The sequence below is a fragment of the Rattus norvegicus genome, chromosome 3 (assembly GCF_021556685.1).
Source record: "Rattus norvegicus strain SHRSP/BbbUtx chromosome 3, alternate assembly SHRSP_T2T, whole genome shotgun sequence".
Taxonomy (NCBI): Eukaryota; Metazoa; Chordata; class Mammalia; order Rodentia; family Muridae; genus Rattus; species Rattus norvegicus.
The window spans coordinates 51,970,336-52,492,840 of record NC_141536.1 but is presented as its reverse complement, the minus strand read 5'-3'; the positions used below and the strand labels follow the sequence as shown (position 1 = coordinate 52,492,840).

Genomic DNA, 522,505 nt, shown 5'->3' with positions numbered 1-522,505 from the left:
CTTCCATGGGCAGCTAGAGTAGGCAGTGTCCATAGGGATTTCAGTTATTGGAGTTATTGGATACTAGCATCAAGGCACTGCTCTTGACACTGAGGAAAGACCGTCAAGGGTAACTCTAAGCAGTTATCGAATATCAGAGGTGATAGCCTAGTGTGACTTAAAGTAGCCAGGACTTAGAGTAAGAAAAGTTTACTTAATTTATTTTAATTAAGTGTATATACAAGGTATTCTTGCTTCTACCTGTCATTAAACAAAATTTTGTACCATTTAAAATAGCCATGCATCTAAAAGTTCACTTCGCTATGAACTGAAAAGATAGAGGACCCTCGCTGATCCTGGCCCACAAATCCCTGCTCCCAAACCCCGTAAGAGAGACAGCTTATCGCCCAGATGTGTGGGCAATCCTGAGACTGCAGGGCAGGAAAGACAGTCACTTCTGCCCACATTTGCCCACATCCCTGGCCCAAGTGGAAACTGTACAGGGCCTCTGGGAACAGGATGATAGGGGCAGTCAAGCTACAGGAGCCCTGCACTCCAGACTGCACCCAGATCTAAAGGGACCCAGTCAAACAGCTCCCTGCACCCAAATCCCATGGGAGGGAGATCTAGACCTTCAGAGGGGCAGACATGCCTTGGAAACCAGAGGAGACTACACTCTGCCCATATTTCTGACTATAGAGGAAAACACCTAGTGCCATCAGGGCACCCTGCACACGGACCCAGAAGTAGGAGCAGGCCCTTCTGGTTGCTGCCCTCACAGAGAGTGACTTCAGGCCCGAGACCAGAGGTAAGACCAACATTTCTGCTCCAAGTAGCCTGCCTAGTGGACTCAGGACACAGGCCCACAGGAACAGCTGAAAGCCAGTGAAGAGGAACGACAACATGCCAGAAAACAGAACACTCTGTTCCCATAACTGGCTGAAAGAAAACAGGAAAACAGGTCTACAGCACTCCTGACACACAGGCCTACAGGATGGTCAAGCCACTGTCAGAAATAGCAGAACAAGGTAACAACAGAGACAACCTGATGGTGAGAGGCAAGCGCAGGAACCTAAGCAACAGAAACCAAGACTACATGGCATCATCGGAGCCCAATTCTCCCACTGAATATCCAAACACACCAGAAAAGCAAGATCTAGATTTAAAATCACATTTGATCATGATGATGGAGGACTTTAAGAAAGACATAAAGAACTCCCTTAGATAACTGCAGGAAAACACAAGTAAACAAGTAGAAGTCCATAAAGAGGAAACACAAAAATCCCTGAAAGAATTACAGGAAAACACAATCAAACAGGTGAAAAAATTGAAAATGGAAATAGAAGCAATAAAGAAAGCACCAAGGGAGACAACCCTGGATATAGAAAACAAAAGGAAAATACAAGGAGCCGTAGATACAAGAGAATACAACCAACAGAATACAAGAGATAGAAGAGAGAAGATTCCATAGAAATCATTGAGATAACTGTCAAAGATAATGTAAAACGGAAAAAGGTACTGGCCCAAAACATACAGGAAATCCAGGACATAATGAGAAGATCAAACCTAAGGATAATAGGTATAGAATAAAATGAAGACTCCAAACTCAAAGGACCAGTAAATATCTTCAAAAAATCATAGAAGAAAACTTCCCTAACTTAAAAAAAGAGATGCCCATAAACATACAAGAAGCCTACAGAACTGCAAATAGATTGGACCAGAAAAGAAACTCCTTCTGTCACGTAATAGTCAAAACACCAAATGCATAAAACAAAGAGAGAATATGAAAAGCAATAAGGGAAAAAGGTCAAGTAACATATAAAGGCAAACCTATCAGAATTACACCAGACTTCTCACCATAAACTATGAAAGTCAGAAGATCCTGGACAGATGTCACACAGACCCTAAGAGAACAACACAAATGCCAGCCCAGGTTACTGTATCCAGCAAAACTCTCAATTAACATAGATGGGAAAACGAAGATATTCCTTGACAAAACCAAATTTATACAATATCTTTCTACAAATCCAGCCCACAAAGGATAATAAATGGTAAAGCCCAACACAAGAGGGCAAGCTACACCCTAGAAAAAGGAAGAAATTAATCGTTTTTGCAACAAAACAAAGAGAAGACAAGCACACAAACATAATCTCACCTCCAAATATGAAGATAACAGGAAGCAACAATCACTATTCCTTAATATCACTCAACATCAATAGACTCAATTCCCCAATTTAAAAAAAAACAAATTAACAAGTTGGATACGCAATGAGGACCAGAATTTTGCTTCCTACAGGAAACACACCTCAGAGACAAAGACAGACACTACCTCAGAGTAAAAGGCTGGGAAACAACTTTCCAAGCAAATGGTCTGAGGAAGCAAACTGGAGTAGCCATTCTAATATTGAATAAAATTATTTTCAACCAAAAGTCATCAAAAAAGATAAGGAAGGACACTTCATATTCATCAAAAGAAAAATCCACCAAGATGAACTCTCAATCCTAAATATCTATGCTCCAAATGCAAGGACACCTGCATACATAAAAGAAACCTTACTAAAGCTCAAAGCACACATTGCACCTCACACAATAATAGGAGATTTCAACACCCCACTCTCATCAATGGACAGATCATGGAAACAGAAATTAAACAGAGACATGGACAGACTAACAGAAGTTATGAACCAAATGGACTTAACAGATATTTATAGAACATTCTATCCTAAAACAAAAGGATATACCTTCTTCTCACCACCTCATGCTACTTTGTCCGAAACTGACCATATAATGAGGCAGAAAACAGGTCTCAACAGGTACAGAAAGATAGAAATAATCCCATGCGTGCTATCGGACCACCACGGCCTAAAGCTGGTCTTCAATAACAATAAGGGAAGAACGCCCACATATACATGGAAGGTGAACAACGCTCTACTCAATGATAACCTGGTCAAGGAAGAAATAAAGAAATTAAAGACTTCTTAGAATTTAGTGAAAATGAAGGTACAACATACCCAAACTTATGGGACACAATGAAAGCTGTGCTAAGAGGAAAACTCATAGCGCTGAGTGCCTGCAGAAAGAAACAGGAGAGAGCATATGTCAGCAGCTTGACAACACACCTAAAAACTCTAAAACAAAAAGAAGCAAATACACGCAGGAGGAGTAGAAGGCAGGAAATAATCAAACTCAGAGCTGAAATCAACCAAGTAGAAACAAAAAGGACCATAGAAAGAATCAACAAAACCAAAAGTTGGTTCTTTGAGAAAATCAACAAGATAGATAAACCCTTAGCCAGACTAACGAGAGGACACAGAGAGTGCGTCCAAATTAACAAAATCAGAAATGAAAAGGGAGCCATAACTACAGATTCAGAGGAAATTCAAAAAATCATCAGATCTTACTATAAAAACCTATATTCAACAAAACTTGAAAATCTTCAGGAAATGGACAATTTCCTAGACAGATACCAGGTATCGAAGTTAAATCAGGAACAGATAAACCAGTTAAACAACCCCATAACTCCTAAGAAAATAGAAGCAGTCATTAAAGGTCTCCCAACCAAAAAGAGCCCAGGTCCAGACGGGTTCAGTGCAGAATTCTATCAGACCTTCATAGAAGACCTCATACCAATACTATCCAAACTATTCCACAAAATTGAAACAGATGGAGCACTACCGAATTCCTTCTATCAAGCCACAATTACTCTTTTTTTTTTTTTGGTTCTTTTTTTCGGAGCTGGGGACCGAACCCAGGGCCCTGTGCTTCCTAGGTAAGCGCTCTACCAGTGAGCTAAATCCCCAGCCCCCACAATTACTCTTATACCTAAACCACACGAAGACCCAACAAAGAAGGAGAACTTCAGACCAATTTCCCTTATGAATATCGACACAAAAATACTCAATAAAATTCTTGCAAACCGAATCCAAGAACAAATCAAAACAATCATCCATCATGATCAAGGCTTCATCCCAGGTATGCAGGGATGGTATAGTATATGGAAAACCATCAACGTAATCCATTATTATAAACAAACTGAAAGAACAAAACCACATGATCATTTCATTAGATGCTGAGAAAGCATTTGACATAATTCAACACCCCTTCATGATAAAAGTCCTGGAAAGAATAGGAATTCAAGGCCCATACCTAAACATAGTAAAAGCCATATACAGCAAACCAGTCTCTAACATTAAACTAAATGGAGAGAAACTTGAAACAATCCCACTAAAATCAGGGACTAGACAAGTCTACCCACTCTCTCTCTACTTATTCAATATAGTTCTCAAAGTCCTAGCCAGAGCAATCAGACAACAAAAGGAGATCAAAGGGATACAGATTGGAAAGGAAGAAGTCAAAACATCACTATTTGCATATGATATGATAGTATAGTTAAGTGATCCCAAAAGTTCCACCAGAGAACTGATAAACACCTTCAGCAAAGTGGCCGGGTATAAAATTAACTCAAATAAATCAGTAACCTTCCTCTACACAAAAGAGAAAGAAGCTGAGAAAGAAATTAGGGAAATGACACCCTTCATAATAGTCCCAAATAATATAAAGTACCTCAGTGTGACTTTAAACAAGCAAGTGAAAGATCTGTATGATAAGAACTTCAAGCCTCTGAAGAAAGAAATTGAAGAAGCTCTAAGAAGATAGAAAGATCTCCAATGCTCATGGATTGACAGGATTGAAATAGTAAAAATGGCCATTTTACCAAAAGCAATGTACAGATTCAATGCAATCCCCATCAAAATTCCAATCCAATTATTGTTAGACAGAAAAATTTGCAAATTCATCTGGAATAGCAAAAAACCCAGGATAGCTAAAACCCTCCTCAACAATAAAAGGACTTCCGTGAGAATCACTAGCCCTGAACTCAAGCAGTATTACAGAGCAATAGTGATAAAAACTGTATGGTATTGGTACAGAGACAGGCAGATAGACCAGTGGAATAGAATTGAAGACCCAGAAATGAACCCACACGCCTATGGTCACTTGATTTTTGACAAAGGAGCCAAAACCATCCAATGGAAAAAAGAAAGCATTTTCAGCAAATGGTGCTGGTTCAACTGGAGGTCAACATGTAGAAGAATGCAGATCGATCCATTCTTATCACCCTGTACAAAGCTTAAGTCCAAATGGATCAAGGACCTCCACATCAAACCAGATACACTCAAACTAATAGAAGAAAAAGTGGGGAAGCATCTCGAACACATGGGCACTGGAGAAATTTTCCTGTAGAAAACACCAATGGCTTATTCTCTAAGACCAAGAATCAACAAATGGGATCTCATAAAACTACAAAACTTCGGTAAGGCAAAGAACACTGTCATTACGACAAAACGGCTACCAACAGATTGGGAAAAGATCTTTACCAATCCTACATATGATAGAGGGCTTATATCCAAAATATATAAAGAACTCACGAAGTTAGACTGCAGAGAGACAAATAACCCTATTAAAAATGGGGTTCAGAACTAAACAAAGAATTCACAGATGAGGAATATCAAATGGCTGAGAAGCACCTAAAGAAATGTTCAACATCTTTAGTCATAAGGGAAAGGCAAATCAAAACAACCCTGAGATTCCACCTCACACCAGTCAAAACCTCCGGCGGCAGCAGATGCTGGTGAGGATGTGGAGAAAGAGGAACACTCCTCCATTGTTGGTGGGATTGCAGACTGGTATAACCATTCTAGAAATCAGTCTGGAGGTTCCTCAGAAAATTGGACATTGCACTACCTGAGGACTCAGCTATACCTCTCTTGGGCATATACCCAAAAGATGCTCTAACATACAACAGAGACACATGCTTCACTATGTTCATAGCAGCCTTATTTATAATATCCAGAAGCTGGAAAGAACCCAGATGCCCTTCAACAGAAGAATGGATACAGAAAATGTGGTACATCTACACAATGGAGTACTTCTCAGATATCAAAAACAATGACTTTATGAAATTCATAGGTAAATGGATGGAACTGGAAAAATATCATCCTGAATGAGGTAACCCAATCACAGAAAAAACACACATGTTATGCACTCCTCGATAAGTGGATATTAGCCCAAATGCTCAAATTACCCTAGATACACAGAACACATGAAATTCAAGGATGACCAAAATGCAGATGCTTCACTCCTTCTTTAAAAGGGGAACAAGAATACCCTTGGGAGGGAACAGGGAGGCAAAGTTTAGAACATAGGTAGAAGGAACACCCATCAGAACCTGCCCCACATGTGGCCCATACATATACAGCCACCAAACTAGATAAGATGGATGAAGCAAAGAAGTGCAGGCTGACAGGAACCGGATGTAGATCTCTCCTGAGAGACACAGCCAGAATACAGCAAATACAGAGGTGAATGCCAGCAGCAAACCACTGAACTGAGAATAGGACCCCCGTTGAAGGAATCAGAGAAAGGACTGGAAGAGCTTGAAGGGGCTCGAGACCCCATATGAACAACAATGCCAAGCAACCAGAGCTTCCAGGGACTAAGCCACTACCTAAAGACTATACATGGACTGACCCTGGGCTCCGACCTCATAGGTAGCAATGAATAGCCTAGTAAGAGCACCAGTGGAAGGGGAAGCCCTTGGTCCTGCCAAGACTGAACCCCCAGTGAATGGAATATTGGGGGGAGGGCAGTAATGGGGGGAGGATGGGGAGGGGAACATCCATGTAGAAGGGAAAGGGGAGGGGTTAGGGGAATGTTGGCCTGGAAACCGAGAAAGGGAATAACATTTAAAATGTAAATAAGAAATACTCAAGTTAATAAAAATGGAAAAAAAGATAGAGATTTTTGTCAGTAAGCCAAGGCACCTCACATCCTTCTCATGTATTATCTTGTTGGAAATATATGTGTCACTGGAACAAAGCCACACGACAGAAACGACCAGGACAGGGTTGTATGGAATCACTGAGGATCTGTTATTCATTTCCATATGGTGGGCAGCTTGTGTTGAGAACTGGGAGGGAATGGCCAACTGGAGTGTGTCTGTCTTTGGATGCTAATGGTCAGACACCCACCATTAACTAGTGTGAGGACTGAAGGGAACATGAGAATGGAGGTCGTTCCTACCCTGGAGCATCATAATAACTTCTGGGCCTTTTGTAGAGATAATGTTGTGTTAAAATAAATACTACGGAGTCTGGTAAAGGATGGGGGTGAGAACAAGAAGAAAATTGTAGGGAAGAGGAGCTGTTATGTCAGAGTTGGCTCTGGCTTTGTATTTGTGCAAGTGAGGGCTGTTTTTAAACACTGTCTGAATCATCCCTCCACCCTCCACAGCAGCCCCTTCCTGAGGCACTCAGCCTGTCATTTCTAGCAAAGAGAAAAAGAAAGGATGTAATTTGCTCAGAATCCTTGCAAACCATTTGCACATCTCGTCTCTGCAGGCTGCTGTGCAACGAGCAATGCAGAAAGACAGAGAGATGGAGGCATTTGGGAGACAGCGGCAGGAAAAGTGTCTGGTACAATTGCCCCATACCACATAGCTAGTGAGATGAAATGCATACCTAGCATTGCAATGAGAACTAACTAATATTGACAACACTGAAGACATGAGCATTGGGGTTTTGTTTTTAGAAAAATAAAGTACAAAATAAAAGTCTTATCCCTTATCTGCCCTCCAAACTGATATAACCCTAAGTCTATATTCCTAAGTAGTTTTCTGCCTATACAGAAGTACATACAGTGGTTCTCCTCACCCATGGAGGTTGAGGTCAACTGCAGTCTGAAAATAATAAGAGGAAAACAATTCTTCAATCTTAAACCTTGTCACTGTAAGTGGTCTGGTGAGATCATGTCCTGTCCTGCTATGTCCTACTTGGACATGAAGTCCCTTTGTCTGCACATCTCCACTGCAGATGCTACCCATTCACTAGTAATACAGTAAGCATCTACACTATCAGTTGCCTATCTTAATACCCTACTGCTTATGTTCAACTACTCCTGTGTTGACTCAAAAATGTCACCAGAGGGGTTGGGGATTTAGCTCAGTGGTAGAGCGCTTGCCTAGCAATCGCGAGGCCCTGGGTTTGGTCCTCAGCTCAAAAAAAAAAAAAATGTCACCAAAGATACGATAATGATGTTGGAAACCCAGTATGCCACAAAGTGTTTCCTTTAAGCAGAAAATGACAGGACTACACTTAATGAGGAAAGGGGAAAATGTTGACTGAAATACAATAGGAAAATCTGAGGATGAAAAGGCCATAGCAATAGAACTTTATTATAGCATATTGTTGTAATTTTCTATTTTGTTATTGTGAGTTGAATGACTCAGTAGTTCATCTCTTGCTGTCTAATTTATAAGGCTTCTTATGGGTGTGTACACATAGGAAAAATATTGTCACAAATTAGGCTTAATAAGCTCTGTGGTTATCAGTTTGCAGTCACAGTTTCATAACACTCGTGTTCAAGTAATCCTGAGCTGACTCAATAAGGGTCCCAAAGTACAGTAGTCATATTGGCCACAAGAACCCATCAAAGTTTAAATGGAAATCATTGTTAGTTATTGTGAGACCGAGTGACTCGGAGATTGAACTTTCTCATGTGTATTTTCCTGAAGGGAAAATATGATATAAATAAGGCTTTGGAGTGAATGCCCCTGTTCCAGTGACGCAATAGAGGGGTAACTCCAAATGCAGCCCCAAAGATAAGACGATCACTGCATATTGTCTAGATCTTTCCCATCTAAGGGTCACATTGAATTTAGTGAATTCATTGTATTAAGCATTTCTTGGCTGGTGGGAATGCTCTTGCTTTATTTCATTTTGAAATAGAATGTTTCCCAATTCAGGTGCCGTGTGCACAGACTAAGTGCATACCACGCAGAGGATTCTGGGTTAGGAATGTGATTTTTTTCTCTCTCAACTTCCATTCCAACTCCTGTTTCTCAGAGCTTTGTGTTATGGTTGCTGCTTTTGTGTTTGGTTTTGTTCTTCAAGTACTTAATGCATTTAGCGTGCACTGAGAACACGGGCCAACGCTTCCTAGTTTACCTATTATAGAAAGTAGGCTATCTTACATCCATCTCTTTTTAAATAATTTTATAGGACAATTTTGAGTTACCCAAGCTAATTAAATTCACAGTCTTTACCACCGTCTGTGCTTTGTCAGAGATAAAGGTAAAAGCATATATTATTAGTGATAGAAGCTAATTATGTAAATATTACCTATTGCAGTGCTGTGTGGTATATAGAAGCGGGATATAAGAAAGGAGATACTGTCATCTGGGAACTTGCACGCTGGTAGCCGCAAAGATGAGCACTGGAGGATTGCCAAGCAGCCTTTTATTGCTTCACAGCTTCTTCTAGGTTATACGGTAGCCACTAGCAATAATGCCAAAGCTTGCGGAGCCAAGTGAAAGGGCTCTACGTTTTTCAAAGCCTAAAGGTAAAATATTGGAGATGAAAATAAAAAAATACATTATGTCCCATTGGGGAGTCACAGAAATCGTCAGAGAAATGCTGAACCTTGGACCTTAGGTTGTAGCAAAAGGCAGCCAAAAGCTGGGGCAGATGAAATCATTCAGCATGGTGTAGAGGAAGACACCCTTGACCCATTCACATCTGTCTGTTGAACACTTTCACAGAATAAAAACTTCGAATTGATTTCCAAACATATTAATCCTCTGAGCTTTGCCTCTTTTTGTGAAGGACTAACGTTTGTGTGGCCTTTATGAACACAGATATTGTGTCTCGTTGAGTGCAGTCTTTCCTTGTCCTGTAGTAATTTCCATTCGACGCCGCCATTTATTTCCAGAGGACAAAAGTGAAATTGCTTTGTGGTGGTCATGGATCCTAGTACCAATTACGAGGAAAGGAGGCGCCTGAATTCTCTTCCTCTGTGAGGAGACTGAGTAACTGCCAAACCATACCCACTTCAAACCCAGAATCTTGAAACTAGAATCCCTCCCTCACCATCTTCACTTTTGCCAGTTTGGGTCACCCCTTCCCCGAGCCTTCTGCAGGAGCTCAGTTCCCTGATAGTAAATTCCTAGCTCATCCTTTTCTGTTCCTCCTCCCTGCTTTATCTGACACCAATTTAGCTTCTTGTCTAGATGTATTTTGTCCTTCTTGGGGAATGCTACCCTGTGTACGGCTCTAAAGGTAGTGAGACCTGGGGAAATGGAGCCAATGAATGAGGCAGAATAAAGTCTAATGCAATAGCCAACCTTATTCAGAGCATTAGGCAATTCATATTCTGGGGATCAATAGAAGTCACATAGGTAGCAGACTAAGCAGAAGCACGAGAATCTGGTTAAAGGATACACACATGGAACATGCATCCAGATTCAAGGATAAATCCAGATTTATACCTGCTTGATGAAAAGTCTGCCTTCTTCCTATTCTGCCTACTGCTTCTCCAGACCAAAGCTGAAGTGAACAGCCTGACTGTGATCCAATATTATACAACTGTGACTCATAAACAAAGATCAAGCATCGATCTTGAGAACAGGTACATAACTAAGTAGGTCTGTTTCCCACATTTCTCATGTAAATGGGTAAGCTTCCATTGCCTCTGTACAAATGAATGAATGGGCAAGTAGTTTAATCTCTATTAAATTTTAGAGTAACTAGAAAAAAAAGGAAGTCACACAGGTGAAGTGCACAATCACAAGAGCAAGCCACAAGCAGCAAAAACATGCTTTTCCATAGAGTCATAAACTAGAAACAATAGCCATTTGCAATGGATAATCTAAAGTAAACTCACTCCTATCCACTGCATCTGCGACAGACACAAAAGATAATCCAAGAACAAGTCTGCGTTTTCTCACGTGCCCTTGGAGATCTCTTCATACAACTGCATCCTTGGCATGTCTGGGACTACACTTTTATGCTCATTGAATATAATGCACAAAATGACCTGTGGAAAACATCAAGCTCTCTAGCAAGGAATGGAAAATGAGAAATGAAAAAGACTGTGCTCAAGGTCCTGTGAAGGCTCAATGCCCCAGCTTAGGGGAATGCTAAGGCCCTGAGGCAGGAGTGGCTCTGTGGGTGGGGGAGTACCCTCATAGAAGCAGAGGAGAGGGGGATGGGATAGGGGGTTTACGGAGGGGAAACCAGGGAGGGGGATAACATTGGAAATGTAAATAAATAAACTAACCAATAAAAAAATTTAAAAAAATAAATTAAATTAACTCAAAAAATAAAGCTATGTACTTTGCCTTGAGGGCGCTGATCACACTTCTAAATTTATATTGATTTATTATTTAATTAGAAACATTTACTTTTAATAGAATATATGCTCCATGCTGTTTTCTCTACAGCACCCAATATGTTTGTGGGCTAAATAACGGAATTTAAATAAATTGATAACAGGGGAAATGTGAAACACTATGCAGGACAATTGCTGTGCACTGTGTTATTGTGATCAGCATTTCCTTCTCTAAAGCAAATTTCATAATACTACCAAGTCTCCAGATTGGAAGGAGAACAGAAGGCAAAGCCTATGAAATACATTTGTAAATTGCAAAATGTTAGACGAGTATGAGTATTCTGTGATCATCAGTACATTTTCCTTCTCTTTCCTATAGACCCCACTAATCCCTTGCTCAACGCACTTATACACAGAGAAACAATTGTGCCACAGTAACCAGATACATCATCAGTGTTTCAAGCAATCAAATCTCACTGAATCTAGTAGTCTACAAGAAGCATAAGATCAAATTAGCTCTTTAAACAGTTGCCACAGGATCTGGTAAAGTAACAGACACAGTATTAGAACTGTAAATATGGCAGAATTAAGAATTAATTCCAAGGAACCCTTTTGTAAATCATTGACAATTATGATACAAGTATACTTTTAAGATGAATAAGTATTTGATATCTATCTTTCAAATATAGTTTTTCTTAATAACTTTGACTCCCAAAGCTTCATTTAATAGTACTTAATGACTGTTGGTTCTGGCCCCATGGCAAAACAAATTATCCATGGTTGCAGAAGCATTGTCCTTTGCTTACAAATGAGAGATGTGACAGCATGAAGGACCAGATATAATCTCCAAAGTGACCTCCTTCATCCAGCTGGGCACCCCTAAAATTTATACCAATTCCCTAAATAGTATGACTAATTTGGCTTCAAGTGTTCAACATGTGAACCTTTGGGAACTTTTCTGATTCAATCCATAGGAGAGTCCTTCCCCCTAAATTACTATTTGGGGTGGCAAGAGTCCAATCCATTTTATCCTTTCATTCCTGGAAATCTTTACAGTAGATTAATGTGATGTACTGTTCAGGCTGGGGACGATCAACTCTGTAGTCTCCATGGTTAAATCATTTGGGTCCTAATTCAGATCCTTGTTCACATTTGTTATCTTGTTTCCACGTCTCTAGCTCTCATTATCCTCATCCATATCCTATTCTCTTTCTTGCTGAGCTGCTTCCTGCCTTGTATTAATTAATACCCACTGCAGAAGGCTCCCAGCCAGTCAATAATTGTGCAAAGTTCAAGCCATAAATTCAGGCATTCTGCTTCAGCCACATGAAACCCATCATCTCTGTTTACACTGCTCTGTTTCTACCTCTAATAGTTACTACAACACACACACACACACACACACACACACACACACACACACACACACACACAGTTGCAGGAAGGGAAACTCCCAGATGGCTGTCTTCACATTGGAAGCAGAGCCCTGCATACAGGCTGCTCCTTGGATATGAGAAATGTTTTAAACAGCTATGTACAGATTAGGGAATGCTTCTAGTTGCCTGGAAAATCCTCCCATTGTGCAAAACAGTATCTACTTCCCAAAGAATTTTCTCCAAAAGAGTCATTTTCTTTAGAATTCAGTGTGGTGTTTTCAATAGGTTTGTCCCCCAAAGACTCGTGTGTTTGGATGCTTGGTCCACATGGAATGACACTGTTAGCAGGTGTATCCTTGTGAGAATAGATGTTGTACTGGCTGGTTTTGTGTGTCAACTTGACACAAGTGAGAAACGAGCCTCAATTGAGGAAATGCCTCCATGAGACCCAGTTATAAGGCATTTTCTTAATTAGTGATCAGGGGGGAGGACCCAGCCCATTGTGGGTGGTGCCGTTCCTGGGTTAGTAGTCTTGGGTTCTATAAGAGAGCAAGAGAGCAAGCTGATCAAGCCAGGGGAAGCAAGCCAGTAAGTAACATCCCTCCATGGCCTCTGCATCAGCTCCTGCTTCCTGACCTGCTTGAGTTCCAGTCCTGACTTCCTTTGGTGATGAACAGCAATGTGGAAGTGTAAGCTGAATAAACCCTTTCCTCCTGAATTTGCTTTTTGGTCGTGATGTTCAGGCAGGAATAGAAACCCTGGCTAAGAGAGGTGTGACCTTGTTGGAGGAAGTGTGTTACTGTGTAGGCGGGCTTTGAGGGGTTCCTACTGCTCAAGCTCCTCCCAATATGGAAGAGTTAGTCTTCTCCTGGCTTCCTTCAGATCAAGAGGTGGAACTCTCTCAGTTCCTCAAGCACATGTCTGCCTGGATGCTGCCTGACATGATGATAATGGACTAAACCTCAAATACTGTAAGCCAGCCCCAATTAAACGTTGTCCTTTATAAGAGTTGCCTTGGTCATGGTGTCTCTTCACAACAATGGAAACCCTAACCAATACATTGAGACAGAGATGTTTTCTCCCCAAATTTGTGTCTTTAATCTCCTAGACCTAATATTAAAGAGAAGATTCCTGGACACATGTGACAGTGTTATCATCTTTTTGTTAAAGATTTATTTCATGTATGTGAGTACACTGTTGCTGTCTTCAGAAGAGGGCATCAGATCTCATTACAGATGGTTGTGAGCCACCATGTAGTTGCTGGAAATTGAACTCAGGACCTCTGGAAAAGCAGTCAGTGCTCTTAACCACTGAGTCCATCTAGACCTAGTGTTATTCTCTTAATAGGATCTGGAGTCACTGGGAGGCAAGACTTGGCTCACAACTAGGAGATGAACTAGCCTCTGAACCCACCTACAAGGAATTATATTGATTTCATTAATTAAGGTGAGAGCACCCACACTAAAAGTAAGTGTCACTATACTCTCTGGGCTTGGGTCTTGGAGTTTGTGGAAAGAAGAAAGCTAGCTGAGCATAAGCATTCATTGCTCCGTGGTTCTTGACTGTGATGTCATGTAAGCAGCTACCTGAAGCTTGGTCGCTGTCACTTCTTCACCCCAGTGGACTCTCATCCTGAATGGAAACAAACCCTTCCTTCCTTATCGTGATTTTGTCAGAGATTTTAGCACAGCAATTGGAAAAGTAACTAAGACAGCCCATCTAAACCAAATGAATGTCTACCTGGGAGAATGCTTTATACATTTACAGGTTTTGTCAGAAAATAGACACAATATAAAACTTACCTTGTTCAGTCACAATTATCCAAACTCAGTAACTTTAGGTGCATTTGCGTCTTTCAGCCATCCCTATCCAGAATGTCTTCATCATAGCAAACTGAGCTCCTGTACAGATTAAACACCAAGTCCTCTTCCTCCAACCCCATGGCAACTTCTGTCCTCCTGTCTCTATTTCTAGGCAATTTATATAACAGAATCATACAATATATACTCTGTTGTGCCTGGATTATTTTATTTAGTCTAATGACTTTGGGATTCATCCGAGATGTAGCTGATTTAAAAATAGTTACAGAGCCGAGGCTAACCTCAAACTCAACATTCTCTTACCTCGTTTTCTCCAAGTCCAGAATTATCATCATCATGCCCAGCGAGATCCCCTTACTTTTTAAAGCTGACTAATCGCCCATTGTATGTACAAACCACATTTTGTTTATCCACATAACTGCATGAGATACCGAAAACATATATTATTCCCATATTTGGCTCTTATAATGCTGCTTAGAATGTGAATCTAGAGATTCTCTCAGAGCTTCTTTTATTTTTTTATTTTTATTTTTTTTTTTTGAGATATACACCTAGACAGTGTTTAAGGACTTGGGAATGGTTTGGCTGGCTGGCTGGCTGGCTGGCTGGTTGGTTGGTTAGTTAGTTAATTGCTCTGTCCTCCTGATTCTTCTATCTCAGCATTTGACAAAATTACAAGTGTTTGTCACTCCAGCAGGCATTTGCGTTTTAAACAACTTTTTTTGAGTATGTTAGCCTACATTTACACAGCCATAACTTTATACATTTTGCAAGGTATTTTACAAAATCTATCACATATATAGTGTTTAATTTTAAGTTTAGTTTAGAAGAGAATGGAGTCGGGGTTGTATCTTTAACTAGGCTCTCTTATATCCATATTAAGGACCTTACAAGCTGTGAGAATCTTCACCGTGCCCTCTCCTTTCCCAACTTACTTTCTCCACAATAGTTAGAGTACCCTTCCTAAAACATCCCTTTCTTCCTTGCAATTCTATTCCACCTTCTTTGATAACTGTTCAATGTTGTTCGTGACCTAAATGATGAAGCACAAACTCTTCATCCTGACTTTTGGAGCCGTTGACAATCAGACTCCATTCACTATCCGATATTCTAGAAATAGTACCTTTTGCCCAGAGATTGTTTATTTTGTCAATAAAAGAAATTCCCGAGAACTTCTTAGAGGAATAAATTCTCCTATTTCAAGCCCATTCTATTAGAATCTTTGGCAGTAGCAGCGGGTGGTAGGGAAGGGGGGGCTAGAGACCTGTTGTAAAAAGCTCAGTGGACGATTCTTAGCTTGCAAATTACCACACCTGAAGCCAAATCATTAGTGGTAGTCCTCTTAGACCACATTACATGTTACCAGCTGAATTTGTCCTCATATAATCTAACTTTCCCACACTTAACCATCTTTGTCCAGCTGATCCAAATCTTGGTAACCCCCAAGCCTCATGCGAGTCACTACCTTCTTCTAGTACCCTCTTCCCAGCCTGTTCTTAACAAGTCTTCATCCAGCATGGGGTCGCAGGTGGGTTCTTTGTTGTGATCATCCTGTAAGGCTCATATCCTCTGTGTTGACATATCAAGCGACAGTCATTTTTATTTATTTGGGTAAATCTGATTTACTGCTACTGTGTTCAAAGGGCAGTCGAGGGACTTAGCAAAATATATCCCGGTCCTCTCAGATCTGCTAGAACTCCATGCTGTTAGTTCATTCCTCAGTTATCAGTGAGAATTATTGCATGCAGAAACCCAAGCATGATGTACCAGTTCTGGACCAAAGGATAGACAGTAACGTTTAGAGAGGTGACAATTATGAGGTAACCAGGCAAACTCTTATTTCAGGACATGTCTGAGATGGTCTTAGTCATAGATGAAGACTGAAGTAGCAGAGCTGGATTTCATCGACACCCACTGGGGACCCAGGATCAAAAATGAAGAGAAAGATCTAGGTGCTAACTTATGCTACACAATCTAAAGGACGCACTGCATTCTTGCAATTACTCAAAAAGTAATAGTGAGTTTTGTGTCAGAAAGCCATGAGGGAGTGCCAGGTTCAATTAAGTCTCCTACAAAGCCTATGAGAAGGAACTGTAGGAAGGCTAGATTTAATTTTCCTCCCAGATGCGGAAACGGCTCCTTATTTGAGAGGGAATGCTGTGTTGTATTATAATGAGAGAATCCTTCTTTGTGTTCAATGCCTAATTCACTAGAAAACAGGGAAGGAAATGTTTTCCTACCTATAACTTGATGAGGAGATTCATTAGAAATGCTATCACAGATTTAATAAAATGATGAACGATTTCTGTCATTTTTCCTTCCAGTAGTTAGTTAATGTTGACAAAAGCAATTATTTTTAATACATTTTGATGTAATTGGCAGCCAAGTCTACTCCATAGACAGTAATAAATGTACTAGTCTTAATGAATTTCTGAAGGGAGGGAATATGAAGGAATTAATGAATTAGAGGATTTTAAAGAATTTTTTCTTTAGGCTATAAAAATTCCCCCATCAGTCACTGCCTACAGTATATGTATCTTAAACATTAAAAGTAATATTACTATGTCCCTGAAGAGGACATATGTCTTTTTGAGTTGTGTACTTGGAATAAATATACATAATGTTATCAAAGATTCACAAGCTGTGTATGAAGATGGGAAAAGTATGTTGTTTTTAAAAGTGTATAATGTTTAGCAATATAGCTAAGTGAAAAATCAATATTAAAAGTTAAGCCACTTTTTTTATCACGAAAAGCAGCTAATTCATTAGATGAAATGCAAAGCTACTCAGTGTGGTCGAGAGGGGGAGAAGGGAATGTCTTGCCTAAGAAAATGTTTGAAATCCTTTGCTCAAGAAGTTAATGATGAGATCAACCTTCCAGTATTGCAGATTCCAGCAAAACAGCCAACATAGAATCTTCAAGAAACCCCAAAGACTTAATTTCTAATTCCTAGAATAAAGTTTCAAATATATTCTCAAATATGAATATGAATATTACTTCTTAGTTTCTATTTTTTTAAAAGTACAACTGTTTCATGTTATATTTACATAGGTTTTGGACTCTCCATTCTACCCTATCCCACATCCCCTTGATGTTTTTTTTCTGCTACTGATAGAGAACATTCTGCTTGAGGAGCTGTCTGGTCAAAGCCTGTTAATTGAACTAGGCAAAAATAAGACAATTACCACAATTTTTGAGCAGAATATGAAACAAGATTTATTAAATACTAGTTAGGATGATGGACAACTGGCAAGGTCCATATCCAGAATTCCCAGAAAACAATCACAGATTACATTAGTTGGGTGATTATAAAGGCAAAACCCATAAGACTGTGTGCTTCTCACTTTATCCAATCAGGGACAAGAATACATCCTGGTGTACTTTCCTGCTTACATAATCTCTTGTCTGCATGTGATGAAGCATGCACCGTGCAGTTCGGGGTTACCAACCTTGTTTGAAAAAGTGAAAACACATGGCTTTCTATCTTACATGTACAACCACCGCCATCATTCCAGGAAGATTTCTGTCCTTGGCCAAGTGTAGTTTACAGGTTTATCTATCCTAGGCCAGTGGAACTCACAAGTTAGAGCTATTTTTGTTTTGTAGCTCTCTTAAGCACATTAGTTTAAACTTAAAACATAGCTTCAACCATCGCAAGACAAGTTTGGAATAGTTCATATAGGTATGAATGTTATTTAGACCTATCGTGACAGGACAGGGTCAACACTTGGTTACTAATCTCTTTAGAAAGAAAAACTCTGATGGCTATGTAGGGAGAGCAAACTGTCATCCCACCCTTGAAAGATCAATACTTGTAGTCTTTAAGACAAGATGACAGGGGGAGGGGGGATGGAATAGGGGGCTTATAGACGAGAAGCCGGGAAAGGGAATAACATTTGAAATGTAAATAAAAATACCTTCCTTCCCCCAAAAAATAGACAAGATGACAGTAAACAGACCATAAGAAGGAAAAAAAAAGCCTAAAAATGTGTTCACATAAGTACATCATGGTCACAGATTATGATACTCAGGGAAGGGCCTTGTACTCCAACCTTAAAGTCCTTCATAATAGAAAGAAAAGAGACTGTGGAGCTGACAGCAATGTAAAAATAGTAAGTAGCTCTAGGTGGGTAAGGGGGCTGAACAAGAAAAAAAAAAACCAGACATTGGACTAGGTCAGAGTTCACCTGACGCTGAGTCTGTTGTCAATCTAGCTTTTCTTCTTGTGACTTACCCTTCAGAAGTATCTAGACTTCAGATGAATGAGGGAATTTCAAAGAGAACCCTGTCCCAGGCTTTATGAGGACACAGGATGAGACAAGGTTTGAAGTCCTTACTAGAGTTTTTACAACAAAAACCTGAGCTCCACCAGTCCCAACAGACAAGGGTCAGCCACCCATCCTCAATATACAAGCTAAAGGGAGAGAAGATTGTGAAATGCACAGAGAGCTTTATTTAGTGTGGCCATGTTAGGAAGAGGCATAGGGAAAGAGATGTGGTGAACCAACGTCCATCTTCAGAGTATTGACATAGGCTTTAGGTTTAAGGAGAGAAAGAATTGGGGCATCAGACAAGACAGGTACATAATTGATTAGATCTGGTCATGATTGTATCAATTCTTATCATGCAAAGTAGTCAAAGAAATCAAATTCCTCTTATCATTAAGAGAACAATCTGACTCCTATCACGTGCTGATTCCTCCAGGGTGATGTCTTGCCTTTGTGGTGGAATGTCTTGAAGTAAGGCTATTCCAGTAACCCAAGATAACTCTGTGTTCTCAGAAAAAATAAAAAAGACAGTGAAGCACAAGATGAATCCGTGAGGGTCAGGCTTTCCCTTCTGCTTTTAAGAACATTCTGGAGGTTGAGCCAAAACAGCTTCTATGTATCTCATTCCAAGGAAGTGGGAAAGGGGGCAGGAAGAATGGCCTCGATTCTCCTTTAGTTCAAAGAGTTCATCATGCCAAAACATCCTCCAGTTCACTATCATTTTCTTAGCCCCAAAACAAAAAAGAAAGGTCAAGGTTGCCGGAGTGTGCTTTGAAGATAACAGAATTTACAGATTAATTTACAAGGGTAAAAGCCCAAGTCGTCTTTGCTAAAACTACAAGGAAAGGGTAAATAAAACATCCTAACAATGATATCCTCCCACCTGTACCCACTGAGTGCTGGGATTGCAAGGGAGGATGCCTGTACTTCCTGCCTGAACAAAAAAAAAATGTACTCATCCCTCTCTTCTACGTCATCCTCTTGCCTTAACAATGACACTAATTTTAATCCACATGGTTTTTTTCTATATACTGTTCCCATCCCCCCACACCATTCTTCTCTAATACTCTCATCAAATCAGCCCTCCTAAATTGATGCCCTGTCCTGTTTCCTTGATTGGAAGCCTCCCTCTGTTGCCTGACTACCTCAGATTAGCATGCAGAGTTCTGCATACCAAACCTTAGCCAACTTTCCCAGTTCTCTCCCCTCTCCCCCCCCTCAAAATGTCCATTACCTTCAACCTAAAGAAATAGATTGTTGCTTCCCACACCCACATGCTATACTATCTACAGCAGGGGTTAGTATACAGGATCTGTAAGATTGTATCTGCAGACAGCTTTGTGTAGCCCCTTAGCTAGAAATATTTCCTATGTTCTTAAAGGCGTAGGCATGGAAAGAGAACAGGCAGAATACAATAAACATAAACTACAGAGACTAAAGGCCACCCACTGATCTTAAAATAATAGAATACCTGGCTCTTGATACCTTGGCCAAACTCTGACTACTGCAACTATCAAAAGTCCTGCTTAGGGCTGGAGAGATGGCTCAGCGGCTAAGAGCACTGACCGCTCTTCCAGAGGTCCTGAGTTCAATTCCCAGCAACCACATGGTGGCTCACAACCATCTGTAATAAGATCTGATGTCCTCTTCTTTGCTTAGTAGTGTGTTAATATATATAAATAAATATTTTTTAAAAGTCCTGCTTAATAGCATAGGCCAATATTGAATACAGCTCAATCGTTGCCCCTTTGTATCCAACTGTATGTTTCCTGTCATCAACAAACCTTGGGGACATTTGAGGCTCTCTCAAGCTTTTACTTTTTACCATGTAACTAACTATGTGTATGGATTTTTACTGAGATGAGAGCTCTCTGGGGATAAAGACTGTTTCAGACATATATTATATATAATACTTAAATCCCTTCTAAAAATAAATAGTAAAATAAGATGTAGATCAAGTTTACTCATGATCAGATTCAGTTAGAGTCAAATATAAACCATTTTCTGGCTTTGTGAAAATGGAAGAGTATTTCTCTTTGCCAGTGACTTGGTTTATGCTGCTCTAGGGAGCACCCATGAAGCACCAGACCCAGCATACAGTGTAAGAATAAGTTTGAAATTGAATAAATTCAATGGTGGTGTTCAGCATTCTCTTTGGCCTGACAGACAAAATCAATACAGATTTTGTCGTTCATTAATTGCTATTTGTTACTTCATCGTGTTTCATGTTAGCAGAATGTGCAAGAAGAAAGATGTGACACCTCTTTGTCACCTATCACAGGGATGATAGCAGACACTTAAGTAACAAGCGAAAAACATAGTAAATATATTCATGGTTTTATATGACTCAGGGGTTTCAGAAATAAGGACTGAAAGGCCCCAGGATAGGTGCTATTTTATATGTAGATTCAATAAAAACTAGACAGCCTTGTAGAAGTATGGTTGGACCAGACACAATCTACTGACATTAGGCTGCAGAAGGAAACTTCACGAGCTTGTCTACTCAGATTCTTCTTGACCTCCCTGTACAGATGCTTTTAGAACAAGACCTTTCTGAAAATATTGTCTCCTAGGAAGAAAAGGGAACATGATTCTTCTGGTGGAAGTATTCAGGTCTCTGTGACCTGTCTTGGAAAACAAGAATTTTGTTTCTCCCTGTTTTATAGTAGAGAGAAAGAAAAATAAAAGAATAAGATGGTGAGATGGGCAAGCAGGAAGGCAGAGACACTACTTCTCAGACTTCTCCAATATTCAGTTCTTAGTTCTGAGCATGTCAAGGTGCCATAACTTAAGGGACTAAGTTCACAGCCTTGATGTTGTATAATAGCAAGAGTCTGCTACTCTCCATGTGCATGATTAATTTAGATAATTCCTTGAATATTCTTATGAAAATTTATGTTAGAATTTAGGAATTCAAATTCTGAATCTGTGACATTCAAAAGCGTACCAAGCTGCATATTCTAGGGAGTACTTTATGTTACATGGTAAAATACAATAAAACACTTTGTAGAAATTGTGACAAACTTTGGTAATATAGAAAGGGCAACGTGTTGAATGGCGATAAACAAATCTGAATGAGTCAGATATTCCAAACCATGATCAGTTTGGTTATGCATTTGATTTAGCACATGTCAATCATTCCTGTCCAACCAATAAAGTGTAAAGTGTATCCTTCAGATAGGAAACAAATCTAATAATTTGAAAGACATAGGCTTTCAAATGGACATAGAAGAGTTGAGAAGAGTTGATGTATGGTGGCTTTCTGGGAAAGAAATATATCCATCTATGTAAAAATCTCATTAGTCTTGACAAATTCAGCAAAGAAAAACACACAAATACATGTAGTGAATCAAAATATCAGGGCTGAAAAATATATATTAGGAAAAACTCTTCTCCCAGAGCCAAAGACATCTGTTATAGATGAAGAAGGAAACACATAGCTAAATCCAAGAATATAGTACCCATGTTCCAAGCTCCCGTAATAGCTCATTAGACTTTGATTGCTCAGCATATTTTCTAGCCCAACATTTAAATGCTACCACAATCCTCCCCAACACAACATGGTCAAGTCTGTCCCAGCAATACCCCACCATCCTGACACCAAATTTCTGTCTAGGTCACAGTTTCTATTGCTGCGATAAAACACCACAGGCAAAAACAGGAAAGAGTTTGCTTGGCTTACAATTAAACTTCACAGCCCATCATCAAAGGAAGTCTGGGTAGGAACATGGAAGCCAAAACTGAAGCAGAGACCCAGAGGAAGCACTGCTTATTGTCTTGCTCCTTGTGGCTTCTTCAGTCTGCTATCTTTCTTTCTTTCTTTTTTCCCCATCTTTATTAACTTGAGTATTTCTTATTTACATTTCAATTGTTATTCCCTTCCCGGTTTCCAGGCCAACATCCCTCTAACCCCTCCACCCCTTCTTTATGGGTGTTCCCCTTCCCATCCTCCCCCCATTACCGCCCTGCCCCCAACAATCACGTTCACTGGGGGTTCAGTCTTGGCAGGACCAGGGCTTCCCCTTCCACTGGTGCTCTTACTAGGATATTCATTGCTACCTATGAGGTCAGAGTCCAGGGTCAGTCCATGTATAGTCTTTAGGTAGTGGCTTAGTCCCTGGAAGCTCTGGTTGCTTGGCATTGTTGTACATATGGGGTCTCAAGCCCCTTCAAGCTCTTCCAGTTCTTTCTCTGATTCCTTCATCGGGGGTCCCGTTCTCAGTTCAGTGGTTTGCTGCTGGCATTCGCCTCTGTATTTGCTGTATTCTGGCTGTGTCTCTCAGGAGCGATCTACATCCGCTCCTGTCAGCCTGCACTTCTTTGCTTCATCCATCTTATCTAGTTTGGTGGCTGTATATGTATAGGCCACATGTGGGGCAGGCTCTGAATGGGTGTTCCTTCAGCCTCTGTTCTAAAGTTTGCCTCCCTATTCCTGCCAAGGGTATTCTTGTTCCCCTTTTAAAGGAATGAAGCATTCACATTTTGGTCATCCTTCTTGAGTTTCATGTGTTCTGTGCATCTAGGGTAATTTGAGCATTTGGGCTAATATTTCAGTCTGCTTTCTTATATGAGCCAGGACCATCTGCCCTGGGGTGGTACTGTACACAGTGGACTGGGCTCTCTTATATCACTTATTCACCTAGAAAATACCCTAGCGACTTGCCCACAGGCGATATGACGGAAACATCTTTTCAAATGAGGTTCGTCTCCTCCCACATTACTCTTGGGTCAAGTGGACAAAACAAAACAAAACAAACAAGATCAATAAAAAACAATTAACCAAGACAGTAAGAAACACAGTCAGTGGAACATCTGTCATTGACTGGAGTTATCCCTCACAGTGTCTAAGACTTGTTAAAGGAGAAGATCCCACTGTGCTGAGTACGATACAAATAAACCCTGTGTGTGGTAGCAGCTGTGTTTTTTTGTGTTCTTGTCCCTTGCTATATTGAGTGGGTGGTTTTTTTCAACCAATTTCAGTTTGGGTTCAGAGATAAACCAATGCTTCATCCTTGTTAACCTTAGTCACACATGCTAATTTTTTTCAGTAGTTAATTATTTTTAATGTTTGGACCCACAGACAAAGATTCCTAAGAGGGTAGCATGAACTTCCTGGCACTGCTACTCACATGCCGTCTTATGAATGGCTCTTGTATTAGGCTTTAAAATCAGGGTGATTTTGCGTGATATTCCTGAATTCCCGACAAAGCTGTCACTATGGCCACAATACCTCTCTCAGGTGAGGACAGTACAAAGTTAAGGAGAAAATATCGTATTTTATAAATCAGCTACAATTTTTCCATGTGAGTAGAAAATACTCTGGTATGCAAATCTGTAAATATTCTTGAGTTACAATTTTTTTCAGCAGTTTATTCCAGAGCCAATTTTTCAAGAACTTTTACCGAAATTTAAATGTCAATCATATGCTGAAAGACCTATTGATAAGTTGCCTAAACTTCATAAATATAGATTATTTTCAAAGTGAAACGTTTTCTTTTTTTTTTTTCGTTTCCATCTTCTCATAGACATATATAATCTGTTAACAAAAGAAGTTTCTAACAAACAGAAGAATGAAATACTCAGTGGATTCTTTTATGTTTTTGGAAAATCTCAGCAAATTTACCTTGAACACTTCACTTCCTGGTTTTAATCTGTATGGGAGAAATGGTTTCATGTGCCAAATTTCCAGGTATCAGTTCAAACACTTTTATTTTTTTGCTCTAGGTCTCCAGTGCTGCTTTTTTGAGATATATCTTCAGAGGGTTGGTGTGTGTCATTGTGGACTCACTTTTTAGCCACCCACAACATCTGAACCTTGGAATTACATGTGAGAGTGCATGGGCGGTTCTCAAAGATTACAAAGAAAATATCCTGAAAATATCTTCCAAGCCTCGAGCTTAAGTGCAATGAAAAAAAAAAGCTGGTAATTTAGTAACAAGGATACTCAATGAAAATAAGATGCTGTTAGTTTTTGTTTTTGTTTTTGTTTTTTAACTTTTTCTGTCCAAATAAATATTTTGTTTTATTTGTCCATAGACTGATAAATTGTCAAACACTAGAGAAAAACATATTTAGTGAATTGGGAGTCAGTGAGAGTCAAAGCCATTACATATATATAAAAGTCAACCATCCAGTATGAAAATGCTTCCAAAAATAATTGTGGGCAAAGCTGTGGCAGTAAATCAAAACGTGTCCTACTAAAGCCATTGCACTTCACATGTATTTAAGCTTTAGGCTGGAATATAAACTCAAGTCTGTCACCATCAGTCAGTCCTATTTCTGTTAGAATCAGCCTTTCAAAGATGTCTAAGGAAATAACAGGAGTTCAGGTTTAATTTTAGTTTTCAATTTTTCTACACAGTAAGGTCTTATTTTTTTCTTAAGGCAAAAACATCCCACCCACATTTCATAAATGACTTGATTCACAGGCAGGTTCTGTAGGACAAGATGTGTTGACAGAAAGCTGGGCTAAGAAAGGCTGGTGTGGTAGGGACTCACCCTGCACTCTTGTTCTGCATGTGTTAATTTTGGAGAGGAATTATTTATGCTACCGTTGCAGATGCTTAGCCTAGAAAAAGCATGCTGTGGATGAGGGAAGGCTGAAGGCGGCTAAGGCTCACCTGGCAAAAAAAACGTCTGGATCTGGAGTTTCTAACAAGCTTTTGTTTTGCATAAAAACACATATTGTCAAGGTTTTGTTTTTAAATACAAAATGGAGTGTTTGTTTTGTTTTGCTCTTTCTTTTTTTTAAAAAAGAAGGATATATTAAATTTACATTTAAGCACAGAGTTGCAGGGGAAGATTCACTCATTCTCCAAATGAGTTTTGATAAAGTTCCACACATATAATCATTAAGAGGAATACCCATCTCACTATGGCAAATACATATCTGTCCAGGGTAGGAAGTGTGAGCTGCTTTCGCTAAACGAACTTTTTTTTTTCCAATCAAGAAAATCTACATTTCGGTCAAAATGCTCTGCTAAAAGCATTCCATTTTGTGGGCGCAGTGGCACAGGTGGCTGTTGGCTGCTAATTAAAGTAGCACAGACTTCGGATGTTTCCATAAGCACAGAAGGTGCTGCTGCGACGTAGATTTGCTAAAGAATACAACAGTGTCAGTCCCAGCCAAAATTGCTACCTATATTTACTCTCTAAGGGAACGTGTACCTATCCGTAGAGAAGAGCAGACTTGTGAAAACAGGACGAGAGGGGCATCTAATGATTCCATTCCTGATACCGCGTTGCTCTTGTTTTCAAAAGCACTGAGGTATTTGTCACTTCAGCAAAATAGGTTAGCAGCAGTTTCCTTGGCTTATCCCAGAGGCCGCTGATCAGAGGAGCAAACGAGGTCCATCCCATCAACAGGCAATAGACGGCTACGAAGGGAAACCCCTGTCTCAAAAACAAAACAAAACAAAACAAGCCAGCAATAGATTGCTCCTCTGAAGCCACTGTTTTCTGATAGAAGGTTGTCGATGAGCATTCCACACTCTTAAGAATTGGGAAAGGGGACTGGACACACCCAATCCCATCGCCTAGATGTCTGAGAAGAGGACAGCAGCTCATGTCTCAGGTGGGTGGTCCTCTCATCGGCTCCAGCAAGCATCTTTGGCAGCTCTCTGATATCTAGGGGATCCAGGGAGGCTGCACAGGTAACCGAGGCTACCCACAAATGTGGACTCCAGTGGATGCTGCTCTGACAGACCACTGAAGGTGACTTTCCCTTGGCTTAGAATCATTAAATGCAAGAGTCTGTGGTCACAAGCAACAGTGGTCAGGAGGCGATGGAACTTGAGTTGTGGAATTGTTTCCCACAGAGAAGTGATAGTGGGTAGCTCTTTTGCTAGCATGAAAAGCTCCGTAATCTTTGTTTGAGCAAAGGGATTGAACTCCAGCCGTGAATGTGTTCCTTCCAATCCAGTATCAATCGGTTTAGGTCAAATTTTATGTAACTTGGGAAAAATAAAATAGTTTCGATGTTACTTGCTGTAACAAGAGAGTGTAGCTAAGCACAGCTCATGAATATCTTATGAAGGCAGAGGCAGCTGTACTCTCATAGCTTGCCCTGAGCTTTTGTATAAATAGCCTGCATTTAGAAACGGTTCAATTGACAAGAAGCTTGACTGGGGAATTAGCACATGGAAACTACCAACTCGCCAAAAAAACTTCAGTGGGATTAAAAGACTGAAGTTACTTTTAGACGATTCTTGAATTGAATTATTTAAAGTCCAGGAAGTCATCCCTTTAAAAATGTTTATTACATTGGTTTATGTATCCTGTGTTTGAGTGTAGACCACAGAGCCTGTGTGGCAGTCAGAGGACAGTTTGTAGGAGTCAGTTCTCTCCTTCCACCACGTGGGTTCTAGGGATTGAATTCAGACTGTAAGGCTTGGAAGTAAGTATCTTTACCCTCTAAACTTTAGTACCAGTTATAACTTATATTAGCAATTACCAGTCCATAGTGTCTCAGCATAAAAAAAATAACATTTGTAAGTAGCAACCTTTTGTTTCTCAATGAAGTTATTTAGTTCATCTAGGTGTGCTTACCTGCATGACAAGCAATTGGTTTCTGTCCATTCTTCCATATATTAACAAATTTAGAGTAGATGTTATAATTCATAGCAAACGGTTGTTTCAGAATTGCAATGAATGTATCTTCATTTTGTAGAACAGTATCTTGATTTAAAAATGGCCCCATTATTATCACGTGTGTCAGGCTTCTTACTGTCATGACAAGATGCCAGATACACACAACTTATGGCAGAAAGTATTTGTTTTAGCTAATAGCTTCAGAGGATTCAGTCCACACTCATTGCTGTATCATTTCTTTCGGGTGACACAGAGCAGTGGTAGCATCAAGGCATCGGGAGCGTGTGTTGTTGCAAGCCTATTCACTTCCTGGGAGACAGAAAGTGGGGGCGAGACAAGATATGGCTCACTAGTGACCTGTTTACATCTCTTATAGTTTCTATCACTTCCCAGAATAGCACCATCACTTGAGACTGTTGGAGTACCTCTGTGGAAGTATGTTTCCACATATTCAATTGTTAATTCTGTGCCCTCAGATGGCTGAATGTTGGCAGGGTTTTGGTACTGTCATTTCTACACAATACCAGGTTTTCTATTTTGTAAATATTCATTCTTCCTCGCCTGCCTAAGGCAATCTAGAGTTGTACCTAATTGGATGTAATAAAGATCTGATGGGCAATAGCTGGGCAGAAAGTGGAGGGGGAATCTTATGGGCAGAGAAAGGGACTCTAGGAGAAGAAATCAGAGGTGGGAGATTCAGCCAGCAGACATGGAGGTGAACAGACAGACCAGAGTGGAACAGAGGTAGATGTGGTCATAGTAACAGGATTAGTCGTGTGAGAGAAGTCAGGAGATTGCCCAGCAAAAGGCCTAAATTTTAAATTATGAATAAGCTTCTGTGCCATTGTTCATATGGCCGACAGGACCAAGATAGTCCTAGAGGACTATAGGAGACACTTCAGTACACAGATAGACCCCGAACCTAAATATCATGAAGTTACTTTTTCCAAAATAACATTTTCCAAGTTAGTGCTCATGATCTGAACTTTCTGTTTCCATTTCTCTTCATCTTTTTTTTTCTTTTTTTCAGAGCTGGGGACCGAACCCAGAGCCTTGCACTTGCTAGGCAAGCGCTCTACCACTGAGCTAAATCCCCAACCCTCCATTTCTCTTCATCTTTTCTTACATTTGTGTGATTTGAACAAGAATGTCCCCATAGGCTCATATATTTGAATGTTAATCACCAGTTGGCAGAACTGTTTGGCAAAGATTAAAAGACACAAACTTGTTGGAGGAGTCACCCATCACTGGGTGTGGGCTATGAACTTTTAAAAGTCCACACCACCACCCCACCTCAATCCCTGTTGAGCTACCTGCTGCCTGTGGATCAGGACATAAAGCTCTCAGCTACCAATCTAGTGCCTTGCCTGCATACTTTCCACCATGATGATCGGAGACTCACCCTCTGGAACTGTAAGCAAGCCCCCAGTTAAATGCCTTCTTCCCGTAAGATCCGACTTGTTCATGGTGTCTCCTCACATCAATACAGCACTAAGACAAAGCGAGATTTTTAAAGGAGTTTTTCCACTCCAGTTTTCTATCTTTTGTAGTTTTTTTAGATGTTTCTGGGCAGCCATGCTAGTGACCTACTTACATCTCCTATAGTTTCTATCAGAATAGCACCACCATTTGAGCACAGTTTCAACGTTGTGGTCAATCCAGGATATTATTTTTTTTTCATTTGATCGATCAGCTCATTTTAGGATGGGTCCTGACCTTCCTCATTCTATTGCCGATTAGTGAAGGCTTGTTTATGGTCTGGGATCTGAAGACTTACTCTTGGATTCCTTTACGACGAGAACGTTCAGATCTTTTATATATTCTCTATGAGCCTCAAGATTATCATTACGTGGAAGGGCCTGGCGAGAACACCAGGAGCAAGAAAGCCCTCTCCCAAAAGCCCCCCAAAGCCTATATCCTCCTCACTCTGTCTTTCTCTAAGAAACCAGTGCCCAAAATTAACATCAATTCTATCCAGGTATAGAGTTATCGGCCAAGAAACCAATCTAATTGGTCAGAAACTCCAAAGAACCCTCCAAGAGGGATTTAAATTCCTTTTTATATCTGAAGATAACTTACATCAGCGCTCATAAGGGAAGCATTGACAAATCCAATTCCCCGCCAAGGAACCTTTATGAAGGTGATAAACAGAGGATGAAACAAGTCTTACAGAAGGGGTGTAAAGTCCTAGAAAGGACATTCTCCAGTATACCTTTATGCTGTCCCATGTCTTTTCTCCGCCTGGGGAAAGGGGTTTCTTGAGAAGGGCTTGAGAGTGAAGTGAGGGAAGATAGAGCACTAGAGACGGAGGGAGTGGACGGGAGAGGACGCTAAGAGAACCTTAAGGTCAAACAGGTGAGTAGAGGGAGGGAATGGAGTTGGGGAGGAGGAGGGCCCCTGGGAAGGTCTGTTAGTAAGACACCTGATTAGAATTGTAAGGGTAGGTAGTCCAAATGGTCCCGTAGGCTTCATCTTTATGGCTTTCAATTAAACCTGTTTGCGAGAAAAGACTGGATTCCTCACAGAATCCCCTCCAGTGTTCACTTTAGAACTGTCTTAGTGGACATAAATTCCTTAAGTCTGCTTTTTATCACAGACATAGTACTAAAGTAACTCCTAACGCCTTACCACTACATTAGTAAGTCAGAGCATCTCAGTCCTCATCGAAGGGGATTCTCCTTGCTGAAGATGGCGGTTAACCCAGAGGCTCCCAAAGCTGGTCAATCGTGCAGAGAATAAGGACTGTGGCATTTTCAGCTGTGAGTCGGACATATATATCATATACCCCTCCGCCCAAGGCTCAGCGGTCTTCACAGAAGCAGAGGCAGCAGAGTGTAAGAGCAAGAGGTGTCAATAACATCAAGGTAACCGTATTTTCCCCACCCAACAGGGCACACACATGAAATAACGACAGCATGAACAAGCATATGTGCAACAAACAAACCAACCAACCAATGCAGAGCAGGAAAGAGACTCCCACTGCTAGTTGAGGAGCTACTGTCATTTCCCAGAACAGATGTGTAGGATGATGTCACCCTGCAGGTGAAGACAGGTACGGGATAGAACTAGACCTGTCATTGGATGAGAAGGAAGGATGGGCGGGAGAAAAGTTTTAGAGGAGGAGAAGACTGGAGGAGAGAGAAGCAGCCGAGAGAGAACATGGCAGCGGATGTTAAGATTCCTCTCTGCACATCTACATTTGTTATGACTATTCTTTAGGGATGGATGTGTACAGGGCTTTGTATGTCTAGATGAGCAAACTATATCTTTTTTAGGTGGGCGATTATAACTTATCAATTGGATCAGAGGTTATTGTGTTGTGTGTTCTTTCATGTGCTGCTTTAATTGCGTTCAAGAGAGTGTGTGATGGCGAGACACACTGGGCCACCACGGAATTGGGATGTGTATGACTGGCATGGCGGCAGCCTGCCTTGGGAACTAGATGGGTAGAGAGATTGTTGCTGGGCTCAGAGAGTAGCCATCGGCAGTGTGATAATAGGATAGAGCTTAGCGAGTGAAATGGTTTGTTGACAGAGATGAAAATATCCGACAGATGCCATGTGGCCCCACAGTACTGGCACTAGTGCAGGATAAAAGAAACCTTTTTTAATTTTATTGCAATATAGATGCTAGGAGAAGAGAGTCAGATTTCTCTAATAACGTGATCCCTGGTAGGTTGACCATAGTTCTGGGTAGGCACTGGTCCTGTTTTCTAGGTGGGAAAAACAAACTGGACATTATAGGGAAGGAAAGGCAAAGAAATCACAACAGTGGGTGGGAAGAGATGGAGAGGTAAGAACATGATTATCAGAAGAGTTGGGGGATGAATCTGTCCAATTATATTGTATAAGATTTTCAAAGAATTAGCAAAATATTTAAAAATTTAAGATTCTATAAAAAATGAAAGTTCAGTTCCTCTAAAAGACCAATTTGTGTGTGTGTGTGTGTGTGTGTGTGTGTGTGTGTGTGTGTGTGTGCGCATGTGAAGATATTTTATAGCAGGATACCTATATATATATATGTATGTATATATATATATACACATATATATGTTATTTGTTACAGGGCTCTACAACATATAAAGAAATATAACAAAACAGAAAAGATGACTAGGTCAATTTAGAGTACAGTTTGAGTTTGCAACTTTCCTTTTTTAAAGTAATTGATACAGATGGACAAAACTCAACTATGGAAATATGAACATAAACAATTCTGAGTCAATCAATGTTGATAGAATGTTCTACCTAGCAAAAAAAATGCACATTTGTTGAAATGTACATGAATATTTTATTAAACCATATGCTGATGCTTAAAATACATTGAATAAATTTTAAAGAATCAGGGCTGGGAAGATGGCTCAGCCATAAAGTACTTGCCCTGCAAGGCTGGACTTCTGAGTCTAGATCCCTAGGAATCAAATAAAACCAGTCATAGTACACGTGCACGTGCAATCCCTTTGTGCCTGCAGGGAATGGAAGGCTACCACTGAGGAAGAATCTCTAAAAGTTAGCTGTGTTATAGTACAGCAAGTCCCGGCACCAAACAAGATTGAAAGGAGAGGAAGGGTGCCCAAGGATGTCCTCTGACCCCCAGGAGCACAGTGACACAGCCTTGTCTGCTTATGACCATTTCGTTACTTAGGGAGGGTTGCCTTCATGAGCATGGGTGGGGAGCTATTTACTTGAGCAAGAGCAACTTCACCAGTATCTGCATTAATGTGGATATGACTCTCTACCACCTGCCACAACTAACTGCCCATGACTCCTCCAGAAGGGTGAAGCCTCCTGAGTGCCTCTCACCTCTCCAACTGAATGTTGACGGCCTCTGCCTTGCATTGTTTTGTGCAGGTATCCACAACTGCTGTGAGTCTGGGCCTTCAAAAACCATGCCATGTTCAGAAGAAGAACAGCTTTATACAGCACCCCTTCCTACCCTATAGCTAGCAGTCTTTCTGTACCCCTTTTCCTCCAGTCCCTGAGACTTGAATGGGGATATTTATTCAGATCTCGTGTTTAGAGAGGAGCACTTGATAACCACATCCTCTCACATTAAGAGACTCTGCATTGACTATTACCCAGGATTTAGGATTCACTAGATAAGTGCATCTCAACCTCCCTAACCCTCTAAGTTCCTCTTGTTGTGGTGAAACCCAACCATAAAATTACAGCTCGCTCATACCCATAATTTTGTTACTGTCATGAATTTTAATGCAAACAACTGACTTGCAGATATCTGGAACATGGCCCCCTAAAGGAATTGCAGTCCACAGGTTGAGAACCACTGCTCTAAAGGGAAAGCAATAGCTTTGCTTATTTAAATCATAAATAAGAGAGATCTTTTTATCTTAGATACAATATTCTAGCCTAAGAAGCTGCAAGGAGGAAAGAGAGTTAAACTTACAATAGAGGAAATAAATGACAAGAAATGCTGAACAGGGAAAATAATGCTACCCCAGAACTCACAGGAAGGACCCAAGTGCAACATTAATTTCAGAACTGGGAAGACAGGAACAGACTGGAAATTACTGGCCAGCAGGCAGAGCTGAATGAGTAAGCTTTAGGCCTGGTGAGAGACTCTGTCTCAAAAGCTAAGATAGAGAGGAACCAAGGAAGACACCATGCACATGTCCCTATGTACGAGTACACACACAGTGCACACACACATGCAACGCTTAAAAAAAATCGAATGTTTAAAGTGTCAAGAAATGCAATAGAATGAGAAGGGAATAAAGCAAACCAAAAGAGTATAATTGAGGAGAAAATGTATCTTTGTGTGAAAACTTGGAGGAAGAAAGGGACATTAGGGAAACTTACGTAAGTTCTGTAAAGCTCATTTGTATTATTTTATCAATATTACTTTCTTTTGGGGGGTATAAAAATTTATTATATGTAAAAGACTATTACCACCCATGAATGCAGACAAGTGAGGACACAATGGGACAGACTGGAAGATGGCGAACTCTCTGGAAAGTGAACAGGTTTAAGTGACTGGGAGACCCGTGCCAAACACCACGGGACCTCAGAGCAACAAGTGAGTGCTGTGTGAGCCCACCAAGCCTCTCCTATTGGAGCAAGGGCCTCAAGGATGGCTTCCCAGCGTGGCTCAGGATGATCTGGAGTCGGGGCAACACCACTGTAAGCAAGGCATTTATTTAATTGAAAGATTTCCACAAGCTATACATGACTTTCGAGCCACCGCAACTCAAATATAAAGCATTAAGTTACAGGCTGTGGGAAAAGAAGGCGGCATGAATCAGTAACTCCTTCCAGTCCTGGTGGTTCCGTGGGTAAGGATGAGAGGTTAGACCAAGCCCCTCCTCTCAATGTACAAAGAATTACTCTGATTGATATTAAATCGTATTGAAAACAAAATAGACTAAAAGGCAATCGCTACTCTATGTTGGGGGCGGGTGGAGAAAGAATGAGTCCTTGAAGCAGGAGGAGGCAGTGGGGAGACTCTGGCTAAGGAGGCTCCGCAGTGATCTGCTGCTCACTCCCATCTTGACTTTCAGTAGCTGCAGAAAGGTCTGATTCTTCTTCTCCTTCTTCCCCTTTGTATTTGCCTGGAAAATTCGCCAACTGTCCACTCGGTCCTGACTTCCCTCAAAGTTTTTCCACCACTCTCTCGGTTGGCCTTTTCATAGGCTTCAATCTCCTCTTCTCTCTGTCGCTCCCTCTCAAGCATTTCTTTGGCTTTTCTCCTTTTCCTTTTAATCTGAAGCTCAGCAAACAGCTTCATGGTCTGTTTGTAGACTGCCTGTTTACACGGCATTTTTTTTTCTGCCTGAATTACATCCGGGACCCTCTTCTTTTGTTGCTGATCCAGAAGTAACTTGTAAGCTTTGTCCACAGCTTCAAAAGCCTTCTGTGCCCTATCAGCATCATCCTGGTTTTTGTCAGGATGCACCAAGATGGACAACTGGCGAAACCTCTTTTTTATTTCTTCATCTGTCCCTTCAGGATCTATTTGAAGAACCTCAAATGGGTTCAGATTAAAGTAAGAGGAACCAGGACAAGTCGATCTTTCAATCTGATTTTTGGACGTTAAACTGAATCTCTCTTCTCTATTTGCTTCACCTCACTGTAGAAGGTCATAAATGCCTCCTCGGTGCTACTACCAATGCCAAAGCACCACTCTCTCCCGAAGCGGCCATTTTTCCGACTAGCCGCCACGTACGATATTACTTTCTTAATTCAAGTAACTGTAATATAGTAATGTAAGAGAATGCTCTTGTTTTGAGCAGAGATTTCATTCCAATATATCAGAGATTTAAAAGAAACTAACAAACCATTACATCAACAGAAGAAAAGGTAAAATCTTATTTATGTCAACATATCCTAACAAATGAGTTGATAAACTTCACACATCCATTTATGATAAATGGAAAAGACAAAAAATCATTTTCTTTCCAAACCAAGAATAAAAGAAATCTCAATATGATAAAAAAGAGAGGTCAATAAATATTCTACAGCTAAAATTATAATTAATGGCAAAATACCCAACATTTTCCCTAGGTAGGGACCTTCTTTTCCTCAGGCTATTCTTCATTTCTATCCTTGCACATCTTTTAGACAGAAAGAATTATGGATCTGAGCTTTGACTGTGGGATAGCAACCCCATCCCTCACTTGATGCCTTGTCTTTCTGCTGGAGGTGGATTCAATAAGTTCCCTCTTCCACTGTAGGGCATTTCATCTACTCCCCCCTTTGAGTACTGAGAGTCTCTCACTTCCCAGGTCTCTGTAATATTCTAGAGGGTCCTCCCAATCTCCTTCCTCTGGAGGTCACCTGTTCCCATTCTTTCTGCTGGCCCTCCTTCCTCCCACCCAATACCAGATCATATTCCTCTCCCCCCACTCCCATTCCCTTTCCCTCTCCTGTCCCTCCCTCCCTCCCCTTGTGGTTGCTTTCTTCTCCCTCCCAAGTGGGACTGAGGTGTCCTCAGTTGGGCCCTTTTGAGTCCTCACTTGTTGACTTTTTTGAGTTCTGTGGACTGTATCTTCGGTATTATGTACTCTTCTTTTTTTTCTCTTTTTTGGCTAATATCCATTTATTAATGAGAACATACCATGTGTGTGTCCTTTTGGGTCTGGGTTACTTCACTAAGGATGATATTTTTAGTTCCATCCATTTGCCTGCAAAACTCAGGATGTCCTCGTTCTCCTGGGGCTTTTCTATTGCCCCTTTTAGCTTCCCAAATAAATGGTTCAGAGACCTGATATATTTATTAAAAGCTCCAGTCACCAAGCTGGGCAGGTTTCATGCTATTCTAACCTAACTATGCTGCCCGGGATTACATCCCAGTTTACTTTCCAGCCACGTGTCCATCACCTGTCATCTTGTCACTCTCTGGTCTCTGGTCTCCTTCTTAGCTGTGTTCTCACAGTGACTCTCAGCCCACTCGAGACCCCCGCTTTCTCCTTCAGGGCATGGAAATCCCACGTTTTCTCTCTCGCTCAGCTAATAGGCTGATCAGCTCCTTATTGCCCAATCAGAAGATGATGGAGAACAATGTTTGACAAAGTAATGAGTCAAGAAGTGCTTCATACTGAGGACAATAACAAAACACGACTGTACACAGATTTTTCAGGTACCGAAATCAGAATTCAAATATACAGTGTGCAAAATGTTCCCCAACACCCCTCCTCTCCTTTTTACCATATCCTAACCCAGAATAGAGTCCACACCAGCTCCTGAAAACCCAGTAGACGCACACCCCACCCCCAGAAGCCAGGCCAGCATCCTGAACCCCAAGGTACCCATAGCCAAATCAGAAGCCTTATATACTGTCAGAACTCCAGGCCCCAACTTGAGCAGTCCCACACTGCTAGCCAAGGGGCCCAACTCAGGTAGAGACTCTTACCTCAATCACAGACCACTCTAGCCAGAAGACAATAGAAGAAACAGAAACCAAGGAAGAAAACACCTAACCAACAAACACAGAAATCAGCACCTAGAACTATAATCACTCTAAATCCAGATGCTTAAACTTCAGAACATAATCAAGAACAGCCAGGACAATATGTCACCACGAGAGCCAGTCACCCCACTATATTAAGTCATGAGTAGACCAATACAACTAAAGCACAAGAAAACAGCCTTAAAGTCAACTTTCTGAAGATGGTAGAGGACCTTAAAGAGGAAATGAGCAAATCCCTTAAAGAAATCAAAGAAAAGACAATAAAAATGGAGATAAATCCCTTAAATAATTTCAAATGAAGCCAGGAAAAACAAACAAATAGTTGAAGGAAACAAATAAAACTCTTCAAAACCTGAAATGGAAATAGAACCAATAAAGAAAACACAAACTGAGGGAATTCTGGAAATGGAAAATCTAGGTAAGCAAACAGGAACTACAGGGGAAAGCTTCACCAATAAAATTCAAGAGAGGATAGAAAGAATTTCAGGCATTGAGGACATGATCAAATAAATAAAGGCATCAGTCAGAGAAAATGTTAAATCTAAGACATTCATGACACACACACACCCAGGAAATCTGGGACACTGTGAAAAGACCAAACCTAAGAATAATTGGAAGAGAAGAGGGAGAATATTCACAGCTCAAAAGTTCAGAAAATACGTTTAACAAAAAATAGAAGAAAATTTTCCTAACCTAAAGAAGAACATAACTATAAAGGTACAAGAATCTTATGGAACACCAAATTGTTTAGACCAGAAAAGAAAGTCTCCTTGCCACATACTAATCAAAACACTAAATACACAGAACAAAGAATGAATACTAAAAGCTGTACAAGAAAAAGGCCAAGCAACATATAAAAGCAGACCAATTACAATTACACCAAACTTCTCAACGGAGGCAAAGCCTGGACAGATGTGCTACAGACTCAGAGACCACAGATGCCAGCTCAACTATACCCAGTAAAACTTTAAATCACCATAGATGGAGAAAACAAAATATTTTGAGTTATAGTCAAATTTAACAATATCAATCCACAAATTCAGTCCTACAGAAGGTATTGGAAGGAAAGCTCCACCCAAAAGAAATTAATGGTGACCACAAAAACTCAGGCAATAGATTTCTCACACCAGCATAACTCACAGAAGGAACACACACACACACACACACACACACACACACACACACCAATACAAGTACAATAAAATAACATAAATTAACAGTCATTGGTCATTGATATCTCTCAATATAAATGGACTCAATTTCCTAATAAAAAGATACAAAATGGAGGCAAAAATAAGATCCACCCTTCTGCTGCATACAAGAAACATGCCTCAACATCAAAGACAGGCATTAACTCAGAGTAAAAGGTTGGAAAAAATAGTCCTAGCAAATGTCCTCAAGAAACAAACTAGTGTAGCTATTCTAACATTTAACAAAATAGAAATCAAACCAGAATTAATCAAAAGAGATGTGGGAGGATCCTTTAAACTCATTAAAGAAAAAAAATCCACTAAATGACATCTCAATTCTCAACATCTATGCTTCAAACGTAAGGGCACCCACATCTGTAAAGGAACTATTACTAAAGCTTAAATCACACATTGATGAGGGGAGACTTCAATATTCCAATCTCACCAATGAACAGGTTACTGAGACAAAAACTAAACAGAGACATAATGGAGCTATCAGATATCATGAAGCACATAGAACTAACAGATATGTACAGAACGTTTCACCCAAATACAAAAGAATATACCTTTTTCTCCGCATCTCACAAAACATTCTCAAAAGCTGACTACATTCTCATTCACAAAGCAAGTCTCAACGGATACAAGAAAATTGAAGAAAAAAAAAAAAAGCAAAACAAAAACATAGAAACCAATCCTATCAGACCATCATGGATTAAAGCTGGATTTCAACAACAAAAGAAACAACAGAAAGCTGCTAAACTCATGGAAGCCAAACAACTGTATACAGCATGACTACTGGATCAAGGCAAGGATAAAGAAGGAAATCAAAGACTCCTAGAATTCAATGACAATGAATGGACAAAATACCCAAAGGTATGGGACACGATGAAAGCTGCACTAAGAGGAACGTTCACAGCACTAAGTGCTTTCATAAAGAAGTTGGAGAGATCTCATACTAGCAACTTAACAACACACCTAAAAACTCTAGAACAAAAAGAAGCACACACAGTGAAGAGGAGAAGACAGCAGAAAATAATCAAACTCAGAGCTGAAATCGGTAAGAGGAATCAAAGAGAACAATACAAAGAATCAATGAAACAAAGAGCTGGTTCTTTGAGAAAATCAACAAGATAGACAAACTCATATTCAAACTAACAAAAAGGCATAGAGACAGTACCCAAATTAACAAAATCAGAAATGAAAAGGAAGACATAACAATGAGGAAATTTGAAGAATCACTAGGTATTACTTCAAAAGCCTGTACTCCACAAAATTTGAAAATTAAATGGATGATTTTTCTCAATAGATAACACTTACCAAAGTTAAGTCAAGATTAGGTAAACAATTCAAAAGGACTTATAACCCCCAAGGAAATAGAAGCACTCGTTAAAAGTCTCTCAACAACAACAACAACAACAAAGTCCAGGGCCAGATAGTTTTAGCACAGATTTCTACCAGACTTTCACAATAGCTAACACCGATACTCCTCAAATTATTCCACAAAATAGAAATAGACAGAACATTACCAGTTTTTCTAGTGAGGCCATAATCACCCTGATAGCAAAACTACATAAAGATTTGACAAAGGAAGAGGATTACAGACAAGTTTCCCTCATGAACATTGATGCAAAAAATAATAAAATACTTGTCAACAGATTTCAAGAACACATCAAAAAGATCATGTACCATGATCAAGTAGACTTCATCACAGAAATGCAAGGATAGTTCAGCACATGAGAATCTGTCAATGTAATCCACAATATAAACAAACAGAAAAAAGCTACATGATCATCTTATTATACACTGAAAAAGCCTTTGACAAAATCCAACGTTTCTTTCTTTTTTTTTTTCTTTTTTTCAGAGCTGGGGACCGAACCCAGGGCCTTGCGGTTGCTAGGCAAGCACTCTACCACTGAGCCAAATCCCCAACCCAAATCCAACGTTTCTTAATGATAAAAATTTCAGAGAGATTAGGGATACAAGGCACATGCCTAATATAATAAAGGCAATTTATAGCAAGCAGATAGCCAAAATCAAATTAAATGGTAAGAAACTCAAAGCAATTTCTCTAAAATCAGGGACAAGACATAGCTGTCTACTCTCTTCATATCTATTTTAATAGTATTTGAATTTCTAACTAGAACAATAGGATAACTAAGGGAGATCAAAGGGAATACGAATTGGGAAGGAAGAAGTCAAATGTTGTTGTTTGTTGTTGATATGATAGTATACATAAATGACCTCAAAATCCTAGCAGAGAACTTCTTTAACTGATAAACATCTTCAGCAAAGGTTAACTCAAAAACATCAGTAGCCTTCTTATATGCAAATGACAAAGAGACAGAGAAAGTAATCAACACCCTTCATAATAGTCACAAATAACACAAAGTATCTTGGAGTCAATTTAACCAAGCAATTGCAAGACCTATATGATTAAAAATTTCATGTTTTTGAAAAAGGAAATTGAAGAAGACAACAGAACATGGAAAGATTTCCCATGCACACAGATCAGTAAGATCAACATAATAAAAACGCATCTTACCAAAAGCAATCTACAGATTCAACTCTATTTCCATCAAAATTTTAACACAGTTCTTTACAGACCTTGAAAGAATACTCGACTTCCAATGCAAAAACAAAAAAGCCAAGATACCTAAAACAATCCTATATAATAAAAGAACATCTAAGGTGTCGCCATTGTCGATTTCAAGCTGCACTACAGAGCAATAGTAATAAAAACTGCATGTTACTAGCATAAAAACAGTCAGGTTGATCAATGGAGTCAAATTGAAGACTCATAAATCCAAACACGCACAGACACCTGATTTTTGATAAAGAAGCCAGAAATAACACAATGGAAAAAAGGCGGCATCTTTGACAAATAGTCCTGGTCAAACGGGACATCTGCATGTAGAAGAATCTTTGCAGATCCATATTTATCTTCTTACACGTGTAAACAAGTGGATCAAAGACCTCAACATAAAACCAGAAACACTGAATCTGATAGAAAAGAAAGTGGGAAATAGCCTTGAGCACATTGGGACAACTTCCTGAACAGAATATCAGTAGTGCAGACACTAAAATCAACAATTAACAAATGGGTCAGAAATTATTGCTGATGCTGAGAAGTGCATGCTGACAGGAGGCTGATATAGCTGTCTCCTGAGGGGCTGTGCCAGAGCATGACAAATACAGAGGTGAATATTTGCAGCCAACCATTGAACTGAGAACGGGTCTCCAATGGAGGAGTTAGAGAAAGGACTGAAGGAGCTGAAGGGGTTTGCAACCCCATAAGAACAACAATATCAATTAACCAGAGCTCCCAGGGACTAAACCACCATCCAAAGAGTACTCATGGACAGACCCATGACTCCTGCTGCATATGTAGCAGAGGATGGCCTTGTTGGGCATCAATGGGTCCTGCCAAGGCTTGATGCCCCAGTGTAGGGATGTCAGGGTGGGGAGGCAGGAAGGGGTAGGCAGGTCTGTGGGGGATACCCTCATAGAAACAGGGGAAGGGAGGATGGAACAGGGGGGTTATGGATGGGAAACAAAGAAAGGGAATAACATTTGAAATGTAAATAAAATAATATCCAATAAAAAATTATAAATAAAAAAAAGACAAAAAACAAATGGGACCTCATGAAACTGAAAACCTTCTGTAAGGCAAAAACACTGTCATTCAGACAAAGTGACAGCCTACAGAATGGGAAAAGCTTTTCACCAAGTACACATCTGACAGAGGAACATCCGAAATATATAAAGAACTCAAGACACTAAACTTCAACCAACTAAATATAATCCAGTTTTAAAAATGGAGCACAAATCCAAATATGATTCTCAACAGAGAAATCTCCAGTGGCTGAGAGACACTTAAAGACATGTTCAACATCCATGACCATCAGGGAAGGGCAAATCAAAACAACTTTAAGGTTCCAATCTTACACTTATCAGAACGGCTAAAATAAAAAAAACTCATGAGACCGCTCATGCCGGCAAGGATGTAGAGCAAGGAAAGCACTCCTCCAGTGCTGTTGGAAGTGCAAACTCGTATAGCCACTTTAGAAATCAATATGGCGGTTTCTCAGAAAATTGGAAATTGATCTACCTCATGACCCAGCCATACCACTCCTGAGCCTATAATCAAAGGCCACTCCATCCTACCATAAGGACACTTGCTCACCTACGCTCACCACAGCTTTATTCAGACTAAACAGAAACTGAAAACGACCTTGATGTCCTTCAACCAAAGAATTAATTTTACAAAAAGAAGTGGTACGTTTATACAACGGGGTATTACTCAGCTGTTAACATAAAAACGACATGATGAAACTTGCTGGGAAATGGATGCAGGTAGAAAAAGATAAATGATCCCGAGTGAGATAACTCAGACCCCAGACGAAAACTCGGTATGCACTCGGCTTAAGCGCCTACTAGCTGTAAAGTAAGGAATAACCGTGCTACAATCCACAAACCAGAGAGGCAAATTAACAAGGAGAGGTTCATTGGGGAAGGGGAAATAGAATACATTTTATGGGTGGACTCGGAGTGGGTGCGGATGAGAAAAGGAGGGGTCAGGTCGTGGTGATCTAGGGACAGAATACTGAGATGACTGGAATTACGGGGCATTGTGGGAGATAGAAACCTAGTGCAATGGAAACTCCCTGGCCTCTACCAGGGTGACACTAGCAAACATTCCTAGTAATGGGGAACAGGAGCCTGAACTGGCCATCCTCCAGAACCAGACAAGGCCTCAAATGGGGATTGGGACTCCAATCCAGCCACAAAACCTCCGACCTACAGTTTGTCATGCCTACAGGATGAGCTGGGACTGAAGCCTAGCATAATTGACACCAGAGTGATTTCATCCAGCAACTGATGAGAGCAAATGCAGACTCCCACACCAAACTTAAGGTGGAGCTGAAGAGGATGGGAGGAAGGACTGGAGGAGTCAGAAGGATCAAAGACACCACAAGAACACAGTCCACAGAATCAACTGAGTGGGACTCAAGTGGGCTCACAGAGATCAGAGAACCTGTAGGGATCTGACCTAGGGCCTCTGCTTTTATCTTGTGGTTGTGTAGATTGGTGACCTTGTGGGACTCCTAACAGTGGGAACCGGGGATGTCTCTGACTCTTGCTTGCCTTTGGGACCTTTTCCCTCCTACTGGGTTGCTTAGTCCAGCCTTAATATCAGAATGTTTGCCTGGCCTTATTGTAGCTTGTTGCCTTGTTTAGACGATGCCCCTCCCTGGAAGGCCTGCTCCCCTGGAAGGCCTGCTCTTTTCTGAGAGGAGGTGAAGGGAAGATGGATTTGGGGAAAAAACGAAAGGGCGTGCATAGAGGAGACTGGGGGAGGGGAAGGAGAAGAAACTGTGTTTGGGATGTAATACATGAGAGGAGAATAAATTAGGAGGTAGAAAATACTATTTATAGTGGAACAAAATGTTGAAATAGTTAAAATACTGGTTTTGTTTTTGGTGTATGTATGTCTTTGGTGTGTGTGTGTATGTGTGTGTGTGTGCTTGTGTTTGTGAGTCTCTCTCTCGCTCTCTCTCTCTCTCTCTCTCTCTCTCTCTCTCTCTGTGTGTGTGTTTTAGTGTTTGTTATAGAATGTGGAATCTCTCCATGTTAGATTATGCATTTAGTAAGAATATACTTAATCTGTATACTAAAAACTATAAAAATATTGCCAAGAAAAATTAATGAAGATAAATTAAATGGAGAGAAACTACCCTGGTTTGTGGCTTGGCAGACAAATAACTCAACAGGGCATACATATAATAGTCTAGAGGGCCTGCTGGTCCTCCATTACCGGAATTGTAATGAATTCCAATCTTGTAAGGGTAACGGGATGCAGTCTCACAGTGTGAGATTGAAAGTGACAGAGATGACCATATAAAGACAGCATAATTGTTATGGGGGCTAACAGGCAAAATTTTAACATCCTTTATTTTCTTTTCTATAAAATGAATATTTAAAACTAAGCACAAAATAAACATACTTCAGAAAGAGTGGGGGAGGGGAGAGAGAATAGATAATTTCAAATGTTTTCAACTATTTTATCTTAATAAGAACAAGCAATATGAAATGGAAAGAAAAAGGGAAACTAAGAAAAATGGGTGGTTAGAAAATTATACAGAAGAGAGCAATTCCTCAAATGACATATCAGTGAGAATATTGGCAAGCCATCATTTTCAACTGTCAAGAAATGTAACTAAATCGTGTTCGTGGGAAAGAGGAAGGTGGTACCAGGCAGCCCCATCCATCAATCAAGAGGAAGGAGGGGCCAGGCATCCCAATCTGTCAATCAATGCTTGCTTGTTATTTGTAGAGAAATGTGGGGAGGAGTGCTATTGAGCAGAAAGGCATATTTTGAACAAAAGTAAAATCCCAAAGGTTCTAATTTAGTTTCCATGGCTGTGATAAACACAACTAAAGGCAAGTAAGAGAAGGGTTATTTGGCTTACAGGTTTATAGTGTATCATGGAGAGAAGCCAAGGCAGGAACTTGGGTGAGAGTCTGGAGGAAAAACTAAAGCAGGGGCCATAGTGGAATGTTGCACATTGGCTTGCTTTCTATGACTTGCTCCCTATGACTTTGCTCAGCTACTTTTTTTTTTTATAGATCCCAGGCCAACATGCCCAGGTGTAGTACCATTTGTGATGGGCTGGTCCCTCCTACATCTATTAGCAGTAAAGAAAATGACCCACAGACCCACAGACCCAGACCTACAGACCCACAGGCCCACAGACCCACAGATGACCCACAGACTCAGACCCACACACCCACAGACCCATGGACCCACAGATGACCCACAGACTCAGACCCACAGACCCACAGACCCATAGACCCACAGATGACCCACAGACTCAGACCCACACACCCACAGACCCATGGACCCACAGATGACCCACAGACTCAGACCCACAGACCCACAGACCCATAGACCCACAGATGACCCACAGACTCAGACCCACAGACCCACAGGCCCACAGACCCACAGATGACCCACAGACTCAGACCCCCAGACCCCCAGACCCATAGACCCACAGATGACCCACAGACTCAGACCCACAGACCCATAGACTCACAGTCCCACAGACCCACAGACCCATAGACCCACAGATGACCCACAGACTCAGACCCACAGACCCACAGACCCATAGGCTCACAGTCCCACAGACCCACAGACCCACAGACCCATAGACCCACAGATGACCCACAGACTCAGACCCACAGACCCACAGGCCCACAGACCCACAGATGACCCACAGACTCAGACCCACAGACCCACAGACCCATGGACCCACAGATGACCCACAGACTCAGACCCACAGACCCACAGACCCACAGATGTGGTCAGATGCCAATGAGGTGGAGACAATTCATCAGTTCACACTCCTCTTCCCAGGTGACTTTAGTTTGTATCAAAAATAAAACATACAAAAACAAGCAAAAAAAAATTCTTAGCCTGCACAGCTCAACTTTGAGAATGCCAAAGTGTTTTACTTAGGCTATTTAACAAGCTAGAATTTTAGTTTTAAAGAAAAGCCTGTATTTGGTCATGAAATCCATTTTTACATGAGTGGTTTTCTAACCAGAGTATGTATTTAATACATAGACTTTATATTACATAAACAGAGATCCTTATTTCAGACAAGAAATAGTAGGGGGCATAATTACAATGTATTATATTAAATATGAATGTATGTCATAAAACTGTAAACTTCATGTAAGTAAATTTAAAGCCAATGGATTTCATAAAGTAGCATGGCATACTGGAGGAAAGGAAAAAATACTTAAGACATTAGAAGTTCTGGGGGCAAAGCTCCTTTCTTACAGAGGGTTTGGCAGTTTTTCCAGACATCACTATGAATTTACAACCACTCCTTCTTGAGGAGTGATGGGTCTGTGTTTCTTCCACTTGAGTCTAAGTGAGCTGTGACTGTGTCAGACAATAAAAGATGCTAGAACTGGGGTGCTGGGACTGCAGAGCTCAGGAAGCATTCACCCTGGTCTGGGTTCCACCAGACCTCAGCATAACATGTGCTCCCTAAACCACCACACAGAGAAAGTCACCCAGAGTTTCTCCAACTGGGTCCAGCCCTCTTACCATCTCTTGCCAATGTGCTAGCTAATAAGTGGACTGTTTTGGTCTCAGACCAGTCAGCTGTGCACATCACTAAGTGGCCCTCCACTGGCGTCACACAAAACAAGAACTTACAAGGCCAAGCACCACCGAAACTTAAGGCTCTCCAATTTTTGAGATGAAATATGAAAATGGGCTGTAAATTGCCCTATTTTCTTTTGACTCACAAACTTTGGGAACAGTGAACGCAGGGTGAGACATTTGATAAACAACAAATAACAAGAATACAATGGAGAATTCCTACACTTGATCTTAGCCAAAAGACCGAGAAGCGATGGAGAATTCCTAATAATGATTAAGGAAAAATAATCCAGAAAAATATTACAGCAATAAATTGACTTTCCTTTTTCTTTGGTTTTTATTTGTTTCAGGACATTTAGGACCTTTTCTAAGAGATACCTTGAATCTGTAAGGAGAGTAGATTAAAAAGAAAATGAGAAGAAATTTTAATAAATACATATATGAAGCTTTTTAACATCCTAAATTCTAGCCACCAAGAAGCTTCATAACGGGCTGTAAATTGCCCTTCGTGGTCTCCTTTTACATAAAGAAACAACACAACAAGCAATAGATAAACAAGCTAATTTTATCATATTGGAAAAAGTCATCATGACACCAAGTTTAAGAAGCCTTGTTTTAGGTCACAGGCACCCAGAAGTAGTTTATGGTCAGCTGAGAAACAGCTAAAATCGAAGAACATAGTCTTCTCCCTCCACATGCAAAGCACTCCAGACATCAGTCAGAAATGCTTCCATCACTATGGTCCCTAAGACGCTGAGAATCGAAGTCATAGAAAACAAAATCGTCTCAAAAGTATTTTATCATAGAACCTTTCTTCTATGTTAGGGAAGGAACCCAGGGTCTTCATGCTAGGCAGCACACTGTCACGCAGCTGTACCATCAGGCCGGCATCATTCCTTCTGATCTTTGAACTACAGTTACCCCTTTCCTTGGAGTCCGATCATTTGTTTGTTATTTAGTTCCAATGACGTCGAATCTGCTGGAAATTAATTTTGATGTGTTGAACTTGGCTTCTCCATGTGAAACACAACACTTACATCAACAGACATGTGAAACCCACTGATGTATTTCCATTCAAGGAGACCAAGTTAACTAAACACATAAACGTGTGGAGAGCAGAAAGCCAAAAGATAATACTTGGATGTTATTTTTTCCTGTCAATCAGGAGACGGAAAGTGGCAGGTTGCACAGAACTTACTTCTTTTTCGGCTAATCATAACATCATGGATCCACAAATTAAACAATAACATTAAAAAAGGAAAAAACTGCTCTCTGTGAAGAAGGGATGTTATTAATAATTGTAACAATTAATTGACTAGGGCCAAAATCTCACATTATAAATCTTCAATTTAAAAGTTTCCGGTCTGCTAATATTATAATCCCCATCTCCAAAACTATAGTAAGTAATCGTGATTAATCTTATTTAATAAACCTAACCATATTTATCACAGTATACATTTAATTGACTGTACTCATACATATGTATAACAATTTTTAATAGTGATGAAACATTTCACAGGATGTATCATTACACATGTAGTTTCAATAGTTAAAAACAAGATATAAAAACTCGACAGGTGTAGGGATGACAGATAGGTAATATATAGGTAGGTAAATATATGAGAGACAGACAATAGACAGAGCGATTTAAGGGATTATGAAGAAAGAGCTGTCATTTCTGACGTCCTTATTCTACATGTGACACAGAAACTCTTAGAAAGTACTGTTCTGTGCAAAGTCACTGCTATCTTCCATGGAAGGTATGTCTCGAAGGACCTCAACAACTGTGTTTAACCTAACACAAAACCAGTCCTTGGAAGCAACTTCTGTAACCAAGATATACCTCATTTATGTTCTAGCATAGCTGCCCTGTGTCAGCCCCCGTGGATATACTCATAGAGAGAGCATATCATTGCCTTGCTATTTATTTCCCAACTATATGTCCCTGTTCATGGAAGAATCTTTTTCTGGTTGTTGTATATGTTGACAGATCAAAATGGCAGACAGTCTCTCTGATAGCTTAGGTTGTCACTGTCTACTTCACTATGACTTGGAAGTGAAACAGCGTTCAGCGGTATGTGTGCATTGGGAGTGTGCCAATGGTCAGGTCCCACATAAACATTCCTCTTGATCGTCCGTCACTATTCATACATTATACGAAATATTTGATCCTTTATTATTGTGCGATTGATCTCAATTGTCAACCTAATAGGATTTAGAATCACTGTGGAAGAAATCTCCTGATTCGTCCTGGAGTGCTTTTCTAGATTAGGTCAATAGATGTGGGAAAGCCCACCAAGTGTGGTAACACCAGTCCCTGCTTTAGGATCATGAACTCAGTCAAAAGGAAGAAGGCAACTGAGGACCAGCATCTGTTTCTTTCTGCTAAAGAACTGTGGGTGCGAGCTGACTGACTGCTTTAAGGGTCAGCCTCCATGACTTCCTTCCCACCGTGGACTCTCCCCTATGCCTGGGAGCCAGAGCAAACCCTTCTTGCTTCGAGCTGCCTTTGCCAGGTATTTTCTTGCAACAACAAGGCAAGTGACTAACACGATTGCACAATGGACTTCTTGTGCGATGACTCTGCCCAACTGTAGACTAATGCAGGTACTCTGAACACATTGAAGGGAGCAAGGCGGGCAAGCTCCTATCTATGCTGTTAAGTGTCTTCAACATGCTTTCAACTTGACGTAGTCTCACCTTCCAACAGATCATGAGAATCATTAGAATTCCTGGATCAGGAAGCAACTATATTAAGTAAACATAGAAAAGCCTTGTATAGATACAGTTTCTCAGGAGTTCTACAAAAATTTACATAGAACAAATCGGGATTAAACAAACAGCACAGAATAAATGTGAAAGAACTTTTTCTCATCAACGGATCTCCAAAGCCAATCTAACATTCAGCCTCTAGTAGGCAGGTTTCCCTAGAAATCCTTCTTGAACAAATGGGTTTTTTTGTTTGGTTTGGGGTGGTTTTTTTTGTGTTTTTGTTTGTTTGTTTGTTTTCTTTCAGCTTCACTCAAAACTCAAACAGCATCATTAGGAAATCCTTGACAAGCTTGATGCGCCAAGAGCTTGCATAACTCCTGAGACATTTCCCTACTCCTGGCTGGAGTCTATTCGGACCCAGCTTGAGGCTTTATTTATGTTGTAGCCTCATCTTTGCAATGGCCTCTAACCATTCATGTTCTTCTCTGGTCATTATAATGAAAAAGATAAAGAAAAGTGGGACAAAATATGTGATTCATAGCGAATTAGCTTCTGACTACCCAAGAATATGCAGGAACACAATCTTGCTTTATACAAACGAAAAAATACTTTCACATTCTATAAGCCAATGCAAATTTTGTGTAACCTTTTCTATAGGGAAACAAAATTTTCTGTTAATAAGCCTTCATTGAGGCTTGTAATAGCTATTCATGGTTGCCGACTTGACTACATCTGGGACTAACTAAAACCCAAAAATCCTTTGAGGGACTTTTGCTTAGTTTGAAGTGAGAAGATCAATTTCTGATCCATATCCTCCAGGTAGGAAGACACACCTTTAATCCCAATCTTCTGACCTGGTAAAACCATCCTCTAATCTGGGCCATGCTTTCTGCTGGAAGACTTTTGCTTTCTGCCTGCTTGCCCTCACTTTGCTAGCACATTATTTCCCTGACTGACATTAGAGCCTACTTCTTCAGGATTCCTGTGTAAGGACCAGCTACAATATCCAGCCTCGTGGACTGAACAACTACTAGATTCTCAGGCTTTCTGTTCATAGCTAGCAATTGTTGGATTAGCTAGACCACATCCTGTAAGTCATTGTAATAAATCTAATATATATATATATATATATATATTTGCTCTATATGTTCTGTTGCTTTAGAGAACACTAATACAAGTCCTATTACATATGTTTAATGAATTCTGACATTAAAGAAAATCAAGCAGATATATTATAAAGGAACTCTTTCAACCGAGATGCTATCAGAATTAATGATCCAAGAAAAATATGTATAGGATTTCCAGTTGACAAATGTTCTGACGTAAAGCTTCCTTCAAGGGTTAACAATCTTGCATCATTAACTACCAGAGCCCTTTTGTTTGATAGATGAAGGATGATCACATTCTTAGACACTAGAGACCAGAAGCACATAAGCCACCTCACCACTGATCTTAAAATTATCGATGAAATTTTCAAGGAAATTGTCCACAAGAATTAAAAGCATTTAACAGAAATAGTAATCTAAAGATATGAATTTTAGAAAATGTGACTGGCTTAAACACACTGGTGTTTGTAAATCGTTTTATAACTGACAATCAAAATGTTCTTACTCTTTTCTTAATGTGTAGGAGATTAAATAAATACAGGGCCTCACATAAGCCAGGACAATGGTTTACCACTCACTCTGTTCCCTACCTCAGAACATACCCATTCTTGAGGAAGGAGACCCCCTAAGAAAGCTATGAAATAAGACAGTTTGCCTTTGGGGACCTGCTAGTGATGAACCCCTTTATTTCCTTTGCTTTTAAGCTCAATGAAGAATTTACTGTTCATGGAACCTAAGAGAGGTTTGAAGTAACACAAACATTTTACATTTATTAGCTGGACCTCAGGAACAGGAAGATAAGAGAATGATGTCCTCATGATATTCTGTCTCCTAGAATTAAAAAGAAAACAAACAGAAGAAAAGCACGTTGTCTCCATTTCTGTTTCCCTAACCACTGCTTTGTTCACTTAACAGCACCGACTGAGTCTCCACACGGGAGGATGCTCTGTTCACTCCCAAGTGTCCCATGAGGATCGTCCACTATGCAAATGTCATTCTCAGGCCTTTTGAGTTTCACCGTCAGGATTTTGGAGCCTAGTCCAGTTGCCTGGGTCTGGAGGGACACTATTTTAAACAAGAGGAGCTGGGACCAGGTACATGCCACTAAGCAAACTTGACCATGATCACAGCATCACACTCAGTTTCAAAAATGAGTGTAGAAAAATTAAAGATAGTCACATGACTAGAGGCTTGACATTTTTGATAGGGTTCCACCTCAGTCTCATCGGCAACTATTTTTATTTTCTTCAGCATCCCCGCCTACCTTTTTTTTTCTTATTTTAAGGGTTATTATACAAAGATTCACGTTAAATGTATTGATTGCTTGTTTGTTTCATTTTACACAGATCGATCAGTCAGGAAAGGCTGCCCCATGGCTGAAAAACAAGGGTTACAATTTCCATTCAGAATCACTGATAACAAAGAGGGAAATGAGAAGGTTGTACAGTGTCAGCTACAAACGTTTTTTAGCTTTTTCATGAACTCTTTTAAATTATTCCAATCAAGAGTAATACTTCAGGGGCAGGCTGGAATTTCAAGCCATTCTCAAGCTCCCATGATCTCAGCTTCGTCAAGTGACCGAGTTTACTCCGATGATTGTTTTGACTTTGGCCTTCCCAAGATCAGACTCTAAATTTGGAAACAAACAAACAAACAAGCTACAGTCTTAAACGATGTCACTTTTAACCAAAACTATCTTTGGGAATTCCCAGAGGGATCTTGGAAAAAATGTTTTAAATCATTCTTTCATCCTTAAAAAAAATATATAAAAGTTGTGTTACGTTCTATATTTCTTAGCTCAAAGTTACCCCTAGAAAGACAAGATAATTCATACTGCTGAACTGGGTTTAATGTAAGTCCTTTAGAGATGGTACACTTTCCAGTGTGGGAAAGTGAGCTCCAGGGAAGCTCAGTGTCTTTGTTGGCCATGATTTATTTTTATCCTAAGAACATCTTGTGACTTTTTTTTTAATGAAGTATTAACATCTACCCCAGTAGAGCAAGCTGATCACCATTCTAATGGTATGGTCAGGAAATAAAGTCATGACAGCCAACCAAGTAGCCAAGTCAGTTCTTACCTGGTCATTTTCTTTTTCTGGGCCATGATACCAAAGTTCTTCTATAAGCTGTAAGCCAGAAATCCCCTGTCCAGCAAGGTATAGTCTGGGAGCCTCATGAGAAAGACAGCACCACTCAGTGATGAACCCTGGGAACTGGCTGACCTTAGACCACTTTCAGTCTGAAACAAAGGACAAAAGCAAGATTTCCAGGATTCTAGTCCAGAAGCAGATGACTCTGTGAAGACACACTGGTAGCTCAAAATACAAGGACAGCTGGGTGTGGGGTAAGCATCTATAATACCAGCACTCAGAAAGCTGAAGACAGACAGCTGTAAACTTGATGTCAGCTTGTGTCACAGAGAAAGGCCTTTTCTCAAAATAAAAATGAATGAATGAATGAATGAATGAATGAATGACAGAAAGGAAGGAAGGAAGGAAAGAAGGAAGAAATAAGAAAGGAAGGAAGGAAGGGAAAGAACAAATCCACAAGTGAACTAATTGCATAGTGCTAAGTGAACTGTGAGGGCTATTTAATAGTACATTTTATTAAAATACTAACAGCACTTTATTTTCTAGTCTCCCTATGTTATATATTTCTTTTAATAAAGCTAATGTTCAGTTTAGTTAAATAATGAAGCATATTCAAATGAAGCAAATGCCTTTACTGAGCACCCTTGCTTTTGTGACAACATAATTATTTGCAGGATCTCAATAAACATGCCTTGCTTTTACTGGAAGAAGTTGTACAGTCTTTTTTGCGGCTAAGGCTGTACATGGTGTTTAACACTGGAGTTCTTTTCTTCAGTCAGGAAAGGCTAGTCTAGCCTTTGGTTATGGAATAAGGGTTACTTATACTTTCAATGTGGACTGAATGTCAAGGAAAGGGAAGAGTGGCACACTGTGCAGTATAAGCTATACGGACATTTCCTAGTTTATCACAAAGACTTCTTAAAAGTCATTCCAATCTAAGATTAGGATAAAGTATAAAAAGCAAAATATAGAAAATAAAGTGCAAGTGACTAACAATCAAGAAAACCTAAAGTTAATGTTTACAAAGCTTAATAGCTAATTAATAAAATGTTATGCATAAAATAACTGTGTAAGAGTGAATCTAAGACAAATTAACATTAACACTTGAAATGTAAAGGTCTGGAAAATCCCATGGCCCTCTCCTGAAAAGGAAGTAGAAATAGGAAAATAAAACAATTAGATATATATAAATTTGCTGGGTGGTGGTGGTACATGCCTTTAATCCTAGCACTCAGGAGGCAGAGGCAGGAGGGTCTCTGAGTTCAAGGCCAGCCTAATTTTACAGAGCAAGTTCCAGGGCAGCCAGAGTTACATAGAGAAACCCTGGCTCAAAAGAGGAAGAGTGGGGGGGAAGAGGAGAAGGAGGAGGAGAGGGATGAGAAGGAAGAAAAGGAGGAGGGAGGGGGAGGAGGAGGAGGAGGAAGAGAAGAAGAAGAAGAAGAAGAAGAAGAAGAAGAAGAAGAAGAAGAAGAAGAAGAAGAAGAAGAAGAAGAAGAAGAAGAAGAAGAAGAAAAGAAATATAACATAAATCATATGTATGTCTGCTGACATAGACATAGAGAAATTCTGACATAGAGAAATCTGTTCACCTTAGCTCTCCAAAAACACAAATCTTAATTCCTAGTGCACTGTAACAAATCAACTTGGTGTATTAAAAATATCCAAAATTTATCTTTCCCAGTTCTTAGCAGCCTGGTCTGGAAATGGCTGAATTACTGTGCTGGCAGCTCTCTGCTCTCCAGCGCAGCAAAGAAGCAGAATCCTCAGTGCTTACATTGTTTTCTTCTGTGTGTGTGTGTGTGTGTGTGTGTGTGTGTGTGTGTGAGAGAGAGAGAGAGAGAGAGAGAGAGAGAGAGAGAGAGAGAGAGGGAGGGAGGGAGAAGGGGGAGGAAGGGAGGGAGGGAGGGAGAGGATTGAGTGTGTGTTTGGTGTGTATTTGTAGTGTGTGTGCAGTAGGGAGGATTATTCCTCTTTCATAAGGACTGGATTAAAACCTGAGATTCTCTTTTTAAAAAGAAATTTTTCTATCACCCTAATTATTAATAACAAAATTTTCAAACACCTGTGTTGGAGAGAAGAAAGTAGTCTTTTTTTTTCTACTCAGGAACCCAGGATGACTTGCAAAAATTACCAAGAAATCATGAAAAATATTCAAAACAAATACAAATGCCTGAGTTCCACTGCAAAAGGAAATCAACTCTCATAAGGTGTTAAAAACATACCTCCAAATGTAGGCTAATAATAAAAGGTCTAATTAAACTGATCAAAAGATGTCAAAATGAAATTAAACATAAAAAAGTAACACTATTATAATCAAAATAGAACTTAAATATCAATAAATGGAGCATATAATCCATTTATATTGACCAAAGGTTAAATCATCAATGAAAATATAATATTCAAAAGTTTATGCATACTAAATACTATACCTTTAAAAATGATTGATAGACAGACAGACAAATAAATGTCACATACAAAATGAAACAAACACACCATTAGCAGAAAATGCACCTTTGAAGAATTATCTAGATGAGGTTTAGCCTCTGGGCAGCTTGGAGAGGGCTGGCTGCTTTAGATTGATTGAGGTTGGAAGACTTATCCTGTGAGCAGCACCATCCCACGGGGCAGGGTAGGGTTGTGGACTAAGTAAACATGAAGAGCAGGCGCTGAGAACAACTCTCTCTCTCTCTCTCTCTCTCTCTCTCTCTCTCTCTCTCTCTCTCTCTCTCTCCCCTTCCTAACAACACGTACAATGTGACATACAAACTGTCACAGTCATGTCACCCTGGTCTCTCCAGGTATACCTGACTCTACCCTGGAACTAAGAGCTAAAGTAAACTTTTCCTTCTTTAAGTTGTATTTGTCCAGTATTATCAATAACATAAGGAACTAATATAGATAGCTGTAAAGGGTGTTGATCCAGAAGAAGAAGAGGGAGGTAGAAGACAGGAAGAAAACATTAAAAAAAAAAGACTCTTTACAGCTAACAAGAAAATCTTGGGAAAACCCTCTGATAGGCATTGAGTAGTAGAATACTATTAAGACATTATAGATAGGCAAATAAATGTATCTGCCTAGAGGACTTATATGCATATAATTATGTAATTATGTATGCTCAAGAATATTATTGTGTGGTAACTGAAACAGAGTGTACTAAATTAGTAACTTTGTAAGAACATTGTTTGCCCAATTAGATGTACGAAGATTGTATTGGCATGTATTGTATTAGAGTATTGGCCAGAGAGAGAGAGAGGAAGCAACCAAATGTTTGCCATCCTGCACCTTTGATAATAAGAGTTCAGAATTAGAACAAAAGATTATTTGCTAAGAGCTAACTATTTAAATGCCACTTCTAATGCATCAAGGAGCAAGGGAAGGTTAGGTTCAGTTGCAAATGATAGAAAATCAAAATCAACAACCACTTATAAGAATTGATAGTTTTCTTCTGGTGCTTGACTAGACAGTAAAGCACTACACTGTCACAGAGAGCTGGTCTCTCTATATTCTGTCTGCATGTGGTCTCAACTTTATGGTTCACTTCCAAGATACAAGAAGGGAATGATAAAGAAGATACAAAAGTGTTAGAGAGCTGTCTCCTAAGCAACCTCTTGAGACGCCCCATAGGATGGTGCCTTCGTAATGCTCTTCAGTCAGCATGAAATGTAGCTACAAGAGCAGTTCAGAAATCAAGTTTGTTCTTGACCGCAATTGACTGAGTTAAGTATGTCGTCATTATAAGGGAAGGAGAGATGTTTTTCAAGTGATTTCCGAAGTAAGTGCACTTACCCCGAATACCAAGAATCTTACTGTAGCTGATCACATGTGTGTACTAGCACCCACACATATATTAAAAGGCACACGTGCGCGTGCATGTGTGTGTGTGTGTGTGTGTGTGTGTGTGTGTACTTATTTACTTGTTTGCTCATTTATTTTCTGCTTTTTCTTTTTTTTTTTTTTTTTTTTTTTTTTTTTTTTTTGTTTTTTTTTTTTTTTTTTCGGAGCTGGGGACCGAACCCAGGGCCTTGCGCTTCCTAGGTAAGCGCTCTACCACTGAGCTAAATCCCCAGCCCCTATTTTCTGCTTTTTCAAGGCAGGGTTTCTCTGTAGCCCTGGCTGTTGTAAAACTCAGTCTGTAGACCAGGCTGGCCTCAAACTCTCAGAGACACACCTGCCTCCGCCTCCCCAGTGCTGGGGCTAAAGGCATGTGGCATTACCACCCAGCTGAGTGGAATTATTGAACATTACCTCTTCAGAGTTGGCCAGTAGTATTAATTTTTCCAAATAAAAATAAATATAAAAAATCTTGAAAGTGATAAATTCATAATGTATGTATAAATGATACAGTTGGGGTTTTAGAGAAAGAAATGTATTTGAAAGTATGAAGTGAAAAGTTCAAATTATCAGTATGTCAGTTATTTTCTTATAATTTATTTAATATATATGAATACACTGTCGCTGTCTTCAGACACACCCAGAGGAGGTTATCAGACCCCAATACAGATGGTTGTGAGAGCCTCCATGTGGTTGCTGGGAATTGAACCCAGGACCTCTGGAAGAGCGGTCAGTGCTCTTAACCACTGAGCCATCTCTCCAGGCCTAGTATGTCAGCTATTTACAAGCTGTTCTACATACTGAGCAACACAGAACTAAGATCTCAAAGCAGGACTGAGAGTTAGTTCTGTGGTTAAGAGCCCTGCCTGCTCTTTCAGAGGGCCTGGGTTCAAATCCCAGCACCCGCATGACATCTCACAACTGTCTACAACTCCAGTTCTCGGATATTGAAGCCCTCTTCTGACCTCTGTGGGCACCACGTTCATATGTGATGTGCATACATATAGGTGAAACACATCTGCATATAAAATTATAAACTAAATAAATCTAAACAAATCCAAAGAGAGAGGGAAAACTCTGTTTAAGTCGAAGGCATGGTTCAGTGGTGCAGTCCTAATCTAAATAAGCCCTGGATTCCATTGGTTGCACTGCAGTTAATAAATCAATTATGGAAAGTAACTACAATGATAATAAAAATTATTCCATGTTTACCTATGAGGAAAACATCTATGAAAGCGATAAACAAAACAGAGTGCTTTCCTCTCTTTTCCCATCCTCTGGGAAATCGACAGCTGTAGGAATCAAACCTGAGAGGCTAGAACAATAGCGCATGACAGGAGATTTAGAATCAGACAATTACCCCTGCATTAACTTCTGATTAAAGCAGTATTTCAGACTAATGGGTGATAAACATACAGTAATGAGATGCATGTGCATGAAATTCTTGCCTGACTTTAGCAGAGATGCATCTGAACTGGAATCTAAAATGTTTGGGTATCTATTTTTAGCACCTGACATTGGTATTGTTTTAGAGTAATAAAACGTTCAACTTACCAACTTCGTGAAATGTGATAACAGGTTTCACTGGGTGGGAAAGCAATGCTCCTACTTCCTGTCCATCAAAATCGCATGTAATAAATTGGCTAGAGCATTCATTCATTTAGCAAGTAGAATTGCAAAATTAAAAGAAGATTCTGTCTTAGACTCTTTACACAGGCAGATACTTAATGTCACGCTAAGCTGGTAGGATGGTACAAGAAATGAATGCTGTTAATATAACTTGCGGTGAATAAATTATTTCAGACCCCCCGGGGGACTATTTGGCGATATTCATTAAAATTTATGAGTCATTCCTCTTCCACTCAGGGACACCAGTCAGTGTTTTGCAGAGAAACTAATCAAATAAGATGTACGTATTCAGGTTTTATTCTAAGGAGCCAGAGTGCCTGATTGTGGAACTGAGGGTCGGGAGGAAGGAGAGTAAATCAGTAGAAACTAGGGCAGGAGTTGATACTGCAGTCTCCAGGAAGAATTTCTTCCTTACAGGCAAACATCAGTTTCCACTCAAGTCTTGACTGACTACATGAAGTCATTGTATTATCAAGGGTAATTGTTACTTAAAATCTGAGTGTAAATAGGAATCATATACAAGAAATACCCTTACCCACCTCACCTAAGTGAGGCTTGAGTGAAACAGCTCTGTGATCCACCCAGAAAAAGAAGAGGAGAGGTTGTAAGAGTCAGAGGTAGTGTGGGCTTCCAAGGAAACAGCAAACAAACCTGATGGACAGATGAACTCACGGAGGTCGCATGTACGATGCGTTGATCTAAAGCTCAGGCTAGAACAGACCCCAGCATGGAGAAAGGGAAATGACCTAAATCCCCATCCCTACCAAGAAGCTGTGTACCATTGATAGCTGCTACAAGAGGGAAAACGGTTTTCCATAAGGGAGTTGACTCTGGATAGATCAACGCCCTAAGTCAGGCTGTGTAGTCAACAATAGTTGGGCAACACAAAAGAAACGTCATGGGATTTGATTGTTGTCAATGGTAGTAGTTGTTTTTGTTGTGGTGGTTTGCTTAGTTGATTTTGGTGTGTGTGCTTTTATTTTCTTGTTTCTTTTTTTTTTAAGAGAAAATAAATATAAAGTGGGTTGGTAGGGTGGGTAGGGAAGGCTCTATGAGGAGTTGAAGGGGGGTGAACAATATAACCATAATATAATGCATGAAAAGGTTTTAAATCTAAAATAAAATAATTGATATCTATTTTTAAAAATAAAACTATTGTATAAGTAAAATGGACTACTAAACCAACAGTTTTTTTTTTTTAAAAAAAACACAAGTTGTGAATTTCGTGGGAAAGTTAGGAATAATCTAAAGCAAACCTTTATGTTAAAAGAGAATGCATACAATAATATAAGGATAGATCTACATGTTTAAGAAGTGGACTGAGAGACTATATACCAAAATTACACCCGGGGCTCTTTTGTATAAAGCTTCATATATTATATTTCATTTCCCCTTTTATAAGCCAGTAGTTTTCAAATGCTCTATAATAAAAATGTGTGAACTTTTAAAATAAAAAATAAAGCATGTATATCATTAAGAAATGAATCCAAATTGTTGATTCAATTGGGAAAGTTTATAAGAAAGCTTCCTGAACTTACCAGTAAGCAGTATAACCAGCTTCTACAATACAGTCTACTATAATAATAATCTTTTGTTTAACTCCTAATTCTATGGGTCCACACTAGGAGCTGGGATAAGGTCAGTGGTTCTTCTACTCTCAGTTGGGCTAATTGTTACCTCTATGACAGGCTGACCAGAAGTGGCTGGTTGTTGCCTGGCATGTCAGAATATGATGCTTCAGACCTTAATCAGCCTGGTCTAGACTTTTGTATGAAGTCACTCAACAAGCTTACAAGAGAGCTAGTAAAGTCTACAAAGGGTCCTGGCTTAAAACTTGCAAATACTGTAAAGTAGCATTTGATTGGTCAAAATAAGTCACGTGATCAACCCCGAGTCCAAGAACACAAGTAAAGACTTTTAAAGGGAGAAGTTGAAAAATCATTATCAGTATGGTAGTATGTACCTAAAATCCTCGTACTGGGGAAGCTGAGGCAGGAGAATCTTATTGAGTTCCAGACCATCCTAGGCTACATAGCAAAATCCTGGCTCAAAAAAACAAGAAAACAACAACAAAAACAAAAATCACATCCCGAAAGCACTTAGATGAAGACCATTTTTTACAAACCTATTATATACAGCACTAGTCCCTATTTTTTGTAAACAGAAGATATACTAAATGTTAAGAAAAAACATTTTGTGTGAAGATTTTTATGTAGTTAAAAAGTCACTAAGCAGTTAATTATAATTAATACAATGCTCTACTTCTATAGTAATTACATAACAGTAAGATTTACCCACAACCTACACATCTGCAAATAATTTATAGAAATTTCTTTTATAGAAGCCATGATTATTAAACTTCTTGATTTTTGCTGATGTGGTGGGTGGAGGGAAAATGTGATTTTAGTTTTTTTCTTTTGTTTTTTCACTTAGAGAGATGCTGGACATCTTTTCCAGCATTTTGGAGCTAGGGAACAGTCATTCTAAAGGAAAATTTGGCCAGAAACAAAGCTATTATAAAGACTGTGTCAAGCCTTCGGAGGAATGAACAGAAACACAGGAGACTTGACATTTACTCTGACCTTTGGAGAGAAACTCAACAAAGCAATGTGGTTCTGAGGATGAAAGAAACTTGAGGAAACTTGATATTTCCAGAATGATCTGAATCTTGACTAGAAAACTCCTAGGTCCCAAAGGTCTGAGAAAATGTGCCGTCTACATCAAAAGGAAGACAGTAATGATCCTCTTCTTCAACATAAGTGGTATTGTCCATGCTGCATTCATCTACAAGGTCAAACAGTCAGGCAGGCCTATTATGCAAGAATTCTAAAACACTTGTGGGATTGTGGGTAGCACAAACGATTGGTGTCTGCTGGAGGACTTGCTGGAGAACCGACTGTCAGTTTGGAGTAGGGGAAAAGGTCCCCCCACACATACATTTAATCACAAAAGTACTTTCTGTGGATTGTTGAGCAAACAAACACAGATTAAATCATTCCAGGGTTTTTTTCCCCCCAGTCATTTGCCAATTCAAATCATGGACTCCACAGAAATAATAAATGTATCATTAAACTAGTTGTTCCAAGCTTACCTGTCTAAGCTAATGTTGCTAAGAAACAGCTTTTAGAGTGTCAGTTAATAACCTTCAAGCCACTACAAAAATATTTACAAAGCCATTAAGATTCCAAAATGGTTTCTTTTCTGGGGATAAGGATATGCATGACATGCATTCTGTGATTTGCCTTGGGGGTGTTACTAGCACACATGTGAAATGTCCTAGTTACATGTGTAGTATTACTGGTTACATGTGGTTACTGAATTGATCTGCCCAACTAACAATCTGTTCCCTGATATCCTTTCATTGATTTAGCAAAATAAAGATGCTGGACAACAGAAGGAATTAATTCAGTGTTAGTGCTTCAGTGTAGGGGCTGGAGCAATGGCTCAGCGGTTCAGAGCACTGACTAGTCTTCCAGAGGTCCTGAGTTCAATACCCAGTGACCTCATGGTAGATCACAAACATCTGTAATGGGATCCGATGTCCTCTTCCAGTGTGTCTGAAGAGAGCAGCAGTTTACTCACATACAATAAATAAATCTTTATATATTTCCTAAACTTCCACCTATAGTGCTTTGAGGGCCAATAATACAGTTAATGTAGGATAATGTGTGGTACAGGGGGAAAGCAAAAGGATCATCATCCAAATGCAAATAATTCCAAAAGCCTCTCTGTCACATTCTGGCAGGATTGGTAGAAGGATTGCCCTGTAGCCTATGGTCCGCCCAGCAATCAGCCACCACTTTCACCAGATCAGATGTGCCTACTTGCCTGTCACAATCAGTCTCATTGTTGCTTTACATTCCCTCATGGAAGGAAGATGGGGCGGGGGTCTTTTGAACCTTCACTCACGTTTCTGGGCAGTCTTCTCAGTCATTTGCATGGAAGTTTGTCCTAAGTGTGTGTGGCCTCCGGTTTCAGAAAGTTGTAGGGTATATAGAGTATGGAGTTAATTCTAGAGTATATAGAGTATAGAGTTAGTTCTAGAGTATATAGAGTATAGAGTTAGTTCTAGAGTATATAGAATATGGAGTTAATTCTAGATATGTAGAGTATAGAGTTAGTTCTAGAGTATATAGAGTATAGAGTTAGTTCTAGAGTATATAGAATAGGAGTTAATTCTAGATATATAGAGTATAGAGTTAGTTCTAGAGTATATAGAGTATAGAGTTAATTCTAGAGTATATAGAGTATGCAGTTAATTCTAGAGTATATAGAGTATAGAGTTAGTTCTAGAGTATATAGAGTATGGAGTTAGTTCTAGAGTATATAGAGTATGGAGTTAGTTCTAGAGTATATAGAGTATAGAGTTAGTTCTAGAGTATATAGAGTATAGAGTTAGTTCTAGAGTATATAGAGTATGGAGTTAGTTCTAGAGTATATAGAGTATGGAGTTAATTCTAGAGTATATAGAGTATGGAGTTAGTTCTAGAGTATATAGAGTATAGAGTTAGTTCTAGAGTATATAGAGTATAGAGTTAGTTCTAGAGTATATAGAGTATGGAGTTAGTTCTAGAGTATATAGAGTATGGAGTTAGTTCTAGAGTATATAGATATGGAGTTAGTTCTAGAGTATATAGAGTATGGAGTTAGTTTTAGAGTATATAGATATGGAGTTAGTTCTAGAGTATATAGAGTATGGAGTTAGTTCTAGAGTATATAGATATAGAGTTAGTTCTAGAGTATGTAGATATAGAGTTAGTTCTAGAGTATATAGATTTTGGAGTTAGTTCTAGAGTATATAGAGTATGGAGTTAGTTCTAGAGTATATAGATATAGAGTTAGTTGGCTGCATAGTTCCATCCATACTGCTTGGGAAGTTGTTATCCATGCTGGGTGGTGATTCTGCAGTGTGGATGCTTTGGGATCATCCAGGTTTCTGCCAATCCCTCCTAACCCATGCTCTGTAAGTAAAGTCCAATAAACTCATTGCTGCCCAAGGGTGAAAAGGTGAACTTGGTGAAGTCACTACTTCGGTTTGTCCTTGGTTTGTTTGTGTGTCTCTAGGGAAGGAATTATCTCAACAAATGACCTTTGTAAATGAAGATAAATATAGGCCTTCAACAGCTGACAGACCGGCTTTGGCTCCTACTTGTAGAAAGTTAATTAAATGGCTGGAACTAGGATCCACCAGATCTTATTTCCAGTCAGATCTTGATTCTGACTTCTTTTAAACCCTGTGAAGTGATTACTTGCACACGAGTGTGGTTCCAAAAGCTTTCTTCCGATGAGTTCAGAGGGCAAGCTTGGATGTACTGGAAGACACTCAGATCAGGGGATAGTTTTGTGCCTTTGTCTCCCACTTCTCGATAACATCCATCATGATGTAGCTGCTCATGATCTTTCCAAGTTTAACAATTCAGGAAGTGGCAGGGGTCCTCTGGGCACCAGGACATCAAGTGGAACCTGCAGACTCATCGAAGCTGTAACCACACACAGAAGACATGCTTAGCTGAAGACTAAGCAGGTGCCATCAGCCATGGTGCAGATCAGCTCCCTGGGACAGACACCTAGTCACAGTCCTGGTTCACATTAAACTGCTAAGGCGCAAATCCGGAACAGTTTAAGCAAAACTAAATCTTCTATTCAGGAAGCATCCACACGCTGCTATACAACCCAGGGACCTCCAAAGGTCTGGATCACTGGTACCAATAAAACAAGCACCAACATTTTTGTTCTCCAGCCTCAGTTTTTATTTCTCCAAATTAAATCTTTGAATGCTATAGTCATGTAATATTTTGCTTTTTCATCCCTTTCTACTTCTTTCTAACTCCTCCCTTCCCTGTCTGTCTTAGTTGGGGTTTTATTGCTATGCAGAGACACCATGACCATGGCAACTTTTATAGGAAAAAAGTTTCATAGAAAAAACGGGGCTGGCTTACAGGATAGAAGTTCAGTCCACTCTCATTATGATGGGAAGCATGGCGAAATACAGGCAGGCATGGTGTTGGAGAAGGAGATGAGGGCTCTACATCCATCCTTTTCTGCAGGCAGCAAGGAGAGACTGTGACACTAGATGTGGCTTGAGCATGTATGAGACCTCAAAGCCTTCCCCCACAGTGACACACTTCCGCTAACAAGGCAGTACCTCCTAACGGTACCACACCCTATGGGTCTGTGGAGGCCAATTACATTCAAACTACCACACCATCCCAGCATACCAACCAGAAGTTTTGCTCAAGAAAAAGAACAAATATGTTCTTCCTTTTGCTTCCTATTCAACTGCTACAGAAACCCTTGCTACTGAAAGCAGTTGAATTTCATGGATTGTTACAGATACACTTCAAAATAATCTTACGAGTTGGAAAGGGAACCACCAACAAATAGTGTCTTTTAAGAAAAGAGGCATTTCAGGCTGTGCATGGTTGTACATGTTTGTAACCTTATTATTCAGAGGCCTGAGATTAAGGCTATCCTGGGCTACATAATGAGATCCCATATTACCCCTGTTGAAAGAGAAGTTTTACATTTAAATCTTGCATCAGTTGATAGTAGAAGACGTCAAACATGGAATAATGGCTTAGGAGAACCAATGCCGCCTTAATACTTCCCACAGCCTTGTTAGCAACATACCATTCAATGCCACAACCTCTTTGATTTTGCCTCTACCTAATCCTTACTCCACTCATTGAACTCCAGTCCTCTACTGTTTTAAAGAAGCCTTACTTTCCAGCCCTCCTTGGGTTTCATTGCTTCCTATTCTGAAAGCCACCCAGGAGCTACCTCCCTGCTCTCCAACCCCTCCCCATCTTTTTCAGAGAGTGTTTTCTCCTTGGAGCTGATGCTACATTTACAGAACCAGGGTAGTAAGTGTATCTTCCTTCTCTCCTTGAATGCCTCTCTTTCCTTCAACATCTTCTCTCATTACTGTTACACAGTAATAGAGTCTCAGATGATTTTATCAATGAATCTAGTCTTCACCTAGAAAGTGATACAATTAGAGTTTGAAAACATGCCTCTGATTCAAAAGTCTGTGCTCTGCGCCCTGCTGCACAGATGACATCCTGCCTCCACCCCCTCCATCCTCCCCAGCTAATTAATCGGCTAATGTAATGAAAATTCATGAACAAACCTCTTCATTGGGCATGGTCGTCATCACCTGATAGCATTTAGCAGGCTCCATTCCCTTTCCATTCTGAGTCACTAGCAAGCATTACAAAGTCCTCACCTCACTGGAAAGTCACCAGACCCCAGAAAGCCGAGATAATGCTGTCATTGACTATACCCAAGGCCATCCATGTTCCCAGTCTTCGGGTCCTGGGCCAGTGCCACAACCCCATTGTCCAAGGGTGATGAGCTCAAACATTGTGCTCCCTTTTCCAGGGAAGCTTACCAGAATAAATGTCCCCAACATGTGCTGTCTCAGACCATGTGTGATGCTTCTCTAGAAACCCACCACTACCCAGCCATCTACAGGCTAATACCAAATTTTGTGCAAAGCACTAAGCTCTGGTTTTTCTGGTTCTCCCTCTCCACTAGACTCTTGGTAGGAGAAGACTGTGGCTTGCTCCCTTTGGAGTCTGTAATCTTATCCAGGCTGACTTGCAATATTTACTTTTGTTTAACAATTTGTTAATCAGAACTCTAAAAATTCATGAAGATAACTGTTGTATACACATGTATAACATTTGCCCCTTTCTAAGGTCCTTGGAACAAACCAAGGCTGGGAAACCAATGAGTTGTTGAGCTTCCTTACAGAGAGTGGACAAGGGATTAGTTACTTAGAACAGCAGTTAGTTACTTGCCCCTCATCTCAACAGGCCTGGAAAGGCTTTACTCAGCAGGGATCAGGGTTTTCACTTTGAGGGTTTTGTTGTTGTCATTATTGTTTTTTTAATTTTGTATTGTTTATTTTAATATTTATGTGTTTGTGTGTGGTATATATGTATGTATATATATATGTATGTATGTATGTATGTATGTATGTGTGTGTGTATGTATGTATGTATGTATGTATGTATGTATGTATGTATGTATGTAAAAGGTTTCTCTTTGTAGTCTTGGCTGTCCTGGAATTCATTCTGTAGGCCAGGCTGCCCTCAAGCCCAGCCTCCACCCACCTCTGTCTCCTGAGCACTGGGTTGGGTGTGTGTCATGCATCTGTCTAGAATGAGGGTTTCCAAGTAGCCACATAAGCACTTCTTCTCCAGTTTCCTCCAGCCTATATACGCTAGTCCTTACCAAAGGCCACAATGAAGGTGGAGCTGCATAGATCAGGGAGTGGCCTGACTCTCAGAAGAGGGTCTTTGTCCTAACAGCTCTGCTTCTTTAGAGAACCCTGACTAATGGAATAGTCATTTACAAGAAATCAAATCTCCCAACATGGACAATGAGTAAGAATAAATCTAATGATAATTTCTTCCCATAAATTGTACTCCAATTGCCTTCCAGTAAGAAAATCCCAATATCCCTTGTTGGTGACTCCTTTCTATTAACCACTAATGGTATATGTGACTTAAACTGTTTTTATTACATTGATGCTACTGATGTTTGGAAAATCAAATAAAAATGCAAGAAGATTTAAGCTATTTAAAGCAAAATAGACCAGATCATCCACTTTTGTAACTCTTTCGGATTATTGGTGAAATTCAATAATATATTTAGGATAAACCACAAGTTTAGAACAATTACTTTTTTTAGACATAAAAAGGTGAGAATATAATGCATTTGTGTTTTAAACTCAAATGGCATAAGTAATACATAAGAATCCTGCAGCTAACCTAAGCTGGTATTTAGTGGGGACCTCGCTGTGAATTCAGCTTCTGGCTCATTCATTGGTCTATTTCTTCCCGTTTTGTTCCATTCCTGAGGAACAAGGGGTTCCCTGGTTGTCATTAGTTTCTCAGAAGAGCTTTGTAGATGTGACAGGAGCAGGTCTTGGGCTTGCTATTCATCAGCAACCAGTGTTAGAACTGTGAGAGTCCAGTAGGATGCATGGCTGCTGTCTTTATCATCTACCTTCTTTCAAGGACTAAGGAGGCAGGTAAAGGGGGCTGTAACACCTTTAATCTGTGCCTTGTGCTCCTGGTTTACAAACATCTTTCTGTGCAAACAGTTCAGGCAAAAGCCACACAGGCGCCTATGTGGTGTGATAAGCAGCTTGGAAAATTAACTGAGCACTAGTATGACACATTCGCACAGAGAGCACGGCCTTCTTTCAAACAGAACACAGTGTACGCTGCGCACAACTCCAATCTTCTCTGCATTTGTTCCCTCTGGTGCTTTTCATGTCCCATCTGAGTTTTCTGGAATACCCCTTGGATATTTTAGTTTCTCTTTATGCTAAATTTTTGGGAGATAGTTGCAGGCACACGCAGGCCATGATGCACACGTGCAAATTGGAGGCAACCTTGTGGGAATCGGTTCTCTCTCTCTACCATATGTGTCCTAGAGGCCATTAGACTTCTCCACTGAGTCCTTTTCACTGCTCGCCTTGGCTATTTTATACAAAATGTTTACGGATCACAAACAGGTTGATGGAGCTGTGAGCTGAAGTTCGCTTGGTAAAGAGTACTTGAATCTTGGGTTTTGTAAAGGCAATGCTCAAGAAAATCTTTTCCTACACAGAAAAACAGAATCAAACATGAAAAAAGGATTGAGCATAAACATGAAATGGGAACTGAGGCTTCATTCATGGCCCTTTCCCCCCATGAGCCTTGATGTCAGCTTTTCTGTTTAACTCAAATATAAGCCTGGCTTCCATGCAGTTGTAAATATATTCCATACCCTCTCACATCAGCACTGGACAGGTCAGAGTGCCTCTCTGAGCCTAATGTTTGCTTAGGGGGAGAGACCTTAAAATGCTTGTTTTTCATTCCATTCACAACATTAAGAAGACTCCTCAACATTAGAAGGAGTAAAAACAAAAACATAAAAAAAATCATAAAAAGCAAAGAACCGACTTAGGCAGTAACTTATGGACACCATTAACCCATGCTTTTGCGATCTAGTTGATTTATGTGCAAGAAATTAAATAACAGATTATGTTTATGTATAGACACTTGCAAAACTTGTTGTCAAGAAAGAATCCCAGGAGTTCCTTGTTCTATTGGGTCTGTAGGGGAAATGTACTTATACAATGTGTGCTATATAAATAATTGTCATTCATTTTTGTTTTTATATGTTAGTGTTTTTCCTGCATGCATGTTTGTGAACCAGTTGTGTGCCTGATACCTCAGGCAGCTGGACGAGAATGCCAGTTCTCTTAGAACTGAAGTTACAGGCAGTTAGTTGAGAGTTGCCATGTGGGTGCTGGAGAATTAAACCCAGGTCCTCAGGAAGAACAGCCAGCACTCTTACTGGCTGAGCCATCTCTCTAAACCCTGCTGCTGTTTGCTTAAAGCAAACTAGAAAATCATGTTTTACTACCAATATAGTCACACTGTCTTCATTTTGAGAATGAATGCTATTAAATCTTGAGTGATAGAGACAGGGTATTACTTATGTGAATATGATTGGCATTTCCAAACACACATTTTAAAGTAAATCGTATATGATGTGTCCAGATTGAAATCCAGAAGATTAACATCCTTCAGCAATTTTAAAAAGTTACTCAGGAAAATACAGGCTCACACCTGAGCTGAAATGTTTGATGGTTAAATCTTCGGTCCCTCATGTTTTAGTTATAGGAAACCTTTCCCTTCGAGACAGGCACAAATCCATCCAACCCTGGTTAGCCACTCATTGTTTCAGCATCCACCACCATACCACTCACAATGAGAACTGTGAAGGGACACGTGAACACTGCAAGGCCTCAGTTCAGTAACATGTTGTCATTTATGTGAGTCCCACTACAGACACACCTTTCCATGGGTTCCGGGGATCAAACTTGGATGGCCAGGCTCGTCTAGCAAAACACTTTACCAGCTAGATCACCCCCTCTTCCCAGTGTAAAGGAAAACTGGATCTTGATACTCTCTAGCCTATCTGGAAGTCTCTTCCCATGTGGCTGAAGGTCCCCTCTAATATACATATGTACCACTCTGTCCTCTCCCCACCTCCCCTCCAGACACTCTGTGGCATGTCTCCTGCAGAACATCCCTCACCCAGAGCCTTTGGGCTTATTTTCTCCTGCAAAGTTCGCACTGCTTGTTCTCTGACATATCTGCCATCTCAGTGTCTTTGAAAGGCTCTGCCAGACTCTCCGACCTAAACCTAGGCTTGCCTGACCCAGCAACTCTCTGTCCTTCAAGGCAAATGTTCCAGTAGACACTCTGTACACCATGACATTTCTGTTTCCCGTCTTCCTCTCCCTCCAGAATGCAATGTCAGGGAGACTGTATCCCTTGAGCTGGAAAGCGTTTGATGATGGTAATGGTGGTGGTGGTGGTGATGGTGATGATGAGGATGATGACGACAATGATGCCTTTTTTTATGGATCAGGGTTCCACCATAGGAACGTGTATTATGAAAGGAAACAACAGCAGTGTTCTCTGTTGCATTCGCTAACCACTAGCTGCCCTTGAATTAACTGTGTCACTGACACTGCAGACCTGACTTTCCTCATCTCTTTGTTTGGCTTTGGTTTGGAGTCTACAGAGCTCATTTAGATGTGGGAAACAGTGGCACTGCTTCTTGGTGCGCACCCCAACAAACCATGTCTCCCAGCGACCCAAGAAAATGGGAAACAAAGATGAGCTCCCACTGGGAGTTCTCACCTTCATCCCTAAACTCTAGTACTTTCCGGTCTCTAACCATGGGGTTGTTCTGCCTTGTACCACTGGACCCTTTCCTCTGCACCTGAGTTTGCTCTCATGGCATTCCTTTGTTTCTCTCTTGCCTTTGCTTTTCTGTGTACATTGTTTCTGTTTGGTAGGTCTATGTAAAGCATATAGTAGCAGAAATGATCTTAGTCATACCTTGAACCCATTAAAAATTGAGGATTTTTCTGAATTTTTCTTCTGTCTTGGATTTTATGGGTTGAGTCTTGGGACATGGAAGGATGCCACTTGTAATCATTGATTAAATTTATTTTTTTTCACTACTTGAATGAAATGTTCCCAGCTATTAAACAAGCTACTTTTTTTTATTGAAAACAGAGTCTCTCCTCACACACTATATCCTGATTATAGTTTCCCCTGGCTGCTCTCCCCACCTCTTCTCCCCTTTGGATCCACTCCTTTTCTGTTTCTCATTACAAATATAATAGATAGCAAGCAGACACAAAGAATGAGCTATAACAAGATGGAAAAAGAGCTTTCATGTCAATGTTGGACACAGCAACCTAACAGGAGGAAAGACAGCCAAAAGCAGACACAAGTGTCAGAGATCCACTTGTTCTCACAGTCAGGAGTTCCATTAAAATACTAAGCTAATGGCTACAATGTATACACAGGGACATGCTGCTTGCTGCTTCAGTCTCTGAAGCTCATCTATTCCTTGCTTAGATGATTCAGAAGGCCTTGTGTTTCCTGATGTCCTCCATCCCCTCTGACTCCTACACCCTTTCTGCTTCCTTCTCCATGGGATTCCATGAGCTCCAAGGGGAAGGAATTGATTCTGATGGCTAAGGATGTTGAATATTCTTTAAGTATCTCTCAGCCATTTGAGATTCCTCTATGGATAATTCTCTGTTTAGGACTATACCCCATTTTAATTGGATTAATTGAGGTTTTTTTAATTGGATATATTTTCATTTACATTTCAAATGTTATTCCCATTCCCGGTTTCCTGGATATAAGTCCCCTATCCTATTCCCCTCCCCTTCTTCTATAAGGGTGTTCCCCTCCCCAACCACCCACCCCTTCCCACCTCCCTGCCTTGACATTCCCTTACACTGAGGGTCCAGCCTTGGCAGGACTAAGGGCTTCTCCTCTCATTGGTGCCCAACAAGGCCATCCTCTGCTATATATGCAGCTGGAGCCATGGGTCTGTCCATGTGTATTCTTTGGGTAGTGGTTTAGTCCCTGGGAGCTCTGGTTTGTTGGTATTGTTGTTCTTATGGAATTGCAAACACCTTCAGCTCCTTCAGTCCTTTCTCTAATTCCTCCAACAGGGACCCCATTCTCGGTTCAATGGTTTGCTGCTAGCATTTGCCTTCGTATTTGACATGCTGTGGCTATGCCTTTCAGGAGACAGCTATACCAGGCTCCTGTCAAGCATGCACTTATTAGCTTCATCAATCTTATCTAGCTTTGGTGGCTGTGTGTGTGTGTGTGTGTGTGTGTGTGTGTGTGTGTGTGTGTGTGTATGGGCTGTATACCCATGTGAGGCAGGCTCTGAATGCTGTTCCTTCAGTCTCTGCTCCAAACTTTGCCTCCATATATTTTCCTTTGAATAATTTTGTTCCCCTTTTTAAGAAGGAGTAAGCATCCACACTCTGGTTGTCCTTCTTCTTGAGCTTCATGTGGTCTGTTGATTGTATCTTGGGTAATTTGAGCTTTTGGGCTTAAGTTTTTAAATATACTTTGCTTATTAAAGGTCTATCAGATGTGGATTTGGTTTAAAAAAATCTTTCCCCATTCTGTAGTCTGCTGCTTTCTCTGAATGACAGAGTCCTTTACTTTACAGAAGTTTTTTTTCAATTCCATGAGGTCTCATTTATTAATTGTTGATCTTAGAGCGTGACTATTAGTGTTCTTTTCAGAAAGTCATCTCCTTTGTGAATGCATTCCAGGCTGTTCCCCACTTTCTCCTCTACCATGTTCACTGTACTTGGATTTATTTTGGGGTCTTTGATCCACTTGTATGGAGTTTTGTGCAGGATTATAAATATCAATCCATTTACATTCTTCTACATGCAAACATTCAGTTTGAACAGGACCATTTACTAAAGATGCTTTTTCCCCATGATGTATTTCTGGCTTCTTTACTAAAAACAGGGGTTGTCTTAGTTAGGGTTTCATTGCTGTGAACAGACACCATGACCAAGGCAAGTCTTATAAAGGACAACTTTTAATTGGGCTGGCTTACATATTCAGAGGTTCAATCCATTATCATGAAGTGGGGAACATGGCTGCATCCGGGCAGGCATGGTGTAGGAAGAGCTAAGAGTTCTACATCTTTGTCTGAAGGCTGCTAGTGGAAGACTGATTTCCAGGCAGCTATGACTAGGGTATTAAAGTCCATGCCCACACTGACACACTTACTCCAACAAAGCCACACCCCCTAATAAGGCCACTCCCTGGCCCATGACAACTACAAAGCATCACAGGTGTCCATTGATATTTGGATTTCTGGGTCTTCAATTTGACTCCATTGATCAACCTTTCTGTTTTTATATAGCTATACCATGGGGTGGTGGTGGTGGTGGTGACTGTTTTACTATAGTTCTATAGTACAGCTTGAAATCAGGAATGGTGGGACATCCAAGAGTACTTTTATGGTTCAAATTGTTCGTGCTTGCTGCTGTTAGGGGCTGGGATACAGCAATGAGTGGAGGAAGGGAGGTTTGGAGAGGATGGTAGTGGGGTCCACAGGGGATATGGGCAGGGGCGAGGGGAAAGAAGGATGCAGCTGGTGTTCCGTTGCAGCTCCAGGGAGGACACTCTTCTGTTCATTAGAAGTGGTGTATCATCCTTATACACGCATGGAAATTGAGCTAATGGTAGGGATATTCCTGGCATTTGGCATGCATGAGTAAATGTTCTCTGTTGTGATTAAAAAGTATGCCTCTGTGGGAATCATTTGAAAATGCTAACATTCTAGACAGTATCCCCTTTCGTAGGGACCAGACCTAACACGTACAACAGTTAATTTTCTGAGTGTGATCTGAGTTTTTGGCAGAGTTTTATGTCATGGATGACTAGACAAGACTCTTTCCTCAACGTATTCTGCAAGGACCTTGTGCCACCTCCAGAATCCAGAAGATGAAGTTAACTCTTATGACAGCATTCCACACAGCTGCCTGACCTCTCCTTGGGCCATCAGAGCAGTGTCCAGGGATGAGGGAAGTGACCAGTGAAGACAATAGGCTTCATGATCTGGGTCATGAAAGGAAGACCTCATCCCTGAAGTTTCCAAACTGCTGTCAGGAATCCAGTCTGTGCTCAGCTTGGCCTTCTCTTTGTTTTCCACCTTGCTTGCCAACAGCTTTATTTGCTGGATAAGCACTTCTTCAGCATCATGCCAACCATGGCCTGGAGCAATGATTAGTGAGTGATGTGTGGGCCAGGCCAAAACAAAAATAAAGGCGCTCATCAATAATTATGTTTCGTCACTAAAAAAAATTAATGTGGACCTGTTTTAAGAAGTAGCTTTCACACTACCCAAAGACTATACATGGACTGACCCTGGGCTCCAACCGCATAGGTAGCAATGAATATCCTAGTAAGAGCACCAGTGGAAGGGGAAGCCCTTGGTCCTGCCAAGACTGAACCCCCAGTGAACGTGATTGTTGGGGGGAGGGCGGCAATCGGGGGAGGATGGGGAGGGGAACACCCATAGAGAAGGGGAGGGGGAGGGGTTAGGGGGATGTTGGCTGGGAAACCGGGAAAGGGAATAACAATCAAAATGTAAATAAGAAATACTCAAGTTAATAATAAAAAAAAAAGAGTGGGCATTGCATTTAAAAAAAAAAGAAGAAGTGGCTTTCAGAAGTGCCTTCAGTGTGTGACCCTGTGCTAAGTGAGCACACATGACACCAGAGCCACCCAGTGATTAAGAAGCAGCGACTCTTACTTTTATAGGAAGGCAAACCATTAAACATAAATTTAACTGATTATTTTCTCTGGAGCACTTCTAATGAGCCCAAGACCTGTACATTTCATATCAGAGCATCCAGAGTGTTCTTTAGTGATAGATAAAATAGATCTCACTGGTTTGACTATTTTCCAAAGTTGTAGCTTTGGCTACGCTAATCGTTCCATTTGAGTTTCTTCTACTCCTACTCAGCCTTGACTTGACCTTACTCCTCCTGGTCTCACCTTCTAAGAACTCCGCTTGCTACTCTTGCACAGTTAGGAGTTCCGAAGACTAATGTGGGAGGCAGAGCACCATTTCCTCTAATACACAAGGCAAACAGTCCACATTCCATTTCTTGAAAAATGACTCTCTCCAAGGCTCACTCTTCAACTCGCCGTCTCAACCCACTGCAATGAGGTTGCCATTCCAAATAGCTCCAAGTCCTTTCTCTGATGTCCCAAATACCTGTTAACGCCAAGACGCCATTGTTGCCTTCTCCCCTTGTTCCTCTCCAGTGTTTTCTGGGGTCTTTCCTGATCTCTCAGTAAACTTTCTCTTTCCTACTCCCCTCTACAGCTCACCGATGACTGTCACTGTTGGCCCAACTTTCCACACTTCCCCTCATCTCAGATGGTAACAGAGTCTTTTCTACTCTTGCTTTCAGGGCATCCTGGATCTCTCCAAGTTGACTTTGCAGAATTGCTCCATGCATAGTTCTAACCAGCCCAAGCCCAGCGCTTCTGCTCCCTCCCTTCATTCCTATTTCCTCTGACATCCACCTGGTCCCACAGAGAAGGAAGAAAGGCACAAAAATAAAAACCATTGGCATTCTTCTCAAATATCCTCTCCATGTAGTTATAGCCATAGACAATGAGAGCCATCAACTGTTACGTGGTAACAATGTTGCAGTTGGTAACATTTGGAAAGTTACATGGGGAGAAAAAAATAATTGCATAGAAGAAAACAAATGTATGAAATAGATGAGAAGAATAAGGAAGACAGCTCCTGGCAGCTTGTATTGAGCATTTGCTGTGTACCAGGTTCCCTACATGTATTACTCACCTTTACATATATTTAAGCTTAAATATACACACGTTTTGCACACATTCAATTTGCATTCAGTTATATAAGTGCTTTCTATATATTTACTCATTGAGTTCTCGTGATTACAAGTTTCTTAGGCTGGGCACATTACGTTTCTCCACCACTACCACCTACCAGCCTCCCCACGTTAAGTCTGAAGCATGACTTCAGATCAGATGTCTGGCTCCGGCTTCATTCCTCGAGCATGCCTTTGCACTTGCAAATACTTCAATCTGAAGGAGTTGATGACTGATAGATGGGTAGGTGGGAGGGAGGAAGCAAGAGGCCAGGGCCAACAGGAAGTGATTCTTAGCAGACAGTGATGCACTTACTGCAGAAATAGGTGCTGGAAAATCACGGTGGGAAGATGTGACCTTAGTCCTTTGTGTCTAGAAGCAAAGAGCAGTGCTCTCAGTGTTCACAGTGTAGGGGATACCTTTCTCAGCACCCTATGTTCAGACCTGCTCTTCCACAGAGGTTCTAGTTAACTAGTTTGAACACTAGGTCTTAAAAAATAAGAACAGACAAACAAAAACAGGTTCTAATGTGTATCCAGCGTTCAGATTCCCTGACTAATATCCATTGTACCCATGCCTCTTATCCCCAAACGACACCCGTGGTTATTCAACTTCCATTTCTCCAAACATGCATGTGTGTTCTCTCAGTAGCTGGTAATCCTTGCCCCAGATTCCATCTCAGAGGCTACACGGTACATGTGAGCCCACTGCCCTTTATTTGGTGGCTCACCCTAAAGGATTCACCCCACCGCTCGACTCAAGTCCTTCAGGCAGAAAGGGGCAGGTCCTTGCCTTTCACACAGATTGTCTAAAGTGAAACAAAGAGGTGTAAATTCTCTTGCCATGAACTGGACATTTTCTAACAATGTATTTGGTCATTTGACAGGATAATTAAACCCTGAAAAGAGCTCCAGTCCTTTGAATTAGCCTAGTTGGAGCTAAGGCAATATAGAGCTCATGGAAGTGTGTAACTAAAAGATTAAAATACAGCAGAGCACTCCATTCACTTTTGCAGAGCCACTAAGCCAAGAGTAACAGAAACAGCCTCCATCAGTGGAACCCCGTTGTTCGGCACAGAGCAGTCCTGTATTTCAGGCCTGCACCCAGCTGCCACTGCTAATCCTCTATCTGCAGGGGGAAACACACCAAGAAACCTCACAGTTCTCCTTCCTTGAGGGACGCTCAGAAAGTCCCCACTCATGGTTGCATTTAGCTTAGTTTCCCAGTAAGTCCTTGATTGTGTGCCTTAATTTTAGACACCCTGCAGTGAAATTACTTTCAGCAGGGTAACAGTATTAAAATATTCGGGTGCATGTGGCTTGACAGAAGCTGGACAGATGCAGGAAATGACTGCAGAGATGGAACAGTGGTCCAGAGCCTTTGCTGCTCTGTCATGAGGGCTGGATTCAGATCCCCATGTCAGGCTGCTGACAAGTACTCAGTAACTCCATCACCAAGATATCACACACACACTCACACACACACACACACACACACACACACACACACACTCTCTCTCACACATACACTCACACACATACACTCACACACACTGACACACACACTCACACATACTCACGCACACACACTCATACACACACACTCACATACACACACACATACACACACTAACACACTCATACACACTCACGCACACACACTCATACACACACTCACACACACTCATACACTCACACACACACTCATACACACTCACACACACACACACTCATACACTCACACACACATACACACACACTCATACACACTCACACACACACTCACGCACACACACTCATACACACACACTCACACACATACACATATACACACACTCACACACACACAGACACACACACGCACCTCATAAACAGCACACATATAAATAAGTATTTTAAAGTAAAGTAAAATGTTTATAGAGGTAAGTTTAAATGACAAAACTACAAAGAATACGGTAGTTTTAAACTAACCCACTAAATTTTAAGTAATCCTCTGAAGGGTTACTTAGTGGTAGTCTCAGGAGAAACCAGGTTATAGATTAGAAAAATGTCATAGATCTAATGCCCCACCCCCACCACCGCCCCCCGATGAGAACAAATTAATCTCTCTTTTAAACATTTTCTATACTAAAATATGAGTTAATAAGGTTTAAGACGTGGCTTCAGTTAGTACATTTCAATACACGGGAGCCCCAGTGCACAGCAGCACAGCAATGACTTGCCGGACCCAAACGCTGTGATTCAAATTGGTGATTAAATTTACATATTGATAGGCTTTAAAGTTTAAACTATAACCATAAAATAAACTTCATTTGAACAGTCCTCAAACCCATGTGAAGTGGCCATAAAGAGAACCACAGCTACAATTAACAAGCACCTGAGGGATGGTTGGGAACAATCACGGGATGCCTGGAAGAGCTGTAGCTCTCACCCCATATACAAGTCTTCCTCCTAGCTAGGGCCTTTGCTGGAGAGGGCACAGGAGCATGGGCAGGGTGGTTGGCAGGTGAGGAAGATGACTGAACAAGTGATAGACAGGGCATGTGGAGAACGAAGCAGAGCGTTGTGGCCAGAGTATCATGAGTATTTAAGTTAGAACACTGTAGGATTTGGCAAAAGGCCATGTGGTAGTTTAAATAAAAATACACCCCCCCCCCCGCGCGCGCGCGCCCCTATGGGGGAGTAGCACTTTAAGGAAGTGCGGCCTTGTTGAAGTAGGTGTGGTCTTGCTGGAGTGGGTGTGGCCTTGTTGGGGGAAGCGCGTCGCTGCCCTTGAGGGTAGGTTTTGAGGTTTCAGATGCTCTAGCCAGGCCTATTGTGTCACTGATGCAACCTGCTGCCTGCAGATCCAGTTGGAGAACTCTTAGCTCCATGTTTGCCTGCAAGCCGCCATGCTTCCTGACACGGTGGCTGTTCACCGGTGTCCCTAACTGCAAGCTCCAGTTACAGCTAAAACGCACCCTACCCAGCTCTTAGGGGAGTCAAGTCTGATGAAGAGAAATACCACAAAGTATGCATATGTTCCTTGGCTTTGATGTGCTCAAGACTTAAAACTCATCAACCGGAAAGAAACTAAAAAAAAAAAAAAAGCATTCAAAGACAGGAAATAAAACGAGTAAGGAACAAAATGAAAATAACCAGAGAATCCTAAGCAGAGAGCGATGTAGCTGCCACACAGCAGGCTGCTCTCTGCCTGAGCCTGTAATGGGAACCAGGGAGAAATCCCGACTTCATGCTCTCTGGCTGCCCACATGGCAAGACTATAACTTAAACTCACCGCTTACTTGAACATCTTCAGCCTCTTGCTCATTTGATTTTTAAGTTTCTTTTAGCTCTGAAAGACTGTCCGTTTCTCCAGCTTCTTCCAGACTGCCGGCTCATCTTTAAAACCCTACCTCTTCCACAATCACAACTACAAAAACTGCCTCTGCCATGCTGAGCTGAAATATCTGTCAAATGCTGACACCCACAGCCCCATATGAGTGAGACCCTGTAGATCTGTGAGGCTGTGTGTTTTTATCTTCAATTCAACGACTTTGTATCCGTAACACCATTAATTTCCTATGACTTCACTGATGGAGTGTGCGGTATCTGCTAGCCCACAATCTGACCAATGTGCCCTCAGTCCTCACTTTAAGTCTCAACAGAAAACCAGAACCGGGCAGGCAGTACTGTACTGTGGGCATTTAACCATGTCACATTCTCAAGATCTTGTTTGGAGGTCCACAGCCACTCAGACATCCTTGTCTGAGGAATGGTCCTCTATTTTGGGAAGCCTGTTCTTGTCCAGGGAGCACGGAACTGTGGGAGAAAGGAAGATGGATGAGCTAAGACGCATACAATTGCCTGGCCAGCCACATCAGCTGCATCAATCCTGGAGACCAGCGAGAGTCAAATTGATTTCAAAGCCTCATGTGACTTTCTCAGGCAAAGTAATTGATGGAGTTAATCGCCACATGTGAGCCGTGCTTCTGAAGTCCCTAACGCCAAAAGGGAGGGCCAGGTCTATCTAAGAGAGGTTTAGCTTCACTCCACTGGATTCTAGAAGGCTTTAGAGGCCCAGGATAACTCCTGCTGCTCCCCTCTGAAGGAACTGCATAGACCCTTCTGCAGAAAGCCTGGGGAACTTACTGCACATGAGTTTGGAAGACAGGCCCTGGTGTACTTCGTCTATATGGTGTGTCGGCCTGTATGACTTTACTCGTGTGTGTGTGTGTGTGTGTGTGTGTGTGTGTGTGTGTGTGTTGTATGTATTCTCATAGCTCCATGACAGCCATGACAGAAGGTAAAATCATATATATTTTTTCGATTTATAGTGAACATTTGAACCCGTGCCTTCATGGTATGCGTCATGAAGCTGAGACCTCAAAGATTAACAGGATAGCAGGATAAAAGCATTAGTTCACATCACTGGCTAAGCCCTCCCCACAGCACTCTTGCCCTCTCCCCTGCATTACTGCTCATTCACCCTCCTCCCCTCTCCCCTGCATCACTGCTCACTCTCCTGTCCTCTCCCCTGCACCACTACTCACCCACCCTCCTCCCCTCTCCCCTGCATCACTGCTCACTCTCCTGTCCTCTCCCCTGCACCACTACTCACCCACCCTCCTCTTCTCTCCCCTGCATCACTGCTCATTCACCCTCCTCCCTTCTCCCCTGCATCACTGCTCACTCTCCTGTCCTCTCCCCTGCATCACTACTCACCCACCCTCCTCTTTCACTGTATCATTTATTGGATCATAGATAGTTTGTTGACTGAAAGCTGATAGATGCAACGTGGCACTCATATTTATTGCTAATGTTGTCACCGAGACAACTTTATTTCTAGCAGTCGTAAGTGAGTCACCAGTTTTCTAATCGTGTTCCTTTCAAGTATGTGATCACCTGGGAAAACCATGATGTGCATGAATCAATATGTAGTCTCATGTCTAGCCAGTTTGGCTTCTTTTTTTTTTTTTTTTGGTTCTTTTTTTCGGAGCTGGGGACCGAACCCAGGGCCTTGCACTTCCTAGGCAAGCGCTCTACCACTGAGCTAAATCCCCAACCCCCAGTTTGGCTTCTTAACACTTGTGCACAAGCAGGCGCACTGTCCAAACTTTGTCCTGTTGTAGAGATGTTCCTTCCTTCCCACCCCTAAGGAATATCTCATTATAGAGGGCATAGCGTCATAGCTGCCTGCTTTGGGGTGGTGCCTGTGTAATGTATAGATCGAGCCCTAATAGGTTAGTCCTCTGCCTCCTGAGCATAGCGGACTCTTGCTAGGCTGTAGTTGCAGGTTGGCAAGGAGAAGGCGTATGGCCGGTGCCTTTTCATGCACCCTTCAAGACCTGCTACTCTCTCAGCGTGCGTGTACCACTACATTTTGGTGACGGAGTACTCTGTCAATGTCCAGCTTTTGGCTCGTTGCATCAGCTAGCACCTAGCTTACAGCACACGATTCTGGTTATGTGGTAACTTGGTGGTCCGTGGTCAACTATTTTTCTTTTCTTCATTTCTTTACTCATTTTCCCAGGGTTAGTGCTGCCCCACCCAGCTATACTCTAGGTTCCTAGGCAGAGGCAGCTCTACCGGCTTCCACCGGGCTTCGCCACCAGAATGATTGACACGCCACAGCTCTTGGGAGTCTGCCAGCTGCTGACGCGTCGGAAGCTGGGAGGTGACCATAGGATGGGATCTCCACTCACTGTTAGTTACACCTCAGCTAATACTCCATTGATCACCCACTGCCATAATCCCTACTCTGCCTGCAAGGCCACTCTGGCCATTTCAGGTATCCTGAGATCAATGCCAGTTCAGAACTAATACCTAATCAGCACACGTCTGATTATTTCATTTTCTCTGAAGCACCTGGCAGAGAGTTATAGTTTCCTTTGGGAAAAGATGGAAAAATAAATAATCCTACATTTCAATAGCACATATCTGAGGCCTTCCTCAAGGGAAGTCAGTGTCCCCTTACATTTAGTGGGTTCTGGACCTACAAACAGGCTAAAGGCTTAAAATTGGTCAAAGTACAACAGTTCCTCATTCTTATCTTTTGGGTTAAATTTTATCCATTAATTTTTACTTTTTTCTGCTGCAAATAGTTCCCATTGGTAGGAATTTTTTAGGTTTCATATTAGTTTCACTTTTAAGAAAACCATAATTTACCTGCCAAGTCAAGCATCTGAAACAGTCAGGATGTTCTGATTGTCATTGCTTTGTCTTTTGTTTGTTTCTCCTGCTATCCATTATCTGTTAATGGCATCCGCCTTACCATTGGTAATTAAGTGCCAATGCCTAGACTCCTTCACCTCAGGATGCCATGGTTTTTCAGTTTTCTAAATCAGTGACAGCAATTTCGTAGTAAGATAGAGTCCACAAAAGAGAGCAATCCTGGAACATTTTATAGTTACCTTCTCATTGCTTTGATAAAATACTCCGACAAGGGTTAGAGAGATGGCTTAGCAAGTTAAAAGCACTGGCTGCTCTTCCAGAGGTCCTGAGTTCATTTTCCAGCAACTACATGGTGACTCACAACTATTTGTAATGTGAGCCAATGCCCTCTTCTGGTGTGTCTGAAGACAGCAACAGTGTACTCATATATATGAAATAAATAAATCTAAAAAAACAAAACAAAAAAAAACAAAAAACAAAAAAATAAACTCCGACAAAAGCAACTTCCAGAGACATCGTCCATCCTAGTGGAGCAGATGTGGCAGCAGGTACGAGATGCATGGTAGCACAGGGAGGAAACTGACTGACAACTTCACATCTGTAATCAGGATACAGTGAGAGACAGTGAGACCTAGCTATAAGGTCTCAAGACTTAACCTCAGTGACTCAGTTCCTCCAGGGGGGCTCTACCTCCTAAAGGTTCCACAACCTTCCCAAACAACACAACCACATTGGGGACCAAATATTCAAACTTGGTCTTAGAATTCAAACCTGTAAGAGTATTTCACATTCAAATCACAAAAGAACTGGGTTTCCCCCTGCAAGTCCACTTCTCAAGGCATTGGGGGAAGTTATATATCTAGAATCACCAAAGAGCATGAATAAGTATGGTTTTGTTGTTGGTTTTGGTGGTAGTGAAGGAGTGTGTGTGTGTGTGTGTGTGTGTGTGTGTGTGTGTGTGTGTGTGCTCAAGGTTAAAATCATGGCTTTGTCTATGCTAAACACTTACTCTATGACTAAGCTGCATCCTCAGACTACTGATCATTTTTATAAGCCATGTTTCTGCCAGCCAACTAAATATACCATTAGCATCTTTCTCAGACCCGTGTGCAGCAATAGTAAAGGGGATTTCTGTTCCAGTGAGCCAAGCTCTGACCCTGTCATTCTGTAGAGTCCTATTTATGCCCTTCAACCATTATGTCCTCCATGTGCCTTGCATCCAATCAGCCTGAGTCCTTGGAAGTCACAAGAAGCTGCAGCCCACCACCAGAAGGTTTTTCTTCTTCACATGTTTGCCCCAGCAGAACACCAACCAACCTACTTTCCAAAGAACCCTTAAGTAACCACTTAAGAAATCTCTCCTTAGTGATCTCAGTAATAAAGTGTCTGGTTGATTTTATGTCCTCACTCCTCGTTCCCACATTCTTACATCTGTTCCACATTTTCTCCCAGGTCATACTATGTTCCTCACCTTCAGGGTGCTCGCTGGGACTTGAGTAAAGACAGGCAATGGGAAGAACCACCACGGTTGACTGGTTGGCGGTCGCCTAAAGAAAGGCTGCTATTGTCAGAGGTACACAGTCTGAAACTACTAGGGTGGGATGTTAGCTACGTCTCACTGTGACAATATTTGGTGAGAGGATTATAATTAATATATATTATATATTATATCCTTGATGAGAGGATTTTCACTTTGTCTGATGCAAATATCATGCAAGTTCATTGATTTTAATAAATGTACTCCTCTAGTAGAGGATGCTGAAAATGAGACAGGCGGAAACAGAGGGACAAAAGGATAAAGGGATGGATGAAACAAAGCCATATGTTCCTCTAGGTTTTGATGTGTGTGTGTGTGTGTGTGTGTGTGTGTGTGTGTGGGAGAGAGAGAGAGAGAGAGAGAGAGAGAGAGAGAGAGAGAGAGAGGAAAGAGTTTTATTATGGCATTTTAAAATTGAAAATAGATTTTTAATTTTTTTTTTTGGTTCTTTTTTTTTTTTTTCGGAGCTGGGGACCGAACCCAGGGCCTTGCGCTTCCTAGGTAAGCGCTCTACCACTGAGCTAAATCCCCAGCCCCAGATTTTTAATTTTTTAAAAAATTTTATTTATTTAATGCATGAGTGTTCTGCTGTGTATACATCCACATGCCAGAAAAAGGTATACGATTCCTCCGATAGATGGTTGTGAGCCACCATGTGGTTGCTAGGAATTGAACTCAGGATCTCTGGAAGAGCAGTCAGTTCTTGCCCATGCTGAAAATAGATTTTTTTTATATACAATGTATTCAGACAACTATTTGCCCTCCCTTGACTCTTCCCAGATCCCCAGATCCTCCCTACCTTCCCACCTATGTAAAATCTATCTCCATGGTAATAAACAGGCACCTAAAAGTAGTAGTAGTAATATGTTAATATCATATATTACTATATTTAGTAATAAATATAAAATGGATAAGAAAAATTGTAGTAGATCGAAACAAACATAAAAAAGGTTATACGACAAAGCACAAGAAACACATACACACAGACACACACACCCAAATCCTATAAAAACATAATACCAAGTCAGGCAGTAATGCACATGCCTTTAATTCTAGTACCTGGGAGGCAGAGGCAGGTGGATTTCTGTGAGTTCATGGCCAGTCTGGTCTACAAAGTTCCAGGGCAGCCAGAGAAAGAAATCCTTTCTTGAAAAAACCAACGGTCTCTGCCCTTTCTCTCTCCCCGACTCTCTTCTCTCCCTGACCTCTTTCTTCCTCCCTTCCCTTCCTACCCCGCTCCTCTCATGTGTTCCTGAAGGACCTCTCCTCTTCTCTTTCTCTCCCTCTCCTTCTCTCTGTCCTTCTCTGTCCCCTCTGTCTGCCTCTACTCCCTCTCAGCTCCCCTTCTCATGCCCTAAATAAACTCTATTTTATACTAGACCCATCCTGTGGCTGGTACCTCAGGGGGAAGGGATGCCTTAGCATGGGGCCACTGAGGCACCCCTCCCACTTCACAATACCACACTCTGTAAAACGTATCCTTGGCTTTCTAGACAATCACAACATACATTTGAAGATTCTTGTGACTACTGTAGTGGACCTTAATGAGCAGAATATCCTGCAGCACAGTTTCTGTTTGCAATTCTTTTAGCATACACCTACCATTGAGCAGAAGTTTGTACTTCCGAGGTTAGCTTTTAGCTATACTGCCAGCCATCTCCACTGCCATCACACCATTTACACCCCACCTTTACATCCCACCCTACCTGCAACACATGAGGGTTCTGACCTCCACATCTTCCCCCTCACTGCATTTCTTGTTTCTTAATTGCCTTCTTAATATTCCTTGGTTTACAAAGTTCCTGTTCCTTCATTGTCTGGGGACTTGTGTTTCTTTTCTTATCCACTCCTCCTTTTTAAAGACAGGGCTTCTCTCTGTAGCCTGAACTGGCTTTTTCAGGATGGGTAGAAGAATACTCTACAAAGGAGACTGCCAATGTAGTGGCAAAGACGTTTCTGGAAGACATCATACCCAGGCATGATTTGACTGCCCTGCTTGGGTCTGACAGTGGGCCAGCATTCATCTCTCAGGAGAAGAAGTCTGGATTAAGAGACATGACTACAAGGCTCTGGAACCATGCTGGAAAGGGCCTCACACTCTGATCCTGACCACGCCTACGGCTGACATGGTGGACTGGGTTAGGGCGTGAATACATCACTCCCACTTAGTCCTGTTAGAAGAGAGATGAGCCAGCAGTTGAGGTCCCAGTGGAGGAGAAGACTTCCAGACAAATTGCCACAAGAACAGTGGAAGGTCACCCACACCCTGTCGATCAGCTGATACTGGGACTCCAGTGCTCTTGATCCTTAAGGGAGTTACTGTGAAGATTAAATGAGTTTAATATACATAAGTTCTTTAAAATGGTATTTTGTGTTAGCAATCGTTTATTATTATTACTATTATTGTTTTGTTGTTTTTGTTATTGTTGTTATTTTACCAAAGAAGTGTTGTGTGAGTCCTATAATTAAAAAAAAAGAAAACCAACCATCCAAACAAACAAACAAATAACTCACAAAATTAGAAAAATAAATATATAAGCAAAAAAAAAAAAAAAGAGGAAAGAGAGAAAAGAAGCCCAGATAAAGTATCTCTTATCTCTTAGTTCAAATATCCTATTTCTTAGTTCAAAAAGACTTCTTTTGCCTCATTTGTTATTTTGCTGTAGGTATCAACCCTTCTGTTTGTCTTAGGAAAGTCATCCTGAGCAGTCTTTGAAAGTTGCTGCCCTGATGGGCTATCCTTAGTTTGCTAGTGTGGCTTTTCTGTGTCAAAGTAGGGTTCTTTGGGCTGTCATGTTTTACACTCTGGTATACCACAAACATATAAAATACCTAATTGCAAGCTGAACAGTGACGATGTACACTTTTTTTTTTCCGGAGCTGGGGACCGAACCCAGGGCCTTGTGCTTGCTAGGCAAGCACTCTACCACTGAGCTAAACCCCCAACCCCGACGATGTACACTTTTAATCCCAGCACTTGAAAGGCAGAGGCAGGTGGATTTCTGCGAGTTCAAGGCCAGCCTGGTCTACAGAGTGAAGTCCATGACAGCCTGGGCTAACCCAGAGAAACCCTGTCTCAAAGAAAGCAGAAAACAAAAGAACAACAAAACAAAACAAACAACATCTAATTTCTACGTAGAGAATCAGTTGTGAGGGTTCTATTTGTCTTCTGCAGTGCTACTGCAGAGGCCAGAGGCTCATACAGTGGTAGTAAGTGCTCTGTCACTGGGCTATATACATCCTCCATGTTCCCTTACTGCTTTGTTTTTTGAGATGGGATTTCTATATTGTTTAGACTGGCTTCCAATTCATGGGTCCAAACATCTCCTTTTCCTGAAGAATTAGGACTATGAACAAACAAGTAACTTTGTGGACAGTTGACATAGAGGAAATATTTCTTTTTTAGCAAGCTGAACACGTGATTTCGATGCCTATACAGGCTGCAGACCACTTAGATCCCATGGGTCATGATTTGGTAGCATCCAAACTATTATTCACTCTGGTCTGACTTTGCATGAGTCCCGTGGCTGTGTCAGTATGCTACTCAAAGGCTGGGAATGGCCTTCAGTAAAATGATGTAGATGCCAGTGTTTCACTTGGCCTGCAAACTGTTACTGTTTTTTAATTGTAAGATATTTCAAATATACATGGACAATAACGCAATAAGAACTCACAAGCCTGCTACAGAGTCTAACAATGCTTTCGTGTTGCCATGCTTATTACAGACTTTTATTAAAGTCATAAAGCATCACAGACGTAACAGAAAGCCCTTGGGTGCCTCTCTTCTCTCTTCCCCAATCCTTTCTTCTCTGGAGCTAACAACTGGATTTAGAGTTTGCCAATCTAATCTGTATTCCACTAAATATGTGTTTATTCAAAGACTGTATTTAATAATATTTTTAAACCATATATGGATATACAGTATCAGATTTTGTACAGCACTTTATGAAGTTGAGCAATTTGAAAACTGGAAAGATTCACGTAGAATCATTTGTTGGCTTCTCTTGGAACGATGTGAGGACCTGGCATTATTAGACTGGCTTTCTGGCATGACACTCCATGGTGCTGAGCCAGCATCTTTGGCATGATTTGGGTCCCACTGCTCTCACTGTGTAGACATATGCGCATGCACCTGGATGGCTCCCGCTCCCTTGATGTAGGCCTGGCCCCTGGCTCTCAACCCCCTTCCATCAGAATTCTTTCCATTCTCCAATGTCATTTCTGCTGTCCTCTCCTACAAGCTTAATGTCAAATGCTCATAGCTCTTGACGTGTGTCCAGCTGCCTTACCTGCTGTCAACCCTGCCCCAGTTTCAATTTTTAAAAAGATGTTTTGCAGTCCAGAAAGAAACACAGCCCAGGCTCTCTCGTGTACCCTGGAGAAGTGACCCTGGCCCTTGCTTTTATTTTCTTGCTATTCCTGCAATTTTCTCTTGGACATACTGACTTTTTCATTAGAAGGATACAATTTATTGTTTAAAAACAACAAAACAAAAACCTCCAGACAAAAAACTCCTAGCTGGAGAGATGGCTCAGAATTTAAGAGTATCCATGCCTGGACTGGAGAGATAGCTCGGTGGTTAAAAGCACTGACTGCTCTTCCAGAGGTCCTGAGTTCAATTCTCAGCAACCTCATGATGGTTCACAACCATCTGTAATGAGATCTGATGCCCTCTTCTGGTGTGTCTGAAGACAGCGACAGTGTACTCACATATAATAAATAAATAAATCTTAAAAAAAGAGTGTACATGCCTTCCAGAGGACCTGAATTCGGTTCTCAGGTCCATGTCAAGCAGCTCACGATGGCCTATCACTCCAGATTCAGAGAATTTGACCTGCCTTCTTTTGGTCTCCCCCCAACCCCCACCCATGCACATATGCAAGACTTTTTTTTTTTTTTGAAGAAGCTTTTGTCAGTCAATAGTAAAAGCAATTATCTATTTGGATCGGCAGCCTGTCTACTCATATTATTCTCCGATACAGGGTTTGGCTATGCCGTTGAGACCTGCCTTGATCTTAGAGGCACCTCAAGTGCCAGGAAGATAGGTGAAGGTTTTTATTTCTTTTCCAAAAAATTATCTCTAGAAGTCACTTTCTGTTGTGTTTTATATTATACACATACCTGGCATTTATTTAGTCCTGGACACATTTTTCCAAATGGATATGTGACTTATGGTTTTGATTATTTTTTTTAAATTTAAGAGTTATTTGGATATTTTAATAGCCTTATAGCGGTAACTATGTTTCCAGAAATCCTGACAATGAGTAAAGGGAACTGTATTGACTTGTTTAATTCTTTTGTTTTGGTTTTGACACAGGGCCTCACTATGTAGCTCTGGCTGGCCTGGAACTCACTGAGCAGGCCAGGCTGTCCTCAAATTCACAGAATTCTGGGATTAAAAATTTGTACAACCCTATCCAACACTCATTTAATCCTTAAGGGTGAGACGGCCTTGTCTTCTAGTGACCCATGGCAATCACTCATATTTCCACAGTTCTTAAAAGTACTGAATGAGCAGTAGAGAATATAACTCAGTGGAAGAGTGCTTGCCTAGAGTACGACGCTCTGGGCTCAGTCCCGAGCACTGCACCAAAGACAAGCATTTCTTGTCAGAAGGGCATTGTTCAACTAAATTGTGTTTTACCTTATCTCCCTTCTTATAAGGGAGTTCAATCCTTAGCCTAGAGGTAACCCAGGCTGCCTGTCTCTTGATTGTCAGGTCCAAAAGAAATACAGTGTCTATTAGCATACCAAAGCACATGCTGGCCTGCGGGCTCTCTCAGCTTTGCAAGTGTATTGGAATCCATGCTCGCATACTGGCTATTCTCACCCTCCCCCTACCTTAAACTTCTTCAGCTCAAGGGTTTCCCTTTCCCCAGCTTCTTAGTAGAGTATAACCGGGTCATTCCAGCTATGCATTGTCTTGGTCTCCTCTCTTAGTCCCTCTCTGTTCCCACTCTTGGTTCCTCTCTGGTCCCTCTGTTGGTCTCCTCTCTTGGTCCCTCCCTTGGTCCCCTCTCTTGGTCCCTCTCTGTTCCCACTCTTGGTTCCTCTCTGGTCCCTCTGTTGGTCTCTTCTCTTGGTCTCTCCCTTGGTTCCCTCTCTTGGTCCCCTCTCTTGGTCTCTTCTTTGGACCCCTCTCTTGGCCTCTTCTCTTGGTCCCTCCCTTGGTCCCCCTCTTCTCTTTGCTTTCCCTCTTTCTTCTTCCTCTCCCGCATTCCCCATTTCTCTCCTGTCATGCCCCTGTTTACTCTGCTGGCCACATTTCGCTTACTACTTTCTCTCCTTGCTCTGGATTCTTCCAGGTAGGTGCCTCTGGTTGTATTCTCCCTCATATAGACAATGAAAACCTGTTTTTCAACCATACCTTGGAGTGGTCAGGTCCTCACTTTATACAATGACCAGCTGAGATCCTTGCAGAAAAGCATGAGATGTAAAGGCAGACAAATGTTCAATCAAGGTTGACAAGTGTGTGTGTGTGTGTGTGTGTGTGTGTGTGTGTGTGTGTGTGTGTGTGTTTAAGTATTTTTGAATGGAGATGAAGTAAAGGCCTTGGGACATCTTCAGCATTTGGAAGATTCTAAAGATGAGAAAGTGAACAACATAGCTTCAGAAAGCATTATTTCATACCTAATGCATGAGCTGCTTCTTCCTGGAGACAGCACTGAGCAATCGAATCTCTCCCAATTACATTCTGAGGTTATTCTGCTAGGACGATGAGGCATTAGGTAAACGACATCACAAAAGTAATATTTATGTCTCGTCCTTGTGCCTTAGTCAACTACAAATGCCCTTGCCAATGGGTAGAGCTGACGGGGCTTTTAGGGAGCTTGCTATTCTAGAACCTAAATTATGCTCGGAAACTTCTGGGATTAATGAGGAGGCATTAATTGCCACCTGAGCAATTTCGTGTATAAGATAAAAACCAATAGAAAGTTGATATCGAGAGCTCTTTGGAAGATAAGCAAGAGCATATGCCTTGAAGCTATAGCCACATTAATTTTCATAAATTACGTGAGATAAATTGAAAGGGCAACGTCTTTGTAATAAATCAGGTTAAAGTAGGCTTACACCTCTTTGCAGTTATTATTAGGAAGCAAGTATTCTGACACCTTACCATTATCCTGTGTTATACCTGGAAGTCAAATATTGCCTGCTCTGGACTTCCTGTCAGAGTCAGCAGCAGGCAGCCCATGGGAAGCACATCACATTTCTGTCTCTACTTTAAGGGCAAGGCAGCTTGGCCTTCACAGTTAAAAGGCTTCAGTAACTTGTTTGCATTTATCTATCTATCTATCTATCTATCTATCTATCTATCTATCTATTATTTATTTATTTATTCTGTGACCGGTCTCACTGTATAGCCCAGGCTTGCCTCTTGATTCAGCCCCACAAGTCCTGGGATTACAGGTGTGCACTTGTATAGTTCACATATAGTCACACACTCATGAAAAGGGACGGGTGAACATTGATACCTGGGGATTCACTAAGATACTATGTTTGTTTTTTAATAATGTAGTTTTTTTTATTTTTCTATTTAAAATGATACCAAATGTCTAGAAATACAACTCAGAGACAGAGCACAAGATCAACGTACTGATTCAAACTTTACCACGATAAATAAATAAATAAATAAATTAATAAATAAATACTGGAAACGAGTCTGAAAAGTCTGGGCTTTGGTACAGTGGTGGTTCTGAAGGTGGTTGTCTCCACTTGCACACCCTCCTGAAGCCAGCCCAGTTAACGGGCAGCTGGTTCAATGTCAGTCCTGTAGTGATTTCCTCTGAGAGGAAAAGAGGAAGGAGGAAGCCAGAGGAGGCTGAGGAAACGGACAGGGTCCTGGAGTCCTAGAAAGTCACAAGACTCATAAGGCTAAATTATATGTTAGCCATGGGCAAAGAGGTTGTCTCTCGTGATGAGAGAGCTCTTGATTATGTATTCCTAAAGTGTTATGTAAATTGCATTGTCTTGATTATCGGACATATTACTAAAATGTTATGTAAAATGTGTTGTGTAATGTGTTGTTTTTCGAATGTACCAGGGACAGTTTGACTTTTAAAGTTCTCCCTATATAGCCCAGGATGGCCTCATATGTCATCTGCCCTCCTTGTTGCTTGCTTGCTTCAGTAGTGGCTTAGCTCACGCCAACACTTCCCTAACTTGATTATGGCCATGGCTTTGCAGTCAGCTTTTCCGCCGCCGGGATTCTCATCTGAACCTTCATGGACATGGACTCATTCTGACGCTTACAAGGAGATTTTGGAAGCAGGGGCTTTGTGTAGCCACCGCAGGCCTCCAGTTCTTGTCCTCTTGCCTAGGCGGCTGGAGTGGCTGTGCTCACCCATGGCTGGGCAATACCTGGCCTTCAAAAGTGGTCCAGAGCCGAAGAGTGGTGCAGCACTGGCCTCGCACATGCAGGGCCTTAGGCTTGATCCTCATTACCGCAAATAAAATAATATTAAATAAAAGAAATGGAAAGAGTCCCTGTCACTTACCTAATATTTACTGAACGTCCTGTATGCCAGATGTCATTTTTGGCCTAGGTACCCACTAACATGAAAGTAACAAAAAGTTTTGTCCCTTGGGAACTTACCTCTGTCATAATCATCAATCAAAGTATCTATTTAAACCCTACAGACGTTACTAGAATCTTGGGAGATATGATTGTAACGGTGGTAATATTTTTTCCTAAGTATCTACTATATGTCAGTCATTATACAAATCATACCCCAAAAAGGTCACATAGAAGCTTTAACTAGGCTGACTCTACAAAGAGGGACCCGAGACTCAGGTAGTCACTTATCTTCTTCTTGGGCCTGAGATTATCCATCCTCTCTTATCAATAGATGAATTTATAGATACCATTTGCAAACAGATAAACACTGTGGTATGTGTGTTCTTAGTTTGCATAAGCAGTGGGACAATGTCTGGAGATAGTTTTGATAATCATAGCAAGGATGTTACAGGTGAGTAGTGAGTCAAGACCAGAACTCCTTGACCTGCTTACACTTCAGAAACAAAATGCCGTAGACTAGATAGCGTATGATGGTAGAAATGTATTCCTTGCTAGAAAGTCCAAATATGGGAGTTAGGAAATTATGTGTCCTGTGAAAACTTGATTTCTCTTCTATAGCTATTTCCTTCTCGTTTCCTCAGTCGGGGCTGGGAGTATAAGCGGCTGTTATGGAGCAGGAATCCCCTGGATTTGGTTCCCAACACTACGCACACTGACATGCCCATGCACACAGTTTGTGGAGAGAGGTAGGGAGGGCATGCACAGGTAGAAGCACATGGGCTTTGGGTATTTCTTTCCTTTTAGAAACAAGTTCTCCCTTCTATAATCCAGGCTGGCTTCCCACGAGGTGACCTGTTCAGCCTTAGCCACCCAAGTGCCAGGATTACAGGTGTGTACCACCCTGCTTGCCTTCTCTCAGGTCTCTTTTAGAGAGACCTTCATTTTATGAGCAAGGATCTCTTTAGACACAGAGGCATCGCTCTTCTCTCCAAAAGCTGTTCCCACCCTCCTCACTGGAACCTTTAAGGGAAATGGGAAAAAAAATCTATCGAATAAATATGAACCATATTTTATCAGATGACTTTGTAATTTTACTTTCAGCCCTCAAACTGGGATTATGAATACCAAGGGAGTTTAGGGGACATCTGAGACAGACATGGGGTGGCGGAGACCAATCACAGGCTTGAATCAGGCACAGATCATTTAATTTCCCACGAAGAACAACTGTTCCTCACCACAAACTAGGTGTCTGCCTCCTCCAGTAGCATTCCTGATGGTTGCTAGAGTGACAGCATGCAAGAGTGCATGGTGAACCCACCCTTCCACAGGTAACTGCGTAAGGAAGAATATCTGAAAACCATGCCTTCCACAGGTAACTCGGCTTATGGAGGAACATCTGGTGCCAAGGGCCTGTCTCATCTGTCTTATGTACAAAGAAGAGGGCATTTGCTTTTGTAAGTGATAGGAAAGCCTGGGACGGAATCTGCGACTTAATGTTTCCATCCATAACCAAGAGAGCCTAGTGGTTGCACTTAACACTTGGAGATGTATATGTTTAAGAGGCATTCATGTTTTCCTGGAAATTCGCTATGTTCACATTGCATTTCTGGTCAAGGAGGCCATTAAACTACAGACAAGACTTAGTTCCATACACACAGGATCCTTTCATTCAGAGACTTGAAAACACCAAGAGGAGATAGGAAGGGTCCATGCTTCCTCTTTATATCTGCCTCACTCTATACCCTGGGAACTTCAGCCATGTTTCATGCTGAGGGGTGAAGGTGATTTCGTTTTTGTTTTGTTTTGTTTTGTTTTGTTTTTTCTTTTTTTCGGAGCTGGGGACCGAACCCAGGGCCTTGCGGTTGCTAGGCAAGCGCTCTGCCACTGAGCTAAATCCCCAAAGTGATTTCGTTTTTTAAAAGGTTCCTTTCCTGGCCAGAATTTTGGAGCCCCCAGTCTTATGTTGAAACCCAGTCTTTGGTTCAAAGATACTAACAGCCTTGAGCTCATGAGGATTCTTACAAGTGGCTTCCCTGGTAGTCATTTAGAAAGTGGTCGGCTGGGGACAGCTATCTGGCCTCTGAGTAAGGAACAGTTGTTCTTTGTGGGAAACCAAGTGGTCTGGGTTTGCCTCGAATCTGTGAATCATGTTTTCCTACCATGTCTTAAAGGCTTTTCCTGACCTTTACAATCCCATTTCATGATCGAAAGTCAAGATATAACTTCTTATGACAACGCGGAGGAATGCTTGTTTAATCTTTTCTATTTACCTTTAGAAGCAGCCCTTAAAAGTTCTTTGGTTAGAATGGGAGCAGCTTCATGGAGAGGGAACCAGTGACTTGGGATACAGAGGCCCCCTGTTCATCAGAGGCCTAGAGTTTGTTTATGAAGGAGTAGTCTATTTCTTGACAGAAATTAAAATAAATATACAGGCCTTTTTAAAAATAGTTTAGCTGCACAAAAGGAAGTACACATTCTTAGTTCAGCATAAATTATAGCTCATCGAGCAAGTCATGCTAGTTGCTAATTTGTCCAATCTATCCCATAGTGTCCTAAGGGGTTAAGTAAACAGTTACCATCACTGTTTTTGCTGAACAACTGGTTTTTCTCCTACGTTTCTATTCTGAATTATCTTTTAAAGAGTTTAAGGAGGTTTTTATCTCTTCAAGAGCTTCATGGCTTCCCCGTGTGCTTTGTTCTTTCTCAAGCTTGGCTGTATGGTGAGAACCAACCAGCCTAGTGTCAGCCACAAGAACCAATATGCCTATTGAGTCACAGTACCATTCCAGCCTGAGGCAAGAGTCTTTTAATAGTGGTCACCTCTGTGAGGGATGAGAGTCGAACATTCAAAAGTGACACCTGCAATTAGAAAGATCTCTGGTTTTGCCACAGCTATTTTAAAGATGAGGTAATTCGGGGAGTGTTGAAAAAGCAGCATTTATTTAAAACTTTCCATTGCAGTTAATTTATGCCCCAGCATGTTCATTGTGTTCTATCAAAGAAACTTGCTGTCTGACCTTAGGATCTTAAAGGGTTAATGTGGCCGTTTATGTATTCATTTGTGCTTGGTATCGAACCAAGGACTTTAAGTGTATTAGGCTGGCACTTTACCACTGAGCATGTTTTTAAGCTCATAAAAGGTGCTGTGGGGGTAGGGAGTTGGTAGAATCAAGAACCTTTTTGCATGCATACCCTCCTTTCTCCTCTCCACTACTTGTAACTTCACTGCCCCTGACAGACATCACCTTCCTGGGATCCAAGTGACTTTGAACAAGAGAGAAAGTCAGGGATTTATGGAGTCCAGTTTCATTTCAGAGCAGCACAGCGATTACATTAGGCAAGGTGCGAAAGGGCTCCTACCAGGTAAAGCACCGGAAAGTTACAAGTTGGGTTATTTTTTAACCGGCGTCCTACAAAACCGACGCCGTGTAGGTGTCTCACTCGCTAACTTGTAAAAGAACTCCAGGTTCTTTAGCTCGGGGAGAGTTAGCAGGCAGAGAATCTGGCAGCCGTTCAACGACCCCGCCCTCGGAGTCCCAGGGGGGCTTCTTCTGGAGAGTGCGATTGTCTAGGGCGGAGGCGCGGCTGGGTAGGAAGGGAGCCTGGCGATCCCCGAAAGCACCCCTGAAGCCGCCAGGCTCCGAGCGCGTGGAAACTTCCCTGGCGGCAAGCAGGGCGGGAGGGGGCGGCGGTTCCCCCCAGCGCTGAGAGCACCGCGCGCGCGAGGATCGGGGCGCGCGGCGGGCGCGGCGGCCGCCGCCTCCTCCCGTCCCCGCCTCCGCGGCGCAGCCTCCTCCCTCCGCCCGGCTCGGCCTCGGGCTCCCTCCCCTCGTGGCAGGCTCCGGCGGCGGCGGCGGCGGCGGCTGCGGCGGACGGGGAGGGCGTGCGCCGGTCGAGAGGTGTGGGCGACGAGGCTAGGGAAGTTTCAAGTGGAAGGTCGTCCGCCGGCCGGCGCGTCCCCTCACTCTCCTCCCGCAGCATCATGGCGGAGCCGAGCGGCTCGCCCGTGCACGTCCAGCTTCCCCAGCAGGCGGCCCCGGTGACAGCCGCGGCGGCGGCTCCGGCGGCCGCGACATCAGCACCGGCCCCGGCCCCGGCCCCGGCGGCGCCCGCAGCCCCGGCCCCGGCTCCAGCTGCGGCTCCAGCCCCGGCCCCGGCAGCTCAGGCGGTCGGCTGGCCCATCTGCAGGGACGCGTACGAGCTCCAGGAGGTTATCGGTCAGTGCGGAGGGTGCTGCGGGGCCGGTCCAGGCCGGGCGCCGAGACTGGGCGGGAGTGGGTGCGGGATGCGGTTCTCCTGTGTGCCTGCACGCCCAGAGGCAGAGCGGCCGGCTTCGGGGCCTACCGGCTTCAACAGTTATTTTATTGTCTTTTTTAATTTTTAATTTGTCCCTTCCTTCCCTGAGCGCGGCTGCTGCAGGAGGTGGCGCGGCGGATGTGACTCGCACTGCAGACGAGCTGCAGGCTGCAAACTTTTATCTCCCGGATCGCCCGGGCGGCGGAGCTGGAACCCAGTAACGCCGCATCCTCCTCCCCCCCTCAAGCCCTGGGGCCGCTGCTCGTGGCCGGTGACCACGCGGATGGGCTGCCTGGGCGGGGTGGGGATGCGGGGGCGCCGCCCTGGGCTTCCGCGCCCCGGCGCCGCGCCGGGTGAAACGCGTCCTGGGAGACCCTGCGGGCATAGCCGCGCCTCTGCCTCCTGCGGTGACCTCTCGGTGGGTAGCCCAGCCACGTAGTAGTGGCAAAGGCCCAGGCGCCTGCCCAGACCAGGGAGGATGCTGGCCTTCTTCTGACAGCCGCCGCATGTTCTCCCTGCAACCCGGTTCTGCGCGCAGTGCGCCCGGGTACCTGCCTCCCTTTTTGCGGGCGCGCCGCCTGCTGCCAGCCCAGGGGCCGGTGAGCGGGCGCGCTGGCCTCCTGCCCTGCGCCAGGAGGATCTGCTGTGAAACTCGAGGCTGTCCATTATCCGCGCTCAACCTTTTGGTGTCTCCTAGGCAGCTCACTAATAACATCTTATCTTACATTTTTAAATGCCTGGCAAAGTCTAAAGGCAAGAAGCCCGCGTTACTTTTCTTTGAGTCAAGCAAGTGAAGGGCCAGGATATTTGTGGTGTCCTATACCGTAGAACCTTACCTAAAGGTTCATTCAGTTAAAAGTTTTGTCCCTGGGAGTTGCAGCCAGGCAAAGTGGGTCCCATCACGTAACCTTATGAACTCTGGACTGGGGATATCGCTGGGGATATAGTCTTGATATTTAAAAATGGAAAAAAAGATCCAAGTTATCTTTTTGTTTCATTTAAAAAGATATCTCTTATTTCCTCCCTTGGACAATTATAATTAATATAATTACAGAAGGCGCTCCAAGGAACGTGTGAATGAGACTGCATAAATATACATACATATACGTATGTACATATACATATATGTGTTTGATAGGCAGAAGTCTGTCTTGTAATTGTGTACTTTAGTATGCAAAGGCTGCATATAGTCTTTATTTGTAGATAAAATTCTCCTAGTATCTTTCATAACTTAGCTAAAGTCTCTTCGGGGATGAATCTTCAGGATTTAATAATAAGCCCAGAACTTTTCAAGGCCCAGAGACCTCAGTGAAAACTGTTTTAGCCTGCATATAAGGCTTCTTCATTCTGAAGTTCTTTGCTGCTTCCTGAGACCTATTTTCACTGTGATGGCTGATTGCTGTCTTTGTAGGCTCTTAACTTTGAAGGCCCACCATTCAGGCGTGCGCACACACACGCACACACACACACACACACACACACACACACACGTATACTGATATCAAAGACTGAACCAGGGACATTCCTAGGGACCTTTGCCTAGCCAGTCTTGATCAGCCTCCAAGGCCAAAGTGAGTATCTTCCGAGAAGTTGGCACTTCTCCCTGGACTGGTGGCTCCTTCTGACCCCTTCTTTATGTACTCTGTAGTCCCTAACTTCATGGTTATTGATTGCTCATCAAGGTCTTGGGGCCTTCTAGGTTCTGTGCATGTGTTGACAATATAGGGATGATTCAATCATGCCCTTACCCTTAAGGACTTGAATTAGGAGACAAGGAGGAAGGATCCTTCCTATAGGATGTGCAGAGTAGTGAATGCTCCGAGGAGGGGGGGAAAACCATGCTCTGCAGGGGGGAGACTGACTGATCCTGCACTGGGTTTTGAAGACTTGACTAGTAAGAGCTTGTAAGGTGCTTAACTCTGCCCCTTGCTGCGTTCCCTAAGCAGCTCTGAACTGAGTTGGTCTTTTCCACCACACAGTTTTCCTTCGGATCCAGAGCAGTTTACATACAACTCATTTGTGTTCTTATGTTGTTAATCACTGGGGTTAAATGTAAGCCTTGACTCTGGGAACAATATTTTGGGCTGGCCTCTTTTGTGAGTTAAGGAATAAAATCTTTTTAGTTTAAGTAGAATTAATTACAAGGTCTTATTTGCTTGTGGCAACAATGTTAATTGTGGTTGGTTGATTTTTAGTGAAGAAGAAAGAAAAGGGGGGTATTTACCCGGAGGACCCGAGGACAGAAAGACCTGCTTATGTGGTGCTGCTTTTACACATCGTTCATCTTCTCTGTGATTTCTATTTATCTCATGTCTTCCCACCCCAAGAGATGGGCATTTGGAAACCCTTATTATTGACCATAATTGGAATAAGGTTTTACGAGGGCCTAAAGTTTCCATTTAGCCTTTCCTGCTAGTCGAGTGATTCAGAGCGAATTCGCAGTTAAGCACTGGGCCTTAAGCATTAAACACTCAAGAAATTAGCAGCACAAATTCTCAGCCAGTTTGAAAGTCAGTGCCAGTCAACAGCCAGTGCCTCTCTCCCTGCCATACAGCAGGTGTCCTGTGGTGTGACTCCAGCAGTGCGAACCACAGCCAGCAGGAGGCTCAGCTGTGCAGGGAGCTGGGGAGGCAGGGCGCTTCAACTTCCAGCGTGGCAGGAGCACAAGCACCTTTTCTTCTGTTTCTTTCTGGGTACAGGGCAGGGCCTTAGGATTAGGACAGGCTAAGTTTTCTAAAATCCAAACAGACCAGGTGCAGTTATTTGAGTTCTTCTGTTTTAGAAAAAAAAACAAACACAGGATTTTCCAAGTCTAAAAATAAAGTTTGCCTTTGTGGCTCGAGCTGCTGTTCTGTTGTAAAAGCAACAGAGAAACTATAATGCTATTAGGAGTAATCTGGTTCAGAAGTTTAGGCGTGACCTAGAAATAATGTCAAGTGTGTCGGACGGGCCTTTATAATCAAACATGGGCAACGCGCGGTATTATTGAGCTCCTGGGCTCAGGGCATTTCAGATGTTTCTGGGTTCTGTACAGACGACTGTTCTTTGGAGAATTTCAGATCTCTTCATGATGTCTAGCTTTACTTGTCTGACCTCACCCGTGGAGTCCTTCTGCAGAAGCATGAAGGGCACCAAGGCTATGCCAGTTGAAAACTGAGTTTGTTGGCAGTACTAATAGGATCTCCTTGACTCTTTAAACAAAGAATAAAAGATGAGTTATGTAAACATTGACTCGGGGCATCTGTACTAGAATGGACAACCTCAGTGAACTTCTCTCCTTGAACGAGGCCTATCTTGGCAGTATCGGTTTCCGAATTTGAATCAGGTAATTCCAGAAGTGCCCTTTATCTCTCCTAATTTTCCAGCTAGAAACAATAAATAGACCCATTGCTTCTGAGTGTTTGTTTCTCTTCATTTTTATTTCTCAGGAAAAGCCTTTCTTTATGTAATTTTTATGTTTGGTTTCTCTTCATTACCTGGCTTTTTTTTTCTTTTTTTCCCCATGGTGGCCATTTGGAGTGATCTGAAAGGAATATTTCTCTACTGTCTTAGGCATCAGAGACTAAATAGACTGATTTGATCTGCTCCTCTTGTTTCTTCTGAGGCTCTGCATATTTGTCAGGGTCCACAAGCCTTTTCCAAGACCCAGGTAACAGGGCTAGTGGTCTCTTAAAGGAGCATCAACCTCTCCCAAATTGAGATCTGCAGACAGTCTGGGGCACCCTCAGAGCTTCTGGGAAGTTCCAGGGTCTGCGCATTAGCACTTGGGTAGTTTGAGGACAGCGGGTGGCTATGCTGGCAGTCCCTGCGGAGCCGAAGCTCTGGATCTCCTGGCCTTTATGCCAGCAACCTTGATGTTTTCCTTTGACTTTGATTAGTTTCTTTCTCCCATTTCCCTCCTTCCTTCCCTCTCCTGTCTTTTCCTCCTTCCCTCCCTCTCTCCCTCTTCCCTTTCTCCCTCTTCCCTTTCTTCCTGTAACAGAGTCCCGAGATAACTTGACGATAGAGCTTTGGTTTTTAGTTGCCTCACTTAAAAATATAACGAGGAAAAGAAACACACAACGGCTCACTTTGTGAACACTGTGGTAAGTTCTTCATTGACATTTTGCCACTTTAGCCTGTGGAGTGTGTATGTAGCCTGCTAGAGTGGCACTCTGTCTATGAGCTTCAAGTCCAGCCTTTAGCCATTTTTTTTAAGTGTGCAGTTCAGCGGCATTGTCTGTATTCCCAACAAATGTGTTCTTTTAACTCTGCCAAAGAAATTGATGAGTGGGAAAAACCTCAAGGTTAAAAGAAACTTCTGGAAGACAGACTGTGATCTTTGCTTTTTTTGTTATATTTGATTCATGACCAGTAATGTGCATACTCCCCTTCCTCCCTCCTGCCTTGACTCCTACTGCTTGTCTTACAGTACATTGTGGATGGTGTTTAAAAATAAATGTCAGCCATGATGGCTCTCGAGTCAGGAACCCTGGTCTGTTTGTTTCATGCCCTGCTATGGTTGTCTCTGGTATTTGTGACCAACTACTTGTGAGTTGTGAGTAATTTGTTAGAATTTGTTCTAACAAATTACTTAGATGTGTCTGCACTCAGTTTCCACAGTGCTAGCCTGAGCAAAATAGGTTTGTGAGTATATAAAACACTCAGAACAGTGCTTGGCACCGGGCACACTCAATTAGTCTTAGCCATAACTTCTGTAAACCCTCGCTTGCTAACCTGTTTCCAGTTATCAGGACAGAACACAGTCCCGGCTTTTCAAGCCTTTGAAGTGGCCTCAAGAGGTAGTCTGCTTGGTTTCTGCCAAGCGGGGAGTGCAAAGGGGTGAGGTTACCCTCAGACCTCCTCTTGGAAATCATCTGGCAGGTGGCATGCAAGGGAATGTCAGAAGCCCAGGTAGGCCGGTTCCGCCTAAGCCTAGGCAATCCCACACCCTGGAGACTTCAGGGAGGAAGCTGGAGAGACCTGTAGGGCTCCTGGCGATTTGGATGGCTCAGGAGTTTAGGTGCCAGATGGCTCTTTGACAAGAGGTGAGAACATCCTGTGGGAAGGTTGCCTGGAGGAGCAGCCCTTAATGGAAGAGCTGGGAGAGCAACCTGCTCCCATTGCACTTTCCTTCCACCTCTGAGTCTGCCTTGGTGGCTGCTGTGCTGGCAGGAATCGCTGCTGACTAGAAGTACTCACTGGGTCTCTCCCAGTGACTGGGAGAACCCTTCATGCTAAGATTAAAGTCACCTCTTTCCTTCCTTCCTCCCTTCCTTCCCTCGCTTAGAGGATTTTGAAATCTTTCTTATCTTTTTCTTTTGTGGCGCTGGAGGTTGTACCCTGGGCCAGCCTCATACCCGGCGGGTTCTCTACAACTGATCCACAGCCCTAGTCCTTTTAACCTTCGTTTGCAGTGGTGTGAATGTTTTAAAACCCCTAGAATCTTCAGTGGCCTAGGCTGCCCTTGAGCTCGCCCAGGTAGCTGAGGCTGACTTTGAACTCCGCAGTCTTCTGCTCCTGCTTTCCAAGAGCTGGGATTACAGGCTGGCCCAGGGCCAGCGTTGAGCTTTTCTTGTCTTTCCTGTACCTTCCTCCTCTCCCTGCTTCCTTATCTCTGTCCCTGTGTTCACAGCAAAGCCGACTGGACTGGAGGAATCTCCCACTTACTCTTTGCCTCCTGTAACCTGGCTCCTGGCCTTTCTCAAAAAATCAAGTCGTGCTCTCTCAAATTGCCTTTGTCCATCTGTGGACAGAAAGAAGCCTTGGGCACTTCCTCTGCAGGCAAGTCTAGCCCTATTTTTTATTTTGCAATCAGGACTGTCCATTTGTGCCTCACGTATGTGTTAATTTCTGTTTCTGTCTGCTGCTGCTGCTACTCCACTGTCTGCATCTCCATGGCCGACCCAGAAGTGCAGAGGCCCTCCCTGACTGTGAGCTTGTGTTTAGATGACCTTTCTCCTTCTCTTGCGGTGCTGGGACTCACGCCCAGAGCCTCTCACTTCTCAGGCAAGAGTCCACCTCCAGCCACACCTCCCAGTTCCCGTGGAACTTAATATTTCTTTATTCCTACTCTTGTTCCTTCTCCATTTGAAAAACCCCCAAGAGCAAAAGCATACTGACTATGGTACTTTTCCAAGCCCCCCGCCACAGGTCCTGTTTTGTCTTTCACTTTCTTGCCCGTGGAAGGATGATTTTCTGCGTGTTCATCCTGGCCTTGGATGGCCAGAGATTCTACTTCCCATGCCTCACACGTCATATTCAGTATTTAGTCATTGTTTTCTAGATGCAAGCCTGAATTCTGGAGACATATATCATCAGAATGATATCTGGAGACATCGATCAGAATATATATATATTATATATATATATATACACACACACACATACACATATATATATGTATATATATAATTTAAAAGATATAAATATATGTTGTATTTTTTAAATAATATAATATATACTATATTACTATAATATATATAAATATGTCATGTGTGTGTGTGTGTTTGTGTGTGTGTGTGTATCAGAATGTTCATGGTACTGTTCCCAGGCGTACACACCCTTTACCTGCCCTTGGTCATCCTCAAGGCTCCCTCTAAGACCAGTATTTAAATCCCCTTGCTTCCCCTTTCTCTCCCCACCACCCCATTTCCATCTATAGGATGGCAGTGGCAGCCGGGGGGACTTTGCGCAGCTGTGGAAATGCTTCCTTCGTCCCTTGCCTCGGCTGGGAAGTCTACTTCTGTGTGGACCACTGCGTCTATGCACCACAAGTTCTGTGTTTCTCCCTTTTAGTTTTATTCTCTTGCATGTTGAAAGTGTACCTGTGGAGTGAACACACTCCAAAGGTGTGCGTGTGTAAGCTACGCGTATGTTGGTGCACGTCCTTACATTAAATAAGCGCGTGCAGTTAGCACTGTGTTGTCCTCATGTATGTTAACTCTGCTTTGGGTGTTTTTTAAAATCAAATGAAAAATAGGTTTCTTTTCACAGAAATAGTGTCTGCACTTAGCCCTCCTGCCCCCCTACACACACACACACACACACACACACACACACACACACACACACACACACACTGGTCCTACCTTGTCTTTCACGTCCTTGCCTGTGGAAGGATAGTTTTCCGAGTGTTCATCCTGGCCTTGGATGGCAGAGATTCTCCTTCCTATGGCTCACACGTCACATTCAATATTTGGTCATTGTTTTCTGGATGCAAGCCTGAATTCTGGAGACAAATGTCATTGCCTGCCATCTAAGTTTGCCTTCTTTGACCCTGAGGGTTTGACCCCACCTTTGATGATCCTTGCTCAGTTGGTTGACCTTGGGCCAGTCAGCTCTCACCTTTAGTGCTTCCACCTGCCTGCGTTGGGGTGCAGGGCATAGGTTTCCCCCCTTTCCACCCCCTGGTTTTATGGAACCTGAAAGTGGCCCACATGGGCTAGAGGCGGGAGACCTGCCTGCTGCGGTTCTCTGCTTTGTGCCAGATGGCAGGAGGAGTAAGGATGTCCTGCTCCGCTCCTCTCGGGAGCCCAGTACTTACTTCTTTCTTTGAATACAGCAGTGGTTTCTTGGTGTTCATGTGTTTAAATATAACCCTCACCTTGAAGTTCTTTGTCATCGCTTACTGCCAACTAGAAGTCAGAAATAGTGGAGATCAGAGTCGGATGAAACACAAGAGCAGAATTGCAGGACAGTGGGATTCCAGGGTTCGTTATGCAGGCAGGAGTTACACTCTTACAAATTGCAGTGGACAGAGAGTGATGGGATGGGAGTGGGAAGGGAGTGGTGCATGCCAAGACGGCAGAGCTCAGCTTGGTTTTTAAGTCAGAGCTGATCTAATGGATGCTGTCACTATTCTGTGTGCATCTTTTGGAAAAGGTTTCTTTTTCTCATTTAAGTAGAATTCCTCAAGTCACCATATGAGACTTTATGTTTTCTCTCAGGACAGTTCTGTGTAAGTTATTCCAGATACTTCCAAGAGGCTTGAAGAGGAGCAAGCATTCCAAGGTCTCTGTCTTTCTTTTCTTTTTTCAAATCTTCTATTCACTGGTGGAATTTATGATACTAGAGAAGAAGTCAGTGTATTAATTAAAAAGGCATTTCAGACTTGGCTTAACTGGAAAGCAGAAAGAAGAGAAATAGGCCTCTCAGACAATCGCTTGGCAAGGCTTTCTTTCTAGAATTGATTGAAGCACACACATTGGAATCCAGTGTGAGTAAATGCTGAAGTATTTCAAGTTTCTTCTCATTTGCCAAACAGTTATTTGAGAATAAATTCTGGTATTGCTGGAAGAAATGTCTTGGGGATTGAAGGAAGTAGGTGATTGATCCTCTAAACTCATTGTGTGTTTATGGGTGTGTGTGTGTGTGTGTACATACACATATGTATATTTATTGTATATTTTATATATGATATATATTATATATAATGTCATTAAGGTGGAGACCTCAAGAAACGTTTTATCTCTATGCTCTCCGAGGTAATTTACATTTAATACAACCTTCTGAAGCCTAGAATTAGGAGTACTCATGTGCGTAGTCACCCTCTCAGGTATACATAGAATGTGGTGACATGTTTGAGGTTTTCCACTTGAGTTTCTGTTGGAACCCCTTGTCAGAATAACCGGTCGGAAGCAGAGGCAGATGACTCTGTGTAAGTAGATTGCTGGATCTTCCTTGAGAGTCCTTTGGAAGCCACTGCCCTGCAGAGGCTTGAGACTTCTCATAATCACTCTGCTGATGGTGAAGGTCTTGCTTGTTTTGAACGGAAAGCATCTGTTTGCAATGAGGTTTGTAAAGAGGGGGCGCTCCACTTGCTCCTTTGCCTGCCCCGTTTAGCTCGGCCATTGGAAAGGACTGTGTTCTCTGGGTGGTCCTTGTTGACCCTCATTGTTTAGCTTTTACTTAGAGCCAGCCCTTCTTCCCTACTTCCCTCACCTACCACTCCCCCTTCTTGTCCTTCCTCTTTCTTGTTTTCCTTACTTTCTTCCTGTTGTCTTCCTTCCCCTCACCACTGTCTTTGCTTAAATATAGGTGACTGAGAAAGGTGGGAACTTCTAGGGAAGGAGGGGCAGGTCATTCATTGCTGACTTTTCTGAGTCCCCAAGTGAGAGACAGCATGGATGTGAAGGGAGAATAAGGAAAACCACTTGGAGAGGCTGAAGAAAAAAATCCACCCCAGCATCCTTGCTGTATAAGGAAGACGCCCAGAGTCAGAGTCCATGGCCTTGTGGTGCCTCCCACCCTTAGGTACCCGGGCTCACAAGTCTTGGGTAGGGATGGATTTCAGCCAGTATCGTTTACCTAGTGTGCTGTAGTAGATTACATTGTGAGTTATTGGCGGCCAGTGAGGTGGCCTCGTGCCTGTGTGTATCACCAAAGAGCAAGGGCAGCAAGTGTCTGAAACAGTTCCACTTGCAGCGTGCAGCTTGATCCAAGCGGGCATGCCGTAGCTATCAGAGTCGCAACAACCACGGACGTGTCACTGTCTCCATGTGACCATTTCCATTCAACCTACATCGAGCTAAGCAGAGAGGATACAGGCTGTTCCGTGTGTGTTACCCTTGCAGCGCTCGACCCAAATTGCACAGAAACTGTTGAAGGGAAGAGAAGTTAGGCTCATGGCTTCAGAAGCCCCAGACTGCAGTGAGGTCAAGACTGTGCTCAGGGAGCAAACATGAGTGGTGCAGGCTCCTTCTGCTTCCGTGGACCAGGAAGAGGAGAAAACGGCCTTGGATCCGGGCAGGCATCAGTAGCCCTAAGTAAGTAGGTGTAAGGCCTGCTCTGGTGACCTACTTCTGCTCACCAGGTCTCACTGCCTTCGGTGGCATAGACGTTCAAATCATAGTAACAGAAGCTGAGGACCCAACTCCCCTTTGGGGAGGGGACATTTCAGATTCAATCCACGGCCCAGCCCTTTAGTTACACTCCACATTTCAAGTCCTCAGTAGCCAGTCATGGCTGGTGACTCGTTTACTGGTCAGTACACATTCAGACTATGTACTGTCTGACGTTTCCACGGGGCCGTGTTGGAAGGTGAACTAATTAGTTGCTTTCCTGGTTGTTATATCTGACCCAGATACCTGACAGGAAGCCAAAGGAAGGTTTAACTGTGGTCCACAGTTTGAGGATGCCCACATCCTGGTCTGGGAAGGCATGGTGGTGGGAGGCTGCTTGCTCCCATCTGCGCTGGTCAAGGAGCAGAGAGGTGAATCCTGGCACTCAGGTTTTCTTGTCCCTCTTTCTTCCAGGCTGGGGTGGAGCCACCCATATTGACTATTGACTGTGTGTCTTCCCTCCTCAGTTAAGCTGTTTTGGAAACATCCTCGCAGATACAACCGGATGTTCGACGCTCAGGCATGTCTCCGTCTAGTCTAGGTGACAATGACCATGAACCATCTCAGAGGAGATTCCCGTCTCAGTCACTGTCCAGAGACTGCCTCTATGTCATTATGATGTCTACCAGTGTAAGGGCAACCTCTCAGAACAGGTTGAGGGGCCACCCTGACTTACCAGTACCAAAGGGAGGCATGCATTATGTGCCTACTGTGTGCCAACACGTTTGGCTTCCTGCTACACCTTTTTGTTTGGAAGTAGTACTGTTAATGTTTCTAGAAGAGCCATTTGCTCGTGTGATGTGACACCCTTGCTGACTTAGGGAGGTAATTTTAAGGTATAACTTCTTTGTTTGTTTGATTGTGTTGAGACAGGGCTGCTCTGTGTAGCCCTGGCTGTCTTGGAACTAGCTTTATAGACCCAGGCTGACCTTGAACTCACAGGGTTCTACCAGCCTCCTGAGTGCTGGGATCAAAGACATACCCCACCATGCCTAGTTAAGGTATAACTTTCTTTCTTGTCCACTTAACTCATTTTGGAAATGTTACCATGATTCTGTAAGCACTTGAGATTCCTACCAAAAGAAATTGTTTTTGGAAGCGTTAGTTTACTTAAGGCCAAGCATATGTTTGAGGGTCAGGGTTGGATATGGTGGCCTGAATAACTTCAGTTGATTTTCTTTCAGGTTACTTACTTGTTTGTTTGTTTGTAGGTACTGAAAGAAAAAAAATAGAATTCCTGAAGTCAACTCCCTGTAAGAAAAAATAGAATTCCTGAAGTTAAAGTTAACCCCCTTAGGAAAAATGACATCTTCATTTATGCAAATTAGAATCACAGTTTCATTCCTTTTAGAATTTAGGGGGGTCTGGAAATGCAATATATACACATATATGGATAATGGTTTAGTAAAGTTTTAAAACACAAAGCAAATGAGATGCCTGCTGTCACCCCCTCAAGACAAAACCACACTCACTGACTCCTGTTTGGGGATGGCAGCCTTGTTAGGAGAAAAGATTTGTGTCTGTGTAGGGAGAGGAGGGTGCAATTTGAGGCCTTTCAGGAATAGTCTGTGCATCCTCACTTTAGTGTCCCTCCAAGTGGCCAGGGCTGGAACAGTGAATGTTTTCCTCTGTAATCCATCCTTCCTCCCTCCCTCCCTCCCTCCCTCCCTCCCTCCCTCCCTCCCTCCCTCCCTCCCTTCCTTCTCCTAGCAATGCCCTCTCAAGTTTGTGGATAGCCAAACTTACTGCCTGACCTTAAATCAGAACCCTTGTGGAAACATTCCCTATGTAGTGTGGAGGCTGCAATAGGGCAATCGTTCTGTGAAGCTTCAAACTGTGGTCATTAGCATAAGCCTAAGAAGAGAGGTATTTGGAGCAGAAGTCATGATGGGGCTACAGGTTGTTTAAAAACAACACTCAAAGGCTTGAAGAGAGGAGAGGTGCTTTAATAAAAGCATCTTCCTGCTTGCTGTCATCAAAGAAGCAGGATTTTATCCGAAAGCTTCACATTTTGTTCCTCTAGGCAGGGTCTCATGTAGCCAGGGCACCTTTCCACTCTCTGTGTAATGCATGACGTTCCTGAACGCCCGACCCTCCTGCCTTTGCTCCCTCAGTGCCTTCTGACATCCTGTTCTCTCAATCCTGCCAGAAGCAACAATACAGGCAGCTTTGCAACCATGGAGCAGTTTAAAGTATCTAAAAGAGAAGTGGGCTTTAAAGTTCCAGCACCAGGAGGGTGAAAATCTGCTGCATATCCTCTGTGCTTCTCTCATGAGCAATCAAGTTAACAATAAGGTCAGGGTGGGAGAGGGGGCTCATGGGTAAGAGCACAGGCTGCGTCAGCAGAAGAGCTAGGTTCAGTTCCCAGCACCCACATGGCAGCTCACAACCACCTGTAACTCCAGTTCCAGGGCTGCCAGTACCCTCTTCTGTTTCCACTGGCACCAGGCACACATGTGTTTGTATAGACACAGGCGAAAGCAAAAGCCCATATGAAAACTAACAACAAATAAATCTTGGATACGTTTTCACTGTTTATATTTATCTTAATCGAAATATTAAATGCCCCTTCTTTTTTGTTTGTTTATTCATTGTTGGTTTTGTTTTGTTTTGTTTAGGAGAAACCAAAATATGAAAGCTGAGTTTTATTCATTATTAAAACCAGTCATACCACAATCTCTGTGTGTGTATAAGAAGTGTTTTGTTCAAGGGCACGGACTCTAGCTAGTTCTTGTATGCTGTAAGCAGTGGTACTTTGATTTGAGTAGTACTTTATTATGAATTATTTTACTGTTTGTTTGTTTATAGTGCTAGGAATGGAAGCTGGGGTTTCACAAATGCTAACAGAGCAGACACAAACTCCAGCACTAAACTCTCCAGCCTCAACTTCTTTTCTTTTCTTTTTTTTTCTTTTCTTTTTTTTTTTTTTTTTGGTTCTTTTTTTCGGAGCTGGGGACCGAACCCAGGGCCTTGCGCTTCCTAGGCAAGGGCTCTACCACTGAGCTAAATCCCCAACCCCTCAACTTCTTTTCTTATGGTAGAAGTCACTCTATAAACTAATGATGACTTGACTACTCCATGGTGTGGTTAAGGGGATGAGATGAGAGGGTGGGAGAGGGAGGGAGTGGGAGAGGGAGAGAGAGAATGAGAATGAATGGATATACCCAGAAGCACCTGGAAGAGTTTAGAGCAGAGAGAGAGAGAGAGAGAGAGAGAGAGAGAGAGAGAGAGAGAGAGGACTAAACCTGGTCAGCAACTGGACATAGCCTGGGATATCCAGGAGAGAGGAGAGAATAGCAGGAGATGGAGAATAGAGAGAGCATAGAGAGAAGCAGAGGCATGGCAGAGAGACGGGGGAGGGCCAGAGAGAAAGAGAGTGACAGAGAGAGAGGGCAGAAGGGGAGAGAGGCAGACAGAGACACGGGCAGAGACAGACAGAGACAGAGAGTGGGGAGAAGAGGAGGGAGACAGAGAGACAGAGACTGAGACAAAGAGAGGTAGAGACAGAAAGACAGAGAGGCAGAGAGACAGGGACAGAATATAAATGAGTAGGGGGAGTTTAGGGTAGGAGAGGAGGCGAGAGGGGTTAGGACTCTAGCCTGAATTTTGAAATGTGTAACAGGCATGTGCAGTATTGAGTGTACCTGCACAGGTATGCCGTAAGTCCCTCCCTCCATAGGTAAGGGAAACAACTCCTTTTGGTGGAAGGGAGCCAGCTTCCCAAGTCCCTAAGGAGTGCTGGCTCTTATCTGTCAGCCAGGAAGCCTCCTATGGTCCAGGTTGAGCTCACCGGGCTGCCTTTTGGAGTCTGGGGAATTGGTGTTTCACTTGGGCCTGACAGCCATCAGTTAACTGGACCATATGCTCCATGGGTCTGTAGCATCGGTGACTACAGGTTTCAGAGACTGCTTGCTGTTGAACTAACCGTCAGGGTGACTTTTGTTATAAAAGTGGCTTTAAGAATGTGTAACTTGCTTTTAAAAAAAAAGATGAAGACACTGATTCCTCTGTGTGTGTGTGTGTGTGTGTGTGTGTGTGTGTCTGTGTCTGTGTGTATGCACTGGCCTATTTGCCTTTTGGTGTTTCATTCTGAAAATTCAACAGCACATTAAAAATATAGGTGTTGACATGCATACACAGTGATTCCTCTCACCACCTAGAAGTCAGTGAGCTGCGTCTATCTCAACCCTAAAAATAACATGTCCTCTACACATTGCTTAATATCAAGGCCTATTGTTGCTTAGATAATCAAGGAAGTGTCTTTACTTTGAAGTCAACCCAGCAGTATTTTATTGCTTGACTTGTAAACAGAACTGCCAGTCCATTAGGTTCAAAAGCCCAGAAACATAGGCTACAGGGCACTTTGGCAGTGACATCTGCTACAGGGTTAATTTGGCTGATCCTGACTGCTAGGCACCTGTCCCCTCCCTCACCTCTCCAAGCATTTACCTTTATCCCTCTGAAGCTGAGGCCTGTCAGAATGGGAGATGTCCAGAGGACAGGAGAGGAGAGGAGAGGGGAGAGGAGGGGAGGGGAGGGGAGGGGAGGGGAGGGGAGGGGAGGGGAGGGGAGGGGAGGGGAGGAGAGGATGACCTTTCTTCTGTCAAGGTCATACAAGCAGCTGCTCCCACTCTTCCTGACTAGAACCTTTAGCCAGGCTCTTGAGATTAGAAAACAAGAATTGCTTATTAATAGAGTCTGTCCATTAGGCTTACTTTGCTGTGTACCAGTCTCTGACACAGAACACAGGAGTGTGCGGCTTTACCCTTTATGAACTAATAAAACTTTCCTGATGAAAGACCTTTGTTTTCAAATAGCACATGCCTTTAGATGTAGGAAGAGAGCCAAGTGCCATCCTTATAAAGCTGGGGACTTTCATGCTAGGTGACCTGTACTATGAAGGGCAAACAGATGCCCACATGGGGACGGGACTATGGGAGAGTGTTTCCTGCATTGGTCCAGTTGCCCCTTTCCCACAGAAGGAGAAAGCCATGAGAAAACAATGTTTCTGAGGCTATAAATATGCCTCCGGGGCTATAAATAACTCCAATTTTTAAAACTCTCCCAAACGCTGTACTAGTAGTCATCATGGATGGCCATTAGGCAAACCTTGGGTAGCACAGACAAGCAAAAGTGGGGAGCAGTCACCATGACCTTATCATTCTGGACCAGATGGCACTGTTTCAAGTTTGGTGTTGGCAACATAGGTACAAATCAGAAACTGAAACTGGGAAAAAAAAGTGTGAATTAATATTTTTAGGACTTGCTATTTTTTTCCATTGAAGACTATTACATATAATTTGCTTAGAGCAAACAAACGAATTTTAGAGTAATGCTTGATTGGCCAAAGTGATTTGTTCTTTGAGAACTCAGTGCGTACTCACAGTCAGGTACACTTTGTTACTACTGAAGTGAGTGTGGAGATGCATTTTTTTCTATGCAGAAGGGTTTCAGAGTCACAGAATGTTTATGTTATAATTTAGTATTTCTCCAAATTACTTGTTGCCTACTTGGACTTTTGTTCTCAGTCTACCGTTGGAGTACTCTTTACTGATACTTGGTGCTTTACTTAATGGAAGCTAAATGGTTTGCAGGGTGGCTTAGAGAAAAGTTGAGAGCAGGTACCTTTCCAGATCGCAGATACAGTTGCATGGTAGAGCCCTTGCCCAGCTCCCATAAGACCTACTGGGTTTGAATAGCACCGGCCCCAGCCCACACACTCAGTCCCTGCCTCCCCAAAATAGATAAACAGCATCCTTGTCTGAACTGGGCAATATGTTTTGAATTCCATTCTGACCTTTCATCTAAATCCCGAAGTGGCAGTGTAGATTTTTTTCTAGACAGGTTAAATATGTGATACTATTTTAAAGAATTAGCTAACTGGTTTTGTGGTCATGCGGGGGTGGGGGTTGGGGGATGGGGCAGAGGGGGGATGAATCCCTAGGAATTTGATGATGTAATTGTTTAGTATATTTTTTTTCTTTTAAATGTCCAGGGTTTCATAGTATTGGAATGAAAATAGCATAAAAATAATTATCGCCACTGCTAAACTTGATATTATCTAAAATAAGATTTAAGTTGTAGTGGTAGAGGACCTCAGGAGTTAATCAGGGGCAGTATCCTTTTGTTTCCATTGCTCAGAGAAAGCCTCTGTAGTTGTGGGTACTGTTTCTTCCCTTTCACTTGGTAACTGTACAGACATACACACATCCTTCCAAAGCGTGCCGACTGTGTGTAGTGCAGTGACTCTGCCTGTCGTTAGACAACTCACGCAGTTTACTTCTACAGAGCCATATCTACATATATGTGACGGGTACAGTTACTTCTCTGTGTTTTCTGATTATAACTGTAATAAACCATGTGGACTGCAGATATGGACAGTGACCATTCCAGGTCATTCTTCATTGACCTGTGTCTTCCTCAGCCAATTCCTTTTCAAGACTGAGTTTCAAGCTAGCAGACGGGCCTCAGTCTCTTTAACCAGTAACTTGATTGCTCAGCCCACTCAGCAGTCGGTCCCAGGCTTTCAGCATTCCGTGGGATGTGGGATGCGTATCTAGAATCAGGCTTTACACTTCGGATAGCGCTGTGAGGTTTTCTGCAGCCTTTTGTAATTGCCTGCTTCTTTCCCCTCCCTGACTCTTAAGTCTAGAAGGGAGCGTGAGTAAAAGGCCTCCCGTTTTATTTCCTACCTCACGCTTGACTGCTGAGCCACCGTCTCTTCAGCCCCAGCCCCAAATCTTAATTAATTCCCTGCCTAAACGCCCTGTATCCAGATTGGTGGTCAATGCTTCAACATCGAGTTTGGGTCCATATTTATCAGTCCATAGCATAAAGTATGGGGGATACAGCTAGTGCAGGGACTCAGCACATCCCTGTCTACGGAAAGGAATGGTGGGTGGTGGTGAACTAGAAAAGAGGAGGTCGTATCATTTTGTTAACTGACAAGGACAGGTCATGAAAGTCATTCTTCTAGGAAGAAGTTTATAGAAAGCTTTTCCGAGTTTCTGAGGAATCTGATTATAGAATGCAAAAGAACTGATTACCCTCTTTAGGATAGGGGCTCATTAAAATGACCCAAGTAATAGCAATTCCTTAATAAGGACAGGTGGGAGAGCAGGGAGCTAAGGCTGATGCTCCCCATCCCAGGCCTCTCAGGAGTTCAGGAGAAGCAGAGCATTATGGGAGGCGGTGCAGAGGTGTTGCCCTGGACTGGGAGGCGGACATGACCCCAGCTGCAGGAGTTCTGACAGCCTCTCTTTTCTGGGTCCTCTATCTTGCTAATTTTACAGCGACCGGTGCTTGCCTCTGCCCCTGCTCACCTGCTTCTGTCCCCACCTCCATCGCTGTCCACTCTGCATCTCTCTCTGGTAACCGTTTCTGCTGAGTCCAAGCTTTGTCTCATTTGAGGCCCCTTAGGGTGGCTCAGTTTCTCTATTTTGGCCACACTAATAGTTTCTGGATTTACTTATCCTTCCCCAGTCCTAGTCCCCGGGAAACAAGATTCTTGACCGCTTTTACTAAATCACTTTTGTGAGGCATCTGCCTGTCATCCCTCTTCCCCTTGGCCAATGGCAGCTTCAGGAACTCCCGATTAGGCGGGGACCACGGGGATGGCAGGTACCTCATGCTAGTAATTTATGTAAAGTCCCTCCTAGGTGACTAGCAGGGCATCTATTTGAAATGGCTCTGAAGAGTGTACCAGAGAGGGGGATGAGGAAGAGGATCAATGTTACCTGTAGTTAGTAAGATTTCATCCTGAAGTAAGGCCTTCTTTGGATTAAAAAAAAAAGGTGTGTGTTTATGGTGTGCTTAAAAAGCAGGCTTTTGTTTTGGTTTGCTCTTGTTTTTGTTCTTGTTTGTTTTTTGTGTCACTAGACACTTTCCTTGGAATTAAGCTCCCCCTAACCATAAGGAGTATAAATCTGGGAAATGTGTGCCCTACCTCAGCTGTACACTATCTGAAATTCGGAATTGCTGATACTCAAATCCTGAGGAATCTTTCTTTCTTGCCCTTTCTTTTTATTTTAGGGAGGACGAACTCGCTCATCCTGTTTATGTAAGGGCAGCAAGGTTCTGAAAAAAAAAAGTATCCCGAACCTGATACTCCTGGAAGAATCATTTTCTGAGTCAATAGTTTATCTCAGCAGTATCTTCCCAGGATGTGGGGAAGAGAATCTGATACTCCCAAATCTTGTGCTGTATTTGGCGATCTGGTTCTCTGTGTCAGGGCTGAAAGCTTGTTCATTGCCCTCTGGAAGAGTTCAGCCTCTCTTCAGGAGGGTCACTGTTAAGTATCCTCTTTGCTTCTTTTCTCCCCTCCTCCCCTTTCCTCCTCCTCACGCTGTGCCTCCTTCTCCCCTCCTCTTCCTCCTGCTCCCCTCCTCCCCTCCTCCTCCTCACTGCTGTGCCTCCTCCTCCCCTCCTCCTCCTCTTCCTCCTCCTCCTCCCCCTCCTCCTCCTCTTTTCCTTCTCTTCCTCCTCCTCCTCCCCCTCCTCCTCTTCCTCTTTTTCCTCCCCTCTTCCTCCTCCTCCTCTTTCTCCTCCCCTCCTCTTCTCCTCCTCTCTCCTCCACTCCTTATCCTCCCCTCCTTATCCTCCCCTCCTCCTCCTCACTGCTGTGCCTCCTCCTCCCGTCCTCCTCCTCTTCCTCTTCTTCCTCCTCCCCCTCTTCCTCCTCTCCCTCCTCCTCCTCCCCCCTCCTCCTCTTCCTCTTTCTCCTCCCCTCTTCCTCCTCCTCCTCCCCCTCCTCCTCCTCTTCCTCTTTCTCCTCCCCTCCTCCTCCTCTTCCTCTTTCTCCTCCCCTCTTCCTCCTCCCCCTCCTCCTCTTCCTCTTTCTCCTCCCCTCCTCCTCCTCTTCCTCTTTCTCCTCCCCTCTTCCTCCTCCTCCTCCTCTTTCTCCTCCCCTCCTCTTCTCCTCCTCTCTCCTCCACTCCTTATCCTCCCCTCCTCCTCCTCCTCACTGCTCTGCCTCCTCCTCCTCCAAGGCCATGGTCTACACTAGCAATTTGACTGTTGCAGTTACAACCTAGTTCTTGACCTTAGTGCATCTCCCTTAGAACCTCAAAGGGCAGCTCCCTTGGCACTTCTTCAAGTGAAAACTAACTTCATAAAGCGCTGTTTTAGTTTGGTTTAGGATCACTTGAAATGTAATCTGATTTGAGAGACAGCATTTAAGCTCCTGTTTACGGAAAGATTGCTTTAATTATCATGCGGTGGGAATTTTTGTTGGGTAAAATAAAGGCAAGGACAACCTATTTGTAAAGGGCCTTTAAATGGCCTGATGGAGTTTTAGAATTTTTCCCCTGGTTGTTTAAAAGCCTTTTAAAATCTGCTTTAAAAATGCAATTTTAGTTCATAAGCAGAATTAAGCATTATTACTTTAATTAAAGACTTTGCAATGCTGCTTATTATTTAGGGGAAAAAATCTTTGAAATACCTTTTGGTAAGAACATAGAAATTCCAAGCCCTTCCTTAGCTCACAGGGATGCTAATCCCCTCTTGATTGCTTTGCAGGGAGCTGACAGTCACCAGGAGCCTGGTTTGTAGTGTGTTTGTAAATGAGCTTTCTTTTAGTTATTATTTTGTAAAAAAATAAAGAACTTCCCTACTGTTTTATTATTCATTTGACGTTCTTACACTCTGACCTTCGTTTACTAGTCTCTCCTGGCCAGTGTCCCTGGTTATCAGGTAGTATACAGGCAGATTTCTCTTTATCACATTCAGTAGAGTTGACATGTTCTCAGAAAGTTACTCATTTCAAAAAAAGATCCCATTTTTGGTTTCGGATTAATTTCCATTACACTCTATCTTCTCTCCTTGAAGGGGCCCAAAACACGTAGAAATGTGATTATGTACAATATATTAACACCCATTTTCTTTCTCTTCATTAGTGTGGAGGTAAAAAGCAAATAATTTGTACATGTATTTAAAATTACTCATTACAAAGGTAAAATGGTGGCCAAGAGATTCGACTCTCGTAGGATGTCTTATTTTGTCATATAATCAAGAAAGTGTCGAGAAGACATTTCTCTATTCCAGGACTTTTGAGAACAATTCAGGCTGGCAAGTTCACCACCACCATCGCCGTCCCACCCCACCCCATAACCACCATCACCACCACAACCACCACCATCACCACCACCACCACCACCACCATCACCACCACCATCATCATCATTTTGAGTCAGGGTCTTGCAGTGCAGCCCATACTAGTCTCAGACTTGAACTCCTTGTCCCTTTCTCTCATGCTCTCGAGAATGATCTTTCCGTCAGGGATGACACAGCCATGCAGGGAGCACCCATGAGCCACCGACAAGACTGAGTAACGACCACAGCTATGTCTGAGACTCACTCACATAGGTGCTTGTGAGGGCTGATAGGATTGCCCTGATTTTGTAACTCGTGAGCCTGACTTAGGTGGTCTGTTGAAGACTACACAGCCAAGCCCAGCTGTGTATCTGGATTGCACAACTCTGACCCTTTCCAGGCTTCCTGTTGCCTCCCTGCTCCCCTTCACTCCCCTTTGCACTCCCAGCATTCTCCAACACTCAGAGCAAAGAGTGAGTTTATGGAAGAAAGGTATTCACGCAGTTACTTAGTGTAAGACAAGATCTTACTGTGTAGCTCTGGTTGGCCCGGAACTCACTATTTAGACTAAGTTGGCCTCAGACTCACAGAGATCCTCTTGCCTCTGCCTCCCACGAGCTAGTGCACCACTTTGTCACTACATGATACCCTGTGGCATGTGGACTTGAAACCGCGAGGACTTCCAGGGCTTCAGGCGTGGCTGCGTCTTTGTTGACCCCATGGTGCATTGTAAAGTTCAAGACCATCATATGGTTTTCGAGGTCAGAAGAATTAATGATCACGAATATATAGTGTATAATCGTGTATAGTAGTTAAAGTAATGATAATCGTGAGTAAAACAGAGAAGTAAGTGTGTTTCAGCTCTAGGATTTAAAAGCATCTGAGCTCTAATATTCAACCCTTCCAACTCAGACAGTTTACTGTTAGCCAGCCTTGTTTTGTCCTCGGCCTGTGGGGGCCACTACTGTCATATTTCCCCCTCGCTGTACTCTCACCTCAATCAGTTAATTGGAAATTCACTGACGGGAGAGTTCATTCTCAATAAACAGCACCTGCTGTGCAACTCTTCAACTAGATGAGGAATCTCTCCGAGCTTTATATTTTCACGATAACTTTTTACGTGTTTACCTAGTGTTTTAATATGCTTCTCTTATAACAGTTCAATAAGCTGTTTAACTTTGTCATGAATTGAAAGCAGTGGGGATGGACTTGCTTACGTTTCCGACTGATTTTTATATGACCTCAACTTAACTAAGCTGCTTTTCAGTAACAAGACACCTGTGGATGTCATAAGAGGATACGGAACCTTAAAAGTCCTCTCATCTCTTCTCAGTCATTCTGCCACCATAAAGCAGAAATCGCCCCACCCTGTCCTTTGTCTAAGTCAGTGGTGGGGACATTGGGAAGTAAAACAGAACAAACCAAACAGCACACACCCACTGTAAACCTGAATGGTAGTATTAATATGAAAGTGTTGACAACGTTGAAGGACATGGGATTCCAGCAGTGGGTATAAAGTTCACCCTAGAAGGGATTCTCCAGGAAGGAGAGGAAACCTCAAGGGATATGTAGTTCCTTCCCCACACTGAAGCAAGAAAGTCAACACAAACCTAAAAGAGAGAGAACTCGGGTTGGGGATTTAGCTCAGTGGTAGAGCCCTTGCCTAGGAAGCGCAAGGCCCTGGGTTCGGTCCCCAGCTCCGAAAAAAAGAACCAAAAAAAAAAAAAAAGAGAGAGAGAGAGAACTCAAAGATGTCTCTAATAAATATGCTCGTCACCCCCCCCCCCCCCCCCCCGGCAGACAGTCTAGGATACTGGCGTGGTTGAGAAGCCTCTGCATTACATTTTAAAAAAAGTGTGAACATGTTTCCCGGGCCATGGAACGAGCCTGAGAAAGGGCTTGGCATTCTTCATAAAAACCTGAGCAAGTGTGGACCAGCGGATAGGCAGAGACGTGGGTTATCCATTATCTGTTTATTACCCTTGCTACCTCCTGGTGATGTGAAGACAAGTCCTCTTTGGGTTCTGTCCTTGAAAAGCTTGGGAAGACTGAAGGAGAAAACAGACCGGGAAGTTCCAAGCTGGTGAGGTAATTCTCTAGTGGAGGTGTGTCACATTTAGAACCAGATTCCCATCTTTAAAGTCCTTCTGTTTTCCATGGACCTCATGTCCCATGACTACCGACCTGCCCTAAAAAGAGATTTCTAATTCACTTTGCAAAATTCTAGCCCCTGTGCAAAGTTTGGACTACGACAAGATTGAAGTGTGGGATAGGGCTTTCCTTGAGCTTGGTAGTTCTGATCATACAGATGTCAAGGCTTACAGAGTGTGGGCATCTGTCTCTTGATTTGTGTGCATGGTAACACCATGCTTTTATCTCATAAACAGAAGCCGAACTCTGAGACCATCGTTGTTTAAACTTTCAACAAGGAAGAGAAAAGATGAAAAGAAACCGTGTTTTTAAAGTGTTGTTCTTAGTAACTAAATTTGCCACTGTTCTAAGAAACCCAATAAGTGGCCACAGAATGAGTTTAATGGACTTGTGGATTTGAACCAAGGTATTCTGGTTGTAGTGGAAGTTTTTATTTCCCATTTTCCTCCTCAGTAGTGACTTTCCTGCTTGGGCAGAAATCAATAGCAGCTCATTACTATTTAATGAAGTAAATAATTTCAATGTAAAAGAAACAGACCCAGGAAACAATGGGTCTACATTCTTTCTGACCCTGTTTTCTAGATCAGCATTTGAAGTCAATGGTTCTTAGCTTTTATCAGGAAAAGAATGTGTAAGGTAGCCTGTTTTCCGTTTTACATTCTTTGGAGTGCTAGAGAATGAAACCTGGTGCTTCAGTGGGTGCTAGGAAAGCATGTTAACACAGACCTTCATCTGTGCATGGTGGCATGAAGAGAAGAAAAATCCTTTACTGCAGCTTGGGTTCAGCGTGTGTGTGTGTGCGCGTGCGTGTGCATGTGTGTGTGCATGTGTGTCACCAGCTGGGAGGCAGCATGTATACTTCTTATCTCCTCTGTGTCACACCTGCAGTTCTGTTATCTCGCTCACTTAAAACAAAAGCTTTTCTTTTTTGAAACAGAGCAGAGAACTGGTGGGAACCAGATCTTCCCTTAGAAGTACTGACCTTTGTATTTTTTGTTTGTTTGTCTGTCTTTATTTGTTTGTTTGTTTGTTTATTTATTTGAGCAGCTTCGTTTTGGTCCAGCTGAGGCAGCTTGGCCTTTCCTTTGCGTTGTCATTGGCTACACACATCATCTGCTTGAGGGAAAAGTGCTGTGCGCTCGCAGATGGAACGTAGGATATTGAACTTGGGAGACAAATGTTTGCCCCTGAGCTGCGCCTGCAGCCCCAGCCTCATGCTATTTATTACACATACCGGCCAGTGAGGGAGCTGAAGCTCAGGGTCTAACAAAATAGACTACGCTATACCCAGTACACACACGTTTGCTTACATATACATATATGGGCTAGATTCCACGTGTGAGAGAGAACATGTTTTTTTTTTTTTGTTTGTTTGGTTTTTTTTGTTTTTTTTTGTCTGAAATTGTGTGATCTCACTCATTTTCCTTAAACAAACAAACAAAAAGAAACCTACATTTAACTTCAAATCTTCCTTTTGTAAATGAAATTGTTAGGTAGTTTTTCTGAGGTGTACTGTTTAGATTTAGGGACAAGGGGAATGCTAATATGGTGGAAGTGAAGATTCCAAACACTCTGGCTCTAAGTAAGCGTTTACTTAGTGTAACACTTGTATAGCCTGTGCGAGGCCCTGGGCATTGGAAGAAAAAAGTTGAAAGAAAAAAACGATCAATTTTTGCTCTTACCATTTTTTTTTCTTTTCTTTTTTTCGGAGCTGGGGACCGAACCCAGGACCTTGCGCTTGCTAGGCAAGTGATCTACCACTGAGCTAAATCCCCAACCATGCTCTTACCATTTTTGCTTGCAGTGCCTTTAGGAAAGCACACATTTTATCTGTGGGGACTTTTGGCTTTAGGGGTTGTGTTAAGTCCCTTGACTCAGCAAGAATGGGGACATTGACCCCAAAGTGAAGGGAGGGCTTCATCCTCTCCCTGTGCCTCCTTAACTTGTCCTGTTTTCCATATTGCCTCAGTGTGTGCTCTGTGAATTCTCTCATGTTTAGATTGGTTATATTGTTTTCTCATGTTAATGTTTATTATTTGGGTGAAATGTCTTTTAAATGTTCCTGCTAACCAGTGGCTTTGGTTTGTAAACTTGGGCCTGCAGACAATAGAGAGGCTGCTAGGCTGGGCAGCATCTCGGAGATGATTTTTTTTTTACACAGAATCGGTTGATTTGCTGTGTTGCACTCGGAGAGAAGGTCGGGAGTAGATGAAGGGAGCATTCTACAGCTAAGGTCGCCTGTATCATTGGTGTGGGTGTGAGCAGAAGGACAGGCACCTACTACACCTCTGTGACTTGGTAGGAGGGAAGTAAAAGAAGCTTCAGGAAAAACCTTTCCTTCCTCCAGAGATGGAGACTTTCGAGTGTGTCCCTAAAGCCCTTAATGTATCTGTTCTGTCCAAGACATTGACTGATAGATTGAAAGTCACGTGTAAAATTGCTTCTTGACCAAGATGGCGTTATATGCTGATTAACCTATCACAGCTCAAAAATCTCATAAAATCATGATGTACTCGGTGCACCCAGCCTAGTGCACACCATGGCTTAGCTACCCTGTGTAGTGTGGGGTTGGTTTCCGTCTTCATGGTCACACGGCCTGCTGGGAGCCAGGCTCACCACCGCTGCCTAGCTTTCAAGAAGGCACTGCATATTGCTGGAGATAAGGGGTGAGATAGAAATTAAAAAAAAAAAAGAGGCTGGAGAGAGACACAGTGGTTAAGAGCACTGGTTGCTTTTCCATAGGACCCTGGTTTCATTTCCAGCACACACATGGCAGACCACATCTATTTGTAACTCCAGTTCCAGGGGATCTGATGCCTTCTTCAGGATTCCCGGTGGTCCTGCTACGTAGACATACATGCAGGCAAAACAGCCATACACAAACACATAAAATAAAAAAAAAATACCAGAAAATTTGCACGAGTTTCTAATGTGTGCATATCACTTTTGCACTGTAACAAAATAAAGAAGTTGTTAAGTGTAACCATTTTAAGCGAGGGACTATCTGTATGGGAAGTCTTCAAATCTGCCGAAGATATTCTCCCCACTTACTTACTGGATCTATCTGGGTCCCTAAGGAGCTTTGGGTGCCACACAGCACCACTGAGAAATGTTAAACTATCCAAATGCTTGTATATTTTTGTAGTGACTGTCAGTCAATGTGACGTTATTGGGCTGCTGTCACTTTTCTCCACATCTGGAGCTGCCAGCCATCTAGGAGACTTCTCTCCCAGGTAAGGAACATCAGTGGAAAAGGAGTAAGGAAGACCACCCCAAATGTGGCAGTGCGCTTGATTCCGTTTCAGATGTCTTTGCAACAGCAGGTCTCTGAGAGGCACTCATTGGCCGTAGAAGGTCCTGTCTGGTTATTTGGCAATCCGAGGCACCTGTGCTGTGAACGTCTGGACTTTCCGCTGTTTAGTTTTAGCTCTTTACACCATATTTAAGCCCCCTGATGATCAGGGCACAGTCTGCGTTTTCAAGTAACCTTCCCTTACCCCTCTACAGTACTGATTAATGGCTCCTAGAAGGAAATGGGGCTCCCGTTTGCTCACCCTTGTTGCCAGTTTGCCAACGGCCTGGAATGCTATCATATTCTGTTTTAATTCTCCCATCCCAAGGTAAAAAAAATATGAATCCTCAAATTCAATTCAAACACTCACCCCAAATTTTGACTTTGACAGTTCTAAGGGAACTTACCAGCTTCCCTGTATTGCAACCACTTGGGTATAAATCCCCCCTTCCCCGGCCCCTTTTCTTCCTGGAGAATCCGAGTGCTTCCTGGGCCCTAAAGCAGTGGCTTGATGTGGCTCAGGCACCTTGGTGATGATTTGTGGCATGGTGGCTGGGACAGCCATTTATCTTTGACTGTCCTATGGCCTTTGTGTCCGACCCAGGCTTTCTGTTCTCTCCTCAGTTCTAAACCTTCTAGTCTAGCTTGGTTTTTAACTTTCGAGGAGTTCGTAGGGGCGGCATCCTGTACTTTCCCTAGGAAACTCTGTTGCTTTTGACTCTGAGCCTTTCTATGCCACAGTCAGGAGTTTCTCTGAGTCAGGAGTTTGTTCACACTTTGGGTCAGCATTTGTTTGGAGAAGTGGGGTAGCAGAGGGGCAAGTCCCTGTGTCCTTCGCCTGTTACACTCAAGATGTATCTGTAACCACTGCTACTCCAGTGGTTGGACTTCCGGCAATTTCCCTGGGAAAGACAGGTGGCCTACGTGAAAGGGAAATTTCTCAGTGCTTTGCTTTTGGAAATTTTGTTGGCCTTTGCGGTTCCATACAAGTTTCTTTATAATTCAGACATTCACAGCAGGCTGCTGGTCCCTGTGTACAAGTGAGACAGTATCTTCTGCTGTTCCCCCCCAGACCTCCTGCAGCAGACAGCAGCAGCACTGACCACTGAGGGTTCAGAAGAGGAGCTTTGCTGGGCAGAGTGCAGGGCTCAGCAGTGACATCCCTCTCCAGTCTGTGTGGTCCTGTGTATCAGGGCTCCAGTGGGCAGATTCTTGTCAGGGATTACCATGCTCTTAATAACAGCGCGCTATAGCAGCTGTTTCCTCTGCACAAGTGCTTCTCAACCTTCCTGACTCTGCGACCCTTCAACACAGTTCCTCATGCTGTGGGGACTCCCAACCATTTCATCGTTACTTCATAACTGTGATTTCGCTGTTGTGAATCATAATGTAAATATCTGATACGTGTGATATATGATATATGACCCCCCCCCCCAAAAAAAAGGGATCTCAACTCACAGGTCGTGAACTCTGTTTACACCAAAGAGAGTGTAAGAGCTGGAGAGATGGCTCAGCAGTTAAGGGCACAGGCTGTTCTTCCACAAGATCCAGGTTCAATTCCCAGCACCCATGTGGTAACACACAACTGTAAGTAACTCCAGTCCCCGGGGATCCGATACCCTCATACAGACATAACAACAATGCATAGAAAATATATCTTTTTGTTATTTTAAAAGAGAAGAGTTTAAAGGGTTTGCTGCTAGTAAGCTGTCTTAACTAAACCACATGGGCAAAGATGTTTCCCGGATGTAAGTAGGTTCCTCCAGCTGGCTCTGACGCTCACAGACACACATACACTCCCAGGTGCATTTTGTGGCCAGTAAGGAAGTGATGATAAGTTCTGGTTCTTGATGAGAAGCATTTGAAATGTGAGCTGATGTGATTTCAATGTATTTGTCTGGGTCTGCATTTCTGCTGTTTAGGAAGGTGGTAGAGATTGGCATAGCACGTTAGACCAACCAAGCTCTCCCTCGCACCTTGAGACTGGCCCGTTTGTGACTCAGGCTTCCTAACTCAGGGTGAAGGCCCATTCTGTGTAATGACTGTCCACGGGGAAGTGAGGCTGTGGGAGGTGTTCCTCGTCAGATGGATCTGCTTTCAGACACTCTCCCGCGTCTCAGGAGAGAGGGATGGTTCTGAAAAACGAGAGCAGGGGTTAGGGATTTAGCTCAGTGGTAGAGCGCTTGCCTAGCATGCGCAAGGCCCTGAGTTCAGTCCCCAGCTCCGAAAAAAAGAAAAAAAAAAAAGAGAGCAGCATTGAGTGCATGTCACTGACTTTGGCTCTGTGAGCTTACACAGGTTCTTTAGGCACTGCTTTGTGGAAATGCTGTCGGGCAGGCATGAGCAGGAGCGGCCTTATGTGACCAGGCATACCTGTTGCTGCTGCAGGCCCTGGGCTAGAGCTGAACTTAGCCCCATTCCCCAGGTGCCTCAGCTGACATCTGTCTTGGTCTGTCTATCCTCCCTCCCCGCCCTCCCTCCCACCTTCCCTCCTTGCTCTTCTCTTTGTGTGTCTTTGCAACCCAGAGTCTCCTACAAAGATAAGACACTACCAGCTGTCGGGTACATGTCGCTTTGGCTGGCTTCTTCAAAGGTTTGGTGGCTAAGGCAATGCCTCTGTGTACAGTGAGGGCAGCATGCTGGTCCTCACCGAGTCTGGAGTGTGCGGGGCCTTGACCTTGGCCTCCTCAGGAGACCAGAGTCCCAGGCTGTTCCTGAAGTGATCTAGACCTGAGGCCTGATGGGACCTGTATGCCTGTAGAAGGAAGGAGTCCCAGGAATGAACAATGGATTCCTTTGAAGGTGGTTTGTCACAGCTGTTTTGGAGGCGGTGACTCGCCATTTTATTAGACGGGCTTGCTTCACTGAAAAAGAAGGCATTTTTGCCCTATTCTTTCGATCCACCATACCCAGAAATTTCTTGCAGGAGGAATTCTGGGCCATGTTGAGGCAGCCAAGCAAACACTGCTTTTGTTGTGCAGGCACATGTCTGTTTCTGTCAAAATAAATTAAGTTATAAACTTGGAAAATGTTTTGTGACTTCTGTTTTAAGTATTTTGCAAGTAGAATAAACATCCGGACACAAACAACATCAAGTATAAGGAAAACAAAAATAAAAACCCAAGCCAGCCCTGAGATGGTTGACAGAAGATCCTCTCGCTTGTCGGTCCAGGTTGCACCATCTCTGGGTGGCCGAGTCCTTGCTACAGTTCTTTCAGGGATCTCTCTTTACCTCCCCATGTGGTCACCCTCCCATAGTTTCCTCCCCTGTCCAGCAAATTGGCTCCAGGAAGAAGGAAGCCCTTGAAAGGCCTATCCCTGTCAGAGCCCTGTTCCCCCTGTTCCTCCTCCGCACAAAGTCTCCCCCGACTTTGCTGATTTTATCCACGGTCAATGATCCTCTTTGTCAAGCTTATTAGAATTCCGTGTGGGTGGGATGCTATGTTAAAAAAAAAGTCATTGTGTTGTGGAACTGCCCAGTCCTTAGAGGTGAGGAGCCAGGTAGCCTTTGACACAGAGAGAGAAGAGCTTCTCCTCTAGCCCCAGGGTGCAGATTCCCAGACCCCCATAAGCAGATGGAGAGCCTGCTCTGCCCCAGCCAGGTTTGTGGTCATGATTTCTACCCGCACTGTGATAAAGAAATAAAACCAAAAACCTTGTTTTAGCTTTCTAAACTGAATGTAAGTCTTTGCTTAGCCTAGAAGGGAGGGAGCATTTCCCTGGGTCCCTGACTCCACCTCCTTGTGTGATTCTTTCCAGCTGCCCTGTCTCCACAAATGTCAGATCTGCCTCCTCTGTCACCTCAAGGCAACTGACATTCGTGACTAATTATTTAAAAGGGCAGCTTTTTAGTTTATTTTGAGGAAAAGGAAATCCTTGAGAACTCGATTAGGTACACTGCACTTGAGCAGGTGACATGTTGTGTTTGGAGATCGGGAAACAGACACAGAACGTAGGGTTTTTAACACGGTAGTTGGAGCAGCCTGGAGCTCAAGGCCAGTTTCATGAACTTATAATACTGGCACTGTGTGTGGGTCCTCTGAACCAACTCCAGGCCTTTAAACTTGATCTAGACAGCCAAGCCAGGTGGTCACAGGGCTTAGGGAAGGGCCATCTTGATACAATGAACTCTTATCTAGCTAAATTTTTTTATCCTTCTCGTAAAAGTCAAATTGTATCAACTCCAGTTTAGAGGACTATAAAAGTGGTGTGTGTGTGTGTGTGTGTGTGTGTGTGTGTGTGTGTGTATGATGTGGTCATTTGGTAGTGACTTGTGGGAAAGGTTTGGGGATAAGGGATATATACAAACAATAAACCTCTTTTGAGCATAGGGTTTTGTTTTGGTGTATATGATTGCATACTGTTTTTGGGTCATTATGAAGTCTTTATGTGCACACACACATAAAGACAAGTGTAAAATGTCAAGGAAAGGAAGTTGAGAATGAGTACTGGTACTTCCTCAGGGCTGCCTGATTCAGCACGCTGCGTATTATGAATGGAGAGAGTGCCGTGTTTTCAGCCGAGAGTAGACGCGGTAAGCGGCAAACCAAAGACTAGAGTTGAATGACATTTATGTTTCTCTTCCTTTTCCGGGCAGCCAGTCAGCAGGTTCTTCGTCCCCGAGACTAGAGGTCCAGCAGCCCATGGCTAGTTCATGGCTCAGGGTTAACAGGGTCTGGTGGAGGCTTTTACCAGACGACATTTAGTCTTGTGATTTACCATCCTTTCCCTGGAGCCAGCCACTTGAGCGTTTCTGTAAGTGCTTTAGTCTGCATATACTCTTGTAAAATGTGTTGTTTTACATGTATTTTCTCCTGAGGCAAAAAGTCACAACAAAATTATCCCCGTTATCACTGCATCTCAGTGGCATTAGAGCGTTCACATGTTTTATAACCACTACCCTTCTCTCCTTCCCAAACGTGTTTTGTTGGTAGCACTACCCGCCCGTTCCTGTCACACAGTTGCTCTATGCCACCCTCTGCCAGAGCTTGGCAATCAGTAGTCAGCTTCCTGCTTCTGAGAACTTACCTGTTCTAGATCTTTCATATTTATGCAGTCATGCAGTATGGCACTTTGGTGTCCATGTTCCTATCTTATGTGTGTTGTACACATGCATGCATATGGGCCTGGTCTATGTGTGCGACTGTGCATGTGTGCACATAGAGGCGCTCATGTGTGCTCATGGAGTGCACATAGAGACATGTGTGCACATAGAAGCCTCGTGCTGACACCTGGAATCTTCCTTGAGTCTTTTCCCACCATACATTTTTTTTTGAGGAAGGATCTTTTAATCAAACGCAGAGTCGGCTGATAATAGTTCTCTAGCCAGCTGGCCCCAGGGACTCCCCATCTCTCCTTCCTTAATATGGGACTGTGGTGGGCTGTTATGCTTACCCTAATGTTCTTGTGAATTCTGGGAATTCCAGTTTTGATATTTTTGCTCATACAACTGCTGTAACTGCTAAGCCTTTTCCACAGCCTGCACACATGTAATTTAAAGTTAACTTAGTTAAGGAATAATTTAGGCAGATAAAACATACAAACTTGTGTGTGTGTGTGTGTGTGTGTGTGTGTGTGTGTGTGTGTTCATGTGTATGGGTGCACATGTGACTGTTCAAAGCAGATGGAGGACAGGAATACCTCTGTTGTTTCTCAGGTTTTCTGCCATTTTTTTAAATCGTTATTGTTAACTTTTTAGGAAACGATTCATTTTTAGTTTAAAAATTTGGGGGCTGCACACATGCACGAACACACACACACACACACACACACACACACACACACACACACACACACACTTGGAGTGTCTGCAGTGTCCAGGAGAGAGTGTCACGTACCCTAGAGCTAGAGGCTGTTGTGAGCTCTCTGATACGGGGGCTACTTTTCTTTGTGGTGCTAGGCCAGGAGCCTTGGCCCTGTGCGGAGGCTGAGATTGACAGCTACAGTGGAGACCAGTGCTGTCTTTTCCTGGTTTTATTTTTACATTTCTCAGAGTAAGCCACTTCCCCTCCTATGACTCGTGACTGATTTTAATTCCTCCACTGGTCTCTTCCTCCAGCCTTTCACCTCGACCAGCACAGCAATGGTGTTCCCTCTGGGGGTCCCTCTGTGGCGGGGAAGACCCCCTGGTCTGCTGTCTTCCACCTGCAGTTATTCTACAGTGTCCTGGAAGGGTCAGTGGAATTCTGAGGGCCTGGTGCCTCATCTGTGTGCTCTTGCACTAGTGTACGGAACTGTTAAAGGCTTGACTATTGCGTTCGTTTTGATTTCTAAAACAATTCTCCTGATTTTTATTTACTGAGCTATTGGGAAATTAGTTTATTTTTACTGCATTACATTTTAAAAATCATTTTTAAATATATTTATTAAATATGTGTGGGACAGAGACTCTGTGTGTGTGTGGGAGGTGGGGCGCATACAAGCTAGCAGCACTGTTCGCTGGGTGGAGGGGTGATGGCACGATATGTGTGGGAGTCAAGAGGACAGCCTGAAAGAACGCATCATGTTTTTGTCCCCATTTTGAAGAATGGGCTTCATTACACACTCATGATATCAACTTACTTGTGCACGCACCCCTTGCTGCTTTGACCTCTAAACTCTGGCTCCTTAGAGTTGAGCAGGACATGAGTACTGTGCCCCGTGCCTGAGGTGGAAGAGGTTTATCCAGGGACAGTTTAAGTGACTTCCTTAGGCAAACACTGCCTTGAGTCATTGGGCTGCTTCCCAGTGTTTGCCAAGCACAGGTATGAAGGTGCTCCTTGCCTTCCCAGCTGCTTCTCTTCCTGTAAAGGAAAGCACGTGGCCATCAAGCCGAGTCCAGGCTTCCCTCTTTCATCTCTGAGAAAATTAAGGGTCCAGTTTGAACTGAAAATTTGCCTCTCGAGGGTGCCATTCAGATTCTTTGTCACCGTTAGCTTGACCTGTGATGGTTCCTCTCCCTGGCGCCCAAACGTACAGCATCCTTAAGTAACTGCTCCAGTACCACTTCGGTGTGGCTTAGAGCAGCACCCAGCCTACTGCTCCTGCACTCAGGAGTGAGTGGGGCAGACGGCAGAGAGGGAGGGTTTCAGATACCCAGTGGCTTATTTTCCATTCGTACAGTGACTGACGACTATGGGCTTCCTTTGATGAGTCACTTGATGACAGAAGACAGGATGCTCATGAACCTTTGTGAGGTTGGCACGTGGTTCACTGGCAGCTAAATGAAGAAAAGATCTAAGGGAAAGCAGACATCAGTACCAAGTCCCATCTTTAAGGTACAGATAGGTACCCTCAAATATGACTCAGAAATCACCCGGTTAGAGGTCAAAGATGACTTACGGGGCAGAACCACTAGCTTACCTTACTGTTCCCAGGGTTGGTGAACTTCGCATGAATTAGAGCAGAAGTAACTCTTGTCAATAAGCTACAGTTGTGTGCTGACCAATAAACACTTAACATGCTGTTTCCTCTTGACTCATGTGGCTGAAATGAAGCCCAGTCATTCTAATTGTAGCATGGACTTGTGTCTTGCAGGGACGCTGAGCAACCTCGAGGCGGTTAGTAACATTCTTGGGATGAGATAGGTGGGGCGAGATAGATAGCAGTCGTGTTTTGCCTTTTGAATGAATTGAAATGTAAGGGTTCTCTATTTGTTTTATATTTAGTTATGTGACTGATAAGTAATTGCGATTTTTTTTAAGTTGATGTAGAGGAACAGAAAACTTAGTTGAGTGTGGTTACAGAATAGAAAATGGGTTAATTACACTTCATTCCCCCCTTTTACAGCTGTACACTGTCGACTCACCATCAGCGCTTTGAGGATGTTTTGTCTTGCTCTAGAGAAAGACTAGTGGAGTGGTCATTACATCATGGGGCCTTTTGTACAGTTTCCCTTCTGATAGGAAACCTTCCTTCGCGTTCCCATGGAAAACAAAGGAGAGATTAAAGGTTTGGAAGTTCACATTTCAGCCCCATTATTTGCAGGTGTGACACTTGGCTTAGTTGGTCCATAAACACGTCGGAGTGTGCGCCTCCTTTGTGTGTAGCCTGTGTGACCTGGGAGCTAGTTTTGAAATTAGCAGCACTGTAAGCCAGAGAGGGCTGAGGAAAGCACAGAGTACATTTTCTCTCACAGCCGCTTCCTGAGACAGTGCATGCTGGCCCCTTTCCAGGAAGGGTTAGAAAAAAAAAAAAAAGAGGTGGTAAGTGACCTTTGAGGTGTACTTTTGATATTTGCATTATAATCCTGTGGGCTTATGCTTTTAATTTTTAAAGTCACTGGTGATATTTGTGAAGAGTTTCATTTTCCATTTTCTCTGAGTGGTGGCAGTATGACCGATTCCAAGAATGTAAAGCAAGTGTAGGAGCTTATCCCACCTACCCTGATGCCCTTTGCAGGATGGGTGGGGATTGAGACCCCTCCCTGACCAGCCCCAGTAACATTAGTTACTTAGCATAAGAGGAAGGCTTCAAAGTTGAATACAGTTGAATATGTAAGTCAGCATTTCATGAATAAGTAATCATCCCCGCCCCCCCCCGGACACACACAGAGGATGCTTTCCTTGTGTGTGGTCTTTTTATGTATTCTATCATCTCTTTAAAATCATCTTTTGCTTGGGACTTTTATCTCTGTAAATAACAAGTTAGCACATCATGTCAGAGCATTTGGTTCACATGGGCCTGGAGATGCAAAAGGGGGTGGGCAGAACCCAAGATACAGGGGTTCATGAAAGCAAGAGGTAGGTAGGCGTCTTTGGACTTAGGTGGAAGAAGGTGGAGGTGACATTAGATATAGTTGTGATGTGCCCAGGATGGCCACTAGGCTTGTTGTGTTGGCCAGGATAGGTTGCCTGCAGTGCGGTCGCAAATAGCCCTTTAGTCACAGGAGTTAAACCAGCACAGGCCTGTGGACCCTGGAGATGTCCTTCCTGCAGCAATTCAGGTAGCCTCCCTCTGGTCTGTTTCTTTCTTCTGACTGTGTGCAGAGGAGCACCCATATTGCTCACAGGTCATTAGCTGGAGCCAGTCATGTGACCTTGCCTATCATGGGACGGGGCGGAGCTTCTATGCACAGGAAGAGCTGTGCACTGGGAATGCCTTTTCCGTGTATCTAAGTGAGAACTGGGATCTCAGCCCTTAGACTGGAGCTGGAGATGAGAATTTGAAAGACATCAGAGACAGGGAAGGGAATGGTAGAGCAGATTATGAATGGGGACGTCAGCTCTGAACGGTTGGTTTCCCTGGCAGGGTCTTCTCTGTATAGCCTTCTTCACAGCCTTGGCTGCGTAGTATAGTCCCTAGAAAATCGTGAGGGCTGCAGTGCTGATGCCCAAGTCAAAGAATCTGTTGGCCCTGCCGTTGGTGATTGGCACACAGTGTTAACACTGTTGGTCTCAAAGTACAGTTGCACTCGCTCCCTTGAGAGTGCTGCAGTCCTGTGGGTTAGCCGAGTACGTCTTAACGATGATAGGTGGGGTTGGCCAGAGCTAAGGTGGTGGGCGAACAGGTCAAGTGCTAATGAATCTTATGTCAAGGGTCTGGGGGCAGTTTGCTTATATGTTTCTTCATATTAAACGTCACCAAGATCTCTAGTCCCTTTTTAAAAATATTTGTGTGTTTGTTTTTAATACACATATGCATACACACACACACACACACACACACACACACACACACACACACATGCGGAAGTCAGAGACCAACTTTCTTAAGCCCATTTCTTCCTTCCGCCGTCTTTTGGGTTCTGGGGTTCAAACTCCAACCACCAGTCCTGCAGGGCCAGCACTTTTCCTCACTGAGCCACATCCTTGGCCTGTGTTGTCTCTTCTTTCAGAACACGCATTGCTTTTCCTCGACACCAGAATATCTGTGTAGCTCTGCTTCGGTCTGTAAGTCGTCTACAGAGCAGAACCCTTCTGGGTCAGAGACTGAGCCAGGTTCTGTAGTCTTCCCTACCCCAGTTCTCCTGCTCCTCTTTTCCCCACTCTCCTTCCTGTGTCCTCTTCCTCAAACCCTGCTTGCTAAGGCATGGCCTTTGGGAACCGGCCCAGCTTGGAAACCTTCCCGGGAGCAGCTGTTAGAGACACTGGGCAGTTCCTTCTTCAAGCCTTTGTTCTACCATGTGACGTGGGGCTGAGTAGTTATCTCAGGGTTGTTAGTACAGGTTGTGTATTCCTTATCCGAAATGTGTGGGAACAGAAGGCTTCAGATTTTGAAATATTTGCATAGACTTTGCCATTGAGGAAAGCTAATTTACCAACCCATTTCGATTAAGTAATGTATCAGTGACTTTGCCAAATTTAGTAATTTATGCAAACCACTGCACACAATAGCTGGTATGTTTTAATTACTCAGTGAATGCTAATTACAATAAATGTCATTGTTTTGACTATTTTTTTCACTGATTATTTTATGAAAGTTTTTTGTTGTTTCTTTTTTATGGAACTAGGAACCAAATCTAGGCTTTGCACATGCCAGGTGAATGTTTTACCACTTAAATTTCCTCCCCTGGAGGTGAGAACCAACAATAGCGTTCCCTGGGGTTGGTTTCAGCACTCAAAATTCTTTTTCTTTTAAGCATACATTTTGTTTTGATGGCAAATCAACAAATGCTGATTTAAAAAATAGATTAAAAAGTATAAATGCATGAAAAGTAAAACTCACCTGTTAGCCCATTTTCAAACTTTCACAAGATAACAACAGTTAATACTTTGGTACCTATTCTCACAAACTTTGCATTATGGCCATAGTCTTTTATACCCTGTAATTCTTATTTAACATATTTTCCTTTTGGACCATTCTAGGATAGAGTAATGCTACTTGCTTTCAGAGGTGGTGCATGGTGCTGTACACCTTGAATCGCAGCACTCGGGAGGCAAAGGCAGGTGGATCTCTGTGTTCGAGTCCCAAACTAACAAATTAAAAAATTGCTTTTGGTATTGTTTCTTGAAAATTCCAAGTATGTGGTAAAGTTGGAATAATGTAGAGAGATCCATATATCTGTCATCTGTCAGTCCGTCCATCCATCCATCCATCCATCCATCCATCCATCCATCCATCCATCCATCCCCTTTTTGTGATGCCAGGGAATAAAAAGTGACCACTTAGACCCAAAGGTTGCTCCTGGCTCAGCTCCCCAAGTAGCTGGGACTATAAGCACAGGGTGCTTGTCTAACCACTGTAGACATCTTGCTGCCTGGTGAGCAGGGAGCTTGGCCTGGCTGGTAGGAAAGGCCCTGCTGTGGTTTCAGTCAGCCTGTAGTTGGGGAGTTGATTCCAGGGAATCCTCTGGACTCAGGCTCTGCATTCCTCTCTTGCTTTAGCCTCTGGTTCCCTGGACAAGGAAACGGGGAATTGTTGCTTGATTACTTCTGTGACTTCCCCCTTGTTTGTGGCTTGAAGAAACTCCCCAGTTCACCTGGTCCCTTTTGAATGACAGGTTCATTCTTTGCCTCAGTTTGGTCATAATTGTTGGAGGGCAGGAACCTTGGCCGGCACAGAAATACCTCCGGCTTATGTCACTCCAGTGACTATTTCTAAGGTTGCCCCAAGGTGCCTACCAGCAGGGCGAGACCAGGTGTGGCAGACTTACTTTGTGTACAGTTCTCGGCAGGGCACCTGTGCTGTACCCAAGGACAAGTGGCCTGTGCTCCTTAAGCCCTCAGAATCCCCTGGGCTGCTTCTACTCCAGGCGCACCTGGTGCCTTTCACAAGCTTTTTAAGAACACACATCTGGCCCGCAGGCTTTATGGCCTCTTGCTGTGTTTCAAGTGGCCGGAGGCCCCTGGTATAGAACAGGCCCTGTTGTCTCCACCCCTCTTTCCCACGTTGTTTCACATTCCAGGGTGTTTAGTCTCAGTATCACGTCAGCACCCTGGTAGGGGCCTCCGTTTGACACTGCTGACACCCCTGGCGTGTTCTTTCTCACCAACTCAGCTTTGACTCTGTAGAGCACCTCACAGGGCTAAAAACGCCATTCTTAAAACTGTCGACATCACCACCATTGTCACCATCATCATCGTCATCATCGTCATCATTGGCTCCATCTCCTTTGTTCTGTTTCTGAGTATGTTTGATTCTTGGCCACCTAAAGCAGATTGTCTAAGATCTGGATCATGTACATTTCTGGACTGTCCCCTCAGATAATTTCAGTCCTCAATGAATGTTGGTACAAGGAACCAGTGTCTGGCCAGTTCTGCATTCTGTTTCTCTTCCCTCTTTCAGGGAGAGCCCCTCTAACTCTCAGGCTCTTGGGGGAAAGGGGACTGGTCCCGATTGTTCTCCTGTACGCGCTGGGTATGTTTGTTCATTTCAGTAGACACTTTCGGGTCGACACAAGGTGCAAAGCAAGGGACCTGCTGCTGGCCTCTAGTGGTTGAAACGAGATGCCATTACACCTCCTGTAACATCCAGGAATAAAGAATTAAAAACTGGGTTCATCAGTAGTGCTGGGTTGATAAACTTACACTACAGATAGAAGTCCCTTTGTGAAACTCTTCTGTCAGTGGCTTCATTTAACGCATGAAGCAGTGCTCCACTGTTTCCCTCCCAGGAAGCTCGTCACCACAGCCAGCCTGAGGACCCATGCATTAAGTGGGTTATTTGGAGGCAGATAGGAAAATGTGCGCACACCATCTTCTGCGCATGACCATAGCCGCCTAGCTTCATCTTAGCTAACTAATTAGATTCGTCTTCCAGCCTCTTTTCTCTTTTCCATTGCTGTGTGCTGAAGTTGTTGATGCCCAGTCTTTTTTTTTTTTTTCGGAGCTGGGGACCGAACCCAGGACCTTGCGCTTCCTAGGCAAGCGCTCTACCACTGAGCTAAATCCCCAACCCCTGATGCCCAGTCTTGAAGCACTATCTGTCGAGGCAGTCCTTCTGTCTGTCAGGTAATCCTTCTGCCTGAACTTCTCAAGCACATAGAACTATAAACCCGCATGATATGTGCAGGGTACTTTTTGTTTTTGAATCTCTAGGTGTTTTTCTAAACTTTTATATATTATGTCCCTTACGATCTTAGTAACTCAGTTCATATGCATCCTTCTTGTGGTCCAGCCACTTGTGCCTAGGACTTGGGTAGATGGAGGCATCCTTGAGGTGGAACTGGGTACATCATGGCTGACTATAGGTGGACAACCACTAAATAAACAAAGAGGCAGTTCCTTCTGCATTTGAGAGGGGTTCACGCGGAAGGAGGACTTCTCCATGTGCCAGAGGGACCTAGATACAACTTTTTACTAGGCCACCTTTGAAAAAATTGAACTTGGGCCTAGTTTTGTCAGGCACAGAATGGGGTTAAGCCACTTCTAGAATGGATGGGTGAGCGTGGTGGGGTAAACCATGTCTAGACTTGGTGTTTTAACACGATCTCTGTTGAAGCTAGTCATAACGTCTAGTGATGACAGTGCACCTGAGGAAAGTCTCCGGGCGCTTGCTCCGAAGGTGAGCTTCTCTGACTCTTCTCCATCGGGAGTGAGAGCAGAGAACAGTTTGTCCTCATTAGATGTGCCTTCCTCATCCCAACTCATAAAGCCGTCAGCCAGTGAACAAGGGCAGAGTCTCCCCTTCAGGCTGTATCCTTAGAGACTGTGTCTGGGAAGTTCTGCTCGAGGTGAAGATGGGTCTTTCTCAGGAAGCACAGTGGTCTTGGAGCAGGAGGTTAACAAAAATGGATCAGGACTGCTGGCTCTCTGGTTCTCCAGTGAAGTGGGGTTTCCACCTGTCCAGGGGGCCTTGCCTCCTCCTAGTTGTCTTCTCTTTCTCTGAAGCCATTTTTCAGTGCTGTCTCTGCAAGCATACAACCCCTGTTGTCTGATCCTTACTTTGAATGATGACTAGAGATTTCTTAGGATTGGACGGTCTTCCTGGAACATGATTTTGACTCTGTATTCTAAGAACCCTTTTGAGAACCAGAGCAGGAAGCCCAGCTAGACAAAGGTCCTTGTTCACTGGTTGATGGCCTTGAGATTTGGGGCGAGGAAGGGTCAGGGTGCAGGGAGGTGACATTTGCTTTCGGAGGTCTGGAAAGGCTCTGAGAGAGAGGGTGGAGTTTCTCTCAGCTCCCAGCTACATTCCTTTAGGACAGCAATGGAAGTGCTTACGTTCCACACACTAGTAAACGGTTTGTGTATAGTTTTTCCTCATCCTCCACTGAATTAAGCCTTCGGACCAAGGATCTAAAATTGTTACAGCGGGAGCATTTTGAGATGTTTCCTTTTACACAAGGCTGGCTTTCTGAGTGGACCCTTGATGGCCAGAGGTTGCTGACTCTGAAATGAGTGTTCCTAATTTCCTGTCATAAGGACAAAATAAACAGTCCAGGCTTGCCTATAAATACACACCAGTGCCTCTCTGTGCTAGCACTCTGGGCCTGTGTGTGTCCTCAGAGGTCTCTCTTTTCATGGGATCTGTTCCACCCACGTCTCTCTGTTAGGCATGGCGTCTCCTTGCCAGCTATGTCTTGGCCTCTGCCATGTGGGCTATGAGGCAAACATATTTAAAGGGAAAACCTGGGATGGAATTTCCATCATTCAGTTAAGAAATGAAAAGGTCAGCTGGGCAGTATGGCTGGAAAGGTGTACACCCTAGAAAGGGGCCGCTACAGTTCAGCATCTTGTTGAAAGCTCTCCTCCCCTGCAGACTCACTTGAAGTCCCTCTCGGTTGAGTTTAATGAATTTTAGGCTGTGCAGACAAACCTTAGAAATCCCAGGTAAAACCTGTCAACTGAAAAGTCGTAGTATTCTGAGTTGCTATTTTACAACCCATACATTTAAGATATATGTCAAGTAATTCTTAGTTTCTCTGACTTAATAAGAGATTGTTGTATCTGGCAATGCCACCCACACGGCAGAGGCCAAGACATAGCTGGCAAGGAGACGCCATGTCTAACAGAGAGACGTGGGTGGAGCAGATCCCTGAGCTCTTTGAATTTTAAGTCAAGGGAGGGTCATATAATTCAGTTTAATTGATACAAAAAGAGAAATGTCTAGTTTAAATGGTACTGAAACAGGATCATCTATTTAACCAGATAGACTCCTTATTGCCCCTTTAAACTCACGCATCCTCTGAGGATGTGAGTTTTAAAATTGGGGATGAATTGAGAGAGTGGTACAGAATACACATATTTAATATTTAATGTGTGCTCACTGCTAAGATGACTGGTTAGTGCAGTGCCCCCTTCACCATCCTTCTTTTTAGATATTTTGATATATAGCCTTTGGCTCACGGATTTATACACTTACTCAGGGCTGGGGACTGATCCCAGCGCCTTCTACTGGCTAGCCAACACGTCTCTCACGGGCTACAACCGCATCCCCCGTATAGACACATTTTTACATGATAATCTTAAGAAGCAAAGGTGGGTGGAAATTAGCTTTTGGTCATTTTTGGTATTGTGGTTCTTGCAGAAGATGGTTGGGATATAATTCAGGTCACATACTACTCTGGGATTTAATGTGACATTCAGATACCCGATGGCCTAGACATTTCCAAGGCACTGCTAGAGTTTAGTTGTTTCTGACACGGTTCGATATGGCAGGATTTTAGCTGTGTGAAGATTCTGGCTGTCCTTTGAGTTCAGAAGATTCAGAAAATCTGCATCATTTTAAAATTAAAACACAGGTTCCCATTTCCTGTCTCACAGGATGTTGTCACAGAGCCCCTTAGCATGACACTGCTCCTCCAGTGGCTTTGAAATAGGAGTGTGTGCCACGCAGCAGGACACGGCTCATCTTTCCAGGATGGAGTCCAGGTTCTCCCGAGGTAACATCTGATCTGTGGATAACCACCGCTTCCTCCTTCAGATGTTCTCCAGAATCAGCTGGACTCACAGGTTCAAGTAGGCTGAAAAAAGGAAGGGGGGAGAACATGCTGCTGGTCTCTCAGATGAGGGGATAGAGGCATGACAGGCTGCTGCTGCTGGCCTCCTCTCAGACAAGGCTATACATTTCACATCCTCTGAAGGGTGGAATTCCTGAAGTTGTCAAGGCAGGGAGAGCTGCAGCTGGTCCCAGAGCCCCTGCTGCGTTCAATATTGCCCAGGCTCCAGTGTTACAGGGAGGAATCGGGAGGCTCGCTGCTGTAGGGACTAAGTGAGCACGTGATCTCCCTGTGTGCCCTGAGCTACGAGACCCTAAAGCTCACCTCTCTACCAGCGACATCTGTCTGTGTGTTTTAGGTATAGTTCGGAGTTTATCAACCACATGTTCGTGTATCATGAGCTAACTGAGAACTTTCTCTAAGATATTCAGGGAGACCCGTAGACTGTTGCTGACTGCTTCTCTAGCCAGTGAATACAGCGGTGATGGAACTACGGTGTTAAGAGAACAAGAGATTCCTTCTCAGTTTCTGTTCTGTCCTCACATTATAAATACATAAATAAATAAATAAATAAATAAATAAATAAATAAATAAATAAGAAGGAAGAAGAGGGGAGGGGGAGGGGGAGGGAGGATAAGGGGGATATTTTCTGGTGTAGGTTCACCTGACTTCCTGCTGTGTGTTGTGAGTTAGGGCAGTCTCCCTTGTGAATAATCTCCAAGTGAAATTGACTGACTTTTCTACACTCACTTGGCTTGGCAAATCATTGACAGATAAGTGATTTTACAAGTGAGTTGGTGACTCACCAAATAAGGTGGCTGTGTGAAAGCCTCGGAGCTTGTTCACTTGGCGCCGTTTGAGCATTTGTCCGCATCAAAGGCGGGCCATCCCCTCTCGGGTATTATGTCACACTGAGATAAAGACCAAGTCAAGGGCCAACGGCAATAGTTTATGGCTTGATAACATGTTGGGCATGCCACACCACAGTGTGTGTACTTAGAGACACACAGTACAGATGTGGAAACTATGACGTCACTATTGGCAACAGCAGGATATAAACTCACAGTTGTGGATATATGTGGGAGTCCCGTGAGTGTGAGTGCGGGCGAGTAAGTGTAGAGACACAATATGCCGCCATGGTGGGATTTTTAATGGGATTTAAAAAAAAACGTCGTTATTGTTTAATACAGTTGTGTTTTTAGTAAAGAAAGGGAATAAAGAGAGAGCTTTCTGTCCGATAGGTATTTCCTTTAAGCCTCAGGAAGCATTCGATGGGAAAAGACCTGTAAATGTGAAACATTTAAATTCCGTCTTTTGGTTTTCTGAAGGCAGTGCAGTCATCTGGTCCCCTGTAAGAAAGATGGGGCAGTTCTTCTCTCTGAAGGAACTCCTAATGTGTGGAAATGCGTCTTCCTCTGCCTGACTCTTCTTATTCGGTATTTGGGAGATGGTGGTCAGCTGGTTTCCACACTCTGTCCTCCAGCCGTCAGTTACCGTTATATGTGAGATTGGAGGCCATTCAAACAATGTGCATGCCGTGTAGATTTGTCGTCTGGAGCAGGATGGGCCTAGCTTGTTGACTGGACCAGAGTCTGGGGAAGGACGGAGTGAATAGCAGATATTCATATATCTAAAATGCAGTGGTGGCCCACAGAAACAGTGATTACGTGATCTGTTTCATCCCAGCACGCTTTTTTCTGAAGCTGTCTTTCCAGTCCACCATCAGCAAATGCCATGACTTGGGATCCAGATGCATCCCCAGTCAGCCACTCTCTTCCTCTGCCTGGCTGTCTGTACACATGGCATGCCACCCTCTGCTGCAACACACGCAGCAACTCCGTAATCCATCACGTTCCGTCAGACTGTATCATGTACAACCTCGTCTCCATGCAGGACCCCAGAGCGACCACCGCCAAGTCTAAAGCAGGTCTCGTCCTTCTTACACAGTGCCTTGAAGCTTTCTTTGTTTTCATGGCTCCGTGTGTGCTGTGTCCTGTGTCCTGTGTCCTGCCTGCCCACCCAGCCATCTTTCCTACCTGTCCTTTCACCGATAATCTCCACGTCACCCGCGTCTCTGTCCCTTGAATTTTCCCAACTCTTGTTTGTCGCAGACAAAGGCGTTAGGATACTCAGACTGTCCTCTCCTCTACTTTACCTGTGGATTTTTGCAGGGTGACTCCTTTTCACCTGAGGCGGCCACCTCACCTGAGCATCGGAAGTAGCTTCATGTTAACTACAGTTTAACTTCAGCCACCACACTTACCGCAGTCTAAAATTGATCTTGTTCATGATATTTTGACGTCCCAATCACCTCCCACATTAAAATGTAAACTGTAGGAGGGCAGAGAACTTATTCTAAGCTTCCTTTCCAGCAGCTTAAATAATGCTTGGTACATACTGGACATACTTGGTACATACTGGACAGCCCATAAAATGTATTGACTAAATAAACAGACACTCACTCCCTGTTGTTTTTGAATGAGATATAAACTAAAGTTCTCCTCAAATGCAGGCTGTAGGTATTCCTGGTGTGGTTAAAGCATTATTGATTATGATTATTGTACACAGCCAGTAGGTGCTGTGCTTCGATCACTTGCCCACTCCTGCCCTTTTAATGAGGGAGGATCTGATTGAGCTGTTCATTCATTTGTATTGATCCTTCACGTCTTCACTGGGACTCGCTGCCCTGAAGTGCTGTCTTTGCCACATAACAAAGTGAAACTAATTACATTAGGATGTTCAATCTGTATCTTGGGCTTTTCCAGGATTCGGACCCACACCGCGTACTCCACAGTCCGGAATACACAACTAAGAGCTTGGCCAACAGGCTTTTGAGGTTGTCTTGGTAGCAAGATAAAATCACAGGGGTGCTTAACAGTCTTGTAAGCACCGGGAATTCAAGGTAGAAACATTAGTTAACCAGGAATGCGGCACAAAGTAAGGACAGAAAAAAAATCTTACAGAAGCTAAATGATTCTTTTTAAAGTAGGCTAAATGAAACAAAGGAAATACAGAAGTTTGTTAAAAGGTTGATTTAACCAGTCCTTACCAGTCTAAACCAATAAAGCTATTGACAATTGTAAAAGTTGTAGTAAATGGCGACCTGGTCACCAAAACACATGTATGTCATCCTAACATCCCTGAGTGGGACACAGAACACAGAATCTCGAAGCTTATGGCTTAGAGGTATGCCACTCATTCGAATGCCTGGATCTCTTGCTCTAAGAATGTAGTTTCATTGTAGAGGTTGGGGAGATGGTCCAGACTACAAAGCGCTTGTCGTCTAATCATGAGGCTGTGAGTTCAGATTCCCAGCACCCACATAAAAAGCTTGATAAGGATGCTGGGGAGATGGCTCAGCTGTGAAGAGAACCAGCTGCTGTCACCAAGACCTAAGTTTGGTTCCCAGCACCTGCATGGCGACCTGTAAATATACCAGTGCCAATGCTGTCTTCTGGCCCTTGTGGTACCAGGCACACACAAGGTGCACATATCATTGTCATAAAATTAAATAAATAAATCTTTAAGAATAAGCTATAATCCCGGTGTTAGGAGACAGAGACAGCAAGAATCAAGGTCTCTCTGTCTGGCCTATCAGCAGACACTGTAATAAACAAGGCTGTTCCCTGGTTTCACTTGCACATAGACACAGTTGTACCCATAGCCATATATACACAAGCACACATGGACACACACACACACACACACACACACGTCCAAAAGTAGTTTCAATAAAAATATGTATAATGACATATTTTCTCATGATACCAGGTAATCTGCACGTCTTGGATTTTGACAGGGGTGCTGTTGTGAAATTTATTTGATGTGTGTTCCTGAGGGCTTAAAATATACCAAACAAAAGCAAATGCAATGATTTGGCTGCTCTGTCGACTTACTGTGTGGCCTTACTTCTCACACTATTTGAGGGCCCATGCTTTCCAGATGAATGGAGTATGTTTTCAGGGAACTGAAGCTGTCTCGGTTAGTTTTCTATAGCTGCAGTCTAACACCCTGATCCAGGTGACTTGGGGAAGGAAGACTTACTTAGGGTCATGGCTCCAGAACAGGAGCAGTCCCGGGAAGCAGCGAGAGTACACCAGGAATGTCTTTGAAACCCTTTGTGACATTCTTCCTCCACCAAGGAGTTATCTCTCAACAGCACCGTCCATCAGACCGCAAGTGTTCAAATGCCCAAAACTGTTGTGAATAATTTTAAAATCCATGCTTGCTCCTTGCCGGCGCCAGCAATGGCTGCCTTACCCTGCCCCATGGCTGGCTTCACCAAGCCGCTCCAGTCTCTACTGGCCAACCACCCCACAGCTGGCTGACGTTTTTCTCTTGCCTACCTGAGTCGCCGCAGATGGAAAACACCAGACAGCATTAATATTTCAAAGCCAGCCAGATAACACAACCGCTGGGCAAAGAGTCTATAGCCGTAAATGCAACAGCTCTCCTATATTACAATTCTGCCTCCTCCACTGGTTCTAGTAGCCCCCAGACCTTCCGTGGCTCATGCTTCTCTCTCCAAAGCTGGCTGAAAAGCCCTTTCTCTATCTCTTTCCCTCCTCTTCCTCCTGGGATCCAGAAATCCCTCCTCCTTACCTTTCCTGCAGCGATTGGCTTTTACCCTCTTTATTGACATAGTCAATTTGGAAACCAGATTTTAGTATCCGCTCTTCCCCCTACACAAATCTATGAGGGACATTTCTCATCCTACTCAATGGCTGTAAGTAATTCTAAAGTTTGATTTTACTTAGTCTACTGAGACAGGAAATAGATTTGTCCTTATCTTTCCTTTATAACTCGTCTCTCAAAATGTAACTGAATATCAAGTACTAAATGTGTATAGGATAGTGTGGAGTGGATGTTGAATTGCCAATTTAATAAAGCTAAACACACAGACAATCATTCAATATGGTTTCTTATAGTGCAGTGTTTTCCTTCTGCATTATTAAAAGCAGGAGAAAGCCATGGCTTCCCCTTTCCCTCTAGGCATCTGCCCCTTCCTGCCAGGGCTAACCTTCCTGCTGGGTTGGCCAGTAAGTCTCTAGGTTCTTCATTCTCCTGTAAGGAAGCGAGTGCCCAGAGCCTTTGTGATTATGCAGAACCTGGGGTCCATGAGCCAACAGCATCCTGTCACAGCATAGAAAAGCACAGCACAGGTACAACGGATCCTCCAGGTCAACTTGTACACACCGTCACTGAAAGGTACTGGGAGAGCCCTACAACCATCTGACTCTAGCACACACTTCACGCCTTGGACCCTGACCCAGGTCTGTAGAGAGAAGCAGCAGCCTCATTGATTCCTCACCTGGCTCCCTCTGAGGCAACTGTGGGACCCAAAGCTAGCTTCCAGTAGGAAGGACCCCTCCATTGGGCCTAGAGGACACAGGCATGTGCTGCTTTCCCCAGTACTTATCCCACTCTTCCTTGGGTGTTTCTCCTCTTTCTTCCTGCTCAGCGTGTCCTCTCAAGGCCTCCAGGGTTGTCAGGCTGTTGCTGTCCACGAACGGTGCAATCTTCCCCTTCATTCTTTATGGCTCCCGTGTTCTGCCGCCACCTCAGACTAGTTACCCGATTTCCTGCTCTGTGGGTAGAATTTCGGGGAGAAACTCAGTTGCCAAGGGAGACCAGAGAAGTATCAGTTCAGTGTTGAAGGTGCCGAGGTAAGGAAGGTGCAGGCAGTGTGAGAGCAAATGAATGGACTTCAAAAACAAAAACAAACAAACAAACAAACCCCCCAAAACAAGAAAAACCAGCTCTGTCCTGGAGCTGGGGGAACACTATTTAGTTACTTGCTACATCATGAATACAGTATCTAGGGATGGTTAGAGACCTGAGAGAAAAAGATTTGATCTTGAACAATGAATCTTTTCTCAGCATAATTTTCTATGTAACAGTTGTCATACTGTTGTAGCATTTCAGAGCCATCTATCAGTGTTAGGATTCACTAAGGAACTGGGCCTCAGTGGGATCAGACAGGGTTGCTGTGAGGACTCATAAACATGTCTTCTCAAGATGTAGTACCTTCCGTCCCCTTCCTCTCTGCTTCCTGCCTCTGCCTCAGTTAGGACTGAGGGTGTTCGCCGCCAGACTGCTTGAAGCAGCGTTGCCTTGACCAATCCGTTGCTGTAGTTGTGCCTGATTCCTCCGTTATAAAAGGCAAGCAAAAGTCAGTAGTTACCCACCTCTTGGCTGGGCTCCTAGGGCTAACTGTCCTCATACATACAAGGCTAATAATATAAAAATTTGGGTTTGACACATTCTTGCTAAACAGTAGCTAGACTCTTGCTGTTCCCATGACTATTCTAGACACTTGGACAGAGGTTATGGGCACAGTAATGACCTTTGGAAGAGGCCTCCAATGTTGAGTGTTGCCCTGAGAGGCTGACAGTGAAACCAGTGCTTAACCCAAGGTTCTCATGGACTTAGGTCATTCCCAGAGTTGTATCCTGTTAGATGGGTGGCTTCTTCCTCTTAATACAAAGCCAGGGTATGTGGAAGTAGGGAGTCCCTTTGTTTTTCCTGCCCTTCCCATTTCTAGATGGGTTAGGGTTGGAGGAGTCCAGACCTAGAGGCCACTGCCATGGTGCGCATGGTCAAAGTGGGACGCTTGTGCCTTTTGGCTTTTGCCAGTGGCTCTGTTTATCTGTGCAAATGGTAATGGACATTCCTTTGTGGAATGTTGGCTTCTATGTGGCTGATTTAATCAGTAGAGCAAGTGGGCTTTGCTGGGCGGAGCTACTGCCCCCTCAGAGCACAACAGGAGAAGTTTTCAGTTCTGTCCGATGTGGGTGAGGACTTTAGTATGCTCCTTTGCTGAATGTAAAAATCAAACTTTTCTCTGTAGGATGTGTGCACCCTGCAGTTAAGTACCTGACAGAGCACATCCTGGGATAGGAATGGAAGGTTGTCAGCCTGTCAATGGGTTCCCCTGGTGGGGATTTCCCACAGAAGTCTAGTTTATATGAATCTGACACATTTTGCAGGGTCCTTGCGGTCCTTGCCTGCTAACTCCTGGATTCATTTCTAAGGTGGGGAGGCTCCCAGCGTATTCTGATGGAACTGGACTGGGTGTTATGGAAATGAGAAGTGGTTTTAGGCAGGTAGCTCCCAAGGCTTGGCGCTCGGAGTTCCCCCCCAGCCACCTTCTGCACAGGAAGAACTGCAGAGGTAGAGAGAGCCCAGTAACTAGTTAGCAGTTGCTCTTGCCTATAGATCACACAGCTTGATGGCATCTCCTTGCCTTTGTACATGCCCAGAAGGGAACACGTTTCTACCTCCCTCGTCTACAAATTACCTCCCCAGTGGTGGGACAGCATATGCTTCACCACCAATGGAATACTTAGAAGATTTCTGTTTTCTAAGCTGTGCCTGAGAGACACCATAAGCATGCAAGTGCTAGGATGAGGGGTGTGGGGCCGTCTGTGAGAGCCTTGAGGAGGTGGCTGGCTCTGCTGGAGGTTCCTCAAGATGGTGTCAGCACAAGTGCTTCATACTGTGTCTCTGGTGTGTATTGTTTCTCCTCTTCCTCCACAGCAGGACAGGGTGCTGCCCCCCCAAATAAATGAACAGCAACAACACATTTGCTGCTTAAAGAGCCCGTGTGTTTCACCCCAAGAAGTAGTCTTAACTTTGGAATTAAAATTCTAGAAAAGTCTTATTTTTGAGGGGCCAGACCTACGTGACTGCTTAAGACTGTTTCTATTTTCTGGTGTTGAGAATTGCACGGAAGCCTCACACAGGCTGTTGCATGCGCTGCCACTGAGTGTTCAATGCACTTTTAATTGTCAAATTCACGAGGGTGTGTGTGTGTGTGTATGTGTGTGTGTGTATGTGTGTGTGTATGTGTGTGTGAGTGAGTGTGTGTGTGTATGTGTGGGTATGACTGTGTTTATGTGTGTGTGGGGGGGGTATGTATGTGGGTATATGTGTGTATGTATGTGTGTGTGTCTGTCTGTCTGTGTGTGTTCTGCATATTATTTAAGAGGTAAAATGATCTGGGAGTAAATCTGGTACTAATCACATTGAGTTGGGTGCAGTTTAGCAGCATCATAAGATGTGTTTAGCACACTTAGTGACTAACTCATGCTTAGCATTTATATGATATCCCTTAAAAACAGCATTATTACTGAAGACTGTTAAACTGCTACCCGGCTTTCTTTATGACAGCCATCCTAGTCCATGTGCCTTCCGCAGGGAAACGAGCATAGTTTGCCTGCCCTGCTCGTCCATTGCAGGGCTAGTGTACTTTGAAACCTAAGGTAAGCTCGTTTACATTCTTTCTAGCTTGATTCCACACTCAGGTTACTGCTATCTCACTTAAAATCAGAACCTGGGGCTACTTTTTGTTTTTCTGTGGCAGTAATTGGACGGTTTTTGATGAGTTCCATACAAGGGTCTCCTTTCATGGTGAGGTGTGTGACCTCTAAATGCTTTGCCAAGCGGGCTTGTTCAGGAAGGTCAGAGGTGGAACACGAGGACATTTTTTTCAGTCAGTCTGTCTGTCGTCTCTTTCTCTCTCTGTCTCTCTGTCTCTGTCTCTCTGTCTCTGTCTCTCTGTCTCTGTCTCTGTCTCTGTCTCTCTCTCTCTCTCTCTCTCTCTCTCTCTCTCTCTCTCCTTCTCTCTGTCTTTCCTAATCGTATCCCCTTTCATTAACTTGACAAAGGCAGAAAGGCATACACAAGATCATTCATGTTTGTGACTGTATTGAAAAATATCTTTGCAATGCGGGACTCCTCGTAGCCTCCTGGCACGGTACATTCATGCAGACAGAGCACCAATAGAATCTATTTTGTACATTAATGCTTATAGCATCTGACATGTGATACTTCTCTCGAGGTTGTCCTTTATGAGTGACTTGAGATGTCACTGCACGCTCCTATCAGAGGATGAAGCGGGTGGCTCTGTGAGGTTTCCTCCCTGTTTGCAGACAGTACACTGAGGCGAAGGGCAATGTACAGTAAAGCAGTTGGGGGCGCTTCCCTGAAACATGACCATTTCACACTGAACCATTCGCACTGCGGTAATTGTTATTGGCATGTATTATTTGTGCAAAACAGTGGGAATTTCCATGTGAGAATATGAACCTCTTCATCCTCTGTCTCTCCCTCTCTCCCTATACATGTCATTCTGCACATGCAGAGTGTCATACAGCTTTCATACAGGAGAGGTATGACTTTCCTTTCATGTCATTTGTATATGATTTTTTTATGTCTTTCTATAAAATCCAGGATCCATGAATCATAAAAATATGCAGTTTGTCCTTCTGACATCGTCTCAGTTGCCCTGGTCTCAGGGTCTCCTCCTCTCGATGCTGGCAGGGTATGACTTTGTTATCTACGACTCAGCTTGGAGACCAGGATGAGCTTGTTTATCTCCCATCCAGTTTGATCCCATGCCCCAGGCTCCTGACATCTCACTTAAAATCGCATCCTAGGGATACTTGGTTTTGGGGTTTTTTGTTTGTTTGTTTGTTTTTTGTTTTTTGTTTTTTGGGTTTTTTGTTTTTTTGTTTGTTCTTTTGCTTTTTGTTTTGTTAAGTTCTGTGCTATTAACTAGATGGTTTTTGTTGAGTTTAGCTGTTGCGAACAGTGCTCCAATAAACATTGATGTGCAAGTCTCACCTGTGATAGGCTGACTCAGAGCTCTTGGGCAGATGCCCAGGAGGGCAGAGATGGGGATATGGTATATCTATTTTTAGGTTTTTGTTTGTTTGTTTGTTTTGTATTGAGAACCTCCGTGCTGATTTCCATAGTGTGTGGACTAGTTCACACTCCCTCCAAGGCTCTATGAGAGCCATCATCCTTTGGCCATCATCCTTGCCATCGCTCAGTATTAGCGGTTTTCTTTGTTGAATGCTCTTCAGACCAGGATGAGACGGTCTCCCAGTGTGATAGTTGTTCGCATTGCTCTAACACCTCGTGCCGGTTGGACATTTTTTCCACATGTGGATTGGCCAGTCGCACTTCATCTTTTGTCCATTTGTCTGTGTTTGTGTGTGCACATAGGTTAAGGCCAGAGAATATCAGATGTCTTTTGCAATTTCTGGGTCTTAGTTTTCGAGACAGCGTCTCACAAATGCAGAGTTTATTGATTTGGGTAGATTTTGCTAGCCAGCCAAAACAAGGGATCCTTTTGTCTCCTCCTTCCTAGGGCTGGGATCATAGGCGCACACACAGTCAGCTTTCTTACATAAGGGCTGGGGATCCAAACTCAACTCCACAATCTTGGGCAGCAAATGCTTTGCCAACCAAGCCTTTTCCCCAGCCCTGTATTTCAGCATTAGCCAGGATGCTGATTGGTTTGCTGAGTTTGGGTTGTTTTGGTTTTGGGGTACGATGTGTCTTCTGTTTATCCTCAGTCACACCTGTGTTTAGCACAGATTCTCACCGTTTTATAGGCTGTTCCTTCACTCGACTCTCTACTTTTGCTGTGCAGAAGCATTTTAATTTCATGAAGTCTAGCTTGTTGCTGTTGTTTCCTGAGCAAGTAGAGATCTTTCCATAAAGTGTGGTCTAGGGCTGCACCCTGAGGTGTTTTCTCTACCTCTTTCTCTAAGAGCTTGAGCATCTCAGGTCTTACTTTAAGGCCCTTGATCCCTCTGAAGTTGGTATTTGTACAAGGTGAGAGATAAGGATCATGTTTCACTCTCTTTCAAGGGAATATTTAATTTCCCCAGCACCACTGGATCATTTTTCATCCAGTCAGATGATGACTTCAAATGCATGGCCTAACAGATATTTTAAAATTTGGAGCATCAGGTAAGAAAGGGTACAACTTGGAAACCAAATACTACTCTTACCTTTAAAAGAAGTGTGGGCCGCAGGAAGCTTCTTCTCCACTGAGTGCTTTTATATTAAAAACAACAGCATCAAACTAATCACTGGCCTTAAAGTACAGGAGAGCTCACACAAATCTGACAAATCTTTACAGCTTTTCTGCAAATCTACGCAATCTTTCCAGGTTAAAGGTTGAATGGCTGTACCTCTGCAAAGCTCACGTGTATCCATCCACCAGAGTCTCCCCTGGTCGGTTTCTGGGGCTCATGTGATGGTTGGCTTTGTGGACTGTAAGGTTGGATATAAATAGAGCAGAGTGAGCTGGGGCAGCGAGGGCTGCAGGAAAGCATTCGAGCCAAAGCTAGAATATGTCTTGTGTACTATATACTCCACACTTCTGTGAGGAAAGCCTGGTGTGGCTCTGGACTGTACTCACTGACAGTGTGAACATCATTAAAGAGTCCTTGTATGCACTAGGAAAGGTCCTAGCCCTTATTAAGATCTCGGAGTTTCTTGCATAAGTGGGATGTGATGAAAGGCTTCTTCCCAGTGGCTGTCATGAATCCCAGAGGTTAACGCAGTGCCCAGCCCCAGTTTAGGGGAGGCCGTTACTAGGTAATCAGCTACATCCTGACTTCAACTTAAATAAACTCTGCACTTTGTTGTGTTTATTGTGGAGAGGGAGGGAGGGAGGGAGAAAGAGAGAGAATGAGAATGAGAGAACACACAGTAGACGTTGCTTCTTATTAGTGGGAAATAGACTGGTTATTGGAACAAGAGAATACTCTTTTAGCACAAGGGCTGAATAAATGATGGCTCACCGACGCCACGGAATTATTGTACAGTATTAAAATGACAAGTTGATGGAATACCATCTGACCTGGAATGCTAGCTAGAATGTTTAATTAGGGCTTATTGTAGGCTGCACATTGTTCCAAGGGTTTCCCATTTATTAATTTACTAGATCCTGCCAACCCCCCCCCCTTTAAGCTTGGCATTATTGTCGCCATCTAACAGATAAGAAGCTGAGGCAGGTAAACATTAAATAATCCATTCAGGAACACACAGTTCATACGTCGCAGCACTGGGGTGCACACCTATGTAATTAATGACCAAATATGGTTTAAAAGTGTGTCGTGGGCTGAATACTGAAGTTGATCACATCAAGTTTAGTTATAGAATATTAATTCATCACTGCTGCTGAGTTATCTGAGTGGCCTTTTACATTTCAGGTTCTCCTGTTTATCGTGTTGCATGAGACCTTAAGAAGCATTTAGCATTTTGTTTCTAACATTGGTGCTTTTCCCTTCCCTTCCGACCAACAACAGAGCTTCCTTGATACTAAGCAGAATGAAACCTATTCTAAGCAGGAGCACTTTGGCCTGAGTCCTTTAGGTTCCATACACATACACATATACACGGCCTGTAGGTAAAGTTGGCCGCCTTCAAGGTTTGCTGGGAGCAGGGAGTCCCAGCAAGAGCACCTTATGTTTTCTCAGTTGGCTGTTTCACATTATTGCTGTTGAGCCATACAAGTGGATTTTATTAGTTTATTAAGGAAGCTGAAGTTTAGATATTAGGTTCAAAGTCACAAAGGAAATCCATACCTTTAATGAGTAGAATCTTAACTGGAGTGGTCTGAGGTCTCATAGGCTCATATGTTTGAATGCTTGGTCTCCCATTAGAGGAACTATTTGGGAAGGATTAAGAGGTGTGGCTTTGCTGGAGTGGGTGTGGCATGTTGAAGGAGGTGTGTCACTTGGGTGGGCATTAAGGTTTCAAAAGCATATGCCAGCCTGAATGTCTCTTGTCTGTCTGTCTTTGTCTCTCTGTCGCTCTTGCTCTCCCCACCCCCCACCCCCCCTCTGCTTGCAGATCAGGATGTAAAGCTTTCAGCTAATGCTGCCCGTCCGGTTGTCAGTTTCTTGCCATGATGATCATGGATTAGCACTTTAAAATTGTAAGCAATCCCCCAATTAAATGTATTTTTTTAAAGAATTGCCTTGGTCATGCTGTCTCTTCACAGCAATAGAACAGTGACTAAGACATTTACCTAACCTCATAGTTAAAGATCTTGCTGGCCTATGATATGGAAACCAGAGTGATCTACCAAAGTCACTTCAGGTGATTCTCGCCTCTGGTTATTGACTTAATTAGGTCAGAACTCGTAATTAGCATGGCATCCACTACAGGTGTTAGTGGCAGAGTGGCTTAGAATAGACTGCGAATGGCTTTGCGTCAGTGTTCTGGGGCTGCTGTAACAAAGTATCATAAGCCAGGTGGTCTGAAGCACAGACTAAAATTTACTTCCATAGTTCAGGAGGCTAGAGAGTGAAGTTCTAGGTGCTGTCCAACTTGATTTCTGTGTCTGTCTTCCTCGTTTGCAGACCTAGTACCTTTCCTCCGGGTGAGGAGAGAGGAGAGTAAATTTTTGCTCATCTAGTCCAATGATGCTAGTTGTCACTCCTGATGGACGTTTGATCTCTATGCTCCTAACAGGCCCCTTTTCTAAATTTATTGTGCTTTGGGCTTTACCATACATGTCTTTAATTTGTAGCAAAAGTTCAGGTTACTGTAGCGACTGATCCCATCTATATTCTGCATAGGGAATGAACAGAATGAAAGATTTACCCAGCCTGTATCAGGAGCAGCCACCTTTGGACTTCTATCATCTAGTGAATTGCTTGCCACCCAACAGAACTTCAGTTGCTGTTCAGTTTTGCCGATGAATTCATATAGGTGAAGAATTAATATCGGCGAAGTTGTCTTCTGGCTGTTAAGCCTAGTCCTTGAAATGAGGTAGCCAGGGAGTGGTGCTTCAAGGGGTTGTTAATGCATTAGGCTCTGTGAACACTGGTTTATGTAATGGAAATACCTCTGAGGTAAGTACAGAGGAATAAGGTGCTGAGGGCTGGGTGAGGAGGACTCACAGGAGACCCACGCTAAGACGGTTGCTAGTGTTGAAGATGAAATTTACATCTCAGTCTCTGATTTCCTTTCTTCTTTTAATAGAAGAAGCACTGGAGCCTGTGTTAGTTTCTTGAATACTTATCGGAATCCACAGTTATGACACTGAATTTCATATCCAGAAAGTATCCCTTTGAGTGACTTGAGGTGCGAATGCAGCCATGGAGTTTCCTGGTGATTGCCTCGGTTCAAGCAACAGTAGGGACGAGGAAATGAGAACACATGCCCACAAAGACAGACCTATACCTTGGTAATGAATTCAAGGAAACTCTGCCTCTGGCTGCAGTCACCATCGTTTCTGTCTAAAACTTAGAAGCTGTTCTTTGCCTGGAATTACAGAAAGTCACCAGAAAAAAGTCCACATTGAGTTAAAATATCCTGACAAGATGGAAAGGCATAGCTTTCTTAGTTCAGCACATGCACCACCGTCCCTTAGAACATTTTAATTCATGTTGGATGGGTGTCTGGAATAAAATGAGAGATGTTCAAGACTCCCTAGTCCCAAGGATGCTAGTTCTTAGAAGCGCACCATCAAATGTTACTGAGTCATAGCTCGGCATTGAGGAGAGGCCCTGCTTAACCCTTCACTTGCCTCCGTTTTGCTTCACATTCTAGCACTTGCTTATTTATTGGGTCCTACATTTTCAGGCTTCCCTTTAAATTGTTCAGCAAAGCACACAAAGTTCCTCAAGGCAAAACTGCCTTCCCATTATTTCTACACTGCCCTTTGAAAAATTGTCAGGTCACCTCTTCCTCTCCCATCGAAGCGTGGATTTCCTTTAGCCCTTGGACTCTTCACTCTCTTACAGCAGGCTTCCAAGTTTAGATCACGACTCGCAGTAGAGCATGCTTTGAACCAAAGCCGCACAAAGCTGTTCTTAGCTCTCCTTGGCAAGTTACATTCTGAAGCTTCTCCTTAGAAGGAAAGCCTCCATCTACCTAAAAACTGAATTCACGGCCCACCAGTGTATCCCGGCTGGCAATCTGGAACCAACCAACCAACCAACCATCCAAACGCGCGCGCGCGCGCACACACACACACACACACACACACACACACACATGCACTAACCGGCATGCCTTGCCCTTGCCCTGTAGTCTTAGGCCTACATTCTTCAATTATTGCAGGCAGGAGGACCATTCTTTATCTTGTATCTCCCTGTGAGGAGTAGACTTTGTTCTCTTGGTTGCCCTCTCTTTTCCCCTTGGTTCTTGGTGCCTTCTGAAGTTAAAGGATGTCTCTCTATTCAGAGCAGGATCTCCTAGTGTTCAGTAGACGATTATATCCTTTCTTGCTGTGGCAGAGGGCTTCTGCCGGAAAGCTTCCTATTTCCTGTCTGGAGATAAAAGTTATTATTCTTGAGATGGCTATAATCCTAACAAGTAAGACACTCGTCATAAAGCAGGAGACTTCCCACTTCTCCCGCTTCAGAGAGTCCTTATTCGTGACTGCATTTGTGAGTGTATTAGCGGGAGTCGCAGTCTGAAGTTGTAAGCCAAGGGCCGATGGAGCCTGATGTTACATGCACCTGTTCGGCCTTCCTGGGAGCTGGCCTGCTTTTCCTTCTTCAGTTGCTCTGATTTGAAAATGCTGGAGACCGTATTAAGGGTGGAAGAGAGGGACATGGAGATTGACGTCAGAGTGATATGGCACGCTGCCAGCAGCTAGTTAAAATGATGGTGGATGTCTCTGTTGGGTCTCAGGCTCATTGCTAACCAGCTACTTAGCACGTTCTCTGAGGCGCCCTTCACTGACAGTCTCTTGTTCCGGGGACTGGGAATACATTTTGCTATCAGCAGGACTCTGTAGCGTTTGACTTATCCGGAACATTTATGGCCAGCGAGGTCAATCTGATGGAACTGAGGCTCATGGAAAGCCCCTGGGGTTGGGAAAGGAAAGCCCCATCACACAACAGCACTGAAAGGGAGGCTCACTTGTACCTTTTCTCCAGGGTGGTTCTCTTTGGTTGAGCTACTTAGTATTGAGGAAATATTTTCCTGGCAAGGGCGATGCAAGCAAGGAAGGGCAGGCTGTGCTCTGGCTTGTGGGAAGCAGACAAAGAGCACAGTCGTGGGCGGCTGGCACACTGACTCAGATCCCAGCCCAGTCCTTCCATTTCAGCTATGTGACCTGGGGCAACTTTGCCAGGTTCCCTTCTTCTCACATATAAAATGAGGCCCATGATAAAGGTGTACAAGCTTTAATGGGAGTTTTACGGCGACAGTGCTACCGTGCTGTGGGTGTTCAGCACACGGGGCTCACACAGGTTGGGCTTCTGTGTGTGGGAGCCCTGAAGGTAGAGAAGGTGGAGGGTACTAGGCTGATCCTCCAGGTTCTTAGGTCCCAGCTGGTAGGGTCGCGGAGGGCACATCGTTCCTAAATCAGCTCTTCCGGATGGAGGTTAGAGAGTCACGTACGTACCCGTTTTTGTACAGTCCCAAGTGTAGGCTGTGTCTCTTTTATTGGATATGTAGAGGCGAGAAATGGTTTATGTGATTGGAGCGCCATTTTTGGTATTAACTGCAGAACTAAGATGCCTTGCTCTAGGGAGGGGGTCTTTTGCCTCGGTGGGATATAAATCTGCTTAGAAGCTCTTGGTGTTGTGCCACGAATAATCACGAATAATCATCCCCCTCCACATTCTGTTCTTATAAAATACGGATAACAGCATGGCTCCGTCCTTTAGGAGTTTTAAGTGCATTAGCTAATGAGCAAGAGACTTTAAAAAACATGCAATTCCCAGGAATGCTAAGAGCTTTTGTTACTACGGATTGGCATTATTTCACTTGGCAACCTTAAGAGCTATGTTTTAAACAAGAGAATCCTAGGGTGGATTTCTGTTTGTTTGTGTGTGTGTGTGTGTGTGTGTGTGAGAGTGTGTGTGTGTGTGTGTGTGTGTGTGTGAGAGAGAGAGAGAGAGAGAGAGAGAGAGAGAGTGTGTGTGTGTGTGTGTGTGTTTTCCTAGTTGTAGAGCAAGAGCTGAACCCCTGGGAGTGTTCAGGATGCTAAGTCTCAGGACACAATGGAAGTCCTGAAAGTAGCCTAGGCTGGACTGGCTGGCACGGATTGCACTGAATAGAGGAAGAACCCAAGATAGAAGTGTAGTTGAAGGAGTCTGGACTCAAGGGTGATCACCACTCTAAGCAGAGTTATACTCATACTGCTGGTCCCCATGTCCTAAGAGAAACACCTGGAAACATCCCAATGTCCCCTTTCTCCTCTGGATAATTATTGTAGGACCCTGGGGACCCTTTGAAGATGTCACTGGTAACATTTTGAACATCTGCAGTCAAAGACTTAAAATACAGGCATGTAAGAAAGAGATGCATAGTTAGCCGCCGCACACGGGTGCTGCATGTGAGAGCCGACCTCCTCTTTATTTTGTTTCAGGCAGTGGAGCGACCGCCGTGGTTCAGGCAGCCCTGTGCAAACCCAGGCAAGAACGCGTAGCCATAAAGCGGATCAACTTGGAAAAGTGCCAGACGAGTATGGATGAACTCTTAGTGAGTATAAGGGGAGGGGACTCTGTCGCTCGCTCTTCCTGGCCCTGGGCACGTGGAATGGGGGGTAGTGTTTCTCGGGAATGAGCCACACCCCTTTCTTTTCCCCTGGGGGATGATCTGTGATTAATAGTGTTTATTGCCATGTTCATTCTGTGCAGTCCCCGTGGTCCCAGTGTGACACTCCATGTACATTGTATACTCTGCCCTGAGGTCATGTGACTTCTGACCCCAGAGTCCGACGTCTGGCTTCTTCTGGCCCTTCTCTAAGAGTTCATGGCACAGCTGTGAATTCTTCCAAAAGTACTTTTTGCTCATTTACACTTGCTTTCATAAATTACCAAATCGTATACCAGTTCAGTTTTCTTTTGTGATGTGCAACAGAGTTCGTTTTGGTGTTGACACAAGTTTGCTGCTCTGGCCTGCTCACCTTGTACTCTGATTTGAAACGAAGCACTTACATAAACTGTTGGAGCTTGTTTGTGTAGATCTGACTGTAGGAGCATTGAGTGGCAGAAGGAACAATCGCTTTCGGCTTAGCAGACTCATTATTAAATGAACAGCTTAGCAAATGGTTATTAGTTACCCAGCAAACTGTGAAGGGTTTTAGAGTTTAATCTCATAAATACAGTTTCCTTCTGCTTGACCATTTTGTTTGTTTTTTTGTTTTTGTTTTGTTTTTCCTTTTTTTTTTTAACCTTTTGGCCGTTTATTTCAGAATAAAAGAAAACTGCAGTGGAGAAGAAGTTAACTCATTGGTTATCCCGACGCTAATCCCAGCACAAATATTAGTCCAGTAGCACCATACAAGCTACAACGTATGATGACAGTTGGCTCCCCATAAATAAGCCTTTTGTTTTATTCTACGTTGGGAATGGAATGCCATTAACAAGAGCTTTTTGTCTCTCCTCAGAATATAGCTTTTATTTCAGGCTTAATTACAGTACACTATAGTATAAATTAAGTTCAAGGGTAAAGCTGTACTTTTCCAGATCTGTTTGGCCTTCCACTTTTAAATCAGGTTATACAGTGCATAGGCCCCGATGGGACTGAAGCAACGCATTGCCAGTCAAAGCCGAGATTAGAGCAATGGCTTCTGAATTATATGTTTAATTAAAAAATTCATTTATGGAGGGTTTTTTTTCTTTCAAAATTTCAGTCGTACATTGCTTGTGTGGGCATTTTTACTGAGCAAGACTTACCTGTTTCCGGCCGTGTAGTGATCAGTACAATTGTGTCTTTGTCCTCTACCGGTCCCCAAGGTCACCTTCCCTGGGTGGAAAAAGCATTGACCAAACAGTGGGGAGAGTCGGGTCCTGCTTCAGCCACCAACTTGTTTTTAACTGTAGTTGCACTGCCTAATAGCTTTGGGTCGTTTTAAGAGAGAGCTGGAGCTGAAGGTCCTTGAGGTCTCTTGGGAGTCTTCTTATTCCGTGGCTCTGCATGAGGTTGCGTAGCTTTTTAAATTGCGAACCACACATTAACATTTATGCCTGGTTTGAAATATCCCTTAAGAGCTCGCCCATGCTGTTTGTGTTGCATTGTGGTGCTCTGCTGGAGCCCCAGCCACCGACTGTTGATACAGTGTATACAGCTTGAGTGCGCCTGCGCAGACAGGCGCAGGCAGTCTTGGAAGCAGGGTTCAAGCTGTGCGGATGCTGTGGTCTGGTCTCCGTCAAGCTCTGAGTTGCCCAGGGCCGCTGGTAGCTTTTTCTTCTTTCTCTTTTTATCACCGCTGGCAAACAGGCATGATGGCCCAGTTAGGGCTAGATTGGAGGTCAGCAGAGACATCCTTACTTCAGTCCTTCCTCCCTTTGCTGGGACCAGCGTACCATCACGGGCTGTATGCACCTTAGCAAGCTGTTTAAAGGTTGTGCTTTTCATTCCTTTTGTGCTCGGCCCCATCAGTCTCTCCGAGTCTGTCCTTTAGCTGCAGTTAATTTTCCTGAACCCCTTCTTGCCGTAGCGCCCAAGCTCTGTAGAACACACGCGTAGTTACGTATTCAGTAAAGTAAAACAATGAAGTTCTCAATCTCAAGGATGCTAAGTGAGTGGATATGTTGCTTTGGTCTTTACTTAACTTCAAACTTTTGCCCTTTGAGCGTCTTGACAGATTAAGAGATGATGGGAGGAATGGCTCTGGCACTTCAGAATATACTACTGTTCCCAACTTCTTCTGAAACAAAAATAACTAAGAACTGAGAGTGTAGCCTGCCCGAGGTCACCGGGCCTCTGTGGTCCAGATGACAGACATAGGAGCTTTGTCAGAGTTGCTGCGCCCTTTCAGCCTCCACCACTGCTGTTGCTTGCACTTTTATTATTCCTACGGTTTCCCACTTTGGCAATGTTTGGACATCCGGTATCCTAATAATCCTTTAATTCCATGAGCGTGTATTATCTCCAGGTTGGAGCACTGCCTCATCTCAGAGGGTGCTGTGTGTTAACTGGAAACCATTGTTCTTAGAAGAGACAATGGCCACTGGGGTCTTTATCTTGTGAGCGCATTATGTCATAGAAGTCACAATTATCAACTATTTACCAGCTCTTGGAACATCTGCCTCCCCCAAGGGATCTTTCACCCCCAAGACCGGTACTCCCTGCCCTGTTCCCAACCCTCAGTTCTCTCCCTGAGTTCACAGCCCTTGTCCCACGATGGGAGGAATCTATATGCGGGGCCAGATGTGACCTCACACAGCAGTTTGTACCTTTCCTGTAATCACGGCCTCAACTCCAGGTTTTGCTGAATAAGGAGACGAGTTGTTAAAAGTGCGAAGCAGGGTGCCAGCTTCCCCCAGGATAAAGGGGGAAATAAATGTCAGATGGACTCATCGGGACTGAGTAATTGCTGATTTAAACTTATCTTTTGAAATGAGTTCTGCTCCAACTCCTCAAACTGGTTGAGGATATAAAAATACATTTATCTATTTATTTGATAGTTACTTAAATATCATTTCTATAGTGTGCTTAGTCTGTTTGTATCCTGAATTTCAAGGCTGGTTGTTAGTGCAAAACCTCCTTTGGTAGAGTTTAACAGTAACTGGAGTAGGGCACGGACGGTGAATAGTTGCATTCACGTACGGACTGACATCTCGTACTCCAAGCACGTGCTTTCACTCTGTATTCCTCCGCATTTTTCTCGTCTGTTTTGGAGTTTGCCTGTGACTGACTCTAGTCTGTCAGGATGAAATGACCATTGTGGATAAGGTCTGCGTTACGTCCTTCTTAAGGTCTACCTTATGTCCTGTTTCAGCATGTGCTCTGACCATGCTAAGATTTGTTGACCCCACACTTGGTGCCAACCAGAATTCCACAGTGATACTGGTATAAATGGAAATACAGAATAGCTTATCACCTCTGGAACATATCCCTTGGTTGTGAAGCAGGGGTTTCTTGATTTCACATTTACCGTATGCTTTAGACGCTGGAAGGTTCATGATCCCTGGACTGGTATTGAATCAGTCTCTTCTTTCTGGAAGAGGAGCAGTGAGGTTTCTGAACAGAGTTTTGAGATTTTTGGTTTCTTTGCCCCCTGTGGGTTGGGGGTTACTTTAGCAGGCTGGTAAACAGATTGCTTGCTGCCCAGTGGGAATTTAAGGCTTGCTAAGTGAGTCTGACCCTTGTCCTGCAGACTGCTGCTGAGCTCTTTTGAGTCTCCTGAAAGTGCTTGCTTCCCCGGTTTGGGGTCAGCTTCAAAGGTTAGGAGCACTGTCCTAGGGCACTTTTGAATCTTCTTAAAAAATCCACTATATAAGCGGAGAACTAGTCATCTGTTCGTTGAAGGCATCTGTCTTTTCAGACCATCCTCAGATGATAGAATAAATTCCATAAACATACCATTCATTGTTATTTACCTTGTCACTGAACTTTTCTTCCAGGGTGTTGATCTTTATCCAGAGGCTACTGAACATTTTCGACTCACGAGCTAATTTGGCAGGTTTTTTTTTTTAAGCATCTCATCACTCTTTGCCTCAAACGTTGCTCCCCCTCCCTCAGCCTCTCAAGTGTTGGGATTACAGATGTGTGCCACTGTGGCCAGCATTTTCTCGAACCCTAGGTTTTAACCATTCGCCTCTTACCTTCGTCTCTGACTTGAGTCCCTGTGTTTAGGTCTGTCTTCGGCTTAGTCAGGGACAAGTCAGTTTCATCTCTGTGCCGCTGAACTGTCAGCTCATTGTCATTAGTGATTGTAATTATCAGGCCATACATTGTAGGAGAAACCTTTACCCAGCAGCTGAAGCTCTCGTTTCTTTAAGAGAACAAGGCAGGAGGAGCAGGAGAGAAAAGAAAGGAAAGGAAAAAAATAGTTCAGGCATGACATTATGAAATTATGTAATGATTTTACTTTGTGATGGATGACAGATGTGAACACAGTCACCTCAAAGGAAACAGTGACAATACAAAATGCTGGCTGCTGGCTGCTGTCGGAAGGGGAAGCAAAGGTCCCAGGGCCAGAGGACTTGCCTGTTTCCTACTTACCCAGCACAGCTGCCCAGGGTAGGGAGAACTCACCCTGGGGCCCTTTCTCTTTCATTCAAAGGGAATCATATTAGATGGCAGGAGTTCGCCTCTCTGAGAGTTCCAGGATTGTGGCTGTTTATAAAGCTAAGTTGTGTAAAAACACACCTTCCAGATTCACTTAGACCAGAACACAGATCACCAGTGGGTTTGCTGGATGTTTACTGCAGTGTTGTGCTGTAGCAATGAGAGTCTCTTGTGAAGTCCCCGACCAGGGTGTGCAGCGTGCTTTCGTTATGTCCATGGTGAAAACCTTCCGGTCTCCTGAGCCTCCGTCGTCAGAGCTCCAGCTTCTGCCCCTCTCCTCCTCTGTCATCCTTGCAAAGGCAGTTTGCTCTGTCACAGACTAGATTCATCGATGAATCAAGACATCTTTTTTTCTTGCCTCAGCAAAAAGACATTGCTTTCTGCTGCTCGGCTGGCTATTATTTTTTTCGTTCTTTTTGTCTCCCGTTCCCTCTCTTCTCCACCCTCTTTTCTTCCTTTCCCCTCTTTAGAAGCATAAATTAGCTTTGATTTATAGAGTGTTTTGGAGAAACCAGAGCTTTGGATGGTTCCCTAGTTTAATGATCATTTTGAGAGCAATAGTCAACCTCTGACCATAATTAGATGCGGGCTCTCCTGCCTCTTCATTGCAGCCCCACTGAGAACAACCCCCACCCCGCCCCCTTTATTTGAGGCTTCAAGAAAACAAACAAGCAACCCCACAAATAAAACCAAACCTCGTCAGTGGAGTGCTAGCAAAGTTAGTCCTTTTTCAAGTCATGTTTTCCCTTCATGGCAGGAAGACTATTCTGCTTTCGAAAGCTTCCAGCTTTTCGAGTTGGCCTCCAAACAGTAGTTTATGCGTGTCCTGGAGTAGTTTCTAATTCTGCTTGGACACATTAATTTTCCAATTAGTGAATTGTCTATCCACAGTCCAGCTCTTTCCTCCTCAGATGTGGGACCTATTGCATCCTGCTCCTCAGTGCAGTCTTACCTCACGCCTTCAGTGATGAAGTGTGTGTGTGTGTGTGTGTGTGTGTGTGAGTGTGTGTGTGTGTATGTGTGTCTGTGTGTGTATGTGTGTGTGAGAGTGTGTGTGTTTGTGTGTGTGCGTGAGTGTGTGTGTGTGCGTGAGTGTGTGTGTGCGTGAGTGTGTGCGCGTGTGTGTGTGCGTGTGTGTGCGTGAGTGTGTGTGTGCGTGAGTGTGTGCGTGTGCGTGAGTGTGTGTGTGCGTGAGTGTGTGTGTGCGTGAGTGTGTGTGTGCGTGAGTGTGTGTGTGTGCGTGAGTGTGTGTGTGTGCGTGAGTGTGTGTGGTGGGGGTCTGTAAGTGTTGCCCAGTTGGAGGCAGAGTTCCCTACTTCCCCAGTTGGGCAAGGGCTATTTTGAAGACATGGACACATGTTAAGTAAATGGGAGAATAATTACTTATGTCCAAAGCAAATTCGTTCCTGTGGTTCCGGACTTACATTGACCTATAAATATGTATGATTTGGTTGGAAAAATAGTTTTCGGTTTTAGAATGTCACATTTAAAACTTATGTCATAGTTTTTTCACATACTAATTAAATAATACCAATTGAATTAATATTTAAATGCATTTAAGTGCCAGAAAGTGCATTAAGCGTTAGAAAATTTTGCTGAAATGGCTAAACTTGATTTTTAAAACAGTGGTTAATAATGAACACTGCAAAAGAGACTTCTTTGGGCTTCTGTTTTGTCAGCAACAGAGACCTGCCTAGTCTACACTCATATACACAGGAGGAACGGACCTACCTAGTGCACACTCATACACAGGAGGAACAGACCTGCCTAGTGTACACTCATATACACAGGACGAACAGACCTACCTAGTGCATACTCATATACACAGGAGGAACTACCTAGTGCACACTCACACACAGGAGGAACAGACCTGCATAGTATACACTCATACACAGGAGGAACTGTCTAGAGTGCCCTCATATACACAGGAGAAACAGACTTACCTAGTATATGCTCATATACACAGTGGGAACAGACCTATCTAGTGTACACCCACATACACAGTGGGAACAGACTTACCTAGCGTATACTCACATATGCAGGGGGAACAGCCTTGCCTAGTATATGCTTATACACATAGCAGGAAGGGAATGCTACCTAGTATATGCTCATATACACAGGAGGAACAGAGAGCTACTTAGTATACACCCATATATGCAGGGGGAAGTATGGAAGGCATTTCAGATTGAATGCATCTTTGGTCACGTGTCCCTTTTTTGGATGCTGAGGACTGAAGCTGGGGTCTCATGCTGGAAAGCACTTTACCACCCAGACCCTTACTTATGTCTCATGGCTTTGCACCTCACCTTTGCCATCGTTCAAGAGCTCTGGACAATGCTTGGGTTAAGGCAAATACCTTTGCCCTTTCCTGTTGCCTTCTTTTCTATCTTGCTTTGTGTTTTCCACGGGGAATAAGCCCATGGCTGTAAAATTGGCTGTAAAATTACCTGTGTGCAGTGTGCAGGAGAGCTTAGAAGGCTGAGGCTTGTCTCCCTCGGGCAGGTGGTTCTTCCCTGGCAGAACTCGAGTAGGGCCCTGCACTCTGTTGTGGGACAGGGTAATCCTCAGAAAACAGATTTACTTCACTTTTCTGCTTACTTTGTGCTGGCATGACAGTTTGTAGCCTCTTTAGCTTTTTGGTTCCCAGGAGTTTGACATGCCGGTGACCAAAGACATTCTCTGGGGTGGGTTATTTATTTATTTATTTATTTATTTATTTATTTATTTATTTATGGCTTTGTGAGACAAGGTTTCTCTGTGTAGCTCTGTCTGTCTTAGAACTCACTTTGTAGATCAGGCTGGCCTCGAACTCACAGAGACCAGTGCTGGGATTAGAGGCACTCACACCACACTGTGCTCTTCATGTTAATTATTATTAATAATATTATTAATGACATCATCTATCTAACTTGTAGTTTTCTCAATCACAGTTGTGGATAAGCTGAGCCTGTTTCAGGTTCTGTGGAACTAACCTGAGACTGTGTGTGAGCTCTGAGTGTGTGTGTGTGTGTGTGTGTGTGTGTGTGTGTGTCGTACACAAATGTACATGACTGCTGCTGTTTATTAAAGACCATTTAAGCCAACTTAATTTTTTTTTCACTTTTTTTCCTTTATTAACTTGAGTAATTCTTATTTACATTTCGATTGTTATTCCCTTTCCCGGTTTCTGGGCCAACATCCACCTAGCCCCTCCCCCTCCCCTTCCTTATGGGTGTTCCCCTCCCCATCCTTCCCCCATTACCGCCCTCCCCCCAACAATCTAGTTCACTGGGGGTTCAGTCTTAGCAGGACCCAGGGCTTCCCCTTCCACTGGTGCTCTTACTAGGATATTCATTGCTACCTATGAGGGCAGAGTCCAGGGTCAGTCCATGTATAGTCTTTAGGTAGTGGCTTAGTCCCTGGAAGCTCTGGTTGCTTGGCATTGTTGTACTTTTGGGGTCTCGAGCCCCTTCAAGCTTTTTTGTTTGTCTTTACACACAGTTTTGTGTCTCCACAACCAATCTCGTAAAACCCGAGATGTACACTCTGCTGTCTCAGCGAGCAGATATTTCCCCAGTTTGATTCCCCACTGTACCCGGGAGATTTCCCAAAAGGTCGAAAGGTCGACACTGTGACAACAGCTCTCTCTCTCTTTAAAACTTCCCAAAACTAATTCAAGCCGATGCAGAATTCATGCTTCTCTAATACAGTCTTTTTTCCTTTCCAACTTAAAACATTTAGAACTTTCTCACTTCCATTCTTGCTGTCAGTTAGAATGTGCTCCCATAAACCCAGATAGCAAACCACAGGAAAATATTTCCAGAAGGAAACGTCAGAGCACAGTTTTTTTGTTCGTATGTCACAGTGGAAAATTGAGTATTTGATTCCTTCCTTGAGTTGGGCTTTCTCTGCTGATATTTGTCCCCTGAAAGATGCAAGGGTTTGCCTCATACCAGTATATCATTTTCATTAATTAAGAACTTGATGTGACATCTTCATAACTGAACCTGACAGCCAGGAGAACACTTTGCCCTTGTAAAAGCTTTGTTAATAGTCTTCTAATTTTTGGCAAACTTTAAAAATGGCATAGTTCGTATTACTTACTTGGTATGAAATTAATCAATAAAATTCGTTTTGGCGGTAAAGTGTCGTGTTGCCCAGGCTGTCCTGAAATTCCATACGTAGTAGCAGAAAATGACCTTAAACTGTGGCTCCTCCTCCCTCCACTGGATAAATGGAGAGGACACCACCGATCTCAGTTTCGTTTGGTGCCAGGGGTGGAAGCCAAGGCTTCCTGCCTTGTGGGCAAGCACTCTACCAGTTGAGCTCCCTCCCCAGACCTTAATTTTTACTTATTTTTAACAATACTTTTTATGGTATATGGTATAAGTTAGTTGTAGGCGGTGGTTCCCCTTCTGAATGATGCTGTCACTGTCGAAATAGAAACTGGAGAATTACTTTCTGAAATCTTTTTATTAATTTGGTTATCCCCACATCATTTAAGGATTCATTTAAACACTCGGAGAACATCACATACATCGTGAAGATGTATTTCTGCTCTCTCTCACATTCGACCAACAAGATTTATAAATGTGACGTACTTTACATTTTCCTCAATTTGTCTGTCTTCAGGTGCTTTACCCCGTGTCCTTTTCACTTTTTGCACTGGCTTCACAGAGTGTAATGAGGGATTATAAACAAAGCAGACGCACAGTAACAAGGAGACAGATGGCAAAGATCCAGCGGCAGAAGTGAAGCTGGCTCCTGACGCCATTGTCCCCATCTGTGTGCATCACAGGAAACTCCTTGAGCTGTCAGGGCCAGTGGTTGTGTCACATGAACCTTCTCCAGGAATAGGTGAACAAGGTGCTGGGGTCAACCCTGTGCCTTTATGCCTGAGCAAGACGCCTATAACTCTTGCAGTGTGTGACCAGTGGCCGTTCCGGTGAGGTCCAACAGTTGGAATATTACTGTGTGTCTCCCGTTCTTCCCCTCAGTTTGTGCTCAGCTAGGCAGCACACGGGAGGGCCCGATTCCTGCCTGGCCCCCAGGCAGCATTTGGGTTGTATTTCCCGACCTTCTCTCTGCCACTTTGCTGAACTCCAGGCTCAGAATGAAGTTCTGCTCCTCAAAGCTGGGTTCCAGGTCTCACAACATAAGCATTGCTGAGAAGCCGGCTACAAGGTACCCTAGGTGTGATCCAGACCTGTTGTGTGGAACCCGAATATTTCCACACTCATGTGACCCCCGGGTTCATATTCCAGCTTCAGAAGCCCCAAATTATGCTTCTGCATAGGCTGTGACCCGGTTAAGGGAATCCGAACTGGATACAAAGTTTCCCCTCCGTCCTTGGGCAGTACAGTAGTACCTTTTCTTACATATAAACACTGGTAATTCATTGTCCCTTTTGATTAATAATCTGAAAGATTGGCAGTTAGGAAGCCGAGAGCACATTCATTAACAGGAGTGTATGGTGATAGTTCAGGAGTTTGTCTGCAGTCAACATACTTCATCTGTTCCTGTGCTTAGAGATTGGACCCTACCTCATGCTCCAGGCTGAGTGGCGGAGGCATTCACTTGCTCATTGGATGATGTTGACTCGGAAAACCTATGGTTGGGATGTGTTTCATTTCTCCTCTAGAAGCATCTCATGGCAAAAGAACATGATTCTGGAAACAAATGACACCTGATCTTAGGTTTACTCAGATCAAAAGAAGTAAGCGGTTGCAAATTGTCACCTAGAGAAGGAGCTCACTGGCTGAGGGCAGTGAGGAAGGAGAGCATCTGCACAGGATAAAAAGAAAATACAAAAACCTCAGTCAGTTTCATAGGGCTCTAGGAAGAGCTTTAAATCTATGTAGGTATTAAGGCGTGTGCCTGTCTGAATGTATTGCCATATTTTAGCAGAGTTATCTGATGTGCATGATCTTTTTGGTAATTTGAGGATTAGTCAATACTAGATATGCACGATAGTAGCCCAAATTGGAATGCACTGGGTTGGTAGCCTAGTTAACCAGAAGTGGAGAATAGAGCATTCGTGAGGTTGAATGCCAAGGCCCTCCTTTTTTTCATAACGAGCATGTAACGGCATGTATAAAGCTTCTTTGGTCACCATGCTGTTCTTTTGCTGCTGGACAGCAATGTGAGGGGAATGGCACTTGAATTATGGGCAACTGGTTTATAGTCATGACTTTAAACACCAGACCAAAGGCAACGTGCCCTCCCTCGTGCATTGCAAAATGAGCCTTATCGAAGTTTTTCTTGTGCTTTATTGAAAATCTTTGTCACTCTATGTAATCACACAAATTTTGTTCTCTGTGGCAGGCAGTGTTTGTAAACTGAACCGGCAAGCGTTGCCTTTCTGATATCTTGTCAAGGAGGACAGTTAATGCACAGATGCTCTTAGAAACTTCAATGTGCTTCCAGTTGCCGGTATCTCTTTCAGGGGGAGCCATTGTGTCTGATGGTTCTCAAGTTTGCTTTACCTGGCCTGCACCTGTGCCCTCACCCCTCTTTTTTTCCCCTGGAGGAGTATCAACTGAGGCATAGTTTGTGGAATGGTAGGCTGGGATTTCCTCGTTTAGCCCACTGCAGAAACAGAGGCAGTTTTGTCTCCTTTGGATGAAGGTTAAGATATGGTCCGTCAGAGTTGAAGCTGTTCACTGAGACCCGGTTCTCCTTGTAGCTTGCTCAGGCTTGTCTGCCTGTCTCTGTCTCTGTCTCTGTCTCTGTCTCTGTCTCTGTCTCTGTCTTTCTCTCTGTCTCTCTGTCTTTCTCTCTGTCTCTCTGTCTCTCTGTGTCTATGTCTCCCCACCCCCCTCTCGATGCCTTCAGTTCAGGCAAGCAGCATACAGTTCTGTGTTGCACAGCCTTTGGCTGGCATCACGAGGGTCATCCAGGTAACACACTGCGCTGAAGTTCTGACCTGTGTCTGACAAATGTGTAACTAGACAGTCTGACCAAAATGTAGCCTCCACCCACCAGTTGTCTTAGCTTCATTGTCCTCTGTGAGGTCTTCAGAAAAGTTTCAAATCATTCTCTTGGGGACAGATTCTTCCTTGACTAGGTTTCCAAGGGCCTTGTCTTTCTCTCTTGAGGATGCAATTCTTGTGGGAGAACTGGAATTATTGGGATTATTGGGGGAGGGGGTTGTTTCAATCATCTGATAACCAAAGGGAGGCACAGAGGGAAGGCTGGTTACAGTACTGTATCATGCTTTTCTTTCTTCTTCTTCTTTAACTTACAGAAAGAAATTCAAGCCATGAGCCAGTGCAGCCATCCCAACGTAGTGACTTATTATACTTCCTTTGTGGTCAAAGATGAACTTTGGCTGGTCATGAAATTACTAAGTGGAGGTAAGTGAGTTTCATTGTTTTGTGGGAGCCTTCATACTGAGGAAGATTTTAGACTTGATGCCCCTCAGTTCTTGGTTTGAAAGGCCAGACTTTATTTTTAAATTAATTTATTCATTCACTGTATATCCCAATCACAGCTCCCCCCATCTCCTAGTCCCTCCTTTACACAGCCTCTCCTTCCCCTCCCCATTCTCCTCTGAGAATTGGGAGGTCCCTCCTGGGTACCAACCCACCCTGGCACATCAAGTTTCTTTTAGGACTAGGCATATCCTCTCCTACTGATGCCAGATGAGGTAGCCTAGTTAGGGGAACAGGATCCATAGGCAGGCAACAGTCAGGGATAGCCTCCAATTGTTGGGGGATCTGCATGAAGACCAGGCCACACTTCTACTACATGTGTGTGGGGCAGCCTAGGTCCAGCACATGTATGCTCCTTAGTTAGTGGTTCAGTCTCTGAGACGCCCCCAAGGGTCCAGGTTAGTTGACTCTATGGTCTTCTTGTGGAGTCCCTATTTCCTCCAGATCCCTCAATCCTTCCGTCAACTCTTCCACAAGACTCCCCGAGCTCTGTCTGATGTTTGGCTATGGGTCTCATGCATGCGTTTCAGTCAGCCATTGGGTGGAGCCTCTCAGAGGATAGTTACACCAGGTGCCTGTCTGCAAGAATAGCAGAGTATATCACTAACAGTGTCAGGGACTGGCGCTTGCCCAGGGGATGGGTCTCAAGTTGGGCGTGGGCTGGGCTTGGTTGTCTCTTCCCTCAATCTTTGCTCCATCTTTGTCACTGCACTTCTTGTAGGCAGGTCAGATTTTGGGTGGAAGGATTTGTGGGTGGATCGGCCTCCTTATCCTTCCACTGAGAGTCCTGCATGGACACAGGAGGTGGCTGCTTCAGGTCCCATGTCTCCTACTGCTAGGAGCTTCAGCTAGAGTCATCCATAGACTCCCTGGAGCCTCCCTCATCCCAGGTCTCCTGAATGTCTAGAGATGCCCCTACTCCCCAGCCCCTGCACTGGTTTCTATCCACTCTCCGAGGCCTTTGTTGCCAGCTCCCTCTGCACCTAATCCTCCCACCACACCCCAGTTCCCCTCCCTGCCTCCCCACCCCCTCTCCCACCCAGTTGCCTTCATCCAGCTATCTCCAGTGACTGTTTTATTTCCCCTTCTCAGTAAGATTCAAACATCATTCTCTGGGCCCTCCTTGTTACTTGGCTTCTTTGGTTCTGTGGATTGTATAGCATAGGTTTCCTATATTTTATGGCTAATATCCAATTACAAGTGATATGTACCACGCATGTCCTTTGGGTCTCGGTTATCTCACTCAGGATGATATTTTCTAGTTCCATCCATTTGTCTGCAAATATCATGCTGTTTTTAATAGCTGAGTAACAAGCCATTGTGCAAATGAACCACGTTTCCTTTATCCATTCTTCAGTTGAAGGATATCTGGGTTGTTTCCAGTTTCCAGCTCTTACGAATAAAGCTGCTGTGATGACAGTTGAGCAAGTGTCCCTGGAGGACGGTGGAGCATCTTTTGACTATACGCCCAGGAATGGTATAGCTGAGTCTTGGGGAAGAATTAGTCCCGATACTCTGAGAAACTATCAAATTGATTGCAGAATGGTTGTACAAGTTTATACCTTCACCAGCAATGGAAGAGTGTTCCTGTTGCTCCACAACCGCACCAGCACCTGCTGTCCCTTCAGTCTCTGGTCTTAGCCATTCTGATAGGTATATGGTAGAATTTCAGGGTTGTCTTGACTAAGAACACTGAACATTTCTTTAAGTGTCTCTCAGCCATTCAAGATTCCTCTGTTGAGAATTCTCTGGTTAGCCCTGTACCCCATGTTTTTAAATTTAAGCATTTTAAAAACCAAAATGCTTTTTGTTTTCTTGGTGTCTACCTTCTTGGTTTGGATATTTGCCCCCTGTAGCAGGTAGGGTTGGGGAGGATCTTTTCCCATTCTGTAGGCTGCCATTTTGTCGTGTTGTCAGTGTCCTTTAAAAGGCCAGAGTTTTTAATATTTACATTCAAAGCCTTTCGTAGTGGGATTTAATGTTCTAGAGTTTGTGTCCCCTCCTCCATGTGTCACGTATTCTGCCCCCTCCCCTTCTGGATTAGAGGATGCTCATCTCCCTAACTACCGTGTGTTTTCAGAGGACTCTATTCCTTCCCTCTCCCATACCTCTCTTCTGCCTTAGATGTTTCTCCTTTCTCCATGCAATCATGTCCTTTCTGGAGCTACCATTTATTCTTTTAAGAATTATTAGTCAATCTTTGTGTTGTGTGTGTGTGTGTGTGTGTGTGTGTGTGTGTGTGTGTGTGTGTGTTGGATCAAACCCAGGGCCTTACACAGGTCTAGTGCCAAACTGCACCTCAGCCCAGTCCTTACTCTTCAAAGTCCTTTCAAGGCAATTCAGATCCTTAGCATGCTGCATTCTGTAAAAGAGGGAGAGCTCTGTGGACTTGGGCACTTGAATGGTGACCACCATGGTGGAATCTAAATTCCTATTCCACACACTTTTAAAGTTATCTGTGGTGGCTGGAGGCTATGATCCTGGTTAGTGTGGAAACTGTGGACTCCCTGAAGAAAAAAAACCCACCCATTGAACTTGATACATTGGACCTGGCATCCGTGACTACTCGCTACATTTTGCTACAGTTTATGTGGAGAGAAATGCTTGCCACCCTGCTGGCCTGGGTGTCAGCTGTCCTTGGGAAGAGACCTCCAGCCTCAGGTCTCTCAAGTCAGTGACAGTTTACTTTCCAGGGCTCTCTCACATCCATGGGTTTTGCGTGAAAGCAAGCCAACACCTCAACATCCACATCAGAGAGGGAATTTGAATGATGACCAGCAGCTTCCTGCAACACTTACTCAGTCTCTAGATCCCACTCAAGACAATTCAAGCACTTGTCTCATTGCAGCTCAGCACCTTCAGTGTTACTAGGCAGAAGCTTGAAAGTTCTGCAGTGTGTCCGCCCAAGTCCCTAACCCTCACAGGCTTAACGGTTGGCCTGAGACTGTGTAGCACTTTAAAGAAACCATGACACTGTATGTGTGTGAACTTATCACAGAGTGGCCTTCTGGAAAGAATCATGTATTTGTAGTTGCAATTTTTCTGTTAATAGAAATATTCTTAATGCTTTTAGAAAAAAGAAAAGAAAAAGAAGGCCTCTCTCAGTGTCAGTCCTAGACACAGAACCTGCAGTTTCCTCAGCAGATGTACATTTTCTCTGGATTGTCTCTTTCTGGTGGTGTTCCCTTTGTACAGCTCTGGCCCTGTCTTGGGATCAGGAAACAATTTTGCAATGACTCCGTAGAACCAGGACTAGTAGGGCTGGGTCTTTAGACACAGTACAAGCTAGGACTAAATTAAGTGTGTATTTTAATTAATTGTGTTTTTTAAAAGATTTGCTTATGTATTTTATGTATACAAGTACTCTGTTTATTTACATGTGTGCCTGCATGGCAGAAGAGGGCATCAGATCCATTACAGATGGTTGTGAGCCACCATGTGGTCCTGGGAATTGAACTCAGGACCTCTGGAATGGCAGACAGTACTCTTAACCACTGAGCCATCTCTCCAGCTCCTAATTAATTATTTTTTAGTAAAAGAAACCCTCTCGTACGAAGCAGAGGCCTAGGCATGAGATGGAGTCTCTGTAGTTAGTGTGAGTTTACATGGGTGGGCCTCCGTGGGATTCTAGAAAACATGTCCCCACTCTCTCGGCCCTGCCTCCATTTTGTTTTCTTGAGTGCTCACTTTAGTTTGTAATTAAGAAGGAAAAACAAAAGGCTGGAGGAGCCATAGAGCTGAACTGTAGCCCTGGACTCCGGTGTACTCACTTCCTTGAGGTAACTCCAGTGCATTGGCAACAAGGCAGTCTTAACCAGTTGAGGCAGAGTCTTCTGGAATTTCACTGTCTCTGAGAAAATGGCAAGTTCTGGGGACCTGGACCCCTAAAAGTCTCCAACTCTGTCCCAGTTGAAGAGCTCACCTCAGCTAGCCTTTCACTTCCATAAACTTGAGCACACGCCTCGTATCTCTTTTGAGGACCAGGAAGAAAATGCACTGTCTGTCTGAGAGTCCAGTCCAGTCTCCAGACAGGGCTTTAAAAGTCAGGTACTGTTTACAGGAGGCTCCCACAGGAAAGGGGAGCGTCCACAGATAAGGGCTCGAGTTCTCTCCTTTCAGAAGGCTAGAAGTAAGCAGCCGCCAGCTAGGTTATATACTTTTAAGAATAAAGCAATTCGTGCTCGGAATCATTATTTTTCTAAACCACCTAAAAACACGAGAGCTGATAGATGAACAAATGCTTTCTCCTCTCTAAGGAGGGAAGTTCGCGTTTGTTTTCTGCTGTGGTATTTAACCACGTGGAATCTCCTCATGAGGGGCAGGCACCTACAATAATACCCGGAGGGGAGACTCAGCCCTCTAGGTCAGTCACAAAGAGCCTCGAGCAGACCCAGTCCTGAGGTAAGGTCATTTGCTAACTGTTCAGAAATGCTGAATCTACAGGTAATTAGAGCTTCAAAAATGACCCAGAGGTGTAGGATATTTATTACTGTGTGTCAAAACATGAATTCATAGTGCCTAGGATACCTATCTGTATAGAGTAACAAAGCACTAGGTATGTATTGATTAGAAAAGCCTGCGCATGAAGCATACATGAAAATCAAGGTTGCTTAGAGCCTCACAAAAGAGCCCTGGGGTTGGGGGGCAGTGGTGTGAAGGCACTCTGCCCGCCCTGCCTTATCTTCGATGTAGGTGACAGGAATGGCTGTTACTGCTTCCTCTTACTTCTCTGCTGTCTTTTTCTCCCCTCAAACAGCTTTGGTTAGTGACTTCACTTGTTTTCTTTAAAAAATTTTTTTTAATGTTTTTTATATCCTTTTAGTAGATAGATTGATATCATAGCTGTTTTTCAAACTCTGTTGTTGAAGCTGTTTCTGAACTCCTGGATTCCACACACTCTTCCATTTCTGCTCCCCCTGTGCTCCTGGGGACCCCAGCCAGCTTTTTAAGCTTTATTTATTATTATTTCTGTCATTACTGTGTGTGGTGAGGAGTCTGATACCCGTGCCACAGGTCTGCCTGTGGAGGTCAGGAGACCTTGCAGTCATCACTTCTTTCTTTCCCCCACTCGAGTCTCGGAGGAACAAAATCAGGTTGTCCCACTTGGTGGCAAGGGCCCTTACCTGCTCAGACATCTCACAGTAACTTGAAGTTTTTAAAGTGTGCTGGGGACCGGCTCATTCTAGGCCCTTTGCTGTTGTCAATATTTTCTAGGGGAACAGAACCACTGTGTGTGTGTGTGTGTGTGTGTGTGCGTGTGTGCGTGCGCGCGCGCGCGCGCACGTGCATGCACGCGCTCCTATGTGTCTGCAGAGGGCAGAAGAGGGCACTGGATCCTGTGTAGTTGGAATTAGAGGCACTTGTTGGTGAGCCACCCAATGACAGGTAGGTGTGAGATTTGAACCAGGGATGTCTGGAAAAGCAGGCATCAGTCTTCACTGCCAAGCTATCTCAATAGAGCTCTAATTCCTGACTCTTAATGAGAAGCCTTGTCAACCTCACACTAAAAGTCTTATTCCCAGCTTATTAGTAGATGCAGTGTTTCCGGCCTTAGGCATGGCATTCCATTGTTATTATTCCTTGGGAGTATCGAAATTGAGTAAATGGATTCTAGTTTTGATGGTCACATCTAGGCTGTAATAGTAGGGGGTTCTTACTCTAAAACAGAATGGACATGCTTATGAAAACTCATCTCTGCAGTACTCTGTCTGTCCACTCAGGTTCCATGTTGGATATCATCAAATACATCGTCAATCGGGGAGAGCATAAGAATGGTGTCCTGGAAGAGGCAATAATCGCAACAATCCTTAAGGAGGTTTTGGAAGGATTAGACTATCTGCATAGAAATGGTCAGATCCATAGGTATGGTGTCTTCCCAGTCTGCTCTCCATAATGTATGTAGCTCTAGTTTATGAAGATCTCAAGGAGGTACATCCTGCAGGTGGGCTCGTGTATTATTTAGAAGTAAAACAAATCTCCAGAGAATAAACTTGGGTGCATTTTCTTGGTATCCTTGGGGCTGGTTTATGTGGTTAGACTGAAGTAGAGCAAAATGCAGCAAGCGCTGTGTGGGCTCATTAAGAAATTAGTTAACATAATTACTCTTGGGGTGAACTTGCTTGAGCGGGATGGCATATCCCTCTTCCTAAGGAAGGTGGGGCTGTTACAGTTTACGTTACCGGTTTTGGACCTGGATGAGAGGGAAGGAAGCAGTCCTGCTTTCCTCTTCTGTAACACGGAGTGCTAAGTTTTAAAATGGGGGAACCAACAGAATATGAGCATGTGATATTTCAAAAGCAACGGTGTCACTCCAACCCTGCAGAATGTCATAAGTAGGCAGCACTGACTAATTAACATCCTTCAACCCTGAAGCATGTGAGAGCTGTGTATTTCGTGGTCTGTATAACCGTTTTTTAATACTTGTTTCTTAATTGTCACTTTTTTAAATATTAAAATTGCTCCATAGAGCTTCCATATAGTGAAGAAGTACCACGTAGAATGTCATTATTAACATTTAGCCTTGGTATCACCCATAGGGGAAATTGGTAATGAATTAAATTCACTTTAAATGGGCTGAGGGACTATTTGGAAATGTGCCACAGGCAACTCAGAGTGGAAGCAGAATAGTTCTGCTTACACAGGGATTTAATTCTTCATAAATATGGCAGTCATGTGGCTTTAAGGATAATCAGTAATTCCGAAACATATAAAATAGTCTACTCGGTGGTGATTTAATTAAATGCAGATAATGGCTTCCCATAAAATATTTGTTATTAAAATCTTAAGTGTGCCTCGGGAGCAAAGTATAAAATGACAGTACGCGCTTGCAACTTTAAAAATCTGCAAGGTGACTTCAACAGTCACAAAACAGTGGTTGTGTCAGGCTTGTGTGCTGCGTGTTGAAATCTTCCTGCGTGTGTCAGTCTCATATCTAGCCTGTGCTTTAGAATTCATTCTCTGCTTTTCCCCCCTAACAGGGATTTGAAAGCTGGCAATATTCTTCTGGGTGAGGATGGATCAGTACAGATAGCAGGTAAGGGTGCAGACGACGAGCATCTTCCCCTGTTTGCAGGACTCTTGTGTTATAAGGGGAGGAGGCTGCCTTTCATGAAGTGGATAAATGTATGTAGTGTCTTTTAAGAGTGTATCTGGACTGCCCTTCTCTAAGGGGCATAATCTTTACAGGGTGCCTGGGACCGAAGCCTGGGTGAATCACTGTCTTTCTCCAGATAAATAATGCTGTTTTAGCACAGAACCTTTCTATAATGATCTGGCTTTCAATTTTCTTATATTTACCCAAATAGCTTCTCCCTTATATACCTGCAAGAAAAGTCCTTTGGAAAATTGTTCTTGATTAAGTTTGAAATTTATGCGAGTTTCTAGCCTTATGTTACTGTATGTTATTGAATGACCACATCAGGTGAGCATGTCTCATGCTTGGCTCCTGCCATTTTGTTGTTTGGAGTAATAAGAATATTCTGAAAGGCTTGGACCAGAAGGTAGGCACATCCATATTTTCTCACATTTTGCCCCGGTTCCTTGTGGGTCTGCCCCAGCCACGCTTTCGGCCATTGCTATCCTGTGTGGTGGTGGTTTTGGCGGGACAGCCTTTCCCTGTAGTTGCTGCCTTTTCTCAGTGTACAGCCTCCGGTCTCCCAGAAGTGCAGTATTAGCTGTCCTTGGTGAGAATCGATGCAGCTTCTGTCAGGGAGAGCGCTGAAGTCTGTCTCCCACAACTGAGTCAGCTTGGTTGGCCTCATTTGGAGTTGTGGGAAGAATCCTGTATGCCAGCGTAGATCTTTGACCATCCCTAATTATTTAACGAAAATCAACCACAACACCTAATTCTAGACCAAAGTCTGCTTCGACATAACGTGGATATCTAGCGTTATTAGAAAGCAGTGAGCCCAGGTCTGTGGAGATGGCTCGGAGTTGAGGAGCTCTGGGTGTCCTGCATAGTGTGCAGGTTTCCTTTCCAGCATCCACACGGTGCCTCAGAACAGTCTATGACTAGTCCTGGGGAGCACAGTTTGTCCTCCATGGGCTTCATGCACACATGGGGGGCACAGACGTACACGCTGGCAAAACACTCATACACATAAACGAAAGAAATGTTTCTAAAAGAATTAAAAGAAAAGACATAGAGCAGTTCAGCAGAAAGCCAACTCTAACAGAAAACTTTAAAATATCAGGGTGCTGGGGTCAAATGCAAGCCAGCCTCAGCACTTCAACTCTGGCCAGCTCTGATTCTGTTTGCCCCTCGTGCTCTCTGTGGACCCTCCGGTGAGAGTGGACAGCAGGGCAAGCGGGACACTGACCTTGGCCTCTGTAATTTTATAAGGAAAGAGCAACTTTTGATTTCTCTTTTAAAGGAGAGAAGACTTTTTTCTTTGATTTTTTTTTCAAGACATGGTTTTACAGTGTAGTAAGTCCTGGTTGTCCTGGACTTGTTCTGTAGACCAGGCTGGTGTCAAATTCACAGAGATCCGCCTGTGTCTGCCTCCCATGTGTTGGGATTAAAGGCATATTCCACCACGCCTTGCTGAGAGAAGACGTTTTTTAGAGTTGCAAATGAGATTTTTGTTTCTCATATCAAACCTGTTTTCTCTTAGACAACATGTAATAAGGTGATTCTCACCGAGAAGGTAGATTTGGCCAAGCGTTGCAATTGGTTTAAGACATCTGGAAGCAACTTTGTGCACCAGTTAAGCCCAGTTAAGTCTTAAGTACACTCTGTGTGTTACTTAGGTCATGTTGTTGTGTCCTTTACGCACACTTTCCCCGTCTGCGAGATGTGGTTTCCTTGGCAGCTGCTGCACCTTAAGTAAGAGTCAGATAGTTGGCCCTGGAGAGATGGGTTGATGCCTAAGAGCCCTGAGTCCTCTTCTAGAGGACTGGCACCGGCACCCATGTGGTGACTCACAGCTGTGGGGTTAAATGCCTTCTTCTGACCTCCATGGGCACCAAGTACACATGAACACACGTGCAAGCAAAATGCCCACACAGATAGGATGGCATAATAATAAAAGGAAACCAGGTGTCTGTGAATCCAGTAGACCCTGGGAGCCGCAGAGTGTTCTAGGTGGACAATGGACCATTTTGCAGCTTCCCCTCCACATGAACATTTCTGTTAAACTGTCGGAAAGGATTGTAGAAAATAGCAGCTAAGATCTTTACGACCTCAAAGCTTTAGTCAATTTTAAATCTTGTTTGTGAGTATCTTCACGGCACTGTACATGCGTGAGAGTCAGGTTCTGTGGTTCTCTCTTTCCACCTTTATGTGGTTTCTGGAGGTCACATTTGGGTTGTCATGTTGGCAGTGCACGGACCTTTAGTCACCGAACCATCCTGCTGGTCCCAATGCATATTTTTCTTTAATCGTAAAGAAATACATCTGCACAGAGACCTTGCGCTCGTAATTTTACCTTTCCTATTGACAGTGTTCTTGTCCCGTGAGACCTGGACCTACACCCTGCACGTAGGGTGGTTGTAATTAATAAATATGTGAAACACTTAGGGCAGCCAATGCAATTAGGGCAGCCAGTGACATGGGTAGTGGACAAAAACAGCCAAACGAGCATGCGGTGGAAGTGCAGTTCTGTGTAAAGGAAAATAAACTCTCAGCATCACAGATAGAGAAATTCAGCATAAACGTGTATTGAGATTCCACCACAAAGCAAAAGCCAGCACGTTGTTGGTCCAGTCCAAAGAGTTCCATCCACAGTGGAGTTGAATCTAGCCTATCTCTCACAACTAGAGGTGCAGTTTGCCCTTGTCTCTGCAACCAAGCGAGGTGCGAGGTGGCTTATGGAAGGCACGCGCATGCACCCCACTCCACAGCCAGTGACACCAAGGTAACTGCTTCTGGTCAGCCATGGTGGGAGTTTGTTCATCTCTGGAGTGTGCAGCACGTCTTTCTGGGAGGGCGCTGTTAATCATTTATTAGCACACAGTTATGGCTCTGCTAGGAATCTGCCCTCCAGCTATCCCCATGTATGTGTAGAGCATTAGAGGCCCAAGTTTGTTGGAGATTTTTTTTTATGGAATGGGGTGTAGCCTAGACTTGAACTCATGACTGTCACACTGCCCCTGCCTCCCAGCTATTATAGGCATGTACCACCATGCCCAGATAATTTGTCGGAGGATTTGTTTGTGAAAGCAAAAGCAGAGATGCAACCCTGGTGCCTCAAGTGTAGTAGACACAGGGTATTTATATTATGGAATTCCCGTAGGTCCTGAGGGAGAACGGAAAAGTCACCACTGGTTAAGTGAATGAGACAAGGTGACAGGCAGGAAAGAGGCAGGCCTTCTGTGCAAGAAGAGGAGAAAGCCAAGAGGATGGTTCTGACTGAGTGCATCGGTCCAGGGAGTTACCAGTCACACAGGGGTTAGACAGTCACATCCCTTTTCAACGCTTTAAACTACACATATGGCTGACCTTATAAAACACATGCAGTGGCTTAGGAAAGTCAGTAATGCATGGCCAGCAAACTGGGGTGTTTTCAGTTATTTCTTTATGTGTGCGTGTGTCTGTATGTGTCTCTGTGTGTGTCTATGTGAAAGTGTGTCTATGTGTGTGCATGTGTGCCCATGTGTGAGAGAATATGTGTGTATGTACATGTTATACACGAGTATGTACAAGTGTGTGCATGTACATGTGTGTACATGTCTCTCTCTGTGTTTATACATGTTGTAGAACAGAGGTTTAGTTCCTCAGGTACTCCACTTTGGTTTTTATTTTTAATTTTGTTTTTTTTTTAAGACAGGATTCTCACTGGTCTGGAGCAAGTACGTTAGGCTGATTGGCCAGTGAGTCCCAAGAATCTGCCTGTCTTTGCCTACTCAGAGCTGGGGTTACAAGTGAGAAGCCCCAACATATTTGCCTTTTAAACCTGGGTTTTAGGATCAAACTGAGGTCCTCGTGCTTATGCAGTGGCCATTTTTACCAACCAAGCTACCTCCTGGACCCCCATCCTCAGAGGATTTCCATGGCGGCAGCAGGAGGAAGGAGCCTTCACATACCTGACTTGGCCCCAGGCTTTCCATCCTTCCACTGTTCCTTCTCCCTCCCTGCTTCCTGATTGGTTTTCATGGCCTTTGTTGTTCATAGGGAAACGTATGCCTTTGTTCTTGCTGCCTGTAAGCTAGCAACTCATGCCCATGTGCAGTTTGTCAGCCCTGGGGGTAGGGGGGTTGTTCCTTAGAACCCCAAAGGCTAGTTTGGAAAACTACTTCAGTTCAGGAAGTGACAGGCACAAGCAGTCCAGTCACAAGCAGTCTCCTCGGTGAGTGCAGACTATCAGCTGGTTGAAACCCCCAGGCTTTGTGGCTTTGGGTAACTTACCAAAGGACTCATTTCCTTTAGCAAAGAGTAAAGAAAATATTGCCTTTTACCATTGCTGGCACACAGTAGGTACACTATATAGCCATCAACGAACGGTGTTGCTATGGTTACTAGTGTTACCCTCCTCCCTAACGTTACTGCAGCCAGCAGGACCACACTTGCGCTGCCTGGAGGTCATGTGTATGCCAGATTCATCTCGAAAGAGATTCAGCTCTGAGAGACTGTGAGTTACAAAAAGGTAAGGCTATTAAGTGTAGAATGTGGAAGAAAACTCACTATTAATCTTGAGTTAAACTGTTAGAGAAGGAGACTGACTTCCCTTGTTTGGGGATGAGCAGTCCTCTCAGTAGAGGGTCAGAATAGCAGTCAGGTGCCTTTGAAATGCAAAGACAGGTCAAGGCCTGCTTTGTTCTGGCACTTGGTACCCTGCCAGTCACCTCATCCCATTATTCTTGTCAGATTGATGATCTGAGCTCTTTCCTGGGTGTCTGGAACACACTGTCCTTCTCTTTCTCTCAACTGGGATCCTCTGAGGTGAGGTTCCCTGTCCTTCTCTTTCTCTCAGACCTTAGGGTTCTTTCTTTACCATGAGTGGCTGTGGGGAGCGCTGTGGCCCAGGGTGGGGATGGGGGCGGCTGCTGGGTTTGTGGGGACGCCTGTAGAAAGAACCTGTGTTTGGTGGCTCTGAGGATCAGCTGGACTGGCACCTGAAGGGCTGTGCTCTGTGTGTGCCTGGCACACAGGGAGGGCTTGTTACAGTTCTTCCTTGTTTCCTGCTAGGCTTTCTACATAGTTAACTCCATGAACAGGTCTGCCCTACCCTACGTGTCTGGGGCGGTCCAACAGGCATTTGATCCACAATTCCTACACCTTTGGAGCTACAGCTCTCTAGAATTATCCCTAAATTTCATTTCCTCCCTGTTCTCTGAACTGAATGCAGTGTTGTATTTATGCAGAATGTATGCCTTTTAAAAACTGGAGGCAAAACACTACCGTTTACCATTGTTTTAACAGGCAGTCCTGTGCTGCCAGGGTACCAGGTGGTGCTGCTCTCGCCATTTTACTGCAGATTACCCTGCCTTGTCGGGCAGGCACTGGCTAAACAGAAGCTGGGGCCTATGGACCTCAGAACTGGGCTTTGGGTTCTTGGCCGTCACCTTTGGTGTGGCGATGAGGCAGGCAGCTGGGTACGATGAACAAGAGCAGAGATCCTCAGTGCAGTGGAGCAGAGCTGTCCTGTGTTTCTGCACATCCTCAGGACGCCTCTTGGAAGAAACATTAGGCAGAGGAACCTCATTCTTGTTTCTTTGAAGATAGACACATTGTGTGTTCTTTATGCAAAGAGGCCACCCATTCCATCTTGTAGATAAACCAGTCCTTTCAGAATATTTTGTTACCCAAGGGAAGATTAGGGGCCAGGCTAGGTCTTGGGAAACTCTGGCTTCATGGTGTGCCCGGAAAGTATGGCGAATAGGTTTAGTTCTGCTTACACTGTGTAAATCTTCAGGAAGCACACGTGTGTCCTAGTGACTCTGGATGTGAGATCAGTAACCAGCGTGTACTATGTGTTTCTGGTGTGTGAGGTCAGCTCGTAGCCAGTACCCTGTCATAGACCCTGGGGAAGGTACCCATGATAGTTCATATTACATACAGAAACACAGGCACACAGAGTGAGAAAAAAGCCAGCTGGATCAAACGTAGGGTAAGTTTTGAAGTCCAACTTCACATCCTGGCCTTCTCACTCTGGAGCTTGTCCAGCCCCACCTGGGGCTTTTCCAGGATGAACCCACTACATACAGACTTAAATGATTTCAGGTTTAGACCGAAATGAGCAGTCACCAGCTTTCTTCTAATTTTGTGTAAATCCACTTTGGGTCAGGCAACATATATGCCCAACATCTTCCTCCTTGGCCCTTCCAAGTTGAAATGCAAGTACGATTTAAAAACAGAAGGTGTCCATGGTATTCTTTGGTGTAGATTTAGGCTCAGAAGTGACACCATTCCCCTCTCCTTCCTGCCCCGTGTGTGTGTGTGTGTGTGTGTGTGTGTGTGTGTCTGTCTGTCTGTCTGTCTGTCTGTCTGTCTGCCTTTAAAATTATGACTATGGTTTCCAGTTCCGTGTTTTTATGAGATTCCTGACTGCAGACAAGTGTGTCTCTGTTTCTTGTGCCTTCCCTTGGGTAACTTCCCGTCTATTTATCTCTTATGTCCAATCCCAATGTGTCGATTTGTTTCAGTTTATTTTATCACGTCATACTTTATCATTATCCCTTAGAAGACTGTTAGTTTTCTTATCCTTTTTCCTTTTAAAGATTATATATTTAATTATATGAGTACACTGTCGCTCTCTTCAGACACAGCAGAAGAGGGCACCAGATTCCATTATAGATAGTTAGGAGCCATCATGTGGTTGCTGGGAATTTAACCTGGGACCTCTGGGATGGAAGAGCCGTCAGTGCTCTTAAGTGCTAAGCCAGCTCTCCAGCCCTTATCTTTTTAATTATTTATTTTTATTTTATGTGCATTGTCGTTCTGCTTGCCATGTGTCTATCCCCTGCGGTTGGACTTACAGAGTTGTGAGCTGTCCCGCAAGTTCTGGGAAGTGAAGCTGGGAACTGAATTTTCTCCTCTGCTATTAAACACTGAACCATCTCTCCAGCCCCACCCCCAACACACACTCTTAAGATTGATAAAAGTTGCCACCTGGTGGTGGTACACACCTAGGATGGCAGAGGAAACCAGAACTCTGAGTTCACGGCCAGTCTGGTCTACAGAGCAAGTTCCAGGACAGCCAGGGCTACACAGAGCCCCACCCCATATATGTAAAAGTCAGTTTTTATGTCACGATCAAAAACCAGGGATGGTAGTCCCCTCAGGATTGAATAAAAGGCTTTCCTCCTTCTATGCTGCCCTTGGAAAGCCTGTGTGTGAGTGACTCTGTCGCAGTAAAGGTGGACTAGGTGTCTTAGGAAATAAACCAGATAGGTTTTTACCACACTATGTGACAGAAGGGGGAGTGGTTGTTTGAAAGTTGTGCCCTTCCCACGGCACGGCATTTATTTACTAATTTGATGCTTTGTCATATTGTCACGGAAAGCTCAGTGTCTGGCACGTGACTAAGCCTGTTTGTCCAGAATTAATGAGAGACAGAATTTTAAGCAAACAAATGAATAGTGAACAGGTCACTTTGGGGTGGTCAGCTGCAAACCTATTCATTCTAAGATTCTTTTTAAGTCACCGTATCCTTACTGTAGTATAAAAATGCGGATTTAAAAATCTGATACAGTTTTTGTTTTTTGTGTTTTTTTCCCAACAAAGTCTTACTGTTGCGCCCCGGTAGAGTCTGTGCAACCCAGGCTGGCCTGGAACTCACAGCTCTCTTGCTACTTCAGCCTCTCGTGCTGGGATTACAGACACATGCTGTGTCACCATCACCGGCCTTAAAACTTGATTTCCGAAGACCTTTCTAGATGCATAGTGATATATATATATATATATATATATATATATATATATATATGTAGAGAGAGAGAGACAGACAGACAGACAGATGTTGTGCTTGTGCATGCACGTTCTTTGCTATTTAGGAATTGTGGACACAGTGGTCTGGGTGTCTCTGTGTCCCCTGTAAACTCATGGTAGGAACTCATTACCACTGGGACTCCTTGAGTGCAGCTTGTGGTGGGCTTTCGTGGTGGGGATACGTGACTGTAGGAAGGAGGCTGTAAAGCGATGCTGTTTAAAGACATGCCTCGAGGTGTGAGGACACATCCTTCACTGCAGAGCTCTGAGAGAACTGTTCTGTTCCACGGAGCAGGACCATATCAGATGAGATGCACTGGTGTCTTGGTGTCGGATTCCTAGCCCTCTGAGCATTGCGAAACAGATTTCTCCCTCCATTGAGTTCCTTGGTGGAAAGTTTGTTGTAGACTTATGGACACCAACTGTGCTTATGTCCGGGAAGGTTCATTTCCATCTGTAGACCTTCTGTAACAGAGAAATTGAGTCCTACTGGGCTAAGCAGCACAGGATACTGGAAAGTTCCCCTCACGCCAGCCTCAACATAAGAGCCTGTTTGACTTCCTTACGCTTTGCTTGCTGGGAGGGAGAGGATGTTCCCTTCATCCTTAGACCCATGGTCGGCTTCTAACACTGAAATCTTCCCGACAAAAACAGTCCTCGAGGTTCGCAAGGAAACTTCTTTTCAGTGCATTGCATGATGGTTCCACTTCTGCCCTCCCCGTGTTCAGTCACCGTCACACACCAGGCCAGAAATCAAAGGGAAGAGGCTTGTCCAGGTCGGGTGGGTAGGCAGGTACTTGTGGCTTTGCATGCTGGGGGAAGAAAGATGCCTTCTCCGAGATAGTTTCTGAGATAGTTTCTGTGTCATAGCTCTCCTTAATTCAAGAGTTCTAAGGGTTGTATAGAATCCTCTTGGAGTGCGTAGGGTTTGGGGGTGAATGTACATTATTGGCTGGGACTGAGGTGCTGGGAATGCTTTGTTTACATGAAGAGGAATTCCGGGTGCCTGCCAGACGGGTCCTTATGGGGAGAGAGAAAGCTTAACCTGTAATTTGGCCACCAGGCAATGTGACTACCCCAGTGATGGTGGTAGGGGCTCCTTAACCCAGAGCATGCAGGCACTGAACATTCAGGGTTCAAGATGAGAGTTTCAGGGTTCGGACAGGGTTCAACCTCACTCTTGTCCCCCACAGTGTGCCACAGGCATTGGTATTATTCTCAGGGGAAGAGTATGTGGGGAGTGTGTGGGATTGGTGTCCCTTGGACGTTGATGGAGGTCACTGGAGGTTCACTAGGTGTTGCTTATGTTGTGGAGAACAGAGGCTGGTGCTTGCAGCAAGGTAATGTGGAAACTCGATCTGTCCCGGAAGCAGCCATCGGTGAGTATGGGCTTTCTCTGAGAGCAAGTGAGTCTCAATGAGTAATTGCCAGTAGCGTCTGTGTCGTATTTATTGGCCCACCATGGCCAGAGCATGGGCTCTGACACTCACTGGGAAGCCTAATTGGAAGCTGGCATTGCTCGATCTGGCCCATAACCACGTAATCTGTACGTATCTTCAATAAGAAAACACCAGAGCGCGATTAAAACGTTCCATTTTGCAGTCAGCCTTCTCCGGGCTAGTGGAAGGGGGCAGGGCTTTACTATTTTGCAGTGTTGCAAGATGACAAGGAAGTGGTTAAAGGGCAGGGCTCCGTGCGTTCTGACTGACCTCCTACCCTGTTCCTTTACTGTTCCCCTTTGTTTGCCCCTATCATTTCCCATTCTCAACTGAGGGAGAGTCCACTGTGTACTGCCCGGGGTCACTTCCTGGCCTACAGTTGCCCCCCACCCCCATGACTGTGCAGAGGGGCCTGCCTATGGTTGTGTCTCCTCTACACGTGCTCCTGGACCCTCTTCACTCTCCTAACACCATCTACCCTACACCTCTGTTTCTGGCAACCACTCCTGTGAAACCCTCCTCCATCCCCCCCGCCCCCTTCACTAACCCAGCCTCACTTGGTTGAGCCCTGAGAACTTTGAACATGGTTTCTACACAGCCTCACTTGATCTATCCAGCCTGTGGTACTGTGAAAACTGGGGCCCTCTTTCTTCCTCTTCCTTCCAAACCAGGTAGCTCCCAAAGGTAGAAACTCCATGTGTTTATCAGTACTTCACCTTCACCGGGAGTGGCTGACGGGAGGGAGGAAGGGGTTCAGGAAGATTCGGTGACTGTGATGTGACTGGAACACATGCTGGATGCCCTGTCTCCTGCAAGTCAAGGAGCCTGTCGGTGATATAAGACATTATAGTTGTTGATATATTAACTGAAGACGCTTGTATACCAACACACCAGGGCAGAGGTATTTAAAATATCTACACACACACACACACACACACACACACACACACACATTTCCCTCTAAAGCTGAAAGTAGGTTTTTGTTTAGAGACAGGCTGTTCTTGAACTCAGAATCTTGTTTCCACCTCCTGAGTACAGGGATTGTAGCAGGCGGGCCAGTGCGCCTCACTGAAGATAGTTTCTTAATGGAAAAAGAAGTTTGACCTCAGTTTTGGGTATGCTTTGCCCTGGGTAACTATGGATTAAATAGTTAATGAAATCAAAGAAGGAAACAGATGACAGGGGACATTGTGCATGCCTAGAAAATAGAGTCCGTAGATGAATTAGGAGCCTTGGTAGATATGAGCTGCTTCAGGGATAGTTCACAATCATATAGATTATGGTTTGACCAATTATAGAAAAATCTCAGACCAGTTCCTTTTTTCTTTCTCTCTCTCTCTCTCTCTCTCTCTCTCTCTCTCTCTCTCTCTCTCTCTCTCTCTCCCTCCCTCCCTCCCTCCCTCCCTTCCTTCCTTCCTTTCTTTCTCTCTCTCTCTTTCTTTTTCTTTCTTTTTTTTTCTTTTTTTGGTTAATAAGGAGAGTAAGTTAGTTGATGTGACTTCTTGGCTTGGGGGACTTTGATAGATGATAATATCTGGGGAAACCTCACGCATGAGCCAAGGATGTGATCAGCTCTGGAGACTTGGTTTGCTATTCCAGCTGTACCAAGAGGCACCTAGGACAGACTGTGAGCAGCTTCTCCCCCTTGGCAGCTGCTCGGATTAGCTCGGGCAATAACTCAAGGAAGCTTACAGGGTGAATCCAGCAAGGAAGAGGGTCTGCTCTGCTTCCTGCCACAGTCCTTCCTCAGCTGTGCACACTGAACTGCGTGGGGTGGGGGAGGGAAGGGGTGAGGGCCGGGTGGGGGCGGGGCTGAGCATCAGGCAAGTAGATGGGATTCAGTCTCTTTCCCTCTCTCCCTTTCCACCTTCTTTCTCCTTCTCTGTTCTTTCCTTCCTTCTTTTCAGGGCTTTAACTGTCACCAGTAAGTTTCACACATCATAAAAACTATAGCGATCTGGGCAAAACTAGAGTCTTAGACCAAAAGAATAAGTCGAGGCTATTAGTACATTTTTTCCCATTTATTTTCTCTGGTTTTTTATAGTCTGTTCTGTCCCTGGCAAAAGGTGACCGTTAGATGTTCAGTGTATCTTAAATTGACTCATTGACATTTATCAATCAAGCCTTTGCACACAGTCCTCTGAGTTGACAGAGTGGCAAACAGTGGACATCTTATTGCCATCAAGGACAGAGTGCAAGTGAAATAGGCACGGCACGTTTAGCTGTAAGACAGTATGTGTACCTGCGTTTACACGTGTGGGGTATGTATTTACCCATGTTACAGCAGGAGGGTGTTCATGTGTGGGCGTGTGAGTGGGGGCCATAGCTCAGCCGCCAGCGTTTTCCTCATAGGTCCTACACCTTATTAATTTTCTCCATGTGGTTTATGCGTGTGTGTGTGCACGCGGGTTTGTGTGGTCGTGCCTGCCCTCACTCTCCTGCCCCTGCGGAGGCCAGTGGCCAGCATTTGCTGTCTCCCTCTATCCCTTTCCACCTTACCCTTTGGAGACACAGCCTGCACTGAATCTAAAGCTTGGTTGACTTGGCAAGCTGGCTCCTGGTGCCCAGTGAGAACCTGATAAATAGCAAGAAGAGCTTAAGCGTACTGAGCAACCACGGCTAACGAATGCTCTTAAGAACAAGCGGTTGTTTTTTTTTATTTTTTATTTTTTTATTTTTTTATTTCTTTTATTTTTTTTACTAACTTGAGTATTTATTTACATTTCGATTGTTATTCCCTTTCCCGGTTTACCGGCCAACATCCCCCTAACCTCTCCCCCTCCCCTTCTTTATGGGTGTTCCCCTCCCCATCCTCCCCCCATTGCCGCCCTCCCCCGAACAATCACGTTCACTGGGGGTTCAGTCTTAGCAGGACCAAGGGCTTTCACTTACACTGGTGATCTTACTAGGATATTCATTGCTACCAATGAGGTCAGAGTCCAGGGTCAGTCCATGTATAGTCTTTAGGTAGTGGCTTAGTCCCTGGAAGCTCTGGTTGCTTGGCATTGTTCATATGGGGTCTCGAGCCACTTCAAGCTTTCCAGTCCTTTCTCTGATTCCTTCAACGGGGGTCCTGTTCTCAGTTCAGTGGTTTGCTGCTGGCATTTGCCTCTATATTTGCTGTATTCTGGCTGTGTCTCTCAGGAGCGATCTACATCCGGCTCCTGCCTGCCTGCACTTCTTTGCTTCATCCATCTTGTCTAATTGGGTGGCTGCATGGCTGTATATGTATGGGCCACATGTGGGGCAGGCTCTGAATGGGTGTTCCTTCTGTCTCTGTTTTAATCTTTGCCTCTCTATTCCCTGCCAAGGGTATTCTTGTTTCCCTTTTAAAGAAGGAGTGAAGCATTCACATTTTGATCATCCGTCTTGAGTTTCATGTGTTCTAGGCATCTAGGGTAATTGAAGCATTTGGGCTAATAGCCACTTATCAATGAGTGCATACCATGTGTGTTTTTCTGTGATTGGGTTACCTCACTCAGGATGATATTTTCCAGTTCCAACCATTTGCCTACGAATGTCATAAAGTCATTGTTTTTGATAGCTGTGTAATATTCCATTGTGTAGATGTACCACATTTTCTGTATCCATTCCTCTGTTGAAGGGCATCTGGGTTCTTTCCAGCTTCTGGCTATTATAAATAAGGCTGCTATGAACATAGTGGAGCACGTGTCTTTTTTATTTGTTGGGGCATCTTTTGGGTATATGCCCAAGAGAGGTATAGCTGAGTCCTCAGGTAGTGCAATGTCCAATTTTCTGAGGAACCTCCAGACTGACTTCTGGAATGGTTGTACCAGTCTGCAATCCCACCAACAATGGAGGAGTGTTCCTCTTTCTCCACATCCTCGCCAGCATTTGCTGTCACCTGAGTTTTTGATCTTAGCCATTCTCACCGGCGTGAGGTGAAATCTCAGGGTTGTTTTGATTTGCATTTCCCTTATGACTAAAGATGTTGAACATTTCTTTAGGTGTTTCTCAGCCATTTGGCATTCCTTAGCTGTGAATTCTTTGTTTAGCTCTGAACCCCATTTTTTAATAGGGTTATTTGTCTCCCTGCGGTCTAACTTCTTGAGTTCTTTGTATATTTTGAATATAAGGCCTCTATCTGTTGTAGGATTGGTAAAGATCTTTTCCCAGTCTGCTGGTTGCTGTTTTGTCCTAACCACAGTGTCCTTTGCCTTACAGAAGCTTTGCAGTTTTATGAGATCCCATTTGTCGATTCTTGATCTTAGAGCATAAACCATTGGTGTTTTGTTCAGGAAATTTTTTTCAGTGCCCATGTGTTCCAGATGCTGCCCTAGTTTTCCTTTATTAGTTTGAATGTATCTGGTTTGATGTGGAGGTCCTTGATCCACTTGGACTTAAGCTTTGTACAGGGTGATAAGCATGGATCAATCTGCATTCTTCTACATGTTGACCTCCAGTTGAACCAGCACCATTTGCTGAAAATGCTATCTTTTTTCCATTGGATGGTTTTTGCTCCTTTGTCAAAAATCAAGTGACCATAGGTGTGTGGGTTCATTTCTGGGTCTTCAATTCTGTTCTACTGGTCTATCTGTCTGTCTCTGTACCAATACCATGCAGTTTTTATCACTATTTCTCTGTAATACTGCTTGAGTTCAGGGATAGTGATTCCCCCTGAAGTCCTTTTATTGTTGAGGATAGTTTTAGCTATCCTGGGTTTTTTGTTATTCCAGATGAATTTGCAAATTGTTCTAACTCTTTGAAGAAATGGATTGGTATTTTGATGGGGATTACATTGAATCTGTTTATCGCTTTTAGTAAAATGGCCATTTTTACTATATTAATCCTGCCAATCCATGAGCATGGGAGATCTTTCCATCTACTGAGGTCTTCTTCAATTTCTTTCTTCAGAGTCTTGAAGTTCTTATTGTACAGATCTTTTACTTGCTTGGTTAAAGTCACACCGAGGTACTTTATATTATTTGGGTCTATTATGAAGGGTGTCGTTTCCCTAATTTCTTTCTCGGCTTGTTTCTCTTTTGTGTAGAGGAAGGCTACTGATTTATTTGAGTTAATTTTATACCTAGCCACTTTGCTGAAGTTGTTTATCAGCTTTAGTAATTCTCTGGTGGAACTTTTGGGATCACTTAAATATACTATCTTATCATCTGCAAATAGTGATATTTTGACTTCTTCTTTTCCGATCTGTATCCCCTTGACCTCCTTTTGTTGTCTGATTGTTCTGGCTAGAACTTCAAGAACTATATTGAATAAGTAGGGAGAGAGTGGGCAGCCTCGTCTAGTCCCTGATTTTAGTGGGATTGCTTCAAGTTTCTCTCCATTTAGTTTAATGTTAGCAACTGGTTTGCAGTATATGGCTTTTACTATGTTTAGGTATGGGCCTTGAATTCCTATTCTTTCCAGGACTTTTATCATGAAGCGGTGTTGAATTTTGTCAAATGCTTTCTCAGCATCTAATGAAATGATCATGTGGTTTTGTTCTTTCAGTTTGTTTATATAATGGATCATGTTGATGGTTTTCCATATATTAAACCATCCCTGCATGCCTGGGATGAAGCCTACTTGGTCATGGTGGATGATTGTTTTGATGTGCTCTTGGATTCGGTTTGCCAGAATTTTGTTGAGTATTTTTGCGTCGATATTCATAAGGGAAATTGGTCTGAAGTTCTCTTTCTTTGTTGGGTCTTTGTGTGGTTTAGGTATAAGAGTAATTGTGGCTTCATAGAAGGAACTCAGTAGTGCTCCATCTGTTTCAATTTTGTGGAATAGTTTGGATAGTATTAGTATGAGGTCTTCTATGAAGGCCTGATAGAATTCTGCACTAAACCCTTCTGGACCTGGGCTCTTTTTGGTTGGGAGACCTTTAATGACTGCTTCTATTTCCTTAGGAGTTATGGGGTTGTTTAACTGGTTTATCTGTTCCTGATTTAACTTCGGTACCTGGTATCTGTCTAGGAAATTGTCCATTTCCTGCAGATTTTCAAGTTTTGTTGAATATAGGTTTTTATAGTAAGATCTGATGATTTTTTGAATTTCCTCTGAATCTGTAGTTATGTCTCCCTTTTCATTTCTGATTTTGTTAATTTGGACTCACTCTCTGTGTCCTCTCGTTAGTCTGGCTAAGGGTTTATCTATCTTGTTGATTTTCTCAAAGAACCAACTTTTGGTTCTGTTGATTCTTTCTATGGTCCTTTTTGTTTCTACTTGGTTGATTTCATCTCTGAGTTTGATTATTTCCTGCCTTCTACTCCTCCTGCGTGTATTTGCTTCTTTTTGTTCTAGAGCTTTTAGGTGTGCTGTCAAGCTGCTGACATATGCTCTCTCCTGTTTCTTTCTGCAGGCACTCAGAGCTATGAGTTTTCCTCTTAGCACAGCTTTCATTGTGTCCCATAAGTTTGGGTATGTTGTATTTTCATTAAATTCTAAAAAGTCTTTAATTTCTTTCTTTATTTCTTCCTTGACCAGGTTATCATTGAGTAGAGCATTGTTCAATTTCCACGTATATGTGGGCATTCTTCCCTTATTGTTATTAAAGACCAGCTTTAGGCCGTGGTGGTCTGATAGCACGCATGGGATTATTTCTATCTTTCTGTACCTGTTGAGGCCCGTTTTTTGACCAATTATATGGTCAATTTTGGAGAAAGTACCATGAAGAGCTGAGAAGAAGGCATATCCTTTTGCTTTAGGATAGAATGTTCTATAAATATCTGTTAAGTCCATTTGGTTCATGACTTCTCTTAGTCTGTCTACATCTCTGTTTAATTTCTGTTTCCATGATCTGTCCATTGATGAGAGTGGGGTTTTGAAATCTCCTACTATTATTGTGTGAGGTGCAATGTGTGCTTTGAACTTTAGTAAGGTTTCTTTTACGTATGTAGTTGCCCTTGTATTTGGGGCATAGATATTTAGGATTGAGAGTTCATCTTGGTGGATTTTTCCTTTGATGAATATGAAGTGTCCTTCCTTATCTTTTTTGATGACTTTTAGTTGAAAATTGACTTTATTTGATATTAGAACGGCTGCTCCAGCTTGCTTCTTCCGACTATTTGCTTGGAAAGTTGTTTTCCAGCCTTTCACTCTGAGGTAGTTTCCGTCTTTGTCTCTGAGGTGTGTTTCCTGTAGGCAGCAGAATGCAGGGTCCTCGTTGCGTATCCAGTTTGTTAATCTATGTCTTTTTATTGGGGAGTTGAGGCCATTGATGTTGAGAGATATTAAGGAATAGTGATTATTGCTTCCTGTTATATTCATATTTTTATATGAGGTTATGTTTGTGTGCTTTTCTTCTCTTTGTTTTGGTGCCAAGACAATTAGTTTCTTGCTTCTTCTAGGGTATAGCTTGCCTCCTTATGTTGGGCTTTACCATTTATTATCCTTTGTAGTGCTGGATTTGTAGAAAGATATTGTGTAAATTTGGTTTTGTCATTGAATATCTTGGTTTCTTCATCTACATTAATTGAGAGTTTTGCAGGGTACAGTACCCTGGGCTTGCATTTGTGTTCTCTTAGGGTCTGTATGACATCTGTCCAGGATCTTCTGGCTTTAAATGGGAGAGTTTTCCTTATTTCGGATTTGAAATCCTGCAGATTCTTTGAGTCTTTTGTTATCCTCAATTAATCCTTCTTAGAACTTTGCAAAAATGATGTCAGTTGTTTCCTTGAATACTTGTGGCAACTGGGCCTGTTCTCAGCATTTCCCACAGGGTCTGTCTCTTTTCGGTGTACAGACAGGGGGCTCTGGTTTCGTAGAAGCTTCTGATAGTGGAGCCAGTTCAGTAGAGGTTCACCTGCAAATGGCCACCTGCGAGCGTATAAATGTCGCATTGGAAATTTATAAGTATTAATATTTGATCTAAGACGCACGTGCCTGTCTTTTCGGGTATGGCCAGCTGTAGACCCCCGTGACTTCAGAAGTGTGACTCTGGCTTTGGAAATGATCCTGGTGTCATGTATTTACCTCAGAGCAGTGCTGGCCGCTCAGCAGAGCAGGCTTCGGCGCTGAGGGATCTGAGGACTGCTGAGCCGTTACAGACTTGTGTGTGGAAGTTCAGTCTGTCAGAAGGTCATGCAAGCAGATTGCTCTCGAATCTCCTCAGACTGCCCTTGCAGTGCCTGTGGCAGAGACCCCCCCCCAACCTCCCACAGGAACTTCACCTCTATACTTTCTGACCGTTCATCTGCACCAGGGATCAGTTCCTTCAGCTGGAAAATAAGGAGAGTTGGCAACACGATCTCCAAGGACCTATCTTGTATCAAAACGTTTGCATGGTTCCTCATTAACTGTAATCACTACAGACCTTTCCGGTCCTGTTTTAAATCGTGCAAACCAGTGGGTCATTTCAGGCATGGAGGAGGATGCGAGTAAGCCTAGTTTTGTGTCTGTGGCTGCCATTGTCGGAATATCTTTAAATTAGCCCTTCTATGCGTTGGGAAACTTGGTTTTCCTCTATTCACAGTAAGAGTCATATTCAGTAGGGAGTTGACCATCGATTGGTGTATCTTTGTACTGGAGAAAACTGGCTTCTGCCTGGACCTTCAGCATAGCTGGATTAAGTCTCAAGTTTTCCATTGCAAGGAAACTGGTTCGTGGGAATATTGAGGCTCTACCTAGATGAGGGCCCGCGTCTGGGTAGGCGTCCCTTCTGCTTCCTTTATTTCCGCATTTTAAAACCTTCCTTTGAGGAACATAAAGGCATGCCATCTAGTTTCTTCTCTTATTTTGCTGTCAGAAAAACTTGTGAAATCGTCATTGTCTGATGTTTCGGAGACCATCAGGATGGCCCCTCGCTCTCATTCACCGATGGGGAACATACATTTGTCCAGAACAGCTGACAAATGACCCTCCAGGGCCCAGACTCAGGAAATTCCGCAGGATCATGTTTTGGTCTGTGAATGCCTCAGTCACTATCCTATGAATGGGGCCCTCAGCTACCAAAGCCAGACCAGATCAGTGAGCACCATTTGCTTGTAAGAAGGAAAAATGCAAAATGAAAGGCAGGGCCTGGTGGGAGGCGTGGGGGTGGGGGAGCAACAGTGATGTTTTTAGATGATTCTGGTTTCCCCCCACACTCCACAGACTGTTTCTCTCTGGAGCAGGGCAGGTGGCATTTGATAACTAGTTGTAGATCAGTGGCCAACACGATTACCAAGTCCCTTAAAAGATCAGTGTGTTCCCCGTTATTGCTTTGATGAGATGAGATATTTCCCTCAGTTCATCAGTGTCCCATTTTCCAAATGGGAAAGCAGTGAGCGCAGCTGTAAACCTCTGTGCTTTAACCGGCACCACAGATTCTCTCCCCGTACCACGGCCTCTCCGCTGGGCAGCTGTTCGTGACAGGCAGTTTACAGGAATGTGGTTATACATTCATTTTCAAGATTCTGAATCCCCGTAGAGGTGAGACCGTGCTCGGCTACTTGGCCTTCTGGACGCAGTGGACACAGTTGAGAGTTACTGGATTAAGTAGTTCACTGTCACATTGTCATTTACACTTGTATTGCCCTTAGACGTACCGTGTCACACAATATGTGACCTTATGTACATATAAACTTTCCCCTACATTCTCTTCCCACGGCTGTGGCTCTCTTCTTCTAAGAGTTGAATGAGGGAAGCTGGGGAAATGCTGTGCATCGAGGTCTTCCAGACACAGTGGTTGGCTAGGAGTCCTCACCTTGAGTTCACAGTCAGTTGGTTGAGCATCTTGCCGTAGTGCAGATGCTGATCCAGTGGCTCCGGACAGGGACCTGAGACCCTGCATTTCTGAGATGCTCCTGGTGACACTGCTCCTTCCAGTCCCCGAGGGTCGAGACTCTAGGGCTTTAAAGATAGCTCTCTCCTATTTCCTAGAAGTGTGTTGTTCCAGTCAAGGTTGTGAAATTATTGCTCCAAATAGCAACCAAAAGTTAGACTTTGCTTTCAATGTGTGCTTCATCCCCCTTGAGACACTTCTGCAATTATTCATCTTGAGCTATGCCCCTGGCAGAAAAAGCTGTGCTAATACTGGGGCTGTTTTATAATCAAAAATTGCAGTTCATAGTAAACTGCTTTCTTGCTTTTTTTTTTTTTTTTTTTTTTTTTACCAAATCCTTTCGGGAATTGCAACAGCTCTGGTTTTTGGTGCATTTGTTCATTCTTGGCAATCAGGCAGTGTGGCAGTGCACATGGATGGCTTGGAGGAAGACAGGAGACTGTAAGTGTTAAGCCTTTGGGTACAAGTCCTAGAGTTGTTGTCTAACGGGAGATTAAGCATCAAGGACGTTGGACTAGCTCCCATATCCAGGAATCTCGGCCACATGGTTTCACAGTTGCTGCAGGGCATCGTGAAGGTCATGGATTCTTTCCTGTTTCCTTTCTATGTCTGCTGGGTCTGAGTGAGCACCATACCTCTGGGTTTCAGAACCCTACTCAGCAGAACCCAGGGACCACTCTCCAGGCCAGGAGCACCTGCCTTCTGTTGATTCTGGCACAGGAAGGGGAGTGTGGGAAGCAAAGGAGCCCATTTAGGTGCAGACTCTCCCACAAGATCTTGCGGAATACTCCCCTCGGATCTCACTCGCTATCTTCTGTGTCAGCCACTGTGCCCGTGGCCCTGTGTCAGCTAGGCTCGTTTTAGTGGGCATGCTGAAAAGCCACTGTCACAAAAGGAAAACTTTTCTAGAAGGAAAGGAGCACTGTTAAGTGTAGGTGGCTGTCTGCTGTCTCAGGGCTTGGTGGCATCTGGGCTCCATCCCCTTAGCCTTTAATTCTGCTCCTGGCCCAGCAGGGTTCTGAAACCCAGAGTTACAGTGCTCACTTGGACACTTAACGTGTCCCCTCTGCCTCCTTTGAGGAAGTACTGTCCTGAACTCTCTCCTCTGTTCCTCAGTTGCAGGTTTCCCAGCTGATAGGAAGGAGGTCATGGCCTCCGGGTTTCCATTTAAGACTTGGCTCTCAGTGCCTGGAGGCCTGAAGACATTTTGAGGATGGCACTACTCCAAGAAAGCTAGAGGTTGCTGTGATCTGATTCATAAGCAAAGATAAACTGGTGGACAAAGACCAGGTTTAATCACTTGTTAGAAAAGTGAAACAACCGGTTGGTTACTTGGTCAGTTCAAGAAATTGATGGCACTTGGCTGGCTTTTGGGGAAGCTTACCTTGAGAAAAGGCAACACAGGAAGCTGGGTGGCTTCTGAGGCATGCTGACTTCTGGCCTCGGAGGAGTTTCCTCATTCCCCAGCGCCAATCTTGAGGCAACCATCGGGGATTGGGGAGTTGATCAGTGTTTCAAGGTCAAAACTCTACTTTAGGAAGAATGACTTTAGGAAGAATTTGTACGTTGGACTGCACTTTAAAGAGGCACACCTGACTCTCTAGTTGAGGAAGCCATGGCTCTCTCTGGTCCTGCTTTTCCTCCCTCTCTAAGAAATGGAGGTGAAGGGGCAGCTGAGTGTCATTTGTTGCTTCCCTTGTTGTTGTTGTTGTTGTTATCGTCATTATTATTATTATTATTATTATTATTATTATTATTATTATTATTATTATTCATGCCTATCGACTCATGCAAAGGCCACTCTTGCACCTGTTTCCTCATGTCTGGTCTCCCTGGGGAGGCAGTTGTGTCTAAAACACAACTCTGCAAGCTCATGCTGTCAAGGCTCCAGGCCTTGCATTCTACCAGGAACGGACAAGATCCAGTGGTGCTGACAAACATCCCAGTGCACACTGACACATACCCCAGTCTAGACAGCACAAGGAACATGAGATACATTGCTAAAACACACATTCTGTAGTTGGTTCCGAATAGAACGGAGACGAGTTCGCCTCTGTTTTTGTATTGTTACTGTGCAGGTTGCACAGTAATGACTTAAGCCACAAAGTTCTTCACGTGCTTGTTAGGGGTCTGTCATTTTAAGGAACCTGTAGGCTTGGAGAGATGGCTCAGTGGTTAAGAGCACCGACTGCTCTTCTAGAGACCATGAGTTCAATTCCCAGCAACCACATGGTGGCTCACAACCATCTGTAATGAGATGTGATGTCCTCTCCTGGTGTGTCTGAGGACGGCTACAGCGTACTTATATATAGAATACACGAATGAATCCTTAAGGAACCTGTAGAGCTCAGGGAAGCCCAGATGCTGCAGGGGCTGAGGACGGTAGGCATTCAGAAGGACATTTCAGTTTGACAGCCTTTCATAAAGGGGTTGGAGAAATGAAAAACAAACAAACTAAAAAACAACCAAAAAACCCCAGCTTCAAGTTAAATTAGAAAGAGGTTGTTTTTGATGACATGAATAGAACATTCGGCTGGAGAACCTTGAACTACTCTTTCTGAGATGCATAATCACAGCTTGGTCTTTACTCCGGGAAAACTTGGTCGTGCAGAATATCAATCCCCGCCCCCCTCCAATCCATTTTGATCTCCTTCGCTTTCTTTTAGAAGGACTGTGATTTTATTTTAGGCCCTCTGTCACTGTGTTCTTTGGCAAGTCTTGAGTCTTCTCGTTCCTTCCTCCTTTTCGATTCCAGTATCCACTAAGTCACAGATCCCTCTCTGTTAATTGCACTGCTGAGTTACAGCTGCGGTCGGCCCCCCGCTGCCAACCCCTTTCCTTTCCTGTGCAGTTTTGCACGGGCTTTCCCAACTTTTCTTCTCAGCCACTTTGGTCCCTGCTGCTCGTTGGACCAGGTGCAAACTCTATTTGCCGTGAGCAGCCCCCGAGCGCGGACTCCTCAGGCTTCTCACTCAGCTGTTCGACTTTATAAAACCTTGGCCTCTAGTAACAGGGACCGCTGGTAGCTAAGACCTCTCCAGGATGACCGCCTCCGAGGATATGAGGGCAGGCTTCTCTCTTCACTTAGCCACTGCTGAGGACTGAAAGTTTACTGTCTGTCTTATATGCTATGAATTACCTTTAGAAAGTTTTGAACTATCAAATATAATCCTGTTTTTCTCTAAGCAGATATTGAATTGACCCAGTGTCAGTGTTTTCTATGCAAAGTTTCATATATGTATGAGAAAATACATTTACATTATATACCAATATATTAATGATATATAGATTAAAATACTACATCTTATTGGCTGATTGATGGCGAGTACTGCTATTTACTGGACTGCCTCTCCACCACAACATCTGTCCCTTTTAGAGAACAGCAGGTGTCATGAGAAGCTGTGGTAGGCAAGGGCTGGTGACTTAATGGAGTCCTTCTAACTCTTGATGATGTTCATTTTCAGACTAATTAATGATGTTCATTAGCTAGGGAGCCCCTAGAAGGTTCTCCCAGTTTGTCCTGTAAGCTCAGGGAAGTCACTGGTCTCATCCCCTATGGGTGAATGAGACATTCCCTTGCGGCAGGCACACCAAGAATTCGCACACAGGTCTCTTTTGAACCTGAGTTTGGTGTCAGTAAACCAAGTCTACACAGGAATACCAGGGAGTGAATCTGTATTTGGGCTCGACTGGCATTTTTTATTATTTTCACATAAGGTGAAGAAAAAAAACCTCTCAAATACTTTACAACTTTTCTGTGCTGAGAATCTCCATTGTCACAAGCAAAGTCTGCTTCCCGGCATCCAGTAGGCTCCAAGGAAGTCACCATTTTCCGCCATCATAGATTCCTGGCATTTGACCTTGCTCTTACTCATCGATACTTAGATACAGAGAATAAGAATGCTCGTAGCAACCTCTGCAAACCAGGGGGTTCCAGGTCCTCTCCGAGGCCAACCGAGCCCCAGGGTTATGTATGGTATTACGATTAGAATATCACGCTGCTGTGTTGACTTTAGACACTGTAACAACATAACTGGCAGACTGAGTTTGTAGACTACATCGGGCAGGAGGGGTTGCCTTTTCCCATTGTTTTTGCTTTCTTTTTTAAAATGTGTGTTTGTTGCCAACTGTAAAAGGAGCACAGAAGCTTTTTCTGTAAAGACAGCGGTGTTTGTTTCCTCTGGGAATCTGTGAAGGCAGCAGCCCAGGTCTGTGTTTCCTCTCTGGCGACTCACTCACTCCTCAGGCTGAGTGGCAGATGCTTGCCTGAGACCTGGGTAGGAGGTTGCTGAGGGAGAGCCGGCCTCCCTGTAGAGCCCAGCCTTCCCAGCGCTAAAGCTGAGCATCAAGTGTCTTTAGTCACAAGGACCATGGTACCCAGGACCTGGCCTCCTTTATGGTTTCTCACAGAAATACGTGAGTTTTTCTTTGGCTCCAAGCCTGGGCTTTGCCAACGTAGTGCCTTTGTCTGGAATTGGTTTCCTGTCAGCTTACTTGTCCCGCTCCTTACCTCATCTTCAAGGCCAGCTCTAAGGTTCATTTTGGATATTGTCTATGGTGACAGTTACAGCCTGTGTGACCTCCCACACAGACACCATGACATTTGGTTGTACATGCTGTGCTGTTGTGTCTTAGTTCATGTCTTATCCTCCTGAGATGGTAACATCTTAAGATCTTTCTCACTCATATTTCATGTCTGCTCCTGAAGAATGCTGACGCCCCACCCTCCGTGGCTCACTTATGCCATTTGTTAAAAGGTGAGAACAGTATGTTGTCCATCACCCTGAGGAAAATTCGAGACTTCTGAAATGAAAGGAAAAGAAAACTAGACCTAATTGATAAATCTGGTAAGAACAAGCAAACAGAGGCCCAAAAAGGTTACAAGTAACAGTTGAGGTGTGGGCTGGTGTTAGTCTTGTATACCAGGACACCTACCTTCTGTCTCTCAGTGTGTGGCCGTCTCAAAATCAGATAACTACAGTGTTCCTGGTCCTCTTCAGGGCTCTCCATTTGTGCACCCTGAGGAAGACGACCAATCTCAAACGATACTTGACAGAATAGGCAGGCGTGATGAACATGGATCAAAGGAATTGGCGATGACCAAGGTGCCAAGGATGCCTGGGTCCCTGAGGACTCAGAATAGCACTGCCTGCAGTCAAGTGGGGGAGGGAACCCTGTGTGCTAAGTACAGGTATTGTATGTAGCCAACACTGGGGACACTAAGAGCTACTGACATCAGTAGAAAAACATTTTGTTGGGGCAGGAGGTCCTGGTTGGATCTGGGAATAGGGGTAGATGTTCAGGAGAGGAAGGGGTTGATATTTATGTGTTAGGCTAAAAGGCTTCGATTTCACCCAAAGGGCCAAGAGTGTCTTACCAGGCTTTTAAGGACCCCTCCGGCCTGTGACTTAGAGGCCCAGACTTGATTCTGGGACTGACAGGAGCAGGATATAGGGACGCAGGAAGCTGCCACAGGACTTTCATCAAAAAGTAAGTTGGCTTAAAGGAGGAACTGATTGGGGGAAGGAAAGGAGTGAATGGATTCAGAAGAGTTTGGAGCCCTTCCCTGCTAAGGTGACAGAACTCCTCCTAAATGTTTCCCTACAGTAGCTTTTACCCACATCCTGCAAAAGCACAAGGGCAGGCTGACTGGACTCATTTGACTTTCTGTTGCCAGAAACATGTGCATAATTTCTGACCCACGGTTGTCTGACCTCATCAGCTGTATGCAGGCATCCCTAGGAGAACCCCGTTTCTCTTCACTGTTCTTCCCTTCAGATGTATACTGTCTGAAGAGAACAGAACGTACCGATTTTCCTGTTTGTATAAGTGCACTATGTTCCTCTGTTGAAGATCCTCAGTATGGATACATTGTTCTATATTCATATTGGCCACACATAGTTGCAAATTGTAGCTATTCCATAGTTAATAGTTCTGAGGGGATGCTAGGATTGGTGTTTTCTTTTCTGCTTCTGGATCCCCCCCCCTTTTTTTGCTGTGCTTTAAAGACATTTAACCATCTGTTTTTGACTTGAGAGTAGATGTTCTCAGCTGAGGCTGTGACTAAGCCTGGGACTCATGCGAATCATGGAAGACACATGGAAGAGGCATTGTCAATAGTTAATTGCTCTATTTACCTTTCATAGCTATTATTTTTAGCTTCTCAAATATATTGAGTAAGCAGGTAGAATTTTAAGGAATTGAAGAATAATAACTATAGTTTAATTGGCTCCCATCTTTAAAGGTTAACTTTAGTTTAAGGATCTGATATTTCCTCAAAGCAGCCTTTATCCACATTATTTATAGATAATACATTTATTTGATATTGTCGTATTGTAAGATTATTTTAATAAAAATAGTATTGAATTCTTTGTTGAACTTCTTGAGGGAAATATAAGTTAAATTAAAATTTATATTTTTAAAAGCCTTAGAATAGTCACTCACAGGTAGTAGATACTTAACAAATGACCGTTTACTTGATTCCTCTGTGAGCTACTGGGGTGTAGTCATTCAAAGAATTTCAGAGTAGGCTCCGTGTATGGAAATTAAATTGATGGCATTTGTCGAAATATAACTTATGTTCAATATTAACACACAAGTAGTAGTAGAACAAAAACGTCATTTCTTAATATTCATTTCATTTACTTGTAACCGATGTCCTGTTGGGAGATGACTATGTTATTTGTTGGGAATTGAATATGTTTTAACTGTTAATAAAGCCAACATATTTGCACTTACGAGGCAACATAACGGTTTCTGGCATGATAGTGCTGGGGTCTAAAGCAAACCCCCTGTATGCCTCTGGTGTAGGCTTGTACTTGAGGCTGTTCTTTGAAGTGCTGGCATCCTGACTGTCAACAAAGAGAACCAGCAAAAGAGAATCATAGCAGAGCAGCATTGCCCCAGTCATACTGCAGAGTGTCCTGCGACGTGGCGAGCTTCTGGCTGGCACCTAGTTTTGGCAGACAGGGTGCTACTCTGAGGCCCTGGCTGCCCGCAAGTGTTGGGGCTAGAGGCATGCACTGCTGCCCTCTGACCTTTCTATCTACCACTTCACTCTCTGCGGATATTTGATGCGGCTGATACCAAGAAGTGTGCTAGTCCTGAGTGGTTGGCTCTTTATCAGCTGATTTTACTCTATGCAAAAATGTAAATGAGGGTGCATGCATTAGTTAGCAGCAGCTGTCCACTACTGCCAATGACAGAAGTTGTTTTTGCAGATTTGTCCATATGCATGTCCAGTATACCAAGTAATCTCACACACCAAACTTCTAGTATGTAGTGGGTATTAGGAAGAGTATCGTGGTTTTGGCCAGTGCGATAGCTCCCTGGGTAAAAGTGTTTGGCACACAAGCCTGTAGGCTGTGAGTCAGATCCCAGTGCTCCAGTAGCCAGGTGGGAGGGGGAGAAAACCCTGCAAGTTTGTGGCTTGCCAGTGAGCGAGCCTGTAGTTCGTAGCACTGCAGAAGCAGCAAGAGAGACAACGCCAATGCTGTGCAAGATGAGAAGCAATTCTGAAAACTGACTGCTGACCTCCACAAGTACATGATGTGCATGCATCTGTACACTGGATAAACTTATGGGCACGCCACAAGCATGCACACTCACAGACACATGCACTCATGTACACATGCACCTAATAAGTAAAGTAAGAGATAATTTTAAATCTATGTATCATTCCATCTACAACGTAATGAAAATTATCCAGGAAATTTTGAAGGGGGGGAAGGGGAAAAAAACCCCAATCTTTCTTGACTTAGCCTTTCCTTTGAACAACCAGTTGCATAAGGACAAACTTAAGCTTTGAGTACCTGATATGTGGCCTTGCTTTTGTGATTTTGGCCAAGATATTAATATATACTGTTTAGGGCATGATGATATGAGATGAATTCATTTTTTTCTTTATAAAATCAACTTTTTTTGAGCATTGGTAACTTAGAATTAAATGGGCTAGAAAATCACAATAAAAAATAACTATATTACATACCACTCTTACTTCCTCGAGTTTTATTCTTATTAGTGACTAAGGGAAATAAAAGCTTAAATAAAAGCCAAGACATTTTATATTCTGGGCTTTTGAAATGTGTTTATGCTTTCATTGGTATGGTAATTAGAGGAAACCGTGACCTTGTGTACTGTCTTTAGAAAGCTTTCTGTGGTTTGGTGGGCTTGCCTGGCCCATTGCCTCTGATAGCTCGTTCGTTCTGCAGGGTAGAGAAGGGCAGGTGGCAGACAGCAGGGTGAGCCTGGCTTGTGTCTGAGAAACTCCATGAGTGTGTTTGCAGCGATCCATCACCACCCTAGGGCCCAACAGGGAGGGATGAGATGCAGATCAGGATTTATGAGCCACATGGAACATAAAATAAAGTTTGTTTTTTCTTTTCAGATTTTGGAGTAAGTGCATTCTTAGCAACAGGGGGTGATGTCACAAGGAATAAAGTCAGAAAAACATTTGTTGGTACCCCATGTTGGATGGCCCCTGAGGTCATGGAACAGGTAAAAAACAATTGTTACCTTGATTGCTGTAGTACGGGAATACATATCATTGATATATCTATATTGAGTGTGTCTAATTAATCTAACGTAACACAGATCTGATGCTCTGCCGGTGTTCCTTCATTTCAGTCAGTTATTGTAGTCGTAGAATGTATCACACAATGTAGATTTAAATTCCTGATTGTCAGCTAACCCTTAGCAAACCACACTGACATTTTATAAATAGCGTCAGATATCTGACACAGTAGTGGGTGCACTGATGTGTAACAGGCCTGCCACATGATTGTGGGTGATTTTTTTTCCTCTTTATCTTCTTTGCCCTTCTTAGGTGAGAGGCTATGACTTCAAGGCTGACATGTGGAGTTTTGGAATAACAGCCATTGAATTAGCAACGGGAGCAGCGCCTTACCACAAATACCCTCCAATGAAAGTAATGACTGCCAGCGAGGACTATGGGGTTGGAACTGTGATGGGGGCGGGGAGTGTGGGGGGTGGGGGGCATGGCTTCTCCCGAACATGCTTATTTTCCGCTTAGACTTGTGGGAGTTCGAGGGGGAATTTGGCCAAGTTGAGGGCTGACTCACGTTCTCACGCGCTGAGTTGACAGAACTGGTGCAGTGCCCTGCACTCTGCCTTAGTGCAGAGTTGAGCAGATAGATGTGTGGCTCTTGGAAGGGCAGGATGATCTCGGGTCTTTTCTACACAATCTGAGAATGTACTAGGAGGCCGTTGCTCTTGCAGACGGATCTCAGACTGCTCTCTGTCTTTCCTTTTAAAATAAGGATCGTGGATTCCATTTTCAGCCTGCTCCCCGACCGTGGTGTTGTGGCTCATCTGATGGGAGGGAGGGAGTGAGTCACGGTGTTTTGAAGCACCATATACTTTGGGTACTATTTTCGGGTTTCTGTTATTCTCCTATCTGCTCTACCTCCGGGAGGGTGGCAGAATTTCTAACTCCCCCAACTAGACTTCGTCTCGAGGCTGCTGTTGTTCAGTGATAGTCATGAAGTTGTTTCATCAGAACTCTGCTCTATGCCGGTTTTATTTTTCAACTTGTATTTTTTAGAAAATTTAAAAGAATTGAATCTGTTTATAAATAGGTTCCCTGACTCTAGTGGTGTTCATAAAGTGGGCAGTGGGGTGGGGCTTCGGGATAGAGCCAGTGCTTAGGGAGTGTGGGTTCGGGATTGACCCCCGTTTGTTTCCCAACCTCTCCCCCAGCCCAGTACTTTCTTATTGTAGGAAACTTGAAAGCGCTAACAGAAAGAGGCAGGTTGAACAATCACCCGTGATCTCACCAGCCACAGATAATCTGTCAACGTTTTAGCAGTGCTAATTTACTACTTAGAAAATATTGTTTGTGATTCTGCCCAAGACTTCCCTTGTGCTGAACAGATAGTACCGCTGGGCTTACACCCCATACCCTGGTTTTATGTCTATTTCTGTCTAAAATTTTAATACAGTTAAAATGTCAATGCATCTCTTTATGATTTTTTTTTTAAGCAGAAGGTTTGAAGTTGACATGTAAACCATACAAGAATTTTTTATGGAAAATATACCGGAGGAACTCTGAGAACTCCGTCTTTTATCCATGTTTTATTTTTTATGTTTCTTCATCTCCCTGTCTCCCCTTGATTTCCCACCTGAATCTAAAGAGGCATTTGTTAATCCCAGTTTGCCGCCCGCCCACCGGGACTTTGTGTCTGGAGTTCACAAGAGCCCACGTCTCCTCCGGCTGTTGTCTTTCACAGACAACAGCCACTTTTAACATTGATCTACTCACAGGCCTCAAAGTGTTCCAAAGGAGTCTTGACACGTATAGCATTTGCATAAATTAGGCCCGATTTATGCATTAAGGAGGTTCATTCATTTTGGAGTTCAATCGCATGCTATACAGTCTTCTCCCTTTTACAGTAAATACTCCTCTTAGTGGGAAAGAGTAGAATTATTTCCTTTTTGATTGAAACTTTACTTTGTTTTGTCTCCTGCCATGTAGCACAGTCTTTGATATGATGATAGTTTTTTTGTACCTTATAATTCAATCCTGACCATCAGTATCTTCTTATTTCATTTTTTTTAACCAAGCCCTTTAGCAGTTTTCTCGTTTTGTGTTCTCTTTACCTCCTGGGATGCTCTGGCTTTATTTTTAGGGTTGCTAATACGTTTCAGGAGCCCTGACTGAGTACATCGGGTTCTGTGCTTATAAATGGCCTTCACACTTGAATGTCCCTTTGTCTCCTGACCACCAGCAGCTACATGTTCCCTGAGGTCCCGTGAGAGCTAGCTAACTTCCCAGAAAACATGTTTCCTTGTGGCCCTGAGAGACCATTCTTAACAGACAGAGCAAATTTCTTAAGTTCTGTCCACGAGAATAACCAAAGGGATAAGGAGGGTGTGGGCAGATTCAAAATCATGGGAAACGCATGTCCATAACCCGGTCAAGGAAGTTCTTTGATGCTTTTGTGGGAAAGCTGAAAATCCCATCTTGGCTCACTCAACAGAGACCCGCTCCTCTTTTGTTTTCGCCGCAGGTGCTAATGTTGACTTTGCAAAATGACCCGCCCACTTTAGAAACCGGCGTAGAGGATAAAGAAATGATGAAAAAATACGGCAAGTCCTTCAGAAAGTTACTTTCACTGTGTCTCCAGAAAGATCCTTCCAAAAGGTATGCCACATCCAGAGTGGGATCCAGTGACCAGCTTTGAGTTTCCACAAAGCTATGTTTGTGGATGAGAAGAATCTACCTCGTTCTGGCCCCGAGTGCGTCATCCTGTTAGCGGCAGAAAGCCCGAGTCTGCGGGGGAGAGAAACCAGTGTAGCACAAGGGGGAGGGGGCGAGGGCGAGGGCGGGGGCGGGAGGAGGGGGAGGGGGAGGAGGGAGGAAGAAGCCTGGGAGGTGGAGGAAGAATCGATCCTGCTTGCATGGGGTAGGCGGGTAGGTGCAGTCACCGAGGAAAAGAGACAAAGCAGAGGTCAGAAGACAGGGGTGAAGGAGGCCGAGCTTACATCACAGACTACACAGGTTGAGCTGACTTCCCAGGATAGGAACATCCGGCTAGCTCCAGTCTGAACCAGGCCGAGTTACTGCATTTTGCATGAGCTTCCTTTTAGTTGCAGAACAAGTTGTTTGTGCCTTTAACTGATTAGCAGCCGAGAAAAGTTTACTTAGAAAGATTAATCATGTAAGCGGAAGCAAATGGCTTTAAACCCAGTGTTTCCTCTGTATTCTTACCTTACTGCCCTGCACAGGAACAATTGTTTTTTGAATCTGTTTCTCCTTTTTAATCCTGTGACTTTGAAATAACCCTGACATTGACAGTGTAACCCAGAGACCTTTATCATCTAAAGGAGAGTTTTAGTGATGCAAACCAGTGGCAAGCCTACTCCTTATAGAAATTTGGCATCTCCCTAACAGACCTGACAGTCCTCTGTCTATCATAAGTCCACCCAAGATGCCGATTTTCTACTTAGATTTAATATAATAAATAATAATAATAATAATAATAATAATTCTCTTCTGGAAGTCTCCCATTCAGGGATGGAACCTTGTTGTTAGAAGGCATTGCTTTATTCCAGTCATAAACTCTTCAATTTATTAAGCTTTTAAAACTTTTTTTTACAGCATGATGGTCAGTTAGGCCTCTCTAACTTAGAAGCAATCTTTCTGGTATTTTGTGACTATTTGCTATTGCAAGTTTTTAATTATTCCCAGCAAAAAGTCCTCAAATGCCCAACATTTCTCTTGTTCTTACGCTTGGTTTTCAGGGATTAGCTTTCCTCCAGTGATCTTTCCCTGGACTTACTTGCCACCCTCCTGTTGGCAACAGTGCTCTAGGATTTTAATTTTGTTTATCAGTTCCTGTTTACCCACTCTTTTTGGGGAGGGCATCATTGCCACAAAGAAAATTTTATATTACAGAGAACTGGTCGAACCTCGGCCCCTGGTGCTAGCTAGCCTGGCGTTTCTGCTCAGTTCTGTCTTCACAGACAGCCCTTAGCATTCTGGAACAAGGTGATGCTCCCCCTAGTGGCTATAACAAGTAATGCCACCCAACTCTGAAAATGGTTCCTCAGGGTAGACTAACATGTTAGTGTGATTAGTGACAGGTTAGTGATTTAGATTCCAGCGTAGTGTATTTAACAGACTTTTAAGCGTTTTCGATTCTTGGTAAACCTAAAGACCTTCCCAGTTTTATCCTCACGCTGTGCAAACTGTTCTCTATTAGAGAAGTTGTAGACCATTAGTGCCCCACCCACTCCCCAGAGGCTCTTTCCGTTAATAAAGAGACAGACATTGAAGATGGATGTGAGGAAAAACACAGGCAAACACAGGGACAGATCATCACGGATTGGGAGTGTGGGGAGAAGGGTGTTGTTGAGACAACATGTAACTTAGAACACAGCCAGTATGAAATACACAAATAAGCATTTATGCACATGACAAAGTTTTGAAATGGTGACATTTCCAGAACATTTTTACTCCCTCTGCTCTGTGCATGCAGTTTAAGGCTTTCTGCTTTCTGTCTGTTATTTTTTTCTTTCTGTAGTTTTTTAATATCGAATGGGATTCCGAGCTCTATTCTTTCTCATTCTCGTGACTTAATTTCCTTATCTATGTAATGGGTGTAGTAATTCTCGTTTCAAAGGATTCATCCGTTCTAAGGATGGGGTGGAATGACACCGGAGGGAAGCAGCACAGCCTGGGGCGGGCTCCTGAGCTCAGGAAACAGAGTATGCCTTCATCATTTTCCCCCACCCTAGCAGGGAGTCGCTGTCACTTTACATACTAGTCACAGTATGCTAATGCTGTCTCTTTCTAAAATCACTACCACACAGTATGCTTTTGTTGACTGACACAACAAATTGAGGTTTTTAGAAGGACACACTCTTCTTTCCATGTGGAGACTCATGGGAGTTTGCCATGTGGAGGTGATTTAAATCCTCTGAAGAGAGTTTCCGGAACAGAAACCAGGTTCAAGAGGCTTTCGGAGTTGAAGGGAAGCTGCTAATTCTTGTGTGTTTGTGTTGCCTGCGTTCGTTCATCTCCCTGCAGTCTTAAGTGTAGCTGACAGGCAGGAAAGCCATTGCTGAGACGTGAGCAACCAGACACGGGCAGACACGGTGGCAGGGATGCCCAGGACAGATCTTCTCCTGTGCTCGCATGCTGACACAGTTGAGGTGTAGGAGCCCTGTGCCCCATGGGAGTTTGTGCTTTGCATTCGCTCCAGCAGAGTTGCTTCTGTTTGCATAGAGGAATATGCTGTTATTTCCTAATAAAATGAGCCTTGACCTTATAGCTTACATATTCCTAAATGGCAGCAACCTCTAGAAAGAGTGAGCATTTACGTTGAGCACTAAGGGTGTGTGTGTGTGTGTGTGTGTGTGTGTGTGTGTGTGTGTGTGTGTGTGTGTCAGTGTTGCATAGGTAAATGTGTCAGAAATGAGATAGACTGGGATATTGCTCTGCCGAGGGAGGGTGGGAGGGCTGTGCAAAGCAATTCTGCCCCGGGTCAGTAAGCTGTTCAAATTTATTAAAGCACGTTGTTAGAACTGTTTAGAGTGTATAATACTCAACCCTGAATCCTCTGAGATTTGTTTTAGTCTCAGTGGACTTTGGCCCATCCATATGTATCTGAGGAATCTGGTGAGAGTTTTTTTCTGATAATATGGGCACTTGAATACTGCCTTGTTTTTATGGATTTCAGACTCCGTCATCATTTATGGCCTGGACAGTTTCAGGTGCTGGCAGCATTTTTAGCATCTCTTGTAAAAGAGTGTTTCCTGTCACGTTACCTGGACACTGCTATGTGATGGTTAGCAGGCACGTGAGAGGTGGCCGTGAAGATCCCTTGCTCCAGCAGAACTCAGTTAGAGGGCAGGCAGGGTTGATGACCTCGCAGAAAGCATTTTGTGGTTGTTTGTGTGAACCTGAGTTCAGATGGGCGGGCACCTCTGCCTGCCTCTCACTTTCCTTCCCCTCGTTTCTCCTGCTTTCCCATGCCCCTGCTTTCCCATGGAGGTAGCTTGCCAGATGTGTGGTTTTACTCTATAAAGCTACGAACACTTTGAGCTGACTTCAGTACAAACCAGTGACCTGCTGTTGAATTGTTCTCTGTGTTGAATTAGAGTGACCTGCCACTTAACAATTGTGTCTATTTTAGAGAGAGAGAGAGAGAGAGAGAGAGAGAGAGAGAGAGAGAGAGAAGAATGAGGACTTGTAAGCCACCCTTTTCCTTACTTTATGGTATCATTGTGATGAAGGGTAAGGGTGGAGTGGAGGGGGCAGGAAAAGATTTTCTCTGCAATATGCTTTCCCCTCCTTTATAGTTTTGGTTGCCATAGAAATGACCTTTCTCAAGAAAGGAAAGAATTTTCCCAGTACTGTTTCTCAAGGTCAGTCCAGCATTCCACAGCCTTCTCTCTACCTTGGTTTAACATTTGACCTTTGGAGTGCACAAGGAGCGTGAGGGGTTACTGGGGAAAGGGAAGATCATTTTGGGTGTGCAGCTCTGCACCTCTGCTGTCCCCCACTCTTTGTTTTGCTTTGCTAGTTCGAGCCTCGTTTTCAGCGCATTCCCCGCCCCCTCTGCTCTTCCTCACTGTGTTGAGCAGATGCTTTAGACTTCAGTGCTGGCTAAAGTTAGCTGCAGGAGTTACAGCCCTGGCTCAACTGTCTGCCAGCATTGCTTTCACTTCATGCTGGGCTGTGAGATTGAGCTACAGTAGTCTGCCGTCGTGTGCTGGGCACAGGGAATATAAAAATGATTTCTACCGGCTCTTTTGCCTTGGGGGTGCTTGTGACATGACAAAGTACAGCTCTCGGACAGGGATCGTAGATGGAGATGAATGGAGGAGGGGAGTGGGAAAAGCCCAGTTCCTAAGCTAGCAAGCAGCCGTTCCCAGCAAAGAGCCCTGCTCACGGAAGGTGGGAGAAGAGTGCCCAAAGGTGTTGACATCTGAATTGTTTCCTGACTTATGGGCAAGGTGTACCAGTTGGCTATGTGAAAGGCTGCTTTGAGTCAAGCACGGCATGCTTTGTCACGGTCTAACGAGGGACAGGTAAGAACCCCAACACAGTTGAAGGCAAACTTATGTGAGGTTGACAGAGATAACCTGTCTTTAGGATCATTGAGCTCGATTTGGTTTCTTCCAGGAGATGGCATCTCTGTGGGTAGGCAGCACAGGCCGATGGGCAAGACTGATATACAGCAAAATAGTAATCGATGGGTCATGTAAAATGGCTAATCTCCAAAATTCTTTGCTTTTAAAACAAGATGTAAACTCATGCATTTAATGAGTGTGCCAAGAGATATGGCTCTCCTGTTGTTTAGACCTTTATTTAAGCGAAGCAGGTATCAATTAGCAGCTGTTTTAGTGGATGCGTGACTCGGGCTTCTTTGAGAAGGACTTGTGACTACCACTCCTGAAATTTAAAGGAAAAAGCGGTGTAATAATAACAATCTGCCTTGTACGGAAATACAGATTTTGACCCTCAGACTAAGGCAGACAATGACACATCTCAGCAGTAGCTGCTGCCTAGCATTTTAGGCACAAGGACACTTTCTACCCTTGTACCCTCACCCCAGTATCTCTTTGTACTTTAGCTAGCCTGTGGAAATATTGATGTCCCATGATACTGTCTTCTCCCTTCTAATTTGCCATTATGAAAGATTTAACACACAGAGAAAGTGTGGAAGGTGGCTTAGTGACTGCTCCAGTCTCCCCTGGTCCACCCTCATGAGCATCTCCCATCCTTCGCACGTGCAGTCTGTTTACTCAGTTGTCGGAAAGGAAGGGGCCACACTTGACTGCATGCTTCTTCCAAACAAGGTCGTGTGCCTGCGTCCATAATGTCTTCCCACACTTAAGAGAGCAAGCAGTCTACGAACCTCTTCTATGCAGTCAGCTCACAAATTTCTAAATGCCTTGTAATTTTTGCTGCTTCCTTCCTAAACCCAGTGTTTAGTCAAGGACAGGGAGCCGCCTTTGGCTTTGTATTTTAAGCCTATTTTGATCGAATACTTCCTTCATCTCGTACCATTTCTCCTCTTGGAAGATGAGGGAATTCCTCATCCTGAAGATTATCCTACAACCTACCCCTGTCTCCATTCCTCCTACTTCCTCCCTCTTCCTTGCCCCACCCCTTTCCTTTTCTTAATGTAGGACATAGTCTCTTGGATGTTAGGCAAGTGCTCCTCCATTGACCAACGTCTCTCGCCTTGTCTGGATGAGCATTATTAGGGCAGCTCCCCCCGCCCCTTTGTACAGACACAAATAGCGAAAGCTGATGTGAAATGGATTCCTAATTAAGGGAGTATTGACCAAGGAAGCTATTCTTTATGGACGATTGTCGATTGAACACAGAAGGAATGCTAAAAGTAGGGAATCAATGTCCTGCTACCTCCCGTGAAATATTTAAGGCAAAGATGGTGAATCACAGGGGAAGGTTTTTTAGCAACAAGATGTCCACACAGCGCCAGGACGCCACTCAGCAGGACGCTAGCTACTTGCTGTGGAGAAAGCAGACCTTCCAGTGCAGAAGTTGGATGCTAAGCAGTTAAACTTAGCATCACTAACAGTGGATGAGCCCAGCCATCACCACTCTGTGAGATTGCACTGGCAGGGTCATGGCTGTCCCTGAGAGCACAGCTTGATGAGGGTGGATCCAAACTGTGTTTTGAATTTCAGAGTCTTCTGAACTTTGGAGTATTTACAAACTCAACCAGTTAATGCATCTCCTGTCCAAACTCCGCAGTCAGAAATATTTCTAAATGTGTAGTTTTATGGTCAGCCCCATCACCATTCATAGGCATGATGAAATGTCTCTGAGCCTTCTGGACCTGACTTTGAGTTTACGGCACATAGAGTAGAGAGAAACGGGTCACGTGATCCCATAAGGAAGTAGACATATCCAGAAATGCTTTTAAGTGAATTTGCATTTTATTGATCGCTGTGGCATTTTTTCCTTGAAGAAAAAAAAAGTGGTCTATATACAGTCGAAGCAGTCGATTGAACACTGCCCAGGCTGAGCCGGCACACAGTCTGTGAGTCCTTCTCAGTAGATGCTGCTCCTTGGGAATCACAGAACAAAGTTCACCCCGTCATCCCTTTGACAAGGTCACGTTGCAGTTTGTATGGCTTCTTAATAACATAGGAATTGAGCTCCCAGTGCTTGCTCTGCCAGCTTTGAGAAACGCCAAAGTTGACATACTGAAGTATAAGCACGAAGGCTGGATAATCGATTGTGCCCAAACCTTAACTCGCAAGAGTTTACGTGTTCGGCAGTCGAGGAATTTGGAAAGAACTAGAAAACCGACATTGCTTTATTCCGTGGCAGATTGTGACTAGCACGGTTGTTGGTTTTGCTTGCCCTAAGATCAGTCATCCAGAAATGCTCTAAAGTTAAGCTGTAGCGTCAAAGCAGTATATTTATTATGTGGCGTTTGTTTCAACTCTAATTTATTATTGATCTTTCAGGCCCACAGCAGCAGAACTTTTAAAATGCAAATTCTTCCAGAAAGCCAAGGTAAGCCATGCTTAACTGCCCTCCCCCAACTCCCAAGTCATTCTGCTATTTGAAATGGCTGAGAATTTGCAGGCCTCTGGTTCGGTGTTAAACCATTGGGATCATTTGTTTTGCAGAACAGAGAGTACCTGATCGAGAAGTTGCTGACACGAACACCAGACATAGCCCAAAGAGCCAAGAAGGTAAGCGCCACCTGTCCCCAACATCCTGAAGGGCCCTCCTCCTAGCCACAAATGAAAACCCTATAGCAGCAGGAAGAGGGTTCCTACACTCTGGCTTGCAGTGCAGAGGTCACCTGGCCCCTGTGACTCTGATAACTGAGTCTTTCTCTGGTTATCACAGGGAGCTGCTCAGCGTTGGGCGTGGAGACAGCATCAGGCCCGCATGGTTTCAGTCTTGCATGCAGCAGCTCCCCCATCCCTGGCCCGCAGATTAGAGGCTATGGGTGCCGACTATGGGTGCCGACAGGGTTTAAGAACGAATTGAGATCACTACATTTCTTTCCTTTAGTTTTTTTTTTTTAAAGTGGAGTAGTCAGTCTTAAAACCTAGTTTGAATGATGAAATGAGAATGTGTTTCATGTGTGTGATGTCTAGAATAATAGCCACGAGTGTTTGTTCTTGTGTGTGCATGTTCCGGTGGAGGCCAGTTATCAGTGGCAAGTATCTTTTCTGTTTCTCTTCACTTGTTTTTTGAGACAGTAATTTTCACTGAACCTGAAGCTCACTCACTTGTCTAGACTGGGTGGCCAGCTCCAGGGATGGAATTGTCAATATTCTTAACTCCACTGCAAGCCAATTAGGGTTATATTTGTGCCTGGATTGTTTTTATGTAAGCACAGACGGCGTGGACTCAGGTCCCCAATATGTACAGACGGAACCATTTTCCCACTCCAAATTTGATTGTAAAGGTTTGTTGAATATCTGTGGGATACAATTCATTTCTCGTAAGACTCATGATCCTTTTGTAGTCTACTTCATGTTCACTGAGTTTAGATTACCTACAATTTTTCAGGTCTTCTAGTCTCAAAATAGCATGTAACTCTATATGTATTTATCTATTACCGGTTGTTTGGGTTTCATTATGATATGTATGAAATCCAATGAGCTGTAGCCATCAGTCTGGGGTTTTAAATTTAGCATCAAATATTAGTAATTAAAAGTACGTACACTGGGGCCTGGAGAGAAGACAGAGATGGAAGTCTTCTAATGGTTGACATGGAGAGAGGAGCCTCAAGCCTATTTGTTGGGTGGTGTTGGAGTCTAGTTTTTTTTTATCACGTGTCTAAAATATCGTCCAGAGGCGAGAGGCGAACAAGTTGCCAGGCTCCACTGGCTTCTGTGGTAGGTATCTGCCGGGGACTGGGCTTCCTAGCTCTGCACCTCGTGTTTCAGTCTTTGCCACACATCTCACTGCTCACCCCAATCTCTGTACACTGGAGTTACCCTTCCTATAGAGTCCGCACCATCTCAAGAGCTTATCCTAGCTCCCTGACAATACCACCACCCCCCGCCTTCCTTCCTTTCCCCCTAATTTTCTCCCTTCCTTTCTTATTTCACTGAGTAGCCCAGGCTAGCCTCAAATTCATGATCCCTCACCTCGCTAAAGTGCTTGGACTCCAGGCCTGCAGCAGTAGTCACTGGACACGGCTCCTCCTCTGTTTTAAAATTTCTTATGAAATGATTATTTTATGTGTATTGGTGTTTTGCCTGCACGCGCATTTGTGCACCATCCTGGTACCCCTGGAGGCCAGTAGAGGGTAGCCGATGACCTGAAACTGGACCACCATGTGGGCACTTGGAGTGGAACCAGGGTCCTCTGGAAGAGTAGCCAGTGCTCTAAACTACTGAGTCGCCTTTCTGGGCCAACCTCCTCTGTTTTTTTTTTTCCCCCTCTTTAAAAAATTATTTGTTTTACTTCTCAAGATTATAATATAATGTAATTCTCTCTTCCCTCTCTTCCCTCTTAACCTTCCCATATACCTCTCTGTGTTTTCTTGCAACTTCGTGGCCTTTTTTCCCATTAATTGTTGTTATGTACATGTATGTATATGCACATACATATATTCCTAATATCATCTGTTCAGTGCATATAATGTTACTTGTATGTAAATGTTTTCAAGACTGACCGTTTGGTAATGGACTACCAACTGGCGTGCTCTTCCTTGGGGAAGCCGTTTCTCCCATTCCCAGGTTTCCTCAGTCACCTGTAGTTCTTCCTATACGGTTGAGGCCTTGCGGTCTTTCCCCATCCACTTCAGCCTTTCTGTCACTGTTGTCCTTGTTCAGCAGTCAGACCGGTGAAGCTTTGTGGGTGTAGCCTCTGACATTCCCAGGGGCATGGTACCCCCTGATCACTGGCTCTCACAATCTTTCCACCCCTTCTTCCTCAATGTTTCCAGAGGCTTGGGTGAGGGAGTGCGTTGCAGATGTGTCCACTGGGACTGGGCTCCACAACTCTGCCTCTGATCCGGCGTGGTTTTCTCTAGTGGTGTCTCTTGCAAGAACTTTCCTCGATGAGAGGCGAAGGCTACTCCTGCTGTGGGCACAAGGACAGATGTTTGGAGTCTAATGCCCGTGTTTTTAACTAGACATTTGTGGTAGATGTCTAGCTTTCCTTCCGTCTCTTCTTCTAATGTTTCTTTGACCCTGCTTCAAGATTAATTACCTGACCATGCTCAGGAGTGCCTTTCAAAATTAAACAAAAACTAACATGAGGATCAATAAATGAAAAAGGGAAAGAAACGAAAGAACCCATTCAGCCTAATAAAGGCCAAGATTGTTAATTGGATCTCTAACCTGACAGTCTAACCTCCAGCCAAATGAACCGTGCTCGGCTCCTTAACATGGTGCAGGCTTTCCCTGTGGACTTTCTTCAATTTGAGAAAATGAAGAATCAGTTCAGGCTATGACTTTATTTTCTTCCCTTGAAGTATTTTATCACATGTGAGTGTGCTGTATCTCCCAGATCCCATTTTACCTTTATCTTGGGTCCGTGAGGAGCAGAACTGTAAGGGAAATGAACTTCCAACCATGTCTTCTCACGTCTCAGCTCTGTCTGCATCATCACTGTCGCCAACATCATTATTACTTATTGGATATTTTTCTTTATGGTTTTCTGCCTCTGCTCCCCAGTACACACCAGTAGTCCTCATGCTTGGGAATCTGTTTAGACTATGGCTTTATTTTCTCCCCTTAAAATATTTTACTACACGCTGACTTCTTCAATTTCGGCATTAGTGTGTCGCCTAATTTTCCCACAAAAAGTAGCCAGCTGTCCATCTCAGAATTCTGCAGAGTAAAAGAGATTACTAAGAAGTTTTTAAGCATCGTCCAGGAAAGACCTGGTAATATTTTTTGAGTATTTCGCATCGTAAAGACGACGGCTCTCCTGTTACATACTCATTTTCAAGTATACTTCCGTTGCTGTCTGTACCACATTTCTCATGTAGAGATTTGCTGACAGGTGCACGGCTGGGATGCCACCACAAGGTCGCATTTGCTTTCCAAAGCATGTGGCTGGGAACATCAATTCTTCTTGAGTGTGACACAGCAGGGCTTCTGATTCCACCCAGCTCCCCACTCCTTTGACTGAAATTGTTTGTTGTGCGCATGCTCCCAAGGTTCCTGTTACTTCACCTTACAGAAGAGCAGCCTCCCTGCCTCTCCTGTCTGGCTGTTGGTAAGCAAACAGGGTGTTCTCCACTGGAAACCTCTCTTGCTGCAGAGGCCATCCGAAGCAAAAGTTACTTTATTGCCATGTGTTGTGAAAACCTTTTCTGTAGTTTATCTCCACATTCCCTGGGTTTTCACAACCCTTAGGTAAATTGTTTAAAGCTGCTGTAGGGGTCTTAGGCTTCCTTACATAGATGCAGATCTTCTCAGCTTCTTGCTCTCCTGCTTACTGTGATGTTTCCTCAATTATACTCTTGTTTTGATGGTGTGGACTTTCTCCTCAGACATCACTCCTTGATGCTAGGTGGTGGTGGTGGTGGTGGTGGTGCTGCTGCTGCTGCTGCTGCTGCTGCTGCTCCTCCTCCTCCTCCTCCTCCTCCTTCTCCTCCCCCCTCCTTCCCTTCCTCCCCGCCTCCTCCTCTTCTTCCTTCTCTTCTCTTCTTCTTCCTCTTCTTTCCTTCTCCTTTTCTCTTTCTCCTCCTTCTCCTTCTCCTCCTTCCCCTTCCCCATTCTCCTTCTCCTTCCTCTCCCCCTTCCCTGTCCTCTTCTTCCTTTTTTCTTTTTTTTGTCTGTAGTTTTCTTAATTAAACAATGACCTATTTATAATTACTGCTTAAATAACAAGTTTGTTGTGAAAGCTGATGATCACTTGCAACTCTGTTGACTTTAAATTTGTATAAACAGTATTTAACCTGTTTCCTTCATGTTAACCGAAACGGACACACACACTCATATATTAATATCAATGATTCTCATATTTAAAGGATACACAGGCTCATGTGTAATTGTTCTCTGAATATCCCTTATAACCATCACTACTGTGCACGCACGCACACACGCACACACCCAAACACGTGCACACACACATTCACACATTTTCTCTTATCAAAGTTTTTACCATTCTGCCTTCTTTAGGGAATATTCTGATATTTAGGGATCATCTTGATTTTCTTTGGCCCTGATTTTTTGTCTTTGACTGGGGAATTCTGTGTGATTGGCATATAACAAAAAGTGGTGAGGTACTAGATGCCCCTGGACCCTGAGCTGCTTCCTGTATTCTAAGCTAACAGTGATCTCCAAGGGCTGAGTTAAAGCACAGCTAAGGACATCGTTTTCTGCTTCCCATTTGTCCTGGTTCATGGGCAGAAAGGGCATCGTGTCATCTCTGCCTTTCACAGAGCTTTCTCAGGTGTGTGTGTGTGTGTGTGTGTGTGTGTGTGTGTGTGTGTGTGTGAGAGAGAGAGAGAGAGAGAGAGAGAGAGAGAGAGAGAGAGAGAGAGACTTTCCAGCTGCCTTTGGATGCATGGTTGTCCATCGCTTACACTGTTGGATTGAAAAGGCAGGGGACACATCAGTGAGTTAAAACTGTCCCAGGTGCTTACGGTCGGACGCACCCTTCTCAGAACTGGCTAGCATCTAAGCTTTATGTCCATGATGTGAACTTGACTGACCTCACTCACAGCTAATGCACACTTGCTTCCTGAAACCCACACAGGGCAAGACAGGGGTCAGGGGTCTTAGCCACACAGGTGACTAAATGTCACTGGTCAGCTGGAGATCTTAACTGAGAAGGGCTGGGTCTAGATGTACCGTTCACAGTTCTTCTCACTATGGCTGCTGAGTTCTGGCGGGAAGAGGGACGCTAGGTCTGCATTTGCGTTTTACTAACCTCACAGTGACAAGTTAGAAATGGCTAGCGGTTAGCTAGTCAGTCTCAAGAGAAAGGGAGCTAGGCACAGCAGTGTGCCTCTTAATCCTAGCATTAGGGAGGCAGAAACAGAGGTAGGAGGATCTCTGAATATGAGCCCAGCCTGGAGTGCATGGTGATTCAAGGCCAGCCAGGTGACCCTGTCTGCAAAACAAAACAACGAAGGAGAGCAGGAAGTCAGCGCTGTCAGGGTGGGCACAATCATTACAAATTTCCTTTATCCATCTGTAAGATTGTTTCTGTGTTTTAAAGACCTAAAACTGTTGGTTCTATTTGATTCTAGTGTGTGTTTAGGAATCAGTAGGTAGAAGTAACTACAGTTTGGAGCTGGAGAGAGATGTCTCAGTGGTTAAGAGCACTGACTGCTCTTCCAGAGACCGTGAGTTCAATTCCCAGCAACCACATGGTGGCTCACAACCATCCGTAATGGAATCTGATGCCCTCTTCTGGTGTGTCTGAACATAGCGACGGTGTGTGTGTGTGTGTGTGTGTGTGTCTGTGTGTATTATATATATACTTAATATATGAAATCTTTTTAAAAAAAGAAATACTACAGTTCACATTTTTTTTTAAATTCTGTGGTGCCTTATGTATTTTTTTTTTCACTTTCTGATTGGGAAAATTTCAAACTTGCAAGAAACTCAGAAGAAGACGGCCCAACTTTCTGCAAATACTTTCTTTTTCGCTCTTTCCCTGGAACAGTTGAGACTACATAGCACACAAGGACACCAGGCATCCTTTGCCCACAGCTGCACATAAGTTTGTGTTTCTCCCAAATAAGGACGGCCTTCCACAGTACGGTGACCAAGGCCAGGAGGTTACCACTGATCTCGGGTGATCACACGCCCCCTCTTGATCAAAGTTTAGCATCGTTGCCACTTTCTCTATAGGATCTAACCCATAATTCTTTTAGCTGCTCTGTTTCCTTTAATATGGACTAGCACTTCTCTTCTGTGGTGCTACACTTATGAAGAATCCAGGTCAGTTATTCTGTAGAGTGTCCTTCCGTCAAACCTTAGCTGACATTTCTTTTTTTTTTTTTAATTTTTATTAGATATATTTCTTTACTTACATTTCTTTTTTTTTATCTTTTTTTTTATTAACTTGAGTATTTCTTATATACATTTCGAGTGTTATTCCCTTTCCCGGTTTCCGGGCAAACATCCCCCTCCCCCCTCCCCTTCCTTATGGGTGTTCCCCTCCCAACCCTCCCCCCATTGCCGCCCTCCCCCCATAGTCTAGTTCACTGTGGGTTCAGTCTTAGCAGGACCCAGGGCTTCCCCTTCCACTGGTGCTCTTACTAGGATATTCATTGCTACCTATGGGGTCAGAGTCCAGGGTCAGTCCATGTATAGTCTTTAGGTAGTGGCTTAGTCCCTGGAAGCTCTGGTTGCTTGGCATTGTTGTACATATGGGGTCTCGAGCCCGTTCAAGCTCTTCCAGTTCTTTCTCTGATTCCTTCAATAGGGGACCTATTCTCAGTTCAGTGGTTTGCTGCTGGCATTCGCCTCTGTGTTTGCTGTATTCTGGCTGTGTCTCTCGGGAGAGATCTACATCCGGCTCGTGTCAGTCTGCACTTCTTTGCTTCATCCATCTTGTCTAATTGGGTGGCTGTATATATATGGGCCACATGTGGGGCAGGCTCTGAATGGGTGTTCCTTCAGTCTCTGTTTTAATCTTTGCCTCTCTCTTCCCTGCCAAGGGTATTCTTGTTCCCCTTTTAAAGAAGGAGTGAAGCATTCACGTTTTGATCATCCGTCTTGAGTTTCCTTTGTTCTAGGGATCTAGGGTAATTCAAGCATTTGGGCTAATAGCCACTTATCAATGAGTGCATACCATGTATGTCTTTCTGTGATTGGGTTAGCTCACTCAGGATGATGTTTTCCAGTTCCAACCATTTGCCTACGAATTTCATAAAGTCGTTGTTTTTGATAGCTGAGTAATATTCCATTGTGTAGATGTACCACATTTTCTGTATCCATTCCTCTGTTGAAGGGCATCTGGGTTCTTTCCAGCTTCTGGCTATTATAAATAAGGCTGCAATGAACATAGTGGAGCACGTGTCTTTTTTATATGTTGGGGCATCTTTTGGGTATATGCCCAAGAGAGGTATAGCTGGATCCTCAGGCAGTTCAATGTCCAATTTTCTGAGGATCCTCCAGACTGATTTCCAGAATGGTTGTACCAGTTTGCAATCCCACCAACAATGGAGGAGTGTTCCTCTTTCTCCACATCCTCGCCAGCATCTGCTGTCCCCTGAGTTTTTGATCTTAGCCATTCTCACTGGTATGAGGTGAAATCTCAGGGTTGTTTTGATTTGCATTTCCCTTATGACTAAAGATGTTGAACATTTCTTTAGGTGTTTCTCAGCCATTCGGCATTCCTCAGCTGTGAATTCTTTGTTTAGCTCTGAGCCCCATTTTTTAATAGGGTTATTTGTTTCCCTGCGGTCTAACTTCTTGAGTTCTTTGTATATTTTGGATATAAGGCACTATCTGTTGTAGGATTGGTAAAGATCTTTTCCCAATCTGTTGGTTGCCGTTTTGTCCTAACCACAGTGTCCTTTGCCTTACAGAAGCTTTGCAGTTTTATGAGATCCCATTTGTCGATTCTTGATCTTAGAGCGTAAGCCATTGGTGTTTTGTTCAGGAAATTTTTTCCAGTGCCCATGTGTTCCAGATGCTTCCCTAGTTTTTCTTCTATTAGTTTGAGTGTGTCTGGTTTGATGTGGAGGTCCTTGATCCACTTGGACTTAAGCTTTGTACAGGGTGATAAGCATGGATCGATCTGCATTCTTCTACATGTTGACCTCCAGTTGAACCAGCACCATTTGCTGAAAATGCTATCTTTTTTCCATTGGATGGTTTTGGCTCCTTTGTCAAAAATCAAGTGACCATAGGTGTGTGGGTTCATTTCTGGGTCTTCAATTCTATTCCATTGGTCTATCTGTCTGTCTCTGTACCAATACCATGCAGTTTTTATCACTATTGCTCTGTAATACTGCTTGAGTTCAGGGATAGTGATTCCCCCTGAAGTCCTTTTATTGTTGAGGATAGCTTTAGCTATCCTGGGTTTTTTGTTATTCCAGATGAATTTGCAAATTGTTCTGTCTAACTCTTTGAAGAAATGGATTGGTATTTTGATGGGGATTGCATTGAATCTGTAGATCGCTTTTGGTAAAATGGCCATTTTTACTATATTAATCCTGCCAATCCATGAGCATGGGAGATCTTTCCATCTTCTGAGGTCTTCTTCAATTTCCTTCTTCAGTGTCTTGAAGTTCTTATTGTACATATCTTTTACTTGCTTGGTTAAAGTCACACCGAGGTACTTTATATTATTTGGGTCTATTATGAAGGGTGTCGTTTCCCTAATTTCTTTCTCCGCTTGTTTCTCTTTTGTATAGAGGAAGGCAACTGATTTATTTGAGTTAATTTTATATCCAGTCACTTTGCTGAAGTTGTTTATCAGCTTTAGTAGTTCTCTGGTGGAACTTTTGGTATCACTTAAATATACTATCATATCATCTGCAAATAGTGATATTTTGACTTCTTCTTTTCCTATCTGTATCCCCTTGACCTCCTTTTGTTGTCTGATTGCTCTGGCTAGAACTTCAAGAACTATATTGAATAAGTAGGGAGAGAGTGGGCAGCCTTGTCTAGTCCCTGATTTTAGTGGGATTGCTTCAAGTTTCTCTCCATTTAGTTTAATGTTAGCAACTGGTTTGCTGTATATGGCTTTTACTATGTTCAGGTATGGGCCTTGAATTCCTATTCTTTCCAGGACTTTTATCATGAAGGGGTGTTGAATTTTGTCAAATGCTTTCTCAGCGTCTAATGAAATGATCATGTGGTTTTGTTCTTTCAGTTTGTTTATATAATGGATCATGTTGATGGTTTTCCGTATATTAAACCATCCCTGCATGCCTGGGATGAAGCCTACCTGGTCATGGTGGATGATTGTTTTGATGTGCTCTTGGATTCGGTTTGCCAGAATTTTGTTGAGTATTTTTGCGTCGATATTCATAAGGGAAATTGGACTGAAGTTCTCTTTCTTTGTTGGGTCTTTGTGTGGTTTAGGTATAAGAGTAATTGTGGCTTCGTAGAAGGAATTCGGTAGTGATCCATCTGTTTCAATTTTGTGGAATAGTTTGGATAATATTGGTATGAGGTCTTCTATGAAGGTTTGATAGAATTCTGCACTAAACCCGTCTGGACCTGGGCTCTTTTTGGTTGGGAGACCTTTAATGACTGCTTCTATTTCCTTAGGAGTTATGGGGTTGTTTAACTGGTTTATCTGTTCCTGATTTAACTTCGGTACCTGGTATCTGTCTAGGAAATTGTCCATTTCCTGCAGATTTTCAAGTTTTGTTGAATATAGGTTTTTATAGTAAGATCTGATGATTTTTTGAATTTCCTCTGAATCTGTAGTTATGTCTCCCTTTTCTTTTCTGATTTTGTTAATTTGGACTCACTCTCTGTGTCCTCTCGTTAGTCTGGCTAAGGGTTTATCTATCTTGTTGATTTTCTCAAAGAACCAACTTTTGGTTCTGTTGATTCTTTCTGTGGTCCTTTTTGTTTCTACTTGGTTGATTTCAGCTCTGAGTTTGATTATTTCCTGCCTTCTAGTCCTCCTGGGTGTATTTGCTTCTTTTTGTTCTAGAGCTTTTAGGTGTGCTGTCAAGCTGCTGATATATGCTCTTTCCTGTTACTTTCTGCAGGCACTCAGTGCTATGAGTTTTCCTCTTAGCACAGCTTTCATTGTGTCCCATAAGTTTGGGTATGTTGTACCTTCATTTTCATTATATTCTAAAAAGTTTTTAATTTCTTTCTTTATTTCTTCCTTGACCAGGTTATCATTGAGTAGAGCATTGTTCAATTTCCAAGTATATGTGGGCATTCTTCCCTTATTGTTATTGAAGACCAGTTTTAGGCCGTGGTGGTCCGATAGCACGTATGGGATTATTTCTATCTTTCTGTACCTGTTGAGGCCCGTTTTTTGACCAATTATATGGTCAATTTTGGAGAAAGTACCATGAGGAGCTGAGAAGAAGGTATATCCTTTTGCTTTAGGATAGAATGTTCTATAAATATCCGTTAAGTCCATTTGGCTCATGACTTCTCTTAGTCTGTCTACGTCTCTGTGTAATTTCTGTTTCCATGATCTGTCCATTGATGAGAGTGGGGTGTTGAAATCTCCCACTATTATTGTGTGAGGTGCAATGTGTGTTTTGAGCTTTAGTAAGGTTTCTTTTACATATGTAGGTGCCCTTGTATTTGGGGCATAGATATTTAGGATTGAGAGTTCATCTTGGTGGATTTTTCCTTTGATGAATATGAAGTGTCCTTCCTTATCTTTTTTGATGACTTTTAGTTGAAAATTGATTTTATTTGATATTAGAATGGCTGCTCCAGCTTGCTTCTTCTGACCATTTGCTTGGAAAGTTGTTTTCCAGCCTTTCACTCTGAGGTAATGTCTGTCTTTGTCTCTGAGGTGTGTTTCCTGTAGGCAGCAGAATGCAGGGTCCTCGTTGCGTATCCAGTTTGTTAATCTATGTCTTTTTATTGGGGAGTTGAGGCTATTGATGTTGAGAGATATTAAGGAATAGTGATTATTGCTTCCCGTTATATTCATATTTGGATGTGAGGTTATGTTTGTGTGCTTTCATTCTCATTCCTCTGTTGCCAAGTCGATTAGTTTCTTGCTTCTTCTAGGGTATAATTAGCTGACATTTCTTCATGAGTGGACAGACTCGTGTGTTTTGACAGGCGTCTCAGGAGTGAGGCCGTGTTCTGGTTGTATCATACTAAGATGATACATTCCCATCTCGCCTCATTCCCATCCTGCTGAGGTTTAACGGTGATGCCTGTCAGCTTCTTCATTGAACACACAAGTAGTATTCCCTAATGAGAGGCACGTACTTATCCCCCAGGTCATGACATCTTTTTTCCCAAGGCCATTTTTATGTTCTGCGTTATTATGGGTGCACCTTCATAGGGGGTCAGGAGTAGGAATTCCTTGGGCTCTGTAGTATACAGGGTGCATTTGCATCAGACGTAGGCAGCAAGTGAAGCCGGTGCCGTCCTCTCTCCATCTTTGCTGGGCACAGCTGTGGCCAGAGTGGGCAGCCTGACCTCTTTGGGCCCGCATCACCGACTCTGTGCTGCCCGGGACTGAGCCATGGGCAGCACAAAGATGTCTGGCCTCCTGCCTTACAGCAGCAGATGCTGAGTCCACACCGATGTTGTGGGTTTTACATGAATAACGGGGTCACTTGTGGCTGTGGGAGACTGGGTGTTCTACAAGCACAAAGGCACACACAGCTGGCTGGGCTGGGTGATAGGGATGGCTTATCTAGCACTGGGTCCCTGGACGGAATGGACGAAGAGCTCCCGGAGAAGCTCACGGAGGAGGAAGGGAGTCCCAGCCTTTATTCTTCGGAACTGTGATTTCACTGCTGTTGTCTCTTCAGCAGTCTTCATATTTTCTTGCTGCCCCATAAGAGTCAGAGCTAACCTCTGCCACCAGAGTCGTGCACTAGGGAAGAGCACCGGAGTCCGGAGCTGCAGTGTGCACGGCCATGTTCCTCAGGAGTCTCCACACCCGTTTTCCCGTCTCTTTCCTTCTTTGCGTCCAATAGTTGTGCAGGAAGGAAGGGAATGCAGGTGCTGTCGTTTACATCTTGCAGAAGGGACCTCCCAAAGTGTAACATGAGTTAGGCGTGGGCTCCATCCTCATTCCCAGGTCTATGCTGCTTGAGAAAAGGGACTGCAAAACACTGACTTGCTTACAGAAGGGGCAGCCCTGCTACTCATGGGCATGCAGTGTTGTCAATCAACAACTTTCAGCACAGGCGGCGGGGGTGGGGTGGGAGTCTCCTTGCCATTTGTGGTCACCAGGGACTTGGTGAGGGAGGTTCTGTGTCATGGTGGGAAGCTAGAGAGTTTGGTAGCTCCCTGGTGGGTTTGGGTGAGACTCAGGTGGTAGAAGGGCTTGAAAAATCCGAAAGGGGAGGTGTGGCTGGTGAGAATTTGGTAACGCCACTTGTTAGTAAATGACTTTTTGTTAAGTGAGGGATTAAATGATGAGCTTAGCTCCTCACTCATAATCGATGGAGGCGAGACCCCCTGTGTTTGTATATATAGAATGGGACAGGGTATGGCTTAGCCATTGGGACATATTTTGCAATAAACAGTTGTTATCATACAGTGTGTTTTATTATTTTATGATCAGCATTTTGCTCTTACACTGCCATCATTTCTGTTTTACCTATGCTGTCCTGGGTGGTGGGGGAGACGTGCCATGGAGTCTCTTTCTGCCACTGCTCCCAGGAGTGGACTCTGAGGTGATGATAGCTACAGGACAGCCCAGTCAGTGGGACTCACTTTTCATCAGGGAACATGGAGCACACATCATTGTAAAGTTCAAAGGTAGCAGAGACTAAAACCATCAGGTCATGGCCCTGACATATATACTGCTGGTGTGGGAACGGTTGTGGAGCTGCTAGATAAGCCCCAGGGGAGAGGAGAGAGAAGTCAGCATTTACCATGCACTCGAATGTGCAGGGCTACGTAGTCGGTTTGTATTTGTCTCAGTTATGGTGTCATTACAACAATCAGTGGAGTTCTGAGTGGATAGTATTTAGTAGGAGATATGTTAACTAACTGTGGTCCGAAAAGGCCATAACTACTTTTAAATATCTGTGGAAAAGTAAACACCCAGTGTGTATAAGAGTGCTAAGCCAATATTAAAGATGACCAGAGTTTGAAGTGGAAAAGGACCGTGCATGTTTGCCCCAGTTTTCAGACTGTAAGCTGAGATCCCAGAACTCCAGGACTTGACTACAGCCAGAATCATGACAAGGTGACTACTCCAAAGCCAACTTCTCAGCCTGCAACCATTGAGGTTCCTTCGTTGAAAAATCAGGAAACTACTTTTGAGCTTCTGCAAAGTTGCTTTCCTCCCTCCTGAAATCGCAGTTCAGTAAGATGTTGAAACCAGAAGAAATAAGGTGATTTTAGCTTTGTTCCACGTTTGCCCAGTAGAGGGCAGCAGTTAGTTTTCGAGAACCCCAAGGGAAGTTCAGGCATTTTGAAAGCCTCAGCCTTGGAGCAGAAGCTGACTGAGATAGTCTGGTTAGTCAGTTGGCTGCTCTTTTATTTGGCGGGTAATTGAAGAGTGATGGTCTAAGTACTTTTCACTTTTATTTTGATATAAAAAGTCTGTGTTACATTTTCTTATAACAAACTAAAGAATTCTAATGTACACAATTCATGTCAGAACCAAAAGTCTTAATTTTGAGAGATAGATTGTAATGCTTCCATTCCAGTATTTCATGATTAAATTAGTATAGTTTAGTAGTATCAGGCTATTTTTAGAATGTTCCTTGGGTTTCCAAGACTCCTTAGTGCTGGGTGAACAGAGGTAGGAGGGACTCAAACTGCCTAACTAACTCTGAAGGGGGAGGAGAAGTAAGCCAAACTCGATTCTAGTTGCCACATACGATAAACATCGTGACAGGAAGCAATTCAGGAAGAAGGGGTTTATTTCAGCGTAGACGTCCAGGTAACAGTGTATCTGTGAGGAAAATCAGGGCAGGAACTGAAGCACAAACCATAAAGAAATGCTGTTCACTGGTTTCCCCTGTTCCCGTGTTGCTAGCTTGGCTTTTCTTACACAGTTCAGGTCCACCTGCCCGGGGATGGTGCTGCTCACAGTGGGCGGGGCCTCCCCATGTCAATCATGAGTGAAGACAGTCTCACTCAGACATGACCGAAGTTGAGTCTTTTTAAGGCAGTGGTTTAGCTGAGCTTTCCTCTTCTCAGGTGATTCTGGGGTGTATAACATTGACAACAGAGGTAACCGGGATATGCAGATGCATCAAATAGGCTTGGGGCTGCAGTCCTCTTACCCCTTGTATTTCTTACATTCTTCTTTTTTTTCTTTTTTCCGGAGCTGAGGACTGAACCCAGGGCCTTGCGCTACCACTGAGCTAAATCCCCAACCCCCTTACATTCTTCTTATAACACATTCTGCATGTGTTGGGAACAACCTTGAGGAAGCCTCATGCTCGTGGAGAGCACGTGATGGTGTTACATCTTGTTTCTCCCTAACCATAGAGCAGTATTAGAAAGCACAGCGTCTGCCACCAGTCTTCCAAGACAGTGGAGGCTCATAGAGACTCATTCATTCTTAAGTGTGAGGTCGGAATAGACTTCATTTGCTGGGAACAGTGCTTTTGCCACTAGGGGGCGCTGTCAGAACAGTTCATTTCAGACCCGACAGGAATCGCTTACTGTTGTAGGAAAAAAACTTGCCGCTGTAGAGTGTGTCCTTTTGCCCAGTGTTTGTGCTGGGTGTGGCTTGGACAGAGGTGAGGGCAGAGGAAGCAGCAGGGGAAGCATCATAGAGTATTACTTTCAGTGCAGAGCATGAAGCATGAGAAATCAAAACAAAACCCAAACATTTTTGTTCTTAATTTTTTTCTGCTTCCTGGGTTTGGTGTGCTGTGTGATTTTTTTTTCCTTTTGATATTCACTTGGAGGAAAGGCTGTGCCTTTTAGATTTAGGCATCTTTGAAAGACTCTGTGCTTTGTTAGGTGTGGAGGTTTGGACACCCATTTTGGAGATTTGGAGACAGCAATAAGAATTCCGAAGGAAGAGACGCTGGTTTTGAGCTGACAGCGTTCCATCCTGGAAACTCTTAGGCAGGGCCATTGGCTCTGTTGCATGGCAGCTGCATGGTAGAAGTCTGCTTGTCCATATGCATTCAGCACTTTTTGCCTTTGTGCGGTTTGCTCACTTTCCCTCAGATTTTGTACATGGCCGAGTTTTCTGGAATAGGTTGTGTGTGTGTGCAGACGGAGGGCCCTCATCCCTGCTTACACCCCACCTCCCTCCCACGGTTCGCAAGCCTCTGTACCTGACACTTAGTCCACACCCTCCTACTTGAAGTCTTCATGCTGCTTCCAGGGCGAGGCCCCCAGCGCAGGGAGGGCAGGCTGGAACTCCAGTGCTTCCCTTTACCCTCCTGGGCTCCATTCCCGCCGTGCCCACCTTTGGCACCAGGAAGCACAACATGGGCATTTCACGAGTGTTTTCCACGAAGGTTCTCTACTGGTCTCCTGGTTCAGAACGGCGCCCCTAAACCGAGCTGCACTTAAGTGTGCAGCGTCTTCACACGGCCATCTTGGGTTTGAACATTTGCACGGCGACCAGTGGTTGGTTAGACGATCAGGAGACAAGGCCCAGCTGGAGGAAGAAATTAAAGTCACAAGTTTTGGGGGTGGGCACATCCCGTCTCCAGTCTTTAGAACTGTAGTAGGCATTTGACCTGAGCTTCTGTCACCATGGAGCTGCACGGCCATGCTTTCCCCACCTCGAGGGAGGGACTGCGTCCCCATTAACTGTGGTCCAACAGTCGACTCCTCTCCAGGAGCTGTTTCTCTCAGGTGTTTCTCACAAAGACAAAAAGACGAGCTACTCACTGTTGCTGCAGCTCAGGGTGAAGCTTTCTCTCATCTCGTGCAGCCCTAGTCGCCCTACAGTCTTCCACCTGCACTGCTGTGGCCCTGTGACTCCGGGTGCTGTTATACTTGGTGTCACACGAAGTTCACGCCCTCCAACTTGGCTGGCACGGTGCATCCCGTGGGTATACGGACAGGGAGTGCCCCATTGGTTTCTATATTCAGTGCTCAGCACTGTCTCTGGAGGTATTTCAGGGAGTGAGGTGGTGGTGCGGTGGCCTCTGGCGTAATCGTGAGAGCATGAGGCCACTAAACCTTTGTTCCAAGGGGACCTCTGAGGTTGCTCTCAGCTCTGTGGGTTCCCTGTGCTCCAACAGCTAAGATTCGGATGCGACTGATTCAAGGTTTAAAATCTTTCCTTACCCGATTTTCTGGGAGTCCTTAGCCTAAATTAGGATGGTTGAGAATCATCATCTCAACAAGGTGGCCTATATATATGGGGTTGACGTTTAGGCCCCGCCCAGCATGTTCTCCACGATGTCCACTTACCTGAAGCACTGTTCACTTACTAAGGTGTTCCAAAACTAGGCTAAGCTAATTCCAGTTAGCTTAATCTTGTATGCTTTCTCCTTCTCTCCTCCATGGAGGAGACATCAGTGTAAACATTCTGCATCTCAATCTTGAAAAATCTTTAAAATGAGTTCGACATTTTGGAGGTGGGAAAGTGAAAGTCACTGATAAGGAAGTTTGGACCATTACAGGGCAGGGTGGAATGAGTGCTGTGGACAGAAACCTACCTTGTGCCTTCCTGCCCCTTTCTGGTCAGTCCTGTTCCCTCAGTCACAGAGACCTTGGTGAGGGGAGCTGAGGTGCAGAACAAGTTTAGACACAGAAAAAAAGGGGGAAGGATGTGGTTCTCCTTGTTCGGAGCTAATCAAATGTGATTGGTTTATTAGAAGTTCACGACTGACTTCTTGAAAGGCAGAATTATTTTGTAATTTTAGAAAAGATCTTCGAAATTCAGCCATTTAATTAAGGTTGCTTTGATAACAAATTCTTTTTTTGAAGCTTGCTCTTTAATTACTGCTGACACATTCAAATGCTGATTTAAAAGTGTCTGAGAACTTTTATTTACTTTCCCAGACTCAAACACAAAGGGAAGGAGCCCTGTATAGCCTGCTAGGCAGCAGTTGAGCTGAGCAGTGTGGTATACCTGAAGTTGAGCTCACACTTGAAATGAGCTGGCCAGGCTAGAAAGGGTGTGTGTGTGTGTGTGTGTGTGTGTGTGTGTGTGTGTGTGTGTGTGTGTGTATTGGCTCTGAGCCCCTTGTGGAACTAGCAGACTGTTGCTTCTGATTTGTAGACTTACCAACCGGAATCCTTGACTACGTGGCCTCTTTTAACCTTCCAGACACAGTTCTCCAGGTCTGTTGACCTTTGAGTTCCATGTACTCTGCTACGCCCTCTGACTGGAAGTGTTCCTCCCTCTATCTGCAGGAGATGTTACGTGCATCCCAAGGTGTTATTACCACATTTTCAGATGTTGGTTCATACATTTGTCAGAGATTTTCATCATCGTTTTCATGGCTACATAATATTTCATTTTAGAGAGATTTTCATCATCGTTTTTCATGGCTATATAATATTTCATTGGCTATTTTAACTACAGAGGGCTGAGCATCACTGTGTATGCATTACTGCTAAAATGCTATCTGTTTGTTAGGATACATTCCAAGGAATGAAGTTGTTTTATTTAAAAATGGCCTATGATTATTCATGAATAGTGCCTTACCGATTCTTAAAATGTAAGACATTTTATTTAAATCTACATCTTAGTCTGGGGTCCTTGTCAAGTAATACTTCTCACACACACACACACACACACACACACACACACACACACACACACAGAGACACATTACTTACATAGACAACCAGCCAGAGCACATTACTTGCACAGACAGGTAGACAGACACACATTACTTATCTAGACAGGCAGACAGACACACATTGCTTACACAGTCAGGTGGACAGACATTATTTACATAAATAGACAGTCACAGGGTATACCACCTTATTACTTATACAGACAGGCTGACAGACAGTCATTGCTTACACCGACAGGCAGACAGATATACTTCTTACACAGCAGGCAAACAGACACACATTACTTACACAGTCAGACAGACAGACAGACAGACACACTTGTAAGTACCACCTTATTATTTACACAGGCAGGCACAGGGTCTATCACCTTATTATACAGACAGGCTGACAGACACGCATTGCTTACACAGATAGGCGGACAGACACACTTGTAAGTACCACCTTACTATTTACCCAGTCAGGTAGGCCCAGTATGAACCATCCCATGTGTAGTATTCAGTATCTGGCATTGCAGTCAGTAATGCAGATTTGCTTATTTTGACTTTCTCCTAGAGCTGTAGTTAGCTATTCTGTAGAGATTTCCAACCTTGAAACTGTCGGTAAGTAGAGGACAGATACAAGATTCAAGTGTGCCTTATCCTAACACAGACCGACCTGCTCATGGGAGATTGGTGGTGAGGGACTCTGGGCCGTTCTGTCCCACGGCTTAGTTTCTGCATAAGGAGTTGGGCCAATGTAGGGACCGTCTGGAGTGCACTGCTTCGAGGTATTTGTTCTCCTTGCTCTGTCACTGTAATCTGCTCTGTGCAAAGCAAACAAATGATACAGCAGCTGCAAGTGGAGAGTGCGGCCGGGCCCTTCCATCATCTCCTGACTCACACCTTTCCAGGGCTCATTACTGAGGCCCTGTCAGCTGCCTGCACTGACCCTGGTGTCTGGCATGATCCGCATCCACAGAGAACTTTCTGATGTTATCTGCTGTGGTCACATGCTGGTTTCATGACTCTGGGCACCTTTGATCTTTAGCACCGTGTCTCTTAGAGATGGGGAGTTCCTCTTCCCCACTAAAACCATTGTTCAGGCTGTCTGAGTAACTGTTGCCTTGAGACAGCCTTGGCTGGCTCTGAACCTGGGACAAACCACCAGGCTTACCTCCCCAACCTCCTGGTCTGTTTGTTTGTTTGAAGCAGAGACATGGCTGCCTAAGTCCAGTGCTTCTACCTTGTAACCCAAGACTCATAGGAGCCCTCCCTGCAGCCTTCTTGATCTCTCTGGGAATGTGGGAGTACCGAGTAGGGGAGGGTTGCACATTGTACACTCGAGGAGCACACGGAAGCATTTAACTATCACACCACACTTACCTTTTGTTTTTTGAGGATATTGATGAAAACGTCACCCCTGCTCTCTTTCTATGTGTGTGGAGTGCAGAAACCCAACAGCTGTGATCTTGTTTTGATGTAAAACTCTTCATTCTCAGGACCCTGAGTCACTGAAGGCTATGTAGAGCCACTATTTTTTTTTGTTTCTGTTTCTGATTTAATTGTAAAATTCTACTTTCTTCATTGCTGGTGAATTTTTAAGTTATTGCCATCTCCTATTCATTAAATAATGCCAACCCCTAGCAGAATCTATCTCTTTTCAGTAACAAATACCACTAAAGCAGCCTTTTCTTTACAGCAGTGACCCTCAACTGTCCTAACGCAGCAGCCCTTTAATACAGTTCCTCATGCTGTGCTGACCCCCAACCATAAAATCATTTTGTTGTTGCTTCATAACTGTAATTTTACTGCTGTTATGAATTGTAATGCAAATATCTGATATGCAGGATATCTGATATGTGACCCCTGTGAAAGGGTCATTCAACTTCCAAAGGGGTTGCGACCAGGTTGAGAACCACTGCCTTAAAGTCTTCTGAGATGCTAGTTCTATGGCACTCCTACTGTTCCTCTTTGCTACCTCTCCTGTAGATGTTTGCTTCTCCCCTTCCTGTCCGCTCCTCACTGAAAGCCATTCTGTAACCAGCAGCGCCTATAGCCATGCCCTCTACCTGGAGAATCACAATCATCAGATCCAGAGCACGGCCCATTAAAGTTGGGATCTGGACTGTGCTGTCCAGAGTGATTCAAAGGCTTCTCACCAGAGTGGCACTCTTTGGAGGGTGTGGTACCTTTAAGAGGTGAGGCTTGCAGAGAGTTGAAGCTGGTGGGTGTTGGACCTTTAAGAGTTTTTTTTTTCTCCCCTCCCTGAGGACGACTGATGGGTGGCTGTGCCTTTGAGAGGCAATTCTTTGTGGCATTGTTTCAAAAGGATTGGTTTGTGGGTCCTTAAGATGAGAGAGAGAGAGAGAGAGTGAGAGAGAGAGAGAGAGAGAGAGAGAGAGAGAGAGAGAGAGAGATCAGCACCGAGTTGGTTTTGTCCTCATGTTTTTATTCTGTCTAGCTTCCAGACCTTGGGGGTACCATCACAACTTTCAGTGTGACTCTTCCCCTCACAGTTAATTCTCTCAGGAAACACCCTCTCAGCCACCCCCACCCCTCAGCCATGTGCCTCACCCACCAGCTCCAGAGTGGTTCTAAATCCAGTCAGGTTGATGAGCAAGGTTAATGATCACAAGAGGAGATGCCGAGTGGCTTGAAGAGGGAGAGGGTCAGTGCCTAAGACTTGGATTCCTGCTTTCGACTTCAGTGCTTTTGAAAGAAAACCTTGCTTAAGCTGCAGTCAGATGGCAGAAGCAATGCTGGACCTCGAGTTGGTTAAGACTCTGGACCACCCCGCTTGGTTGTCTGGTCTTAGTGCTTGGTAGGCATCATGATAAAACTGGGGCTTTATAGATGTTGACCAGAAGAACAAGTGTGGATGCGGTGAGCCTGATTTTGTCTTACTGGGAGGTTGGGCCGATGCCTGTCAAACCCACCCCTGTAAAGATCCAGTGGTGTTCTTGTTTCTTGTTTGTGTTTAGGTGATGAGAAGGCAGAGCCCACCCACCCTCAGTGGAATTGAGGAGTGTTGTACACAGTGCCTTATCCCACTCCCTTCCAAGTGCCTTAGAAACTTCAGGTGGATTAAGAAGTGCAGTTTAGAGAGATCCTGGAGGGCTGGGGAGTGCGGCTCAGTGGTGCAGCGTTTGCCTAACATGTTCAAGACTCCGGATTCAGCAACACCCCCACCCTCAGGGAGGGGAGGGAGAGAGATTCAAAAAGATATTTTGAACTTTTTGAATTTATGAGAAAATTTCTCATCCTATGAAATTAATTTTGCTTTAGGTTATTTTCCCCGCGGTGTCTACATATGAGAGAGAAATGAGTCTGGCCATTTTACTGACAGTGGTGGTGGTGTCTCCCCTTCTTTAGGATCCAGTGTCTGTTTACAGACAAGGACCCTGGTTTTGCCGTTGTGGAAGGAGGGATACTCTGTGGGACAGGATCTGCTTTATACATGGGTTATACTTAACGGTTTCCTTCTGGTCTCAACTGAAAGTGGAGGCAGATGGAAGGAAGGGGCAGTGTTGGCAAGACAGAGCGCAAGTCTGCACTTGGTCACCATGCAAAGGGACCTGTGCTTCTGACCCTGCTCAGCAATGTAAGGAAGGACTGTGTAGTCAGCGTGATGGTTTAAAAACACGTAGAAGTTTCATATAGAAAAGGCATGTCTAATGTGTTCATAGGTGGATGGTGTTGCTTGCCTTTGGCAGAAGTTGAGTCTTTGAAGGAACACTTTGTTCTGCTGATAAATGGAGATGTTTAGTTCTGTAGGCACCTACTTTGTCTATATTCTGTATCTTGTGTAAACAGCCACATGTGAAATGCTTACAGAAATTAAAAAAAATAAAGACCCATGAAAGTGAACCAGGTACAAAATTCCCTATTGAGCAAGAGATCTGAGAAATAAATACTAATTTTTAGAAAAGAAACACCTGTTAGCATTAGGAAACCAACACAACACAAGGACACACACACACACACACACACACACACACACACACACACACACACATGAAATACACCCAAGGAAGGGCTTAGAAAGATGAAAGATTCTGTGGTTAGGTTAAACCTCACTGAAGAGACGATTAGTGGAATGGAGAATTTATCAAGTGTGCAGCTCTACACAGGGACAGGAAATTTAAAGCTAAAGAGAGAGACTGAAGGTCCGGAGGACAGAACAAGGAACGACTGTGCCGCTTCACTGTGCTCCTAGAGAGAGCACAACGGAAAACTTAGACCACATCTGATTAACTTTCTAGAGGTTACCCGATCTCTCAGTCTGCAGAAACAGGAAAAAGAGTGTGATGAGAAGAAAAAGAAATATTAGCTACCTGGAAATGCACATGCCTATAAGCCCAGGATTTAGGGAGTCAAGGAAGGAGAAACAGAAGTTCAAGGCTAGTGACTAAGTAGTGAGTTCAAGGCCAGTGTAGGCTCCTAGAGACCTTGTCTGAAAAACAAAGCAAACCAAAACAACGGACAAATACAAAGACAATCTGCCCTTTCAACCTTGAGGCAAAACTATGGAATTACAAAGGTTTAAAGTTATAAAACCCAGCTGGACTGGGAGGATGACTTGGGAGGACCATGGGAAGAAGCACAGAGGAGCACCTGTATAGAAGTAATACCGAGCTGACTGCAGATAGCCCCGGAAATGAAGGAATAACTTAATACCTTCAGAGAATTGGGAGGAAATTCAAAGGTGAGAATGAAACGCGTTTTTTTAAACATTAAAGCCAAGAAAAATTATACTTAATAGACCTGCATTAAAGGAACCGTAGGAGGAAGAAACATGAAAATTAACCAGCTAGGCATCTAATTTGACACAGAAAATGAGCAGTGTTAACTGCAGAAAATAAAGAGGAGAACTTGATAGAAGCATGAGCCCAAATTAGTGCACTGGAAACAGCAGCAGCAAAGATGCTGCTAATAAATTATGGTTTCTGTGGGTATTTTGAAAACCTGTAATATGCTATGAAGTGCTGTATGACAGCTATCTAGGCAAGATAGATAGTAAGAAAAAAGTAACTTACTAAACTTGAGCCAAGACAGAAAATAGGCTGAATAGTTTTATAAGTGGAAGGTAGAATAGGATATTATTTATTTGTGGTGCAATTTTTACTCACTAAATTGAACAGATTTTATAAGACTTTTGGATAGCCATAAGAATAAACTTAATAGAAGACATTGAAGAAAACCTAGCAAATGGACAGAGAAACCAGGCTCACCTTGCAAGTAGTCAGGCATCTACCCTCAGATGATTGACAGCAACAGAATTGTTCCAAGGCCAAGTTTTTCACAAGGCAATCTAAGCCACTCAGCAAGATTGTTCTCAAATTTAGTTCACATGCAAAGACTCAAGAATGCACAGTGTGTCTCAGTAGGGGTAGGTTGGTGTAGAAATCAACCCTGGGACTGCAATAAACCTTGATTGTGGTATGTTCTAAGTCTACGTGGAAGAGGGAGGTTTCTGTTAAATCGTAGCTCTGAGACGAGATGATCAGCAATAATAATGATAATAATAATGACGATGATAATAAAATAATCCAACGCATACACACTCAGCTTCTTTCCCTAATGATTAAAAGAATTTCAGTAAAAGGCAAAACATTTGAGACGGGTTGAGAGTTAGCTCAGTTGGCAAAAGGCTTACCCTACAAACAAAGAGGCAGTCACCAGAGTTCATGCTGATGACAGTGATCAGCCAGGAAGGCATGTGTGTGGCTACAGTAATATTCTAAGCTGAGGATTATTATGGTCCATTACTTAGATTTATAAAATCTATGCTGGTTACCTGTCGCGCGCCCAATGTCCCGCCAGCAAGAACGACGCGCGGCAACAGGATTCTTCTGTGAGCAAGCCTTTACTGTGTTATAGCTCTTCTCAGTGTTACAGCTCTTCTCAGTGTTATAGCTCTTCTCAGTGTTACAGCTCTTCTCAGTGTTACAGCTCTTCTCAGTGTTACAGCTCTTCTGAACAGGGACCCCGAGCAGCAAAATCGCTCGGCTTATATAGACAGCAGTATGTTAATTATCTCTCAGGGATTGGTGGGGCTTGGATCACCCCACTACTTGTCCTCCAGGGATTGGCGGAGAATGAATCACCTCATTAGCATATTAACGGTCAACTAACACCTGGTGAATAAACCGCACATGTGCAGTACCGCTGTTCACCACTAGAGGGAGCCCTAGCAAGGGGACAAGCCTGCACATGCGCAGTAAGTCGTTTATATCCAGACAAGGCTGGATGTCGGCGCCATCTTTGTTTCGCCGCGCCGCTCTCTACAGTTACCGTATACCAAATATGTAACTGCAGGCAGGCTTTCCAGGGCCCAGTTTTGGTTCCTCAAGGTTCAACTCTAAGTTATGGGACTTCTCCAAAGCTTGGCTTCTCAATAGAGTCTTGATTGCTAAACGGAATTGTAACAGAGTAAGTGTGCATGAATTTTAGTGCTTGTTAATGATATGTGAGCCTGTGTATCTTATCTAGAGTAAGAGTCATCTTCTACACGAGTGGGCATGTGAATAGTGTGACAGAAGTAAGGTGTTCATGGTGTGGATTTAAAAATGGAGAGCTAATGTGTATTGATGTACTCAGAAAGATTAAAGTCTTCGGTAGAAAGTTCAAGTCCTTGAAAGACCAACGGAGAGCCCTCTGGAGAGAGGAGCAGTGTTTATTGCTCCCAAATCTTTTAACTTTGGAACATTAACAAAATCACCCTCTGTTTCTCGATTACTGTGAGAGAATATTCCAGAGGAAAATGGTTTTGCAAAAGTGAGGTCAAGATAGCACTTTAACTGGCTCCATAACTTAGCAGTGCTTGCATTTAACTGAAGCGGTTATGAACGAGCCTCAGAGATTCCAGACAATGTGTTAGACAGGGTGTGTGTCCAGTGGGTGGTTTCAAGAACAACATGCTGCCTACAGTAGGCTGGATTTTGCTGGAGTCGATGAATCGGTTGTGACAACATTTAAAATTTCGTTGACTGGGAAAAACTCTGACCACACACATTTATGGTTCCTAAATCAGATTCACCCACCATAGCCCCGTTTGCGCAAAAGCCAGAGCCGTGGGAAGTGAGTGACCCGGACTCTTGACTCAAGCTGTAGGGAAGAGTGAACAGTTCTCCCGGTGTGGATCTAGGACACAGTCTCTCTGAGCAGTGTGGATAGTAGCTATTCTTACCTGGTAGAATGACAAGAAATAGGATTCCCAGTAACGTTTTCAGCAGTGTGGGGGAGGTGGGGTTATTTTCTTAAGCGTTATCGTCTCAGGACCACCTCAGGACCTGCGCGGCACGGGGGAGGCAGCTGTTACAACTAGTGCTTTGTGTTTCAGAGTTCAACACAAATATATAGGTGTGAAATGGCATTCTGGGGACAGCTTAAAAAACTCTAATTGTGTGTGCGTGTGCGCGTGTGTGCATGCATGCAGGTAGCATGCAAATGTGTGCACGAGTGCCACAGCTTGTATGTGGAGGTCATGAAATGATAGATTTAAGGCCAAGTAGTGAGTCTAGTGAGTCGGTGTGTTCGAGCTTCCTTTGTTTGCGTGTTTCAGCTTATTCTGCACTCTAATGCTTTACAAAGGCTGACAGATGAATGGCCTGGGCCATGCACTAACTGGAATTAGGCGTAATGTCTCCAGGACTGATGTCCTCCTTCAAGTAGGCACACGGTAAGTGAGATTAGTCACCTTTCCAGGAAGCCCCAGATTCCCCAAACCTTGCAAATCATTTCCCTGTACAGACCTTGATGTGAAGCGCTTTCAAATGTAAGACTGGAGGCTTCTCACGAGTGCCAGACACTCTGCTGTGCAGTTTTTGTATGGGGATTAGTCAGAATGAGGCAGAATTTAGAGACTTTGAGAATAACAGTTGAGGATAAAAATTATAGTCACCCTCTGACTTATAGCTTAATAACACAAAACTAGTGTTTATAGGAAAAGCACAAAATATTTCATGTTAATTATATTAATAATAAATAAATAACGACAAATAATGAAATTTTCAATTAAAAGTGAGGTGATAGTACGTATCTACTATTCTCAGGTAGTTGATTTATTATAGGAAGATCAAATTCCCTGAGTTTTAGCTTTCGTCACATTAGCTTGCGCTCTTCGAGATTCTGCGTTTATGCTAAGCTTTGGTGAAGTGGATATACTCTCTCTTCTTTGCTTGGGTTGGGAAGACTTCACGCGCCGGCATGCGTGTTCTCACAGCAGGTGTACGGGCTCCACAGAGTGAGATGCCTTATGTGATGCCTTCTCTGCTCCTTTGAGGGAAACAGTAGTTTTACTTTAAATTTCGGAGTAAGAAAGGTTCTGGGTTGAGTATGGCCCTTCAGCAGGACACAACCAGTTTCATTTTTTTTCCTCATGCAGATTCATGTCCTTTGGTTATTAACCCTTAAACCTCTTGATTAAATGCATGCCATCCTTCTGGAAGAGGCACTGTGTATTTTTAGAATATCGACACTCTCTAAGTAGTAGCAAATGCTTATTTTAAAATTTCCCTTTAAGTAAGTTTTTATCTGTACACTGTCACTCTGAATTTGCTTTTGAAGTTTGCTTGTAAGTTCAGACTTCGCTTTGGCAGCCCATTTATGCCAATTAGATAACATGTCCACAGGGGGATTTTCTGAAGTAGGCCCACTGGAAAACAAACCAGTGTGCTTTCAGACTGTCTGAGTGTTAATCTATCTTTCCTTTCTTTTCTTTTCTTTTCTTTTCTTTTCTTTTCTTTTCTTTTCTTTTCTTTTCTTTTTTTCTTCTCCTCTCCTCTCCTCCCCTCTCCTCTCCTCTCCTCCCCTCCCCTCCCCTCCCCTCCCCTCCCCTCTCCTCTCCTCTCCTCTCCTCTCCTCTCCTCTCCTCTCCTCTCTTCTTTTCTTTTTGTCTTGACTTCGTGTTTCCTGTACAGTCCAGGGCTGGTTTTCCATTGGCTGAATTGCTCGATTCTGTCCCACAGGGAATGCCAGCCTGCACTGCTGCTGGTGAATATTAGGTTGCAGGGCACTGGGGGAGCTGTGAGCTTTATTAGAATGTGTAGCATCGACAGAGCTCTCTTTTCGTTCTTATACAGATGCTATTTTAGACAAACGACAGAGGATATTCTGGAACAATTACTTCCTTTAATCTGGTTCTGCACCTTCACACAACCATCCATCCCTCAGCCTGGGCTCGAAAACATACACACACACATATAAACACACACACACACACACACACACACACACACACACACACACACACACACACACGTGTAGCTCCTTCTATGCTTAGAGCTCCACAGTTCCTGCCTTGCTCCTGAATTATGATGTCATAGACCACCCACACTGACCCCCGTCTTACACCATGATGTCATAGACTACCCATGCTGTCCCTCAGTTTTATATCATGCTGTCATAAACTACTCACACTGCCATCCATCCTGTCTTACCCATGATGCCATAGACTGCCCACAGTGACCCTCAGTCTCACAGCCATCATATCTTGTATTGCGTCTGTCCTCATTTTCCCTTTCCTTCCAATGAGGCCAGGGCCATGTGAACACTGAATTTATTGTTTTGTTTAAAAAAAAAGTACGTATCTATTATGAGAAATGTAACTGGTTATGTAGACTTGGCCCAAGAATACTAGCACTGAGGACTAACTACTTGCTAGCATTGTCCTAGGCCTGTCTTATGGTGAATGTGTGTTTGGAAATCCAGATGGATTCATACAGTTTAGCACATTCCACTATGCTAGTCTGAGTGCTGAGAACGTTTTTTTTCCTTTTATAAAAGACTTAAGCTCATCCCATGCCAGCTGGCATGCTTCTACACAGCTCTTAGTGTTTCTATAGTAGTTGCTCTGTGTGTGTGTGTGTGTGTGTGTGTGTGTGTGTGTGTGTGTATCATAGGTTTTTGCTTGTTTCCTTGTTTGTTTGTTTAACCAATTTGACCTGATTGACACTCACTTGTGGGTTGTGGTTTTCTGTCTGGATAAGTGAGTCCTTCCATGTTGTCACCTTACTCCTTAGTATGGTAAAGCCATACTAAGTCATGCCATGAAATTCAAATTATTCTGTCCTTGAGTAGCACCACTCAGCCATCAAAGGGCATGTGCAGATCTTACACATACATAAGTGGAGCAGTGACATTAACAGGTGTTCTAGGAGGAGTGACCTTTGCGTGCATTCGAGAAAGTGCAGAGAGTGGGGTCCTTTCTTCCTCTATCCTGATGGACCCATCTTTCCCTTTCCTCAGATTATTTGGGAGTCCAATTTAGGATGTTATAAAAACATTTTCCCTCTTGCCAAGGTACAGAGAGGCCAGTGCTTTCTGATTCTTTGCTTTGCCTAGCAACGGGCATGGCCAGGAAAAGGACCCACATGCCCTGCAGGCTGTTTTGTTGCTTTCGTGGAAACATTCCGGTGTTTTTTCTGTACTACTTCATATTATTTCAGAGAGGACTGGGAATATAAGATATAAGCCATCAAGGCATAGAATTTACTTGGTGAGCAGAAGGGACAGAGGGCACAAGGATAGGGAAGTGAGCAGAAAGCCGAGAGTGGGCGCTGTTTACACAGTGTAGCACACAGGAAAAATTCAGTCGCCGCCTGCCTTTGGAGGTTCAAAGCTGTTGAACATGGATGGTGTGTCTTCTTAAACCAGCGTGTTAGGCGATGGTGTTGTTCAATGTGGATCTCAAGTTTGGCCCCGAGCTCCCTTGATGGAAATGAGATGGCATCTTTGTTATGTTCGGAACCCAAGCCTCCCAGCTATTTTTGACGTTGAGGCCAAAGAGAAAATTGCTCTAGGTAAGAGAGTTTTAAGCAGTCTAAGTTTATGATGGAAGACGGTCACAGTTGGCAGGATCAGAAGGGGCTGGCCTGGGTACTGTTTTAGGATCCGGTGAGGCCTGGTAGTCATGCTGTGTGTTAGGGTGTTTTCTGGAGGGTACAGATTCTTCTGGTGGCTTTGGCCCGTGGTCTGTTACAGTGGCTAGTGCAGGGCAAAGACTCTCAATCAGGAGAGAACACAATGCAAGGCAGAGAAATACAAAACAAATTCAGAAAGAAAAAGACAGACAATAAGTGTGGAGAGGGTGTGGAGAAAGTGGAATAACCCTCATATAGTGAGTGCTAACAGGGAAATAAAACGGTGAGGCTCTTTCCGAAAACTGACATTTCTTCAGTAGGTTAGCACATTGGTTCCCACATCCCATGGCTAGACACACACTGAAGAGAAATAGGAAGCATAACAATCTATGCATATGAATGCTCATAACCACACCATTCATCACAGGCCAAAGTATCTCAGCTATCATCAGCCAGGGACTGGAGAGAGGTCCACACACTGTACGATTCTGTTTTGGTGCACCCTCTGGAGTGAGCAAATCCATGGGGGCAGAAAGCGGGTGAGTGGTTGCCTTGTGGGAGACTCACGGGGCAATGGGAATATCTGCTGATAGGCACACAAGCTTCCTTTGGCAGTAATTGGAAATGTTCTAAAGTTGATGATGAGGATGGCTGGACAGATACCCATGTGAATGTATAAACGACAGGTGCTGGCTTGCACACTTGAAATTGTGGCACTAACACGTAAACATAGACATACGCAGGGCAGAGAACTTAGAACTGTACCATAAGATGTCTACTGAATAAACGCTATAAATGCATAAAGCACATTCAGGAGCTGACCTATGACCTTACGGCTCTCTTTACTTAAGCTAGCAACCAGCTTCTTTTTTTTTTTTTTTTGGTTCTTTTTTTCGGAGCTGGGGACCGAACCCAGGGCCTTGCGCTTCCTAGGTAAGCGCTCTACCACTGAGCTAAATCCCCAGCCCCAGCAACCAGCTTCTTGACAGACAGCCTGGGCAGGGCTGGCCTGGCACTGGCTTTCCTATCTCCCATGGTCCTTGCTGATCTCACTCTGTCTAGTTTAGACCGGCCTTGAACTATACTTCGACATTATTTTTGAAGCTTTTAAGTTTTAGATACCACATAAACCTTGAAGGAGCAATATTTTCAATTAGCTTTCTCAAACTGTTTGAAAAATGGATTGGTGGCCTTGTCTTTTCTCTTAGGAGACTGATTAGCCCATCGAAGCATCACCAGGTGGTTTGCTCTTGCTCTTCTGTCCCTGTCCTTCATCCTCAAACCTTTGTACATCTCTGCTGGAAACACTCCTGAGTACTGTGTTTGTCCAGTGTAGTGGACTGACACATTCCCCCCCCTCTTATTTACAGTGGTACATCTTGTAAAACTTTTGAAATTTTATGGACAGAAGGTGGAATCTGGCTTTCCTGTGGTAGATTTTTAGTATATTCATTAGTGTTTAAAAATGTTTTCTTTGCATGTTTATTACAAAAATGTTGTTTGTATCCTATGTAACAGGGTGAAGTGGTGTTCTGTGGAACAGAACCCTGTAAACTCAAGGTTTAGAAGCTGGCACTGAACAAAGATGTTGACGTAGCTAGTTGATTGGAAAGGAGTTTCTTCAGGGTTGTTGTTAGAGAACAGTAATAAAATGATTCTTTTTCAGAAATATTTAATTTCTTCATAAAAATAAGTTGGATATTTTTATAAATGTGTAATCTAGTAGAATGAAAATAGCATAAACATAGTGTATAGAATACCTAATTCAACAACATATTAATGAATAAACAAACAATTCATTAAAGAATGTTTTTTTCGGCCAGCTCAATGTCACCTAAGAAATAATAAAGGTCATTATTCAATAAAGCTGACCGATTTTATGTAGTTTATTTAGCTTGTTGTAGTTTTGTATAAGAAACAGGTTGTGAGGCTGGGGACGTAACTCAGTGGAAGCTTGTTTAACATTTGTGAGATTCCGGGTTCAGTCTGCAGCCTCATACAAAGAGAGGAAGGCAGGGGTACTGTAGGGAGACAAGTTACCAACAACCACAAACCCATGTTATATAAAGTTTAGTGCCTGATAAGGCGTTGTAATTGAGTCACCCTGCTGTAGTAGCAAAAAGTATAATGAGCTGGAAGCTTTCTAAAAATTAGGTCTCAGTGCTAACTAGGCTTATAAGAATGCTCTTCATTTGAGGACGTCTACCAGCACAGCACTGCGTCCACTCGGGTGCACAGAAATTGCCACCAAATAATAAGCATTCAGAAAGCTAATGAACCGGTTGACTCCTCGAGTTGACGATGCTCCTTGTGACTTGGTGACTGCACTCTGCGGATGACCATATATGCTGTGGTGTGTCTCCCTATATTCTACTGACCACTGCTGTGAGTTGCTCGCCCCAGCGTTCAGTCAGCATTCGGTCAGCCCACTCAGCGTTTTCTCGTGCCTCTGTGGGTACCCCAGCCCAGCCCGGCTCATCTTGCCTAAGGGCTTCCTTCATCAGACAGGGCTTCCTGAGGCCGGCCCACTCAAAGAGCTGAGAGTTCCTTGTAAAGAATACAGCAGTCACGGTTTAAATCACATGGGGTGGGGGAGGAATAGGTGGGAACCCCCGAAGGGTTTGGTTTGCACAGCGGCAGCAGTGAGCTGGTGATGAAGTCCAGGATCGAGTGGTGGTCCCTTCAGCCCCTCCTTTCCTTGCAGCCCACACTTCCTTTGATTACTGATATGCGCAATAAATACAAAACGCCACATATGTTTGGGTGCCTGTAAAATGTAGTACTCTAATTTAATATATTTGATAAAATATTATAATAGAGTGAATTGGGTGATTCTCTTAATATTGTTTTACATGGTGAATTCAGATGCAGGGGTTATAATTAATGAACTATGGAGCAATTATCTAGTAAGATTCCTTCTTGCAAATCATAAATCAGTTGGGCTCCCTTGCACAGTTCTTACAGGTACTAAAAGCATTCTGTAACATGAAAATCACATAGTACCAAATCCACATTAAATTCTGTTTTTCCCTTTAAGTCATTAATAGACTGACGCAGTGAACTGTCTTCAAAGAAGAAATCTGTGCTGTGTTGGTATTAATCCAAACATTTAACACACTCATTCATTCATTCATTCATTCATTCCACTGCTATGGGGTCAGTTACCCAAATCTTCCTAGACCACCTGGGGTCTGCCAGGTAGTTCCAGGTGCCAGGGGTTCAGGGATGCAGTCTCCTGTCTTTAGAACCTCCATGAGGATTAAACAGTAAAAAAAATGTGGAGGCTCTCAGGACTAGCTGAAAAGGCAACTGGTCTGCTGAAGCAGTGAGGAAAGCCCTGTGCACTCTGAGAGGCCTCACCTGGGTGGGGCTGTGGATAGGAATCAAGTAACTGAAAAAGCAGTCAGTCATCCAGGCTGCAGAGAACTTGGGCAGCTTCTCAGGAGCAGCTCTGGGTGCCCTGTCAACATTACCTCTGACTAGTGATAGGAAAGGTAGGTTAGTAGTGCGAGGTCCCATAGTAGCATGAGATCAGAAAGGACCACAGAATAACAAACCAAAAGCTTGTTCTGTCCTCTTCCCTTCAGACCGTGGGTACAGTCTCACCTGTTACAAGGCTTCCCCCATAAGATCATTGACTCAGCCATTGGTAAGAGTATAACTCAGACTAGGAATCTGAAGACAATATCCCATGGAAGTTTATCTTTAACCGAGACATGTGTCATTAATACTTTAAGCCTCATTATGGCACTATAACCGGAATGCCACACTTTCTATCTGTATGTGGAGATGGGAGAAGAACCTCGGGCCTGCTGTAATCGCCGCCCATTCATTAGCAGTATCTACGATGACCTTGACTGTCACAAAATAATGATATTATGCTGCCTAGCCCCAAGAAAATGATTCATTCTCTAAGAGGTTTTGAAGATGAGGACTCAGATTTTTGTTGTGTCCAGAGTAGAACTCAGTATAAATTAGCATTTTTAGAGCACATGAGGAGTTGTAGAGCTGAACTAAGTATCTCAGACATTTCCTCTCCTCTACCTGTAAAAGCGGCTCATGCACTGCACCTTATCTCTTTGTTTGAGATGAATCGGCCTAAGCCGTGACTCCAGCAATGCCGCTGAGTGCAGTGGGAGCCTTGATTCAGGAGAGCCTGGAAACTCTCCCTATGCTGGTTACCAGTTTGCTCAGCTGCCGCCTCGGAGAAGGATTCTGATTCCATTCTTTCTACTCCCCGAGGTCTCTATGACACAAACCAATTTTGTGTTAAAAACATTGAATTGTGTCATATCATACAGTGGTTCTCAACCTGTGGGCCGTGACCCCTTCATAGGCGCCTCCTAAGGCCATCAGAAAACACAGGTATTTACATCATGACTCATAACACTAGCAAAATTAGAGTTCTGCAGTAGCAAATAAAATAATTTTATGGTTACAGGGGGTTCACCATAACATGAGAAACTATTAAAGGGTCGAGGTATTAGTAAGGTGTAGAATCACTGTACATGTTAATACATGTAACATGTGTAAAAAAAAAAACTGTACATGATTTGAGATAAAAATATGTATGAACCCGAACACTTGGCCTCATGTTTAGCGATTATGTAGATAACATGATTAGTGCCTAAAAATGCAAAGCCCTGTAAGTATTAAAGCTTCTGCCTTATTTATTTTTCTTAGAAAATTAACCCCTATGATTTAAGAACTTTAGTCCTCTATCCCAAGACAATCTTCATATTTTATTGTGAATATGGCTAATCCACAGTCTTTTCCCTGGTAGGTCTTTCTGTACCCAACAAGTTCACAGACGATTAGATGACTTCTGAAGTCTTCCCAGTGACTTGAACCTACCTGCAGAGGAGGATGGCTCCCCCAGGATTAGCTGAGGGCAGCGTGATAGAGTTCAGATCGAATGGTGCCCGATGTGTTAAGTAGCGAGAAGGGGAGGGGGCTGCAGAGTGTGGCTTATTCAGACTTCATTGCGGTTGTGGTGCTTCCGTGTCCAGTGTGAGGTAGATGGGAGGCTTCCTTCTCCAGAAAGCATACCTATGTGTCTCGGGTGGCTAGACATGGGAGACCATGCACAGGTCATGCCAGCCGTTGTATGACTGAAGCAGAGGGAAGATGACAGCTGTAGGGGGTTAGGGGCAGACAGGGATGTGAACAGCGTCCAGATGACAAGGGTGTAGAACCTAGGATTTTTTCATTTGTTTCTTACGAACTCAGGGCGCTGTGATGGAAATTTAAACAAGTTCAGTAACTGGGACCACTGTGCACCAGACAGGGCAGGTGGGTAGGCTGTGCCCAGCCTCTCAGCTCAAGAGTAGACACTCAGTTGTCTGAACAATCTGGCCCCCTTTCTTGCTCTTTCTCTTTTTCTGCAGATTACTTGTGAGGCTTTTATTGGGGTTAGGCAGACCGAATGTTAAATATTACTGATTGGCAGGTACCATAAGCAAAGTAGATGCTTCGAGAAGAAGTGGACCTACCGGGGAGACTGGATTCACTTTGGGTCTTCCTTTTACCATCGCCAACTATGGAGCCTGGGACTACGATTTTCTCCCACTGTGCTTTATTTTTATTAACCCCGTGAGAATATATAACTCTAATTCATTGGATTCTTTTAAAATCAGAGTTGGTCATATACTGTCTTTGTTGGGGGAAATATGTGAATTAGAATATATGACTTGCTAGAACCTTTTACAAGGAAATTTATATTATTTCGCTGCTCTTGTATTCTCTCTACAGTAAGAAATAAATTAAGATAAATATAATTTATAATGCTTTTCCAATATTGAATTGAAGCACAGTTGGATGTTACCCCAGAAATTTAAGTTGTATCCAGGGGATTTTTACAGTGGGGCCTGCATCGTACCTCTTGTTAATGACCAAGAATCAATTTTCCTGGTGCTATAAGAGACAAGAATCTGGTCCTTGTGGAAGAAATCTGTTGTTAGCAATCGGAAAACAATGAAGATCCTTTTGTGAAGAACACAACATCCAATACAGATCTTGCTTGAGTGGAGGCAGCTTCTCACTTCTTAGGAAAGTCCTAAGACCTCTTATAGATTAGAGATATGGACTATTTGTCCATGTTGGCATACACTAGTTTAAGTAAATAAACTGAAGAAAAAATCATTTCGACACAGTGGGGATGATTCTAACATGGACTGATACGATATTCTGCAAGGGAGTCAGTGATGGTTTTCTGGGTAGGAAGATGGCAGTGTGGTGCACTAAGCCATCTCTATTAGAGATGCATGCTAACATCTTCACAGGTGAGATGCTGCATTGCCTTGGATTTGTCCACCAACAGATGAATGAATAAAGAAAATCATGATTATACATACATAATAGGGTTTTATTTAGCAGCAAAGAAGAACCAAGTTATGTGATTTGGGGGGAAATAGATGGAAACAAAGATTGTGATGTTAAGAGAAATAAGCCAGACTCAGAAAGACAAAAATGCCAAGTTTCCCTCACGTGAAACCCATATTCTACATATACATTCCCAGAAAGCAGAATGAGTAAGGCAGGGGTGGGAAGGTGTAGGCAAGTAAGAAGATGCAAGATGTGCCCTTATGAGTCCAACACCTTGGACAAGGAGCACACCCTAGGCAAACAACAGTGTGTCAGAAGGAGCTATGGTTTATAGTTAAGTCAGATTGGCAGAATTGTTAGTAGGTGGGCTACTGTGGTTCTTTATGATAGATTCATCTTCTCTGCGTTTATGAGCTTTCTATTTAAAACCAAAAGTTTATGTTTAAACCAAAGTGAATGTTGTGCCATAAAGAGGAGAATGTAGACAGTTGGTGACACTTAGACGACACCTGCCACTCTTCCCATTTCTTGGGTCATAATGTTTTGCTCCTATGACCCAGTAGTTAAGGTAGGTGCCTGCCTGGCTAAGCTGAATGTCCTGTGTTTAGGGGAGGGTAACCCAGCGCCATCCAGGGACATGAGACCTTCTGAGAGGCTTAAGCCTCTGGCGGAAATGGAAACACAGAGATTCCTCATTCTCTGGTAGTCATAACTTAAGCGGATGAATGTGGGGAGAGAGCTTGGGTAGAGTGACCAGTAAAGTGATTAGGAGAGAGTAGAATTTAAATATTAGGCATGTTTCTGCAGGTCCACCTCACGATGCAGTCACTGTCTTTTCTTACCAGCTCAGACTTGTGCTGGAAACAACCAAGGTATCAATCATTGCTGGGTGTAAGCCTGAGTGGGTGCACACTTCCTAACTACCCTCACACCTGACACCTCTTCCCTTCACAGACAGCAGGCAGGGTAAATGTGTCGGTCACTAAGGAAAGTGAGCTCACTGAAGCAATATGGACTTGTTGGCTTCTTTGAATTATCTCCAGTAGGACGGACGCTACTGTGTTGACTCTGAGGCAGATGGGCCCATCTGTTTACACATTCAGGTTTGCTTTTATTCGTATTTAGAGCTAGGCCCCTCCTCACAGGATCTTCAGATGCGTAGAAGATGGCCTGCAGTTATCTTGACATCAATTGCTACTTCGTGCCAGCAGGTAGAATGAATTAGGCCTCCCTAATTATGCCTTCCTGTTCTGTCGTCCCTGTTCGCTATTTCCTCACAGTAAAATGATCTGTGATGGCAACGAACTGTAGTTCTATAAGGACATGATAGTGGCCTTTGAGTATCAGTGTGATGTAAGTTGGTCCGGAACTGTCTTGTGCCTTGCATTTTAGTTTAGGGTTTTTCTCTGATTTTATTTATCGTTTGGTGACACTTTTCTGTACCTGTAATATAATAGTGCTCTGTGTGTCCTGGGTTCTCTGTCCCTGCAACATCTGTTGTGATGTTAGGTCTGTAAATCATGGATTTAAAGATCCATGAGGGCTTGGGGAACTAATAGGGTCTTCTTAATTTGCTTGCTCCCTAATAACCCTTCGGGAATTCTGTGATGGTTTGTCACTGGGCTTGGGCATTTGTCTTTAGGAAAAAATGTGGGGAAACATGTAGGGAAGTTTGATTATAAAACAAAGTTTGTTTGAGCAAAATTTTCTATGGGCATCAGACAAATGAGATTCAACGAGCAAATGTATGTTTAGATGTCACTAAGTGCAAGCGATTGCAGTCCTCAGAGCCCGCTCCTTCTTGGATCCAAATTTTCTTATAAGCCAAGGTATTTTCCCTGTATGTTCATAATTTTGAAACAAGTTCCAGCTTAAACAAAAACCAAACCAAACCAAACCCAGAATCCATCACGTTATAGAATAATGGTCTATAATAAAGCACAGAGATTTAGCTCTCTGACAGTGAGAAACCGTAAGGAAGAAATTAGCAAACATGAACTCGAGCCATTAATTGCATTTCTTTATTATTTTATAAATCTTATTATAAAAACTTGCAGTTAAGTAAAAACATCAAGAAATCATCTCTCTGATGTTTTTATTACCAATAAATTACAATTATTGTGTGGTACAGTGTTTTGTTAATAGAGCTTCCACTGTTGAAGCCGCTGTTGGCAATGCTGGAAACCCTGACTTGTTACCTTTGCAGCACCAGATGTCAGTGAAAGTAAGTGGATGTTCTCGGTCTTCCCCCCAAGATTTATTTATTTATGTATATGAGTACACCGAAGCTGTCTTAGACAAACCAGAATAGGGCATTGGATCCCATTACAGATGTGAGCCACCATGTGGTTGCTGGGAATTGAACTCAGAAGAGCAGCCAGTGCTCTTAGCCACAGAGCCATCTCTCCAGCCTGTGGTTCTTGTTTTGACTGTGCTGTCATACCAGGTTCTAGAAGCCTCATTCATTTCATTTTTATGCTTGAAATGGGTGTGGGGTACCCAAGTTCACACTACGTTTCACTCCCTGTTAGCCTTTTACTTTCTCTACAACTGACATATAACTACTGTGGTGTTCCAAGTGGTGACTTATTTTAAAAGGCTTTATAATTTTAATTTTGAAGTCTTCTGTTTTCTGACTTGAGTGCATACGCCTGATGAGTAAAGACTGTCTAGGGGGTGCTTCTTCTTCACTCTTGATGTCCCTTTAGCAGAGCCTTCCCGAGCTGCTCCTGCATGGCACAGCAGTCATCTGATTGATGATGGGAGAGGGACTCAAGGGCTCAGGAATGCTCTTTCCCCCATCTTCCAGGGGTCCTTGTGTCACATAGCCCTGACTGTGTGAGGGAGAAATGTGCCTGTCAGCATGCCTGACAGATAAGTCTTGTCTAAAGTGTCCACAGTGACAGGCTGCTCACCTCTGAGGCCACAATCCTGGACATTACCTTTGCGGTGCGGAGCTGATGTTTTGGAACTGAGATGATGTTCAAGCTTATTTCCAAGTTAGTATAGAACTAGGGAGGGAGAGAGAAATGTCACCCGCTAGTCCTTGAAGCCCAAAACTAGAAACTAAAGCACCCCTGTCTACCCAGCAGACCTCCTCACATCCTGTAAACCAAATGCTTTCAGAGACATTTGGACTTACTAGACATTCATGCATGTGCACACACACTGGTGAATGCTCTGGTCTCTGATCGATTTTTCTACTGATCGTACCTTGATGGTCAACTTGACCCTTGTAATTGGTCCACACTGTCCTCTACTATGGATGCCTGTTGATGTTTCCGTCAGAGAGTAAGCATGCTTCTCCCTGAGCCTCCTAGGCACGACCCTGATAAGCAGTGCAAGCATCATGGGCTCCTGAGAAGCCCCAGTGGCAACCACTTTCCACCGTCCTATTTCACATCAATGGCCGTGCCCTGTGCTGTGTGTGCATGCCGTGTACATCTGTATGGCTGGTAAGACTTGACTCGGGCTTCCTGATGACCGTTTATCCTCCCTGCTTTCTACTGTCGATGTCATCCAACCTGGAGTATAAGATGACCAAAAGCTGAAGCATCTTTAGAGCGGTGCTTAGTAATTTTTGTGCAGGAACCCTTTGGAATTCACGTTCACGCATTAATATAAAATGTTTTTGGAACCTGGGATATAGATTGGCCCGTAGGATGCTTGTGTATCAGGTACGGGGTGAGTAGTAGTGCACGAATTGGACGAGGAAGGTAGCTCATGCTGAAGATATAGGCAATAGGATCAGGGGTCCAGGTCATCTTTTGCTACAGAGAAAATTTGCAGCTAGGTTGAGCTTCATGGGACCTTGTCTCAAATAAAAGGTTTTTGTATATATTCGGGGTCAGGTTGCTTAGCTGAAATATAATATTGGGACTGTTTTCTACCTAATACCGTTCTGGGTTTGGATTTAGTTTTGAGCCCACCTAATTAATGCCCTTAGGCTATGAACATATCAGCTCAGGATACCCCAAGGCCAGCTTCTCATCACAAAAGAGGTTCATTTGCCTTAGAAGGACAAAGGGCAGGGAATTTGAGACAGGAGTTAGAGGATGAGAGAGAAGGGAACAAGGGAGAGGGGAGGGGTATTTGTGCTGGTGGGGGCAGCAGAGGACTGCTGCTGGGTAGAGAGGAGATGGCATGACCAGGAATATGGCAGTTTATAAAGGTAAAGGTTATATCCCTGTGTTAGGATGGGGTGTTTAATATTAATCGGATATGTTAATTAGGTGAGCCAAGGGGAGCTTTTTGATTACTGGACTTCAATGCTTTGATAGCTAGACCTTGGTGGCCACCCTCAGGAGGAGGAAGTGGCCAAATAAGAGAACAGACCTTGGTGTCTAGTTTTAGGTTTCAGAAATATAATCTAACAGGTTTTTTTTGTTTTTGTTTTGTTTTTTAGCAAGGCAGAGGGAGTTGGGGAGAAAGGCAAGCAAGGCCTTGCCAGTGTTATGTTTGCCAGGCCCTATATGGCTACAGTCCTTTTAGGATGTCTTTCCAGACTATGTCCTGGTCACTAATCAAAGATCATTCTTTCTGGAAGGTTAAAGTAGCAGTGTAGACATAGGTTCATTTGGACAAGCCCCTAATTTTGGTGGGTGTCTTCTCCTAGTCTGAACCAGTCACCTAAGTTACCGAGGTTCATGTGCCTTAGTTACTCTCCTTTCATTGCTTTCTCTGTCCCATTTCCTTAAGGATTCCACCTGGGGATGCTAAGTTTCCATTAACAAAAAGCCAGAGGATAACAGCACTGGCTCTTTTACTGGGTACCTGGTTTTTGTTTGTAAATACCAGTAATGTGGTTGTAAGATGTAGTGAGTGGCTCAGTCAGGCGGCAGCCAGAGAAACAGAACCATAGGAGACTCAGGAGAATTACTGCAGAAAGTGGGCACATTCGACTGCAGGGCTGCTGAGGGCAGGCTGTCAGGACCCTGAAGCAGGATAGAAGCTGTTACCAGGATGCTTTCTTCAGAGGAGCCCTGCCTGGCCGGGCTTGAAGGGCTTGAAAGGCGTTTTCAAGGGTTGGATCAGGCCCAGCCAGTTTATCAAGGATAATTTCCCTTGATTTGACTGTGGGTTTTAATCACATAGACTAAAGACCTTCCTAGCCTCAGCTAGATTGCCGTTTGATCTAGTGACTATGGACTGTAGTAGCCAGGTTGACACAGGAGAATGGGAACGGACTACCGCCTCGCTGCTCTGTTTCCTGGGAGAACCCTTAGTTATACTGCCCTCTGGGAGCTACAGTAAGCCTGCGGGCTCCTCCTCCTCAGTCCCCACCTCTCCTTCTGAAATGGAGTTCCCCTATGACCTGCTGCAGAATCCAGGCAGCTTCTCCTCTGTGCCAGAGCCAAGCGTTATTCTCCCCTTTTCCCGTTGGTTTTCTGAGAAGGGTGCCTTCTCAGTTTGAGTTATTTGTCTCACCGAGTGTTCCCATTGTTCTTCATTAGCTGAAGTTACACATCAGCTTGGCACCCATTCCAGCAGAAGCTTCAGTTGGAAAAGACAAAAGTTGCAAAATTGGATGCTGCTTTCATGGCTGGTTGTCATTGTTCTGTGTCACCCTTACTTGGAGGAATGCCATGTAGGAAAATTGATGGGATTAAAACAGAATAAGAAGTCTAATTGCCTCTCTGTTCCGTGCTGCCTCTTTGAAAGAATTCCTTGCATTCTCTTTGAAGACGCTACCCTTTCATGTTGGATTTCCGAAGTTACAAAATTCTTTTGTCGCTACATGAAGAGCAACATTTTCTTTTAATTCTCACAGTAGAGATGCTAAAGGGTTATGAGGAAGTTCTGCAAGGTGTCCTTTGGTGTTTGGGACCACGTTCTTAACTTACCCACACTGTTTCTTCCGGAGCCTTTCTAATCGCCCATAGAACCCTAGAGTCCTCCTCTCTGCTGTTAGGGACGCCAACTTTTCTCAGGCAAAGTGAGCTGGAGTTTAAAAGGTGTTAACAGGAATCAGGGTGGAGGGGGGCGGTAAGGGCCAAGCTTTAGCAGTAGCGGCTTATCATCTCTGGCTAATGGTAATAAGCTCTTTTTTTTTCTTCTTGATGTTTTAATGTGCAATAACTTGGTCAGATGGAAATAATTTGCAAGTGTGAATTAAAACGAGATTCTTTTTAGACCCAGCACATCTACAGTTGGTAGAAGCTGCTTACAAAGTAAAGCGTGGTCTGACCTGTTGTCTGGCCCACTGAGGCTTATCAAATACAACGTGCTGGTCTTCAGAGAGTCCCAGTGTTCAGAAGGGAAAAGGGAATCGAATGAATTCCTTATCAACCCTTACCTCAATTATTCTTTCTTGTGTGCCATGTGACCGTAAATACAGGGGCTTCAGACAACAGCAGTTCTTTTTGAAGATCTCCTGTTTTCCAAGGGTCAGGAATTAGGGAAATCCTCTGCCTGAGGCTGTCTGGACTGAGAGAGCCTCAGTCACATGCGCTTCCTGAGGACTGACTCTTCATGGGGTCTCCTCCGAGCTGTTGGGTAAGGGTGCTTGTGTGGTTCCTGATCACCTTGGCCTCAAGTGTTCACGAGACCACAGCGAAGCCCCAGGAGCGAATGGATAAGGTAGATAGCCACATCTTCGTTTTTCTTCTGACCTAGGCTTGGAAGCCCTGCTTTCTCGAGTCTGCTTTGTTCTGTCAACCATGTGATGAGCTAACCCATTCAGTCACACTCAGGCAAAGGTGCTGAACTCCAGACTTCCCTTGAACTAATCTCATACCCACATAGGCCTCAGGTATCCGTCTTCCTGATTTAGCCTCCTGATTATCGGAGAACCTGGACAGATAGGTCAGGTCAAGGGCTAGTGTCATGCATGTATAAGTTAGCAGGGTCAAGAACGTATGCAGTTCGTACACACCCCGGCTGTGGTGTGTCTAAAGGATAGTGTGGAGAGTGAGCCCTGAAAATATATTCTCAGGCCAAAGTATCAAAAGATTTGAACGTTACAATGTCTGGAGTCATCCTGTAGGTCAGAGCGAGAAAGTAAGTGTGTACTCCTTGACACGATGTGAAGGCTAAACTGAGGGAGGATCCAGAGGCTTGGAGATGAGTTAGTATTGTGTTTAATAGGAAAGGGAACACCGGCGTTGAAGGGGGACAATGGTGGCAGTGCACTGTGCTAAAATGCGGTGTTTGCTAGACTTGGCTGTGAGGAAGAATTAATTCGTTATTAATATCACCTTTCAGGTCTTGGGTGTTTATTATGAGGCAGTGAGCTGGCAGCCTTAGCTGATCGTGCCCTTTGGCCGCTGTCACAGATATGTGGATGCGAGGGAAAAATCTAGAGCAGTTAACTCAGATAACATTGGAGAAGTGTCGGAATGAGGCTGCTCGTAGAGAATTCTGAACGTTAGTTTTGAGGCGTTGCTAAGGTGTTTGTATCCAGCCATGGATTTGGAAATCAAAACTAAAACATGCTGTGCTCCCAGGTCGTCCTTCAGGATGGAAAGGGGGGCTGTGGAAAAGGCCTGTGGACCCACAGTCGCACTGGGAGAAGTAGCCATGTTTAGGGTTAAGACAGAACAGAGAGCAGACACAAGCAGAGGTGGATAAGTGATGGAGGGTAAACACTATGAACACAGAATTGAGAGCTTGAGGTAGAAGAATGAGAGTAGCCACGCCTGCAAGATGGTTGGGAGTTGGATGTACAGACTGACCCAGCAGGCCCTCTCGGTGCTGTGCTAAATAGACTGGACCAGCCAGCCGGAGGAGGAGAGTGTGAGGCATGAGGCAGTGCAAGCAGGGAGAGTCAGCCCAGCCTCCAGGCTGTGTGCGATGGTAGGCAGAAGACAGCTGGAGGGGCCCTGGGGGCCAGGCAGCCCATTCAGGACAGAGATGCTAGCGAGCTGATGCCAAGGTTGGAGCCCCGGAGACAGGAAAATGATTACTGTTAAAACCCTACCACGACTCATTTGTTTGTTAATTTTTGATAACTTAGAAGGCTTTTTGTTTGCTTGGCATTGCCTCAAGTATGTAAAAAACAGCAATTAATTAGAAACAGCTTTAATGCTTCTTGTTAGCAGAATGACTGAAAATAGAAATGTGTTTGTGTTGCTTTCTGCTGTTCAGGGGAGCTTGGGGGAAGGGGGCGGCCGAGGTGGCTGGTGCAGGGCAGGGTCAGGCACTTGGTATGTCTGCAGGGGAAGGGAAGCCGAGTTCCGGCTTCTCAATAATGGCGAAAATTATTCCAAGGAGGTTCCAAGACCCAGTGTCTAGAGAGTTTTTGCGGCAGTGAAAGGGGTTGAAGGTGGTCGGTCGTTTGCTGGGTATGCTAGCTGGGATTCAGCCGTGTGCTAGAGAAATGTGACCATCTCTGTGGTCGAAGGCTCTGTAGAGCAGGTCTCTCTGTTGGCTCCCTCATAGACTCCTCCTCTCTCCCGTCAGAAGTCGGGCTATGTGGAAAGTCATACTTACAAGACACCACAGGAACCTTTAGAGCATACCAGCCACTTGTCCCACCACGCTGCCCTCTTTTACTGCTGCTGGCCGAATATTTGCCCTGGACACCTACCTGCCCAGTGGCCACATGAGAACTGGCCAGTGAGCACCACTGCTCCTCAGTGTCTGTTTTCTGTCCCCGCCCCAGCGGGAAATGGGAGCTTTAGTTCCTTTCTGTGCTGAATTGTAGTCATTGAAAGGGAGAGGAAAATAAAGGCTCTCCCTGCCCCATCTTTACTTTCCAAAATCTTTTCACACTCCTAAGTCAGAAGGCCACTTGTAAAACTATGGGAAATTTAGGTGCTTGGCTTTGCCCTTATAAACTCCCTCCAAGGATGTAACTTCATGCAATTGATTTCTGTTCTCTTACCTGGTGTCACTGTCACATAAACACAACGTGAAACCTGGCTTTCAATTTTTGCTGCAGTTTTATTCCTAGGAGTGAGCAGAGGACCACGGCACAGACTGACTTGGGTTTTTATTCTTGATACTGTTGAATCTATATTTTCCTCGATACGTTTTGGGTTGTTATTGGTTCTTACTAAGTTAATGTATATACTTACTAGTTTCTTCAACCAACAGCTGGTTAAAGGCCCATCCTATCACATCTTTCAATAGCCGGGGCTATAATCCTAGATATTGTGTTTTATCGTTTTCTCTTTCAGCAAATAAAACTAAGAGAGAAGCAGCTAGGGTTGTGCAATAAAGCAGACATAGAGGGGTAGGTACCACATTCTTTGCAGGTGGATTTTGCTCGTAGACTGGAAACTGACAGATCACAGGAAAGTGGTGCTTGTGGGGATAAGGCACTGTCTGTGTTTCAGAGCAGAGCCTGAGCTGTTAACAGGAGGAAGGAGGTTCATTCTGTGTAATTTAAGAGAAAATAATAATTTATCAATGATCCTTGGTTTCTGCAACTTTTCATAAAGGTGGAGTTTTATTTTGGTTTCTGGTCTATGATTTTATTTGCTTACTCATTTCCTAGTTGGAAATCCATTTTATAATCGTTACAGCTCTAAATCCCTTTCTTTTAAATGTAGTCATCAACAAATACCCATCATCGTGATTAGTGTTGCCAAAGAAATTAATTGTATGTCAGTGGAGAATCATTTCCTCGTCCCTTACCTGTTTAATGATAGATTAGGAATGAGCAATCTCTTCTCAAACTCCTTGAGTGCACCTCAGCGTTTGTTTCTGTAGTATTTTGCCAGCATCTATAAGAACCATCAGAATCACTACCATCATAATAGGGTTTTTTGCAGCAATTCAAAATCCAAGTGGGGGAAAACAGCTATGTTAAGTACGGAGGTATGCACTGAGTTTCTCAAAGGTGACTTTTTGTTTGTCGGAGTGCTAAAAATGACTGTGCCCTTTAAAAGTTAAATTATGAATAACTTTTTAGGTTTTTTTAAAATTTTTCAGTTGGATCTTAAATATTTATGAACAGGTAGTCTGAGTTACTTTCAAAGATTATGCAAGGTAGTCCAGCCCACCTCTGAGCATGTGCTGTTCATATCTTCCTGGTTATAGGACACGAACACTACTTAACTTTAAAGCTTTCAATATTTCTCTTCCGTTTAACGACATACCTGTGATATGTCTCAATGGTTTCTATTGTAGAAAAATAGCCTTCATTACATCACAGACATGTGTGAGTGTGTGTGTCTGTGTGTGTGTGTGTCTGTGTGTGTGTGTAGGTTATAAATAATAGTCTTCATTACATCACAGACATGTGTGAGTGTGTGTGTGTCTGTGTGTGTGTGTGTGTGTGTATGTGTGTGTGTGTGTGTGTGTGTGTAGGTTATAAATAATAGCCTTCATTACATCACAGACATGTGTGAGCATGCCTGTGTGTGTGTGTGTGTGTGTGTGTGTGTAGGTTATAAATAATAGCCTTCATTACATCACAGACATGTGTGAGCATGCCTGTGTGTGTGTGTGTGTGTGTGTGTGTGTGTATGTCTGTGTCTGTGTGTTTGTGTGTAGGTTACATGACAATTACAGGTGTCCTTTCTTAAATAATGCCCACATTTCCTTTTAAACACAGGATCCTCTACTGGCCTGGAACCTACCAGGACAGGTTAGGCTGGCTTGCCAGTGAGCTTCAGGGATCTACCTGTCTTGATCTCCTCAGCACTGAAATTGTGCACACCATTACACAGAGCTCTTTTTACATGGGTTCTGGGGATTGAACCTAACAGCTTCTTTCTGATTTCAGTGACATTGTGGGGGGATGAAGGATGAGAGTCTGAGGCTTTGTTTGTTCCTTTGATTTTTTTTCCCCCTGACAGCTGCTTTTCCTTGGGTTGCTTTCTGAGCCTTCATTCCTCGTTTGTGAAATGAAGGGGTTGAACACACGGTCTCCATGGCACTCTTCCACTTGAAGCTCCTCTGAAACCAGTGGCCCGCCTGCTGCCTGCTCAGCTGTTGCACTGCTTTGCCAAATTACGTCTCAAATTACTACAGACAGCAGCCCATTCTCCACCCTGCTCTCCCTGTAAAAGCTTTTCCTCACCAGCCGCCGCACACGTGAAAGCTTGCCCCGTGGTTAAACGATGCACTGACAACCTGTGTCCCCAGACGCAATAGCACAGGAGGTCTGATGTCCAAGTTGAGGACGAAGATGCTGTGTTTGTCATCTCACGAGTGTCTCGTGTGCTTAGATGTGTGTGTGTGTGTGTGTGTGTGTGTGTGTGTGTGTGTGTGTGTGTGTGTGTGTGTTAGGGCTCGTCTAATCCTGTTTTGTTTCACTCAAGTAGGTTGAATACATTCCTGGGGATACAAGTATAGTATCAGGATCTGAAGAAGAGCAAGGTAGCAGTGGAAAGGGATGTGCCCTGTGGGCATAAGGTTTTAGATTGCTGATACTCCAGCCTAATGCAACCGATCCAGCGCCCAGATTTCTCTGCCTCCACTCAGTCTGCACTCAGTCACTTGGGTGCATTTCCGTAGGCAGTTTTGAAACTTGGCACATGAGTTTGTTTGTGTGGTAACTAAGGTTCTAGCTTAAGTAAAAGCGAAAAATGCAGTCCTTTTTTTGTTTGTTTAGTGGTTCACATGCTTCATATTCTTAAAAAATTTTTTTTCTCTGTATGTGATACTAATGCATTTCAAGAACACAGTATTTTTGGAAGGATGTTGAGGGTGGGAGTCTAAGGGTGTATTGTCTTTTGGCGTTTTAACGTCAGTTATCTGTGGACTAATGTTCCCCTGGGTTACCTCTTCGGAGTCTCGTGCGTGTACCAGCTAACCCTAAGTAGTACCGGTGAGTGCTGTGCCCATCCAACCCGTGAAAGTGTGGCTTATTTTGATTCAGGTCAGGCGAGTTCCTGGGTCAAGCGGTCACCTTCACAAGACTGAAGATGGCGACTGGGAGTGGAGTGATGATGAGATGGATGAGAAGAGTGAGGAGGGGAAAGCGGCTGCCTCTCAAGAGAAGGTAAACGCCCGCGGCCACCACTGGCCAGTGTGTGTCTCTGTCGTGGTTCTGTGGCATTTCATGGATTTTAATGGACATCTCCTTGTTTTGCAGTCACGAAGAGTAAAAGAAGAGAACCCAGAGGTGAGGAGCCATGATTATGTATGTGTGTGTGTATGTATGTATGTATGTATGTATGTATGTATCTGCATAGTTGTTTATTTGCTCTTTAGGCCCCCTTTGTGGTGGCAGAGTTTGATCCATTTGGGAGATGGAAAGGCAGATGGATTTATTTTATTGGCTTGGATTCTGTCTGAGTTACCTTGGCCTGATTAGAGTGTGGTAAACCACTCCAGTCTGTGAGCCTCTGTTCTTCCCCCATGATGTAGGGTGATCACAGTGCTTATGAGGTAGCCAGGAAGACTGGTGGAATCGCACTGGACACACTCAAGAGGAACCCCTGGCCCTCACAGGGAGATAATTATTTCCAGCTTGTAGTGTCACACTATTTAGAAAATACTGAAAGCATGCCGGCAAAATTTTGCCTCATACTTTATAAAAAAGAAAGATGCCCAGGTTGAATGCATGATTCTTGACCTTTAAATGCGCTGGGTGAATTAGAGGTTAAGTGAGACATTGTTCATGGCATCTCTGAGGACTGGTCATCTTTTGACTGAGATCGTTTTTTTACTTAACTTCCTCCATATGATTAATTACCCTAATGCCCGGTGATGATTATGGCATGCCAATACTCACAGAGGAAATTTGAGAATATTTAAATAGCTCCCGGTGTTTCACAGTCAGTAATGAATGCCTGCCTTCCTCAGGCCTCACTATAGAACCTGGAAACTGTGGTCTAGAAGTGATACCTATCCAGACTTCTTCCTTTTATTTTTTAATCAGCAGACGCTTCCTTTTGATTAAGTGAGGCACAGCTTAAGTGGCAGTGGCAGTGGCAGTGGCTGGCTGTGCTTTTAGCAAAGCAGCTGCGGAGCCACAGGCCACACTGTGCCCTGCCCCTGAGCACCTTGCTCTCTTCTCGCTGGCGGAGCTTCCTCGGGTTCCTGCCCACCAATATCGGCTTTCTCAGGTCCCACCTTCCTCCCTGCTGGTTCTTTGAATGACTCTCCCTATTTCACACTTTACAACTTTGCCCAGGGACATTGTTCTCTGTGGTAAGAACACCATGGAGCCTCTGCACTGGGACATACTGGGTACCATGCTGTGTCGGGATTTTAGAGCAATCCTACCTAGCCATTTCGAGCAAACGCTGCCCTCCTTTCCATTGTGACTAGAGCAGAGCACAGAGTTGAGGGGTTTTCATGTGCATCTAAGCTGTCTCTATTGAAAAGTGTAGGTTCTGCATAGATGTAGAGCAAGGGAATACGCCTCACACACCGTCGCTGGCGGTCCCATCACCTTTGGCTAGAAAAGAAGGGCAGTGTTTTATTTGTATGCATGTCCCCTTTGCATACTGGAGATATTGTTTCTGTTTGCTGCTAACACAGATATCCAGGCACTGGAGTAAAAGCAGCACAGAAGTATGAACAGGCTATATTACTTATGAGGTCAGAACAGGAATAAAAGATCACAAGGTGGTTGATGTGGACTTCAGCAACAGCAGCTCTGGTACCACTGTGTTTAAGCAGAGAGAGATGTGGCCTTTTACAAGTCCTCTGCTCGTGAGAGGCCATGCGCCATCCTCGGCAGGCTAAGGAGCACCTGATGAGACTGGTCAGGAAGGTCTGAGCAGGTATTTGTCAGTGGAGCACCAAGGGAAAGGTAGTTCTTGGACCAAATTTAGAGGCTCTACCTTGGAGAGAATTTCCAGTATGGACTTTTAAGCTTTCAGAGTTCAGCTGGTTTGCTTGAAACTCATAGCCCAGCACTTTGAAAAATTGGCCCAGTTTGAAAAATATGATCTTCTGGGAAGCTTACCCACTAGTAATTAATAATTTTCAGCAAATGGATAATTGCCCTCTTCTATTTATCATCTTGTTCTGCGTGAAGACAGAAGTCCACGGAGACCAAAGCTCATTAAGAACAATACTAATATTAGAACTAGCGAGAATTAATTGATGAAAAACTGAGCGCAGACTTCATGTTAGAAGTGTTAGACACCCTGGGGATTTATGCATCAAGAGGAGAATGCCTGCTTTCTGGAGAGCTTTACATCTTTGGGGAAGGGCGTGGAGGAAGTCCTGGCCAAGGACTCGTCTTTAGGGAGTGTTAGCTCATAAATCTTATTGCAGATTTCTAGACCCTGTCCACTATTGGGTTTTGTTTTGCCTTGTTTTCAAGACAGGGTTTCTCTGTGTAGCCCTGGATGCCCTGGAACTTACTTTGTAGACAAGGCTATCTTAGAACTCACAGAGCCCTACCTGCCTCTGCCTCCCGAGTGCTGGGATTGAAAGCATGCACCACCACTGCCTGGCTTGGGCATTGATTCCTCTTTTGAGAAGTGGTTTGGGCTGGCTTTTTGTCAGATTCTGAAGGAAGTTCCTTTTACACAACTCTGGTCAGGTTTGCTTCACTCTTAATTTTCTAGGTGAAAAATGAAGCTGACTTTACTTAAATCCACTTCCCTTTGGTTTCCTTTAGCTGAGGTAGGCCTTCAGCAAGGCTTTCATTTAAACAGTTCCCCTTAAAGGCCAAGACAGTTAGAAGATGGGGAAGACTTAACTACCAACCACAGCAGGCAAAACTTGAAAATCGCGTAGTCATTCTTAGGCTCAGTAGAGTGGAATTTCTTTCCTAGTTTAGGTTAGGTCTAGACAACTCCGATTTTTAACTTCTGATTAAAGGCTAGTGTCTAGACAACTGACTAGGAGAACTGCAGAAGTCACTATGAATGCAGATGTGCAGAATGGCATCCAAGAATGAATTAGTGAATGAATGAATGAACGAACGAACAAACAAATAATGAAATGAGGAAGAAAACATTTCAGAAATCAGCTGAAAAATTGTTTTTGACTTAAGCTAGGCAGGTCCTACAAGAAGGGTGTTGAAGGGCTTTGCCATCCCGTGTGTCTGGGATAATTAGGAAAGTCTTTGTTTGCAGCTCCCAGATCCTGTTCTCATTAGAAAAGTATTTCAATGCGGATTTAGGCTGAATTAATTTTTACCAGGTTTAGCTAAAGATTAAACACATGTGAAGATTACATTTATTTCTGTTGCTTGATGTTTTTTTAAAACTGCCACTAGCTTTTAATACCATGCTGATGAAAGGCGTTTCTCTGGTGCTCAGCAGTGCCAGACGTATTTGTTTTTTACCTTCCTCTGTGGAAGGGCAGAGAAAGACCGGATTTCTTCCCGAGTATATTGTGCTGACGCCTGTCTGTCAGAGGCTGCTCGGCCTGGGTCCCAGCCCCTGCAGTTTAGCGCAGGTGACCACCCTTCAGTGTACTGGTGACTAACGCTGGATTTGTGGTCAGAAAACCTGTGTTTCCAAACATTAGCTCTCTGCTTTAGAATAATTTCCACCTCGTAGAAATGCTACAAACTCAGTAGGCTCCTCCCCCAGTTTCTCCCTGTGTCAGATTCTCATATAATCTGCGCCTATTTATCAAAACTCAAAAATGGATGCTGCCACCTTTTCAGCTAAGTTTCAGAATTCTTAATAGATCCCACCAGTTTGTCCACTAATGGCCTTCTTCTGCTCTAGGGATGCAGTCCAACACAGCACACTGAAATTTGTTGCAGCGTTATTAAAAATAGAAAAAGAGCAGGCGAGGTCCAGCTCTGAGAAGTTGGGAAGCAGACAGTGCCTCCTCTCCCCTCCAGCTCTGAACTGGTTGCCTCTCTTTCACCAGGTCTGAGGTCCCTATCAGGGTCTGTTTCCAGAGTTATATCCAACATTCATTTCTAGTTTTCCTTCTTTCTGCCTGTCAAAATGCAGATCCACTCAAGGCCTTTTCTTGTAGTAAATTGTTTAGATAGGAAGAAGTTTGGTACAGTTTCTGTATTGTTGAAGGGTGACTGCTACTAATCTTCTTGTAGGGTTTCAGTGTAACAGAGTTATGTGGCTGTGGCCTAATTTCATAGGGTTATCGCACAGTGGCGACAATAGGAACTGTACTTGATGGTTAGTGAATATATGTTATATGGGGAAGCTTTCTCTTACCCTGAGCACCCATGTGTGTTTGGAGTGTCTTGTGTTAGAAGTGGCTGTGTCGTGACACGCAGTGTTATACCTACATGGGACGTTGTAAGGTGTGTGGTCCTTCTGTTAAATCACCTGACTGTCTCTTCATCCTGATGATGCCCCAGGAGCAAAGCATCAGGGGAGGAGGGGGGCAGATTGTGGGTCAGCCTGCAGGATTCTTTGAAGGGGTAGTTTGTAGAGGTCCTTGCCTGTGCTGGTAAGTGGTCAGAGATTTGCTGTGTTTCTAAGGGTCATTTTTCACAAACATGTTGTTATTACATAACTTTTCAAACATGAAGCAAAATTAATACCATTATCGTGACATACCAACGACCATGTTTCCTCTGTCACTTAAGGTGCCTTTCCATATATGTGTCCTGTTCACGCCGTTGCCCACCTTAACTCTTCCATGCATTTCAAAGTAAATCAGAGGCATTAATTAATATTGCTTAATTAAATCATTAATAACAATTAATTAATAATACTTCTCACCATCACTTCAGTTTGAATGAAGTTCTTTTGGAGTGAGCACAGAGAGCAAGAATTTATACTCTTGGACTTGAGAAAGTGCTTGCTGCGAAGATTTCTGATGACTTTAGTCTTGATAATAAATTAGAAATAAGATCTCGATCCTTCGTTTTTCATTGCTGTTTCTCTTTGATTGTGGTTGGTTTTGTTGTTGTTGTTGACTTTCTCAAGTTTATGCCCCAGGGTAGAGATCACAAAAGTAGAGCTTTAGGCTGAAATACCTTAGGACCAGACTAGGAATCTTGAGTGAAAAGTTTCGCTCTTGTGGTTCCTTTAGAGAAACGGTTTTGTTGTTGTTTTTCCACCATATTTATTTGTCCAAGCAACAGTGAAAAATTACCCAAAATAATAATGTAAAAGGCAGGTTTCATATCTTTTCATTAAGGTTCCCTTAACATTAGATGGAATGATACTAAGAGATAAAGTTGTTTTTTTAAAGCACACTGTTTAAACCATGTGGGTCATTCCAGGATTTATTATATAGATTCTCCTCTTTCTCTGTCATATTCTGTGACAGAACAAGTGGGCCCTGGAGTCTAAGGGTGGCCAGCAGCATGTGGGACATACTTTATCTAGCTGTTGTTGCCTAAGGTCTTCTAAAATGCCATCTCTGATGATCACGATGTAACGTCCCAGTCACTAACATCTCCCTTTGGCTTCCTGGCTTGTCATAACATTGGTTCTCTTGGCAGATCTCGGTGAACGCTGGTGGCATCCCCGAGCAAATACAGTCCCTCTCCGTGCACGACTCTCAGGTTGGTTCCTTTGCCAGTCATTTTTATTTGAGATGCTTTGTAGACAACTTCACTAAGTTTCAGACGGATAGCCAAGTTCAGGGTAGCGCTCCCAAAATCGGGGGCTTCAAACCAGCAGTAATTGAAACCATTTCTTTAAGCAGATTGTAGAAGGAGAGCATGGTGGAAGACCATCCTTTACAAGATGCTCAGCCCTAAATAACAGGCTTTGGAGAAGGAATAGGGTTATAAGGCCCACCCAAGTGCCTTAGAAATCACTGTACTGTGGGCAGTAAGCAAAGAGAAGAAAATGATTAAGTCCGTTATACTTTAGCCATCAAACACTGTGGTTAATTGATACTTTGCTCCTTTGTTTCTGATTGGATTTCTATAACCTGTCCTGATGATTCTTTTATCATTGAGTTTTATGTGACAATTGAGCTGTACAACTTGTCTTATTAAAATAATAGTCCAGTGACTGTGCAGTGCATGTATAATACGCGCTTAGAACATGTGTATGACAGAAGGCTGTGCTGTGGTTGTGCTGGGTGGCGAAGCCATTGAGGCAAGGGTATGGGTCTAGAGACCGGGGATAGGCCCAAGTGTTTTGTTGTATGATTGTACTTTGATTATATGTGTTTCTGTTTTACCTGCCTTTGTATTTTATGGGGCAGTGTGCATTGCCTATGTGTTTAGACAGAGAGGACTTCATGACTGACTACAGGAAACCTCTCTGAGGTCTGATAGCTACTCCTTGTCTTTTATAGCTACATAAAGACATGCAGAGGTTAACTGGTTTGTGCAAGGCCATGTAGCTAGCTACACGAAAGTAGAAATGGGATCCACTTTCAATCTTTGCACTCTGTCATCTAACTCAGTCAAAGACTCAGAGGTAAACTGTAGGGTTAGCCTCCACATGGAAAACAAATTAGGAGGAAGTATGAGTCCAAAAGCAAAAGAAGTAAACAGAGAACAGGGACAGCACTGATTATTTTTATAATTCACGGCTCACTTTTACATCTCTTATTTTCCCAGCAATCTTCGAGAGGTGGTTTAGCTATTTTGTAAACAGAGCTGCTGGCTTGAGAGTTACTTGCCCATGCTTGCACAGCAGGTTACCAACAGAGCCAAGCTTTTCCTGAAATCTTTTATTTCAGGAGGTCTGATGAAGCCTGGGTATTCACAGGAATATTCTGTGTCATAGAGGCATCCCTGATGGATTATCTGTGTCAGGATGATAGGTGAGAAGTGTAGGGAGGATGAACGTTGATTAATCTGTGTTCACCCCAATGCTTATGTTTAATGTACCCAAGTCATCCCATGCCACCCCATCCCACCCCCCACCACATACAGTCCAGGGATAGAACCTAACGCTCTCTACATAATGGGCAAGCATTCTGCCACCGAGCCACATCTCTAGTCCTTGCTTTTCTGAGACAGGCTCTTGGTCCATAGCCTAAGCTGTACTTAAATTCGCAGCTCTGCTTCCACAGCCTGAATGCTGGAATTACAAGTGTCCCAACCATCCGTGGCACGGTTTCTTACCTTTGTGCATCTCCAAGGTCCAGTGGGTGTTGGCTCTTTGCTCTGGACTAACGAAGTGCCACTTTAGACGGACGGCCTTAATTTGGACTAGATGCAGCGGTACCATGCACGGAATCCATCCTGTGACTGAGGCTGTCTGTGTGGAGCATTCACACCCACAGTATGACGTTAATTAAGCATCTTTCTGATCCTCTAAAAAGGTCTTGGGGAGCCAAAGAAGACCTTCTAGGATAAGCACTAATCTTGAACTTTCCATAAAGGGCTATAGGAGTCAAGAGATACTGAGATTGAATTTATCCTTTTCCCAATAAAGCTTACAGCATTGTTTGTTGTTTTCTTTTCAAAGGGCCAACCAAATGCTAATGAAGACTACAGAGAAGGTCCTTGTGCGGTCAACCTTGTTTTAAGATTAAGGTAAATAACATTATTTTTGCATCCTGTTTTCTTCTCTACAGTACAGTATTCTGACCTCCTCCTTTAACTTTTCATAATATTAGGATAAGGTGAAATTTTTAACTTGATTCTCCCAAACAACAGTGTCCGCCACATTCCTGGAACTAATTACACTCCTTTCATTGCTTGCAAAAAACGATTAATAGGAGGACACCGTTGGAAAGCATCTGTAGGCTCTATGTACACTTCATTATATTTTTTTTCTCCCCTTGCTTTTTTAATCATTTTTTCTTTTTTCTTTTTAACAATGTAAGATCACAGTAAGAGATTTTTAATGAGTCTCTTTCACACTCCAGCAGTCAATTTCTGACAGAAATAAACCATGCTTGTACTACAAGTTGCCTGTTCAGAAGATTTTTCAGTGGCAGGTTTGCCCAGCCACTGTGGAGAAATGACAGATATATTTTGAAAGCACTTTCAATCTTCTAGGAAATGGATACAAATATGGCGCCTGACATTCCACAGCCTGGTGAATGAAAGCTGATTCTATTTTAAGACTCTTTTCAACCTAAAGGCCTGTCTTTGCAGATGTTCTTTGTTAAGGATGTAGTATCTCGAGAGGAAGGGAAATTAGATAAACTTAATTGCAGCCAGCCTACTTTGCCAGGTCAGTCAGAATGCTGTCACATCTCCGAAGTTATGAAGGGGAGTCATGGGTTCTCCTGACAGATTTACACACAAAGCTTTTGTGGTTAGTGGGCGTATCCACAGACGTGGCTGGGAGAAGTGGGTCTGCAGCAAGGCCAAGGTTGGTTTCCAACTCATGGGGTCAGCATAGTCCATAGGAAGAGAGTGCCATTGCTGTGAGCACCCCTCCCTTCTTACAGTGGCACAGACTCTGTTCACGCGTGCCTTCTAGGGCGGGCCACAGGAGTACTTGGTGACATTTAAGTTAGAGTGGATGTTGAAACCAAAGACTGAAGCTATTACAATGCAATAGCTTTGCTGAAGACTGGAGAAGGCCATTTCATGGTTTTACCTTTGCAACCAAGGTAGAGATTTAAATATTCAAATTTGATCCATTGTATATGTAATTCTCTGCAAGAAAAACCTACATCGAATGAAAAGAAAGGATGGGAATGTTGGTATATAATATTGAAGGTATTGTTCGGAATAGTTTTATGTCAACTTGACATTAGCTAATGTCATCTGAGAGGAGGAAACCTCAATTAAGAAAATACCTCCATAACATCAGGTTGTAGACAAGCCTACGAGGCATTTTCTTGATTAGTGACTAGGGAGGGTTGTACCCAGCCCATTGTGTGTGGTGCCATCCCTGGGCTGGTGATCCAGTCTTCTATAAGAAAACAGGCTGAGCAAGCCATGGGGAGCAAGCCAGTAAAGCAGCACTCCTCCATGGCCTCTGCATCGGCTCCTGCTTTCAGGTTCCTGCCAGCTTCAGTTGCTGTCCTGACATCTTTGATGACGGACAGTGTTTTCCTCTACAAGGTGCTTTGGCCGTGGTGTTTCATCACAGCAGTAGTAACTCGAAGACAGATGTATTAGACTTAATGATGTGTAAAATGTACCCGAAATGGTGGCATGAAGCAACATCCCCTTACTCTTTCATCATGTTAGAAGTGCAGGGCCAGCTTTGCTGGAGTCTCCAATATCTTATAAGACTGAAACTAAGGTATTCTGCCTCTTGTGGATCAAGGTATTCTGCTAAGCTCACCTAGGCTGTTGGCCAAACTGAATTCTTTAGGCTTTTAGGAATACCTCACCCTATTTATTATTATTAGTCTTCTCCATACCAAGGGGAGAGGGTTATGAAATAGGCTGTGCACGTGATGAAATAGAACTTTTAGGGTCATCCCAGAGCTCTGAAATACCCAGAACACCTCTCTAAATAAGGCCACATTAGAATGTAGACATCTAGTGGAAGTTAAGAGTCAAGCTTGAGGCAGAGTGAGTAGCATTGGCAAGGATTCTGTGGAGGAAGCACTGATGAGCAGTTATTTAAGCTCCAGGAAACCCGTGTGGGCAGAGAGGTGGGCAGGGTATGAGATCGCACTTAGTATGGGAGCCTAGTCTTGTAGCCTGTGTAGCTTCTGGAAAAGAGTTTTGCCTTCTCTGTTAGAGGCTCAGAAAGCCTGTGGGCAGAAGAGTGAGGTAAACTGAGTCAAACTTTAAAACAATCACTGCAGCCGCCTTGTGGAAAATGTATTTAATGTTTTTACAGCAAGGTGCTGTTCAGAGTTTATTTTCTGGCCCTATCTATCTGGTGTTATGTGTTCTTCTATCCGTACGGTTATTGGGGTGATTTGAGTAAAATGGGTCCCCATAGGCTCATAGGGAGTGGCACTGTCAGGAATTGTGGCCTTGCTGGAGTTATGTGTGGCCTGTTTGGAAGTGTGTCACGCTGTGGGTGGGCCTTGAAGTTTCAGAAACTCAAGCTAGGCTTGGTGTCACTCTCTCTCCTGTCACCTGTGGATAAGGATGCAGAGTTCTTTGCTACCTCTCTAGTGCCATGTCTGCCTGCATGTTGCCATGCTTTCAGTTGTGATGATCCTGGACTGAGCCTCTGACAGGCAACCCAGCCCCAACTAAATGTTTTCCTTTGTAAGTGTTGCCACAGTCATGATCTCTCTTCACAACAATAGAAACCTAACCAAGACATGTATGTATGTATTTGCTTAGTTTGAGCAAGTTTTCTTCTGTGATCTTATTGAAGAGCAATTCTGTGCCATCAACCTGGGGAGTCTTCTCATTCATCCATGGTGGTGGCTGATGGAGGGAGGGAGTGCAACCATTTTTGGAGAAAATATTTACCAATTCCTCTAGAGTTTGACAGAAAATATTATTAATGGAATCATAATCATTATTTCCTGAGATACACAAGACAGTTGGGGTAGTATCAAGAGTTTTGTCAATGTACACATCAAGTCGGTATTCAGATGCTGATAATCCAAAAGATGCAAGGAGAAAGACCACCAACCCAAGTCATTATGGCAGAATTAATTAAAGTAAACATTTAATTAACACAAGTAATTAATTAAAGCAAGCCGTTTTATTTATGAATGTGGACTGCTAGGTTCATGAGGTCAGCCTTGAAAATGAGGAAGACAAAGTTTATGTAACTCAGGGGTAGGGAGTTTCCAAATGGGGGATTTGGCTGGCAAAATAGGCCCAATCCTTGAGAGAGAAAAGGCTTAATCATAAGTGGGAATTACCCTACTTTGTCCTTACTATAAGACATCCTTTAAGTCTCAGATTGAGGTAGGCTATATGCTTTCAAGGGCCTGGGCTCACAAAATGAATTTAAAACACCCGATGCCTTGGTGTTTAAAGCCGAGACAGTTGATGTCAAGGTAACAACCCAAAGATTGGGAGAGAGAGGTGTGTCTGAGTTAGGGTTTCTATTACTGTGATGAAACACCATGACCAGTAGCAACTTCTAGAATGAAGGGTTTATTTGGCTTACTTGTCCATGGGACCTAGTCTCCTGAGAGCAGCCAAGGCAGGAGCATGGAGGCAGGAAGTGAAGCAGAAGCCATGGAGGAGTGCTACTTACTGGTTTGCTCAGCCTGCTTTTCTATGTGAGAAAAAGGCGACTTGCAATGGGATGGCACCACCCACAGTGAGCTGGGCCCTCCTTCCTCATTAGTCAAGAAAATCTCCCCACGGGGCTTGCCTATGGCAATCTGATAGAGGTTCTCTAGAGCTCCCTCCCTCCCTCTACCCCTCCCACCCTTCCTTCCCCTCTCCTTTTCCCTCCCTCCCTCTCTCTGCCCTCTCTCTTCCCCTTCCTCCTTCCCTGCTTCCCCCCTCCCCCGCCACCATGAATGCCTACCTCAGCCCCATACTGTTGTTTGAGACAGGGTTTAGCTATGTAGCTCTGGCTGTTCTGGTGCTCACAGTGCAGACCAGGCTAGACTCAAGTTCACAGAGCTCTGCTTCCCAAGTGCTAGGATTCAAGGCACATGACTGGTTTTGAAGACTTTTTCTTAATTGAGGCTCTTTTTTAATAATTGTAGCTTGATTATCATATTGACAAAAACAAAAACAAACAAACAAAACAACAACCCTGTCTGGACAAGGTGAAACCCTTGTCTCACCTTCTGGCTTCTGCTGAGATGTTATTTTGTCTGGCTGGAGCATGCTGGGATCTTGTGCATACTCTCAACATTGCTGAGTGGTCATTTGTGTAGTTGCTGTGTTGTGTCCAGAAATCCTTCATTGTAAGAGGAGGCAATTGACTACACTTTTTGTGCCCTCTCTTCTGGGAGACAATTCTTGAGCCTTGGGACAGGGGAGTGATATAAATGAACCATTTGGAGCCGATCCCAGTATAGTCTGTTATTCTCTGGGCATAGACTACTTGTGGGTCTCTGTGTTAATGGCTGTTTACCACACAAAGAACCTCTTTTAGTGAGGGTTGAGACTCTATGGGCTTAAAAAGACTTGAAGTTGAATGGGTAGGGAGATAGTGGTACATCTGAGAGGAGTTGTGAATATGATCAAAGTATACTCTATGGAGTTCTCAAAGAGTTAATAGCAATATTACGTAAAGACAAAAGCAGAGATTGGAAATAAGAGAGTTGGCCCTCTGATGAACTGAATTTAAGATACAATGACGAGGGGGATTGTGATACATGAAGAGTAGACAAATTCTGTTTGTCCAGGCAGTCCTCATTGTATACCTGTGCACCCAATAGCATCCTCTTCTTCCTCTGAAAAGACCTGTGTGCCTGTCAGCCTCCCCCAACTTCCCCTGAAAATGTCATCTTCATTCTGAGAGTAGGAAATTGGGAAATCTACTTTGAAATGACAGTCTACAAGAAAAGACAATGCATTGTGGGTCTGGGTAGGATATGTCTCCTTTATTCTTTCCCTTATGTTCATAGACAAAGACCAAGGAGGCAAAAGTCTACTTTTTCATTGAAAAGGATTAATTATTCTTTAAAACTGATTCAGTATATATAAGATAGGGAAAACATACTTAAACCTTTAGTCTCTGTGTCAAGTGCTGGACATAGATAAAATGTAAATTTTCCCTTTTATGCACTTCACCAGTATTTTCTTCTCCATAATATATTAATTATATATATTATATGTAATATAATATATGTATTATAGAATAATGTATAAGATCAGAAAAGTTCTTGGATATACTTCAGCAGGATGACCCCAACTATGATGTCACCTTGTGTTTCACATAATGTCAAGACACGTTTATAACATTTTTGGATCAAGTAAAAAATTTAACCATTAATGTACTTTTAATTAAATAAAAATGTGGGATTGCAGAGTGGCTCTGCGGTTAAGAGCTTTGTGCTGGTCCTGCATAGCACCAAGGTTTACCTCCCAGCATATGCATTGGTCAGCTTAACAACCCCGTGAAATTCCCAACTCCAGAGGATCCGATGGCTTGTCTTTATCTCCACAGATACATCAGCACAGCCCTGCACAAATAAAGTTATGTAAATCTTTTTCAAAAGTAGTCATGGGGACTTCAAAGACTGTTTATCAGTTAAGAATACCGGGTGTTCTTCTAGAGGACCTGAATTTAATTTCCAGAACTAACCCTTCATAACTCCAGTCCTAGGGGATCTGGTACCCTCTTCTGGCCTCCCTGGGTACTGTACACGTGCAGGCAAACATTCATACACATAAAATAAAAATAAAGGAAAAGAGTTAGTCACATATATAACATGAAGCATTCACGTTTTAGAATTGTTTAATCGTTTTTATCATTTGGAAAATGATAAATCTATCACGTGTGTTAATATGTCACTTCCTTTGTGTTCACTGCTGTTCATGCCTTGACAGCTCAGCTCGGCTGTATAGATTGCATTTTAAAGTTTGCAGAAGTCGACCACAGCAGTTGATGTATCTAGATTGTCTGACTCGGTGTGTCCATTTATTAGCTCATAATGAGTTTAGCTTATTCTAAGGTAGTGGCAGCATCAGATCCAGATGGACCCTCGAAGGCCCCAGGTGAATACACTGGCTCCCTGTTGGTAGGGGAAGGCTGTCTCTGGAGTAGAATTCTACCTTAACAGACATTTGAAAGTACAACAAATCACTACCTTTATTGAATTACTGTTTTAATCTTCCCACTAAAAGGCACACTGTAGGGAATACACTCAGAAAATTATGATTCCAGAAAGCACGCTAATCTGTTAGGAAGTGTTGGCCGCTGTGTTAGCATGGGTACACCAGAATTCTATTCTCATCATTGTTCAGGGGGAATTAGTTAGGTTTCCAGCTGGCGAAATAGGGTTAATTGTATAGTTCTCCAGTCAAGTGGCCAGGAGCCTTGATTAATTGCCCACCCAGGGGTTAAATACTGTGGGCATTGGGCTCCATTATGCAAAACTCTTTTCTGCATCCTCCCCCTTCCCTCTTCAACAAACTACTGATTTGCTGGCTTTCTTTGTGCAAAATTCTGGTGAAGAGACGAAGATGAACGTGACAAGGTTTCTCCCCTCTGAGCGGCCTCTTCATAGGCAGAGAGATCCCAGTCTGCACAACAGCCTAGAAAATGACGAGTGCGTCAGAAAACAGACTGAAAGGAGCCATGAGCAGTTAGGTGTAGGTGGGGGCTCTTTGTCTGGCTGTTATCTTTGGTTTGCTTGTTCCCATGGTAACCAGTGTTTACACTTCTTAGTGGCTCCATTTGGAGCCAAGAAGTAGGTAGGAGGCATCTGGGGGCACTGTCAGGCTGCTGGCCTCTGAAAATGACTTGCAGTCCTATATTATTTCTGACAAAACTACTTTTGCCTCTCAATGAAGCGATAATGTATTATTTTGTAGGTGACAAATTATTAGAAGTGCAGTTCTCTAGTCTGAAATATATTTGCCATCTTACTTAACTCTTTGGATGTTCTTGTCCAGATATTTTCTCTTCTTTTAGAACTGGAGGGATTGTCGGGTGTTTGTTTTCATTGGTGGCGTCCTTCACAATGGCGAAGGGCCCAGTATGTGCCAGATCCCGTGAGAAGCACGCTACATGTTTTATCTTGTTAATCACCATATCTTATTAGCACATCACTGCTGGTACCGACAGCCCACAGGTAGGAATGCAAGGTTCACAGTCATGCAGTCGTGTGTCCTACACTGTAAAGCCTTCAAGACTCCGGAACACACAGGTCTTTGCCCTTCTCCACTAGACCCTTCGGCCTTGCTTTATTCCGTTCTGTCATGAATGCATTTAGAAATGAATATATTCAGGACTGCTAAGCCTTCACTCTTCTCATTAACACTCCGTGTGAATTTTCTTTTAACAATGTTTCCTGATAAACTCATCATTAATGTTGTGACAGAAATGCCTGAAAATATTTTTTCTTGGGGATGTTAAAGGTGATGATTGAATTGTCAGCCAGTGTTTGTGGTGTTAGGTAATTTCAAAAGCGTGCCCTATCACTTGCCTGATTTCATTTTTCCTCTCGATCTACACTTGCTGCCAACAGATGAAAGGGAAAGATCTGAGTGAGCTCGTAGGTGGATTTCCTGTAGTCCCATGCTACTTTGCGTTGGCCAGCAGGTATCTGGGTCTCATGCTGAGCCAGCATCTCGGTGATATGGTACAAAGAGACATGCAAAGGTATACCATGCAAGGTAGTACAGGGTGTCCTGTTCTGTGCACACAGATTGCACCTGCTAGTAAACATGACAGATGAAGGGTGGTTTATGTTAATGGAGATTTGGTAATGCAAAGGGAGCAAAGTAGAAGATTGAAATTGGCTAATTGTAAGACACCAATTTTAAAACTACACATTTAAGCCAGAAGACCCTGAATCTAAATAATATTGGCAATACACAATGTATAGAGCTTTTAAAAGCTGTTACTATTTATTTATTCATTTATTTCCAAGCCATATATGGTCAGCTTAAGACAGTTAAAGCAAAAGGCAACAGAAGAAGCATGTGGCTGCAGTGTCGCTCAGTTGTAGGACACCTGCCTAGCATGCAGGAGTACTCGACCTTACTCTGTGGTTCCATGAAAAGAGGAAAAAGGAGATCATGCATACATTAATACAAACGGAGTATTCTTCTAAATACATGTTTATACAGGGTTTACATTTTAAAAAAATAATATTTGACAAGCATTTTATATTTTTGTAAAACAGCATATGCTGGCTAGTCTGTTTTGAAACATATCTTAGATTCATTTTATATTGATGAATTTATATCTGCACACTCCTTTTTGATGATTTACTTATGTTTTAATTGAATGAGTCAAGACTTACGGTACTTAGAAACATGTGGTACGGAGCTGTAGTGCACTTGCTTGCCATCCAGGAGGTCCTTGGGCTCAATCCCTGACGCAGTGGTGGGGGCCATTATTTGTTATTGGAAGAAGCCTCGGGTTTTGGAGAATCCATGCTGTATAATTAAGAGAACCTGAATTTTATCCCCAGTACACACATACATTTCTTAATGTGGTATTGTATATGTAATCCAAGCTCTGGGAAAATGAAGATGGTAGATCCCTGGAGCTTGCCGGCCTATCATCCTAGTCTAATTGGCAAGCCCTAGGGACCGGTAAGAAACCCTGTCTCAAAAAGAAACAAACAAAAACAAACCCAAACTCCAGAGGAACATTATGGAAGGTGGACAACTGACCCCCACTTGTATGCACGCGCAAGTGCAAGTGTTTATGCACGCACACACACACACACACACACACACACACACTCACACATCAGTATACACACACCAGCACATGTAAATGAGTACACATTCAAGCACTGTACATACATTATGTAGTACCTATTTGTTATACTGTGCAAGAGTGATTCCTGAGGGAAAAACAATCCCATTTGCACTAAAGTTTTACCTTTCTACAATGTTCTTAGATTGTGAGGAATTTATAGATATATTTAACCAAGTATGAGTCAGAGCACATGGGGCCCTGGAAGAGCTGGTTGTGGCTCATGGGTTATCTGAGGATGACAGTGGCCCTGCAGCAGCAGACATCATTGTGTAGCTGAGTCCTGCAGCAGGATCTAACTAAGCAGCCTGCACTGACTAACTGCAGAAATGGAAGATGTCTACTCATGATTTGCTCACCAGAAGCTGAACATAGAGATCGGGGGTTCATCTTGAAGTTTTGCTTTCGGGGAGGGTTGTTATTTCTAAATGGCATGTTATAACCAGTCATGCCTTGGCTGTTTGATTGGAGCACCCTGGGATATTGGGAGCTGCCATGCAGGGTTTGATAGTTGAAAGAGATGAGCAATTGACTGAGTTCTTAGGATTTTATGTAGCGCACCATTTCACACACAGAAGAGCTGATTCTTAAAAACAGACGCATTTTCCTGACTTTTTATATCATCATGACTCACAGGATTGCTTATATGGACAATTCCTTATTTTTAATGGCGAAGGACCAGCCTCTCTCGCCTTGGAGAGGGTTTCTGAGGAAGGGATAGATGTTTGAGGGTGGCAAACAAACCATTTGAAGTTAAATCGTGGGTTCCAGACTGCTCTTTCTTTGTGTTCTGAGAAATCTCTCTCTTGCTGTTCTAAAAACTCTTGGGATAGCTCATCTGTTGCAGGTCAAAAAGCCCAGTCTTTTATTTACATATCAATTCAGTCATTCCCCCTGGTTCCCTTTTGATTATCCCATGAGTCAGCATCTCATGATTCTTAGAAGGAGAGAGCAAGCACATTGTTTTTTAAACATTGCAAAAGAATTGAGAGGTCTGCCTGCCTTTGTTAAGCACAGACAATAAGCTAGCTGGGTAGGACCCTGCCCTGAAATTACCACTGCTACAATGCCTAAGCCTGGACCTAAACTCCTTCTGTCTCAGGCTGAACTCAGGAATCTACCTGCCTTTGTAAGCATAAACAGAAAAACTTAGCTGTGTGTTGCCCCGTGATCCCCACTCCCCAAATCTTTTCATCTCCTTCCTTAGTATCTTTCTGACAGGCTGGCTCATAATTCAGCTGCCTCTGTTCTTTTAGATCTCTGAAGCTCCTTATATAAATCATATTGCATTCTTATATTTTTACATACTTGAGAAATTATATATTTTTGAATTTGTGTTTTCAGAAGTTTTTCCCACAGCCTTAAGGGCTGCCCTAAGGGTCTCAGAATTTACCATATAATATGCTGAAATATTAGGCACACACTTGCTTCCTAGACCTGTGCTGTCATTGATTACCATGGAGTCATTAACCTTGTCAGAGGGACATTCCTCAAAGGAGGAACTTGAAATCATGTGTATTATTACAGATACAAGCCTTAGGCCCATGGCAGCCATCCATACCTGTGGAAGCTCACGCCTTGCTGGCCCTGTTCCAGATGCAGGGCCATGTAATGCTGTCCCTTACATGGACAAGCTGGACTCGGACTTTTATTTTTTTTCCTTTCTTTTTTTTTCGGAGCTGGGGACCGAACCCAGGGTCTTGTGCTTGCTAGGCAAGTGCTCTACCACTGAGCTAAATCCCCAACCCCAACTCGGACTTTTATATCACAGCATGAAACAGTTACTAGATTTTAGCCACAAGAATTCCCAGTCACATTGGTACTTGGGTATAATCTCTATCCTTTGTTCTTTTAAATATTTGCATCTAAAATAGATCTGGAGTCTGTGCCGCAGACTCTGAGGACCTTTTCTGTGGGGGAGATATCAGAGAAGCCACACTAAGTGTGTACATGTTTGAGCATCCTTTGTCTAGTGTGGGTACCCAGTTTGGGTTGCTCCCCTAGTCTTGCCACCAGTCCTAGTGCCTCTTCTACCGCAGGACCTCTGGCCTCAATGCCTACTCTTTAAAGTATCAGCATGCTGTGCTTCTGTTCCCAGACTTCTCTGTGGCAGTATGCTCCCCAGTGTGGCAGTTTGAATGGAATCGTCCCTATAGGCTCTCAGGGAATGGCACTATTTCAGAGTATTAGGACATGTGGCCTTGTTGGAATAAGTATGGCCTTATTTGAGGAAGTGTGTCACTGGGGGTTGGGGGTGGGCTTTGAGGTTTCAGAAGCTGAAGCCAAGCCCAGGGGCTCTCTCTACCTCTTCCTATTCAGATGTGGGACTCTCGGGTCCTTCTGCAGCACCATGTCAGCCTATGTTCTGCCATGCTTCCCACCATGGTGTTAATGGTCTAAACTTCGGGACCCGTAAGCCAGCCCCGATGGAATGATTTCCAATATGAGTGTTGCCATAGTCATGGTGTCTGTTCACAGAAAGAGAATTCTTCACTAAGCCTAGCAAAACCATTGTCTGCATACCCTCTTTTCCCATTGAGAAAACCCTACAGTTATGTACCTCTAATGCACTGTGCTTTTTAGTTGACCTTTAGGTAGCTAAAGAGTGGAATCTGTCGTGCACCTTTAGTTTTCTGGGTCTCTTCAAGGGAACCTCACATCTCGCCTCAGAAAAGTGGGATGCACCACTCCATGTTCCACATGCACTCACGTGGAGCTCTTATATCACTGTGATGTGTGCAGCAGGGGCTGCCTCACCTTGTCATGATTCCACTGTCAGTCCAACCACATGATTGGCAGGTGGCCTATTATGCTAAACTCGGGTGGGTCACATCCTGAGACTCACACGTCTTCCATGAACTCTTGCTCCATTCTTATGAGCTTTTTGATGTCTTTGCATCAAAACCACATCTTAAAAGTAGGAGAGACACCTTCAGAAGTTTGGGTGACATTTATGTCAGTGTTAATCACCTGATACTTTGACTGACAACATCCTGAAATTTTAACAAATACCTTCATACATATTTTTTCTTCTTTCTGCTGCTCTTGCAGAGTCTCTCTCCCTTCTCCTGTTTTATATTCCACCCTTCTAGCTGCTGCTAAGGTAACCTTCTGCTCTTTAACAGTCTAAAAATTCCCCCCCCAGTTTTACCAGGGGCGGGTGACTCTTAGGACCTGTCCCCTTGATCAGAGCTGAATAATTCTAGAGACTGTTTGCAAAGTTATTTCTGCTCTCAGCTACCATATCCCTGGAGATAATGAGGGGTAAGATTTCTCCTTCAAATATTGAGTTTTGGAATTGTAACAAGCATATTTCATTTGGGGGTTTTCCTGTGTATCAACTTTTCTTTCCCAGCGGAAGCAGACTTCTTGGAGTATAATTTCTACTTCATTTTGTAATCCTCGATACACTAGAATACTTTGTCCTTTTTGGTGAAATTCATACAGTTAACTGGTTTTGTGTGCGAAGTCTCTGCTGACCCTTGAACGTCTTTGAGTGGTCTTGGTACTCACCTGCCATGGCTGCCATTACAGATTACTGCAAGCCTTGTAACCCAAGACAGCGCAGAATGGTTCTCTTCCAGATGTGTGGGTCAGAGGGTCACTGTGTACAGGGAGTTCTGCGGGGATACTTTCTTTCCTCATCTTCCCCAACTTCTAGATGGTTCAGTCCTAAGCCAGCCGCTGAATGCCTCTCTGTACCTGTTACCTTCTCTTCTGACCACAATGAGGAAGTCCATATTGTCAAGGGTCCTTGTGGTTCTAATAAGCTTTCCAGAGTAACTTCAATCTAAAATTCTCTAATTCCATCTTCTGTATTGGATTTTTGAGCTTCAGCCATGGATATGTTTAGATGTCTGTAACTCTGGCAGTAGAGAAACAATGCAAGTGTTTCTCTTCAGTTAAAGGTATATAACTTTTCCACTGATTTGTTTTATATATAGATACAGATACAGATACAGATTTAGATATAGAATCGATCTGTCTCATATATCTCTTGCTGTTTCTGAGGCTGATATTCACTTGAAGATAGGCAGTGAAATCTCCTGACTTTTATGAAACAGTTGAGGAGTACCTAGTTTTTATAGCATGTCACATGCTATAAAGTGGACATGTATATGAATATTGTATGTCTTTATGATGTACTAGGAATAATTGTAGGAGCATTGCCCTCACCAAACGTACCAGAAACAATGGTAGGGAACTTACCATCACCTAGCTCATGTCCTTTTTTTAAAAAAAATCTTTATTAACTTGAGTGTTTCTTATTACATTTCGATTGTTATTCCCCTTCCCAGTTTCCGGGCCAACATCCCCCTAACCCCTCCCCCTCACCTTCTATATGGGCTTCCTTTCCCCATCCTCCCCCATTACCACTCTCCCCCCCCCATCAATCACATTCACTGGGTGTTCAGTCTTGGCAGGACCAAGGGCTTCCCCTTCCACTGGTGCTCTTACTAGGCTATTCATTGCTACCTATGAGGTCAGAGTCCAGGGTCAGTCCATGTATAGTCTTTGGGTAGTGGCTTAGTCCCTGGAAGCCCTGGTTGCTTGGCATTGTTGTTCATATGGGGTCTCGAGCCCCTTCAAGCTCTTCCAGTCTTTTCTCTGATTCCTTCAAAGGGGGACCTATTCTCAGTTCAGTGGTTTGCTGCTGGCATTCGCCTATGTATTTGCTGTATTCTGGCTGTGTCTCTCAGGAGAGATCTACATCCGGTTCCTGTTGGCCTGCACTTCTTTGATTCATCCATCTTATCTAGTTTGGTGGCTGTATATGCATGGGCCACATGTGGGGCAGGCTCTGAATGGGCATTCCTTCAGTCTCTGTTTTAAACTTTGCCTCCCTATTCCCTGCCAAGGGTATTCTTGTTCCCCTTTTAAAGGAGGAGTGAAGCATTCGCATTTTGGTCATCCTTCTTGAGTTTCATGTGTTCTGTGCATCTAGGGTAATTCAAGCATTTGGGCTAATAGCGACTTATCAGTGAGTGCATACCATTTGTGTTTTTCTGTGATTGGGTTACCTCACTCAGGATGATATTTTCCAGTTCCATCCATTTGCCTATGAATTTCATAAAGTCATTATCTGGAGGTTCCTCAGAAAATTGGACATTGAACTACCTGAGGACCCAGCTATAACTCTCTTGGGCATATACCCAAAAGATGCCCCAACATATAACAAAGACACATGCTCCACTATGTTCATAGCAGCCTTATTTATAATAGCCAGAAGCTGGAAAGAACCCAGATGCCCTTCAACAGAGGAATGGATACAGAAAATGTGGTACGTCTACACAGTGGAATATTGCTCAGCTCATGTCCTTTAAGGGTAAGAAGATATATGGTAATTTGCGGAAGTGTGTTTTCTAACAGCATCTCCAAGGCAGAGGATCAAACCCATATATTTTTCCTCCCTTAGAATTTGGTGCCCAGTTATTTGGTGGTGTATTTGTAGAGTGTATTAAATCTTTCATCATTACAAAGAACGGTTCCCTCCAAATGGTAGATTATTTCTCAAGGAAGACTGTGAACATAGACACAGGGTGAGAAATATGGTACAGTCAAGGAATTCCAAGTTCTCAGTCAGGGACTAAATGATCATTATTATAGATAGAATTGTCTGCTACCTAACTCCATGTAAGACAGTGTTCCAAATGCCTGCCTTCTTTTTTCTACTTCTAACAGTGTAGAATAAATACTAAAATTAGTTTCAATTACAACTGGAAAGGCAAGTGAACAAAGACCTCAAAATACCAAAACATAGAGTTAATTGATTTCACTGGAGTCGAACTCCAATTTCTTATCTGAGTAGAAATTCCAGTTTGTGTTATCTGATCCTGGAGAATCCTCATTTAAAAATTACATAGCATAGCTAAGAATGGGAGATAAAGCCACCCCCTCCATACATATACAAATACATTGGCAAAGACTGTTAAAAACCCTACGCTATGTTGTTTGAATCTTATTCTGTTGTAAATGGAAAATATGAAAAGTTTTGGAAGAGTTCTGGTAAAACAGTTGTCAGGCCGTTTGATAAGCTTAGAAAGACAACTTTCTATTCTTCACTGGTGTCACCGAATCGTTAGGACTGTATTCCAGTTGCTCCTGGGAGGAAGCTGGGGAGGAATTGCTGAACGTGGAGGACGGTTGTTTTCTCAGCCTGCTGTCCTCTGTTGAACTTACCGCACATTGTTTTCTGTTAAGCATCATTGGGCACGCCGGAGAATGTCTAGGCTACAGATCTCGGTGATCATGGTCAGCAGGCCATCGCCAGCTGTTGCACTTGTAAGCGGTGAGGAGCCCTGTCCTGACAGCAGCTTGTTGCATTAGGACATTATGGTGACCAGAAAAGTTGATGGAGTTGACCTAAGTCTTTGGGATTTTACTGAGGGGGTCGCATGCGGTACAGGAAGCCTTGAGTCTAGTCACCTGGAAACTTCACTCAAGAAATCACCCAGATGGGGCAAAGATAACAGCAGAGTCTGCATTGGCGTCATGTCTGGATGCTTGTGTCTGGTGATCAGGTAGAAGAAAAGCAGGGAAACCAAGCATACATGTAACTATACAGAAGGCCGAGAGTCCATAGGAAAGCAAGCAGGAAGAACAAAGTGAGAGCCAGTTATTGGACGGCATGGCCGTTGGCACAGTGCTTTTCAGCAAATATCAGATACCCATTCCCTGGACAGTGCCAGGGTCTACAGGCGACCCTAGGAATCCAAGTTTCTCGATCCAGATTCCTCAAAAGTGATGAAAATATGCAAATTGAGAAAGAGGTGGAAAATGTGATGGTGTTAAGGAACCGTGGTAAAAAAACAATCTGTCTCTTGATAGATTTATCAGTATTTTTATAAATCAGATACATAGAATAAGCAGAGTGTATCTCCCAAGAGTTCAGCAGCTAGCACTATAGAAATACGTGGCCACACCAGTCTCAGAACTCCGTGAAACCTTTTGTTGTTGTAGTTTAAGAAAATCAAACAACTCTTGGCTCTTGGCAATCAGTGAGTCCTCAGCGAGTCAAGTAGGAAAATAAACTTTAATTTCAAAAGGAAAATAGGAGTTTGGATGTAAGTATCATGGAATTTGTATATCAGAGATACTGTCTGTCACACCTGGTCACAAAATACTTGTGGGAGCCCTTTTCAAAATCCTGTGCCTTGACTTTCTTTGCAAAGATTTGTCTCTTTTCTAAAAAGTTCATGAAGGCTTCTGCCCTGGGTGAAAAAGTGGACTTTTCTCCCCGACACATGGGTCTCTCACATGGTTCCTCTCTGATGGTCATTGGTTAGTAGGAGCGTTCTGCCCTCTGGAGGAGACTCTTCCGCCCCCATGTGCAGGGCAGTGGACCAGCTGTTTGTGTGATTCCTGGAGACTCAGGAGTCAGACTCCGTTTTGCTGGGAGCCGGCTCTAGTTTTAGAGCTCCTTGCAGAGGGACAGACGGAAGGTCGGCCTGGTGAGAAGGCAGCTGGGGTTCTGAGCCTCCTTGCCTCTCTCTCTTTATGACCCCATCACACGGCTTTGCTCCCTCCCCTGAAAGAAAAAATCTTTCTCTGAGAGTGTTCAGATGAAATATTGGTCCCCTTAAAGGCTTGAAATGAATGTTTATTACCACAGCATGGGCTGTCCCACTTTAAACTACCACATTGTAAATCACACTTGAGCTCCGAGCCAGGCTGGCCTTTGGCTGCATTAGCCTAACAGCTCCGTGGCAGGGTGGTGGTGTGCTTCCCTTGCAGTGTTTTTTAGCAATGTCCAAGTGAGCCAAGAAGAACCTTTTTTTTTTGTTTGTGAGGGTATTCTACTTCTCTCATGTCTCCTTTCCTGAATAAAGATTAGAAAGAAAACGGGGAACTGTAAACACTGGGACTAAAGCATACCCAATCCCACATTTATTCTTTTTCAGTCTGTACTTGGAGAGGTAAAAAGGAAAATCTTAACTTTTGTCAGTCCTATTTGTAAAGGGTCTCGTTGGCTCTTCCTTCCCCCTTTATTATCCTAGACAGTTATATCGAGGTTGTCTCTTCCTCAGAGACTTGGGTGGGACTGTCTGAGGAGTTCCAGGATAGTGAGCTTCTTCCCTTCAACTGAGGAGGTCAGAGACAATCCTTAAGAGGCAAGTAAGGGTAAGAGGCCTAGAGTGCAATTAGCTTCCATATTGATTCTTCGCCATACCGTGTCACAACTGCACATGCACAGGCATGCTCAAAAGCCACCCCTCCTTTGCACCCTGCCCGTGTTGATGGCTACTTGTTCAAGGAACAAGGAATCACAAATGCCTGCGTTCCCTCCTTGCAAGCACCAGTTGCCATGGGCAGTGTTATGGGATATAAAACTTGGTCTTTAACAAATGTATTACACTTCTGCTTAATGATATAAAGACATAAATATGAGAAATACCAAATAACTAGACAAAGGAATGCATGGTGGATGTTCAGGTAGTACAGCTGAACATAGCATCGTAGTGTATTGAGTGTCAATGTGACCAGGAGGAGTCAGCTAAGGTCTTTCTGCTGTGGTATGAAGGGCTTAAAACAAGGACGTTTCCCCTGCCCCTCAAAGCCAGCTGCTTTTTTGTACACATCCCTGCACGCCTCAGAAGAAAGGAGCCATAGGAAAACAGAGTGGGTGGATAAGGAGGCCCCTTGGGGATCCTGCTTTGGGAGTGGTTGTCAGATGCTCTGTTGTAAAGACTTCCAGCTATGCTCTGCACATCAAAAGGGTAGACATTCTCAGTATGCAGATAGCACAGTTTTGGGACCCACTACATTGTATTTACTAGACTAATTTTCCAAGCGATAAAGTTTTTTATTTATAATTTCTTTTGGTTGGTCATTTCCCTATACAAACAATTACGCACTGCAGAGTTCTTATCTGAAATGCCTCAGACCAGAAGCGTTTTGGATTTCAGAATTGTTTTCTAGATTTTGACGTGTTCATACATACATAAGTGTAGATACATCATGTGATATATCAGGAGCGGGCCCCAGGTCTGAACGCAAAATTCACTTAGGTTTCAGAGATGTGTATGTGTGATTTTATCCAGCGTTTTTTTTTTTTCTTTTTTTTGTTACTGCGCCTGTGTCTTGAGTTGAACCCATCAAACGATGGCAGGTGTGCAGTGTTCGACTCGAGTTGTCACATGAGTGTTGGAGAACTTTTAAGACTTTGAAGTGTTTTGCTCTTAGACGCTCAGATGAGGAGGGCTCAACCCATAGTTCATTATTTCTTTAAACGCGATTCCTTTTCATGCATCCCACAGCACTGCGAGGGTGTCCTTGGTGCCGCAGGCTTTTACTTTTTTCTTTCCCCTATTGTCAGAGTGATTCTTTGCAGTACTTGCTTTGCATATTTACCAGAAAGGAATAACTTTTTTTTATATCATCATCATAATAACTTGGAAGGAGACTCTAAAACAGCTGCTTTCTTTTGGCAGTAGGCCAGTTTGCATCGTCACCTGGTGGGGCTGGAAGATGCGAGGAGGTTGTTGCCCAGCGTCTGGTGGCATGTAGCTCCCTTGGTCTCCTTCCACCCTTCATGACTTCGGATTACAGAGTAGCGTGCACTTCTTTGCACGTGGGATAGACCAGTGTGCACTTCTTTGCACGTGGGATAGACCAGTCTACACCGACTTGCCTTCCTGATAAGTTCTCACGGGCTTTACCAGCTCTTAGTGGGTTTCATAAGCTGGATAATCCCAACCTCGGTTTTCTTCTCTTTATTGGAACCACTGGTCTTTCTTCGATTTCCTCTGTGTCTCAGAGAGCCATCATCATTTGCCTTCTTCGGTGTTAGCATCTTTGTTATAAGCAGCTGGTCATAGCCTAGTATCTTATCATAATTACTTTAAGGACAAGCCAAGCAGGCACTCGGTTGCTCCCCTTAGGCTGGAATGGCATTGTGGCATTCAGTAAATCACCATGCTTAAGGACTTTCGACTTATCACAGTGGCCTTGGACTTCCAGTTGCATACTGAGCGAGAAGGGAAGGACACACATCTAATTTTTCAGTCTTGTTCTCTACTACTGCATTATTAGTGTTGAAACTACACAAAGGTCCATTAAGTCTAAGGTTGCCTTAAGGGGAGGTTATCTCTGATGTTAAACTGACAACATCCTTGATGTACTCAACAGTATTGCAAAGACCTCTCCCCACCCCCCGTCCCTCAGAAGTCAGCAGCTTTTATTTATACATCCTTGCATAACTCAGAAGAGAGGAGCCATATAGAAAACATTTTAACACAGTGCACTGATGACCAAGGACTTTCAAAGAGCATCTCCCCAGAAGGGAACGATCATTTTCTTTATAAAGTGCTGCTCTGTCCTGTCTCTGTCGTGAATGTTTGCTCTCTGCTACCTAAATCCTCATAGTGGGGCTCACATTTATTATTATTATTTTGAAAAAAATAGTTGTGAATGCGGGGACTATTTTATATGAAGACATCCTCTCTCAGGGATTAGTTTACTGCATAATCTGCAGTCCTCTGACAACAAATAAAAATGGAAATTAAAATTTTCTTACCTTAACATATCCATAATAATGCTGTTGGAAGCTCGGGGTCAGAAAGAGCGGGGAGGTAAAAATGTTTAGGGAGAGAATGAGCTAAGCGCATAGCAGATGAGGTCAGCAGCCAGGGCAGGGCCTGCAAAGGGACTGGGATGGTGTGAGTGGAGGCCTGGGTCTCCCAGGCCAGCGGTGGGAAATGCCAATGCCAGGCTGCTGACTTAGTCCCTGCCAGCTCATTGCTTCGAGGAGCACGGCAGGGAGAGTGCACATTGGCATTGCAGTTCTGTTTGAGGATTTAAAGCAGCTTCGACCGAGTTTAATCAAACGGGAAAATAGGTTTAGCTACATGGGGGTGGTGGTGGCAGTTTTTCTTTCCGTATATGCTCAGTTAATTGCATCTGTTGTTGTGGACTGCTTTATTTATTTTCAATTAAAAAATTAGAAGTCATCACTTTCTGTATTAGACTTGCTTCCATTAGTTATTGGTGAGTAGTTTGGCTCTTGTTTTCCCTTCTAACAATGACTAATAAATAGAACTCAGATTAATTAATTCCATTTGTTCCACAAACATTTTGTTTTAGTACTTAAGCATATGTCAAATGCTGGGCCGAGAGTATTTTTTTAAGAAGTAAAGAAAACAAGTTAAATGCTGAAGGAAAGCAGACGGCAGGTTTCTGAGTAGCAGCAGGCTTTCTTATGCCTTCATAGTGGGGTTTCTGGTCACTGGAAGGTGAATGGGGATGGACTGAGGCAGTGAGGACAGCAGGTGAAAAATAGCTCTTACCCACAGAAGGATGACTAAACTTGAAAGCTTAGACTAAAGCAGTAGACACCCTCTAGCATTTACACTTCATTCAGGGTATCCTTTAGGTCAGCTTTTGTTTAGTATAGCAATGCCCAGGCTCCATCCCAAGCCCTCCCTTGAGCTGTGCATGGGCTGGCTAGAAACAGAAACTGGGTAGACTACAGCGTTCCTCTTTGTGTTGAGTATACACCTGGGGAGTATTGCTCTGAGTATGGGCTGCTTTTGAAGGTTATCCCTGGAGAGCTAACTCTCCCACAGATGAATGCTCCTCTCTACTGCCATCCACCGCAAACACGCCCCATGTCACATGACAGGTGCTGATCCAGTGGCCGAGGAGAGAATGGAGTGGTAAAATCAGTCCTGCTTTTGTTTCAAATCTGTGCCGCTCACTCGTTGAAATGGTCAGATATTCATGGAGCATCCACCAGGAGAGGAGGTGGACACTGATTCAAACCAAGAGACCTGAAGGGAGGTTAACGTCAACTCCCCAATAAAAATCATGCATTTAAACCCAGAAGCCGCACAAGCCTTGATCCACAGTCTCCATCGGCTGGAGTTGCTCAGCCGTAATCTCGGTTGGCTTTTTACTCAGTGCTTGCTTTCTTGTCTCTGATTTCTGGACGGCTCGGCCTTCCCCTGGATTCCGTACCTACCTGTAATTGTGTTACATCTTTGCGAACCCCTTGCTTTTCAGTCTAGGGCTTGGCTGCTGTCTTTGACTTTCATCATTGAATTGTCAGAGTTTGGAAGTATCCCACCTGGACCAGTCTCGAAGCCTCCTCCAAAGGCTGCTGGTAGACTTGGAGACGTACGTTACTGAGCTTATAAAATCATGGCTCTTACATGCCACCCACATTTTAGAAACACGCCAGTTACTACAAATGAAGGTGTAAACATTGGAAGAAAACTATTCGAATGGTGGCATTTAAAACTGGTCGAGACATGCTTTTAACTAGAGAGTTTTGCTGTATTCGTCCAAAGCGGCACGTGAATTAGGACTTGGAAGAAGGAGATTGCCACAGCATAGCCTGGGACTATCCAGGAGCTGAAGTTGAGGTAGCGTTGAAGCATGTGTGGGAAGTGAATGACTTGTGTCTAGCTTGCCTTTCTCTAAGGAAGAGATGAGACAACTCCTCATATATAGAATTATAAACTAGTCGGTGCAGGATGAGGCTCACGTGCAAATGAAGCATCTCTCGAGAAGGAAAAGCAAACTGGTTCAGGAAACGATGTGCAGTTAAAATCGCTGTGAAAGCGAAAGCCTGGTCTCCTTAACAGCCAGGAAATTAGAGTTCCTGGTTCTCCTCTCCCAGTACAAGAAACCTGTAAGATTAAAACATTGCACAGAGGCAAGAATTTTCTTGAAACCAAATTCAAGAAGTGTTCATCTCATGATCCTTTCGATGAAGAATCTTGGATAGCAGCACAGAACTTGGCCTCTGGTATTTCTTTTCAGGAGTGAAAAAAAAAGTTCTTAAATAGCATTTTCTTAGATTGAACTTCCTCGGAAGCCAAGGGCTTGTCTTCATTGATTTATAGCATCAGGCTGGCTCTTCGGGGCCCCAACCAGTTTCTTGTCTGTTTTGTTTCCTGCGGTGAGCTCTGAGGAGGCAGCCCTGGGCTTAGACTGGAAGAAGCTCTGTTGACAGGGAAGGGGCCGCAGTTAGTACAGGAGAGGAGACCTGACACCCAGCAAAGGATGCTGTGAGCTACGTGTGGCTTAAGAAGAACCACATCCCACGGGCAATTAGAACAGTTACCATCCTTAATTTATGATTCAGATTTTCATATCACCTGGAGCAAGGGTATCTCTGCGCACACAGTGCAAAGAATGTCGAGATAGATCACGCAACTTTTCAAAAAGGAAAGTCTGAAGTACTTCTCCTTAGTACTCAGTGTACCTGCATCCTACAACACAGATGAGATTTTAGCAGGGAAAATCAAGCTACTTGGAAGAGTAAGCTTGCTGCTCATAGACCTAAGTGTCTCCTTTGGAACTTCGTTGTCTTTTATTCTAAATATATATCCAATAATTTGGTTGCAAGGATGGAAAGGACTGCATTGTTTTGTTCTACCCGTAACAGGCGTCTATCACAGAATGCCTCGCTCTAGAGTTTGAATATGGACAGTGTTGAAGAACACAGTCTGATTCTGGACACGCCGCCTAGTATCTTTACATTCAGGGTCCTCTCACCACACTTTATTCCCACATGGTCGAAGACCAGCGCTGTGTTATTGTTCAGAGCTACCCTCTGAGCCTAGCGTCATTCCTAGTACACGGAATTCCTTAAATACTTTCTGTTAAATACAAATTAGGGGTTGGAGAGATGGACCCACTGGTGAAATGCTTGCCGTTCAAGTGTGAGAACCTGAGTTTGGATCTCCAGAGTCCGTGTAAGAGCCGGGGATGACAGCCCATAGCCATAATCTCCAGCACTGGAGGGACGGAGGACATGGGAAGATGCGTGGAGATCACTGGCCACCCATTGTACCCGATCACGTCGTTCAGTATTTCCCAACCTTTGGGCCTCACCCATCTGGTTCACCTCAGACCACCGGAAAACAGAATTTACATCACAATTCATAAAAGTAGCAAAATTACAGTTAAGAAGTAGCAGTGAAAATAATTTTATGGTGGCCACAACATGAGGAACTGTAGTAAAGGATTGTGCCATTAGGAAGGTTGAGAGCCACTATCTAGCTGTAGGCTCAGTAAGAGACACTGTCTCAAAACAAATGGAGAGGAATCAACCTCTGGTCTCAACGTGGACTCCCTCATGCACTCACACACAAACACAGACACATATTTATGCACAAAAAATATAGATGGCACAGCTTCTCAGTTTCCTGTGTGTATGTGACATGGACACAGCACCAAATTATTTTAAAACCAAGGGAATATTTAGATATATTCAACGAAAAGGGAATTGGAGGACGCTCCTTTGAAGTCCAGTTTGATGGGTGTGTGTGTACGGAGACATGCATTGTCCACACAGTTTCCATTTGCATAAAGCCTAAGGAGCACTGAGCGTAAGGCCCGTGCAGCTTCATTGGTCCACAGTCGTCTGTACTAAGCAGAGAGCTGCCATCACCCCGTTCAGTTCAGCGAGAACTTCTGAAGTGTGTGCTCAACGGCAGAGTGGCCGTGTGTCAGCTGCCAAGAGCACAGAACCCTTAGCAGTTGGCAGGGAAGATGGACATACACAGACGGTTTGGGTCTGCTGAGTGAAGTCCTTGATAATCTGAGGTTTTCGAAAATAGAAACATTTTCTCAGTTGACGAGAAGCTTTATGTTTTTAAACCTTAGCTCAGTTATCATTGTTTTGGATGGTTTTTTTTGAGTTTTCACTAGTCACATGATGAGTCTTTGTAATGCGATTTGATATATCCCCTTTAGACGATACCACCCCCTTTATAAAAGAAATACTTGTCCAGGAGAGGAAGTTCTCAAAGCGTACAAAGCTATGAAGAACATGACCACCTATCAGGCCATCTCTCAGGAATACACATGATCAGCATTTCTATGCATTTTCTGCTTTTCCTTTTACTTTGGGTATCTTTTAAAGTTATTCCAGTTACAGTGCTTAAACAATTTTATGCTTTGCTTTTTATACTTAGGATTATGCCATAACCATTTTTGAACGTTATAAGTTGTTTCTATAAACAGAATTTTAAGAGCTGTATACTAGCATATCTTTAATTCACTGCAATTTATTAGACTCCTCATCACTGAAGATCTAATTTTGTTCCAGAATTTTACATCTTAAACAGTATTCTAAAAGCTGGCTTTATACAGAAAACTGTCAATTTTCTAATTTATGTCACATAAAAAATGCATTAATGTGGAATGGGGTCAAGGCATATAACCTTATTAAATATTTTGAAAACGTGTTGTCAGACGATTCTGTCAAAAGTGGTATCAGTTTATACCCCTGATGGCGGTGGAGGAAGGTCTAGTAGACTGTATCCGCACCAGCATTGTCCGTTCCCCATTATCATTTTGTAATTTTTGCTAATTTAATTTGATAGATTAGCCAGGAATCATTGAATTTTATAGCTTGCATTTCTGCTGAGCCAAGTCTTAAAATCCTCAGGTGGACAGAATTGAGGAGCTCATGAAAAGACCTTTGAGTAGTTAATGAGTTTCCAATCCACTAAAATAATTCACTCCATATATAAAAATAGATATCTCTTTTACAAGTTAAATTCCCTTTAAAAATTGTACACAAGACTGTCCATGCTTGTGAGCAAATTGATGTTTCCATTGTTACTCTCGAAGAATTCATGCCATGTCCCCTGTGTGATTTTATGTAAACAAGGCGAGCCTAAAGCTCCCTCTTGAAATGAGAATGTTTAATATAAAGCAGATAAACAAATTAAATTATTCTTGAGAACTCTGAATTCATCCTTTAGGAATGAAATGTATGGTATCAACTGTTTATCTCAGTCCCCTTACCACCTATCCGAGAAGCGAGAAGCCTCCTTCCTAGGTTGCCCCAACCTCTGCCTTACTTACTCTGCCAGTGATGACTGGAACCTCGCAACAAGGCATCCTTACTGGCTTGGAGAAGACAGAAGTAGGTGTCCAAGAGTAAGTCAAGTAGGTGAATGGCAACCAGCGAGAGATACCCGGGTCACTCTGAAGAACCCTTCTATTAACATCTTTGCTCCTAACCCTGTCTGGTTATGGGACTGATCCATCTTCCTCCCAAGGAGGAAACTCTGTTGGTTCCCAGCTTTTCTCTCATTTCTAGAGCCAGAGTGAAGAAGCATTGAATACATCAAGCTTATCTGATGCCTTATCTATGCTTCCAAAGGTACAAGGGTGCATGCTCTGACTCTAATGGAGTCCTGTAGTATAACCTAATGATGGAGAATTACACAAATGACTGAACTTGGGGAACCTGTGTTGTTCGTCCTCCCTTGTTACATCATCTTCCACTCCAGCCCTCAGTTCCTTTGCCTGGATGTGCTCAGTCTCGGGGGTTGCAGGATTCAAATCGGGGCTGCTCTGGGATGTTTGAGCAGAAAAGGCCGACCTGTCCTCCTCTGTCTCAATGGAGAAAATCTACAAAGTAGCTTTGAAGTTCCTTAGCTATCTTCCCCTCAAGTTAGGAGTTTAGAAGACTGGACTTTTCCTCACTTGAAACATTCATTTTCTGGTTGATACCAGGCACTGTGAAGGTTCAGGATTGGTGCTTGGTTCAAATACTTGCATGACTCTTTAAGAAATGTTTATATTTAAGGAGACCGATTAACACAGGCGCGGCCTTGTATGATGGAGTAGAAATGTTGTTAGCTTCTAATGTCTGAGGTAAGAGCTCAGGACAGAAGGCCATGCTACCTGACACATGTTAGCTTTCTTTCCAGCTCCGAACTCTGGATCAGTCAAAAGCAAGTTGTGCATATTTTCTTTCCTGGTGTGTTCTCTTTGAAGGCCAGAACGTTTCTGTGTGTACGTACCTAAGCTGAACACATGAGTTTCTATCTCCCCCATTTTAACTCACTCATTGTTATGACTGCCATCTTAACTTCCTAGAAACAATTGAACATTTCTACTTCATTAAATGGTTTCTGTTGAAGTTGGAAGAATTGGGTTCAGTATGTGTTTTCGCTTGTTAGGTATTGTGCAAGAAGAAACCAAGGAGCAACTAAGATACTCTTTGCTTTCAAAAACTACGCATTATAGTCTTGTAGACTTAAATAGTAGTTATATTGTTTCTCACTATAATTATTTCTGAAATTGAAAGGGGCATATAAGGGAGAAACATCTTAATTCAGGTAGTTAAATGAGAGTAAATTGCACACTCTATTTTCCGTGGTTTTTGGGATGAATTTGGGATCTCTTGCATGCTTGGTAAGTGCTCTGCTACTTAGTCAGTTCTGCAACCCAGGAGTCGTCCTTTGTGTCACAAGCACCCTTTTCCTATTGTTGAGACTCCTCCACCGTAGAAATCTTTTTTCATTTACTGCCAGTCAAAAACATGAACAACCATTCTGGACATACGGATTTCAAGGCCAGACTTAATCACTGCCCGCTTTGATACCAGCTCCCGTCCTTTCAAACACACAGCTGCTTGGCAGCCAGGCCCACACTCTAGTTCATAAAAAGCCTTTCAGGTCATTAAAAAATGTTTTATTAATGGGCACATCAACAGGATAAAGGAGGTCAGTATGCTAAAGTGCACATAAGAATGAGAATGGCATTTTCCCCCTCTCCCTCTTGGCTCAGCAGGAGCTCCTATTACTGAGCTAAAAAGTTACAGAATGAGCCAGGCACCCGCTGCTCATTTGGTGAGCTGAACGGATTGCTAATGTGAAGGGTACAAAACATGTAACTGTCATCTTTCTACACCCCGTGCTATCACTGATAGCCCGGAGTGATTACTAGTGACAGAACCATAATAGCAGGGATGATGTGCGTCCCAGTTAAAGAGCAGTGTGAGTTGGGAACACTCTCCCTTCAGGCAGGTCTGAGTCCAGAGAGGCTCGGGAGATTGGACAACACAATGTCTGTGACATGCGTGCACCTCTTGTGATGCCCACGAAGAAAGTCAAAAGGACTGCTCACACCATGGACCTGGGTGCTGGTCCTGAATCACTGTGGTCTGAGAATTCAGTTCCCAAAGCTGACAGACAGGAGCCCACACTTGAGCCACGTTTTGGAAATAAACATTTCTAACTTTGATCATGGAACTAGGGTCTTTGATTAGAGCAAATGAAGCCGAGCATTTACATTATGTAACAGAAAGAAGTGCAAGAAAGATTATCAGGAGAGTGACCTGCTTGTCGTGGGTTCATTTTGCACCGTGATCATGGTCCAAGTTCTCAGGTCAGCCCAGTGACAATCTCTGCTGGTTTCAAAAGCTATGCTAGAGACCAGTGCCATTTCCACCTGCAGATAATCCAGTCCTGTTTTATAAAAACTAAAACAAAAAAACAAACAAAAACAAAACAAAATTAAAAAAACCTTGGTTGGGTGAAAAATTTCTTAGTTACATTTCCCATTCCTGTGACAAAATATCTGATGAAAACCCCTTATGGTGGTGTTTTAATTGCTTTTAAAATGCTGTGATGAAGCACTATGACCAAAGCAACTTCCAAAAGAGAGCGTTTAGTCAGGGGCTTGCTTGCTGTTTTAGAGGGTGAGGCCATGACCTTTGTGGGAGGGAGCATGGCAGCAGGCAGGCATGGTGCCTGAGCAGGAGCTGAGAGACCACACCCAGTGACACACCTCCTCCAGGAAGGCCACACCTCCCAATCCTGCCTAAATGGTGCCACCAATTTCAAATTAAGCATTCAAATTGATGAGCCTTTGGAGGCCAGTTTCATTCAAACCGCTATGAGTTTGAACGGGTTATTTGTCTCAGAGTTTGAGGGACTGCAGTTCTTAATGGCAGGAAAGGCATGGTGGCTGGGGCATGAGATGGTTGAAATTCTTTGTGTCCACAGTAAGGAAGCTGGAAGAGCGCCATGGTGTTATCCAGCTCCTATTCAGGGTGGGTCTTCTTCCCTCAGACTCCTAAAAATATTATCACAGACTTATTTAGAGGTGTGTTTCCTAAGTCATTTTCAATCTAGTGGGGTTGATATTGAAGGCTACCCATGGTAGATGAGGAAGACGATGGGGCCAGGACTAGAACTCGGAGGCTGGGTGCTATATTAGTCAACACCTCTATTAGGTGTTGCAGAGTGGGTGTGTGCTCTTGCCCATCCCCCATCTCTAAGCAGACAGTCCATTAACATTATGCTGAGAGCATTGACCGTCCTGACTTCATTGTAGAAAAGAAAATGCTGAACTTGGAAAACCGAGGCAGATTCCATGAGGGACAGATTATTAGAACTTCAGGAACACAGTTTTTGTTCTATTTCAATTCCCCTAAGAACCCCACCAAGGATTTTGAAGAGAGGCTAGGAGAAAGGTGGACGAGATGTTGCCGCAAAGAGGCATGCCTTTATTTCCTGTGCCCCAGTCATGGGACTCTGCATGTGACCGACCATCCTGTAGCTCTTTGCACGAGTGGCCTCGCAACAGAGTCTTAAAAGCACAGATGTGGCATTTCTAAGTTACTGTGCATACCCAGTTATGACCCATCCATAACTGGTATGTCCTGACTTTTTGCCTAGATTGAGCTTACGGTCCCAGCTGTTGGCTTCGGGTTCTGTGCTTGTCAGAAATCTGAGCTGTGCAGCAATTTAAGTGCTTTGGGCACAGAAAGTTTTTGTTGTTGATGTTAATGTTGTTGTTTGTTTCCATTTGGCCACAAACACACCTAGGAATGTTGTCAAGTGTATTTTCATTTTACATAATACCATGCAGCAGGAAATGAGAAATGTTGCACCCATTCAATCAATTTAATTTTAAAAATATGTACTGAGTATTTTAACTAGGTCCCAGGTCCTGCTGCTCACACCGGGGGAGTTGTCACATGACATAAAGGCCACACTGCCCCTGGTCTTAGATCACGTGTATTCATTGCTGATTCCTGATGGTCTTATTATCCCTCCATCTTCCTCATGAACATTCAGCCATTTGCCCTTCTAATCAAATACTTCTCTCGCATTAAATTAAAGTTGACAGTGAATCAATGATTGTCTCATTTTGTCAGAAACCAATAAGGAGGAGATCTGCCATTACATTGACCACTCGTGAAGCGGTCCTCTTGGCTGTGCTGTGGAAACCCCTTCCCTGCCAAGTCCCGGGGCACTAATTTTTAGTGCCTTCTTGAAAGCACGGATAGGAATTTACTATAACTAGGCAAATAGTGTATCCAGCTCTGTGGCGTGAGAACTCTTAGACATTCCATCTGGCCTCTTTTCCCTCGAGTCAGAAGGGCAAGAAATCTAAGCTAATTTTAAAAAAGTGCTAGGGACTAACAGCCTGGATACTCATGGACGCACTGTGAAGGAAGCTGTCGGACATACCTTTACTAGTGGTCCTTATGAAAGGATAAAGCACCAATAGTACTTGGGTCTCGGTCTCATCACACAGCTCAAGATTTTCCAACATGTTTTTTAAAATCATATGTATTATTGCCGTAAAATATGATATTGGCCATTTTTTTTTTGGTCAGGCTGATGAAAAAAATCCCTTTGATTTTTTTTTAAACACATAAGATAATAGTGAATTTATTGGAATAAGAGAGTTAGTGCAGATTTCTTGTTCCTCTGGTTGGCTAAATTCGAAAGAACTTATTATCCATTTCATATGCTCTTGTGGCTTTATTTAAAGTCTCTGGGATACACACATTCTCGTTCTTCTTGTTGTTCCTCTGTGTAGGTGGAGGGTCTCATTATATATTCCAGGCTGCCTTAAACTCATGCCCCTTCTTAGTCTCCCTGCTGCTGGGTTATGTGCCTGGCAACCATGTATGACAGCTCTATTTAAAATCTGTACGTGCAAAATCACCTCTCCTCTGATCTGGATGTAGGAGGTTTGGGAATTCAGCTGAGGACATTGCCCAGGTTTTCATCATGCATGCGCAGCGCCCATTGGAAATTTAGACATTTTCTAACGGATGTTCCTTAGGTTTTGGTTAGCTGTCTATGCAAAAAGTTGACAATGCCCTTGCTCAACAGTCATCTAAACCACACTGCAAATGCATTTGCTTATAAGCACTGCATTGAAATACGTCGACGAGGAAAATCCCCTCCCAGTTTCCTAGAAGTGCACACAGAGTACTGCCTGTTTCCTGAGTTGGTTTCGCCTATGGGAAACACCTGTGGTCAGTACTTAGGCAATCAGGACCACTTCAGATTCCTGTCAGGGACTGTAGCAGCCTTGATAAATATGCTTCTGGAGCCCCAGGAAGAGAGGTCGGGATCGGCTGTCCTTTTCCCTGCATTCTACCAGCTTCCTCTGTGAAGGTAAATCATCAGGAAACAAAGTACCTCGGCTGTATTATTTCAGCTCCTGGCAGAAATGCCATCACTCAAGTAAGATTTAATATCATGCCTGCAGCGTATGGAAGGGAAAATGTGCTTCTTTTGCTCCATACAGTTGAAGACATTTATATGAAACAAAGTTTCTGTCTTTTACAGAACAGAGTTGAAGACATTGTTAGGTGTCCCTTTTGAAAGAGATTCCATACAATTTTTTTTTCTCCTTGCAATTAAAGCCAAGGGAAAGGAATCTACCTTGCATGTTTCATTGTTGGAAAAGAGGTAACTCTACTGTACAGGTCTCCCTTTACCTGCTTTAGCAGCAGGCCAGGCAGGATGACTTCAGTTCTCAACTGGAGCAACCAACATCTTACACAGATCAACATCCCTTTCTTCCCTTTGCCTCATTTCTGCGGTCATAATTAATTATTTAGTTGCTGTTCTGTGGCTGTTCTGCACCACTGTTGGCAGACTCTACCCCTCATCCCTGCCCTCTGCCTCTGTCTAACAACTAAGTGTTCAGTATGCATTTTGTTAACCTTTGAAATGAGTGGCAGTGATTTTATAAGAATTAACTAAAGAATAGACAAAGAAAATGATGCTTACTTATGCTTACCTGAGTTGGTGATGGTTCATGCCTTAAATAAGTAAACTTAAAAAAAATGTTCGTCCTGGAATCCTCCACTGCTGAACCAGTTCCCCTCTCTTCAGGGGACCCCAACAGTCTGCATAATTGCACTTACGTTACACCATGTCTCAGTTCTAAGAAGACAGTCATTAACTTTGCCTTAGAGGTGTCTAGATTTTTGTTACGAAGGACTTAGTGTGTTGGCTTGGAAACATAATGCATTGAAGGGAGGAGCCTCCAACCAAGCAGTGATGACTGATTTGTTTGAATTAAGCAGAATGTGTCCGAAACTATTAGGCACAACAGATGTTGAGAGTGGCTGATCTCTGCTGTCCTCAGCTGACTTCCAGAAGGGCATATTCAGAGCTCCCTACCTAGTACATACCCTAAGTATTTCTTCCTACAGTAAAACCAAGTTACTCTTTGACCAGACTATGGTGTTTGTTCTGCCAGCTGGACAGCAGTCAGCCTCCATGAATCATCCCCCCCCACCCCCGCCATTTATGATCCCAGATAGAAATAAGTTCAGTGCACATATTCATGTGCTGAAAGGACTACTTACCACAGTAAAAATAGAACTTCATAGTCTTGACAGGAAGAAGTATTTACACAATAATCTGCTCTCTTGTGATTTATCATAGCTGGGACATAACTCAATTGATTTTGTGGTGTGTAGGTGAAACGTTATTAAAATTGTATGTATTCTGCTATGAAGTAAACAGGGAAGAGTGTTACCACTGGATGGTAGGTAAACAAGTACTTGTTTTACTTCTCTATGTCCTTACATTGAATCTTTCTGTAACTTTAGAACGTAAGGAAAGCAGAGCTGAGGTTGAAGGTGGGGAGGAAAAAGTGGCTGCACTCTCGCCTGGTGACTCCCAGGACAGTAAAGAACACCACCAGAGGTTCAGTCACCTCGGGATGAAGCATGCTTTCTTAGGGGATCAGTTGTGCAGGTGGCCGTTGCTGTCTCGGCATTGTAAGGCCTATCTGTAGTGTTTACTTATACAGCTCTCATGAGGCCATTAGCCTCGGCAATGCACACAGCCAGCATTGTGGGATCATGATGAACTGTCCATCTACAGACTGAAGACAGTTCGTACTTAAGAGCACAGTCTTTATAAATAAATACATCAAGACACTATTCTGCAAAAACTGTGTGCAGTTTGATAAGGAGTGTGCGTGTAGTGTAGTTATGTTACCTTGTTTGTGTGTATGAGTGTGTGTGCACTCTGTGTATGCATGTAGAGTGTGTATGTGTTGTGTGTGAATGTGTGTGTATAGCATGTATATGTGGTATGTATGTAGAGTGTGTGTGCATATTATGCATATGTATGCAGAGTGGTGTGTGTGTGTAAAATCTACATGTGGTGTGTGTTTATATGTATGTATATATTCAGAGTCTGTATGTGTTGTATGTGTGTGTGTAGAGTGTGTATGTGGTGTCAATGTAGTGTATATGTGATGTATATGTTTGTAGCATGTGCATGTGGTGTCTGTATGTGTGCTGTGTGTGTATGTGATGTGTGAGTAAGTGTATATGTAAGGTATGTGTGTGCATGTATATAGAGTGTTATGTGGCGTGTGTAGTGTATGTACTCGATACTCCATATTTTGTTGTTATTGAATGGACGATTGTGAATATCTGATCTCTTTGATGTTGGCTTATGTGAATCTTTATGGATCAGTGTACACAAAATTTTTGAATACTACTAACCTATATTTTCTAAGTCAAGGTCATATTTATAGATAAAAGGAGGTATAATGCTGAGTTATTTTTACCTGAGGAAATCTCACTAGGTTTTTTTGTTTTGTTTTTGTTTGTTTTTTAAAGACTGTTTTGTGACAAGTTAATGCAAAGGTGAGGTTGGACAGGGATGGTAGGAGACCCAGAGACCATTCTTACATTCCTGGAGCATATGCCTCCTCCTGTGTGGGGACTATATGTATCCGGGGACATCTAAACTCCAGCAGATCTTGGAGACAATGATAAGAGGTCAGCAAGAGTCCTCAACCTTATATCTTTCCCAGTATCTAACTGCCTGTAATAATTCTGCTACAGTGCCTCACTGCCTGTAATAATTCTGCTACAGCATCTCACTGCCTGTAATAATTCTGCTACAGCATCTCACTGCCTGTAATAATTCTGCTACAGCGTCCCACTGCCTGTAATAATTCTGCTACAGCGTCCCACTGCCTGTAATAATTCTGCTACAGTGTCTCACTGCCTGTAATAATTCTGCTACAGTGTCTCACTGCCTGTAATAATTCTGCTACAGCGTCTCACTGCCTGTAATAATTCTGCTACAGCATCTCACTGCCTGTAATAATTCTGCTACAGTGTCTCACTGCCTGTAATAATTCTACTACAGTGTCTCACTGCTTGTAATAGTTCCATTAAAGTGTCTCACTGCCTGTAATAATTCTTAACTGGCTGTGGGGTGCACTTGAGGAAAGAGTCTCCATTAGAGATTGGAGCTCTCAGCAAGCCTTGCCTGCACGTCAAGAACCAACCATGAACAGAGGGCAGTGGTCTAGAAGCCTCAGCTCCCAGGTCTGAGTGCCATTTCTGCATTAATAACTCCCAGCATGGGCCTGACACCTAGTAGGTGATCAATAAGGATTTATGGAGTATTGAGTGAATTAACCAGCTGTGTAATCTTAGGCAAGCCACTTAATCTCTGTGCTTCAGTTGTTTCACTGGAGGAAAGAGGGGAATGGATTAGGTGACCTCTAGGGCCCCTTTGGGTTGTAAAATTATATGATTCTGTGATTGAGCCTCTGCCTGAGAGGAAGATCAATTTGTCAGGTGTTTGAAAGATGAATTGCAGTGAGAGTCAGGTGTGGGAAATGGGCTGTCCTCAGAATTGTCTCGCATTGCTCCTCTTAACGACTTTCTACCACTGCTTGACATATATACATGACATATATACATATATATTTACATACATACACACATATATATGCACACATACATATGTATACTGTGTGTGTTTGTGTTTATGAACTTGTGTTTATTTTGTGTGTGTGGTATACCCACAGTGCACAGATAGAGGTCAAAAAAACAACTTGTAGGAGTTGAGTCTCTCTTTCCACACCGTTGGTTCTGAGCATTGAACTTGTCATCAGACTTGGTGACAGTTGCCTTCACCTGCTAAGCCATCTCACTGGTTCCCTTATAGTGGGTCTTCTTTCTAGTTTTCAGATGCTAGCTGTCATCCCCTGAGATGCTTATAAACTCTTCAAGGACTGGAGTCATGACTTTTGCCCCTGTGTCTGTGTTTGTTGGAATAGATGAGACATAGTGATTCCTCACGGCTATGCCAGGAGTTCTCAAAGCCTTGCCACTGAGTTCCTTTAATCTTGAGGAAAGCATCACTTCCTCCCTACTGCAGAAGCCGAGTGATAGAGTGGATACTGAACATGACCACTAATCACTGCTCTCGGGCTCTGCACGGGCATCCAGGTTCTGAAGGCGCCTGCGAATTGAGTCAAGACTATAGCAGAGAAGCCAAAGCCTAAGAAGAGACATTGGTTCTGAGCAACGTGGGTGGCTGCGTGGGGGCGGCTCTCCTCCAGGTTCTTGCTGCTGGCTTATGTTGTAAGCTCCTTTTTCAGCTTATCCTGATTTTTCATTTCTTATTAACTGCAACTGTCTGCATCCTGGACTACGTCTGCCCACAAGGAGAATACCCTAAACACCCTTCCCTGTCCTTTTCACTACCTGCAATCCTTCAGCTGTGAAACAGGAACCGATAGGTGCGCTGTTTCCTTGTCCATTGTCCATCAAGTCGGTCATTCTAGTTTGTGTGTGGTGGCACTGTGCTGCAGTGATGTGGAGGACTGGATGCCTAGAGTAATCTAAGGGCACAGTACCTGCATATCTGGGTTGTGGGCCTCAGAGCAGAGGTGGAGACGTGTCTTGGCAGGAAGAACGATGCTTTGCATCTGGAATGTACTGAGATTTTGGGGTGTGTTGGCTTGGTGGAAAGATACCATGTAAGCAATTGGGTAATGAATTTACAACTCGGGGGAAGTTGCTGGGATTGCATTATAGATTTGAAATTAATCATTCAGGGAGAGAATAAGAAGAGAATGGAACTTGAGCCACTGAGGGGACAGGAAGTTTGGAATAGAGAAAGAAGGCAGCTAGGGAACACGGGAAGGACAGAGGTGTTGTCTCAGAAGCCTGGGGGGGTGGCTTTTTCTTAAACTTGACTTCATTCATTCATGCACTCATTCATTCAGTAAATATTTGTACACACTTAGGCACTGTGGTGCGTGCCAAAAGAACCCTAAGCACTAAGGAAATAGTTGCCTTTGTGCAAAAGCTAGCACAGACATGTGGCGCCTGGACAGCCAGCAAGGAAGAAGTGGGCTCATCCTTCTCCAACCACCTCCATCTCCTTCACCGGTAATGCAGAGCAGGATGGGAATGATCAGGCATGGGGAGACCAAGCAGGACAGCAGAGGTTTCTTTGAAGGGGCAGGTAGCACTGGGCCTTAGTGCCATGTTGCCCAGGATTTCATGCACTGAGGGGGAGGCAGGAGCTTAAGAGGGGAAGCAGGTGAGCCACGGGTGGGAAGACTGGCGGGAGTTAGGAACGGGAGGCTTGCTACTCTGATGTTATTGCTGCTGTGGCGGCAAAGCATGACAGTAGGTGACTAAAGCAGAAGGTTGTGACAACACTTTTTCAACCACAAATGTGAAGCAGAGAAAACAAACTGCAAGGAGTGAGGTCTATATATTTCTCAAAGCCCACTTCCAGTAATACTCCCAGTAACATTTTGCCACCTCCTAAGGCCTCCACACCCTTCCCAAGACGTGCCGCCATTCAGGGACCTAGTGTTTGATGTTTGGAGTCTATGGGGGACATCCCTCATTCAGACCACCACAGGAGCTTAAGGATAAGGACTTAGAAGTTTGTTCTAAGAATGACCAGAACAACTCTCCTCAATCCCCATCTCCTAACACTGATGTTCTGTGGAATAACTTTCCACACACAAGCTTTACTCAGGCCACAACAGGTAGAAATTACGTCTCCCTTCTCACAGCTGAGAAAACAGGCTGAAGAAATGGTTTGTTGACTTGAATCCAGAAGTTTTTGTCCTCACAGCTCACAGTGAGCTTCCTCCTAGAGTAGAGGAGAAAAGGCCAGCTCTAAAGGAGTTGAAGCCCATGTCTTCGCCTAGGCCATGGAGATAGCCTCACACCACACTGAAGCCTTACCTCGCCCTGCATCGTAAGAAGTAAACTGAATGGAAGATGAACCCCTACTTGATCAGTGCCAAGGTCCCTTTCCTCCCTGAGAAGGGGCACTCTATAGGACTTGTGTGCATAGCTTTCTTTTCCCTTATAATTTTAGGCAAAAGTAAGGAAAAAAAAAACCAGCAGTTTTTACCTATGGACTTTCAGCTGCTTAAAGAGAGGGACATCGGTGTCCCTTTGATTCTTCCAGCCTTACAGCACTTCTCATGGCTCTGCTGACCCCAGAGCAGCTGAATGTCACTGTAGTCATGTATGTGAAACTCCCATGCCAGGTCCCTTTTCCAACGCCTTTTTGCAGGAAATGGCCTTTGAACTTGTACATCTCTTAATAACATCCTGTTCTTGGGGTTTGTAAACCCCCAGACTTCTGTCAGCACTGGCTAAGAGATGTTAGCGTGAAGCTGGAGAATGGTGTGGTCCTGAGCCTGCACTTTGGTTTTGGGACTGTCAGGTAGCCCTAATATGATCCATTAGAAGGCCAGGTGAATACTACATCCTGTGAAATCTCTGTGTAGCTTCCCAGCCTTTCTCCTCCCCAGCCCACTAGGGAGTTACCTGCTTTCCAGTGTGTTCCTTGCTGCCACAACTTGTCTCCTTGGAGTGTTCCCTGTATCACTTGAAGATGAACTGACAGCACAAGGAGAAGAACTTAACACATTCCAGCCTTGACTGTGAACTCGGTTTGGGCCCACAATAAAACCAAACCAGCAAAGCAATAGCACCACCCCCAAAAAATTACACACTAGCCACTGTTGAGCGACAGATACTGAAGGCTTGTAGCTACTTCACATTTTCAAGATCTTATTTTCCTTTGATTAGATTTTGTTGGACTTTCTTTCCCATGATTAATTTTTCCAGTGCTCTCGGCCTGTGAGTCAGTGCATTATTTATGACTTTTTCTTTTAGATTCTTAAAAATAACATCAAAGTCTCAGCATTTCAGAAAACTTTGTGTGCTTCTGCTTCCCGCAGTGTGTGTGTGTGTGTGTGTGTGTGTGTGTGTGTGTTAATATCAACAGATACTGTATCTTATATTCAGCCTTGCTAGTGAGTGTTTGTAGACCTCATTGAACTCTATTCCTAGCATCAACACTGGGAAGCTATGCATCAACAGTTGAAACTGTGGGGTTTGCATGTAACGTCACATTTCGTGTGACTCTGGAAAAGTTGAACAACTACAGTTAATCCAAATTCCTGCCTGTCTGTCGCCAATAAGTGATGAGGACTGGCTATGTCCTTTCCGTGAGAAATTACCTTTCCCCTACTGGCTCAGTCCCTATATCACCTAAGTTCTGTATTATGCCCCCTGCATTATTATTTGAATGTTCTGATAACAGTGCACACAAACTGAATTGCCGGGGACCATGGAAACTGGTACAAGCGAGATGAAGAGGAATTTGGCAGTACCCATCAAATTGCCCGTGTCACCAAGCAGCTGACCGTTAGAAACTCACTCTTAGGCTTATGTTTTTGCAGAATGAGATTGGGACAGGCTTATTCCTTGACTCACTGTTTGTAATAGTGAAAGATTGGAAGCAGTCTCTCCACAGGATAGAAGGAAGTTCAGAAAAGATAGAACAATAGAGGGGGAAACTATGTTGTTATATAGGAAAGGATGTGAGCTTGAATTTAGAAACTTCAAGATGCGTTATTAACTGTAAAGGAAGGCACAGCACGCCGCCACTGGATTTGCAGCTGTATTAAAACGAATGTGAAAGCACGCGATGAGCTGCTATTTAGAAATTTAAGATACATTATTAACTTAAAACTAAAGCATAGAATAGTGGATGTAGTAATCTGCCACTGTGTGAGGGGGAGTGAGTCTAAAATAGGAAGAAGATAACACTAAGCCTAAAGTGCCCATTGTCTGTGGGAGCTGACTAGGTCTTTAAGTAAGGGGAGCACAGGAGAGGTCAGACAGTTGCAGGATGTGCAGTCATATCGTACGATTGCATTTTTCATTCGTAAGAATAAATTTCATGTAAGATGCTTTGCCGTTGGCATTTCTGAGGCGAAGTATGCCTGCACAAGCAGTAAGACGTTTAGCTTTACCAAATTTAATAGCCCTTATTTTAGGATTAAGGAGTTTTGTATAAGAGTCGGCCGCCTGGGCCTAGAAACTATTTCCACTATAGAGCTTCGCAAGGCTATTTTTAGCCTTAAACTAGCCCTCTCATCGACTTCCCCGAAATCCAGAGTACCCTGTGCCATATCAATTAAAGCGAATGTACTTTCAATTAAAGGTGTAAGTATGAGTCTGAAAAGATTAATTCTTTATAAAAGAATGACCTTCAGTAGTTAGATCCAATTAGGCATTTTTCCAAGTATATATCATCTCGATGGGACAAGTCTACTACTTACCATCAATCACAGTGATCTTTTCAAAGGTGGGACTTCGGTTCAGAGTCATAAAGGGCGGCTTGCGGAGGCAAACTCCTCAGTCTGTGGGGATTATGAAGGTTGGTTACTGCTTTTGTGATATTAATATTTAAAAAATTAGGATGTTCGTGAGGATATTCTGGGTGCAGCTCACGCATACACTTCTTTTACCATGGCCTGAGTAGAGCAAACTAATTTAAGCAAGAGCAGTTAGATGAGAGAGGAGCAATGACACCAATTAATATTGAACTAAGTGCCTTTATTTTTTCTCTCCTCGGACCATCCCATTATTAAATAGAATATTAGTACTTCATTTCCTAGTGATCATTTTCCCTTACTAGATTACTTTGGTTTTAATTTATCATTTGTTTATATAGAGCATCCACAACGCAGACTATTAATGAGTTTCTGGGTGATCGTTTTGTAGCAACATGCAGAATCTTGGAAGATGTTGCTTTTCCTTAAACGTGAAATGACTTGAGTATTTCTGTGTATATCGGGCATTTTCAGTAAGAACCGTTTGTCGTCACTCTATGATACATTAAAGTTATAAACAAGGGAGACAGTGAATGTAATTATGTAAAATGAGGAGGGGATAGTGGGCGTTGGGAAGTAGATTAAACACGCGAGATATTTTATATGTCAGTATCTGACTGTTAGAATCAAGTGGAGAAATATAAAGCTACCATTAACAAAGAATCTGAAGATACTCAATCCTCCTACATAATATTTTATATAACATATAAAGTATGTTGAAACAACATATTTTAAATGATCTGTTGATTTCTTTCAATGACTAATACAATATGAAGAGACACACATATCATAACCAGTTGTTATACTCTATTAGGTAATACTTTTCCTTTTTTAAGCCTAGCTTCTCTCAGATTCTTTCCACATTCCTGCCCCACTCAACTTCATATTTGTTCTCTCTCTGTCTCTGTCTCTCTCTCTCTCTCTCTGTCTGTCCCTGTCTGTCTCTGTCTCTGTCTCTGTCTCTCTGTCTCTGTCTCTCTCTCTCTCTCTCTCTCTCTCTCTCTCTCTCTCTCACACACACACACACACACACACACACACACACACACACACACACACAACAAATGAAAATGTAAGGAAACAAAATCAACAACAGAAAAACGACAGAGCAAAAATCTCACATGGTGTCCATTTTGTTTTGGCAACTACTGGTGGGGCCTGCTCTGGCGTGTGGTTGATAGACCCAATACCACTTCAATAGAGAAAACTGATCCCCTCCCCCTTCCCAGCACATATTGATTTCAGATAGCTTCTCTGTAAAGGGTGGGGTGTCCTGTTCACGTCTCCTCCGCCTTCCTGCGGTTTTGCCTCTCTTGAGACTACAGGCCTCACACATGTTGTCACCTTCTCTGTGAATCCACGTTTATCAGTCCTGTCCGGTCTAGAAGACATGTTTCTCTCCAGTTATTCACCACCTCTCACTCAAAAAGATATAACCCATTTGCAGCGCTGGGGTTCTTCCTTGTTGACCTAAGATGTGTAGTTGGGTCATTGCCTCCCCTTTATATGGTGAGTCCACTTACATTCCTTTATATATGTATATCCTGTAGAAGGCTTCTAGTGGGTTTCCACACATCCTTTCCGAAGGCCGCGTGTCAGTTGTTCCTCCCCAAGTTCTCCTTTAACCTTGCCTCCATCTTGTTCCCTGTTTAATCTTCCTATTCTGTTTTGTCCTTTTCTCTTTATAGTACTTACTTCTAGGGGACACTTCTCATACCCTGCGAGTGCTGTTGAAGTGGTTGTTACCTTGTTTAAAAGCGTGTTTAGTACAGACTTACTTTTCACTGTGGACATTTCTGACCTGCAGTTGGATGATTCTGAGGATGTGGAGTCAGAGTGTATGAGGGTGGAAGCCTTTATAATATTAAGAAATCAATTACTTCCTCACTCATTCCTTTATTCACGCATTATTGGTGGATTTTTTTCCCTTATAGAACATGCTGTATTGCAACAAATGAACTATAAATACTCAGCCTTGTGAAACATTCAGCCTGCTCATGAATTTATTTTTTGTGAGGGACAAGTACTTTTAATTTTCCCATTGGAAATCAAAAACAAATCCACACACATATTAGACAAGTGCTCTGTTATAGAGATGAGCCCTCAATCAGAAAGTAATTTATAAAATATTTGAATTAAAATTAGGAAAGTTAATTGGTTTTCTTTCAAGTAAATTGATAAACATTTTTGGTTCTGAATTCTAAAACAATAAACCAGTCCTAAAATGGTTTATAACACTTCACTGTTGTCACCAATTTATTAAGTATATAACATCCATCCATCCATCCATCCATCCATCCATCCATACATACATACATACATACATACATGCAGGGTGAGGATCTGCACTGTTCAGTAGGGAGGGTTCCACACAGTCTTCTTACTGGAAGCTTAACTGTAAGACCTCAGCCCTCAGTGGGTCAGTGGCAAACTCCAGATGGTGAAACCTAAGGGCAGATGCAGAGTTCTAGGTTCAGGTACATCTGGCCTTGAGTTCTTGTCCTCTCCTTTTGCCCCTTGTCCCTTGTGGATCAGTATTAAATGTGGCTTAGCTTCTTCTAGGCAGCGAAAAAGGCTTTCTATAAGCAGATACTGGGTCCTTTCCAGCTTCCTCGCCTCCTTGTACTTAGTGTGGTATGAGCGGATAGCCCAAAAGTATAGGGATGGTTATGGATCAAAGGGTCCAGGAACATAGCAGCATCATCCAGCTTTGCGCATTTTCCAGAGACCAGAGGATATCACACAGGGTTGAGAATTAAACCTGGTGTGTTGGATAGTTCTCGTTTGTCACGCACGGCAGAAAGAGGAGCCTGGTCAGACCATGCGTTTGGGTTCTCTTTCTGTCTCTTACCCCTGAACTTGGCAATCCTGTTACTGCTTCCTAAGCTGGATACTCAGGATGTTCTTTCTGACGTGATTTAATGTGTGTGTGTGTGTGTGTGTGTGTGTGTGTGTGTGTGTATGTAGTTACTTTTAATAGTTCACAGCTCACTTTATCATTACTTGAACTTCATATGAATAAAGTAATTATCTTTGATTTTTCTAAGTGTGATTTAGTTTGTATTAAATATATACTTACATATGTATTTTACAGTTTCTGTATCTTATAGAATGTTTATTATTCAATGGGGAGTTTTGCAGCATTCAGAGGTCCCTGGTTTTGGAAAAGACTTTTAATAACAAGTACACCTTCTCGTGTTTTTTTCCCTATGATTTAATATATGATACCTGTCTTGAACTCATTACAGAGTCTGTTATTCCTGATGCTTTGCTTTAAAATTCTGTTACTAAACTGCCACTGTCCAGGGGAATATGAAAACTGTACAAGATACCACTTAGATGATACGGTTCTAAAAACGTGTATTCTGAAATTAGATCTAAGCTTATTGAGCTAGTATGGCTTTTATAAAAAGAAAATTTGGTTTTGGGAATTTTGTGTTATCAGCATGTTCAAATGAGGTAAATGCCATCAAGTATAGCTATTCAGTTATTGTTATCATAACTATATCTTCCACTTGGGAAGATATTTGGAGGAAACCTAAAACTGTAAAATACTCCCTCCATGTTAGTGGCTTCTTATAAAAATTGAGAGTAATTTGGTTTGATTAAAGTCTGCCTCATTAGATTTTAATGTGCTTTATGTTATGTGTTTCAGAAACTCCAGAAAGGAACTTAATGACATACGATTTGAGTTTACTCCAGGAAGAGGCAAGTTTTAATTGAAATTATTATTTTGGTGGAACAAGAAACAAATGAGAAATTGATTACAAGTGTATGGTTGTAATTTGCTATTCAAAAATGTTTTGTCTGCAAACAAACAGAAAGAACTTGTTAATTGTATGGATTCTAAACTACCCCTCACTATCTGGATCACTGTGTGGCACGGTGTACATGCACATGTAAATTAGATACATTAGCTTAACCATGAGCATATACATGGACTGGCAATGCAGTTTTTAATGGAAATGACAGTGAGCCTTTCCCCACAAGGCAACAGACTCTGCCTCTCTTATGGCCTCCATGTAATTGAAATATCTCAGCTGCTTAATGGGTGGACTGCTTGTTCATACATCTCCTGGATGCCAGAAGACGAGACCATGTATTATTTTTATTTATTTATTTTTTGCCACAGGCATAGAGCCTGGACTTGCAAAAGAACATCAAGAAACCTTGGTTAATAGATACGTAACACAAGGAAAGATAGAGGTTACGCTATTTACTGTATAACATCAGTAGTTCAGAGAAGTAAAAATTAGATGCTAATACATGCTAAGTGTGTGGCTATTTCCCATGGCCTTTGGTTTCTCCATTTTATGTACATGCAAAGTCTCCTCAGGGTCTACCTTGAGTACCTATGTAAAGTGCATGGTCTCATGCATTCTGATTTGCTAGTGTCCATTAGTTCATAGCTCCATGTTTGTTCTATGTGTTAGAGCTGTACAGAAGTTTCAATTCCATTAAGTGAATCTTATCTGTTAAGCCTTCAAAAGAACAAGGACTCACTTGGCTTGAGAGCTAGTGTGACAGTAAACTGCCCTATCCTCCTTCCTGTTCTCACCTGTGAGAAGACACTGGCTCAACTGCCCAGAGTGAGTGACAGGCACTTCAAGAATTGGTGTGTCCTGTCTATGTACATTCACGAGTTGTTTTTTTAAGTACTGCCAATCAAATGAATTACGTTCCTAGACCTTAAGTGATCGGGTCCCAGGTTTACTCCAGTCCTGATCATGTGTGTCCTCTCTAAAGGCAAAGATTAGATGATTCCCTGGATATTTGAATTAGATAAAAAATGTATCTTCTACAAAATAAATGCCATGGGCCTTAATGAGCTGACTAACTGGGTTTTCTTTTCAAGTGTGTCCATCTTTAATGATTTTATATTGGTCTGTGAGGTTGTACAACAGCAGTCACAGCTATCAAAAGGCCATCCATTTTGTCATAATAAAAACATATTGACCAGGCAATGTTGTGAATAAGATTGGGTAATTATATAATAGATGTTTCAAGTTCAAGAAGGAGCAAGATTCTTACTGTGAGGTTGCCTCTTTTCATCCAGTTGTTTAAAATCGACTACAGCAATGAAAATCAATTTTAATTTTAAGAACTAACAAAGGAATGGATTTCCATCTCGAGAATCTGTGTGAACAAGCTGGTCCCATCATCACTGATCCATTGGCACTGCCTATGGCAGCCTCATCTGCCAGGGCTTGATCAATAGTCTTTCTCTACTTTTGATGCCAGGCGGAAACCATAGCAGTGACTTGTCTGCTAATTGTCCATTACTGGGAAGCAAGCACAGGCCTGTTAGTACTGGCTGCACTGTCTGGCGTTCCCAGTGCTACCTGCTCTTCAGGCATCGTCTGTGATACCTCTGGTACATCGGTGCATGAACACCTCATATGCATTACATTTATGCTATCTATGAACAGACATAGTCGAGTATGGCGTAAGACAGGACAGGCGCACAGACCCATCTCTGTTATCTTTTGAAGACACACTCTTTTAATTATTAAGTTGTTGTATATTCTGGAAAGTAGATGCTAAGATGTTATATTTTTACCTGTTTAGCATCAATGTAGAGCAAAAATAAATTTCTAGGAAACTTGAAATAATCATTTCATATTTCTGGTCTAAACTATTGCAGGTGTCTTTTCTTACGTGTGTAGAAAAATGACCTCTGAGTGCCATACACAGAAACAGTATTTCCCCGTCTTGTCCAGCTAGCGTTAGCCATTTGCCACTTTGATATGACTCTTCTGTGCCCAAGAGACCTGAAAATAGGACATGCTATCCAATTTAATTACCAGGGAGTGGCTATCACTCTGGCACTGGTTTAAGTGCCAGCCCTTAGTGTAGCTGTGCTTGACATGTCCTTTTTTAGCTGCGTCCTGAGAGTGTAAGAAATGTAAGATTCAGTCTTCTAGCTGCTAGCTAGTAACTCGGAGCATAAATGACTTCCTACTACAAGCCTGCCACTCAGCACCTTCATTAAAAGGGCTTCCTGTCCTGGAGATCTGGTTGATCTCTAGGAAGACAGAGATTCTGAGTGCCAGCAGCTTCAGAACGAGAATCACACCCACAACATAACCATTTAGTGGTCTATCCTCGGGTCCCCTCATGTGGGATCATTCCATGAGAGACCTCTATAAACTTTGATTTTTAACCTTTGACAAAAGGAGAAGGCCCAAGACAGGTTTACCTTGTGTGGAATTCACTGTTTAGTAAGCTTTTCATGGGATCCCTATTACCCATTTTGTTTGTTGCATCCCATTATTAAATGGGGGGGGGGGGACACAATCCTCGGAAGCATCAAATGTATACACAGAGTTTTTGTCCTTTCTGGAGACTGACCAAAGGAGACATACAGTGCACCAGGGTACACAGTGAGTTTGGAATTGTCCTTTGGTGTGGCTCTGTCATCACCATCACCACTGATTGCATTCTTAGTGTCACACACCAGATTAAATTAAATACTTTAAATCCCTCAAACTGTGGAAAGCTGGTCGCATACATGTATGTGCATGCTTTTAGCACACATATGCAATACACACACACACGCACGCACACACATGCACACACACACACACACACACACACACACACCTACTCTCTGAGCTCATTGACAGAGTCACCACAGCTGGTTTATGCAGACGGTGGATTTCTCAGTTCTGCTTTGATGTTTGCAGGATGCATCAGCTCTGTGTTTGGGTGTTGCTTGACTTTGGGAAACATTTACCATGCTGTCTGCAGGCAGTGCTACTAAGTGACCGTTAGAATATCTGAAGGTCACAGAGGCCAAACCATCTCCTTTATTACAGCACAGGGTTCTGGAGTAGTTCTTCTGAACATATTTCAATATGCTCGTTCCAATATGTCGTTCCTCCTTGAAAAGTCTTTAGATAAAAGTTTGCAGCATTACCACGCTCATTCATAACCTCTCAATTAAGTAATCTTGGCAATACTCACTCACGTGCTGCTACAAAGCCTCTTTGGTCCCATCTTTATGAGATTGCCAACTCCTGTCACCTGTCATTGAGAAACTACACTAATTTACCCAGCCACATTTTCTAAGAGAATGAATCTGTTGCTATCGAATGATCAATGTTGTGTTAAAGGAGTTTCTTAATAGCACACACTTAAGTAGTTCATCTTAATAGTCCCGCAAGCCCACGGGCTGTTTGTATCAAGTATAAGGTTGTATCAGATCCTACCCATTCAACCTTTGCTATAAATTCTTAACTCTGCAGTGACGAGTGATTGAAAAGGATTGATGGCAGCTGGAATTAACCTTGGCCAGCGAGGAAAGCAATGTCATAACCGAAAAGCAATGTCATAACCAACACTTAGGTCTTCTAGCAAATACTTAGAGGATTAATTCAGATGGTGTGCAGAGAGGAAGTTTTTTGCTTCACCAAAATGAAATATTTTTTTCAGTAACATCTGTTTAAATAAAAAAACAAAACACAAATTACTTGTAGGAAAATATACCTTATGGTGTTTCTGAAATTTTTTCGTAATAGAATATGAGTTGATGGATTAGAGTTTTGTGAGTAATTTTAGTAAATGAAATATATATATATATATATATATATATTTGTGTTGGGCTGGGCTGTTGACTTTTATTTCTGGTTTCTAATACATATTCATCTCACATTTGGACAGATACAGCAGATGGTGTGTCTCAGGAGCTCTTCTCTGCTGGCTTGGTTGACGGTCATGATGTAGTTATAGGTAAATTGATTTTTAGTATGCAGTATCATTTTTTTGTTGATATAACAAATAGAATGTGTTTGGAAGCAAAATCTTTCATTAAGGAATAACTCGCTCTGAAATGCAAAAGAGAATCTTCATAAATTCTTATGTTTATGTGAAATTGCATTAAGCATCATATTTAATTTTCCTCAAAGGTGTCTCATGTATTTCCCTCCCCTTTATGTAAACATGATTTATCCAATGAGCTATCATAGATATCACAACGAACAAATCATATTGTAGTTCTGCATTTAGGTTGGAGCAGACCTTAAAGACCATTCAATTCAAGTCATTTGTTGTACAGGTAAGGAAACAGAGTCTCAGTAAAGTTTTGTGTTTCTTAGACTCATGCATTGGGGTGTGCAATCCCTTTACTTTGAAGCCCTGGGTCTTTTTTACCATCCTTTTTGTTTTCTGAATAAAAAAATACCCGCATGTAGTTCAGGAAGCTCAGCTATTAGTGCTGATAAAGCAGCGGTCACAGGCAGATCTGTCGAGGACTGGGAGGTAAGGCGTCCCTTAGCCTCCTTTGAGAAAGCCTGGTTCAGTTGCCTCTGCTCAGTCCACAGCTCAATGCCCCCTTGGAAACACTGAGTCTCTGAGGCTTTTAAAATGTGGACTTTCACCATGGATTCCTCATAATGATTGAGTGATGAGGTTATTTAATGTGTGAATGATAAAACACTATCAATTCTAATGACATTAATAAAAATTGTATTAAGGTATTCTTCAAAAATTTCTTCAAAAATACCAATGTTTGAAACTTTGTGTTGTTTGTTTGAACTGTATCTGTTTTGAGACAGGGTGTCTGTCTGTGTAGTCCAGGCTGTCCTGGAATTCTCCATGTAACCAAGGCTGGCCTCAAACTCACAGAGATTCACTGACTTCTGCCTCCCCAGTGCTGGAATTAAGTGTGTGCACCATCTTGCCCAGTTCCCTATTCTACTTTTTAAAGAATTCAGTTATTCTAAATAAGTCTTTGCTCAATTATGATGGAATGTGTGACTCAGGGAATTAGAGGTAGATTAGCACATCTATCAGAATTGGCGTCTAGAAACCTGGTAATATAGATCATTGAAAAGTAAATTTCTGTATTTTATTTAGACGAGGAAACACTGGGTTATAGTGCAAGTTATAATTCTGGCTGAAAACTCGGTACCACTGTCCTGTATAAACGAATGTCATGACAAATGCAAAATAGGGAAAATAAATTCCTTTTCATTAGTTACAGGCAAAGTATAAACAGTTAAAGCTCTCATTCCTGGGGTTGGAGATTTAGCTCAGTGATAGAGCGCTTGCCTAGCAAGCGCAAGGCCCTGGGTTCGGTCCCCAGCTCCGGGGGAGAAAAAAAAAAAGCTGTCATTCCTTTGCCAAGTAGTGACTATGTAAGAAGACCTGGCGTATCCTACGTAAAATTTACATACATGCATACATACATACATACATTTATGTATGCATATGCTTGTATTTCCTCTTCCACCTTTATCTTCCAAACCTTATGGTCCTGTTAGGTCTTTTGGCCAGCTGAATTCTTACCTATATTCTTAGAATAGAAACTGAAGACTTAGAAAAAAAATCAGGCCAACTTTAGTTCCTTTTTAACAGTCACCTCTGAGTTCTTTAGCTAAACCTTCCAGTTCCTTGTTTAGAAAAAAATAAAAAAATAAAACATGTCTTTGTTTCTTGGTTTACCCAAAGAAAGAATGAGAATAGTTGATACCAAAATCAGGATGTACTGAAATACCCATTTTCCTTGAAGAGAACTGTGCTCCATGTACTAAGCAGACAGAATCAAAAATCAATTGCTCAAGTGCAGCTCGAGTTTAAGACTTTGTAAAGACCCACTGATGCACCCTGTGGGAATGAAGGAAAGAATGGAATTATTGGAGGAGGGGTGGTTCCTGTTCTTTGTTTTGTTTTCACTTACTGAAGCAAGAGGGGACACATTGAAACATTGAAGCAAGAGGGGACACACTGAAACATTGAGGCAAGAAGGGACACATTGAAACATGAGCTACAAGGCTGATGCTGCACCTCTGGGCCTCAGGTATGGAGGTTACAGACGTGCACTGCAGGCGGATGGTCCAATTAGTTTTGTGAGGTAAAGGGGACAGGATGATTTAGTCACTGTTGAACAGATAAACTTGAGATCAGTTGAGGTCCAGAGAATGTAACCTGCAATTTTTGGCAATGGGGCTTCCTAACTCTGACAGCTTGTCCTTGTCTAGGCATTTTAGACAACCTCGGAAAGTGCCCATTCCTGTACTCTTGTAGGAAGCAGTAGTGTCATTTTGTATTTTAGTTGTTGATTATTCAACAGATAAAGTATACGTGCCCATTTCCCCGAAAACCAGTCTCAGGGATTCTCTTCCATCCCTTGTCCCTTGTTATGTCTTCCACTCTTCACTATACACGACCCAGGAGCATCTCAGACCTCTTATATTTCACATCTTAGAGTTTATCCCTTTAACCCTATATCTTTTTATTATTATTATTATCATTATTATTATTATTATTATTATTATTATTATTATTAACTTGAGTATTTCTTATTTACATTTCGAATGTTATTCCCTTTCCCGGTTTCCCGGCCAACATCCCCCTAGCCCCTTCCACTCCCCTTCTGTATGGGTGTTCCCCTCCTCATCCTCCCCCCATTACCGCCCTCCCCGCAACAATCACTGTTAACCCTACATCTTAATACAGCTGTTTTTCCATCTCTGCCTTCCTTTCCTTTCTTACTGTGGTCTCCAGCAAACTCCAGCCACCTTTGATCTTCCTTCTCCACTCCAGCTGTTACTGCCAAAGTCCCATCTGGAGAGGACCATCCCTACAGGGAGGTGACAGGCCCAAAGCAGGGTGCAGCTGGTGGAGTGAAGTATGATTTGAGGCTGACCCTCACCTCCCTAAGTGTGGTTAATTATCTGTCTTGTTAGTACTAGGCCTAGAAGGCAGGACCTTCCTCCAGGATTAGAGGCTCATTTGCACTCTTAAAAGCTCACCCTTTCTCATTCCTTGCACCTGGGAGTGATTTCCTTTCTGTATTTTACTGGTTCCTCTTAGTCCTTCTGACCTGTAGATACTGACATATCCAAGGAATCGAAGAACATTCTCTTTCTTCTGTAATCCCTTGCTCTTTTGCCATCTCCTCTGACATGGTATTAATCACCTTCTGTTCTTTAACTTTCTGACTCGGAACCTTCTTTTGCATTGTAGACTCACAGCCAGATCCTTTTTTTTTTTTTAAATCATCTTCTATTAGGAGAGCAGTCGACATCTGAAATTTAATTGTCAGTCTCCAAAATGCAGCCCTTGCTGTTTCTGTCATCCCACCTGCCCTACAGCCAGATACTCCCACCTCCCCCCACTTCTTAAAGTCATCTTCCTCTGGAGGGCAATCAATATCCAAATTTAATTTTCAGGCTCCAAATTGCAGTCTTGGTGTTTCCGCCCCACCGCCCAACAGTGGTCCTCCTGTCTCAGGGTTTCACGACAACCCGTGACAGTTATCCTCGTCTTTTCTTTCTTTCACACCCAAAGTGCAGTGTGTACCGCATTGTTGCGCAGTCTCGGTTCTCATCCGTGTTGCTTGTTGTAACCAAAAAAAAAAAAAAAAACATGATAAAGACAGCTGATTGGAAGGTTTGAGAGGGTACAGTCCATCCTGACATGGAAGGCATGACAGTGTTGATGGCAGCTGCCACCTGTGACTGAGTCTGGAGAGACCAGGAAGCCGAGTTACCAGCCCTAGGTCAGTGGTAGCCCTTGAGCTCCATAGTACAGGTGGTATCCGAAAGGCTGCACGACCCCCTCCAACAGCCGCAGATCCGGTATTTTAGTGTGTGAGCCTGTAGAGGGACATTTCATACTCAAATCATAATATCCTATGCTAAGATTCTCTCATCCCCCAGCCCAGTCATCACCCCCATGTCTTTACTGGTGTCTCAGAGTCTGCCTTTGCCCTGCCCCCTTGTCAGCTAGAGATAGATGAGTAAATTAGATCAGACGTAAAGGATCACGTGGTCCCGGGTATGAAAACTGCTTACACTGCCCAGCTCAGGTAGGCCTGTGAAGGAAAGGGAAGTACCGGTGAGGAGTAAGATGCAGAGGCTGTGAGGGACTGTTGCCAAAGCCATCGCATCATGAACTTCCAAAGGACACATTTGTGTATGAGTCACACCCCAGTTGAAAAGATCGGCCAGATTACACTAATGCTTCAATGGATCCCCGTAATGGTTTTCTACTCACTTATCAGTGGCCTGAAACCCGTCTATGTATGTCCCGATCACTTCTCAAACCACCTCTCTTCTCTCCGTTACACACACACCATTACACCAGCCTGTAACGCCGGCAAACTACACTTGCCTATCCTCCAGGACGGCCCTTCTGAAAGGGCACATAGGCTTACCCTGGGTCTCTCGGTGCCTTGCCAAAGTGCCTTCCCTGACTCCCCTACTAAAACTGATGTCACTTTCCCAGCTCTGTTTTCATTGCTTCGTGCTTCCTACTTTGTGTGTTCTTACACACACAGCACCTTGCACTTTTCACTCAGGTTATTATCTGTAGGATTTCTTTGTGAACATGGGTTTTCCTTCCTTCTTCCTTCTTCCTTCCTTCTTTATCATTTTTAATTAGTTATCAGGCAACATCTCACTACGTGATCCACCTGCCTCAGCCTCCCAAGTACTGGCATTACAGGAGTGCTTGACCGCACCAAGCTAAGCATTAGTTTCTTAAAGGCAGTTGATTTTATCTGTGTTCTAGACTAACCCATGACCACTGCTGAAGTGCTTCTCTTACAACATAACACTTGTCCAAAACTCTGTTTCAGTCACTACAGCTATCTCAGAACCTTTTCATTAGAAAAGAATCATATTGAATAGAGGAGAGAGGTATGTTGAGAAACTTATTTTGGAGACAGTAAAATCTGAATAGCCTTTACAAAATGAAATAAGCTCATATGAGGGAGGCTGTACAGAAAAAAAATAGCCTTTTCATGTGCTTTTCTTCGTCTTCTGTGATATAACATAGCTAACATTTAAATAGATTAAAAATCCGTTTTCTCCCACCAGCGTTTCTGTTTTGAGTTGGGCACATGCTTATGGGAGCATGAAAGCGCTGAAAAGGGCAATGCCACGTGTGATGGAGCAGTGGGCGCTCTGGCTTTTACTACAGCATAGCGAACACACATTGCAAAAGTCTGATTACCTAGCTGCAGGGTAATCTGCCTGGAGAGTGCAAAGCTTTCCACAGCACAGTCTGGACTGAAGGAAAGCCAGTGTACGGCACAGAATGCCTGCTTTCACAGAGAACGAGGGCAGTACAAAATTCATGCACTGTTCGTGGGCGGAAATCATAAACCCGCCTCTGTTATGCTTAAAGTTAGCACCACCTTAGGCAAGAAACAGGCAGCATTCTCTCTCAGGCCTTGTGTAAATAGACATGCATAAGGCGTGCTGCCTTCTGGCTGGCTGTTGCTTAAAAAGTAAATCCGAGAAGCAAAAAGAAATAGATAATATGCATGTATAAATTTGCTTCCCTTGTCTGCCTAGGTTGGCTATAAAATGTAAATAGACAAGAGAGGAGTCCTCATTCTGGTTATTTTAAAAAGGATTGCCAAGGAAAACCAGGGAGACCTCAGAAAAAGCACTTGCTTCCCTGAGGAGCAGTTACCCATTGGAAAGGAAGTCTCCCCAGGAGGAGACTAGGCAGAGCCCACATGGCTTTCTCCATATAATAAAATGAATTCTAAATTTTACACTGAACCTGTGCAAGGTCTTTGTAATTTTCTTTAGTGACTTCTGGGATCTCACCAGTAGAATATAGGAATAGGGTAGGGCTCCTTAGACTGTATATTTGTAAGGAGATTGCAATGTTCCTCAAAGCTGTCCACCTGCAACCTGCAAGGCCCAGCGCAGAGGCCAGGGACCAGATGTCTGAGATGAGAAGTGGAGGTCGGTGGACCAGTTCGTGTGTGAGCATAGTACCTTGCTGACTGCAGTCACCGGGGCTTTCTGCCACCCTACCGGGCTTTCTTTGGATTTTTGAAAGCAGATGTTAGAATTTCTATCTCTAAAAGAGGAGTCATATTTCTGCATTATTTTGCACAATTTTACTCTGATACATTTCCAGCCAGGATGTTATCACTACAATGAAGTTTATTTTAATAATGTTTTATTGTACTTTAATACTTAATATTAATACACAGATATGGCCTACTTGAAATATATGTGTCCTCATAAGTTGTCTCAGGACTTTGAGAGATATTGTTCATTATTTTTGAATTAATCCTTCTCCGAAGAACTCCATTTAAATCGGCTTCCTTTGTAAGGGTCTGCATCAGTGTCTGCTTCCCTGCCTGCCTTTCACATCCGTAAGCTGGAAGACAGGTCAACCGTGTGTAGAGCCTCAGAGGACTGGGTCTTTAGCATTTTGTGACATGGGCCTCTGACTGTGCTGCTCTTTCCACTTTGCCATGAACCAGAGCCGCCTTTAATGCAAGACCTGACTTCTCAGTTACCGACTCTCTCACCCTCACACTTACAGGAGTTGACTCGATATGATGGGTAAGAAATACACTTTATCCCATTTCGCAGATTTAGCACTGGAGCAGCGCAGGAATCCATGATTCAGGACAATGACAACATTGCTGCCCCTTTAAAATGAAATCGTCGTTTGTGTTTGTTTTCCTTTCTCCCCCCCCCCCCTTTCTTATCACATGACTTAGGAAGGAAATACAGAGGGCTTCGAGGAGAAGTTCAGCACTACCTTTCAGAATGTGAACAAGTGCTATTTCTAGGGAGTTCTGCTATAAAATGGCAGTATCTCCCTAAAGATACTGTTTCTGTATTACAAGGTTATGAATCAGAACAGCAGTGAACTACACTGGAAACGCTGCCTACCAGTTAGCATTGCCTCTTTTTACTTACTTGGAAGATGGGTACCGTCTGTAGAAAACTCCTGGTAAAGATAGATTCTAGTCAAGATTTATCATTTAAGTGAGGTAAGAGCTTGCCAGTGGATTAGTCCGAGTCCCTAGAGTCCTGCTCTTTTCAGATACTTTAAATGTCCTGTTTTAATCAAAATGTTAATCTACCTTTTAGCTCTAAAATCAGGTATGTGTGAAGATTTGGCTCAGTCCATCCAGACTCTCTGATTGACGGCTAAGCTCCATGTTGTCAGTCTTTCCTTATGACAAGGACATCTTTCTGATAGAACTAATTAAAGTAGATTTATTTGGCTAAGGAAACTTAAGTTTAGTCTTTGTGATAATACACCTTTTAGCATTACGAGGTATGTCAGACTTAAATGATTCAAGTTGGACTGTTCACTTAGTAGACAAAATCCATCTTTGGTGGTCCACTATGTATGTGTATATGTGTGGGTACACATGTGTATGTGCATGTGTGCATGCATGTGTCTGTATATAGCGTGTATCCATTTTGCCAATCTCTAGGCTTACAAATAACTATTCCAGTAACAGTACAGGATTCTAGATATAAACAAGATCAGTCTTACTTATTAATAGTCCGACAGGTCTCTCTCACCACCAAATGAAATTTCACTGCTGGTTTGTGAACTTGTCAGTGTATCTCACAGTGAATTCTTATGCAACATGACATCAAGCCATTGCTTAGCCAATCAAAATGCAATTGAGAGATCAGAAAGAAAATAAGTCCACGTTTTGGGCTCAGTACTGGTTAATATCACTGTGTTGCAATCATATTTAACTTTTATCCTGCATCCTGAATTCAATTACCATTTTTGGACAACGGCCTTTTTGAAGACTCTAGGAGTCCCAGCGTGCCCCTGAATTCATTTTAGACAAGGAGACACTTTCCTGGTCACCTTCCAACAGATCGACCATGCCCTTTGCATCAGACATGTGCTTTTCCTATTGTAAAAGTCAACATTGACACACATTGTCCAATAGCACAGGACAGGCCGTATTTGGAAATCCATGACATCCACCTCACATGGCCGGTCTTCCTGTAGGATTCTGTGCTTGGTGGGCTTAAGGAGTATTCAGTAGGAAATCATAGCCCAGAAAGCATCCCAGGACACTTAACTGCATATTCCTGTGCCTGGCTGTGAATCCTTCTGATCAGAACTCACTGTGGCAAACACTGCAGGAGTGGTCTGCCTGCTCATTTGACTTGGAAAATAATTTTTTTCTACCTGATTTCTTAGCAGTAGAACACCTTCAACCCTTATTGAGTTTATTTAGTAATATGAGATATACATTCCTGAAAATGAGGCTGTTTTATACAAAGTATCTTTTCAGTAATAGACCCCTTAGAGGGCTAATTTATAACCAGCTTTTGAGACGTCTTACCATGTTTTATGGGCTGGCCAAGGCTCTAGAAAGCACTATGTCCATGGCGAAATTCTTTATCGGTCTTCCTTTGCTGTGGGTCACTGCCGCTTCCTTACACATTTTTGTTTTGTTTTGGTTTTGTTTGTTTGTTTCTTCTCTTTCATGACTTTTTTCAATGGTCCTGATTCATAAGATCATAGCTACATACAATGACACACTAACTTCTAGAAATAAAGAATACAGCTTAGAAGACATAGTTTAGATGATGATGCTTTTAAGACATGTAAAATGTGATAGATTATGCTGGCTAGTGGGCTCAACCCCTGGCATAGCAGGATCACAGGGGCTGTCAAGACTTCTTTGAAAAAGAAAACTAAAAGTTGTGTTTACTGCTTGATAAATGTATATTCCATATATAATAGGTATGATAAGTTAATTTAGATTTTTTCAGAGTGTAGTTTTTGTGTCAGAAACCTATACTTAATATATTCTGAACAGTGGCTTTATGTTGTATTAGCAATGACATCTTAGTTTTCTAGACGTAGTCTGAAATATCAATGCAGTTCAAATATCTTCAGATTAAATAGCCACTATAAAACCACTGGGTACTACTGGGAATTACTGTCTCAGGATTCTTAGATTGTCTATGCAATGCTAGTGAGCATGTGGTGGTCTCATTGGCACCCATCCTTCTCCCAAGAGATGGCTCAATGTGATGGTTTGTCTAGGCTTGGGCCAGGGAGTGATAGTATTAGGAGGTGTGGCCTTGTGGGAGTAGGTGTGGCACTGTGGGTGGGGCTTTAAGACCCTCATCCTAGCCTCCTGGAAGCCAGTATTCTGCTAGCAGCCTTCAGATGAAGATGTAGAACTCTCAGCTCCTTCTGCACCATGCCTGCCTGGATGCTGCCCTGCTCCCACCTTGATGATAATGGACTGAACCTCTGAGCCTGTAAGCCAGCCCCAATTAAATGTTGTCCTTATAAGACTTACCTTGGTCATGGTGTCCATTCACAGTAGAAAAACGCTAAGAAACCCAGCAATGTCACCAAGTAGCCTGTAGATGCCAGTGCCCACATCAGGTGTGCTGGCTCTGTGAGACTGCCAACCACGAGAAGTGCCACTCTGAAGGAAACACTGAGTTATAAATAGTGCCAAGACTATTGACACTTGGGCCGCACTTGCAGTTAGGGACAACAAGCAAGTCTTTCCTGGGAGAGATGAGTGCTTCAGTCTCTCTGTGCTGAGCACATGTGCAAAGGAATGGTCTCAGAATACACACTCAGAATGGCCCGATCTTACAAGCAGAGTGGGCAGGGACCTTACAAAGAGCCACCAGCCATGATGACTTGCAATTAAATCCAGTTGCTCAACTTTCAGACCCTGTATAAAACAGAAACTTTGTGCCTTCTGTGTTCTTCTCCTCTAAAGAAAGGACTCATGTCGTTATGCAGGACACCTCAGCACTAAACTGTATCCCTTGATTGTATCAACTTGACTCTCTGAATGTTTATTGCAGGAACTTTATTGACGTGAGAAAAGAGAACACACAGGCATTAGTTGCAGATATCTTCCTTCACATTAATTCTGACCAAAGGGCCTTTCGTGTACATTCTCACAGAGAATGCTGTGTATTTCCATCTCTTATTTTCACATAACGGATGGTGTGGGTCGAGGTAGCACCATATGTGCAGTAGGACTATTATCACCATAATAGAGTACAGAATGTATAAAATATTCATGTTTGTTGAGTTAAAGTAAACCTGCCATTTCAAGTCCATTAATTGCAGTAGAATGGAGCGAATTCTCAGGGACTAACACTCTAATTACCAAGACGAAAGTGAGCATTCAAAGGATCGCATGTGCAGAATGCAGGCTCAGTGAAATAAGCTCGTGTTTTGTACCCCTTCATCCTGGCAGACTGGAAGCAGGGCTTGGGCAAACGGCTTGTGATTCCTGGAGCGTTTGTGGGTTGGTAAAGTTGTGCAGTCTCACTAGTCATTCCTTTGTCTCTGTCTTCCCTTTTACCAGCCTTATTCTCTCCACAGTGTTTTCCAAGGAAAATGCCCAGAGTGCTTGTGAGCAGAAGAGATAGGTAGTACATTTCATGGCATAGAAACAGCACATGGACTGCTCTCCGCACCTGACATTGCTAATTCCCTGAGTCCAGGTTGGTTCTGGTGAACTCCATAACCACCTTATTGGTTATTCATGGACCCTGTTGCTGTCAGAGTCTTGAGTAGCCGCATGGCCTTCTCTGTGCTGTGCTGAGGAGCCCCTACTCCAAGCTCTTAGACCTGAGGTGTTTCAGACCTGAGGATAGTTTTTTAAACTTTTAAATATTTGCCCATGTACAATGGTGTCTTGTAGATAAGACCCAGATCTGATCCTAAAATTCACTTATGTTTCGTAGTCACTTTACATGCGTCGCCTGAAGGCAGTTTCCTACAGTATTTTCATCGTCGTGTGCCGGAAACGCATCCTCAAGTTTCAGTGTGTGCTATTTCCAGCTCCTGGCATCCTGACAGTGCTTTAAAGGGTTTTGAATTTGGAGCATTTCTGTCTGACTTTGGATTTTCAGATTAGGACTGCTCAACTTGTGAGCTTCTTGTGGTTAACTTTAAAATGGCCTCATCTTCGTGTAGACTTTTGGAGACTACTGTAAAGTCTGTGTGGTTCAGTGAAGGAGCATAGCTGTCGGGATGAGGCAGATCCCATGACCCTGTCACTCAGCACGTGCAAGTCTGAAACTTAGTTCAGTTCTCTGGTCTTCAGTGCTCTCTGTACTCAGACCCTAGGGTTCCTCAGACTGCTAAGCTACAGGAATAAACCAGCTTCTAAGGCTGGGGCAAGCGACATTTTTTTCTGTATGTTTTAGTGACAGTTCATCTGCTTCCTGTCCAATAGTTGGAAATTCTAAAGCAAGATGGTGGGTTTTGCAACTACAATAGGCAGAAAGTGTGTGTGTGTGTGTGTGTGTGTGTGTGTGTGTGTGTGTGTGTGTGTGTGTGTGTGTGTGTGTGTTGGGGCAGGGGAGATCTGAGCTAACTGTAGACCTGGCTAATCACAGTGAGCTTCATGAATTTGTCTGTTTCTTTGGTGCTACAGGGAGTCCCTTTCTCTTCTTTGCCCCAACTCAGGCTGGAAAGTGGTGTTAAAGTAAGAAGAAAGTCTGCTAAGGAGGGATGGGCAGCTGGATAGGTTGGTCCAAGCTTCCACCCGTGTGGGTGATTCCAAGACACCCATGCACACTGCTGCAAACTGCAGAGGAGAGGGGAGCCATGCTAATCCCTGTCCTCAGGCTCACACTCTGAGCCCCAGGCTGATGGGTGAATTATTGTTCTGCCAAGATCTTCTTTCTTCCCTGGGAGTTGGTGATGGGAATGTCCAACAGCTTGCAGGGACTCAGAAGCAAACGTGTGTGTCTTTTTCAAGGAATGGCTCTCAGAAGCGCCCAACATGCCTTTCCCCTCTGTCAAGTCGCTCACCTATGTTGACTTTGCATCCATTGCTGAATAAACCCTGCACTAGTGCAGGGTCGACATCCCCGTGACCCCTTTGCGGGGACATCAGCTGTAGTCACTGCAGGCCTCGAAATCTTCTCTCTAAGTAGTCTTAGCTCATCTAAAGTGTCTTCCATGAAACACTCATTCCAGGTGTCGATGATTCCTCAGAGAATTTCTTAGATCACTGCTAGGTTATGCCACACTGGTGACACGCAGCTTTCCGGGACGCTATAGAGACACATTATTTGCAACCCATTCAAAAGCGAAGAATATTAAAGAGGAGGAAAAACCAACATGCACCTTCAGTGGGGGCTTGTATTTTATAGGTGAGCGTCTCACACTTGACAGGAGAGCAGCATCTAGTCTGTTTATGTATTTTCCTTTGGATTCCGCACGCTCTGTGTTCTCATTTTTAATCAACAAGCCCTCTGCTATGGTCGATGCTTCACTGCTGATTGCGTTGTTTTGTTCCGTTCTCTTAAACTCCACTTGGTATGCAGGAATCCATCCTTAATTATATATTATAGGCTTTCCCCCTGACTTGAAACCATGACTCCTTTTGTTTGAGTATGTTAAAAAAAATAAATCCCAGACTGCAAAAAGAGGTGATTTTTTTTCAAAATTACTGCAGCCCACATTTTCCATCTCAAGTCTTAATTTAATCACAGTTCTCACGGAAATGAACCTAGGCAGTCTTAATTGAGTGTTCCTGTGCCTGTGGAATACCTTTCCTCTGTTGGCATACCAAAATTGAAATTCGTGGAGCTTTGAGTTTTTACTGCAAAGATTCTGAGCCACCGCTTGGTCGATAACCCGCCTGCATCCTCCTTTCTCTCTACTCCGATTCCAGTGAGCGTCGCTTCTCTAGGCTTTTGCTGCCATGCAGAGGTTTCATTCTTAGAGCTCAGGGCTCCAGTCTCTCCTACACTCGAACTTTGCTTGTCCTGGACAAAGAAGATTTTGGAATTGATTGCCAGCATTTAAAATGTAGGACAGGAAGTTGATGGACGAACACAGCCTTGGCCTGTCTCAGAAAACCGAGGCGATCCATATGTGATTGAGCTAACCTTCTGCCTCTCCTCACCCATGTGTAGTGCTCTTTGTGGACCCCAGAGACAGCTCTGCAGTCTGGTAGAGCGCATGAGTACTAACTGGTGCTGTCCTGGTCTCTGGTTACCCAGAAAGCCTGCCATTCACACTCACAGAGCTAGAGCCAAGCGTGGTTGTTTTGCTGTGTAAGAATGCTGCTCAACAGCTTCCCGACGATCCCTCTGTGTCGTCGGGAGTTTTCAGTATTCCCAGAGGACACCTGGATGGGAAGAATGACAGCACAGGCTCTTGGCCCAGTGCTGGAGAGCAGTTTATAGCTGACTAGTGGTGAAGCTGTTACCCAAAGGAGATGGAAGGAGGACTGTGTTTCATGAGGATTGTTTCAAAGGATCCACCACGAGGGCCACTGCTGCTCCCACAGTGCCTCTTACACAGATCCTTGGTGATTTATTAACGCGAATGATGTGTTCACTGTGGGACTGGTATGTGTTCCCATCCTAAAATGGAAAATTGCAGTATTCTCCTACATACCAAAGTGATATATCTACATACTGAAACAGCAGCGGCATGACATGTGGTTCTAGCCCGCAGGTGGTTATGGCATCATCATAATGTCCTTTATTGCTATTTGGTGCTTCTTATTTGACCTAACTCCAAGACCTTTCCCACTCCTATTAGACACAGTCATTTCATAATTTTACCTTCCCATTTCTACTCAGGTGGACCACCATTAACCCAGGTCAGCATCCACCCTGTAAAACCCCATCTGAACTTTTGAATGATGGCCAGGGCTGAGATATTCCAGTGTTAGTAATAATGCGGGCAGACATAACCATTAAACTAATGATCTCCCTTTGGCTTTGTTTCTTCTAGACTAACCTAAATGTCTGTCATGATAACGTCCATCAGTATTAGGGAAATATATTTGTTGGAATACTTGTATTTTTTTTTCAGTAACAGCCTACTTGGCCATTATACCAATTCAATAACCAAAAGAATTGTGTGCCTTAGCAAACTGTAAAGGTTTTTTCAAAGTCTGCCAAACATGTGTGTCACAAATGTTTGCTACTTTGACCACCTATGTAATCTCAAATGACCTTACTCGAAAGCCCATGGAAGACCTTACCATGGAACCCCATCACCTCCCAGACTTCTCATGAGCCCTCACCACTTTGGACCCCACTTGAACACCGGAGCTTCCATGTCTTTGTTGGGAGGGTGAGGTCACAGGAGTGAACTAAGTAAGGTCCCATGTGCACAGGGGGCTTGCTTGCTTTGTTGACTGCTTCCTAGGGCACTAGAATAATGAAATATTTATTCAATAAATATTTGGTGGATGAATGAATGAATTACCGGCTTGCCTCCGACACACAATTGCACATTTTATAAAGATATACGGGGCCGTTCTTGCTATTGGATTTTGTTGGTCTTAATCAAATTGCTCCCATTGACTAGCAGCAAAGTTGGGGTTCCCATTTGAAGTGTTGAGATTTATACACTAAGCAGGGCAGGCACTCAGAGTCTCTACCTCCCAGAATTATTTCTCAGAGGCCAGAAGTTAGATGTGCAATCGTTTTTTACTGCATTAGCCAGGCAAGAATGAATTCATCATTTTTATCTAACCATTTCTCATTAAAAGACTAATGTCAATATCTCCCACAGAACAGAGCCGACCTCAGCTGGTGTTGAAGTAAGAACTTAGGTGTACATTTGAACAGCACACGGTGGACGTATGGCAGATTAACTCCTTGGTAATAGAAAATATATACGTCTGAGTGACCTCCAGCCAGCTGGAAATAAATCCTGTGCATAATCTTGCCAGCCTGTCAGCTGACCGTGGACAGGGCCCTCGTTTGTCTTAGGACAGCCTGCAGAGCAGGGGTCCTGCCCTGGCGGTCTTCTCTGTTGCTGTTCCAGGCAACTGCATCTTAGATAAGCTGATGCCCAAAGTGTGTCACTGTCATCCTTTGTCATTAAAGGAGTCCTGTCTTCCTTGAATATGTGGTGGTGAGGAGTTTCCCTCCCTTTAGCCTCTGATAGCTGTTTACTTGGTCTTTGAACTTCCTTTTGATTTGTTCAGAAGCCTCTGATTCTTCCCACCTTTCCAGTCAGCTTCCCTGCTTTCCCACAAGGCTTTCAATGGTAACTGTGCTGTCAGAAGGGTTGATCGTGTTCTGTGTACCCCTGGCTGGGCAACCTCGATCCTGAGTTTTCCTCTCTTTATGGCCCTTTTCTATAACAGAATATAATGGGTGACTGATGTGTTTTCTTTTGACTTCAGATTTTCTTCCTCCTCCTCCTCCTCCTCCTCCTCCTCCTCCTCCCCTCCTCCTCTTCTTCCTCCTCCTCTTCTTCTTCTTCTCCCTCCTCCTCTTCCTCCTCCTCCCCTCCTCCTCTTCTTCCTCCTCCTCTTCTTCTTCTCCCTCCTACTCTTCTCCCTCCTCCTCTTCCTCCTCCTCCCCTCCTCCTCTTCTTCCTCCTCCTCTTCTTCTTCTTCTCCCTCCTACTCTTCTCCCTCCTCCTCTTCCTCCTCCTCCTCTTCTTCTTCTTCTCCCTCCTACTCTTCTCCCTCCTACTCTTCTCCCTCCTCCTCTTCCTCCTCCTCCTCCTCCTCCTCCTCCTCTTCTTCTTCTTCTTCTTCTTCTTCTTCTTCTTCTTCTTCTCCCTCCTACTCTTCTCCCTCCTCCTCTTCCTCCTCCTTCTCTTCTTCTTCTTCTCCCTCCTACTCTTCTCCCTCCTACTCTTCTCCCTCCTCCTCCTCCTCCTCCTCCTCCTCCTCCTCCTCCTCCCTTCCTCCTCCTCCTCCTCCTCCTCCTCTTCTTCTTCTTCTTCTTCTTCTTCTTCTTCTTCTTCTTCTTCTTCTTCTTCTTCTTCTTCTTCTTCTCCCTCCTACTCTTCTCCCTCCTCCTCTTCCTCCTCCTCCTCCTCCTTCTATAAAAATGGGATTCAATCACTAGACCAAGTACAACTGGTTCCTTGGGGACAGTGAATTGAAAGCATTGGGCGGCAGCAAGATCACCATCAGAGCCAGTCTACAGTATCGAATATCCTTGGTGCAGTTCATGCATGGATAAAACTGTAGACTGTGATGGATTATTTGTTACCATGCTACTCTTTTGTAAACACAACCCACCATCAAGCAATCAAGTAGCCTATCCACTCATCCATCTTCTCCTGCAGTCTTCTAGAGGCATTTTTCTCAATATCCCCAAATACTGTCATTCTTAAGGTAGTTTTAAACATCCACATGATCTCTCAGCCATACATGTGTGTGTATGTATATATATATAATATATATGTATTATATATATTCATTCCTCAAACTGATGCTAACAGCACGTCACCTGTATCACAATTGTCTGTCCTAATGATGGCTTCCCCCTCGTGTGACTAAGATAAAGGCTCCACCTAAGGAATTTTAAGATTTGTTCTTCCCTAGAGCAGGAAAAATGTCTTTTTTTTCCTGAAAACAAGAAAAGACACAGAAGTAGCAACAAGAAAATAATCCCCAGAGTAGCTTCGCTTTCCTACGGCTTCACAGGAGTCAGCTGTCAAATCTGGAGTTACTGAAGTGTTTGGAAACTCTTGGCTGAAAGGCACTAAAATGAAGAGTGTAGTGTTTTATGTTGACGATTATTAGTTCCAATTCTGTCTAAAAAGTTCATAGGCAGAGAACATGGAGGTTTTCCCCTCCCTCCCACAGTTCACTCTTTGGATCACCAAAGAGATCCCCTCCTGACTGTGTTCCAGGAGCAGGGCCGGCTATTATGTGAGACAGAATTCACACTAACGTTGGCCCTTTGATAGAGGGTGAGGACCCCGTATGTAGGGAGGAGCCCTTGTAGTGTCTCTCAGATCTTGGCTCAGAGGTGAATTGCCCACCTTAAGGTACATTTAGTTTGCTTTAAAGGTAAATGTCTCTCTGAGAGGTAGCACCAATTTTAAGTGGCCCTGCAAGTGCTGGAAGTTAGTCTGCATGCATTAAAATCCTGCTTAGGCCTCACAGACTGTGTGACTTTGACAAGTTGTGGCCTCTTTCTGTGCTTTAATTTCCATCTTAAAAAGAGAACAATGCTAGCTCAGACTCCACATTGTAGCTGCAAGAATTTAAGTCCCAGCAAGTGTGTATTGTTAAACTTAATAGTTTTATTTACTCTGGCCAATTTTCATTACTCCAGCATACAAAACCTCTCAAAGACAGAATAAAGAGGTGTCAGTTCACACACGTTCCCAACAAGTGGTCATCAGCAGCTGATAAATACATGTTTCTCCTCGGAAGAAACATAGGATGGATAGCACTGGGGAGGCGTCATTTCCGGCTCACTGGCATCTGAGTGACCGGCTTTAACTGCATCACCAGGCAGCTATGAACAGAGGACTTCGAAGAAAGAAAAAACAGAGTGTCCAAAATTGTGTCCCAAAATTGGCATGTTTTGATTACGTTCCTAATAGTGTGTAGTTAACTTTTCTGCCCAGGCGTCACCGTCACAGTGGCTGCTATGGAGCGGAAAGCTGAGATCAGAGTATAGGAAGTGGCTGGCCAGCATAGCCATCATGTTGTTCTCCGGGTGGTAAATCTAAGTCTGCTCACACTCTCAGCGTACAGCGTTATGTGAAGCGCCCAGTGACAGAGGTACTCATTTTATAATGGAACCCCGCGAGCTGAGACCTGCATCCCCCCCCCCCCCCGTCTTTTGAACCATGGATACTCTTGAGCTGTACCTCACAGCTTTTTGGTTGGTTTTCTTCCTTCCTTTCTTTTCCAGCAGGAAGGGAAAGGCAGATCAGCCCAGAGTTAATGAGAACTTGCCGCCTTAAATGGTATCAGGAGAAGCGGCTCGGGCTTGCTCCCTCTCTGGCTCCACATAGAGCCCACAGCCCCGGGTGCCCTTTGCACTGCTGTCAAGCATCCTTCTGATTTTTATTTCTCGGTGCATTATTGATGATCCTCCCCGAGTCAGCTTCTCCTCCCTGACTCCTCTTCCGTTTGCACTGCCTGTGTCACCTCTTCATACTCAGCCTCACTGCCGCACGCACGCGGCGTGAGCCTCCTCGACCACATTCTCCTACCACAGCATCCCTCACTCCGGCTGTCAGCAGCTCTGTTTACCTGGATACTAAACTGCCTAAACCGCCTGGTGCAGCCTCACCGTGTTCCCTTTTATCTACTCCCTTCCCATAAGTGTGTGTGTGTGTGTGTGTGTGTGTGTGTGTGTGTGTGCGCGTGTGTGTGTGTGTTTTCCGAATCAGTGTGACATCCATTCCCCTCACTTTCTCCTGTTTCACTAGTCATTTGTGTTTCTCTGTGTGTTCTCCGTCAGATGTCTAAGGCTCATGCAGGAGAATGGTGTCCTCTATCTATTATAGCAGTAGTGAAACTTTTTTTTCTTTTTTTTTTTTTTGGAGCTGGGGACCGAACCCAGGGCCTTGCGCTTGCTAGGCAAGCGCTCTATCACTGAGCTAAATCTCCAATCCCAGTTTTATTATGTGTCTGTGAGGAACCTGTGGTATCTGATCCTGATGAAGCACACAGTGTTTCTGAAAGTCCAGCCATCTTCTACAGAAGTTCTGACATCATGACAAATGTTATAACAATTAGTTCCTATCTGTCTGTCTGTCTGTCTGTCTATCTATCATCTACCTATCTACCTATCTATCTATGTGTTGTACTTATTAATATTAATGTGTGCACCTGTGCATATGGGTTCACATGCGGAAGCTGTGGTTTGACCACACATGTCTTTCCACACTTTTTTTTGGAGACAGATCTTTTGCTGTCCAGAGTTCATCAACTAGCTAAGTGTGTTGTACAGTGTGTCCCAGGGATGTGCCTGTCCCTCCACCCTTACTCTGAGCTCTGAGGTTACAAATGTCTGCCTTCACACTCAGCTTTTCTGTAGATTCTTGGAGGACCCAAACTCATGCCCTCAGAGGACTACTTCTCTCATAACTTGGAGGTTTTGGGGATTGAACTCAGACCATCAGGTTTGCCAAGTGCCGCTGCCCACTGAGCTCTCCTGCTGGTCCTGAGAGTAGCGCATCCTTACGTGTTATGGTTGGTACTGAGTGAGTATCTTGATATCCTAAGGCCTGAAAACAAACATGCTATTAATAGTTATTCTAATATGGATTCTTTAAGACTGTGCATTGGATTACTATTTAGGAAACCACTCCTCCTGCACACACACTATTTAATGTTATGTATTCACCAAGAATCCAATAAGGAAAGCTTGTGGTTTCATTTAAGATGCTCTGCTGGGTAATCAGGTTGTAACCGGTGTACTGTGGAAAGGCGTAATGAAGGAAGATTGGAACTTCCTTGTATCGACAATTTCAAATGTCAGGTAAACAGTTTTGTCCAGATCACAAATGAAGCACACACAGCCCAGCATGGAGATAAAAGGGCTGAAGTCACTGACCCCAGATGGCTCTTCTGTCATGAGGACACATTAGATCTGTTCCTCCTCTGCTACATGTATTCAACAGAGAAGCCACTCAGAAGTTCTTTCCCAGAAGAAATCTTTCCCCTCCCACCTCAAACCTCCTGCGTGTTGTTAGCACCCAGGGCTTCCCATAAGCTAAGCCTGCTTTGGAGCCCAGACTCAAGTCCGCAAACTTCCTGTAGGCTGCACTGACAGCTTACCCTTGTAGCCACTTAGCTGTTCTCTAGTGCCTTCAAGATAAGAGAACAGTGTCAGAAACAGGGAAGAATGCCCTGATAGAAGATTGATCTGTTCAATTAAGGCAGTGAACGTAATGAAGTTCAATGATTTCTCCATTAACAAATCAGGTTGCCCCAACTATGCTTGGTTTAATTGAAGTGGTTGTCCTGTGCTTAGGGGTATCGGAGGATGTATCAGGCAGAGCTGTGGGTGAGAGACAGTCCAAAGACAAGGGCTTCAGTACCCATAACTTCTATTATTGTTTTCAGTATCAGATTCTGTGTATGAAAGAAAACACATGATGTGCTCTGTTTCTGACTTACTGGACGTAACCTGATGGGCTTTAGTCCCCGCGGTCTTTCCAATGACATGACTTCTTTCTTCTTTGGCTTCTTTTGGCTGTGTGTATACACTATACATCCGTCCATCTGTTGATAAACCTGAGTCATTGTGAAAAGTGCTACCAAAAAAAAAAAAGTGAATGAGAAGGTGTGTCCGGTACCACACTCACTTCAGTTACGCACCTGGGAGGGGATGAGCTGTACCACAACATATCATTGGCAGTTTTCGTTTGTTTGTTTGTTTGTTAATATCAATTCTGAGGGATGAAGGGGAAGCTCAGGTCTTTCTGATCCCTCTTTGTCTGGTGAGCTAAAGGTGTTAAGGTGTTTTTTTTTCTGTTTTTTTTTTAATTTATTTAATACTTAATAATTCTTTGGTTTCCGGGCAAACATCCCCCTCCCCCCTCCCCTTCCTTATGGGTGTTCCCCTCCCAACCCTCCCCCCATTGCCGCCCTCCCCCCAACAGTCTAGTTCACTGGGGGTTCAGTCTTAGCAGGACCCAGGGCTTCCCCTTCCACTGGTGCTCTTACTAGGATATTCATTGCTACCTATGAAGTCAGAGTCCAGGGTCAGTCCATGTATAGTCTTTAGGTAGTGGCTTAGTCCCTGGAAGCTCTGGTTGCTTGACATTGTTGTACATATGGGGTCTCGAGCCCCTTCAAGCTCTTCCAGTTCTTTCTCTGATTCCTTCAACGGGGCTCCTATTCTCAGTTCAGTGGTTTGCTGCTGGCATTCGCCTATGTATTTGCTGTATTCTGGCTGTGTCTCTCAGGAGCGATCTACATCCGGCTCCTGTCGGTCTGCACTTCTTTGCTTCATCCATCTTGTCTAATTGGGTGGCTGTATATGTATGGGCCACATGTGGGGCAGGTTCTGAATGGGAGGTGTTAAGGTGTTAAACATGTTTTTGTATTTATTGCCCATTTGTATTTCTGCTTTTGAGATCTGTTCATATTGTTTATGTTTGTATGTATTAATTATTCTTTAAGGATTTTTTTGGCTTTTTAAATATTCTGGAGATACCAGTGTAAGAGGGATTTTTTCTCCAGTTCTTAAGCTCTTGTACTCTGCTGAGTGTCTCCTTGGCTGTCCAGGTGCTTTTGAATTTGATATAAATCCACATACCAACCCTTGCTTCTCTCCCGTATTGGAGTCCTATTCTGGAAACTTGTGTTCTTCAGTGGCTTGAAACACTTCCCCAGTGCTTTTACTCTGGTGGTGCCAGGATTTAAGGTCTTAGGTTTACCCTCTGGTTCCTTCTGAGTTGACTTTTATCCATTGAGAGGGTTAACTTGTCTCAACTCAGTGTTCTCCATGCAGATGTTTCCTTTACTCAGCACCAGCTGTTGAAGAAGAGCTCTTCCTGCCAACATGAGTTCTTGATGCCTTTCTCAGGAGTCATTGACCGTAGGTGTGTTCATTCCTGTGTCTTCTGTCTCCTCCTCTGTTGGTTTTGGGTGCTTTGTGTATTTGCTGCCCTCCCTTAAATTGACCCTTGCTGATTTTGTTACTGCAGTTTATTTTGAAATGAGATATTGCGATGAGAGCCCGTCATTGTCCTTCTGGTTCAGACCTGTGCCACACCATCAGTCTTTCACGCTTACTCACAAATTTTACAATTTTTGCTTTCAGTTGGGTATTGCATTGAACCTCAAGTTGGATTTTAATAGCATAGACATTTTTATTAATATTAATTCTGTTGATTGAGAGGGAGCTTTCCATCTTCTGTTGTGTAATCAATTTCTTCAGTGGCTTTGTTTGTTTGGTTGACTTTGGTTTGGTTTCATTTGGTTTGGTTTGGTTTGGTTTGGTTTGGTTTGGATTGGATTTTTTTGAGACAAGAGTCTCAATATGTAGCTCTGGTTATCGTGGAACTCACCATGTGAACCAGGGTGGCCATCTGCCTGCCTGCACTTCCTGAACATTGGGACTGAAGGTGTGCACCACGCACCAGGCTCTTAGGTTATAACTTTCATCTCTCTGGTTAGTTGGCTTTGTCCACAGGGGTCCTGCTTTATTGTTGCTCTTGGTTTGTTCTTCAGAGCTTGCTTGCATGAGGCTGTCAGGAAGACTTATTGTCCTGGTTTCATTCTCAGTGACTTGGCAGTTGGGAAAGTAAGTCACTGATATCCGCATGCTCGTTTTGTACCGTGGTATCATCTTGATTTTATTTGTCTCCTCTAAGACCCTTTTGGTAGACTCGGGGATAGTACAGAATCGTATCATCCAAACCAGGAATGACTTGACTTTCTATTTTCCTATTATTGTGCCCCTCCCATGTGACTTTTTTAGGTTAAAACAAGTGCTATATGGAAGGGGCAAGAGACACATTTCTCTTTACAACCTAATTTTAGAGGAATTGCTCTCATTTTCCCTGTTCTGTAGATAATTCTGTTGCGATACGGCCTTATTTTTTAATGACAGTTGGAGTTTTATTGTCATATTTTACTATATTAATATGACTGTGCTCTTTATCTTTGATTGAACAATTGTGCTTTATTATGTTAATTGATTTGCATAGGTTGGGCCGTCCTACATGACCAACCACTTTGTGTTTTATAATCATTTCAAGTGTTTTTAATTTTATTTTCTATTACTTTACTGAGGAATTTTACATCTCTCCTCAAAGATATTTGTCTGTAGTTTTGTTTATTTATTTATTTTTATTACTTTTTTATTACAATCTAGTTGTTGTCCCCCTTCCATTCTGCCCTCCCACAGTTCTTCATCCCTCTCCCTGCAGCCTCGAGGATGCTCCCCACCCCCACCCCCAGGCAGGTGCATCTTTTCCCCGCAGAGGTCAGACCAGGCAGTCCTCTGCTGTGTATGTGTGTCACGCCTCAGACCAGCTGTGTATGCTGCCTGGTTGGGGGCTCAGTGTCTGAGAGATCTTAAAGGTCTAGGAGTTTTATTGATTGATTGATTTTGCTTATGTCTTTATTTTGGTTTTGTAGCTAGTATACTGACATATAAGCATGTTTTCAAAATACTATGTATGGCTTGTGGATTTCACTTATGTTTGTTTTAATATCTGTTTTTTCTTCTCTACGTTTATTTGGGTCCTGTTGTTGTTGTTGTTGTTGTTTGGTTTGGTTTTGAACAGGTCTGCTAAGAAAGTGACTACTTTGTGTCTTTCTTAAAACTGATTCTGTTTCATTGATTTTTTTTTAATTGATCTTTTGGTCTTATTTACTTTAGGCGTTACCTTTATTCTTCCCATCTTAATGGTCATGTGGTTCATTCTTGGTGTTTTAGGTTATTTATTTGGTATGTCTACTTTAACGCAGGTATTTGTGGTTGGAAATGGCCTCTTCGCACTACCTGCCCCATACGCCACAGGTTATGGCGGGCTGTATTTTCACTGTCATCAGACTGAATTCTTAAGTTTCTTCTCTGACGTCTTCCATGACCCCTGTGTATATCCAACACTGGATTCAATCTTTGTGTGAAGATTCATATATCTTCTGTAGTTTCTCTTGCTGTTAATTTCCGGGTTCAGTTATGATCTGATGAGACATTAATTGGATTGCTTTGTTTTCACTAAGATTATGTTTATGACCTGAAGTATCATCTATTTTGAGGAAAAGCCCCAGTGCTGCTTAAGAAAATGTGTACTCCACCATTTTCCATTTGCTAGAATAGTCTGCTAATATTCTTTTAGGTCTGTGTTGTGGTTGAACTGGGATGTCGTTTCGTTGTTTTGCCATAATGATCTGTCTATTGGTGAAAGTGAGCATAGAAATCACCCATTCTTACTGTCTTGGGTTTCTCTTCCCATATTTCCTGTAGTGTTCATTTCATAAAATTGATATTCCACTATTCACAGTACATAGAGGCCTGGCCTAGTTGCCCATCAACAGATGAATGAATAAAACATGCAGTGTATATACCAGTGGAATTTTGTTCTACCGCAGAGAGTGAAATTATATCATTTTAATGAAACTAGATGGAATTGGACATCAACATACTAAGCTAAATTGGCACAACTCAGAAAGTCAAACCTTTTTCCTCTCAGAATCTATGCAGTCACGAACATATAAATATAAACACACAAATATAAATGTAATCGTTTTCTTCCTCAGAATCTCCAGAACGTATGGAGACACACACACACACACACACACACACACACACACACACACACACACACACAAAAGCATATGTACATATGTTGATAGAAAACAGAAGAGGAACTATGTGCTGTAGCGGTAAATAATAAAAAAAGAGTCTACCAACCCACACTAGTGCGGGCTCCATTGGACCACATGGCATTTGCGGGGCATTTTGATCTCAGTCAGCAAAATGTCTCACCCACTAAGCTCCCAGTCTCCATCCCACACTGCTGCCAGCTACTCTCTGAGCCCAGCAGCAGCCGTCCTCCTGCGACTCTTTTGCTGTGGACTCTGCTCACATTCCCAGCATCCGCCCCCTGTGGTTATAGTCACAACTCCCAGTAACCCGTTAAAATCAAAAATCAAAACTCGATAAGCTTGTAATTTAGTAATCACATTTATATCTTAAATTCTCATTCCACAAAATGTCCACACAGTAAACTCACAACCAACTGATGATGATATAAACTGCCCACTTATTAAGACAAATTGTCCTATAAAATCCCATCCCTTATGACATATTTATAACTACCTGTGTCCCCTTAAAGCCACAGATCTGGGTAATCTTTCTCCTCCTCCATCTTTGTTCTTCTTTTTCTTTCTCTCTCTCCTCCCTTCAAAACTCTGTGCCCATCTTACCTTTTCACTGCCCAATCACAGGCCTTGTCTTATCTTGTGCCTGCCTTCACCTGCATAAAGACCACAATCTACAACGTGCAGGAGACAAAGTAGTATAAAGGGAAGGGAAGGGACTAGGTAATAGAGGAAAGACATAGTATTACACGTTTTCTCTCATATTGTGTGTGTGTGTGTGTGCGTGTACATTTATATTCATAAAATCCATTATTTTATATATTACCTAAAATTTTTTCAAGAAAAGTTAGCCTTCAAATGGTTGACTAAATCATTACATCTTCTTGATAGATTGTCAGTTTGAATTGACTTTCTTGATCACCTACCAATTCCGGTTTGGTTTCTCATTTTCATTGGCTATGAGCTTTGTTGTAATAAATATTTAATCTCAGACCAGGGTTTCTACCCCACCTTTGAACATTCAGTTCCCAGATTAAAAGCACAAGACTTTTGTATTTATGATAAGTGTTTAAAGCACTAGAGCTGGGCAGATATCAACCTTCTATGCTTTTATGTCTACTTCCCTGCCGATAATCCCAAGTTATAATGTGCTATATTCCATCTGACCATTCTTAACTCTAGTTAGCTAGCCCTCATGGTCATGTTTTCATGATTCCCCATTTTGTCTTCTCTCTCCATCTTTTCCTCTCTTTCCTTGTGATCCTGCCTCTACCCCCCAGCCCTGGGATTGAAGTCCTGCCTACCTCTCTTCTGCCCAGCTATAGGCTGTAGACATCTTTATTCCCCAATTAGGGGTAACTTAGGGGGGCAAGTTTATATAGCATAACCTCTGTGTGTGTGTGTGTGTGTGTGTGTGTGTGTGTGTGTGTTTGCTCAGATTCTCTTGTCTCTGGGCCACCGGCCTTGGGGGCCAGTATTTAACATTACAGTACATAGCAACAGACCAAACCTTAATAAACTTAATCACGCTTGGCTTTGGATTTCATTTCCATTTTCTGTCCTTTTCCTCCCAGAATGTGTGTATCTTTCCATTGAAGATTCTTGTACTATATAGTTTGATCTACATTTTTTTTTAATGGAGAATAAAGAATCTACATAGGGCTATTATTGAGTAACATATTCTGATTCTTACTATTGCATTACTATATAATTTCATTTGTGATATACTATAGTGATTTGCATTACTATATAATCACAATTCCTACTTATCTACTCTTCTAGGGAGATTTATTCTTCCCTTGTTCGCTCTTGGGATTGCATTTGTCCTGTTTTGTCCTTTGTGTGTAGAAGTCATTTAAGTATTGTGTTAGTTAATTTTCTTGTTGACTTAACAAAGTACCCAACAAAAGATCACTTAGGAGGGAAGATTTTTATTCTGACTTGCAGTCCGAGGGTATTGTCCCCGGTGATTTGAAAGTCACTGTAGCAAGAGGATGAGAAGAAGGTCACACTACAAGGGTATCTGGGGAGCAGAGAGAAATGAGTGTTTCCCCTCCTTTCTGTCATTCGGAGCAGGAACTGACCTATGGCACTATGCTGCTAACGTCTGTGTGGGACAACGTTCTGTCTTCTGTTAAACCTTTCCAGAAACATCCTCACAGAGACAGGTGCACGGTGGATTCTGAATCCAGTCAAGGTCATGTGTCCTCAGCCATGCTGGTTATGATTCCCTCTCAGCCCTAAGTATTCTGGAAAGTATGCCTTCTTTGAATCTGAAGGACAATTGTGTTGGGTATAGTCATCTACGGTGACATTCTTTCAGCACTTCAATTATAATATTCCGTGCCATCTGGCCTTTAGTTTCCTCTAAGCAATGTGCTTTTACTATGGTGGCTTTGCTCTTTTATCAGTGGTATGGATTATTTCTCTTGGAGCTCTCAGTGGTCATCCTTTTATTGTTCGTGTGTGATGGGGAACTGTTCATTTCTGTCCGTTCATTGCCCAGGGTTGAAAGGATTTCTTCACTAAAGCTAACCTGTCATCCGGGGGAGTCACTTGAAAACCAAGCTTTCTTGATGAACTTCTAGGAGCAGTGGGCTTCCTTCTAGGAGCAGTGGGCTTCCTTCTAGGAGCAGTGGGCTTCCTTCTAGGAACAGTGGGCTTCCTTCTAGGAGCAGTGGGCTTCCTTCTAGGAGCAGTGGGCTTCCTTCTAGGAGCAGTGGGCTTCCTTCTAGGAGCAGTGGGCTTCCTTCTAGGAACAGTGGGCTTCCTTCTAGGAACAGTGGGCTTCCTTCTAGGAACAGTGGGCTTCCTTCTAGGAGCAGTGGGCTTCCTTCTAGGAGCAGTGGGCTTCCTTCTAGGAGCAGTGGGCTTCCTTCTAGGAGCAGTGGGCTTCCTTCTAGGAGCAGTGGGCTTCTTCGGAAGCTAGGACACTGGCTTGCTATCAGCTTTGGAGTTCTTGCAGGTCTTAGGCTGCCCAGCACCTCCACCTGTATCTAGCTATCTCTCAGCCTCAGTCTCTCAGACTTGTTCTTCCTGTACCTGAGCACATCTTTCTGGACTTCTCCTCCTACTTGGAATGCTCTCATTCTCTTAGTGAATTCCCACTCATCTCTCAGGACTGATTGTTAACTCCCCTTAGAGTCTGACTCAGAGCCCAGCAGGAAGGTTTTCTCTAGGCTGACGATAATCAGTCGTTCTTTGTGCTTCTCCCTTTGAGTTCATGGAAGTGTAGTTGGTACACAATACTGTGTTTCCTCTGCTTGTGTTTATATCTCTCCATATCCAGCAGAAACGCTGACTTCTGACCACATGCTCTGTGTGTACTTGCTTAATTGTCGAATGATCATAGTATGCATGTTATGACATACACCTACTGTAGAAAGGGGGTAAGCATCTTCAACAGGCAGCGACTTGAACTTCCCATCTGTAGCCTCTCACTGTTCCGTTGTTCCCCTCAGTTGTGAAATCTCAGCCCCCAACTCGAAGGCACCAAGTGCTCTGTGTTCTGTTACAGAACAACTTTCTCACGATACGATTTGAAAGGTCTCGAGCAAATACTGCTGCCTGTCCTCCTGAGAGTTCGGAGAGTTAAAAGACAGTAGTAATTAAGATCCAGAAAGATCTAAGTTTTAAGGCTTGACAAGGAGTAGTCAAAAAAGGCAAGAGAACTTAGCTCAGACCTCACAGCGCACATGGCCAAGGGCATATTGTCAGGATTCATGGGTTCATCTTCTAACAGTGAATACTACCTCCTGCAGCTTCTCTAGGATGTGTGAGCTTCTATAGGATGAGCCAGATTTAAGGAACAAAGACATGATCCACCCCTGACTTCTACAAAACATAAAATAAGTCAGTCTCCATTGAAGTTGGTCTCTTATAAAATTCACTTTTCTATCTCAAATTTTATTATGGACCCCAAAAGAGCTTAAATATTAATACTAGTATACTGCACTGCTGAGTTTATTTTCATTTATTTCATCTATTACGTGCCTACACCTTCTGAGACCTAGACGCCCGCTGCCCATAGTGTGCCCCTCACGAGCCCATCAGATCCTTCTGTCCCCCCTTCCTGTACTCCCACAGCCTTGCCGGTCTGAGATGTCAGTTTTCTCTGTATCTGATGATGGTGTGGGGTAGAGAACATACAGGGCAGCTAGAAGCCCACAACGACAGGCTCATCTAACACCACCCTGATCTGGTCTGCTCATCTCCATCTCTGTGGGGGGAGATTGCAGCCTCCTGAAGAAGGCTTTCCTCCTGGCCACCATGCACTGCCTAGGGAGTCTTTCATCTTTACATTCAGCTGCTGCCCACTGGGGCCTGGCAGGGGTTGGGTGCTGACCGAGAATGGGAAGGACAGATGGGTGTGCTGGCGAGGATCCCCCGCCTGGCTACTCTTGTCAGTAGGTGGACCATACCAATTTATCACCCAAACTAGGGCACTTGGGAAGTACAGGGCGGGCAGGCAGCCCGGGACGCTGCCATGCAGGCACTCCTTGAGCAGATGCACTTGGCCACTTCTGAAGTATCAAGTGGTCTCCTGAAGGAGATGCTGAGGCTTCTCAGTCAGTTTGCGTGCCCTGGTTTTTGAGGAACTTGGGATAGTAACTGGAGTTCCTAGGATGGGTAGATAGATACTCACGCAGATTACAGGACACCTTTGATAGGAAGCATTCTTAGTGCTTTTATTTTGTTTCTTTTTTTTTTTTAATTGCATGTGTACTTTTAAAAACAATCATTACTATCAAAAAGATTTAATACAAAATAAATTAAGAAGATAATTAGCCAATTGCTTAGGCTGTACAACCACCAAAAGTAGCCTTGTCAAGGTCCTTCTTTTGTATTGTGTGTAAGGACTGGGACGGTTTTGTTTCTTGACCTGTAATAGCACCGTTCCGCCAACTGGTGGTCTAATAGTTTCCTGGGCTTCAGTCCCTGAAGTGTGTCTAACCCTCTACACCTACTGCTGCGACAGATTTTGGGCAGGGACGTTAGCATTAGACATTTATCTCTGTGCCACCCTAATGGGGTTGGCTACTCTCGGACAGGACCACCAGTGTGTTCTGGCAAGGCCTCTGCTCTGCTTAGAGGTGTGATTTAGTCACTCGATGGACGGGAGTCCTTTATTTAGTTCAACTATCTCTCACACTTTATTAGGTAAAATTCAAACAGGATGTACAAAGTAAGCCACCATAGCCATCCCAGGTTATATTCCTGTAACAATTAAAAAGTTTGTTTTAAGTGTAAGACAGGGGTTAAGTTGAAAATGGTACAGAAAGAAGCAGCCCCGTGAGGTTGTCAATCTCTGTATTGGATCCCTCCCTCCCTCCCTCCTTCCCTTCTTCCCTCCCTTTCTTTCTTTTTTATTAGTTATTTTATTTAGCTACATTCCAAATGTTGCCCCCTTTTCTGGTCCCCCTCCTTGAGTCCTTCACCCACCCTCTTCTTTGCTTCCGAGAGGGTGCTCTCCCCACCCACTCACCCACGCCCACCTCACCCCACTAGCATCCCCCTTCCCTGGGCCATCAAGTTTCTACAGGATTAAGGGCATCTTTTCCCACTGAGGCCAGACAAGGTGGTCCTCTGCTACACATGTAGTGGGGGTGGGGGCACGGACCAGCCCATGATACTCTTTGGTTGGTGGCTTAACCTCTGGGAGCTCTTGGGGGTGGGGTCCAGGTTAGTTGACACTGTTGGTCTTCTTATGGAGATACAATCCCTTTCATCTCCTTCAGTCTTCCCCCTAACTCTTCCATTGGGACTCTGACCTCAGTCCAATGGTTGGCTGTGAGTACCTGGAAGTCCCTAAAGAAACCACCTCCAGTAGATAGACGTGGCCCCCATTTGAGGCATGGGGCCACCTATCCATCTTCAAAAGTCTTGCCCCAGAATTGTTCCTGTCTAAAGGACATTCAGGGGTGAAAATGGAGCAGAGACTATTTTCGTGGCAAGACTCTTGGGGAAGGAAGTAATGACCGATTTACATTTCGGTACACATTCCATGACTCATGTGGACAGACCTGTGACAAGGGCTTGGCAACTGGCTATGATCTTCACTAGCCTAAGATATGAGGAAGTCTCTTATTGACTATTTGATTAGGATTAAATGTCAGATTATTTATTTATATTATAGCATAAGTTATAAGTCTTTGTTAACTAATAATTAATTGGATTTGTTTATAATTACTTAAAAAGTTAATCTAGAAGCTAGAAAGATGGCTCAGGAGCTGAGAGCCCTGGGTGCTCTTGCTGAGTACTTGAGTTCAGCACTCACGTGGTGCCTCCCAACTGTCCAGCACCCCGGTCACAGGGCACCGATGCCCTCTTCCCACCTGTACTGGCAGCAGGTATGGACGCGGCACACGGACTAACACATAGGCAGACACACTCAGACACATAAACCAGTTTTTCACAAAAGTTAATTCAGCATTCCTCTGTGTTTTACACTGTGTTAAGTAGACTTCAAAGGCTTTGGAGCAGATGGCAAAGGAAGGCGCCAGTCCCCCATAACATGAAGACTAAGTGGACATCCTCCTTGATACAGACACACGCATTCACCAGAGGCTGACCACTGGTGTCTGGGAGGCTGTGGCCACATGCTAGGCATAGAGTCCCCGGCTTTCCCTGGGCTTGCCTGGGCAGCAGATGGCCTTGCCTCAGTCCGCTGCCTCACCTGTGATTTAGGTGGCGTTCCTCATAGCAGTGTATTTGCTGTCCCATTAATTTTAACTTATCCAGAGCTTTTCCTGGTCCAGAAGTCAGGAGACTGAAGCTCAAGCCGTGTGCAGAAAACCCTCCCTGTAAACCACATCAGGGTAAAATGAGACTGAAGATAGAGGTCCCTGAAGTTTAAGGCTGCTTTCCATTTTCCTGGGACACACATTCGTTGATGGGTGCCTTTCTGCAGCTTAAAGGATTTGACAAGGTCGTAAAGTCAACTCTTAGGATGGTTTGTTTTCGTTTTTAGTCAAGCGATTATATACGCTGAAAAGGATGATGTATTATTCTGTCTTATGGACAGACTAGATCAGACAGCAGTTTCTCTTACTGAAATGAGTGGCACTTGCCGGAAGTCTTCCCTCTCTGTGGCTGGGAGAAGATTGCCATTTAGACCTGGTGTGCGTTTGCGTGCGTGTGAACGTGCATGCGCATGTACTTGTGCGTGACACACACGTGTGTTTATTTTATTACTTGTTAGTATACAAAGTAAGTTTTATTATAACATTTTGTATGTGTGCCATCGTAGTTCATTTTAATTCATCGAATTCATCTCCCTTTGTGCCTTATGCACACATAACCCCGTTAGCATTCCCAGAAATATGTTTGCGGTGTCAAACTTCTATCTCAGAACCCAGTCATCTGGCATAATTAAATAAGCATGTTCTTGTTGACATCAGAGAGATGGGAAAGCGTCTCTTTGTGCCTCTGGCAATCAAATTTGGATGGATCCCTATGTTGTAACCCTTTTCCCTGCCTTCTCTGTTTAATTCTACTCAAATCCATGAGCTACACATAGAAAATCCATAATGTAAGAGAACTGAGGTTTCTGCAGCCAGATGTTGGGGAGATTTTGAAGGGCAGAAGAATGTGTGTTTTCTGTATTTGTGTAGATACACTGCCTGCTTCACTGTAGGAGCCAGAGGAAGGTGTTATGTGTGCCATTCCATGAAGAAACACCATTGGTTTCTTCACAATGACAATGGAAACTCACCTCTAGCACATGCCATTCTGGATGGAGCACTATAATGTTTCTAATGGGGCCATGGCCTTTAAAGTCTCAACCTTTGCCCCTTTGCCTTTTCTTTTCACTACTTTATTTATTCACTTTACAACCTGATTGCAGCCCCCACTCTCCTCCTGGGCCCCAGCTCACACAGCCCTTCCTCTCAACCCTTCCCTTCTCCTCTGTGAAGGGGAAGCCCTCCACCCCCACCCCAGGTATCACCCTGCCCTGGCACATCAAACTACTGCAGGACTAGGTGCCTCTCTTCCACTGGGGCCACGTGAGAGGATCCATAGGCAGGCAACAGAATCCCTGCCCCTGCTCCAGTCACTGGGGGACTGGAATGCAGGCCAAGCTGCACACCTGCTCCCTATGTGTGGGAGAGGGGGATGGGTCCAGATCATCCTTGTTCTTGGGTTGGTGGTTCAGTCTCTGGGAAGTGTGCTTACAAACTTTCACCTAAAATTTAGAGGCTGGTTCTAAGGCTGAAAGCCCAGGCTAAGATACCTGTAGAATTCTTCACTTCTAGAAGGCAACAGCTGATTTGCCCTGTGTATCTCCCAATGAGATCCCCCTTTGTTTCTCTAAGCAAGTGAGTGGGCGTTTGCCATTATCTCAGATGAAGACTTGCTTTTTTGTTTGTGTTTTGTTTTTGACTTTTGCTTCAGTTTTGCTTTGTAGAGGAATTTAACCATGAGTGTATTTATTGGTCTGTCACCAGCATTAGCAAAATGAGGCTACAACTGTATTGATTATACCATTTCATTGTTCTGCAAATGAGTGATAATGACATAAATGATGATTGGACACTTTCATTGCCACCTTGTCAGCCAGTTCGTAATATTGTACCTTCAACACAGTAAACTAAATTCGGCATCGGAATTCCAATCTTGCCGTTGTATTTTAAAGGACAGATAACATATAACATATTCGGTAACACAGTTTTGCAGTATCAAATGAGTTCAGATTTTCACACCTGGATTATAATAACTTGATTAAACTAACTGGAATTTACCTGTCTCTTAGGGAGAATTACAGATGTCTATAATTCCCTTTATCTCCCACAAGTTTCACCCTTCTGAGTATATCACTCTGTGTCCTCGAGTATAACATTTGGTTCTCCGATAAGCTCATGTGTGTAGTGCATGTAGTGCATGTAGTGCATTTGGTTCCCCGATAAGCTCATGTGTGTAGTGCATGTAGTGCATGTAGTGCATTTGGTTCCCCGATAAGCTCATGTGTGTAGTGCATGTAGTGCATGTAGTGCATTTGGTTCCCCGATAAGCTCATGTGTGTAGTTCATGTAGTGCATGTAGTGCATTTGGTTCCCCGATAAGCTCATGTGTGTAGTGCATGTAGTGCATGTAGTGCATTTGGTTCCCCGATAAGCTCATGTGTGTAGTGCATGTAGTGCATGTAGTGCATTTGGTTCCCCGATAAGCTCATGTGTGTAGTGCATGTAGTGCATGTAGTGCATTTGGTTCCCCGATAAGCTCATGTGTGTAGTGCATGTAGTGCATGTAGTGCATTTGGTTCCCCGATAAGCTCATGTGTGTAGTGCATGTAGTGCATGTAGTGCATTTGGTTCCCCGATAAGCTCATGTGTGTAGTGCATGTAGTGCATGTAGTGCATTTGGTTCCCCGATAAGCTCATGTGTGTAGTGCATGTAGTGCATGTAGTGCATTTGGTTCCCCGATAAGCTCATGTGTGTAGTGCATGTAGAACCCCGGAATCTCCTGGAAGTGCCACATCCCTCACCAGGATTTTAACCGACTGAAATACCAAGAAAAGTATTTAATATGGCTGATTTTCCTCCAACATTTCTTCTCTCATTTTCGCACTATCTCAGAATTCTGTAATGGGAGGTTCTTTCTAGGGTCCGCTTATGAGCAGAGCCTGAAGTTGTTCCCAGAAAAGAAAGTGTGAGGTACAGATTTGTATCCAGGAAGGTTTGGGGACGAGTGTTTTTCAAAATGGACATCTGTTGGGGAGTTAAGCAGCCCAAATGTGGAAGAATCAAGTTGTTCCAACTAGAGAAAAGGCCCTCATCAAAGAGAGCTTTCAAGCAGAGAGGGTCATCCAGCCTTGAGGCTGTGGGGCCTTCTTTCTTTCATGACCAGTCACTGGATGCAGAGAGGTTTGGGGAAGAGCCCTGGCCTGGGCTGAGCCAGCTCTCTGGCCTCCCAAAGAGAGACTTAAGTTCAGAGTTATTTGCTAACATTAACCCCAGAACATGGGAAATCAGCTGCCTCTGCCTTCGTTCTCTTCTCTTCACTGGAGAGACGTGAGGGTGAGAGGGAGCAGACTGCTCAGGTGGACTGTGGAGATCTAAATGGAGACCCTGGCTTTTATTCTCAGCTGGAATCGATCAGACAGATTTCAACAGAACATTGGCAGGGTCAGAGTAGTTGTCACAGGGCTCACCTGACCTACAGGGAGTTCTGGGCTACAATCTCCACTCAAAGCTGTATTTTACCTCATTTGGGGGAGAAGTGAAATCTCATCTCTGGAAAAAACTGAAGGAAAAGTGGCCCATCTTGAAAAACATAGATTAGTGTGTGCTACCTGATACTCAGTTCAGATGAGCCAAGAGTTCATTCATTTTCATTTGCTTTGGGAAACAACTGGGATTATGGAGACATACTTGTAGAAATTCTTCTAAAATAAGAATAATTCCTCTATCAGAAGCTCTTACCCTGGGCTTATTCGGAGTCTTGTATCCCTCCGAAAAGGCATGTAAGCTTTCATGTGCACGACTCTGGGGAGAGAATCTGCACTGTACTTACTAAGTGCAGCTAAGAAGCGAGATCTCAGAAACCCATATGTTTTTCTCCTGTGTTTAACACAGGCATTGGGAAAATAGCAGTAAACAAGACATTACTTTTCAAGAAACCCGTTCTGCAGTTTTAGCTCATACCTGAGATTGTGTACACCCCCAAATAACAGTCCATAAATACTTAGCATGCCTCAAGTTGATAAGTGACATAGAGAAAAAAAATCCCGGGTAAAGAGATAGAAACGAGGCTGTTTTGGTGAAGAGTGTGGTCGCTCTGCTACGGGGTTTGTGTAGAAACAGAGAGAGGCAGCCGAGGAGGAGGCCTTTTCCTTGGGTAGAGTTCGCAGCAGGCTCAGGAGTTCGTGGTAAGAGCCTGCTCTAAATGCTTGGAGTCAATATGGAGGCCTGTTATGACTAGAGTAGGCCCAGAGAGGAGAGAGCAGTGAGAGATCAGGTCAGGGGTAGAGCTGGGGGCTTGGTCTCCAGGGCTCTATGGACTTTGTAGGGGCCATGGCTTGTATCCTGATCTAGAAAGACATAAAAGGATTTTAAACATAAAAGGGGCACCAACTGGTACATGGTTACAGACGTAGCTGGCAAAAGCTGGCTTCCAGGGCCACAGTTGGCAGCAGAGAGACCATCCGCTATCATGCAGATGGTGAGCAGAGATGGCCACAGCCTCATGTGGGCTGCAGCAGTGGTGCTGGTGAGAACAGACAAACTCGTAGACTAGAAGCGTCAGTGTAGCAAGGACACTAGACATAGGCAGGTGATTGCAGCCAGAGCCAGTGGTAAAGACACGACTGGAGTAGAATGGAGTTAGGGAACCGTTCCTGGCAGGATTCAGAATAGGAAATAGCTAAGGCAGTGCTGGAGCGCTAGGTAGAAGTTAGACCTCAGGAAGTGTCTAGACTCTGTGGAGATGGTAATAGCCAAGGAGGCAGCACACTCCCATTTGCGACCCAGGCTCTCACATAAATAATGAGTGTGACAAAGGTGCTCAAGCGATAAAGACTGAAGAGAAGACAGCTACGTTACCGCAGCTGCCCAGCATGCAAAGCGTGAGTGTGTGAGCGCGGCAAGTTCACAGAAGCTCTCAAGTACACAGAGGCAGAAAGAACTTACTCCAGTGAGTAAGAGTCTACCAGCTCCAAGAGGCGGGATTTGAACCCAGATGCTCTAGCGTCCGATGTGTACACACTGTACTTCTGTGCACCATCCCATGAAGCTGAGAACCTGGAGATGCAGGGCAAGTACTCAGAAATGTCCCAGACTCCATGTGGATCTGGAATGTAAGCGGCCATTGTTTTCACATTAGATTTAAAGCAACACACGTCCAAACCACCTTCATCTCTCCTCCCTTTCTCGAAGCTGGGGTTACCTGCCCGCCTTTTGCATTCCTTACCACTTCTCCACACCTGCTCAGGGTGAGATCAGAGATGCAGGATATCTCTTGAGTAAATCCTCAGACCGAAGTCATCGCCTTGCCTTGTTTGTGTCCCAAAAGCTTGCTAGGCCTACCTCAAAGTCTTCCTGGTGGCCATCCTCAGACTCAGGAGCTCTTGCTCAGCACTAGGTCAGATGAAATTAGCTCACCGTCACAGGAGCACCAGTGTTGTATGAGAAAGACGGCTGTGAAATGAATGGCTGTCCTGGGAGAGAAGTGCACCTTTGAACTAATTGCTCGGAGTGTAATCACAGGCTATAAATAGTCCTGAAGTCATCGTTACTTCTGTAACTATGAAAATTCGGAGAAGGCCTGGCGTCACTTGCCTAAGAAGCGTGTACTTGGCCACCCAGATACTGACTGATTCCCTTGACAATCCTATTTCCTTCTCTGTTTAGATCCAGGAAGGTAATAGCATGGCTTTCTTGGGGTTATTAATGATGTTATTACAGTTTCATAAATCAGGGTGCTTGCTGTAGCTTAGGGTATGTTATAAAGAAGACATGTGCATACTAACTTAGATCTGAAGGACCTCCCAGCCTAAATTCGAGGCAAGGAAAACAGCAAAGGAGACTTGAGAGCTGCAGTCCCATAGGCCTCAGTGTGTCCCTGTTTCTCCAAAGAAAGGAGCTCTTAAGACTAAACTCAGTGGTCCCGGAAGAATGGGGAGGCAAGCTCAAAGGACAGAAGAGTGCGCCAAAGCTGCAGACCTGCAGTTTAGCTGAGGAAGTCCAAGTTCGGTAAAGTTTAGTTCATGGCCACTGAGGGAAATGGGCTTCGGAAGCAAGTATTTCCAAACAATGGTGCCTCTTAAAACAGCGGGCTTAGCGTCCTCCCGAGTCACAGGCAGCCCTACCCAGCAGTTCCTTCTCCACTCACGTTCCAGGTAAGAAGCGTTTTTATTTCTGAAATCCAGGTGCACAGTCAGGAGAAGGGAGAAAACAGTGACACCCATCTTTTTAATGAGTATTGCTGCTGGAAGGGAGATTAGCATCACGCTGAATTTTCTGTGATGTCAGTTAAATGAAGGTGTTTTATAGCACTTTACAACAAATTAGAATCAACTAAATTGAAAATAAGCCTAGCAGCTGGGTTAAGTAATCAGGTAAGTGGCCAGCTTTGCTATTTTTGTTCCGAGCTGAAGACAGAATTTGAATTTCTAATATCCCAGAGGTATGGGACTCACACTTGGGGAACCTGGGTCCTGGGGTGATTGTTTAAAGTGCTAGCAGCCATGCCTACCTTTGAGTCCCCATACAAGCTGCTAGACACTTCCCTGGAAGTCGGCCTTCCTGTACATGTTTGTACACCAGAGGGCTGTGAATTAGTGCAGGACAGAGCAGTGCTTCTGGCTTAACACTAAGAGAGCAACCCAGAAATAGATGACCCAGAACAAGGCAGTAAATCACCCGCATTAGCCAAGAGAGCCTAATGAAAGGACTAAAATTCCTGTGAAGACTTTACAGCCGCTCGTGAAATCAGCCCAAATCAGCAGGGCTATTAGAATGTTTTTATGTCTCAAGAACACAGGCACCATCTTCCCTTGCTGCAATTTGCGTAGTCAGAGTGTCCTGACACAGTAAATAGTGGCTCTCTTTGGTAGACAGTATGTCAGAGCTGGAAATCTCACTCTGTGAGCCAGTGTCTCTCACACAAATTACTGACTTTTGTATCTAGAATCTATTCATGAAGCTTAGTAAAATGAAACCTTTCAGATTGTTCAGAATGGAGCTAGTGAGAGAGCAATAAATGCACATAAAACCATATGCTTACAATTGTGGTGTGTAAAGAGAACTAGGCCTTATCGAGTTTGTAATTTTTTATTTTGCCCTCCTCTGCTGCTAACAGTTAAAATGAACTAAATCTGTAGAAAATCCTTATACCTAAGGTGATTCCTGTCAACCATAAAAAAACCAAACCAAACAAAAATCCAGATTTCTCATAGATTTCCTTCTGCTTTCTACTTGAAATTCATAGCATGCACTTTCAAAGTTTCAGATCTCAAAATTTTAGGAAAAAAGGTAATATCTAGCTGCAGTTAGTTTTTCTCATGACATAAAAAGGACAGAGATCCCCATTGTTCTCGGGTTTTGTTCTGGGAGTAACCTCTTTGCAGTGGCTCCAGCTTGACTCTCAATGGTTTGATCTTGAGGTCTAGATGTGAACAGGGTAGTGTCCGGTGTTCATCCGCTTTGCTTTTTGATAATTTTACTCATAAGTAGTACCTCAAGGTAGGTGGGCAATGGGGCAAACTCAGCCATCTGTACTGCCATTTCATGCAGATGCTAGAACTCCACAGAGAACAGGGCCGACCTCTGAGGGAGCATCTGACACTGAGCCTAGATCCTCAGTGCTGAGCTGTGCACCGATGGTCTCAGTGCCTGACTCTGGCCCACTGACTCAGTGCTGGTCAAGGTGGTCATCACCATAGAGACGGATCACTGCTCCAGAACATGCTGGCCTGCCGGAGCTGTGAGGGCCATCTGTTGTATTCTATTTCGTTGATATAAGTGGGTGCAGAGAACCGAGTGGATTTACAGGCCAAGCGTTCCAACATGCTGACTGGTCATTTAGCAGAGAAGCCTTCAACAGCCCCTCTCCTCTTGTGCACTGCCCCCTCCTGGCTAATAATTTTCATAGTAATGAGTTTTAGAAAAACCAACCAGTTGAGACTCTGGAGCTGCGGTCGTTTCTACTTTCCATTAGAAAGTAATTTCAAATTTTATTATAGAAAATGCAGGGTTGATGTCCAGTGATTAATCCAGATCCACATAGATGGGAGGTGACAGAAATGATGTAAATGGCTTTAGAGAGCATCTGTATGAAAGTAATTTGGTCACTTATATGGACTTTGTAATGTCTGTGGAAGAAATGATTTTGCAGTTTATTGAATCATTAGTCAAATTTTCCGAGTCATTGATGTGAACATCCAGAGTTATTGGAAGTAACTTGGACACTGTGTCTCTGTGTTTGTATTTTACAGTGGCTGCTAATTTACAGAAGATTGTAGATGACCCCAAAGCTTTAAAAACGTTGACATTTAAGTTGGTAAGTGGGAAGGTGGAAGTGGGCATCGTGTTTCTGTCGGGCCAGCAGCAGGAGGGAGGCATTGTACCTTTGTACATTTATTGAGTGTTGCTGGATTTGGGGAGATCGCAGTTTGTACTCAGTTGCCTCTCTACACTGGGAGCATTGCTTCTGATCATGGCTGTTAACTCTTCCTTCATGAATGTGGGCTATTCTTACCTCATCGGAACTTTGACTGTGAATGGCCCTTTGAGACCCTCAAAGCTCTGGGTACCTTTGTTTTGTTTTTTTCCCTCCAGAACTTTGTTCTGTTGCACATTGACCGTACAGACAAAATTAAACTTGATTCAAAGCAGCGCTCTTACTGAAGCTTTCCTCAGTTGCAGCTTTTAAAAATAGAGGCCGATGGTTGGGTAAATGGTTCGGGTAACTGGAGACGACAGCTCACCAAAGGCTGGCAAGCAAAGACAGCATTTCACCCCTACTCCACAGCCATGCTGCTACACTGTTGTAGAGAACAGATATCTGCAGTTTCTTATGCACTAGCACGTTTTAAATCTACCTATGGGAGACAGAACAGCGAGTATCCCGACGTGACAGTGAAGCAGGAGTTCAAGTCTAGATCACCGGGACTGTTAGGTTTCCAAGAAGTTCTCACAAACTGGGTATTAAGGAAGAATAAATCACTCGTTTTCAAACATAAATTAATCTTACCAAGGGCCAGTCAGAAGCCACAAGCAGTCTAGGATCCAGAGGAGCACAAGACTGTGCACGTGGTACTGAGGACCTGGGTGTTGCCTGTGGGCCGCAGCTGCTACACAAAGAACCAGTAAATGCAAGCCTGGTGTTAGTGAATTTTCTGTGTCTTGCTTCTCATCTCGTTTCAGAGAGCTAGGTCTTGTGATCACATGTAAACCACAAGAACTTCCACAGACTATACCTGGTAACAGTAGAACATTTTCAGTTTAGGGCACTGTAAGACAGAACCGTCTTGTGGGGCTGCCTACTATGTCACCTCAATCGTGCTTGAAATTCACGTGTAATTTTGTGAACATGTTTTATTCATAAGACAGCATGTGGCGAGAGACTGATACCCTGTGTCAGCCTTTTTTAAAAAAGCCTTTATTGGGACAGGGCACTCTCTGAAGAACATTTTCCTCATTTTGGATGAATGCACAGAGACAGTCATCTGGAACCTTCCCATGGATTCATCCTCACCATACATGACGTTACGTTAGTGGCACTGGCCCCTCTCTCAGCACAGTTGTTCTGAAAGCAGCTACTGTGCTGTCTTGAACACAGTAAGAGCAACAGTGCTCTCTACATGTCTTCCTCTGGTGGGGTTTTAGGTCTCCTAGATAGTGTCTCGATTCTCTCTTGCATGCTCACCAAGCACCTCAGTAAGAGACACTGTTCTGCTTCTGAGGCCCATCTTCCTAACAAGTTCCCCAGGACTTGTACAGAACTGTCGCTTTAGCCAGAGTAACCTTTCTGTGGTCCCAAAGTGCTGGAAAGAGGCTCTCTATGTCCGATTCTGAAACCCTCAGCCTGCTCGTGATGCAAAAGCCTTTCTGATCCTGTGCCTTACACATGTCCTGCTGGACTTGCCCTCTGCTTGTGGGACCCTTTACATCTCGGAAGTCTGAGGCCAAGTTGATGTCCAGGATTACACAGTAGATGCTGCAGATTCAACTCTGGTCTAGCTCAGAGCCCAGGCTCACAGTACCATATTGTCTTTCAGAGGAGCCTCCAAACCCATGCTTTCTTAGATTCCTCTGTGGTTTCTTCTTCTATATGTCTGGATGTAGTTCCTTTGCTCGTGACTGGGTCTCCTCTGAACCTTAATGAGTGAGCGGTGCTGCCTAGCTCAGAAGAGTCCTGGAAGCAAATCCATCCACAGGTTCCCCTGCCTCAGATAGACAGGTGTGGGTGTTCTCAAGAAACGGACATTAATAGTGTTTCCTCCAAACACCAGGAGTTAGAAATGTTAACTAAAACCAGTCTCGGGAAAGACCTTCTGTTCCTGTCTGTCGGCTCCTATTAAAGCCTGAGAGGTTTCTTGGTTGTTACCAGCAGCTGGTCAGGTGAAGACCCACGCCATATAGCTAATTTGAGCCAGGGGCAGCCCAGATGAAACTCAAGTATTCCGATGCATTGGCTTTCATTCATCAACGCGGTTACTTTATTTGAAGAATACAAGATCAAAGCATCCCTGAGTAGTGTCCCTCCCAAGCTACTGCTGTGGTTCAAGGTTCCTTTATCTCTCAGCTATTTATCAGATTCTAATCGTAGGGAGAATGTCAGGGGTCTAGAAATGGCCTGGGGAGCAGGGAGATCTTACTATGTGTCTTTACCTTGCCGAGCCATCGCTTCACTCCTGGGACTGTAGGGGTGCTTCTAAAAGTCCCTAATGCCCAGGCCATCGACCAGGTCCTCTGCTTTAATGGCTTGTGCAGTTCCGGCCTTTAGAACTTTGAGGCACCCCTTAGTGATGCTGGCATTTTACTAGAGCTGGAAGCATTCTTCCTGCAGATTGATCAATTGCAACTTCGTCACCACCACTACTGGTTGATTCACCTGTGTCCTTACCTTACGTATCTGATCAGTTACGAAGCCAGTAGCACAAAGGGCCGAGGTTGGCCCAGCACTTAGGACATAAGAGGCAGGCAGAAGTCTGTGAGTTGAAGACCAGTCAAGGCTATATCTTAAATATGTGTGTGTGTGTGTGTGTGTAGAGATATACATATTTACACACACACACACACACACACACATATGAAGTTTGCTTTTACCGTTGCCCAGTAAGATCGTTAGCCTTATTCAAATAAGGCTATGGTCTGGGATCGGTTTCTTCTCTGCTTTTAACAAAGTACCTCAGCCACAGGGCCATTTCAGCTCCAGTATCCTGTGGCTTTGAGCTTCACATAACAGCACTGCGTTGGAATTGTTATTTTTTAAATTAGCCACCCTGCGGTTTTGTAATGTAGGTGAATTTTGCTGCTTTCAGTGCGGAGTTTTAAAAATCGCATTAGTGAAAATGTGAAATAAGATATATTTAATTTGCTTTTGAAAAAAATACAAGCAGGAGTGAATCTAATTAACATCCAGTCGGCACCCATTTGCATGAGCATTGTAGATTTTAGTTGCTGAAATGGAATGACATTACGTACACCACAGACAGAGATTTCATAAGGTTGTTGGTGATTGATAACTGAGGGGCTTGTGCTAAGGTGTGCTTGGAGGTTGCTTGACTGGAGCACATCGTTTCCTGAAACGTGGCTGAAGTCAAACAGGCCAAACCACTTGAGAGTTTTGAGGTGTTGCCCTTATAGCAGGGGGACAAGGGTGAGATCCAAGGCTCTGGGCCTGTTCAGAAGGTCCATGCGGCCGCCCCTGCTTCTCGTTCTTTCAGAAGCAAAGGTTGTCCAAATGTGGAGTGGGGACCACAGAGTTGCCCAGAAACCTGGTAAAATGGAAATGCCAGGGCCCCGTTTCAGGTGAGACCTGAGTCACAGGTGTCTACTTAAGTGAGAACTGGAAGTTCTGAGCCTGAAATGTGAGGTCCAAGGCTTCATAGATAGTACAGGGTTTACACTCCAAGGAGCACTGGAATAAAGGGTGGCTCTCAAACTCAGAGCATCCCCGGGCTATCACCAAGCCAGAGCTCAGAGCATCCCCGGGCTATCACCAAGGCAGCTGAATCATCACCATGGAGCAGAAGCTAACGAGTTTTGGCATGATTTCAGATTCTCCCACTGAATTCGGAACATACCCACATTTTGGGTGGAAGGTTGGTGCTAAGCTATCTTCAGCCCTGCACGGGCACAGACAGTGTCTGCAGCCTGCAAGGGAGAACTGGGGAGGACGTTTTAGGAATCCCACTCTCGGCTTGAGTGGAAACACTCGTGCACTGCTAAGCCAATCCCTAGGAATGTGCATATGTTTCTTCTGTATTGGGGCCCAAATTTATGACTTCCTTCTAATTTTGATTAATCCTGAGAATTAAATTGACAGGCCACAAGTATGATGACATATATTTAGAATTCCAGAGCTTGAGAGGCAGTCAGGAGATCCGAGTTTAAGGTCAGAATGGGGTACAGAGCAAGAGTTTTGTCTTTGTCTTTGTTTTTCTTTACTACAGAGGAAGAGAGAAATAAATAAATATATAAAGAGATAAAAGAGAAAGACATACAATTTCAAGGAACAAATACCATTAGAGTTTAACACAACTTGGACAAAAAGCAAGAAAAGTAAACAGCCTTCCCTGTTTGACATCCTGTCCTGGTTTCCTTCAACAGCAGACTGTAGTGAGTGCAAGCCAAATAAAACCTTTACTCCTCAGCTTGCTTTTTGGCATGGTGTTTCATCACAGCAATTAGAAGCCCTCGTTAACAGGAAACCTAGAAAACCCGTAGAGCGCCTTTTACTTACCTACCTACCTACGCCTAGCCAGAGCTTCTGTCATAGGATGGTCCTCCTCCCTTCTTTAAATTAGCATACAAAGCAGTAGTTTTCACTGCAATATTCTAATACACATATGTTTATACAGTTTATTATTATATTATTATTATCATTAATATTATTAATCACTCTTCTTCACTGCCCTCTACCTTTCTCTTTACCCTCTCTTTTCCGTGTTTTGGTTTTGTGTCTGTATCTCTGTCTGGAACTCTCTCCCACTGCATGCACACACACACATGCGCACACACACACACACACTATACACATGCATGCACACACACACACACACACCTACACACACACTATACACATGCACGCACACACGCACGCACACACACACACACACACACACTGCATACCAGAGAAAATGTGGTGTATGACTCTCTGAAACTGACTGATGTGAAGAAGGCTTCGGTGAGCATGGACGGGCAAGCATCTCTGTGCTGTCACCTTCCAGTAATTTGGCGTCTACTGAGCAGTAGTAGAGCTGGGTCATGCAGTAAGTCTACGGTGCATACGTTTGGATAACTTGGTGCCCAGTTGGTAGCACTGTTTAGTAAAGACTAAGTGGTGTCGCCTTTTTTGGTGGAGGCGTGTGGTGGGGTCGAATTTCAAGCATCCCGAGTTCTCTAGTCCATTTCTTTGCCTCTTGGTTGCTGATGAAGAGGTGAGCTCTCAGCTGTTCCTGCATCATGGACTCTGACTGTCTGAGACTGTAAGCTGTTAGTAAGTTGTGGTGTCTCTCTCGTCATAGCAATGGAAAGACCAAGACTTCCATACTGATGTCTATGCTGACTGTCCATGTTTTCATTCCTGAGAATAAGTGTTGCTGGACCCTATATTCCTACCCACGTTTTTTTTGTTTGTTTGTTTGTTTGTTTTTGGTTTTTTTGTTTTTGTTTTGTGTGTGTGTGTGTGTGTGTGTGTGTGTGTGTGTGTGTGTGTCCCCCTAATGATGGCCATTCTGAAGGTGGTAAGATAAAAACCTCCAAGTTTTAATTAGCATTTCCTTAGTCGCCAAGGATATTGAATGCCTTTTCAGATATTTATTGACTGTTAGAATTTCTTCTTTTGAAAACTATATATCCGGTTCACTAAGCATTTATTGATTGAATTATTTGGGGTTTTGTTATTTAACTTTCACAGTTGTTTGTATATTCTTGAATGCATGAATCCTTTCTGATACATAATTAGCAAAGTTTGGGTTTGTTCTTATTCTTCAGATCATGCAGTCGCTTTGATCTGCTGACTGCTTTCTGTGCACAAATTAGTTTTCCAGAATCCCATTTGTCTGTTCTTTAAACCTCATTTTGAAGCCGAGGTGCACAGTGCATAGGTAGGTCATGGGCCTCTGAGGTCCCCTGTGACCCTTCTAGAGGGTTCTGGATGTCACAACATTTCAGGTACTACTTAGACGGAGTTGTGTTGCTCTTTCCGCTATGTTGATCTTGGTACAGTGGTCCTGGTGGGTAAATCTCACAACGTTGCCGTAAATCAAGGCAGCAGCTTCAGTCCATATTCTGAGCTACACTCATTACCCTGTAATCCGTCATGGAAGCTTCATTTAAAACTGTCCCTGATGCGGCAGGGAACACTTCTAGTTGTATTAATGTCAACTTGAGGACATGCGTGTTTACTACCCTGTGTAATAGAAGGGGGGTGCGATCTTTCCTTTGTTATACAGCAGAAGTACACTGAGGGGCTCCAGGGAAACCCCCATGAACAGCGGATTGTCAGCTAAGATTCTCTTTGCCCTCCCTCTCCTCCCACAGGAAACCATCTTATTAAGAAAACCTGACCAACTGTTGTTATCAGATTCAGCTATGTAGCAAACAGCACCTTAAAAACTGACAATATTTGTTGTCGATAATAAGTTGGAATTTTCAAATGGGAATGGGATTTTGGAAAACTTCTATAAGCTGTTATATGACAGTCCCCCAGTACTTAGACCCTCTTCCAATGAGACTGCTGATGGACCACATTAATGACTACGATTTGTTGACACTGTCTAACATTCATATTCTGTAATGAAATAACCTTTAGAAGATCTATGAAACTCAGTGGTGCTTAAAAATCATACCAGGTAAAGATCCGCTCAAAGGGCAGAGAGGAACGGTGGACTTTAATGGGATGTAGTACGGAAGTCCAGTGCTCCTGTTTCAGACTCCACGCTGCAGCTAACCTTTCAGAATCACCGCTGGGAACATTGTAGCAAATGGTATTTGGAAAAGCTTCTAAAAATACTCCCCCTTTTAAAATCCGTGTTTATGGGAAGCTGGGTTTGTCTTCATGGACTTCAGAGCAAGAGGCGGAATGTAGCAGAGTAAATGTAGGTATCTGTACGAGAATCCAGCTGCCATCAGTAAGCAAAAATGTCGAGACATTTGTCTCGTCAAGCTTCCTAGGGTTGGTTGCTGCTGCCCCCGACTCCTTGTGGGAGGTAATGCAGATGTATGGGAGGTACCACTGGGACATGGCCTCAGACAGTACTTTTTTTCCCAGTTTTAGTTTGCAAGACGCTCGCTACAATGAATGTGCCTCACATAAACATAATTATTTGGAGTCTTCGATCTTTTTTTTTAACAGTAAATAGTGACCCTGAGCCCTAAAGGTTTGAACACTGTTTCTAGGTAGAGTCTCGGTCCCTTGACCCTGAGTGACGACATCAGGTGCTCATGGTCTCCTGGAGGATGTGTAGATTGAAAAAGAGCGAGAAATTTAAGTCTGGCTTTCAGATACCCGTTGTGAAGGCACAGCGTACATTTAAACAGATTTACAAACGGCAGCAGCAGAACATAGCTTGGATCAGGGACAGCAGGCTGCATGGAAGGTGCCTGAGACTTAGAGGCGACCGTGCAAAGGCTTTCGGGAAATTAGTGCATCTGCTTGCTGCACAGCATGGGAACGCAGGGGAAGTCTTCCACCGTGTGCCCACGGTAACCGAGGGCCTGTCACTAAACTGTCGCTGTGGAAGGAGTTCCTAGTTCTGCTTTGCTTCAGATCAGCTTAACCACTGTGGGTAGTCTAGTTTCGTTCTTACTTGTTTCAACAAATTTTGGTCTTCTTTTGTCCTATCTCTGAAGTAGCTTTGAAGCTTGTGACAGCCTCAACACTGGCCACTGGGAGCAGTGCCAGTAGCATGTTCTCCTAGGGTGCTGTCACTCACCTCCCTACCAAGCCATGGTTTCTGCTGCCCGTCAGTGAAATTAAGGAGAGCCTCACAGGGTAGAAGAGGGAAGGTGTCGGGAAAGGAGACGGGACAGCTGTAGAGGAACAGGAAAGTAGGGGTTGTGATTGTCTCAGCACTGACTGGTGTGACAGACACCACTAGAAGTGTCTGCTGCAAGGCCTGCTCTGCTGGATTTCCTGGTTGGAAGTGAGGGGAAGCAGAGACTGAAAACTGTTCTTCTGTAAGCTGCTCAACAGCCAAAGAAGGCTATCCGTGTCGTCAATGGACAGCACAGACACAGCATTGATTCTTTGCTATAAATGGTGCCTGATTTTACCCACCTTCAGGTCACCGATTTGACACCAGCATCATTTACTAGGCCATTTTACTGAGTGTCCTTTTAGAGATAAAAAAGTCTTCAAATTTTCAAAGCATCTTTTAAGTATATTCTTACTTAATGAAAAGTGGTACATTTGGCACAGGCGGGTTTCATGCACTGTTGTTTGAACATCGCACGCACACGAGCCTCACTTACCAGGTTAAGAGTGGGGTTTGCAAAGGAGTTCAAGGAAGTAATGTATTGTGGATTGAGACTAGAAATTTTTACGTGGCCCTTTGAAACGTAATCATTCGCCCCCGCCCCCAGCAACACCCCTCTAGCATTTCTGCAACCTTCAGTTCTGATAAGTGTATTATAAGATGAAGAAAGAAAATTAAAAACAGTGATCTCCCCGTGACCGTGCATGTGAGTGTGTGGGCGCAAGTGTGTGTGTCTGAGTGTGTGTGAGTGTGTTTGTACCCATGCACATACTTAAATGGAGAAAAGAAATGAAAGGGGATGAAAATACCAAATTAGGGTCAATGGTATTGTCCCTAAAACAGTGACTCATTTTCAGTATCTTCTGATCTTGAAGTAATAGGAATAATAAAGTTTTGACATCCTATGATTTGGGCTAATTTTAGGTTAAAAACTGTGTTAAAATAACATGAATAAAATTTTGTCAAAGGAAAGAATTCTGTTACAATACTGTGTTAGCCATCTTCTGCTGAAACAAAAGCACTTCAGAAAATGAGCTTATAAAAAGAAAATGCCTACCTTGGCTAACAGTTTTGGAGGTTCCAGTCCGTGATCTAGGCCTGCGGTGGGAATCATAGTGGGGATACTCGGGAGTGCGTGAGAATACTTGGCAGGACAGAAACACTAATTATATGGCCAGGAAACAAATGACAGGGAGAGGTGATCTGGGATCCCACTTTCCCTTTTTAAAGGCGTTTTCCCAGGCACCTAAGTCTTGCCACTTAGGACGCAGAAGCAGGTAGAGTATGAGTTTTGTTTGTAAGCCTAGGTGGGCATGGTACTATTAGAATGTATAATAGATCTCATCACACTTCTGCTGGTCAAAGCCACAGTGTAAAATTGTTTCATAGGGATTTTCTGCGTCCGATATTTTTGCTCCCAATAACTCCAGGGCCTTTCCACACTCACTCTGGCCCATTTTAGCTCTGGAATAAAGACACAGAGAGCTGGTGTTTTTATTAATAAACTTCAAACATTAATAGCTGGGCAGATTCTGATCTATTCTAACTGGACTAGGCTGCTACTACCCAGCTAAATGCCCTGTAACTTGCCACCTTCTGGGCTTGCCCTGGCTTGTTCTGCTCCATGAGTGTCTGGTGGCTGCTCTCTTGTTGTGATCTCATGGTGAATCTTCCTAGTCTCTCCATGTGGTTTTCCCCCACCTCCTTGTGGTCCTGTTCTAACCCCTCCCATTTGGAACCCCTTGAGTAGGATCGGAAGTCCCTCCCTATCTCTTCTGCCAAGGTAATTGGCTGATCAGCTTTTTTATTAACCAATCAGAGGTGATGAAAAACAATCTTGGATGGAAAATAACCATGCCATAGCCAGGTTAGACAGAGGTCTGGGCACAGAAATCAGCATCTGAATACACAGTGCACAAAACCATCCTCTGACACAGCAGGACCACATTTCTAACAGCATTTGGCACCCAGCAATCATTCATTCACTGACATGGGCTTCTCCATGAAGAGGAGCCGGTGACCTGGAGTACCTCTGCCCTCCCACACACACAGCTCTAAATCCAGCACTGATGGTTTCCTCTTCCCTTTCAGGCTTCTGGCTGCGATGGGGCGGAGATTCCTGACGAAGTGAAGCTGATCGGGTTCGCCCAGTTGAGTGTGAGCTGATGTATGTCCCTTGCTGTCACCCTCATCTGTCGTGCCCTCCCCCCCTTCCAGCCCCCTCTTTGCCTCCTTCCTCTCACCCCCTCACTCCCAAATCCCAGCAAATAAGAAGATTGTGAAGAGGCTGGCTTCGATGAAGTGGGATAAAAAAAAATAATAATTTAAAAAAAAAACTCCGAGCACTCTGAGTTCTGCTTTATTCTCCAGCAATCCACAGTGTGAGCACAGGCAAGTGCTGCAATAGTGCATTGCTGATTTCTTTCCAGAGAGCTATTTACTATTCTTAGCAGTCAATTTGGATAGCCCTTAAGTGAGGAGTCTGAAACACACTCAGGTGGTCCTATCTCTTGGCAACAAAAGGAATCTTCTACCAGAAGCCTTTTCTCCTCTTACTGTTGTATTTCTGTTTAATAATTAATAATAATTAATTGTACATCTGACAATACTGCCTCTTTTATGTTGTCTTAGAAATTAATATACTTATAAAATTAAGATTTATTAGCCAGACTTGAATTCTAGTTTTAAAACTGACTGTGAATTTTATTTTTCATATATTTATGCTTTACACACCTTAGCTATGAGGGAAAAAGTTTTGATTATAATGCTTTCCGCGGTTGATCTCTTGTTATTTAAACAAATGGTTTCAGGTCAATCTTTGGAGTATTTGTAGCTTCTAATTTTTGAAATGACTGAATTGAAAATTTGAATGCTTTCTCTTTTGGTTGGTTTGCCTAAAATCCAGTCCACAATCCAGTCGTCTCTTGGGAGAGGGAGGTGCCTTGTAAACTTTCATACTTCGAATGTGCCTGAGACTGCTTAACCCTGGACTAGTCTCAGATCTCAAACCCGCACTACACATGGAGGCATACGTTTGCTTCATCTGGACATTTAGAATACTGTACCTGTGCTGCCGTTCTGTTAGATCGCTGACTACATCCCCGTGTCTGATTCGGCTCTCCTTAGGTGATAGGATTCATTGTTTGTAAGGCGATAAACTTGACCACACCAGAATCTGAGTTTTACTTGAAACTCTGCAGAATACACAGGGGGTATGAAAAACAAAACAAAACAAAACAGAAAGATTTTTTTGTGCAATGGCAAAAGGTAAAAATGCTGTAAACGTTCGAGAATAAATATTTCCAACCCAAGAACCTCCTGCTTGACTATGTATTATGAACCTAACAAACCTTAGGATTTTCAAATTTGGAGTCAAAACCCTCAAGAAGGTGGCTCCGGGGATGGCACCATTGCTCCTTACAAGCTAACCCTAGATGCGGCAGCTCTTTAACGTACTTTAAAAAGCAAATATATATTACTAAGGAAAGAAGTTATTTATAATTGCCTTGTCATAATCGTTAAGGTGTTCTAGAACCATTTGCATACAATTTAATGTAATTCCATTCCATTCTATTGTTTACACAATTACTCAAAGATGGCTGCAAAGGTAAAAGGAAAAATAAAAGCGTCTTGCACAGTGCACTTGTGTCTCCTCCATGTCATTTCTCCTCCAGCGGTCAACAGCGTCTCCCCCGCGCGAGTTGACACTGTCCTAAGATGCCTTGCTCGCGCAAGCGGACCAGTGAGAAGTGGCCCACAGGAAGGATACCCTGCACTTGAGGTCACAATCATAGAGAATAGGTTTTAACCAACGACTGAAACATTAATACTCCACTTAGACAGGCAGCCCTTGAAAGCAGCGGGGCTTCAAGGGACAAAAGAACAATTCCTTCCAAGGAGGAAAATTGAGGACTATCCAGAAGAGTTAAGGGACTCATCCATAGCATTTCTCAGAGCTGCTGGCAAGGCTGGGCGCACTGGGTCCCAACTCCTGACAAAAAGAGCACGTTCCTAACAACTTTCAGTACAACCTGTGAATAAGAACAGATTAAGTCCCGGAAGTTGAAAGCAATTCCCCACTGCCGGAAACACCACACACTTTAGACACAGGACACACACTTTTTGATCTTAATAATTATTAGAGATCCTCCCCTCTGAAGATTAGCTTTTATAATACCAGAAGGTGCTATGCAAGCTGCCTAGGCAGGAGAGCAGTCTGCAGCCCAACCCTGCTATGACTGCTACAAACCACATGACTGGCATGGCAAGGTCTCTCTGAAGGTGCATGTCTCTTGGAGTTAACCAGCAGCTCTCTGAGAGTACTCACGGGCCACTCGAGTGGAGGAAGTCCCTGACATGTAAACCTATGCAACTACACATGGCAAGTAGGGTCATGGATCTTAGAAGAGAAACCCATTACTGCCACTTCCCTAGACTGATAAGATTCCGATCTGCATTCTAAAGATGTACTTGTCCTTATGTCCATAGACAAGTGCTCTCATCTCTGCCACAGAAGGAGACCATCGCAGAAATCCACAACTCGTTAAAATGCAGACAATTGTCTAGGGCGCTCCTCTGCCCCCAGTGATATTTCTACAACATAACTCCCATACCTAAGTGTCAGGGAACATCATGAAAGAGAGGACAGAAATATTATCAAAGGCAGAAGACCAGAAAGTCTTCTGGGAATATGTGCCCTGTAGCCATGAAAGGGAAGCTCCCTGTATGAAATCTCAACAACGTGGGTACCTAAACAAGACCTGAAAAATTCCAACATAGCTGACCTCCCAGCACAGATGGAAAACCTTACAGGGCCCTATCTGTAAATGAAGAGCTACAAACAATCACTTACTACTAAGGGGGAGAATTAGCTTCCCCGGGGTGAGCCCCCTGATTGGTTATCCAATGTAGTTGTGAACACCATATCCAGGCAACACACAGTGAACTCAACAGATTAGATTTATCTGGTTATAAGAAAGGGGTGACCAAGGAGGTGTAGACAGGAGGAGCAGGAAGTGGTAAATTATGTAACTATATTGTAATTAAATAATTTGAAAGAACACTATATGATAAGACCTTCATATTCTACTCTTAAAATGACTGAAGAACATTACACCATGATAATAAGTGTCATTTGATTTCTGTATCCACACTCATATTCACAAGATTTTACTAATAGTAGTCGTGGACGTAGATTGCATACATTCCTATAACAGGATAAAGGTTTTAAAGCACTTGAGAATTAAGGATAAACAGACAATAAGGTTTGATTAGGAAACAAAAGATGATTTTGGAACACGATTCATTGAGAGAGTTTACTTAATTGGAAAAATACACAGATCTGGATTAACTTCCAAACCACTACACCACCACACTATCAACAATTCAAGGGTTCTATAAGATCAACATGGTCCCTATACAATTCTTAAGTTCTATTCTTCACCTACATTGATTAAAAACAAAACCTTAAAATTGGTACAGAACAACAGAAACCCAGACAGCCTAAGCAGTCTTAAGAAAGAAACAGGCTAAACTGTCATGTTTCCTGTTTTCAATATTTGCTACAAAGCTTTGATCATCTAAAACTTAAAGAGTAAGTTACTGTGAACAGTACTGATCTCTGATTTCTAAAGCTAAGGAGGGAAGGGACTGTTAGGACTTGGCTAAGAGACAGATTTTGATAATCCAAGTATTGTGTTATCATAAAATAGGCACACCTCACCCCATGCACACAGGGTAGAGATCCCAGAAATAAGCCTACACTTGTGTGATCAACTTACCAACCAAAACACACAATACAGAAAGGACTGCGTCTTCTGGGAAGGATATCAAGAAGGTAAGGCTTCCACATGCAAAACAAGGATAAACTGTTGTTTTTAACCAAATCTCAGCCATTTGATTTTACTAAATGAAGACTAGAGAGCCAGATGCTGTGGTGAAAGCCTGCTAGCTCAGAGAGAGGCAGAAAGAGCACTCAGCCAACCTTCTCAGCCCATGTCCCAAAAGGACTCTCTCCTTCATGCTGTCTCAGAAAAAACAAAAGAAAACCCTCAAATGGAACATTCCTCTCTCCTACTTACTGTGTCTCTGTCCCTCCTCCCGACTTCCTCTTATTCTTGATAGCTTGTATTCTGTGTCCACTCCCTGTCTGCTGATTGCTTACCCACCTATTGACCTATGGTGGACTTGATTTGATTTTGTTTTCAATAAGCAGAACTCTTAGATTGAAGGTGTGTGCTAGACCTGAGCCACAGGACAACTAGAAACAGGTTTTTGTTTTTGTTTTTTTGTTTTTGTTTTTGTTTTTTTGTTTTTTTTGTTCAGTTAGCAACACTATCCCAGGGTTCACAGAGTGATCAAACATGCCACAACATTTCCCTCATTTTATCTAAGTAAGAAGGAAAGATTTTAACTCTAACACAGTAAAACTATTTACAGTAACAAAGCTATTTCTACCAAGCTTTTCACAATGTCCAGCTTGGTTGTATTTGGTAGTTTTAGGATTAAGTATTTTGAGTTCAAAGCACTGTAAAATGTTCATGTCAGTCTCAGATGAACTCAGCAATGAATGGCCACAGCAGTTTGCAGTTTGAAAGCTGATCTTCGGTGGTGTCTGTCAGCTTAGTCACAATCCTGGCTAGATAGAACACAACAGTCAACCCAAAGGTAGCCTTGACTCAAGCTATTTGGGCTAGCTAGACAGAAAGTTCTAACTGCGCATTTTTTTTAAAATTGGTCCTAAGTGGAGCTTATGCTTGTGGAGTTTCTTAAGATTAACAGACCTCAGAACATAACAGGCATGTGGTCAGCTTGACCCTGCTCAGAATCAAGCTATGTGTCTGTGTCAATATCAATATGAAATGACTGGCAGGCATGCAACAAAATGGCCGCAGCTATGCTGGGGAAGCAGGCTTTGGCATGGGCATCCCATCCTCTTGTCTATTGGCTGCTGTTTTCCATGAGTTGTGGTTCCATCAGTGACTGACGAACCATTAGTAAATCGTGCGCCAGCCAAATGATCTTACCATGCTGCTGGTCCCCACAGTTTAATAGGTGCCTCTTTGGGGGGAGGGAGGGCTAAGCAGTTTAGGAATGTGGATTATAGGAACTGAACTGTTTCCTCAGTGCAGGAAGGCACAAACACTTCTGCCACCACACCCTGGTCATGAAGGAATTCAGATAGGTATCAGTTCCATGGTAATACCCCGCCCCACTTCCCCATGGCTAAGCCTGTGAAGGACTCTGCCCCAAATGGATCCAAACCATCATTTTAAGGGGCTCACTTATGACCCTAGGATAGCTGGCAATGACTGAGTATAAGGTTCTCCATGTAATAAATACCCCTCATAAAATGTCCCAATTTGTTTTTCAAGGAGAGAATATTTATTCTTATATATATGGAAAACATTTTCAATAGAAGCCAATAGGCAAATGTTGGTGGACTCCCTTTTGCTTTATGAAGAGTTCCAATTGCCAATTCACCAATGAATATGATATCCATAATTAGGGCATCATCTGGATCAATGTGGATCTGGGTTGCATGCATGGAGATGAACTCATCAGCAGTTGAAAAAAGCTTCTCTTTCTTCCTTTCTCCATTGGAAATGGATGCCTTTTCACTTACCCTGTAGAGAGTTTTCATAATAATCTGTAATTATGGTACGTCGTTTTCTAGTGTTCAAGCATACCAATTGGGAGCTGTATCTGAGTTTTGTTCCAAGGTATGTGTACTCACCATCGTGCTCATTGTAACTGTAGAATTTAGAAAACAACTAACTTAAAGAGATCTACCTGTCTCTGCTGGGATTAAAGACATGAATTATAACCACCCTGTTCAAATATTTTAGCTCCAAATCACTCCAACTCTTAGAGATTTAGGAAACAAGTTTGAACTGTAGTAATTCTTTGAATTTACTTAAAATATTTTCAAGCCCTTAACTGTGTTTTTAGTACCAAACAATAAAATTATCCTTTTTATTTATAAAGAAAATTCACAAGCTTATGTTCAAGATGGTGTGTCCAAGTGGCAAACTAAAATCTAATATTCTAATGTGGAATTAAGACACTTGGTTTAAGAAAACCCATTTTTCATTTCTTTCCAGTGATTCAAGCGTGCCTTTAATAAATTACAGTTCTGAAATACTATTTTTCATTTTTTCATGCTTCATCAAATGAAAGACATTTGATAGCCTTTATAAGTTAGTTTGGAATGAATGACCTAGCTGAACTATCACCTTTTCTTATTCAGGAGGTCTCTCCTGTTCAGATCTAAACTTTATCAATCTTGGTAGTATCCTCAGCTTTTCTTCTCCTGTGGAAACAAAGACAAAACCTCTTCCCCAATGTAACCTATTTCCTGATTTCTATTCAGAAGTCAACACATCTTTAAAATATACAGGACAATTTAATTTAGTGGGTCTTTACCCCTACTACCCCATAGTCTACATAACTCTTGTTCCTTTCTCTTTAAAAACTAAATTTAAAAACTAGCATTAAAAACTAAAGTAAATAGAGCACCGTGTTATCAATCTGTCTTTGGGGGTCTTTATTACCCCTTTCTGTTTACTAATTATTTTAAGATTTATTTTGGGTGAGTACACTGTTGGTCTCTTAGCACACACCAGAAGAGGGCATCAGATGGCTGTGAGCTCCCATGTTGTTTGTTGGAATTGAACTTGGTACCTCTGGAAGAGCAGTCTGTACTTTTAATGACTGAGCCATCTTTTCAGCCCCCCCTTTCTGTTTATTATGCATATCTTTTAAAGTACAATTAGATCTTTCTCTATCTGCTTGTCCTGTAGGATTGTGTAGTATACCTGTAATAAACTTTATGTTCTAAAATGCAAAAAACAAAACAAAACAAAACAAAACAAAACAGTGCTTTATTTTACCGCAGACATATGTTGGAGCATTCTTGGTCTTAATTTCTACAGTTATCCTCATAACAGCCATAAGTTCTAATGAATGTATAGTTATAGAATCAGCCTTTTCAGAACTTAAAGAAGTTGTCTTTTGAAATTGAGAAAATGTACTTTGTTGTACACATGATTTAATCTTCCAAACCCTGCAAAATGAAATACATCAATTTTCCATTTTTCATTCCTCTGGGTACTTTTTGAGTCACCTTCTGGTGGTAATGGAGTTGGTTAATACAAGGAACAAGAAGGACATTTTCTTGACTTGTTACTGGTAGGAAAATCTTTCTTCAAACTTTTGCTGTTAACATGGTATTTCTTATGAAACTCTGAGGCTTCTACCACATTCTCCATTAATAGCTGATCACTTTCATCATCCCATTGTGCTAGAGGGTCTGGTGTACCTGCATGTGACCTGACATGTATTAATGAGTGGTTTCTGTTTACTTGTTGTAGTTGAGTAAGTAGTGATGTTAACTCTGAATTGTCCAGAACAAGTTCAGCAGTCTCAGTGTATAAAACAACCTTTTTACATATTGAGAGTCAGTCATATTAAGTGATTCAGGAAAATCTAATAATATCATAAGACTGGCAGACAGCTCTAAATCTGAACTGAATCATAATGACTCTGAGACATTTTTATTTATTTTTTCTTGACTTCTAACCTGTTTTTCCTGATTTAATTGTATCAGTATAGAATCTAGGGTTTCCAGAAATTGATGTCCCTTTTACTATATGAGGGAGAAACCAATTAGCTGCTTTTCTAAACTGAAGTCTCTTGCTTTTGGGATATTTGTTGTTAATCTTTCTCCCAAAATTACAGTAAGCTCTTTGCCAGTGTTTATTTTCTGCCCATAATGAGGCAATTTCAGCATTAGTAAAAGGTACCATATTTTTTGTTGGGTCCTTTCCTGCTGCTAATTGACAAAGTCTCATTTTTCTTTTCAGTATCAATTCAAAAACCTTTCCTATATAGATCTTTAAGCTTTTGTACTAAAATACCCATTTTATTATCTTCTCACTGCATAAGAATTCCTGTGAGAGAATGATTATAGGGGAAAAATACCAACCATCCTTGGATCCAAATGCACCACATATGCACTCTGTATTCTTTTTTACCAGAGCCAATTCTCTTTCAGCCTCAGCTGAAATTTTCTTGAACTATTTAAGCCCTAATTACCTTGTAAGGTTTGAAAAAAATCACTTTGCTCCTGAGTAGTTAATCCAATTATGGACAACAGCCAGTTAATATGAACTAGAAATTATTGAAAACCATTAAGAGTTTGTAATTGATCTTTCCTGATTTGTACTTTCTGTTGGTAAATTTTCTGTAAACCTATCTCATATCCTAAATAATTGATAGAATATCTCCTTTGTATGTTTTCAGGAGCAAATTGTAATTCCCAAATATTTTTTCCTAAGGTATACCTACATCTGAATCAGCCAGTAAGATATCATTCATATGATGGTAAATTTTAGACTGAGAACACTGTTTACAAATTACTTGTAAAGGATGTTGCACAAAAAATTGGCACAAGGTGGGTCTGTTTAGCATTCCTTGTTGTAAGAATTTCCAATTATGTCTCTTTATTGGATAACTATTATTATACATAGGTACTGAGAAAGCAAACCTTTCCCAATCATGCTCATGCAAAGAGATTGTGAAAAGGCAATGTTTTAAATGAATTATTAGTATGACTTAGGTAACAAAGAAGGCAATGAGATTCCAAGTTATCAAAAGACCATTGGCTGAATCATCTCATTTATGAGTCTTAAACATGTTAACACACTCCATTTTCTTTATTTATTTTTAAATAACAAACACCGGTTTGTTAGAAAACCAATCTTGGGCTGAAGAGAGGGCTCAGTTAAGAGCACTGACTGTTCAATGATGTCCTGAGTTCAACTCCCAGCAACCCCATGGTGGCTTGTGACTTTCTGTAATAGAGTCTGATGCCCTAGGTTTAATGGAAGAGCTTTCTGCTTATTGTAAACAGGATTAAATAAAGTCAACCACAGATCAAGAGGCTGAGCAAGCATTCAGTTAACAGGAAGTGAACATAGGAAAAAAAGACGTAGAGAGTAAGAGGATGTCAGGAGGATGAATAGAAGAGGCACAGGAAGAAGAGTTGGAAGGGGTTTACTTTTGAGATGGCATGTAGGAGAGATTCTTTTGGGACATCATTTGAGGGCAGTAGATGGCTACTTTCTTTGCCTCCCTGAGCTAGCAGGCTTTCACCCCAACATCTGGCTCTTGAATCTTTATTGGTAAAAGCAAACTATGGAGATTTTGTTAAAAAAATATTGGTGCTCAATGTGTGGCACATCCATGTGGTCAGAGAAATCGTGCCAGCTGCAAACAAACTGAAGAACTATCAAATATATGAAGTCACCTGGTAAGTCTTCAAGGACTTAAGGATGGAAAAATACCATAATACAAGGTGTTAGAACCCTGTATAGTGCTATGAGAGAGAGAGAGAGAGAGAGAGAGAGAGAGAGAGAGAGAGAGAGAGAGAAGAGAGAGAGAGAGAGAGAGGGAGGAAATAAATTTACCTATATCAGAAAAACAAATGTGCAATAAATGACTAGGGGACTTATAGATTGCATGACAGTATTTACAAACCATGTATCTGATAAATTATTATTCAAATGTATAGGGTATAGCTAGAGAGATGATTATTTAAGAGTAATTGATGCTCTTGGAAAGGACCTAGGTTCAGTTCCCAGCACCCACATGGCACTCAGACTCAGTTTCCAGGGGATCCAACAAACTCTTTTGACCTTGACATGCACCAGGAACTCACATGGTACATATACATATTTTCAAAGTAAACACTCATGAAATAAATGTAAAATTAAAAGAAATATATAGAGAACTGGGTACAGACATGGTAATATATGTGTGTAATCTCAGAGCTCTTGAGAGACAAAGGCAGGAGGGTCATGGACTCTAGATCTGCCTGAGATTGAATTTATATAGTTGGAATTCACTGAAGTAGGTCCTAACTGTTCTCACCACCCTTAGAAATATGATTGTGATGATAAGTATACAGTGCGTATAAACATGTGTACACCTTAAATATAATTTCACTTTCAAACAAAAAGAAAACACTGGTCTTATGCAAATATAAGTAGGGTTTTCAATTGTCTATTGGTAAGAGCTAAAATAATTTCAGGTTAATGAGTTTTAAGAGGATTTCCTAAATGTTGTTGCAATCATTTCTATTTTTTTTCCAGCTTGAGATGTATCCTATCGGTAAATGGCTTCAATGATTATAATTTTCTATTTATATTAATGTTTAAGTCTATATAGTATAAATGGTAAGTGTATATGTTTATAACATGATTAAGTGACTCACTTATTCAATCTGTTAGACATATTATCAGCTCGTATTCAAAACCTCATTCAGAAAATTCTTATCCAGCCCACAGGAATGGACAAGCTAAAAAAGTTAGGCAACAGTGTTTGTCTCCAAAACTATTTCCTAGATGCAATTTTGCTACAAAGAGATTATATAATCAAGCAATAATGGTGTCTCTTTCTATTATCTTCTTCCTTGTATAACAATCCCATCTGCAACAAGTCTGAAAATATAAAAGTAGTGCAAATACAATCTGAATAATTAAATTATATACCACTGAATATTATGTAAAACCAATGAATGCTACTTTATGGACACTCATCTGAATAAGGTTCGTACAACCAAGAAAGGTACACCAAAGGTTACAAGTTCAATCTCACAGATTCATGTTGTGAAAGTACGGACCCCACTTTGTCATTGTTACTTGGGTATGTTGTGAAACCTTTGGGAGATGATATCCATCCTAAGTAGCAAAAAGCACATCCTAAGGCTAGGGCTTTGTCATATTACTTCTCCAGCCTTGGGTTTAGCATGCACTCTGGTCCACCATGATGTTAACAATCACGTAATACTGCTTCAGTGACCACTCCACCATGATGTATTGAAACTATGCTCCTAAATGAATCTTCCCTTGAGTTCTTTTTCAAAGTTTGTGTTCACAGCAACATGAAAGTAATCCATGCAAAAGCAAATGCTCCCTGCGTGAATTATAGGCTCTAAAACAAACATCATTAGCTGAAGAGACTTATTGAGCCCATAACTCATAATTCATTGAAGGGCAAACAATGTTATCCAAGCTTACAGTCTTTATTATTGGGTTTATTACTGAGTAATGAAAGGCCAGTGACAATTACAGGGATAGTACTTGTATCCATCATTAGAATACTGGCTTGAGGAACAAAGATGTGTATCACAGAGGAAAATTACTGTAGAAACTGACCTGCTGTTCAAGCAGAGGAAAAGTGGGATAATGTCCTCCTTTCAAAAGGCTCTGGGTCCAGACAGACAGTTTAGTTTAATACAGTTGTGACAACAGCATGATAATGGATTAAGTGACATACAGTTCAAATTTAATCCAATGATATTCAGGTGGAGTGCATTCAGGTAGAATTTTCCCGAGCCTGTCTTCTACTGTTCTTTAATATATTGGATATTTTCAAAATGGAAATAAATGAACAATAGTGAAATAGAAGATTGAAAAGAAATATAAAAATGTGGTACTAAGAAGCCAGCCTTGTTCATATTACTGGCAAAGTCTGAATTCAGAACACCCCATTCTTCATTTTTGCATTCAACACTATATTTAGAACAGTTCTATTCACCATTGATTGATTTGACACACTGCTACCTTGAAAATGTACACAAGTGCGCGTTCAATAACAATGTCAGTGTTGCTTGCTTCCGTCAATCATGCCATAAAGTTCAAAAGTTACTGCTTTAACTCATTCTGAGTGTTCGTAGGGCTGTTTCCTTGTCGTTTTGGTTTTGGTTTTTTGTTTGTTTACTTTTTGGTTGCTGCTTATAGCCTGAAGCAAACAAATGCTCTGCTAAGCACTTTGCATCATTTAATCTTAAATATTAGAGGATTTGGTAAGAAAACAAGGCTTGAAAAAAATCTATGCTGTGAAGAAAATACAATAAATACTACACTGTGTAGCAGAAAGTTGGTATAGGTATGTTTAGTTCCACTCCCACACTCTTAACTATCATGTTAGACAAACTCCTGTTTCAATGTAAGAAACGTGTCATCGCAGGTTTGCACTGGAACTGTATTAAAGCAAAGGCTTACTCCTACATGAATTTACTTAAACCTCTCAGGTGTTATTGGATACAGTTTATGGATGCAGGAATAGTTTTTTAGGTCACTTTTCCAAAGTCAACCAACCAATTGGTGTGACAGGATTTGAACCCTAGATCATGGAAATCTAAAGCATTTCCGCTATACTACGCTGCTTCTCTAAGGGAAAATATAGAGCTTTTGAGGCTGACATTAGTTCATTTAGGGCTAGGGGATTTAGAGTCTTGTAAGAAGACCTGAAAAGGATCACTGATAGTTGCCACTGTGCAGTCTTGTTTCCTTTACTTTTTATTGATATATAATCTTTGTGTGTGTGTGTGTGTGTGTGTGTGTGTGTGTGTGTGTGTGTGTGTTAGCTTTCTCTGTTTATCAGAGTCTTGTGATCTGTCCTGTAAATACAAGAAGGTAAATAATGTTCTTGACATCAAAGGGCCAGGCAGTTGTATGAGAAAAGGCAGCTTCAGTTTGGTTTTTTCATCTTCAATCTTTTTCATCTGAAATAGACTTCGAAAACTAGCATAAGTTAAGTGAAGAACAATTATCTTCTATGGTATTATGTGTAGAGCATAAAGCCTTCTGTTTCAGCTTCCTTTATGTCTGTATGACCTGCCCTCTTCACTTCATTCAGGCTCAGTAAACTTGTGTTTAGATAGAGAAGGATTAATTACTCAATCAGCCTTTTCTTCAACAGAAACATTCTAGAGGCCTAATTGGGCAGAGGAAGGAATGGACCAGTTGCCGCTTGGCTGAACCTACCCACCTATACACTTGCAACAGTTGCACCGCTGATGAATTAGGTTAGAGAAATTCCCATCAGCTAATTAGCGTCCTTTGTTATAGCAAAGCATTGTACATGCATACATGAGGAGTCAGGACTAGTTTAATGGAAATTAGAAAGAGGGATGATGTCCAAGCCCGTCTCCATAGTTTTACTGATTTCTGCTTGTCCTCCTGGAGACACTGGAAGAGAAGTAGCCAGTGAGTACACAAGAAGAGAATCTGAGGAAGCACCCTGGCCTTCACATTGCAGAATCCATTAGACAGCTGTGGCTTCCAGATAAGTGTACTTGTGTTAGGTAGAAGACAGACGAAGCAGAGCTGGGAGGGCATCTAGGAATCAGCCCAAAGCCAGTTCCTGTTTGTACTACCTGGCAAGTTCATTGTCACCTCGATCTTAAAAGATTGCGAAATGCCTTATCTGACAGCCATGAGATCAATCAGGGACTCTTCAAGAGTCTCAAAATGAGTTAGACATGAAATACCCATGAGTTACAGTCTGTGTCTGGTAGCTGCATCTCTAGGTGATCAGGACACCCATCATAGTTAAAGGTCCTTGAAGCTGCAGACACATAGTTCCCCGTGTATTAAAGATCAGGTATCAGGGCATTTTCCCTCACATGTGTACTGATGAAGTTTGTGCACTTTCAAAAGACCAACATTTCATTATATCCCAGGAAGCTAACCATACTCCCCACTGTGACCTTTTGTAGGAGAGAATGATAAGAAACAACCCAAAAGAGAGATCTGGTTTACCATGGTTTGGATGAGAAAGATGTCACTTTTTTCCTGCCACCCTTCTCAGCCTCCCTTTGGAGTGTCTGCTAAGTAAAGGTCCATCCATGTCTCTTGATTGAACTCTTTCCTTTGAGAAGACAAAGGCCAACAGCCCACTGGTACAGGTGCAGGGCATTGTCTTAGGACCTAGGGTATTATCTGAGATATCTTCTTGCCTGGGCTTTTTTCTTTTAGGTATGGCTGTGCCTTTGGGTGGGAGTAGGTTTGTAAAGGCAGCCACAGTGTCTTTCATGACTTCTTGGATCCATGTCAAAACCTCCCCCATCTTACAAACCACATATCCCTAGCATTTCAAGTAACTTCATTCTGTCAATAGTTAATAAAAAATAAAAAAAATAGTTCATTTGCAAGTTTTTATAATGAAGTTTATAATCTTGAATAAAGAATCACAGTTATAAAAGACGATTAATGTTAATTACTAGAAGTAGTAAGCACAATGTACTTATTCTAGGTACCTGCTATATATTGTCTCTTCAGAGACATTTATGCAATGCTTGTGTCCAATTTTCAGACCATGGACATGAAGTTCACAGTCGTCAAGTAACTTATCCATGGATGTTACTTAGCTAGTACATGGCTGTACTGGGATCAGAACATATCTGTATCTTCCTGCACTGCCACATTTCCTGCCAGTTAAATCTGCATATCCCAATATTTATTATGTCATTTGGCTGCCTTTCAACCTGACAAGAGGGTGTGAGCTTATAGGAGTTGTTTCTAATGAAGCTTGGAGATGTTTAACAATTCATCATTCAATGTGTTGGAAAAATCCGATAATGTAAAAGGCAAACCAATGCACAAGAAAACAAAACAATCCATCAGGAGGAGTATATTGTAGAAAACTAATGAGTGCAGTCAGACCAGCAATGAATCCAGACTACACAAATTGCAAATGGTAGAGTCGGGCTGAGGAAGAGAAGGACATTATGGTCTGGCTGGGGAGCAGCATTCTCAGCTGTCCCTCTGGGTTGGCAGCCTTTCAAAGTCACAACAACTACTAAATGCTTTTCGAGAGACGTGCATAGCAGCTGCATCCACTGTGTGAAAGGAATTTACGAGTGATTGACAGGTAAGTAGACTTTAAGTAGCAAATTGCTGTAAAGATCAGCCAAGAGCTGCTAAGCAGAATGATACTGTACTGTGTTGAGAGAAAAGAGGTCATATGCCTACTGCTCCATGAGCTTTATGGTCAGCCCACCCCCCAACTTTTCAATAACAGTATTTTTAATTCATGTATTCACTTTATATCCTGATTGAAATCACAGCCCCCTCTCTTTCCAGTCCGACCCTCACAAATCCCTCCTTCCCCTTAGAGAAGGGGAAGCCCTCCTTGAGTACCACCCCATCCTGAGACACCGAGTCACAGTGTTTATTTTAAAAGGTTAAAGTTCATTTATATGTAGCCTTTGGATGATTCTCACTATGGTAAAAGATCAACGTTGAGCTTCAAGCCTTTCTGTCTCCCATTTTAGATGGCTCTTTGCCGTCTTGTTTTGAACAGTGGTGTGTTAGACTCATATCTTGTAAGACTCTCCTGGTTTCAGGAAGCAGTTTGACATTGTCTTAGAAAAGATGCCCTCCGTGTCTCTGTTCCTGGTCCATTTGTATGAGGGTATTTTGTTCATGGCTAATCCTTCACAGTCTTCATTGGCCACAGCAACTAAGACAATGCTGACCACATGATGCTGACACTTGTGAAGTACCATGGACACATAACAAAGCTTCTATTCACACACATATAAAAATACTTGGTGTGCAAAAATAATGTAAAAACCATTGAATGAACGAATACCACACCTGATTTATGCTAGTTTTCTCAAACTTGGATTCCTGGGCGCTATCTTTTTTTCAGCGAGTCATGGGATTTCAGCAAGCATGTGATTAATTCTCCCACAAGTCTTCCATGGAAGTCAGCCTTTATTTTATAATTCTTCTACTGTGTACAGAAAATAACTTTCCTGGTATTAAAAGAGAAAGGTCTTTCAGATCTATTTTCTGAGTGGGTCCAGAGGTCACTGAAGCTTTTAATCAAAGAGAGAATATATTAAAGGTGGGATGATCCCAAAATGTCAACCTTAGAGACATCTGGTCTGGAATGAACACATGAGTACACAAGCAGATATTTGATTTATAAACCTAATGTTTTACAAAATCACCTTGCAGCCCTCAGCGGCAGAGCAGTGATTAATTTTTTAACAGTGACTGGGCCAGAGAGCTTTCTCCACACCTGCATCCCGTGTTGAAGAGGGCTGAGGCTAAGGGTTTGTATTCATTCCCTGCCCTTGGGTTTGCAGGTGATGTCTATAAGATGTTGATGTAGAGTAAGTGGTCAAAGGGCCTGTTTGATCAAAGTCCATCTAGCAGAAGATTGGAATCCAAGCATGCAAATACCATGCCGTCTTCAAACACACTGTCCGCCTTTCTCAGAATACAGGAAGATGGGCATGTAGGTTCAATGATTTTCATACCTCCTTTTCTTATGCCAATATGAAGCTGTGACTTTGTACTGACCTTGGAAAAATGTAATCCGTCCCTGGCCTGGACTTCTTTTTTTTTTGGTTCTTTTTTTCGGAGCTGGGGACCGAACCCAGGGACTTGTGCTTCCTAGGTAAGCACTCTACCACTGAGCTAAATCCCCAGCCCCAGGCCTGGACTTCTTTTCTCTTCCAAAACAGAGTTATGCTAAATAGGTTAGCTGAAATTTGCCTCAGCCTGCTGGAATTTGCAGGCAGGCACCACTAACACCTAGCTACAACTTTTGTGCAAATTGAATCACTCATCTGAATAGCCCTACCTCTACCCCTTTTGTGCTAGAAGTCTGGGTGGGTGGCTGAGATTCACCTGAAATAGTGTCTTAATCTGCTTTCCATTGCCGTGTGTGCTGTGATAATTACCATGACCAAAAGCGCCTGGGGAAGGTAAGGGTTTATTTGGTTTACACATCCCAATTACAGTCCATTACTGAGGGAAGTCAACGTAGGAACCTGGAGGCAGGGACTGAAGAGGAGGCCACTGGAGGAATGCTGCTTTTCAGGAGTGGCACAGCCCGCAGTGGACTGGGACTGGGACCTCCCACATAAATCGTTAATCAAGAAAATGCCCCCATAGCTTTGCCTACAGGGCAAACTGATAGAGGTCCCTTCTCAGTTGATGTTCTCTCTTCTCAGATGACTCTGGCTTATGTCAAGTTGACAAAACAAAACAAAAACCAACCAGCTCAAATGGCTTTACCACCTTCTCTGTTCCCTGTCCTCTCCGCTCCAGGCAATGGCCTTGCTCTTTCCCTAACACATCAGTACTGTTGTAACCCTTCCTTTATAGGCAGGCTCCTTTAGATCTCCAGAGCAATTCCATTCCCTCCTTCAAGGCTTTGTATAAATACCCCCTTCCTCCCCATGGCCTTGCTGATTTCTGCAGTTAGATGTCGCCCTTCTGTACACCCATCTAACATTCATGATCCCTCATGCCTTCTGTTTTTTAGGAGCACCTATTATCTTCTAACAGCGCACATATGTTACTTTTATTAGTTTGCTCTGCGTCTGCTGCTCTTCAAGTTTAGAGACCTTGGTTTAATTTACTGGTGTATTTGAGCTCTGGAAGCAGTAAGGAAGATATTATGGGCTCTCAGTAAATAGAGGAAGATGAATAAATGAAGGATTTTCCTAGGGAAATGGGGGAACATGTTGGCGGGGGGGGGGGGGAGCTGTGAAGCAACAGCAACAGCAAGAGAGACTGTCCTGTGAAGCTTTTACTCCGAGCTGAGTTTCCATTTTCATGCTGACTAAAATTTCTACCAATTATGGATTTATTTCATTTAAGGGAATTATCTTTTAAAATACGCACAGCATAGCAGTGCTGGCAAGGGCTGTGAGCTTCTAAACATTGCTGTGCAATCATTTGCGCTCATGACTCTGCCAGACTCTAGGAGACGACAGCTTTCTGATGAGAACAGAAATGTCAAGGGGGATACTAGGGCACTTTGGAACATAGACTACTTCAGGGACCATAGCAATCTTGCTCAGAGCAAGTTAGGAGGCAGAAAGCAGCATGACAGGATAGGGATGGACCCATCTTATTTACGTATTAATGTTTCGCTTCTGTGATCTTTTCAAAATCCCTCCAAGAAAAACTCGCTTAAGCAATTGATTGACTTTCTCCCTTAATCTGCTACCATTCATTGGCCAGGTGTAGCCTATGTCCCCAGATGTGCCCAACAGGAACTTAGGCGACGGACTAAATAGGATTGGGGGTGAGCATTTGATTTCCTGATGCGGCTGATACATCACTTGCCAGGAGACTGAAACCGACCATCAGGTCTGCTTCATCTAGATAGAATGAGACTGTGTCTCAATACAGCTCTTCTCAGGCTGGCCCAGCTGATTGGCTATGCAGACTTTTCTGCCCAACACTGCGGCACTTCTATAATTTACTTGACCACCATGAATAATGACAATCTCCCAACCCACACAAACACCACTTTAGCGCTATTTTATGATTATCAGATTGTTGATGGTCCAGATGATTTTAAATTCAACACCTCATGTCTCACTGTCTAGGGATTTGGACACACACACACACACAGACACACACACAGGCACACACACAGATACACAGACACACAGACACACACACAGACACAGACACAGACACACACATCACACACACACACACACACACACACACACACACACACACACACACACACACACAGGAAACAGCAACCAAAAAACCCCTGAACCAAAATAAAGACTCTTTGGTGATCATGGTGAAGGGCTTTGGGGTTGACAAAAAACAGTTTGTTGAAGGACTTACGTTTAAAAATCTGTGATCATTCTAGTAATTATCACTCAACAAGGATGCTAAATAAAATCATCATCCTCTCATCTGCCTGGAAACCAAATGGTTACTGTTGGATGATTTGAGACTTTTGAGTCAGTAAGAAAGAGAGAGTAGGATGGGAAAACTCATGGATTCTCTAGACATTCTTACGTCCTTCTCTGTGAGCCAAATGGGGGGATGTCCGTAAAGAGATGCTGCAGCTACCCCTACAGAGCACACTGGGTTTCACAAGGCTTCTGCAATAAATAAGATTGGCTCCCATTTAGTTACTGTGTGCTTCTAACCAAACACTGCACAAGCAAGACTAGATTCAGTTCTCTTAGCAGCTCCTGTAAGGGTTGGGGTACCCTTGAATTGGAGATGAGGATGCATGAGTTTTGCCCTTTGGGCAACTGCTCTGGTTCTTGAAGTGAGAAGGGGTGACAAGGATCCCAGCCAGTGGCAGAGTCGGGGGGCTCCTGTCCTACCTTTACACACTGACAGTGTCTCACAAGAGTGTTGAGGCTATTAAGTGTTCAAGTCTCCTGTGTGTAGATAACATGCTGCAAGACATTGTTTTATACCAGAACCCCATGAAAACCTGCATCATATTCAGGGGATAAACATTCCACGAATATAGGAAGAGTTGGATGAGATCCTTTTAATTTATTAGATACAATTATGTATTTCAGCTAAGGGAGATTGTCCATAATCAAGAAAGTAGGCCCAACTTTGCAATCAAGAAATACTGTTGCATTTTCTTCTTTTTTAGCAAGCCATACTTATCATTGGACTTTGCTCCCTTTAAGAAATAAGAGGTGATGCTTGGTTTTTTTCCTCACAAAATGAACCAAATGTTTCCCCTCTAACACCAGAGCCTGGAGAGTTGTCATTAATTGGTAGCACTGTTTTGGGGATTAGGCGACTTCATGTTGTTTCCTTAAGTGTTTTTAAAATGGGTTAATGTGAGCAAACATTGCATTTCTCCATTACCAAATGCCTTTTTGGGGGTGTGAAAATGAATAATTTGGGTGAAGATTTGGAAAACATCGGAAATAAATGCCCCTCTTTCCTGAATATGTTCAGGACGCAAGAGACCTAAGGCTCTATAATTTGGAAGGGCTTCTGGCTACGAGGTACAGATTTAAAACTTCAGTTTATGCCGAGCTCTGAGGGTAACTTTTGTAAGGGCTTTTACCACTGGTAGTTGAATTAGGTAGCCTATAGACAACAATCCTGTAAGAGAAAAGCAGAGTGCAGGTGCTCTCTATTTTTTTCTTGCCCCAGTAAAATCCCTGGCTGCTTGTGATGGCTCAAGAAGCCCCTTCTTCCCTAAGTTCTCCTGAAACTATGTATCTGCCAGGGACTGCCTTCCTGCACCGATAGAAGAGGCAAAAAGCAAATGAATTTCATAAAAATGATGCCACAAAGTTAAAGTCACAAAATCCCACAACTCGGAAGTGAAGCTTAAACATTTTTTTCTTCTCTCTCTCTCTCTCTCTCTCTCTCTCTCTCTGTCTCTGTCTCTCTCTTTCTTTTTTTAAATGAAAACTCAGCATATAAGAACCACTCCATGACTTCTTTCCTGTCTCTCCCTGTACCTGGTCCTGTCCCGCTTTTCCCTCCCCCACCCCTGTCCTTCCCTCCCTCTCCCTCCCCTGTTATTTTGTCCCCTCTTCTAAGTGGGATTGAAGCATCCACATTTTAACCTTCCTTCTTGTTAAGCTTCATATGGTCAGTGAGTTGTATCATGGCTATTCTGAGCTTTTGGGCTAATATACCCTTATCAGTGAGTTCATATCATGTGTGTTCTTTTGTATCTGGGTTACCTCACTCAGGATGATATTTTCTAGTTCCATCCATTTGTCTACAAAATTCGTGAAGTCATCTTTTTTAATAGCTGAGTAGTATTTCATTGTAAAAATTTATCACATTTTCTGTATCTATTCTTCTGCCAATGGATATCTGGGGTGTTTCCAGCTTCTGCCTATTATAAATAAGGCTGCTATGAACATGGTAGAGGTCGTGTACTTGTTTTATGTTCGAGCATTTTGGGGTATATGCTCAGTACTAGTATAGCTGGGTCTTCAGGTAGAACTATTTCCAATTTTCTGAGGAACTGCCAGATTGATTTCCAAAGTGATTTTACCAGCTTGCAATCCCACCATCAATGGAGGAGTGTTCCTCTTTCTCCACATCCTCACCAGCATCTGTTGTCACCTGAGGTTTGATCGTAGCCATTCTCACTGGTGTGAGGTGGAATCTCCGGGCCATTTTGATTTGCATTTCCCTGATGACAAAGGATGTTGAACATTTCTTTAGGTGCTTCTTGGCTATTCAAGATTCCTCAGTAAAGATTTCTTTGTTTAGCACTGTATCCCATTTTTAAATTCAGTTATTTGGTTTTCTGGAGTCTAACTTCCAGGAGAATGAATAGAAATAAGTAGCAGTGGTGGTAGGGGATGGGGGAACCACTAGAAAGTCTCAGCCACCAGGGATGTGACAGGCTCCTAGGACCCAATGGGGATGGCATTAGCCAAAATACCCAACAGCAGGGAGATAGAACCTGAAGAGACCACCTGCTGGCTCCCAGTAGAAGGATGGGACCACCCACCTATCTCAAAATGTTTAACCCAGAATTGTTCTTGTCTAAAAGAAACAAAGGGACAAAATAGGAGCAGAGACTGAAGGGAAGAACATCTAGAGACTGCCCCACCTGGGGATCCATCCCATCCACAGACACTGACCCCCTACACTATTGCTGATCCCAAGAAGTGCTGCAGACAGGAGCCTGGTATGGCTGTCTGCTGAGAGGTTCTGCCAGCATCTGACCAATACAGATGCAGATACTCAGAGCCAACCACTGGACTGAGCACAGGGATACCAATGGAAGAGTTAGGGGAAGGACTGAAGGAGCCAAAGGGGATGGCAACCCCACAGGAAGAACAAAAATAGCAACTAACGAGACCCAACAGAGCTCCCAGGGACTAAACCACCAGCCAAAGAGTTATACATGGGTGGATCCATGGCTCCCGCTACACATATAGCAGAGAACTGCCTTATCTGGCATCAAGGGGAGGAAAGGTACTTGGTCCTGTGGGAGCTTGTTGCCCTAGAGAAGGGAGATGCTGGAGGGGTGATCTGAGAGTGGGAGAGTGGGTGGGGCGAGTATCCTCTTAGAGGCAAAGGGGATGGAGACGGGATGGGGGGTTTGTGGAGGGGAGACCAGGAATGGGGACAATGTTTGAAATGTAAATGAATAAAATAATCAATTAATTAAAAAAAGCAAATACAAAAAGAAACCCCATGAAATACCATTAAACAATCAAAACAAAACAAAAAACCCCACTCCATGACATGGTCAAAGTAATGAGCTGCTAGTGTAAGTATTCAGCCCATTGTCCTGGCTGCAGTCTTGAGTAGGTCATGTCTTTACTCATACTTTGTTCTTGTGACCATACCATGGAACAGAATCCCAAATATATCTTGATGTATATGCATATGTATATATCCATGTATGTGAGTATACCTATGTTTCCTCTCTCTCTCTCTCTCTCTCTCTCTCTCTCTCTCTCTCTCTCTCTCTCTCTGTCTGTCTCTCTCTCTCTGCTTATGAGGTATGTTGCATGTTGCCAACTTTATTTTTGTTATAAAATCTGTTCTGGTTTAAATCTATAATAACCTCACAGGCTCATGATTTGAATACTTGTTCCTTAGGGAACACTATGGAACCTTTTGGGGGGTCTAACTTGCCAAAAGTGACACTGTGTATACATTCTTGAAGGCCATATCTGACTTGGGATTTTGGTCTTTCTCTGCTTCTTGGTTCATGAACCCCAACCTGCATTCCCTATCACAACAGACAGAATTCCCTTGAAATTGGGAGCTGTTGAAAGATCCAACAGCTCCTTCCTTTAAGCTGTGTCTGCCAGTATTTTGGTCATAGTGACACAGAACTAACACAGCACTCAATAAATGTAGTAGTAACAGGAACTGCAGTGCAGCAGATGAAACCGATATATAAAAATTTAGGAAACACGAGATACCCAGTGAACAAATCTCTACATTTAATTCCAAAGAACATGAAATATGAAAATTTTCAGAATTGAAGAAAAGACAAAAAAAAAAAAAACTCAGAAAATTTTTTTCTACCATAAACCAGTTCAAGGAGACTCTGAAACACCACACGAATGTAGCCGAAACCAGGACACACTGCTTCTCAACTACCAACACACGGCTTCAGCAGCTGGAGGAAACAGGTTCTTTCCAGTCAGTAGTCAAATTTTCCCCAAATGGCTAGTACCTAACAGACAGCCTATAGATATTTATTGAACAAAAAAGACAAAAGGACAGATAAACAGAAATAAGGAAATAAAAGTTTATAAGGGAAAGTTAACTTTTAACTCCCTCCCATTTCTTGGGTGTTGAAAGTAACTGATATCCACACACTTGAAAACTTTAATTACAACCAGGAGAAGGTCGATACAGAAACCACCAGTCTGACACACTCTGTTCTCAGTTATGTCTACTCAGGGTTCACTATTGATGTCTTGAGAATCATCAGGCAGAGAACCAAACTAGAAGTCAAGTAAGTTCATCTAGGAATGTACACTTTTCCACCTTTCAAGAAGCCAGAGAATCAGACTTAGCTACATGTATCCCTGGAGCACTATTCTGGTATTCCTCGGTCTTTCTATAAATGCTAACTAAGGAACTGACAGGGGCTTCAGGGATGCAAGCAGCAATGTGTCTTGTTTTCTGTGAGTTTTTTGGAGTCCTGAGTGTTGAGCAGGCTGTGGACTGAGCTTACTAAGTTTAAGACTGAGAACTGGTCCGCTTACACCTGACCCAAGTTTAGTTGCTGACTCGTGGTGAACATTTTCATGAGAGCCTGAACTTTCAAGGTTTAACTCCAAAGAATGTACTGTTGAGTATTATTGATTTCAGAATGAACTCAGAGAAGGGGAGGGGGAGGCATAAAAAGAGATTTATTCAAGTATATTTTGATGTGTAGAAAGAATGCTTTATTTTCCTTTGAAGCTAAATTATATTTGACGCCATGTTTATTAAAATGAGGTACCGGCTAATATATTCGCACAAGTCAGCCATTATATTTCTGACAGGAAATTAAGTACAGGTAAGTAGAACCTTAAAATAGACTTCTGATTCCTCCACTTATGCTAAATCTAGGAGCTGTATGAAAAAGTTAAGCAACACACAGATGTGTAAATAGCTATGGGGATAGCCTCAGATGGTTTTGATATCAACAAAGCCTCTTGATCTTTTTTTTTTTCCTTTTTTCTCCCCACCCCCCCGGGGGCTGGGGACCGAATCCAGGACCTTGCGCTTCCTAGGTAAGCGCTCTACCACTGAGCCAAATCCCCAACCCCGACTTTTTTTTTTAAAAAAATTTATTTATTCACTTTACATCCTGGTAGTAGCTCCCCTCCCTCCTCTCCTCCTAGTCCCGCCCTCACAAATTCCTCCCCCATTACCCGCTTCCCTTCTCCTAAGAGAAGGCACACCCCTCCCCCGCTTGGTTACTCCTTGCCCTGGGACATCAAGTGGAAGCAGGACTAAGCACACTGAGGTCCCAACACTGAGATCTGCTCCGATTGTTAGAGGACACGCATGAAAACCAAGCTGCACATCTACAAGTGTGTAGAGGGCCTGGGTTGAGCACCTAGGCACTGGATTCTTTGATTGGTAGTCTCTGTGAAGCCCCATGGGCTGAGGTTAGTTGGCTCTGTAGGTCTTCTTGCGGTGTCCTTGGCCCCTCCCTCCCCCTTGCTCTATCCTATTTCTGATTCTTCCACTGGATTCTCTTGAGCTCCCCCTGATGTTTGGCAGTGTGTCTCTGCATCTGTTTCTGTCCTCAGCTGGATGAAACCTCCCAGGAGACAGTTAACTAGGATCGTGTCCTAAAGCACAGCACAGTATCAGTAGCATCAGCAGTTGGCTCTCTCCCATGGGATGGGTATCAAGTTGGGGCAGTCATTGGTTGCCCATCCCCTCAATCTTTGCTTCATTTTTATCTCTGCACATCTTGTAGGCAGGGCACATTATGGGTTGAAGGTTTTGTGGGTGACTCGGTGTCCCCCTCCCTCCACTGGAAGTCCCACCTGGCTACAGGTGGTAACCACTTCAGTTTCCATGTCCCAAGCTGCTAGGAGTCTCAGTTAAGGTTACCTTCATAGACTCCCAGGAGCCAGAAATCAGTGATAGGGGCATCTCGAGGACTTACCTGTTGATCTTAACACAGGTTGATATTGCCAGTAGAACTTTAAAAGAACACATAGATGTCATAATAATCTGAATTTCCGACAGAAACGGAGTCAGTGTGATTTGGGGATGATATAATATTGCCTTCCAGAGTGACAAAGCTGACACCACTAAAAAATTCTGTATTGGCAAGCTAGAGATCCAGGCAAGCAGTGAAGGTCTGCAAGTCAGGAACTAATGCAATATTTGAAGTCTGAAGGACAATTGGCTCTTCAAAGTATCACACACACACACACACACACACACACACACACACACACACACACACACACACACTGATTTTTTACTTAGCATAAAGAAAAAATGAAATAATATCATTTAGAGAAAAAAAATGGCTGGCACATTTTAAACAAAGTTAACCAGATTCCAAAAGATAACTATAAAATGTTTTCTCCCATATGTGAAAAGATAAAAAAAAATACTAAGATGAGCTAAATATCAAAGATAATCTACAAGAGGAAAATGGAAGGAGAAAGGAGAGGGTAAGAAACGTTAGGAGGTGATGGGAACAGATGCACAGATCCACCCCCAAACATTACGTGGAGCTCAGAGAGCCCTGTGGAAAAGGGAGATGAAGAATTGTAGGTGTCAGAGGGGTCGAGGACACGAGGAGAACACCACTACAGGATCGACTAAGCAGGGCTCATAGGGCTCACAGAAACTGAAGCAGCAAATGTGGAGTCTGCATGGGTAGCACTAAGCCATTTACACACATGCTATGCTTGTTTAGCACAGTGTGTTGGGGGAATCTTAATGGTGGGAGAGTAGATTCTCTGACTCATTTGCTTGTTCTTGGGACCCTTTTCCCTCTACCACGTTGCTTTATGCAGCCTTTACACGAGGGTTTGTGCCTAAGGCTTATTACATCTTGTTCCATGTTCAGCTGAGGAGTCTGCTCTTTTCCGAAGGAGAGGTGGTTGTGGGGAAGGAAGAGGCGTGGAGAGAGGGGAGGCTGACATTAGGAAGCATTGTATGAGAGAAGAATAAAATTTAAAATAAAACACAAATATGGCAGATTTAATATGATCACAATACAATACAGGAATGTGTGCGAATGATGTGATAAATCATACTAATTTGTAAGTAATATCTCTGAGTAAATAGAAAAATAGTTTAATAATAAACAAATAGTGGAAACTGGATGTCCCAGCATGAAGACCGTCAGGCAGGCAATCAGATTTCTCTCTTGTTCACCTCTTTCTCTTCTTCCTGATTGGATAGGGGCCACTCACACTGTGCTGACAATGATGCTTTTACTGGGGAAGCAGGGCAGAGAGCTACAATGTTTTCTTCGGTCTACTAATTACAACTTTAATGTCTTTGAGAAACAACCTGTCAGTTAGCACCACTAATGATGTTTGGTGCAATTCCTGGGCACCTGATGGTCCAGTCAGGCTGGTCCATAGAAGTGAACATAACAGAAGGTATCTTGTAAATCACTAGTACACTTTGCCATCCGCCATCTTTTCAACCATCGCATGAAGTTACTTTATTCTACTTCGTCGCTTTTGGTGGTGCTTTTCTAAGCTTATGATAAAATACCCCAAGCTGGATGGCTTAAAGAGCAGAAATTCATTTTCTCAGCGCTCTGAAAGCAATAGTTCCAAGATCAAAAATGCATCAGGGTTGGTTTCTCCTGAGGCCCACGAGAGACATATCTATAACCCTTTCTAGCTTCCTGTGCGTTGTTGGCGATATCTAGCACTCCTTGGCTCGTAGGTGACCCATCTCTGCTTTAGTTTTCTTCTTGGAAAGGTGTTTATATTCAAAGGGACTATTTTAATAAGAACACCCAATGTTCCTGATTAAAGCCCACAGCAATAATCTTATTTTTTAACCAATTACATCTATATAAGTCATTGATCTGACCATACTCAGACTTACTGCATCTCTCACCAGTCAGAAGGAAGTTATAACTTGATCAACAAACCTTCGAACACATAGTAGACGCTTCCTTGCTTTCAGTTTTTATTTTCATTTTTTGAGAATTTCAAACATAAGCACTCTATTTGCGTAATTCTCTTCCTTCTCTTCCTCCTTCCAATTCCTCTTGAGTTCTCCCTACTGTTCAAATTTTTGGACTCTTGGTTTTTTTTTTTAAATTATAGCTGCATTAATTATAATTTCACATATTTTTGCCTAAGTTTGTAAATGCAACTGGCTGAGATCATTTAATGTTTGTCTTATCTATTTCCTGAACTCTTGGGATTGGCTAGCCTATCAGGGGGCTTACCTCTGGGGAGGACAGATTCCCATTCACTATAGCTATAGCTCTTCTAGGGTAAAGCCCTGTGAGAATGCTGTCATCTGCACTGGCATGTCAATTTTCAAAATTTTATGTTTTGTTTAGGAAATCATATTGCTGAGATTTCCTGAGTAGAGCTTCCCTGTCACATATGGAAGATCCTATCTTGCAGCAGAAGTCTCATCCTGGTCTTCTGCCTCCTAAAATCTTTCTAGTCCCTTTTCTGTGATGTTCCCTGAGCCTTAGGTGTAGGTGTTGTATCGAAGGGTACTCCCAGTCAGTTTTATGAAATTTGCTCAACTTTGGGTTTCTATAATGGTTTCCATCTACTACAAAAAGAAGCTTCTTTGATGAGGAGTGAGGGTTCATCTGTCTGTGTAAGGATAAGTCTTTAGAGATTGGGCATGTTCAGGGTGGTATGGCTATAAACAAGAAAAGTCTTTAGAACTCAGGTAGAAATTAGGTTACTGAAATGCTGGCAGTAAGTTCTCTCCTAGGGTCCCTAGCCTTGTCAGCCACAGGTTGTGGGATAGGCTAATACCATCAGACATAAATTCCTTCTTATTGAACAGGTCTGAAGTCCAATTAGATGCCTGTTGGTTATTCCCTGGGCCTAAGTGCCACTATGGTAGCTTTCAGGATATCTTGCCATTACAGTCGTTGTTGTCTGCAGACATTACACTTGGATAGGACTGTGGATTGCTTTTCTCCCTTGACAGCTTGTATAGCTCTTTCCCATACTATGAGAGCTATTTCTCAAGGAGGAGACTTTCAGGTCATTTACAGCTCAATTCCTCCAAGTCTTCTGTCTGAATCGTGAAGGGTCTTCAGCAATGGGGTCTTACATTCAGTTCCCAAGGAGGCAACCAAGAGTAATGGTGGTAATAGCCTGTATTATTTTGGGGTTCTCTTAGCCTCCCCTGGTCAACAGTTCAAAAGTAAAAGAGAATGATACAAGTTGTGGAATATCCAAAGAGTCAGACTTCTACATGTGAAAGTTGGACACAGTCTTCTGATCATGAATGGTCTACCTTAAGCTGGGGATGATTAGCCCTTGAAGGTGGGGCATGTTTCTTTCTCTTCACTGTATTCTCAGCTAACCTACTAGAGTTGGCCCATAATTTAAGCAATATTTGTACACATGCTTAATAGATAACTATAAATCAAATAAATATAAGACTACTAAGTGCATTAAAGTGAAGTTTCTTAGTTCAAACTTATTCATCATTGTTTTTAATAGTCTCAGGAACACAGGAATAAACCACTGTGTACTTACTGTAAAAGGAGACTGAGAATGGCCTGAAAGCATCTTAGTACTTTTAGGAAAATTTATTTGAGTTTGCAGATGCTGAGTCTCAGTAACCTCTGCGAGTCCCTGTGCCATCCTCTGGCAGCCACGTCTGATGACAATAAACAAGAGACTAAGGACCCTTTGAGCCAAAGAAGACTTAGGATTTCCATTTGATCTAATGTGGTAGAACCCTCACACCTTGACCTATGAGCATTGACTTTCTTGTAGACGATAAGTAATACTATTTCCCAAGAACTGTGATAATTTGACCTCTGTTTAAACCAAGAGGTTTTTGTTTGTTTGTTTGGCTGGGTGAAATGTTTTTCATATGGTAGAGGAGAAAGTGAGCTATTTTTAATATCAATGTGTGGTATTGCCTAAGGATGGGGATTTAATTTTAGACCCAGAAGATCTCCTTTTGCCAGATCAATGGTTGCGACATATGTCCCTACAGAAAGGTATGGCTTTTGATCCAAGGTGTACCTTTATCACACTCCAACAACTTCATTCATTCATAGCAGCAGCTGGGCCCCTAGGGAGCTAATAGAGGTTTTCCTTCAGGAAAGTGAAAGGACAAGAACCATGCCGAGGAAAATTGTCCTGACAGTCACTGGGAAAGTTATCTAAAGAGAAGGGAGAACATCAGTTGGAGAGCCAAAAGCTGTAAGGCTATCATTAGAACCCTAAGAATTAATCCAGATCTATGTTGGTCTTCAGTGGGAGATGTGGAGTGAGTTTAAAGTGCTAGTGTTTTAGGATCTGCGAGATGGCTCAGTGGGTAAAAGGCATTTGTCATGCAAGCTTGGCAACTTGAATTTGATCTCTGGAACCCACTTCGATGTGATGAAAAGAAACGACTTTATACAGTTGCCCTCTAACTTCCACAAGAACATGATGACAAACATGTCAATACACACACACACACACACACACCACCACCACCACCACCACCACCACCACCACTACCACCACCACCACCACCATCATCATCATAACAATAACAATAATAAACACAATGATGATTATGTGTCAGTTTCAGCTACTTACATGGTAACCGCTACCAAATGTTATGACCTCTGTTCTGCACATGTGCTGCCTTGTCATGATCTGTTTTCAAAAGTGAACTTACTGACCTAGCCCATTGAGAACAAAGGGGATCCTTCTAAGATTTTCCTAAACAGCATTGCAGGCCCATATTCCTTTCCCTTGGGACACTTTATCCCATAATTGTGGGGCATGCAGGACAGAGGCTGCTTCCCATCTTACCACATCTTACCACTCAACAGGCAAAGGTGGAAAGAAAGCTGCCTCCTGCAGAGAGTCTGTCTTCCAGTCTTAGAAAAGAAACAGTTTCATTGCTCCAGTGGCCCCTGCTAGTTCTTGAAACATGATGTAGCTCTTTCTTCCTGAATATTGGCATGACGAATTAGAAAGAGATAAACATGCTTAGCAGAGAATAAGCGGGTTACAATAGCTGTTGTAGATACATAGGTTACAACGTGCCAGACATGTCTTGGAGTGCTTCTGCACACATTATGCCATCTAACGCTTACAACAGCCATTTAATAAAAGCTGTGATACAATCCCCACGTTAGAGATGAAGGAAATTATTCACAGATGTGTTAATTTGCTGAAATCCTATGCATCAGTCATCAAAGAATTCGGGATTTGAAGCGAAGCGGGTCATCTGTGTCTGGAAGCCTATAATCTTAACTAAGCACCTTACCATCTCAAGTATAATTTGTAGGACTCAAACTTGGGTTCTCAAATATTGTCTCCAGTAATGTAAGTAAAGGACAAGACAGGGAGGAACTGATTTTATAAATCCCTCCACATCACCTGATACCTAAGCAAACAGAATGGGGATAGGGGATAAAAATCAATTCAGTTCTCCTGAACCATTACCCCGCCTTCTGATTCACAATGCTCTCCCATAAGAGAGTCAGAACAGGACTAATAACATGGTGTGTTTGGTATACTGCGCTGTTGCTGTGAATCCAATCATCAGCTTTCATTTGTACCCTTCAGAACTAGAGGGAAGTACATGCTTGGATCTAGGTTGCTGCTGGGCTCCTGAGTACGCACCATTCAGATAAAAGACTCTCTCACAAGTCCCATCAACGATGTCTCACCCAGTGCTCCCCAGAAACCAGCAAAGCCTTCCTCTTCTCATGGGGAGCTACCTGGAAGCTAAGTTCCTAGAGTCTGAAGGTTCCTTTGAAAAATGAAGGGGACTTTGACAAAGTCAAAGGGCATTGATATGCTTTTCTTCCAGACTGATTGCAAGTTTCATTTACTGGACTCAAAGGCAACTCAAAGGCTTTCGCTATCAGGGCATTAAAAAAACCAAAAACCAAAACCCAAAAAAAACAAACAAACAAAAACAAAACAAACAAACAAACAAACCAAACCTATTTAAGCCTCATCAATTCACGACCTACTTCTCTTCCCTGAAGTGTCCCATTCTTTGGATTTTGATTTCTTTTGGCCTACCAGCAGATGAATAATGACACAGAGACTTATTAATTTTATTATAGCTTAGGCCTATCTCACGCTGCCACTCAGCTAGGTCACCTGCCTATCAGCTTAGGTCACCAATTATTCTAGTCCACGTCCTACCATGTGGCCCATTACCTCTCTCTCACTCTTGATATGTTCAACTTCCCCTGTGTTCCACTGGCAAATCCTCCCAAATCTCTTCTTCTCACAGAGACCTTCTCTCAGCCCTGGAGGCCCCACCTTCCCTTTCCTGCCCAGCTATTGGCCTTCAGATCTTTATTAAGTCGGTCAGCAGTGAGGAAGGTGTATGTTTACAAAATACTGAGGCAGGTGATGAGCCATCAGAATAACAATACCCAAATCTGCCTAATACTCAGTTCTCTCTGCCAATAGGCAATCAACAATTGAACAACACAAAGACAACCTTCACACAATATAAGTGAAGGGAAATCAGTGTGTGTGTGTGTGTGTGTGTGTGTGTGTGTGTGTGTGTGTGTGTTTAGGCATCTCTAAGATGTGCCAGAGGCCTGGGGGGAGGGTAGGGGAGGCTCCAGGGAATTTATAAGGTTGACTCTAGCTAAGACTCTCAGTGGGGGACATAGAAGCTGAAGTGCCTACCTTCTGTATCCAGACAAGACTCCCAGTGGAAGGATAAGGACACCAGCCTGCTCATACAATCTTCTATCCAAAATTTGTCCTGCCTACAAGAATTATGGGGACAGTGATGAAGCAGAGACTGAGGGAATGGTCAACCAATGACTGGCCCAGCTTGACTTCCATTCCATGGGCAAGAACTAATTCTTGACACTATTAATGATACTCTGTTATGCTTGTAGACAGCAGCCTAGCATAACTGTCCTCTGGGAGGCTGCACCCAGCAGCTGGCTGATGCAGAGACCCCAAGTCAAATATTAGATGGAGCTTGGGAAGTCTTAGGGAAGAGCTGGGGGAAGGATTGAGAAACCCAGAGTAATAGGGATGCCAGAAGAAGACCAACAGAGTCAATTAACCTTGACTCTTGGGGGCTACCAGAGACTGCACCATCAACCAAAGATTATACAAGGACTGGACCTAGGCTCCCTGCATATATGTAGCAGATGTGCAGCTTGGTTTTCATGAGGGTCACCAAACAACTGGAGGGAGGAGGGCTTGCCCTGACTCTGTTCCCTGCCTGTGGATCCTGTTCCCCTAACTGGTGTGTCTTGTCTGGCCTCAGTAGGAGAGGATCTACCTAATCCTACAGTGACTTCAGGTACCAGGGTAGGTTGGTACCTAGAGAGGACCTCCTTCTTTTTAGCGGTCAAAGGGAAGGAGGACTGGGAAGGGACCGTGGGAGGGGAGCTGGGTAGTGACTGCAATGAGGATATTAAAATGAATAAATTAATGGAAATAATACATATTTAAAAAGGGTTACCCCAACAACTTCATCTACAGTTTTAACGTCTGAAAAACTCCGTGAAAAGATGTACTTGCCTTTCATCAAGATCAGGAGAAAAACATGCTTTCCCTTCCATACTATGCATAATTGCTCACCACACAGAAAGCTCTACGGTTTGTGAAGGGCAAAGAAACAGATGGAGAAATTGAGAGGTGCATAGTGATTCTAATAGCGACGCTTTTTAAGGTGCCCTGTGAACAACTCCAGTGTTCCCAACACCTCCTTCCCAGCCCTGCTTCTGTATGTGACCAGAAGGTTGAGAAAAATACAAAAAGCAGCAAGAAAGCAGTTCTCTATTGCTCATTCTTTATCAGGATCAGGTAGAATGGTCTATAAAATGAGTTTCAGGGAAGAAAGGGTGTGCAAACGGTGTCTACAACAAGGACTCCCTTGCAGAAGAGAATAAAAGAAGCGGTGTTGAGTGGTTGGAAAGGGAAAGATGAGATAGTTTAGGAAAGGGTCTGGGAACTGCAGAAGTCCTTACACTGCGCTATGAATTTAGTCCAGAGGGGGAACATGCTCATTCTGCGTGTCTACTGGTGCATGTATAGATCCTAGTGCTTGCTTTCGTCTCAAGTTTATAACCATGACAGAGGAATAGCAACTGGTCAAAATCTCCTGGTAATGTGGGACCTACAAACCAGTGTTTCCCAGGCCAAATGGATTGCATCTTACTTAGCCTTTTTTTTTTCCTGAATAAATTTAATGAATCAATCTATTGGATGAGCCCGTGTTTTCTTTTCACAGCTGAAACTCACAAAATAGAATGATTCCCCAGCCTCCGATCCTAGTTGGGCCTGGAATTGACTGTGCTGTATGATCTGATGGCTTACTAAGCAGTTCCAGACAGCTCTGATTACATTACAACCAGGAAAACAAACCATGCTGAGCTGCCCCGAACTGCGGAAGTGAGACTAATGTCTGGGGAGACGGTGGCCATCCCTCCTCTCTGACCAGAGCCTCTCTTGACTCCTTTGATTCTCCCCTCCTTTGATGCTTCCCACACTTAGGGTCATTTTGTTTTTCCAAAGCCACCTGGTCCTCGCTTGAGCTCCCAGGGTGCCAGCTCTCTGAGTTTGACCTTGGGAACTGCCAGCTCAGAGATGGCTTTTCCCATCTGCAGTAAAAGCCATTTCGGAAAGGGGGGAGGTAAGCTAGGTCTCTCATATCTTCCTTGCTGGTTGTGTCGGAGGCTGCAGAAACCAATTACCGAAGCTCAGCTGTAAGAAATAAAATGTATTTAGTCACAGGTACAGTTCAGGAACACAGTATCAGCTCCAGAATGTGTGTGAAGGCATCTTTTACAAATGAATGCAAACCTACACCCTGCTCCTTCTACAAATAAGCCATCTCCGGGGCAGTAATGATGGCAAAACCAGAGACCAGTCTAACGGTCAGGCAGCTCCAAGCTACTCAGAGTAACGAGCTGTGGCACACAGCACTTTATCCTCATCAGGTTCACCCCTGCGCCTGTGTAGAGCACCGGAAGCCCTCATATTCTCTTAGGCTCAAATAGGCTCGTAACCCTGCAGGATATGCTCTCTCCTATGCACTTTCTGTGTTAATATTTGATGCTATTGCACCATGAGAAACCGGTGCCTGGAGAAAACTCACAAAGCCCATGAAAGCACACGCGGGTGACATTTGACTAGGAAGCTCGCCGCTGAAAAAAACGATCACACGCTCCCCACCAACTGGCCAACCCCATTTTGGAAGCAAAGGACCAACCTGCCAGATTCAGTTGGATTGCTCACAGTAGACGTAGCTTTTGTTAAAATGATTTTTCCTTTATTGAGAGGATGGTTTTTGTTTTGTTTTGTTTTCCCCTCAATTTCTCTTTTCATAGAGGAGTTACAGCCACGGAGACCACCTGGTATCTAATTCTATTCTAAGCAAACATGGAACCCGTCTCTGAAACCATAGGTCTAAAAGGTCCTTGAAAGTTCAGCTTTCCAGCACGTAGGATCACTGCTCACACTGTGGGATGAAAAGGTGTCTGTGTGGGTCTCTTGGACCTTTGATGGAGCATGGCTTCCTCTTGGGGAGCCTCCTCTTGGGTTGCCTCCTGACAGGAGGACATGGACTGGTAGAGGGTTGCTTTCTACGGGCCAGCTCCTGTATCAATACTGCAGGGTCGAGCCAGGTTAATCCCGCCACAATACCCTGTGACTTTGAACGCTCTTTTGTTCTTCACTTTCTGTTTGGACCACTAAAAAAAGAAAAGAAAAGAAAAAAAGGGAAAGAAAAAAGTGGAAGGCAGTTCGAAACTAGATTTTACCAATGTTTGCTAACGTGTGTGCAGAGCCTCTTTTCTTTTTTCAGCCCGTCCCGCAGAGAGCGCAGAGCCTCTTTTCTATTTGGCCTTTCTCACTTGTGGCCAATGACCTTGTTGCTCCCTTTACCTAGAGGACAAAAAGTATATGCTTGCTTGTGCCCTTTTTATATGACGACTCCTCTCCTTTTCTTTCATCTCAGGAGGTGACTGGTTCTTCTTTGCTAGGGTGATTAGTTGCTGATCTTTTGAGCAACAGTCTACTCTACTTCAGATGCTGTGCTCCTTTTGATTTCCTCCCCTCCCCCTCCCCCTCCCCCCTCCCCCTCCTTCTCCCCCCCCCTCCTCCTCCTCCTCCTCCTCCTCCTCCTCCTCCTCCTCCTCCTCCTCCTTTTTCTTCCTCCTCCTCCCGGCACTGGCAGCCTCTACTTTTGCCTTAGCCTTGTCCCAGTTGCTTCCAGATAGGTGCGCTCCTGTGTCTGGATGCTTTCCCCAGCTATCCTTCTGGTTTACTCTTTTTTTCTACTAAGATCCTGGCCCAATGCCACCTAGCAGTGGGACAAGCAAACAACGATGAACGAGTACTATTTCAGTGCTGCTCTGGACCCTACTCTGAGTTCAATAATTTACCCTCATCACCTTTAGCTCCACCCATATTGTGAGGGAAGTACTGTGGTAACTATTGTTTCTGTAATTTTAAAGGAGGGGAAAGGAGGAGCCTAAAGATCACACAGCCTGGAAAGGTAAGCTTGAAACCCAGGTAAGCTGACCTCAAGGTCCAAAGCTCCTGCTTTAACTTGCCTCGGTTCCGAGCACCCTGGACTATCCCTGCAGCATTCTGAACTGTTATGCAGAGCGTGCGCAGCCCTCTCAAGAATGGAATCTCTGGACATGGACGGAACTAAAATTTCATTTTCTACATCCCTTTTAAAAGGATCTCTCACAGCTAACGCCCCATCCCGGCCTTTTCTCCTTTGGCTCTCTAAACGCGTTCTAACGTGATGCCCATCCATTCCCTTCCACCTACTTTCCTTTGTTAGAAAATGCGATACGAGCGCCCAACATGAGCATTGCCACTCTCAATACAGTCTTGCCCCTCACTTCGTTCTCCCAGTGTGTCTTCTGCCTATGAGTCTTAGGTTTAAACTCTGAAGTTTCAGGTTCACTGTTCTTTTTGGTGTTGAGTGGGACACGTCAAATGGATGGTGGATCTTAGTTTTCAGTAAGTGGGCTTTGGGAATGTTCTTTTTTGTTCAATGGTGCTGAGCCTTGTCTGGCTACCAAGGCTTCTAATGAGTATTTCGTTTTTGAAGGACTTGTCCATCGACACCATATATCACAATCGTATCTAATGCATGTTTTCCCCCATATATTTCCTATTTCCGACACCCTTCTTTCATCCTCCCGCACCCTCTCACTGCCCTTATTGGCTCATGTTCAGCCCGTAGTTGAAGCCAGACAACCACCTTCCTGCCTCTCCTCCTGACCCCGATCTATATGGCCGGCTGCCAAAATCTAAAATGCTACCTTCCATCATGCTATGACGCCGCCCATAAATCCAAGGCAGCTTCTGACGAGTAAGACCCAACTTAGCATTTAGTGCCCTTTCTAGTCTGACCACAATTTCCCTTTCCAGTTCCATGTGGCACGTGGGCTCTCGTTCATGCCCAAACATGCACAGCTCTCTCCTTTGTCACATCACTGTGCTCTAACTCTGGAACCCTGCCTGGTCCACTTCCTTTCCACTGCCCACTCGCTGGCAGACCAGAGCTTCCGATTATATATATTCGATCAATACATCTTGACCACATTCCCCCAGACCAATCTCCTTCCTCTGAGTTCTATTGCAAGGACTGTTAATTTAGTGCCTCACATTTCCTGCCTGTATTTTAGTATGAAAACTATGTCTTTCACAACTTACACAAAACAAAACAGGCAGGCCTTACATATTATATACTTTAAAGTCAACTTATTTAAAAATAGCCACTATAAGTTGGTATTTTATGATATTGTGGACAATAATCCAACTTCATTCCTCCTTGTACAACCTGGGTAAAATGCACAGATTATCAACAAATTTAATGTTTAAAAATATTGACCGAATGATATGCTATAGACTTTTAAAAACATAAAAAGGCACAAATAAAGTTAGAAAATAAATTGTGAGAGGAAAGTCTTACTGTCATACTGAAAAATAATTTGGATCTTTTAGCATACAAAAATCATGTCTGGGAGACAATAACATGATTTAAATAATATAAAATAAATACGTGTATTTCAATACATAAGGTGCCCCACAAGTATGAAGTTTTTAGATTTTTAAAATAGTCACCATCAGTAATAAAGTTTTTTAAATTTTATATAAGTAATAGAATTCTACATGAGATTTATTTATATGATGGATACTGTCAGAAGCATTCAACATTCAAAAGAGTTATATTGTGGAGGCAAACAGACTCTTGGATGGAGAATTGTATACAGAGACCCTAAGTGGAAACAAGAGTAGGCAGAGGGCAGTGCAAGGCAGGGATGTAGCTAAACACAAAGGATGGAGCTCAGGACAACCTGTGTCTCCTGGGGCTCCGGGGCTGTGGTATTCCTTAAGTCCTTCTTCAAGGCGAGAAGCCAGCCCCAGCTCCTTCTACCTTCTTTCTTTTTTAAACTATTTTTTAATGGATATTTTGGTATTTACATTTCAAATGTTATCCCCTTTCCCTGTTTCCCATCCCTAAACCCCCTATGCCATCCCCCATCTCCTTCTTCTATGGGGGTGTTCCTCCACCTAACCACCCACCCCTTCCTGCCTCCCCACCCTGACATTTCCCCTACACTGGATGATCCAGTCTTAGCAGGACCAAGGGCTTCTCCTCCCATTGGTGCCCAGCAAGGCCCATTCTCTGCTACATATGCAGCTGGAGCCATGGGTCTGTTCCTGTATACTATTTGGATGGTGATTTAGTCCCTGGGAACTCTGGTTAGTTGGTAGTGTTCTTTTGGGGTTGCAAACCCCTTTAGCTCCTTCAATCCTTTCTCTAGCTCTTCCAATGGGGATCCTGTTCTCAGTTCAATAGTTGGTTGTGAGCATTTGCCTCTGTATTTGTCAGGATCTGGCAGAGCCTCTCAGGAGGCAGCTAAATCAGGCTCCTGTCAGCATGCACTTCTTGGCATCAGCAATATTGTCTGGGTTTGGTGGGTGTATGTGTATGAGCTAGATTCTCACTCAGGTGGGGCAGGCTCTGAATGGCCATTCATTCAGTCTCTGCTCAAATTTTGCCTCCCCAACTCTGATTGATATATTTGTTCCCCTTTTTAAGAAGAAATGAGGCATCAGCACTTTGGACATCCTTTTCCTTAAGCTTCATGTGGTCTATGGATTGTATCTTGGGTAATCCAAGCTTTTGGGCTAATATCCACTTATCAGTGAGTGCATACCATGTGTGGTTTTTTTGTGATTGGGTTGCCTCACTCAGGAGGATATTTTCAAGTTCCATCCACTTGCCTATGAACTTCATGAAGTCATACTTTTAAATAGCTGAGTAGTACTCCATTATGTAAATTTACCACATTTTCTGTATCCATTCCTCTGCTGAGGGACATCTGGATTCTTTCTAGCTTCTGGCTATTATAAATAAGGCTGCTATGAACATAGTGGAACATGTGTCTATGTTATATGTTGGAGTATCATTTGGGTATATGTCCAGGAGTAGTATAGCTGGTTCCTCAGGCAGTATTATGTCCAATTTTCTGAGGAACTCACAGACTAATTTCTAGAGTGGTTGTACCAGCTTGCAATCCCACCAAAATAGAGGATTATTTCTTTTTCTCCATATCCTCCCCAGCATCTGTTGTCACCTGAGTTTTTGATAATAGCCATTTTGGCTGGTGTGAGGTGCAATCTCAGGGTTGCGTTGATTTGCATTGCCCTGATGTTAGTCTCGAAAATTTCTTTAGGTGCTTCTCAGCCATTCGATATTCCCCAGCTGAGAATGTTTAGCTCTGGACCCTATTTTTTAATAGGGTTATTTGATTCTCTGGAGTCTAATTTCTTGAGTTCTTTGTATATATTGGATATTAGCCCTCTATCAGATATAGGATTGCTAAAGATTTTTTCCCAATCTGTTGGTTGCCATATTGTCCTGACAGTGTCCTTTGACTTACAGAAGCTTTGACATTTTATGAGATCCCATTAATCAATTTTTGGCATAAGCCATTGGTGCTTCGTTCAGGAAATTTTCTCCAATGCCCATGTGTTTGAGATTCTTCCCCACCCTTTCTGTTTCTATTAATTTGAGTGTATCTGGTTTGATGTGGAGGTCCTTGATCCACTTAGACTTAAGCTTTGTACAGGGCAATAAGAATGGATCAATTTGCATTCTTCTACATGCTGACCTCCAGTTGAACAAGCACCATTTGCTGAAAATGCTATCTGTTTTTCCATTGGATGGTTTTGGCTCCTTTTTCAAAGATCAAGTGACCATAGGTGTGCAGGTTCATTTCTGGGTCTTCAATTCTATTCCACTGATCTATCTGTCTGTCTCTGTACCAATACCATACAGGTTTTTATCACTATTGCTCTGTAATACTGCTTGAGGTCAGGGATGGTGATTCCCCCAGAAATTCTTTCATTGTTGAGGATAGTTTTCGATATCCTGGGTTTTTTGTTATTCCAAATGAATTTGAAAATTGCTCTTTCTAACTGTATGAAAAATTGAGTTGGAATTTTGATGGGGATTGCATTGAATCTGTAGATTGCTTTTGACAGAATGGCCATTTTTACTATATTAGTGCTGTCAATCCATGAGCATGGGAGATCTTTCCATCTTCTGAGATGTTCAATTTCTTTCTTCAGAAACTTGAAGCTCTTTTCATACAGATTTTTCACTTGCTTGGTTAGAGTCACACTGAGTTATTTCATGTTATTTGTGATTATTGTGAAGGGTGTCATTTCCCTAATTTCTTTCTCAACCTGTTTACCCTTTCAGTAGAGGAAGGCTACTGATTTGTTTGAGTTAATTTTATATCCAGCCACTTTGCTGAAGTTGTTTATCCGGCTTGGTAGTTCTCTGGTGGAACTGTTAGGGTAACTTAAATATAATATCTTGCATTCAGTTTGGAGAATTTTATTGAATAATTTTGCATTGATATTCATAAGGGAAATTGTTCTGAAGTTCTCTTTCTTTCTTGAGTATTTGTGTAGTTTAAGTATAAGCATAATTGTGGCTTCATAGAAGGAATTGGGTAGTGTTCCTTCTGTTTCTATTTTGTGGAATAGTTTGGATAGTATTGGTATGAGGTCTTCTATGTAGGTCTGGTAGAATTCTGCACTAAATCCATCTGGTTCTGGGCTTTTTTTTGGTTGGGAGACATTTAATAACTGCTTCTATTTCTTTACAAGTTTTGGGTCTGTTTAGGTAGTTTATCTGATCCTGATTTAACTTTGGTACCTAGTATCTGTCTGGAAAATTGTCCATTTCCTCTAGATTTTCCAGTTTCCTTGCATGTAGGCTTTTGTAGTAGGATCTGAATTTTTTAATTTCCTCAATTTCTGTTGTTACGTCTGTCTTTTCATTTCTGATTTTGTTAGTTTGTATACTGTCTCTGTGCCCTCTGAATAACCTGGCTAAGGGTTCATGTATCTTGTTGATTTTCTCCAAGAACCAGCTCCTAGTTTTGTTGATTCTTTGTATAGTTCCTTTTGTTCCTAATTGGTTGATTTCAGCTCTGAGTTTGATTACTTCCTGCTGCCTACTCTTGGGTGTATTTGCTTCTCTTTGTTCTAGAGCTTATAGGTGTGATGCCAAGCTGCTAGTGTATACTCTCTCCAGTTTCTTTTTGGAGGCACTCAGAGCTATGAGTTTTCTTCTTATCACTGCTTTCATTGTGTCCCATAAGTTTGAGTATGTTGTGCCTTCATTTTCATTAAATTTTACAAAGTCTTTAAGATCTTTCTTTGTTTCTTCCTTGGCCATGTTAATATTGAGTAAAGTGTTGTTCAACTTCCACGTGTACGTGGGCCTTCTGTCACTTTTGTTGTTATTGAAGACCAGCCTTAGTCCATGGTGATCTGATAGGACGCATGGGATTGTTTCAATGTTCTTGTATCTGTTGAGGCCTGTTTTGTGACCCATTATATGGTCAATTTTGGAGAAGGCACCATGAGGTGCTGAGAAAGAGGTGTATGCTTTTGATTTAGGATGAAATGTTATATAGATATCTGTTAAATCCATTTTGTTCATAACTTCTGTTAGTTTCTCTATGTCTCTGTTTAATTTCTGTTTCCATGATCTGTCCATTGATGAGAGTGGGGTATTCAAGTCTCCTACTATTATTGTGTGAGGTGCAATATGTACTTTGAGCTTTACTAAGGTTTCTTTTATGAATATAGGTGCCCTTGCATTTGAAGCATAGTTATTCAAGATTGAGAGTTCATCTTGGTGGATTTTTCCTTAACTCAATATGACGTGTCCTTCCTTATCTTTTTCCTAACTTTTGGTTGAACATCAATTTTATTGCATATTAGAATGGCTCCCCCAGCTTGTTTCTTGGGACCATTTGCTTGGAAAATTGTTTTCTAGCCTTTCATTCTGACGTAGTTTCTGTCTTTGTCACGGAGGTGTGTTTCCTGTATGCTGCAAAATCTTGGGTCATTTTTAAGTATCCATTCTGTTAGTCTATGTCTTTTTATTGGGAAATGAAGTCCACTGATGTTAAGAGATATTAAGGAATAGTGATTGTTGTTTCCTGTTCTTTTTGTTGTTAGAGATGGAATTATGTTTGTGTGGCTCTCTTCTTTTGGGTTTGTTACAAGAAGATTACTTTTTTGCTTTTTCTATGGTGTACTTCCCAGTTTGTGTTGGAGTTTTCCATCTAATATCCTTTGTAGGGCTGGATTTGTGGAAAGATATTGGTTAAATTTAATTTTGTCTTAGAATATCTTGGTTTCTCCATCTATGTTAATTTAGAGTTCTGCTGGATATAATAGCCTGGGCTGGCATTCTCTTAGGGTCTGTATACCATCTGCCAAGATCTTACTTTCATAGTCTTTGGTGAGAAGTGTGGTGTAATTCTGATAGGTCTGCCTTTGTATGTTATTTGACCTTTTCCCTTACTGCTTTTAATATTCTTTCATTGTTTTGAGCATTGGGTGTTCTGACTATTAAGTGATGGGAGGAGCATCTTTATTTAGGTTAGGGAAGTTTTCTTCTATAATTTTGTTGAAGATAGATATCTACTGGCCCTTTAAATTGGGAATCTTCACCCTCTTCTATACCTATTATCCTTCGATTCACGTTTTAGGTTAGGAACTTTTTGCATTTTACATTTTCTTCGATGGTTATGTCAATGTTTTCTGTGGTATCTTCTGTTCCTGAGATGCTCTCTTCTATCTCTTGTGTTCTGTTGGTCATGCTGGTGTCTATGACTCCTGAACTCTTTCCTAGGTTTTCTATCTCCAGGGTTGACTCCCTCTGTGCTTTCTTTATTGTTTCTATTTCCATTTCTAAATCCTGGATGATTTTGTTCAATTCCTTTGCCTGGTAGGCTGTGTTTTCCTGTAATTCTTTAAGGAAAATTTACCTGTGTTGTTCTGTATTTCTTTAATGGAGTTATTTATGTCCTTCTTAAATCATGAGATGTGATTTTAAATCTAAATCTTCCTTGGGATATCCAGTACTTGCTTTGGTGTGAGAACTGGGCTCTGATGATGCCAAATAATCTTGATTTCTGTTGCTTTTATGTTCCTGTGCTTGCCTCTTTCCATTTGGTTGTCTCTGGTGTTGCTGATCTTGCTGTCTCTGACAGTGGCTTGACCCTTCTGTAAGCCTGTGTGTTAGCACTCCTGGAGTTCTGCGTTCTCCCAGTGGGATCAGAGAGCAGTGGGACTGGGTCAGCTCCAGGTGCAGGCTCCTGTCCTTGATCCTGTCCCTGACTGTTCCTAGGTTCCTGTGTCTAGTGGGCTGTAGTTGGGCTCCTCTTGGACCAGGAACGTGAGCAGAAGTGGTGTTCTCCCCTGAGCTCTCAGGATTGTCCACACTTCTGAGAGACCCTCTCTCTCCCCGACGGGATTTGGGTACAGAGAGCTGTGGGACTGGGTCAGCTCTGGGTGCAGGCAGAAATCCTTCTACCTTCTATCATGTTTACTAGGAACAGCAGAGCATTGCTTCATGTAGCCATCTGAGGACACTTCCCAAGGATGTACTGCACACTGGACACTTCTAGCAACTGGAAGATTGAGTATCTCTAATGGGAGGAGTCTCATTACTACCCATGTCCCTTCAACAACATTGCCACTTCCAGGATTAGCAAACATGAGAATTTCCTTTATTTCTCTGAAGATCTGTATTATGTTATACAAGCAAGTGCATATAGATACTATTTCCTTTTATAAATAATATTACACTGTGTTACTATTTTACTCTAATATATTATAGTGTGTCACTCTGGTTCTTTTTTTTAAATTTTTTTTCTTTCTTTTTTTTTTTTTTTTTTTTTCGGAGCTGGGGACTGAACCCAGGGCCTTGCGCTTGCTAGGCAAGCGCTCTACCACTGAGCTAAATCCCCAACCCCGTCACTCTGGTTCTTATTCTTTCCATTTCAAATACATAGACTGTTATTCACGCATATTTTAAAAGAACACTTCTTTCATAAAAAGTCTTTTGTAAGCAAACATAATTTAAAAAACAAGAAAGTTTTCAGGTATTCTACTAAGTTGGTAGTATGAGATCTCTCTAATTTCTTTATGAAGGCATTTGTGTTATGAACTTTCCTTTTATCACCACTTTCATCATGTCTCATAAGTTTGGGTATGCTGTGCATTCATTTTCAGTGAATTTTAGAAAGTCTTTAATTTCTTTCTGTCTTGACCCACTTTTTTCATTCGGTGGAATTTTCCAGTTTCCATGCGTTTGTAAGAGTTTTGTTGTTTCTGTTTTTGTTGATATCCAGCTTTAATCTGTGGTGGTCTGATAGGAGCAGGGAGTTATTTCCATTTTTTTAAAAATCTATAAAGACTTGTTTTGTGTCTGAATAGGTAGAGAAAGTTTCATGAGGTGACCGGAAGAAGACATATTATTTTTGTGTTTGGGTGGAACATTCTGTAAATGTATGTCAAGTTTATTTGGCTTATAATAGCAGTTAGCTCCACCATTCTGTTCAGTTTTGTCTGAATAACCCATCCATCGGTGAGACTGGGGTATTGAAGTCTCTCCCTACAGTTTGTAAGGTTCAATATGTGACTTAAGCTGCAGTAGTGTTTCTTTACAAAAGCTGGTGCCCTTGCGTTTAGGGAATAAATGTTAAGATTTGAAATGTCTTCTCAGTGGGTTTTTCATTTGCTGAGTATATAGCATACTTTTCTATCTCCTTTGAAATGGAAGCAGTTATTAAAAGCCTCCCAAGTCCCTGAACTTCACCTGGGCAGTACAGTAGAGATGACCCTCATGGCAGAGGTATGGGTGAGTCAGTCCAGAGTATATGAGTGCAGGAGAGCTGACCCTGCCCATTTCTGGCTATAATTGGATGAGCTAGCCCAGGCACTGCTGGAGAACTCTCCCTAGTTTGGCACAGGAGAGTTGGTGGCCTGACCAGCTCAGGTACCTCCAAGGCCCAGATCCACAGCTTTGAGTGGCCTCTTCCGACATCTACACCATCTATGATCTGCCGGAATGCTTGAGGGGGCTGGTCCTGCACGTCCAAAGCTGCAGGACCTCGATGAGAGAGGGCAACAACAGGACATCCGAGAGGAATCCCTGTGAGGACTATCCAGTACTGATAATGTAGCAGAACACAGTGGCCTCAAACCAGACCAATGACTCATTGCATGATTATTTGCAAGTAAAGATGTGTGGACAAAAGGGTATACTGTGTGACACACTGTGACACATTATAGCTTAGTTTATTCTCTTGTTTTATTTAATTTTGTTTTGTGGAGGGAGGTTGCAAGGGCAAAGGATGGATACAAAGGAACATGCAGATGAATGAGATTGGGGTACAAGTGGTGAAATTCAAAATAATCAATAAAAAGTTGAAAAGAAAGTTTCCCAAGTCAAACAAAGAAAATAAAAACCCACAGGGACAGACTTTGAAAGTATAATTAACACCAATACTCCTTAAATTAATCCACAAAATAGAACATAGTAGGCACAAAGCCAAATTCATTTTATGAGACCCCAGTCAACCTGATTCCCAAACCACATACTCAACAAAGAAAGGAATCACAAACCAATTTTTCCTATTAACATAAATGAAAAAATACTCAACCAAATTCTTGAAGAGTTCAAGAAGACATCAAAATATTCATCATTATCAAGTAGGCTTCATCTCAGAGATGCAGGGATGGTTCAACATATGAAAATCAGTGAAATTAATCCATAATATAAACTGAAAGGAAAAAAAACATGATAATCTAATAATGTGCTGAAACAGCCTTTGACAAAATTCAACACTCCTTCATGATAAAACTCTTGGAGAGATCAGGTATATACAAAGAATGTCCTTAAATATAACGAAGACAACTGAAAGCTAGTCTATAGCCAGCATCAAATTAAATGGAGAGAAACTCAAGGCAATTATGTATTCCACTAAATTCAGAAACAAGGCAAAGTTATCTACTCTCTTTATATCTATTCATTATAGTCTTCAAATTTTAGCTAGAGCAATAAGACAACTAAAGAAGATCAAAGGGATGCAAATTAGAAGGGAAGAAGTCAAAGTATGGCTATGTTTAGATGATATAGTGTACATAAGAGACCTCAAAGATTCTACCAGGGAACTCTTACAGTTGATAAAGACCCTCAGCAAAGTGGCTATATACAAAATTAATTCAAAAAAGGTAACTCTTCTATATACCAGCAAGTGAGCAAAAAAAAAAAAAAAAATCAGGGAAACAGCACTTTTCACAATGTCACAAATAGTATAAAATATCTTGGTGTAACTCTAATCCAGCAAGTGAAAGACATATTTGGTCAATACATCAAGTCTTTGAAGAAAGAAATTGAAGAAGAGATGAGAAGAGATGGAAAGATCTCCCATGCTCATGGATTGGCAGGATTAACAAAGTAAAAATGCCCATCCTTGCAAAAGCAATTTACAGGTTCAATGCACTCCCCATCAAAATTCCAACACAATTCTTTACAAATCTTAAAAGGATAATTCTCAAAGTCATATGCAAACCAAAACCAACAAAAAACCCAAACCCAGCAAAAACCAAAAATAAAAACCAAGATAGCTAAAACAATCCTGAACAATAAAGGAACTGCTGAACATGTTACCATCCCTGATTTCAAATTGTACTACAGAGTTATTGCAATAAAATGCATGGATTTTGCATAAAAAACAGACATGTTGAGCAATGAAATCAAACTGAAGACCTAGACATAAATACAAATATGTGTATTTTTGATTTTTGATAAAGAAACCAGGAATACACAGTTGAATAAAGAAAGCATCTTCAACAATTGTGCTGGCTAAACTGGATGTCTGCATGTAGAGGGATTTAAATAAATTCATTTTTATTCATCCTGCACAAAACTCAAGTCTAAGTGAATCAAAGACCTCTATATAAAATAAGATACACTGAATCTGAAAGAAGAGAAAGTGGGGAATAGGCACAGGAGACAAATTCCTAAATATAACACTGATTGCACAGGCACTAAGATTAACAATTAATAAATAGGACTTCATGAAACTGAAAAGCTTCTGTCAGGCAAATGATACCATCAATCAGACAAAACAACAGTTTACAGAATGGGAAAAGATTTTTTACCCATTCCACATCTTATAAACTTTTAATATAATATATAAAGAACTCTTGAAACTAGATATCAAAAGAGAAATAATCTAATTTAAAACTGGGATACAGACCTAAACAGAGAATTCTTAATGGAGAAATCACAAACACCTAAAGAAATGTTCAACATCCTTTGCCATCAGGAAAATGCAAACCAAAACTGTTTTAAGATCCCATTTCACACCTGTCAGAATGGCTACGATCAATAACACAAGTGACAGATCACGCTGGCAAGGATGTGGAGCAAGGGGAGCACTCCTCCGTTGCTGATGGGAGCACAAACTTGTGCAGCCACCATGGAAATCAACATGGCGGTTCCTCAGAAAATTGGGAATCGATCTACCTCAAGACTGAGCTATACCACTCTTAGGTATATGGTTCCATCCTCCCTCATGGACACTTGCTCCACCTTATTCATTGCAGCTTGATTCATAATAGACAGGAACTATAAACAACCCAGAAATCCTTCCTTTTGTGTAATTCTTTTTTCCAAACATCTTGTTTCTTCTAGTGATTTTATAGCTACTGAAACGGTTACTGAGATCATTAACGCATTGCTCCCTTTATCTTCTTAGATGCCCTCTGTGCCTTGCTATTGCTTTTGTCTAGAATTAGACCTTTTCTGATATTAAAATAATGGCCCTTACTTTCTTTCCTAAAGATGTTATTAATTGCTTGATAATTTTATAAACCATGTTTTGATTATATTCTACGCTCCCACAACTCTTCACAGATCCGATTCCCCTACCTTTCTTAACCAAATTGGTAATTACCTTTAACCATCAAGACAAATCTGTGCTACCCAAATATTCTTTGATGTGTGGCATTCCACTGGAGAACGTTGACTTACTTGGGGGGGGTCTCTACTTTCAGAGAAAGCCGACTCCTCCTCGCCCAAGATACTAACGACTGCTGATAGCAGCTCATCCAGGGACAGTCTGGCTTGGGCTTGCATAGACCTTGTGAATGCCATCACAGTTGGGAGCAGCTCATGTGTAATTGCCCTGCTGTATGCAGAAGACACTGTTTCCTTGTAGTCATTCACTGCCTCAGGCTCTTACGTGCTTTCCACCTCATCTCTCTTCTGCAGTGTTTCCTGAACCTTGGAGAGGAGGAGGCAGTACGTATGCCCCATATAGGATTGAGTATTCTGCACTCTTATTCCCTTCACACTGACCAATCATAAGTCTCAGCACTAATCACCACTTCCTACAAATAGAAACTTCTCTGATGAGAGCCGAGAGATGTGCTGTTCTACGATTATTATAATAGCACGTAATTGGGAGTTGTTTGGACTGTCCGTTTAGCTAAATAATAGTAGCAGGCTCTCCTGTAGGGTCTATTACCTGTGTAGCCATAGGTTTATGGCCTGATTACCATGCCAGGTATGGGTTTCATCTTGTAGAGTGGTTCTTAAATACAGTAACCAGGATGTGATTGGTTACTGCCGTAATGCTCATGCCCTATTGCATCAATGGCCACCCCTTCCCAGGCCAGTCACTACTTTTCTCTCCTCTGGTTGTATACACAGCCCAGTCCATGACTGTAAAAGTTAGTCAATGGGAATGAAGCTTTGAGCTCAGTACCTACTTGATTTTTTTCCATGGTTTATGACTCAAGTATGTGGTATCTCCAGAAATAGACTCTGCCTTAGCTATCTTAGGGCTTTTATTGCTGTGACTAAACACCAAGACGAAAATCAACTGTGAAGGCTAAGATTTATTCCAGGTTTCAACTCTCAGGTCACAAGTCACAGAAAGTCAAGGCAGAAACTCAAGCACAGCAGTGACCCGGAGGTAAAATCTGATGATGAGGGCAGGGCTGCTTGCTCAGCTCTCACCACTCTAGAGGCAGGAGAACCTGGGAGAATGAAGTCAAGTCTCATGTAATAGCCAACTTTATTCAGAGCATCAGGCGATTTATACTCTAAAGGCTAAGAGGGGTCACATGAGTGAAGTACACAATCAGAAGGGCAAGCTGCACACGGAGGGCAAGCCACATTTGGCAACAGCATGTTTTTAAATAGAGGCAAATAAACAAATAACAATAACGGCCATCATGAATAAGCTGAAATAAACTCACTCCTCTCTGCTATACCTGGAAGGAGCACAAAAACATATTCCACAAACAAGTCCAGAGCAGTCAGAGGATTCTTGCTTTCTTGGAGTTTTTTTTCATAAGCATTTGGAATTCTCCTTCTATGTTCCAACATTCAGATCGCTTTTTCTTTTAATTGGCGCTAGGAATACCAGTCCAGGGGTGACTCCACCCACAATGTACTGGGTCCTCTTACGTCATTCACTAATTGAGAAAATGCCCTACAGTCACCAACAGCCAGATCTTATGGAAACATTTCCTCAGTTGTGGTTCCCGCATCTCAGGTGACTAGTTTCTATCAATTTGACATAAAAATCAGCCAGGATATGGTCTGACTATCAAGTTTTGAAGCAGTGATTGTCAACCTGTGGGTCATGACCCACACAGGGGTTGTAGGTCAAATATCTACATTATGACTCATAACAGTCGTGGAATTGTATTAAAGGGAAATGTATTAAAGGATCATAGCATTAGGGAAGTTAAGTACTACTGCTCTAGAGGGTAGCGAAGTAGATTGTCAGTAACCTATAATGCTTAGAGGTCTATGGGATTCATTGGCCCCAATGAATAAGTAACAGATTCCTGGCACTGAACTTTTCATTTGTTAGCCTCTGGTATATAAAAGGGACATTGTTACCTGGTTATAGTGTTACTTCATTCTAATCTTTATATATAAACACACACACACACACACACACACACACACACACACACACACACACAAACACTGAAGATTTCAAAGGTAGTTTTTTATACTATTTTTCCATCTTTATTAAATTGGGTATTTCTTATATACATTTCAAATGTTATTCCCTTACCCCAGTTTCCATGCCAACATCTCCCTAACCCGTCCCCCTCCCCTTCTTTTTTTTTTTTTCTTTTTCTTTTTTTTTTTTTATTAACTTGAGTATTTCTTATATACATTTCGAGTGTTATTCCCTTTCCCGGTTTCCGGGCAAACATCCCCCTCCCCCCTCCCCTTCCTTATGGGTGTTCCCCTCCCAACCCTCCCACCACTGCCGCCCTCCCCCCATAGACTAGTTCACTGGGGGTTCAGTCTTAGCAGGACCCAGGGCTTCCCCTTCCACTGGTGCTCTTACTAGTATATTCATTGCTACCTATGGGGTCAGAGTCCAGGGTCAGTCCATGTATAGTCTTTAGGTAGTGGCTTAGTCCCTGGAAGCTCTGGTTGCTTGGCATTGTTGTACTTTTGGGGTCTCGAGCCCCTTCAAGCTCTTCCAGTTCTTTCTCTGATTCCTTCAATAGGGGACCTATTCTCAGTTCAGTGGTTTGCTGCTGGCATTCGCCTCTGTATTTGCTGTATTCTGGCTGTGTCTCTCAGGAGCGATCTACATCCGGCTCCTGTCGGTCTGCACTTCTTTGCTTCATCCATCTAGTCCAATTGGGTGGCTGTTTATGTATGGGCCAAATGTGGGACAGGCTCTGAATGGGTGTTCCTTCAGTCTCTGTTTTAATCTTTGCCTCTCCCTTCCCTGCCAAGGGTATTCTTTTTCCTCATTTAAAGAAGGAGTGAAGCATTCACATTTTGATCATCCGTCTTGAGTTTCGTTTGTTCTAGGGATCTAGGGTATTTCAAGCATTTGGGCTAATACCCACTTATCAATGAGTGCATACCATGTATGTCTTTCTGTGATTGGGTTAGCTCACTCAGGATGATATTTTCCAGTTCCAACCATTTGCCTACGAATTTCCTAAACTCGTTGTTTTTGATAGCTGAGTAATATTCCATTGTGTAGATGTACCACATTTTCTGTATCCATTCCTCTGTTGAAGGGCATCTGGGTTCTTTCCATTTTCTGGCTATTATAAATAAGGCTGCAATGAACATAGTGGAGCACGTGTCTCTTTTATATGTTGAGGCATCTTTTGGGTATATGCCCAAGAGAGGTATAGCTGGGTCCTCAGGCAGTTCAATGTCCAATTTTCTGAGGAACCTCCAGACTGATTTCCAGAATGGTTTTACCAGTCTGCAATCCCACCAACAATGGAGGAGTGTTCCTCTTTCTCCACATCCTCGCCAGCATCTGCTGTCACCTGAGTTTTTGATCTTAGCCAATCGCACTGGTGTGAGGTGAAATCTCAGGGTTGTTTTGATTTGCATTTCCCTTATGACTAAAGATGTTGAACATTTCTTTAGGTGTTTCTCAGCCATTCGGCAATCCTCAGCTGTGAATTCTTTGTTTAGCTCTGAACCCCATTTTTTAATAGGGTTGTTTGTTTCCCTGCGGTCTAACTTCTTGAGTTCTTTGTATATTTTGGATATAAGGCCTCTATCTGTTGTAGGGTTGGTAAAGATCTTTTCCCAATCTGTTGGTTGCCGTTTTGTCCTAACCACAGTGTCCTTTGCGTTACAGAAGCTGTGCAGTTTTATGAGATCCCATTTGTCAATTCTTGATCTTAGAGCATAAGCCATTGGTGTTTTGTTCAGGAAATTTTTTCCAGTGCCCATGTGTTCCAGATGCTTCCCTAGTTTTTCTTCTATTAGTTTGAGTGTGTCTGGTTTGATGTGGAGGTCCTTGATCCACTTGGACTTAAGCTTTGTACAGGGTGATAAGGATGGATCGATCTGCATTCTTCTACATGTTGCCCTCCAGTTGAACCAGCACCATTTGCTGAAAATGCTATCTTTTTTCCAATGGATGGTTTTGGCTCCTTTGTCAAAAATCAAGTGACCATAGGTGTGTGGGTTCATTTCTGGGTCTTCAATTCTATTCCATTGGTCTATCTGTCTGTCTCTGTACCAATACCATGCAGTTTTTATCACTATTGCTCTGTAATACTGCTTGAGTTCAGGGATAGTGATTCCCCCTGAAGTCCTTTTATTGTTGAGGATAGCTTTAGCTATCCTGGGTTTTTTGTTATTCCAGATGAATTTGCAAATTGTTCTGTCTAACTCTTTGAAGAATTGGATTGGTATTTTGATGGGGATTGCATTGAATCTGTAGATTGCTTTTGGTAAAATGGCCATTTTTACTATATTAATCCTGCCAATCCATGAGCATGGGAGATCTTTCCATCTTCTGAGGTCTTCTTCAATTTCTTTCTTCAGTGTCTTGAAGTTCTTATTGTACAGCTCTTTTACTTGCTTGGTTAAAGTCACACCGAGGTACTTTATATTATTTGGGTCTATTATGAAGGGTGTCGTTTCCCTAATTTCTTTCTCGGCTTGTTTCTCTTTTGTATAGAGGAAGGCAACTGATTTATTTGAGTTAATTTTATACCCAGCCACTTTGCTGAAGTTGTTTATCAGCTTTAGTAGTTCTCTGGTGGAACTTTTGGGATCACTTAAATATACTATCATATCATCTGCAAATAGTGATATTTTGACCTCTTCTTTTCCGATCTGTATCCCTTTGATCTCCTTTTGTTGTCTGATTGCTCTGGCTAGAACTTCAAGAACTATATTGAATAAGTAGGGAGAGAGTGGGCAGCCTTGTCTAGTCCCTGATTTTAGTGGGATTGCTTCAAGTTTCTCTCCATTTAGTTTAATGTTAGCAACTGGTTTGCTGTATATGGCTTTTACTATGTTTAGGTATGGGCCTTGAATTCCTATTCTTTCCAGGACTTTTATCATGAAGGGGTGTTGAATTTTGTCAAATGCTTTCTCAGCATCTAATGAAATGATCATGTGGTTCTGTTCTTTCAGTTTGTTTATATAATGGATCACGTTGATGGTTTTCCGTATATTAAACCATCCCTGCATGCCTGGGATGAAGCCTACTTGATCATGGTGGATGATTGTTTTGATGTGCTCTTGAATTCGGTTTGCCAGAATTTTATTGAGTATTTTTGCGTCGATATTCATAAGGGAAATTGGTCTGAAGTTCTCTTTCTTTGTTGTGTCTTTGTGTGGTTTAGGTATAAGAGTAATTGTGGCTTCATAGAAGGAATTCGGTAGGGCTCCATCTGTTTCAATTTTGTGGAATAGTTTGGATAATATTGGTATGAGGTCTTCTATGAAGGTTTGATAGAATTCTGCACTAAACCCGTCTGGACCTGGGCTCTTTTTGGTTGGGAGACCTTTAATGACTGCTTCTATTTCCTTAGGAGTCATGGGGTTGTTTAACTGGTTTATCTGTTCCTGATTTAACTTCGATACCTGGTATCTGTCTAGGAAATTGTCCATTTCCTGAAGATTTTCAAATTTTGTTGAATATAGGTTTTTATAGTAAGATCTGATGATTTTTTGAATTTCCTCCGAATCTGTAGTTATGTCTCCCTTTTCATTTCTGATTTTGTTAATTTGGACACACTCTCTGTGTCCTCTCGTTAGTCTGGCTAAGGGTTTATCTATCTTGTTGATTTTCTCAAAGAACCAACTTTTGGTTCTGTTGATTCTTTCTATGGTCCTTTTTGTTTCTACTTGGTTGATTTCAGCTCTGAGTTTGATTATTTCCTGCCTTCTACTCCTCCTGGGTGTATTTGCTTCTTTTTGTTCTAGAGCTTTTAGGTGTGCTGTCAAGCTGCTGACATATGCTCTTTCCTGTTTCTTTCTGCAGGCACTCAGCGCTATGAGTTTTCCTCTTAGCACAGCTTTCATTGTGTCCCATAAGTTTGAGTATGTTGTATCTTCATTTTCATTAAATTCTAAAAAGTTTTTAATTTCTTTCTTTATTTCTTCCTTGACCAGGTTATCATTGAGTAGAGCATTGTTCAATTTCCACGTATATGTGGGCATTCTTCCCTTATTGTTATTGAAGACCAGTTTTAGGCCGTGGTGGTCCGATAGCACGCATGGGATTATTTCTATCTTTCTGTACCTGTTGAGGCCCGTTTTTTGACCAATTATATGGTCAATTTTGGAGAAAGTACCATGAGGAGCTGAGAAGAAGGTATATCCTTTTGCTTTAGGATAGAATGTTCTATAAATATCCGTTAAGTCCATTTGGCTCATGACTTCTCTTAGTCTGTCGACATCACTGTTTAATTTCTGTTTCCATGATCTGTCCATTGATGAGAGTGGGGTGTTAAAATCTCCCACTATTATTGTGTGAGGTGCAATGTGTGTTTTGAGCTTTAGTAAGGTTTCTTTTACGTATGTAGGTGCCCTTGTATTTGGGGCATAGATATTTAGGATTGAGAGTTCATCTTGGTGGATTTTTCCTTTGATGAATATGAAGTGTCCTTCCTTATCTTTTTTGATGACTTTTAGTTGGAAATTGATTTTATTTGATATTAGAATGGCTACTCCAGCTTGCTTCTTCTGACCATTTGCTTGGAAAGTTGTTTTCCAGCCTTTCACTCTGAGGTATTGTCTGTCTTTGTCTCTGAGGTGTGTTTCCTGTAGGCAGCAGAATGCAGGGTCCTCGTTGCGTATCCAGTTTGTTAATCTATGTCTTTTTATTGGGGAGTTGAGGCCATTGATATTGAGAGATATTAAGGAATAGTGATTATTGTTTCCCTTTATATTCATATTTGGATGTGAGGTTATGTTTGTGTGCTTTCATTCTCTTTGTTTTGTTGCCAAGACGATTAGTTTCTTGCTTCTTCTAGGGTATAGCTTGCCTCCTTATGTTGGGCTTTACCATTTATTATCCTTTGTAGTGCTGGATTTGTAGAAAGATATTGTGTAAATTTGGTTTTGTCATGGAATATCTTGGTTTCTCCATCAATGTTAATTGAGAGTTTTGCTGGATACAGTAACCTGGGATGGCATTTGTGTTCTCTTAGGGTCTGTATGACATCAGTCCAGGATCTTCTGGCCTTCATAGTTTCTGGCGAGAAGTCTGGTGTGATTCTGATAGGTCTCCCTTTATATGTTACTTGACCTTTTTCCCTTACTGCTTTTAATATTCTTTCTTTATTTTGTGCGTTTGGTGTTTTGACAATTATGTGACGGGAGGTGTTTCTTTTCTGGTCCAATCTATTTGGAGTTCTGTAGGCTTCTTGTATGCCTACGGGTATCTCTTTTTTTAGGTTAGGGAAGTTTTCTTCTATGATTTTGTTGAAGATATTTACTGGTCCTTTGAGCTGGGAGTCTTCACTCTCTTCTATACCTATTATCCTTAGGTTTGATCTTCTCATTGAGTCCTGGATTTCCTGTATGTTTTGGACCAGTAGCTTTTTCCGCTTTACATTATCTTTGACAGTTGAGTCAATGATTTCTATGGAATCTTCTGCTCCTGAGATTCTCTCTTCCATCTCTTGTATTCTGTTGGTGAAGCTTGTATCTACAGCTCCTTGTCTCTTCTTTTGGTTTTCTATATCCAGGGTTGTTTCCATGTGTTCTTTCTTGATTGCTTCTATTTCCATTTTTAATTCCTTCATCTGTTTGATTGTGTTTTCCTGGAATTCTTTCAGGGATTTTTGCCATTCCTCTCTGTAGGCTTCTACTTGTTTATTAATGATTTCCTGTGTTTCCCTAAGTGTGTTCATGTCTTTCTTGAAGTCCTCCAGCATCATGATCAAATATGATTTTGAAACTAGATCTTGCTTTTCTGGTGTGTTTGGATATTCCATGTTTGTTTTGGTGGGAGAATTGGGCTCCGATGATGGCATGCAGTCTTGGTTTCGGTTGCTTGGGTTCCTGCGCTTGCCTCTCGCCATCAGATTATCTCTAGTGTTACTTTGTTCTGCTATTTCTGACAGTGGGTAGACTGACCTATAAGCCTGTGTGTCAGAAGTGCTGTAGACCTGTTTTCCTCTCTTTCAGTCAGTTATGGGGACAGTGTGTTCTGCTTTCGGGCGTGTAGTTTTTCCTCTCTACAGGTCTTCAGCTGTTCCTGTGGGCCTGTGTCTTGAGTTCACCAGGCAGCTTTCTTGCAGCAGATAATTTGGTCTTACCTGTGTTCCCGAGGCTCAGGTTCGCTCGTGGGGTGCTGCCCAGGGGCTCTCTGCAGCGGCAGCAACCAGGAAGACCTGTGCCGCCCCTTCCGGGAGCTTCAGTGCACCAGGGTTCCAGATGGTCTTTGGCTTTTTCCTCTGGCGTCCGAGATGTGTGTGCAGGGAGCAGTCTCTTCTGGTTTCCCAGGCTTGTCTGCCTCTCTGAAGGTTTAGCTCTCCCTCCCACGGGATTTGGGTGCAGAGAACTGTTTATCCGGTCTGTTTCTTTCAGGATCCGGCGGTGTCTCAGGCGCAGAAGTCCTGCCGCTCCTGGGCCCTCCCCCACGGGAGCCCAGAGGCCTTATACAGTTTCCTCTTGGGCCAGGGATGTGGGCAGGGGTGAGCAGTGTTGGTGGTCTCTTCTGCTCTGCAGCCTCAGGAGTGCCCACCTGACCAGGCGGTTGGGTCTCTCTCTCACCGGGTCTGGGAGCAGAGAGCTGCTGCGGGCCGGGATCCGCGGGTCTCCCCCTCCCCTTCTATATGGGTGTTCCCCTCCCCATCCTCCCCCCATTACCACCCTCCCCCAACAATCCCGTTCACTGGGGTTCAGTCTTGGCAGGACCAAGGGCTTCCCCTTCCACTGGTGCTCTTACTAGGCTATTCATTGCTACCTATGAGGTCAGAGTCCAGGGTCAGTCCATGTATAGTCTTTAGGTAGTGGCTTAGTCCCTGGAAGCTCTGGTTGCTTGGCATTGTTGTTCATATGGGGTCTCAAGTCCCTTCAAGCTCTTTCAGTCCTTTCTAAGATTCCTTCAATGCTGGTCCCGTTCTCAGTTCAGTGGTTTGCTGCTGGCATTCGCCTCTGTATTTGCTGTATTCTGGCTGTGTCTCTCAGGAGAGATCTACATCCGGTTCCTGTCAGTCTGCACTTCTTTGCTCCATCCATCTTATCTAATTGGATGACTGTATATATGTATGGGCCACATGTGGGGCAGGCTCAGAATGGGCGTTCCTTCAGTCTCTGTTCTAAACTTTGCCTCCCTATCCCCTCCTAAGGGTATTCTTGTTCCCCTTTTAAAGAAGGAGTGAAGCATCTGCATTTTGGTCATCCTTCTTGAGTTTTATGTGTTCTAGGCATCTAGGGTAATTCGAACATTTGGGCTAATATCCACTTATCAATGAGTGCATACCATGTGTGTTTTTCTGTGATTGGGTTACCTCACTCAGGATGATATTTTCCAGTTCCATCCCTTTGCCTATGAATTTCATAAAGTCATTGTTTTTGATAGCTGAGTAATATTCCATTGTGTAGATGTACCACATTTTCTGTATCCATTCCTCTGTTGAAGAGCATCTGGGTTTTTTCCAGCTTCTGGTTATTATAAATAAAGTTGCTATGAGCATAGTGGAGCATGTGTCTTTGTTGTATGTTGGAGCATCTTTTGAGTATGTGCCTAAGAGAGGTATAGTAGGGTCCTCAGGTAGTGCAGTGTCCAATTTTCTGAGGAACCTCCAGACTATTTCCAGAATGTTTGTACCAGTCTCCAATCCCAACAACAATGGAGGAGTGTTCCTCTTTCTCCACATCCTCACCAGCATCTGCTGTCGCCAGAGTTTTTGATCTTAGCCATTCTGACTGGTGTGAGGTGAAATCTCAGGGTTGTTTTGATTTTCATTTCCCTTATGACTAAAGATGTTGAACATTTCTTTAGGTGCTTCTCAGCCATTCGGCATTCCTCAGCTGTGAATTCTTTGTTTAGCTGTAAGCCCCATTTTTTAATAGGGTTATTTGTCTCCCTGCGGTCTGTCTAACTTCATGAGTTCTTTGTATATTTTGGATATTAGCCCTCTATCAGTTGTAGGATTGGTAAAGATCTTTTCCCAATCTCTTGGTTGCCATTTTGTCCTAACAACAGTGTCCTTCGCCTTACAGAAGCTTTGTAGTTTTATGAGATCCCATTGTCAATTCTTGATCTTAGAGCATAAGCCATTGGTGTTTTGTTCAGGAAATTTTCTCCAGTGCCCATGTGTTCGAGATCCTTCCCCACGTTTTCTTCTATTGGTTTGAGTGTATCTGGTTTGATGTGGAAGTCCTTGATCCACTTGGACTTAAGCTTTGTTCAGGGTGATCAGCATGGATCGATCTGCATTCTTCTACATGTTGACCTCCAGTTGAACCAGCACCATTTGCTGAAAATGCTATCTTTTTTCCATTGGATGGTTTTGGCTCCTTTGTCAAAAATCAAGTGACCATAGGTGTGTGGGTTCATTTCTGGGTCTTCAGTTCTGTTCCATTGGTCTATCTGTCTGTCTCTGTACCAATACCATGCAGTTTTTATCACTATTGCTCTGTAATACTGCTTGAGTTCAGGGATAGTGATTTCCCCCAGAACTCCTTTTATTGTTGAGGATAGTTTCAGCTATCCTGGGTTTTTTGTTATTCCAGATGAATTTGCAAATTTTTCTGTCTAACTCTCTGAAGAATTGGATTGGAATTTTGATGGGGATTGCATTGAATCTGTAGGTCGCTTTTGGTAAAATGGCCATTTTTACTACTTTAATCCTGCCAATCCATGAGTATGGGAGATCTTTCCATCTTCTAATGTCTTCTTCAATTTCTTTCTTCAGGGGCTTGAAGTTCTTATCATACAGATATTGCACTTGCCTGGTCAAAGTCACACTGAAGTATTTTATATTATTTAGGTACTATTATGACCAGTGTCGTTTCCTAATTTCTTTCTCAGCTTGTTTCTCTTTTGTGTAGAGGACTACTGATTTATTTGAGTTACTTTTATACTTTGCTGAAGTTGTTTATCAGCTTTAGTAGTTCTCTGGTGGAACTTTTGGGATCACTTAAATATACTATCATATCATCTGCAAATAGTGATATTTTGATTTCTTCCTTTCCAATCTGTATCTCTTTGATCTCCTTTTGTTTTCTGATTGCTCTGGCTAGGACTTTGAGAACTATATTGTATAAGTAGGGAGAGAGTGGGCAGCCTTGTCTAGTTCCTGATTTTAGTAGGATTGCTTCAAGTTTCTCTCCATTTAGTTTAATGTTAGCAACTGGTTTGCTGTATATGGCTTTTCCTATGTTCAGGTATGGGCCTTGATTTCCTATTCTTTCCAGGACTTTTATCATGAAGGGGTGTTGAATTTTGTCAAATGCTTTCTCAGCATCTAATGAAATGATCATGTGTTTTTGTTCTTTCAGTTTGTTTATATAATGGATCACGTTGATGGTTTTCCTTATATTAAACCATCCCTGCACCCCTGGGATAAAGCCAACTTGACCATGATGGATGATTGTTCTGATGTGTTCTTGGATTCAGTATGCAAGAATTTTATTGAGTATTTTTGCGTCGATATTCATAAGGGAAATTGGTCTGAAGTTCTCTTTCTTTGTTGGGTCTTTGTGTGGTTTAGGTATAAGAGTAATTGTGGCTTCATAGAAGGAATTCGGTAGGGCTCCATCTGTTTCAATTTTGTGGAATAGTTTGGATAGTATTGGTATGAGGTCTTCTATGAAGGTCTGATAGAATTCTGCACTGAACCCATCTGGACCTGGGCTCTTTTTGGTTGGGAGACCTTTAACGACTGTTTCTATTTCTTTAGGAGTTATAGGGTTGTTAAAATGGTTTATCTGTTCCTGATTTAACTTCATTACCTGGTAACTCTCTAGGAAATTGTCCATTTCCCGCAGATGTTCAAGTTTTGTTGAATATAGTCTTTGGTAGTAGGACCTGATGATTTTTTGAATTTCCTCTGATTCTGTTGTTATGTCTCCCTTTCCATTTCTGATTTTATTAATTTGGACACAGTCTCTGTGTCCTCTGGTTAGTCTGGTTAAGGGTTTATCTATCTTGTTGATTTTCTCAAGGAACCAGCTTTTGGTTCTGTTGATTCTTTGTATGGTCCTTTTTGTTTCTACTTGGTTGATTTCAGCTCTGTGTTTGATTATTTCCTGCCTTCTACTCCTCCTGCATGTATTTGCTTCTTTTTGTTCTAGAGCTTTTAGGTGTGCTGTCAAGCTGCTGATATATGCTCTCTCCTGTTTCTTTCTGTAGGCACTCAGAGCTATGAGTTTTCCTCTTAGCAGAGCTTTCATTGTGACCCATAAATTTGGGTATGTTGTACCTTCATTTTCATTAAATTCTACGAATTCTTTAATTTCTTTCTGTATTTCTTCCTTGACCAGGTTATCATTGAGTAGAGCATTGTTCAACTTCCATGTATATGTGGGTGTTCTTTCCTTATTGTTATTGAAGACCAGCTTTAGCCCGTGGTGATCTGATAAGATGCATGGGATTATTTGTATCTTTCTGTATCTGTTGAAGCCTGTTTTGTTCCTGATTTTATGGTCAATTTTGGAGAAAGTACCATGAGGCGGTGAGAAGAAGATATATCCTTTTGTTTTAGGATAGAATGTTCTATAAATATCTGTTAAGTTCATTTGGTTCATAACTTCTGTTTGTCTATCTCTCTGTTTAATTTCTGTTTCCATGATCTGTCCATTGATGAGAGTGGGGTGTTAAAATCTCCTCTATTATCGTATGAGGTGCAATGTGTGCTTTGAGCTTTAGTAAGGTTTCTTTTATGTATGTATGTGCCCTTGTATTTGGAGCACAGATATTTAGGATTGAGAGTTCATCTTGGTGGATTTTTCCTTTGATGAATATGAAGTGTCCTTCCTTATCTTTTTTGAGACTTTTGGCTGAAAATCCATTTTATTCAATATTAGAATGGCTACTCCAGCTTGTTTCTTCACACTATTTGCTTGGAAAGTTGTTTTCCAGTCTTTCACTCTGAGGTAGTATCTGTCTTTGTCTTTGAGGTGTGTGTCCTGTAGGCAGCAAAATGCTGTGTCTTCATTACATATCCTGTAATATGTCTTTTTATTGGAGAATTGAGTGCATTGATGTTGAGAGATATTAAGGAATAGTGATTGTTGCTTCCTGTTATCTTCATATTTGGAGGTGAGATTATGTTTGTGTGCTTGTCTTCTCTTTGTTTTGTTACAAAACGATTAGTTTCTTGCTTTTTCTAGGGTGTAGCTTGCCTCCTTGTATTGGGCTTTACCATTTATTATCCTTTGGAGGACTGGATTTGTAGAAAGATATTGTGTAAATTTGGGTTTGTCATAGAATATCTTGGTTTCTCCATCTATGTTAATTGAGAGTTTTGCTGGATATAGTAACCTGGGCTGGCATTTGTGTTCTCTTAGGGTCTGTATGACATCAGTCCAGGATCTTCTGTCTTTCATAGTCTCTGGTGAGAAGTCTGGTGTAATTCTGATAGGTCTGCCTTCATATGTTACTTGACCTTTTCCCCTCACTGCTTTTAGTATTCTTTCTTTGTTTTGTGCATTTGGTGTTTTGACTATTATGTGACGGGAGGAGTTTCTTTTTCTGGTCCAATCTATTTGTAGTTCTGTGGGCTTCTTGTATGTTTATGGGCATCTCTTTCTTTAGGGTAGGGAAGTCTCCTTCTATGATTTTGTTGAAGATATTTACTGGTCCTTTGAGCTGGGAGTCTTCACTCTCTTCTATACCTATTATCCTTAGGTTTGATCTTCTCATTGTGTCCTGGATTTCCTGCATGTTTTGGGCTAGGAGCTTTTTCCGTTTTACATTATCTTTGACATTTGTGTCGATGACTTCTATGGAATCTTCTGTTCCTGAGATGCTCTCTTCTATCTCTTGTATTCTGTTGGTGATGCTCGTATCTGTGACTCCTTGTCTCTTCCTTAGCTTTTCTATCTCCAGGGTTGTCTCCCTTGTGCTTTCTTTATTGTTTCTATTTCCATTTTTAAATCCTGGATGGTTTTGTTCATTTCCTTCTCTTGTTTTGTTGTTTTTTCCAATAATTCTTTAAGGGATTTTTGTGTTGCCTTTTTAAGGGCTTCTAGTTGTTTACTTGTGTTGTCCTGTATTTCCTTAAGGGAGTTATTTATGCCATTCTTAAAGTCCTCCATCATCACGGTAAAATGTGATTTTAAATCTAGATATTGCTTTTCTGGTGTGTTTGGATATTCAGTGTTTGCTTTGGTGGGAGAATTGGGCTATGATGATGCCATATAATCTTGGTTTCTCTTGCTTGGGTTTCTGTGCTTGCCTCTAGATGGTCTCTGGTATTACCTTGTTTTGCTATTTCTGACAGTGGCTTGACTATCCTATAGGCCTGTGTGTCAGTAGTGCTGTAGACCCGTTTTCCTATTTTCTTTCAGTCAGTTATGGGAACAGAGTGTTCTGCTCTCATATGTGTAATCATTCCTGTCCACTGGCTTTCAGCTGTCCCTGTGGGCGGGAATGAGAAGGGCCTGGCCCTACTTCTCCTAGGTCCCTGTGCACAGGGGACCAAGATGGTGCCAGGGGTTTTCCTCTAGAGTCAGAAATGTGGGCAGAGTAGTCTCCTCTGGTTTCCCAGGCATGTCTGCCCCTCTGAAGGTGTAGCACTCCCTCCCATGGGATTTGGGTGCAGGGAGCTGTTTGACTGGGTCTGTTCAGATCTCAAAAGTAGTTTTTAAGAGAAAAAAAGGAATCAAAGAGTGAAGAGTTTGGCCACTGAGCCTGTGTAAACAGAAGAAAAGGAGGAGAATGTGGCAGCTCCACACATCCTTGTGACTTTCCTAAGGACCATGTGCTCATATTTTCCTTTTTTTTTTTTTTATTGGTTTACTGGCCAAACTTTTCTCTATTCCTTACATATTTGAATAACTTTTTTATTCCTTAAAGAAAATGCCTCTGGGATCTTTAGCACAGTTGATTTAACAATTCCAATCTAAATTGTTTACTTGAGAAAAAAAGCCAGAAGTATTGACAAAAATTCACATGCAAGAACCAATAAAGAAAGGAATTGATTAAAATATGCTACACTCAAAATACATAAAAGAGACATTCAAAACATATTGAATAAGAATTACCATATAACAGAAAAATTTTTAAAGGGATAGTATTATGTTTGAAAAGGAGAAAACATATTAAGTGATTTGACCAGTTATGAAAAAAAATGGCTTTGTTTGGTCTCAGAATCAAAACGCATGCCCATGCCTCTCTCTCTCTTGCTGTGTAATGTAGCTGCCTTAAAGATAGATGATGCCTATGAAATGGCAATAGATGCTTCCAAGGGGAAGTAATATAGAGGACTTTGATTTTCTTTTCAGTGTCTTATTGTATTCTAAGGGTTTCATAATTACACATATTTTTATAAAATATAATTTTAAAAATTAAAATAAATTATAAAAATAATCTCCAAACAGGATTTTTCTCTAAAAATGAAATTGTATAGGAAGTATTATTATCTGTAGAACAATGCTGGCATTCTTAGCAAACAAAACAAAATGCGATCGGTATATACTGTGTTACTTTGTTTTCAAGGAAAAAGGCAACAAAAATACGGAGTGTGCTAATACTTGTCCCACGTCTCTGTGTTCTATCAGAAACCTGGGAAGTATGTGCTCTTCCTTGAGTAGCTGTGGTCACTTGAAGGGAAGTCAGTGATTTACTGCACCGCCGAAGATGCACTTTCTCTCTGGCCCTCCTTTCTGCTTCTTTTCAAGTCCGTGAATGGCATGCGACCTCAGCATAACATGTAATCTTAGCTTGGTGTGTGCCCCAGCACGATACACAATCTCACCATGGTATTAAATAAAGCTTTATGATACATGGCATCGCTATATCACAAGCTTCACCATGATACATAGCCTCGACAGGGATCACAGCCTCACTAAGGAACACAGCTTCACCAGAGAACACAGCCTTGCACCATAGTACACAGACATTACCATGGTACTTAGTCACACCATGGAATACCACCCCTATCGTTTAGAATTTACCATGATAGACAGACAACATCACAATTATACACAGTCACACCATGGTATACACAATCCCGTGCTATATAGTTTGACCGTGGTACACAGCTTCATCATGGAATACAGCCTTACTGTGGTACACAGCCTCACCATGAAATACAGCCGCACCATGCTACACTCCCTCACCACGGCACATAGCTTCACTAGTACACAGCCACCCATGGTGACAGTCTCACCGTGGAATACAGCCTTCCTATGGTAGCCTCCCACGGCCCACAGACCCCAGCCTCCCATTGTGCTTCGCCCCACCATGGTACACAACATCACCACACTACAGAGCCTAAATGAGCCGACCATTTCCAAGAATTCCTCAGCAGAGTCCCCAGCCCCGCTAGGCATTCTTCCTTCCATTTAATTTGCTCCCTAGTCTCTTTTCATTAGAAAGACAAGGGCATTCCTTTGAATAAAAACCTGTTGATTTTGCTTTTTCTGTTCCTTCCGCGGATAATTTAGCTGTCTCATTAGTGTTTTTATGTGTGAATTTTTCTGTAACTCCTCCGAGTTTTTGCTGTCCTTTTACCAGTTGATGTAGAGAAGCCGGCTGTCATTACAAAAACCTCTTAAGAAATTAAAACCACTTCTTTGAAACAATCCCCATAAAGAGCTCTGAAGGGCTGTGCTTTGTGGTCCAGGCGGGGCTTCTCTTCATCTGTCAGCGTCTCAGCCCCGGATGAGATGCGTGGGCGTCTTTACTGTGTCGGTGTCAGAGCGAGGGTGGGAAAGCCCTTGGAGGACGAGTTTTGATTTTAGGATGTTCTCGTTGTTGTTGCTAATCTTATTTTGATGCTGTTTCCAATGACGTAGCTATAGCCATAGAAGTTTGAACAATTACAGAGTATAAGTAAATAAATAAATAATAAACCTATCTGAAAATGAAGCTAACAGTGACATCTTTCCTGTTATTTCTCTCAACCTCTCTCTGCATAATTTGGGCTGGGGTAATAGTCAGAGTAAAAGCCTATCATTTTGTTGAAAGTGTATTATAGTCTTCCCTCCTGTGAAATTTCTGTATCCAATTCTCCAGAGAATTCTACAAGCAAGGGCAGTATTGATCAGGCTTTTATATAAGTCTGCCGCTAAGCTGAAGTAAAGCTGACTTAGCTGGTTGAAGCAAAATATTTCCTTTTTTTATTTTTTTTATTTTTTTCTGTCTCATAACCAGGAACAGGGCCAGAAAAAAAATCACATAGGCACATCTCTCCTATTGCTTGGACCTTACCTAGGTCCCCCAGCAATAAATAGAAACTGTCTGAGGCTTGTATGTATCCTTTATTTAAGGTAGCACAACACACAGGTCGCATCATACCAGTCAATGCACTGGATGTAGCCTCTAAAAGTTAACCATTCATAAATGTCGCATTAAAATAAGATACCCAGAATCTCTTACAAACAGACAGACCCTGCACTTAAAACTTCAGGTTGCAGAGCCCAGGGTCACCTTTGGTGTGGGTATCTGCTGTTTTGCTCTGTTTCACCACAGTCCCCAGCCTGCCCCTGCTGCTTTGCACCTGCTTCCCTAATACTCTGTCATTTGCCCCTGCCCCCAAATCTGAAACCAATTTAATATCTACAGGGCTGTGGCTTTTAAACCACAGCAAATACTAAGATCCCAGGAACATTTGCTAGAACCTAGATGGAGAGGCGTGTTCTCCACAGTTATGCAGGGAGGGAGCCATAGTTTGCATTTCTAACAAGTTCTTAAATGATGCCGATATTGGAGGTTGAGCAACCTTGAGGAGAACTAATGCTTTGAGGTACATTCCCCTGAAAGATTGTTATTCATCCATTTATCCATCCATCCACCCATCCATCCACCCATCTATCCATCCATCCACCCATCCATCCACCCATCCATCCATCCATCCACCCATCCATCCACCCATCTATCCATCCATCCATCCATCCATCCAACCATCCATCCATCCATCTATCCATCCATCCACCCATCCATCCACCCATCATCCATCCATCCATCCATCCATCCATCCATCCACATATCCAATATTTATTATAAGATGCTCTTCTCTGTATCGAAGATCCAATAGTGATCAAATGTACTTCCTTTTGATCAGGTTCTGATCATTCATACACAGATGGGATAGCACTGTGGAGAGAAATCAGGCCTGGCTTCCTTGGAGAGTGGTGATGAGCTAATGAAGATGAAGGATAATGAGGCTCGGCTGCCAGACAGACCCTGAGGTGAGGCGCTTCCTAGGTCAGAGAGCCTATGCCAAGCTAGGGAAAGCACAGAGGAGCTTCAGATGGGACTGCTGAGCCACGAGGCAGTTCAGGCTAGCAGGGGCGCTTCCTGGCCTCTGTTCCAGGGAGCCAGGTGCCTGCTCTGATGGCTTCCATGGAGTGGATAATGGCTTCCCAACTGCAGGGTACTGAGCCAGGAGGGAAGGAACCATGGATACCTGTGCTCTGATCCAGCAGTCCTAATGAAGTGGGATGCACAGAGGAGGCCTGGCAGAGTTATTCTGAAATCCTCCTTTTTGGAGAAATCCCACTGGCATGTTGGCAAATCTGCTCAATTTCTCAGTTTCTGAGCTTTGCAGTATTATTAGGAGGAAAAGACACCATTGCTGACAGACTCCTCTGTCAGCATGTCCCTAATGTGCCTCAGGCTGCTTTTCACTCCTGGTCATTCACTCTTCATTGTATAACTCAACCTAGCTAGAGTTTCCTTAGCTCCTTCAGGATCCTTCTTCTGCCTTGACCTGAGGCTGGAGACTTCCATCTTATCTGTAAATTCACCTTCTATAGCATCAGAAATCATTTATTGACTCTTATTTGGTCCATAAACTTTCTTATTTGGGGGGGGGAGCAGTACGTGTGTGTGTGTGTGTGTGTGTGTGTGTGGTGTGCACACATGTGTGTATATATATATGATGTTCTTATGTGTGTCAGTGAATATGTGTGTATATGAAACAGTGTGTTTATGCATGTGTGTGTGAGTGTCCATGAGTGTGTGTGCGTGTGTGTGCATGTGCGTGTGCGTGTGCGTGTGCGTGTGCATGTGCGTGCGTGTGTGTGTGGTGTGTGCGTGTGTGCGTGTGTGTGTGAGTGTATGCCAGAGATTTACATTGGGTACCTTCCTTGATCCCCTCACATCACTTATGTATGTGCTGCAAACCAAACTGCAGTCCTTATGCTTGGGAGGTTAGCGCTTTACCCACCGAACTATCTGCCTAGTTCTTGTGCCCTGTCATTCTCCTCCTCCCCAGTCTCTCTTTGCAATAAGACTTTTCTATATATCCCTGGCTACTCTAGAATTTACTATCTAAACCAAGCTGGTCTTGAACTTATGGATATCCTGTCTCTACCTCTGTAGTGCTGGGATTACAGGCTCATGCCATCATCTTCAGCAACCTCCTCCTTCTCCACAGGACATGGAGATAGGTAGACTATCTCTGCCATTCTTCTCTCTTGATTTTCTACTTTCTTTGTATGCCCATCATTGTGTTCATTTGTGAAGAAGAAGAAGAGGAAGAAGAAGAAGAAGAAGAAGAAGAAGAAGAAGAAGAAGAAGAAGAAGAAGAAGAAGAAGAAGAAGAAGAAGAAGAAGAAATAACTCCTCTTGCCTCTAGCTCCTTTTTACTTTCTTGAGAAGCATGATGCTTTAGATGTGACCAACCCAGCCACTGCTGGTGACAATAAAAGCAGGTTCATTTTCTACTCCTCTATTCCTTGTCATAGATCTCATACTAATTTTCTAATGGTTAGCATGGATGCTCTCTAAGGCTTCCTTTTTGAGCTATTATGATTGCAAGGACTTGTCCCCTCTTCTGTATGAACTTTGAATCCCTGGCTCTTAATAAATGAATTTTTCTCAATTTCATAGCATCATCGAAAAAAGATTGTTCCTTTTACTTTATGTTTTACAACTTTTCTCTGCCCTCCAAATTAATTGTACTAATGCTACTGGCCAAGTTCCTTTCCTATAATCATGTTCTGGCCTCTTAAAATGGGTGAAGTCATGTCCCTCCTCAAACATGCCACTTACAATGACTTCAATCTTTTATTTAAGTTTGGCTAGTACTCTTGTGACTTTAAAAAATATTATTTAATTATTCTCAATATATTTTGATCATATTCTTTCTCATTCTCCAGCCTCTCTACTCTCCGAACTTCATGTTCTCTCTCGAAAAAAAAAAGAAAAGGAAAAAAAAAGAAAATTAAAACAAACAGGCCAATTAAACAGCAAACAAACAAACATTATAAACCAAAGCAAAATGAACAAATAAAGACGCCACAGAAACAAAACCAAAATCCCCAAAACACAGAATGATTTCTGTTGGCCAACTTCTCTTTAACGTAGGCCTTGGTTGATATACGGAGTGTCACTCTACTGGAGAAAACTGATTTTCCCTTTCTCAGCAACTGTCAATTGCAAATGGCCGCCTGGTTAGAGGTTGGGTGTGTGACCTCTTTCCCTTCCCAGTGTTGTGGCGTTTGACTGCTTTGAACCTCCTCAGGTCTTGCGCATGCGGCCACCATCTCTGTGAGTTTGTATGCACATCCACCCTGTTTGTTCTGGAAGACTCTTTTCTGGAATTGTCCACCACCTCTGGATCTCGTGATGATCTTTCTTCCGGCCTTCCACATAGATTCCTGAGACTTGAGGGTAGGGACTTGATGAAGACATCAAGTTTAAGATTGTGTCCTCTGAAGTTTCTCACTCTCTGCAAGCTGTTTAGTTGTGAGTCTCTGTGTTATTTCCCAACTCCTGCAAAATGAAGCTTCTCTGATGAGGTCTGAGCAGCACTGAACCTACGAATACAGCAATATAGCATTAGGCAGTCTTTTATTGCTAGAGTCCTTCAGCACAATGGTTCTCGACCTTCCTAATGCTGCAACCCTATAATATGGTTCCTCATGTTGCTACTTCATAACCACACTTTTTACTCTTATGAATTGTAATGCAAATACATGATATGTAGGATATCTGATTTGCGAATCCTATGAAAGGCTTTTTCAAACCTCCAAAGGGGTTCTGGTCCACAGGTTGAGAACTGCTGCTTTAGCAGACTGACAAAGGTATGTTTTTGCCTGGGACCACGCTATCTGGCGTCATGTTCTTGGATACTTTAGCAGTGTTAGGTTTCTGTTTCTGCTCCTGGAATAGTTCTTGATCCAATCATGATTTCAGATATAACTCTGGTGGTTACGTTTTTCTTGTCAGACTTGTCTCCAGCAGCAGATTGGTTACGCCATCTCATATGGGGAAGTGGAGTGAAGCCTTAACTCACCAGGTTTGCACACTTCTTTTGGGAGCTAATGTTTTTTACCAGCCTTAGCGTATGCTGGCCCAACCCACATATGTAATTCCCCAATCTAGGATCTTTGTAGCCAAAATTGCACCCAGGAATTGCACCCCCTAATCCCCTCTGTTCCTAACAGGCATTCCAGGGAGATAGTATCTCAATCCTAGGTCCTCTTAAATGAAGTACATTTGTCTTATTCTTCTCAAACAAGGTCTCTGTGGTTTTCTTTCCATATGATTTAATAATGCTGGTGATTCCAGCCTTGTCTCTGTGAACATATTATCCAGTTTAGGTGACTTTATCTACTTAGTGGATAGTTTCTTTGAGCTTTCTTTCTTCTCTCTGGCTCTCTGTATCTCCTCTGCATTGTTTTTCATGCAGTACTATTCTGCAGTCTTATATTTGTATTTTTATACTCTTCCCTGATATTTTTTATTCTTTTTCAGTATTTCTCATTGTTCTCGCCCATGTTCTTAGGATTTTGGATACAGATATACAGATGTATCATTGTTTTCTGCTAACTCATAATGTACATTAACTTAAAGTTATAATACTTGTAATCCTTACGTGAACTGTAGTTTGATTTATAGCTTTGAACAGTCAAAAAGCAAAACCTTTGACATTCCCAACATAAATGATGTTGCTAAATCTTAATTTTCTCCAATTTTATAATGCTTTCTAGCATTTATTATAAAATTTGAACTTTCATTCATACTATTTTGGACTCATTAATTAACTTACTTGACTTCTATTTTAAGATACATTTAGTTGTATATACATATTATAAAATAAATGTTATTTTGCCCTTGGATAAAATACTTTCTATTCTATCTATAAGATCTAGAGTTCGATGGTTTTATTTTTTGCGTTCTGGAAGGGACTGCTGAGCTAGATCCAGTCCTGATGTTTGTATTTGTTAGATCAACTGGACGGCCAATTCGATCACCTCAGAGAGGCTCATTTAAAATACACAGTATCTTTACTGCCAATTTCTCGTATAAAAAACATAGGAACAGATTTAGGTAGATACAGTTTTCATCTTTAAAATTCATTGAAGTGAAAGTATCACACATAGATATCTGTCAACAGTTCTCTATAAATACACAGTGCTCTGTCAATGTTTTTTTTTAAAGTTTAAAAAATAAAATACCATGGCAGCTTTGCTAAAAATAGAAACCTTATCAGAGTGGTATCTTCTTGATATAGAAAATTAACATATAGACTCACAATTGGACAACGTGCAGTCCGTGAGCGACGGCGTTGCAGTTCTCAGCTCTGAATGGAATGTCTTTATCATGCATCTCCTCTCAAGGTTCAAGGATCAGTGCAGAAGGGGTGGGAGGCAGAATCATGGGAATAGCCAGAGGTGGTGGACAATTTTTAAGGGCACAGCTTTTTTTCACACACAACTGGGCAGATGCACATACGAACTCACAAACGGCGTGACAGCATGTGCCAGACCTGCGCTAGTCAAGTCAGACCACAAAGGATGTGACGGCACAAGTCAAGTCAGAGCAAACTTCAATGTAAAGAAGGAGAAATAGACACAAAGCCCTACACCTATTCAAAAAGCTGTTCACAAATGACGCTTTCCTGGAGAAAGAGGAAAGTTGTTTTTCTTCAGTGAAGTAAATATACACAGGGTATAGTAACCATATTCTAGGATAAGTTCAGGGGCAGTTGGCCAACACAAATTGTACCCTGTAGAGAGAAAATCTTGGGTATTGGGTGATGGATGTGTCATCACCTGTCAGTGAAAAAGCCCAGGGTCTATGGCTTAGGCAGGAAATAGAGGTGGGGCATCCCAAAGGAGAAAGAGCTCTGCAGTAGAGTGAGGCAGGAGATTCACTGGGAAGATGTGAGGAGCTGGACACATAGTACCTGAGCTCAGATAACCAGTCACATGGCAGAATGCAGATTAGAATAAATGGGTTATTTTTAGTTATGATCCAGTCAGAGAAGAGCCTAGCTATATGGCCAAGGTATTTGTAAGAATATGTTAAGTCTGAGTCTTAGTTCTGGGAGCATTGGGTTAGGAGGAAGAACCAGGGCCTACCAACAATACCCCATATTTTGTAGTAGTTTCTTTTTCTTTTTCTTTTGTTCTTTCTTTCTGTGTTTCTTTCTTCTTTCGTTCTGTTGTTGTTGTTATTGTTTTTGCTGTTGTTGTTTAGGAAAGAGAAAGAACATGAAGCTTGGTATAGAGGTATAGAGGGAGGAGGGTCTGGGAGGGGTAAGGGGATGGGAAATATGATTAATTTGCATGATATAAAAATTTCAAACAATAAAGAAAAACATCTCTGTACATAATACTGAAAGAGCTCCAAATGTTAGCAGCAATGCAATAAAGACATCAATGTATTATACACGCATATCACAGCATCACTACTCCTGTGAGAAGAGCGTCAGCAGCTCGAGTGTCCGTCTGTCCGTCAGCGAGCTGGTAGATAAATGAGATGTGATAGAATGCACTACAGATTAAAGAGGAATGAAACCCAGACATGTCCTACAGTGCAGATTAACGTTGGGGACATTTTGCTGAACGAAACACATTTTATTGTAAAGAGATAAATACTGTGTTAATTTACCTGCATGGAATATTCTAATCAACAGAAATGGAGATTATTAGAATGAGGCTTCTCTGAGCTGGGGTCTAGGAGCTGTTTAATGAGTCGAGTTTCAGGTTTGTAAGAGTAAAAATTCAGAGGACTGGTTGCTTAATACTGTCAATCTCTACACTTAGAAAAGATAGCAAATTTTATTTTATTTTTATCACAAAAAATATTGCCCAGAGTATGAGAAATTGGGGAAAGTATGTGGGTTAAAAAAATTGTGATTATTTTTTTTTAATAACGAATAGCATTGAACAACTAAACTTCCACATGCAAACATAATGAATCTAGACACAAGCTTTATGCCCTTCACCAATATAAACTTGAAATAAAACGGATCACAGACTCAATGCATAAAACAAAGCTATAAAACTCCCAGTGGATAACAGGTGGGCTCCTGATTTTAACAGGGATTCTTCAACTGTAATGTCGAAGGTGTGCTCCAAAAGAGAGCTGGCAAAAAAGACTTCTAGAAATAAACCTTCTGCTTTGTGGAAGACACTGTCAAGAGATTAAAATGACAAGTTACAGACCAAAAAATGTTTGCAAGATACACAATCCAGAGATAACAGTTATCTAGATTCCAGAAAGAACTTTTAACACTCAAAGGAAAACAAAAACAAAAACAAAAACAAGGAAAGACCCAACCCAAACAAGAATAAAGGAAATGACCATGGATGTAAAAGTATACCTGAAAAGGAAGGTCTACATGTGACAAATTAGTAGCTGAAAAGATGCCTGTGTCAAACAGAGAAATTCAAAGTAAAACAGCAATTAGGGATCAGCACCCATGAGCAAGATTCAAACCCAGAACATCAATGCTATTTACGCCAAGGAACCAAAATTGGTTTATACAAAGAACTTGCTTGTTGATGTTTTCAGCAGCTATACTAATAGTTACCTAAACTTGGAACCAACCTAGTTGGATGATAAGGTTAGAATAAACTTGGGCATATTCAAGAATCCACTATTTTTAAATAAAAAAACAAAATTACCTTTTAGGCCATGGGGGGAAAATGCACAAAGACATAAATGTCCACAAGTAAGTAAAAAAAAAAAAAAGATGCTCAGGGTCACGTGATTCTAGAGCAAATGTTCTGGAGAAGGCAAAATATGGAGGGAGGTCAGTGCTTGTCAGAGGGTTGTAGACAAGGGGAATAAATAAGGCAGACAACAGGGTTGCAGAACTCTGGAAATGTCTTCTCATTTAGTGGTGGAGACATGAACATATACATGTTTAGAGCCACAAACAGAATGTATAACACAAAGACTAAAACCTAACGGAAGCCACGAACTCTAAATGACTGTCAATGTAGGTATTTGTTCATTGCAACAAACAGAACCACTCTGACGGTAGTCTCTGATAAACAGGTTGGCTGGTTATTACTGAGAAATTTGTGTTCCTCTAGCTCAATTTTTCTATCAAACTAAGACTGTTCTAGAACATAAAAGGCTAATAAATTTACAAAAATTTAATTACTTGAATATCCATATGCACTATAGGATGCCCAAGAATATATTATATATTTTCTATTTTTCCACCATGATAATGTTTTGGTAATTCACTGAAACTGGAAACTAAAGCTAAAGGTAATAATCAATCATGTGCTTTTAGGCTGTGTACCAAGTAGGTACACATGAGGAGGGACAGTTTGTGAGGAGGGGAAGTTCCATAGCTGCATTCAAGTGCATTTCTTTTTACTAATAATCCCCGTTTCGTGGCAGTGGTGGGCCTAATAATGCCCCTTCCCAAAGATATTTACATCCTAATACCTGAAACTTACAAATGTGTTCTTCCAGGCAATAAAGGAGAATGAAGGCAGCAGCTGGAATTGAGATTGCTAGCCAATTGACTCTAATGTCAGTAGATCATTCCGGATTAGCTATTGAGTGGGAAGAAAGGTTGTTGGGGTATATGAGGAAGGCAGAGGGAATTGGGGCAGACAGAGAAACAGAAAATGAGAGAGAGAGAGAGAGAGAGAGAGAGAGAGAGAGAGAGAGAGAGAGAGAGAGAGGCAATGAATGAAAAAAGGCTTGGCCACCTCTGCTGGTGAAGACAGAGGAAAGGCTCCATGTGCTAAGACTGCACATGGAAAAAGTGAGGTGGCTTCTTATGCTCCGGGATGGATTGAATACAGAACTATCAGCATCTTCATTTTAACCCATAAGATCCCAGTAAGATTTGTGATCTACAGAACCATGAAGTTACAAACTTGTACTCTGGCCTGCTAAAATGTTGGTAATTTATTACAGCAGAGATTGGTTCTAGGGATGTTGAATAAATCTGATCTGGGGTGCTGTCAATCAAAAGTGAGATGTGACTGAGAAGAAAATGAACTCCAGTGGTTCTCTGGAAAACTGCTTACTCAGCTCATGAATTAAGCCCCTCTCTGCTCGTCCCCCCCCCATTCCTCTTCCCTCCCTCCTTCCCCCTTTCTTTCTGAATGGACCTGTTGTCCACCTCTCATGTTAAAACGGTTGCTTTTCTGCTGTTATTTTCCCCATTGGGATTTGTCAGTAGAAGTTTCTTCCAGACTGTCAACTTGCTGATAAATATCTCTAATTTCCAACGCTGCCCCACCTCAGTGACTCACCTGAGTCACTGAGGTGACTGATACTGCCGTCAGAATGCTAGGAAGGGTGAATGGGCACCGTTGCCTCCACCCAGAAGCCAGGCCTGCAAAGGCAGCTGTACTGTGGAGGTGAGGCCTGGTTGTGTCCTTAGCTGGACCACCCTCTCCACACACTACCCCTCACCCGTGGCACTTGCTCTGTTTTCCTATCAGAAGCTCATCTCTGCTGTGAACTCTTCCTGCGCCAAAGCCTTTCTGGGATCAGTTGGATAGCTACTTACGTTGTCATTTGTCATCTGTAATTGTTGACCTCTGAAACTGGCTTTAGTCGCTTGCCTCCAATTCACAGCCTTGAGCACTCAGTGAAAACATGGTCAGCTTTCATGCTGAAGGCTAGACACAAGGTGTTTTCTCCTCCGGAGACCCGGTTGTGCCCTTTTCTCCAAACCTAACACGGCTTTCCTGACTGTAGGCTAGACACAGGTGATTTATTGAACCACATCTGTAATATGTCTTTGATTCTTTTATGCTCTCCGAGAACCTTCTGTATCCTTAAATGAAAAGCACTTGGCAGGTAGTTAACCTTATCTCCCTCCGCCACAGTGCTATTTCATGCGAGTATCAATGAATCCAACCCCTAAGCTGTCTGCTGCTTGCACCGAAACAATCCATATGTGACAATCTAGCCTTAACAAATCATACAATCATTGATCTTTAGTGTCGAAAGGGCCTTAAAGTAACTTAATGATATATGTATATAGATATATATCTGTATACATATATATAGAGATATATACATTGACTTCAGAATTGCATGGTACAGCATTGTATGAATCAGGATGTAAAATTATATGCATGTGTATATATATTCATATATTCATATATACACATAGATATATATTCAATATGTGTATCTATGAAGATATTGAAAATATGGCTGTGTATGTTTGCCGTTTAAGGGAACACATGGAAACATTAATAGGGTTGTTTCTGAGTGGGAATTATTTGCTGTTTTTGGTCTTCCCTCTTACCTTAAAAAAAGCCCTCTACTAAAACTAACTTATAGGAAATAATGGGAAATTGCTTTTACATTTTCAAAGGGAAGAATCTTCAGTCAGGAAATCTATGGCAAACTACTCACCTTTCAGTGAGAGGACAGAATGAACCACACTTAGATCTGAAGCCACTGTAAGTTTCCCTTCAATGTGTTCCTTTCAGAAAGCCCAGTGAAGGGGATACACTAATAAATCAGAAGCCACAGGGCGCGGAGAGCAGAAAAACACAAACGAAACTGTATTTGAGGCAATTCCAGGGATGAAAGTCATGGAGCAATCTTAAAGAGCAGCTACTCCAGAGAGGAGCTGAAGTTGCGACTTGGAAAGAGAATGCTAGCTTTTCCCCTGGAAGAAATAATTAAGAATAAACAAGTCTTGCAATGGCCCCAAATGTCAGAGTCCAAAGAGACTCTCTGCGTACCTTCTTCTGTGCATCCCCTAGTTACTAAGGGCTTCTTTTGTGACAGTGCAATGATAATTGCTGGGGACATAATAGTGAGGTAAAAATATCCCCCCTTTTTATAGAACACGAGTAAACGCTATCTCTTGATTTTTCTCTGCAGCACTGTTTTATAAGCCAGGTACCCTTGGTGTTATAAAGACGGTGTTGTCCTCAGAGGATTTGCCTGATTTACCCAAGGGTTGCCAATTAGCAAGTACCAGGACTGGGATCCAGGAATGGAGTTAAAACTCAATGCTTTCTTTGCTTCTCTGTGCAGCAAAAAATCCTTTGCTAAGAAATCTGTTTTCATGGAGTTGTATACTTAGTAAAAAAAAATGGTGAGGAAAATAACTTTGGGGCTCTCTTGGCTGGCCATCTCGTGGTGATGCCTCTCGATAAATGGCCACCTGATGGCCTGTGACAAGGCACTCTTGTGCAGTCTTGGATGCTTGGCTGATGAAACTGAAACTCTCAGCCAGAATTGCAGCCGCACAGCGCAAAATGTCTGCTCAGCATAAGTGCAAATTGGAAATAAATTGGTAAAGCATTGTCAGTGATGGAGCTCAAAGATTTTATGTGCTAAAGTGTCTTTAAAGAAGGGACTTTATTTTCTCCTTCCCCAAGTGTGCTCTGTGAGGAGAAAATGGAGCTTTCGAAGAAAATGCAGTTCTGATATTGTGCTGCCAGGTGTGGAATTTATCCCTTTCTTCAGAGCTGGGAACCCTCATCCTTCCGTCCCTCCTCACCATACCAGTATCCTGTCCAGGATCTGTGGTTCTCAGGGAAGCCCCTCCCAAGTATTTAAGCTCTGCATACAGTCAGGAGACATTTACTGAATATGGTCAGGTATCTGGCCTGCCTCCTACCTCTCTGATGTTAGGTTTGACATAAAAAAAAATAACTCCTATACTTACAGCTTTTATAATTTGTTTTTGGATATATTTCGTGTGTGTGTGTGTGTGTGTGTGTGTGTGTGTGTGTGTGTGTGTGTGTGTGAGATAAGGTAAAAGTCGGAAGCTATTTCTAGTTTATGGTCTTGTCTGACTGATGGTGATCATTTGTTAAGAATTGCTTGGGCCAAAACTTGATGCATTTCTTTTGGAATTCTTAGTTCTAGTTCCTAAACTCAGTTTCTAGCCTTACATCAATATCACACTATCTTGATTCATCGATTTATTTGGTATCAATTTTTAAAATCGGTTGATACATGTTCTCCAAGTTTACTTATTCTTTTTTTAAATTTTGTTGACTATTCAGTTCAAGGTTTCTTATATTTCTATGTAAATTTTAAAGTCAAAATTCCAATTAAGAAAAAAAAACCAAACAGTGAGGGTTTAGCTACTCAATCTCGGCCACACTCATGAGATGTTTCCATTCATTTAAATTTTTATTAACCAGTAACTTATTACAGTATTCAATATGGAGCTCTTAGACCATTTTTGCTAGAAGTTAAATATTTCATTGTTTTTGATGCTTTAGACAATGCATTAAGATTTAGACAATGTTTTAAGATTTCATGTTGGACTTTTTAGTGCTATTGTAAAGAATTACAAATGACTTTGTATGTAGATAGTAGAAAGCTCACCCAATCCAGATAGCATCTGGCCGGTTGGAGGGTTTGTTTGTTTGGTTACTGTTCCTTGGCGTTTTTCCACTGTTAAGTTCACATCATCTAGACCTAAAAACACTTTTATTTCTTCTTCTTCTTCATTCTCTAAACTTCTAGTTTTGGGGGGGAGGGTGGTTTTCTCTCATTGTACTTGTTAAAACACTCAATGAAATATTAAACAGAAGTGATTTCTTTTCCTCAGTCTTAGAAGGAAGTTGGTATTTCACTACAAGTGCTACGTTAGTCGATGTTTTCTGCTGTCCAGGTCAGAGTATCTTCCCCCTGGTGCTGTCCCCTCCAGAGCTGAGCTGCTGATCCAAGCCTACTTAAAGCGATTGCAGAGGGGCACAGGTCTCCACTTTCTGTTTCAAATCAGATCAAGTCAGCACCTTTCAGTGATGATGCTCAAACCCACCACCACCCTACTACCATGGCTACCCTACTACCAGAAGCACTACGCCAGCCAGGGTGGGGGAAGGAAGGGGAGCATGAGAAAGAAGGCCTTTGGCTGGCACTATTGTTACCTACAGTTCCAGCAGCCTGCCTGCCTTCTTTCCTTCCCTCCTTCCTTCCTTCCTTCCTTCCTTCCTTCCTTCCTTCCTCCCTCCCTCCCTCCCTCCCTCCATCCTTTCTTCCCTCCCTTCCTTCCAAATGAATAAACACTCATCAAATTATAGTTTGCTTTTAGCTTATTTAGGTTTCTGGAAGGAGTTGTCTGTGATCACTCGATCCAGTCTTTCGTTTGTTTGTTTTCGACGGGGAGGGAGTTCTAGCCTGGTTATTCCATCACAGCCCTGGATGGAATTTTGAGTTGCTGAAATTATAGCTGGCTATGTACGCATTTTAAGGTTTTTTTTTCTCTAAGCATTATGAATCAATAGGACATGTCTGCTACTGACAGAGGCATTTCTTTGTCACTACATGAAGGCTTTGGATGGTTTGGTTACTTCCTATAACCCATTAGCTTAACATAATATTCACTATCCTAAATTGTAAATTGCCTATTTAATTATTTTAAACCCCATTAAGTATAAACTTTATTAAAGCGGAGAATATTTCTCTTTTGTTGTTGTTGTTCATTAGCTATACTGCTAGGGACTATCCGAATCTGGTCGATTTGGATGTGCTGAGACTCTCCTACATATATTTTTTAAAGACATTTTTGCTCCTTGTTCCCTGTGAAAGTAAGAGAGAGGAAACTGAGAAGACACGGTGACCACCACTCTGCTTCTTCATAATTGGTTACCCGGGTTCTTTTTGCAGAAGAAAGCATAGCAGTAGTCTGTAAAAGTGAATCCCCACTGGTGTGATTACTTGTTTCACGTGTTTTCATATGTTTGCAAGCTTAACATGTGGTTATAGTTTTAGGTAATATGGTTTTAATGCAATAGGTCTATAATTTCGTTCTTGCCCCTGTTAGTATCTGGTTGAATACTTTCCTCTACTGCAAATATAAGTTGGGTTCTTTTATTGGTTTTCAGGTTTGGCATAGCAGGGGAGTAACCCATGACCTTGCTCTGTTGTTTCAGAATCCTCAGGGCCAGGATGTGGCTGTTTGTATTTCTAAAAACTTGAGCAGTGAGTTTTTGTAGTCAGGAGGCCCAGCGAGTGGGAGCCACTGGAGAGCCACCAGGCTAGATCATCTCAAAAGCTCTTTTGGCACTGATATTCCCTTCCATTCTTCTTCCGACAGAGAGACGCTTTTTGGGTTATGTGCTCAGAGTCACCCCAAACTTCCATGGGGAGCCTGAGTCTTTGAAGATGCAGCTTATTCAAGCAAAAGAAAAGATTGTTTCTGGCCTGTATTTGTGAAGTCCCATAAGACTTAGCTTGTACCTACCTCTTAGGGTGAAGAACAGAAAGAGAAATGGAAATGACACAAAGAAAAATACACCTTTTTTTGAGTCACTGGTAATTGATATAGGTGTAATGCTGTTAATTATCTGATATGCAGGACAGCCATTATTTTGATTCTTGTATCTTTTCTGGACCTGCAAGTGAACATCTGCTATTGTCTCCTTCCTGCCCCAGGTCTTAGAAAAGCAATGCCTCCCAGCTTGCGCTCATTTTAAAATGAACTGAGGACGACCTCGCATGTAGAAAGTGTACACTGGGTTCTGCAAACCAGGTTCTGCTTAATGATTTCCACCGACTGTTTTCCTGGGAATACAATAAAACAAACTCTGAGATAACCGACAGAGAGCTGCCCAGACCACATAAATGCTCCTGCTCAAACACAGGCATTTGATTCCCCTTTGTGAGAAATAAAGACTCACTTAGGTCTCCAAAGGGGAAGCGGAGATCAATGTGATGGGCTGAATGCTAGCAGCTTCTGTGGTGCTGGAAGAAATTGCTTCCTCTAGATGCCAAAGGCCAGGCTTTGCTTAGACGGCTTCAACCAGGCAAGGTAAGGATTGGCAACAGCATGACTTCTCCCAAGGCACAGGAGAAACCCTCTATTCTGAAAATACAACCCATGCACAGTCTGTGCTTCTCTATTCGAGTCTCCTCCATGAACTCAGCGCTGTTCATGGCAGGGAGACGTTGTATCTTGAAAGCAAGAATATAAAATAATTTTAATATACAATTTCTTAACCCAGGGATTCTTGGAATGATTACTCACATTGTTTGTCAGAAATATCTGATACTGGGAGACATTTTGATTAAATTATGTGTAACCAGAGCAAAGATATAAATGATATATACAATAAGAGAAGGACACATAAATATTAATGCCTTTAATAAAGTAGGATTCAAGATAATGGGAAATATCGCCACTGTTATCATGAAAGCATAACTATAGACTTAGGAAACCTTGGGGAATAAACTGAATAATAAGTGCAGAAGCAACAGAAGAACCATGGCTCACAACGTCCAGTTGAATGTCAAAAATAGTTAGTAGAGATTTTGAATGTTTTCAAATGAAAGTAATGGTAAATACCTGATCTGATCATTATACATTACATATGTGCATTGAAGTTTCACACTATAGTCCATGCATGTGTACAATTAGCACATGTCAATTAAAAATTTAAAAAAATTAATAAGTGTCCTACAATGGTGGTATGGTGGTTTGAACACATAGACTCATGTGTTTGAATTCTTAGCCCACAGGAAGAGGCTCTATTAGGAGATGGGGCCTTCTTCCAGTAGGTATGGCCTTGTTCAAGTAAGTGTGGCCTTGATGGAGGAGATGTGTCACTAAGGCAGTGGGCTTTGAGATCTCCTATGCTTAAGATCCACCCAATATGGAACCAGAGCCTCCTCCTGGCTGCCTGCAGAAGACAGTCTCCTTCTGTTGCCTTTGGATAAAGTTCTAGAACTCTCAACACCTCCAGCACCATGTCTGCCTGCAGGGTGCCATGCTTGCTACCTTGATGATAATGGACTGAACCTCTGAAACTGTAACCCATCCCCAATTAAATGTTGGCCTTTGTAAGAGTTGCCTTGGTCATGGTGTCTCTTCACAACAATGGAAACTCTAAGATGGGGGAAATTGAGGGTTTTTTTCTCTTTTTTACTTAAATTATTTTAAAAATGTAAGATGTAGATTAGTTAAGAATGAAGAACAGTTGAGTATAGATCTCACCTGACCACCTGAGCAACATCTTCTCACCCCTACCCTTCCCCTGAGCGTTTAATTATTAACAAAGGGAAGGCATATGTGTTTATACGAGAAAGAGATCTAGGGGTTTGAGTTGAATGTAGGTTCAATGTTAGTCTTGCTGATCCACAATGACGAAGCTGATGTATGGATGATGGACCACTCAGCATCCCTAGACTGTGTTCCTAAGTATTGAGGTAAACTGCCATGAAGAAAGTATGGACAAAACATCTCAGCAGGGAGGAACTCTGGCATGTAGCTGCTGCAGACACTGCTGCACCTGAAGTATTTTCAACTGACATGGTAAACTGTACATATGCATGGGTGGTAGTGTGACATTTCATTACATGTATGTAATGTGTAATGATCAAATACTTAGTCCACTCAGTCCTGCAGTTGAACGGTCTAGTCTCCGTGTTTAGCCTTTATCACTTGTGCCCAAATAGATGTTCAGTAAAATCCAAAACCTACTTGAATACCCCAGTATTATTAACACCACAAAGCTTTAAAATTTTTCAGTAAGTACACCCCCCCACTTTCTAGAGCAGCCACTAAGTTTCAGCCCAATAAAATGCTAATTAACATCATTTCTTTTTCCTTCTGCTTCCTCACACAATACTGTTCTCCTTCCTTGGTGTATGTGTATTCTTCTTGATAGGCTTGGACTCGCCTGACTTTGTATGTGCTATTTTACTGTGGTTACACCAAGCCCCATAGCACAAATTACTTTCTCATCTTTCTCTTTACATCTATAATACACAAATATTCACATTATATACAATCAGGGTTTATTCTTTCCACTAAGTTTCTCCCAGGAGAGGGTTATTCCTTAGTAATCTTCATCTAGACAGCACCATGATAAAGTTTTAATATAAAATAAAGAGTTGTCAATGTTTGTTGAATGAAAAATATTTGCCAATCACTCGTTGGTTCATATTATTCATTTTTTCAGTTGTTATGTGAGTGACTGAGTTAATGAGCTGCCTAACATTATTTCATGGAATAGCAGGATAAGATGCCCTCCAACAGAGGAATGGATGCAAAAAATGTGGTACATCTACAGAATGGAGTACTACACAGCTATCCAAAACAATGACCTCATGAAATTCAGAGGCAAATGGAATGAATGAGAAAATATCATCCTGAGTGAGGTAACTCAATCACAGAAAAACACACTTGGTATGCACTCATTGATAAGTGGATATTAGCCAAAAAGCTTGAATTACCCAAGATGCAATCCACAGACCACAGGAAGCTCAAGAAGGATGACCAAAAGGCAGATGCTACTTCTTAAAAGGGAAAAAAATATCCATAGAAGGGGATATGGAAGCAAAGTTTAGAGCAGTGACTCAAGAAATGGCCATTCAGAGCCTGCCCCACATGTGGCCCATATATATATATATATATCCACCAAAACTAGATAAGATTGATGAAGCTAGAAAATGCATGCTGAAAGGGACCAGATATAGATCTCTCCTGAGAGACACATCCAGAGCATGTCCAATACAAGAGTCAATGCTAGCAGCAAACCACTGAACTGAGAATAGGACCCCCTTAGGGGGAATTAGAGGAAGTATTGAAAGAGTTGAAGGAGCTTGCAACCCATTAAAAACAACAATGCCAACCAACCAGAGCTTCCAGGGACTAAACCACTACCCAGAGATTATACATGGACTGACCCTGGTCTCCAACCTCATAGGTAGCAGAGAATAAACTTGTTGGGGCACCAGTGGAAGAGGAAGCTCTTGGTCCTGCTAAGGTTGGACCCCCAGTGCAGGGGAATATGGGAGGGGGCAGTAAGGGGGATGGATGGGGAAATACCCATATGGGGGAGGAAGAGGCGGGGAGGGAATGGGGGCTTATGGACAGGAAACCAGGATGGGGAATAACGTTTGAAATGTAAGTAAAGAAATATATCTAATAAAAAATTTTAAAAAAGAAAATAAAAGAGTCTAAACATCTTTTCCATCTTAAAAGAAACGAGGACACCGTGAAAGCTGTTTAGCATTTAGGATGCTGCACAGACTCATGCTAGGTAAGTCTTGTTCTCTGACCTATACTCCAGTCCCAACTGCATGGTGTGGATTTACATTATTAACTCCAGAGTTTGAGAGTCGCCCATGGAAATACCCAGCTAGGTGTCTCTTCGAAGATATGTGGTAACCTACAAAGGATGACAGACCCTGGATGAAGACGACACTCTTCTCTGGGCTGAAGTTCTGGGTTGAATAAGGAGGGAGTAAGCTCGGAGGCAGCAGTCATCTCTCTCTGCTTCCTGCCCACAGATGCAGTGTGAGCAGGTGCTTCCTGCTCTCTCCTGCTGCCATAGCTGTAGCACTACTCCCCTCTTCTCTCTTCCCCTCCCCTTTGTCCTCCCCCTTTTCCTCCTCTCTTCCCTCCCCTCCCCCTTCCCCCTCCTCACTCCCCAACTTTCCTCTCCTCCACACTCCTCTCCCCTCTCCTCCAACCTCTTTTCTTCCTGCCTCCTCCCCTCCTCTCCATTTCATTCCATTAATCTTCTCAGTTTCATCAAGTTTTGAACCATTCTGTTTCACCGTATTTCATCAAAATATACACCAACCCAATAAGTACATTTCGTTTCCTTCCGATGTGGAGGCTGATGGTAAATAGCCACAAAGTAGATATTTAAGCTCTGTAGACAAATGATCTTGGTTGCAACGGCTCAGTTCTAACTGGGAGAGTCAAAGCATGCACGGGTAACCTGCAAACAGATGCACTGGATGGCTGTGTTCCAAGGAGCATTATTTACAAATACGCAGGGTGTTATAATGTGCTGACCTTTACCCTAATAGAGATGTAAACTAAACAGGGTGCAAATAAATGACTGGCAGTCAGGAGGCCGAAGTCTGAGTCTTCAATGTCTAATTGTACATGATTAGCTAGAAATTTGTCTTCTCTGATATACTCTAAGGAGCTATGATAAAAGCTGAATTTCAAAAAATTTATTTTGCTGTTATCGTGTAAGCTTTCTAGCTAGGGAGACAGTAAATGCTCAGTATGTAACAGCTGACTTGAGACATCCAGTAAACGTTGCATGCTTTCGGCCTAGCATTGCTGAAAAAACGGACACAGCATTATTCTATTAACAAGTCATAATTGTAATGGTTGGGCTTCTGTTGTTGGCTTGTTTGCCGTTCTGTCCCCAGTGCTCATAGGATATGTCTCACGCATCGCAGGTGCCAGTGAACATTTGCTGCATCCGCGTGGACTACACAAATAGATAAAGGCTACTGTGATCTTGCCTTTCTGGAGCTCTATCTGGGTGAGATACATAGAGGTGCAGGGGTAATGAGTGGAGGGCAATGGCCAAGCAGAACATGCTGCTCTCTCTATAATTACCTATATAATAGACATGTAGCTTCTAAAAGGTGGATACAATCATTATGGAGGACTTCGATAGTTTTAGAACTATGGAGTTTAGAAGGTTTTAGAACTTGGAATTGCAGTGTGAGAATCAACTATCAGCTGAACAGGTGGGGACAGAGGAAGAAGGAAGGCTTCAAGCCAAAAAGACAGTATATGAAAAATGTAGAAGGACAGAAGGTTAGAGTCCAGGATATTACGGGAAGATTGAGGAAAGCAGGGGCTGGCTCCCCAAGGGTCAGGTAATCACATTTAGGGAATCTTGCCTTCATCTTTCATTCTCCCATCGAAAGAGTCACTGGTAGGAAATAATAGAAGCAGACCTCTGAGTGTTAGAAAGATTATATTCAATAGTAGGAGGCTTATGGGAAAAAATAGAAGACCAACGGGCAACAGTACAGTTATTTCTCAGAAGCTGGAGGAAGTCAGTGATCTGTTCAGACAGGGCCTGTGTGTGAGCCACAGGCCTTTGGAAGGAGATCGCTAGTGCCTAAGCATACATTTGGATATTGAAACTTCCTGAATTAGGTTTATGACTCTTGTTACTTTGAAAGGACAGAGTAAATTAAAAAAAAAAAGCTACAATGAGGGAGAAAAAAAATTCTTGGCTGTGAGAACTACTTGAAATGTTGGCATCCCCTTGAGATGTCCATGAACTTAATTGATTTAGGCACTCCACAGTTGCTTACTGAACCCTGTCCTTGTCTACCTCCATGTAAATCTGTACATCTGAGGTAGACAAAGGAGGCAAGGATCTTCAGGGAGGTTGCATTTTAAAAGAGGAGATCGAGCAAAGGAATGTTTGGGTAAACTGACAACCATAGACACTAATATTCGGATAGAGAAATGCTATACAAATGAGTGGGAGAGATTGATTTTCGCTGGGGCAGTATCTCTGAAAAAAGATACTTGGTACTTTCCTCTCCTCCACACTCCACTCCCCTCCCCACTCCTCCAACCTCCTTTCCCTCTTGATAGGGAGAAAATTCTCAGAGTCTATGGGTAGGGGAACTGTTTGAGATAAGACTATTGGGGTAGAGCAAAGACTAGGTCCTGGGGAAGAAGAGATCTGGGTAATGAGAGGTGAGTGTGACTAACGAGAGGAGGGCCTGGGGACATGGCATAAGTTCCCAAATAGAGACCCCCACATGTAAGACCTTGAAGACAATATCAAGAAATTTCATTCTTTTCATTCTTCCCCAGGGCCTAGTCCAGGAAATAGGTAGACCCAGAAAGAAATCGTATTGTGTGGGTAATGTAGGTTCAGAAAGATAATGTCACAGTGCTCTCTCATTTGAAGCTCCTAGCTCTAAATCTTGAGATATAAGTGTAGTCCTCACCACTCGTCGAAGACGATTTTCTTTGCAACACACAGGGAGCATGATGATGTAGGAAGCAATCACCAAAAGCAGTAGTTATGGAGCCCAGCCGAGACAGACACAGCTCTACTACAAGTCCCACACCAAAGGCTGACATCCTTGGGGAAGATGGGGGGAAGACTGTAAGAGCGAGAGGATTGGGGGAGTTTGCTGTGAGACTGTGTCTCCTAGGATTGTCAGAAACTGTACCCATTTATTCTCGTCATCTGCCTAAGCACTGAACAAAGGAAACAATAATAGATATGATAACCCAGACAGGGGAAAGCCCAGATAACTAAAGCAAGAAAGGAATCTGAGAATGTGACAGTCTTCCCAAGAAAAAATGCACACTAAATGGTCATGCCTGAAAACATAAATACAAGTAATATTATACAGATTATGTACATATATATATATATATATATATCACAAAAAGTTTGGAGAGAGGAAGGGGAATTATAATTATACTATAATTTCAAAAACTAGAAAATGTATTTAACATCTGTAGAGGAACTTAGGATGGAGGTTTTGCATGAGACAGAAGCAGATGTCAAGGTTGACTTCTTGGATTTCCAATGTCTTTGTGGCTCAAGCACCCAAATACGGAGGTGAAAAAATTTGGAAAGAAAGGTCAGTTTTTGCAAAGCTTCTGTAAGGCAAAGGACACTGTGGTTAGGACAAAACGGCAACCAACAGATTGGGAAAAGATCTTTACCAATCCTACAACAGATAGAGGCCTTATATCCAAAATATACAAAGAACTCAAGAAGTTAGACCGCAGGGAAACAAATAACCCTATTAAAAAATGGGGTTCAGAGCTAAACAAAGAATTCACAGCTGAGGAATGCCGAATGGCTGAGAAACACCTAAAGAAATGTTCAACATCTTTAGTCATAAGGGAAATGCAAATCAAAACAACCCTGAGATTTCACCTCACACCAGTGAGAATGGCTAAGATCAAAAACTCAGGTGACAGCAGATGCTGGCGAGGATGTGGAGAAAGAGGAACACTCCTCCATTGTTGGTGGGATTGCAGACTGGTAAAACCATTCTGGAAATCAGTCTGGAGGTTCCTCAGAAAATTGGACATTGAACTGCCTGAGGATCCAGCTATACCTCTCTTGGGCATATACCCAAAAGATGCCTCAACATATAAAAGAGACATGTGCTCCACTATGTTCATCGCAGCCTTATTTATAATAGCCAGAAGCTGGAAAGAACCCAGATGCCCTTCAACAGAGGAATGGATACAGAAAATGTGGTACATCTACACAATGGAATATTACTCAGCTATCAAAAACAACGAGTTTATGAAATTCGTAGGCAAATGGTTGGAACTGGAAAATATCATCCTGAGTGAGCTAACCCAATCACAGAAAGACATACATGGTATGCACTCATTGATAAGTGGCTATTAGCCCAAATGCTTGAATTACCCTAGATCCCTAGAACAAACGAAACTCAAGAAGGATGATCAAAATGTGAATGCTTCACTCCTTCTTTAAATGAGGAAAAAGAATACCCTTGGCAGGGAAGGGAGAGGCAAAGATTAAAACAGAGACTTAAGGAACACCCATTCAGAGCCTGCCCCACATGTGGCCCATACATATACAGCCACCCAATTAGACAAGATGGATGAAGCAAAGAAGTGCAGACCGACAGGAGCCGGATGTAGATCGCTCCTGAGAGACACAGCCAGAATACAGCAAATACAGAGGCGAATGCCAGCAGCAAACCACTGAACTGAGAATAGGTCCCCTATTGAAGGAATCAGAGAAAGAACTGGAAGAGCTTGAAGGGGCTCGAGACCCCAAAAGTACAACAATGCCAAGCAACCAGAGCTTCCAGGGACTAAGCCACTACCTAAAGACTATACATGGACTGACCCTGGACTCTGACCCCATAGGTAGCAATGAATATCCTAGTAAGAGCACCAGTGGAAGGGGAAGCCCTGGGTCCTGCTAAGACTGAACCCCCAGTGAACTAGTCTATGGGGGGAGGGCGGCAATGGGGGGAGGGTTGGGAGGGGAACACCCATAAGGAAGGGGAGGGGGGAGAGGGATGTTTGCCCGGAAACCGGGAAAGGGAATAACACTTGAAATGTATATAAGAAATACTCAAGTTAATAAAAAAAAAAGATAAAAAAAGAAAGGTCAGTTTTGTGGAGAAGATCAATCATATTGCAAAGTCCAGCTCCTCAGATGGGAAAAGGGTTCCAGTAAATGCTTTCATACCAGGGGTTTCTCACTGCGTCCACACTGGATCTGGTAAGCCTTACTGGGAGAGAATACGGGTCATTATCAACTGTAGTGAGATTTCACAATCCTCATAATACACAACTGATTGGCATACTTGAATGCATTTTATTTATTTATTTTTGTCATGACAAATTATAATAAAGAACACCATGAGTAAGTAGCATTTGGGTCAGGTCTGAATGTTTGGGGACATTAAGGGTGGTGTAGAAGATCATTCTACAATATGCACCAGCTACTTTGTGACATAGAAAACACTTCGAGTGAGTTTTTATTTAGTATTTACACAAAAGTCAATCAAAGTGAGTGAAAGACACTTCAGCCCTAGTAGCACAATGGTGGAGTGTTGTAACATTTCAAACTATGTCTTCTTGCACATTTATGGCTGTGAGTGCAGACTGGCCACAGTTACTGACTCAGAACAAAGGGTGAGGGCCGGGATAGGTCTGCTGGGCTGGAGCATTTTGTGGAATCCTATGCATCGTTCCTTTGTGCAATAACTAATTTTACTTTCACCAAAAGATATTGTCACTTTACACTAGCAAACCTGTTGATAATTTAGAATTCTATGTAACCTTTCGTTTCTTCGAGGACACAGAAACTATCCTCACCATGTGTTAATAAGGACACGTTATATTTTTCTCTTCAAGACAGGACTTCTCTGTGTAGCCCTGACTGCCCTAAAACTCACTTGTACACCACCACCTAGCTTAAAGTATATTCTCGTTTTAGCTTGTCATTAGAATGTGGTTTATATCTTGGAGATTTAAATATATAAAACTGATATGTACAGCACTATATTTTCCCCTGGTTAACGGGAATTGGTACACTGGAGTTTGTCCCTGAGAGAGAAAAGTGCTGATCCCACAGACCATGCTATGAAAACTTCTTGTTTGGTGAATATGGCTCACAAAGTCCTGTTAGCATGAAGGCTTCCACGGATTAGGAATGCGAAGCGTATGACCTTAAATATTATTCCAAGTAAACCTGGGGTCTCAGAAGAATCTTTCCCAGTACATTTGTCCGTATGTATTTCTTGTTGTTATCATTAACCTCCAAGAATCATTTCCGAGTGAACCCTGGAAGCCCTGGGTGATTCCCCAAGTGACAAATATAAAATGGCAAGTTTCTCAATAGAAACTGTTTCAGAACTCTAAGGTTTGTTAGAATGTAATGGAAATCTCATTATTTCACTTTAAAGCTATCCTTTAAAACACACATGGTATGCGCTCATTGATAAGTGGCTATTAGCCCAAATGCTTGAATTACCCTAGATGCCTAGAACAAATGAAACTCAAGACGGATGATCAAAATGTGAATGCTTCACTCCTTTAAAAGGGAAACAAGAATACCCTTGGCAGGGAATAGAGAGGCAAAGATTAAAACAGACACAGAAGGAACACCCATTCAGAGCCTGCCCCACATGTGGCCCATACATATACAGCCATCCAATTAGACAAGATGGATGAAGCAAAGAAGTGCAGGCTGACAGGAGCTGGATGTAGATCTCTCCCGAGAGACACAGCCAGAATACAGCAAATACATAGGTGAATGCCAGCAGCAAACCACTGAACTGAGAATAGGACCCCAGTTGAAGGAATCAGAGAAGGAACTGGAAGAGCTTGAAGGGGCTCGAGACCCCATATGTACAACAATGCCAAGCAACCAGAGCTTCCAGGGACTAAGCCACTACCTAAAGACTATACATGGACTGACCCTGGACTCTGACCTCATAGGTAGCAATGAATATCCTAGTAAGAGCACCAGTGGAAGGGGTAGCCCTGGGTCCTGCTAAGACTGTACCCTCAGTGAACTAGACTGGTGGGGGGAGGGCGGCAATGGGGGGAGGATGGGGTGGGGAACACCCATAAAGAAGGGGAGGGGGAGGGATTAGGGGGATGTTTGCCCGGAAACCGGGAAAGGGAATAACACTCGAAATGTATATAAGAAATACTCAAGTTAATAACAAAACAAAACAAACAAACAAACAAAAACAGGGTTATTTGGGTGGTAACGATGTTCCAACTTGAAGAGAAACGTTGTATCCATCAACCTCCTCCGTTTATAATGTGGGGGTGGGGAGCTCATGTCGTTTGTGGGATTTTTGAGACACAATCTTCAGTGCATGAGAAAAGTTTAACACAAAAGGGTGGAGTGGTTTTGGTACGGATCTCAGAAGCAAAGCAAAGGAAACACAAGCAAACACTCAAACTGATATGCAGGAAAATATGATTTGGTACAAATCCTTCTTCAGAAAGAGCACAGATTGGAATCTAGCTTTCGGGAACACCTCTATTCTTATTTGGAATAGAATTTGATGTGCGAGTGGATTGAATTCCATGGTGTAGCTACTTTCCACAAAGGCAAAAGCAGAGGAGTATTTCTCAGAGTTGCTGGTACATGGCGGAACTCTCCTGTGTCTCCCAGAATCACTGCTTTCTACTCCTCCCCCCACCTTCTGCTCCATACTCCTAGTTGCTTTTGGAAATTCTCAACATTTGCCCACTCCTTAGTCCATCATTTTCTCTTCCTCTTTTTATGCCTTTAAGTGGAAAGTTTGCATTAAATCATTGCAAACCACGCAGTTTGTTTTCATTGAAAGTACTTATGGGTGGCTTTATCCTCCCATAGGAGGAGCTTTGCCTCAAAGTCAGATTCTCAGTGTTTGGCAATTTAATCATAGTAATCCTACTGGGTGCCCTGAGCCTGTTTCTATACGCTGATCATGTTGTCTTGGCTATTTGTGTGTTCTTTGGGCTCTGTGTCTTGATTCCAACCATTTCTGCCCCTTACATGAAAGACTCGTTTGTAAACCCCAAGCACTGTTCTGTCCATATGATCTTGAACATATTAGGACTTTAAATCCAGGATTCCCACACCCTTAATTTTCATTGCCCTTAAATCAAAAGACATTGAATTTGAGTGCTCTCTCTGTAGTCATTGTTTTTGTTTAACATTATAGGGGCCACTGAAATTCTTAATTACCCAGATACCAAAGGGAGGTAACAATAAATATTGAATTTATTTTGGGTGACGGACTCTTTTCTTTCTTCCTTCCTTTCTTCCTTTCTTTCTTTCTTTCTTTCTTTCTTTCTTTCTTTCTTTCTTCTTTCCTTTCCTTTTTTCTTTCTTTCTTTCCTTCCTTCCTTTCTTTCTTTCTTTCTTTCTTTTCTGTCTTTCTCTTCTTTCTTTTCTCTCTTTCTCTTCTTTCTTTTATTGCCAAACATCTCTCCCTAAACATTAGTCTTTCCAAGAGGTATATTAAGTGGAATGGTCATATTCCTGGGGAACAGTTTGACCCTCTATGTGGCATACGTGGAGGTGGTTAACATTTGTTGACACATAGTGAACTTTGGTGGCTTTCTCCAATGCTTTCCTTTTAGCTTCCTGTTTGTGACATGGAATCACCTATTCTCTGTGCTACTCAGTGGGTCTACACTTTGTATTGGTAAATGGCAGTTATTGGGAAAGCAAAGCTACTAGACCCGACTGTCACCTGGTAGGTAGGTCATGGGCCTCTACCTTCTAGTCCAACTAGTTTTAATTCTGCATCTTGTGTTTGACTGCTGGGACCTTAGCTGTTCTGTTGGTGTGACAGATACCTAAGAAAAACTATTTAAAAGGAGAAAGGTATCATTCCACCTCACAGTTTCAAAGGTTTAAGAGCAAGGGCAGCTGACTCTTGTTTGAGCCTTGAAGAAGCAGAAGTTCATGGTGGAAAGGAAGCTGCTTACCTTGTGGAGGCCACAAACCCAAAGAGTAGGCAAGAAGGGGCCAAGGATACAGGACACTGTCTAGGACACCCTAGCATGGCTTCCATTATCGAATAAGAAGAAAAAGTTACTTCAACAGGAGTACACTCCAACAGGGAATTAATGAATTTATTAGTCAACTTTCCTGTGAGAGATTGGATCCATTAGTGTGGAACCAGGATGGCAGGACAAGAGACATTTGCTAATCACTTCCTGTTTAAACTACAGCAAATACCAAAATAGAAGTTTGGTGTTTTCCTTTTTAATTTTGATTTTTTTATTTTTAAATTATTTTATTTTTATTTATTTATTTATTTATTTGCTATTTTTGGTATACTTTTTTCCTGTGGAACCTTAACTTATTTCAATGGGTCTTAGGGAAAACTTTACAAAACACAGACACAGACACAGACACAGACACAGACACACACACACACACACACACACACACACACACACACACACACACATGGGGGAGAGAGAGAGAGAGAGAGAGAGAGAGAGAGAGAGAGAGAGTCAGTCAGTTTCTGAAATTAAAATTTATCAGTATTTGCTTATCCTGTTTTAAGACAGGGTCTCATAGAGGTCAGGCTAACATCAAACCAATCATGTAACTAAGGCTGGCCTTGAATTCCTGATCTTCCAGCCTTTAACTTCCAAGTGCTGAGATCACAGAGATTAGAAATTCAAGACCTGAATGTTTAATTTTTCCAAGTTTTTGTTCCTTTGTGAATTATACACACACACACACACACACACACACACACACACACACACACACATATATCCCTTAATAATCACGCATATGAATGCTTACTGAATGGTAGTATTGTTTTGTATAATCTAGCTTTATATAATCATGTAGCAATGGCATCCGGATTGTCTGAGAGCATAAAAGAAAGTCAGAATGTTGCCTCTCAGAACCAACACTCATCATTTTAGTAGGATTTCCAGGTAGAGGGTAGGCACAGAGCTATCTGAGAAAACACACAAACGCCCCTATCCAGCATGCCGCCTTACCCTGTGTGCTGTGTGGTCCATACCCTCCTGAGAGGAAAGGTATCTTATCACCGGTTACATGCTTTCCAGTGACTGAGGTTTGTGCTTTTAAAGTTGTGTTGTCTTTTTTTGTTTTTGTTATTTTTTTTCCCTACAGGAAATGTGTATTAACATACATTGCAAAAACCAGGGGAAGGAAACAACAATAGACACAGAAGAGCCCACAGGAGTGTGGTCTGAGGCAGGGAGAGACAGACCCAGAGCGCAGAGGGCTTGTCTTCTTAACTGAGCTAGCTCTTGATGAATGTCTCTCCAGCGGACCCTTTGCTTCCATGAGGGAAAATGGATAATTGAACTTATAGATCATCCCATCCCTCTACTGAAACTTGTGTGAACTCTCAGGGCCGGAAGCTCTATTAAACTTCCTCATGACGCGGGCTCACCCGAGTTAGTGGGGTCATGGGTTTTTGATCCTTTTCATAGTCACTAGATGTGCGCAGAATCAAATCGATGATTTAACGTTCCTGAATCTTTCACTTACGTTTCATATTGCTTACATGTTACCTTCATAGGTTTGTTTTGTTTTCTGTTCTCTTTATTTTTTTGTTTGTTTGTTTGTTTGTTTGTTTGCCTTTGTCTTTTCAGTTTTGGCAATGAACAAGGGCTTTAGCGCCAGTGGCATGAATTCACCATTTACATTACAAATTCTCCGCTGCCTGCTTCCCCAACTGCCAAGTGAAGATAGCAGCATTTACTGCACAGGGCGACAGTTAAGATTAAACACGTTGTAAGATATTGCAAGGGCAGAAAATCTCTAGTGTTTGCCCCACGCTCCCCTTCCCGTTTTACCCTGCTGAGGTCATGCTTGAAAAATAGTATTCATCACCAGCGCCCCCTACTGTCCCATTGCAAGTAATCCTTCCAGGCCTGCCAAGTTCAATGTTCACCAATGTGTAAACACTCTGAGGTAAACCTCAGAGAGAGAATAAATCACCTGTTATACCATAATCTCTTCAGGTGAGGACCGAGGCCATTGCGAGAGGCCTAACAAATCATTGATATAATATATTAAACTAATAGATTCCATAAGGAAAATGAGATGGAGAAGTTTCTTGAGTGCTGGGTAACTCTGGCTGCGGCAAGAGTAGGGTCACTGCTATCAAAGATGTGTTGAGTCAATAATACTTTTAAAATTCATTTCTCCCACATTTAAACAACTCTTATTTTAATCAGCAAAAAGGTAAGGAGATGTTATCAAGGGCAGATTTTCATGCTGACATGCCGTTTCTCTAAACGGCCCACTTCTGGGTTATTTTTTTCCCCCTCCCTGTTTTAGAAATGCATTCACTTCTCTTCCAGCGGTGTGAACTCATCCGGAAATCTATGACAATCAATTAAGTAAATGAGAAAACAGACTGCTTGTAATTATGACAATCAAGCTATTTGAAACCCACCCTCTTTGGTCTGATACCCACACATCTTTAAGCAATATATTAATTAAACTCTGGGTAATTGTTATAATTAAAATCAAGCTTTATAATTTTTAAAAATCACTCAGAGAGAGGGAAAGGAACTATTTTAAAAATACATGCAGCTGTTGCTTTTCAGCATCATTTATCATCATCTCTCTGGCGACAGGGGGAGACAGTACTAGAATGTTCAATCCACGTGATTCCCTATTCATAATGTAGAGATTTTGTGTCTAACACCTTTTATAGTGTTTCTCTATCTGTCTAGATCAAAGTTGGTAAGCTTTTCTGATAAAGTACCAAGGAATAAATATTTTAAACCTTGCAGGTTAAGATATGAAACTGTAGATATGAAAAAAAACCACTTAAAGCAAGACAAAGTAAAGTTGCATGCTTTTTTGGATTGCTGAAATTCAAAATCTAACACAGCAGTGTTTTGTTGTTTTTTTGTTTTGTTTTGTTTTGTTTTAGGATACATCTCCTACTGGAGAAAGTAGGCTTCCTATTGTTGGAATAATACATTACATAGACTGAATTCAACCAAAGGGCCCACATGTTCCCTATGAAACCCTTCTTAGCCCACTGGGAGTGGGTTGGATGTAGTTTGGAGACTGGCATGACAGCCTCTGCTTTAGATTTTGCCGTAGACTTAAACTGCCCTGGTTTGCTAAGCAGGCTCTCAACAGAATGTCCCTCTGCAGACGGAAATTGTTGGGGTTTTCAACACACTCACTTAATTGGATAGCAAAACGCTTCCCTGAAGCCAATGAGATGCAGGCTAGAAGCACATCTCCTAAACTCAGAGACCTGTGCCCTCAACTTCAGGATGTGTCTGGGCCACCTAAAGTTCTTCCTAGGTTAGGTTACTGAGCTACACCTTCAAGCTTGTGGTTCAGGTAAAGAAAGTGTGCTTCTATTATATCCATAAATAAATAGGATTATTCTGATCTTATGCCTGCCCACATATTCTCAGACTATTGCTCTTGACATTGGCTCCTTTCAAAAGCCACATGGCACACAAAACTACGTATCTTGTGCTTTCTTGTTTTCTCATATATTCCAGCTTATATTTTGCCCTCATGAAATTGGAGGCATAATGGGAGAAGTTAAACCCAAATTTACATCTCTGTTAGTAAGTGAAGACCTGTTTAGCTGGATTAAAATTAATAATAAGATAAAATCCACTTTAGTTTCTTAAGGAGCTTTTAGTCTCTTGCTTACAGTTAGCGATCAGGATTCAGCATCTACTTGTCTGTGCTACCGGAATAACTTTCTCATTCATAAATTAACTCTTAAAAGCTGTGTGTGTCTATTCCGAAGCAGGCATATGGATAAAACACTAAACAAGATTTTTGTCTTAGATGTAATGTGCCCTGGTTTGCTAAGCAGGTTCTCAACACGATGTCCCTCTGCAGGTGGAATTTATTGACATTTTCAACACACATGCACTTAATTGGATAGTAAAACATCTCTCTGAAGCCAATGAGAAGCAGGCAAGAAGCACATTTCCTAAACCCAGAGGTCGTCCATGGCTTATTTATTGAACCGAAAGGTCTCCAAGTATACAACTAATCCGTTTCGTGCTTTTATGGAAAAATCTCTGAGTTGTTTAAAGCATTGCTTACGTTGCAATTGTTAGGAAGGTTATAGTGGGTGGGCATAAGCAATTACATCTCCCCAAAGAGAGCCGTTCAAATAAGCAGAGAAACAAGATGAGTTCTTCTTTTGTTTATTTGTCTCAGGAGTTTAAAAAAATCAGTCTTATGAAACCATGATCCTCCTCTTGACAGATGGGCCTGTCCAACCGCATCGCGCTTTCAACCAACAGTTTACATTTCAAGAGGAAGGGAGAGAGAATGAATGGAAAGACAGCGTCATCTATTCGTCACATGTTGTAACACTGATACAAAAAAATAGTATTCTGATTAGCAGCTTGATTGGCAACCCATGTAACCCTAAATAGCACTACAAACCCAGAGAGTGCACTTCAACACACAGTTACTTTTGGCAAAACCATATGTACAATTTCGAACAAATAAATACATAAATACAATCATTCATTTATAACAATATACCTAAAGGTCAATTATCAACAAGCGTCTCTAGTGAATTACTTCTTTCATTCCTCAGTTACCTGTAGCTTATAAAAAGTATCTTCCGCTTTACAGAAATGACACGATCAGTTCCCGCCTTGAGCGCACGTATTAGGAAAGGTAGAAAATGAATTCCACACACTGCACATAAATATCCCATGGTCTCTTGTTAGAAGAAATTTGATTGAAAAACTCCTTCCTCGACTTCTCGGTATAGAGTTTGTTTCCCCTCCGTATCTTATCACACAAGGGGTTTTGTTCTTCCGTATTTAATTCCAATCAAAAATGGTCTTCGTGTTTTGAATCTGGTTATTTAAAAGTACATCGTTGTGTATTGACTGCTCCAAGAGGACACAGAGCCACATAAAGGAGGCACCAAAGAGAAAGGATTCTTTTTTTTTCCCTCTATGAAATACATGAAGAAGCTTTTAAGATTAGGTGCTGATGTTATCCCGTACATAACGGAGAAATAGTGGGGAGCCAGACAGTGTTTAGAACATTATTTGAGTGACTTCTGGTACAGGAGGGCTGCCGTTATTTTAACTTTATTATTGCAGTGCTGAGGACGGACCCAGAGCCCTCTGCATGCTAGGGAAGTGTTTACCACTGAGCGAAAACCCCCAGGCCCAGAATACTGCCATTATTATGAAATAGTTTTCTTAAACAAATGCTAAGAATGGCTTAATATTTGACAATAACCTGACCACTCTCTTGTCATAGAATTAACAAAAGTAGAAAATTAGAACTTTTCCTTGATAAGCTAAACATTTCTTTTTTGAACATCCAAAAAAGAAAAAAAAAAAAAACAAAAACCAAAAACCAAAACCAAAACCAAAAAAACAAACAGAGAGCGACCATGCTTAAGGCTATTGAGATACCGGACAAATGGCCTTACCTCATCAAGTTCCATGCAGAGGAAAATGTTAACCTATCAAGCAGATTCTAGCTGTACATACAATTGAGGTGACAAGAAAAGCGCCTTTAAAATATATACATGTAATCTTGGGTGTCTATTTACATGTTTGTCATAAGGGTACTATGTAGCATAAAAATGTTAAGAAATAGTCTTTAAGACACATGATTTTCCGATTTTTTTTTTTTTGCTCCTTTCCAAGATTAGGGCTCTATGCATATTTTGCACATACATATAAAGCAGTTCATAGGTGTGCATACATGGTTATCATAGTGTAAGATTTTGGACATGAAAAGTGGTTTGGCTGAATGGGATAGAGGCCAGAGCAGGAGACAGAGACTGCATTCAGCTGTGCAGCTGGGGGGCCAATGAGGCATGAGAGTGCGAGACTTTCCCAGCCATAGAGCTCTTGGGGTTTGAGGCTAGCTGGTGGGAGGGTGACTCCCCTTGTCCTGTTACAGCTTTTCCCGGGTCACTTGACACCATCGTTATTAAAGGATGGGAAGTCCTACAGTATTTAGTACTTTGGGGGTGATGAGATATCAAATGTTTCCTAGCAAGGGATTATGTGATTACGGAACTCCATTTATTCTTTGTATCCCCATCACGACCAGCTTCTATGGGGGTTTCGCAAAGGTCAATGTGCAAAGAAAATAGCTCAAACGAACAACCCTTTTCAGTGGTGGGGCTTTCTTTGCATCCCAACACTGAGTAGAGCATGGATGGTAAATGTGTGACTGTGGAGATTTGCTGAAGATTTTCATCTTCCCAGGGAGCAGATTAGCTCTACGTGTTCTAACGAGGTTTATGAATTCAGGGCAAATGTTTGTGTTTGGCAAAACCTGTACAAAGCTCCTCCCCAAAGCAAAGCAGATTCTTTTTGCTTTAAACATCCTGGGATGCCAAGGCAATGCACTGAAGTGACAAACTCATCACCAGAATGAGAGACCATGGTGTGGTGGAGGAACTGAAGCTTCCCTAATCAACTAACTTACAGGCAAGGAGACTCAAGTCTTCCAAGAATTAGGTACACTGATAGTTCACGGTCAATATTTTGGTAAACTGTTATATTAAGATGATGTTGCCATCATGGATAACCATCTTTAAAATGACTGCAATCATTTTAGCATTTAGCATAGTGCGTGATACACACGGAATTACATAGCACCTTTTAAACTAAAGATCTCAAAATACTTATTAGCAAATGTGATTTGCTCTCACAGTACCTGTGAGGTAGATTTTTCTTTTTAGCTGTTTCACAAGTGAGCAGACAGAAGCACATCAAAAATGAGACCCCTGCTCATGTGAGCCACATACATTTGTGGCATCAATGGGATCTGAACTCGGCTTCCCTATTCTTCCTTACCACAGATCTCAGCCACAGAATCTCCAGAACATCAAAAAGATTTTTTTTTTTTTGCTGCTAAACATAGATGAACGTTTTTGACGTTGAGAGCATTTCTTCTATTGGTAGCTGGGGCATGTCTTTTAATAATACTGGTAACTCATTAAAGATTTTCTCATGTGCTTTGCAAACATGTGAGAGAGGGCCTTGTATACTACTGTCAACCTTATGCTCATTAGAATGGATACCTAAATTGGCATTTCATCAGTTGTTATGTATTATTTCTGGGCCTCCTACCAACCTGTTTTCTATACATGGAGACACAGACCTGCCTGATCCAAAACCATACCATGCACTTAAAGGCAGTATATGGAAGGATGCAGATGAGAGGTCCACATTTAGCCTTCTCCTTGGTGGCACCATGTAATATCTGTTATGGGGGGGGTTATTTGTTTACTTAAAGTAGCACTTTATGTACAACCCACCTGCTGACCAGATTCAATCCTTGTAAGTCCATGCCGAGGTGTTTTCTATCCACACGGGATAACTGATTCTCAAGTTTACATCCCCATTTATTTCATCCTAGCCTCCCTACCCCAGGGAAAAAAATCAGTTATTGGTAGGATCTCAAATTCTGCACACATTCCATGGCGACTTATGTAGGAATGCCATGTGACAGCAGCGCAAAGCATTGATTACCTCATCTAGTGTGTGCTCCTGACTGCGTATCTTTCCCGACTTGTTCTGATTTCTAAGAAAGAATCACTATTTACGTTTGCAGAGGTGGTATGAAGACATTACTGTGAGTTTCTATCTCCTGGCCCAGATCTTTTTCTCAGATGCACGGTGCGCTAATCTGGCAGTTATTCAGGGTCACTCTTTCTTAGGACCTAAGAATGAAACCTGGCCCTTCACGAACTCACTCACCATTTCTATGGCCGAGCCCAATTCTTGCAAAGTACTGATCCGATTAAAGACTAGGAACAGGAAGCAAAACCTTTACAAAACCCCTTACCAGTTCGTGCTCCCTTGGTGGCACCTGTCAATACCAACGTCTTAGTCCCCATTTCTTAGAAAAGAAAGTTATTTACAATGATAAAAGTACTAACATCTGAGATGCTTCTTGCTTGACATGTCATTCCAGATCCTGTGCATTTCCTCTGGAGAGATCTGATGGACGGTGATGACGCGGCGGTACCTACACAAACTGTAGGCCATTTTCCAGTGATTGAAGCCACTATTCTGGAAAGGATGTATGCCCAGCTTTCGAAGACACAGTCCCACATACACATCTTCAAGATGAAGCAGCCTGGTGTGGAGTGAGGTCTTGTAAATGAGTTCTGCCACATCAGCGGAAAAGATATAGCCAGTCCCCGAACAGAACGGTGGGTAGTTGCTGTCAGGGTACAAATCCCTAGGCATATACCACTTACTGCGGACATCCCTGATTGGCCCGCCATTGATGACGTAACCAGTGAAATATCTTCTTCTCGGCTTGGTAGAGGGTTTCAGGAGTTTATAAATAAGGTTGTCCATGTTCACAAAAATGTCACTGTCTGTTTTCATGACATACTTGGCTTTTGAGCAGAAGGTGGCAACCCATCTCATCCCCATTAAGGTTTTGAGGGTGAGGTTGTGGTAGGAGTCAATGAAGTCCTCCACGATGATGTCATGGAAGATCTGGCTCTCTTGCTCCACCATCTGGTTGAGAACAGGATCAGCATTTTTGCCCAGGAGGAAAAGCGTGGCTATCTTGATCCCTTTGAAGTTGTTCTCATCCCCCCAAGTCTCCCGGATTGCCTGGCGGGCATCAAATTCCTTGTGGGTGGTGCTAATGAGGATCACAAGAAAAGGAATGTTTTTCTCACATTTGTTGGGTTCATTTATAAGAAACTCAAAAGAATGTGGGTTTATAGGTCGAGTTCTTATGTTGCCAAACGTGAAGTTTTTCCTGGCAACTGTTAGGTGACTGAATGGCTTTGAGCCAGTGTATGATGAAGTAGGTCTTGTTATGCTTAAGTACCAGAGAGCGCTGGCCCAGCACACAACGGTCAACACATACAGGCAGGAAACCTTTGACGCCATTTTCTTCAGAACGCGTCTAATCCAAATACTGAAGAACACGTCTTTTGGGCACTAGTTTCTTGCCCCCTCGCGAAGGCAGCATATTACTCGGCAATCTAAAAATTCTGCCAGAGAGGAATTGCTTGGTGGGTGTCCATGGGCTTTATTTGTGCTGTGGCATCATGGAATTCACTTTACTTTCTTCCAAACCCGATGGAAGCTCCAAGCCTCAGAAATCTTCCTCAGAACTCTGCAAAAATCAATAAAGTACAGTTTTATTCCTGCTTACTTAGCCATTTCCATATTCTTGAATAAACACAATAAGTTTGTAAGAATTACCAGCAATGACTAAAGTAAACACGGCCATTCATCTTCATACGCCCCAAGAAGCCCCGGAAATAACCTCCTAGCTTCTCTTCTCTCGTGAACAGAAAACTGTTTATGCGTATTGATATTCGATACATGAATACATTGGCCATGAGCAGTAGGTGAGTCAGGAGTAAAGCTAACATCAGTAATTTTCCAAAAAGGGTCTCCTTCTCCAGAAAAGACTGTCTTTGCACTTAGTCACATTTTTTGCTCTCAAATTCTTCAGACGAACTCACATCACAGTTCAGATACCTTTCACTTTCCCAACTTTGAGCTTTTAATCATTTGATTTTGATAAAAAAATTTAACCTTTAATGTTGCCTCCTTTCCTTCAGTTCTCCATTTGAGAATGTGTTGATAGCTGCATCCTCACAAACTTTTGCTAATACCTTGCTTTCTTGGCTCAGTATGAGGAAGAATTGTTGCCTGTTCCTGCTTTGGCAGTAGGCACAGTTCTTACCATGCAATTCTGCTTTCTCCAAGGCTTCAGAAAACATACTTACTCATTTTTTATGGCTGGTAATAAAGTTCCTTCCAAAGACACTACTTACTGAAAGTCTGGCCCTAGAAAGGTAAGACATAACTGGAGAAAGGTGGTCCCTAAACCATTCCTTTGAGCATACACATTTTTCCAGTCCCTTCCTCATGGCCTGTGTCCTTTCATCTATGTAGTAAATGGCTCCCAGTTCTGTATTCTCCCGTGACTGTCCTCATCTTTCCTACTCTTCAGTATCGACTTAGACATTTGTAGGCTTGGAGGACACTGAGCCAGACCCCTCCCTTATAGTCAACAGCCAAGAAAACAAAAGTTGGAATTTTAAGACTCTAACAATTGGTCAGAAGAATGGTACTGGAATCATTTCTCTCACTATGGGAGGAGACTTGCCTGGATCTCATTAGTAGATGACTGTCTAAGTCTAGAGCTAAGAATACTAAGCCTTGCGTAATACTGCACTGCAGAGGCTTTCTGATAAGAACAAAGACATATCATTGCCTGCTTTTGTAAGAGCCAATCCAAGTGTTCTGCCCAGTCCTTGAATGTCTATGACAAAGTTCCTCTTGTAGAGCTGAACACTCTAAAGTCTGTAGAAATGGTATAAACCCTTCCTGAAATGTAGACTGATACTATGGTCCCTCTGACCACCATCCACTACCTTTCTTCAGACGGTGCTTGGTTTTGTGCAAACAAATTCTACGCCTGCTTGCTACTAGGCTCATACGTCTTGTCTGAATTCTTTCAACTATGGTCTCAGGGACCAAGAGGTGCAGACAGAGAAATAAGCCAAGAAAGGTGACACCAAAACTCTGACGCTATCAATCAAAAGAGAAATGCTTCTTCTTTGTATGTTGTTCTCTGACATACATTGGTTACAGTTATATGAAATTAACCAAAACATGGAAACTAGCAGCTAACCATCTTGGTTATACTGATTTCAGAGTTGTTCTACATTACATGGAATTTCCTGTTATCAATGTCCCTATATTTTTTTGAGGAAATTAGACTGGACTTTTTTATTTTTTCATTTATTCATTCATTAATTTGTCTTGCTGATTGACACATCTATATGCATTGGATGAGTATAATCAAAGGGACAGCTGAGCTTAAAGTTCACAAATTCAATGAAGATGTTACAAAAGACAAACTGGTATTCAAATTAAGTTGTTCTTTGAAAAACTAATCCTTTCTAAAACTGGCATTGTTTTCTAGAGCTTAAAAAACACTATCCCAGCCAAAAATATGTGTCAAATTATAGAGTTCATTCATGTAAAAAATTATTTCTTCCTTTCTAGTTAGAACAGAATTCAATAGCTATGGAAGGGAAAGGCAGTAATACTAATTTCAACAAAGTCTCCTTCAGGGATAACTATGTGCTTGGGCTGGTTAGTCTTTGGCAACTTAAAACCCATACTCTTGTATAGTCTTAGAGCTAACCATGAGACCAGCAATAATTCACTTCCACCATTGAATTTTGGTGATTGGACAGAATAGTACAGTGGTTCACACCACATAACTTTTACATAGTTGAGTCTCCATCCAGTAAGAACTCTGTAATATATAATACAATATTTCTAGCCTTCTAGAGAACATTTCTGCTTTAAGGGGCAGTAGAAGCTGATAACGAGAAGGTCAGGGATGAATGGCTTCAAGAAAATGAGGAAGTTTGATACTTTAGGGCAAGAGCTTCTCAACTTGTGGATCTCAACAACAGGGGCGGCATATCAGATATTCTGCACATCAGATACTTACATTATGACCCATAACAGTAGAAAGATTACAGTTATGAAGTAGCAACGAGAGAACTATATGGTTGGGGATCACCACAACATCATAAGGAAGCATACTAAAGGGTCATTGCAGCATTAGGAAGGCTGAGAACTGCTGCTTTAAAGTTAAGAGAAGGAAAGACTAGTGGTAGAGAATGTGGGAAGGGACTTTGAGTTTGGGATATACAAATACTGACTTCATTTTAATGACAATGACTGGTGAATGAGAATGGTGATGGTTATTGGAAACCAAACCTGACCATGTTCTCATCTCGTATATCCCATTCTTTAAGAATATCTCCATTGTCCCTCTTTCCTTATTCCTTGTATTGTTTCCTACTAAATTGTGAGCCAACTCTTACTAAGATCTCAAGGGACTCAGAAGCATCTTGGTAAGGAAGCAAGTCATCTTCAGGGGAAATTAATCAAACGATTAATGGAGGATTTCTTTAGTTATTTGATCTCCTTTTTTACTGTCCCTTTCCTGTCCCTACAGAGTCAAATTACTATCCCCCATTTCACATCTGTCTTCATTCAAAATTCACCCATTCATTTGTGAATTCACTAACTGTGAATCTACCTACTAATCAAATACTTGTAACACTTTCCTTTTTTGCTGCAGAGTATTGAGAAAAGAGAGCTACATAATTCAAATCCTTGCCCTGAGAAATCCTGGGCTAATAGGTTAGATTCCAAGCAAATAATTAAAATAATTTTCAACATGAACTTTTGAAGTATATAGGAGTGGACTGGGAAAAGAGTATTTGGGGGAAATGTACAGTATAATAGACCAGGCACAGAAGACTCCCAGGGGCCACCATTCACACGTGCTACATACAGGGCAGGCCCATTCCCTTCCCTTCTTGGATGAGGCAGTGGAGGAACATAGAATGCAGACTGTAAATCAGTAAAAGTGAGCTAAGTTGAGACTTCCAACACAACTAGGAATCAGCCAAATAACGGCCACACAGACAAAAGAAATAGCACATTCAATAATATGATGTGTACCAGAGACTAACTGGTGGGGTAAAGAGAGAGACCAAGGAAAGGAGGAAAGTGGCGCTATAGAGAGATGTGGTGGTCCTATGGTAAGCAGCATCTGAAAACCGTTCTGAGCTGAAAAGCCAGTTACTTATTTGTGTATTTTTGAATATGAGGGAGGAATTACCTTCCCCAAATCCCATCTACAGTTTCTGGAGCAATCCCTCCATACATAATAAGGATTTCTTTCTCTTACAGATCTATGTCCTAAAGGAGTAAGAATTCATTTTCTGACATGTTCCAGTGAGATTTTGTCTGCACAAAAGGATTGTGAAAATACAGGTAGATGGAGAGTTTAGTAATTACGAGAGAGGTAAATGAGCATGTGAAGAAAGTTTGCATGCCTACAGATACTCTCCGTGAAAGAAACACTCTCCCCTAGACAGCTAATGCACGTGGTAAATTCTAGCATTATTATCATTAGTTCTCATTTCAGTGGTTCCAAATTACTATTGTTTTGAGTTTTGAGACAAGGTTTTGTTGCATAGCCTAGGCTGACCTTGAACTGAGTGCTGGGACCAAAGAAATGCATCTCCACACCCAGCTCATTATCTCTCACTTTAAAATGCATATCCCAAGGGGATGGAGAGATGGCTCAAAGATCATGAACACTGGCTGCTCTTCCAGAGGACCCAGTTTGATTCCTAGGACCCACATGAAAACTCACAACTATCTATAACTATAGGTCCATGAGATCTGAGTCCCTCTCTGGCCTCTATAGTCACCAGAAGGCAAAACAAAAATGCATATAAAATGGGTAAAAATAAAATAAAATAGTAAAATAAAATAAACTACACACACCAGGCCAGGCGTTGTGCGATGTGTGGTACTCTGCTTTATAGAGCACCATTCCTTACAGTGTCTCAAGAAAGACATATCCTCCTCACTTTACGGGTGAGATAAGGGAAGCTCGGATATGTTAAACGTCCAGTTCAAGATCACATCTAGTAAGTGACCAGAAAAGTGACCACTCTCCAACTTCCTAAGGCCTCTTGAGAGATAATAGGCTCTGTGGTGGATGGAAAAGCCACCCTAGTCTATGTTGGTACATCTTGGGTTGCAGTACTCTTTGTGGTCCCTCAGAGTTTTGTTGCAAGTAAACTAAACTGGAATGTGAAGTACAACCAATCGGGAATTATCTGGAAAAAGTCTGGGCCTCGTAGGCAAAGCAAACAGCATACACGACAGGCATAAAATGAGAGAAAACACCTGAACACCAGGCTACTACATGGGTCATCCTAGTGCGCATGCGCTGCACCAAGCCAGTGCTGTGGGGGCGTTCGCATTAGTGGAACATGCTCATTAGCATTCAACTGTGGTGGTGGTGGTGTGGGAGTTGAGGGGCTGAGGGAACGCCAATATTTGAAGGGGTTTGAAGCATTTTTCAGTGCATTTCTCTGAAGTCCTGAAGCCCACGTACATATGGAGTGAATCGCTGTTTTTATTGACCTTCGTTTTCATCAGGCACGAGAACAAATATTGGCACAGCATCATACCTCAATCAACACTAAATGCAAAGTAGCATTTATCCAATTAGAAACATAATCAGAACCATGTGAAATATGAAAGAGAGTCCAGGTAGAATCTCAAGAGTGGTCAACAGTAACGTGTACTTAGAGCTAAGGGAGCCACGCAAAGATATACCTCTGGGCCAAGAAATGGTCAGGGAGTAGTGTGACTAAAGATGAGACTGAGTCATGTGATACAAAGAACTCTAAAGATTAAAATCATGGATCCCTGCTGAAGTGGTTGGCAATGCTCAAACATGTTCTCATTTACTCTTTGTGTAATGCTATGTTGTAATTTGGATTCTCTTTGTTTCGGGGGCCTTAAATATAAAATGAGAGCAAAATATAAGAGTGTTTACATCTGTGTGTGTCAGAGGTCTTCACAAACATTTCTAGCTCATTCGTTTCTTTCTGAGGGAAGCATTCAGCTAAAATTTTGCAGACAGGAAGATTTCGATAGCTTAGCAGTTCATGGCTTGTGACCATGAGCATGGAGACTGATTGGTTCTTTTAAGTACCTAGAGTTTATCTCAGCGTTTTGGTTTGTCCTTCTGAGTTTGTGAGATGCCAATAAAGATGTCTGAGAAACATTTTTCCTCTTTTTTTTTTTTTTTGCGTGTCCTCAAAAACTCAAAGCCAGAGACCAAATAAAAGTCAAAAGGAGTCACCTACTACTGTGTTAGGTAGCTGGCCACCTTGAAGGGTATTAGGGCTACACTGCTCCCACCTACACCATAGTTGTAGAGACAACGAACAGAACTGTAGGATGCTACTGGTCAGAAGAATGTGATCTGAATCATATCCAAGGTGGAGACATTAAGTCCCAGAACTGCTTGGTTAGTAATTGATAACTAACTGAACCTAGTTCTAGAAGTCCCAAATCTTGTACAATTCTTACCCAGAAGGATACTTCATGTACCATTGCCTTCTCCAGAAAGTCAACCCCAATGGGGCCATCAGTCATCTGGGAGAAGCTACCTATTCTGGAGCCTTTAGAAACAGCACAGTGTCTACCTGCAAATGCACCGGCACAGTGGTGTTTCTACTCTTCGGCGTCATTATCCACTTTCATCCCTGGTTAAGCATGCTTTCCTTGACCCGCAGTAAACTATATCTTCTTAACTACAAAAATATGTCAAAAGGAAAACCACGGCCAGCTGGAGAGCTGAGGTGGCAGAATCTTCTGGTGACCCGGACAGCATTCTTTAGAGTCCTGTTCAGTGGGCAAGTTAATGTATCAGTAAAACAGAAAGTTGCCCGCATAACATCTGTCATACCTTTTAGCAGTTTTACCACAACTTTAAGACACTGAAGACACATTAACTTGTCATCCGTTAAATACAAATCCCTCCAATAGGAACATTCAGCTAGAACATTTGAAAGATGTTCCCTCTAGTACTGCAGATGAGCTCAGTCACAGAGCTCTCCAGTAAATAACCACCTTCACCTTTCAGGGAGTTAATGGGGCAGGATTTTCAATTTAAGAAGCACACGTTTCTCTTGGAAACGGAATGGTGGGTTGCCTGCTACTTTGAATGATTTAATTTTAAGACCCCTGAACTTGTTAAAAAGCAGTCCTTTGTTTGACCAGAGGGGATCCTAGCAGGGAGTGGTCATTGTCTCGAGTGGACCCTGCAAGGTCCATGGTTCCATGTTCATCCTGGGCAGGCAGGGTGAGGACTAATTGCTGCAGACCTAGGGTTCATCTTAGCTGGGATAAAGAATGCCCAAAGAGCTTCTATATATGTCTTTTCAGGTGTTGAAAGTATTAGAAGTTTTAGAGATTGAAAATAGTCGCTCATCAAGGCAGGTGGACATCAACTAATCTAAGACTCTGACCTACAGGATCCTCTTAGCTCTTTCCCATTGACCCTCTCAGTCCTCCAGGATAGGCCATGTCTACACCTTTGGGACAGCTGTCATTCTGCAGAAACACTCTCTCCCTGGGATCCCAGTAACCACACTGGGCTGGAGTGTAGGTAAATGTTCTTTCACCAGGCTGCTACTCCTCCGTTCCAATCTCTGTAGACTTAGCTCTGCTTGTACAGGTGCTTTCTCTCACCCCTCCTCCATTCCCTGGAGACTTTACCTCTTGGTACCAACCCAGGTCCCCTTAGCCCTTTCATCCCCGTCTTTCCATCCTTAATCTTTGCCCTCTGGTAGCTTGCCTGTAGTCCCTCCTTCTTACCCTACCTCTACTCCCTGAGGAATCTGCCACTTGCTGCAGACCTAGGGTACCATTACCTCTTTCTGGAAGACTCTTCAGGCTTCCCTTCTAGCCCAGCTCTATTCCACTGAGATATCTTCAAACCTGCAGAAATTCATCTACCAGGAACCCTCAGTGCTGCAACAGGTCAACTTGTAGGTAGATGATTTTTACGCACTCTTGTCCTCCATTCAGGTCTCTCTAGAATCACTCTTAGTCATGTGGCAGCTTGCCTGAAGGAGCCCTTCTTCTCATTCTACTTCCACTTCCTAAGGACTCTACTTCCTAGCTCTTTCCTGCTGCTCCTAGAAGCTTTTCCTCCAAGCCCATCTTCATTTCTTTGTATCCACCAATGACACAAAAGTACCCTCTATCATTTACTACATAGCCACCACACTTGCCTAGAATCCAGAGCAGACAAGAGCAACCAAAGAATGGAAATTGCCCAGAAATGAATGACCAAGACAATATATGCCACCCGGAGACTAGTAACTATATTGCAATAGGCACTGAGAAATGTGATTTAGCTGAAGCACAAGACAGTGAATTCAAAAAACAGCTTACAAATATGTTCAAGGACCTTGAAGAGGGTATGAAAAAAGTCTTAATGAAGAGCATGAAAACAGATATTTGAATGAAATAATGGCATTTTAAGACACAAACATAAAAATAGAATCCCCAATGATAATTCAAATGGAAATAAAACTGGAAATGAGAACCTTAGGATGTGAGATAAAAACTGTAGGATGATGTCATTATGCAGGTGAAGGCAGGTACAAGATAGCACGAGGCCTGTCATTGGACAAGAAGGAAGGATGGGTAGGAGAAAAGTTTAGAGAGGAGGAGGAGGAGACTGGAGCGAGAGAAGCAGTCAGGAGAACATAGAGGCGGATGTTAAAATTCTTCTTTGCACATTTACTGGTTGTTATGAATATTCTTAAGGGGTGGATGTGTACAGGGCTTTGTATGTCTAGGTGGGTGATTATATCTTATTAATTGGATCAGTATTGTGTTGTATGTTCTTTCATGTGGCAATTTAATTGAATTCAATAGGACTGGAGACATGCATATGTCTGACATGGTGGCAACCTGCCTTGGGAACTAGATAGGTAGAGAGATTGTTGCCAGGCTCAGAGAGAAGCCATCGGCAGTGTGATATGGGATAGAGCAAAGCAAGTGAGAGGTTTTGCTGACTGAGATGAAGATATCTACCAGATATCTTGGGGCACTATGGTAGCCAGATCTAGTGCAGGCTAAAAGACAGCATTATTTTTTATAATTTCATAGCAACAAAAATGCTCAGAGGTAAGTTTAGCTAACAAAGTGTAAAGACATGACACAAAAAATTCTGGTTCTGAAGACAAGGTAGAAGGAATGGATACCCTAGTCAAAGAAAATGTTAAATCTAGAAACTTCTAGGCACATCCAGGAAATGTGGGGCATTGCTGAAAGACCAAACTTATGGATGATAGGAATAGAGGAATGAGAAGAACCACAGGTCACAAAAATAGAAGATTATTTTTTAACAAAATCATAGCAGAAAAATTCCCCAACCTAAAGTAGAAGGTGCCTATAACGGTACAAGAAGCATACTGACGAGGAAACAGACAAGACCAGAAAATAAAATCCAGGAGACACACAGTACAAAGCAAGGATATTAGTTGCTGCCAGAAGAAAAGAGCAAATTACCCATAAGGGCAGGCCCATTAGAATAACTCTGAACTTCAGTGGACTCTCTGGAAACCAGTAGGGTATGGGTGGATGTTTTACAAATCATGACAAGCCACAGCTATTCCACAAACTCTAGGAGACCACATATACCTATTATTCAGACTATTATGCTCAGCAAAACTCTACCATCTACAGATAAATAAAAGATAAATAATCACAAATAAATAAAATTAAAAATAAATAATAATTATTAAAACAATATATTATTAATTAATATTATCAATATAATATTGTTTAAATAATTAATAGAATAATAGTTATTACATAATAAATAATTATTAAATAAATAATTACAAATAAATAAATTATTATAAATAATTTACAGATAATAAATAAATAAATAAATAAATAAATAAAAGCATTCCACAATAAAATTATACAAAGATGTGCTGGAGTTAAATAGCATCGGAAGTCAAGTGGACATAACAGGCATCTACTAAATATTACATCCAAACACTGAAGATTATATTTTCTTCTCAGCAGCTCACAGGCTTTCTGTGAAATTGATCACTAACTGGAACACAGAAAGTCTTAACGGATTTAAGAACATTGAAATAGCATCCTGCACTGTGTCTGCCTGTCATGGGGTCAAGCTAGAGGGATATCAATGACAACCAAAATAACAGAAAATACACAAGCTCGTAGGAACTAAATGACTTAGTACTGAACGTAAAATAAGCCAAGACAAAAATAAAGAAGGAAATTAAAAACACTTTAGGACTAAATGAAGTTTAAAACACAGCATACCCAAACTTATGGGACACAGTGAAGGAAGTTCTAAGAAGCAAGTTCATAGTACTAAGTCAAGCTCATAGTACTAAGTGCCTTCATCATAAACAAATCAACCAACAAAGATAAATACATAAAATAGAGATCTCATTAATAATTTATTGACACATCTGAAATTCCTAAAACAAAAAGAAATGATTCCTCTAAAGAAGTAAAAGAAATAAACATCAAGAAAGAAACTCAGGGTTAAAAATCAAGGAAACAGACACACACACACACACACACACACACACACCTACACACACACACACACACACATATAATCAAGGAAATGAAAAGTTGTTTTATTTTTTGAGATATGTATTTTCAGCAAGACTGGCAAGCTCTTAGCCAAATTAACTAAAATTTTATAATTTTATAAATTATAAATTATATAAATTATAAAATTAGAGATGAAGAGGGAGGCATTACAACAGACACTGAAGAAATTCATAGAATCACAAGGGGGAATCTATTTCAGAAGTTTGCTGTGGATATGTCAGCATCATTTCTGCTTTCATCCGCATGTGGTGTTGTCCTGTTCATGTATCTCTGAGTCTCATATTCCCTTCTACAAGGACATAGCCATATTGGATTAGGGCCACCATAATGACCTTCTGTTACCTAAATCAAGACCATGAAAACTGTTCCAAATAAAACTGCATTCCGAGGTATGGGCACCTAAGAGTCAATGTGTCTTCCTGAGGGGCTCAGTTTAGTGTATTTTTCCACTCTCTTGGGTAGCAGCAAGACGAGATGCTCTGACACACATACCTCCCTCCTGCACATTTAATTTTCAAGATTTCAAAGGGTGAAAATTTCATAATTAGCATAATTAGGTGTGTGAGTGACATCAAAGCACCTTCAGTCTCCGACAGAACTAACTGACAAATGAGCCCCACTGGGTGGAGCTTCTAGCAGGCTGCATGAACCCGGCGTACGGTTATATCCATGCCTGGCTCTCTCCCTTTCTCTCAATTTTGTAATTACGCTGTAAGTAGGCACAAGAGAGGAGGAAATAAAATACCATTACCACAGCCCTTGAAGGAACCCAGCCTGCTGAGTGATTATCCCTTGGAGTCACAGCATGCTGCTTCTCTCAGTGGTTCTTTTAGCCCGTCTCCTACTAGGAGAGGACCACACCCTTGCAGGAGTGAATCCCTGGACGATGACGGGAGTCAAAGTTCTGACTCCTCAGCTGCTGACAGGCTAAGAGCTAATTTGTTCACTTTAAAATTTTAATTATGAATCTTCTCAGGGAGGCCGCAGGATTGAACTTACTTGGTCGATCACATACAGTAAGGAAATAGCTTAAAGCAAAAAAAAAAAAAAAAAAAAAAAAGTTTTTCATCAGGGTTTGGAATCATTTTCCTCCCCAGATTGGAAAGAAAAGAGATTTAGACTTTTCTCCTTTTCAGTTTAATACACTTTGACATTTACAGCAAAGGTCTTTATACATCCCTAACCGTTAGAAGAATGGGGCCAACCTGGGAGAGGAGTGTCTAGGGCGAGGATATCTTTGCATGGGCTCAGGGCTTTTGCAATCGGAAAGCCACATTCTATTTCCTGGCAGCCGAGAATGTGCACTTGGAATTAGAGAGGAAGGTTACAGCTTTCTCAAAAAATCAATGTGTTGCCCTAGTTCTAGAATTCAGAGGGAAAAAAAAGATTTCTTTTTAAATATTCCACAATCCTCTCAGGCAAGAATGAAAAAAAAAAAAAAAAACCGGGACCATCTCATTTTGTTAAATAGATGCTTCGCTTCCTTCGTGGTCACGGATATCCCGACTGCCTTACGTAAGACGTGCTTTAAACAACTGACAGGGCAACTACATTACTTATACAGGTGAACCTGGAAGCTTGGCCACTTGACTGACCTGGGGGGAGGGGGGAAAGAGACCGCCAGTATTTTTTATAAGAACTGTGGAAGAAGATGAGAGGAAAGACATCCAATTAATAGAAATAGCGGCTGGGACGAGTTAACAGTTGAACTCTGCGTTATCAAAATAGCGTTCATTTGGTCCATTACTTGGGGAAGGAGGACGCTATAGGGTCATATAAATGGATGGGTTTATAAATCAGAAAAATGTTAGTGTGTTAACTATATGTGTAACGAATAACGTCTAGGGAGATATTTCTCAGCCCACTACAGAAGGGTTGTATTATTTTGGGCCCTATTTCAAAAATAATGGGACCAGTACTATGTAGCAAAAGATAACATCTAGAAAAGAATTTGTGAGTTTTAATTTTCTTCCCATTTGTTTTCTAATTGAAATATTTCTTTATGGAACAATTTATTAGAAACCATAATAGCTTAAGACAATTTAATGCAGCTGCTGTCAGCAGGAATGGTTCTGTGAGCATTTAATCTCATAGTAGGGAAAGACCTAGATTCAGCTTCTGGAATTTTGGTCATCGGTTTTGAAGTCTGCAAATCTATACTTCCATTTCCTCTTCATCTACCACAGGGGACTAATAACAGGCAGTCGTGCTTTGTGACGTCATTGTAAGGTTATTGGAAAATCTTGTATAAACTGTATTTTGGCCTCCAGAACACAATTACCATTGTTAACGGTAATCATCATTGTTAATGCAAACACAATAAAGGGAAGGACAGAAACATTTTGCCTGTAAAATATTTACAGTTGTGGAGATGTCCCAGTGAATAAAGTGCTCATTGTACAAGCATGAGGACCTGAGTTCAGATTCCCAGCAGCCATAAAAATGCTGGATGCTACAACTTACGTTGGTAACCCCAGTGCCTGAGACAGGCAAGAGAATAACAGGCAGATCTTAAGAGCTCGACAGTCAGGCAGTTTAGCCAAACCTGGAGCTACAGGTTCAGCGAGAGACCCTGTTTCGAAAACCAAGGTTGTTGTGATAGGGAAGACACCCAATGCCACCCTTTGGCTTCTGGCTGCCCCCTCACATATGTACACACACACACACACACACACACACACACACACACACACACACACACAAATGTTTTCTGAGAAATTTTACTAGCCAACATATCTTGAATAGTTGGTGTAAAAAAACATGTTTTTTTTTTGTTTTTTGTTTTTTAAATTTGGCTGTTGCTCAAAAGTAAAAAGTAAAACTTGGCACCTCTCATTGACGCTTTTCATCTGAAGCTTCAATTTCATTTTATAATATTTCTATTAAAAGATGTTGCGATTATGCGATAAGGGGGCATATTAGCTAGAGGAAATGTCATCATGGCTGTTTATTATTAGTACCGTGTGACAGAGCTTTACAATTTTTCGTATGTAATTTTAGAGGACTAAGAGTCCACAAATTCAGCCTTCTAGATAGCACAGATGTAGTCATAATTAACATTATAAATGTACCAAAATATCCCGGGGGGTAGCTATACCTCGATTTATTTTCAGAAACTTGATAGTTTAAGACACTCGATACAAACTGTAGCTTTGCATTCTTTCTGCATAGCTTGTTAAGGTTGTGACGGAAGCTGTCTCGAATGCAAACCGGCAATGTGTACCATTCTACCAAAGACCCAACAGACCCATTTGCTTTCGGGGCTGAAAACAGTATGGATGAGTATAGAAATGTTTACATAGGAAAACCAATGTAACGCAGCAGTTAGGGGTGTTTAAGAGAGTAGCTACTTGGCCGCACTCTTTTCCTACCAAACTCTGGGCTATGTGCCTGATTTTCTTATCAGGTACTGGATTTGTCATATGTAACTTGTTTCTTTTCTTTAGAGATTATCCGGTCATCAAGGCCACTTCTTCAGCGTCCTTACCTCTGCCTGACCCCAGCTTTGTGACACACAAACTGCCCACCAAATGTTTGACCATCATCCTCTGCAGGGAATACTACCTTCCAAATAGGTTTCCCTTAATCCTTTTGTCTATGACTCCCATTGTCAAAGCATTTGTATTCTACCTATGCATAGAGATCAGATATGTTTACATTATCCTGGTGCTTGAAGTTGTCACTCTCATGTCTATGTCACCCCTATGTGGATTCTAAGTTATCTGCCTCTCCTCTAACAGGGATGTGAACAGAGATGGTAATTTTAGACTCTCTTGGTCCTTTTCTTCTGAGGTCTGGTGTATTTACCTCTTCTCAGTTTTCCCTTCTGTATTCTATGATTATCAATGATCTCTCTCCCCATACCTGGACTTTAGGAAGTTCAGGGGTTGAAGTTTCATAGTCAGAGAGGCTTGCAGACATCTAGCCTCGTAGATAAAGCACAGAATCAACAGACAAGAGAAATTAAGATTGTGTGGATGTAAGTCAGTCATGAAAGCTGCTTCAATTTCTTCGCCTCAAAGTACCTCTTTATTCTAAAAATATCATTAAAATTCTCCCTGATCAGAAATCTTGCCACTTGTATTTGCTTTGAAAAGCCCTTAAAGAAGGAATGTCCTCACACTCAGAGTTTTTAACTGTCTGTATTTCCATGGGCTTCTTTCTTTAGAACAGTGCCTGCCCAACAGCCTTCTGCCCGTGGCCTGGCATCACTCCCTTGCTGGCCATCCTCCTTCCCTTGGGTTCTAACCCTCCCAACAAATGAGTTTTTTCTCACCCTTTACCTCATCTCTCACCTCTGTGGCTCTTGTGGTCTGTTGGCAGTGTGACATTCCAAGAATGTCCCTTCCTGTCCTTAGATGCTGTTCCCAGACTGCCTCAACTCTCTTCCTTTATTTCCTTCCAATTCCCCAAGCCAGGACTTGGCCCTTGCTCCAGTATAATCAGCACAGGGCACCCATTCCTTAAAAACAAGTTCCAAGCAAGTCATAGGCCTGTGGCACAGAGGTCTTGTACGCAACATTCTTTCTCAGCAGTTCTCCCTTCCTTTGGACACAAACTTTGTTTGTACTGAAAGGAGGCTTTCTTCTGTTTTCTTTGTGCCTTGTTGTTGCTAGAAATATATTTCACAAATCCAGTCTCTTGGACTGGTGAGTGTATTTCGGGGGCAAACAAAGCAAGCAGACGGTGCAGGTTTTGCTGGTGACAACGGAGGTGCGAATCCTGCACCCACACAGATATAACTTTTACTTTTATTTACATCTGAGATAGCAGGTTGTTTCTGAAACTCTTTGAATGTTGTAAAAGGTCCCATTTAAAGCACATTTTTCTCGGCCCATTAGATATGACTTTCTGTGAAATTCTGAGGCTATTTTGTGTTTAAAGATTTCATTTTAATAGTCATTTTTCTTTTTCTCAACATGTACTGAACAGATGGTACAAGTGATTTTTTTCTAAGAACTTTAAAGTTATTTGTTTCCATTTCTTTTTTTTTTAATTTATTTATTTTATGTGAGTACACTGTAGCTGTCAGACACACAAGAAAAGGCCATCAGATCTCATTACAGATGGTTGTGAGCCACCATGTGGTTGCTAGGAATTGAACTCAGGACCTCTGGAAGAGCAGTCAGTGCTCTAACCACTGAGTCATCTCTCCAGCCCCTGTTTTCCATTTCTTAGCAGGCACTTTGAGAGTCTATCAGATAGTTTGATGGTCTTGTAGAAGGAGAGATTAGAAACCATCTCAAATGCAATTTGAATCAGGGCAGTTATAAGGAATAGTCATTTCTTTTTCATTTTAAACACCGAGGATCACACAAACGTAAGTTCATCAGAAACTAAAGGGGAAAGCACCTTACTTTCTGTTCTTCCCTCTGCACTTTCAAGCAGCAGGATCGCCATTTTCATGGCCGAGTAGAATTCTACAACAAATAATTTCTAAGCTTTATTAAATCAACCTTACAACACTTTGATATTTTTTAAACGTTAAGTGATGGTTTCTGTTTAATGAATACCTACCAGTTTCCTAGCACTTTACAAAGTCATCTTGAAATAGCACATGTAGTCTTGGGAAAAATATTGTGTGTTAGCTCACACCAGTAACTGTGTTCCTGTGGTATTCCTGCACTGATGTTCCAACCAACTTCCTCTTCTTTCCAACATAATCTGGAGACCAATGGCTTTCTAGGAGTTATGATAGCTTTCAGAACTAGACTGGGACTTCTCAGACATCCAGCCTTGAGGATTGAGCAATTATCAGATTCTTAGCTTCTCTATGTGACACAGCCATTGTTTGACTACCCTGACCACATCCTGGAGAGTGTGTTCTTATACATAGATAATAGAATATGTAATATATATTATATATAATATGTTTATATAATGGAATATATGTATGTGCATCTAATATATCTGTATCTATATATCTATACCTATCTATATATTTATATATCTATAGCTATCTATCTATATCTATCTATTTATCTATCTATATCTATATCTATATCTATATATTCTATCATTTCTTTTTCTTTAGGGAACTCTGACTAATATATCTATTATCCTAGCACTTGGGAAGCTCTTGAGTTTACAGGAGGAGCCGCATGAGCTTTGGGGTAGCCTGGGCTAAAGAATGAAACATCATCTGAAACAAAGGCAAAAACAAATAAAAATATTAGAAACATTTCTATGAAGTGGACAGTATGACCCCAGCTTCAGACAACTACAGGATGATTAAACCTAGACGTGAGTACTGCCTGTTAGACGGTGATGACATAGGGTTTACTTATGTAAAATATATTTTGTTTTGTGTGTGTGAGTGCCTGTATGTGGGTACATGTATCACATGCACAGCAGGCCTTGTGGAGGCCCAAAGAGGACACTGGATACCTAGAATCAGAGGTACAGATAGTTGCCAGCTGCTGAGAATTGAACCTGGGTCCTCTGGAAGAGCAACCAAAGCTCTTAACCTCTGCACCACCTTTCCATCCCACGTGTATTTTGTCTTTTAGATGGAAGTTGACTTACTTTTTTCTTAATCTCCGTATGTGTAGTGGAATGTAATGGTTAGGAGGAAATGGCCTCAGAGTTGCTTGAATCTCATCTTATCTCGGAGTTTCTGTTTTCAAAGGTTAGCCTGGCTTCTGTCAGTCAGATGTATTAACTTTTATAAGGCAGGGTTTCATGTAGCCCAGATGAAGATCACCTAGAACTCCTGGTCCTCTTGCTGCCACATCTGTAGTGTTGGGATTACAGGCATGCGCTACCACACACAGCTACGACAGTTGGCATTTTTAATGAGAATCAGGCGAAGCACAAAGGATACATCTTTTATGAATTCACCGCAGTATGAAGATATTTTTGTAGCCAGATCAGTAATGACGTTAGGAATGTATGTAATTCTGGAAGTGGAGAAGGTAGCTTATCCTAAGGCATACTTGACGTGAGCTCTAAAGGCCAAGTGAGCTACCTATTCATCATGATGGGCATTCTTTTATCTCTGGAAGACCATATGATTTGGAATCTAAGATGCTACCATTTATTAGCTGTGTGACTGTGGCTAAGAAACTTGTCATCTGTAGAAGATGTAATTTATCTCTCATTCCGATCCACTTTTTTCCTGTAATAGAAGCTGAAACTTACAACTTAACTTTCTAGGCTCCTTTACAACGAGAGAGAGAGAGAGAGAGAGAGAGAGAGAGAGAGAGAGAGAGAGAGAGAGAGAGAGAGAGAGAGAGAAGGAAGGAAGGAGAGGGGGAGGGAGAAGAATCTAGTTTCCAGCTAACATATGCCTCTGGGTAAGACTCAGATGCTGTAGTGAACAACATGAAGGAGAAGCTTCTTTAGGGTTGGTGGATCCCCTAGAAAGCAGATGGCCTGACAAAGATATATGGCTCTCTCTAACATTGGTGATAGTTTGCTAGTGGTGGCAACAATGGGATGTCCACTAAGCTAGCTCCCAAAGTGTCACGCAGTACTGAGGGCTGCATGGCTATGTCTTACTGACTGCTGAGTTGCCCAAACCAAACCATGCTCTTGCGAAGGTTTGTGGACGCCAACCACTTTCAGATATCTCTTCCTTCTTAGCCTTATAAAATGGTTTTTTTTTGTTGTTGTTGCTTTCAATTAAGGGTCTCATCACATGAAATTCTCTCTACTGCTTTAACATGAAATGAGACGAAGAGGACACAAATTTCAGGTTAATTGCGAGGTATATGGTCTACTTTAACATGGCATGTGGAGTTTAATTCTTGTTACTTAAGTTTATATTTTTCTCAAAAGAGAAAAGCCACTGCGAAAGAGATCAGTCTGAGCTGTATTTATCTTGGGCATTGATGCATATAGCATTGCAAGGAAGAGCTGTTGATTTTACTCAAATGTGCATCATGTTATCCTTTGACTAGATGTCCCACGGCCCTCACGTGATCATGCCCTAAAAGATATTTCACAGGGAATTCTTCCCTCAATGTAAACTCATTGGAAGCAATACAGTCTTCATTTAAAAATAGGCCACCATAAGTATGGTATTTAAATTGCTGGGGATTCATTTGGTTCTTTTTTGTGATGCCTAATTTTAGTATCTAATCATACAGCATACATGCTCCCATTGGAGAGTGTGGGAATGTCCTGACAGCTTACTGTTCTCTCTGCATCTTTTGCACTTAAAATAGACCATTATTGCTTCTCTTTATATTTGTATACTCCACAATCTTATATTTTGTCTATGTTTGTTTGTATATATACATGAAAGCCAGAGGAAAGCATTAGGTATCTGCCTCGAGGGGTGTGTGTGTGTGTGTGTGTGTGTGTGTGTGTGTGTGTGTGTGTGTGTGTGTGTGTGTTCCCTCAAAGCTTTGGGGCTTCATGAGTAGGCTAATGTAGCTGGGCACTGAGCTCCAGTGATCCATCCATCTCTGGTTTCCCCAGAGTGCCCATCCTTTTATGTGTTGTCTAGGCACGAAGCTCAGGTGTTCATGCACACTTGTATAGCAAATAAACACTTAGGGACTGAGCCATTACCTTCCCAACCTCAACAACCCTACCTTAAAAATGTATTAACATAACCTGTGAAAACCACGCTGCAAGTTCTCCGCAACTGAGGAGCCAAAACATAGAATGATGGTCACCTAGGTGGGATGATGTAAGGTTAGAATTTGAGTTACAAATTATATGGTACCCAAACTAAAAGCATTAATTCTTGATGGAAAATGGTTTGATAAGTCATGGCTTGATCATGAATGTAAAAAAAAATGATTACCAAAAAAGCTTTCGAAGGGAAAACAGGTTGTCTACAGAAGACATTCACTGGCGAGATGAGAGCCTTTACAAAGAAATGTAAGGGTTAAGCTCCCTGGTTTGTTGCAACTGCCATAGGCAGTTAGGTTCATAGCAGAATGTGGTTTATGCTAAGAACAGGGAGCTCATTGCTCATGGGTGTATTTGTTTATTTACTTCTCCTTTATCGCTTTTTCACTTCAGTATGTCCTTATAACTTTGCAATTGAATGAATGCACTTCAGTCTGATTGCTTACTTTGTCATTTGGGAAGAAGTCTCAATCAATAGGCTAATTTTCTCAATTGCTCTTAACTATGCCTCTCTGATAAGCTGTAGCCTCTTACAATGCCGAAGATTTTATCTGGCTTTCTCCATGTTTTCTCTATCATCCTCATGGTTATGTTTATCACTATTCATTTTGCGTAATATTATAGTATAAAAGTAAAGGTATCAGAACTCTATTGTTTTAAAAAATGTTTCTGTGATATGAGAAAATAAAACTGAGTTATTTTACATTTTGAGTATATGATATCTTCTATCTCCTCCCTTTCCAGGGAAATTTATATCTCTAAATTAATTCCTAAACCTATTAGAACTTAATTTTAATGCATCCAGAATAAAAATATAGGTTCTAAGCCAGGAGGTAGTGGTGTACACCTTTAATCCCAGCACTTCGGAGGCAGAGGCTGGGGATCTCTGTGAGTTGTAAGCCAACCTGGTCTACAGAGAGAGAGAGAGAGAGGAGAGCCAGGGGTACACAGAGAAACCCTCTCTCATACAAACAAACAAAAACACTAAAACTCTAGTTTGGGATTCAGTTTGATTTCATTTTTTTTGACCTTTCTCTTTCTGTCAGTACATTTTAAAGCTCTGTTGCTTTTAAGAAGGCTTTTAGTGTCACAAAGATGCTACAAGCTCCAGACAGAAAAGAAACAATAAAACAAAAAGAAAAAAATTCAAGCGTGATCCTATGATGAAATATAAGCACTATTGACAAGCAGGTGGGGATGATTTTCCATTTGTGCTTTCTACTGTTTCCTTTATGAACATGAAGTCATGTGGGGTCATGTGGTCTGTATCCTTTCTTGTGTTTTCTTCCCCCTCCATTTAACAAGCATCATCATCCCTTGCACGCTATCGCCTATTCTTGTGCCATTTATTTTCGGTGACAGCTGTATTCCATTTGTACGATCATTCCTCCACGGTTGGATTTGTGGTCTAATAGACCCTCCACTCTTCCCAACTTTGCCCTATTAGTATTCTCAGAGACTGTAGTGACATGACTTTTTGGAACAGATGACAGTGTTCCTGGTGTCATAGAAATTTCACATGTCTCAATTGTTGTGTCAGAGAACAAAGGCACTAACAATGATCTGCTGCCTAGAGTCCCCCAAATCATTCTCATAGCACTAGTGACAGACATGACTTCTCCGCCTGGATCATCAATCTGTGACTATGACTTAGTCCAGGGCCACATGTATGTCATAAAAAAATGTTAGAAGCAATTGAAATCTATAAGGCAGGGGCAAATTCCACAGACCAGCTCAATATTAACCCCTGTACTGCTGGTGTGAGAACAATATAACATTTGTAGTCTTTATGATAGTAGCACTGTGTGTGTGTGTGTGTGTGTGTGTGTATGTGTTGTGTGTGTGTTTCTACTTTTGTTTCAGTCTTCCACATTATTTCAGAGCTTATCAGAATTTATTCCTGAGTGAGTATTCATATTATCTAAGTTCTCTATGGTACCATGGGAAAACTCTTTAGGGCTGAAATCAGTGACCATGGGAGTCTGTGATGAGGCAGTTCAAAAATGACTTGATCAACTGGTCAAGTATGAGGATTCTTATCTCTAGACTCATCTCAGGGAATCAGGGACTGAGGGAATTGGGAGGACTGGTCTGCCCTTATCTGAACGGAATCCTATTACAGGTATGTTAAGTTGTAGGGACAGGATCTGAATTTTGAGCTAATCATGAAGCAATTTGAAATAAAATTTGATGTAATGTTAGTCAGATTTGGACTAGAAATACTCCGGCTACTTGTTAGGATCAACTGTTCATGAATTTCTGAGCTATAAATATGCTTTACTTCTTGTGGTTATAGAGTATGTCAGTAATTTTTTAAAGATTTATTTATTTATTCTATATGAGTTATACTGTCGCTGTCTTCAGACACACCAGGGAAAGGACATCAGATCTCATTACAGATGGTTCTGAGGCACCATGTCGTTGCTGGGATTTGAACTCAGGACCTCTGAAAGAGCAGTCAGTGCTCTTAACCACTGAGCCATCTCTCCAGTCCAAGCAACTTGGATAAGCATTTGTTAAGGCATCACTGTGGAATGTTAAAGCTACAGCTCGTGTGGTAAGACAACCTAAATTCAAATTCTCCCGTTTATTATCAGTACCATTGCTCTGCAATAATTCATTCAGCTTTAAATTGGGTCATGGTTGCCCACTACAGAGTCACAAAAATAAAATAAATACCAAGCAGGCATACAGTACATAATATAACCTAGTAAATCAGTATATTAACTTTTTAACATTTAGATGAAATGATAAATATTTTAATTCAACTCATTAACCATTTGAATGCTGTTTTTCCATATTGTCCTGACTATATGTGGTACCAGCCTTGAAGGACAATAGAGAGGACTAGAGAGTCATCGCTTCTCACTCATTTCAGTATTGTGTAGAAAGGCAATGATGTGAAGAGGGATTCCACCATGCACACACATGTGGGCAGGGAAATTTATTGGGGGGCACATGACATGCACAGAGGAACTGTACTTGCTAGACAATGACTGAAAGTGTCACAACAGATTATGGCTGCTCCCTCTCTCCAGACTTCCACAACCTAGAATCAAGTGTAAAGAACTGTTTTTCTTTTTTCTTTTGACTATTCCCTCTACTCTATTTGCAGAACATCCCATAAAATAGGTCCCTACTATTCTCCATATAAAGAGACTGGGCAATAATATATCTTTATACAGTGTAGTTAGAGAAATGGATTTTAATTCATTTGGTTCTTTCTTATACATTTATGACAAACCACATTCCATTCAATTGCTTAAAGACCCAGACAACGTCAAGTTAATAGCTTTTAATGTTCAATTAAGCAAAACCAAGCCCAAAGTAAAGGCAATTATTATTAAAGGAAATATAATAGGATACCAAATGCCATTTACATATACTAATCTTCCTATCCTTATTTCTTGTGGTCAGAGTTATTTTTTCTACTTGTACGCCTTGCCAAAAGCTGTTCAGGATGGTGTGACAAGGCCATTGTGGTTAGGTTTGCTTGTTGGAGAGCATTCCAGCAAACCTCAGTCTCTTTGGGGAGTTTGCCAAACTAAAGGCTTAATCCCAGCATCTTACTGTCCTAAAGCCATTATTTAAACCTATGACTCTGAGACATAAATGTGGTTTACAGTGCTCAAATGTCAGATGTTAATGAGTTAGGGAAGTTGCTGCATTTCCTGTTGTAAAGTCCTGCCCACCACATTGTGTCTCAACACCGGGATGGAGGACTGCTCTGGAAAACCTTTTTAAAGTTGCACATCAAGAACTCTTAGACAGCTATGAGCATCGTGGAGTCATGGTTAGCAAGTTCTTATTGTTAGTGAAAGCAGAGGCAAGATGTTAGGTAGATGCTGGACGTCTTGGCTTCTCTGAAAATGTTTGCCCTGCCTTCAGACACCGTGCTCCCATCAGGGGATTTGGACATGTTTAGGAGCACACTGAGTTTAGGATCCTTAATTACATACTAATGGAGAGAAACCACGTGACCCTAGTAAAGAGGAGTGTCTGAGCCAGAGTACAAGTGTCTGATTCTAGTTCTGGACTTGGTATCTTCTGGAAAAGAAATCCCCTTGAGTGAGTCAAGAACAGCCAAGCCAGCATACGCTCATCTCTTTCTCTGTGCCCCTAATGACATATAAAGGAGGATGTTAATAAGTGTCGTCATCCAGGCACCGTTTCCTTTGAGAAAACACATGTAGGCTTGATTTGGACACCACCTGCTTTATTAACTTCAAGCATGCATCAATGCAATGGATGCAGGTATTTAAATTTCTACACACAAACACACACACACACACACACACACACACACACACACAGCCTTCAAGGTGCAACTTTTGCTGCATTTTTCTCTACTTTGTCCCCATTTAGCTTTTAGCCTGAGGGGACTGCTACAACTCTTCTGCCAGGGGTCTCTATGTCTTTCTTTCTTTCTTTCTTTCTTTCTTTCTTTCTTTCTTTCTTTCTTTCTTTCTTTCTTTCTTTCTTTCCTTCCTTCTGTCTTTCTTTCTTTCTTTCTTTCTTTCTTTCTTTCTTTCTTTCTTTCTTTCTTTCTTTCTTTCTTTCTTTCTTTCTCAGACAAACAGGGCTGGTTCATTGACTGGCCCTGTTTATTAACCCCAAGACTAGTTGATCAGGGTCACAGCATAGACCCAGGAGCTAAGACTGGACCGCAAACATTTTTCAGGATCAGCTAGCCTATAAAGGGAAAAAAAACCAAAAAAACAAAACAAAAAAAATCACACAATGAGCTCATGTGCAAGTGCACATGAAGTGCTGCCCAGCAGTCAGCTCTGACTCAAGCTAGTTTGACTGACTAGACAGAACAGTTCTAACTGACATTTATTCTGATTGGCCCTAAGCAGAGCTTATGGTTGTGGACTATCTTAAGATTAACAAACTTCAGAATATACAGAACATAATATCGTATTTCTTTACACAACCATCACAACTCCTAGTGACTGCGACTCTTCCTACTACTTAGCAACTTAGTGATGTTTTCCCTAATCTCTTTTTGAGAAATGATGAAATTGAAAGCTGGCACATAGAGTGACTTCTAAGGCTATGTGGAGCAGGTGCCTAGGATTATGACTCACAGAACATCAGAAGGCGAGCACCATTAGAAACTTTGTTGGCTTCGCACTGGCTCCTTCGTGAATTCAGAGTTCGAATTTGGATTAGCCAGGATCCAGTGATGGCCTCCCATCCGTGCTACTGAGTTAACTATTTACATCGTGTCTTATTGTCACAGACCAGATGATATATGATGTACATCCAACATAATAGAAGGCTAATAAATACATACTTGATACATGTGGTGTGGTTTCCTGAGACCCCAGGAGTTGTCATAAGCATTGGCTGTGCCTGTAACAAATTCCATTTTGCATATCTGATTTTGGTTCTTCTCTGTTTTCTCCAAACAGAGATTTTTAGTGGTTTCATGGACTTTATGAGATGACTGAAAAACCTGAAATCCACTACTAAAATATCTCTTGGGTCTTTTCCCCCCTCTATTTATATCTCTTCCCACAATGTTATTTATTCTCTGTCTTAATGTCTGAGCTACACGCTTTTATCTCAAATTCCTTATGTGGCATTGTAGGAGTATTCTTGCCTATTTTGGAAGAAGCCACGTGGTTTTAAAATTGAGTATATCCAAAAAATAAAAATAAATTTTGAGAGTAGTTGAATGACTACACACCTCAAATTGTAATTACATAGTAATTACTCTATTTGCTTGTGAACAATAAATCCTTGCTGAGTTTCAGACAGATGTCACAGCAGATATAACCCATAACAATAAGAGTTTGCATTAGGGGCTATAATACTGGGTGTACAGTCTTCAGTCATGTTCGATTAAACTGTTAATAAAGGCTATTGTTCAAAACTCTTAGGTTATTTTTAATAGCCAGAAGCTGGAAAGAACCCAGATGTCCTTCAACAGAGGAATGGATACAGAAAATGTGGCACATTTACACAATGGAGTATTACTCAGCTATTAAAAACAACGACTTCATGAAATTCATAGGTAAATAGATTGAACTAAAAAAAATATCATCTTGAGTGAGGTAACCCAATCACAAAAAACACACATAGTATGCACTCCTGATAAGTAGATATTATCCCAAAAGCTCAGATTACCCAAGATACAATCCACAGACCACATGAAGCTCAAGAAGAAGGACAACCAAAGTGTGGATGCTTTAGTTCTTCTTAGAAGGGGGAACAAAAATATTCATAAGAGGAGATATGGAGACAAAGTTTAGAGCAGAGAATGAAGGAAAGGCCATCCCCACTCGTCCCACCTGGAGATCCAGCCCATATACACACAGCCACTAAAACCAGATTGCTGATGTCAAGAGGTACATGCTGCCAGGAACCTGATACACTGTCTCCTGAGAGGCTCTGCCAGAGCATGACAAACACAGAGGCAAATGCTCACAGCCAACCATTGAACTGAGAACAGGGTCCCCATTAGAGGAGTTAGAGAAAGGATTGAAGGAGCTGAAGGGGTTTGCAACCCCATAAAAACAATAATACCAATCAACCAGAGCTCCCAGGGACTAAACTACCATCCAAAGAGTACACATGGACAGACTCATGGCTTCAGATGCATCTGTAGCAGAGGATGGTCTTGTTGGGCACCAAAGGGAGGAGAAGCCCATGGTCCTGCTAAGCCTGGACCCCCCAGTGTAGGGGAATGTCAGGGAGGGGAGGCAGGACAGTGTGGGTGGTTGGGTGGGGGAAATGTAAATAAAAAATATCCAATAAAAAAGATCGAAATCATTACACAAAAGCAAAGCAAAGCAAAACAAAACAAAACAAAAAAAGTTGTTAGGAAGAATGACTAAAATAAGAATATAGGAAGGCTAGGGCATCCAATAATCCAATATGGTATTGGTACTTCAAAGGACTGATGATTAACTGGTCTTGGGTCATGTGACAGTATCTCAAAAGTGATTCCAGTTTTGAAAGATTTATCTAACATTTGTTTATGTGTATGTTTGAACCTGTGCTAATTTATGTGGAGTGCATGTGCTTGACTGTGGCAGAAGATGACACATCCCATCTCTTGGAAGTGGAGTTATGGGTGGGTATTAGCTTCCTGATGTGGGTGCCTGAGTCATTTGCAAGAGAGGTGAGTGCTCTTGACTACTGAGCCATCTCTCTAGCCTCAGCGATGAATTTTCTTTTGAAGGGACATTTCTCTTGTTCTAATTAGTCTTTGCCTTTTATTAGATTATCAGTAAAATTCAGAATGTAGATAGATGCTGGCTGCTCAGAGGTTTCACTCATGTTATTACAACTGGCTTGTAACAGGAGCCAGGGCCAAGTCTAGGTTGATTGACTTACATGCCACTTGTCTTAGCTTCAGGCCATACTGCTTCTTCTTGGGAATCAAATCTAGTCAGTAAATCAATTAGCTGTGCACATACATGTTTAATCAAATAGACTGATCTTTTGACTTGCTAATTTAAAAATCAAAGAGATTAAATCAGCTCTTCATGAAAACATAGGTGAAGAAGATCTTATTTATTTTAACCCCAGACACCCAATTTTGGCCATTTGGAAGTCAATTCTTCGCATAACAATGGACCTATGCAAGCCTTTCCAGGATTATCACCACTGGTAGAGTCATTTTCAAATGTGCATCACAGTGTGCCCAGACTGATGTAGTTCCAATTTGTAGGAAAACATACAGTAAATGAACATTCTCATTCCTCAGCTGGAAACTTGGAAGCATCTCCCTGAAGCCTTGAGAAACTTGGTCTTTGACCTTCCTCTCTGACTGACATTGCTCTTTTTAATCATCACTGAATCCTTACCCTTCCTCGTTCCCATTACTGTCTTTCTCTTTCCAGCTGTTACAATGGAATTCCTGCCCCATTGCTTCCCCACTCCTGGCCCTGCTCAGTGGTTTGTGAAAAGGCCTGATCCCTGTGCAGCTTGTCACTCAGGAATCTGCTCTAGTGTTAAGGGCTGGGGAGAATTCACTTTTGCTTTGTCATTTGTACACATGTTCCTGGGCCATGACCTTCAGATTGAATAATGATTGGTGAGAAAGACAGAGAGACATGATCTGGTCATGTGACCACAGAACTCCCCCAAATGTCAGAGTTTGGTTAGGAAAAGGCAACTTATTATTTCTGTGTGGGTTTTCTTCCTAAAATTTTGCCATGCCTTATAGGTTATAGAGATTTCTTTTGTCTCCCCATCAACTCTTCTGATCTCCTGGCTTCTCCAGTGGGAAAGAGCTGCCCCTTACTATGTCCTCTACTTGCTTACCATCAACATCCCTTCACTCATTTCTTTCTATTCTCTTGGGAGTTTGGACCTTCTTCAGAACACTAGTCTTCTGGCTTCTCTTTCTGAAAGTATTTTCTATCCTATCCTCCTACACATCCTCTTACTCCTACTGGATTCGGAGGACTGTTCTCCCTCACTAGACCATCTTGTCTTTGTCTATCTGTAAATCCATTGCCTGAATCTCAACTGATGGAAAGCTAGAGATGAGGTCACTGGCCAAGAATGATCTTGTAAAGGTAGAGAAAACAAAAGCCCAAAGGTTAGTGCTGGATGCTACAAAATGAAACTCTCTAGTTTCTGTCCTGTTTAATGTCAGATACCTTAGATACAATTTTTAGATAGCTATACATGTTACAATTAATGCCTTTAGCTGAGTGTGGTGGTATCTGCCTTTGATAACAGCCACTTAGGAGGCAGAGGCAGGCAGATTTCTATGAGTTTGAAGTTAGTCACAGCAAGTTCCAGGCCAGCCATGGCTACAGAGTGTCACCCTATATAAAAAAAATCTCTAAGATGTCTAATATAGTGAGTAAACATAATTGACAAATTGACATTTAGTAAAACTTATTGTTATTATTATTATTATTATTATTATTATTATTATTATTATTATTATTATATAGTTTTTCAAGACCTAAAGTGAATCAAATCAAGAGAAATGGGTTGGGACAAGGCAGTGAGATCCCTTTGATAGAAGCATCAATGCTTTGTGATAAAATTCTATGTGTTATTTGTGATTTAAAAATAATTCCAGTCAGTTGTGAGGCATGTCATAACTTATTATGGTCACCAGGTTTTGAAATATGAGCATGTTAATGTAAAGATCTGAATTCCAATTCCATATGAGGTATTCACTAGTCTTGGAAACCTCAGTAGTCATGTTTTCCAATCTGTGAAATGAAGGTTCAAAGAAATCGACCACCTGGAGCTATTTCTGGTTGAAGTGGGATATGGCATATCCCGCTAAGCTCACTGACTGCACAGCACACAACATCCAGTAGCCATCAAATAATGATCTCTTTAGTTAGGACTAGAATTTTGAAAACCAGAGTGGATTCAAGTTCGTGTCCTTGTAAAATTATCATTTCTTCTACTTGCCTTTTGATTTACTTTCCTAATTGACAAAGAAAAGGATACAGTTGAATTGCTCAGCTGGGACCGTGTAACAGTGACTAACTGAGCTCTTATGTAGACAGAGAAAGGTCGCCCATCACTGCAATAAGACTTACCAACCAAGTGACGTCCCCTGATCAGATTTCTGGCTGTTTCAAAAGCCCACAGACGATGTTCCATGCTGTGCTTGCTCATTAATTCATAAGACAGTTCATCAAACACTAGACACATTTCATTAGAGTATGAGGAATATTTTATGCCATTGGGGAAGCTTACAGAAGTCCTTGATGTGGGGGGTAGGTAGACTACCTCACAAAGGACAGTTTTCTACTCCCAAATTCTGGCTCTGAAAGTCTACACTGACTCATCTGACAACACCTACAGAGCCACGGCCTCTCTCAGGCTTCTATCTCTGAGTTCAGGAAGTCAAGTGGGCAGAGCTGAACACGAAGCTTTACTAGTAACAGAATATGAATATACAGAGATATAGATATAGAAATATATCTCCGGGGATTTAAGCATATACTTATTCTAAGCATTGTCAGAGGCTTTAGGACATTTGCCCTAAGAGAGGACTGAGCAAGAAGGAAATGATGGCTTTGGCTGTGACAAGTTTATGGCCGGCAGAAGTCTCTACGCTGCTCCCAGAATCCTCAGCTTTTCCAGCAGTCTCTCTACAGACCACTGACATCGGCGGGGAATAACCGTCACCAATTCCCAGAAAAACACACCTCTGTGTGGATGATCCTAACCTAACAACTGCTCCAAGGTGCTTTTTCAAATATCTTAGGCCCAGGGATTATGAAATGGGGTGCTTTCCAATCCAGTGTGCTCAGTGGCTGAGGCAGAGTTTGGGGAAGAATTTGATTACAGCCCATCCAAGGCCCTAAACAAACAAACAGACAAACCATGGGCAGAGCAGCGTGCAAGGCAGCAGCTTCACAGTGCATATATCCTCTGTAAACTCTGCCACAGCAGCCTTCCTGAGCCTGGGGAGCTCTGCCTCAGAAAACAGTTTGTCTGTCTTACCGCAAAGGACATTTTGTAGGTCACACTGGAAAACTGTTTTATGTTCAAATATTCCTGTATTTTATACAAGTCTATGCCTCTCACTCCATCCCTGACTTTAGTCCTTCTCTTGACTTTATTCAGCAGCCCCTATCATCTTCTGTAATGCCTCTAGGCCATCCCTGACAGAAATTCTTCTCAGGCTTGGCCCTCAGAGATCTTTTCAGGGTTTAGGAAAGATGTTATTTTATTGTCTTCTTGAACTATTTGTAGAGCCCAGACATTGACTCTATCTCATTGTCTCTCATTATTTCTCCTCTTTGGGTAATGGCCTACATGCTTAGAGGACTGTCCCACAGAAAGAAATTCATCAATACCGAAGGCCCATGTGCCCGTGCTTCTGGTTTCCTCCTTCTTGGGCTCTGGAGACATAGAGGAAGCTGGGCCAAGTGCTGGTATGAAGACAGAAGAGGGTCACACTGTAAGCCCTGGTAACTGGGTTCACTGTGCACATAAAACAAGATGGGGTTCAGGTGACCCACACATTCCTACTGTGTGATTCAGGTCTAAAGTCAATTGAAGACATGAGGCTGGTAATTATGGAAACCAAATGTAGGAAAGAGCCTCTCTTCTGTCCTGAGAAAGACTGTCAGGAAGTTGAACTCAAGGAAGATTGGGTGACCCCAGTCCATACTCTGAGCCAGAGGAAGTAGTGTTGACATTAAGGTGTTAGTGTATGACACTGAAAGGGAAGGCAGGGGAATTGTGAGTAATTTGCTTTGATTTTTCAGAGTCCAAAGTCTTCAGAAATATTTAATTTAAAAGTGAAACAAAATAACCTTCCAACCTTACACTGCCTATTGAATTTTTGACTTACTAGTTTGACAAACATCTCTTTGGTGTCTGGAGAAATTAAAAGCAGACTCAAGAATAGTGACTCAAGAGCCTTCTTCAAGTTCTGGAAAGACTCAGAGGAGAGAATTCTTTGGAGGGAAGCATGGGGTACATTCTAAGCTTTCCTGAGCAGGTAAGAGTGGGGTGCATTTTGAACTTTCCTTAACAGAGAAGAATGGGCTACATTCTGATCAGGGAAGACTGGGGAACATTCTGAACTTTACTGAGCAGAGGAGACAAAGTATTATATCCTTTTTTCAGACATAAGAAGACAAGGATGAGTGGAAGGAAAATATTTAGCTGTAGGCTGTAGAACATTGTGAAGTTGGCAAGAAAATTGATTCTGGGCAAATGCCTTTGATTTATCGTAGGGAAAATAAACTCTTAAAATAAATGCTTACTTAAGACAAGCATATGAAGAATTCGGAAGCCCTTTTAAGTGTACTGTATAGTGACAGGGTGCATGATACCTCATGTCCTTCATGGAAACCATATGTCGCATGCCTTTAGGATATGCACAGTCTACTCTTCCAGTTCTATCCTTCTTCTGACCTTCCTATCTCTTCCTCTGCCTCCCAAGTCAATTTCTACCTTCCAGAAGCCTCTTTAGACACCCTTAAAGTCTCCTGTCCTGGAGGCCTTGCTCCACTGGGATCCTGGTAGTTTATCAGAAAAGAAATTCACATACTGCTACCTCTCCAGTAACATTTTATCTGACTTTTTTTTCTTTCTCCCTCGCCCCTTTTCTTTCTTTCTTTCTTTTTTTTTCTCCTCACATGCTTCTGGCAATTGAAGGTAGAACAAGTGTTCTACCACTGAAGTCCAAGTTCAAGCCTCTTCTTTATTTTGAGATTGGATCTAACAAGTTGTTCAGGCTGGTCTTGAACCCATGATTCTCCTGCTCCAACCTCCTGAATAGGTGAAGGTACAGACCTAATTGAGCTGAAAAAGCTTGTATCTTAACAGGAATTCTTTATAGCTTTATACAGAAAGCGCAAAGGATGGATTTATCTTCCAAGTGCCATAGTTCATTCATGAGACAGTTGTCCGTGAACAAAGGAAGAGGGTGGAAAGTTTAAGCATTCCCTAAGTTACAAAGGAAGCCACCTCCCTCCCAAATAGCACAGCTCCTCAGCCCAGGTGAAGCCTTATGCTTCTACTAAATTTCCTTCTCTGATGTTGCTATGAGCGTCTAGGATGGGTCTGCACCTATCTTCCAAAATTCTAACCCATTTTTAGAGTCTTTGAACACTGACTATGTTCAGGTATTTTCTTGAGCTCTTTATGTATTTTGAACTAATTTAGCTTCTACAACTATCAGAGGTAGGCAACTTTATATCCATTAAATATAAGATGCTGATTTGTTAAACTATTTGTCTAAACCCACAAGCAAGTGAATGCTCAACTCAGAATAGAAATACAGGGCTGTCTAACCCCAAGGCTTACATAGTAACCATGACACAGGCTGTATCAGGGGTACCTAGTATCACACAGGAAGCAGTTACTCTTTCTGGTTTTCCTTTCTTGTCTTTGATGGTGAATTTTTCAAGTCTATTCACCCAGGTCATCGTGCTCTGAGGTAACGACCTCCTCAGATATTTGGTCAAACATTATTCTGAAATTTTTCTATAAGGGAATTATTTGTTGAAATTTATATACATGTATATTGTTCTAGCACAGGAGTGAGCATCAACCAATCATTTATTTGAAGGCCCTCATAAAACAAAAAGCAGTAAGAATTTTCCTGTCTTCTTGCTTTAGTGACAACATCAGCTCTTCCTGGCTTTCTAGTTGTGTATTTGGACTTGGATGGCTCTGTCCTGTGTCTTCAGCCTCTGTGGGCTTCTCCATTAGATTCTATATACTCCAGAAGCTTCTACCTTTTGATTCTGTTTCTCTAGGAAACTGATTCAGAGAGCCTCCCTTGTTTCCAACCTTGTAAGGGATAAAACCTAGGGCCTCTTTTTTTCCCAGTCTGAATTTTGTTTGTTTTCTAAGTAAAAATTTCCTAGTTGTCAATGGCATGCCAATGATAACTCCTTGATTTACAATCAAGTTCAAAAGTAAGTATCATGCCCGTATCATAGAGCTAGTTGATTACTTGAGTGTGTTCTTGCATATCTCAGAGATACTTGGATGCAGCCCACACAAAAGCAGATTCATGACCCTGATTCTCTTCAAGGTCCCGATGCCTATGAAATATCCCCTATGTCTGAAAGACCAGAAATAGTCTTAACTCTGCCTCACTGCCTCTGTTCCTAACCCATCAACATGACCTGCCAATGGGGCTGTAGAAATTTCTCATATGTTTACTTCTTCCTGGAATCACACCTCATGCTCCTCACTGAGACGCTCCTCCTGACCCCTCTGGGTGTCCTTCAGTCACAGTGTGATGGTTTGTATATGCTCAGCCCAGGAAGTGGCACTATTAGAAGGTGTGGTCTTATTAGAGTAGGTGTGGCCTCTGTGGAGTAGGTGTATCATTGTGGGTATGGGCTTTAAGACCCTCATCCTAACTGCCTAGAAGCCAGTATTCTGCTAGCTGCCTTCAGATGAAAATGTAGAACTTTCAGCTCTTCCTGTATCATGCTGGCTTGCCTGGATGCTGCCATGTTCTCACCTTGATGATAATGGACTGAACCTCTGAACATGTAAGCCTGCCCTAATTAAATGTTGTCCTTTAGAAGACTTGCATTAGTCATAGTGTCTGTTCACAACAGTAAAACTCTAAGACACACATGGATCTTCCTAATTTACAAAGCTGATTAAACCACTCAGTGTCATGGCCTACTGGAAGCATTCAGTTCTTATCCAAGTCACAGGGTGTCTCCCAGGGCTCTGTGTGACTTCCTCGTGCAGCAGTGGCCTTGCCATCCACACAATAGCTACTGTCAGTCTTCAATTTCTCAAAGTGCTTCTGCCCATATGGATCCTGTCTAGTACCTATAAAGACTTTTTTTATTTTAGTTTTTAAAATCTAGAATATTTTGATATTCTTCCAAAGTCTTAGTTATCATGCCAAGGGTCACTTTTAAGGGAGACTTTCATGTTCTACATGTCCTTCTAGCAAGCTAGTCAGGGTCCTTTATCTTTCAAGATCATAATTCTTATCTAGATTAATGTGAACACTAATAGATACAATTTATTAGGTATTAAAACTCAAGCATCAACCATAGTGCAGATGAGTTTACAATCATGGTATTTAAATCTATGCTAACTAAAATTATAGCAAAATCTGAGAGACAGGCAATATTATCCTTACTATCTTGTAGGAGGAACCTAATAGCCCAAACCACAAGCTGAAGGCATTTTCAGTTGTGCGATGATTTAATTCAGAATACTTGGATCTCCCCTAAGACTTTGAACTTGGAGCGAGCTAAAGCCAGGTCTGTTACTGATCAGTCCTTTTAGAAGCCAGCTTGGCATGTACAATGTGCCCACTATGTATCTGCTGATTGGGATAATGAGTATTTGAATGCGTAATGAAGTAGGACACATTTTTTATGTGGAAACTAACTGTGTATTCCTTTTGTTCTGCAAGCCAAATCAGTCACCTATGAGATTGTTTACAAAATTCCAGACAGATGCTTGCAAATGAGAAAAATGGCATTCACAGTCCTAGAGATGGTGTCGAACATCCTCCACTCTTCATTTTGATGACCATCTGCTCCACTTCCAAATGAGGTACCCATTCAGTTTAATTCAACTCACAGTTAAAGATGAAGGGGCTTCCCTCTCCCTTCTCGTCCTCTGGGGCTCCTGAAATAGAGGACTCACACTCACAGTGAGCCACAGGGGCACTTGCAATCTTGGAGTAGTTAGATTCGTACCTGTAGTTGTACAAGAAGCTGCAACTTTCTGAACCTAAACACGAGAGGACTATTTCTTACTTGTGTAGCTGCCCAACGTGGTTTTAATGTTTGCACAGACAGCTTTACCCCCAATGATTTAAGCCCAGCTACTTCCTGCTGGTGCTCCCCAGTCTGCTGGCCCAGCTCTCCCATCATATATAACATGATATCCTGAGAAGGTATATTCCAGTCCTCAATATGGTTTCAAACGAAGTGCATCATTTCCTCTTGTTTCTCTTTGCTAGAAAGTCCAACCCTGAGGACTTCTAAGGGATGTAGAATAAATGCTATTTGTCAGCCCAGAAGGAAAAAAAAGGAGAAACTAGTTGTTTGAATTTCTGGGTGTCTTCCTTCCACTCCACCTAATCAAGCAAGGCAAAGTAATGTTTGAGGTCAGTACACAGGGCACTGGAAGGTGGAAGGAGAAGCTTCGTCTATGGGTCAGGGAAAAACAGTGATGCTATTAATACGAAATGGTAACACCCAAAAGTCATAACTGAAGCTGATGCCAAGAGAGATTAGGACAGGAAGAAGAGAGGGCAGGAAGGGTAGAGACAGGGCGGGCGGAGTGAGGGCTGGAAGGAGTGAAAACAGAAAGGGGTGAGGACAAGGAAAGGTGGCTGCAGGATGGGTGAGGACAAGAATGGGTAGGGACTGGAGGGTATAAGACAGAAGGAGGTGGGGCAGGAAGAGTTGAGGAGAGAATGGAGTGAGAGCAGGAAGGAGTGAGGAGGGAGTGAGGGTAGGAAGGGGTGAGGGCAGGAAGGTATGATAACAGGAAGGGATGAAGAGAAGGAGGAGTAAGGAAGAGAAAGAGAAGTGAGCCTTTGTATGTGTGAGAGTCAGGCAGAAAAATTTTTGAATAATTTTTTTGTCTTGCTTTTTCTGTCTTCCTTCCATAAGTAATTAAGTAACACACAGATTCAACCGTTCACCACAAATATCTTAGTCCCTAATGTGAAAATATGAAATAATTAGGGGATTTGCTGTGTAAGGATTTCAATGGCATAGACAACTTCTGTTTGCAAGACTGCGCTAATTATAGAGGATGAGTTTGAACAAAGGGACAAGCTGCAATTAGCAGAGTAGCACTTCCTGCAAAGCAGTTTCCGAATTCATGTCTGTACTAGAACAATAGTCCTCTAGGACATCACTTTCCGAAGAAGACTTTGGAGACTTTAGCAACTCCAGATTTGGCCACCTAATACTTGACTATGGTGATGGGATATAGGACATTTACAATCTAGTCTAAATGGTAGAGGATAAATAGCGGGTCCATAAAAAGAGAAGAGGCCTGGTGTTTCTGTGGTCTCCCACTCCTTGGCTTTTTCTCGAACTCTCTAGAGATCATAGTGCATATGAAAGCACCGGCACAGAGCTGGGGCTGATTAAAACTAACTTTTAATCTTAGATCGATCTTTTCTCTCGCTTTCTTTCCTTTATCAAGATTACATTCACCTCAAATAAAAACCCTTAAGACTTTGAGAATGCTACAAGAATGGCTGAGATATCAGATGAATGGGTTTCCTCTAAACTCTCAGAAGCCCAATAAAGGCCCTCTCTGCATTAGTGGTTCTGTCTGAGTAGTGTCAAGGATAAGGAAGTACCCGGGCTGGTTAATCCCTGGGGGGCATCTCTGAAGGGCTGACTCAGCCCTTTCCTTCCAAAGAGGAAGAAGATGAACTGCATGCCACAATGCAATGTGCTCTCTCTATGTCTCTGTCTCTGTCTCTGTCTCTGTCTCTCTCTCTCTCTCTGTCTCTCTCTCTCTGTGCGTGTAGGGGGCCCTATTCTGTTTGCAAACCCAACCTTGGGTGCAAAAGACAATCCCTATGCCATGTAAACACTAAAGGTTCTGTAAAGGGTCCTTTGAACATGTGGGTTTCCCTGGGTTTTGTTGGCAGAAAATTAGAAATTGATATGAAAAGGAAAGGGTTCCAAAACTCCTCAATATTACACATTATTTAGGGCAAACTATTGGGGGCTGCTCATCCTTGCCTTCAGGGCAGCTCAGGTTGGGTTGAAATGATGATGGGCCTTAGCTCCTGAACAGGAACTAGGATTACCATATCATATCACACACTTCCTAAAAGACTTCACCTCAGTGATGCTGGTCTCTTCTTAATCACCGCTAATTTCTTAGCTCCAGCTGACCAGCATCAATTGTCCCAGTAGTCTCTTCTATTCTAGACTCTTAGGCCAGAGCCACGTGGCCAAAGATGCTAAGTTCTGTGACTTGCTGGGTTTAGAACACGGCCCCCTTATTCTATTAACAGCTTTCTGTTTCCCCGACTCCCTCACTGCTTAAGCTTGGCTGTCCTGGAACTTGCTCTGTAGATTGAACTAAGACATCTGCATGGCTTTGTCTCCTGAACACTGGATTAAAGGCTTGTACCACCCAGATTTAAGTTTTTCTTCACCTAGAACTTGCTCTGTCCCAGGCTGTCCTTGAATTCAGAGATCTGCTTGGCTTTTATAAGTATGTTCCACCATGCCTGTGCCTAAGCTATTCATGGCCACTGTTCCTCAAGAATCAGATCTAAAGCCTGTGTCTTCCAGCCTCAAGATCTGGATTGCGGAGACACCACTGGAACCTGAAGGAACAGACCAGGTAAACAGGTCTCTGCACCCAAATTCCATGGGAGGGAGAGCTAAACGTTCAGAGAGGCAGACACGCCTGGGAAACCAGAAGAGACTACACTCTGCACACATCTCTGACGCCAGAGGAAAACACCAAATGCCATCTGGAACCCTGGTGCACGGAGGCTCCCGGAAAGGGCGGCGCAGATCTTCCTGGCTGCTGCCGCCACGGAGAGCTCGTAGGTAGCACCCCACGAGCAAACCTGAGCCTTGGGACCACAGGTAAGACCAACTTTTCTGCTGCAAGTGACCTGCCTGGTAAACACCAGACACAGGCCCAAAAGAACAGCTGAAGACCTGTAGAGAGGAAAAACTACACGCCCAAAAGCAGAACACTCTGTCCCCATAACTGGCTGAAAGAAAACAGGAAAACAGGTCTACAGCACTCCTGACACACAGGCTTATAGGACAGTCTAGGCACTGTCAGAAATAGCAGAACAAAGTAACACTAGAGATAATCTGATGGCGAGAGGCAAGCGCAGGAACCCAAGCAACAGAAACCAAGACTACATGGCACCATCAGAGCCCAATTCTCCCATCAAAATAAACATGGAATATCCAAACACACCAGAAAAGCAAGATCTAGTTTCAAAATCATATTTGATCATGATGCTGGAGGACTTCAAGAAAGACGTGAAGAACTCCCTTAGAGAACAATTAGAAGCCTACAGAGAGGAATCGCAAAAATCCCTGAAAGAATTCCAGGAAATCATAGATAAACAAGTAGAAGCCCATAGAGAGGAGTCACAAAAATCCCTGAAAGAATTCCAGGAAAACACAATCAAACAGTTGAAGGAATTAAAAATGGAAATAGAAGCAATCAAGAAAGAACACATGGAAACAACCCTGGATATAGAAAACCAAAAGAAGAGACAAGGAGCTGTAGATACGAGCTTCACCAACAGAATACAAGAGATGGAAGAGAGAATCTCAGGAGCAGAAGATTCCATAGAAATCATTGACTCAACTGTCAAAGATAATGTAAAGTGGAAAAAGCTACTGGTCCAAAACATACAGGAAATCCAGGACTCAATGAGAAGATCAAACCTAAGGATAATAGGTATAGAAGAGAGTGAAGACTCCCAGCTCAAAGGACCAGTAAATATCTTCGACAAAATCATAGAAGAAAACTTCCCTAACCTAAAAAAAGAGATACCCATAGACATACAAGAAGCCTACAGAACTCCAAATAGATTGGACCAGAAAAGAAACACCTCCTGTCACATAATAGTCAAAACACCAAACGCACAAAATAAAGAAAGAATATTAAAAGCAGTAAGGGAAAAAGATCAAGTAACATAATAAGGCAGACCTATCAAAATTATACCAGACTTTTCGCCAGAAACTATGAAAGCCAGAAGATCCTGGACAGATGTCATACAGACCCTAAGAGAACTTAAATGCCAGCCCAGGTTACTGTATCCTGCAAAACTCTCAATTAACATAGCCATCTATGAAACCAAGATATTCCATGACAAAACCAAATTTACACAATATCTTTCTACAAATCCAGCACTACAAAGGATAATAAATGGTAAAGCCCAACATAGGGAGGCAAGCTATACCCTAGAAGAAGCAAGAAACTAATCGTCTTGGCAACAAAACAAAGAGAAGAAAAGCACACAAACATAACCTCACATCCAAATATGAATATAACAGGAAGCAATAATCACTATTCCTTAATATCTCTCAACATCAATGGCCCCAACTCCCCAATAAGAAGACATATATTAACAAACTGGATACACAACGAGGACCCTGCATTCTGCTGCCTACAGGAAACACACCTCAGAGACAAAGACAGACACTACCTCAGAGTGAAAGGCTGGAAAACAACTTTCCAAGCAAATGGTCGGTAGAAGCAAGCTGGAGTAGACATTCTAATATCAAATAAAATTAATTTTCAACGAAAAGTCATCAAAAAAGATAAGGAGGACACTTCATATTCATCAAAGGAAAAATCCACCAAGATGAACTCTCAATCCTAAATATCTATGCCCCAAATACAAGGGCAACAACATACGTAAAAGAAACCTTACTAAAGCTCAAAACACACATTGCACCTCACACAATAATAGTAGGAGATATCAACACCACACTCTCATCAATGGACAGATCATGGAAACAGAAATTAAACAGAGACGTAGACAGACTAAGAGAAGTCATGAGCCAAATGGACTTAACAGATATTTATAGAACATTCTACCCTAAAGCAAAAGGATATACCTTCTTCTCAGCTCCTCATGGTACTTTCTCCAAAATTGACCATATAATTGGTCAAAAAACGGGCCTCAACAGGTACAGAAAGATAGAAATAATCCCATGCGTGCTATCAGACCACCACGGCCTAAAACTGGTCTTCAATAACAATAAGGGAAGAACGCCCACATATACATGGAAGTTGAACAATGCTCTACTCAATGATAACCTGGTCAAGGAAGAAATAAAGAAATTAAAGAATTCGTAGAATTTAATGAAAATGAAGGTACAACATACCCAAACTTATGGAACACAATGAAAGTTGTGCTAAGAGGAAAACTCATAGCGCTGAGTGCCTGCAGAAAGAAACAGGAAAGAGCATATGTCAGCAGCTTGACAGCACACCTAAAAGCTCTAGAACAAAAAGAAGCAAATACACCCAGGAGGAATAGAAGGCAGGAAATAATCAAACTCAGAGCTGAAATCAACCAAGTAGAAACAAAAAGGACCATAGAAAGAATCAACAGAACCAAAAGTTGGTTCTTTGAGAAAATCAACAAGATAGATAAACACTTAGCCAGAATAATGAGAGGACACAGAGAGTGCGTCCAAATTAACAAAATCAGAAATGAAAAGGGAGACATAACTACAGATTCAGAGGAAATTCAAAAAATCATCAGATCTTACTATAAAAGCCTATATTCAACAAAACTTGAAAATCTGCAGGAAATGGACAATTTCCTAGACAGATACCAGGTATCGAAGTTAAATCAGGAACAGATAAACCAGTTAAACAACCCCATAACTCCTAAGGAAATAGAAGCAGTCATTAAAGGTCTCCCAACCAAAAAGAGCCCAGGTCCAGACAGGTTTAGTGCAGAATTCTATCAAACCTTCATAGAAGACCTCATACCAATATTATCCAAACTATTCCACAAAATTGAAACAGATGGAGCACTACCGAATTCCTTCTACGAAGCCACAATTACTCTTATACCTACACCACACAAAGACCCAACAAAGAAAGAGAACTTCAGACCAATTTCCCTTATGAATATCGATGCAAAAATACTCAATAAAATTCTGGCAAACTGAATCCAAGAGCACATCAAAACAATCATCCACCATGATCAAGTAGGCTTCATCCCAGGCATGCAGGAATGGTTTAATATACAGAAAACCATCAACGTGATCCATTATATAAACAAACTGAAAGAACAAAACCACATGATCATTTCATTAGATGCTGAGAAAGCATTTGACAAAATTCAACACCCCTTCATGATAAAAGTCCTGGAAAGAATAGGAATTCAAGGCCCAAACCTAAACATAGTAAAAGCCATATACAGCAAACCAGTTGCTAACATGAAACTAAATGGAGAGAAACTTGAAGCAATCCCACTAAAATCAGGGACTAGACAAGGCTGCCCACTCTCTCCCTACTTATTCAATATAGTTCTTGAAGTTCTAGCCAGAGCAATCAGACAACAACAGGAGGTCAAGGGGATTCAGATCGGAAAAGAAGAAGTCAAAATATCACTATTTGCAGATGATATGATAGTTTATTTAAGTGATCCCAAAAGTTCCACCAGAGAACTACTAAAGCTGATAAACAACTTCAGCAAAGTGGCTGGGTATAAAATAACTCAAATAAATCAGTTCCGTTCCTCTATACAAAAGAGAAACAAGCCGAGAAAGAAATTAGGGAAACGACACCCTTCATAATAGACCCAAATAATATAAAGTACCTCGGTGTGACTTTAACCAAGCAAGTAAAAGATCTGTACAATAAGAACTTCAAGATACTGAGGAAAGAAATTGAAGAAGACCTCAGAAGATGGAAAGATCTCCCATGCTCATGGATTGGCAGGATTAATATAGTAAAAATGGCCATTTTACCAAAAGCAATCTACAGATTCAATGCAATCCCCATCAAAATACCAATCCAATTCTTCAAAGAGTTAGACAGAACAATTTGCAAATTCATCTGGAATAACAAAAAACCCAGGATAGCTAAAGCTATCCTCAACAATAAAAGGACTTCAGGGGGAATCACTATCCCTGAACTCAAGCAGTATTACAGAGCAATAGTGATAAAAACTGCATGGTATTGGTACAGAGACAGACAGATAGACCAATGGAATAGAATTGAAGACCCAGAAATGAACCCACACACCTATGGTCACTTGATTTTTGACAAAGGAGCCAAAACCATCCAATGGAAAAAAGATAGCATTTTCAGCAAATGGTGCTGGTTCAACTGGAGGGCAACATGTAGAAGAATGCAGATCGATCCATGCTTATCACCCTGTACAAAGCTTAAGTCCAAGTGGATCAAGGACCTCCACATCAAACCAGACACACTCAAACTAATAGAAGAAAAACTAGGGAAGCATCTGGAACACATGGTCACTGGAAACAATTTCCTGAACAAAACACCAATGGCTTATGCTCTAAGATCAAGAATCGACAAATGGGATCTCATAAAACTGCAAAGCTTCTGTAAGGCAAAGGACACTGTGGTTAGGACAAAACAGCAACCAACAGATTGGGAAAAGATCTTTACGAATCCTACAACAGATAGAGGCCTTATATCCAAAATATACAAAGAACTCAAGAAGTTAGATCGCAGGAAAACAAATAACCCTATTAAAAAATGGGGTTCAGAGCTAAACAAAGAATTCACAGGTGAGGAATGCCGAATGGCTGAGAAACACCTAAAGAAATGTTCAACATCTTTAGTCATAAGGGAAATGCAAATCAAAACAACCCTGAGATTTCACCTCACACCAGTGAGAATGGCTAAGATCAAAAACTCAGGTGACAGCAGATGCTGGCGAGGATGTGGAGAAAGAGGAACACTCCTCTATTGTTGGTGGAATTGCAGAGTGGTACAACCATTCTGGAAATCAGTCTGGAGGTTCCTCAGAAAATTGGACATTGAACTGCCTGAGGATCCAGCTATACCTCTCTTGGGCATATACCCAAAAGATGCCTCAACATATAAAAGAGACACGTGCTCCACTATGTTCATCGCAGCCTTATTTATAATAGCCAGAAAATGGAAAGAACCGAGATGCCCTTCAACAGAGGAATGGATACAGAAAATGTGGTACATCTACACAATGGAATATTACTCAGCTATCAAAAACAACGAGTTTATGAAATTCGTAGGCAAATGGTTGGAACTGGAAAATATCATCCTGAGTGAGCTAACCCAATCACAGAAAGACATACATGGTATGCACTCATTGATAAGTGGCTATTAGCCCAAATGCTTGAATTACCCTAGATCCCTAGAACAAACGAAACTCAAGACGGATGATCAAAATGTGAATGCTTCACTCCTTCTTTAAATGAGGAAAAAGAATACCCTTGGCAGGGAAGGGAGAGGAAAAAATTAAAACAGAGACTGAAGGAACACCCAATCAGAGCCTGCCCCACATGTGGCCCATACATATACAGCCACCCAATTAGACAAGATGGCTGAAGCAAAGAAGTGCAGACCGACAGGAGCCGGATGTAGATCGCTCCTGAGAGACACAGCCAGAATACAGCAAATACAGAGGCGAATGCCAGCATCAAACCACTGAACTGAAAATAGGTCCCCCGTTGAAGGAATCAGAGAAAGAACTGGAAGAGCTTGAAGGGGCTCGAGATTCCAAAAGTACAACAATGTCAAGCAACCAGAGCTTCCAGGGACTAAGCCACTACCTAAAGACTATATATGGACTGACCCTGGACTCTGACCCCATAGGTAGCAATGAATATCCTAGTAAGAGCACCAGTGGAAGGGGAAGCCCTGGGTCCTGCTAAGACTGAACCCCCAGTGAACTAGACTATGGGGGGAGGGCGGCAATGGGGGGAGGGTTGGGAGCGGAACACCCATAAGGAAGGGGAGGGGGGAGGGGGATTTTGCCTGGAAACCGGGAAAGGGAATAACACTTGAAATGTATATAAGAAATACTCAAGTTAATAAAAAAAAAAAAAGAAGAAGAAAAACTAGGGAAGCATCTCGAACACATGGGCACTGGAAAAAATTTCCTGAACAAAACACCAATGGCTTATGCTCTAAGATCAAGAATCGACAAATGGGATCTTATAAAACTGCAAAGCTTCTGTAAGGCAAAGGACACTGTGTTTAGGACAAAATGGCAACCAACAGATTGGGAAAAGATCTTTACGAATCCTACAACAGATAGAGGCCTTATATCCAAAATATACAAAGAACTCAAGAAGTTAGACCGCAGGGAGACAAATAACCCTATTAAAAAATGGGGTTCATAGCTAAAGAAAGAATTCACAACTGAGGAATGCCGAATGGCTGAGAAACACCTAAAGGAATGTTCAACATCTTTAGTCATAAGGGAAATGCAAATCAAAACAACCCTGAGATTTCACCTCACACCAGTGAGAATGGCTAAGATCAAAAACTCAGGTGACAGCAGATGCTGGCAAGGATGCGGAGAAAGAGGAACACTCCTCCATTGTTGGTGGGGTTGCAGACTGGTACAACCATTCTGGAAATCAGTCTGGAGGTTCCTCAGAAAATTGGACATTGAACTGCCTGAGGATCCAGCTATACCTCTCTTGGGCATATACCCAAAAGATGCCCCAACATATAAAAAAGACACGTACTCCACTATGTTCATTGCAGCCTTATTTATTATAGCCAGAAGCTGGAAAGAACCCAGATGCCCTTCAACAGAGGAATGGACCCGCGGATCCTGGCCCGCAGCAGCTCTCTGCCCCCAGACCCTGTGAGAGAGAGACCCAACCGCCTGGTCAGGTGGGCACTCCTGAGGCTGCAGAGCGGAAGAGACCACCAACACTGCTCACCCCTGCCCACATCCCTGGCCCAAGAGGAAACTGTATAAGGCCTCTGGGCTCCCGTGGGGGAGGGCCCAGGAGCGACAGGACCCCTGTGCCTGAGACACCACCAGAACCAGAAGGAAACAGACCGGATAAACAGTTCTCTGCACCCAAATCCCATGGGAGGGAGAGCTGAACCTTCAGAGAGGCAGACAAGCCTGGGAAACCAGAAGAGACTGCTCTCTGCACACACATCTCGGATGCCAGAGGAAAAAGCCAAAGACCATCTGGAACCCTGGTGCACTGAAGCTCCCGGAAATGGCAGCACAGGTCTTCCTGGTGCTACCGCTGCAGAGAGCCCGTGGGTAGCACCCCACGAGCGAACTTGAGCCTCGGGACCACAGGTAAGACCAACTTTTCTGCTGCAAGAAAGCTGCCTGGTGAACTCAAGACACAGGCCCACAGGAACAGCTGAAGACCTGTAGAGAGGAAAAACCACATGCCGGAAAGCAGAACACTCTGTCCCCATAACTGACTGAAAGAGAGGAAAACAGGTCTACAGCACTCCTGACACACAGGCTTATAGGACAATCTAGCCACTGTCAGAAATAGCAGAACAAAGTAACACTAGAGATAATCTGATGGCGAGAGGCAAGCGCAGGAACCCAAGCAACAGAAACCAAGACTACATGGCACCATCGGAGCCCAATTCTCCCATCAAAACAAACATTGAATATCCAAACACACCAGAAAAGCAAGATCTAGTTCCAAAATCATTTTTGATCATGATGCTGGAGGACTTCAAGAAAGACGTGAAGAACTCCCTTAGAGAACAAGTAGAAGCCTACAGAGAGGAATCGCAAAAATGCCCGAAAGAATCGCAAAAATCCCTGAAAGAATTCCAGGAAAACATAAATAAACAAGTAGAAGCCCATAGAGAGGAGACACAAAAATCCCTGAAAGAATTCCAGGAAAACATAAATAAACAAGTAGAAGCCCATAGAGAGGAGACACAAAAAAATCCCTGAAAGAATTCCAGGAAAACACAATCAAACAGTTGAAGGAATTAAAAATGGAAATAGAAGCAATCAAGAAAGAACACATGGAAACAACCCTGGATATAGAAAACCAAAAGAAGAGACAAGGAGCTGTAGATACAAGCTTCACCAACAGAATACAAGAGATGGAAGAGAGAATCTCAGGAGCAGAAGATTCCATAGAAATCATTGGCTCAACTGTCAAAGATAATGTAAAGCGGAAAAAGCTACTGGTCCAAAACATACAGGAAATCCAGGACTCAATGAGAAGATCAAACCTAAGGATAATAGGTATAGAAGAGAGTGAAGACTCCCAGCTCAAAGGACCAGTAAATATCTTCAACAAAATCATAGAAGAAAACTTCCCTAACCTAAAAAAAGAGATACCCATAGACATTCAAGAAGCCTACAGAACTCCAAATAGATTGGACCAGAAAAGAAACACCTCCCGTCACATAATTGTCAAAACACCAAACGCACAAAATAAAGAAAGAATATTAAAAGCAGTAAGGGAAAAAGGTCAAGTAACATATAAAGGGAGACCTATCAGAATCACACCAGACTTCTCGCCAGAAACTATGAAGGCCAGAAGATCCTGGACTGATGTTATACAGACCTTAAGAGAACACAAATGCCAGCCCAGGTTACTGTATCCAGCAAAACTCTCAATTAACATTGATGGAGAAACCAAGATATTCCATGACAAAACCAAATTTACACAATATCTTTCCACAAATCCAGCACTACAAAGGATAATAAATGGTAAAGCCCAACATAAGGAGGCAAGCTATACCCTAGGAGAAGCAAGAAACTAATCGTCTTGGCAACAAAACAAAGAGAATGAAAGCACACAAACATAACCTCACATCCAAATAGAATATAACGGGAAGCAATAATCACTATTCCTTAATATCTCTCAATATTAGTGGCCTCAACTCCCCAATAAAAAGACATAGATTAACAAACTGGATACACAACGAGGATCCTGCATTCTGCTGCCTACAGGAAACACACCTCAGAGACAAAGACAGACACTACCTCAGAGTGAAAGGCTGGAAAACAACTTTCCAAGCAAATGGTCAGAAGAAGCAAGCTGGAGTAGCCATTCTAATATCAAATAAAATCAATTTCCAACTAAAAGTCATCAAAAAAGATAAGGAAGGACACTTCATATTCATCAAAGGAAAAATCCACCAAGATGAACTCTCAATCCTAAATATCTATGCCCCAAATACAAGGGCACCTACATACGTAAAAGAAACCTTACTAAAGCTCAAAGCACACATTGCACCTCACACAATAATAGTGGGAGATTTCAACACACCACTCTCATCAATGGACAGATCATGGAAACAGAAATTAAACAGTGATGTCGACAGACTAAGAGAAGTCATGAGCCAAATGGACTTAACGGATATTTATAGAACATTCTATCCTAAAGCAAAAGGATATACCTTCTTCTCAGCTCCTCATGGTACTTTCTCCAAAATTGACCATATAATTGGTCAAAAAAAGGGCCTCAACAGGTACAGAAAGATAGAAATAATCCCATGCATGCTATCGGACCACCATGGCCTAAAACTGGTCTTCAATAACAATAAGGGAAGAATGCCCACATATACGTGGAAATTCAACAATGCTCTACTCAATGATAACCTGGTCAAGGAAGAAATAAAGAAAGAAATTAAAAACTTTTTAGAATTTAATGAAAATGAAGATACAACATACCCAAACTTATGGGACACAATGAAAGCTGTGCTAAGAGGAAAACTCATAGCGCTGAGTGCCTGCAGAAAGAAACAGGAAAGAGCATATGTCAGCAGCTTGACAGCACACCTAAAAGCTCTAGAACAAAAAGAAGCAAATACACCCAGGAGGAGTAGAAGGCAGGAAATAATCAAACTCAGAGCTGAAATCAACCAAGTAGAAACAAAAAGGTCCATAGAAAGAATCAACAGAACCAAAAGTTGGTTCTTTGAGAAAATCAACAAGATAGATAAACCCTTAGCCAGACTAACGAGAGGACACAGAGAGTGCGTCCAAATTAACAAAATCAGAAATGAAAAGGGAGACATAACTACAGATTCAGAGGAAATTCAAAAAATCATCAGATCTTACTATAAAAACCTATATTCAACAAAACTTGAAAATCTTCAGGAAATGGACAATTTCCTAGACAGATACCAGGTATCGAAGTTAAATCAGGAACAGATAAACCAGTTAAACAACCCCATAACTCCTAAGGAAATAGAAGCAGTCATTAAAGGTCTCCCAACCAAAAAGAGCCCAGGTCCAGACAGGTTTAGTGCAGAATTCTATCAAACCTTCATAGAAGACCTCATACCAATATTATCCAAACTATTCCACAAAATTGAAACAGATGGAGCACTACCGAATTCCTTCTACGAAGCCACAATTACTCTTATACCTACACCACACAAAGACCCAACAAAGAAAGAGAACTTCAGACCAATTTCCCTTATGAATATCGATGCAAAAATACTCAATAAAATTCTGGCAAACCGAATTCAAGAGCACATCAAAACAATCATCCACCATGATCAAGTAGGCTTCATCCCAGGCATGCAGGGATGGTTTAATATTCGGAAAACCATCAACGTGATCCATTATATAAACAAACTGAAAGAACAGAACCACATGATCATTTCATTAGATGCTGAGAAAGCATTTGACAAAATTCAACACCCCTTCATGATAAAAGTCCTGGAAAGAATAGGAATTCAAGGCCCATACCTAAACATAGTAAAAGCCATATACAGCAAACCAGTTGCTAACATTAAACTAAATGGAGAGAAACTTGAAGCAATCCCACTAAAATCAGGGACTAGACAAGGCTGCCCACTCTCTCCCTACTTATTCAATATAGTTCTTGAAGTTCTAGCCAGAGCAATCAGACAACAAAAAGAGATCAAGGGGATACAGATCGGAAAAGAAGAAGTCAAAATATCACTATTTGCAGATGATATGATAGTATGTTTAAGTGATCCCAAAAGTTCCACCAGAGAACTACTAAAGCTGATAAACAACTTCAGCAAAGTGGCTGGGTATAAAATTAACCCTAATAAATCAGTTGCCTTCCTCTATACAAAAGAGAAACAAGCCGAGAAAGAAATTAGGGAAACGACACCCTTCATAATAGACCCAAATAATATAAAGTACCTCGGTGTGACTTTAACCAAGCAAGTAAAAGATCTGTACAATAAGAACTTCAAGATACTGAGGAAAGAAATTGAAGAAGACCTCAGAAGATGGAAAGATCTCCCATGCTCATGGATTGGCAGGACTAATTTAGTAAAAATGGCCATTTTACCAAAAGCAATCTACAGATTCAATGCAATCCCCATCAAAATACCAATCCAATTCTTCAAAGAGTTAGACAGAACAATTTGCAATTTCATCTGGAATAACAAAAAACCCAGGATAGCTAAAGCTATCCTCAACAATAAAAGGACTTCAGGGGGAATCACTATCCCTGAACTCAAGCAGTATTACAGAGCAATAGTGATAAAAACTGCATGGTATTGGTACAGAGACAGACAGATAGACCAATGGAATAGAATTGAAGACCCAGAAATGAACCCACACACCTATGGTCACTTGATTTTTGACAAAGGAGCCAAAACCATCCAATGGAAAAAAGATAGCATTTTCAGCAAATGGTGCTGGTTCAACTGGAGGGCAACATGTAGAAGAATGCAGATCGATCCATGCTTATCACCCTGTACAAAGCTTAAGTCCAAGTGGATCAAGGACCTCCACATCAAACCAGACACACTCAAACTAATAGAAGAAAAACTAGGGAAGCATCTGGAACACATGGTCACTGGAAACAATTTCCTGAACAAAACACCAATGGCTTATGCTCTAAGATCAAGAATCGACAAATGGGATCTCATAAAACTGCAAAGCTTCTGTAAGGCAAAGGACACTGTGGTTAGGACAAAACAGCAACCAACAGATTGGGAAAAGATCTTTACGAATCCTACAACAGATAGAGGCCTTATATCCAAAATATACAAAGAACTCAAGAAGTTAGATCGCAGGAAAACAAATAACCCTATTAAAAAATGGGGTTCAGAGCTAAACAAAGAATTCACAGGTGAGGAATGCCGAATGGCTGAGAAACACCTAAAGAAATGTTCAACATCTTTAGTCATAAGGGAAATGCAAATCAAAACAACCCTGAGATTTCACCTCACACCAGTGAGAATGGCTAAGATCAAAAACTCAGGTGACAGCAGATGCTGGCGAGGATGTGGAGAAAGAGGAACACTCCTCTATTGTTGGTGGGATTGCAGAGTGGTACAACCATTCTGGAAATCAGTCTGGAGGTTCCTCAGAAAATTGGACATTGAACTGCCTGAGGATCCAGCTATACCTCTCTTGGGCATATACCCAAAAGATGCCTCAACATATAAAAGAGACACGTGCTCCACTATGTTCATCGCAGCCTTATTTATAATAGCCAGAAAATGGAAAGAACCGAGATGCCCTTCAACAGAGGAATGGATACAGAAAATGTGGTACATCTATACAATGGAATATTACTCAGCTATCAAAAACAACGAGTTTATGAAATTCGTAGGCAAATGGTTGGAACTGGAAAATATCATCCTGAGTGAGCTAACCCAATCACAGAAAGACATACATGGTATGCACTCATTGATAAGTGGCTATTAGCCCAAATGCTTGAATTACCCTAGATCCCTAGAACAAAGGAAACTCAAGACGGATGATCAAAATGTGAATGCTTCACTCCTTCTTTAAATGAGGAAAAAGAATACCCTTGGCTGGGAAGGGAGAGGCAAAGATTAAAACAGAGACTGAAGGAACACCCATTCAGAGCCTGCCCCACAGGTGGCCCATACATATACAGCCACCCAATTGGACAAGATGGATGAAGCAAAGAAGTGCAGGCTGACAGGAGCCGGTTGTAGATCTCTCCTGAGAGACACAGCCAGAATACAGCAAATACAGAGGCGAATGCCAGCATCAAACCACTGAACTGAAAATAGGTCCCCCGTTGAAGGAATCAGAGAAAGAACTGGAAGAGCTTGAAGGGGCTCGAGATTCCAAAAGTACAACAATGTCAAGCAACCAGAGCTTCCAGGGACTAAGCCACTACCTAAAGACTATATATGGACTGACCCTGGACTCTGACCCCATAGGTAGCAATGAATATCCTAGTAAGAGCACCAGTGGAAGGGGAAGCCCTGGGTCCTGCTAAGACTGAACCCCCAGTGAACTAGACTATGGGGGGAGGGCGGCAATGGGGGGAGGGTTGGGAGGGGGACACCCATAAGGAAGGGGAGGGGGGAGGGGGATGTTTGCCCGGAAACCTGGAAAGGGAATAACACTTGAAATGTATATAAGAAATACTCAAGTTAATAAAAAAAAAAGAGTGTAGGAGTGGAGGTATTTGGAAATAAATAGGTTCCCAGCATGACAAAGAGGAGAGAGTAGGAGAGAGTGATAGAGAATGAATATAGTCAAAGTATGAAACGTACTTGTTTGAAATATCACAATGAAGCCCATCACATTTTACAAGGGATAAACGCTATTTTTTTAAAATACAATGATCCTAGTTAAAGCTACAAATTATAGGTAAACAGAAGGATGATTTTGGTAATTTTTGCACTATGTGTTGACTATTCTTAATAATGTATTGTAAATTTCAAAATAGTTAAGCATGTTTTAAAAGTGTATAACAAAAATAAATTTAAAAATATTTGCTTGATGAATCTCTTAAGACTTCATCTTTTATATTTTATATTTTATACAAGAATATTGTTTTTACTACATTCAGCCAATAGCGTTCTCAATATGAAAGAGGAAAGCTGTGGTTGAAAATTATGCTCAATTTTCTGTTATCAATGTTCACCTTATTTTTATTATGTTTCAAAGATAATAACAACATAAAATTTGTCAATAAAATACACTACCAAGGTCGCCATGTTTTAGTATTAATACTAATTCACAGAATGTTTGCTTGAGGTGCTCATGAATTTGAAGAGGTGGTAAGTGTAAGAAGATTTCTTGGATGAGCTCCAATATAATTAATTATAGCTATTCACCCTTGTGACTGTGAGTGTGTGTGTATATGTGTGTGTGCATGCGCAAGCTATCCCATGTCCGAAGTCACACTGGGAGCAATTTTTAAATGTTTCCAATTGATCGAAATGCAAAAATCTCTGTAAATTGGAAGAAAAATACTATCTAAAATAAATATGCATGTATTTTTTTAATCTAAGTACTAGATTAAACAAATACTTCGGCATTCAAGTCAGTTCCTAGTTTGCAACATCTAGGTTTAGAACTGAGTTATCCCTAAGTATTTAATCACAAAAATAGTGTATTTCTAATAGGCAATTGTAAAAATATATCAAAAAAAAAACCAGAGGAATGGATACAGAAAATGTGGTACATCTACACAATGGAATATTACTCAGCTATCAAAAACAATGACTTTATGAAATTCGTAGGCAAATGGTTGGAACTGGAAAATATCATCCTGAGTGAGGTAACCTAATCACAGAAAAACACACATGGTATGCACTCATTGATAAGTGGCTATTAACCCAAATGCTTGAATTACCCTAGATGCATAGAACACATGAAACTCAAGACGGATGATCAAAATGTGAATGCTTCACTCCTTCTTTAAAGGGAAACAAGAATACCCTTGGCAGGGAATAGAGAGGCAAAGATTAAAACAGACACAGAAAGAACATCCATTCAGAGCCTGCCCCACATGTGGCCCATGCATATACAGCCACCCAATTAGACAAGATGGATGAAGCAAAGAAGTGCAGGCTGACAGGAGCCGGTTGTAGATCTCTCCCGAGAGACACAGCCAGAATACAGCAAACACAGAGGCGTATGCCAGCAGCAAACCACTGAATTGAGAATAGGACCCCCGTTGAAGGAATCAGAGAAAGAACTGGAAGAGCTTGAAGGGGCTCGAGACCCCATATGTACAACAATGCCAAGCAACCAGAGCTTCCAGGGACTAAGCCACTACCTAAAGACTATACATGGACTGACCCTGGACTCTGACCTCATAGGTAGCAATGAATATCCTAGTAAGAGCACCAGTGGAAGGGGAAGCCCTGGGTCCTGCTAAGACTGAACCCCCAGTGAACTAGACTGTTGGGGGGAGGTTGGCAAGGGGGGAGGATGGGGAGGGGAACACCCATAAAGAAGGGGAGGGGGAGGGATTAGTGGGATGTTTGCCCGGAAACCGGGAGAGGGAATAACACTCGAAATGTATATAAGAAATACTCAAGTTAATTAAAAAAAAAAAAAGATCTGGATTGCAAGTGTGTCCATTTCTGGATTGTAGTTTATTCCAGATTGGATGAATTGCAATCCAGAAATGGAGGACACACTCGTGATATTAGCCAAAAAAAAAAAAAAAAGAAAGAAAGGAAAAGAAAAGAAATACAACTCACACATCATATGAAATTCAACAAGAAGGAAGACCAAACTCTGGATACTTCAGTCCAATTCAGAAAGAACTCAAAGGGGAAGAAAATAATCACTGAAGTAGAGGGAGGGAAGCATCTGGGAGGGAGAGAGGAGGAGGACAAAAAAAGGGGGCAAGATCAGGTGTAGGAGGAGTCAGGGGTGGGGGAGAAGTACAGAGGGTCAGGAATTTGAACAGAGGTGTGTAGCAGTGGGGGATGGGGAGCCAGGGGTAGTCATTAGAAGTTCCCAGATGCCAAGGACTCAAGAGATTCCCAGGACCCAACAGGAATGACATTAGCTGAAATACCCAACAAAGGAGAGAGAAAACCTGAAGAGACCATATCCAGAAGGTGTGCATGGCCCCCAGTTGAGGGATGGGGCCACTCACCCTTCTCAAAAATATTACTCCAGAATTACTCCTATCAAAAGGAAATGCAGTGACAAAGAGTGGAGCAGAGACTAAAGGAAAGCCATTCAGAGACTGACCCACCAAGGTATCCATCCCATTTGTAGATACCAAACCCAGACACTATTGCTGATTCCAAGAAGCACTTGCTGACAGGAGCCTGGTGTAGCTGTCCTCAGAGGCTATGACAGAACCTGACCAATACATATGTGGAAGCATGCAGCCAACCATTGGCCTGAGTGCTGGGACCCCAATGGAGGAGTTAGAGGAAGGACTAAATAAGCCGAAGGGGTTTGCAACCCCATAGGAATAATAATAATAATATCAATCAACCAGACCCTCCAATGTTTCCAGGGACTAAACCACCAACCAAAGAGTATACATGGAGGGACCCATGGCTCCAGCCACATATGTACCAGAATATTGCTTTATCTGGCTTCAATAGGAGGGGAGCCCCTTGGTCATGTGGAGACTTGATGCCCCAGTGTTAGGGGAATGCTAGGCTGCTGAGGCAGGAGCGGGTGGGTGGGTGGGGAAGCACCCTCATAGAAACAGGGGGAATGACCACAATTACTCCAACAGAGCCATACCTCCTAACAGTGCCACTCCCTGGACTAAGCATACACAAACCATCACACTTGGGTACTCATACCTCTTGCTGATACCCAGGTCTAGTCATGCACACCCTGATGCTCATCACAGTTTTTAGTTGTGCTATTATTTTATTGTTGGGTTTCTTTTTTAGTTGGCTCCCATTGATCTCTTACAACGGAAGACAGGGTAGGCTTTGACCCTGTGCTCAGTCCGCCTTGCATATTTAAATGCCGAATGCATTGGTTTAGATTCTGAGAGTATTATGGCTATAACAGCATGAACATCTGGTGACATCTGTCCTTCTCGGTGACTGCTAACTCCACCCCGCCATCCCTCTTCTTACCTCTGTCCAGGAGGGCATAAATGAGTGAGCATGCTGTCAAGAAGAAAAGGGTCCAAGTCCACCCATAAAGAAAAGACAATGGAAACTAATATAGCTGGTGCAAATTGCTAAAAACAAAGACACACACACACACACACACACACACACACACCAACACACACACACAGAGGTCCACAGTGCACTGACATTTTGTTGAGTTTGATTTTGAAAAATCATCTTGTTGGGAATTAACTCAGAAAACCCCCTTCCCATCAACCCCTTCAACAACAGGTTTCCTCATGGTCCAGCGGACTCTTAGAAGGCACTTGGAGATAGCTGGCCATTTCATAGATAAGGAGATGATAGTTTAGGCAGGATACGGGATCTGCAACAGTACATAGGCAGGTGTTGGCTAAGAATCAAGCCAAATCCAGTGTCCTCTTGTAAGGATTGTGCTCTTACCAAACCACACTGCAGAAAGTTTGCAAAACATTTTATTGCCTTATGCTATTTAGTGCAAATCACATATGAAGGTGCTTTCTGCTTGTCGTCCTTCTTATTCCTTTCAGTAAAATTATTTTAACAATCATTTGCATTGTAGATATTTTTAATAACCCTTCCATCACTTTCATATACAAATTTCTTATGTTCAACTTAAGTAAGAATTGATTGGAGTATAATTGCCCTGTGAGGCAAGGTTATTTCACCAAAGATTCAAAACCAATTAGCAATGGCTTTAGAGAAATGGATTTTAAAAGGCATCATCTCAGGTCACCTGAAGAGCACTGGTTGCTCTTCCAGAGGTCCTGAGTTCAATTTCCAGCACCCATGTGGTGGGTCACAACCATCTATAAGGTGATCTGACGCCCTCTTCTGGTGTGTTTGAAGACAGCTACAGTGTACTCATACACATTAAATAAATAAATACACAAATCTTTAATGAATCCCAGCAGTTCATTTTCAAGGAGGCCATTTACCCAAAGCAGTCCAAAGTTTCAAAGACATCTGTAAATATGGTGTTTAAAGCTGTAGTTATTAATCAATGATTCTTCTTCTTCTTGTCTTTCATAGCAAGGGGGTTTTACATACCAAAGCAGGTAGACACTAATAAATGAAGGTCAACATTGCTTATCATTCACTAGTTATTACAGAATAACTTCCGGTCTTATGTCATTGCAGTGACTTTCCTCTGTGACCAGATCCACATAGAGCACTGAACTCTTCTCCTACCTTTTGGACCAAGCTTGCTGCCTTTCTTCTCACTACAGCTACAGAACATGCAGCTTCGTCTCCATTGGTCTGTAGAGATCTGAGAGGCTCACTCCAGAAGCCACTGAATGCCGAATTGCAGAACCCTAAGGAGAAACCAGAAAGAGGGAAAAGTTTATATATCAAAGAAGTAAATTGGGTTTGAGAGAACAAAGACAGAATCCCCCAATTTAAAATGTTTTTCTAGTTACAAGAATGGGGCATGAGCAAGACTGGAATATAGAAGTCTTGAAAGCTTAAAAGAATAAAAGGAAGTTTGAGCCAGTTCTAGGGGAGGATGTAAAGCCAGGTCAGTAGGGCAGTGGATTGGTAATGACAGTGTCTGTCTAGTGATCGTGTGACCTGCTAGAGAGCCAGCTGTGACTCAGGCCAAGCTGATGGTTGCCCTCGATACCATAAGGAAAAAACAGGCCCAATGATGTCATAGATTCAGATTTTCAAGGACACTAGAAATATATACTCTATGTGGAATTTATTGACGTGTACATGTTAGGATTTGATTAAATAAATGGAACTTCATATAGGCACACGTAAAGCCAAAGGCTACATAAGAACCAGAGTTATCCATGATGTAGTGCAATGGTTCTCAACTTGTGCATCATGATCCCCACACGCTAACAGATATTTACATTATGATTCATAATAGTAGCAAAATTACAGTTATGAAGTAGCAATGAAATAAGTTCATGGTTGGGGTCGTCGAAGTGATTTTTTTTTTTAACATGGCTGTTGTTTTTGTGTAACGGATGCTGTTAGGTTCAGCTTAAATATAACAGAACCTCCCTAGGTTCCACATGCAAAACAAGGAAAATAACAGTGTCTGTGTTACTGACGGAACAGCGTTTGCACAAGGTAGGCATGCATGGCTCACTATATTGTCATAACAAATGCTAAGTGTATTTGTAGCAATTGCTGACACTCACGGGATGCTGACTGAACCTGAGTGCCATTGTAATTGTTACCTAGTGCTATCAAGAAATCCTTCTTAAGTTTTTATACTATTTGTCCTGTGAGAAATACAAGTCTTGTGCGTGGTTTTTAGAGAAGAGAGCGTTCCACTGTTCAGCCTGCATCATCAGAGCTTAGGCAGTGTCCGACTCAAGATACCCTTCAGGTACTCAAATATAGTAAACTGAACTTGGTCCAAAGAAGTCCTTCAGGAAGCACTCTGTCACTAAAGTCCTTGGCAATGTCTTATCCATGAAAAATTGTATTATTCTGAAATGGGATTGTACCGTATGACTACGTACAAATAGGAGAGTATATAAATAGTTGAGTGTTAGGCTATATTAATTTTAAATGTGAATGTAAAAGTCCATAGTTATAGGAGATTGTTTGCATGACGATGATAAAGTAATGTACATGGACAAAACTTTTAATAACCCAAAAAATGAGCGTCGAATTCAGGAAAATAACACCAGGAAGAAGACTTTTCTCTAGACTATTAAATATTTTCCCTTGCTTATATAAAAAAATATGTGCGAAAGAAAGAGCTAAATATAACATAAATACTGAATTCTGTGCAGTGCTAACATGTCATATTTATGAAAAACACTGAATGAAAAAATAGGAAGGAAGCATAAGTTGAAGGAAATCATGCTAATGAGTGAAACCATAAGTAAGTCGCTATACCAGCTACTCTTCAACTCTATTCAACTCGATTTTTACCAAGGAAAAATCACCACTGTGACCTCAAAAAGAATGAGATAACTTGCAAGTTGTTAAATCAACTTTTCCATGGGCAGATATCGTAGTTGAAATATTTCAAGTCTTATTTAAACATACTCTGTACTTTGCATACCTATTCTGAAGTAATTATATGTTTTTTTATTAAGATATTAAAAGAATTGAAGTCCACCAAACAAGGGCAGGCGAAATGTTGGGGTGGGTTTCTTTTAGCCAGAATAATTAATTTCCACTAATACCTGCAAAAATAGAAACCAGAAGACAAAGAGATGCAAGTTTCTTAGTGCAATAATAATAATAATAACAACAACAACAACAATAATAATAATAATAATAATAATAATGCTAACATAGTACAATAGATGCAAACTTATTATTATCCAAAGCAAAGACATCTCACCATAGAGATAACACAGAACACAGAGACCTGCTTTACAGGACGAAATGAAAAGTTCAATCCATGTTTCATCCTTTGACTGCTCCCATGGAGAAAAGTACAAACCCCTTTGACTTCTCCCGTATAATTTCAGTAATTAGGCTAGAGGCACTGTAACGTTCTAGAATGTACAGTGCAACTCCATTCAAATGCTGCTTCTAGAATACAAAACAGCATTTCAAAGTCAGGTAGAAATTAATTTGTTCATTGTCTATTCTTTTGGTTAATTGCCAGTATTGCTATTTCTCTTTGGGCAAATCACTGAAAACTGACTACATAATTTGTGTGTGTGTGTGTGTGTGTGTGTGTGTGTGTGTGTGTGTGTGTGTGTGTGTTTATAAGGAAATAACTTAGACTCAACATTTGTCGCCTACATTTTAATTTAATTTGCACTTCCACCAGACTAAGAATGATAGTTCTCCCGCTACACTATTCTATTACATTCTGTCAGTATTGTCTTTTTTTTTTTAAACTCTAAATTTCCTTTTGCAAGAAGAAATTTTGCCAATGCCAATTATGGGTGAGAAATTCACTTATTCTGTGAGCATATTTATTCGTGTGAACTAAGTGAGAATCTTAGAGACATTTTTGGGGTAAGTAAGACAGCAGTAAGTTAGACAGAAGGTTTAACCTCCCTGGTCTTCCCACCTCTCACTGGGATAACAAAGGACTTTGCATGCAAATCTCTAGTCTCAGCTTCTGGCCACACTGGATCAAGGCTGTGGGAAGGAAGAAGTGGATTGAGACAATAGAAAAGGACAGAGCAGAGTGATCAGTTGCCTATTTGCTTATCAAGGTAACTTCTGTGACTCAGTGGGAAACGAGGCATAGGAAACAGCTGATCCCATAGTCAGTGGACTCCGATGAGGAGACAGAGGGCTTCCCAGCTCTAAATTTCATCAATAATGAACTTAACTTTCTCTTTGTCAGAGCAGCTGTCCCTGACAATTAGAATTTGAGATGCCAAGATATCTGTGCATTAGGCCCTGTCCCTGGAACAATGCTTGCTGTGTAGGTGTGGCTAGAGATGCTCTCACAGCACATCCGAGCTGACCCTGCAGAGACTAGGGTGTGCTACAGGCTGAATACATGGGTTCCACGGTGCTGTGTGGTGTCTGTCACTTCCCAGCATTGGTTTAGCCATTCCTGTGATGGTTGGGATGGGGCATTTGTAAACGGCCATAGGTAATGCTAGGAATCAGGTTGCCATACTTTAGCCCTTAATCCCTGGGAAGCTGATTGGCCAGCAAAACCTGGATTAGAAAGAATGTTTCTGTATCTCTTTAGGCCCAGATCCCTGTGATCAGTCCTTAATTATATATGGGTTATAGAGAGGGAATTTCGTATTATACTAAAGGTTATATATAAAAAGGAAATTGTGCAAGGGAATATGGGGGGCAATAAGCAGGATGTATAGGGGGAATACTGCATGGGGGAGGGGAAGGGAGGAAATGGGGCTTATGGACAGGAAATCGGGAAGGGGAATAACATTTGAAATGTAAGAAAAGAAATATATCTAATAAAAAATTTAATAAAAGTCCCCCCAAAAGGAAATTGCATAGGTTATAATAAATAGGAAATTGCATATTATACTAAGAGGTTTTATATTGTTTCAGGCATAGTCTCCTCATATATACATACATACATATATATATATATATATGATCTTGTATACATATATATTTGTCTTTATATATACATATATACATATATAATTATATATAAAACAGATGGTATCACACACACACACACACACACACACACATGGGTATGTTGGAATGAACTCCAATGTCTATGTGATTTTGTAAAAGTTTAAGCACTGGTCATGACTAAGCCCTGAAAAAGTATAGGAAAGTCCGCGAGAGTTTACTTAGATGGTATTACCAGCCTCTCCTAGCTCTTCACTTATCCTAGTGAAGTGGAATGACACTAATTATGCCATATCTTTGCTTAGTAACAAATTAACTTTGGAGCCACGTTAGGCCAAGTGGGGGATGATACTAAAGTTATTGTCCAGTTCACATACGGTTTTAGGTTAAAGGATTTCAGCTATTTCCAAGGTTAATGTCTATGAAGGCAAACTGACCAAGTTGCTATCTACAGTTACAAATACATTCTGGAATCTCAGTAATGGGGCAGCAGGAACTTTAGAAGTTCACAATTCTAAATAAATCTGCCTATGTTCAATGTTCTTTACTCAAACTACCTTTGAATGGTGTGTATCCTTTTATGCCTTGGGAGACAGCGTGCGCACAACAAAGGCAGACAACAATATTTAATTGACAGACAGACAGACCATAAAGAAATCTCTCTCAGCTTTGCTCTTCATGTATGTTCAGGCATGTGTGCATATGCATGTAGAGGTCAGAGGGTAAGAGTGGGGTCTCTTCCTCAGTGGCTCTATCTTACTTTTTGAGATGGCGTCTATTAGTAAACCTGGAGTTCACTACTCCTGGAGTTCAGGAATAGTTGGCTATCAGACTCTAATAGATCCTCTGTCTCTCAAGCATGAGGAATTCCAGCACATGCTGTCCCATCTGGTTTTTTATGTAGGATCTCGAGATCCAAATGAGGTTCTCCTGTTTAGTGTAGCAAGCACTTTACCAACCGAGTTATTTTTCCAGCCCAAGAAGTTGTAATTTTAGCACACAAGACTAGAATTAGAAAGAACCAATTCAGAATTCTATCATCTGCTACATTTCTGTAGCGAGCATCAATGAGAAAGGGAAGACACATTTCCTTCAAATGCTCCTTTGTTGCATAATATTACTTTGTCTTACAAAAGACAAACCCAATATACATCTCAAACCTCGGGGCCAGGCTTAATTTATGTCAATGTTTTCATTTTATATGAATTGATGACATATGATTTGAGCAACATTTGGACCCTAAATCAGCTCAATTCCCATATTAGTTAGTGTATTTAAATGCTGCAGCAAAATATCTGATAAAAACAACTTAAAGAAGGATAGATTTATTTTGGATTCAGCTTCAAAGCATATGGTGCATCATGACTGGGAAGGTCTGGTGACAGAAACAGAAGGTGGGTGGTCATATTCGTATGTGGAATTTGTCCATGTATATGCATTTGCATGTTTGTCTGTGTATTGGTACAGAAGCTCTTGTGTATGCATTCCTGTGGTAGTCAAGTTCAATGTTGAGCATGTTCATAGATCATCCTCCACTTTACATATGGAGGCAGGGTCTCTCACCAAATCCAGAGCTTGCCATTTTGGCTAGTTTCCACAGCCTGCTTACTCTGGGGACTCTCTTTCTCTGCCTCCTGTGGGTTACAGGCTAGGTCACTAAACCCGCCTTGATTTTACTTGGTTTCTGAACTCTGTTCCTCATGTTTGTATGGCAAATAATTTACCCTGTTAAGCCATCTTCACAGCGCTTGACATATAATTCAGGTAACAAGGGATTGTGATAGATTTAGCTGTGCATGCACACAGTTCCTAACTGTGTATGTCTGTGAGCCCGTATGTTTTAGTGTGTATTTAAATACAGTTAATGTTGAATAATATAGTGAAAATACGAATGATTAAAAGCAAACGTTCATTGACAGTAAAATGTGAAATAAGCTAATGCTTCTGTTCATCCAAGTGGTATTATTGAGAGTGTGATTATGTATGATGGACTCCCAAGAACAATCTGATCTTTTCTTTAGATTTTTTCAAAGGAGCAACTCTTTCAGTATTCAACCCCCCCATTTCGTATGAAGTGTGATTCATGTGCTTGATCTTGAATATTTAAAAGGAAGATAGAAAAATCCAACTTGTTTTTAAGATCTTACTGTTCAAATAATATATTATCCCATGAACCTTGAAAATTTTTGATATAATTTCATGATACTCTTGGAGAATGTGAACGTTTTAGTGACTTAGAAAATAAAAGCCTTGGTAAATAAATTGTTAACAAATAACCTTGTTTCAAGCAAATTCTGATGAATGAAATCAATCCTTGTACATGCATGGTTGTCAGACTTTTAAACGATGGGATCTCCTGACCTGATGGTAGAGGCTACTTTTTAAAATTATGAACATTCTAGGAGTCTAAAAGGCTTTATTATTTCATTGGGTCTACTACTGCCAGATTGACTGCTTTGGCCACACTCAACCATTTTACAAACACTGATAAAAGTCAACAATGCTATGAGTACTCATGGAGTCGCACATCTGATTTTTGACATCAACATTCTGGATGCAGTTGAGTATAAGGAGATGAGGCTGACTGGGAACGTTCTTTGCTTCAGTTTTCTGTGGACATTTTGTTTTAGATCCCTCTTTCTTTTTTTTTTTACAAATGTATATGACATCCATTACTACTAAGGACAATGGGAAAAACAATAGGCCAATATCATATTGTCCAAGAAACATTCAAACAAGACTGATAGCATAAACATGTCTTCCAGCTGACCAGCAAGTAGCATGTACCTGGAACAGAAACGTTCTCTTTACCTAAGTGTGGATTCCACAAACTCTACTGACCTTCGAGCCATGGCAGGGGAGTTTCAACAGTGTGCAGGAGGTATGCACTGGAAAGAGTGGGATTTCCAAAGAAACTCCCTTTTGTACTTAATGGGCACACTGAACAGTGAGTTCTATATTCTAAGATTAATGATACTTTTTGGAGTTGAGTTCTGGCCACAATAGGCTAAGCTCTAATGAGCACTTCAGTGTGAAAGTAAATTGCGTATCTGCTGGGTGTGGTGGTGGATCTCCACAAGTCTTAAATTCAGGAGGGAGACAAAGAGGGCTCACATTTGGAGCCAGGCTTGCACTATATAGCAATCCTCCATCTCAAGCGACACAAACAACAATAACACTAGCAAAACCAAAAAGCTTTCGTGTTATATCCATGTTAGACACATTCTCCTCTCTAGGCTGCAGAAGGGTTAGATGGATAAACCTGACATTGTGAAAGTGTCTGTCAGGCCTTAACTACAGTTTTGAAGAAATAAGTTTAGGAATACTGTGGAATAGACGATAAAATGGTTAGAACCATTGTTTAAGTCTTTTTCCTTTGGAAAACAAAGACGGCTGAAGCCCATAAACATAAACGATCTCCAGGGTGAACTAAATCTGAATGAATATCAGCCAAGAACTCAAGAGTAAAATTCAGGTACAAAGAGACAAAGAGATGGTTAGGTGGGCAGAGGCGCTTCCAGCCAAATCTGGTGCCCTGAGTTTAATCCTGAGATCCATATAGTGAAAGAAATGATTCCTACTTGTTCTCTGACCTTCAGAACACACACACACACACACACACACACACACACACACACACACACACAGAGAGAGAGACAGAGAGAGAACACAAATTAGAAAAAAGTTCATAAGGGAAGATTTATAATCTTATGTGTTCTACAGGTATGATACATGAATACAGTCATACCTACGTCATGTTTCATAAAATTTTACACTATTTTTCCAAGTTGTGAACTTTATACTTCTGTTTGCTAAGGGTCTTTGCAGCCACTCAGCCTTTCTTTCTCAGGAGAAATATAACACCTTGCTGTGTATGGTTCTATGCCTTGAATATCTCTGAGGTCTGGGCAACCTATTCGGGCTCAGATCTGGATAAGGGTGCTAAGTCCCAATGCTTTGTTCTTGTGTGATTGTTTTTGCTTGATTTCTTACCATGAGTAAGTCATACATTTTAACTGGACAGATATGAGATAAAAAAAAACTATTTTTCTGCCAAGATAGCAATCGACAACCTTCGGGAACACGTGCAGAATTTTCTGGGACTCTATTAAAATTATCTGATAAACTGTCTTTGAGTCTCTGTGTTTTTGTTGTGTGGGGGCACCAAGTAGGAGCTCGGAGGCTTTGTAGATGCAACTGAAACTTAAACTGGAGGTAATGAACAGTAATGTGCTTTGTAGTACACAGATGGCTAGAGAGACCACTGTTAAATTTAACGGCTACACTGAGTCACCCACTTTTACCTGTATACATTAAACTAAGCATAGTTAGTTGCTTTAAGAAAATGATTAAATCACTCTTGATCTCTTTTCCAAATACATAGAAGCTGACTTTCTTTTCCATGGGAGGGGGGTGGATTTGAGGCATTATATCTCAGGGCAAATGTGTTTATACTTTGTGTGTTATTTCATGGAAAAATATACTAATGAAAACAGGAGACCTGGGTTTCCACCCCATGTGAGAAAAGCAACCCTTTCATGCGGCTAAATGTGGGCCTTATCCATCCCGCTCACGATTCAGTGGAACTGTGACACGTGATAGGCTTAGAGTATGAATGGGTCAGTGAAGAGTACTCTATAAACAGGAATGTGTTTCTTGGGAGAGGTTTGGATAAATGGACTGAGTGTTCCTTCATTTCTCAGGCTTTTGCTTAGGAAGCTAATGAAACCAAGCATGCAGAGCAAAACCATCTGCTGAAGGTCAGAGAACTTTGTAAGATGCTATACAGCCCCGGCTCGGACCAGGCTCCACCAGAGAGCATGGGCACAAGGGTTCTTTCCTCTCTTCCTTACACGAAGAGCACAAATACCTTAACATCCAAAGTCCAGCACCATATTTTCTAAAACAATAGAGGTAAACATGTTGAAACCTGAAGGTTGAAAGAAGACTCCACATGGGCCCACGTTCTGCCACTACTACTGCAACGGTTTTTATTTTTGTAAAGCAATTATCAACTTATGTATAAGTGATTACACCATTTGAGACGTGACATCCTTGAAAACTCTGATGCTCTAATCAAAACACAACAGCTATTTTGGAACAGAAAGTCTATCTGCTTTACATAAATATCGAAAAATCAAACAATGACCCACTTACAATTATATTGTTGATGATTTTAAAGAGCTACTTTAAGTGAATTTCTTTCCTCAGTGGGAATTTTCTAGCCTGATACTGGTATATCGCAGCCAAGATGTATGTGTGTGGTGACGATTGTGGCAGGGGTTAGGAGGTGTGTGAATGGGTGGTCATGGTTTTCCCATGCTGCATACCTGTCATTATTTGTACTTTCTATTATATCTCATACCTGTAGGCACAATAAACTTTTCATATATATATATATATATATATATATAATTAAAAACCACCAACTCAACTCCATTAAAGTACCATCAGCCTCATTGGAGAATTTTGTTAAGATTATTTTTCAATCTAGGGAGCGTAAAAACATCGCAGCAGCACTGATAACAGCATTTTAAATATTAAGGAGTCATCTTTCCTGGAGTAGATGAACTCCTTGAATTTCTCTAGAATTTCTGATGAAGCAATTGTAATATCATAGGGATATATAAAAGAGTGTGGACATGATAAATATGATGAGATTTTTAATTATGATTGTATCCCACTATATAAATAGTAAAAACACTTTGTTATATTGTCTTAATATTTAGGCATGATCTCAAACTAAAACACTTAGGAAATAATTAACAGGATTGATCTCTGGGGAGAGAAGAGGGCTAGTGTGAAAGCCATTGCAAAGGGTCTTCTTTTCATTCCCTATGTTTCTGTGTTGCTTGAACTATTGAAAAACATGCATTCAAATATTAATTTAAAATTTAAAATAATAAAAAGGAAATAATCAAATAACATGATATCAACTGCCCCACTGGGATCTGGGAAGACCAGCCTCCAAGCCCTCTCTCTCCTATGCCTTATTTTCCCCTAGGATCTACGTTTATACCTTATAATCTCTGAAACTGCCTGTAATCATAGTCACCAGGTTATAAACTCATATGCTGGGCACTGACTCGTCCATACACTTTACATGAAGCCTGGCTTCACAGAAAGACTGCACTACCAGATGTCATATCAATATACCCATGTGAGAACTACAATATTACCTATTGTATCCGGGACCTACCTATCTATGAACCAAAGAGAATGAATAATTCTTTCACCTTGCTATTCAACTTGTGTTGGGACACTAAAGAAACCTTTACAGAACCCTTCTCTGCCCAATGTCAAGAGATTATAGTTGGTTTGTCATGGTGGCTTCTTCCCAGGATAATTCAATGAAAGTGGTGTGTGAGGTTGGGGATACACAGGGATAATGGGGTTTTTAAATACATATTGAGGTGAGAACCTATCGCAATTTCCATGCAGCCCTTGCTAATGCGATAAGTGAATGTAAAAGAAGTACTTTCCCATGTAAAATATCCCTATCCTGAATCATCCTAGGTAAAGTTTGTCAGCACCATATTATGGCACGGCATTGAGGCTACTCACTGAAGCAAATCAGAACATTTACATCATTTGAGGAAATGTAATAGAAAACAGATATATTATTAGTTTTTTACTAAGGAATTTAAACAAGTTTTAGTAATGTGTATGTGAAGTAGAGAATAAGACATCACGAATGTTTTCCAGTTTGCCCATGTGCCTGAGAGTGAATCCTGTATCCCACTCCCCACCCAACCCACCCATACCCAGGAAGGAGTCAGCTTACATTCCAGGAATTCTGACACACCCATGATCACAAACTTACAGGAGGGACAGGCTCCAGTCAGAGACAGAAAGACCAGTTAAAACCAGAGAGAACCAAACCTAAGAATAATAGGTATAGAAGAGATTAAAGATTCCCAACTCAGAAAGCCA

General features: G+C 42.6%; 2 protein-coding genes, 3 long non-coding RNA genes and 1 pseudogene across 9 annotated transcripts in view; 1 reads left to right on the top strand and 5 right to left on the bottom strand.

The window, feature by feature from the left end:
• Positions 1 to 33,590: 33,590 nt before the first annotated feature.
• Positions 33,591 to 34,349, bottom strand: LOC134486321 (dnaJ homolog subfamily C member 8-like; annotated as a pseudogene).
• A 24,592-nt stretch (positions 34,350 to 58,941) lies between these two features.
• LOC147995493 (uncharacterized) lies at positions 58,942 to 64,339 on the bottom strand. Its single transcript, XR_015683548.1, has 3 exons — positions 63,976 to 64,339; positions 62,786 to 62,887; positions 58,942 to 62,326 (listed from the first exon to the last, which is right to left on the bottom strand). It is a non-coding gene; the product is annotated as an uncharacterized LOC147995493 (long non-coding RNA).
• Positions 64,340 to 93,397: 29,058 nt separating this feature from the next.
• On the top strand, positions 93,398 to 358,929 carry Stk39 (serine threonine kinase 39). Of its 2 annotated transcripts, NM_019362.1 has the most exon segments (18): positions 93,398 to 94,048; positions 152,420 to 152,532; positions 164,297 to 164,405; positions 170,204 to 170,345; positions 171,461 to 171,516; positions 198,902 to 199,011; positions 199,340 to 199,441; positions 201,543 to 201,676; positions 208,489 to 208,537; positions 208,654 to 208,719; positions 255,207 to 255,329; positions 255,423 to 255,452; positions 260,673 to 260,735; positions 262,606 to 262,673; positions 304,526 to 304,578; positions 308,533 to 308,601; positions 347,575 to 347,639; positions 357,379 to 358,927. In NM_019362.1, coding segments are annotated over 18 exon segments (1,662 nt in total). In that variant the 5' UTR covers positions 93,398 to 93,813; the 3' UTR covers positions 357,454 to 358,927.
• Positions 136,410 to 141,412, bottom strand: LOC147995492 (uncharacterized). Its single transcript, XR_015683547.1, has 3 exons — positions 141,307 to 141,412; positions 140,591 to 140,866; positions 136,410 to 136,871 (listed from the first exon to the last, which is right to left on the bottom strand). It is a non-coding gene; the product is annotated as an uncharacterized LOC147995492 (long non-coding RNA).
• LOC100911723 (uncharacterized) lies at positions 343,250 to 344,733 on the bottom strand. Its single transcript, NR_133672.1, has 3 exons — positions 344,666 to 344,733; positions 344,270 to 344,380; positions 343,250 to 343,671 (listed from the first exon to the last, which is right to left on the bottom strand). It is a non-coding gene; the product is annotated as an uncharacterized LOC100911723 (long non-coding RNA).
• Positions 358,930 to 452,412: 93,483 nt separating the features above from the next.
• The window catches only part of B3galt1 (Beta-1,3-galactosyltransferase 1), a 582,026-nt gene continuing 511,933 nt past the window's right edge, over positions 452,413 to 522,505 (bottom strand). For 3 of the 4 annotated variants that reach the window (NM_001434404.1, XM_087653542.1, NM_001434405.1), the window contains 2 exon segments: positions 452,413 to 457,364; positions 511,763 to 511,887. In NM_001434404.1, the coding sequence (NP_001421333.1) occupies positions 456,155 to 457,135 (981 nt within the window). In that variant the 5' untranslated portion in view covers positions 457,136 to 457,364; positions 511,763 to 511,887 and the 3' untranslated portion in view covers positions 452,413 to 456,154. 4 annotated transcript variants of the gene reach the window in all.

Excerpts from the sequence above, each read along its gene's own strand:
- Stk39 (XM_087654018.1), top strand. The coding sequence starts at position 190,932 with ATGGCTTGGAGGAAGACAGGAGACT. Across the intron at positions 199,442-201,542 it reads ACAAATACCCTCCAATGAAA|GTGCTAATGTTGACTTTGCA; the intron begins GTAATGACTGCC and ends TTTTCGCCGCAG. Across the intron at positions 255,453-260,672 it reads TAAAAGAAGAGAACCCAGAG|ATCTCGGTGAACGCTGGTGG; the intron begins GTGAGGAGCCAT and ends TTCTCTTGGCAG.